The sequence below is a fragment of the Ammospiza nelsoni genome, chromosome 8 (genome assembly GCF_027579445.1).
Source record: "Ammospiza nelsoni isolate bAmmNel1 chromosome 8, bAmmNel1.pri, whole genome shotgun sequence".
Classification (NCBI taxonomy): Eukaryota; Metazoa; Chordata; class Aves; order Passeriformes; family Passerellidae; genus Ammospiza; species Ammospiza nelsoni.
Window position 1 is genome coordinate 25,401,697 of NC_080640.1, and position 576,716 is coordinate 25,978,412.

Sequence of the window (576,716 nt, forward strand, 5' to 3'; positions counted from 1 at the left end):
ACGAGTTACAATGCTCTTGGAGGAAGCTTTCACACAGTGCTCAGTGAACCAGTTTGGAATATTAATAATCCTGCTTGCAGCTCCTATGAAAAAAACATGTTGTAAAAGAGGGAGATGAAAGGAGGAAAACAGACTTTTTTTTCAGAACATATAGTACTGAACACCGTGTAAAGACACACCATTAAAAAATGACCACAGTTGGCCTCTATCTTGGTTTCAGGATGTCAGATTCCTAAATCTATATTTAGGCAGCCTGCAAATTGTTGCTTTTCCTCCTATAGTGCCGAATACCCAGCAATTTCCATTAACTTCCCCTAAAACTGCAAAGTCACCATCAGGATCTCACTTAATGCAAACCCAGGTCTCCCATCAGCAATCAAATTTCGTGTGGAACTGAAATTTTTCAGCCAGGGCCGAATCAGGTGTCACCAATAACCATCAGTTTTATACATCTATAGCTGCTTGCATACATTTCATTTTCCTTTTCCTCCCTTAACATGCTGGACTGCTGCAACTGAGTCTTACACAAAAATATCCCAAAACACACCAGAGAAAAAGCAAGCAAGACATGTAAATATGTTAGAAAAAAATGAGTAAGGAACACTGAGAGGAAAATAAATCTTATTTCAATGAAATCAGAGTATGAAAGGACTTTTCATGAGAGTCTGAAGGAGATGAGCTGAGATAGCCAGCCAAGTATGTGGGCAAGATAGTGCTTATTGTGATAAATGTTGTTTATGTGCACTCCAGCAGGAAGTAAACTGAGATTGCTTTTTCTTCACTTAAGTCCTAGAAGCGGAGCTCTTGAACAATTGCTGATCTTAAAGTATTGAGATTAATAGGGTTAATTTTTCCCTCTTATAAAAAGACAAACACCCCTTTGCCCTGATATTCATGAAGCCATTAAGGAAGGAATAGAGATCCAGAACCCATCTAAGGATTGAAATAATGAGCTTTTTGGCAGTAACTTACAGTGAACTACTTTATCTTATATTACACCAATAGCAGGTTTTATATGATTCTGAAATAATGCATGTATATCATAAATGATGTACACAAGTGATCATAAGTTTATTAACAGTTTAAGCAGATAGCTTAAAATTAACTTCTATTTGTTTTTTTTTCTGTATACATTAGAATGAGGAGCCTAATTTATTATTTCAAAGTTGGTTTTTTTTCAGGTGTTAATCTCTAGTTTTCCAATGAAACATTAAAATTGGCATTAAATTTCAGTTCTTAATAAGAACTACAAAATGCTTAATCTGGTGTTAACATAATCTTAACCTTGACCTTCTTACAGAATCTGCCTTTTTTCATTATTGATTCCTTTGTTTCTTTCCTGGCTCTCCTGTGGATCGAGAAAATCATTCTGATTAAATGGCTGTAATATCTCATATTTGCACTTCCAGGGGCTGTTTGATCTTAGCTGTGTAGTGCAGATGTATCTCCATTTAAAACAAACTGCAACTGGCTGCATGACTGCTCTACATAAATCTGAGTGCATTTAGATTTCTGTTAAAAATGTCCAATAAACTTTTGGCTCCATCATAAAAGAGAGCTGGGGTGTCATTCTTCCCAGTTGTCTTCTTTTAGGGCCAATATTAGGAAAATGAGTTTTTCAGGGCTTATTTTAATAACTGAAATTTGTTTCTTTATGTCTCTGTAGATACCTGGGCCTTTCTGTCCCTGGTTTGATGTAACTTTACTATTAGATAATAGCAAAATGTTTTATGTAAAGAACATGACTGAACTTTATTTCCAATGGTTATAGGGAATAGTTTAGTACTTGCTGGTGCACCTCATATGTTGTTGTTTCCTGTACAGCTTTTTAAATAGATGTTTGCCTTTATATTTCTCACCTGAAGGCAAAAGAGTAGTTGAGGGGAAAAAAATATCAGAAATCAAATCAAGCCGAACATATCTTTCAATGTAGAAAAGCCAAAGTATAGAGCTTCTTTGGAAAGAATGTATTTTAGAGGTTTCCTGTGCCAAAATTGAATTTAAGCAAATGTGTAGGCCATTGCCACAGAAATGCTGTTCAGCAGGAGGATTATGACTGTCACTTGATTCCTTGGTTTAGGTTCACATTGCTTTGGCTTTAGCCTCAGATGATACTGAGTTTTAAGGACTTTTTACCTTCTTGTAGTTGCACATGCTGAATTATCTGTACAAATATGACTTTTGCTGCCAGTGCTGTGATACTGGGAACTCAGTTCCTGGTAGAGTGTGCAATAAAGTTGCTTTCCTGTGTGCTCTGGAAAACTCACAGCAGACAAAAAAATAGTCCTCAGTGCCTTGCAACTCCCAAGCATTTGGTAATCCAGTCTGTCCTAGAAAATACAGCCAAATGTGTAAGTACTCCATGTATTCCCTAGAATGGCTTTTTACAGGTTGCTAGTAGAAATTAAAGTCTATAAGATAAGAGAATTTTTAAAAAGTAATAAAAAAAAAAAAGGCAAGAATAAACTGGAATTTAATCTGAATTTATAATGTAAGTGAAGGTTTCTCCAGCTGGGCTTATTGTCCTGCTGCTGCTTGTTTACTTTATTTTTTGTCAGGTTGGTATTATATTTATTACTATGCTACCCTGAGGTTTCTATTTATTGTTTTTTCTTCCTTCTTTTTTCCAAAACCTTCCACAAGAAACTGGTATACACATTGCTTTATTTACATAGGTTAAGCCTCCTTGTAACTGTTGAATTTCCTCTTGAAAAGCATAATTTACTTATAGTCATTTTAAAAATTATAATTGTTAAAATATTTTCAAATTTGAATCTCTAAAATGTTTGTGGTTGATGTCCATATGGCATTAGGAAGGCTAATTAATTGGTTATTCTAATAACCTGAAGGTGGTTCAGTAAATTTCTTGCTAATGCATTTTCTAAATGCTACCATGTTTATATGTTTCACTGAGTTATTATAAAATGACTTGTTCCCCTGACATAGCCTTTTGAGAAGTGGTAGCTCACTGATCTTCTCAAGAGGGAAAGGTTAAATTAATGACTGATTCAGTCAGTCTTTCACCCTTCATTAGCACTGAATTAATTTATTAAAGAAATTAAAGATCATCTTGAGTGGTTTAATGCGTAAATTTCATTTTAAACGCGCATAGGTCCTCATCTATTTACAGAATAATGATTAATGGCGAAGTTTGAGAAATATGTACCCTTCATAAATGGCTGATCATGCTAAATTGCAAGACCTTCCCTCTAACCCTGCTCTGTGGTAAAAGCTAAAAACATGCACAGGTTGATAAACTTGGTTTTAACAAGGAGGAGCTCTATTTAGAGTAAACACTTGCTGTGTTAGTAATGTGTAACCAGGCTTTGGTAATTACCATAGCATTTCAGTGTTTCAGAAGGTGGCAGTGATAAACCTAGAAATTAATATGGTTTTACTTGCAAAGACTGGAGAATAAAGAGTTCTCAGCTGCTTCCATAATAAATGCGGAAAGAGTTCTTTCCATACTGAATATTTTTTTAAAAATCTACTCATGTATTTGAATAAATACATGCAATCTTGGACTGTGGTTTTATAAATGGGATGAGATCAAACAGTGGGGCAAGAGGTCTTGAAGAGATTTCTTAGGTTTCCTTAAATGATACTGGTGACTCACCAGGTCATCCTTCTTTTGAATCAGTTTTGAACCAATGTTTCATAAAGTACTAGTGGGAAGTGAGTGTGGGAAGTGCTCTTTCAGATGAGACCATATGTGCCCATGAAAGTTTCCCCCGTTCTCTCTTCAGGAGTAAGATTTGGAGCTTTGGATTTTTGTTTTGCCTTGGTTCACTTCACTCCACCTACTGCAGCTAAAAATGAATCCCGTAATCTTAATTATGGTAGCCATTCCTTTTTTTTTTTTTTTTTTTGCAAAAATGAACAAACCCAAAGTCTTGATCAGTGGGTTTTTTTCATGTGATGTCCAATTTTTCATGTGATATCCAATTATATCCTTAATAGGTTTGCAGTGCTGTAAAATGAAACTGGAATCCATAGTTCAATCTAAAAATATGTTATATTTAAGAACTGCAAATGTTCATGTTTCATCAACAAAAGACTGTTGATGTCTTTTATTATTATTCTTAAATAAATTCAGGCATTGCAGTAGCCTTTCTTATGTTGGGCTATGTAAAGGTTTTTTTGTTAGTTTTTTTCAGTAGGTTTTTTTGCCTTTATTGGATGGGGAGTTTTTGATAGAAAGATGTTTCTTCATGTATAATTTATAATTTAGTGTCTGAGAGATAACACAAAGAACATGCTGATTATTCAATATATTTTTATGGGCTCAAATATGCATATATCATTCCCCTATGCCATCTGAATACACAAAACCACTGTGTGCAATGGGGCACTTAGCAGGTAAAAATTCAGCAGCTCTACATAGCAGTTGGTTCTGTTGGACACCATCTGGCAGCTGCAAGCTGGTTTTATCTCCAGATAACCTCCCTGTTACTTCACTAACACCATCCAGTGTCTCACAGCTGAAATACTTCTTGTGGCCCATTTATTGGCAGCACAAAGAATGCTTGCAATTTCATTAAGAAGGTTCCTGCTAAAAGTATTCTGGGATATTTCATTTAGTAGCACAATCATGGAAGTGACCAAATATGTCAGCCTTCTTATTGAAATAATTCATATTATTGCTGGGATTAAGTAAAAGGTGCTAAAAAGATGAGGCCTTTGGTATGATTTCTACAGTCAAAATATAGACACTCCAAAAGTAAGCAGGGAGATTTTGGAAGAAGACTTGGAAGGAGCAATGAAACATTCAGAAAACCTGAAAATTTTTAGGTATATTTTAGGATTAGATATTGGTTTTGTGCTGCTCCATCTGCTTTCTTATTAGAGAAACTGAAATGAGACAGGGAGGAAAAAAATCTTTAAACTTTTTTTGTTATTTTCAGTTCATGTTTTCAAATAAATTTGTATATTATTTTCTATGACCATTTGTGTACAAAAGAACCAAAGCAGCAGAGATCATTTCCCATATTGTGGGGAGGAATCTTATCAATATCTTCTTCACTTCAGATTCAATGCACAGACCTGTTCACTAAATCCAGCAGGGGAAATGGGACTTGGAGGAAATTGGGAATGTTGTGACTGGGAGTAAAGGGGACATGGGATATTTGGCGTACAGTGGAGAGAGAAATGAAACTCTCTCACGGAAAATCAGGTTATACATGACCTGCAGCAGCCACTGACCCAAAGCCCTTTGTCTGTGGGTGCCAGTCTGGTTTGCAGGCTCAGGTCTCCAGCTCTGAGCAGCCCCTGGCTGGGTTCTCCACCTGGGTGTGGAGAACAAGCACAAGGAAAGGTGGTCAGTGCTCACATGCTGTGCTTATTCAAAACTTTGAAGAAGGTTTTTCCCCTGTTAATGTGGCTGTGTGTCAGCATGGCAGATGCCTTTCAGCAGGTGCTAAGCTGATAAATATCCCCCCAAAGCTGAGCTTTGGACTTCCTGCTGAAGTTCAGTGTAAAATCACAATGTCAGTGAACTGATTTCACTTTAATTCAGAATGCAGTGTTTCAGCACACAGCGCTCTAGGGTGCAGTGTCCTCTCTGTGCCTGCAAAGGGCCTGAGCCAGAGACTCATTTAATCACAGCACTGTGCATCTCTAGATGCATTTGGAATCCTATGGAATCCCACCAGACTCATGGACAAACATGGGGTTTTGCTGATGGCCATCAACTTCTAGAGAGAAATTTGGAGAATTTGGATCACTGTCAGAAATCTGACCTATGAAAATGTAAGTAATTATGTGGTCATGGGGTTCTATCAGGAATATCTTCATCATTGTGATTTAAATTGATTTCACTATCAGATCAATGAAACATTTGTGTAGTTTCCTAGCTACTGTTATGTATTAATAGTCCTGTGATGCTGAAAATAATTTGTGAAGTTTCTCACAAATGCAGTGCATTGTTCAGTAAGGAATAGGGGAAGTAAACAGAAGCAGGGAGTCTGGACATGTTACATCTTTGAATTGTATACCATTCTTTGCCTAATATGCATTTTTTTATGCGACCTTAATTGCAATGAAATGTTTATAACAAATATTTAATCAGGATTCAATCATTAAATAGGCAAATTTAATTTTGCTCTCGTTATTTTTTTCCTAGGTAATCAATGCAGATGTGATTTAATGACAAAGTCTAATTGAGTACTTTCATTTTGTGAAAAGAAAATTAAAAGGAGAAAATACACTTTTTAAATTAGAAGTAATGATGGAGTCACAGGACAATTCCTGGGGATTAATGACGAGCTGAGAAGGCTGAAGGCTCAGAGTTTAGCTGTGGGCTGTTAACCTCAGGTGGCCATTAATTCTTCAAGTAATGCTCCATGCCCTGATCATTATTACAACTGAGTAGGGATGGAGTAGCAAGTTTCAGCAATTAAACCATCAGCAATATATTTAAGTGCATATTATTCTCTCCCACTTGGACATTCTGACACAAAACACAGAATGAATCAAACTATTGATGGTATCCAGTCAAACCCTTGGTGTTTCTCTTAATTTGCCTGATCTGTCATTGAGGACATGCCACACTGTGTGCCTGCGCTTGTCGAGCCACACACTGCTGTCCCAGTAGCTGTGCTGAACACATATTAAATATTCAGCTGGATGTTCCTGCCCCCAGGGAGCCTCAGAGCTTACATGGATTCTTGTTCTCTCTCTTCTCAACAGTGATGCAGATGTCATCGCCTTGAGTGGCATCACAATCATAGTGTAGGTAGCACCCTCTTGTCTTCACCATTCTACATGCTCATTTCCCCATCTTTCTGCAATAAAGTTGTAGCTAAACCTTATTTTCCTCATTTCTTTGAGGCTGTTGTATGGCCCCACTAGTCAAAGGATAAGCAATGCAGAATTCCCTACTAGCCAGAATTTGCTGCTGAAAACAGTGTAAGAGCTTGTACCAATATATGGGGTGGAGTTTTTTCATGCAGGGAATTGTGATCTATCCAGCCAGAGCTTTTCTCAGTTCTATAAAGAGTCAAAAGATCTCATGCTATTGCTTTCAATATGAGATCTACATAATTACCTGAGAACACCACAGTTAGGCTGAATTTGCCTCTACCTAAGCAATGCATTTATACATATTATGTACTACTTGGTGCACACACAGAGAGTCTACAAATACCCCCAGGTCTTGGCAAAGCATGCAGGTTTTTCTAAAGGCACTCACTAAGTGGCTCAGGAACAACTGTTGAAATGCTTCAGAATTCCACTACTAAAACATTTCAGTCTGTGAGTCAAGGGCAGATTAACAGATAAAAGCAGCTAATCCAAAAATCAGCAGTTTATGCCTGAGTGGAACAAACAGACTAATGAAGCACACAGAGCTGGATAGGTCACAAAGAGATCTTAATAACACCTCTGCAAAGAGGTAGTGAGCCAGTCACAGCAAGCCACCTTAGAGAGCGACTTCAGGTGAGACAAGGACCAAAGATAACTACCAGCACTCCCTAATTAGCAAAGCCATTATCAGAGGGTCGTTGTGAGCATGGATAGCCTAAACAGCACAGGTAGGGAGCCCAAGCATTTTGGTGTCATCTGCTGGTTTGAAGTGCAGCCTGCATGAGAATGCACGGCCTGCAGAGCAGGCATGTCAGTGTTGAGGTGTGTTATGTTCCTTGTTGTGATGGTGTTCACAGGGGTCTCAGGTTGAGGGAAGAGATGAGGATTTGAGTCCATCTTCAGAAGGCTTGATTTATTATTTTATGATATATATTACATTAAAACTATACTAAAAGAATAGAAGAAAGGATTTCCTCAGAAGGCTAGCTAAGAATAGAATAGGAAAGAATGATAACAAAGTCTTCTGTCCTGGACACTGTGTCCAAGCCAGCTGGGCTGTGATTGCCCATTAATTACAAACAACCAATATGGGCCAATCACAGATGCACCTGTTGCATTCCACAGCAGCAGATAATCATTGTTTACATTTTGTTACTGATGTCTCTCAGCTTCTGAGGAGGAAAAATCCCAAGGAAAGGATTTTTCATAAAAGATGTCTGCGACACCTTGTTTCACATAACTTTGAGGTTTAACTTATTAGTTCCATTTACATTGATGCAAATGTAAGTGAAATTATGAATTATTCCCAAATTAATGTAAAACAATAAAAACTCTCGGGCAGCTTTGATTATTTAAGTTGATTATAGCAGTTAAATGTTGACAGGATAATGCGTTCACCAATAATTCCACCAAATAATACATCTTTTATTGCAGTTCTCTACTTGTCAAGATAAATCTCTCTATTTTGAAACTGTCTCTACTGAAACATCCATTTGTGGTTGTGTTCCCCCACAGCTGCTGCATGAAGGAATAAATCATGTGCTTGCACATTATGCCAGTCCATCAGCATGTTGGTAAACCACTTCATACACAACATAAACATTAATGGCACAAAGTTAGAGTTATGGCTGCTGCTATCCCCTCTGCCTGCATCACCCAGCACTGCTCTCTGTCACTCATTGGAACTTATAATTTCTATTTTTAAGCTTCTTCCTGAAAGGGTGTTTCATGGAGTTTTTCTCCTTCTGATATAGTCCAGCACAGCCATTGGTGGGAAAATATCAGCTGCACTTTAATGATTCCTGTAGAGATCCCAGCTTATTTGGCTCAGGGAGAAGGAAAAGAATTCCCTGTATCTGAGTCTGTGACAAAAGAAGTGTGGTTAAAAATGAAAAATAAGCCTAAACCTGCTTATGATCCATCTATTTCACAGCTATTTTTACAGATTTTTCTCTCACACCCTCATTTGATCTTGTTCATAGGGGTGGCATAGCACAGTATGAGCAGCAGGTCTGAGAATAAATGACAGGAGATCCAATACCTCATTGCTGCGTTGGAGTTCAAGTAAAGTACTGCTCTCACATATCTCATGCAAAAATTCCAAAAATTAGTTTACTCAAAGCATATAAAAGCAAGCAGTAGACCCTACAAAGACTTGATTAAATAATAGCTTACAAATTAGGGAAGTAACTTCAACAAGGGATGGTGAGTAACTGAGTGGCTCCTCAAGCCTGACACACTGACAAGTCACTTGTATTTTCTGTGCATTAGTTTTGTTTCTAGAACAATTGGTCTTGACTATATTTAATTAATTAACTAAGTTGAGCAGAGATGACTTTGTAATAATTGATGCAAATTCTCTACTTTTCATTTTCTTTTATCCCTCTCTTACAGAATAAGGATCAGGTATGGAAAGGAGAAGGCAAAGGAATCCAAGTGCTCCGAGCTCCTAACAGTGTTTCCAGATGCAGCTGGGAGAGATGTATTCACCTCGACTGGTTTTGACTCAGCCAAAAAGTGAGTTGCATAGCCAATGAATATACTTGTGTCCTGGAATCATCTGTTAACACTTGTCAATGCCAACCTGTAAGATTAGAATCTGACTTTAGGCTATTGTTCATTGTTGAGACTGAAGAGATGTGTTTTCCTGCTCAGATAATGGACCCAAGCAGGAATGATTACCAAGTCTTGGGGGAGATGTTATCTAAGCTCACTTTACATCCTTGTGCAGATAGGTGGAGTGTAAGGCTTATCTCTTGTGGAGCTTCAAGGAACAACAGAGGAACTCTGCTTTCTCTGTTTCACCTGCTGGGAATGGAAGAACTGACATTATGTTTGGTTTTTCTAAATGTAGAAAGTAGTTCCCAATAGTAGTTTTTCCTTCTCAGAGGCAGCTCTGCCTTCTCTGTTCCCTTCCATAACCTGTACTAGGATTCTTCTGTGCCCTATACAAAATGATTCCTTTAGATTTGGGAGTTAAAACTGAGTTCTGTATCATGATATAAGGCTACAGTTAATGTTTTTGCTCATATTTTGTTATCTTTTTGTTTCATCATTGTAGAGCTTCTAAATGAACAGAAATCTTCACTAGAAAATCAAAGTGACCTATAGGATGTTTTTACATGATTAATTTTTAGCACTTCAAAGATGATGATATAAAGCAGATTACTTTGGGGAATTTGTTATATGTTGAAGCTCTGGAGTGTGACCATTCAGGTTAACTAATGTCCTTCCAGGAGACTATCTCAGATCACAGGGAGAGATGCAGAACACATTCCTCCTTCTCCTCTTCCTTTATCTGTCACCTTTATCTTCATTAAAATATAGATTAAAATTCTTATCCTCATCCTTTATCTCCATTACACTGCTGTCACTTGAAGAAAATATGTTTCCCCTAGTTGGTTTCTATGGGTGTTATTGTGCTTTTCTGGCGTAGAGCAGTACACAAAACTCGCAGCTTTCAGCTTTTCATCCAGACAGTTATTTGAAAAATACTGTGATAGTTTATTCACAGAAACAAGATTCTTTTCTGTTTTGCTTCTTTTACTTCTACAATATAGCAGTATTTTTTTCTTGGACCACTGCTCTCTTATCAAGAAATTAGTTATATAAAATATTATGTCATCCACTTAGCTTTTTTTTTATTATTTGTGATTTCTTAACAAACAAGCCTTTTTTTCTGACACTACATGTGGAATGTGCTTTATATTGTGTTTCAACCAGCAGTTTAAACTTGCCTCTTGACTGCTAAAGCATGAATGGCAGTCTCACTAGCCCATCTGTTTAAAGTATTTTTGAAGTGCTACAGCACAAGCCATAATATTTATGAAATTTCATTTTCGTTTGGATAGTGACAACATTTTTAACTTTAACTCTTATTTTGTTTCTGGTATTATTGCCATAAAAAAATACTTCAGAAAGGAAAACATATGGGAGCCTAATTCTGCAGACAAGGGTGGAGCTTTACATCGAGTAAGCAAACATTTGTAGTTTTCTTCCTTTTCTGTTTTCCTGAAGAAAATAACATATGCCCAAAAAGTTTGGGAGCAATTTTCACACCTTGGAAAGCACAAGGTGCCTGGCTGTGTTGTCAGAGTTGAGAGTAAACCAAGCAGCTCCAGCAGCACACACAGAACAGAACCATGTCAGAGAGCCTGAAGCTGGGCTTGCTGGTAGCAGTCATTCCCTTCAAATCCATCTCTTGGCTGTGCCAGATGAGATTGTTAAAAATCAAATTTACCAGCATAAGGAATATTTTACTGAGCCACATATTCATAAGGTAAAACCAGGTTATTCCAGCTCTCACACCATGAATCTAAGCATCATGCAACCAAGCCTGTCCTTAAATAAATTGAGCTGAATATGGTTAAAAGCTCAGTACTCAGTAGGTTATTTAGCTCTTGGTAATTTTCCTTTTTCTATCATCATACTCTCTCTAATATGCTTTCAGATTCTTCTCAACAAAAAGTATGATTAATTTCTAAGCATGTTTTCCTCAGCTTGCATGTCACGCTGCAGTTTATGCATACGTGAATGCAGCAATGAGTGTGAGCTGCTTGTACATTTATCTGACTGTATCCACCCCATTAGTCTCCCCAATGGCTGAGCAGTGCTTCCTTCTCTGCCTGCTGTGCTGACCTCTCTTGTCAGTGGGCCCACAGTGGGAAATATTCTCCTGTTCTCAATAATGTCATTTACAGCCTTTAAGTCAACATGATGGTGTTATTCACTAGAGTCAAGTTATTTATGTTCAGATGTGATTTTGCCACATAACATCCCTGGAGGTATTTAAAACACTTGTAGGTGTATCACTGAAGGGCATGGTTTAGTGGTGGGCTTGGAAGTTTTGGACTCAAGGATCTTAGAAGTCTTTTCCAACTGAAATGACTTTGTGGTTCTAAGGGGCACTCTTAGGTCTTACAAAATGGAAACACAGAATCCCTGCTGTCCAACAGCAGGATGAGTGTGCAAGTATAACCAAAACTGTCAGTTTTGAACATTCATAATTCAGGAATTAATGCCTAATCCATTCAAGTTCAGGTGTGTTTTGTACCTGGAAGATAAATTGAAGGCAAGATAGGAACATAGTTTTGAAACCAAAAGTGTTTTCAGAATTTTTAAATTCAGCATACTAAAATTAAAATTATTCTGCTTTAAATCAATATAAAGCTATCTGAAGATGTTCTGGGAAGTATAAAATTTATATATAAGTATGCCTTCCAATTTGGCTTAAGTCCAAATGAACACTCAGCACAAAGCATTATTACAAACAGTAATATGGTCACTTTCTATCATTACTGTGTATCTTTTTCCTTTGTAGCTTGTTAGTTCTCAGCATGATGGAATGATTTTCCCTGCAGTTTCAACAGATTGAATAAATTTTAGTTACATTTCAGCTGTTTGTATGCCAAATTAGAAGTATGATTGTGAAGCAAATGCAGAAAGTTCTGTGATTCTCTTCTGTCTTAGGAGGTAAAATACACTCAGTGGACAAATAGCAGTTTTTCTGTGCAGTGAAAAGATAACTATTTTTCAATTGCAATACTGATTTTTTTTTCTAGTTTGCTGTTATCATTTAGCTGTGTGCTGTGTTTCACTTGCTTGTGTAATTCTCTGTGCATTAGTCCCATAGACCAGGTGATAGGTACATGGAATACTAAGTTATTATAATATAGGAAATTTGTTTAATTTGCATAAAGACTGGGAATTTGTTTGTTCATTTGTTTTTTTTTCCTTAAGCTAATATTCAAATCTCCTTATAAATTCAAATCTCTACTCTTATATAATGGATACCAGACTTATCACACCACTCTTTAGAGATAACCATGTCATCCATGTATTAAAAAAGTGACAACTGATTCTGATTCTTCCTCTTCGTCTCACTTTAACTCCCTTTAAGTTGGATTATAAACAGAATATGGACTTTCCTATATCCTCTGTGTGTATCTTATTACTGTCTTGTGGTCCTGTGGTGCCTGCAGGCAGTAATGCATGTAAATAAAATTCAGAGCTGCTTTGCACAGGAGCTGCAATGAGAAGCCCTATCTGTTGTTCTACAAAGCTATGAGATTCTTTGGGTGTGGGGCATCTTTTTCCAGAGAGGAAAGCAACTGCTCCAGAGCAAATCACAGGAAGCACAACACATCACACACAGCGGCAGTGACAGTGACAAACGCCCCCCGCGCCAGTGGCCTCTGTTCAGGTCAGACCCATTCCAGCCCTCATTCCACTCCCACTGTGCTCCTGTAAGGAATGTTCAAAGCCAGATTTAGGTGATTAATGTCAACATAACTGGCTGAAGTTTCCCATAGTTCAAATCCTGTCAGTGCTATGTCGTGCATCATCTTTTAGGTATGAATAGCAGGGAATTAAAAGGTGAGAGCTGTGCATGCTCTCCAACACCTACTGCTTAGCCAGCAGAAGCAATTCTCTACTGAAATGAGGAGCTGTTTTTATTTTTAAAAAGTCATGCCATGTTTTTGGGATTTGGAATTCACAATGTTATTTTTTTAACTTTGAGTAAAAAATAATATGGTAATCATTTTCCTCCAATATAGGAAGAGGATGACAGCTCTTAACCCTCAACTTATTCTTTTTCCTAAGTGAGGGCCACCATTTTTCAGCATGTTATGCTCTCAAGTTAAAACAGTGCTTCACAGTAGTTATCAGTCAGTAACTTTCAATACAGAATGATCTTTTGAAGTGTGTCAAGTTTGACTTGGTCACTTTGGAAAAGTATCGCTGTTGGTGAATGTTAAAAAAATCTGTAGTTAACTTGAACAATTTCAGATGTAAATTACCAGTCTGATGTAGGGAAGTCCAGCAGGAGATGTATTCCATGTTTAGTATCTTAAACATGAGTCACTGTAGATGGTGCTGGTCTTTCCTGGGGAGGCTAAAATGTAAGTTTGCTTATTGCAACATTAAACTGGGCCTTGAAGGTCAGACTTAGCTAATTCCCCCAGTCTGCTTAAGCTATTTCAAGGTGTTGTCCTAGAGTGACTATACCAGGAGAGATAATAAAGCTACCTGACAGTTTTACAGAGAATTTTAGACATGATAAGTATGGTTGTCTTTCTTACTTACTTACTTACCACAGTGCTGTATAAGAAAGCATGCTTCTTACCTCCATTTAAAATGGGTTGAAAAAGATAAAGTGCTATCAAATGAAAGATGATTCCACGTGGAAAATACAGCTACAATACCTACCAATAGCAGTAAAAAACTGTCTTAGAAGTGTTTTAGGAATTTCAGAAATATTAGCTGCTGAAGGAGTCTGTAAAAGAACATGGGACTGTAGATAGAGCAATCATTCATCATTTAACATCTGAACCATTTATTGATGGCTAAACAGAAATACATTTCAGAGAAGTCAAATAATATTTTCCCATTATTATATATGACTCATTAATTCCAGATATTATACAAATGTAAGATTAATCTAAAAGGTAGCAGTGTTTCTCAAAATAGCACTTATAGGTTTATAATAATATTTTAAATTACTTTGCAGTAATTATGCTTTTTTTTCAATATGTTTACAGTATCCACACTCAGAACCACCCTTGGAAATACGAGGATTTGCTTGTAATGTAACTAGCATATGAATAGTTGGAACCTTGTCTATACTTCACTGTCTATTTGCATTTCTGCTGCAGAATAAAAAAAACATACATTCTGCTAGCAAAGGCAAACAAATGTATAACATTGAAAGTCAGAAGAAACTGGCTTTAAAATCTTTTGGTTCCATCTGTACTAAGTTTATTCAAAGTTTAAACTGAAAGGTCCATGATGTATATTTTCAATGCCTGCAAAAAGAGGTGGTGCTGATGGTAGAAAAGGAATGAGGTTCCCCTGAGAGGGTTCCAGCTGTTTTGTCTGTTCATGGTAACTGTGAGAGCCAGAGGAGGCTTTGGCACCTTGGAGCTGCTGAGCTCCTCCCAGCAGAGCCTGCTTTCAGCAGGAACAAACACTCCAGGACCTCCTGAGGTCACCGCCAACGTGAATGCTCCTCACTTGTGTTTGCAACCAAGTTAGTAGCAAAATGAAGAGGTTCTGGGATGGAAGCATTTGTACAGGCTGGTGGGATTTGTATCCCTAAGTGTCCTAAGAGGGTTTTTTGGTATTCTTTATAAATTTAAAGCTCACTCAGATAACCACCTTTGGCATGTAGAAAGTAATTTATGTAGTTATTCAGGAGACAGCTTCGACCTTGTGGTTTGTTCATATTGTGCAAAAGAGCAGAAGCAGTAATTGTCAAGCCAGTGGCATAAACCCATTTGAAGAAAAGGTGACTGAAGTGTTTATGAGGATTTATGATGAAGCATTATGTAATCTAGTCATAAGAAGCTTTCATTTTCTAGCTAGGGGAGCATATTTGGAGCACATGCATCCTGACTCGGCCTTAGTCCCTGCTTTCCCTGCTTTTGAGCAAGGTATGTGCTGTAAAGAAGGACAGCAGTGGTAGGATTTGCATAATATTAAATGTGCTTTTCTGATAGAGAAACTTTGGCTTTTTTAAAAAATTATTTTGATATCCATGTGTAATTATTTCAAAGCATACCACTGAAATTATTGAGATTTGTTACTGTCACTAGATCTGAATAGAGAGCATCTCTGATGTGATATGTAACATCACACTTTTGGATATAAAAATATCAGCAAAATTTCCAGCTTTGCACCCACTGCATGAGTATATTTGTGTTCACATACATGGACATGGAAATTTCTTTTCTTTTTTAGTTGGAAGGAATTAGGATGCTGCTGTGAAGGCACCAGAGTAGGAGTCAGGGCTTTCCTTCTTGCGCCACAGATTTTCTCTTCAGACCTGGACAAGTCATTTGATTCCCACCACTGCAGTTTTCCATCTGAAATCGAAAATGTTGCTTTTGTGTTTCAAATGGTAGTTTAACAAAATGTGTATTGATCTTGTTTGAGGTATTAAGATGTAATGTTGATAGGTGATTATAAATTAGTGCATGAATTCTTATTGAAATTGTAGTTTTGTGTGTAGATTACTTAATAATTACTTTAACAACAAAAAATGAACAACCCACAAAACCTCCTCATCTTAAGCCTAAAAGTATTCATGATTTGGCCCCAGAAAACAAAGTCAGGAAAACAACTAGCCCTAAATCTGTTTAAAGCAGATGAATTTCAGGAAATAGATCTTGATACTTCTAGTTTAGAATGAAAGAATCAGTAAAAAACAGCTGTCATCACCTTAACACTGAGCTGAAGATTCTCAAGTAGTGTTTGCACTGTAAATCAGAGAGACAATACTTAGCCTGTTACCTGCATTATTAATGCAAATAATATTTATGTTATTGCTTGCATCATTAATAGTGTATTACTTGTATTACGGGCAGCAGAACTTCCAGCTCTCTTTGTGACTCAAGCTGGACAGAGCTATTTAAAGAAGCCCAAGAATTAGCAGTGCCAATAAACTTGTTGTCTTATATCCTGACTTAAAGGTTTATGAACTTACCTAAGTTCTGGTGGCTTTCAAGGATTCTTCTCCAGCATTGCTCTATTTGTTGGTCTAGCAGAAGTTTGTAAGTGAGACTTGCAGGCAAATTGTTTAGCAATTTGCTTAAGCCATGGTTTTTCTATTGCTCTCCTGCTGTGCTTGAAATTCACCCATTTATGTTTAAGTGTGACAGTTTGAAATAAGCAGAAATAACCACTGGGTTTTTTATCTCTAGGACAGATTTGTCAGCCTTTCATCAAGCAAGACTTGCATTGTCCTCAGCAGGATTTCTGTGTGTTGAAGGACTGCTGCATTTAGTGCTTTGAGTTTTTAAATGTTGTATACTTTGTGCCTGGGTATTGACAAATGCACCACTCTAACACCATATTTATTCTCTATTGAAAGTAGAAGCTTGCTTTGCCTCCCTCTACTTGATTCTTGTTGATGTCAGACAAATTTGCATGGGTGATTGCTCCCTTAGCATGCTTATCTATCATCAAAACTCTGAGATATCCCTCCCAGTGCAAACCTGAGCAGAAGGGATCACCCAAATTCTGCTGTTTATTTACAGGACTCGTTAACCTTCAAAATCTGATTTATTATTTTCACATCTGTGTTCTCCCACATATTTTAATGTTTTTATATAAATTGTTCCAATGAAGCAGGTAACTTTACAGTAGTTCTAATGCCTCATTTTTCTGAGTGTCTGAATCTTGTTGCTGCTATACCAAGCCTGCTGAATTTCTGCAAACAAATTTTGTATGCAACCAAAGCATAAAGGACTCTATGCTCAATTATGTTAAATGGTTGCAACATTTTTATGAATGAATCTCATGGGAGACTGGGAACCATTTTTGTGACATATTTCTTCCCCTATTTTCTTAATTTCTTTTTTTTTGGAAGGAAAGACTTTCCTCCCCTGAATATTCTGTTCTATAAGAGGGTTCAGGGCTTTGAGTCAAGTCATATGAGCTCATGGATTCTTAGGGAAAAAGAGCATAAGACAAAACTTTTGGGTTGTGCACTTGCTTGGGGGATTTTGGTTTTTTTATTCCTCCTTGCATACCCAACGTATCCCTCAAACAGCAGCATCCTCTTGGAGGTGTCTGGTGTGATACAGGTTCTGTCCTGTGCAGTGTTGTCAGGTGGGCCACAGCATGTTTAAAATTTCCATGTTGAGTAAATTTCTTCACGCTCTTGATGTTAATTTCTTCTTCCCTCTCTTCACAGGGTAAGTAGGTATACAAGCAAAAACAAATACAGCAAAGTCAGTAGAATGTCCTTGGAAATTTTTAAAAAATATATAGAATTCCCAGAAGTCTTACTGGTGAGAGTTTGAAAGGAATTTTAACTCCAACTCCCATTTGAGACTTTAAAAAATATCCATGCTATATTTAGCAATTGTAATAATTCTTAAATCACATGATCCTCCCACATTTCCTGAAGGCAATCAGCATTCAACAAACAGACAAAAATATGGTACAACTTCACATATAATTTGTCATTAAAAGCTGATCCTGTCAGCATCTGCTTGGCATCCTCTTCAAAAGTAGTCTCGAAGATTAAAGCACTGAGTTGATTAGTAACTAGAGAAGATGGCCCAAAACCAGTTTTTTGTGACAGCTTTGAGCTTTCTTGGTCTTTTTCCTTCCATGACAAAGTGAAAACAAGACTTTCTAAATGTTTCCATCTACCTGAATATAATTGATTGAAAAAGATTTTCAGCTTAGGTCTCCTCTGTGTATCAACTGAAAAGAGAGTGAACTCTGGACCAGTTAAATGGATATTGCTTAATGGTCCTCTTTTGTCTGGCTTAAAAGCATTATTCACTTGAAAAACCTTTAATTAAACCACTTTGGACAACTCTTAAAGGCCATGGTTTTAGAATCTATTTTAAAAAGTTATTTTTATTGGCATTTATACAATATGTGAGAAGAAGAATTGTCTTCTAAAAGAAGAACCCAGCCTAATGATAATGGTAGACAAGATTCCAAATGGAGAGACTTGTAAGACCAGAGCTGTCCCTGCTAAAGGTATCTGTTCTAGGTCTTCAAAAATATACAGAGAAATGTTAGACCCTTATGAATTGAATTTACACAAGCCAGTGCATGACCCAAAAGTTTAGTTTTATGCTGTTTTTCCCAAAGAATTCATGAGCTCATATGACTTGACTCAAAGCTCTGAACCCTCTTATAGAACAGAATATTCAGGGGAGGAAAGTCTTTCCTTCCAAAAACAGAACCATATATTTTAGGATGAAGTTGAGATATGTCAGTGGTTGGAATATTTTCATTTCCTATGAGGTCAAACTCTTTCATTTGCTTCATGAGGCTTTCTGGTTCTCTCACATTCTAAAATAGTGCCCAAATTTCCATAATATACAGTAATCCAGGCAAGATATTTTCAATATTCCCCAGTGAAGTAGTTGGCTATGTATGGACTGGCTCCACCTGCAACCCAGAGGTTTGCATAGATTGCAGGGCCATAAAATCTGGCCCTAATTGTCACCTTCTCCATCTTTCAGCATATGCAACTGTTGGACCACACAGGGAGAAAAGATGTAATTGCCATGAGTTTACTGTGTTTTGGGTGGTGTGAGAGAGAGACCAGAATTTGAAATCATCTTTCTAAACATATTTTCTGTATTCTCATTTGATTGGGGTTTAATCTCTCTGATTATATGAAGGTGTGTTCTTATAAATATGACAGTTCATCATATGTACCACAGCAGAGAATATAGCTGCTGATATATTCTCTGATATAACCTTTGCAACAGATTACAACATTGGCAATTGCTGATCTGATTTTGAAAGTCATTCAAAGACACTTAGTTACCTTTTCTGGAGTGCTTCATGTGAGAATCTTTGGTTCCCATTTTAGCGAGGACATCCAAGAATTTCCTGGTGGCAGCTGGCTCAGTCCATTTCCATCTTTCTCTCTTCACTCTGGGGTTAAGGAGCCTTCAGAGCTTTTATTAATCTCAGAGCAGAGAGTATCAGTGAAGAGCTGTCAGGATGAGTGACAGACAAGAACTCAACTTTTAAATGCGCAGTCAAATCAAATATATGTTATCCAGAAGGAGAAGCAGGAACAGAATCTCAGACATCTCATTTGGATTAAATCTCTATCATTCATTTAATGTATATTAACTTGAAATGATGGATGTAATTTCCTGTAAGTAGAGTTGTAATTTCAGACTGATTAGGAGCAGAAGGAACACTTTTAGAATAAGACTGAACTTGAGAACCTTACATCTCATTTGCATTTAACAGGTACATTGAATCCCTCCTTCTGACCAGAATCAGAGCTAGTGGTGCATCAGTTCTTAAGTGTTACTTGTTGATTTGCTGCTAGGTGAAAGCAGATGTTTTCCTGTAATTGTTAAAACAAATACTTATATTTAAAATAATTAACTACTATCATAGAATAGGATACATTTAAAGCTTATAGAACTGCTTTAATTATATTTTTCTCCAAAACCACATTTGGTTATAAAGATCCAATATTGGATTGAAAAATCTCTACAAAAATGCACTTGACTTTTCAAGAATATGTCCTCTGTCTATTTTCATTTGGTTTTATGATTGCAGGAAACCCAAATTTTGCATGAGATTCCATCATGGATTGAGAACCTTTAACAATATGTAGTGGTCATTTAACACTATCACAAGTGATGAAAAATATGTTTCATCCTGGTTTTGAAAGGTTTCAAGGGAATATGTGGTCAAAAATACTGTAATTAATTATATCAATCTGTAGTTTAGAGAAAAAATTACATTTACTGGCAAATGAATACAATTTATTGGAAATTTCAATTAAGGTAAAGCAGCAGATAAAATATGATTAGACTTTATTATTAAGGAATTCAAATTGAAGATCATCTAGAATAGCTACTGAATAATTAGGGTGCAGATTGTTCTAAGAGAGTTTTCAGAATATGATTTTAATGTCTACACTTGGGTTAAAGGTTACATTCAATATCTAACATTTGTCAGCAAACCCTTCAGTGTCATTAGCACACTTGAAAATGCTAAAGATTAGTATTATGTTTTTCCTCCACAAAATGTGGTATAGCCCAGCTGGCGCTCTAATTTCTATTACTTCAGTTTTGTTGAATATTCCTATTCTCATGAGATAGTTTTTCTTAAAAGAAAAATTAAAATGTTTTCTTTTATTGAAGGTAGAGTCTTACAAAACATAAAGTTCAATATATAAACATGAGTGAAACTAATTCATAAATCCAGTTTTGGAGTAACACCTTTATGTTTCTGCTATTACTGTGCTGAAAAACAGTTATGGCATATCATGCCTCACTTTCCTCTTCAGAATGTTTTTTTAGCTTAACATATAGAAAGTTCTTTGTAGTTATTTTGGGTTGGGTTTTGTAGGAGTTTGCTTCCGTAGCCTAAAGTAAAATCTCTTAATTGCAGGGAGGGCAGAATGCGTAGTGCATTTACACATTGAATCTTAATTATTTCATCCATATGTATAGTCCCATCTGCTTAAGCACTGCTGCACTCAAAGAACAGGGTGGCCTTCTCCTTATTCCCCCACCCTGAAGAGGATTTCAACAAAGCAGCATAATCTGTTCCAAACAAATAATTAGTTCTTTCTTGTGACAGAGCTGGCTGGTGTCATTGGTGGTGAGCTGTCATTTGGAGTGCTCCTGGGTATGGTGCACTTCAATTCCACCGCTCACAGTGGACACAGATCCAGCAGGAGCTTTGCAGTCCCACTGGCTGCAGCCCCATGCCGTGGGGAGCTCTAGAACACCTGAAATCTCCTGCCCCAAACAACTCTGTAGACCAAAATCCAAAGCCACAGTGGGAATATAAATGAGGGATTTTTTTTTCAAGGAGAATGTTGAATAATGAGCTTGTTTGGTGTCTGTTATACGCACATTATTCAAATCTGTTAATTTGGTTTCTTAGAACAAGGAATGGGTCATTCACTTTTTAAGCTCTTCTGTTAAGATAATTATCCATTAATTTTGCATAGGAGTGTGTCAAGATGGAAGTGATATAAGATTGTATTTATGGGAATTTAGTGCATTTAGAGCTGTTTGAATTTTCTGTGCTCATGTGCATGGAATTTCTGATAGGGATTTTGAAAAAATTAATAAATACTGTGAAAAATACCAGATGAATGTGTTTTGCCATGGAAACTTGAGAATTTGCTTGAAATTCATGTAAATAATATAAAGTGTTTTACCATTTTTATCTTGTGATGATGCTGCTAGTAAGATGAGATATTTATGGTGTGCTAGTTAGAAGGTATGAGAGAAACAGAGCTTTTTGCATCCTTAAAGGTTGACTGGGCTGCTAAACAAATGTGGAGCTGTTCATGCATTCAGGTACAGCTGCAGAACTTAAGGGAGTTACTGTACAAAAAGTACTGAGCTACAGCAACACACTTGATTCTTTAGGGTAGGGGAGAAATGTTGGGAATATAGTGCTGTAAGAAATTAACTTTTGGAAGAAAATACTTTTCTAGCACGAATTCTGAATTCACTAATCAGGTTAAAACCCTGAACCATTGACTTTAACCATCAGCAGTGCATTACATAGTCCAGAACTTTCAGCATTTGATACAAGAGTCTTTATGTAAATTCTTTTTGCACCTCAATTCAAATGATAAGGCACTGACTTTTGAGACTCCTGCATGATTGTCTGCTTAGCTCACATAGTGTCCTGGTCTTAAAACTATTTACAGAGTTTAGTGATCTCCAGGTGTTGAATGCCTGTGATTCAGTCCAAATAAGAGTGTAATTTAAGCAAAATCTTCTCAAATCACTAGTTTTCTTTTTCTTCCCCTCTGCCAACCACTTTGGTATTTCTATTCCAAACCTTCAAAAGGAGCTTCCAGTATCTGGAAAAAGAGCTTCTGTCATATTGAAGCTGCACCACAAATCCAGTGTAATGGAAATCTATCCCATCAGGGTTTTTTGCTCATTGGTCTCTAACCATGACAAAAATATGTCTATTTTGTTACCAGCTGCTGCCCTGTAAATCTTGTAGGTCACAAATAGTTCCTTTAAAAAGCTTCATTTCTTCTTCTTCTTCTTTATGACCTGGCTTGGAGTAAAAGGGCATAAGAAGACAGTTGCAATAATGTGTGAAGAGAAAACACAACAAGAAATTTAAATTGTTTGCACCAGCAAATTACAGGAATCAAAGCAGCAGGAATCAATGTACCCATTGTTATCGTTTTGACACATAAGAGGACAGGGATGTTCTTCCTTGTCTTAAATGAAGCTTTCAATAATTAGTCTGGTAAAAGTAAAATAGCACCCTGTAAGACAAAAATTACCAACAACTATGCAGAGAAAGCAAAAACAGCGTTTTCATTTAATTGAAAAGCAATTCATGTTATTGTGTAAAACCTTCCTGTTCCCTGAATTGTCAAACCGAACCTTGTACACTACTAAATGACATCATTTAATTGTATGCACTTTTCTATTAAAATTTTAGTTGCCTGTGTAGGAAAATATACCCAGATGGTTGAGCATAACTGCATTTTATTGTTTCTCTTTGCACAGTTATGGCTCCCTGAGCTATAAATTCCTGTGACTTAGTGACAGTTCTGTACTGCTGCTTTACAGTAGTTCATGTCTGCACAACTCCAGTTCACCCACTGCTCTAATAACCTCATCAAAATCCTTTGGAGATAATAGCATGAGACAAAACTTTATGGAGAGCTTAAAAGTTTGAAAACAGAAAGTTACAATAGTGAGGAGTAGTCAGGGGCTTTTAATTTAAAAGTAACTGGGTAACTTTTAATATTCAAGCTTTATGATGCAGATATTATTTCTTTCAGCTCTAAACATAACATATTGCCTTTCTCCTACATTATCCTCTAATCATAGCTTGAAAACTTCAAAAACTGTACATTTTTACATTTAAATCCCAATATCCAACAAGGATCCTTCAACTTTCCCAGCTATCCATTTACAGAACATCATATTTCCTTGGAACATGCCCACCTGCCTTAACACACAGAATTATACTCAAGTCTGATTCATAGGCTGTTTGCTATTGATTTTCAGTTTGGGAACATGTGAAGCACAAGAAGGAGGATTCCTTAACACACCCCCTTTTCCTGTTCCCTGCTCTACTGCCTCAATGCTGCAGTTTGGTGGTGTCAGCAGGGTTACACACGCCAGACTATGGTCTTAGTTGATACCAGTGACAGAATCATTCATCAATTAACTTTTCAAACTGGCACTCAGAAATCTGCAAAATGCACCTAGTTTCTCTGTATTCAGCAGTGAAATAACCAGCCTGTGTAACACACCTTCACAACTGTTTTCCATCTTCTCTGTTCATGTTCCTCCAGCAGGATAATGGTTATTTCTTTGTGGGTTTTTGAGCTCTAAATCAGTAGAGATCTGACTCTACTGGAGGCCCCTAGAAGTTAACTGTAATCTGTACTGTGGGAATCTACTGATGTGTGATTTTCTGGGAAAAGCTGGAGACCCTTAGATCCCTTAGGTGCCAAAATGTAAACTCCTTTTAAAAGGTATTCTTAGGCTTGAAATCTTGACTGGGTCCAGACTTGATATATTTTGCTCATGAGCACGCCAAGTTTCGTAGGAATACTTGGCCCTTGGATTCTTCAGGAAATTATGGAAGCTTGGACAAAAAGTAATTTTCTCTAATCCCCATAACAACTGTATCCATAAAGTGTCCCATCTTGGAGATTTTTTTTTTTTGTGAGAATAAGGGAAAGGAACAAAAACATTCATGAACAATTTTATGGGTTCTGAGATGGTTGTAAATGCAGGAGGGTATAAGGTGACAACGTCTAAGTTGTCTTTGGTGTGACCTTCACTCACAATCTCAATAAGGAGGAAGTGCTGCTGTGTGGTTGCCCTAGAGCTTCAGCTCTGTGGTGCTTGCATATCTTTTAATTTAAGTGGTTAATCAGTGTTTTATCATGAGTCTGTTCTTTTGGCAGATGAATAAACTGGAAAGTAAAAATCCTTTGTATCTAAATGTAGATTTTCATCTTTTTAATCTGATGAAAAATTATGAACCTTAAGTACAGAAAATGGGGCAAGAAACTATTTTCACAGCCCCAAATTCTCTATGTCCTAAGCCTCAGATATATGTTTTGCGGTTTATTTTTTATTATAACTTACATGTCAATTGTTCTCACCTTTGCTTCTTGCTTATCATGCATTCCTTGGATCTCATAGCTGTTTCTCTTATTTTTCTGTTACCATCCCCCTAGTTTTTTGAGTTATTCTGAGTTTTTGGGTTATTCTGAGTTTTGAGGCTGGTTTAGCTTCTAGTGTCCATCTCCCTTATTAAGGAAAGCAGCTCAACAGTCACAGTTTCAATTACAGTAGTGCAATGATGATAGATAAATGGAATACCAAAGTGTGGTATGCTGAAAGTGTTTCAGTTTTAATTGATTCTGAAGTTAAAGAGAAATGCAGCTGCTTCCTTATTTTTATTTCCATGGGTATGTTTGTAAGGAAAACAGCATCCATAGGAATACTGACATGAAATGTGAGTTAGAGCAGCAAGTGATTACTGGCATGCACAGCTTTCCAACTTATAGTAATTCTCATCTCACATGCAAAGAAATTCAATATATCAGTTAAATAATTTTGTTCTTTAGGTATTATCTGTAGGAATTCAGTACTTCCATTCTTTGGCAGGAGCACTGACAAGTGAGTTATAAAGGCATTTGAATAATTTCTGTCCCTTTCTATGTGTTGTATAAATCAAGACTAACACCCTGCAGGTATTCTGGAGTTTGTCCAAATCACATACTTACTATGTTGCAGATAGTTTGCATGTTTAATGAACATTTTCAGAAAGTTTATTGAAAACAAATTACACATTGAAATAAGACATCTGATGCTCGAGTCAAAAACTAACATTGTTAGTTAGTTGTGATACATTTTTATTGTGTTATGTTTTATGTATAAATCTTATAGTGTCCCAAGCATAGTATAGTTTCATCTTGTAGTTTCAGATGTACATATACATGATTTTCATTTTTAAGTTCAAAAGATATTTAGTATTTAATTGAATGTAATGATGCAAGAAATGTAATATTGATTCAGCTCAAATGTGTTGACAAGTTGTTGACACGATAAATAAATTTAACATTGTAATATTAAGTAGCTTAAATACAATACAGTCCTAATAATTATATTTATACATACCATCTCTAATGCAAACCTGCAGGAGCATGCCATTGCTCCTGGCCAGCACAAGCAGAGTGTGCCTTTTTATGTGCCATGTCATTCACAGGCAGCATGGTCACTAGACAAGGTTAAAAGATAAAGGAATGTCCTTTTGCAATAATAGAGTTATAAAAATAGAGAACAATATAGACAACAACATAGTTAATATTATCTATAGGAATGCAAAGGTAGATCCTTCTTCATTTCTTACAGTAAGCCAAAATCTCTCTTTCTCTCAGTTTTTTCTCCAGTGTCTTTCATGCCTCAAGGGTAGGATGAGGCTGTTCCTGTTCCTGCCTCTGTGCCACCTCTCTTGCTGTTGCAGAAAAGAGAGGATCACAGGCATACTGCATCCGTGCTCCTTTTTCTGGGCATTCTAGTCTGGCCTCATTGTTCTAGCTTCTTGTGACTGACACAGCACTTTTGGACCACACTGGGATGCGTTACTTCTGTATGTTCCTTCTACATATTCAAATAGCTTTCCTGATTGCAAACTGCTAAAATGCTTGCTAACTTCTGGAAACCTGGACTGCTGGAAACTCTTGGTGAAATGTTTGCATAATATTATTAGTAGTAATAGATGCAGGGATGTGCCTCCCTGTGCATTATAAAATGACTTCAGAGGATATCCTGAGCACTGACATTTGGGAAACAGCTGCTTGCATAGGACTTGCCCTCTCTTTGCTTAGCTCTGAGACACAGAATCTCCTCTGGGAACACTGTCACAATTATAAATATTTTTAAGAGCTGCAGTAAGTGGAAGTAACTTGCTAGTAAAAGCAGTACTAACATAGCACCTGACAGTATTCTGTGTATTCTGTCCAAGAAGAGATTGAAATTAGAGATTGGTGATTGATTACAACATTGATAATGAATAAGAAGCTGACCTCAGCTGCAAACAGGGGCAGAGCAGATGGTAGAGGCATATGTTATGACTTCTTATGTGAAGGAAACACAATAGCTGTCTCTCTCCCTTCTAACATCTTTTACTTAGCAATAACCTTGACCATTTTCAATACTGGCTCAATCTGCCCAAGAAAAGAATTCTCTCTGCTCTGTGCTGCTGCCACCTTCCCTCCTACTGATGAACGCATTTACTGCCCCATTTCATGGACTTCAGAGCAGCCTTTAGCATCATTCCCCTCTCTAAGATGCAGAGATTTCTGTCTTTAGAGTTTAGTTCCATTTTTCCCCCTTTCCTGTTCTGCTGTGCTTTTGTGTGCCTGTCTATGGCTGTGCATGTTGGTGTCCCTGTACCAAGACCTTCCCTGCTGCAGTTTACAAAAGCTTATTTTGGCAGTCTCCATTAACCTCCTTCATCAGTTTATTGTGCCCTGAAAATCCAGATACACAGAGATAGCACAATGCACTTCACACATCGAAATGTCAATGTTTTCTTAAAATCTGAGCTTTCTAAAAAATGCAGCATGAATAAAAATGTTAGTGAAAGGCAATGTGCCTATGTTTAGTGTAGTTTCTTTACTCTGCATGTCAAAATAGAGCACAGCTATTTTTGGGAACACCTGTCACCAGTCTTACCTCCATTTTGCCTGGTTATTTCCTACTGACATTCATTTATTTTCCTATTTACTACCTTGCACCCTAGCTGCAAGAGAATCCTTGACATTTGGGGTGACTTTGTGACACTTCTCTGCCTTTAGAAGTTCCCTAAAAATATATGTCACTTCTCTGTTCTTGAAGATTTCTCCTTTCTTTTTACTTTCAGGTTTTTATCACCACTATTGTATTATTTAACTTGGAGCACTCTGGGACATAGTTTGAACAGTAGACAAAACTGCCTACTGTATATTTTGCTTTATTAGGGTGCTATAGGGCCTCAGATATTGTTGTAAAGGAAATCCCAAGTTGGTTAGATGTGGTATTCAGGCAGTCGTTATTGCAGTATTTGACAGAGAAATAAGCAGATAAATATTAGAGTTAATACTGCAGATACTTTGACTAAACCCTTTCAGTTCAGACAAAAATTTTCAGGAAGATTCTGAGGAATTGTATGCAACTGTATTTTAAAACAAATACTCCCAGTGAAAAACATGCAGCGTTTTAATCTGAACATGTTTGTTTATTTCCACTCTACTGAGTGCCTTTGATGTGTTCTGTGTTGTGCCTTTTGGTGTGCTAGAGCTTCATAAATATAAATATTGCTGATAGCCATATAATTATGGACAGATGGACAAGTAAAATCCAACTGAGAGACGCTTGTGTTCAGAAATGGAATGAAGTTTGTTTGTTTGCTTGTTTTCATATAAAAGGTGCAAAGAAGCAAAATTATTGCCTGCAGTGGTGGGAGCAAGGCAGAAGGAAGCATTACATAAGTTCTCCACTTCCCAATCTATTCCCTCCAAAACAGTTTTTCTGACAGTGTTTGAAATCAAATTGTGTACCTCAAATCTCTCTATATTGGGCTCCTACTGGAACATGGGCCCTGCAGTTTTGGGGGGAAAGAACAGCACAACAAAACCTGTTGGGATCCTCTCTTGCTCCCAACAAAGCAGGTCAGTCTGTTGTGCTTCCTCTTACCAAAACTGACTTTTACTTTAGCTTCAGCATTTTCCCCTGTGGATCAATGTCCAGAAAAGTTAAAAAGGATTAGGGAAGAGAGAGACAGGAAAATGTAAAGACACAAAAAGCCTCACTGAACTTTGATCAGCCATGTGGGCGCATGCCCCAGGTGCATTCATTCAGAAAAGCTGCAGCCTCTCCTTGCATTTCCCAGAATTCTCCTGAAAGCTTTATGTCTTTAATTTTTGGTCCCTGTAACTGATAGACATTTATAAGGGCTCAGAAATGCTCCAAGGTTATATTGCATCATTCCTAATGGTGGGGTTTTTAATATTTTAAGCAATTTATGAGACTGGGGTTTAGTTTAACAGACAAAGGAAACAATGAGTCAGCAGTCTTGAAACGTTAAACATTGGAGATTTTTGCTCAGTAAAATGCCCAATTCAGAACAGATTAACACCTATGAATGCAAATGGCATGCAAAGGGTGTGAATATCTCTGAGATACACTGACTTCAAAATGTGCAACGACTTTAGACTGCTATCATCAGGGAATAGATTAGGGGCTTTGATTCTTGCTGTGTGTTTTGAGGTTTTTAAAGTGTTTCAGGAGCATGCTTTAATCGTTAATGTTAAATAAAAAATGGTTGGAAAGTGAGCCCTGGCTCCAAGGCAGACTGTGCAAACTTACTGACTCCCCAACCACGAGAGCAGACTGCAGCCACAGATGCAGGCCCTGCACCAGCATGATTTCACACAGGAAGCACCAATAATTCTGAATATAAATTCTCAGGTATCCACCAAAGCTTGCCCAGGATATTGTCTGGAAGAGAGTTTTAGCTGTCCCAAAAAGGCTAAAGAGAACTAAAGCAACAGTTAAGCAGTGCAAATGACAAGAGGTCCCATATTTGCCTTTTTCTGTATATTTTTCTTTATCAGATTTGCTGGAGCCAGAGTATCTGCACTATAAGGAACTACACAGCCCATGTTCTGTAGTCAGTGAGCCAGGTTTTTATGAGATTTTCAAGGCAACAACCTCACTGATTTATTTATTTCATTGAATCAGGACAGGGTTCTCTTCATCCAGAATCTAGTCCTTAATGAGGTTTCCACCAGCACAGTCCCAGAATATTTGGATGTGGAAGTAGCATATTACAAAGAGACAGAAAGAAGGGTACAAAATCTTGACTGTTTGGCTACCAAATTAGCTAAAGAGGATAAAAATAAATTATAGATATTACTATATTGTAATTAAATATAGTACAAAATGTGTGAGGCTTGGCTTTCCAAGCAACAAAGGAATATCACTATGCTGCCACTGCAAGTCCTCCTTTCTGCCAGAGCAGAATTATTACATAAAATAAGTACTCATCCAAAACACTTAGATATTCACCAGCTACAACAATTTTAATAAACATTTCCTGGATTTGGGTTTTTTCTGCTTTCTGTTGTATCTTTTCAAGAGAGGTAAAATATCTCTTTTCATCTAAGTAAGAGCACTGTACTTAAACCCTGAATAAATATTTATTAAGGATAAGCTATATGTATTTTAGGAGCTAAATGGAATTTCCCATCAGGATTTTAAAGATGCACATAATTAAACACACATTGTGGAGGGTATGGTGTGTTTCTTTGTTTGTTTGTTTTGCAATGAACTTTATTTTCTAAGAAGCTTTTGCAGTTGATTACATATTCTTTGTTTATCTATTGTTGGCACAACTGATCATTTTGAGCCCTTGTTGCCACTTCTGTGCAGTCAATCAACCTGTTTCCTTTGTTCCACCACAAAAGGCATCTTTGTATTTTTTGAGATATTAAAGTCTCTCTGATTTTTGCGGAGGGAATTGTTACATAAATGGAGGAGCTGATTTCATGGAGTGTCTCTGTGTGAGGTGTATCAGCTGGTGTGTGATTACCAGGGCTTTTTCATGTCTGTATTAATGCTAATCAAGTTCTTAGGGTGTCTGTGGAGACATGCATGGATTGCTCTGTGGTGTATGAGACCAACATTTCTTGGCAGGTATAAAAGACAGACATAATCTCCTTAGCTGCCTTGTAAACAGAAAGATTTATCAGTGGGCTTGGATCCAGAATATTCAGATCTGCTGAAACTGAAGTTTCTTTTCTAGGATGTATCTCAGCACATACCAGAAGGGACCACAAGTCCACCAGCCCCAAACAGATTTTCTGTTTATAGTACCTTAGTTGCTCACTCTTGAAAAAGCTGCAGTGAAACAAGGCTGCCTTTCAAGAAATTGCACCAACTTTTAATATATGGCAGAAAGAGTGGAAGGATGCTGATTCAAAGGCCTGTCATATTTTCTTTAATTTTGTATTTCTCCCCTCAAGCTTAACATTTTTCTTGTCATAAGGATTTGTCCTACTTTTCCTCTCTCATCTAACGTATCAGGAGTGCAGAAAATCAGAATTAATTTGCAAGTAAAAGTAAGTAAACCACGTAAACTCTCAGGCAATCTCCTTTAACTGCCATGTTGTGGTATTGAAAATCACTGTGTATCTACAACATTTTAATGATGGTATAAATTTTTATAAATCCAGGCTGAATATGTACTTATGGAAATGTGGGTATTTATGAATGTAGGGGACACAAGTAATTACTGGGGCAGATACTCCCCTCTGCTAAGAAGCATAATTATATAAGAAGGCCTACATGGTTTTGATGTCATTTCCTGAAATGGCACCATGTGTGTCAGATGTGTAATTTCAGGGACAGAGTGACAAACAGGCAGTTGGCTGATTACTAATATGGTAATTTTAGATTCTCTAATTGTGATGAGTAACACTCACCCAACGTCACCTCTTGCCAAAAATCTGTCTCTGGCAGTTAATTTAATTCCATTGATACTTGGGTTTTTTGGTCACTGATCTAAGTAATGCCACTGGGAAGCTTCTGATCCAGGGTAGGCCAGGTAGGATGTGGTGTGACAAGGAGCAAGGGCAAAGGACGATTCGGTGGCGACAAAGAAAGTCAATGCATTGGGAATCTCCTTCATGTTCATGAGGGTCAATCTCTCAGCTCCCTTTGCTTTTCCCACACTCTTTCATAGCTACAGGATCGCTGGTTTCCCCCCTTCTTTTATTCCTGCACGTTTGAACAAAATGAACAGCTTGCACAAACCGAGGGAATGAGCAAGCAAGAGGTGCTGCTGTTAAAGAAGGAGCACATGTTGGTGGAGCCAAGTGGAAGGTGGGATGGGACCCTGGGGCTCATGGGGAACCTAGAGAGGATTCACAAAACAATTAATATCCCTGTGAGCAACACAATTACAGGCTGATGTAAGGAGATGCCCTTATATACTTGTCATGGAGAATTGTCCTAATCTTGAACATGGTGACTTCCTTGAAAGGGTATGTGGCTTTGTTATAAAACAAAGGATATTGCATTCCAGATAACATTTAAAAATCAGTATTCGGGGCAGATTTTTTTTATTTCCTATAGCAGAGCGTGTAAATAAATTTAGCAGGTGTTATTAGAGCTGGTAGGGGGTGAAAGGCAAATAAAAATTGCTGATAGGGATTTTCTCTGTGTGCTGCTGCTGGGATCCTGCAGAGACTAGGCAGTCTTAGTGAAAGCTGCAGCATGTTGCTCTTCATGGGAAATATATCCCTTTTTATATTATTTCACCTGTGAAATCTATTTACAGAGGAGGAATTTTCCATTCACCTTTCCTAAAACCATTTTATGTTGTTGCTCAAAGTGGAAGGGCAATCTGCAGCTATGTATGGTAAACCAGTGTGATTCGTTATCAGGAATACAAATGAAACATTTTCCTACAAGCTCACCTTTTCCTTTTCTGTGTGGGTATACAAAGTTCAGTGGCTGGACTATTCACACACTATAAGATACTACACTCTGCTGCTTTTACCTCCCTTTCATGTTCTTTTCTCCTTTCTTAAAACACGTTTGCCTAAAAGTAGGCCAGCATGATGGATTGATTGTGGACTAAAATACTCCCATATCCCATGTTCTGGATTTTCCAGCTTTAAAAGCCTTCTGCAAGAAAAAAAATGTGCTTACAAGAAAACTGTTGTATTCAATTTATTATTTTCTATTGTTTTCAGTAGAGTTTATTTGAAAAAAAATAGTTATTGAAATGGAGTGAAAAAAAAGAGGCTGATTTGCAATAAAATTCTTTTGCAAATTTATTGTTTTGGGGGAAGGAAAGAAGGATATTTTTTCTCTGAAAATTCACTAATCTTGATGGTATTGTTATAAAGAAGTGGGTAACCACTGCAGAATGAAGTTGGCACTGGTGAAATGACATGATGTTCTCCTGATAGAGGTATTCTCTTATTAAGATTCCCTTCTTTTCTGATTGAATTCCCACTCTGCTCTCCTGCAAGCAAATGAGCTCTTCTCCCCTGTCCCTGTATTCCTTCCTCACTTCATATTTTTCCCATCTATTTGCTACCTTTTGTTGCTGAAACTTGTTGCCACCTTTCTGGAGCATATCCATCTCCTACTGGCTGTGGCTTAATCAAGATCTCTCTTAGAACAGATACTTGACCAGGATTTCTGGGAAGATAATGAATTGTTTGCCACAAGTAGCATTTTGAATGCAGAGCTTGTCAGTACAGACGCCTCAGTTATTTGCCTAGCAGGACAAGAGAATACAGGCAGAGACAAATTTTCTTGCTCTGAATTCACTTTGTGCCTTTGTGAAAGGATGAGTTTTTAGTATTTTGACTAAAAAGAGGATTAAACTCCTTGTAAGCTCTGAAAGCCCCCTGTTTTCTCTGTTGCACACTGCAACCATCCTGGTGCTGCTGCCAGGAGCCTCTGCAAGGTGTGGGGAAACAGCAGGAGCCTCGCCTCAATGCCAGGCTGTGTGTCCCAAAGCTCAGAGCATCGGTGCCTGTGCCTGCAGGGGGGAGGAACACTGTGCTCCTGGTGCTCAGGGATGGAACAGCCAGCAGAGCAGCACCTGACAGGCAGAAGGCAGCTGGGCACTGCCCGCCTTCGTGTGTGTTTGTTGGTTTGTTTGTTGGCTGGCGTGTTTGGATTACAGTAAACGCAAATTCTGTCACCCACAGGCACTTGGGTCAATGTCAGTGGGACCATGTTTTCTGTAGAGCTTAGGTAGTTTTTTATCAAATCTCACAAGCCCTTCCTTTTGGTTTTTTCCCTGTCTTTGCTTAAAATGGAGAGAACCACTGTGAGCTATAACTATGTCTTTCATATTTGCAACAGGCATGTCATGTCTCTTAAATAGCTGTATGAGCAAACAAGGGAGGGGGTTTCCACCTCCTAATCCTTCCCTTACTATGGAAACACTTTCTATGAAATCTGAATTGATTAATCCCTGATATCATGCTGCTTAAGTAACACTGAGAGAGCTGTTAAACTATTGAAATCAGTTGATTCAGTCTTATTCTGAAAATTCACAATTATTTGGATAGAATTGGATTTTTTAAATCTAATTTGAGGTCTGTCCCAGTAGTATTAAGTTACATCAAGTTATGCAGAATTACAGCACTGATTTAATCTTATTTCAGACTTGTTTTTTCTTAAAACTAAACAAAAACCAATAAGGCAATATTGAAGTAGAAAAAAACCCAGTACTTTTATTTGAATTCAGTGAAATTTTATGCTCACTAGACAGTGCTATACATTTTTGTAATAAAAGAGAAGGTAAGAGAAGTATTACTTTTGCCCATCCTGGTTGACACCTTGGGCTTTTCCACATATCTTCTATTCCTTACAGAGCTGCAGCATAACAAAGAGAAATGTTCTTACTCCCTTCTATCAAAATTGCTTTGAACATTTTCAAATGCAAAAATCCATTTCCTTTATCAATGAAGAACTTATACGAAATAGGAATATTTCTAAAAAAGCATTTCAGCATATTTATTGAACCTTGCAATGACTATACACATTTTTTGTCCAAAACATTCGTATTTCTGTCTTGAAAGGTTAAATTTGTGCTATATTCATATTTTGAGGATGGAAACCAAATGGATATCTCTTTGTGCAGAAGCCTGATATTTGCATTTATGAAAAGAATTATTTTCTGGGACATATAGAAAGATTTTAATTTCATCATTACAGCTTTATTGGTGGTTTGAAGAATTCTATATTTCTTGCCTTTTCGGTTCTTTTCCTAATACTGTAGTGTTGTTGCAAAGACTTGTTTTTAAGTGACTGCTGAGAAATCGTTGTGGAAAGTTGTGTTGAGGAAAATAACCAAAGAAAATTTATGTGTTTTCAGAATAAAAAATAGAAGACTAAATTTTACTTTTTCAACATAAAGTGAAAAAATCCAAATCCTGATGTAATTCAGTTTTTTTTCCCTTTCATATTAGATTTTCTAAAAACATGATTGTGCTACAGGTAGGAATGAGTGCCTACTGTATTAGTAGCCCCAAGGAGAATATAAAATAATAAATTTCTAGTCACACTGAGAGGAAAGGTGTTGTCAAAGTTGGGATGCTGCAAAAGATATACCAAAAAAAAGAATACAGAAGTACATAATTTTCAAAAATAACACCAGTGAAATAAGAATTGTAAAGCTTTGAAAGAATACTGACTGCTAAATTGAGAAGAATTGCCTTGATTTAATAATCATTCTGAGCCTATAATAGCATTTTCATATCAAATTTAGCAATCTGAACATTTTTATATATACATAAGGTTAAGACAGAGTCTATCCAGTTCTTTCGTAGGAGTTCAACTAATTAAAACATGATAGTTCCACAGAGAATGTGAAACTGAACTCTGGTAAACCACATACAATTTGTTAAATTATAGACAAGAACATCAAGGTTAATATGTCTGTTGCTATAAAAAAAAAAGGTTGGATTAATTAAAAGATAGCTTTAAGATTCATGTTCTCAGATACTTGCAAATTTGCAAATGTGTCGCAGTTCTGGCTGAAAGTGTGCAGTAGCTGAAGGCTTCATGGAAGTCAGCTTTATTTCAGCCATAACCCATTATTAGAGTCAGCCATTTCTTTTTCAGGTATATGATGGTCAAGTCTATGCTAGTGGAGAGCAACAGGACACATAATTATGTCCATAATAATTTTATTTTTTTGAAGAGGGGGAAGAAATTCTAATCAAGTGTGACAACAGTCAATATAAAGCCTTCCACATTTTTTGTTTTTCTTTTTGGCACACAACAACCCTGCTGACAGAGGTGAGAGGAGGTAAATTTGGTAAATTTTTCTGCAGTTTTTCTGGAGGTTTTAGTTGCTGTCACTCCTCTCAAGGAGTTTGCAGCCTTCTTTGCTGGACGTGGAAAATGTGTAAGCTTGCGAAGTCAATCTGAAATCGCTTGCACTGATGCCACTGATATACTGGGAAAGTAAAGATGCAGACAAAACCACAATCAGAAATCTGTTCCCACAGTCTGCAGCATTGAGCTGTGCTGATATGCTCTTACTTTGCTTTGTTTCAAATTCACACACCATTAAATCTGCCTTTTCTTAGGACTCAATTTTACTTTAAGATGGAAGCAGAATCTTATGCAAGAGAGAAAGAACTGGACATGACAGATATAGATATGCTAGCTTTAACTTTCTAAAAAAATTTCATTCTAAGTAACTGTAAATATATATGTCTCTCCAGCCTGTGTGCCTTTTATCTGTAGTCTCCAATTTCACTTTGCTATGATAAATTATTTCACTGCTCTGAATGTGTGATAGTCAAAACTACTTTCCTGTGCCTGAAGTTGAAGTCCACGTGAGCATTACTGGAAAGTTTCCTCCTTCTTGATATCCATAAGGTAGTGTCAGGATTGGGATATGAGTTTCACTAATTCAGACATTCCTAAATTCTTTTCTCCTTCTATCTGTTATATGAGAGAAAAAGTACACATAATACTAACATCCTTTTAAAAGTACATAATATTAACATCCTTTTAGGTTTGCAGCACATTTTCAAAGCTGCTATTAGAAGATACAACTAGAATGCTTGAAATACTTCAAACAGATTAATATATACCTTAGGCCAGACTCTCAAGTGGTGTAAAGCTGCTGGATTCTGAGAAGTTGACAGTTATTCCAAATGTCTGGCCCTTCAAATTTAATCCCAGTCGTTTGATCTGTCTAGAGAAAATTTCATTCTTCACACTCCCATGCGATATGAAAATTGATATTCACACAAGGTCCTAACTGGCAGTGAGGGTCATGTGGATTGTGCTCTTAGAAATTCAGAAGTTTAAAAAATAGTTATGCTTCACCAGACTTGGATATCTGTTTGGTGTGTATTTAATCTGTAAGGACAGAATGGTGAGCATTGTGCAAAGCTAGTAGCAGGTGTGCTCACATTGCTTTGTTCCACATTTGCTTAGTCAGAAAGTGCCTGTGCCTATCTCCTGCTCATCCTGGCTCCAAACAATGCTTTATTTCCCATCTTAATCCCTCTCAGGAAGCCCTGTCCTTTTAGAGAATTTTGCCAGGTGAGATGGCAAAATTTACAGCCTTTATGGTCAGAGGAGGGATTGTGTTTTAAAACCAGATCTAGAAAGCAGAGTTTTAATACTGAGACTTCAGCAGCCTAAATTTTTAACTATTTAGCAAATTATTGCACCAAATATCAGGCTTAGCATAGGAATTTTTTTCCCCAAGTAAGCTATTTTAGCAATTTAGTAATAAGAAAGATGTGCCACAAGTTCTTTCAGCCAGTGCTACAGAAACTCCATAGGCTATATTGTCTGTTGGTATGGACAGCAATAAACTGTATTGACATTGACTTGCCAAAATTGTTTGTAACCATCTTAGGATACTGTGTCTTTTGCCATTGGATTTTGGCACTTGCTAACAAAATATTTTTTTGCTGCCACATCTTTGTCCCTGAGGGAGAAAAGAGATTGTTTAATGCACTCTTGTCCTGGTATCAAGCAAACTTTAAATGTCTTGCATGGATCATTTAAATGCATCCTTTAAAAAAATGTATTTTACAGAAGAACTTAGAAATGCTAGACTTTTAGTCTATGCATAATGTCATGCTGTTCAAGAATACGCTCCAAATATTCCAGAAACAACTTGTCTCTTCTTCAATATGTTTTTAGTTTGAAAAAAAATATATTTTGAGGTTAGAGGGCTTTTTAGTACAAAGAACAAGGTGTCCTTCTCATTTGTGAATTATCAATGTTTACTATATTTTATAAAAATTCATATTTAGAAGTGTTTAAATATATTGCATATGACTATTAATATTGTTGTTGTTATCTTATTGTATTTCATATTTCTGGAGTCCCATCTTAAAGTCCATACCTTCTTGCTGGTCCTATTATGCAGCTCCTCTCTGCAGCACAGTTCCTCATGGCTTCCATAGGGGCTCTTCCTGGGCTCTCGACCCAACCCCCTTTTATCCCAGAGCCCTTCATGAGCTACAGCTGCTACCCAACCAAGGATCCCACAGCTGTAGCTCATCCAGAGCAACAGGACCCACCTATCTAATACATAGGACTCTCACTACATATATATATTCACAAGGACTCCTTTATAACAATACATATATTCAGGCCCCTACATTTCCCCCCTTTTCTTTTAACAATTTCTCCATTACACAGTTACAATATCCATATCTGTCCCAGCTCCCAGGCTGCCACAGCTCTCGGCTGTCCGGGGGATTCCATACCTAATACATATATTCAGGCCCCTACATTTCCCCCCTTTTCTTTTAACAATTTTTCCATTACACAGTTACAATATCCATATCTGTCCCAGCTCTCAGGCTGCCACAGCTCTCAGCTGTCCTATCTTCCACTGTCCCAGCTCTCCGGCTGCCACAGCTCTCAGCTGTCCTATCTTCCACTGTCCCAGCTCTCCGGCTGCCACAGCTCTCGGCTGTCCGGGGGATTCCATACCTTCTCCTTGGCTGCATGTTCTTTATCACGTCGGGGTCACCAATTGTTGTTGTTATCTTATTGTATTTCATATTTCTGGAGTCCCATCTTAAAGTCCATACCTTCTTGCTGGTCCTATTATGCAGCTCCTCTCTGCAGCACAGTTCCTCATGGCTTCCATAGGGGCTCCTCCTGGGCTCTCGACCCAACCCCCTTTTATCCCAGAGCCCTTCATGAGCTACAGCTGCTACCCAACCAAGGATCCCACAGCTGTAGCTCATCCAGAGCAACAGGACCCACCTATCTAATACATAGGACTCTCACTACATATATATATTCACAAGGACTCCTTTATAACAATACATATATTCAGGCCCCTACATTTCCCCCCTTTTCTTTTAACAATTTTTCAATTACACAGTTACAATATCCATATCTGTCCCAGCTCCCAGGCTGCCACAGCTCTCGGCTGTCCGGGGGATTCCATACCTAATACATATATTCAGGCCCCTACATAATATTATATTACTAATTTCAGTATCTTGTAATAAAAATATTTTATAACTTCTATTAATATTATATTAATAATTTCAGTATCTTGTAATAAAAAATATTTTATAACTTAAACAAGAAACAGTCAATACTCATGACCACATCCTTTACTTGGCCAGTTTCAAATGCTTTAGTATTTTTGAGGGGTGCAAGTAAAACCATGTCAGCTGCTGCCAGCAAATATTACAAATATATTATTTTGCCCCTTAAAAAATAAGGGACAAAATCTGAGGTTAGAGAAATGTTTATACTTCATTTGAAGAATCTCATACTCAAATTAAAAAAAAATTAATTTCTATTTAGTGTTATGAAGACACTGCCAATCATATTTTGGAGAGCTTTGTTTAAAATTATTATCAAAAACACTCCCATGAAATAGCGGAGATAAGTGTTGTGTAATGTGGAGGATTTCCTTCCACCTTTTTGGCTTATCACCTATTACACTGACAGAACAGAACAATTGCTGCCAGCTGACAACAGGGTTTTGAAGCTTGTTGCCAATCTCAATGTGATAAATGAATCAATCCTTTTCTCCAGCTGTCACATTTCATTACTTATTTCAATTCACTTTGCTTGCATGAGGTCTTTTTACCTTGTAGTTTTGACACAATTCTGTGATTTTAAAATCACACCAGTCTGTGAACTTGTAGTAACTGGTAACATTTGAAAAACAAGACATTACTTGCAAAATGTGATGCCAATTCATGACTGCGACAAAAATGGTTTTCAAGACTGCTTACAAGAATGGATTTCAGTGTTTTCAAAATATGCCTCCTACTCTGGACATGGGATTTCAGAAAAGATCTTTTAAGAATTCCCTTTGCAATGGGAATTTCAGTTCACAGCCATGACAAGGGGAGAGGTGAAAGAGGCCCTTTTTGAAGCCTTGTGTGTGCTGGGACTCAACCTCTGTGCTGCATTATTTATGAGCAGGGGATGTGTTGGAGAGCTGGTGTCTGGAAAGATATTTAATGTCTGGGTGGTACTTCCCTCACTCCCAGTGTCCTGTGGTTCCACTTCCTTAAAATGAAAATAATGCCACCCTTGTCTTTCATGCACATTGCATTTAGACTTTTCTATTTCAGTAACAAAACTTGTACTACTTTAAGGGATGTTCACATTGCTGGGATATTTTCTTTCCTTTACACATGAGCAGAGAAATTCTAGATGGAAAATATGCCAGATAATCTGATAACATGGTAATGGGGGACAGAGCCTCAGTGATCCCCAATACCAGTGTTGTTAATTAAACGAGCATTCATTCTGTCAACTGCTGACCAAAAGATTTTCAAAGCTCTTTGAAAAAATTTAATCTTTCCCTGGGGAGCTTTTGGGATGTGTGTATGCATATGACGCAGAGAAGCCTGATTTACAAGGGGGATAGGAAGAAATCCACCTGCATTTCTAGATTTGAACTGCAAAATCCACAATTGTGTGTGTATGCAAAACATACCCAGGGTGGGATTATAATCCATAATTAGGGCTCCTCTAATAGAAATGGCCATGCATGCACTAATGAATTGCATTTGCATGAAGTGTGTGTGTGTCTAGAAATGTATGCAAGAAAACAGTAGGTGGGGCTCTATCATTTATTCAGTAATTAACTTTTTCACTTTTCTGAGATGAATTAAATGCTTTTTCTGGGGAGGACTCAAGATGTAGTCATGGGTACATATCAGAGCCAGCTAAACTGCTGAGTAATCTAACATTCTGTACCCTGACCATCCACCCACACTCCCCAGTCTCATGTGGCTGCTATCTGCTCATTTTTTTCCCACTGGGGAGGAAGGCAAGAAAAACAGCCTTCCAAAAGCTGGTTTTGACTTTCTTTGCTTTAACAGTTCATAAAATACTATTGGAGGCTTCTTGCTATGAAGTAGGAAACTTGGCAAAGAAATTCCTGTTTTCCTCTCTAAAGGTGAAGTGCCTCATGAAACACTGACTAGCTTGTGGTGGCTGCTTTTTGTCCTTAAGGGTAAAGGTTGTTTTTGTCCTTTGGCCATTCCATGGAATCTTTTCTTTCCTTACCAACAGCAGCAGGCTTTCTAGGAAGCTGTTCCTTCCTGTGCTTCCTCCTTGGCTCATTCTCTCTATGTCTTTTTTACTAGGAATAGTGCTCCCTAACCTGTTGCCAAGAGCTGAATCCTGTTTACCAGAAATATAAAGTACTACAAAATTCAGCATTTTTCAAGAAGAGGCTCCAAGGCCTTCAACGTTTAAAAGATGTTTTAGATTTTCCTTTGCTCTTCAAAGAGCTGTACCAGTAATATTCTTTAATGGGGAAGGACTTGCTGAAGAGATGCTTCCAACAGCTTCTAAATCTTGTAAAACCAGAGACAGCTATATTGACAAGGGGCTGCTGCTACTGCTGCTACTGCCCTTATATAGATTTGCAAGCTATTACTTAATCAAATTGTTGGAGGGGTCGTGTTCATCCTTCCAGAAAGTCTTGTCCAGCACCTTACTGATGTGTCTGTATGGGACATCAAATTTCAGGAACTGAGAATTATGAATATCAGAGAACTGCACTAAACCCTCTGCCTTTCTTAGCTCTTTTAAATTCTGAATGCTTCCAATGCTTTCAAATTCCTATTTTAATAAGATTTTTTTTTCTGATTTTTAAGATCAGATATGCAATGTGCCAGAAATAATAAAGCATCTCATACCTGAGAAACATCACAGCAATACTTTGTGATAAAGGTAAGGGGTTCTGATTCCAGCTCAGATCCTTCATGAAATGAGGGGATTTTGCTGTTGGAAATGATCGTGTTACCATGAAGACATTGAGCATTCCCTCTGACAGTTGCAAATGTATGGAAATTCACACCTGTGCTCTGGAGGTGGAATTTCACAATCTTTACAATGAATATCTGCTTTCTCTGAGGGAGATGACCAAAGGTTTCACCCTGGGGCAATTACACAAGCGCCCATGCAAGGATGAGTTTTCACACAGGTGCTCACAGAGGGGAAACTGCAGGAACAGCTTGAGTGTTAGCCAAATGAAGCACAAGTACCAGGCCACACATGGGAATAGAATGCTCCATTCTTTCCTGCTCAAGGAAAAAAATATATTTGAAATTATTGCCCTTCTGAAGGAGAGGGTACACAGGGTGCTGTGTATCAGCCATTCACTAAAAGTGATAAATGTGTATTACTGCAAGTGCTTCTCTATATGTCTCTAACTGCATCAGATGACATTGCTTCAACTGTGCTTTGGCTAAAAATATGGCTTTACATCTAAAGTTCCATCTGTGTTGTTGTAACGTAATTCAGCTGCAGAATGCGAACTCCCTGTATCTTTGTACGGGAAATATCAAGGAGAGTGAAGCAAAGAGCAATTTTATCCATATATGAAATATACTTATGTAATGTTCTAATCTGGAAATCATTTTTGTTGAACAAGGGAAAAAGCCCCCTAATGAATAAAATTTTGTGCTCAGGAGGGCCAATTCAATATTTCTCTTTGACATGTCATCCAGCATTTCAATCTGGCTAGGAAAAAAAGCTATTCCATTTTAATGAAGCTTTCAAAAATTTGGTTGCTTTCCAATTTCAAACAAATGCTCATATCTTTACATTTTCTTCCAGGTCCAATTAGAATTGTGGGGCGAGCTTGTCTGGGAGGTTGTGCTTAAACAGAGAAACTAAAAGGCTGGAAATTCCAGACTCCAAAAATATCTACATGGCTGCAAGTGAGGTAGCTCAGAGCAGCTGGCTCTAAGAATAGGAACAAGCAGAAATCCTGCTGGTGTGCCTGGTCTAAGCTCTGCTCAGCTCCAGCTGACCCTGCCAGTGCTTGTCATTGACTCTAATGAACACAAGACAGTCTCAGCTGTACAAACTGTTCTAAACCTGTTTTTTGATCTTTTCAGATTTCCAGGTTAATATATGTGTATTCTGATTTGGTGTACCCTGATTTTCTGTCAGACAAACCGTCAGTTCATTTCAGAAACCAAATATATAGATGCATGTGGTTGCTGCAGTCTTCCAAGATTTTAGAAGCATTTTATCTATCTGGGATGCTGTACTGGTTCTGATCATAATTAGTAACATGGTTGCATTACATTTTGGAAGCATTGGCTATAAAAAAAATTTCGTATATAAATTTTTCATTGGCAATGAAAAATTTGGTCCAGAATGTTTTGGGATCTTAAATGGATTCAGAAAGCAATATTCTCTCATTTCTGTGCAAATTTCCTGGTAGATGCTGTCACTGCAGGCGTACTTTAGATGAGATTAACAACCATAACTTCTACAGGAAGGTGCTGTGTGTGATGTGGCAATTAGCATTTGTGGAAATCTCTCTGACTGCGTACAGATGTGTGATCATACTCCTTACTCAGGCTTAAATGGGATCATTTGTGCTTATTCCCTGTGTTTCTTACCGGTTATCCCTTGTAGGAATCACAAGTGTTCGTCATTCACAATTTACCTTTCCCTTTGAGAACTTTTTGCATAGCTCTAGGATACTAAACCATTATTAAGCCATATCATTTTCCAAGCTTTTTTGTTTCTTTCTTGGATGATATGCCAATACCTAATTGCCATTGCTACTCTGATGTGCTTCAAGCTGTGGGCTTTTTTTTCTTACATGCAGCAGGTGAAAACACCCACGTTGTATAAAAATTCTGTTGCTTTCTCCTACATTTAGGTAATAATCATGTCATCAAAGCAGAAATTAGTGACTAGAACATTTAAGGCTGAATCCTGTCCCACTGAAATGATACTGAAATTATGTTCACTCTCATATTTCATTTTTCTGAGAAAGACAATTACCCATGGATTTAGACTATTGCTGTCCTCTCTATGACCAATCAAGAATAGTATTTAGAGGTTCCTAAACTCCAAGCGCTATTATAATCCTGAAAAGAAGCATAGCAAGTGTAAAAAAAAAGTCCTAATTTTCTATAAAATTGAGAGGAAAGGGGTCTATGAATCTTAAGAAATACAGTAATATATTTTATTAGCTGCAGTAATGTTATTCTGATTCATATGGTGACTGGAGAGCAGTGTCTTACAAAAGGTTCTAATGCTGTTCTAGTAAATAAACACTCAATAACTATTCTTGTCAAAGAAAAGCCTGAAGACAGAGAACTGATTGTGCAGAAGAAATTTGTGTGCAGTACAGTTTCACCTTGAGGCCTTATTGGCCTTGCACACAAAATGGAAAGTCAGAGAAGATCCTTGGTCCAATCATTAACCTTGCACTTCTGAGTCCACCACTAAACCATATCACAAAATACCACATCTCCATGTCCTTTAAATACCTCCAGGGCTGGTGACTCCCCTGATTCCCTCAGCACCCTGTTCCAATGCCTGACCACTCTTTCAGTGAAGAATTTTTTTCTAATATCCAACCTAAATGTCCCCTGGCGCGACTTAAGGCCATTTTCCTTTGTTCTGTTGCTTGCTATCTGTGAGAAGGGATCAATCCCCACCTGGCTGCTGCAGAGAGTGACAAGGTGACCCCTGAGCCCCCTTTTCTCCAGGCTGAACGCCCCCAGCTCCCTCAGCCATTCCTCATAGGAATTGTGCTCCAGACCCTCCTCAGCTTCCTTGTCCCCTCTGTAGAGCGGGGCCCAAAGCTGGGAGAGGATCTGAGCTGGGTCCAAGGGCATCCCCTGTCCTGGCCTGCTGAGCCCTCCATGCCAGGACAGCCAGGAGCAGGAGGCCTTGGGGATGCAGGGAATGTGGGAGCTGTCAGAGAGTGAACTGTGAACTCAATTCTGCAATAGTTCTGCCAGCTCCGTGGAGGACACCAAGCTTTGGGTTGGCTTGTGGCTTTCAAAGAATGAAATTATACTGTATTAGAATTAACTCCTTCTTTAGACTGAAATTTGCTTTCCAATTTTAATTCAAAGTTGATCAAACTTTCATTCTCTTCAGGACAAATAATGATTATCCCAGGTTATCCTGTTTGTTTATTTATTGTCTGTCATTACTCACTGCTTTCACTTCTTCATTTGAGACTTCCTGTTAAAAGCCTGTTTTAGGAGAAGGAGTGACACTGGAGGAGGAGGAGGGTTAATTCTGAGTGGGAAAACCTTAGGGATGTGCAATTGCAGACACACAATGATTAGGTCAAAGCTTCTCAATCAAATAGCAACAGATTTTTACATTTGTACCATGCATTGCAAAGTCGTTAAACGCTATGAATGATTCTTGGTTGGACTGTATCCACCAAGTGTCCTAGAAAGTAATTATTCTGTTCTGCAGCACACACTGCAGGGCAGACACCTAAAAAACAGCCAACCAACCAAAAAATATGGGAAGGAAAAGAGGCAAAAAGAGGGAGAGGAAGGAAAACAGTAAATGCCTTCTTAATAATGCATTTCTGCCAAACAAATTCCTTCAGTGTTAGATGCAACCTGGATATGAGATACAGTTAGATGACTTTTCGGATTGCTCTGTCAAACATGCCTTCTTAGGGTGTTAAAACAATGCTAGCACAAGTGATTTAAGAATAAATGGGTAGCACTGGCTAAAATCTAGACAGCTTGGATAGAGCTGCTCAGGAAGATATGGATCTATGTGTTTGTGGCTGCATAATGGATGTGTAAATTACACAGTGTTCCGCAGTGGCAGACTGTACATCAATACTTTTACATTTATTTGCTGATATAAAGCCATAGTTTACAGCCTGTCAGGATGACATGCTAACAGTTTAAGTACAGAGGCCTCATACAGCAAGGCAATTAGGTAAATTAAGTACATAAGCTTGAGTTTTATTCTATGCCTGGGACCAATTACAATGAAATCAAGAAAACTGTTTCCATGTTACATTCTCATCACTGCCCAGCCCTGGAATTACTCTGCAAACAGCCCTGCAGTAATACTCTGTATGTCTGGGACAGAATTGCTGATGTGAACCCCACTACAGCCCCTCAAGTAATGTGTACTGGGACAGACCTTTCTGTGTTCTGGCACTTGATGCTACCACTTACCAGAGTGATTTTGCATGTTACTAGGAAAGGCATCTCATCTGGGTTTCTCCAAACTCATGTTAGGTCATAGAAAAGAGCTTCTGCAGCCCTATTTTTCAATTTTGCTGTTTCCCAAACAAACAGCTCTCATTCACCACCATCCCCAGAGGCTTTTCAGCATGAGGCTAAATTGAAAAAAAAGGAAAATGTTACGAATCAGAAATTTAGCCACAGAGTGTCAAAAGTAAACTATAAAAGAATAGGAAACTCAAAATCTGTCATCAACTTCTTGTCCTACCTATTATTTTAGAGTATATCAGTCTACTGTGCAAGCCAAGAGATCAATTGTGTAATATTGGCTGCAGTATTTCAGAGTATTCTTCTATCATTAGGCTGCTTTAATTTAATTTTTGTTTCCTACTGATTTCTCACCCTCTTAAATGGCTAAAACCTCCCTCTGCAAACAGGGGGGGAGTCTTGGTCTGCTGTGTCTATCTTTGAGATGTGCAGACACATTCACACCATATTTTGTGGACACATTAATACCCTACCCGTGAGCTTTGATGAGGAGGATTCCCATGGCATTGGTACAGAGTATCACTGAAATCCTGATTAATCCACAAATTTACTTTTTCTTTTAAGGAAAAAAAATCAGCTGACCTGCATTCATAAGCAAATCATATTTTAACAAATATTATTACATTTATTCTTGTTCTCAAAATGTCATGGTTTCATCTGTCTTTTGTTTCAGTTGCATTCCTCAGAGCACATGTGATGTATTTGGCAATAACACTGCTTTTAGGGTTAGTAGGTCACACAACCAGTGCAGAAAGACTGATTTAACTCAGTTAAGGGCTGAGATTTGGTTGACTAGATATTACACTTCCAATACCATCATTTTTACAGGAAAGAATGACCATTTTATGCCAGATGGTGAGAGAATGTTGCAGTTGGGAAGTTGGTTTGTTTGTTTGTTTGTTTGGTTTTTTTAACCATTACCTGCGTCAAAATGCACTGGTTCCATACACTTATTTCCACATTTCCTTAAAACACAATATGCATTGTACAATGCAATTGGAAACCTGAGTTTTCCACGAGTTGTACAGATAGCAAAATGTTAAATATGCAGGCTTCCTTGCCTTGAGCCAGATGTGCAGTGTGAGTGGTTCATAAGAGCATCCAGGCTGAGCTGTGTGGTGAAACAGAGCTTGGCAGGAAAGGTGGGACTATTGGAAAGCATTTAAGGTGATTTTCAGCTGCATCTTGCTTCCAGCTTTTCGTGTTAACTTCCTGGAGTCTTTTATTCCTGTCAGGAATTATTAACAAGTGAAGATAACAGTATATAAACAAAGCATATGATAATTGTAGTCTTCAAACTAGGAAATATTTCAGACTAAACTGCTTTGCAGGGTACAAGAAAATGCTCAAGTGGTGGAAGACATTACTCATCTCATCACCTCAGACACTCCTCCATACACTGACAGGGCCTGACCTAATCCATTCTCCCATCATCACTGGCATACAACAACAAAAAAGCTTTTTTTTTTTGACTATAAGCCAGAAATTGAAACTTCAGGGGAAAAAAATAAATATGCCCATTAAAATCTCTGCCACTAGCTAGATTTGTGATCTGCACTTTAGGCAACATACACTGTAATTTAGTTTTAGAAAAATGGTGCTTGGATTTAAATAATGGGCCAGAACTGAAGTAATTTCTGCTATAATACTACTGATCTGTAAAAACCAGTGTATATCCACTGTAACTGGAATCTAAGTAATAGTTAGGAAATTACAACTTCCAGTACATGAAGTGCCCAGCCTTGTTTTCTTATGGATCATGATAATTTGGTCATAAGTAGTAGGTTGAGATACTTCATTCTGAATGTACAGGCTTAGAGAGCTGTGCTGTCCTCCAGATATTTGCATTCTCTATGACAGTATTCATTAGAACAAAAATAAATATCTGGAAATGTAGAAATACCTCTGTATGCAATTCACAATCTCAGTGCTTTCATGTGCACCTTTTCAGTCACTCAGCATCCCTTTGATGAATTCCATAAAACTAACCAAGTAAAAAAACTGTATTAATATATTGAAGAAAGCTTTTGGTCTCTACATATTCATTTCTTGGGATCTAATTAAAATTGATTTTGCTGCTGTTGGGTTTAATGACATCCTATATTGTGGCACCTTTTCCCTATGATTATTTCATAGTTCTGAATCAGGAATCATGTCATGTGCCTGGCAGGTTGACACCCATAATTTTGGCTTATAAATATTTAGATTTGCTGAGAGAGCTTAACTTGCTTTACCTACATTTTAAAAGTTGGTATGGTGTAGGCTTCACTCAGTTTGATCTAATAAGTTGTGCAGTGTCGTGTCCTACCAATCCACTAAGCTATAATCGCTATTTCTATACAAAGCATTGCAATTACAGCAATTTTCTTTGCTGGTAATTCTGAACCTGAAGGAAAACAAATTAGAATAAAAATGCAAGCTCTTCATACCTGAGTATATTGTACAGTATTTTAATATAAAAACTCTCCTGCATAGCTTCAGGGGAAAAAAAAAAAAAACAACAAACAAACAAAAGAAGAGATTGCAATTACTCTTGCTTTCAGTTTTAATCTGTTCTTGAAAAAGAAAAAAAATTCTCTATCTTTCTGGTTGGTTTTGATTTTTGGCTACCTTGGCCATAGATTTATCTTCTCAATGTGTTGTCTCAGGATTCTCAGAGAGATGAGGATTTTGAGGATTTTTCATTTAAAGCTGAAGTAATCAAAGTCTCTTGTTATTTTATAAAAATAGTGAGCTAATAGGTAATTCAGACTGTGTAGGCATGACAATATTTGTCTTTTACAGTAGATCTGGTTTACTTGACCAAATTGCAAACTTCATGGCAGCTTGATAATAAGAATATAAAATATTCTATATTAATAAGAAAGATCTCTTTAATTCAATAGCCTCACTATAAAACATGAGGCTAAATTACTGCACTGCCATTGGTCATATGTTGGAGCAATGATTTCAAAAATTTGTTCTTCAGAGTTTTCCCATTGATAATTCAACTTCTTTTTTTGGTTGTTTTTTGTTTGATTATGTAGTTTTTAAAAATAAAGTAGACACAATAACTGCCAAACTAAAATCTCTTTGGGTTAAGAAAGATGATAGGACAGTTGTATTTCATCAAATGGTGACTGTCCTTATCCTACTGGTCTTTAATGAAGAAAATGATTTCTAATTAAAAACCTTTTTGCTTCAGTAAGTAAAGGCCTGGAATGTCACAGGTAGGGAACCCCCCCATGCCATAACTCAGGGAAGTTCTCTGCTTAAGTGTGAAGTGAGCACCTCTGCTGGCTTTAGGGGAGATGCCTTCCAGCACAGGTCCTGCTTTCTTTCTGGAGAGTTTCCACACTATTCATACAACTTATTCTTCATATATTTGAAATGGGTAGATAGTGGCAGCTGCCTCAGAGATAAACCTCTTGGAGGAACCTCTGCAGCACCATGCTCTCCTGGCAAGGAATCACAGAATCACACAGAATCACAGAAGTTCAAGACTGGAAGAGACCTATAAGATCATCAAGTCCAGCCGATGTTCTAACTGTTCAACTAGATCATGGCAGCAAGTGCCACATCCAGTCTTTTTTTGAATTCTTCAAGGGATGATGACTCCACCACCTCACTGGGTAAATGATTCCAGTATCTGACCACTCTTTCTGTGAAATATTTCCTTCTTAATTCTAACTTACATCTTGCTTGACGCAGCTTGAGACTGTGTCCTCTTGTTCTATCTGTTGTCGCCCGGAGAAAGAGACCGACCCCCAGCTCAGCACAGCCACCCTTCAGGAAGTTGTAGAGAGCGATGAGGTCGCCCCTGAGTCTCCTTTTCTCCAGGCTGAACAACCCCAGCTCCCTCAGTCGCTCTTCGTATGGCTTGTGCTCCAAGCCCCTTATTAGTCTCGTAGCCCTCCTCTGGACACGCTCAAGTAACTCGATGTCCCTCCTAAAGTGAGGGGCCCAGAACTGGATACAGTACTCCAAGTGAGGCCTCACCAGTGCCGAGTACAGGGGAAGAATGACCTCTCTGCTCCTGCTGGCCACTCCATTTCTGATACTGGCCAGGATGGCATTGGCCCTCTTGGCTACCTGGGCACACTGCTGGCTCATATTTAATCGACTGTCAACCAGCAACTGGCATTTGTGCTGCAGGGCAGTGAGAACCAGCAGTGTGTACTAACAGGGACAACATGGGATGTGCAGTACAAGCCTGTCTTTACCACCACTGGTTTGGGTTGGTACATTTTGCTTCAGAACTTCCTGAGCTGGTGGTGTGCAGTGAAATCTGCTGCCTGCTCCTACAGACAAGTAATCTCTGCAGCTTCATGTTTAAACTTGAGTCAGTTCTCAGCTGCTCTGTGAAGACTCCGAGCAAAATCCTGTTCCTGTTGAAATACAGACAAGCTCTACTATTGACCACAGCTGGGACGGTGCTGAGATGCTGTCAAGCTTCTGACATTTAAACACCATCCTCACTTCTTGGATCTTATGATTGCAACTAAAACGAAGCAAAATTTAAAAGGAAGGAATGTGTTTTTCCATTTGCATAACTTTAATGATCAAACTGATGGAGCTTAACATTTCTTTCAAAGTTCCCACTTCAGCTGGCATTGCTAGTGTTGAAATCACATATATCTCAAAAGTAACATATTTTTGGAAAGTTCTATGTGATAGGAAATGGGGTCTCAAGATGAAAAGTGCTTTTCATCTTAGAAGTAATTTTTATCTCACTAGTGTGTAAGCAGAGTGCTGTGGAGAGAGTCAGACTGTGTACAGCTATGTGTATATTTGCCTGCCTGATTTTTTCTCACTCAGTCAAAAGAAGCTTTTAGGATGAACAAACAGGAGATAAAGCAAGGGCCAGAGGCCAGACACCCAGGAGGTTTGTTACCTCATAAGAATTAATGGTTGGACCATAGTGGGGAAATAATTAAAATTATATCACTCCTAAATCAAAGGGATTCTTAATTATTAAAAGCTTCCTCAATATAGAATAGAAAGACAGCTCAGTATTTAAGGGCAGCTTGTGCAAAATCAGTGAGTGAAGACAGTGACTGAAAGATAAATTTACAAAAACGAGGATATCCCTGTGTTTGTGAGATGCAGTTGATTTATTTCTCAGAGCAAAGGTTAGAGATTTTCTGTTCTTCATATACAAGCCTATGTATACTTTAGAATCTATAGATGCAGCATATTTATTTTTAGGGGCAATTTTGTATTAGAAAGCTGTTTGTCACCAGCTGCTTGGGAAAATGTCTTGTGATGTCAGTGCAGCTTGGCTTGCACAGCAAGGCTGAGGAGTGGAGGCTGAGTTTGAGGGCTCTGTGCAGAACATCTGATTCTAGGGCATATCCTCAAGAGTGCAGAAGTAATGAAATCTATAAGCTGATCTTTCCTTGCCTTTACAGGGAGGTTACACTTGGACTTTTACAATTACAGAAATTAAGTTAAACCTTTCTTTCAGGCACATCAATTTGTGCAAGTTAGGTTTACACAGAATTCATACAATTCACCAGTAATTTTAATGGAAACAAATGCTCTGCAGCACTTTTGACACAGATGCTCTACATAAGATGTCCAGATAAACAATGAAAACTATTTAAAGCACTATTGTTTGAACAATATTTTGCTGCATTGTGGAGGTTGTTGTGCTGTACTAAATTCTAGGGTAGAAATACAGGAAGTGAAGAAATAGCAGAAGAGAGCAGCTTATGAGAGACCTTGGGGACACTCATAATTCCCTGACCACAGGTTTGGATGATGAGGGAGCTATAAAGCTTGAAATCTTAATTTCTGATCTCTGAGTCCAGATTTACCATTCTGCTGAGCTTGATTCTCTGATTATAGAGAGACTGACTGACCAGAGAGGTTTCTCCTTAAAAAGGTTCAATTTCTCAAAAGAGATGAAGGACAATGTGAATGGCTGTGTAGAACAAATGAGTAGCTGAGCAGTGTCACAGCTTTGATGATGGCTGTTTTAAATAAAATCCTTTCTTTTGCTCAGAAAAGAGATACAAAAATTCTGGTCCCAGTTTGGGATTGGGAGCTTACATGATTTTGTTCTAAAAAAACCCATTTTAGAGCTGTCTTGTTTAGGGTTCCTCCACACATCCTGATTGTGAGAGATGTGTTTCAATTTCTGAGTGCCAGAATCTCCTGGTGCACCATGGATGCTTAATTTGACCTTAAAACATGATTCAATGAAATAGTTCTGCATTATGTTTCTTCTAGACCCAGGAATATTTGCATATGCATATTTGTATGCAGAAATGAGCTGTGGAATCTCTTAGCAGCTGATTGGTGTCTGCTTTGGTACCAAATGGGACAAAGTCACAGAGCTTTGTTCCACAGCCAAGGGACAAATTCACAGATTCTGTTAACTCCACAGCCTTAACATTTCCTTCTCAAATAGATCTACATTTACACACCAATACATGTCTACATTGATATACATACATACAAACACATTTCTAAAAGCTTTGCTGCTCTCCCTTTAGATCTGTTATGAAATTAAAAAAGTCATTTTTTGTCTGGAAATAAATCATTTAAAATAAAGCCTTGTGTGGCTGAAAGTTTGTTTTCTTCAGCCAACTAGCTCAGCTGGTCTGGTGGAAAAAAAGGCAACACAAAAACCACAAAAGAAAACAAACTCTTTCAATAAACCTTATATCTCTTTGTTTATCATGCTTACCATTATTAAAACATCAGATCTCGCAAGGTATATTGTTACTGGCATGATATTGCTTATTAAATATTAAATCCCTGATTATTGAGCTGTAGAAAATAACTACCATGACAAAGGCTCTGCATCAGTCTAGTCATAGTGCACACAAAGAAACAGAGTACTATGATTTCAAATTACTGCCTGGGATTTTAGGTTACCTAATGCATCTCTAGTTTTCCATTGGACAAATAAAAGTTAACACCTACAGTGTCCATAAGTGGAAGGACAGGCTTGCACATTGGCAATTGATTAGTTTAAGGTTGAATCCTAGTTCTTTTTTAAGAAAATCTCCTTTTCAACCTGGTGGAGTTGTAAGTTGGCCTGTCAATAACTCTATGTTTCAAAATCCTAAAATTTCCAGAGTACATTCTCAATTTTTTTTTAACACAGCTTTAAATATAGATATTTATGAATTAATTTTCCATTGGTTGTTCTCTTTGAAATATTTATTCAGCAGCCGTCTTGCTCTGGGCATTGTTTTACTTCTCATTGCCTGTCTCTGGTGTCTGTCCATGTGCAGTTAAAGGAAAATCACAGAATCATGGAGTGGTTTGTGTTGGAAAGGACATTTAAAGGTCGTGTGTTTCAGTTCCCCTGCAGTGAGCAGGAACATCTTAAACTAGACCAGAGTCCTATCCAGCCTGACCTGTTCCAGAGATGTATCCCATACCTCTTTGGGCAACCTGTTCCAGTCCCTCACCATCCTCAGAGTCAGAGATTTCCTCCTTAGGTCCAGTCTAAAGCTACTCTCTCTTGGTCTGAAACCATTCCCCCTTGTCCTATCACAGCAGGCCCTGCTGAAAAGTCTCTTCCCATCTTCTGTATATTTGAAGTGCTGAAAGGCTGCAGTGAGGTCTCCCTGGCCCCTTCTCCAGACTGAACCAGTCCCTCAGCCCTTCCTCACAGGAGACATGGCCCATTGCTCATCTTCAGGGCTCTTGGTGAAGCTGTCCTGGATCACTTCCCTGCCCATGTGCCTTAGAGGCACTTCTAGGAGGATTTGTTCCACAATTTTCTCAGACACAGAGATGAGGCTGGCAGTGCAGTGTCCCCAGAGTCCTCCTTGGCATCCATTTTAAAATGGGTCCAATGTTTCCATTTTTCCTGTGAGGAACTTTACCTGGCTGCTGTGATTTTTCCAATATCCTTGAGAGTGGCTTGGCAACCACATCAGCCAATTTCTTCAAGGCTCTTGGGGCATCTTATCAGGTCCCATGGACTTACACATGCATACCTAAGTCATACAAAAATGCATTCAGAAATGCACAGCAGTGATAAACCCATCTGTTTTATTTTCCATATCTCTTTATGCTGGTGTAGCTAGTTAAAGAAAAGTTCCTCAGAGTTAAGCAAGGGCACTGAGAAAAAAGTTTATTCTGACTCTTCTGTGGAAGGAATAAAACCTCCATGTTTTTCCTTCATAGCTGAAATCTACAAAGAGTTAAGTGCTTGGAAAATTTGACTGATTTCATGGATGTCTCAAAGCTTTAAAGATGAAAGATCCACTTTTTCTTCCTGATTAAGCTATCAGAATTATGAGTTCCTGTGGGCTTTTTCTACTTCAAAGGGTCATTCAAATATAACTGTAAGGATGGATGCCACAAAATTATTTCCATTAAGTTTGACAGAATGAACTCCCTTTGTTTTATGTGAAGGATAAGGAGATTGTTCCCCTTGGCTTTTTCTACCTGTTTTCTACCTGTTGCTTTTCTGGACATTCAGGGCAGCTTTGAAGAGGTTCCTGCAAAACTGTTGAACCTCCTAAAGTTATTGGAATCACATCCAAAATATCCAGCAAATAACATGGAGCAGCAGTGTTCTCTGCACTGGGTAGAAGTTATATGGGACAGCAAAGAATGTTCAAGTGAAAAAGAAAAGATCACAAAGTCTGAAATATTATATATATTCACTTTTTTTTCATAAGTGGGATCAGGTGTCCTTACTGGGATGGAAAAAGTGTAGATTTTCAGGAAATATTTGGCAATAAGTTACAATAGTAAATAATTTTAACTTTCTTTTATATTAATGACTGCTTCATAGGCTTTTCCACTTGCTGTTTTCACCCTTTAGTCACAGATCTTGGAAAGATGTGAATTTTGATTTAGGGCTCAGTCCAAGATAGACTGCAATATACTGAGAGATTTCTGCTGACTCCATCACACTTTGGAGCAAGCCCTTTTGATGGCATTTTCATGTTTGCTTTCAATTATTTCTTTCCCAGGCATCCTAAATTGATGTTCCTGATAAAAATCTCAGGGGTTACAAAGGCTTGAAGAGTGATATATTCATTTCTCTTATGCTGCAGTGGCTTCAGTATGTCACAAGGGCATTGTTAAGACTAGTCCCTATATTTCTCAGTCTGAAATCACTATTAAGTGTGTTCTTAAGGGACTGATAAAATACGACTAAAATCAGAATTTAAAAAGTACTTGCCAAACAGAATTTATCCCACTGAAATCCTTAGAATTTATGGTCAGTTAAAAGTAGAGAATATTGAAAATTTGATTTGATGAAAAGTGAGTCAGGCATTTAGGATTTCAGTTACACAGCAATGAATTCCTCCAAGGAAAGTATTTGTTTTAATATTATTTCCTGACTGAAACATGTTTTGAAGGATTTGGGGTGTAGGATTTTTTGTTAATATAATGTAATATTTCATTTCATCATTACAAACCATGCCAAGATAAATATTTGAATTTTATGTATTCATTGTGTAATTCTAAATATTCAAGTGTAATTCTAAATATATAGTGGCAGCCTGGGCATTTGCAATTTGGCTACACATGACTTGAGTCACCTAGGGCTGAATGCTGTTGAGGAGGAACCAACACACTTGCACCGTGTGACAGGATAGGTCTCTCTTATCCAATTAATTTAATGATGCAGTTGTTATTCAGAGTTTATATTGCAGTGAGGGAGAGCAGCCTTTCCTTAACCCAAAATGAAGTGTCACTCACCTCACACCTGTCTGGGACTGACACCGCAAACCAGCAGGCTGCTCACATCTCAGGTGGCTGCTGTGCTGTGCAGCTCTGCACTGCTTTTCTCACCTGCTGCACCTGGGTGAAGGGAGAACTCCTTACACCCATTAAGAACTCAATATTTTAGGTACCACATTGCAAACAGGACCCTGAGGATGGCTGAGTAAAGCTCGGTCAGTCCGGTGTAGGGCTGTTCTGGCAATCAGCACGGGAGGAGCACTCAGTTCTGTGCGCTGGAGAATGGAATGCTGGCTGTGCATTTCACCTGGAACGGGGAATACACCTACATGCTGACCTCAGACAGAAGCAAGCAAGGTTTTCCCTGCCTGTGAGCTGACCACTAGAGATCTGTATGATGTAGCTGAGCTGGAGGAAAGCTAAGAGGAAGAATTAAGTAAAGAATATTCAAATGGCCTAGTTTGGGAAGCAGCGTAACACCTATTTATATAACCAGCCCCAGTTCAGGCATCCTTTGGGAAATTCTCTTTTATTCACCACATCCACCTGCTGAAGTACCAGGACACAGCAGGTGAGGTGGCTGCTGGAGCAACTCACAAATTCCAGACTGGTTATGCTCTCAGGTGCTGATTACACCATAAAGCAAAGTAACTGTGGAGGTTTTGTTGCTCAAAACTTCAGTCAATACTTACATGGGATAACAGGGAATGTCTTCAGTGTTTTGTAAAGCTGGGGAGGAAAGAAAGGCTTTTAACTGTGTGTGTATGCATGCATATTGTTTACATGCTGAAATGGATGCAGCTCCGTTTCATGGTTCAGATTTTCCAAATTTGAATTTCCATTTCTTTTGTTGGCTCTTCCAAGGACAGTTATCCTGAGGTTTCTAGCTCTGATTCCATGATAACAGTTAAACAATAATCTAACTCCCTTAACTCACCCATTACATTTCATTATTTGAAATAATGGCTGTAGGCATGTGAGAAGCCAAGCTGGGCCATACCTACTGTGACAAACAAAGGGACACTTGCATAAATGGTGTACCTGTTACACGTGTCACAGCAGTCCTTAAGAAAATACCACTTCTGACTCCATCATAGATAAATAATTTTAATCCACTCCAGTCACAGATGTCCTCAAGGAGATACTACAGATTTCTTTGCATATTATGAAGAAAAGTCAAGAAAAACAAATTACATATTGTTTTCTGATCGTGATAAACATATTTCCAGAAAAAGTAAAGGAGTTGGGCTATGATACAAAATGAGTAGGAAGAAATGCAAGTGAGAGCTACCAAATACCTACGTAAATTAGAATTAATGCATGGAACAGATTCAGTTTAACAAGAGTGGGCTGATTTGAGAAACTGATTATGATTTGAATATTAATTTTTAAGGACAGAGAAATAACCTAAAAGCATTTATAGACTGTGTTTTTGTATACATGATAACATTTTAACTCATGACTAAGTTATTACAGGAAGACATTGCCTTCATTAAGGTGTCTGTCTAGATGAATGACTCTTTTTTTTCTAACTGTAGGATAACCTATTTGAAATACATTTGCATTTACTATGAGGTTAAGGGAAGCTTCTTGCATCAAGATCCATTTCATATTTTTAGACCAAAGAATTTTTTTCAAGAAGCTAATAGCCATTGGTAGGAACTTAATTAACATGTCAGGGTAATGGCTGGTTTTAAGTAATTCACTCAAGTAAGGTCCATTGAAAGCATTCCATAATCAATTTCAAGAATAGTTTGTCAACCCTCAATAAGAATGGGAAATGGTAAGAAAATAAGCCTGAAAAAATATTTACTAATAATACAGGAAGTCTTCCAATATTAAACAAATGGCTACACTTAATGGTATCACATCCTCATGTCTTCCATTAGAACCACTGCAAAATTTAGGAGCTGATATCTTGAAAATCTTAGTGGGTGAAGAAGTGCAGTTGAGACTCAGGAAACTCTGAAAGAGTTCAGGATGTAGTCATGAGAAAAATAAAAGCTCTCTGTCATGGAAGTGTTGTAAAACATTTTTGTTTTTCCAAGAAGCACGTACAAATTATTTGAGGATGAAAACAGAGTGATTCATACTGGGCTTAGTGAACTGCAATATGGTTATGGAAGAGGCAGGAGCTGAAGGACATTTGTAAAGGCAAGACAAAGCACATAGCAGGACAAAGGTATTCCAAGCTTACAAGGAAGGTGAGAACTTTGTAGGACAGGCACTCACGACTGAAAGCATCTGGGTCCATATTTCCATAAAATCGGTGAAAAATATTCCCTGGATTTGCAAGACTTCCCCATCTTTCTCATTTGTTTGCCTTGTTTGGCATCCATTTGTGGTTCTTTCTAAGTGCTTTCTCCTAATCCTTTTTTCTCTTCGCTTAAGGAATAGAAACCCCTAAATTAATGTTTTCCAATGCCAAAGTGGGGGGATTTTATGAAATGTTTAAATAGTACTCTTACCTGATAAACCAGTTCACAGATCTGTTAGCAGAGAACTATTTTAGAGGAGCTGCCAAACTCCAGAGGGAGTTCTTCAAGTGACAATAATCTAGATATCTAGTTAATGTAATATTGATACTTTAAATGGTATTAACATTCATTCTGGAGGAAAAATATCAAGCAGGTATGTTTCAGTTGCAATATTTTATTTTCTCTATTTGTCTCTTTATACACAGAACAAATGCAGTTCACAGATTGTTTCCAACTTTTCCGCTCACTTATCCTGTAGAAATACATGACTAAGGAAATGATACCTATGCATCAATACCAGAAAAGGACACCAATAAGATAACAGGTCAGAAAAAAGGGTTAAGAACATCTGTAAATGCATAATTCTATAAAATTCTCTAAAATTTTGAAAATGGGAATCAAGCCAGCATTGTCATTGCTGTTAACCCTTCAGTGACCACCCTAGCTGATGAAATGTTAGTCCAATAAGTGAAAGTACCCATTGTTCACTACATTGAACTTGGGAATTCAGCTTTGGCGTAGACCAAATAAGCCAGAGTAGTTAAGATACCAGAACTTGTCTGGCAATCTCGGTATGGTGCTGTGCCGTCAGTTTCTCCCCAGCTGCTGCATGAAGTGTCCTTTTGTTGCAGGTGTGTGGTGGGTTGTTTTGTTTGTTTTTCTTTAGAGAATCCCATTGTAAACAAGAGTAACACAACGCTGCCGGTGGATACCTGTGGGGTGGCACCGAGGTGGGATGCCCGTGTCCCGAGCCCCGGCTGGCTGGCGGCGGTGTCTCCACCCCCGCGGCACACGCGCCCCGCTGGGCTCTGCTGCCTGCAGCCCCAGCCTGCCGGATCCTGCCCCGGGATGGGCTCGGCAGCTTCGCCCCCACCCCGCACCCCCGCCCCTGCAGCTCTTCTTTTGCTTTTCTTTCCCTTTCCCTTCCTTGCCTTTCTTTCCTAGGCTCCGTTTGCCGTAGCATACCCCCTCCCGAGGGGTTTGCCTGGATCATTTATTTATCTTGTGCGCATTAAGAAACCACCATTAGGCTTTGGTGGGAGGCGCCTTGCTCGGTGCGCGCTCGCCTGCCTCCGCGGCGCTGCCAGAGGAATACACAATCGAGCCCAAGCTGCAAGCTTGGCAGGAGCTGCCTTTGCGTGCCCATTTACTTGCCGGATCCGTATATTTTTTTGCCGACTGGGTCATTGCCGCTTCCCTCCAGGGTTTCATCTTAATTTTTATTTTTTGCGCGTGTGTGGATTATTCAATATTTTTTTCTTTTTTTTTTTTTTTATTTTTTTTCGGGAATCCTCGCCGGAGTTTTGATGCCGGGCCGGACTTAGCGCGGGCGCGGAGGAGCTGCGCGGAGCCGTGCCTCGCCGTGCCTCCTGCCCCGGGCCCCGCCCGCGGATCGGCCTCCCTGGCCCGGCGCCGGCCGCGGGTTGGCCGCGGGGCCGCGGAGTGGCGGGTGCGCTGCGCCGCCGCCTCCCCGCGGAGCCGCCGAGGGATGCTGCTGCGCCGCGGCCGGGCATAGGCAGGAGCCGAGCGGGCGGGGGAGGGAAGGAAGGAAGGAAAGACGGAAAGAAAGGATCCCCCGAGCCCCGAGGGGAGAGGAGAGGCGAGAAGGTGCGTGAATGTGAAGGAATGTACCTGCGCGTCGCCGGAGCCGCACGCTTGGGATAAAAAAATAAATTAACCGAGGAGGCTGATCCCTGCGACTTATTACCCGGAAAAAAAAAAAAAAAAAAAAAAAAAAGGAAAAGAGAAGAAAAACCTTCTAGCGGAGGGACAAGAAGAAGAGCGCCGAGGCTGCAGCGAGCAGCTCCAGCAGAGTCGGGCGCCCGGCGGATGGCGCGGCCGTCCCGCTGACTCCGCGGCCGCGGGAGGCTGCGCGGGGCGGCGCGGCGCGGGGCATGCCGTGCCGGCGGCGCGACTGAGCGGGGCGCTCCCGCCGCCCGCCCGCACCGCGCCGCGCTCCCCTCCGCTCTCCGCCGCATGCCGCCGGCAGCCGCGGCGCGCTGATGCCCCGGGGCCGCGGCGGCGCTGCGGACGGCCCCTAGGATGAGCGAGGGGGCTGCGGGTGCCGCGGCGCCCGGGGCGGCGGAGGCGGCGGCTGCGGCGGGGGGCCCGGGCGGGGATGGGGCCGGGGGGCCGCCGCGGGAGCTGCGCTGCAGCGACTGCATCGTCTGGAACCGGCAGCAGACGTGGCTGTGCGTGGTACCCCTCTTCATCGGCTTCATCGGGCTGGGGCTCAGCCTCATGCTGCTCAAGTGGATCGTGGTGGGCTCCGTCAAGGAGTACGTCCCCACCGAGCTGATGGACGCCAAGGGCGTGGGGCAGGACCCCTTCTTCCTCTCCAAGCCCACCGCCCCCCCCCGCGGCGCGGAGACCACCGCCGCCGCCACGCCGCGGCCGCCCAGCCGGGTCAGCCCCCGCCTCACCACCATGAGCCGGGCTCCCCCGCGGCCCCCCGGCACCCGCGGCCCTGCGCGGGGCGGCCCGCGGCCCACCGCGCCCCGGCATCCCGTGCCGCCGCACACGGCACCGCCCGCCAGCGGCCCCCCCGGCACCGGCACCGCCGGCCGCGCCGCCCGGCCGCCGCCCGCCGCCCCCAGCACCCCGCCGCTGCCCGCCTGGCCCACTGCGGCACACGCTACCTCCTCCTACAAGATCTACGTCCACGACTCGGCGCCGTCCTGGACCCTGTCTCCCTTCCAGGAGTCGACCACCACCACGCCGGAGGCCAGCACGACCCCCAAAACCCGTAAGTGTCGCCGGCCGCCCCGCGCCCTCGGGCCGCTCGCTGCGCGCCTCGCCCCGTCCGGACCCGGCGCTGGCCGGGGCGAGGCGGCGCTCGGAGCTGTCCGCCGTGCCGCTCCCGTGCCGTGCGGGAAGCCGGAGAGCTCCGAAGTTTGCGCTTCTCTCTCCTTTCCCTGCTTGCGCCCCCTTTTTACCCCCGGCAAGTTCCCTGCTTGTGTGATGGATGTTGAGGCAGGAGCAGCCATTTGAGGAGAATGCTTTTCGGTTGTGGTTTTGGGAAGGATGCAGACCCCCTTTCCCCTTCTGTGCTGGTCTGTGAAAGGTACTTGGGAGATGCTGGGGGGATGTCTGAGCGAGTGGGACAAGTGATGACCCCCCCGAAAGGGCAGTGTGGAGAGAGTGGTCCTCAGCAGGTGCGGGCTGCGCTGTGCATGTGCTTCTCTGCTGGTGACGGAGTTCGGCTTCCCGCACGCTCGTCTCCCTTGAAAGCAGGGCGGGTTCCGCAGGGATGCTCTCTCCGTCCCCGCTCCTGAAGGAGCCGCGGCCAGCTCCTTCGGGAAGGAGCCCGGGGCTCCCCGAGGATGTGCAGAGCCATCCCTGCGCTCTGCCGGCTCCCGTGTGTAGCCACAGCACCGTGGTGCCGTACCCGACTATTTTTTTTTTAAGCAGAGGAGGGGGCTAGTTCTCCGATTGATGCTTGGTGGCTGGTTCTTCCCACCCTCCCAAGCACAAACGGAAGGATTCGGGCTAAAGCTGAAAATTCATTTGGCCTGGGTGCGTCAACTTTCAGCTTCTCATAAAGGTTACTTAGGACAAATGCAATCCGTGCCAAAAGAACTGTGCGATGCTATTTAGTGAAATGCTCAATTGTACTGTGTAATAGTATTCTGTGCTTTCTTGGATGCAGTAGAGGAAGTGAAAAGCCGGGTGTCCTCCATTAACTCTTAGTTGCTGCTGCTGGGAACATCAGTTCGGTTGAACCCCTTTTACAGCCCAGGGCTCCCCTTGTGTATGCTAATGTAGGGGTGTTCTGCTGGAGGATTTTGTTGGAATGCAATATGAACTTTATTTTGTCTGTTAAATCTATTTGTTGATAAGCACTGGAGCAGAGAGGATAGGCAGTGCAAGCTGATCTTGTGAATTGACAAAATTGGGAGAAGAACAGCAAATTGGATGTGTATGTGTGGGTGGGTGGGTGTGCAGGTGGCGGATGGCTGGCAATGATTACGAATGAAGCTATCACTAAATCAGAAGAGGTAACGAGGCAATGACTCGTTTTGCCGGTGTGTGCCACAGTAATTGAGGGAGAAGCAGCCCTTACAGGTGTGTCCAAGCCTGCACGTTCTGTAGGTAGAACCTAAGGTAGTTGGAAGTTACCAGAAGGAAAATCTTTTGTGGAGCTCAACGCAGCCTGTTTCACTCAGGTATGGGGAGCTGTACAGGGGCACTTGTTAAAAAACAAAGCAGTAAATGAAGCCAGAAATGCTGCATGGTTCTTCAGACTGCTGTGATGTGTGTGTGTGTGTGTGTGTGTGTGTGTGTATCTGCCTGGGCTTGCCAGGTGGGATCTGTCGGGGTCTAAACGCTCCCTTGCAATCTCTTCCTTTCTTCCCTTTCTGTCTCGTTGGGTATGTAAGAGAAATCCACAGCAATTTCCACCCCTCTAGGCTGTCTCCTTACAAGGTATAGAAGGCAGGAATGTCCTGATGAATAAATAATGTTCAGCTGGCAGGACTCTCCTCTATGCAAGACACACAAAGGAAGAATAAAAACCACAATCTTGAGATGTTCCTGGCAGTTGCAGAGCTTCCTAACTATTTTTTGTTTTAGGGAGGCTGCTAATACCTTTTACAGCAGGGTGTTTCCCTTCACTAAATGTAGCTCAGTTATAGGATGGAAATGCTGGAAGTGCAAATCCAGCAGAAATTGACCCTGTTTGGGCACATTGATAGCAGAGATTATCATTAATGGAAGATTAAATAGATTACATAAAAAAGGATTTGAATTTTTAGGGCATATGGACATTTTTTAAAGCCTACAGCTGTACTCTCCTGATACATATGAGCATCTCTACGGATACATGTGAAATTCTTTGAGGCTGCAGTATGCACTGAGGGGAGAGGAGGGAGAAATGCAGTCTTTGTGCTATGAACTGCTGACATGGTGTGACCCCAAAGCAAGTATCTGTGTCTGCCACTAACAGCTCTCAGTAAGAAAGGGATTTTTTTTTTTTTTAAACAAATTCATCCTAATTTCCCAGGATGAGCTGCGTGTTCCTTCTGTGCCCGTTGTTCCAGCTGCTATTGAAATGAAAGTCATGGATCCTGTTGTACCTTGTGAATACAAATCTGACATGATAAATCTCATGCCCCATCCTGCAAAATAGTGCATGCCCTTGTGTCATCCTCTGGCTTGGCAAGGCACATATATGGGTGGGAGTCATAGGTTATTTAACATTTCACAGCTTTTAAGAAAAGAAGCAGATATCTTTATTTATACTGGTTTGTGTTGTAGTTTATTTAATTGTCTAAACATGTTAAAATGGGCTCAAAGCAGGACTTAGGAAAATAGGAGGCAAAACAGGAGTTATTTCTCCAGAAAGCCAGATGATTGCCCACCTGAATAAGTGTTGGTAAAGCCTTTTCTCTGTGTGTGTATTCATCTGAGGAGATGTTGTGAAATCTCTCTTTTTTTGTGGGTGTGCATAATGACAATAATTCTTGGTTGTGTTTCACTCAAAGTCAAGCTATCTGTTAGCTGTTTTGAAAGTTCTTGATGAAGATCCTTCAGGTTCTGACTAAGCAAAAGCCACTTACTCATCAAATCTCTCTCTCTGTATCTTGTGCCTGCGTGTGTTTTCCATGATCACGTATGAACCATGCCTTTTCAGCCTAAGCCTCTTCATCCAGTGCTCAGTGTAAAAGTCAATCACTAATTTAGAAGGATAGTCCAGCCTGTGGATCAAGAAAAATCAACCAACAGCCTGGAACATGCTAGTGAGGTTTTATTTTTATCAAGCCATTGGTTTCATTTCAAAAGAGTCATGCCCTGATTTTTCCAATATGCATTTTTCATGGTATTCTGGGTTCTTCAGTAATGTTATTATCCTCGAATTGAGATACTGTACTTAAAAGAATTCCTGTGTGAATTCAGCTATGAAATAGCACTGTGGTTTCTCTTGTGTTCATATGACCAAAGACTAATGCAGAGAACTGAGGTCAGGCAGGTGGGGCTCAACTAATGCATAGTAGCCAAGAAAAGAGACGTTTCAGAACACTTAATCAATATATCTTGTGAAGTCCAATTGCAACCCTTTTTTTTTTTTTTGATAGTCTGAGTATACTTTGATTTCCTGCTAAAGATTTTCTGGTCCAGTCGTTTATCCTCGTCATATCTCTGATTGTTATGCACAGCATGGGTTCAAGTAACAAGCATCTGGCAGATGCACTGCTACCAGCACTGACATTTTGGTAAAAGCTGTTTGTTTTATTTTGCACTGACTCAAATATCTTTTTTGCATTAAGGATGACACTTAGATGGAACTGCGGGGTTTTCACCAACTGGAGGGTGTTGTGGGAGGTGCCAAACCGTAGTAAAACCAGACCTACTCTTCCCAGAGCTCTGGAGCTTTCTGCCAGCAAATGACATGGATTGTGAACGCTTGGCATGACGAGTGTGAGCTGTCATTGAATCGAGGGGAGTGCACGTGACTGCAGAGCACGTGCCTTTGGCATTAACTGAGATTAATGTGCCAGTTATCTACCGATTCTAAATGCTTCAAAAGCTGTTGAGTTGGAAAAAGAATACTAAGACAAACAACTGGGAGTTTTAAGAGCATTTGTTTCTTCTTCATTCTTACTTATTTTCTATTCACATACCTTTGGTCAGTATCACAGAGATGATTAGATGTGTGTTTCCTGTTTTAGATACATGTTGATCGGAAGGCTATTATCAAGGTAAAAATAACAAACACAGATGTGCAACCACATCATTGAAGTAAAAGTTATTGTAATGTATTTTATTTCTCAGCTATAACGTGCTTCATTTGTTTCAATTAAGTTAGAGGATATCGGACTTAATTCTGTTTTCGATTTTTAATCTTCTTTATAGTTAGGGGCTAGAGCAGCTATCATTGAATTCATAAAGAAGTGGAATATTTAAATAAGACCACTCAGATATGTACATTGATTCTATTCAGATATATTTCTTCTCTCTTCCCTTCATTAAAGTAATTGTTGGGATCCTATGACCTAGAAGAGCTTGCACAGAACTGGCATGATGAGTGGGAGGGATATGGCTGAAATTATTCCATGCTGATTTTTAACCCTGAAGGAAATTCTTCTGGGGACTGTAGAGTTTGTCATTACATTGATTTAACCTGTGATCACTGGTGAAAGCAAAGCCTTGAATTTTATTTGGCTTTTTTGTTTTTGCATCTATACAAGGACATTATGTGATATATTATATGTTGACAACAGAATACCATTATTAAATTAGTGTATTGATTCATTGCAAAGGATTATGCTAAAGTAATGTTCATGGTTTATCTAAACCCACAGAAAATGGAAATTAAAAATTAAAGCAAAAGACCTGTCTCTACAGAATTGTGTCTAGTGTTGCACAGTGCATTTATAAATGACTCACTGCTTTGAAGGCAAAGCCCAGTAAACACATGGATTGCTGTGGATTTGGCCTTGACTTTCAGTTTTGTAGCCCATATGGTTTTCAGGAAGTACCTGAAACTCCCAGTGTTTGGTTTTGTTGATTTCTCCTGTGATTGTTTTGTAAACAAGCTGCACAAGGAGAAGTGCCTAGTAAAATCATGTGGGATGGCTTGGTCACAAGCATATATAAATAAATTCGTTAAAAGCAGAGGCTTGTTTGTCTCTCAGCCTGGTAGGTTTCTTTTTGAGCTTCTCTGTGTTTGAGCAAGTTTGCAGTACTGTGCATGTGTGTGTGCAGACGCTCAATACAAGCATGGATTTGTGCATTTGCCCAGTTTTGGAGGAGGATCGGGATCTCAAAGCCTGTAGTAACCCCAGGATCAGCCTTTGGCTGCTTTGGTCCTGGTGCTTGTCCAGTCAGTGCAGTTCACAAGAGAAACCCAGAGGTTTCATTGGAGCTGGTTAGACTGAGTGCCAAGCTGAAGTTTAAATGTGGAAGTCTCTTTCAGTTCTGCTGCATGGAAGGGGTTTGTAGTATCTGTTACTATTAAGCACAAGTACTTTTTTATTATTATTTTGCATTACAAGAGTAGACAAAACACAGGAGAAACAATGAAATACTTTGTGTTATGGAGATGTTTTCTTTCTCCTAGGGACTGTTCCTTCAGTATGGTGAGGGTTGGAAGTGTCATTTAATGGGACAGCTGTGCTTCAGATCAAAACTAGGACTGTGTTTTCTCATGGCTAACTGAATTTCCAAGGTGGACAGCTCAGAAACATGCTTTCTTACTTTAACCTTCCCCTTCATGTCTAATCTCACTCCACTCAGTAAAGTGCATTTCATTGGAGAGAGGGCATTTCACACCTGGACAAGACAGAGGATAAACATTCAGGTGGCCTCTAGGTAGCACAGAGAAAGTAAATGCACACAAGTGGGCAAGTGCTTCTTGAAATGGCTTCTTCTTTTTGTCACACAGGTTTCTGGGGCCCCTTGGTAGAATGCCTTCATGAGGAAGAAACAGAATAAAGCAGCCACGAGGAAAATTAAAATAGCAACTGCACTTACAAATTTCCATGTCCTTTTCATGGAAGAAGTGCTTAATTGGATCAACTCTTCTTGGTAAAATTTGGAGTTAGCAGAGAAGAATATATTAACTAAGTAATTATTGCGAACTGTTTAAATGGTTGCTTCTGTTTTTCAATGTACTTAATATTACCCCAGTAATGTTTAAAATAAATATATAAAATAATTATTCCAGTATTCTGTCTTTTCTGTCCTCTAAGACCAGTATTTTGGATTTCCAAAGCTGTGTTTCTCCTGTAGCATTTCAATAGGAGGATCCCATGACTTCCAGGTCTTTTTTAAAACACATTATTCCCGATTCCTTTATTTTAAAATTTTTTTTTTGCTGTGATATGTTGACTGCTGACTGTAGGAGATAAGCTATTCAGCTTCAAAGGTAATTCTCTTCCTATCATGTTGAGCAACCAATTTTTAAGTCCAAATTGATTTACATTTTTTCCTCAGAGAGATTTTATTTATTTTTGCAGGAGTTAAACATTTGAGGAAAGCACAGGTAGTATTGAAAAGGCTCAGTGTCCTATAAAAATATAACTGGGTAAAAAGATAAACTGAAGCTTTGGTTTGGATTACCTGAATTCTGCTTTGGCCCCTGCAAAATCAACCCAGAAACCTACAAAATCTCTTCTTGTTACTTTAATGTCTTTTTGTTTGTTTGTCTTTGGGTTTATGGCTTTTCTTTTTTTGTTTTAAAATTTGAAATAATCTCTTGGCAATTCTACAGTTATGTCCCATCCACACCTGCCACTTGTATTTTCCTCTGACAGGAAAGATGCACATTAGCAGTGCAACGTGGCAGGTGCTCTTCATAGAAACCAGTATTTTAGCTTGTATGAAAATTCAGACCTTTCACAGAGGCATGGTGGAACTCTTATATTAAAGCATTGAGGAATAAATATCCTGATAGTATTTTGTGTAGATGTTGTGCTGAACAAAGTCGTTTATAGTCTTTCATTTTTTATGAGGAGATTGCTGTATGGCCAAGTTTTGCAAACATTATAGGCCCAGTTTAGGGTGTGCTAGTGATGCATCTTGTGTTTTGTGGAACTGTGGATCTGCAGAATCAGGGCCAATTTATGTGAACATCTGTGTGATTAAATGTGTTCGTCTGTCTTAGATTGCGGTGTGAGTGCTTACAAAACATGCCTGTGTGAGTAAATGTAAATCAGCTTTTTAAAAACTGCCAATGTTATTTAAATATGCTTATTAGAACCGAGTTTCCATTAGAACATTTTCTTTGTGTGTGTGTGTGTGTGTTCTTAGCACTGCCTTGAAAAATATATCATTATCCTGTTTACCCTTTGCCTGAAATGAGTTCTGTAGTAAAATCTTTGTGTTCTGGAGCACTGCAGTTGCTTAGCTGTAGACTGTGACAAGACACGTGGGTCATGTGTCATTTTTTATACATCACTTTTAAACTATTTCTTTTCCTGATTTTTGTTTTTCATTATTCTTGAGAAAATCTCTGGTTTTGTTGTTTTTCTCTGTATTATGTTCTTAGCTTCAATGCCAAAACTGACTTTTTCATGAAGCTTATAGATAGAAAATGCTTTCTAAAATTTTAGGGATGGCAAGATGTATTTTAATATTTATTATTTTCTGAAACCAAAATATGCAATAAACTTTACATTGTTCCTTTCACAGTGTCATTCCTGTAAAAATTCAAGATTCTAGTTCAGCAAGAACTGAGCCTTGATTGCTGGCTGTTACCAGATAGAGGGGCTATAGCACTGTGCACTAGCAAACCAATAAATTAGTATTAGTAGCAAATAGCCTCTTTTCCAGAGCTGAGAACTCTCACTGATGGCAGAACTTGTAAGGCAGGCATGGAGATAGGGTGTGTTATTCTCCTGGAAGGGTGCTGGTGGTGTGCTTTTACTGCAGTGACAAGTGGTTGACAAGGAAGGTTGAAGATGTTCAGCCTGAATTTGCTGTGCTGCTTCTGAATGTAATCAAGATTTCAACAAAACCAAGAATGTTGCACTGAAAAGTGTTGCTAACCTAGAAAACTGTGCTGTGTTGTGCAAGGCTGATGGTTACTTCTATCTCCCAGTTCAGTGCGTAGGAAAATAGCATTTCCAGCAGTGTGCTCAGGGTGCCTCAGAGCTGTAGCTAAGTGGCTGAGTAATACCATTGAATATTTAAAAAAAATGTGGGGAATCTTTGTTTTCTCTCCCCTGGTGAATTACAGTACAAGTGCTGAGTGGGTTGTCATTAAAGTAGTACTGAGCTATCTCAGAAGCTTTGACCAGGAATTGATTGTATAATACTTGCTAAAAACAATCCAGTAATTGTCTTCCAAAGGGCTTGCTTTGTTAGTTGTTTTTTTTTTTTGGGGTTTTTTTTTTTAAGAGTAATGTTGTATGGAGAGAAAATTAATTTTCTTGCTCAATCTGTGAATGAATTCACAAAAGAGAAGCAGGGGTTTTGTTGGAAACCCAGAGGTAAGCTGCACTGAACTGTGGTGTGGTGATTTTCCTTCCAGGGTTCAGTGGGCAGTGGGTTTAGGAACTTTACTGAGGAGATTATTCTGATGAGTGTCCGTTCTCCTGATTTAGAAGGGTAGAGGTGCTTTTGTAATTATTTCATAAGTAGCTAAACCACATTAGTCTTTAGCCTGAATTCTGGCCCAGATACATAATGGTCATAGTGCTAAAAGTTCAATCCCCTTGCAGGTTTTTTTTTTTTTTTTTTTTTTTTTTTTTTTTTTTTTTTTGGGATTTTTTTGTAATAACTAGAAAGCTTAAAGTAATGCACAAATAGATACAGCATTGAATTTTTCCTTAAGCAGATTGTGTTTCTTTTGCTTTTAGATTTCAATCTTTATTTTATTATTTCTTATAATAGAGCATACCACACATTTCACAGCATCAGCTGCTTATTTATAAGCTGTATCTCAGTGTAATAACGTTGGTTGTAATTTGTTTTCATCCTTAAAAAATGCTGGTCAGAAAAATACAGATTGGAAATCAGAACAATTTATAAATTATACTGTCTTTTAAGTATAAAAGACAGTACAAGTATGAAGTGTATTTGCTTACTGTCAATTTATAAATTATACTTCTGAGCTGTGAGGACCTTGATGTGCATCATCATAAAACCGGCACAGAAAATGCAGCATCCCCAGGATATCTGAGTCCATTTTTACTGGGAGGGTGAACATTTGCTGTCACCTTGCCTCACAGAAGAAGGGGGGTGTGTGGGCAGCAGAGGTGACAGGCTGAGCTGTGTCCAGGCTGCCTGAGCTGGGGACGCACAACCTCTGCCTTGTCCCTGTCACCATGAGCTGCCCTGCAAACACACTGAGGGAAGGAAGTGCTCCTGATGCCTTTCCATATCTGGAGCATGTTCTTCACAGAGCCCTACTTGGATGTAAATGGAAAGCATGAGTGGTAACTTAATATTAGAAATTGGCTTTAGAAGTATCTGCCTGCAATGGGAAATTCTCTCAGGTTTTAGTTCTTGGATGGCTGGGTTTAAGCTGAACATGTGAAGCTGCAATGCTAGTGTGGGATATGTTTAAGAGGAGAAGTGTTTGATACCATAATTGTTATTTTATAGGTGGCTGAAAAGATCACTTGCACTTACTGGGTTCCAGTATTTTGGTGCGCTACAAGGCTTGATTGCACCTTGTGTTTGCATACATTTGGAGAGCTGTCCTCTGTCACCTTGGCAGATGCAGGGGGTTTGTAGCCAGCCACAGCTTTGCTGCTCTAAGGTGGATCTATAAATGTGAACTGAACACACACAGATTGAGGAGCTACTGAGCTCCTCATTCCTGGTTTGTTTGCACTTCGTAATTTGGAACCATGAACACATATTTATTTAAATTTTACAATGATTAAAATACATTTAGCCTTGATTTTAACTGAACACTTGAGTGGTCAGTGATGTATTTATTTAAATTGTACAATGATTAAAATACATTTAGCCTTGATTTTAACTGAACACTTGAGTGGTCAGTGATGTACCTATAGAAAATAAAGCATGTTGAACAGGCATAGCAATAAAATGCCTTTCTAAAGAGATGATGGTAGGTAGAGTCCTACAGTGAGGATGAGGTATGTTAGGTGAGCAAAAGATTAATGATGCTTCTGAGATGTTTTATTTGCACACTGAGAATTTTGGCTGCTTAAAAGCAGTGTGAGTTTATTAGGGAGCTTATTTTTTTTCAAAATGCTTTTAAGAAGATACTGTAAGATTATATCTAATTAATTAGACACATTACATTTGTATTATTTAATTAGAGATTATTTTTCAATCACCCCTAAAAATTGTAACACTCTCTTAATATTTTTTTCACATTTTTAATCCTGTTTGTGAATGCAGTCTATATGAAAGCATAGACTCTTGGACTTTTTTCCTAACAAATACTACTTAACAACAAATTTCCTGTATTTTTGTGGAACAGAATTGGAATCTGAGGAGCTCATGTGTAACTGAATGTTCAGTGGGAGGTGGAGGTCAGCAGTTCTGTAAGAATCACAGCGAGAAGCAGGGTACACCACAGTCAGGTACTAGATTGAATGTTTTACATGAGAACTTTTCATAGAGAGAGAGGAGTTTAGAGTCCAAACATAATGAATTTCTTCTAAGTTCAGTTCAACTCAGCCTACAAAGAGGTTGGGATGATCAAAACATAAATAAAGGAAATCAGGAGGATATTAAATGAAGTATATGTGATACGCAATTTCAGTTGTTACAGCAAGGAAGCTGATTAAAAAACCCCAAATCCCAAAGCTAACAGCAGAGATCCCCCAGCATGTCTGTGTGCAGTGATTTCTTGCTTTCCAGAGCTCAGTGGCTGTCCCCAGTGGGTGCAGAAGCAGCAGTCCCTTGGGTGTGTGGGTGCAGGTCCTTCCCTGCGGGCAGTGCCAGGTGTGGATGAGCCACGCTGCCCTGCCTGCCCTGGGCTCTGCCCTCTGCTGCTGCAGCTCGGCCAAAATCACCCTCACTTCCCCCTTCCACCAGGAAAAAAGTGCCTTTAGCAGGGATGGCTTCTTCTCACTGGTTTATCTAGCTTGCCTGCTGCTCATCCAAAAAGTTGTTAAAACCTCAGTGACAGTAAAAGATCTGAGACTTGGTTGCTGAAACTCAGGAGGCCAGGAGTTGTCCCTTCCTTTCCTTCAAGCTCAGCTTTTCTTATTTGTGAAATAGAGACATGGTGAAGAGGTACAGACGGGAAGTAAGGTGTGTATTAATGAATATCCAAAAAAGAAGAAAGTAATATGTCTTGCTTCAAATTTCAGAAAGTATCTGATGTCCTTGGTTGTTCTTTTGCTTGAGTGTCTGATAATTTCCAATAATTCTCTGACAGTGAAATCTGTTGGACTTAAGTACTAAAGAGGAAGGGACAGAAGCATCTAATTTTTTTTGGGTAATTTAAAAATGTATTTCCAAATATAGCCAGGATCTGTCCCCAGATGGCAGGGCTGTATCTACAGGAGGGCAGGGCTGTCTGTGAGACACCCTAGCAAGCCACTTAGTCGAGTTAGTAATTCTTTATTTTTGTCCTGCAGTGAGTGGAATCAGGTCTGAATTTGGGACACTCATTAGGCCAAAGCCTGCCATTGTGACAACCCCATTTAAATCTTTTTAGCTTAACTTTATAATCACTTGTCACTGGGAATTTTAGTAACTACTATGTTTTATATTACTGTCTTGTTATATTTTAGGACCAAAGTGTTATTGTTACCATATCTCACATCAAAAGGAAGAAACACTTTCAGTATGGTGTAGTCTTCTATAGATAGAGTCAAAATGCTCTCTGAGTAGGTGGGATCCTAATCCAAATCCAAACCCAATGAGATAAGTGAGAAAAAGTGGGCTCTAGCTAACATTTAAAATAAACAGTTACAAAGGAGTGACTTGCTTAGCCTAGTCTGTTGTTCTCCATTTGCTCATAGCTGACTTTTATGAAGTGTAACTATGCTGATCTCTTAAAAAAAATCTAACAATAAAAATGCATTTATTAGAGGGAATCTGAGATGGAGAATGGACAAGTTTTATGGGAGAGTTATTGTAATAAATCAACCAACTCAACTGGAGAAAAATTGGCAAATATTTTTTTACTGTGTCTCTTTTGACCTCCTTCCAGTGGTGAGATACCAGTGTCAACAAAGTTTGAGATGTTTGTTGTTTCTTCAATTAGCTGAAATGTTTTTCATAACTTGAACTGATATGCTTGGGTTTCAAGTGTAAATATGTAATCTTGCTAAGTGTTTTGTTTGTTTATTTTTCCTGCTCTGAGGTTTGGGGTTTAAAACTTATGTCTGTAGCAGAGGAACTTACTAGTGGTGGGCCAGAAACTGGTTAACATCTTAAAATGTTCACGTACTGAGTATTTTAGAGAAAGGTTTCATTTCACGAGTTATTACTGATGATAAATGTTGTTTTAACACCTAGATGTACAACCCCAACACGCACGTTCTCATTGAAGGCTCACTCATTATGAATTTCAAAGCCTGTATGAAATGATTTACACTGGTGCTTGAAAAACATGTTTTGATAATAGCCTTTTTAATGCCTTGAGGGCATTTAATTGCCATTAAGTGGCACAATCTGGTGTTTGGAAGGGAGAGCTGGGAATATTTCAGTTGCAAATAGGATAATGAAATGGATTGGAAACAAGGAGGTGTAACAACAGAGTATTAACTGTGATATTAACAATGAGGTTGGCGTCCTGGCTATGACCAGAGGATTCAGTGTGTGCCCCACAAGGTGGGATGTCTGCTCCCAGGCACTCCTGGGGTTTCCTACAGGTTTCCTCCTCCTGAAGCCTGCAAACGAACTGAGGTGGGACGCACTGAAACTCTGCCGGTCTGGAGCAGTTGTGCCTGGCCCTTGTACTGAATTTGTGTAGAAGGGTTTTGTCAATGTTTTTATGTTTTATATTTTGCATGACTCTCATAAGTCAGTCTTGTTGTGCAAAAAAAAAAAAACCAAAAAAAAACCCCAAAAATAAATAGAGCTCTCCAAAGTTCCAGGTACTCTTTCTGTAAATCATGGGCAACTTTAGCAAATGCCTGACTTCCCATAGAGCTGAGCAGTTGATTGTGGGACTGTGTGGATGGTCACTGGGGAGGGGATCGCAGAAAGGGTGATTTCTACAACTTTAGATAGTTTTGTAAAACAGACAACACATGGTATATTTGGAACTTTTACAGACAACACATGGTATATTTGGAACTTTTACGTGAAATCAGGTTGTGATCAAAGGAGGATTTCAAACTGCACATCTTAAAAATTACCTGTAGGGTTGTGCTTCAACTTGCAATAGGTGCGAAATCTAAAATATTCTGCTGTATTTGTTTTTCAAATCTTAGCTTCTCAAAGCATAAGCCTTTATAACTAAGTAGAAGTTTCATTGGTGGGTTCTCTAGAACCTTTTAAAGAGAGACATGTAGCAGCTATTCCCAAGTGATGTGTTATTCAGAGGGTATGTCTATAATAAACCTAGCAGTAGCTGTCTTTTGTAATTTCATTTTTTTTAATGTTTGCTGTGCTACTGTGCTTTATTGAAGCAGTGAAGTGGTGAATGCCCTTTTCAGTTTTCTGGGCTGATTCTTCCAGAAATACCCAGCAAGCAGGACAGTAGAGGTAGGAGCAGAGGTCTTGTGCTGAGAGGAAGTGAGAGAGACAGATTTGGAAGCTCAGGAGATCGGAAAAGCCATTGGAACTGTTTGTATTGTGACTATTTAGTGTGCTTTCTCTTAGGCCCAATTTATTATGATAAGGCTCCTGCCAGCAAGTGAATTATTGAAGAGCTAAGGAGGAAATTGCCCCAGGATGATGGGCTGTGCCCACCATCAGGTGAGACAGTCTGGGAACGCTTCCTGTGGTGCTCTTTGGCCCAGGAGCCTGAGGGATTCTCCCAGGGATTCTCCTGGAATGGGTGGTACTGCCAAAGAGAAAGAATTCATATGGACTAGAGAAAGAACTCCGAACGTGGTGGGATATTTCAGCACATCTTTTCAATTTCCCAAACAAAAAGATTTCTTAGCCAGTTGGGCCTGTTGTTTTGTGCTGCCTCTGCAGTCTGTGTTGAATGAACATTTTACTGTCATCATCCTCATCGCCTGAGTGTGCTGTGTCCCTCCACTCTGGAGCCTTGCTGAAAGGCTCTCATGTGTCTCAATGGACAGGGAATTCTCCCCAAAAGGCTGTGTGCACCTTAAGGGTGCTCACATCATTCTTATATCCTTTTAGTATTATTTAATCCAAAATGCTGTTTTTTAAAAAAAAAAAAAGTTATTATGAAGGGCAGCCATGTCTTTTAAAATTCCATGTAATAAGAAAATAATCCTGAATTTAGAATGTCTTTTGAAGTTCCTGTGGAAGTCCAGTGATGGCATTGTGTTCTGTTTGTTTCTTGACAAGTTCCAGATGTCTCTCCTCAGTTTTCATTTCTCTGCCACTTGCTGATTAGGATGGAAGAAATGATATAGGCAACTGCAAAATACAAATTTGATATTTGTTTTCTATTAAGCAGATAATAACTTGATTGTATTCATAACTTGCTTAGTTCTTATGGATCTTTTCTACTATAAGAAAATCTTACTAAACTCTTTAGAGAGAGAAATATTTGGGATATTTTGGCTCACCTTTGTGAGAGTCAGAGGCATAGTTTCACATCTCTTTCTGATTATTCATTTGTTATGGCTTTGGGGTTTTTTTCAGATTATATCTTATTTTTTGGCAAGTGCTCTTGAATTTGCAATGAGCTTTAGAAAGTAATCTTCTAGAATCTTTCCATGATGCTTCTTTTATATAAGTACTTCATTTTCTCTGTAAGTGGTTCCTCCTGGAAATATAAAGTTTGTAGGAGATGTTTCTCCATCATATTCTGCAGTAAAGATCAATGCATTGTAGTAATTTATCTGCAGTATCCATAATTGATGCCTGATCTTTTAGTAGAACATCTGATTCTTTCCTAGGCTTCCTGTTACTGATACACTTAAACGCTTTATTTATTGCCTTTACCTAATAGCTTTTAAAATTCTCTTGGTTTTCTGAATCATTTGCTCAGGATAGATTTTATTTTAGAAAGGATGTGTTGTCATCTAACTTGCTGCCTTCCCCTGTAGTGTTCTCTTGCTTTCAGAGAGAGGAAGAACTCCTCCATTCCCTCCCTGTTATATTACAATCTTATTTGAAGTGCTTATATTTTACATTCTTAGACTTTTCACTTCCATTTAATTTCCTTCCTTTTTTTTTTTTCCAACTTCCTAAATATTTTCAAAAGCTTTGCCTGTTTTTGAAATGGCTGTGATTTTTCTTGTCATCCCCTCTTTTCTGTCATAACTGAGCTGCATCATACTCTCATCTTTTGAATTAGCTTCTGTTTTTCTGTGAGAACTGAGTCAAAACTGATTGCCTGATATCCTTTTCCTGCTGTTCCAAGAAGCAGGTGTTGCTGCTAGAAACAACAAAATAATAGACTACAAGAATACAATCACATTTTCCCATTTACTGTGTTCTGTGATCTTTTAAGTGGCCACAGTGGAGTAGAATTTTCTGTATTTGCTTGCATCAATCAGGTAGAAAGTTGTCAAGTTATCCACTCTCTCCTGAGTCTTTCCTGATTTTGTCAGGAAGAGTTTGAAAACTTGTTTCTCCTTTAGCAATGTTCAAATTCCTGTCTGACAGAGTTTTCCCATGGTCACTGCATTTAAGTGACTAATTTGTAAATAATCTCACACAACAAGAGTGTATTTTCTGTTACACATGGGAATAAAATATTTGAAAATCATTCCTAGAAATTTGTATTTTCTTATAGTGATACTGATATATGTTCCTAATTCTATCTTGCAATTCCTTAATTTGCATTCTTGGCATGGCCATTCTGCCTAAATGTGGCATTTTCCTAAGCCCTGCAGGGTGCTAAGGAGATGAATTTGTGTAGTCACAAATGTAGCCCTTCCAAGAAGCGAGTTCTTCTCCTTTGTGGTTCTTTCCAGTTCACTTGTGCCTGACCATGACCACAGGAGAGCTGTGGCTCCAAATAAACAACATTTTGTTGGCTGGGGAGCAGTCAGAACAGGCTGATGAAGAATCAGTTTCCTGGTGGTTTTTCCCTTCAAGATCTTCATTTGGAGTGAATGCCAATGATGCTCTGATGTGGTTTCCTGTGTTCTGCCACTTCTGTGCTTCCTTTCCTTTACAGTACATGGGGTTTACAGCTGCTGGATTTGTCTGATGTGGGCCCCAGACATGCCAGAGTTTAAACCATGCTGTCCTGTCCTCAACAGATGGGTCTGTCCTTGATTCTCTTTAATTCTCCTGCTCCTTGGTTATCTGTAGCTCCTTTGGCGCATACACACCACTACACTCTCACTTGGGAAGTTTGTGGGTACAGCTCTCTGTTTTCAACCAAGGAAAAGATTGTATTTTTTTTACAGTTATGGAGCTGTTTTTTTAAATTGCTTCTCTTCACTTTAGATCATTATCTGGTACTTTGAAATTCTAACAGAATAATAAATTTGGGTGGAGGCAACGTGTATTCTGACTGACAGATGTCTTCACTATACCATGATCTTAGAAGATGTCCATTTTTCAGTTAAAAATACGTGGTCTGGGCTTTATGGGTCTCTTCTGCTTCCTCAAGAATAGTTTAAACTTCCCAGAGTATTTCTTTTTATGATTTCGCACCTTTTTGAGATTTCTGCCTCTGAATTTGATGTTATTGCATATTTCCAGAAATTATTATTCAAATAAATATTTAAATGCACTGTGAAAGAGCTTTAAGAAATACAGTAGGTTGCCTTTGTTCCCTAGATAACTAAGCTTTATTTTGATCAGTTAATTTGTAGTGGCTTTATTCCCCTGAGCAGGTAATTAAATGAAGAATAAAGCCATTTGAAAGAAAAAGCCTTCTGCATTTTCTTACTATTTCTCAACATTCAGGAGAAGGTAGAACAATATTGTATTTAAAAGGAGAATATAGCTATTACTGTTTGAAAAATGGAACATCTTATTGTATGTTAGGTAGCACCATACTCTGTTCATGATGATACTGAGATCCTTTTCAATTTGCAGTTGCATATTCCTCTATGGATGAGTGCATTTGTTTTTCCAGAGGTCACACGCAGTAAAACTCCTGCTGTACATCCATGAGAGGATTCAGTGATTTCTGTTGCATCTATCCCAGAGCCCTGTTCTCCTATCACTGCCAAAAAATGTTACCTGGATTTAGTCTCCATTCCTTTTCTTTATTAGAAACCCGTGCCTATCTTTAGTTCTTGAGGTACTTCACCAAATAGTAGACACAACTTAAATAAAAGTTTTTTTCAGATTTGTGAAGAATTCTGTGACATTTTAACCTTTCGTATACTCTCTTCAAAACTTCCTTAACAAAGTAATCATATTTCAGAACTTAATGAATTTGCCCCAAAATGGTCTCTGAAAATGCAGAATGCTGGTAAAATGTTAATTTGATAAGCTTGGGTCTATAATGTTGTGTGTTGAAAAATTATTTTTGCCAATCAATCTGTATGTCCACTTATGTATTTTTACTGTGCAACCTTCATCCTCAATTGTCTTTTATAGACAAAAAATGTTATTTTCAGAGCTGCTGTGACTTAAGAGTGCACTTAACACAGAAGGTGTGCATTCCAACTTCCCTTTGCTTCTACAATGACCATTCTGTTCCAGTGTTTTGCCGTCCTCACCTATTGAAAGTTTGGAAGTTTTCCTGAGGTCTAATATGACTCTCTTTCTGTTGTTCTTTGTAAAGGGCACAGATGGAATAGATAATCCCGTTGCATCAATTTGCTGTTTTAATTTTTATTTTGGGTTGTCTTGCTGTTTTTATGTCTGCCAGCCATTTTTTTTCTGTTGCTGTGATCATTTCTGCTTACGCATCATAACTTGTGCCTGTCCCAACTGAAGAACTTGGGAGTTTTCTGGATTACTACCTGCAATCGGTAATTTTTATCTCTCTGCTCTCTCCAGAACTCTAATCCAAAGTCTTCAAGTGAACCACTTCTGTGGCACTGGGAAGCAGAATTATTTGCTTCCTTTAACCTACATGTGAGAAAGATTTTAATAATTTTGCAGTTATGTAATGAAATCAATATCCTTATTCTCTATTTTTTCCTAGCTCCACCACTGTTTTCTCGTTTCCTAAAATGCTGTTAGACTTAGAACCTGTTAATTTAAATAATCTTCATACTGGTGTAGCTGTACCCATTTAAGTGGTTGCACAATGTAATTCTGGATGAGACAATCAAGATTTTAATAAGGTGAGAAAAATAATGTGTGTTTATGTACTGTTTATTTTGAATTATATGAGAGCACTGAAATTTTAATGAATCTATCTCCACCTCTTAATAAGTGTTTTATACCCTTTTATAATAGGATATTGTATTGTGAAGCAGATTTGAAATCAAAGCAGTGTCTTAATTTGTATGAATGCTAGGATGTTTTATTTTATTAATATAATGGTGAATTTTCCTGTTTTGTTTTTGTTTCACATTACACAAAACTGCAGGAGGGTGTAGATGTGCAGTTGACAACACTCATCTGATTTATTTCTTTTATCTGCTTTTGAATATTTTAGTATTTTGCATGATCTCTAAAGGGTTACAGGTTGAGTAAGCCTTAAGAAGCATTAAAAACCTGGTTTGATGACCAGTTTAATGCTTCTTCCAAGAACAATTTGTAGAGATTAGGATTTCATGAGATATCACTGGAGGATTAGCAATTGCTTCTTAAGGCATTCTGAGCTGACAGCTAATGGATAACTTTCCCCGATAGCTCTTTTATAGTCCACTGCAGCTGGATAAAAATCAATGAGCAAGTGAACTTAAGTTTGTATATCCATTAATTTTGGTTTTAACAGATGAGTATGACTGCCACAGTGACTTGCTTAGTATGTTCTTCCCATCTGTCATTATCTAGATAACCTCAATTAACACACTGATTAATCCTCAAATTCTTCTTCAGTAGCTCCTTTCTGGACTGCTCAGTGTGAAGGAAAGTGTTCCCAGCATGTCTGAGCAGACAGAGCACATGCTAATCAATACCCAGATAAACAGAGCCTGAAGAAAAGGAGCCTACTTTTCCTCATGTTTCCTGCCCTCCCTAGGTGCTAAATAGGACTGTGCTTATATTACTTTTTTTTCATTTCTTTTTCCTTAGTCTGTTCTATATTTTGCTATTATTTGAACTTAAAGCAAATAGTTGCCTTGAATTTTACTGCTGGCTGAGAATTACAAAGCACATTTCCATTGTGATTTCCAAAGAAGCAGCAGTTATGGTATAAAATGGCTTTATTTTTACAGATAAACAGAGTTAAAAGAGCTGTGCAGCTGTCAGTTGTGCAGGATTGTTTGTGAGGGAGCCTCAGCCCTCATTTTGAATCTAGTGGTGTTCCCATAGTTATAATCTATTTTAAGCACTTTGCTTCTTAACTGTAGCTGTCGTGTCTGTTGGGTATTGACTGGGGGACAGTTCTTCCCTTCAAAAGTTAATGGCATGAAATGAGTATAATCCAATATCTCAGTTCCAATACTTTCACCACCTATGTAAGAACAAAAATTTATTTATTTACTTTAAGCCATGCTTTTTAAAGGTAAAAAACATAGCCAAAACGTGTGAAGAGTACAACAAAAACGTCTCCTCTTTTCCATCCCCGTTAGTAAGATCTAGCTGTGGAAGCTGTTTCTCTGCACTCGGCAGGATTAAGTAAAAAAGGTTTTACTAAGAAACTTATGGAGAAACTAAATGTGTGTGTTGTGTGAGTAATGCTTAAAAGAAAGCTACAGGAAAAATTACCTAGACACCATTTTTATAGATTCAAGAAATTAATGCATGGGCGAACTATTACAGGAAGCTACCAAGTAAGCCATTCTGTAGTGCAAAAATAATCCATTATACAATTTAAAGTTTTTATCTAAGTAATAATGCTTAAGAGCTTTACTTTATTACCAAACAAAAGCTCTGGACTGCTCTTGTTAAAAGAAACGTTTGCAGTGCTGCCATGCCTTTTGGAGGATGCAGCAGTGACACAGTGTTGGCAGGGCTGAACCTGACAAATTGTACAAATAGAGTTGGGATTTGCAATGATTTTTGTAGATTTTATGATGTTGTTTCACTTGCACTTTCATTTGTTTCCTGATGCTGATGGTGGGTCCTCTTTGAAATACAACATGTACTAGATAGTAAAGCTGAATTCCTAAGATCTGGGTGAATGTTACAGTGTGTGTCTTGCATAGAAACAATTCTCCAGTTCTCCCTGGTGGACCTAGTTTAGTTTATAGGTTTATGTTCTTATGCTTGCTTGAAATTTTAAAACAAATTGCAATGTATAATCTTCTTAAGCAAACTGGTTATACCCAAGTGGTAGCTCTAAGTGTCTCTAGCCTTTGTTTTCCACAAAAGCAAGTAGTGATCCCTATTGCTAAGGCAGAAAGCAAATCTAAACATTGGTTGTGCCTGTCTTTGATGGTATCCTTGTCAGTAGTTTCTTCCCTGTGTCTCTATGAGTTTTTACAGTCCCAGATTTCAAAAGCTCTTGTTCATTTTCTGATACAGGAAGGCCATGCCTGCCTTTTGACCCCCACAGCCTGGGGGATGCTCCAGGTGCTTCCCATGCCCATGGACGTGCCCTGGGCTTCTTGCAGCACGAGCCTGCTCAGAGCAGCAGGCTGAAATCTTCTGTTTCATCTGTACATCCCTCTTGTTTTGTATTACCACTTCAGCTGTGGCTCTGCTGATGGTAGACACCTTTTATAGCATCTTAATGCTGGAAATAGCATTTTAAAAAAAGCAATTCAATGATTAATCTGCTGTTAGTACTAGTGCAAGTATATTTGGCCTTAAGCACAAACTAGGCGTCGTTGCTGTCTCAGTTAAAATGAAATAAGAGTTGGGGAAGTGTTACTTTGTCCCTAGGAGCAGAGAAACATGTGTGGAGGTTCTTTGCAGAAGTGGTCTTTAAATGTAGCGCACTCGGAGCATCTGGGAGCCCTGCTGCTGAGGAGCATGTGATTTAAATGGGACATGGAAGTCCAGGCCCTCAGCAGGGAGAGAGGGTGGTGCGTCAGTGGCAGCACAGCTCAAATGCTCTGACATATTTCTGCCTTCTGCATTACTGACACTGAATCCAGGCTGTGGTATAGCTTCCCTTGCAGGTTTTCTGTAACACGTCAGTTGAGAATATTTGTTAGTCCCAATCTTCTGCACTGGAAATACTTTTTAATAAGCACACCCCTGTTTCCATTGAGCTGTAGTTACTCAATTACCTTAATGCTGACCTAGCAATACTGAAAGAAAACCTGTTAAATCTTCAGAGTGTAGCAACAAAATGAGAAGCCTGCAGAGTGAGGGGAATGAGAACAAACAAGTTCACCTTGGGAGCAGTTTCAGTTTAGCCAGGCAGGGTCCCCACGGTGCTCTGTGCTGGGATGGGTGGGAGCTGGGCTGGAGGAGCTCCTTCCTTGCTGCAGAGCCTCTGTGCTGGTGTGCTGGTCATTACCCAGAGATTAGTGTCAGGCCATTAGCCCAGAGACAGGCAAACATCCCATGCCTTCGGGTTTTCCATCACTTTGGTCGTTTGCTAGGTTCACCATGTCTCTGAGGCATACCAAGCTTTGGATTTAGTAATTTTTCTTATTTCCCTACTAACTGTTAGTGATAGCACAATTTAGTCTCTCTTCTTTTAGCACTTGTCAGCCCTACACTGATCATTTTTAAGATTATCTAATTGTATATGCAAATCATCCCACTTATTACAGGGCTTTATTTCATTATATCCACATGCAAGTCCGTCATGACTACGACCATTATAACACTTTAATTGGGATTTTTAATAAGGGCTTTGATCCTGAAAATAATTACAAGCATTCAATTATAATTGTGTATTATCAATGTATATTATGTGTGTATATTATTATGCAGAGAGCTTACTCACATGCAAGTTACTGATGTACATAACCTGCATAATTAAATCTGTATTTTATCAACTTTTGGGAAAACTATTATTACTATATACACAATAACATTTTTCAAGGTTACCTAATTTTCAGCAGTGATTTGAACACTTAAAAGCCTCATTCATAGAAGGGGGGGAATAAGTGTGTGTAAATTATTTTGGAATTATGGCATTAATAATCCCTTTCAACATAATGTTTGTAAAATTGAGTCATTGACTGCTGGTTCACACACATTTTACTTTCCTCATGACTGAGGTGCAGCCTCTGCCCACAGAACATGCACTTAGATTTTAAATATCTGCAAAGCAGGATCTAGCAGCTGAGGAACACAGAACCTAAAATAAACCTTCAGGAAGCTTAGTTCAGTAATAATGAGCTTTTCCTGACTGCACATTAAAATAGGTCCCTTGCAGTGACCCCAAAATTAGCCCAGCTGGTCAGAGCATGATGCCAATAACACCAAGTTGTGGATTCCATCCCTGTGCGGGCCATTCACCTAAAAGTTGGACTTGGTGATCCTTCTGGGTCCCTTCCACCTCAGACAATCCTGTGAAATATATCAGCACGCCTGTGCCTCTATGAAAACATGAGGAGCAATTACCTTAGTGAAACTTTTCTGTCTCGTTGCTTTTGTTTATTTTTCCCTCTCTTTTTCAATATTTTTTTTTCAAAATAGAAAACAAAAGGCTGAGAGAATTTTTCGCTAAGAATTCAAACTTTGTGCCGAAAGCATGCATAGGGGGAATTTCCAAGAAATATCTTTATATGATTTTATCTCAGCTCTCAAAAGATGAAGAGCTGTTTCTAGTTCAGCTCAGCAGTTTGTTTCTGGGAAGCTTTTTTCTCAGCCTGCCTTTCAAGTTGGGTGCTATTCCTTGTGGAGCACATCATTTTCTTCTCCCCCATATTCTGTCATGGAGGATGAGCAGAATAAATGTAGCACACTTCCTGCCATCCTCTCTTTTTATTCCTCTTGGGAATGAGGAAAAAACTGAAGATATCACAGGTATTTAGAGTGTGTGAAGTCTTTAGTTAGTGTTTTATGAAAAACAGCTTCCTTAGCTTACATAGACCCTCCTTTTGCTGTGCCACTGTTACTTTAAGCCACTGATCACTGAACTAAAAGTGATTATGATAGTTTTGTTTGGTATGAAAAAACACAGTGTAGTCAATGTCACAGAGTAAACCCAGCATATTTCTCAGTTTAATATATAAATATATGTATGGGAATTTGAAAGCAGTTAGGAGAGAATGGAGTGGGAGGAAATGCTGAAACAAGAACACCAATGATAATTGGAACTGTGCGAGTCTGATTCATTAGGTGCCAAAGAATACAACTCATTAATCGCGAAAGAAAACTACTTTGGAATAAAAAAAAAGTGATTAAAAAGGGAAGTTAATCAACAAGGGAGTAATGAGGATGAACAGAAATAGATAAAAATGCAAAAGCTTGAGAGTACTGCATGTTAGGCAGTGGACAAGTGCTAAATGATATCAGAGTGTAACTAAAAGGAGCAAATATGAATTGCTGTAGTTTTTGTTACAAATTATTTGGCAGCAGTGAAATTCTAAAAAAAGGCATAGGTCTAATCATAGCTAAATTTGGCAGAGAATGCTGGAAGTAAGGCTAAAAATATATCTATTTTTTTTAATAATTGAGAAGAAAAGAGAACCTGTGTGTTCCACAGAAAAAAAAAATGAAAATTTATTTATCTTGGCAAATAAGTAACTAATGTGTTGAATAAGTTGGTATAAAGTTAGAAAATTTTGAATTGCAGATCTAGGTATCTTGCACCAAAGAAGAACATTCTGTGTCTGGAAAAGGAGCTTTCTGAATCAGTGGTATGGATTTTTAATCAAGGTGTTGTACATGGGTTCAAAAGGCTTCTGAATGACTGCTAGTGTTAAACCCCATGAATGTGGTGATCAGGGTAAGGACAGGTGAGGTCAAGTGACAGCTGTTCTGGCCAAAGCCATGGCTAGGCTGATGTGGGAAGTTAACTCCTGGTAATCTGACTGTAGTAATGGACAGGAAGTCTTGTCTGATCTGGAATATTCTGAGAGCATCTCCATTCCAGCTCATTTATGGCTTTGCCTTTGCATGATTCACTTGATTCCATCACACAGCCTTGCAGAAAAGGGGAGAGTGCTTTAGAGTGAACAAAGGGTGTGCAGAGTCAATCCGTGTGTGTATCAAGTAAAATCAAGTTTAATAGACCAAAAAATAAAACCCAGAACAATTGATTTCTAGGAGTCTTGGGGGAGCAGCCTCAGCATGGTGTTTGCTGTGGTGTTTGAAAGAAAGTGCAGGTTCTTGTATCTAATGAGAGGATTAGAGATGTGCAGATGAGTGTTCTGTGTGCGTGCTTGGATTCTTCTCACGTACAAATATCCTCCAGCTTTGAATCTTGACTCTTTGCACATTTTCAGTCCTGATCCCACACAGACCTCCTCAGCTAATGAGGTTTAAGATCATTGCCTGAGGTGGAAAGACTATAGCACATGAGAATTCACAGTAATCTTGTTTTACACTTGAGTGGAAGTAGCAGTGAAGGACTTGCCAAATATGCTGTGCTTTGCAATTAATATTTTAAATGTCTACTGAAGGTGCACGTGTCTCCTAGTGTTCTTCACTATCACTGTATGATGTATCCAATAATGGGGAATCTTTTTTTTTCCAGACATAATGAAAAATCTGTTATTCTGCATGTTGCAATTCACTATTTTGTATGTAAATGTTGCAGCTAAAGATTGTTAGCTGTGCTTGAAATAGAGTTGAATTTTTTAATGAAAACCCCCACTCAATATTTTTATACCATTTCTCCCATGTCTTGAGGCAGTGCATGTGACAAATTATATCAAAAGAATCTACAGGATAACTTCTAGAGTAAATGGGGTACTGATATCTGGTACAGTTATTTAGAATTGTGTCAGTACTTTTAAAATACATTTTTTGTGGATAAAATAATGTCCACTAGGAAGGAATTACCTCAGTTGTATGTACATTTGTTGGCTTTTATCACTGGAATATGCCTCTCATTGCTGGTGCTGCTGACTATATTAAATTATTGTTTTTATCAAGGAATGCCATGAACCAAATCATGTCCATGCCCTTTACAGTGAAAGGAAATACATATGTGCAATATCCATCCATCCCTTGGTTCTTTATTTTTTCTCAAAGTGGTCAAAGAAGAGATGTGTCATCCCCTGCTCTAAGCAGAATTTTTTTCGTTGTGTAGATAATTTTAAGAGTGATGGATCGGTACCAGCAGCGGGAGCGTGGTGCTCCAGCTGGAAGTGTCATCTGTGTGCAGGTGAAATGTCATTTCCCTGCAGCTGTGCTCAGGCAGGAATGCAGGACAGGAGCAGGTTCTCCTTTACTGAACAGAGCTCCCTGCAAAGCCCTGCTGCAGCCCAGAGCTTGGCTCTCCTTGTGGCAGCGTGGGGCACGCTCCTGTTTCACTTACCAGGCAGCTGAAATATAAGGACTTGTCATTCTAAATTGCAGTGTATGTGCCCAAAACAGGATGACATAAATCAGAAATAATTTAAACAGCGGTGCAGTTGGTGTAGAATATTTAAGAGGAAATACAGATAGCTAAACTTCTCATTGTATGACTTAATTACAGTGTTGAGTGTGCATCTGGAGTTGCTGATTGCCACGGTGGTTGAATTTTATGGAGCTTGTGCATTGGTGTTAATGCTGAGCTTGCCAAGTTGGAATGAACAATTGAGATGTTTTACCTAACCAGAACGATTCATTTATTAGATAGCACCTGAAAATTACCAGTCTTAGGGGAAATGTTAAAGAATAATTAATTATTTTCATGTAATTAACAGAAAATGCTACAAACCTGGTCACTTTCTGGTTGGGGTGTGTTGCTGTGGAACACTGCAGCTGTGAGTAACTGGGGTTAATAGTAGATTACTGATTTAAACTTGATTTTTAAGTGCCCTTTTGGATTGGATTGACTCACTGGAACTTGTGCTGTAAAGAGCAGGGCTGGTGCCCAGGTGCAGCCCCCTGTCCTGCTGTGTCAGCAGCACTTCTTGACTGGGAGGTTCCTCTCCCCCCTTTCAGCCTCTCTAACTGAGTGAGTGCTGATGCACAAGAGCACTGAGCTGTGGCCATCTGCCCCAGCACATTGGGGAATTTGTCCCCATGCTTTTAGTTTGGTTTTCCCCCAGTTATTTTAAACTCTTGGAGCTGCGTTCCCAACACAGTGGGGTGCTTTTGCATGGGAATTAAAATATTTCTCTATTCGATCATGAATTTCTCTGAAATCTCAGCCTAAGAGCAGTTTTCAAATAAAATTCATGATGAAGTCACTGCCAAGTGCTTGTTTGTTACCTGGGTCTGGAAGTCAGGGAGTGCTGGGAAGTCTGAAAAAGGAACAGGTTTGGTGTTACTGGGAAGTCCTTTAAACTGAGCAAGGAAAGTCAGCAAGCTCCAACAGGAATCTTGTCTTCTGTCTGGAGAATGCTGTGTAAGAAACTTCAGTTATCCAAAAAGTGATTTCAGGCTAGGAAGAGAAATTCTTCTATAAAAACTGGAAAAATTATTGGCCAAACATCTGTGGGGGTTACTCTATAATAGTATTTCACATTCTTGTCTTTAATAATTTAACGTCCAGCTTCTAAAATTGGGTAATAATTTAGTGAAACCAAAACCACTATATTTCAGTGGGAATTTCTAAATAAGTACTAACTTTGAAGCCCAGAACAACTTAAGAATCATAGTAATAAAAAGTTCTGATGTTTGAATATTTGTTGTTGTAAGAGCTCCCTGTAGTTTGTTTTTCTGTGTTATGCTTTCTTAGCATTGGCAGCCAGCATTAATATAAAAAGGAAAAAAAGTAAAAGGACAACAGCACTTCAAATGTAGTTTATAACAGTTTATATTACCAACATCTAGGAAGATTATAGCACCATTTATTGAAGTTATTTGGCACTGGATGAACACTATGCACAGTTGGCTTACAGCATAATTTCTGCTGGTGTAAGTGAACTGTAGGTCTCCTGCTCAAAGAATGGCTTGGGCACTGCTGCAGCCCTGCTCTCTCCCTGTGAGGTGTGCCTCTATCTGTCACAGAGATGTAAACAGGAATAGGAAATGCTGCAATGGAGCTCTGAGGAGAGGTGACAGTTATTGATGCAATGCCCAGGATAAGCACCTCATTTTTCACTCAGTGACAAGATGCATAATAATTATTGTTCAAGACAATTATTGTTCAATTTGTGTTCAGAAACAACCAAGATTTGGACTTTTTTTTCAAAGAACTAATACAAAGCTCATTTTTCACAGAAAACTATTTATTATATAAAGAAGAAATTCTCTGTGCAGAATTTATATAAACATTAATATTTTTTTCCTTATGACATTTAATTCTCTGAATATTACAACAGAATTATCAGGAAATGTAACTAAAGTTAGAATATTGAATTGATATTTCCTTTGTTATCAAAGTTAATCTAATTTTATCTGTTGAAGAAAAATAATGAAGGTAATTAAGAGAAAGTTGGGTCACTGGCCAGTGTAATAAATTTAGCATCAACCATATCCAACACATTTTGTGAGTATTGTGGTTATCTTCTGAAACAGTAAAGCAGGTGTCACAATCTTTTTGACCCTCCCAATAGGACGCTACTTTCTTCAGCTGGGGAAAGCAAACAAACAATGGAAGTATTTTTTACTGAAGCTGAAGATTTTTCTACCTTGCTAAAGACCCAGACATGCATGGAAATATTAGGTGAATATTACCACTTACACCGTGCTGATGTGTCATGCATTTGAAAGCAGAAAATACCTTACATATTGTGAAAACATCTTTACTAGAATACTCATTCAAATACTCCCTGAATTACAGAGGTAGAAAAGCTGCAGAATAATCAATCTCAAATGCAGGCAACAGCAGCATCTCCTCTGTACTTTTTATGGAGATCTTGTAGAATCGTTCCATGACTGGCATAAGAAATCACAGAGGTAGATGTAGGAAGGGATATTCTCTCTATCTCCATGCCCTGCACTAGACAGACATTAAAAATTCACCTTGTAATCATTTCTTACTGGATCAAAATATATAATTTTAAAGCCATGCTCTAAAGGTTTTCCAGACACAGCCAAATCACTTAGCCCATAAATCATAGTGACTTTGGGAAACTATTTTTAATTGCAGGAACACTTCTGGTGTCATGGGGCCATGGTTGTGAAACTGCTTTTCACCATATTACCTGTAATCTTGAGTTAAAGTTTTCATGTGGTGGAGTTCATGTAAACATATAAAAATGTTGCCACTTAAGCTTGTAAAAACCTGTTTTTGTGTCATCTTAAATAGACCTGAAGTTGTTATTCTGCTCTTATTTAAGGGAAGACACTCGTACAAAGTTTGGTGAAACTCCATCGTTGAAAAGTTTGTTTTTGTTTTATGCAATGTAAAGAAAAGGTGACTATCACTAATAAGTCACAGGGAAGTTTTGTCTAATAGTGATCCATTTTAATCATGTGATAATCACATTGTCTTGCCATTATCTAAGTAATATTATAATTTCATTCTTGCAGTTATGTTTAAATTTTCCTGTATTTAAAAAACACCCAACCCTTTTTCAATATTCATTTGTAGATTTTAATATATTGCTCTGCGTGGGAAATTACTCTTATTCCATACCAATCCCAGAAGTTTGGGGGAATGTTTTCTTTCTTCACAAATCAATGTCTTCAAGATGTTTGAGGAAAACATTCTTTTTAATTTTTAAATTTTTTGGCATCTATTAGCATGTGTATTTATTTTGAGTCTGCCTAAGCAGTAATCTCCTCTCTGTGAGTGATTGCAAGTGTAAAAGTACACAGCTTGCTGAAGTAATTAACAGTGTGAAGTGGTTTGTAATTTCAAATAAGTATAATATTTATTTTCAATTACTTCTTTAACACATCCTACATTTCTGGTGAGATTTAATGAATCTAGGATACCAGTCCTTGAACAACAGAGGAAAAACAGTTTTCCCTGCCACTCAGTGTGCAGTGTGTTTCATTTTGATCTGGAACTGAAATGATGGATGGATGGATGGATGGATGGATGGATGGATGGATGGATGGATGGATGGGTGGATAGATAGATATATATGAGATAAGAAGTTTTCAAGTGATATTTTAACTAGTGAAAGAAGTACATTATTATTATCCTTTTAATAGGTGTTTGTTTGCCTGTACTTATCCCCCTGATCATCAAAACAAAACCCTTGGCAATGCACTTCTGTTTCTTGATAGTTCCCTGTGCTGTCATGCAGGGCTGTTCTCTCACCTTCACCACAGGTGAGTTATTTTTGTTTTGTCTGAAGCCTATTTTCTTTTATTCTCTAATATATTAATATTTCATAACCTTGCAAGATTGTTACTTAATTTTTTAAATAGACTTCTGTCATCAGACAGAAATATGACTTGGAAGTCTTTGTGCAAAAAGCCACTTATTCAGTGTTCACCATTCATCTTGCATTAATTTTTAATGTATATGAAGTGTATCAATGTGATTTCATCCTTAATATGTGTTCTTGCATCTTGATCCTTGCTGAGGCCTTTTTTGTTGTTTCAAACAGCACTTAAAAAATTACAAAGATAATTTAAAAATGTTGTGGTATTTCAGGTGATTGTGTAAGTCAGAGCGAATAAAACAGTTTGAAACTGCTCTTTAAGGTTATAAAGGAGAGTATGGAAAACAGGATTCTAATTGTTTCCTAAACATTTAAAATATATATTAAAAATTACTTAGTTTTTAAAATTATGTTTCCTCTAAGATATCGAGCCATAAAAAAATATATTGTCATATGAAAGTTAGCTGTGAAAATCTGAATTATCAAAAGTGACTGGCTTTAGAGGTCTGGATATAGGTGAAGGAAAGCAAGCTTTGCAATAAAGATTTGTTTCTGTCCTTGAGTAGGTCAAAGCCAAAAAGGTGAATGGATATCACTATAAACTGGAAAAAAGGAGTAATTATTAACAAGGCAGCATTTGTAACAGCGAACACTGGAGGACAGAGACTAAACCACCCTGCTCATCAATTTCCATTTCTTTTTTTTCCAGTTTGGAAAGAAGAGAGATCTGATGTATGTGGAGGGACTGGAGAGCTCTGTGTGTACTGCAGGCCATGCAGCATATTGGCTGAGCAGCAATACTAATATAATTATTGTGTGACTGGAAGTGTCCTGAACTAGAGGTGTGATATGTGTCTGTTTATTTGCTGACATCTTAGAGCATGAACACATGGACTTGCAGTCTATTTGTTACAAAATTAGAGGCTTTTCTGTTTAGTCCATTAAAAAAGGGAATCAAGAGGCCTAAAATATTAATTTTGCCAGACTCTTATCAATGATTTCGGTTCAGGGAACCTTTATCAAAGGTCTCCCTCATTGTGTGGCAGAGCAAAGGGCAGGGCTGGGCTGCCTGGTGGGAGAGGCAAGGTGCAGCCACTGCATCCCAGCAGAGTCAGGTATGAATTCTGTGGGGAACATCTCTTACCATGAAAGGAGAGGATGCCAGCCCTTATCTGGAGGACAGCAGGCTCATCCTGGCAGTGTGACCACACTGCTGGTGGCATGTGAGGGGACAGACTGGTCCCTGTGTCACCCAACACTGCTGGGCACCTTCCATTGCAGCTGGCTCATCCGCAGCCCAGGAGCATCCCCTGGCTTTCTCCCTGTGCCCTTGGCACAGCCCAGAGAAACTGCAAATTTAAAAATTCATTTCAGCCCTGCACCAAGCAAGGGGCATTAGCAGTTGTGTGTCTGCTTTGTAAAGTGGGAAGAGTTTAAACTTTTGGGAGACTTGCTAAACATCTGGCAAAGTTCTCCCCTGAAGCTGTTTCACCTCATAATAAGGGCTGCTCTTGGAATGACTGCTGTTGCTTGGGCATGTGCATAATGGTTTCTCAAAATGCATAATAAGGAAAAGCTCTCCACTATACTGGAGAGGTAAAATTAATCCATAAAGTTCAGTCTTATAAATATTCACTATTTTGACTGGCTAGATATTTCACCTGTTTCCTGCAGGTTGTAAACAGGAAAGAATAGGAATTGCCAGCAAATCAAATTACAGCACATTGAAAGTGTCAGAGTGGTAGTGTTCATTGTGCTCATTCACAGAATATATGAGTCATTAAAATTCTGATATTGCCTCAGGAAGGTAGAGTTTGTAATGAGAAGAAAAAAATCCCCTTTACTTGCATTTCTCTTTATGGCAATGATTGTTGGAAAAATTAGGCATAATACAAAGATTATTACCTGTGTCTCCTGCAGTCTTAGGTTTTCAACCCTAAATGCCTTGCCTAACTGAAGTACTAGAACAGCACACTGAGGAGATGCAGTAAGAAAGTTCTAATTTATTTTGGATTACAAGTAGAAGTCTTTCACATTTTCTTATTAACTTTCTCATGGTTTCAAGATTATTTTTCTTAAGTGTTTCTTCTTTTTAAAAAAAATAATGCTTTGAAAGCTCTGAAATGTTTTCTATGTGTAAAAACAGTAGAATAGACTGTTTTTCTTTTTTTTTTTTTTTTTTTGACATTACACAAGCGTTGGTTATTCTGGGTGCTCTTATTTGTTACAAATACACTGAAACTCCATTATCCAATGTCATAAAGTCAGATGGATTTATTTACAAGTCAGAGTGGGCCAACAGCCCAGGTGATTAACTCAGAGCAATGCCCTGTCCAGGCATGTGTTAGCTGGTGCTGAATGTCAGTTGTGAATGCAGGCTCTCTCCTGCTTCCCTTTGCACATCAGAAAGGATCTTCTGAGTGCTGCCTTGAGCCATGGAGCTGCTTCTTCACCTGCTTCTCCTGAGGGCAGGAGTTTGTACCAGAACAGATGAAGTGGCTGTTCCTGCCCTTGTCTGTGCTGTCACTGAGCTGTTCCATGCTTCACACACATTATGCAACTTTGCAGCATCTGCTGCTCTTGGTGAGAGGTGAATCAGAACCAGCAAATCTGTGCAACTCCTGAGACTGCAAGGCCTAACACTGAAGCACTTCTCACTGGTCTGTTCTTGATCCTGGCACTTGCTTGGTCCTGATGCCTGAAGTTTTAGCTTTCCTGTTTTCCAGATTCTGCACTGCATTAGTGTGTAACTCTGAACTTCATATAGAGTGTTAGCAAGGTCTCCTGACAGTTTAGCTACACAAAACAATCCTTCTCCAGCCTGGGAACCAATGACACCATTGCAGCTTCAGGTCCCAAAAATAGAAACAACAGCGAATTGAAGAGAGAAATCTAGAGGATGGGACTTCATAACCTGAAGCTGTAATTGTGCAATTAACCCCAATATGTAAATGGAAAAAACTTACAAAAGTGTGAAAACTCATGACCCCTCATCCATCTTGGGTGTAGCCTCAGCCAGGCTCCTATACTGCCCAAGGTGTATCCTCTGAAGGCCTGTTCATAAATCCCTGCTGTATTCCTTTAACACTGTCCAGCCTCTGTTCCAGGTAGCCCTCAAGGCATCAATCCATCCCAGGTTTCTGATATACCAGTGCAGGCTCCAACTCCAGCTTTATGTTTTAAGTGGCAACAAAACACTTCACATCTGTTTCATAAACTTTTGTGTCTTAATCAATCTAAAATCCTGAGAATATTCCTGGGAATATTTCCTAAGTCTCAGTGGGGAAGAAATACAACAACAGTAGGTATTTTTATGGTTTTCTGGAGTGCTTTAGTAGCTCTCTGTCAGCATATTATACAAACAGTTGGACTGTTGTGTTTCTGTTGTGCAGAAAAATCTCTACTTGGAGCTGTCAACTTTGTCACCTCACTGCACACATCCCCCAGGTTGTCCTGTGTGCAGTGAGCTTAATTTAGTGTTTGAAAATGTGTACTTCTTGTATTCTGGTATTATGTTCAGAATTCAGTTGTAGATTGTGGCAACAATGCTGAAGCTCCTAAAGTAAAATCACGTAGTGGGTAATTTAGAGGGCCAGGAGAGCCACTTAAAAATACTAAAGGAATAGTGCTCACTCTGCATGAGTCCTGCTGTGCAGTGAATGTCTAGGAAGTAGTAAAAAACACCTCTCCACATAAAGTCAGTGATAGAGGTAGTGAAATGAAAACTAATTGGCACCACAATTTTGTTTGTGATTAATTTTAACTAGGTGTATAGAACAGAAATTTATTCCATTTAAAGAAAAGTGCAGTGCAAGAGTTGTTTTTCTTATTTACAAGATAATTTGGTGCATCAAATACCCAACTCTAATACGGTTTTTATTAAAAATTGCAGGAAATGTTTGTATCCAACTTTCTCAAATAGCCTTTTATTCAAGCAATTCAAAGCATAAACATTAGAGATAATCTCTGGGCATTTTTAAAGTGAGGAAATAAAATGTGACTGCTTACACTAAATTGTGTTTGTAGATGGGATGAACACAGCTCTTAAAATGGAATATGTTCACTGGAGGCAAAGGCATGTTTGTGTTTACTGATCTGAAGTTTATTGACCTGTCACAAAGGTTACATTTCAGTGATCTTCAGCAATTTTGTAAAAGCAAGACTTTCTTTAATGCTAAGGTATTCAGGGACTCAGGTTATTACTATACTGTGTCAAAAAAAAAAGCAGATTTGTTTTTAAAATGTGTTTGTGTAGATAAAAAGGAAGCAAAAAAAGCAGTTTTTCACAGTGCATTCCCAAATATTATATGATACAGTCAGTCTAAATCTGGCAGAACTTCAAAGCAGTTGCATTCAATCACTGTCAAGCTTGCTGTTCACTCTCTCTGCATGTCAAATTTCTACAATTTAGTCAGAATAAATATGTTGTGTAGAGTGACCTTCATGATCCAGGATTCCAGGAGAAACAGGGCAATGTGGGCAGAGTGGGAATACCAGCAGAGACTCCTGGGAATGGTTTGGCTTCGTGGTGAGTGACTGTGGCCACTGGTGGACACTGAGGTGCATCATGAGCCACTTCTGCTCTGGGAGGGAGCATTTAGGAGCCACCACAGTCAATTGTAGCTTTAAATTTTAATGAAACTTAGAATTATTACTTATTTTCACAATTCCTAGAGGAGGGAATTTGGATATTAGTCCAGAGAACCCTACATTTCAAAAACCCACCATTTTTCTTTGGACCTTAATGATTTATAATACAAAAAAACGGATTTAGGTACAGAAAAACATCTGCAGATCTGCTGTGACAAAGTTCTTGTAAATGTGTGACTGTGAGAAGTTCAGGGTGAGACTGCATCCAGCTCTGGGCAAGAGGGGCAAAGAAGGAAAATGGTCTAAGAGAGGTGACTGAAGTATGATCAATGTGTGATGACTGTAGTTTTCATGTGCTTCATTTTCTGTCACCTCTGTCAAAACTTTGAATCTCAGCTCTGTCTGAAAGTTTAGGTGAGTTATTGTATATTCTCCTCTAGGTCTCTTCACTGATGAAAAAGGAAGTCTTGTGCACTAGTTCAGATGTCGATATGGACACAGTGGGTGGTGGTTAGAGGGATCTCATGCCTCTGTTCTCCTAAAAATGTTAACTCCAACACAGAAGCAAGTCCTCAGTGTGTGAGGCAAACACATGAAGTGGCAGGTAATTAGAAGGTGAGGGATGGGACAGAGGAATGTTTTTAGTCATTTAGGATATTCTCAAAGTGTCCTGGCCACTTAAATTATTTAAGGTTTTTTGTTTGTTTGTTTGGGTTTTTTTTTTACTGGCTTTTTTTTTTGTGGGGGGTGTTTTTTTTTTTTAATTTTCAAAGGTATATTCAGGTTTTCTGGAGTAGTGTGCATCATTTCCTTGACTGGAGTCTTTCCATACACAAATAGCCCATTTCAGAGTTAGTTTCAGAGGTGAGAGACAATAATCCTTTTGCTTATTCTCCCTTTGTCATCACAGAATCCTTGAGTGTACATGTCCACCCCTCTTCTCTGATCTTGGCTGTAATTCCAGATTCTGAAACAGGGTGTTTGACCTCTTGTGTTTTATCTTGTTACCTTCAAACAGAAGGGAAAATGTTTTAGATTATAAAACTGTTTCTTTTTGTTTGCTTGCTTGCTTGTTTGTTTGTATGCCTTACCTTTACAGAAGTCCTTTATGCATTTGGAATGCTCTCACATGAAGTCAGTGGTTGCTGTTTCTTTACAAAGGACAAGTGGTCAGCTGGAATCAGAGAAGGAAATAAGTACAACCCTGCCTTGTTTCCTCTCACATTATTTTTTTATATCTCTGTGAATTAGTTTATAATATATGCAAAAGTAAATTAGAGTACATTCACAGATTTGCAGGCAACTGATATTCATGCCATTTCAGTGTTCAATTTTTATTTTTTCACTTGTAATTTTTGTGAAGATCATACAAAATCTGTGCTCCAGATAGTTTAGCTTTTGATTTTCATGAAGCATTTCTTTTCTGAAAAGCCACACTTGGCCATAATGGCTGACATATGGTAAACACATAGCTCACCCCTTCCTCGAGCCAGCCCTTGCAGTGCTGCTGCAGTCAGTGCTAGCTGAAATTCCCAGCCACAGATGTGTGAATTGTGCCAGCTCATGGCAGCCCATGGGGAGCTTTGATGCAAATTTGAGATAGCATGCCTTAGGTCAAATCTCTGTTTCTTCATGTCACTTTTGGAAATTAGTTTTGAGTTCATAATTTCTTCTTCTTTAATGTGCTCCGGTAGGAAGTTGTATGGCTGCCTTTTTTTTTCTCTTAAGGTAAAGATGTGCATAAATCCCACAGACACTTTAAGATTTTTTGCATCAATAAGTTTGTTTATGGGTGAATTACATTTACACATGAAGATTTGTAATGGACAGTACTGGGGTTTTCATCATCATCTACACAAGAAAAGAATTCATGCAGCCTGCCCTTTTTGGTCTTAGCCAACCAAAAATGACCATTGTTCTGGTGAACTTGACTGCTCTAAGGTCTCTGTGTGTGTTTGTTTCTGTTTGAATGAGGGATTAAGGAAAAAGGAAAGTCCTTGAGTTAAAAATGGAAACATTCTCTTTAGCAAATCACCAAACTCTTCCCAGGTAAAAACAGATACTTTGGGTAGTTTCTGTCAGTGTTCTTTGGACTGAAGGTGTTTTTCAGAGATGAGTACCAGGGGCATAAAGCAGCATTTGCCTTTTGGAGAAGTCTTTAGCAATCTATCCACCTGTCAGTACATATTCTGAGATGTCTCCTCTGCTTGTGCACAAAGAGAAAAAGACCAGAATTAATTCTAACTTCAACTAATTAGATCCTCAGAGTCCCATAACTAATAAAGGTACAAGAAAGATACACAACCAAAGAAAAAATTTCCCTGGCCTTTGCTGTCAAACTGGTTTGTTGGTTTGTTTTTTTCCTGGAAGCCAAATGTATGTGTACTTTCAAAAATACTTAATTTCTTCTGCCATTCTTGATCTATTAGATCTATTTTTAGTATCATCTGTAAAATGCCAGTTTTTCTGATATATGCCTTCACTTTAATCAGTCAGAATGATTGTGTTCTGTCACTGTGTGCTTCCTTTTAGATTAATGTTTGAGTACAGGATGCAGAGCATGAGCTCTAGAGACTAAATTTCTGTTCACACCTTACATAGTCCTCTGGGGAGCATTCTGCCCTTTCTGCCTTCTTGTTTCTGTCCCACTTTATGGTGACAAAATGTAACCCTTGAAAACTAATTAAGAGCTCTATGCTATTTTATTGCTTGAAGCTTTTTGTACTTTTACAATACAAGTATCTGAATCTTCATTTTGGGGTCTTGTTACATAACTTAGGAAAAAAAAATCTCTTTACTGTACTTTACCATAGAATTGAGAAGAAGTAGTCCCATGGAGATACATTTTGGTGTCATTGTAAGGCAACCCTTAATGCAATGCAAGCAGTTTTCCCAGGCTTAGTCTCACTGACATAACATCTATTTTATTTTCTGCTCAGGAAAAGGCTTGTGTTCCAAACTGCCATGTTAGTGGAAAGCTGGAGATGGAAGAAAACAGATTACTCATATCTGGTGCAAGGCCACATGATGGGTGACTTTATTTTTAGAGTAGGCTAGCGCAGTCTAATCCTGGGATGTTGCTTGGAAGAAGGAGTCTTGGCATGAAGCAGTTACTATGGAGGTTACATTCCTACATTATTTATAGTGAAACTGGAATGAAAATCTCACAAGTTTAATATTTATAAACCCTCTATCTGGAGGTGCCTTGGCACCCAAAGGAGCAGTACCTGCTCTGCTGAAATTGGAGTTTGATGCTGTGCTCCCATCCAGCAGAGGAGTCTGTGCTCTCTGATATTGAATGTCCTGAGGGAGGGTCATGGTGGGAACCACGCACAAGGACTGGGCTCTGAGGGGAAAACTTCACTAACAAACTTCCCATTGAAAATCTTTGTTATAGATCGGAGATTGATCACCTTTATTTGTCCACTGTATCACTGCTTCATTTCATTACAGTTTACCTCAGTATTTCTCAAATAAGCAAACTGGTGGTCAGCAGATTCTCAGTTATTTGTTATGCATCACAATTTTCAGCCATTTATTTTCCTTTGCATTTATTCGTAATACAGGGAACATGAGGAATAATTTCAAAAAGCATCTGAGGTGATAGTGTGTTACTGACCTTGACAAACTGTTAGGCATGTTAAGTGTATGTATTGAAAATTACACAGACAAAATGTTTTAGGACATGTGAAAGAAAGTAAACTTGACTGTATGATAATGCTATAGAAATATGTTCTTAAGAACTGATTGGAAAATGGAAATTTCTGCTGAAATAAGAATACATTACTTTGAAATTTAGTATTTTTTCAGATTTTGATACTTGAAAGAAATTGAGCCACCTTTATTTGTTTAATGGAACGTTTAGCTGCATTATGTCTATACTTAAGCAGTACAACTTTATAGATTAAATCTTAGAGATTACACTGCTTTTAAGAAGCACAAGAAAGAACTGAAAAAATGTTATTTTTCATTGAAACAGAATTATTATTATTTTTATTTTTCAGAATGTGTGTATTTCTCCAAAGCCCATGGGTTTTCATCATAATAGTTTTTGTGCTATCAAAATGAAATTCATGAAAGCTTAGTACAGTTCTCTAAATTATTCTATTATTAGGCTGATTCAAAGCTGAAATAGTATCTAAATGTATGTGTCTGTGATGGAATCTCTTTCTGCCTATATAAGCTAATTCCACTTAGTGTAGTAATAGGAACGTGAATTTCCTGTGTTTCATTAAAAGTTTTAAAGATACACATTATCCAACAGCTAAGGGAGTTGGAAATAGAGTGAGCGTGGTTGTTAAAATGTATGTTTTTTTGTTAAAAAAGCACTTCTGATCTTTTCCCCGTGTCAAACTGGAAGACTGTACCCTGTGCTTTTCTGCTCTGTGAGGTGAATGCAGCTCCCTGGCTGAAAATGCTGTCAGCCAGTGCGAGAGCAAGCAAGGAAAATTACCTGGAGTCTCCATAAGGAGTACCCAGAATGGATGCCCGTGCTTTCCTGGAGGGAAATGCTGCTGGGGCTCATCTGCTGTTGGGCTGGAGATCACTCCCTGGAAAAGTCACGTCCCACTGAGCTGGAAGGCACTGCATTTTTCTCCCAGTTTGCTGCATGTTCACAGACATGATACACACGATGTTCTGCACTGAATAAGGAACTGTGTTGATTTTTTTCCCCCAGATTTTATGCTTTTGGACTACTAAATAGCTGTTGCAATGTTGCATGCATTTTTTTTTTTTAATGGCTTGTAATTTTACTTACTTAGAGGCTTAGAAGTAATTTTTGCATAATTCTCTATCAGACACAGTCCCAGCAAAGTATGCCCAGTTATTGACTATGGATAAATTTAAAGGCTTACAGGTTCTTCTTCTTTCCCTTGTTCCCTCTTCTGTAAATCTTTAGTATTTAGTATCTTAGATGACATCTCTTTTTTTTTTTGTTTTCTCTTTTTACCCTTGCATCCTCAATTGATACCATCTTGCTATGTGGTTTTTCAAAAGAAGTTTCTCCTTGATGGCTTGGTTCTATGTGCCAAGAAAAATCTATCTCAATGAAAAATAATTAAAATAGCATAGTGAGTTAGCCTGGTAGGCTGCAAAAATTTGCTTTCATTTCCCAAAGCATTTTGAGTGACAGTAAGTGTTTCACTTGAATTTCAGGGCTCGGATGAGTCACCTTTTATGTAGGCATTATGATGGCACTGTTGATGCCTCACTATGACAGTCTTAATATAGCTGTAATTATGCTGAAACTACTCAATAAATGAAATCATTGTATTAATCTGTATGTTTTCTTTGCAGGCTCCCACAGAAACGTTCAACTGTGTTCTTTCTCACGTTCACTTTATTCTTACACCACATTTTGTGGGGAGAGGGGAATGGAAATATCAGATGGAGTCAATTCAGAAATTCTGATTCATACTTAGTAGCTGCTCCCCTCCTTCATGCTTTTAATTTTCCTTAAAAGAATTTCAGTAATTCAGACACAGCAGGCACTGTGTGGCCACTGGACTCATGGCTGTACCTGTCTGTCAGAGATAACAGGTCAGCTGCAACAGCACTGGTAACTGCAGTAACAAATTCCCCTGTTAATCCTGTCTGATGGAACAATTATATTGCCTTCCTCACACTCCAGTCTAATTCACAGTGCTGCTGCACACAGTTAGGATAATGCTGAAACACAGTGCTTTTTGACTTCAGGACAAATACCTTATATTTTGATAACATTTAGTGATCTGGATATCATAATTAATCATTTAATCATTTGAAAGGGTAAAAGTATGTAATAAAACATGGAAGAGTTGACTGCCCTCTCCTTAATTCTTGAAAGCATGAACTATCTTAGTAGAAATGTCTTCAATTATCCTGTAGGTAACTTGCTGAAGTAATAGACTTCAAAGCTGTCAGAGTTGTCATGGTCTCTCTGATACATGAGTAAATTTACAAAATGAACTTTGAATCATGTTGGAACCATGGCTAAAATGATTAAGCAGAGGTCTTCCCAGATACATTGCATCAATACATTTTAAAATAAATAAGTATTAGTAATTCTTACATTTTAGATGGCTATACAAATGGTTGTGATTAGAACTTATATTTCAGCCAAAGTATTCTGTTGAAAACTTTCCCTATACATTGTGATAATTTTAATTTGAACAGTTATATTTACATTTCAGCCTAAGAAGTTGTGTGATGACAGTTCTTTATGATTTCTCATTAGTTAATATATTTCTTTCATTTCATATCGCTGTTCTTAGATAGAAGATTGACTTGCCTTTTCTAAAAGCTTAATGTGCCTATTTTATGTGAAGTCTGCAGTTAGGAAGACTGCTATTTGTGCTGAACTTCACATTTTTACTGTATTGCAGTGGTAATTCTGGGTGTTTCTGTTTTCCTAAGCCCTCATTTAGAATCAGGGTTCTCTATGGTTTCATCATCATCATTGTTGTATCAAATATCTCTGTCCCAAGGCCATGGTCTGTGCATGTACTGACTTGCAGAGCCACTAGGTGTCTGGAACAGGAGCCACTTTCTGCACCAGTTTCTCTCTGTGCTCCATTGCAGCAAGCAGAGTTTTAATGTGCTCAACTTCAGTTTAAGACGATCATTTTCAATCCTAAATTTATCAACTTGAGTTCCCAATTTTTCTCCCGTTTCTCTGTCAAAGACCAATGATGACTTGAGCACCTCCATTTCTGATTTCCCAGCAGTATACTGCAGTTCAGAAATCCTTTCGGAAGCAAAGGAATCCTTGGTTTCCCCCGGTGCACAGGAGGAAAGGATCTGAAGGAGCTTTAGGCTCCTAAAACTGCACAAATGATACCTTTACCTTTTCCTGCTGTGGCAAGCTATATACAGTCACAAACGAGATGGGGCAATCTGAACCAGTGTCGTGAGCTACTTATTTCACATCAGTCTCAGTACATTGTTAGGACAATGGAGACAGGATGTTAACAGCTCTCTGATTCAAAGGAAATGCTGAAGAAGTGTTGCATTACAGCATAGCATAAAGCCATCTCAGCCTAGGTTTCAGCCAATCACACATAGAGCAAAACAAATTGACAATTGACAATTCTAACCAATCATATGAAACACACGTAATGGTAGTTAACACATTAGGGACTTATTTTCTAACATAACGGCTCGTTCATGAGAGACAAAGCGCAGAAACTCATTCATACTAACCTTCTAAAGATATACATTAAATAACTTTGTTGCAACCTATGAAGACACATTACAAAAGTCTGTTGTGCTATTTCTCACGTCTGCTCTACTGCTTAGAAAACTTTTCGCTGTATTAGCAATGTTCACAGGTCTGCTGTCTGAAGCCTGCCTTTTTAACCAGTTTCTCAAAACTCTCTAATTTTATGAATCCCAGCATGTCCCTCTTCAGATGAGCCGGGTTCACCTGAGGTTCCACACACAGATTTGATGCAATTTACAAATATTTCTGAGTTAGGTATTTATTAGTAAGTATTAAATAGTTTAGAAAAATCAGGATACAAAATATCTCTTTAGAATTATTATTAAAATTAATAATTGATAAAAAAAAGATTCATAAGTGATAGAAATCAAAATATGTTGAATTCATGGCTGGTCATGTGCTATGAATGAACAGAAGCACCTACATTTTTACTGAGTAAAGTATAGTTTGATTTTCATAAAATGAAGATGGTAATAATACGTCATTGATTTGATTCAAAATATAGAACTTAAAGAGAAAATTATTTCAAAAATTGATGTGGCTTCTCTCAAAAGTATTAGTTTTAAAAAAAGGCCAGCAGAATTTATATTGTATCTTTCTGAATCCCTCTCCTTGCTGTCAATTAATGTGTTTATAGAGTTTTGTTCAGAGTAAATACCTTAGCCAAAGTCCTGGCTGCCCTGAAATCAATTGCTAGTTCCATTAATTTCATTAGTGTTTATTGACATAAGTTGATTTATTATCTCTGCAAGGTAGACCCATTTATTTCTCTTGAGTGAATGAACACTAATTTTGAAGGCTTTTTCTGTATGAGCCTTGGTTTGTAAACAGCCTCTTCATTTATCTGCATGAAAAAGTTCAGATATGGAGATCCTAATCTATATATGTCAAGTTACAAAGATGATTTCAATTCTGCATTTCAGGCATCATTGAAGCCTATGGGAGCTGGAGGAGTTTATGCTTTTCAGAAGTTTTGAATATGAAATCTAATCTGAAAAGCACTGAATAAATTAGCTATTTTTCTCCTGTACAATATGGCTTCTAAACACCGAATGAGATATACAATGTGCAGATGTGCTCTGAATGTGGGTTATTCCTAAAACAGAAATTATACTAAGCTGCCGCTGTACTTTTTTCTAATTTGTGAACATAATTGAAGAGAAAATTATTTCAAAAATTGATGTGGCTTCTCTCAAAAGTATTAGCTTAAAAAAAAAGGCCAGTAGAATTTATATTGTATCTTTCTGAATCCCTCTCCTTGCCGTCAATTAATGTGTTTATGTAGTTTTGTTCAGAGTAAATTTTGTTCCGAGTCCTGGCTGAAGAAATCTTGATGGTGGCTTCAGGGAGTGCAGTGTGGCTGCTGCAAAGCAATTATACTTTCAAAGGGTTCAATTGATGCTACAAAACCAGAAATTCCTTCTTGCTTGTGCCTTTCCCCGTCGTCAGCGTTGGCTCAGACCTGTGTGTTTGTGTTTCCAGCCCTGGGACGCGGTGTTTGTCCTGCTGGCAGCCCTCGCCACAATACCTGTAGCTGTATGTTCCCAGCAAGCTTTTAAAGGAAATTATGTTGCAATCCATTCAGAACCCGCTTTTGTTTACCTGCTCAAGGATGAATCATTCAAGCAGTCTTTCATCTGTGCAGGAAAACAAGCAAACATCATTTCTCCTGTGCGTAGTGAAGCGATGTTTTTGGATCTGTGTCAATTACCTTGCTCCAGACCAGACTGCACTTCACTCCAGCGGCGAAAGGGGTGATGTTTGATAGTCAGCATTATCCCTGCCAGGTGAAATGCTCACCTCAGGACTGTCTGCCTTGCAATACCCAACATCCTGCAAGCCTTAGCTGCCCTTGTCCCCAGGCTGTGCCCCCAGAGCAGCCAGGTGCGCCCCTGCCCCAGGGAGATGCAATTCCCTCTGACTGGGTGAGCTGGTGGAGAACTCCCTGTCTCCTGTGCTGCCCAAAGCAGCTTGGGATCCTTCTACTTTTTCCATTTAGATAATGTTTTGGCTTCTCATTCACTGTGTGTGAAATTGGAAATTAGCATTTCTAGGCCTAGGGTTAGAAATGAACCTTTTACTCTTACACCTTTTTTGAAAGGAAATATTTAGGTATATGAATTGTGTGATAAAACGTCTAGGTGTGAATTTTTATTGAAAGGATCTCAATAAGACACAAATCAGTGGTAATTTTTTTTTTTCATTTGGTTCTAACACATTTAAATTAGAACTTAGGCTGGAAGTTATGGCATAGAATAATTTGACAGAACTGGAGTTGATGTAGAATGCGTTGCATATGTTCTTCCTATATAGCTAAAGGGAATATATTTATTTTATAGCTTCTTGTTTGTCTGGAATATTCCTCTGAGACTGTGTTTTCTCAGAGTTAACTGTCTGGGATCCTACTGTAATTCCAGTTAACAAATATCATTTAAATCCCCTTATTGGGCTAAACAAAAGGAATTAAAAATACTCTATCTTTTTTTTTTTTTTGTGCAGATTTTTTCATACTAATCCATTTGTTCAGGCTTTCAGAGCACTAAAAGCTCGAGTGATTTTGCTCAATCCAATTAATGCACACATAGTGTGATTTGAGATATCACAATAAATGATGACAGTCAAGAAGTTTCACTTCATTTTGGGCACCTTAAACCCTGTAACATTTAAGGTTTGAAATCTTTACCAATATATAACTTGAGGTTTCATTTTGCAAGTTAAGGAAGACAGAATGCATTTTGTTGGAGAAATAAATAGAGACCTTAGAGATCCTTGTATCCTGAACAACTGCTCTTGTTAACATAGCAGGATTTACTGGCACTACCAGCACTTGAAGCTATCTTGCCTGTATTTGAGTATCCATATATATGAGGAAGACAAGTTTATATTGCTTCTATTTGAAAGGTAAAATGAATCTGTATCACACATGCAGATAAGATACAAAAACCAGTATGCAGCTTGAAAATAGACAGAAGTTGTCATGTTAAGCTAGAAATATGAATATTAAAACCTGTAGAACAGATAAGGTTTGCTTGGCGATTCCTGCTTGTATGAGAAATGCAGAGTACATTTAGATACTCACAGAAGTTAAAAGCAATAAGAATAAATAGAAATGGCAGTGTAAAAATCATAATTTTCACCATTGTTCATGAGTTACAAGCAGGCTTTTGAATTTCCCTAAATTCACAAATTTATAATGAGGAGTCCACAGTACAACACAAACAAATTGCCATGTTATTGTGAAAATGGGTGAAGTTTTTTTAGGATAACTCAGAGTAATTATACTGGTTTTGCCTAAAAATACCTTTATTCTTTTTGCTGCTATATATTTTGTAGTTATATTAATGCTTGGACTGTAATTGAAATTAGGGTTATAGTTGACATAAAAGAAGAAATAGAACTGCTTATCAGGACTGACTTTTCATTGTGTATAGATGAGCATGTATATTAATATACCTAATACAGAGTAAATTTTTGAATGTTTTTGACCATTTTGCAGTCTGCCTATATATATAGATAAATATAAGTATATATATTTATAAAATATATATGTATGCTTTTATATCTATCTGGCTAGCTGTCATTTCAGCAAAAGTAACAGAATAATTTTCCTCCTAGAAATACTGTAGTTCTCTTCTAATCAGGTCTTTAAATTCTGTGTCCAGAATTAGGCTTTGTATTCACTATTTATACTATAACCTTGTAGTACTATTTCCCAATAAAATCAGGAAATTAGTAGTGGGTCTAAGGTATCTTGCATGCAATGTTGAACTTTTACCACAACAAATAAACTTCATTTCTGCTGTATTCCTTTGAAGCTGCTGCTCTCTCACAAGCTTTCCTTGTGTTGTAACCCATGCTTGAGTATCTCTTGTATGTGTTCAATGGGAAATACAGCAATATTTGTTCACGTGTGCATTTATTCTCTGATGGAGATCCTGCGTAAATATTCCTTGAGCTGGAATAATGACAGCGTAAGGATCCTGCCTAACTTGGTTTCAGTCACTAATTAATGTGCTCTGTCAGCACTATGGTTTTCTCTTCAAATTCTGTCTTGCAGTTCTCATTGACTGGCAATAAAGTTAGTGGAATTCAATTAGAACAAGTGCTGCAGCTTCTAGAAGTGACCAAATCAGAAATCACTTTTCTACAAGGTATTTTTTCTTAAATGTGTTTTCAAGTATCTTGATCATACACTGAAAATGTCTCAGAAATGCATTAAAAATGCTATATATCTGTTTAGTTCATGAAACACTGTTCCTTAATGAAAGCACCTGAAATTTGAGAATCTCCATTTTAATTTTATAGGTACTTTCTTGCTCCAGCATAATATATTTTCATTTTGTTCTGTGAGTTATAGTACTTCTTGTAAGCGCCATGGAGGATTTATCGTGCAGGGATTTTCACATTTTCTGTCACAGTGTTATTTTTCTAATGTATACAGACACGAATTTCCACTTCAGCAGGGTAATAATGTCTCAAGGGAATGACATGTATAGATGGAAATTACAGGCAAGCATATGCCCATATGTTTGAACAGCCCTGGAAGCGAGATCAGCGCAAGGAGATCAGGGAGGATTTAGAGGGATGATTTCCACAGCTTTGTTTGAGGAGGCAGAGCTGAGTGAGAGATCTGACCGTGCCTTTCCCAGCACTGATGCTGCCTCTGGGGGCTGTGAGATGACAGGACACTGCAGTGGAGGAGGAAGGGGGTTACAGGCTGGCTGCAGTTAAAACATGCAGAGGATGAAAGGAGTAGGGGGATGAGATCCCTGCAGTGATTTCAGCTTGTATGCATTGTACTGCATCCAAGATTACTGCTCTGCCATCAAATAAAAGATCTTGTCTAAGCTGCTCTAGTTAGCTTCGTGTTCACTGAGGATAGACTACAAATCCTCACACATGTCCAGCCTCTGTGGCAGAGTCAGGGTAGTCAAGATTTGCAAGTTTTTGGAGCAAGCAAATCCCTCGTATTTGTACAGACAGATAGAAATCTCTGTGTGTATGGCTTGCAGAAATCTGTATGTATACAGCCAGCAATTTGTTTGTCTCTTGACTCATCTAAATAACTACCTTTGCATTGTGTAAATAACTGAAATGTCAGTAAGGGCTAGAAAGGCTCTGGTGCTGCTTTTCTCAGTGCTGGGTTGGGAATGTACAGCAGGGGATGCCTTCAGTGCAGGTGAATTGTAAACAGTTCACAGGACGAGTAATTAATAAGGGAGAGGGTTTGGATGAAGGTATTGAAAATACTGGAATCAGTCTAGAATGCAGTTTTCTTTTGAAAATGGTTAAAATTGCCTAAGAATTGTTATACAAGATTGTTATTAGTTCATTTCTCAATATAGAGAGTTTGAGACCAATTTCAAAGCATTGACAAGACCTTGTGATGTTAGCAGCCACACAGGCTGGGAAGTTTTCCTTGAGGCAGAGGTGAGGTCAGCGAGGGAATGGAGCTGCCTCCTGCATCTGCTCTGGAGCAGCCAAGCCCCCATGAAGGATTGCTGTCCCTGGGAGCAGCACGTGCTGGGACACTAAGGGGGTCTGTTCTGCAGACCCAAGAAAGAAGGAATGCTGTCATGTTAATGGTGGCGTGAGAAAAATTAATAGATGCATTTTTTTTGGAAAAAAAAAAAAAGCTATGTGAACTTGTGGTATTCCAGCTGTAAGTAATTATATGCATAAGGTATTATTTCCAAAAACAGCATTTGAAAAATTCCCTGTGTTCTTAAGACTTCTGTTATATCCTGTACTTCCCTTCAAACTGTTGCTGTTAGCTTTAGGGAGAAAGTTTTCTACCATGTAAAAATGTGCAAAGCCTTTATAAATGAATTTTCTTTTTCAGGTCATACATATTAGGCAATTCCTTCTTTGCAATTGCTGTGAGTGCTGATAAGCCCATCTATTTATGTGCATCTTGATGCAATTTTTCTTTTCCTGCAAAATTTTCTGCGTTTATCTGTGGCCTGCTTGAATTAAGTAAATATCCATCTTTGATTTGACATTGATCTAAAAAAACTCCTGGCTAAAAAAAAAAAATAAAATTTAGAAGGTATTTCTTCAAACAAAATATAAATGAGATAATGGTTCATAAGACATTGCTAGGGCATATATTCTTTATTGTGTACAGTATAAGCTTTCAATAGCAATAATTTTGACAATTATGAATATTTTGGTCCTGTGTAAAATTAGTCTGCAACGTCTTATCAAAAACACCATAAAAAGTCTATGGAAGATGTATGGGTAGAGTCCAAATGTTGTAATAATAAGGACTGGCAATTTTATTTCTTCTTGTAAGAAAAGGCAGAAGTGAGGTTGACTTGTGGATCACAGGAGAGTTGAATTTAATGCAGATGCAGTTGTTAAGGATCAGTCATACTTTAGCAATTAAGCACTGCAGATAAGATAAGGATTAATCCTAAAAAACTGATACTGATATTGGAATCCTAAATTATTTCTTACTGTTGTAAGTATGACTTAGAGATTTCTGTCATCTAGTAAAACCAAAGCAGAAATAATTTAAGACTTATTTTGCTTATGTTATGGAAGGCACACAAGAAACAACTGTACTGATATGAGGTGTGCTTTACAAAATGCCCTGCAGATTCCAGCCCAACTTTTAAACACACTAACTAAAGTAACCTAAATCCCCACATATTATTTTCTTTTATCCAGTGTTTTCTCTGCTGTTTAAAGAAAATGTTCAGAAAGGGAAAAAAAAAGAAAAAAAACCAGTCATTTAGAAATGTTCTCCTCAATTTATAAAGAAGATAATTGTTATTTGCCATATTGGGGTTTTTCTGAAGGATAATTTCATTGGGAGACAAGAAATGGAGCCATACACAGATATCATTAAAGCTTTAGCCACACACAGAGGTGTGGTCTGGCATGCCCTGTAAAGAGGGCTGAGCTCTCAAGTGTTCAGATAGTTGCTTTATTTTGCAGTAACATTGCAACTACAGAAAATGAGTAATTTCACTGAAGTGAGAAAAAAATCAATGGTGCTATTGATGTGCCCCAGCTGAGGTGTAGGTGGCATTTAAAAGATGAAGTGTGGAGCCAAAGCTGTCAATCTCACCATAAGGATGGCCTGATTTTGCCTAGTTAAAACCCATTAGTTGGCTGAACTATTGCACACTGGTTATGTTTCAGGAGGTTCTTTTTGAATGTCAGACACTTGCTCGGGCAGGCAAATTTCTCTTAATTCCCCAAGGTTCGTGAGGTCAGCCTGTGTTTCTTGTGAGTGCTTTGCCAATTCTCATGCAGTGTGGAGTCAGAGAGAAATACCAGTGAGGTGCTATTTTAAAATATATTTTTTCATAATAGTAATCATAATCATAATAATAATAATAAATAATTTTCATAATAATAATCTTGAATATTTTACTGTAGGTGTTTTTGTTTAGACTCACTTAGTGAACAGATTTACTCATTTAGTAAACAGGTCTAAAATGGATTTTTATAACATGATTGTCAGTTAAAGGAAGTATTACTGAAGACATTACTAAATCATTTCCATGAGTCCCAGTGATCAAGGAGACAATAATTGTTGCATACAAGGGGTTTTAAAGTGCATGTCTTGATGGTAGAGCAGGAATTGCTTCATCTAATTCATCCTCAGAAGATGAACTGTCTCATTTCATTTACAAGAGAAATGGAGGAGGATATTAATCAAGAGGGAGATAATTTTCAGGGCTTATTTTATTACAGAGATATGAAACAAAGTAATTCAATCCGCAGATCTGAGGGGAGCGTTCCTCTTGTCTTCCTTGCCTGCTCTCTGGGCTTCATGGCAGGTAAGGAAGTGAGTGCCTGCATGTACATGAGCTCCTTGGGTTGCTGCGGTGATAGCGAAACCTTTGGGTGCTACGTTTGCAGTTAATGAATCACCTTACATACCTTTGCAGTTAATATGCTTTATGGAATTCTGCAAACTTGTTCCGCACGAGGCAGGGTAACACCAATACTGTCATGCTCCTGTTAATGTCTTTCAGGTTTATTGTATTGAATTTGCATGTTGTAGCAGGTGACACATTTATGCAAGGTAACTCTTGAAGGCCAAAGCTGATTCAATGTATACAATACAGAAAGAATTGATAGATTTAAATCAAAATCTCTGACAACTCGGAAGGCATTTAAAGGATTTGTTTCGCATTGTTTGAGGACCTTTGATTCCTGAAAGAACTCACCATGGTGTTTTCACAGGAAAACACATTGCATTATTGGATTGAATATTGGAAATGTTGTGCTTTTGGTGGGTTTGTTTTTTGTTGTTTGTTTGTTTTTCATAGCAAGGTGATGCCTGCACAAAGCTTTCATTTTTTCTTGAAGTGTTGCACAGAAAAGTGCAGACAGAAATACAAGCTAACAGTCAATGTTAAATATAGGGGTATAATTTCAGATTAATAGAGTTGTAAACCAGGACAAGTACTGCTTTTTAGAGGCACTGAAGGAGATAGTTTGTAGCTATCACCAGCCACATAAAAGTTAACGTTCACATGTGACTGACAGTCGAGATTGTATTTCAATATTAACTTGTATTAATATGACTTGAGTAAGGAATGGTATTTTCACATCAAGTGAATTCTCAGTATTTCAGGACATTGTATTTTCATGAAGGCTCAATCCTGAAAAAATTATATTCCTGATCATTATAAAGAATTAATAATAGTCCTAAAAATGCAGTTGGTGTGTTTGCTTGTATGAATATACATTTCATATTTCTTATTTAAATTTAAACTATTCTTTTTCCTTAAAATGTGAAAGGCTTTGAAGTTTGAATTAAGTTCAGAATTCATGTAGTCTAGCTTTACTTTGAAAATGTAGAAGCAAGCTATTTACCAAATCAACCTTACACCATAAAGGAGTTCATTTAATCAAATTAATTCTTCCTAGTGAAAAATGTTTGTCAAGAAATACATGAAAAAATTTACACCTCTAGCAAACCCAGACTTTGTAGGCTGAGAAGGAAAACTGACATCTGAAACAGTTGGAAATATTTGGATTTTGCAGTCAGTGTTGTTTAATTATGATGTTTGGAGTTACCCTATCCTCATTTGCAAGTAAGAAAACAGAGCTCAAGGGAGGATAAAATAATCTTCGTGTCAAGAAAGAAAGGTGTGATGAGGAGAATCATCTCTCCCATAATACAGCACTTGGGTTCACCTCAAGGCTATCAGGTATCCAGCAGAGCTACAGATGCCCCATTTGCAGGTTCAGATTCAGAAATTTCTCTCTAAAATCTGGGTGATGACCTGCAGGAAGAACTCAGGGATGCTTCCCGGCTGTGGCACCTGTAATCTCAGTGGGTGTGGAGGCACTGTGCGTGTCTCAGCTCAGGAGTCACTGCTGTGAGTTTCATTAGAGGGCTGCCAGCTGCTCCTGGGGCAGTTTTCATTACTGGATTCCAAATCAGCTTTGTCCAGTCCCTGTTCTCATTGCAGCTAATCACAGATTCTTAAGCACTTGGGCCTCTCTGGGAAGATATCTCCCTCCACACAGGGATTATTGATCCCTGCCACAGAACAACAGGACTGACATTTGAGGAGGATGTGTCAGAGAGAATCTTTTGCAATAAACCATATGGTCCTCAGGTCTGCTCTGCACCGAGTGTTTTTAACAAAATATCTGCTGGTTTTCTAAAGACTGCAAGAAGCAATCTTCTGACAAACCAGAAGGAAATCCCTTTCTTCATGTCATTCTTGAGAAAGGAATAACGATGGGATGAAATGTGGCAAAAATTATAGTTTTATCTGTTGCTATTCCTGAGGAGCACCAGATTTCTTGCAACTTCTGTGTTACTGATAGGGAAAATGAGATGTGTTTTGAAGCCCAGAATATTCCTTGTTCCAAGCCTTTACTTAGGTTTTTGAAATGGGTGAATTTTGAGGAGAGAAAAGAGGCAAAAATAGACTAGGTATCTCTGTAATTGCTTTCACACCTATCTGCAGATACCCTGAGTGCAAGTAATTTGGCAGAGCTGCCAGGCTAGGTGAAGAAACAATAAACAGCTTTTCTTGCACTAGGCCAGACTCTTCCAGCTAGTAAGAATATTTACAGCTAGAGCTAACAGCCTGTGTTTGTACAGACTGAGTTCTATCAGCCTGGTATTAGTAAGGGAGACCCAGGTACTCATCCTGTTCTGGAAAATGGGAACATGCTCTTTTCATGTGTTTTGCATTCAGAGGTCTACTTGTCCCATTGCCAGTGAAGTTTAGTGGAGGAAGATGTGGTGGATAGGATGAGTCTGTTCCATGCCTCGCAGAATTTAATTTCTCTGTCCATGTTTTCATTAGACACCTGACTGGAAAATGCACTGGAACTTCTTTGTTGAAAGCACAAGATTATTTTTGTAGGCAGGAAGAACAGTTACTGAAGGATACACTCTTAAGTAATTTTTTGGCATGTGGAAAGAAGATCTGAGCTTTTGAGCAGGGAATTTGGTAATAATTAGGATTTTTTTAATTTTTGTTCTTGTAGGTACAGATTGAATTAATGATGGCAGCTCAGTAATGCATGTACAGCAAGTGGGCAGAAAGGGGGTACAGAAAAGTCATCTCATCTGTTACATCTGACTCAGATATTTCAAACCATTTTTATTATCTAAAGGCTACTTCTTGTAAGCTTTTTTGAAATTCTAGTCACATCTGTTGTCACTAATTGGTAGTGTGTGGTTTTACACCGCACAGTTTACTAAAGAAGTGGAAGTTGGTGTTAAATCCAGTGACTGTGGGCTCACTTCAGTAGGCTGTTCAGGACAACTCGAAATGTTCCAGAAGTCACGCAGAGCCCAGAGCAGTGGGCTGATGCCACGTGGGCTTTGCACAGTCTCCAGTGAAAAACACATATTGGCTTCTCTTAAATGAGCCTGTTTCTTCTCATAGTGAGGGATATAATCATATTAATGACAACTTTGCATTTGCACATTCTTAACACAGACTCCTGCTTCTCTAATCAATTCTCATGTATAGTGGAACAAAAACTTTTTCCCTCTTTTTTTTTCCTCTTTGATAAGCAAAGTCTGCTTTCATTGAAACTCAATGTAGTTGCTTTTCCTCAGTGTCATTATTTAGAAAGAGATTCAAAGCTGTGCCACTGGAGTTTTGCATGTGTTGCCGACAAACAAGATGTTACAGGAAAATAGCCCCAAGACTGAACAAAATATGTTGAATTGCATTTGCTGTAGCAAATATATTCATTTCCTCTTGGAAAAGATTTAGGATAGCTCTGTGCTCAGTCTTACAAGGCAATCCTAGAATGTAGTCTAAGAAAATAACATTTGCAAATGCTGTATCTGTGCTAATTTTCTCATTGCTGCAAACAAACAAAAGAAAAGGAATTGAAAACATAACAGAGCCAAAAAGTTCAGCTTCAAACCAAACTAAATCATCAAGCTTCTAAAGCTTGCAGACAGTGGTCCTGGTTCCTTCACATGCTATTTAGGTCAATTGGATTCTACTGAGTTCTTTCAGAAGTTCAAAGGAGAAAAGTAATACAAAAATTGGAATAGAAGCAATTGTATTGCAATAGAAAAACTGTTTGGGTAGAAAACTAGTTTACATGCACACTAAAAGGTCTTCAATAATAGGTATTGGATAAGAATCTGAATAGCATGAAAGCTGTTGAGGTCAGTTTGGTACATGAATTTATGCTGTGAACTTAGTCTTTAGTAAGAAACTCAATGATAACAGGATCTTATAAAAAATTCATTGTATTTAATAGCTTAAAAATGAGTGGGACCAGTTTGTGGACAAGTTTCTGTGACCATACCAGTGGTATCCCAGCATGATGATAGTACAGACAATAAGAAGGGAAAATGTGGTCCTGTTATTCTGCAAGTAAATGTACAGTGCTCTGAGGCATGGCACTAGAAAACATCATCATTCTTGCACAGCTTGTCCAGTGTTACTACCACATAATCAGATCTGGTTTCATTTGCTTACTAAGTCACCTAAAGTATCCTAGCTGGGGGCTCTAAATTATGCCAGCTTCAAATTTGTCCTCTCCTAAATCAGTAATCTAGTTATTGAGACTGTTTCCCTGGATGCACCAAAAGTAGGTTTAGCATTCCAGTTTACAGGCAGTTCTGAATACATGCCTGGGGAAGATTTTATGGTTTCCCACTATGATTTGTTTGGGGTTTTTGTGCATGTGCCTTGCCCCTTCTGCTGAGGGATATGTTTGGTGCAGGTGGCTCTGTTTGCAGGCTGCAGGTGGAGCTCTGGCTTGTGAGAACCCAAGGCAAGAGCCCCTGAACTGCCAGCCCTTTGCATGGCAGAAGGCGCAGGGACCTGTGGCACAGCCATGTGAGTGACACAGCTGCAGGAGCCTTGGGAAGAAGAGCAGGACTTTGGCCTGCTTGGACTGTGGGGGGATAAAAGCCCAAGGGTTCCTTTCTTGGGGTCCCTCCAGAGGCAGCAGCTAAAGCTGTTTCTCTGTTGCTGCACTGTAAATAATTGGCTCTATGGAACAAGGATGTCTCGGACTCTGCTATGGGAAGCCTGGGGTGGAGCTGGTGAGGAATCCTGCTCTGACTGTGCGTCGGGAGAGTACAGGGAGTCCAGTGGGGACCCTTGAGTCACTGTGATGCTGCGTGAAGGGGCTCGGGTGGGTCCTGGCAGTGACAGTCCCTGCAGCTGGGAGTGTGACTGCCAGGGAGACTCGGGGATGGTCAGACTGCCAAATCTCCTTAGCACCTTGGGACTCAAAGAAGGGAAGACTGCACTCACCCTTCAAGAATAAACTCCCTACTTTCCCACTCTGCCAGGCTGGCGTTCCTCACAGGCTGGCTGTAGCCCCTTCTTGGCACTCGGCTCTCTCTGAGTGGCACCCGGGCTGGGCATCCCAGTCTGGGATTGCTGGTGGGGCGAGCACCGGGAACGCTCAGGTGCTGATGCTGTGGGCCGGTGTCACCCCTGGGCAGCAGAGAGCCCGCAGGCTGTCCCGGTGCGGGGGAGGCTGCGGGGCTGCCGCTGGCTGGCAGGGCTGTGCCGGAGGCGTGTGAGGGGCCTGTGTGCGGGGTCTGTGTGCGCGGTGTGTGCAAGGTGTGTGCTGGGCTATGCAGGGTGTGTGCGGGTCTGTGCGGGGTCTGTGTGCGCGGTGTGTGCAAGGTGTGTGCGGGTCTGTGCGCGGTCTATGCAGGGTCTGTGCGGGGTCTATGCAGGGTCTATGCAGGGTGTGTGCGGGTCTATGCAGGGTGTGTGCGGGTCTATGCAGGGTGTGTGCGGGTCTATGCAGGGTGTGTGCGGGGTCTATGCAGGGTGTGTGCGGGGTCTATGCAGGGTGTGTGCGGGGTCTATGCAGGGTGTGTGCGGGTCTATGCAGGGTGTGTGCGGGGTCTATGCAGGGTGTGTGCGGGTCTATGCAGGGTGTGTGCGGGGTCTATGCAGGGTGTGTGCGGGGTCTATGCAGGGTGTGTGCGGGTCTGTGCGCGGTGTGTGCGGGGTCTATGCAGGGTGTGTGCGGGTCTATGCAGGGTGTGTGCGGGGTCTGTGCAGGGTGTGTGCGGGTCTGTGCGCGATGTGTGCGGGGTCTGTGCAGGGTGTGTGCGGGTCTATGCAGGGTGTGTGCGGGGTCTATGCAGGGTGTGTGCGGGTCTGTGCGCGGTGTGTGCGGGTCTATGCAGGGTGTGTGCGGGTCTATGCAGGGTGTGTGCGGGTCTATGCAGGGTGTGTGCGGGGTCTATGCAGGGTGTGTGCGGGGTCTATGCAGGGTGTGTGCGGGTCTGTGCGCGGTGTGTGCGGGGTCTATGCAGGGTCTGTGCGCGGTGTGTGCGGGTCTGTGCGCGGTGTGTGCGGTCTGTGCAGGCTGTGTGCCGCGGCTGGCCGTGCGTGTGCGGCGCGTCCCCGCTCCCTGGCCGGGCCGTGCGCTCCTCGCCGTGCCCAGGGAAGCGAGCCAGGCGCTCGCAGCCCGCCAGGCGTGCTCGCCTGCTCCCGGCTGGCGGCGTCGGGCTGATCTGTGAAAGCATACGCAATGCAGTCTTGGAGAAGGGTGTGTGAGTGGGGGGAGCTGGCATGAGCCGCGGCATCCTAATGTCGCAGTCGTTCTTCAGTCTCCCCCAGACAGCAGTCGCTCCTCTTGCCTGCACCAGCCTCTTACTCATTCACAGCGCAAATGTTCTTGTTTGTGTGACAATGCTAATTGAAAGAGCTGTTCCAACTTCAGTAGCTATTTGTTTGGTTATATCGCAGACAGTAACTTCTAACTTAATAAACCAAACAGACAAATGTTCAGGAGTTACGGCGGCGATGGTAAAGTGTTTGTGACTCCGTGAATGAAAAACACAGTCCCCATCTGCAGCTGGCCTGTAAATGTTTAGAAAGAACCTGCTAATACTTCTCATCTCTGATCTTCTAATTTAAACGAAAGATAGCCTAGTTTAGATTAGAAAATTGTAATTCTCAAATTCTGTGATGAGTTGTTATAGCCTCCCCGTTTGTTTTCTTTTTACTTTTTTCCATATATATTTTAATGTAAAATTCATACTCATAAAAAAATGAATTCTTTTTTCCCATCAACTTACTTTTGCTATTAAGCCATCTTGATGCCCTGTTTGATTCCATGTAATAGTCATGATAAGCATGTACAGATTTTGCATCTTACAGTGGGCTGGCTGCAGCACACTAGAGAGAGTATCTGTCAGTGGATGCAGGAGAGCTGTCAGCAAGAACATGCCAATGCAGGGTCAGATTTATGAGGTTTATGAGGCAAGTAGAGGAGAGTTTTGTGATTTTTTCACCCTGCACATCTTTCTTCAAATCCCAGTGCACTTTCAGTGCTTCACCTTTCTCTCATGCGGACTTCAGGCACTGATCATCTGTTATTTTACAGTATGAAAGCCTCAGTTCCAGGTGCAGATTTAATCTCTTTTAGAGAAGGAATTGTGACCATGGATGTTTATGTTTGTTTCAGCTGGTTTATTTCAGTTTGAAAGAGAGCAGGTGAGGATTTTGGATCTAGAAATCCCCATGTTAGCTGGACAGGAAATCTGAAACTTTGCATGGTTTTATAGGGAGTGCTTTCTGAGAAGCAGTGGCAGGGTTCATACGGTACCTGGCCTAGTATCTGTCATTTCTCAATGGTTTGAATAATACATAGCATTTGAAATTTCTCAGTTGCTGATATTAGGCAAAAACATGCTAAAAATGGGGATTTTCATTTTTTTAAAGACCAGTCACACTAACTGGTTATCCCTTTGAATTCTTTTTGCAGTTAAACCAAAGATTTTTGTGCCATCTTCAATTTTAGTTTTTAGTATTGCCATCAGATAAACAAAGTAAGCATAGATGTTTCAGAGAGATGCAAATATTTAGTAAAAAAATTGCCATTCTGAGTAATTTTCTGTGGGACTTGTGTAGATGCAAGTGTCTTCTGTTCATTGTGCATTTGTTTGAAACCTATTGGAAGAATCTGGCAGCAGGAGCTGCCTAATAAATGAAGCCTACTTGCCAGACACCACCAGATGTTTGGAAAAGGGAAGTCTTTTAAGGAATTATCCCTTATGGATTCTTAAAATTGCAGAACCAAATTTTGCAGGTTAATACTTTTGTAAATTTTCTAATATTTTTACGTGCACAACAGAATTCCAGTGCAAACGCAGTTGATTTAAGAGAAAAAATTGTTGTGCCAAAGATGTGATGACAACTGAGACGATGTGCAATGAAATGTTCCAACTACCATCAGAAATAATGACATTCTTGGCTGAGTGGAGGTGTTTTAACTAAATACTGACAATTCATGGTAATCAGTGAACCTATTAGCTGTGAAATTTGATTCTCTCATCATGGACTGTTCACTTGCATATTTCAGATAAAAATAAATCTGCATATCATTCCCGGCCTAACGCTGTGTACCTTTCTAAACACGCCTGTAGCATTTCTGTGGTTTAGTGAAGTGTAGCCTCAATCAGTTTTTCAGGAAGAGTTGTCTCATGATTGACAAGAATCAGTGGTTAACAGTGCTGTTCTTTATGTCAGCAGTCTGATGCTTCAGTGGAAACTTGACTGGCTCCAATTTGTTGTCTGATCAGCAAGAGAGAAGCAATTGCTTCTTCCTTGACTGGTTCCATCTTTTACTAGTGACTTTTGCCATCAGGGGAACTAAATGGGAAAATACTCTTAATGGAGTAAAGAAATTTTCAGAAATGAAAATGATTTGCATGAATAATACTCCAGTCATGTTAACAGCATTTTGGAAACCACTAATAATGGACTTTCTTCTCCATTGCCAACAGTGAAGCAGGTAATAGGGCTTTTCAGAGGCATACCTGTAGTGGAAAAAAAAGGATTCTATACTTGTATTTTGCATAAAAATTATTTATTTGCTGGAAGCCTATGTCTGTTTTGTATGGGGAGATACATCTTTGGCTGCCTGCAGAATCATTGCAGGATTTAACTGCCACATGACCTCTTCTGGAAAAGTTAAAATAATGAAAGCAGCAAGCTTTCTCTTGTAGGCCTGAAGTTGTTTCTGTGCAGGATTCCTATGATCTGAAATGGCTTCAGGCACAGATGGGGCACTTGCACACTGGCAGGTCATCACAAATGGTTAGTAGAAAAGGAAAGCATGGGGAGCATATATAATTGAGTGGCTTTGGGTCTAATTCTATTCCCATTGAAAGGGAAAAGAAAACAATTACAGTTTGCTTACACAAATAAGAATCACGTTTGGGAACTACAACATGACACAAGGGTGGTGCAAAGGGAGTTGAGGACATTTTCTGCTTCTGTGACTCTGTCTTTTCTGGCAGAAGAGTAACTGAAGTGAAGATGTATTCAGTAATTTAAAGTTCTCTACTAAAAGCATCAAACTTTGGAGTTGTTAGTTGAAGTTAACAAGCAAGGTGTTTCTTTCTTTTGTCCTGGTGAATGACTTGATTTTTTACTGGTTATCTAGTGGAGCAGCTGCAGCTCCACAACTCTTGGATGAGAAGATTTTTCCCTTGCCATCATCAGTTTGTATTTCTTTCACCAGCTGCCAGGAGCTTGTATTTACCCTTGTAAGATACAACAAAATGTTCTTTAAAAACAATGATTGTCTTTCCCTGAGCTGCTGAATCTCAGGTACCCAGCCTCAGAAACTGCAGTAGTATAATTAGAGCTGATTGTACCAGGAACACAGTGAATAATGTCTTGAAAATTTGCTGAGAGTTTTCAGATCAGCAGCCACAGCATTGACTACACATCCATTCCTCCAAAACTTAATTCCTATGTGGTGTTATCACCTTTGAGTTTAAAATCTCCAGACTTCTTAAAAGACAGAGGTGTTTTCTCTTCTTAAAAGCAAACGTGGGAGGGAATTGCTTTTTTCTACTTTGTTCATCTTTTCTATTCTCTTTTAACTCTACAACAAGGCAAACACTAGATCTGTTTGGTTTTTGCACCCAGTTTGTTGAAATTGCATCTAGAAAGCTGAAATTTTAGGAAGTGCTGAGCAGCTGGAATTGTGGGCTAAAAGGAAATCATTGTAGAACCATTGTTGCAGTTGTTGATTTCTCCTGCAGACCATCCTGTTCGATGTACATAAAGACAGAGTCCACAGAAAATTCCTGGTGATTTGATCAGGTCATAATCATAAATCTTTCTTAATGCAGCCTCCCTAAATTGCCAGTGCAATCGTAGCTGGTTTAAATGCATTTGGGGAAAGCATTAGCTTTCCATTGGGTTTCATTCCATTTTATCTGTGGATAAGCCATGTGTTTTTGTACTTTAAGCTCTCTTTTCCAATGATAATGCATTAATGAAATAATACATGGTAAACTGTGACAATGCTTTGAGCCCAAGGAAAAAAGCAGAGCTTTATCTCCTACGAGTCCTGAAATTAACCTGTGAAATTTTCTGGAGTGCCACCACTGTTTGAAGGTGATGGATGTTTCTTCTGTGTGTAAGAATGCTATTTTTCCAAATGACTACCTGTCATCTAGAAAAACAACTCTGAGTTTTTAAAAAGCAACCCCAAACAATGTATCTGACTGGAATTCAGGTGAATTTTTCATCTGTCCTATGTAACAAATGTAATTTTGAACATCACTCTATTCAATTCTGTAGTTGTGCAATTGTTGCTGTCAGATTTGCATTTATACTCACTGTAAATGCATTAGTAACTTCCATTGACATAAATAGTGTGATATTTGTAAGCCTTCTGTCCTGCCTCTGCCATCAAAACACTCTAAGCTTTGAAGAGGAAAAAGAAAAATGCCAACTTTTAGGAAGAATCCTGAAAAATTTGTAATTTGTTATTTTAAAAACCTTCACAGAAAAAGGCAACAAAGTGGGCCATCATTTTGCATTGCATTTTGAAACATTGGAAATGTTTGTATGAAAAAAGGACAGGTCAAAATAATATCACTTCAACCTTTTAGTTTACAGAAGTAGGATTTTTCATAAAAATACTGTAAAACCAATTTGTCAAATTCAGATTTTCTATACTACCAAAATATGTGGATGTATAAGAAAACATTTTTCCATGCTACTGTGTTTTCTTTTTCATACTTAGCCAAATAGGAAAAACATGTCCATTTTGTATAGACTATAAAAGAAACAAAGTGCAGGCAAGGAAATCATCATAAAACTCATGAACTGGAAAAATGTAAATACATTGCATCTTTAATGCATAAATAAGCTGTTTTGTGTTCCTAAGGCCATTAGCTCTTAAGGCCTAATGATTTAGCTTCCTGCACAGAATCATCAGACTTTAATATTCGTATTCTCTTTCAACTCTAGAAGATTCTCTCTCTAATTTCCATATTAGCATTTGGTAAATACAGCATTTATCATTCAGTATACTGCAAAGATAAGAAAGGACTGGACACAGCTATGAGGAAACTATAAAAATTGCTTTGTATGGCTGCAGACATGTCATTAGAATGAAATTGAAACTGAGAGACATTTGACTGTAATTTATCATTGGGGAAAAAAGTGAGATTTGTACTATTAACATAACAAACTGAGAGACTTGTATTCAAAAATACAAATTTATGTATCAGTGGAAAAATTGTATTTATCACCATGTCCTGGACTCAGTCATGTGGGTGTGCACCTTGCAAGCACAAGTTTCCAGTGCCCTGTTTTGGTGTGTGCCTGCTCTGAAGATGGTACCTTGCAGGCATAGGATCCTTCCAAAAGCTTCCAGAAACCTGAAGACCTTGATAACTGCTCTCTTGTATCCGACTGTCATCCCACATTGGGAGAAATTCAGGCATATTTAGAGGGAAATAACAGTTATGGGGGAATAGAGCATTTTAACTTAGAATGAATGACCAAGGTATTCATTGCACATGTCCATGTCATAGGTGATAATATTTTCAGTTATGTTTTTGTAAATCTCTTAGCAAAGTATTTTGATCTGTACCAGACATCTCTTAAATTATGCCTTGCTATAAAGAACAGTAATATCAGTATTAGGGATATCTGTGAGTTAGAGAATGTGGTTGGTTTACTTGGCTGGAAGCCAGGTGCCCACCAAGCCTTCACAGCTGGACAGGGGAGAGAAAATAAGATATAAGAAAGCTTGAAGGTTGAGATAAGGGAATTTAACTTAAGAAAAAGTGAAAGTTTGTGTGTTCTCTCCTTGCCATCAGCAATATTTGTAAGTCATTGTAAGTAAAGCTGTATCATTTGGTGATTGCAGTAAATACTGACACCCACCCAAGAAAAATATTTGGGTGTCTCCCTGTGCATTCTCTTATGGATACAAGTGTCTATTAGCACACAGAAGATGAGGAGAGAGCAGAAAGAGAAACATAAAGATGAAAGAAACATTTGCTGCTTCTTCCTGTAAATTTGTCCTGTTTCTGTGCTTCTAGGAAAAAGAGAGAATGAAGATACAAAGCAGAACAATTAAGTGTAGGTAATCCTTTTTTATATACAATTTGAAGGTAAACAATGGGCAATCAAAAATTCTGTCTTGAATATTATGAAAAGCCTTTTGATTCAGGTGCTGAGAAGAACAATTTCATTGGCTTAATGTACCTGTAAATTGTTTCTCTATTCTTATTTCAGACATCATGCTGAAAAGTTTGTAGTTAAAAGTTGTTTCAAATTTTGGCATCCCAAAGGATTTTCTGAACTTTTGTTTCTGTCATATCAGTGGAGATGTTCCTAAAGAGAACAAGTATCTGATCAATAAAACATTTACAGAATACGGTTGAAACTGACACTCTACCGTTACTGGAAAAGGAACACATTTGGAGCTAAATTAATAATTATTATTAGCTGAAATTAATTAATATTTTAGCAGAGAGAATGCAGAGGCCTGTATAGGAAAGCAGGAATTTCCTGTTTTAGAGTCTGCCTACAGTCAGTCGATTGTGATTGCTTGACTTTCAGTTGTGAATTTGATTTGCCATATGGCATGGGAATAAGGGACCTAGGCTTACCACAGGAAGATAGTATTGATATGCAGACTGAAATGGAAAATTAGATTTCCTTACTAGAGCACAATAAAGAGTGTCTTGGAGGTTGACTTAAAGCTCTGTTGTGGCAAGCAAGTGTACAAATTCTGTTTAATGGGGGTTTCATGCTTTCAAACTGTGACCTGAAACCTGCTGACACTGTTAGAAGGAACATTAATGCTTTTAGTCTGTTGTTGTTGGGTGGCTCCTTTTTTTCTGAGCTATATCTTCTCAAACTGACCCACAGAGTCCAAGTGATGCTGCTTATCCCTGCCTGTGTAATTAGCCTTCACTGGTCCAGTAGGGAAATCATGTTTTCAGGGTTTTTAAACCCCTTTTTTCTACACCTTTTTCTGTGACCGTGTTCACAGGGGTCTCAGGTTGAGGGAAGAGATGAGCATCTGACTCCATGTTTCAGAAGGCTTGATTTATTATTTTATGATATATATTATATTAAAACTATACTAAAAGAATAGAAGAAAAGATTTCATCAGAAGGCTAGCTAAGAAAAGAAAAAGAAAGAATGATAACAAAGGCTTGTGGCTTGAGCTCTCTGTCCTAGCCAGCTGACTGTGATTGGCCATTAATTAGAAACAACCCCATGAGACCAATCACAGATGCACCTGTTGCATTCCACAGCAGCAGATAACCACTGCTTACAATTTGTTCCTGAGGCCTCTCAGCTTCTCAGGAGGAAAAATCCTAAGGAAAGGATTTTTCATAAAAGATGTCTGTGACATTTTATTCAATAACTGAAGGTGGAGTGCATGATAGAAATAAAAGCACAGATTTTAAGCTGGTGGGACAAATATATTGGTACATATCCATCCTATGAATTCATGCCTTTTTAAACTAGACTAGAGACTAGAGCTTGGCTCTGTTTAATTAATCACACTGCACAGAGAATCCTAGATTTGGAAAAAATAACCCCAAAACATTATGTATGGATAATATGCATCAAAGTGGCTTCACTGATAATCCACTCTATTCCTGTCCTTTGAGTATATGATGATTCTGAGCTCTGCAGAGAAGAAAATCACTTTAAAAGCTTTGAGAAGCTATTACAAATGAATGGACATGTCTGGTCATGGCAAATCCTTTGTCTTGGCAGCCTGGTAATTTTTATGATGAGCCTTATGTTTTTCAGCTTTTCAGTGTCAGCTTGAGCCGTGTCAGACAAACCTAATGAGATGGATGAGTTCAGTTTTGACTAGATCAGACTCTGTCAGAGAAGGTCCACCTGGAGTATTCAGCTAATAATTAATTTCCAATCCTGCATTTGAGACTTTTGGGATGGGAGCTGACTGTGGTGTAAGCCAGCAGGAAGCAGAAGCCTTATGGCTGGCAGGTTACTGTGTGGAGTTTCTTTTTTACTTTTATGAACTTCTCTGGTGCAAAAATTGTGTAGATTTTTGTGTACTCCCAAGCTCTACATATTGAAATGACGTCTGTAGACAATTATTATGTCCTTAGTTGTGTTCCAATGGCAACCGAATGAAAGCCACTTCTTTCTAATGTTCTCCAAATGAAAATCCTCCAGCACAGAGGGAGAAATTCTAAACAAAAATGTATTAGATCTACTCTTTGAAATTGGGAATTCTGTTCAACATTTATTGTACATGTATAGGACTTCATAAATTTACAAAAAGAGCTGAAACTGCTTTTAGATTTATAAATACATCAATGTTTTAAAAATATGCCAGTAGTTCAAAGTTTCTGTATTACCAAGGAAATACATTTGATTAAGTAACCATCTGGCAAAATGTTTGCTACCAGTGAAAACAGTGAATTTTGGATTTTGTATGTGCCAAGTTAAAATGTGGGCAAGAGTTACAGCTGCGTAAATTGAGTAGGCAGTAATTGGACCATATACCTTTCAAGCCTACTGCTATCAATCTAAATAAATATTGTTGTTCTCAAGGCCATTTTGCTTAGCTGATCCATCTACAGTCAATTGTTTCATCACAATTTAAAATGTTCTGAAAAGAATGAAGTTGACTTTGAGTAGTAGCAGCATCTGTGCAAGGTTTGGATGACCTGAGTTTTAGTAGACTTAACACAGGAATAACTAGGCCCTGTGTTCCATGCATAAACCATCCTTTGAGTCAGCCTCACTCCTCAGTATCACAGCATTTGGAAAGGTTCTCTGTGGTTGAATGACTTGTAGATAAAGAGCAGCTGCATTTTGGCCTTCTTAGAGCTCCCTGGTGCTGCTGTTCTGGGGCAGGCTGATAATAACAACGGGATTTCCTTGCAAGAGTTGCTGTAGCTTCAGTTCATTGAGAATTGGTTTGACCATTCATGCATCTTGTAGAATGCACTTGTCTCTTTTATTTTTAGCCTGTGGAGCATATGTAACCTTTCCAAAAAACCTTCAGCATTCATTCAAAATACCTCAGCGTGTAAGAAAGGTAAAATAGTTAAAATAGGAAATGCTACAGTGTGTTGGTTTTGTATTTCTAGAAATTTAAGCTGGAACTCATACTTGTCCATCTTCTTTTTGTTATTTATTACCTTTTAAAGCAATATGATAAGGTTTTTGAGGCCTATTATTTTATTTCTATAAAACAAAAATATTAGAAAAGTTTAGCATTTGTTCTGCTTTGTTGTTACCTGTGGGAGGTTGGGGAGACAAGCTACCACTGCTATACACACCTTTTACTTTGATCCCAGCCGGTTTTGAAGTGTGCTTGCCAGAGGTGAAAACAAACTCGTTTTTACAGCAAAAACCATTCTAATGCAGGGGATGCAATACAGTTGTTCTGTTCATAATTTACCATGTACAGTGCTGTGTCTTCATTTCGAATACTCATGGAATGACTAATGAAGTGGTAGTTATTTTATAACTCCATCTCTTTCTCCCTGACATTAAATATTGAAGCTGCAAGCCCTTTCTGAGAATAATGAGAAGAGCAGCTTAGGAGAGTAGTTTCTTCAACAAACAAAGCCCTGCACAAAAAATTAATTGGAATTCTGTTGATTACATTTACAGATTAGAGGAAAATTGAAGGGAAAGTATTTTGTGTATGCTGTGCTTCATGAACATCCTCCAACAATTTTAAAAATTGTTCTGAAATTGCTGGGAATAGTTGCCTATGGGTGGTTCATCTTAGCTCTTATTCAAAGTGAAAGATGCTGTGAGCAAGTAAGAAAAAAGCTGAAGAGATGGCTAAAGAAACTATAGTTTATTTAAAAATATAAAAGCAGTGGTGAATAGATACATTTTATTTCCTACTGCTAAAAATGCAATTCTTGCTTTCCTATTAGGAGTGTTAGGCATCTGTAATTTCTGTTATTTTTCTTTAAGTGGAGAATGGGGATAGATTATCTTTGCTGGTGTTTCTGGTGTAATTTTATTTAAATGTTTGGGTTTATTTCCGCCAAGATACACTGACTTTTTTGAAGTTTGTCTTTTATATTCTTTGCCCAGGGTTGAATCCAGGGGTGAACCTACTTGAAAATCTTTAGAGCACAAAGCAGCACTGTCTGTATTGTGAGGTGTGTTGCTTGCTGGGAACCAGAGCAGGTTTGTGCATTATTGCCCTGCCTTGTGTGGGGATTTACACACTGCACATCAGCCAGGGGCCACTGCACTTGTCAGCCTGGCCAGCCAGCTGTCAAAATGTTTTCAACCCACCCACTACTTGGTTTTAAGGAAGAGGGCAAGGAAATAACTCCAGAGAGGGCAAAGAACTATTTCAGTTTACTGTGATGCTTCAGAACACAAATGTGTTTAAGGTGTGACTTGATCACCAATTGCAGAACACCTACATTAATTCAAATTTCTACTGCAAATCACAGAGTAACCCGCAATTAAGTGAGGTTATCAGATCTTGAGAGTTGTGTTATGTTGTTTCTTGGGTCCTTGTGTTGTTTCTTGTCTTCAGGTTAGGACCATTCCTTTTTTAACCTCCTGTGACCTTTGATTCCATAAACCTTTAAGTCCCTACATTGAAATAATTATTGTCCTGTCCAGCCAGTGTCTACCACAGACTGCTGACTCACATTTTTCTCAATTTATTGCAGTCTTCTGATGCCTGAATCTAGTTCATGTTACCACTGAATTTGGTGAAATGAAAGAACACATCCTTTGTTACAGGGTCTGCTTTGCTTATTCTTGCTTAGCAAGCACATGACCAGGTTATTCTGGGAGCTGCAATGTGACTAAATAACAATATCTCCCATTGCAGTGCAGGATGACAAAACTCGTGACATTCTGCTAACACTGAGAAATCCTTAACACCAATATTGGTGTTTTGGTGGGTATTTTTTTTAGTTGTATGCAACATTTGTAAAAAAGGCAACACATCAGATTAGTATGCATTGAAAGCTGTATTTTGCTTTTGGCCTGGATAGTTCAAACTGTGTAGTAGGTCACACCTCCAAGGTGCAGTAAAGCACATTAGATCAAATTACATACATTTTGCTATAATTTCAAATTAGCATTAGAGCATACTTTCTAATGTATTTTATATTTTATGATCCCATGGTACATGTATATATATATAATTTAGATACTTTAAAAGATCATCAAGCAGAATTTCCAGAAATAGAAGGTTTCAGTGTCAACTGCTATTCACATCTTTGGGCATAGTACTGGACAGAGTACTTCTAGAGAACAGAGCTAATTAGGATCCTCCAGTTAACAAATATGATCATTTTTCCAGTAATGTTCACAAAATAGATACTCTGCAGGGTGACTGTGTTATAGTGTAAAGTAAATATTAATTAAAATAATCTGCTTGTGGAAGGGGTGAATGGAGGGGAGGATTTTGGATGTGCGTGCGAGAAATCCCTGAAAAGAAAATTACTGAGTTGGGAGAAAAAAGTGAAAGGCCTTGGAACTTTTCTGTGAAGGGAAAGAAAAAAATCCAACCCAAAAGAGTAAGACATTTCAGCTAACAGAAATGTGGTGTGCTATGGCAGTCAGTTATTCAATAGTTAGGAAGAAGCCTGGATGGGCAGAGCCTCATTTCTGCCCTGGTGATGCCCAGAAGGGCTGGGCTGTGTGTGAGCCCAGTTTGTGTTGGTGTGTCCCATTCACAGCCCAGCCTGGAGTGTGGCATCTGCCATCTCCAGCCTTGTTGCCATATGCTGACTGTTCTCTACTGCTCAAGCTTTCCTGTTGATGAAATATTCTGCTCTGTGCCTAGAATGGAGTCGAGTAAAGTTAAGAACTTCTTGCTGAAATGGGAGCATTTAAAAGCTGAAGAGTATTTTTCTCCTCCTGTTAGTGTTTTTCCTTGCCATGCCAAAAATTCTCCTTAGTGTTTCCTAGCCAGATGAGCAGGGCTGCTTAGTTCAGACAGAGCATTGCTTTTTTTAGAGATGGTACATTAACACCAGCTTCACTGTTTACCTGTTTCCACTGGAAAGCTTCCAGCTTTCTCTCTCCTGCTTTAGCAGTGCTACAGAGATGGAAACAGAGCAGTGAAAGCAGCAGGCTTTGTGGCAGGAGAGGCTCCCTCAGTCAGCTGGCAGCTCCTGTCTCAGCGTCCCAGACTGGCTGCAGAAAGGGCTGATGCGCTGTAAGGAAGGGTCTGTGAGCTGGCAGCAGGCACAGCTCTGTCACAGCCCCTGGAGAGAGGTGGCTCTGCTCACACACAGTGTTCTGTGTCTGCATCAGGTCACTGGAGGTGATTTGTGTTCTCTGAGTGCTGTTTTACCTTTGGGTTGGCTTGCAGGTAGGCTTGACTTGGATGTCTGTGAAGCACAAAGGTGTTGATTGTTGTTGTCTTCAGTAAACAGGGATGGTATGGAAATTGCTTTGGATTTTATATTGTCATAATAATAAAAACACATCAAAGTAACAAAAGTGAAGAGCTTTTCAAGTAAAGTATCTCTAAAAACTACTATTGTCTAGTACTTAGAAAAACTTAGCTCTGAGTGGAGACATGCTAATTTTTTTTCATAGATGATAGATTTATAGGTGGTTCTTTGAGCCTTTTTAAAACTTATTTTAAAAGTCAAATGTGTCTTGTCTTCCTTGGTACTAATCCTATGCAACTACAGAAAATGAATTGATTTTCTGTATCGATGTGGCTGTTTCTGCCCAGGCTGTAGAGGCAGGACATGTTTTTTTATTGATTTGGCCCTGAACTTCCTCGAGTCTTGATGAGCACAAATGAAAGAACCACTCTGGAGGTCATTCTGAATATCAGCAAGGGAAGAGTACCACTGCCTTGGCCAGACTCTTTGTTCCTTTACTGTATGAATTATACATTGGGTTACCATCACAGTAATTAGAACAGGATCTGGGTATTAATGCATGACCTTATAGTAAGAGGGTTGTTCCTTGAAGTGCTTGATCTCTGTATAATGGCACAAGAGGAGATTTACAGTATAATTGCACAGGTAGCTTGACAGGGCTGAATCCTTTCACAGCCCTGGAAGTGCCTGTGTGCCCAGAGGATGCTGTACCTGTTTCTGTCAGGAGAACAAATGAAAAGGGATTCAAGAGGAAGATGCATGAGGAGCTATTAGCTGATGTTTAAAGCTGTGCCAGGGCAGATTTGTGCAGTATTTTCCAGCACACTGATGGAAGGCAGCTGGGGCGCTCGGGGGTTTTAAATTCTGGATATTTCACTTGTAAGATTATTGGGAAGCTTGACTGTTGTGGTACTAAGGGTGGTTTGGAATTTGTCTTCTAGGAGATATGGAGATACTAATAAAGATACAGGCCATTTACAGGACACTTTGCAGGACCAGGCATTTTTCTGTAGAAAAACACTGTATTGCATGAGGCTGGAACCTCTTCTGTGTCACTATGGTCAAATGGTTTCAGTGCTGTTTTTCCTGACATCTCACACAGTGTTGGTGTAACAGAGGAAGTTAGTGCTTCACAGGTAACTTCTCCTGCTTTTGTTTCATTTGTTCTTGAGGCACAGGCACATGTTTAATATCAAAATTGACTTTTTTTGAAATGTTGATGAAAGAACAAATAAGACTATGTCTTTAAGAAATAATAAAATCTCCAAGTAATATTCTGCATCATTCTCCAAATTCAGGTCCTTCCAGAAGTGTGGCTTCTCTCCCTCTTTCTGCTAGTAGATAAGATGAATTTATTACTTCAATTTTGTCATAAACTGGATTTACTCTCTGGTTGTAAGCACATCTAAATCACATTGTCAGCACACTGCTTTGTACTATCATTCTTTTTAAAAAAATCTCGATACTTTTGCTGTATCCAGCCAAAGGCAGAGATAAGGCTGAGCCATTTCTTGTATGTATGTAATTTCAAAAGCAGCAGAGAATATTTCTTTCACAGGAATCAATAAAGTATGAATATAAAATTGCCAGATGATAGCAACTGTGTGATGCAGAGATTAGCAACTTGTCCTTTTATTATCAGAGACTGTGCTCAAGCTTAAATACAACAAATCAGAAATAATATAATGCTGCATGGGCTTTAGTAGTATTGAACAACAAGAGCTGATGTGTATAATACCCCAGTCCAGCTGGGAAATATTGAGCACCACTCTAATCTCTTGCTCTCTGCTCAGATCAGCTGTGGATTCTCAATCTAGTACTTGGCTGTTGATCATTCTTTACTGTCAAGATGAACCTTCTCCACAAAAAAAAACACCCTAATCATAGTGAATTCATGTTTGTTCGTGCTCCTGAGGCAGCAGCCCTTCCTTTAGGTGCAGTTCCAGGCAGGCTCTCAGCAGAGCATCAATGAGAAAGCCATCAGGGCTGAGCAGTCTCCTGGTGGGAATGGGAGCGTGGCTAATTCCGGTTTGTTAGGGAGGGAGCCCAGCCAACACCCTTCTCCTCAGTCTTTGACAGTGGTGGTTCCTGTGGAAACCTTCCTAAGAATGGCCTCCCTTATTGTTTAAGTAAATAAGTTGAAAGTTCTTGTTTGTTTTCCTAACAGCACCTTAATTTTCTTTGGGATAAGCAAACCATGAATGGATTCAAGAGGCTATCGATCCAGCCTTTGGAAAATAACATTCTACAGATGCAGTGTGTTACTGCATTTCAATGGGGCTGTTTGCTTGCCTGGAGAGCACAGGGACAAGGGCAGGGCATGGCCTTGGTGTTCTCACCCAGCTCAGAGCTCCAGTTTTAATTACACCTCTGAAAGATCTATGGATTACCTGGTGAAACATCAGTTAATACTTGAAATAATTAGCTTTGATAAATTGAGTGAGTTGGGCACTCCTAAGTAATTGCTTTGTTTCACCTGAGAGATTTTTGCATTTCAGCTGGGGGTTACCAATTCCCATGCAGGCTTTCTAAATCCACTGTAACACTTTGAGAATGAACACAATCAGGAGCAGCTCAGGAGAGCACTTGCATTGCAGGGCTTGCCATAATGAACTGGGGGAAAAAAAGGGCTGTGTTAGCAGGGGAAAGAGTCCATGAGCAGTGGCAGTATTTAAACAAGTAGGTGTTCAAGTAAACTGTGATTTATCAGTAGAACATGAAGCATCTCTAGAGTTTGACAAACCCATTTGAGGTAGTTCCAGCTCAGTCCCACAGAACATTAGTGTCCCACCTGTTTTCTGTGGAGGTAGGCTTTGAAGAGATGAGCCAAAAATTACTTCAGCTCTAAAAATGGATCATTAATTTCAAAAATTCATGGAGACAGCAATGGGACTGTCTGCTTGTGGGAGGGGGGATATTCCTGTGTGCTGCCAAGGTTCATATTGCCAGGCCAGATCTGATGACAAGCACAGGCATTTCTAATCAAGCTGCAGAATCAGACTGGTGGCTTCAAGAAAAATATAAAAATATCTGTTCACTCCAGGTGCTGCTTTTTACGCCTAGGTTTGTCTGCTACCCTCTGCAATGTCTGACATAGGACAGTTTTTGTGAATCTTCATCTGTTTTAAAACACTCCTGAGTTTTTTGTCTGAACTGAGTTAAGGCAGTACCTGCCACCTTCCAAGTCTTGACAAAACATGCCAAGTCAGGATAAACACAATTAATATCTGCCAGAGACTTTTTCAAGCAATGTGATAGCTCCTGGTTCATTATTCTGAAGATTTGCATACAAAAGAAATAAGCAAGCAGTAGAACTGCGATAGTGCTGACACCAGCATTAAAGAGGAGTGCTTAGTACAGCAAAGTGACAGAGAGCACATATTTGTGTTCCCAATCATCTGAGCTGAAAGACATTTTTAAGTGAAAAATTCATTCAGAGACCTGAATTTTGACTGCACTTCCAGTGTCATGTACTGCACAAGGCAGACATAAGATTCAGTTTATGCTGTATCAAACAAGTGCTAAACAGGTCATTGCACCAAGTATAATTTACCATAATAAAAGAAAAAGAGCAAAAACTTCTCAAAAAGAGGTGACATGAGAGACTTAGATAGCCTTTTTTCCCTTTTATTTGAATAATTTCTCAGAGATTTGCAAACCTGTTAAGAACTATTTTCCATGTTCAAAAGCTCTTTCAACTGGAATAATAGAATTATCAAGTAAATTGTGCTTTTCCTGAGATTTATGTTTCTGTCATGCCAAATTAATCTGCCTTTTTCCTGCACCTGAAAGTTAAACATATGTTCTCTTGTTTTGTTGTTGTGGATTTGTTTTCTTGTAATTATTTAACCAAAGAAAATTACTTACAGTGATCTCTCAGCTCTGGAGGAAGTAGCTCTTTTACCAGTTTCACAGTCTTACCTTAACTGTTTTTTTTTAGTTTCTAAAAATGATTTAATTATTTTCATTATAATTCATAGTTCCCATGAATTAACATTCTGATGGACTTACCCTTCTAACCTGTTTTCCCCAGTGGGGAACACTTGAAGCACTAAGGAAAGGGAAGGGTTGCACAGAAACTAGAGCTGTGTATTTCTCCATTCAATAAAGGCTCTTTATAATTCCCTGTATTGAGAGGAGATGGGTTTTGAATCCCTGTGACACCACTTTGGCTCTGTGAGTTTGCTTTTGTGATTGTTTGCCCATCTGCTCTGTCCCAGGTGCAGTTCAGGGCTCAGCCAGAGCTGTGCCTGCAGTGTCACCTCCCTGCCCTGCAGCCTCCTTCCCTCAGGGACAAGATCTTTACAAGTCTGGGAATGTTTCTGATGTTAGAAAAGGTATAAAAATATAATTTTTTTTTTGATCCACAGATAAATATAAAAGTTCAAGATTTCTTCTGTGTGGGTAATCAATCTTGTTACTTTATCTGCTTTTAAGATTTTGACAGGCTTGTTATTTTTTCTTTAGCTGTTTGCATTTTGTATAAACTGTTTCAGCCAGCATACACTTACATAACATTTAAAATCCTTCCTTTGTACTTGAAGATGCTGGAATTCAACAGTAAAGGAAAAAAGTCATCATTGCTTTTCTGTAGGCATTGCTTTTTTATATATGTTGGCTGTCAAATTATCCAGGAGCTGTTTCGACTCTAAACCTAAGGTATTTAAGGGGAAATTGTTTGTGTCCTGTTTATCAGATGTAATTTGTTGATTCTACCCATGAAGGCTTTTATTTAGAGAAAGAAAAGAACTTGATAGCACCTGCTTCTGAGTAATTGCTCTCCATGCAGGCATGGTCTGATGCTTGTGACTGCTAGCTGGAGATCAAAGTCTCTTGGTTTTATTCTTATCATGTACAAAAATCCTCATCTTGTAGACTCTGAGTATCTCATACAAAAGCATGAGTTGAGTAAAGCAGCTAATTACTAAGAATGTGGTACCTAATTTGAAAACAAACCACATTTCTTGAAAGAGTTTGTTTATGAAGTGAGAGGGATGAAGGTTTCAGCATCTTGGTGCTTAATTTGTTTTTGGAAAATTATGTTAGAAAATAAGGGCAGAGGCTGCAAAGGAGATTATGGTCATTGTGTGTCTTTATTTTTATTCACAAGTATTGATGCTTGAGAGGAAAATAAAAAGTTTGTAGCACTCCCTTGACTGGCAACATCCCTCCCTCCCTCCACATTCCGTGGTTTGGGGTGTCACTGGAGAATGAATAAATCCTATAACAGAGCCTGCAGTGGACCTCCACATGGCCCTGTTTATCAAGTAAACAGAATTAAAAGTTGGAGTTAAACTAAAAGAACATAATACATTCTCTCTGGAAATTTGAATTTAACTGCTCATCAAAGTCAGCCAACTTGAATAATTCTGGTGAATATTTCATGTCCTATCTTTCTGGATTACTTGATAAGAAAGGCCAAAAGACTGGAGCAGGGCTTTTCTCTTACATGCCCAAAGAGTTTGTTTGACTGAAGCAAAGGGTGGTGGCAATAGAGTTATTATGTGGATGTGCTACAAAAGCATCTTACCTGGACCTCGAGCTGCAGTCCACCTGGGATTGTCATCGTGAAGAGACACACACTTTGTTATCCCACTGTGTTTGGAGAGATGTCTGAAATGTGGCAGTGCTCTTTCATCACTTGCATTTTTAAACAGCAGGAAAAAGTAAACACGAGGAAAGCATTTGGAAATAGCAATATTGTGAGTGGTGGTACGAGGCAGATGCAGTGTGACTGACAAATAGATAGCTGTTCTGTCTCCTGAAAACAGCTGTGTACAGCAAATGCTATCACTATTCCACGAGGATCTGTGCACTTTGTTAAAAAATGCAGGAGATGACATGAAGCAATCAGGCTGCTAAGCCTCAAGCTGTAATACAGCAGCAATCAGCCAGCACCGTGCCCTGGGGCTGGGGCTGTGGGCTGCTCTGTAAAGGTGAGGATTAGATGGTAATGAACCAAAGTATGAGTACTGCCTTTATCCAACATGTACCCCTCATCAAAGGCCTGGTTTTGTGTTGGGTGTTTCCCTTCCAGTAGTTTACTGTTAGTTCCCTACCCCCATCAAAGTATCTTTTTCTTGCTGTTCAGTTGCAGCTTTTTATCAAAATTATTTTTTTTATTCCTCTGAAGCATTCATTTTTTTAAAACATGTGAAACAACTAGTTTTTCATCCTTAAACTTTTTATCTGGAATGGAAGTTCAAGACAACACTATATATTCCCTTTGCCACCCAACAGCTGATTCAGAACTGAAATAATGCTTATCCCAGAATCATAGAATTATTAAGGTTGGAAAACTCCTCCAAAATGAAATTCAGCCTTTGACAGGAACAACCAAGACTCACCTTTGCACTTCCAAGATAGAGCTTGGCTCTTTTCTGGATTTCTAGTCTTATAAGCCAGCCTTTATAATTTCTTCCCTAGATTTTTAGTAGCTTTTAGAAATAAGTTTGGCCAGATCTGGAGGAACCTGTATATTTTCAGAAGAAATATTGGCTGTTTGTAAGGCAGCAAATACAGCAAATCCATTTAGAAAATTAGAAATCAGTAAAAATATTTAATAGGAGTTGAGATGCTAGTCAAAGTAAATTGTTTAATTTTCATGATGATCAATCTGTGCTTCAGTTTAAGGCTTTAAAATCTCCTAAGAGAGCCTGGAGTCACAGAGCTGTTATTTTATGTAAGTGAATCTATCTGCTCTTCTTATTTTTGTCCCAAACATTAACAAATATTTTTGTTCCATGAACTCAGTGGAAAAAACATATCTTCTGTTCCTGACATTTGGTAATGACAAATGACATTAGATTCACTCTAGATCTTAAAATTTACAGTAAGTAAGTTATGTCCCTGTCAGCGGATCTGGGCCATTTCAGATAATTTCAGAAAAAATAATTATTTATTTACTGATTTATTAAAATACCTACATTTATTGCAGATAATCACACTATTTCAATATAAAGTATTTTTAGGGAGGTTAAGGTATCTGCACATGTCTATGAAGCAAGAATTTCTACAAAAAAAAATTCGAAAGAAGGAATTTTGCATAGTGAACTTTTTGCCTTTCTTGAAAAGTACTCTTGGGCAGCATAGGACAGCCACAGCTGTCCTCTCACAGACTAATATGAAAGAAATAGGGTCATGGATGTCTTTAATCTCTTTTTAGCAGCATAAAATTTTTGAGTGTTTCTGACAGAATGAACCCCATTACTATTTTGCATTGTTCACTGCACCCTAAGATTTCTTTTGGTAGCAGTTACCCCCCTAAGAGGAGTCTGTCTCTGCATTTAAATTGTACTCCCTCCTTTTTATCACCTACAACCATTCCAAGAGATAATATTCCCCCTTCCCTCAATTAAATCCTTCCTTTATTTTTAGAACCCAACCCATCTTGCTCTCTCCTGAGATCCTATTTACAAACAACTGCTGTGCTAAATAAAATGAAGCTAAAGGCAGTTCAGGTTTTCCCTCACCATCATACCAATGTTCCTTAAAAGTCTGGGATGTTAAAAATCCAAAAGGATGCTGCAGTTCTGTGTGTTTGTCCACTTTTCAGTCTCCCTGTTGGAATTGCTGAAGGGGCTGGGGCGCCAGAGCAACTGCTGGAGCTGGAAAGTAACAAAATGTAATCTTGTGACGTGTGTGAGCCTATTCAGTTATTTTTAAAACAAGTTTAAACATAGACAATATACTGCCCAGGGTGGAGATGAAATCTTTTTTTCTCAGCTTTAGAGATACATATAGGAAACTTCAAGAGTTATTGTATCGCTACCTCAAAATTTAGGGGTGGGAGGAGGTCTGTGTTTTGATTTGTTCCACCCCCCACCCTTTATTGGTTCGTATTATCCCGACTTTCACTGAATGTTTGCATCCTCACACATTATGGGCCAAAGAATCTAAAAATATTTAACTAATATCTCTTACTGGTTTTAGTGTTACCAAAATACTTTATTGTGTCACAGGGTTTAGCTGGAAAAACAAAAAGGTGTAACCATGCAGATGCCTGAGTTTTTTTTCCTGTCAGTCTGGGTGGAATTCAGCTGACTAAAGAATTGTGTGGACAAAAACTGGCAATTTGGTTTTGTGTATTTCTTAAATGCTCAGAAACAAGCAAATGACAAATCTAATCCTGGATTGCTACCTTGTTTTAACTTGAAAATCCATTTTCCAGTTAGCTTGATCTATAAAAAATAGAATTGATTTTGGGAAGGATGTTAACTACTGGAACAAAACCAGTCATGTCAATGTAGATGCCAAAAAGTGTAAGTAAATCGGCTTGAGATGCATTATTTTTAAGGTGCAAACTTAAATTCTTGTTTTGTGCTTTGAGACTGCAAAATGGCAGGTGCTTTAATTGCAGAAATATTATGAGGATTTTTCAGGAGCTGTGGCAGAAGAATGGCAGGCAGTAGGTGAAGTCTTTTCCAAGTGATGGACATAGTCCAGAGTCATTGTTCCCTTAGGACAGGTGATGCTCGTTTCCATAACAAGTGGTGGCATTTATCAAAGGCACTTTCCTTGCCCAGATGTGGAAAAACCCCATCCTGACAGTCAGTGTGGCACGGCAATGCAGTACAGCAATCCAGTTGGGAGGAGTGGTTCAGTTCTGTGCAAGACCAGCTGTGACAAGTGGCTTATATGCTAAATGCACTGCTCTGTGAGTGGCTGCAGACCAAACAGCTGGGCTACAGTGTTGATCTCTACTAGTTTCACAGATCCCAGTTTCTTAAAGTGCTCATATGCTTGTTTGTCTGTCTCGGTGCTGGCTACCAGCTTTTTACTGGATTAACCAATTTGACATGACTACATTTGAAATTGTGGGCGATTTGGAAGGAATTTGTTTGGGCCTTTTGTAGCACTGTTTTTATTCCAAGAAGAAGGGCTGGATATTTGATATGTGCTCTGAACTGAATTTAATTCCCTGGAAATGGATTTCAGCTTGCTCTGAGCTCTGTCTGGTTTACTTTCATCCTCCAGTTTCTAGGAAGGCAGTTAGACATTGCAGTTGGAAGGGCCATAAATATGGTGTGTTAAGAGAGGGAGAGTTGACACACAGAATGCATCTCCAGCACCATAGCTTGAGGCTCTGTGCAAGAATAAGCTCGATATTTTACAGAAGATACTCCTCATATACCAAAGGTGTTGTTCTGCAGCCTTCACCACTTCTCATTTAGGCTTGTTAATAGCTAGACTTTAACCTTAGTACCTAGCAAGGGGACTTGGCAAAACTATTAATTTTATCAGTGGTTTTACTGAAAAAAGAATTAATGTCATTGTTAGAAAGTTTCTTGGAACTGGCTCGACTCACTGGCTGTAGTTTTTTATGAGCTTTGGCCCAGTCCCACTGGAGAGCCTGGTCTGGCATGAGTTGTTGGGAGGGCAGGAGGCATAGTGCAGCTCGAGTCTGCTCTCTGCACTCTCAGCTCGGCCTGCCAGGAGGCCACCACAGCACAGAAACGCAGAATCAACCATAGCAGGGTGAGTAATCTCATCCCTTTTCACTGAGGCATTTGAGCATATGTTTATCTTTAAGGATTTCGTCCAGATGAAGGCAGTAAGATGGTCTGTGTTTAAAGTTAAACACATGTTTGTATGCTTTCCTGAAGAGGAATGAAATTACCGAATGCTTTAGTGCTCTGGGTCACCTCACATTACTGTGTATTCCAGAATTAGCTATCAGATTCTCAAAAAAATGTTTAACACTGATTTTAAAATGTTGTGTATGTGTGAGGTTTGAATACATTATTCTTAATTCTCTCACCTATTTGTTTTGGTCTGGATTTTGAAAAGTGTATTTGCACTCTGCCCATAGAAATCCAAAGTGCTGATGAGGAAGAATTGGGCTTGTTGACATCCAGATCCTAGACTCAGAACCCGACCCTGTAATAGTATAACTAACTAAAACATTTCCCACCAATTTGTTTTTCCCAGTAAGGACTTTTTGAAAATATGATTGGTGCTTCCTTTTGATTGGAAAAAAGCACACACTTTTTTATGGGGAAGAGGGAAGAATTCAGGAAAGGTACTGCTTAAAATCACTTTGAGCTTTGAGTTATAATCTTTTTTATGTTTAGAAAGCAAGGAATTAATTGATGTCTTACATGAAATTTTCAGCATATTTCATTAAATAATTCAGCACTTTTTCTTTGCATGTCAGACTTATTACTAGCTTGTTAATAATAATTCCTTTGCTTCTTTGAAGATTTAAGTGAAATCTTATACCTGATCTTCAAAAATGTATCAGTTTGCTTTATTGAATGTATTGCACCTGATGTAGTATTTATTACATGGAGCACTTTTTATCCATGTGTAGTGAGGAAAGAAATAGAATGGTGTGAGAGCTATAATTTTTGTTTGTTTTTGTTCTTGACATGCATTTAGTTTAATCTGAAAGACACAGGCTATAAACTATGGGGATTAAAGAGAAACTTAAACCCAAACAAGGAATTTCTGGAATCCATGTGTGAATTTTCTTCAAAGCCTGGATCTTAACACCAACATACCCAAAAGGGTATGATAATCTTGAGTTTTGCATTTTTTCTTATCTTTCTTTATGAGCAGCTGTTTGTGAACAATTCTGCTCTCAGTCCTAAAACAAAACTCTCTTTTTTGCCACTAAATGCAAAACAGATCCCCAGAGGGGTTTTTTGCATGGCTGAGATGGAACAAGGGACTGGAGCTCCCTGATTGAACACTGGGAATTCCCACTGGCCAAGCACCAGTCGTGGAGTCTGTTGTATTCCACCAACCTGAAATCGCTGCCAGCCTTCCCCAAGTCTAACTTTAAGCTTCAGAGGCATCCTCTGTCTCCTGCCTAGTCAAGGCAGAAGTCAGGGAAGCAGAAGGTGCAAATTTGGAAGGCATCTGATCATCTTTATAAAAAATTTAAAAAATAACCAACAGTATTTTTAATTCCTTATGCTGCAGTATGGATAGGCAAAAATGTGTAATAGCTTTGTGGGATCTTTCCCCACGGGATCCCAGCCACCTCTGCTGCCTTGGTGTGCTGGAGGAAACAGGCTGCATTAAACAGGTTTGATGGAAAATGTGTTTTCATTGTGCATCAGTTTAGGTTATTAATTCTTATTGAATCACATTCTGTTTTCTGGTTGCATTTACTAAATGCCACTTCCATGTTGTAACAGTATTACAGACTTTTATTATAATGTTACAGACTTTTATTCTAGGTAAAACTGCTTACACATTATTGGAGATATTTATTTGGTGACAGATGATGGGAAAACCATATTAGATAAAACTGAATTATGTTGCCAAGCTGTAGATTATAAGTGTTTATAAGCTGAGACAGTAGAAAGCAATTTAAAAGCAAAATTCATACTTTTTACAGTGTTCCATTTCCATAGTGTCACCACTGTCCAAATGAAGCTTCATATTCCAACACTTAAAATTTTATTCAGATTCTCTCTCAAATAAACTTGCTTTTTAGGTTTCTTGTTTGTATTTGTGCAGATTTCTTTGTGCCTTTCTCGTGTCCTGTTGGCTGTGGGGCAATGTAAACGTGGTGTCTGTTCTCTCGGAGTCGTTACAGATACAGCTTTTAGTTGAGTATTTCTTGAACCCGTTCGAAGAACAAGAGCCGCTGGGCTCATTTGTGCTCCTGTGTCTTGGAGGCACACAGCCCCGCAGCCCGTTTCCAGAAGGGGGAATTAAGGTGTGCCCCAGCTCCTCTGGGGCAGAGAGCGCAGAAGTTACTGGAAACAGGTATTTACCCCAAAAAGGGACCTGTCAGGAATGGGACAATAGGAGTATTCAATCACCCCTCCTGTACAAAGCTGAACTCAGTGCGATCGAGGGGGAAATCAAATAATCTACCAGATTGCAGAACAAGGGATCTGTGGAGTTGCTGTCACCATGGTTAGTCATGAGATTAATTCTGTGATGTCTCCTTGTAGAAAAGTGTTACTGAGACATCTTATTCAGCAGAAAAGAGGTTGGTATGAAATGACTCTGTGAATGCTTGGAAGATTTGGAGCGAGCAGGCGGGGCCTGTGCTGGATCAGCGTTTTGATCCTCTGTGGCTGTATTGATTTTGATCCAGCTCTGTCAAATTTAAAGCCAGATTTACTGTACTGTTGAGCCACAAACTTCAAAATCTATCTTTAATTGAAGTGTAATGTGATATATGAAGAAGAAAAGTCATTAATTAAGATTGTCTTACATTTTGCCTATGAATGGAAAAATGCTGTAATAGAGACTCCTAGGGCTTGGACTTCATATATTGGTATTCATTTTAGCTCAATCTCCCCCATACCCACTACAGGAAAGTTCTGACAGAATTCCCTCTGTGTTGTGTTTAAAGCTGTAAAACTGCTGCAAGAGCATGTATGTAACCTGTAAAGCCAAACACCATTATTTAATTTAAGGAAGGATTTCCTTAAATGGAATTAAATTAAATTACATCAAGTTAGAGAAGAGGAAGATGGGGCTGAGAAAGAGCAAGGGCCGGAAGATAACCTCGAGAAACAGGTTTTGATACCAGGAAGATGGCATTTCAGAAACTAGGAGAAGTGATGAAGAAGAACATCTCAGTCTTATAGCCCCAGCTTGTCTTTCTTTTTTTGGTCTGCCTGTTTAATGATTAACATAAATTTAAAAAAAGTATTTCTGGGGAAATAAAAAAAAGGTTCCTGTTCTGTCTTATGTGTTCCCAGTTCTACTTTTGTTTTGTATTTTACTATTAATCTTCTAATGCTATAATTGGTAGGAATCTAATTACATTGCATGAAGCTGTGTCTTTTTCAAGGAGTAATTTACATTTAAGTTCTCTTGGAGTGTATGTGTTTTGTCTTTGATGTCCTTGATTAGTAATTGCAGCTCTTGTTATCAAATACTATATTTAAAGCAAAGCAGTTCCATATTTCTTTGCTTACATTTTTCTTGGCAAGTCCTCTATGTGGTAAAACATTCTACAACTTGTCCTATTAAGGTAACTTGAAGGATTTTTAAAAATATTCTCCTGCTTCAGGAAGTTGAATAAAATAAGTTCAGATGTACATGTCCATTACAGGCAGAGATGAATGTGAACTCTTTGAACACCTTTTATTCCCAAATTATGTTTCAGTTTCCACAGATTATATTTCTGTGTCCCTTACATCTCAGTGTTTCCAGATTCTGCTTATCTGGACACACAAAGTAAATGTACTTTGAAGCAAATGTACTTTACAACTATTGTTTTGTTAAACAGTCCATATTTTTATAAAGAAACACATAACTTGTTTAATATTCTCACCTTCTGATGTGAATGGGTTTTCTGTCATGTGTTCTGAAAAAGTGTGGAAAATAATAGTATTAATAACACTGAAATGTAACTTCAGTCATTTCAGTGCTCACCTGACATTTCCCTACTCTTTACTAGGAGGTCCATGTAAACACCAAATGCAGAAGGCAAAGCTATATTTGCTGATTCTTGTCAGAGATGACAAAAAAAATCCTGTCTGAACTGCAAAACAGCAATTTCACTATTTGGTTCCTTGGAAAAAACCCCCGCCCATTTAGTGTATTGCTGCATTTTCAGCACGACTTTGTGCTTCCAGATTATTTTAGATTTTTAATTGCCCTGAAAGCATTAATTTACTGAGCTAACATGGGAAGTACAGACCAAAGAGCAATTTCATGTACAAATAGTAACATCTAGTTTAAATGTAGCAGTGCTTAATGGGTTTAAAATATATAAAGACTAATTATCCTGCAGATTTTGTAACCAGTCATGTTATTAATGTTTAGTTGTGCTACTTGCAACATTAACTGTTATGTACATCATAAACATGAGTCAGACATATAACTTTGAATCAAATCAGCCCAGTTGAAAACTGCTGTGCCAGAATTAATCAACTATTATTAAATGACCAAATATTACAACATTTCTGATGAATAAATTCATTCCAATACTTATATGAATATAGAAATCTGGAGGCATGAATATTAATTAGGAACTTTTATTAATTTTTGAAGCTTGAATAATGGCTACAGCCAAGATTTTTATGTGCATTTCTAAAATTTAATTTTCTAGAACTCTGGTAGAATTCAATTTAACATGAGTACATAAATAATCCCAACAGGTGATAATGGTTTGATTCTATGTTAATATCTTTGCTCATTGTTTTCTTTACTTCCTTCTCCCACCTCTCTTGAGCACTTTTAGGGTACGAAATATTTGCTCATCTTCGATCCACGTTACATTTTTGATGAGCAGCACACAAATAGTCATTAATTGTTGGATCTTATTTGGCATTGAGGTAAGAGCAGTAGAATAACATTTAAATCCTATACTCTCACAAACTCATTGGCAGAATTTCATGTTAGAAACCTGCAAGCTTACAGAGCCCACCAGACTATTTATGAGGGCAGCATTTTAAAGTTCTCATTTATATTTTTTTTTTATGCTTTTTTTTTCTCTGTCCTATGAGGAGTGATATGATCTGGTGATTTGAAGCAGAAAGGAAGCAAATTGTCATGCAGACTGTTCCAAGGATGTCTCTTACTGGAACTTTAAAAAGGAGCTCGTCCTATTTTTGAAGGGATTGAAGGGTCTAAGAGCGTTAAAGTCCCCAGATGTACTCTGCAAAGGACAAGATATGCAGTGAGGAAAAAATTGTAATTCTAAACATTATTGAAGATAGAATTGCTTCTGAGAGCAGGCAGGTCAGAGCAGTAACATGAAGGCTCAGGAGGGGCTTTCCCTTTCACTTGAAAATCTCCCAAAACATTATTGGGCATTTGCAGCTTTGGTATTCTGGAAACTTGGAAAACAATCAGATTGGCTGTTACAACCATCAGTAATTTTTTTACAGAATATCCTGATTCTTGAGACAAGGTTAAATCTTTTTTCTTTAAAGACATTTGCAGCTTTGGTATTCTGGAAACTTGGAAAACAATCAGATTGGCTGTTACAACCATCAGTAATTTTTTTACAGAATATCCTGATTCTTGAGACAAGGTTAAATCTTTTTTCTTTAAAGACATATTTGTGTATAAATTTAATAGTCTCCCCAATATTTAGAAAAACAACACGATCTTTTGAATTTCATGTTAATTTGTCTGCAGTAAAAATCTTTTAATCCTTCTTGTTTCTGATGAGCAAGAATATCTTAACTATGTCATTAAAATTTTTGGCTATAAATATAGAGGCAAGGAATATATTAAATTTGTCAACCCATTAATTAGAAAGAGAAAATCAAATGCTGCCTGCTGATACATATATTCCCTTTAAAATTTGTCTCCAATTTCATGGATATGGTGGACTCACATGATTTAAAATGAAAGATCATATTCAAATTGTTTGTTTAGATAAAAACATTAAAGTATTTGTAAAGTTGTTTACTAAATAATCCACAATTTGGTCTGTTACCTTTAATTCTTCATTTATACAATTGTTTAATTTTTTGGCATTTATTTGCTCTGAGTGAGCTCCATGAAGTTGTGTGTCTCTCCTTAGGAGTGCAGTCCATGGTAGGAGCTGCTTTGCTCTCCCAGCGCAGTGAGGCTGTTGTTGGGTAAGGATAACCTGTCCTGAATTCCCCCCAGAGCAGAGTCCCAGCATTCCTCACAGGTAATTAATCCCTACAGGAACCTGCATGGGTTCTTGCTGCTGCTCCTTCCCTATGCTTGGCCTCTGAACAGAGGAAAGGTTGTTTTATATAATAATAATAATAATAATAATAATATCATCATATAGGTTTTTTTTTTTTTTTTGGTGTAAGAAGGCTCAGCATGGAGTACCTTCTCCTCCCTGACACAGCTTTTCCTGCCTGCTTGGATGTGTAAGAACACACTAAGGCTCTAAGAAGGAAGGCTTTGATGTGTTTCAGCTAGTATCATTAATAAAATATTACTATGCAGATATATTCTGCTCTCTTCCTGCCTGCTGTCTAACTCTAGGGTGTAACCTTGAAGGGTAAGTCACCTATTCCAAATTAAAATGCCTTTCTTTGAGCTCAAAGTGATTTCTCCTGTAACCTCAGTGAGTGCTAACACTGCCCCCCAGGTGTGCTCAAAATCTGATCATTTGTAGTGAGGATCTGAGGCAGCTGTGGCCAGCCCAACCCAGCTGAAGCTGTTAATGACCTTAATTAGCTTTGTTTCCTGGCCCTGGGGTGGAACCAGTGATTGAGAACACCTGGAGGCAAGGCAGGTGTGGGGCAGTTGCTGCCTTGCCTCTGAAGGAAGTGTGCCATGGGGAGTTTTGGCCTCTCTTCAGGAAAAGTTTAAAGTTTTATGACTATGGATGACTCCAAGTCCTGACCCTAGGGAAAGGCTGAGGATGGACAATGTGATCTGGGTACTTTCAGCTTCAGAGAGGTGATTTCAAGGTACCTGTGAGATTCCTGATGGGCTTGGAGCTGCTGTGGCAGCCCTGGCTCCATTGCAGTGTGAGGAGGAAAGAAGAGCAGTGTGTGGATCCTGCTGTAAGTGAGTGCTATTTTGTGTTGTGGTATTGTGATTTATTCTCTTGTTACAGCCATGCTTATGCCGTGACCCACAGACTACATTTTATGATGCTTTATTTGTCCTTCAGTCTTCTTTCCTTGTGAATCTTTTATGCTGAAATGAGGTCTGAATGAATTGTTGGAGTGGCAGTAGATGTTCATTCTTTGTATGTAATATGGTCCCAGCCTATGTATGTGTGTGTGATGCCTGAGCAGAGGAAGGTGCCCCCTCTGGCTTTACTCCCAAGGTTTCAGGTGGAACAAAGACTGATGGCTGTGTTCTGTCTTTGTACCTGTCCCTTTGCTCTGGCTGTATGAGTGTGGGAGCTCAGCACGTCCCTCCGGATGCCCTGAGTTGCCGAGAACCCTCTTGGGGGGGGGCTCGGAAGTCCTGGAATGTTGCCAGGAATGCCTGGTGGCTTGACTTTGGTCCTTCTAGCGATTTGCCACCTGTGTATGAGGACATGAGAGTCACACAGGTTTGAATGGTGCAGGAATGATGTATTTACAGGGTGACAATATAGATTGGAAGGTTTTTGGTATAGGGATCATGGGGACAAAATGGAGGAATCAGGGCATGTCTTGTCCTTCTTCTTGTCATCAGTTTTCTGTGATGATGTTGGCACTTGGGGATTGGTTTAGAATAAAAGTGCACTGTCTAACATAGGTGATAGGTATTGGGAAACAAACACGTAGTTTGTAGTATATAAAGACAACACCGCCTCGGGGGCGGTCAGAGTGACTTTGGCTTCCTTGCTGTTCAGATCCCGGCTGGGCAGAAAGAAAATTTTGTAGATAAGAAATAATAAACAACCTGAAGACCAAAAAGTGAAGAGTCCAGACTCATTCTTCAGAGTGTGGGCTGCCTCAGAACCATCCCACGCATCTCGGGGCAGAGACAAACAGCCGGACCCGAGATATGAGCAGTGGCAGAGAAGCTGTTAAAATGTCAGACATGGCTGGGGGATATTGCAGAGCTCCTGCAGGCTTGCTTTTGGTGGCAGGCTAAGAAAATAGGGGATCTCTTTTGTCCTGCTGGGAGCTGGTGTAGAGGGCTGGTTGTAACTTGTGTAATATCAGCTAAATGTGGCTCATGAGATCACCGAGACTGAATTATTCTTACGATGGTGGCGAAATATTGATGTTTGTAAAATATAGAAACTTGTGGGTGTTGGTATTTATAAAACTTAGTAAACTAGGAAAATATTTTAATCTCTTCATTGTGTTGAATTCTTCATAAATATTAAAATATTACCATAGTACCCCTTTTCAAGGTATCTAAAATAGTGAAGAAGTTTTCTGTAGAGAGCCTGAATCTCTGTTTGGTGTTGGTGAAAGCTGTGCAGCTGCTTTAACTTTCATGAACCAGAGTCTTCCACCACTGGGACTCTTCTGTGGCTTCTGCCCAGTGTGTGCTTCAGTTTAAGCATGATCAATGACTGTAGAGGTGTTGCACCACTGCTGCCATACGTGCTCAGCATCTGTGCCACCCCTGTGGCTGTGGATAAAGCTGTGCCCTTCCTGCTTCAGCACAACTCTGTAACATGTTTGTAATGCAGCCTCACATAATTCACAATAAGAGGAAACTCTTGTATGTGATCAGGGATACAACTTTGTGCATGCACACCTGGAAAAGCAAATGGAAATGTGTGGATCAAGCTTGCAAGCTAAGGGCTAGCTTTTAATCTACAGGCACCCCTCAGCTAAAGTACTTGGAATGGAGTAATCCTGGGAAATAGATTTGTTTTATTTTGAGCTGCAGCTTTTTCTGAATGTAAAGAATGTCCATTTCTACACAAAGTGCTGTGTAACAGGGATAAAATCATATCTCCAGTGGAACTGAATGCTAGAGAAAAGATATCCTTTGTTCAAACTAAGTAAGGTTCCCATGTTAGTGAGAAAAGAGAATGTTTTTACGTTTTCCTGTAAGAAGTTTGTGCCCTTCTATTTTTCTTCTCAAGGTAGCTTCTTCAGATGTGAAAATTTTTCAGGTATGCATTTATTCCTGAGCAGAACAAATTGCCTATGCTTGTAGAGAAAAATATGAGGCTCAGCAAGTTATTTGGTCTTGTTCATTTTTCTTCATCATCAGAGTGTGAATTTAAAATTTATTTTGCTTAGCTGAGAATTAAAATCTGGAAAAATGTTTGCAGTACAAGTTTCACTCTACATGATTCAAGATTTTCTGTGCTTTGAATACTCTGCTATAAAAATATGTGTGCTTTGAGGGATGAAGTAGAAAAATTGATGAATAGTTTTATAAATATTCTTTTTAAGGTATTTTTGAAAACATGTTTATGTTAAAGCTTCTAATGAAAAGCTACTGAAATGTCTGTTGCAGTGCTGTACTAATGCTCTCATTTTGTGAAAGTAGGTTTGCCAAACTGAATTTCTCTGTCCTCTCTTTTTGCTTTCCTGCTCTGTGCAGCCCTCTTTATTCCTCTGATAGTTGAGAAGTCAGGGGAAATGAGTAATTGGAAAAGCTTTAGAGGATCAAACTGGCAAACTAAGAGCTGGTTTTGATGAGAGGTACAACCTTCAGCAGGGGTAGTTACAGCAGAATAATCCTGGGAAACACTTGGAGAAAAACATTTCAGAATTGCAATTCCTTCTGTGCTTGTTTTGTTTGAGGTTGGCTAAATTAAAATACTGCTGGGAATAAATTATGGAGCCTCTTCCTACCAGCAAAAGCCTTTGTAAGATCTGCTTTTATTATCTGCAGGGACAGAAACCGATTGGTGTTTATGTCTCCTTTTCCTAGGATTCAGAGTTTACATAAGAAAATCAGTTTATAATGATTTATCCTTCTCCACTCTCCCTTATTTGAACTGGTGGTTTGAACACTAGCTGTTTTTGGGGAGGTTTTTGGGGATCAAGCAGACACAGAGAGCATCAATAAAAAGCACAAGTTTTATCTGAAGTTTGGAGTTTTTCAAACAGTATAAGCTTATGGAATTCAAACACAGATAAAACTTCATCTTCCCTGTGTTTATGAGTATTTAAAATTGGTTAACACCACAGCACATATTTAAGTAATATGAAAACATAAAATCCCTCCTAGAGAGCAAAGATAACATCCTAATGAATGTCTAATATCCTGGGTAGTGTTCAGCATATCACCATAATTATTAAACAGACAGAAATGATGCTTTAAGAACCCATCATGTGTGCCCCATGCTTCACAAGATCTCACAGGCCTGTCTTGTAAGTGCTAATTAAAATGATACTGCAATAAAGAGAAACATTGCAATAAAGAGAGGTGATTCAGTGCTAGCAAGTACCTGTTAGTGTTACTTCTTGTTTATGATGGAGAGATTTTTCTCATGATCTGAAGCAGTGTCTGTGCTGTGGAGCACAGCCTGGAGGAGCTGTACAGGTGTTTGGACACCACGAGGAGCAGCTCACTTATACTCACATGTGCTTTTCCTGAAAAGGGGTATGATTTATCTGGAGCCCAGAGGTGTTTTCTGACCAAGCTGGTGCATGTCAGCACTGACACAGGCTGAAATCTGAGGTGCTGCCTGTGTGATATGAGCTGTGCTCTCTAGCACTCAGCCTGTGCTGGTTCAGGTCAGGCTGCCTTTAAGTTGGTTTTCTCTGGTAAGCAGAGAACGAGGGAACTGCTTATGTGACAGGGTAGACACCAGTGAAGAAGGTCATCCAACTTTCTTGCATTATTTAAAAGAAAAAACAAACCTGCACTGGTAAATGTCACTGAAAAGCAGCGTCGCTTTTGCGGAGCTGTCAACGCCAAATAAATAGAACAAATCAGGTTTTTTGTTTAAAATTAATTTTTCATCAAAATATTTTGGAAGTTGACCCATGCTGCTGAAAGTTATATACATACTCTCTGTACCTTCAACTAGAGCTGAGCTGGTTTTGCCACACGTCTTTCTGAGCTTCATAGATGTGCCTATGATTTCCTCTTAAAAATAATCCTCCCTCTATTTATTTAGGTGGACATAAAAGTGACCCAAATATCTTATGACAATATCTAATATATATGCATATTTGACATATGTGGTTGTAAATGGCCTGTTACAAGGGACTGTAGAAGATGTAGGAGCTTTTTATTGCTGACACTAAAGAAGGAAGACAGATACAGTGCTGGGTGAAATAAGTGGGTGGTCTCTACATTTTTACATTTTGTAAAGATTTGTTAAGGTTATGATAGTAACAGAACGTATGAAAGTTAATATTCCCAGTTCAAAACATTTTTCTTAAATAACAGAGTGTTGTGTTTTGCTAATAAACATGTGGACTGGCTGTTCCATTAGTTACCAAGGTGCATACTTAGAAAAACCTATGGAAATATGAGGAATGTGGAAGAATCTTCCATGTCTTGCTCACCACTAGTTGGGTGATGTTAAGTGATCACATGTAATAGGTTAAACATCACCCACAGTGATAGTAAATTTAAATGAATGCCATAAACAGGGTTTCTGTGCCACAAATAGTGATGGTAAAAATATGGTGGCACTTCAGTCACAAAAACGTCAAAATCAAAATGTAAGAAGATGCATCTTGAATCAAGGAAATAATCAAGCAGTGGCACCAAATGTGTGCTCTGGGATCTGGTTTGATTTTAGTGCTGAGAGTTCTGCCTTTCTACTTCTGAAATGAAAGTTCTTGTGCAATCTCTCCAACAATACCAGCTGTGCTGTTCAGTTATTTCTGCTTCTGACAATTTTTTTTTCCCCAGGTATTATTCCCAATAATCTGTCCCAAGAGAACAGGTGAGCAATAGAGAACTTCTATTGCTCATAGAAGTATCCCAGTAATTTTCAGGGGATAAAGGCCAACTAAAACAAATAAGAATTTTTATTCAATTTTTATTCAGAAATTAGCTTAGTAAATATGCTAGATCTTCTTGTAGCAGCCACTGTCATTGATTTCATAAACCAAAGACCAATCTCTTTTCCAGTAGTAAGTGAGGAGGTAACATTTCTGCTTGTAGATTCTTTATCCTGTGAACAGTAATGGTTGTATACTTACCATAGATGGTGGGTTTTGTTTGTTTTTCTTCTAAAGGGTTTAGTGGTTTAAAGTATTGCTTTTCTTTATAGAAAGCTATACATTATAGCTATATCTTACTTCTCCACTGAAAAATTATGCTTCTAAGAGATATGTACGCCTGGATTCTTGATTTAGTTTCATAGCTCTGTCCTCATTTTGAATATCACAGCTATTTATTACATTTATTATTTTTCCACAAATACTCATTTTTAAAGACCGGTTCTATATTTAAAACACTTGTATAAAAATTATAGCACTATTTTGCATGTAAGCAGTACAAACAGTTTGTCAGTAAATGCAAATGAAACCTGAAATATTGGCTTCTTCAGCTGTGAAATGGGTTTGCATGCCAAGGTTTTGGTAGTGGGTGGACTTGAGAGGTGGCATTCCCCTGCAGGGGAGGAGGCAGAGGATCAGGGGTGGAAAGAAGAGGGATGGGGTAAAAGGTGCTTTTAAGACTTGTTTTTAATTCTCATTATCCTACTCTGACTGGAGTGGTTACAAATTAAACCCACCCAAGTTTCCATTGCTAGTTAACAAAAGCACAGCATGACAGTGAGTGGTTCTTGACAAACCTGACAGTTGACTTTTTCCAACAGGTTGTGTCATTCAATGTGCATAGAAAGGGAACACCTTAATCATCATTAGCTACAAATTTGTAATAGGTTTTAAGCTAACTGGGAGAGAAGACAAGGTTGTGAATGAATTGTGGAAACATAGTCTGACATAAATTCTGACTGCCTCATACTGTAGTGAGTGGACTGCAATCAGACACAAAAGATTTAAGTATCTCTGGGCAATGCCTCATTTGTAGTTTGCTTTCCATAGGAGACTTCAGGAGCCAAGGAAGCTGAGAATGTTATTTACTGTGTGGAATGGAAGTGCTGGTATTTTTAGGCAAAATCCCAATAAAGTATTATTTTTCCACCTAAAACATATGGCTTATGTGGCAGGCTTCTGCTATAGCTGTTTCCATGCTGTATCCATTGCCCATTTTTACACATCCTTTTGTGAGGCAGGGGTTCTGCTAAAGGAATGAACTACTGGCAAGCAAAACTTTAATGAGACATACTTAAATTTTTAGGCTGTCATGCAGAGAAAGTAGCCAGTATAAATCCTCTGTATTTGCTTGCTTTTTCTTTGCTGTACAGCTCCTGATACCTTGTTCTCTGCTCTGCATGATGGCACTCACCTCCTTCCAGTATAATGGCTGAGTAGGTGTAGAATGTGCAGCAGTGGCATGTTCAAAGAACATTTTCTGTAGAGCAGTGTAATAAAATATTTACAAGATTTGATGTAATGAGCTAGGCAATTATGTGTGAATTGTACTGTCTTCAGCTGGTTAGGATAGGCAGCCTGCATGCATTTACAGAATCTCTTTCAGCACAGTTTCCAAACCGTGTTTTATGGAGCAAGAATATTGTTACTTTCTCTGTGAGGTTTCATTCCATCACGTAACAATGAAGCACAGAAATATTTACAGCTGAGCTTTGGCAAAAAGGAGGTTAAGAATTATTTTAAGACTGAGCTTCTATAAGGATGTGTGCATTTTGAACCTGGTTAGAGATGCAAGAACAAGCTTTTAATATTGGAAAGTTTGGGCAATTCAGGTATCTTTCACCTTTCTTTCAGTGCTTTTGGTGTGAAACTGCAGGAACCTCTCACCTTTCCTGCTTAGCTGACCGTGTTCTGGGAAGCCTGTTATTTAAAGCTTTTTGTTTTTCATCTTCAGTGCTTGTATTGTAAATGTGTGCAAGTATCAGCAAGTGCAGTGTTTATTGTCCTGTGAACTGGCCAGTTTTCTAAGGTCAGATAAGGATTTCTGTTCACAGATGTGACAAACCTGATTCTGTTGTAGCAAATTATTCCATTTATTACGCAAAGGGTGCAATCTGGACCAACCCATGATAATCTGCTTCCTATTTTGTGTGGGAAAAGGAGAGAGCATTTGGTTTCATTCTGTATGTCTTGAGAGAATGGTCTAACAGTGCAAAAAACAATTAACTAGTTCTGCTACACATTTATTTTTGGCTATGCAATAACACTGCATCCATTCATTTCAAAGTATTTTTCTGAACAAAGACCATAAATGTTGGAACTGAGACTGTTGGTTCTGCTATGGAGTTCTAATGTAAAATTGTCCAAATACTTTAATGTCCAAACTGCTCAGTTCCAAAAGAAAATGGATTCATCTTTCATCAGTCTTTGTCTGAATTGCTTTTCGTCTAACAGTGTAATCTTCTCAATGCAGACAGTAAAATGCTTTGATCTTCCTGTTAGCCACTTGGCATTGCTTTCTGAAGTTACAATCAGCTGCCTCATTTGAAGAAATGATTGGAGCCACTGAATTCCTTTTGTGCAGGGGATTTTTACGTGAATGACTAGTCTGAATTCTCTTTTGGAGCTGTTTTGGATTGTGTAGAAGGGATGCCTGTGCAAGTATGTTTATTAAGAATTTCCTGTCTAGCCTTATATATAAATGAAAAAGGCAAAGGCCTATCTACAACTCCTATCAATCCAGTAACTTGAGATATGCTGTCATATTTTTCACTGTTCTAGAATGATTGATTAATGGGCAATTAGTATTAATCTTAACTGGAGTTTGATCCCTTTGACTGTTGGAGTTACCTCTGCTCATTGATGGCTTTCTCTTCTGTGGCCTCAATGGGCATGAAGCTGTGAAGCACTGGTCTGTGGGAATGTGTATTTGGGAAGTACTGGCCTTAATTTCTACTTTTCTAATGCTTATTTGTAGTGCAGTCTGATCAGCTCAAAACTTGAGTGTCTTTGATTTGCAATGTATGCATTTACAGTTAAAAAGTGGGGAGCAGGGTCTGATGGCAGACTGCTCTTGCATAATCATTTACTTGAAAAAAAGAAGGCAAATCTGTCTGTGAAACCATAGAAATTGGATCTAATGACATATCCTACTGGCCAATTTGAAATCCCCAGTATGCTTGAAAGAGTTGGTGAATCCTCCAAAGATAATGAGAAGTGTTTATAGAAATTTACTCCAGCTTTGATCCATGCTCTAGAAGAACTGTGCACGCCTCCAAGAATATGTATTCATTTCTTTTGAAGTCTCATTGATTTTTAAATGAGAACCTGGAAAGTGGTGGAGAAGCAAAACTTACTCTTCATAAAAGCAAGGAACAACTAAATAGTGTTACTAACTTTAGACAATGAGGCTGAAGGGAGTTTGCTTTTTACTGCCTGTGGTTTTTTTGTCTCACACAATCTTGTGTCTGTAATGTATGCAAAGCATTTGCAGTAATAAGCAGATTCTTAAACCCCAGAGAGGGGCAAGAAATTGTAAGTGTAATGACAAGATTTGCAGAATAGTCAAGTGATTTATGGACCCTACTGATTTTTAAGGCTTTTTGTAGTAAAGCAAAAAATAGGCAATAGCCTCTAGGCATCATTAACTTTGACTTGTTTTCATATATGCTACAAATAGATAAACTGATATTTTTTAATTTTACAGTAGGAGCCATGGCACATCTGTTTCTCCCTACACTCAATAAAAATGCGAATATAATGAAAATAACTGTTAAAAAAGTTAAATTGTTCTGGAATGGAGAATGCACTATGTGCTGTGAATTGCTGAGTCTAATGGGAGCCCTTCAGTGTTTTCTTTTAGTTTGTTTTAAAATCATTACAGAATTTCTATGTACAAACAATATTTAAAAATCCATCAAATTCTGGTTTGTCCCTCTATAGGTTAACAGTTTATGTGTTGGTACAAAGCATCCATGAAAAACAAGGTCATTTATCAGGTTGGCATAGGCTAGATATTCCTACTTAAATGCTGTCCTAAGAAGTACATGGGAAAGCAGTGACACCTGCTTTTGGCCATTGGCAAAAAGTCTTGTGTTTTTCTGCCACGTGCTGTGGTTGCAGGAGGCAGCAAGCAGAGTAGTCAGTCACTGGATTACAGACTATTAACTGAGTGAGTTCATTCATCATCTTGTCTCTAGTCCATTGAGTGAAACTTAGCTGAAATTTCACTCCTTTTGGTCATTATTTTTTCTACATAATAAGATATAACCTTTCATTCAAAGAGTGTCAGAGAAATCAAGTAGACACAACAGTACCTCTGGACTGATACATGTTGCATGAACAAAGCTGTAAAAGTGCTGATGCAAAGTTTGTGATGACTAATTTTGATATTGCCATGCAAGTGTTTAAAAGTTGTGTCATTGAAAGCATTAATTTAATTACAACCTGGGAATTCTTGTGAGATTTAACTGCTATATGTCAGTCTGCTTTAGTAGGCAGGGTATGTTTTGTTAGATATGTTGTATGGAGCTTTTGCAAATCTTTGTGCATAGCTGCACTGTGGGCCCGTCTCATGTTTGGTGTGTTCTAAATATTTCCTTCTGGCCCAGTACAGAGAGGCAGCAAATCTGCCAGCACATCCAAAGCAGTGAGACATCCACCCCATTCAGCTCTGAACACACCTGTCCTGACTAGGGAGGGTCCAGGACTTTCCCTTGGGCTGAATGTGTTTTTAAGAGTGCACTGGCATCTCAGCTAAACGTGCTGTTCTCATACAATCAACAGTGCTACTAATTGCTGTGGCTTCAGACAAGCACAGAAAAACACATCAGTTTCTTATCATTATGTACTGAGATAATTTGGGTCAGTATAAATTTTTTCCTTGTACTTTAATATTGTCCATGTGTTTTACAGATTTCTATTTGCTGAATGCAACCAAATGTTACCTTATTTAAAATCTTGAAATTCCCCATTGTGATCATCTTCCTCATAATTTTTGATCTGCATTTATGAGAGAAGGTACATGAAATGAATTCTGTCATTTTCTCTTATTGGACTATGCCATCTTAGATCACATAAAGCTCTTTCTTGGGCAGAGTGAAGCCAAGCTCTCTGAAATTATCTCAAAAGATAAAATTGAATTCTTTTCTGAGTTAGTGTCTTGGAAGTCTGACTTGGAGAATAATAAGGTACACTGTGGGGTTGTGGGGATTTGTTTGTTTTGTTTGGTGGGGGAGTGTGTTTTGTGTTGTTAAAATGCAGTGGCTAATGAGGACATCCTGAGCTCTGTCTGTGCTGCTGACAAGTGAGAGTGTAAACACGACCTGGCTCAGGTTTCAAGTACAACTTGGCTGAGCAGTTTCAGTGCTCTCTGTGAGGCAAATTCCCACTCAGGTCATTGCTGAGAAACTTCATGTCTGCAGCAAATTCCATTCTATTGCAATTCTCCTGCAGCTGCTGTGTTAGGAGCTGGAGATCTGCAAAGGTGACCTGGGCAAGATCTTGCCACCCTTTTTGGGTTCTCCTGAAAGTTAGATGTTCCTAATGCTTTCTGGGCTGCAATTTTTGTTTGCCTGAAAAATCAGGTGTCTTAGAACCACAGCATATTATCTTTATGGAGTTTTAATCAAATAAGCAAAAAGTTTGCCAATATGAATGAGTAATAAGAGAATGCTTGCAAAGAATAAAAGTGTCTGTATGGGACAAAGCTAAGAAAGCATATTTAAAAAACCTCCAGGTCTGTGTGTCTGAAGGTTGTGGGGAAGGACAGGGTAATTTGTAGGCATGGCAAACTGAATGTGTCCCAGCATTTCCACTGTAAGGATTTGGTGCCATGAGGATGTTAGGTGCACCACTGGAAAGATTCTGTTTCCAAGGGGTTTTATCTACTCTTCCAAAACCCATGCATTTTTTAACATACTTTGTTAGAACAAATAAGCAAATATTATTTTAACAGTGAGCAGAACCTGCCATGCAAAATAAGTGTGAATACTTCCCTGCTGGAAAGATAATTCTCCAATTAGCCTCCAACCATTCAGTGATTGAAAATTTGTGGATGCAAATAATTTTTAGATTATTTAAGTCACTTAAAAATAAAATAAAGGATTCCTGTGGAGCTGGTAGAACTCATTTATAGCTGGGGTGTTTCTGACTCCAGATCACATCTGGCAGGAGGGAAATGTATTCATTCTCCTTATTATCTTGCAATGTGTGCCAGGCTGATGAAAGAAACACATGCAGAGGTAATTCTGTTCTATATTACAGTGTGCATGTTTTATTGGAAGAAGAGAGTGATAGAAGAATGGATCAGGGAAATAATTCATACAATGGCCTCTTACATTTTCCATTCCTCTTCCCTCAAAGCCTCTACAGATGGTGGCAGTGTCTGTCATTTGGGTCTCCCTTGCACAGTGACCATGCCCTTTAGATCAGGAATTGTGCTCCTTTGTCTCCCTCTCATGGAGAAGCCACCTCTCAAATCCCATGGCCTGCTCAAGCAGTAGGAGCTTCTTTGCTTCTTTAATTTTGAAGCTTGGGATTACTTTTTGCAAAATATGTTCTGGCCTGACTCCTGAGTTAGTGTTTAGTGGCTTACAGAGCAACGTAACTTTCTTCCTGTAGCTTAGTGCCTACTTTACAGCACAAAGTGTTAAGGTTCTTGGCAGAACCTGGGTTTAGAGTGGCTGTTAAATCCAATGCAGCTTGAATTTCAAATATTTGTCAGTGGACTCGCCAGTGGGGTCACACTGCCTCCTGTTGGCAGTCCCGTTTCAGGTTAGAACCAGCCTGTGTGTCAGTCCTGGGCACAGCCAACCAAAATCCTGATTGCCTGGGTCAGAGCAGCCCCAGGAGGATAAGGTGGCTGGTGTAGGATGGTGTGTCCTGAATGTGGATTACCCTGTGCTGGGTTAGATGGGGCAGGGCTGAGGAAGAAGGTTAAAGCAAAGAGAATGCTCAATGTCATTGTGTCCCAATCTGTGGCACTGGGATGGAGTTTTCAACCAGAACTGCTTGTTTGCCTCAAGAGAGGGTGTGAGCAGAGAAAAATCACCTCAGCCACGGGAGTGGAGTGGCAGAACTCGCAAAAGGACGTGTCTGAAAGTGAGAGATGCTGTTAAATGGCCTTTGGCACCTCCACTCCAAGTCCATAGGGAAATGTCTGAGGGCAGAGCTTGAGCAATGGCCATGGTCATCCCAGAAGGTTTGTGTGTGGCCATGGGCACTGCTGCATCCATGTGCACTGGATTTCCTTGGGGTTTTTCCCAACAGAACACGCTAATTTTTTAGTGCTCAATACAGTTTAAGCCTGGAATTATATACAGCTTAGTTGGGAAGAACATTCCAGCCAATCCCTATGCATTCCTCTTCAGTGTCCATGTCATCCCCCACCTGTATGTCAGACTTGATGAGTAGAGCTGTTCTCCTTGTATTTTTATGGTGAAGGATGTCTTACCCTGCAGCTTTGCTGATAACTTCCTTGTGCTCAGTTTGAGGGCTTGTAACGTAGGTGCTAAATTTTCAAAATATTCCATGATCATTGTCTCTCTCCTGTTATTATCAAGCAGAAGTGATTATGCCTGTCCTAAAAGCTGGCAAAGGCAGGTGTTGCTCAATGATGAATGGTGTTACTGTAAGAAGACTTCTAACCAAATACATATTTTCTGATAAAAAAAGTTCCCCCTGTATTGCTCAGAGTCCTAATTGCTTTTATATAATAAAACATTAGAAAAAATTGATGTAGTAAAACCAGATATAGCCTTATTAAATTAGAAGACTTGAACATTCATTATAATTATATTGAAATTGTTTTTATGATCTTAAAACAAGCATGTATGTGATTGAGAGATGGATGTTGGCAATATTCGATAATGGCAATATTAGATGAAAGCTGTTTGTGTCTTTCAATTACCCCGTGCAGTATTGCTGAATTTTCAATTACCTTAGTAGCATGTCAGAGTTGAGTGTGCTGCCTCCTCAGTGCACCCACCACCTGCTCCTGCAGTTTGATGTCATCTGCAGTGAAGAGAGCTCGGCTGCTCAAAGGGAGTAGAACTGACATTGTTTAACTGAGGAAGAATCAGTTTCCAGTTGTGTCGTAGTTTTCAGGAAAGGCAGCCTGTAAAACCATCAGTCCTGTTTCCTGGCAGGTTCAGATACAGTTATTTGCTCCTACCTAGTTATGAAGTGTACAGAATTCCTTCTCCTAGTGTCACACTCTGATTTTACTTCATTAATTTGCAGGATCTTGTTTATCTTCTCAAGTGAGAGAAGGAACATGCTCACCTTGGATTTCTTGCACATTGTTCTGGTGCAAAGTTAATACCTTAAAATTTCTTCATTATGGTTTGCTTTAGTAAAGATTTCTTGATTCTCTGTGTGCTGTCCTCAGCTAATGGAGTGAAAAGTCTCAGTTTTCTTCAGCTCTTTTTTTTTCTTAAGCTTTCTGCCAGAAATGTCAATATGTTCTAGCTTTCATTCACTATAATGAATGATATAATAAATATGGCTGCAAGCAAAAGGAATCCATTTTCATCCAGACCACCTTTATTTTAATCTTACCATGGTGTGTAGCCTAAGGACTGTAGCTAGATGAAAGTTTTGTGTTACATGCTTCATGAAAGCAACTTAGTCTCTAAACTGTGCAGCAAATAGGAGGCAAAGGGTTTTCTCTGGCCCTGTGTATGTTCTCTGAGAGAAACCTCTAAGCTGATTCCAGGTAATGTTTGACTTCTTTTTAGATATGCTTGTTTTGAGTCTCTCTCAAAATCTATTAAGAATAAGAGCTGGAGGAAATTTTCAGGGGTGATTTGCTCTTCGTAATGTCCCCATGAGAACTCATTTCAGCAGTGATTTTGTTTTATTTAGTGACAATCAAATATAAACTTTTTTTCCAGAATTATGAAAATCCTGATCTATAAAACCTCAAATCTTTGTACAAAGGTGCCTTCAAGACTAAATAACCTCTCCATTCTGTCTTGCAATGAGAGTAGTTTCTACCCTTGATCTCATCACATAAGTGAAGTTTCCAGAATCAAGTTCCACTGAAGAGGGGTTGTAATTGTAAAAGGCTGTTTGTTTTTACACTTTTTTTTGTCACTTAAAGTGTGTTGGTTCTGGGTTCATTACTCCAGATATATCACCTAAACATTCTTCTGTGCTCACTGTACAATAGATTAAGGCAATCTTGAATTTGTTGTGCTTAGATGTAATGGGTAAGGGAGGGAAATTATAAATCTTGCAATATATGAAGTAAGTCACACGTATTTCTCAGAAGTTTTTGCACATAAAATAGGAATATGCCTAGTGGAGTTCAGTAATTTAGTCCTTCTTTGGAATCAGTGGCTACAATCATGAGGGAAACAAGGCTAAAATTCTTTTTGCACATACTTGTGAAATAGAGCAAAAAGGATTAGAATTGAAACTGAGAACTCAGCACTAATGCATATGCTGACAAAAATTTTAGAAAATCATGCAAGAAATAATTAGGTTTGAGTTTAGGCTCTTACTAGAGCTGATTAAAAATAAACCAATCCCTTTGGCATGATCCATTAATTCCTTGCCCCTTTGTAAATCAATAAAATTTCGCACTCTAAATATAGTAAGAAACACTGTTGAAATGACACCTTTCTGCTAACACAAGTGATTTGGCGTCTGTATGCATGTGCCCCCAGGGGTACACACACATAAATCTGTGTTCTCCTGTCATGGCAGAAATCCAGCCCAGCTCTGGGACTGGAGCATGTCACTGAGCTGCCTCACCTTCCTTAGAGGACGCTTGCTGCACTTTGGAGATTTTAGGATTAGTGCTGAGGTGACTCATCACCCTTTGTCAGTTTGGGGAAATTCAGCAGGATCAGTGTAGCTCCCAAAAGTTCCCCTGGGAGCAGCTGATGTTACTTTGAAGTCACTGAGACTGGGAATTAAAAGGTTCAGCAAAGCTTATAGGGCAGTTGGCTTTAGGAAATCCCTGATGTGAAATGTGGTACTAGCTGCTGTTGCTGCTCCGAATGGGGAAAATGAACCTGTTGAAGCAGCATACCATGGCTGGATTGTTTAAAACAGGTTTTGTCAATGTGGACATTTTATGAATGTGCCTATTTCACAAAAAATCTTGACTCCTAACTTGTTAAACTCTCTTCTGAAAGGTTGTTTGGAATTTTGATTTTTCTATATGTTAGTTTAGAAGACTTTTTATTAGCATTATGCATAATGTTATAAAATATTTATTGGTGTTGGTATTTCTATGTAGGCTTTTCAAAAAGACAAATGTTAAGACAAAATGCATTTTACTTTAGAAATGCTTGCTGTAAATCACATGTGAGTATAATACAGTTTTAGGGGATCATGGATCATCTGTATCCCAGTTAACGCATTCTGATGAGATTCTTCGTGCTTATTACCCTATAAATATTACATTAGTTTGTTTTATTTTGCTCAAGCGAGGGTATGCAGCAAAGACAAGGTAACTTCCTTTGAAATGTATCAGGATTGGTATTGAAAGTAATCCAGATCACATGATAGATGTTGAAGGTAATCTAGATGGCATGAGCAAAGAAAGGTGTTTTGAGTACCATCATATTTCTCTTGAGAGAATTCAGTGATGTAGAAGGTTTACAGATCTTTAACATGTCCTAAACAGGTCACATAATTTTTAGAATCTAACTCTGGGGTGGTGTCTACCAGGAAATTATGAGTAGGTGTGGATTGATTTGTAGATAGTTTTGAACTTCTCACCAATTTCTGGAACTCATATTTACACCAGATTCAAGGTTTGTGATAAACATTCAAGATTAAATTCTGGGGGTTTTTTGAAGACTTTTTTGCATGTATGAAGCCTTTTTAAAGGAAAAAACAAAATAAGGTGTGGGAGATGGGCAGGGGAGAGGTGTATTCTGTTCAACCAGGAGGATCACAAAACACACCAAAAATCTATGCTTTCACAAGATTTGTTCCTTAATTTTCCAATTAAGGAGAAGTTGGAAAAGAAAAACAAAGGCAATCACATGAGCCAGATGTGATCATTTGAACTCCACTAGGTTTGTCTGAAGTTATTATGAACTGTCTCATTCTTATGTTTCCTTTAAGGATGTTCAAGTGAATTGTTTTGGCCTTTGAGAGAAAATTAGTTTTGGTTTTGACTGTAAATCATAAGATCTTTGCCTCCTCATGATTAATGAGATAAGCTGCTTGAATGACTGCTTAATTTAGTGATCTGAGATTTAGAGAACTGCTTTGAGAGCATTGGTAAGTAAATTTTTTCACAGTGTGAGAGGCATTTAAAATAACAGCAGTAGCTTGGGAAAGACTGCTCTCCACTTAAAGGATGTAACATTGCTAATAAAAGTCAGTGTGTGTGGAGAAACTAGAGCTGTTCTGTGTCACTCTGCTTAATTTAGAGCAGCCAGTTATAACTCAGGTTGATTGCCATTAAAAGCCAATTTTGCCATTGCAATCAGTGTTGATCGTCATATTTTATTGATTATGCAGTCTCTGAAGGCAGCAGGAAGGGAGGCCAGAAGGTTCTGCCATGCCATTTGAGAAGCTGTTTCCAGGCACAGGTCACTGGATGGTCTCAGTGGACTGTGATTTGCAGAGTTTTGGTTCTCTTGCCAGGTTGTGGGTTCACCCAGTAGCAAGGCTGAGCAGATCTCCTCAGAGGTGCAGATGGGGAACAGCACCATTGCTGCTTTATCATCTTGGCCCTCTTCTGCTTTTGAGCTCTGTACAGCTGGATGGATTAATTTATTACTTTCCCATCTTCATTTTCTATGGCTAAATTGCCCTTAGTAAAATATTCTTCTATTCCACACATTCTTGGCAGTTGTGTATTCATTTGAGTTTGAAAGTGATTGTTCAGGGCAGCCAGACAGGCCAGTTGTTTCACTGAGGTTGCTGTGTTTCTGCCCAGCCTCAGCAGAAATGTACATCTGTGCAGGATTGCAGGTCTCAGGAGCTCAATATGCTTCTATCATGGTCAACTTTTACCATTTCCTGACATGTTTTGGCAGCTTGTCCAGGGATGTTGGTTGCCAAGGCTCGGGACTCCTGCACTTGGTTTCCAAGTCTTATGCATGGTGTGATCAGTCTGGCAGGGTAAAGAAACAGATTTAATCACTGTGCTTGTATGAACCACTACGAATTTTGTCTCTCTTCCAGAAGTTACATCAGTTGTGTATTGGTCAATGCTCAATATCAATAGGTTTATACTGGGTTTAATAAGACATCTAAGGAAAAATACTGCAATTCCTTTGTTCCTTTTGCTTGGACAAACTTGCATTGAGCAGCTTGCAGCTTAATGTTGTTCAGTGAAGTCTATTCAAGCAAATTTTCTGCCTGTCATGTTGACCCAATGAATGACTGATATTATACAGTATTTGTTATTATTTGGTTGTTTTATTCCTGGTTTATTACCTATGCAATAGTAGATGAATGCTCTCATAATATGCAGAGTGTAAATAAAAATAGCTAGCTCAAAATAGTGGTTTCATTTGAGTTACCTGGTTTTGGTAGTGTCACATTTGACTCTGTCATAGAATTGCCAAAAAATTCTGGCAAGAAACAGGAAAGCAGTAAGTCTTTAACTATAACAGCCAAAATCCTGCATTCCTGAGAACTTCCTCCACATATCTTACTGGTATTTGCCTCTTCTGCTTGTTCCCTCGTAAGTGGCTGCATCATCAGTTTTGTTTACATTTTAAAAATAAGTGAAATGCAGTCAGTTGTCTCACTTTTCCTAATGCCTCCTTTGAATGTGAATGTTGTCTAATGATGTGTTTCTACTCTTCTAAGAGCTAGGTGAGTTAATCTGAAAAATTCACCAGCAGCCCAAGCAGTGAGTGCTTGTAATTGCCCACCTGGTGTGCAAGATATGCCTTTATTTAATAGAAAACTTCAAAAGCTCACTGATTTTAATTAAAGTGTATGGAAGAATAAAAGTCAAATTGAAAAGGCAGAAGTGGAGGGGGGAAAAACCCAGAAGAAATACAGGGAACTGCCAGAAGTGTGATATAGTCTTTCAGGAAAGCATTTTCAGGTGAGTTCTTGAGCATCAACACAGGACACACCTTGGCTGCAGAGCAGGAATGCAAACAGCTGTGTCCTGGGTCAAACACACAGAGAGATAGGATCTAAAGCAGGCTGCCAAGCTGGAAGCATTTTCAACCAAGCCCTGAATGTTCTGGCTAGAGCTCAGACACAGAAGAATGATGTTAATTTGTACTGCAAATCTAAATCTTTGCAGTGTAGATACCTCTTTGGGAAAATGGGCAGCACCCTTGTTCTGTGAGCTCTGGAGTCACTCTTCTGTGGTCACTTGGGCAAACTGAAGTTTATTCACATGATTTCATTTCTGTATATATGTCTTAAAGAAGATTCATAAATGATATTGCATGTAATCCAGCGATGACTTGCTGAAATGGACAGAAAAGGCTATTGTAAAATTTATTAAGTACAAAGAATTAAGAATTGAAAGTTGTCATTCAGCATCTCAGTTTGCACTGTCACATGGAACTAAAGTTGTAGCAGTAAGAACTGCCAAGTCATCCAGTTTGTCTGTGAAATATTAATTTGAATGATGTGGAAATTTTCTGTGGTTGTAGTATGAATACTGAGATGTCAATTTGGCTCAAGTTCAAAACCCTATGATGCCTTATTCAGCTTGTGTTTGAGAAGGAAAGCACAAAGGAGCAAAGAAAAAACGAAGTAACAGGATGTAAAATAGATAAACATCAAACTGAAGGAAAAAAAATTAATAAATGAATAAAATTTTGATGTTTTTTGAAGATAATGAACAGTAGGGTTGGGAAAAAACTGTCACTTCATATAGCAAAACACTAAATTCAAACACATGCATGTGGTTAAGTCGGTATTTAGACAATTAAATGCACTCTCTTTGTATGCTTCATATATGAAAGTCTGAGTCTAGCTCCCATTAAAATCATCAGTGAGGTGTGGCATGGGCTGCAGGTTGAGATGGTGCTATAGGCATGGCTTCTGCAGCTGCTGCAGTGTTACTCATTGCTGTTTGCTCTGGAAGGTGGAGTCAGACAAGTTTTTTAAATAATTTATAAGGTTGTAAATAATTATGCTTTCTTTTCATTGCATCAATTTATTTTTTTTTGAGCTTATTTTGTGTATTTTAAACAATGATAATGACTGGTAGAATCTGGCCATGGATACAGATTTCTGTTAGATGGAATGTCATAGCAATTACTATGATGGGATATTTTAAATTTGCATGCAGATCTTTACTTTTTTTTTGTCCTTTAACAACTTGTAAAGAGTTCTTCATGTTGTTTGTTGTGATAGCAGTAATGATTTATCATGATCTTTCAACTTTCCTGCAGTACTGTGTAGTCGTGAATAGCTATAAAAGGATTTTATTTAATGACAGCAAATTTCCTCAATTGCTCTAAGACATGGAGCTGAATAATAGGTGCTGAAATTGCTTTATTTACTGACAGATTATGTTTGAGATTTGTGAGGAAAAAATTGAATGTCCCCTTGCCATAGATATGTAATTTTTAAAGGAGAATATTTCTTACGCAAAAGATTAGGACTTAGGCTTCAAAATTCTTTTTTATAAATTTCTTCTATATTGCTTCAAAATTCTTTTTCAAACCACACAAGTATGTATCTCTTTCTAAATGCAAATATATCAATTATTGGACTCCTTTACCAGGACAGAAGTGGTTGATGGCAGTATTTACTTGGGTATAGGCTACTCAGCCACGTTTATTTCTGTTCCTAGCTCTTGGTTTTGTTGCTGCTAATCCTCTGCTGAAAAACTGAGAAATGTCATTGTGGGCAAAGCACTTTACCATTTCTTTCCAGTTAGACATGGTGAAGTCGTGACCTGAGGAAAGCTGAGTACCAACTAACTGAAAGAGCTGGTTTATTTAAAAAAAAATATTACCTTCTCAAAGTCTGTTTCCTCAGTGTTCCATATAAGTTTTAACATGTCATAGCCCCAAGAACCACACAGAAAGGTCATTGTGTATCCCTAAATGGAACAGCTGCCTTTGGATACAGCTCAGGTGTGGTTTAGCCTTGTTGGAGCTCATTACTGGCATGGCCATAGGCACATATATCTTTCTCTCCAGCTGAAATGTGTCCTTTTCATCATGTCGTTCAGTTTTGTAATTTTGTCCATTTTCTCTGAATTCACTTTCCTTTTCTGTGGGGGATTTTATTTTGTTTTCCTCAGTCTTTGTAGTATATTATTATTTATTGGCATTGGTGAGACTCCCTTCTACTTTTTTCTCACTCGTGAAATTGGCATCTGGTTTGTTTTTCCTTGATGAGATGCTTGAAATATTGAAGTTAGGTTTAAGTCATCTATAGTTCTTAGCTAACCCTTCATATTCTGTTGAACAATGTAATCGACTTGATCACTTCTCTGCAGTGGTGAGGAAATTTATAGATAATGAGAAAACAGGAAGTCTGTGCCTTTCCATGGGTCTGCATGGTTTGAAGTAATAAATCATACAGCCTGAAAGATTTAATGTTTGGTTCTCGATGTGCCTGCAATAGGGAACTCAAATATTCCTCCCAGATCCCTCACTGGGACTGAAGCTGTTCTATATTAGTCTGTAATTTTGCTGTTCTATCAAGTCTTGTCTGATTTCATCTCCTTTCTCTGTTTTGACATGAAGTGAGTTCTGAAGGCTGCTCAGACAGTGTGTGAGGTGAAGCATTCTCAGTGTTGTACACCATGGCTTGCCAGGAGCTGGATGTTACCCCAATTTTCTGACTTCGCAAGGGATTTACGCCTTCATAAAATGCGAGTTGTACAGTGAATTTTGAATGCTGATTTACTTAATTCAGCACTAGTCTTTCTGCTGCACCTGTTTATCTAAAGATAATGTATTTATGTCAACTGTGTGGCAAATGCTGGGTACATATTCCTGAACTTGTATGCTGGCAGCACCATTTGTTATCAGCTGGCACTGAACCGAGTCCTGAGCTCGTGTTGTCTCTTGGTGTCAATGCAGGTGAGTGAATTCATGTGATAAATAGTAGTAAGTATAATAAAACAGAAACAGTAGTAACCTAACAGCACACTTGGTGTGTCAAATAGAGCATTTTTATGGCCAAACAAGCATTTAGTTTTTGTAATAACAGATGATTTGAGAAGCTGGTGCTTCTTTAAAAGGAAGAGAGATGAGTAGATTTTTGACAAGCTGTGTTTGATGTCTGGTTACAAAAGCCATGTTTTTCTTTGTTGCTATTACAGTGCCAACAGGAGGGAAGAGATTACTGTCTTTTGTTAGAGCTGGTTGCAAATTGTACTCCTGTTATGCTCAGAAAAAGCCATTCCTCTAGAGCCTTAATGCTTCATTAAATTATCCTGGGTTTTGATGGGGAGGAAAGACAATGGAGAACACTTTTTAAAAAGCTTTAAAAGGTTGTGTTTCAACATTTATGAGAAGTTTGGGTGTTCTGTGTTCAAAAAAGCAAAAAGTTGCCATTGAATTGAAATGCTTATTAGGGACTTGCAGTGGGTTTTTTCATTGGTTTTTGTTGTGGATTTTTTTTCCCCCTTGAATATTGAGTTTTCTGGTTATCTTTAAGAAAGAGTTTTGATACTTCTCAAAAGGGACAGGGTAGGAAAAAAAGCTGACTTTCAAAGAGATCTGCAGAGTAATTTCTGTTAATTCACTTTATACAATATGATGTTAAGATAATAAGGTTGCAGATGAGGTGTCACATTCTCATTTGATGCAAACAAGCACTGCATGATGCATTCTCCAGGTTACAGATTCAGTCCAAGCCTGAAGCTTAGAAAATTGGATAAGTTTCCTGTTTTCTAAATTCTTTTTGATCTTGACCGTGGGCATATTTCTGCAGCAATAAATGATTATTCAGTTTGATTTTGTGAACTTGTATGCTGGGGTATTTTAGTTCTTGCTTCTGAGCCACTGGGTTTCAACTTTACTTCCCCTGTTAAACCTTGTGCAGGGGTGACACAGACAGTTTTAAAATCTAGCTCAAAGCCAAATGGAATATTTGTGACAAAATCATGTCTCTGATCTTCTGATGTCATTTATGGGTATAAAGAAATCCTATTATTAGAGGAGAAATCTGCTATGTATGGAAGTGCTGCCTTCTGAATGATGCACAAGATAATGTAGCAGAATCTGTTTGTTTTCTTTTTAAAAAAATTATGAATACAGCAAGCACTAGAAAAATAAGATTTATATACTGTAGGTTAAAATACCTGTATTTCATTTTTTTAATGTGCTTCTTTTTATGTGGGGAGATTTTCCCCTGAATTTTCAGTTGGTGCAGAGACGGAGTATGTGCACAGCACAGAAATACAGTAGAAATAGCTGATAAAATGGGCTTATAATAAAAAAAGCATAGCATTGTTCAAGGGAAGAAAAAGGTTATTCTTCTTCAGGGGAGCCCTATTGCTTTACTTTGCCTTTCCTGTATCAGAGGAACATGTGCAGTGACAGACTAAGATGAGAATGAACGTGGTACCTGTGTTGTTTGAGACACCCATGCAGGCACAGAAGCCAAGTCTTTTCGCTATGGAAAAAGCACATTTCCTCTGTCAGCAAGGTTTCCAGTTGGCCTCAAAATTCCCACTTGAATGGAGGAGGTGGTGAGACTTGGAGGGTTGGGGAACAGACTTGCAGAAGCAGAAGGTCCTGTTGGCTGTTTAACAGCAGCAGTCCCTGTTTGTAGCTCCTGTGACACTCAGAGCTGTGTAAAGCCCTTCCTTCAGCTCAGGAAGGCAGAAACATCATCCACTCCCTTGAATTGCTGACAGCATCCTTCTACTGCAGTTTCTGTTGTGTTGAGCCAGGGACAATGTTTGCAGTGTTCCTCTCCAGCTTTACCCTGCTCACTTATGGGCAGGTGCTCCTGCAGCACTGGCAGCTCCAGCTCTCAGTCATCAGCACGTGTATGAGAACTTCATACTTTGAAAATAAAGCAGTAGACAAAGTGTAAAATACAAAACATGTACACAGATACAAACAGTAGAAGTTAAAGATACTTTAAAAGCTGACCTCACTGTTCTTGTCACTCTCTATGTGCTCACTTTCAGTGTAGGAAAGAAGATTGTTCTAAAAAAAGACTTTTATTTTTTAAATTAGTATATTCTAAACTCAAGAGAGAGGTTACTGTTTTTGTGGCATAGAAAACAAACACATACAGACCAAAGTACTAGGATAAGTAGTCCAAGGAGCATTAATCACCTAGCATTTGTCATCCTGATTTCCCTTAACAGAGCAATTTTCTCTGAAGAGATCTATCTGATGATACTGCATCAAAGTACTTAATTATTTTTCATTTTTTAACTCCTACTTCTGTTTGGAGAGGGTGTTCTAGTCCTAGTATCCAAAGTAGTCAATATGGTAAAAGTGAAATGACTTGCAGATGGGTATGAGACTGATTGGAAAAACACTGTGGCATAGTTATTAATTTGTTATCAAAATTAAATTAGTACTAAGATTAGACATCTAACCAGGCTCCAATATTATTTGTTACATCTAATAGCAGGGCTGGATGATGTGCTGTACAAGACAGGAATGCAATTCGAAGGGGCACAGACACCTTAGGGAAATGGTTGGAGAGAAATGAAGTGCAGTTGAATCAGGGACAAATATCAAGTTGTGTGTCTATCTTCAGATAGAGATGGGAGAGAAACAAGCTGGGCAACAGCTCTGTGGCACCCCAGAACTTCAGAGTGGTAGCAACACCACAATAATGTGTCTGAAGAAATCTAGACAAAATTTTGTCAAAAATAACTTGAGCATTGTTCAATATCTTGGGGAAAAGTGTGTTTATTGTCCTCTGGTGCTTCTTTCCAGGTCTTGTTCTTATGAATATCTGACTGAAATACTTTCAACTTAGAATTACTTGTGAATACACTACAGCACTGTGGGCAAGTCTACAAAGAGATGGAAATATATATTCCTAATTATGTTTTAACACCTATTACATTGCTGGAACAATGGGAAGATTTGCAATTTATTAATATTAGTAGATTGTTGGGATTTTTTGTAGTTGTTAGCACGTACTTGAAAATACAAAAGTAATCACTTGAACAGGATGAAGATATATATTTCCAGCCTTTATTGAGATTGTTCTAATCAAATATTTGAACATTGTATTGAGACTCAGGTTTGCATATTTCAACCCTTTTTGGCATTCTCCCTTTGTTATTCACCTATGAATAGCTTTTTTTTATTTTAACATAGTGTAGCACTTCATTTTGACCCAGATTCTTTTTTAAATTTGTATTTAGACATGTTAGTGGAATGACAAGATTAAAAGCACTTTGAATTGCTTTTAGTTCAGCAGTACAGTGAAAGCACCCATGGCCTAGAAGTTGCTTCACGGATTAGAATAACATTGTTAGCTTGAAAAAATTCTTCCATTTTCAAGTGCTTTTGAATCAATCTGTCTGCTTTTGATAAAGCCACCCCTCACTGGGCCCTGTCAGATTGTCAGTGCTGATAGTGTGGAGCCAGATATCCCCCTGCATTGTGCTGCCCCTGTATCTCCATCCTCATCAGTATTGACCTTTTTCTGGAGGAGCCGTATCTCACAGACAACACCACTCCTGCTGTGTTTTGTGCTTCTAACAGATATGTCATGGATTACACCAGCAGCACAGACCCCTCTCATTTGTCACCTGCACTGTGCTGTTCTTTCTGCTGGGTCACAACAGGCAAAATGTGACTGGGCTTGAGTCCCTGTGCTGCTGCCTCTCTTTTGCACGCATTTGCCTTTTCCACATTTCAGCGTTGCTGTTTCAGGACTTCGGAGAGCTCCGAATCCCTGCAGCAAGCCCGGTAAAAGTAAACGGGAAAAACTGCTGAGCAGGGAGGCTGAACCTTTTCATGTCCTACCTCAAATTAACAATAATTGTAGATACATGGGTTCAAGGAGTAAACAGAGCTGCACAACAATACTGGAAACAAAGAATGCAGCATGCATAGAGTAGTAATTAATTAGCAACTTAAATAACTTGTATTGCTATACTTTTCATTCAATTTTGCAGCAGCAAAATCCAAATAGATTCCCCCGTATGGCTGGAGGAGAGGGGGAATCTGCATGAAGAAATTAGGTGCTGGAAAGGGAGGGATTCTTGGTTGCCCTTACTAATCGTTAATATAACTTAAGCTGTGTTTGTAACCATTAACTTTCCTTTTGCATAAATTTGTTTTTAAAAAAAAAGGGATTTTTCCAATTTGATAAAAGAGATGGCCTTGTAGTGGTGCATAGTGTAAAAGTGGCAGTGTCTCTATGCTGGAAAGGTAGACAGCTCTGCAATACTGCAGGAGAGTATAAGCATTGTATCTGTGCAGGGTAGTAAGGCTGGAGGGGATTTTTTTGGACGGAGATTTTCATTATGAAACATAGTGGATGATATGTTGATGTTTGATGAGAATACTTCCATGTGAGGTGTTTCATTTTTGTGCTGCAGCCTTTCAGTTATGCTGTTTATCTCAGGTGTTGCTGTGTTGTGCAGCGAACCAACAGGATCCCAAACCCTGTTTTTGGAGATGTGCTGAAGGAAGCCCTGTACCTGCCGAGAGCTGCAACTCAGACATGCATGTTATCTGCTCATTTTCTCTCCATTTCTGTTTAAACCAGTCTTTCTACTTGTCTGTTTATTCATATTTTTCAGAACAGTCTGTGTTGAAATTCTTTACTTTATCATTGATATCTCTGGCACTGGTTAGTCTGCAGATATTTTCATTGCTCTTTGCACTGTGTTAATATTGTGTGTTCTTTGTGTTAATATTTCACCTCCATGAGAGCTGTGATGGCAAATACAGTAGTGGTAGTGGAAACATGCAGTTTCATGGTCTCTTCCTATGGGGTTCCACACAAAGAGCAGTGCAGTCTTTGGCTCGAGTTGTTCTGTGGTTGATTATCATCTTCCATTTATTTTACACTTTGAAAAATATGCAGACGACATCATAGTATTGAAGTACATAACTGTAGCATAGCAGTTCACTTCAAATTCAGATTCTTTACTGCTTCAGAGTCATTTTTGGTGTGGCTGTTAATACAGGCAATTCCAAAGGCTATCCTGTAAAAATCATGCATGACTTCTGTTAACATACAGCAGTTAACTGTAATAAACTTTTCTTTTTTACTTACACTATATAGTATACTTATTGGTTTCTTATCTTACCCCTAAATGTATTCTATAATGTGCATTAAATTTGAATGAGGCTTGGGTTTTGCTGGTTTTCCCCTTTAAAAATGTGTTTAATCATTGGCTGTCTCAGTATCGTCAGGTGTCAGCATATTGCTGGACCAGCTCCTAAATTTCAAGCATAAATGTAATATTGGATCTCAAACTGCCTTGGTATGTAGGATGTGCACAAAATGCTGCCTTTTGTATTCTTTGTACACCAGTGAAATCCTAAGTCCAAATTTAAGTTTTTGTGGGATTGTAAGCACTTCATTTTGTAGCTAGAGAACTGAAACCCATGCAATGGGACCATGATGATGAGATCTCAAAATAGACTAAAATTGTCTCAGATTTTTAAAAAATGCTTTGCCTTTTAATACTGTTACATTGCTTTCTCTATAGAATGACTCCTCTACTGTCCTCTTGCTTACCCAGCTTCAAATCTTAGGTTCTCTTTCTCTTTGTATGTGCTGGAACTTAACTGCAAATTGAAAGTTCTTAAACTCCTCTTGATTAAATTGAATTAATTCTTTACATGCACAAATACATTCAGGGAAAATTTAAAGGATTTGGTTTGTCTTTAAAGGCTGTACTTGTAATAACAGATTTAGTATTTATATTTAGTTTGCTGGCATGTTTATGCAAACTTCAAGAGAAAAGCTTAACTGCATCTTTTGTCGCTGCATACTTTCAGAATGTAAATTGGTATTTACAGAAAAAAACCATGGTGAGGGGATCAGAACACTTTTTTATTTGTACAGACTGGTATTTCAAATACTAACTCAGTTTCTCACATCAGTCTGACAGCTGATAAATGCCATTTCAATGGTAACATTTTTTGTTTTTTTTTCATTTGGGCTGAAAGAGTGCTTGTGTGCATCTTATTTGTTACAAGAAGAAATTGTAAACCAAGAGGCCCTAGCTAAACAGATTGCTGTGCAATTCTAAGGAATAAAAAAGAAAAATATGCATTTTGTGACACACTGGCAAATGCACAGATATTTTAAACTGTGATGATCTATAGTAATGGAGAATGCTACCCTAGGAAATGAGGGGCTGCATAAATTGTGGGAAATTTACTGCAGTTTTTTCAACTTGTGTAAGTTCTGGAAGTGTTGCTTAAGATAAACATTGGACTGTTTTAGCACTCCAAAATATGTGGTTTTCTGTCCCTGTTGGAATAACTTTACAGTAAACAAAGAACATAACTGCATCAAAAACATCCCAGCTTCAAAAACGTGTCTTAATGGTTTCAGTGCTGTCTTATTTTCTCTAATTACTGTCATTTCGGTATTGATCAGAGAGGATTAATTATTTACCACTGCAGAAATGTACTTTATAAGTTATTCTTCAGATTAAGTATTTATATGGACTCTGACATGCATTCTGTTGCTTAATATCATATACTTAATGTTAATTAACCCCTTGCATCTTGTATCCTTGAGATGTGCAGGAAGATGGGCATGTGGTGATCTCATCAAATGTGTGGGAAAGGTCAGTAGCTTGGGATGGGCAGCTAACAAGTGTGTGAGGGGAATGTGTGTTCACCAGTCCCTCCTTTGCAAGGTCAGAGCAGTTTGAGGAGAAAACTTTTTAGATCTTTTGATAACACGCTTCCAGCATCTTCCAACATGCATGGCTGTCCCAGAACTGCAGTTGTAATGAATTAGTAATGGGGTCGTTTATATTGATCACAAACCAGTGGATGCATCTGAAGCTAACCAAGGCAGATCTTGTCTTCCTTGAAAAGGAGAGAAGCAATATGCAATGTATTTCTAGATATTTTAGGAAATAAAATTGAATTTGGTACCTTCAGGCTCTGCATCAATCACCAGTAGGTCAGGAAGAAGAAGTTGGAAGAAGTATGAAATCTTCTCTGTTGGCAGAAGAAACCTTAGTATGCAATTCTTGCACACAGCCCCATGGCATAGAAGTGTGTATTCTCTGCATATTAAGTACCTGTCATTGAACCACTGGTGTAAAAAACACAAAATTATTAATTAAGTCTCCTATTGAGGCATTTCAGGTCATCAGAGAAGCTTTGGATTTGAAGTTAAGATTTTGGAGGAGATAGGGACTTGTGTTCACAATGAAGACCATTAATTAGCAGAAGTATTTACTTGCCTTTAATTATAGAGCACCAGGTTAGAAGGGACCTCAAAGATCATCTGGTCCAATATTTCTTGGCAAAAGCAGGGTCTGGACAAGATGGACCAGAACTCCTTCCAGCCAGTTTTTGAAAGTGTCCCATGCTGGGGAATCTACCACTTCATTCAGGAGATTATTCGAATGGATGATGGTTCTTATTCTGAAAAATGTTCCTTTTGCAATCTCCCCAGGATAAACGTGTACCCCATGCTCCTCATTTTTTCCTTATGTTTCCTTGTAAACAAGAAATTTCCATCTTCTTTGTAGCCATCCCTTAAACATGGTAATGCAGTGATAAAGTAAATCTCACCCAGCAATAAATTACTGTGTCTAATAATAAAAGATCAGCTACTGCAGGATAGGAGTATCTGTTTCTTTTTAACCACAGTCTCACTTTGTTCATTTTTCCTTAAAGACGTTCTGGATGCAGCATGGCTATCTGCCATCTCTGTCTCAGAGATCCTTCTCTGATGTTCTCCAGAGTGCTTTGTTCTTATTATATCATTCTTTTTACTGAAGGTTCAGAGTGTGTGAAAGGAGAAGGGGAAACCCATTCCAGGGAGCTCAGTGAGTCCTCCCAACAGGACTCAGCAAGCCACTGGCATCATGCAGGCTCTGCTGCTGCAGAGCTACAAGAGCACTCACAGCAAATGCATGATCATAAACATCCTCTGAAATATCTCCACTTACACTGCTGAGTAATAAATCATTGTTCCTTTAAGTAGACCATTTGTAGTTTTTTATAAAATAGGCTTTCTTACTGCATGTGAGTTTATGCTGTTATTAAATGTTCAGAGGAGATATGCCTATGCATTATAAAACTGGAAGAAATAAATACAGGGAATTACATTGGAAAAAAGTCAGTACTGTTAAACTTGTAATACTTCTTTATATTTAATTTTTTCTGAATTAAAAACAAGTATGGTGTTGCAGTTGACAATGAAATTACATCTGATCTGTTAATTTTGCAGTGCTAAGAAGGAAATGCCAACATTTTGTGTACAAAATTTCCATTTACTTGAATCTTATTTTAAATTTTTTTTAATATCGCTGTGTGTATAGAATTATATGGGAAGAGACCAAAATTATGAAGAAATAATACTTTTAGATGTTATTCAGACAGGTATATTTGTGAGTAGGTGTCTCTAGAGATGGGATCTCCACAAGTCCTGGTTGCAGCTGAATAAGATTAAATTCGCTGATCACTGTGCCACATGTGGCACGTTAGCCAAACACATGGATCCATGCTGCTGGTTACAAAATCAGTTTGGTAAGAGCAGAAGAGCGTGCTGTGTTTTTGGTACATCTGAGGGCAGTGCTAGTTTCCTATGAAAATGAAAAGTTTTCCTCCTACGTGTAATTCTCATGTCCCTAGCTTGGATAAAAAGCAAATGAAATTATACTTTTTGCCCTCTCTGCAACTTAAAGGCAAAGATTTTTCTGGGCTTGGATGAGTTCTTTCTAGGTAAACACAGAACAGCTGAAAGAATACCTGTAGGTCTTTGAAAAGAATGGTGAAGCTGCAGCTTTTCCAAGCTGACTGTTCATCACACACCACTTGCTGCTCATCTCTAGCCTTGGTTTTTTTTCCCCACTTCCATGTAGTTTCATTTTATACTCAATAAATAGTACAAAACTAATAACATGTAGTCCCTGTGTAGAATAAAATATAGGCAAACACTTATACTTGTAGCATCTAAAAAAATACTTCAAGGACTATTTCAAACTATTTGAACTTGAATTTATTTCACTTAGGAGTTTGAATAAATAGTTTGCTAATGGGTTTTCTAATTGCTAAAAATAATTAATGAAGACCTCAGCTGAAGAGAATAGATTGGAAAATAAGTCAAATAGAGTATCCCATTTATTGTCAAAATGAATCTATTAAAAAGTGCTTCTAAATTTTCATTGTGTTTTTTCTGGAAAGTAAATTAAATAGGCCTACATTATGAAAGCAGTTTTTTTAAAATTCAGTTTTAGCAACACTATTGTTATAGGGTAGCTGTGCCACATGCATACATGATTATTTTAGATACTCTATCCAGAGATTATTGCTTTGGTGGTAAGGGAAAGAAACTTACCACTGTCACTGTTTAAGCAGGAGTTTAGACTTCCCAACATCAATGATTCAGTCTCAAAATTCAGTCACAACTGCATTTTTATGGCAATAGCTGCATCTTTGTTTTGCTAGAAAGCTATCAGTTTATTTTCACAGATTACGTATGTTTCAGTGTGAGTCTAACTACTTTTATAAACCATCAGATTCCTTTGCTGTCTATACGTTATGTGGAGAAGCTAAGTCAAAGGAATTAATTTGGCCTTTTTTTCCCCACTATCATTAAGCTGTTATTACCTATTTAGCATTTGCAGATGGCCTTTGTCATGAGGCTGCTGCTGTTGCATCCTTGGCCATTGTTCTGGGAGTGCTGGGAAATGAGCACAGGAGCTGCAGAGGCAATGGCTCTGCTAACTCAGGGGACTTTTCTGCTGGGTTTAGAAAGGCCCCTGAAAGAAAGAGGCAAGCTCTGCATCAGTACTTGAGAGCACATTTGTGTGCAGGAGAATCACAGTGGTGTTAGAGCGACCTGGCTGCTGAGCAATAAATAGCTGCTGTGTTCTGCACGCACTGATGGTCTGTGGGTTTTTCTTTCTGCCTCCTCAGCTGTTTGGCTGCCTTCCCAAACAAGCAGAGCTGAGTGGTGGTGTCAGTGTGTGTGGATCACTGAGGCCAGGCTTTTGTAACAAAAGAAATGTTCTGTTTTACCCATCTCTCAGCAGAAAGGACAGTGCCTGCAAGTTTATCTCCTTGAAAGCATTGAGGGAAAGCAAGAGACACTGAGCTGCACAGCAAATGTGAAATTGTGAATACTTCTGATGGAGGGAGATGCTGGGCGAAGAGGTGCAGGTCCTGCAGGTGTAGGTAGTTTGGGGTAATTGGGGTGGGGCTGGGCTGAGCCTCATCCCCAATGGGCTGCACCTGTGAGCAGCAGGTGAATCCTACTGGAGCTAATGAGCCATGGGAGCGCTGACCAACCACCAAAGGGAGCAGAGGGCACACAGGTGCAGTGCATCAACAGGAGGGGATAAAAGGTTGGGCTAAAGAACCAGAGGGGCAGATACTTGCAGCCTTCTGAGGTGGAATGATGTTACTCTGTATGGGTTGAAGCCTTCTGAAATTGTATGATAATATTCTGTGTATGGTGTCCATCTCAACTGCAACGTGTGCTGTAACACTGGAGAAGGAGGCTGAAAAATGTGGAGATGAGAATTTTGCAAACAGGTAAGTTTTACAGCAATCAAATGTATTTTGAGTAGCCTAGTGAAGTAGTAAAATCTGGGGACAGGCTGGCTTAAAACTAAGTAGTAAGTAGTAGTGAATCAAAATAGTATTTGGTTTTACAAGTGGGAAGAAATTAATAATTCTGGGGAAGAAATTAATAATTATTTTAAAAATAGGTTTGTAATTTCTTTAACCAGCATTCTGTCTTGTCTTCTTCCTAAGCAACTAATGAAGTATTACCCAATATATGTCCAGCCACTAAAGGTTTTTTTTGAGTGACTAGTAGAGTCTGATTTTTTTTTTCATAACTCTTCAGCAATTTCTTGGTTTATTTATTTTAGTTTTGCTAATACACATCAGGAAGCCATCACTCCGCTTTCATAAATTTGCTTTTTGTATAAAAAGTTTCTTAAGACAAAAGAGAGGCCTTTGTGATACTTCCCTAGCTGATTTATATGTAACTTCTGTTGAGTTAAAGGATGTGAACCGTGAATCTTAGATCCTAATGAAGTTATTTGACTAATGCAATGTCTATCTTAGCTACACTTTCTGCTGAATTTATTATGGATTTATACATTTATTTGGATCTTATTCATGTGAAGAAACCTTCAGATGAGGGTTCAGAATTAAGTCAGTGAGAGTGTCCTCATGAGGAAATAAATATTTTTAAGAGGCATAGAATTATTACAGTGCTTGCTCTGTTGTTCCTGAAGGGGCATTTAAGGCTGCAGGTAGTGTGTGGATTTCACAGGACTTGTCACTTCAGGGCTCCTGATTTGCTGTGTCCCATGATGGTTTATTTGCCAAGGGCGCCCCGGTGCTGTGCACACTGAGCGGCGTGTGCAGCGTGCCCAGGGTGGCTGCTGCAGGGTCAGGGGGCAGCAGATGCTCCATGGCCATGGGTGTGCACAGCCACGCTGCTGTGAGAGCAGTGGCGGCGGCTTCAGGTCCCTGTGCGGTGACACCAACCTGGCTGCCAGCTCCTGACTCTGTTAGGGACGCCTGTATCCAGTGCTGGGGTCAGGAACGCAGATCTGCAAGCCTGGCTGGCTGAAATTGAATCTCACCTCTAAAATAGGTCTGAAACAGTCTAAATAAGCTCAAAAGAAGCTTGGAAGACTTTCAGCTCAGCACATTGGTGTTTTGGGAATCTTCCTTCCAGTGTGAAGGAGCTACTTGGATGTTTGCTGTTTCTGAGTAGGTGTACAGAATTCTGCTTTGTGTTCAGTCATGTATGCAGCTCCTAGGAAAGGATCATGGTGAAGTGCTTAACCATTAAAAATATGTACCTGAATCCTTTTTTGGACCAAGTTTTGGATCCTAAAAAATTTTGCAAGTTCAGTCATGTGTAGTGAGAAAATTTGACTTCTACATTCACTTATTTAGTAACAAAGACTTGGTACATGCTTTATAAAAGAAAAAAAAAAAAATCTTCTGAGTAGTGGAAATAAAGTTGAGGTATCTTGGGTGCTTTCCAAAATCTACCTTTGTAAATTGACTGACTTGGAACTGTGGACATTATTTTCAACTGTTGGCATTATGTCAATTGACATGGTAGATTTCAAAAAATGTTGTCTGGATTGCTGCCTGTGCTCATGGGGTAGGTTGTTTTTTGCATAATGTTTTTTAGTGTTCCTTTCATAGGAAGACTGATAGTTTATCGGAATTGCTCAAATATGAAACAAAGTACAAAAATTGTTCTAAAATACCAACTTTTCAAAAAATCCAAACAAGATAAATCAGTGATTTTGACACATAGAATTCTGTTAGGCTATTATGCTAAACCAGCAAGTTTGAATGAGAATCAGTTCCCTGCAGACATGGATTTCTGTTATGGACTGACACAATTGTCTGACATTTCATTAAATGTTGGTTGGTATCAGTTTATTGCTTTTATTTCATAAGGGGTAATTCAATTTCTGGAAAAGTGAGTTTTTAAAATATTTTGCATGGCAATTCTGTTATTACTGGAAGAAGCCATAGTCATTGGAATGTGATGTTGAAAGATCTCCATTATGTAATTGGCCCATTAAAATAAGGGCAGGCCCTACTATTTACTTGCCATTTAAACCCTAGTTAGAATAAAATGTGTTCTGTCAAGTCATTCTGATGCCTTGACATTAATTTACCATTAAGGGCAAGGACTCCTTTGCATCATGGGAACAGTCTTGCAGAATATATATCCTTGAAGACTGAGACAGGCTGGGAAGCTTTTAATTGTATTTCCACGGCCAATTTTACTTCCCCCCAGCAGTGTTGTGGGATTTTTCCTCTTGTAGTTTCTAACCAAACATAAAGAACATAATTCATGAATGGATTTCATGCTGAAAGGTGGGATCTTAACCCCACTAATTCGATGGTTGGGTGTTACATGAAATAACTGCACTTCTCACTCTGCAGCCTTGAATAAATCACAAACCTTGCACAGTTCCTGCTCTTTTTAATCTTTTTTACATGAAAACTCTTGATGAGAAGGGAAAGAGGGCTGTATGCTAAAATGCTGGGTTGCCATTAGAAATTGAAGGTATGTCATGTAAACAGTCTGCATCTAAAAATGCTGATTGAAATCAGCCCTGCCATCTTCCCACTTGGGATGAGAACAGGAATGAATTTAACTGGCTTGCATTTACAGCTTGCTGTTAACCACAGCAGCTCATCACAGGCTGCAGTAACCTGAGAACTGAGTAAACAGCTTCACACTTAGCTGAGGAGAGCTTCGTGCTTCTGAGAGTAGAAGGTGCCAGCAGATCATGTACTAATTAGTTTAGAGCTCGCTGCAGTGGGAGCAGGCAGAGGCATCATCTGTAGGCTGCACCCAGCCCTGGAACAGTTTAGTCTGTTCCAGTCTCTCCTGAGTCTTCAAACCTGTGAATGGTCGGGGTGGAGATGCTGCAAACCTTGAATGCCTAAATCCACAGGCAGCAAACTGATGAGGAGGTGACAGCATCAAAGCAGTAGATGAATAAATATGAACACTAAATAATTATCTTTTGTTGTTCAAAACCTTCCCTGAACGCTGGTTGTGCAAAGGCAGAATGCTAGGTCAGGAACTTACCATGTAGCTATTTTTAGGAGCACTGATATAGATTTTTCTTTATCCCTTTCCCAGAAAGCCAACATTAACACACTGTTCCCCAAATCCAGAGATCTTTCAAGGTTAAGATTTCAATGTTGGTGGTGGATCAATGAAAGTTAGGTCATGGCCTAACACAAATGGCACTTCCAGGAGCTCTGCCTTTGAACAGGAGAACAAAATTTTCAACTCATCCTCATGTAACTGCCATGAAATAATTCAGTAAAACAATTTAAGAGCTATTTGTACTTGGAGCAGCTCAGTAAATCAGACTTCACAAGAGCAAACTGATTAGATGAATCACTGACTCTACAGATGCATTGGAATAGAATGTCATGTGATTTTATTTTTAAAATGAGAACATTTAAATGAACATGTGCAGACCTAAGTTCGTAAATAATAACCTCTGTGTAGTTCAGCAGCTTACCAAGGGAATGTTTTTCAGACAGTGGGTAATTCTCCAAGTACTGTGCCCTGAATTTGAGGGGACACTCAGGGGGGCTCACGCTGGGGGTTTTGGAGAGGCTGAAAACCTCTGTAATCCATGCCAGCAGAGGATGCAGAAACATTTGCCTGGTGCTGCTGAAGTCCAAGGTTTGAGTGTGTGGAATCAGCAGTCCTGTCCATGCAGGTAACCTATCTGTAGGTGTGATGCTTTATTAAAGATTGAACTGAGAGCGCTCCCAGGCTGACCAAAGTTAATTGCTCTGTGTAACAAGTGTCATTTCTAGACCCTTTGAGGTAGGCACATGCTGGTGAATCAGCAGTGGAAATCAAGACTAGACTGGTGAGCAGCAGTCTTAGAAAGCTCAGCAGTGAGGCCAGTCTCTGGGAGAGATTCTGATCTCTGTGATCTGCACAATGTGAAGATGGATAACTGAGAGATAGAAAAAAGGAAACCAGGGCTTCTGCATTGTCTGGAGAAGATAGCATGCCAGCTGGCATGGTTAAGAGAAGAAGCAAGAAAATGTTCCTTTTTTGGCTTGCTGAAAAGAATTTAGGAATCTGAGGGTTGTTTCGTTTGGTTGTTTTTCCCCACCCTTCTCTTTTATTATCATATAACCTTGTTGCATATCTTCTGATTAAATTTATTATTTTTTTTCCTTGAGCTAAAGGTTGAGGTTTGTGGGCACATGGGGTTTAGTGGCTGCACTGGTTGGTTTGCTTTGCTTCTGACTGAATTGCAGAGCACTTCTGCCCCAGGGGTTTGGCAGAGCTAGTTTGAGACTCTGTGCACTGGGGCCGTGCTGGTCGGCACACCTTCCAGGGCATGTCCAAAGGATACCAGGGATAGATTTCATCTCAGGTGCCTCAAGGCTAGACTGACAGAAGCCAAAAAAAGCAGGATGATGTTCCTGTTGCAGATGGTAACTAAAAAGGCTGTCTGATGTGCTTGGACCCCATGGGTCACTGTGCAAGCGGCTGTTCTGCTCTGTTAGCTTGGTTTGTTGATGATTTTTGAAGTAAATATTTGGCAGAGTACCTGCAGTAATTAACAGTGGACTGTTCTCGGAATTCATCTTTCATTTTGTTCAATAAAAAAATATTTACTGCTTCATCAACACAATTTTATTCCACACAGCTGAAAATGTATGAACAACAACCCACTTAACAAATCCAAACCAGATGTGTAGAAGACATTCTGCTTTTCAATGTGTGGTAATTCAAATGTTCTGCCTGGAAAAATTACTTTATTGAAACCAATCAGAGGAAAAAAATCATGTTTACACAGGCAACATCATGTGCTCTTTAAAGGACATAAATGACAATGATTACTAGAGAGTGTTGTCAGAAATAAATGTGTCATTTGTTTTAAGGTTTACAGTCCACCACCATTAGAGTGATTTATTTCAAGACTGTTCTTCTTGGAAAAGAAGTTTCTTAAAATAGTTTTTTTTAATAGAAGGGAGGAAAGAATATGGATGCAGATCTTGTAGTAGAAAAACTTTGCCTCATAAAATATCACAGAGTACATCATCTTGAATATATTAAATGAGCATAGATAGGCTTAAAGTATTTTGAGTTAAATAAGCTATTTTTTCATAGTAATTTCCTTACAGTACTCCGCACCCTCGTTATTATTTTGGCAAGTTGCTTTTCCAGATGCTTCCAAAGGGAATGGTTGGAAAACCTTATGTTGTACAAGTATCCTAAAGTGGTTTGGGACATAAAGGACAAGAGGTACTCATGTGCACACTTACACAGAGCATCTGTCTGTCCAAGAGCCCGTTGGTTTGAACCTTTTTGTTGGAGGATCTGTGGTGGTTTTTTTATTTTAAACACAATTTGTCATTACATTAAATTAGAATTAAAAAAAAAAAAAATCAGACCTGAAGACAGGTTGGATTTATAACTGGAAGTTCTGTATTGCCTTTTTGGCCTCTGCTTGCCCTCACTTGCTGCACACTTCTATTTTAAAGAGGTAATATGAAATAGCATTATTTATGACCAGAATTCTCATGCTTGCTTTCTTCAAAAGGTGAGTGATAGGATATCTCTTCAGGATATTTTCTTCTTGACATATTTCATTTAAATTTCATATTGAAGACACAGGTCCTTGGAGGTTTTCTAGGCTTCTCAACACAAAGCCTTGAGCAACTCAATCTAAATTCAGTGTTTGACCCAGCTTTGAGAAGGATGCTGCACTGGCAACCTCCCAAGGTCCCTTCCAACCTGGATTCTGTGACTTTGTGATTTGGAATGAGAAATAGCTGATTAATTACATTTGCACTTTATAAGCTGCTGCATTTAAGTCTGGTGTTTTGGGTACATCCTCATTTGCGAAAACTTTGGTAAAAATGAAAATTACATTTCAGACAGTGGAGGCAGAATGGTTCAAGTGTACTTGGTTTATTTCCTGGCTCTGCTGTAAATGGTGTGTGTCCCACCCAGTGGGTCACTCTGTTTCTCTGTGGCTTACTTCTATTTCTGTTAAAGGTTAATAATTTTAACCTTTTTTTTTTTTTTGTTTTAGACTGCTTTTTTTCAGGACAAGGTTTGTCTCTGTGTACTTTCCTCAAGAAAGGAAAAAGAAACCCAGACAACTACTTTTGTTGTGATTTCATATTAGCTGTGCTGTGGGTTGCCAGGAGCCACTGTCAGTGCTGTGCCTGTTCAAAAGGGATCCTCTTTGAGCAAAGAGGATGCTTTTGGAAAACTGCTCTTCAAAAACAGGCTGCACTTTCTTTTCCCCCACCCCTGCTTTGTGGGGTGTTTTCTATGCCTTTGGGATGGCAGAAGTTTAGTTTTGGGTTAGGAGAGACAGAAGCCTCTGTAAAAGATGTGTTAGAAGATGATATTCTGTCTTTACCATTTTGAAGGCTTTCCATAGAAGCAGGGCAAAGGGAAGATGGCGAAGGCAGAAAAATGATGGTATTTATATTCTTGCTTTTCTAAATGGACTTGGGCTGAACAGAGGGATTTTCTCCTCTTTATGTTTTCCATTCCTTTCATAGTCCTGCAGTGTATCATCCATGAGGCCAAAGAGCTGTTTTGATAGAGAGATTTATTCGAGATGCTTTTTCCCCACTGAATCTCTAATGAAACTTGTATCTAGTGGAATAAAACTTTCTGTAGTGCTAAACTAGGGGAGGTTTGCATCCTCTGCTTAAACTGGAATGAGTCGAGAATCTTAACTGCTATCAACAGTGCTTTATAAGCTTTGCTTGAATATGATGCTTTAGATCATAGAAGATAAACACACAGAGAATATTCTGTCTGTGGCAAACAGTAGATCTTAAAATGTTTCATATCATTAAAAAGATTTAAGATCAGTAACTAATGTGCTGAAGCCTTTAACATCCCATGGTTATTTCAGGGTTTGAAAATAACAAAGTAGCTCCACTGTTCCTTCCAGAGCCCCTGTCCAAGTGAACTGGTAGTTGTTGCAATACCAATGTACCAGGGTACCCAAAGCTCCAGGGGCAGGGAGCTGTGCTGTGTTAGAGTGTTAAGATTCTTGCTGAAGCACAGAAGAATTTCTTAGTCTTTTTCATGTTATAGCCTCTCCCCAGATAAAACTGAGATGAGATGCCAAAGTTGTTTACCAGCAATCCACCCCATGAATCTTTCACCAAACAACTGATACTTTTATAAGCAAGCAAGGCAGAGTGCATCTGTGTAGCCACATGCATGCACACATGTACAGGAATGCATTTTGATTTAAAGCCAGGTGAATGGTGAGATTATCAGATTAATGACATCATTTTATCAGGCACAAATCCTGCACATAATCATCAAAAGTTATCCCTGGTGGCACCTGCCTGCTTCCATGAACAATCAGACACAGATAGGAGCACTCACCAGCCCCCATTTTTTCACTGCTGCCAACAACCCAAGCATATTATTAGCTCTGGCCTCTGTCCTGGTGAAACTAAACAGTGTTTGTGCATGTACAGACTTCTGGATGCCATAACTAAATGAGGAAGAGACTCAGTAATGAACATAAAGCAATGAAGTATATCTGAAAAATTAGGCACCTAGTTCAGAATGGGATTGGGAAATACATGTCTGTCAACAGGCCTGGATCAATGTAGTATGGAAATGGTGGAATTAAAATCTGAGGAGGAGTTTTCAAGTCCTTTTGTGGATCTGCAGGGGGAAAAAAAGGGATATGGGGCGAAGTTGTTTGTTTTGGTATTATTTTTCTCGAGATCATGGCTATGTCATAATTATGAACACTGTACTAAAAGCCTGGATGTTAGCAATGACTGCATATCTAATTCTTCAGCCTTAAGGCTTTATTGAAAGCCATCTGTAAGGAAACTTGAATAGCAATCACAGAGAAAGGTTACCTTAGTAGTTCTGTAGTTTGTGACCCTTTACATGGTGTGTTTTTCCTTAAAACTCGGGAGACAAATTTCCTAGGAGTAAATCTCCATTTCCTGCACTTTGTGAAGCACTCTGCATAGCTCTGATGCTAGACAAATAATATCAGCTATAGCTCATAGCAATATGGAGAATATTAACATCTACCAAGTGAGACTTGTAACTGTTCCTGGTTTCAGGGCAGATTCTGTCCTGGTTTTTCCTATACTCTGATTTTTAGGATAGCTCAGAACCCTGAAAGTTCTCCCTATGTAAAATGTGTCCCAGATACGAAAAGTGAAAAAATTACAGATCCTCAGATTTCTTCTGGCATTTCAAGGAATGTTCAAAGTACACAGCTTTTGAAATAATGCCATAATCTGAATTGCTTCCTGGTGTGCTCCCAGTGTATTCATGTGTCTAATTCTGTGAAGAGATGGGAGGGTCCCGCTCTCTGTACATTCTGCCTGAAGTGCTGAAGAGGGAGAGAAAGAAATAGAAGAGATGGCTGCTGGAGTTATGAGCTCTGTGGGGGTGGACAGAGGGTGGGGCTTCAGTTCTTAATTACAATTCATTAAAAATTAACTTTACCCTCAGAGAGAGAGAGATGTGAAGTGTTGAATCCTTCCTGAATCCTAAAATAGGGCAGCAAAAACTTGCACACAAAAGCAAAATCTTTATAGGAGTGAAGTTCAGTTTTTTCCCGAAATGTCATGAACAGGGCTGCAGCTGTTGGAAGGCTGAATTTCAGCCAAAGTTTTATAAATGTACAAGCTCTCAGCTGTTTGCCTGGTTGTTCACTCTCCTCAGAAGTCTCACATCTGTTTGATAATGCTGATGAAATGAGGGCCTGGGAAAATCACCGGCAGTGGTTGCACTGCTCTGCTGCACGTGGAAGGGCACTGCAGTCTCTGAGTGTGTCAGTGAGCTTTCTCAGCCCCACGGCCTCGTGATGCACCTGCAGTTGTGCTGGCGTGGAAATACGCAGCATCAGGGATCTGCTTATTTTCTGGAACAATCATTAGCAGCACTAATTGGCCGTGTTAGGGTGATTATGGATACAATACATGGATTTGGGGGCATGTATTTGTTTCTTGGAACATCCCAGGTATTAGCACTATTCAGGTATTGATTGAGTAGTCATGGTGTGTGGAACAGATCGGTGGGCTTGGCTGATGCCAGCTGAGACTTTATCCAGCCACAGTGGATGTCTGAAAGTCCTGATTTGCTTCCACACTGGCTCTTGGTGATTCTGGAAGCTTTTCATTTCTAATAGTCAGTTCAGGTGTGGTACGGATATCGGTACTCAAAAGCCACTTCCTTCTGATTTGAACTTTGATATACCACAGAAACATGCCGAGGTTTTCAGCAATATCCGTATCTCGTGGGTGCCCTGAGATAAGCCTGCAAGCCTTATGATTAAGTGTGTGGCAGGGTGTGCTGCTGCCTTTGTCTGATGCTGAGCTCCAGCAGCTCATCTGCAGCGACAAGATGAGCAGAACTGATGTGCTCTGTGTCTTGCTTTGCTATCAAGCTGCCACCTCAGACAAACTCTGCATACAGCATGTGTGCAAGTGGGAAGTTGGGTTATGAAGACTCAAGATGTTTGTTCTGTCTTTGAAGTCCTTGTCATCTAGTGGGAAGAGAATTAGCTAGCAGAAAGTATCATCCTGCATGTTTGACATTACTAAGGCAGTAGCATAAGAAAATACATAAATCTTCTGAATAACCATGAAGCATACTCAACTGGAGAGAACAGCAAGAAAATAGAGTAGCTGGCAAAAGGAGAGATACAAGCTGCCAAAAGGGATGTGAAGCATTAATTCTACCATCTCAGGACTGATTTTTTTGAGTTATATTTATTTTTAGAGCCACCAGATGCCAACCTTATTGCTTATGCAAACTGGATAGTCTGAAAATTGTTCTAGCTTGTTCTAGCTCACTCCAACCTCCAGTGCCCCACAGAGGCTGTTGCAGCAAAAATGAGATCAGCTTTAAGGAAAGAAATTCTGACTCTCTCCTTCTCCTAGATGTGGGTGTGTGTCTTTCTCATATGTGCCAGTGCCTATTCAAGGGGGCTGGCATGGGATCTGTTTAAATAACCTTTTCATTTATGAAGCTTTTCCCTATGCAAAAGATGGCTAATTCAGCCTAACCATGACTGAAGCCAAAGATTTGCACTTTCTCTGCATGGTACAGAACTTCTGATGGTGTGCTTTCCCCTGCCCCCAAGTTTTCCATGCTTTTGCTCAGGTTTTAATTAGGTCCAAACCATCACACATTTCCCACTGCTTTTTAGAGCAGTCAGTCTAAATTTACTGTTGGCAAAAACAAATTGAAAGCTGAAGGAATGTAAAAATAACTCTTTTAAAGGAGAAAAAAAAAAATTCCCAGATTCAAAATTAACTACCTTGTCATTTCAATCTGAATGAGTACTTCCAAACCAGGTTTAGATGTTAGGTTAGATGTTGGGGACTTTACCCTTTTTAGAAAGTGATGTCAGTAACCTTGATTTAGTATTGGTCTAACTGGTATGCTTATACCCCGGTTTAAAGCAGATTAAGTGAAAGTTTGAACTGATTTGTGAAATTAATGGATAAAATATGTAAGTAAATATTGGATTGTTACCTTACATACATGCTATTTACAAACTTGATATACCCCACTGTTAATGAGTCATACTTCTTCAGCCCTGAGTTCATCCAAGTTACATCTCAGCTATGTAAAATATAGTCTTAAGTAGTTTTTTTAAACTCTCAGTCTTTTTCCTGAAGGGACCTTTTAGCTGTTTGTGTGAGCAGATTTTTGTTGTGTTTTCTTGACATCCTGAATTTCCAGCGTTTTTGTTTGTTGTCTTTTTCACTTTCCTTCTCCTGCCTTGTATTTTTTCACCTTTTACAACCTTCTAGCCCATGTCATTTATATTTGGTGAAATTATACTTTAGCACAAAATTGATTGATTTATTCTTTCTTCTTTTTTTTTTTTTTTTTTATTCAAGCTCTCATTTCACTTCCTTTCATGGTATCCTTGGTCAGAACTTGCACCAGTAAAGCAATCTTTGCTCTGGGAAGATTTACTTAGAACAGTAGAGTAGATTGTAAAGGAAATGGTCTTTATGTTTTCTTAGGAATGTCTAAGAAGCAAATATATCTCGGTGTGAGCAGAGTGTTGTGTCTTGGCTCTCCCAGTTAAGCCCTGAATTTGAACCTGGATAACTAGGTGAACTATTTGTGTCAAAAACCGCTGTATGAATCCACTTTATCCATTATTTAAAGCCTCACAAATTTAAGTATATATGTACCTGTTGGTGTGACCTGGGCAACATTACAGGAGAATAATTTAAAAGGCAACATGACTGGAGAAACAAAGTCTAAAGTTAACCATTCTTTGGAAGAGGAGGGAGCAAAATACTGTGAAGAGTATTTCTGCCTGGAATCTTTCTACAAACCTGAAATGGGATGGTGTTAGAAGAGTCGATTAATGATAGGGTTCATCTCATGTGAACTTCTGACAATGATTACTGAAGCATTTTGAAACTGACTTATCTGATTTATCAGCTGATTTTTTTTCTTGGTCTTTTCCACCCTTCCAAGAGTAGCAGTTGTGCTTTCCAGAGGATATTACTAGGATTTTTGCTGCTGCTGCCAAATATCTTCTGGCACAAAATCGCTGTCTGAGTCAGCTTTGTAACATGACAAATTCAGAGGCAGCTGCAGTAGTGATAAGTTTGCTGCCTAGTGGGCAGCTTCTGAGTAGACAGTAAATCCCCTACTAGTTATAAAATGTCATTAAAAATGGCCTAACACCATAATGGTTGGGAAATACTGTGCTTATTTTTCTGGTTAGCAGGTTGAAAGACGTATAAGTGGTCTAAGTTAGAACAGTTATTCAGTTGTTGCATATAGCAATGTATTTTAAAAATTAGAAGCCATCAAAAGAGGATAATGTAGTTTTCCTGTTATCTTTTCTCACCCAATTGTTAATTGTTCATATTATATTCACATATTTCAGTGATCACATCTGTTGCTTGTATATGTTTTTCTCCAATGTGGTGGCACTAGAGCAGTGTGTAAATGATGCATTTTCCAGTGGAGAGATTTTACAATGGAATTAGGCTGCCATTGGAGGTGCTCAGTGTTGCATTTCCAGAACTGGACTTTGGTGGTGGTTGTTCTGTAATTCTGTTAGGATTATTAATGTTGCAGTTTGTGAGTTAAACTACTGGTTTAATTGGCTTTTTCTTTCCTGTACTGGTATCTTCAGTCAACCAGAGCCTGCAGTCCTACTTTTTATGTCTAATTATGTTCCATTTCTGTGCCCCAGCCTACATTTAATTTGCACAGAAGTGGAAATGGAGTTGTCAGTGACATCTCACAATGACTCTCCTCCCCCTTAGTTGAGCTATATCAGATGCCAACACTGCTGATTTGTTGAACCTCAAGCTGTTTTGTTTAGCAGTGCAAAGCTGACTGCTTTGCGACCATCACACCGGTGCAGTGAGAACAAAGTGCTTGTGGTGTTGCCCAAATTTCTCTTGGGTAAAGGTAGGAGATATTTCAGTTTCAATTATATATTGGCTTAATATGAGTAATGAAACAGGGATGCAACTTCAGCATGAGAAATTTCATGTTGTGGATAACATAGGTTAACAGGGATTTGATTTGATTCAGGAGTGTAGGAAAGCAAAGAAATACCTTGGTTTTCTATTTCAAGGCTAGTTTTGTTGCAGGATGAATGCTACAATTGTGCTTAGTCTGTATTATCTAAATCAATTAACTGCAGAGTGTAGAGGACTGAAGGGTGAGAATGCATCTTAAAGCTTCTCAGAGCAAGAAGAAAAGCTGCTACAGATGTTTCATTCTTCTCCTTTCCTAATGCGAAATAGGGGAAAATCACAAGTATCATAAAATGTTGCTACAATGAAAATTTGCTGATGCTATTTTAACATTGCCTTTATCCTTTCTGACATTCAAGTAGTGGTGGCTTTGTTTTGTCATGCTGTTTTTGTTGTAACTTGAAGTGTGAAGGAAGACTGAGGTTTGTGTAGCGCTGAATTTACACTGCTAGAAGCCCACCCTGCAGACCTCGTGTTCTGTGAGTTTGTGCAGCATTGGAGGGGAACACTGACCATTGAATTTGTTTGTCCTACAATAACACTGCTTTTTCAGGTACATAAAATTAGAGAGTTGGTAGGTTTTTCTGCATTGGTTTGATTTGGTTTGGTTTTTTGTAAGCTCTAATTTAAAATAATATATGATAATTTTCCTAAAAGAAGTTTAAAGGTGGGAAGGCAGAGCATAAGACCTACAAAGTCTGTTTAGTCATTAATGAGTAAAAAATGAACCTGAGTGTTTTTGAGAACTTAAAAATTCTAGTTAGTCTTAGTTCTCAGGGATGTATTTCTTCTTCATGATTTCCAGTGGATTTAAGTAATTACTGGAATGTTTTTAATCATAGCTCTTGCAACTATTTTATAGAAGGATGCACGGTACAGGTTGATTCAGTCATGTAAAACCAGAACACCACAACTCACACCAAAACAAGCAGATTTTACTGAAAAAAGCAGAGTGTGTTTACTGCACAGCACTCTGCTTGCCTGCAGTAGTGCTTCAGTCACTCAGAAATGATTAAGGATGAACTCTGCCATGTCCAGAGATGCCCATAACCCCAAAAAGCTGTGGCATTGCTGGTGAGATGCGCCTCAGGGTGCCCCTGTGTGAGCCCACAGGTGCCTGGCAGTGAGAGAGCTTCTGTGGCTGCTGGTGACCAGAACCCAGCAGCAGGCAGGGCTGTTCTGCCCTGGTGTGTGTGTGCAGTGCTGTGGGCTCTGTGTGTGCAGCAGGGAGGAAATTGTCAGAAAAGGAGTAGATGGTGGGGTGTTAGATTGTTTTTTTTTTTTTTTTTTTTTAATAAGTCATTTAATAAATGAAGATGCTAAGGCTTGAGTGCTTTGTGTGCTTCTGGTGCTCAGGTCTCAGGAGTTGGAAGAACTTTAAAGATGTAGACAAGAGGGACAATAATTCACTCATTTGCTAGTTTGCTGTCACTGTTAAAAGACTGAATTATATGTACTCTCTTGATGGTTGTGAAAGGATATAACTGCTGTAGAGATTATTAAATGTGGAAGGCAAATAGGTTAGACTTCTTTTGGTGGCTAGCTTTGGTGTTAATTAAGTTTCTGATGCTTCATAATCTTCTTGGTAGCATTATATAAAAGAGCTGTGTGCATGTTTCCCCTTACCTGCCAGTGAGCTATGCTCTAAAGCACCTCCACCATAGGAAGAAAATACATATTAACTTTGAATTTAACTCTTAAATTAATGAATTAAATGAACTGCAATGGGAAATGCTGATTTTAACTAATAATTACATCTCCTGAAACTCAGTAATCAAGCACTTAGTTGATCACATGTGAGACCCTGTGATGCTTGGCTCAGGCTGGGTATGGTGACAGGGTATAAAATTAGAAGTGTGGAGCACATTGGATGGAGGAGCATTTATGTGCTTCCAAATGCAACTTTACAGTGTTGTGGCTTGTGGAGACTGAGGTGAAAAACAGGAGCCCCACCTGAATATTCCTTGTAGTGGAGCTGTTCCCAAGAGAAATCTCAGAGTGCATTATGCTCTGTCTTCATCAAAGTGTCTTTCCTTATAGCCCCTAACTCTGTCTTCTCTTCCCTTTGCTGCTTGCTTTACCACTAACAAGAATATGTATACTGGCTTATTGCACTAAGGCTGTGAATTCTTTAATAATAAGCAGCCAGCCAAGAGTTTCAGTTTCTAAACTTTTGTACCAATATAACAGCCTCAGTTGCAGGGAATTTAGAAGAAAAATCTGTTTCACTTAATAGGCAATGACTTAGATTTGTATCACGGATGTTGAACTCATAATTTTGTGTTAAATTGAAGATCAGAGGGGGATGCAACTAAATTGATTTGAATGTGAGCCAAAGACCAAAGATTCATGAAATAGAAAAAATCGTGTTTATATTATTCTGTGAAATATTGCAGAATATTTGTACAGATGTGGGGGTATTAGATGTGCCTTTGACATCTCTGGTCAAACTGAGCCCAACTTGAGTTTTGTTGACTGCAGTCTGGTTTCTGAAGCTGTGGCAGCCCACCCAGAGCATCATTACCCAGCTCTTCCTTAGCACAGCTGGCTGACTCTTGGCTGTGCTGAACCAGTGTGTGTGTAAGTTAAACAGCTCTATGTGATTTACCTAATTACTGGTGTTGGAAAATGCTGACCAATAAAGCCGAGCAGTTTTTGTGTGCTGGTAGCAAAAACAAGGGGATTTGCAGTGAGTGAACCTCTGACAGTGCCACGTCAAAAACAGATGGAAAATTGTTCTCCTTACCTGAGAAAAAGAGAAATCCTCTGAGGTAATCCACACACAAGGACAGAGCAGTGCAGATTGAGGGAACTGTTGCAAAGGCACTTTACCTTGTCATGCCCTTCCCCTTTCTGTTCCGGAAGACTGAATTAAAAGAAATAAAGTGAGGAAAAGAGATTTAAAAAATGATGCATAATTTAGAATATATGGGTTTCTTTGGGAAGGGAAATGTGGAGAATAATGTTAATGCTTCACAGCCTGACTGCATGTCCACACAACAAGGATGTCAGAATTATAAACGAAGTAGTGAATAAATTTGAGATTGCATGCCTTGGAAATATGCAGAAGCTTAGTGTTAAAATAGCTTTTCTTATTTCCCTTGTTTCTAGTCAATGCATTGTTTGACCTATTTCAATTCCTTGGAGAAAGAGCATCACTGCCAGTCAAACAGCCTACTCGCATCTTCCTGATAATTAGTATTTTTACATTAAAATGTTAAGTATTTCCCCATATAACTAGAAGAATTCTTTTATTCCATTAGATATCTCTCTCTAAGCCTACAGTGCCTTGGTGGTGACTCTAAGAAGTGATTTATTAAATGTTGAAAACACTGGGTAATGTTTTCACTGGGTAGTCCTGGGTAGTTCATGTACAGCTTTAAGGAAATGGTGAATAAAACCAATAAACCTTAGAACATTGATCAGGCCAGTGTCCCTGCCCTCTGGGGCCATTGGCCTCTGTTTTTTTCCCTTTGCTGCTGGTTGCCATGAAAATGTATAAAATCACACAATACTTTTGTTTCCAGAAGAACTTTCCTATACCATCATGTGGAAAGATGTGCAAATGCAGATTGTTCCAGATCTGTAGTTGGAAAAGTGTTGCTGCTCAGCGAGGACGTTTGCCAGCTGCCATTAGCCATGAGACTCCCTCTATCAATTCTAGCATTTCTTTCTTTTTCAAGAGCTGGGCAAGCTGAAGTCCATGCTTGTTCTAAACAGAAATATTTGCCTCCCAGATCTAAGGTTTCTGTCATTCCCTCACTCTCCTCTGGTCCTTGCACCTAAATTCCCACCCCCACACAAGGTTTCACAGGCAGAGGGAGAAAGAAGACAGCTGTGATATAAGAAATAAAAAGATTTGGAGGACTGTTAATTGGGTCTTTTACTACATGTAACAATAATTGTAACACCACTTTTCTACATGTGTTGTAGCAGTACTGAATTATTTAGATCATTTTATTGTACTTTGTTCTTGATTTGATTCACTGGATTTCATGTGAGGTGGTTTTTGGTGTGGTTTTTTTTTTTTATTTCAGAGTGCTGGTGATTGCAGATATCACAGATGTGTGCTACACCTGCTTTCTTCTGGCATCTTTTAACCTACATAGTTTTCTGGTTTGGGGTGCCCCTCCTATGTTTTGTTTGCTCCTCTTGAAGTCTATATTTTATTTTTAAATTAATGTACTGTTCTGCTTTTATGCTCTAAATTTAACAGTTTTTTCCCATTTCTCTATCTACTGTAGATTATTTTGTAGAGCTATTTTCACATCCTCACGAGGATGTCCCTTTTTGGTGCAGTGGTGCCATCCAGTCTCAAGGGCTTTTGGTGTCTCCAGAGATGTCAATATGCTGGGATGGGTGGGACTGCAGGGGCCAAAGAACAGAGAAACCCTGGTGCAGGGGATGGATCCTCTTCTGGCACAATCTCTATGTGCTGCTTTTTCACTGATTTCCTCTATTAGCATCTTCTAGATCAATTAATAAGTCCTACTGAAGGACAACTGAATGCATTTGATTGATAAAAGCACTCTGCACCCAGAGAGCCCATCAGAACTGTCATAACTCAATTTCAGAGTAATTCTTCACTTTGAACGCTAAAACCTTTTAGAGTCTTAGTCACTCCTGTTTCTCTGGCTCCTGGACATGGAACTTCTGGGCCTTTGTGTCTCACAGGGCTCTCTCCTGAGTCATTTCACATTTGTTCAGCTTTCCCTGGTTTCAGTTGGAGCAGTACAGGAGAATGCAGGCTCTGATGTGCAAATTGCCCATACAGAGATGAATTTCAGACGTGTTTAGGGTTCAGGCTTTAAGTTCTGACAGATGTGATCAGGTATTACATTTCAAAGTGATACTGGCATTATTTCCTTTTCTGCTTTTGAGTTTGTTATGACAAAGCATTAGGTGGGCATGTTCTTGTACATTCTAGAACGAATGCTTGATTACTTTGTTTTTTTTAAGTCATGAAAGTAAAGGGATTATTTTATATTTCAGAGCTTTTTGCATCAAGTAAATAACACATTATATTTGCTAATAACGCACTAGTAGCTTGAAAATGCTTCCATATGCTTTTCAAGATATGTATTAGTACTTGTGTATAGTGATTTCAAACTGCAAAAACATTTAGAAAATATGAACAGCAAGGTCACATTAAAGAATTAACGTAGGAGTTGCTGACGAGGGAGCATGTGTGATTTTTGGAGAGGTGACTTGTCCTTTTGGAGAGGTCTGTAATCTCTTCTCCTGGCAGCGTTGTGTGTTGTCTCTGCAGTTGTGCAGGGGATGCTGTGCTCTGGTGGGGCGGGAGGACGGCAGTCTGTGAGGATGTGCTGGTTGAGTTCGTGCCACAGGAGCTTTCTTTGGGGATCCTCACAAGGAAATGCCAAGGGAAGGCACCGGGGCTGTCTCTGTAACAATTCCAGCTCCCCCCAGTCCGGCTGGGAAGACAGCACCTGAAAATGGCTTTGTTGTGATCCATTGGCTGAGTTTTCAGTTTGTTCCTATATTATACAGGTTTGTTCATTTGATTCTGGAGGATAATAGAAAATCTCCAACGAGTCCCATATCTGTAGCACAACTTTGTTTTGTATCATGCTGCAATCAAAGTTTTGAAAGTGTTATTGAATTAAATACAATTTTCCCTGGCACAAAAATGGCTAAGGGGTAGCTTCTTGAATAATCAACATCCAGAACTCTATTGCTTGTTTATACAAAACTGCCTCTCTAAATGCAAAAAAATACTTTTCCTGGTTTTAATTAAGCTTTTCGTTTTAATAATACATAAATATATGCAGAAGGGTTCAAGTAAGTTCAGAACAAGGAGTCTTATTATTTTAAAAACATTAAGTTTTCTTTTCTTTTTTTTTTCTTTTTAATTGTCATAATTTCTTACTAGAATTTTAAAACATAATTATTTCATGGCTAAGGCCAGCTAGGTAGCACTGGCAAAGGTAGTGTTCAGGTAGCACTGACAAAGCAAAATCTCTGCATTAAAAATGGCAATGTCTAGAATGTTTTCTTTGTAAATATCAACGACTTGAGAAAGAGCTGCCATCAGCTAAGGCTAAATCAAAATAAACACTAAATATTTATGGTTTCCCTTCCTTCTGCCTTAATGAATATCTTCCTAGGACTTGATATTTTCTTCCCCTGCCCACCTCTTGTTTTCCAGGGGCAGGAAAGGGATTCTCTCACATCTGAGAAGGAAGGAGTTTTTTTCCAGTGGGGGGAATCATGGGTGCCAGAGGGTCTGACCTCCTTGGTGGTCATTGTCCTGGGCTTGGTGAACATTTCACATATGAATTGCCCTCTAATTGTACATTTTGCAATCAGTATTGTTGCTGTTACTATTCCTTTTCTTTTCTCCTCCTGGTGTTTCCAGTAAATCGCTCTTATCTCGACCTCTGATCTTTACCTTTTGTGTTTCTAACTGGAGAGGGAATAGGGGAAGCACTAAACTGGGAAACAACCTTCCTAAACCAGGATACTTCTAGAAGCACAGGGATAAAAATTTTAGGTTCTATGGGTTTTAAGGTTCAGTAAGTGAATAAACAAAATTGCATCTAAAATATTCTATGTAAGTTCCATTGTTCCATTTTTTTGTGCAAGACTTATTCTAGTTAGGGATACCACGAATAATTCGGAGATATCAGGAGAGAAGCACTAGATGACCCTATAGGAACTTCAGAGAATCCTGCTTATACTGAATCATTGTAAATATTCTGCCATTGACTTCAACAAACACAAAATCTAACTCCCTATATGCTATTAACTGACTTTTTATGCTGCCTCATTTGTAGAATGCAGTAGTGCTACAGGAATATATTGTTTAAAATGTTGGGGTTTCTTAAGGTATTTTTTTTGATAACTAGAGTTATATTTTCAGAGGCAATTCAGTTGCCTGTGTCTGGCTTATTTTTTGCAGTGTGTTTAGAAATGGGATCAGGGATTTAAAATAAGCATCTTGCTTTTTTGGTGCCTCGGTAAGTAATGGTTCTCTGGGACATGATCAGTTATAAATGGATAAAAAGATAAAGGAAAAGCCAGTTTGCGTGTTGATACTGAATCTGTAAAGCTGGTAATACCCAGTGGTAGTCAGAATATGCAGCATTTAAAAAAGTCTTTGAGTGTGTGAGTGCTGGTGTTAAAATGAGCAATGTCTTATTATTCCTTGGTGGGAATGCACCCAGCATTTGCCTTACCTGTGTCAGTGACTCTGTAGCTGCAGAGTTTGGGTAGTTCACAAATGTTGTACAGGGCCTTCCCATCTCTTTGTCTCCTGGTCATTTTTCTCCCTGCAGTAGCTAATGTGGTCTGCCCAGAAAATAATGGGTGTATCATTTACAGCTAGCATAGGAAAGTTGCTTTGTTTGAGGTGTTAGCAGTGAAATCTGTTTCTGAAGTTGGGATGCTGCAGGACAGGTGTGATGGATGGGGATGGCTGCTCCTGCAATCTGTGCAGCAGCAGCTGCCCCGAATGCTGCTGTTTCCCAGGATATTTTAAATCTTGCATTCTTTCTTTTCCTGCATTTTTCCCTGCATTTTTTTACAGATTTAGCAGTATCAGGGCACTGGAAACACTGAATGTGGTAGCCTTGAAGAAGAGCAAATAGCATTTCTAGTAACCATATCATGCCTTGGAGATCACTCAAAAATCAGCTATGATGAGCCATCCTGTGCTGGTATAAATATGATGACATACATTATTGAGGCAAGGATACAATTTCACTAACTCTTTTTTTAGACTGCTTTAGACCTAAACAAAAAAAAAAAACCAATGTCTGTGAACTTCTGTATTGATTTTTTTTCAACAGTCCCAAAGACTGTTTTTAGAAACCAACTCTATGTTTATAAAAGATCTTGAAATGTGAATGGAATTCTGTTTCATTTGATTACACAGTGGGAACTGAGGGTTGGCAGTGATATATTAGTTTTTGGAGTATGGGAATCATGTGTAAATCTTTGCTGATATAGTAAGGCAAGAAAAATAACAAGAGTGGCTAGAATTTTTTAATTCCAACTTAGTTGGAAAGATTCCAGCAGAAATCAATATCCCCTGTTGCTTTTGCATGAAACACCTGGGCACATGGCAATTAAAAAAATGAAAAATACCTTAAGGAATATGCACTGAATTCAGGGACATCTGTATACTTAAAAGAAATTCCCCTTTGTTACTTATAAGCATTTGGGACTATTACCACATTCAAAGGCTAAAAGTAAATTAAGGGGCTGTGTTATTCAATTTTTTGAATGCCTAGGTTTTATTAGTTCTTTAAAAAAAAACATAAAAAAGTCAAACATCACCATACAATGGTGTTTATTTACCAGGCTTCTGAAGCTATGAAGGACAGTTCCACCATGGAAAAGGCAATTCAGTATTTGGTTAGGAGTAAAATAAAACAAGAGGCAATAGGATTTATTATTGATTCGACAAAAGATCAGGAAAACCGTGTAGTCTCTACAGTGTTTTCTGTTGTTTTATGCTTTCTGTAGTTATGTTTAGAACCAGTTTTTATGTTTTGTTTTCATCAATATTTAATGAGGCTGTAGCAGAGTTTGTGAATGCAACATAAAACAACAGCAGGATTGCAACTTTTATGAAACTTGTGTATGGGATATGTGAGTTGTCTCCAGCAGAAAGCACCCAGCAGCTCCAGGGAAATCCAGGATATTATTTAGTGACAGGGCTTTGGAAGGCTGGTGAGTGACCTTTGAGCTCAGACCCCTGATCTCTGCAGCCAGGGATCTGTGTACAGCACAGCTCTGTGAAGAGTCCATGTGCACCAACCTGCTTAGACTTGCACAAATATTCCAAACCGGAAAAGACTCTGAAACTGAAAAGTGACTTTTAATGGGATTATTTATTAAAAATAGAAAAAAAGCTACCAATTCTTGAGTACTTTTCAACATCAGGAGTGCAATCCAAGGCTGCCATGAGGAGCTGCCAGCATCATTGTTACCTACAACCGTTGTACTTAATTTGAAAGGTGAGGGATAAAACACACACACAAAAAAGCTTGAGATTGTGTCCAAGTGGGGAAAATGAAGTATTGCAGCTTAAACCCATTTATAAATAAAACACGAGGGTTGACTAATATTAGACAGAGGAATAATAAAAATAAAGCAAAACAAAACTTCTAAAGAATCTATTTCATCTAAAACTTTAAAATGCTGACCTTGGCAAGGTGTTGTTGGTTTAATGATGGTACAAGAGGAGGCTCCTGCACTTCAAAGGCATGGTCTGAGAGTTCCCTGCGTCACTGCCTCAGCCGCGCTGGATCCCCCTCGTCTGCTCCTGTCCTTTGGGAGCACCTCGCTTTCCTTTGGTCTGTGCGTTGTGCACCTTCATAAAGGTGTTTGCACAGGTTGCTTCCTCAGAGCAGGCTCACAAATGCAAGGGTTCTGCTCCCTAAAGCTGAATCAAGCTCAGTTTCTGCTCATCGAACAGTTTTACTTAGCTTTTACTTACCAGGAGTGCTTTCAAATAATGTTACCTTCGGTTTTCCATATTTAAAAGGGGTGGAAATATAACTGGTTGCTCAGGTTTATAGTTATTTTTTGCCTAATCAAGTTTTAAATGGTCATTTTAGTGCTCCTGGGTAAAACTGACCTTAAAAAGTAACTGGGCTATATCTTTTCTATGTGAGGATTTTTTTTTTTTTACATTAAAGCTCATCAGTCTTGAAATTCTAACAATGAGATGCTAGTCTCACTTATAGAGGTTTGAATCTATAAACATCTTGTATTATACATCTTGTGCATATCCAGAATTCAACTTGATATGTTTCAGTTCAGGGTTTGCTTGCAAACATTAAAAACATAGTTTCTATTTAGCCTGCATCTTTTTTTCCAAGTGCTGCTACTGGGGACAATGACACAGGCTTTTGTTCTGAACCTGTAAAACCATTTGAGGAAAAACTGTTAGAGTTTCTTCCCAGGATATTTTTTCTCTCCACTGAAAACACTGAACTACAATATTTTCTCTCTAGAGAGGAAAAACAAAAGTGTTGCATACAAAGAATAGGGTGTGGATTTTCTTGTTTTCAAATGTGTTTTCTTATCTTTATTTATCTTATGTCATTTAATCTGTATATAAGGAAAACTTGTAGAGGTGTTTTATTAGAGATGTACTGAGAACAAAAAGAATTACTTAGGCAAATTTATGGGATTATCTGAATTTTCTGGCAGAACTGTAGTTACAGGTATGTTGTTGCAGGTTCAGTATCTTGATTTTCAACTTTGGTGTTAGTTTGGTGGATATTTACCTTGTATTCAGTTATGAGCAAAACCAAGTTAAAGCGTTTGTATAACTTTGAGTTTGCGAGGTTCTGTGTCTGTTGAGCACTGCTTCATTTATTTGACAGCAATCAAAGTAATATTTTGTGATAGGCTGTATGATATACAATGAAATGTTCTCTTACTGTTTCAGTGTATATCAGGTCCTGCAAAGTGATTAGGAATTTAAACTTTTAAAATTAAGATTGAATATAAATATTCAACCATGGCTCTGTGGAAATCATAATCTACTTTGAAAATCACACTTCGTTAGACAAAACCTTGTCATAGTGAAGAAAATTAAAATATGTGTCAGTCAGGCATCTTCCTCTGAAAATTTCACTTTATTGTTGATTAATCCAACTGGATTGGAAAGGTTAAAGAGTTTTATTAGAAGACAGGAATGATAGTTCACCCTGACATCCTACTGTCAGTCTATTCCAAATCTAATTATCTAACTCAATATTCCAAAGGTGCAGCCAACAGTTCTACCTGTAATCAAGCCTTTAACTGTGTTTTGGGGATGGGCTTACATACAGATGATCTGTGTGAAATGGCACAATCACTGGTACCTTGCCTGTGTTTGAGTTTTAGCCTGTTCTTTCTGACTGGTGATTCAAATTAGCGTTGACCTTGGGTGTTTGGCTTTGTTTTTCCTCTTTCGTTGTAGTGGGTTTTTGATTGGGTTTTTTGTTGTTTTGTTTTTTTTTTTTTTTTCTTTCCTTTTAATTTACATTGTATTAATTAACTTTAGTTTGGTTTTTATGAAAAAAGAATTGTATCTCATTTCAAACCATGTTTTGGGGTAGTAATATGAAAATATTGTTTTGGTTAAAGGACACAAAGTAGGTATCTTTACATTTGAGCAGGGAAACCTTGGAAATTGGTTGTGGTTGAGAAGTGGTTGAGATCCTGCTCCAACTTTGCTGCAGTCTGGTTTGTTTTTCTGCAGGTATTCCTTGTGGATCTTACAAGAAACCTGACTGCAAGTAATGCTGCGGTCAAAGGGAGGTTGGCATGCCCTGTGCTCTCCCTTTCTTTTAGTGTGTGTGTGATGTCCCTGAGCCCAGTGTGATCAAATAATTTCCCGTGTACTGCGGGAACAGCCCGTATTCATCCTCACAGCCTTTCTTTGCTCTGCCTGTTTCCCCTCAGACACCACGACGTATTCCACGGAGCGCTCGGAGCACTTTAAGCCATGCAAGGACAAGGACCTGGCGTATTGTCTCAACGAGGGGGAATGCTTTGTGATCGAAACCCTGACGGGATCCCACAAACACTGCCGGTAAGTCACCTGCCAGAACGTGCCAGAAAGGCCTTCTGCCTCAGGGAGCAAGCATTAGGAAAAAAAACCCAAACATTCAGGTGTAGAATGTTGGAAAGCAATGTGATTTTTTCCCTCCAGTTTGACTGCATCCCTCGCAGCTGGTGGGTTTTTTACTAGTCTGTGGTCATTGTAAATAGAAATATGTAGATACAAGAAGCAACATTTTGATCTTTCCATAGATGAGGAAAATCTTCAATATTCTACTTTCTAATCATGTAAGGATTCCTGTTTCATTTTGTTGGGTTTTTTACATATGAAAGTCCTATATTCCCCTACAAACCAGAAGCATCCTTTATTCTGCGTACTCCAGCTAGAGTATTTGACAATAGCTATATGTGCTGTTAATTGAGAGAGAGGAAGGGCTAGTAGTTTTAAGAATTAGGGTTTCTTAAGTTTAATTACTGAAGGATGAAATGGACTATGATAGCCATCTGAACCTGCTCTATAGCTGTTGTACACTTTTATACTCCTGAACTTCTGCTATTATGCAAGGCCATCTTGAATGTATTGAAAAGAATATGAGAAAAGAAAGCCAGATCACTTATTAGTATTATTATTTAGCCATGGAGGCCAGTAAAAATAGTGATATATAGAAGGAATACTGCAGTATCTTCCTAAAGATGAGGATTTTAACACACATATCCACCAGACCCCCAATTATTTAAGCAATCTTTTAAACAGAAGAGCAGGTTTCCATTTTGGACTACTTGTGACCTAATTTACTCCTGTGGTACTGTGTATGGCACACAAAAGGTGTATCTGAGATACACTTGTATCACTTGGGCATTCATATGCCCAAATTCTAATCTGAACACCTAAATGTATGGACTACTCTAACAAAAATAATAAAAACTGTCAAGGACAGCAGATTTCCTGAAGGATTTGAGACTTGAGTTGCTAAGTCCCAATAAAAGCAGAAAAAAAAAGTTACAAAGTCACATGTGTGCTTGGCTTGAAAATGGAAATTTATGAATTTAGAGATTAGTGAAATTCTGCTTATCATCAGAAGAATCTTTCCAAGATTTTCACTTTTTTATGCAATACTGGTGATTTTTCCCATTCAGTTGTGTATGGTTCAGTGATCATTCATTTCCCTTCTTTATGTTTTTGTATGGCATGCTTAAATTAAATATTATGATTCATTTATTGTGGAAAATGGATGTCTTTTTCTACTTCCGTCATAATACACAGGTTTTTTTTTTCTCAAAGCAGATGAGGTTTTTTGGTCTTTCTTAGAAATGTCATGAGCTGTTAAGGGAATTATGTCACCCAATTATTTAACTGTTTCTCATAGTCAGTATATTCAAACTAAACAAAAATGCTATAGAATAGCTGAGAAAAATGGATGTATATGAGAATTTTTTAATTGGCTGATAAATTTAGTAGCTAACCTCTTTAAACAGACTGGTTTTGTAAACTGTGGGTTACATTTTAAAAAATTGGCAGAAGATATCTCTTAAGAGCTGCATTTTTTTTGTTGTTGTTGACTTTCAGGATCTTTCCTATCGTCTTTGCCAAATTCTCATTTATTTCCTGTGATTCTGATAGTGCAGCCTGGCTAATGGTTAGAAGTTTTCCACCCAAGCTTTCCCCTGTCAACTCAGCAAGCCAAAATGTTGACTTTTCATTCTTTCCAGCAGAGTGAAATTTTTCCAGCACCTTCCTTGTGTTATCCTTCCATAGGGAAGCAGCAGTATCTCTGCGAGTCCCTTGGCTCCCCTGTGTTTGAGGTTTTTGTTGGCTGTACAAGTTTCAGGCACTGGCACATCCTCTGGGAATTAAACATCTTTTTTATGGTGGGTACTTTGAATTGTACAACACCAAAAGACCCATACAAGGCAATGATTTTCATATAGCAAAAGATAAATTTTAAAATTTAAAGGGTGATTAGTTGTAGTACTTTGTTTAGTTTTGTAAGGACCTTGAACACCGCAAGCAGCAACTTGTTCAGGATCACTTTTCTACTGATAGGTTTGTCATTTAAGGGAGAGAAACATTTAAATTTGACCCTTATATGTTGTATCTCTACCTGGGTACACTGAGTGTGTCTTTGTCACAGTGCTGTAATGAGTGGCATGCAGGTGTTTTTCTGTCTGTTCCCTATAACAGTGCTCAGAAATAACAGCCAGAATGTACACATATAGAAAAATACAGTACTGATATACTGCAATTGTCCTCTAACTAGTAAAAAACCAATTTTTTTACAAGGGTTATGGAATTCCCACTGCAATCAAAAAGAATAATTTGAATACAGAATTATGAAGGCTTAAAATGGTACTTTGTTCTTGGAATCAGGCTGCATTGTATATTCTCACTGTGAGAGTGATTTTGCATCTGTTCTGGGAGCAGAGCACCAATTTACTGAAATGGGAGTTTGCCATGTGGAACAGCTGCAGACAGAGGACCTTGGATGAGCAAAAAATCTCTTATCCCACTTGGTCAGGTTTAAAGGGTGTTAGTAGATGATATTCTTGGGGAGTTGTGCACTTATTGTTGTGTGTGCATTTCTAAGGATAAATATGCTAATTATGAAGGGACAGAAAGAGAGGTTTGGTAGCAATAAATAAATATTTGAGTTACACCTTGGGCTTTTTCTGCATCCTCATGGCCCAAACCCCATGGTGGTGCTGTTGGAGGGTTGGCACGTGCCCACCTCCCGCCTCTGGCTGTCAGGGGTCCCGTTGGCACTGGGGTGTCGTAGGGCTCTGGCTCTGGCCCATTCCTGTCCTATGGGATCCTCCTTTGACCCCTCAGCTGTGGGGAGTGGGACCAAGGTGCACCCTTGGCCAAGGGCAGGGGGGAGGCTGAGTTGCAGGAGGCCACTGGGAACACAGGAGATCAGAAGGAGCCCTGATCATGGATCTTCCACTCCTGTTCACCTACAGAGGAGTGTCCTGAAGTCACAGCAATATAATTTTTCTTTTTAATTTAAATTCTTTTTATTCTAAATTGAATTCAAATTCTGAAATTCAATTTTTTTATTCAAACTTCTGCATTTTACTCACTATCTCTTGGTGAAAAAATTGCCTGGGATGTAAACTGGCAAGAGTTCTCCTGCGTGGTTAGGTAACAAACAAGATCCACTGGATGTTTTGTGCTATTTTGAAGCTGTGACTTCAGTGTTTATTTTTGTGAATGGTTTAACATGAGCTTGTTTTAAGGTCATCGGCAGGGAAACTTCATATTTAGCTTCTCCATATGCTTAAATTTTTTCAATGTTGCCACCTTGAGAATTTCAGCTGAATGGTGAGGGTGCCTTAATTTGTAATTTACACCAAAAAAATCAAGTACACAGTCAACTCTGACACATCAGTGTTTAATGGAGCATTATGTAATCCAGGCTTTAAAAAGACCTGTTCAAGTTTTCTTTATACAATTTTATTTAAAATACCCCATCTCAAGTCATTCTGGGTTGGGGTTATTTTTTTTGAGTTTGGCTTGTGGGGTTGTGGGTTTTGGGCTCTTTTTGTCACTCCTACATATTTTTTTTCCTTTTTAGTCTCTGCATTTTCTTTAGATAACACATTTAAGACTGGAAAACATTGGTTGAGTAAGTGGCTGAAACTTTTGAGGAGAAAAGAGGATTGTACTTTTAAATTGCTCCTCTGGAAGAAGCCATTGAGAGAATTGTGTGTGCACAGGAAGTCTTGGCATTGGTGATGAACTCTGATTTGAGTAGTTGGATGAGATATACTTTTGATCCTGTCTTCCTGTCCTTCATCTCTCCTTCAAGCAGTAGAAAGCCTGAGTAAATTTTGTCAATGGAGAATGAAAGAATAGACTCACAAATGTACAGTAAACAAAACATTTCCAGTTGACCAAATTACAGCTGGTCATACATCAGCATCTGAAGTGTGCTACTGTGGTTACGATCCCAGAGTTTTCAGATTCCACTGGGCAGTCTGGTTTTGATGCATACATGCTGTTCTGGTGAATTCCGAGTTTGGTGAACTTGCTCGTATTTATGCATAAATTTTCCATTTTTACATTTAGTTGATTAAAAAAATTATACCAGTTTTCTCAGCTTTGTTTAAAATCTGTCATGAGAGCAGAAGGATTAAATCCCCATTTAATGAAAATCTAGTTTGGATAAATGTTTATATACTGTCAGGTTTTATTGTGAGTCTTCTGCACAATAGTAGCTGTAATCCAGGCATAGCCCTTGCTGTCAGTAAAAGCAGGAGAAAGGGATCAAACAGATGGGACTTCAGAACAGCTCTGAGCTTGGCATATGATACGTGCACTTAACCATAAGTTAAAAATCTAAAAAACTAAGAATGTAATTGCCTTGATTTAGTTACATGGCTTGTTTTCTAGGCTTTGGCAGTCTGACCTAGGTGTTTTAAAATACCAGCTACTCCATTTTGTGCTTTCCCCCATCTTGTATTATGCTGACACTTTTCAAGAATGCGAGCCCAGGAAATAATTCACTATTGAATAGCATTGAATACATTAAAAATCTCACTCATGCCATAATATTCCAGGCATAGTCTCATCAAAATAATCCACTGTATAAAGATGACAGTATAACCTACAGCTACAGACTTTTAAAGGAGGAAGAAGGCTGTGCTTGGAATTTAGGATATTTTCCATGTTAGGGGCAATCAACAGAGCTCCTGTTATGAAAATTATTGCCTTATGAGCATTGCTGTAGCACATATCTAAATTATATTTGTGTAGTTGTGTGCACCATTTTCTGGGATGCCTTTGCTTTTACTTTCATGTTTACTTTGGAAAGCCTGAAGCAAAGTTAAAACACAAAGTTAGCTGTCTATAAGCTGTTGTTAAGCAACTCTTTAGTAACTTTTATATAGATACTCCCTTGTGTTATTAGTCCATCACCTGTTTATTCAGCAGCGCTCTCACAGGCTGTGGTTGCCTTCAGCACTGAGATTGCTTCTTTAGCTGAAATGGAATGGCCACTGTGCTTAAGTGTTGTTCCTGGTTCATGCTTTTCAAAACTCAGCCTGTGAGAAGTCAGGAAGCTGCAATTCCTGAGGAGTCTGGTGCAGGGCGTGCACCTTCCCAGGGTAGCATCAGCTTGCCCATGTTCATTTACTCCAGGCAGCACTGGAGTAATAAATTAAAACATTTACTGCCTTGAATAATACTAATATCAGCTACAATGTGACTATTTCTGTCTTTTTTTTATTGAAAACCATCATGTTTTTCTTGTATCATTTAGGTATATCTTCTCCTTCACAAAACAAGCAAATAAAAATCCCCAAACAAAGACCAAACCAGAAAACACTCCCCAAACCCAAAGCATTTCTGTGTGCTCCCTTTCAAGCTCCTGCCCCCTGAAATAACAGGAAGAGGTTGCATGGTTTTGTTGTCACATACCTGGTTTCTTGTTTTAAACCTTTTTAGATATGAACTGGGAAGACAAATGGTTCATAAACCTCAAGGTGAAATGGTGTAAAGTCCAAGATATCTGTAGGACTCTTACTTGTTACCTAGGTATTCTCACTCTTTTCATATTATCCAGTTTTATATATTTTTTTATCATTTGGTTTGAATTTTTTTTCAATCAAAATATAAGCCTTGTTTTTTTAATTGGATGCAGTTATTTAGAATAAAAACGAAATTAACTGATCCAAATACCAAATTTCACCTATATAAAATCAGTACTTTTTCAGTTATCCCTATTCTTTTTCTAACAGTCCTCTGAAATCAAGCCCCTTCAAGTCTGATATTATGGTATAAGAACTCAATAAATAACAAACAGGTTTTTAAATGTAAATTGAGTCTTTTAAAACCTCCCCAGATGCAATAGTGCAGGAACACATGATACAATATTCGCATGAAACACAAGAACATCTGATTCATGCTTTCATAATTTAACATTCAGCGGATAGAGGCTCTTGAGAAATCTTCTTGTCAAAGTGCTTTAATTATTGATTAATGTTGACAGTATCAACACTCCATTTTACAGTGCATTTTATTTACAGATTTTTCCCTAGATTCTTGCATGCAGCTTCTGCTGTAACTTCTATGGTAGAAAATACTTTGAGCTTGCAGAATACATATGCCAATTTAGGTCTTGTTAAAGCCAGTTACTTTCAAGTATCTGCAAAACTAAGGGTTTTAATGCAGCAGTGTAATGGTTTTCATACCAAATGTTCTGACAGATATTTTCCTTGATGTGTTTATAGAAGTTCCCCTTTTACATACTGAAGGTTTTGGGTACTGCAGTAAGCCAGTGTTTGTTATGGTTGTTGCTGTTCACATGGTATTGCTCCTTCAAGCAGCTCTGCAAGCAGAGGTCACTGACAAAACATCTATTATCCATTTATCCCTCTAAAACATCTTCTGAAAAGAGTTTTGTGTTAGTTTTATTGCTTGGAGGAGGATAAATTAATTTAGCGATAAAACACAGAATGAGAGAAAGCTTTGTACTTAATGATAGTTTTAAGTTTGTAGAGCCCGTATTCATGGGATTTCAGGTCTTATTTGCTTTCTGCTGAGCACCTTAGGCTAGATATTCTAATGCTTTTCCTTTGGAGAAAAAATTGATTACTAACCAGTGGGATTTCCTGGTTCCGTTTCCATCTTTTGAAGTAATGAAATTTACGCACCTGCTTAAGTTTATGGTGAAGATGCATTTTTCTTGTGGGAACAATAAGGTAAAAGTCATAATACTGCACAGATAAAATGCATGCTCAGATAATTAAATTACACTCCAATTCAACAATTCACCTGTGTTTCAGTCAATTTAAGCAATATCTATGAAAGCAACATAAAAACCTTAGTTCCATTTTGTCTTGTTTGAAATGCTTATTCAAATTAATATTTTTGGAAGAGTTTGAGGATATAAAGGAGAAATTGTGTAGATGTGCATCCACAGTTAATGCTGGTGCTTAAGAAAATGAATGTGGTTTAAACCTGTGTCAGCATGCAGTACTGAAAAAAACAGGGAATTAATTTCTCTTTCCCAGAATACTAAAGACTAATGTTAATCTTTTCAGTTAATGTGAAGTATGGGAAAATATACTTACAGGCTTAGCACATCCCCCTGCTTACATTTTATTCTTTTAAAGCCACACATCTGTAGTTCACAGATAATAGCATGAAATTAAGCAGTTGATGCTTTCATTTATGTATGTACAGAGTTACTTCCCAGACATAAGAGATAGATAGATACATATCCTTTTTTAGAACAACCAGTAATGTGAGTGAAACAAAAATATTTCTGGAAGCTTTAAGTAAACTGTCATTTCTTCCTGGAATTCTGGAAGAGAAAGAGGCCAAATTCAGCTCCCTTGGGATTTGGCAAGATCCCCTCAGCTGGTTGAATCAGGAGCTGGGCTGTAACTTGGAATTTCAGTAAGGAGAAGTGGTAAATGTAGTTGCCAGCTCAGGAGCTGAGATGGCTTTTTCTTGAGGCTGCTAATAATGCTTGGATTTCTTCATTTGGCACTGAAGTGGGAGATCAGGAACCAGTGCTGTGCTGACATTTATTTCTGTATCTCAATATCAAGAATACGTAAATCTGGTGGAACCTTTCGGTTTTATCACCATTTTTCTTGGGCCTACACGAGTTTCTGAAGCTGTAACTTGCCATCATATTTTAGCGAGGCATCCTGATTGTGTAGCACATCTCCACTTCTAGAAATGAGTCAAATCCATTCTATACAAAATACAAACTTCTAGTAAGCACATTGATCTCTTAATAGGATATATTGCCTCAAAACTGCCTCATGTTTCCTAATTCTAAAGCAAAATAAAGCCATGACACATATAAAAAGCTATTACTAGTACATGTTGTCTGAAACTAAATACAGGGTGAAGGGGTATATCCTGAAAATTGGAAAACCACAAATTAGTTAAGTCCTTCCACTGCAAAGGAATGTTCTGTCAAATTATAAGGATTGGGGTTTTTTTCCCCCTCCTTATTTTTCAAGACCCCAGTGGAAAAAGATTTGTGAAGCTTTTATAGTACCCACAAAGAATTTAAAGAAAAAGAAACCATACCTGAAAATGTATGGGTGCAGATATTGATGGCATATATTGCATCTGTCTTGAAGCTAGCATATGCAAATATTCTGCCATCAAACTCTGCTTTTAAATTAACTTGGAAATGAGTTAGGTTTGTTGTTGTTCTTACCTCCCTTAGGCAAGAAGGAATTTGTGAAGTGCATAATGCAGACATCTGAAATCTCTCATTTAAATTCTCATCCCTGCCAGTGTCTTAAGTACACTGAAAGCAATAGCATTTCCAATCTAATCCTATCTGCAGACATTCTCCCAGAAGATGTGGGAAAAAATCTCGCTAGAAGAAGTAGTGAGCTCTGGACAATTGAGTCCTTTAAATAGAAATATATGCCAACTATATCAAAATGCTAAATACCAGAACTTTAATCCACCAGCACTCCAGATCCATCTAAATGAGAACAAACAAAACCAACCACCTGTTTCCTCTATCCTTTACTGCTAAGAAAGCCCTTCCTACCTTCTCAGAGGGGAAGGGAGGCAAAAACATGTGGATTCTCTAATGTGTGAAGTGGGGCATCTGAGATTAGACAGGCTGGTAAACTCTTTTCTGTGGCTTGTACTGAATAGATAAATATTCTGGTCCTTATCCTGTACCCATAAATGTAGTGTTTGAATTTTAAATGTATTCATTGAAGTTATCCCAGTGCAGAGGGGTGAACTCTTTGGGCAGCCCACCAGCAGTATATAATAAGCAGCAGATTTTGATAAAGTCTGTTCAGAGATAATGCCAGGAGTGTAATGAAACACCTTTTGGGCTGTGTTTGTGCCTCATCAGCCGCTTTGTTGGGTAGAAAACTGCAGATTTCACAAGAACTGTGCTGTTGAAGAAGCCTCTGTGAGAAGCTTTGGGTAATTTCTGCACTCTCACTTGGATCAGCACACAGATCTGAGGTCTAACTCCAAGCGCTTAAGATAGTTCTAATATCTCAATGATGCCTTAATTAATTAAATGCAAAGAATATTTGACAGGGGAATGCAAGGTCAGAGATTTTCTGTGGAACTTCTGGAAGGGAAGCATCAGCTGTAAAGGTATATAAATTTATAAACTTTGCAGCAGGTGCTGAATATTTCTTAGAAAACAGCAGTTCTTGGTCTTTTGGTGAATGAATACAAATCTTAGCAGCCAGCGTTTTGTCTGAACCTTTCCTGTTTTATGATGCTTTATCCTGACTTCATGAGGCATATTTATTTTATTTTTTAAAAGCATCTTACAACAGAACATCTGGAAACTAATACTTTTCTGTTTGCTAGTTTTTATTAAAAGTTTGTTGAGGACAGGAGGAAAAACATTTAGAAATGAAATAAAGCCTCAATTTGATCTTACTGGTCTCAGGAAGATTCTCACAGACATTCCTTTGGCCTCATTTCACACAAAAATATGTGGTGTTTTGGTTTTTTTAGGGTTTTGGGGTTTTTCTTGTGTTGGCTATTTTGAAAAGTAAAAACCAGATGAATTAATAAGATATCTAAAGTGACAGGAGGCTGAAGTTGATGGGATCACTCTGGCTGACTCTTTGAGGCTGCTGAATGGAACTTTGCATGGGAGCTGCCCTTTAATTCTGTCCTTCCTTTTGTGTTCAGTTATTTTAATTTCTCTTCTATCTTTAGATCTCCTCTAACACTGGTCAGGTGATAGCGAGGTTCTGCCTTTCATGGCCCACCCCCATCAGAAATCAGGAGGAGGGCTGTGTAAAGTCCTTGTACAATACCAGTCCTGGATGGGCATTCCCAGTGGACTTCTGGAGGAGTTTTCACCTTTCTGCATAAATTTCTAACTGTGTCTGGAGCTCCTAGGAGTATATGAGGATTGTGTGGATGACCAAATCCTGAAAATTGAGTTTTTTGGTAATCTGATTAGGGAAATACTAGCAGAAGCCTGAAACGGACTTTCACCCCCTCAGTCCCTTCAATTGGAAAAGTTTATTTCAAACATCATCTTAGTAAATTTGTAAGGTGGGTAACATACCAGGTATAAGGCTGTGGTTGCTGGCTGAGGTGAGGGCAGCAGGGTGACCAAGTGCTGATTGCCTTTGAGGATTCTGGAGGAAAAGGTGGAGAATGAGAACTCTGATGAGTTAGTATAGACAGAACATGGAAAAATAAAATTGTAATCTGATGGATTAGTAAGTCAGCAACAATTAAATAAGACCAACTGCTTAAATATAGAGATTGTCCCATTCAAGCTCCATCAAAGTCTTTGTGGACTGAGGAAAATTACATGGAAAGGAATGCAGTTCATAAATCTGTGGTTCTGCTTCCATGCTAAATTGCTGCTGTTTCCATGTGACTTACTAACTCCAAACCAGTGCAGAAATCATTGGGAATTCATGTTGTTGCATTGTCCAGGGTCTACATCATTTTTTGGGGTGTTACTTAGAGCAATGGTCCTTTTGTTTTGTAGAGCATCCAGCATTACCAAAGCTCCCAGCTCTGTGCACCAAATGAGCGTCTCTTTGGGAGCAGCAGCAGAGTTTGATGTTGTAGCTGCTCTGGCAGTGCCAGTGTGAGATATTGATCATGTGTGATACAGACAGGCTTTGCCAAACTGGCCTCAAAAAGCTCAGCATGATTTCCATCTTGCAGTGTTGGTTCAAATCATACAAGATGTTGTCAAAAAGGACTGTAGTAGTTTTGCTTTTCTCTGTTACTTTCACCATTTTGATCATTGCATTTGGGGAAGAGATATTTGTCTCGTGGTTATCCATAGAGGTGATAAGTTTATTTGGTTTATTATTTGTTTTTAGGTGTGGAGCTGAGGGTTTACATCTTTACATTGGAACTTTAAAATCATTCTGGAAACAGGAGTTCCTAATGTAGCGAAACAAATTTCTGTCAAAAACCATGAATTTCCTGAAATTCAGGAAGGAAATAGCAGCAACAACTAAAATTTGATATGGATATTTGGGTGGTTTTTTGGGGTTTTCGTTTTGCTCTCTTTTAGGAAGAACTAGCAAGTTCTCATAGCAGTGCTTTTAAAACGCTCACTCTTGTAAAACCCTGAGCACTCAGTGTTTGAATAATAATGATTTACAGCAGTGGAAATGTTTGGTGCACTGCACTAAAGTTTTTTATATCTATCTCATTTTTGCTAGTAGTGCACAGTAGAATATTTCCTAAGAGAAGAAAATGGACAAGATAGTGGCAATATATGCAACATGTTAGCAAAAAATAGACTGTATGAATTTTAAATAAAGCACTAAGTTAATTCATTATGCATGATGAATAACTATAATATTTTCCAAGATGAAATTTCTAGTAAATATTATTTGCTGAATCAAGATGATTGTGCTCTTGTCCAGAGTGACTTGCTTTCTTTGTGTAGTTGGATCTGCTCGTGATGTAAACATAAATCAGAAAACAAGATGCTGCATATTGACAGAACTGGAATTAATTTTTTTTATTTTTTAAAAAATACCTTTACAGAATTATCTCAAGTGTTGTGTTTTGCTGGTTAGGTAGAAGGAAGACACTGCCGTGTCTGTAGCTACATCTGGTAGTTTTTTCATGGTTTTCAAAGATAAATTTCTCTGTTCTGGATTTTGTCTTCCCACAGTTATTTTCAATAATCTGTAATTGCACCACACATTTTATGAAACCATTCAGATCACAGATCTGTCTCAGCCATCCCAAGTGCATTCATTGTGTTAAAATGTTCATTTTGGCTTGTTTGTCTGGCATTTTGTCATAGATGTCTAGCAGTAATCTGAGGCTCACCACGGCATAAACAGAGTTGCTCTCAATCTTTTAATTATTTGTTCAGTTAAATCCCTTTCTGAACTAGATCCTGGCAGTGTGTCCTGAGAGCCACAGAGTCCCCAGGGTCTTGCTGGGAAAGTGCTCACTGTAACCCAGTTTCACCCCAAATATTCTCATCCTGAGTTGGTGCTGCGTAGCAGGGAACAGTGTTCTACTCCTCTCTCGGTGGAAGTATTTCTCCAGCAGAGAAAATTAATCAAGATTAATTTTGCCTAGGGATTAGGTGGTGTAACCTGAAAAGAATTATCATGTTAATTCTGGGACACAGTTTTTAGGTGTAGAGAGAACTCTGAAGCATTACATGACAGAACGGGCTTAGATCATTTGGAAGAAAACATGGATTCATGCCTAATGAATCATTGTTCACCAGAGGATCAGAGTTACATAATTATGTAGTAGAAAAGAGAAACCACAATCTCAGCCTTTCACTACTTGAAAATGTTTGCAGAGTAGCCAGGAAGAAGGCTTAGTGTCTGTAAGTGGGCAAAATTCCAGATAAGCTTTTCCACTATTGCTTGCCTTGAAATGCAGCTATTCTTATAGTAAAACCCAGCAAGATGGAGCACTCATCAGTGTTTTTCACCAGCCTAATCTGTTGACATTTCTGAAAACAGGCAAGTAATATGTGAAAAATAAATGTAAGCTTTTTTCCCCTTTGTAAATAAAATGTAAAGGCCTTTATAGCCTAAGTTTTGTACAAGCTAGAGCTGTTAAAAAACTGACCTGAGTGGGCTCTCAGTTTACCATTGTAGTTTTCATATTAATTACTGAAACATGTAACCTTTTGCAAGTGTTTTTAATGCTTTATTAGTGTTTTGTGGGGAATAAGGAGATTGATGTATTTTTCTTTAGCATCATCCTTAGAGCATAGATGTTAGTTTGCATTACATTTCTGTTACACGAAAGTGTCAATAAATATCTGTATTATCATCCAAAAAGCCTGGATATGCAAGTGCTATTCTCCTTTCAATTGATGCTCAGCTGGAATAACAGGGAGGTCTAATAGTCATATGAAAAATTTACAGTTATGAGTCCTAAATGATTAGGCAGTGTGTATGTAGCTAATAGGAACTGTCTTCTGCTTTATAATAATTAGGTACTTGCTCATTATTTCTTTTTAAAAGGTGTACAAGTGTGAAAATGAAAGTATATCCATTTTCTTAGGAGGAATTTCTGCAGTTGGCACTGTGCTGTGTTTCATTGTGCTGGAGAATTCTTGATCTTTTGTCAAAACCCAGAGGTACATTCTGGGATAGCTGTTGGAAGAATCTGTGATATGTTTTAAATCTCACTGGTTTGCGTCCTCCTTCTTAGCAGTGACTTAATCCTGAACTTTTCAGGAATAGTCATCTGCTCCTAAAATAGGCAACAGCTTTTAACCTCTAATGATTATTGACGAGCTGACATTTATACTTTCTCTCTGTCCTCTTTGAATGCAGAGTCAAAGTTCATCTGAAACGCTTGTTTTGCCTTTTTGCCTGTCTTGGCATTTAGACTGCAGCAAATCTGAGACTTTGAACCCCTTCTGGTAGAAGTTTGCACTTGCCATGGGGACATCTTGATCTCAGGGAATTTGTAGATGAACAAAACACTGTCACAGTCAGAGATTTCCATGCACTCCAACCCCTCTTTGATTTCTCTGTGTGCTTAGAATAGCTTTATGCCATAACAACTTCCTTATAAAATAGAAGATTTTGTATTATTACCTCTCAAACACGCAGCTCCAGTGACTTTGTAAAGGGGACTTAACCAACGCAGTTGTGTTGAAAATTGATGACTGAAATGTGACGGTGTTCACAGGGGTTCTTGGATTGAGGGAAGAGAGGAGAATGTTGACTCCATTTCAGAAGGCTTGATTTATTATTTTATTATATATATTACATTAAAACTATACTAAAAAATAGAAGGAAAAGTTCTATCTCAGAAGGCTAGCTAAGCTAAGAATAGAAAAGAAAAGAATAATAACCAAGGCAGCTGCCTCAGACTCTCTGTCCAAGCTCTGCTGCGATTGGCCATTAATTACAAACAACCACATGAGACTAAATCATAGATCCACCTGTTGCATTCCACAGCAGCAGATAACCATTGTTTAAATTTTGTTCCTGGGGCCTCTCAGCTTCTCAGGAAGAAAAAATCTTAAGGAAAGGATTTTCATAAAAAGATGTCTGCGACATTGAAACATATTTCAGTTTTGTCTGATGGACAAAATTTGGAGGAGCCATCCAATATCTGTTTTCACAGCCAAGTTTATTATCTGCAGTTTGACCTGATAAATGGTTATGAGGAGGGTCTTTGCCTTGTGGTTAGCTGGGTGTTGTTTGTTAAGGGGTGATGGCTGTGCAGGTCTGCTGGGGGAGCTCTCTGGGGAATGCACATGCTGCACTGCAGGTTGCTGCAGTGATTGCAGCTTCCTCTGATGTTACATTAATCTGGGCCTGATCAGTGTCTTAAATACTCTCTAATCACAGCAGTAGCTAAATAAGTAATGAGAAGTGGCTTTTAATGGAATAGATTCTGTATGTGTATGTACCACTTGCTGAAATTTTGCCTACAGTCTTATCTTGGACACTAATATTTTGGGAGCTGGTCTTGTAGCCTGTTCCCATTTATCTGTTGGTTTCCTTTTCCTAGCCTTATAAACCAATCTGTCAAACCAGCAAGGTCAGATGTAAATCTTCATGAGTGAAGATTGCATTGTCTCTTGACTTCAGATTTTACAGATACTTCTGTTTACAGGTATTATCTCCTTTTACCTCCTGCTGGAACTGAATCCTTTGTGATTGCCATTTTGTTGTCTTAGATAGGATCAAGCAAAAAACCCATCCTTTATGCATATAAACAAACACCAAATCAATTTTCTGCTTTTGAATTTTTCTCTTTCAGGATCTGCTCTTAAGAACAAACAAATGAAAACAGGGAAATGGGTTACTTATGGCCTCTTTTAAGCCTGAAGGGGTTTACCATTGGGAGCAGTCCATCTGAAATGGTTTTGTTGATCAGGGAATGTGCTGTGTGCCAGTGCTGGTTAGTCCTGGGTCAGTCGTGCTGAGAACATTCTCAGACTTGTATTCCATGTAGCCCCACTTGGATTTTCTGTACCAGGAGCACGAGTGCTTGGTTCAGCTCAAGCACCGGGGTTCCACATTGCCAAGCTCTCTGCATGGCTTGTTGTTCCCTACACTGTGATGCAGTAATGAGGGTGGAATTCTGCAGCCATGATCAGATCCAACAGTAACTACTGAGTGTCGGTGCCTCTTATAAAACCAGGCACACAAACCAGTACAACCCAATATTTATTAAATACTTGCTTTCTGCTGCTGTCAACACTTCCTAATTACTATTGCAACTATTCATTACTTGCAAATGGGCTTTTTGGGTTTTCCTGTAATTAAATAATAGCTCTTTATATTCCCTGTGACAAATCATGATGAATTAACAAACTTACATCCTCACCTATTTCTCTTTCCTTTTTAATTGAAGATATTGCATATGATTCTATGTTTTAACCTAGATTGTATCTACAAAGGAATTTAAAAGTACTGCCCTTGATTTTTACGCAAATGCACAATTCCACATCAGTGTGTGAAGTCTTTAGTTTAGATGCCATTTCAGCAATAGAACATTTATTTGAAACAACAATTAGAACTGTGACCCATAAGTATTGGGTGAAGCCAGTGAATGAAAGCATGAAATGAAGAATGTATATAGAACAGAAAGCTGTAAATGCTATCTATGTTAAAATGCTATTGAACTCCATTAAATATATTAATTATTTAAAATATACTTAAATATATTAGTCTTAAATTTAACTATGATACTGACTTTCTTGGAAGTCCATGGAGAGAGGAGCTGATTGACATATTTTATAGAAAACTCAAATCCACCTCATGTACAGGAGCAATTGTTAATGTAAAAGCAAATAGCATTTTTATTTTCAATCATTTGACTAGAGGCAGGACAGAGCCTCCTGCAGAGCTGAAATGTTCTTTGGACTCTTGTCATTTTAGACTCCCAGTAATAAAGTCTTGAGATATCATCTCTTTGTTGATATGCTCTCCTGAATAAACATAGTAATTACTGTTGTTCAAATAGTGAATACTATCTGAGCAGCAATCCTATAAACTCACTCCATGTTTCAAAACAGATAAGGAAAGTTTTATCTTCAGCAATGAGGACCCAAAAGAGTCATTCAGCACATTAGTCTGTATTATGTCCCCTGATCTTATGAAACCATCAGAAAAATTTCACTGGAGTGGGCTTCACAGTATTAATGATCCAATAGGTTAAATGATATTTGTTAAAGTTTTTAAAGTTCAGGAATTTATAAACTGTGACAAAGGAAGAATCAAGGAGGTAGTTTTTCTTGATCTGGTGTTAAATTGTACAGTACTTACAAGCTTTCAAAGATTGGCTGCTGTATTTTGAAGTGTAGAACCTGGACACAATACATAGCAATAAGTTTCTGCTGATTTAGCATTTATGTAGATAGCATAAAGAAACATTAAAATATAAACAGTAAATGGCCAATATAAAACAAGGTATTAAAATATACTGCATATAAGAGCATTTCCCTTTTCTGAAGCACATATGTGGAACAGCAACAAGATCTCATATGCTGGAGAAAATTTCATCCAATAGCTCTACAGCCATGCAAAAGTGATCCAGTTACTCTTTTTTATCACACTTTCTCTATCCAGAGTTCCTTATGTGAAAAGTAATTCCTAAATTTCACACTTCAAACTCTATAGTGAAGTGACATAATTTCATTAATTACTGAATGTGTCACCATGAAAGATTAGGTTTTCCAGTGGTTTGATTTTGCATATGGCAGATGTTTTAATATTATACTTTCTCTTAGCAATAGGAAAAATGCTGAAGCAGACCTTGTGAAAGATGGCTGGCAAAGTGTGGCAGTGTCAGTGTGCATGTGCATTTCTCTGTTACAGAAATGGCCAAGTGTCTGTGCATGTGCATCTCTGTGTCACAGAAATGGCCAGGTGTCTGTGCATGTGCATCTCTGTGTCACAGAAATGGCCAGGTGTCTGTGCATGTGCATCTCTGTGTCACAGAAATGGCCAAGTGTCTGTGCATGGGCATTTCTCTGTCACAGAAATGGCCAAGTGTCTGTGCATGGGCATCTCTGTGTCACAGAAATGGCCAGGTGTCTGTGCATGTGCATCTCTGTGTCACAGAAATGGCCAGGTGTCTGTGCATGGGCATTTCTCTGTCACAGAAATTGCCAGGTGTCTGTGCATGTGCATCTCTGTGTCACAGAAATGGCCAGGTGTCTGTGCATGGGCATTTCTCTGTCACAGAAATGGCCAGGTGTCTGTGCATGGGCATCTCTGTGTCACAGAAATGGCCAAGTGTCTGTGCATGGGCATTTCTCTGTCACAGAAATTGCCAGGTGTCTGTGCATGGGCATCTCTGTGTCACAGAAATGGCCAGGTGTCTGTGCATGTGCATCTCTGTGTCACAGAAATGGCCAAGTGTCTGTGCATGGGCATCTCTGTGTCACAGAAATGGCCAGGTGTCTGTGCATGTGCATCTCTGTGTCACAGAAATGGCCAGGTGTCTGTGCATGTGCATCTCTGTGTCACAGAAATGGCCAGGTGTCTGTACATGTGCATCTCTGTGTCACAGAAATGGCCAGGTGTCTGTGCATGGGCATTTCTCTGTCACAGAAATGGCCAGGTGTCTGTGCATGTGCATCTCTGTGTCACAGAAATGGCCAAGTGTCTGTGCATGTGCATCTCTGTGTCACAGAAATGGCCAAGTGTCTGTGCATGTGCATCTCTGTGTCACAGAAACGGCCAGGTGTCTGTGCATGTGCATCTCTGTGTCACAGAAATGGCCAAGTGTCTGTGCATGGGCATTTCTCTGTCACAGAAATTGCCAGGTGTCTGTGCATGGGCATCTCTGTGTCACAGAAATGGCCAGGTGTCTGTGCATGTGCATCTCTGTGTCACAGAAATGGCCAAGTGTCTGTGCATGGGCATTTCTCTGTCACAGAAATTGCCAGGTGTCTGTGCATGGGCATCTCTGTGTCACAGAAATGGCCAGGTGTCTGTGCATGTGCATCTCTGTGTCACAGAAATGGCCAGGTGTCTGTACATGTGCATCTCTGTGTCACAGAAATGGCCAGGTGTCTGTACATGGGCATTTCTCTGTTACAGAAATGGCCAAGTGTCTGTACATGTGCATCTCTGTGTCACAGAAATGGCCAAGTGTCTGTGCATGTGCATCTCTGTGTCACAGAAATGGCCAGGTGTCTGTGCATGGGCATTTCTCTGTCACAGAAATGGCCAAGTGTCTGTGCATGTGCATCTCTGTGTCACAGAAATGGCCAAGTGTCTGTGCATGGGCATTTCTCTGTCACAGAAATGGCCAAGTGTCTGTGCATGGGCATTTCTCTGTCACAGAAATGGCCAGGTGTTTGTACATGTGCATCTCTGTGTCACAGCTGCCTTCCGGACAGGGGGGCTCAGGGCAGCTCCTCTTTACGCGTTCAGTTTTAGCTGAACCTCCTGCAGACAATTCCATGTCCTCACTCCACACATGCTATTTACTGTTTACGCTCATGCTTTTATTTTCCCAGCTGGTTTTGTCCAAGCCATTTGCAGGGGATGGCCCTGCAAGCACCCTCTGTGCTGTTGAAAAGAGAATCATTTAATCTTGGTCCTGTGAGCCCAAAATCAGTACATGCTCAGAAGAATCAAAGCCCTGTCAATTATCAGGCTATCACAGGGTACTTTTGGAAGATTTTTCATGGCAGGTACAATATTTCAGGGTTAGTGGTTTTTTGGTTGGGTTTATTTTTATTTTTTTTTAACAGAATTAGCAGCTCAGGTAATTAAGCTTACATTAGATCAAATAAATGAGCTCTGAGAGTGAAGTTAAAAGCTGAAAGTTTGTCAGCCTAATTGTAACAAATTGTTGGTCTGACACATAAGGTTAACAGCAGCTAAAAGCTTAGAAGGGAAAAATATCACTCAATCAATGGGAAAATCCTTTGAAGAAAAGCTTTGCTGGGCTCAGGTGTATGAGGGAAGCATGGCATACACCAGAGGACAAAGAGAAATTTTGACTTGATATTTAAGAACCTTTAAAGATTATAAAATCCCCAAATGTACAAAATTTAATTAGAATCTAATGATTTGGCTTTGTGGGGAGCTGAAGAGAGCAGAATTGGGAATGGCTTGTTTGAAATGACCTTGCTGTCAGGGTTTCACATAAGCTGTTAAATGCATGCAAAGAACTGCCACAAAATCAATGAAATAAAACATTGCAGTGGTCCAGTATGGAAGCATAAATTACCATTTTAATTTTCAATCAATAAGAAAACAGATATCCCTGAAGCAGTAAAACATGACCTGCACACAGATCTTCATTTCAGGACAAAAGAGAACAGAACAGATACCCATAAAACTCTCAGATATGTTTTCAAGAGTAATTCTGGCTGTATCAAACAGGCAGAACAATGCTGGTTCTGTATAATGAACTGATCTGCTCCTGATTGGGAATATCTGCTCACTGAGTAAAGGAACTTTCTTCATAGTTTATCATTTTGGAAAGCTTTTTGACAGCTGGTTTTAGAATTTGCATTGGATGTCCTTGTTTTGTTTTGAAGTTTGTGGGTCTGGGCAACATTTGAAAAGTGTCTGGTCTAGCCCTGAAAAGTGTCAGGGTGGTGCTGCCCAAAAGGCACTAAAGAGGGAGATGAAGGGGCACAGAGAACTTTATTGCAGGCCATAGTTTTACAAATATTTAGCCTTGATTGTTGCCATAATTATTAGTTTATGATAGTATTTCATATCTTGCTTGAATGAGTTAAATAGACTATTTCTGTTGAAAAGGTAAACGTTTTATATATAAAAGGTAAACAGAGTGAAATTGGTTGCTTTTCAATTTAAGTGTGAAAGTAAGGGAGCCTGAAAATCCAACCCATTGATACCTTGAGTTAACTTCAAACCCTATTTTTAGGACAGTATTGAATAAGTGTGAATTGCTTTTGCCTGTGTTTCCAGATGGTCAGCACACAGTCTGAAATGCTTTAGTCACTTGGCTTATATTGAAAGGCTTCTCTGAGAACCCAGTGTTTGGTTCTGACTGGAAGTAATTTAATGTCTGAATCACAGCTACAGAGATCTGAAACTGAGCAAGATTTCTGCACGTGCTGTAAATTGTAACACCATTGCACACTGTTTGCTCATCCCATAAATTCTGCTTTCAAGATACTCAGAGAGGCATAAAACATTTAATTAAGACAAAAGTTTTTAAATTTACCAGCAATCCTGATTAGCTGGGGAGGTTCCAGCTGACTGGAAGGTTAAGTGGGAGAAGTTTGTGGTTGGCTGGAAGGACCCGGGGTGGAAAACAGCTGATGTGTGCGGGATCAGGTTCGCCCTGGGGCTGTCACACACAACCTGCAGCTGCTGCAGTTTCCAGAAAATCCAGCCCCTAGCACAGGTTGTTCAGTGGAGTGGTGGAATCAACAGATTTCTGCTCATGCTGAAAGTTTTGTGACCAGGGTGCAGGACCCTGGCTCGTTAGCAGGACAGAGGGGGTCTTGGTGAAATCATTTAGGTAAACAGGGCTTTGAGGGTTAATAATAGGGCTCTTAGTTTTGTACTGTATGATTATTTATGTATTGTAAAGCACCTCATCCATATGATTTTTTTTTTGTCACAGAATTTCAGATTTGAATGAAACCAGAATGACAATAAATGCAAGTTATTTCCATTTATCTGATTTTTGTAGCAATTCTATCCAACCAAGGAGTTAGCACAATTTCTTTTCTGGGACACAGATCTGTCCAAATGAAACAAATCAGTCTGGAGGGGTCAGTGTGTGTCGTCCTGACTTTGTAACCAAGCTCAAAACAGAGTGACAAAGATGCATGTGGCTTCATCCCCTGGAATTCTACCTATAAAGGGATCATGTGGTTGTACCTATAATGGGCTCATGTGACCTCTTGCTTCTGTCAGTGAAAAAGTCCTTTAAAGAACTTCTTGTTCACATTTTTGAAAATTGTATCTTTACATAGCAGAATAAATAGTTTGTGATTTTATGGTGAGTTGATTTTGCCAAATTAACCCTTTCTGATAATCCTAGCGTGGAGCTTATGCTGCTAAATTCTTCCCATTTTCCTTGCTAAGACAAAACAAGGTGCCTCTTTCCCAAGCATGTTATTTATGAAAAATAAGAACAGATAAATAACTGGTGAAACAAAGCAGAAATTTTAGGCAGGAATTTGCAAACCCTGAAGTGAATTTCTTTTATATTACTGATTTTATGATCACCTAACCAGTATCTTTTATCAATTTTTTATCAATATCCGCATCAATGTGTTATTGTGCATTTAAAATTTACCTTGTGTTTAGTTTAGAATCTACATTTCAAAGGAATATGATGTTAATTATAGCAAAAGAGACTTTAAAAAATGAAGTTGAAATAACAAAAATTCTATACTTTCCTGTTACATTTGGAGTCCCATTAGTTTTGTATCTTTGTAACTTTAAATATTTGTTCTTAGAAAAATACCAGCAATGTACCTTAAAAACCATGGCATACAAAGTTAGTGTTTGCATCTTACTGAATTTCTATGTGAAAATAGCCTTCAGGTTTCTGATGTTAGGTTTTTCCCACAGTTTTTCATGTCTGTTGAGAAGTATTCCATCTTATTTCTGGAATGGTATTAACAAATGTGGTTTGGAAGGTAATTTTGCACATGTTACTGGCAAATGTGTGATTTTCCTACCCTTCCCAAGCAGCCCTCTCATGTCCCATGCATGGTGACTTTTATTATCTCACCTTGTCAAATAATCAATGAGGCTCAATATGCTGGTGATACACAGCCATATGTGTCTGGTGCCAAGAATTTTCTAACTCCCTTTTTTCATTAATCTTCACAACTGCAGTGGTTTTCTGCAGTTAATAGAGTGACTGAGAGACAAAAATCCAGTCACCAGTTAAGGAACATTTCTGTAAGTTAAGTGTGTGCAGTTTGTTGCATAAGTATTTAAACAGCTGCTAATAAAATCTCAGGTCCATTGGGAATTACCTGTGCTAACACATGGATATACTGAACTTTAGAAGAGGATTAACTGCATGCTTTTCTTTAAAAAGCAAAAAGAAATGGAAGTGGAAATTGCATATCAATTTAGCCAGAAATTGGGAAGCTGAGCATGAATGTTTTGTAGATAGCTATTTACATCCTTTTTTGAGTTTTATCTCTCAGATTTTATCCTAAAAATTGACGAAGCTAGCGAGTGTTCATACAAAATGTGGACACTAGTGAAAATATAGAATTGCAAAACTTCTCTTCAGATTGTAGGATTACTTGGCCTTCGCTACCACCAAAAAAAAAAAAAAGAAAAAGGAGGATTGAGCAGTAGGGATGCTGTGGCTGGTTTTCACACTACACCAGAGAACAAGTTTATCCATTTATCTGATTCCATTAGATTGAAGCTTCTACATGAAAATAAACAAAGTTTTTCAGTGTTTAACTAAAAGTTCATTGTCTTGAAGAATTAAAATGTTGGACTGACACTAGCTGGTTTTCAGGCCATGAACAAGTTTTATCTCTGTCTCTGATAAAGCAATATTAGTCTTTTTGTGTGTTCATGAGAAGTTCTCAGCACTCGTGGCCAGTGCATGCTGTGGCATTCCCCTACAAAAATTAAAAGCTTCCATTTCCCATGAATGAGTAGCAGAGCTGTTTCTGCCTTCTGACATTGTAGCAGAATCACACATCAGATTCTAGTTTGGGAGAGAAAGTTTGCAGCACAAGTAGGCTTGGCCCTGTCTATATTCAATAGCTTGTCCCTGGAGACTGGAGGAATCATTTGTTGTAAAAAGCAGAGGTATGAGGGAAGTGTTATGAGGTGTCAAAAACAGTTTGCAGCTTTTCCTTGGCAGCAGAGTTTTTTTCTGGGGAACTTGTACAGCCTGTTCTGTCCTTTCTTCTGCAGTCAAACAAGTTCTCCCTTTGCCTAAGGAGATTTCCTGCTATTTTTGTTATGTTTGTAAAATTAAATAATTCTTCCATATAAATTGCTAATATATATTTTCAATTGCTGATTCCAAAATCACACTGCTTCAATGCTTCCCAACTCTATTTCCTCAATAGCCCCACCGGAATCTCCCAGGGAAGCATAAATAAACCTTACAATAGACAGATTGGTATCAATGTTGTTCCTTCAGATACTCATCAGGTAATCTGGCTTTAAAGCCAAATGCTGTGAGAGGATAACAAGGGATTTGACCATTGCATTCTCAATCTCTAATCCAGGTTTTGTCAATTAGCAAGGTAGATGCAGGGCATCTAATCTGATTTTACCTATTAGTTGTTTAATCTATGACTTTTAGGTCAAAAGAAGCCAATTTAAGCTTTTAGACATAAAAAACTGTTGCAAATAGCAAGAAAAGGGGACACAATTTTTAATATTTGTGTAATTTCAAACCTAACACTTAAAATTGGAGCAGGGGGAGATTCCCATTGAGCAGCTTTCTGTATAAGGTATTGAGCTTAGTTTTAGGTTCTTATGGAGAAATTAAAGATGATAATTTTTCTTCAGGAAAGTAAGGAAATGAGTACAAAGAACGATGTGCCCATGTGAGAATTAGGAACTACTCCTGGTGGGAGTAGTATTGTAAAATACAGCAGTATTTTAAAATGGAAAAAAATCCCCTTTGAATCTAAAAATTAAACACTGTGTGATATTTTTATGGTCATTAATTATTTGATACAAGATAGAAAGTTAGTTGCATACTATACCCTTCTGTGTATATGTATTTCATCTGGGTATAGTATGAAGTGAAAGAAAACTGAGAGCAAACATTTGACATTATATTCAGCTGTTATTTTTGATATGGAGTTGTGTCTATGTAGAAAACACTTGTGGAGAGGAGTACAATGAGATAGTGTCATCCAGGAGTAGTACTGTTCAGTTTGCTGAAAAGAAAATTCATTATTTTTTTGTATTTCCTGTCTTGGAAAAAAATACAGTATGTGTATCTAATTTGTGGCAAATTAATTTACATTTACTTTGATTTTTTTTCCCCTTGTTTTTCTTTGAGCAGTCAGACACATTGACTGCTGATGAGCACGAAGGACTCCTGTGTTTTATTTCCTGATTTGGCTCCTAAAGAAATACAGCCTTTATTGCTATTTTAACCTCTTACTATTACTCTTTCTTTGTGAAATACTACTGGGGTTTCAAAAAAGGAAACAGAAAGAAGTGCTAGTAAATTTGAGAGCAGCATTTATTTGAAATTGAGTTCTAACTCTTTGTAATCAAAAATGAATTTTAGAAATTTCAGTTCTATAGTCCAGAAATTATGAAGCTATTTAAGATGTCTCAGTATGAGAGGTGAGATCATCTCATGTTTACAGGGCAAGTACTCAAGAAAAATGGAAAATAGAAATCATTTGATGATTTGTGTAAGTTCCTACGGGTGGCTTCTCTTATATCACTGAAAATACCGTGTGTTTAAAGGTAGTTGTGCTCTTCTGAACTTGACTGAATCCAACACCTCCCCAGAGTAATTTCCTTTTGGACCATTGGAGAGTTTTGTCATAAAGGCAGAGTCCAGCCCCCTGATGCTGTTTAGATGGAAATGAGGAATTATATAGAGCCCTGCACAGCTTCCAATCTATGCTGGGTTTACAACAAATATGTTATGTTGTACAAGAGTATTTACTCATGATGTCCAACATAATCCTTTCTGCATAAGGTACTTTAAGAAACCATAGATCTTTATTACTTGATAGGATTAGGTTTCATTAATTTCCTTTACATGAGTGGTGGAAGAACTATCAGAAGAGTCAAGGTTTGAAGTGGGATGCAGGTCAATAACCTCTTGCCACTTTGCCATAGTTTTTTTTTTTTGGTTTTTTTTTGGTGCTGGAGGCTTAGCTTGGGGGAAGGAGGGTTACCTTTATTTCCTTTTTTTTGAAAGAAATGGGTAGGATTGTAAATCTTCTCTGATCAAACTGGCAAAAAGTTTGGTGTCCTCTGAGTCAACAGATGCAAATATATATTGCAACTCTTATACAGAGAGTGTCCAGAGCAGCTGAGTATTTATATAAAAATCAATAGTATTCATAATAGTCACTGAAAAGATGAAAGGATGGGAATTACTATCTAAGAGATTCTGATTCCCACATTTTCCCTAGTCTTTTTAGAAAGAACAAAGAGAGCATTAATACAAAATTTGTGCCTTGCTGCTCAGTTCCATCGCTCACAATTTGAGTGTATTTGATCAGGTGAATCTCCCAGAAGAAACTCATAAATGAGCAGCAGTTCCCTGTGAAATAAATACAACTTCTGATGTTTTTGTGTTCACTTTCTTGCTCTGGCCATGCTAGGACAGCTGTGTGTGGCCAGACCTGTGGCAGCCAACTTTGACCATGTTCACTTCAGGAAAATACCACCTCTGCTTTTAGTAGCACCCTTCATTAAAGAGAGGCAACTTGTTCGTTATTCAGGGTCTAAATTTAAAAGCATTATACTTTTTTTTCTTTTTAAGGTGAATTATGCTCTGTGACAATGGTGGCTGCAGTTACACATTTAATTAGATTTACTGTGAAAAGAACATATAGGCTTCATAAAGCGGATTTATGGTTTCAATTTGTTCCTAATTTTGATTTTTTTTTTAATTATAATATTTTTGCATTTCTGTCAGTGTCATTACCACATGGTGACATTTAGGCAGCATTTAATTTTTAACAAAGTTAGTTCTGGCCTGTCTCAAAGAAATTGTAGGATTTAACTTAGGTTATCTGAGTATATTTATGTGCTCAAGGGATAGCAGGTGACAGTCTAAATCCCGAAGTCCTCCACCATTTAATTGTGGGGTTTTCTGTATGCAGTAGTTTTATGTCTGTAGCTGTTTTCACCTCTCTTCCACTTGGCTTTGGGAATGGGGAATGCTTTGTGCTCAGTTCCCTGTGTGCAGTCTCAGCCTTTTCACACACTTGTTTGAAATGTCACTCTGGCAATTGCAATGAGCTTCATCTCACCACTGTCTTCTTTCTGGAGTGTGTTTAGCAAGAGCCTTTAAAAACCTTTGTCAGGAGTTTTATTTGCATCAATATTTTTCTTTCTTTCTTCTCTATGGAATTGACTTTTGTAAATTCAATTAGACTTTGCACTATATGAGATAATCAAGGGGTGAGACCTTTTAACGTAGAAAATACTCCCATTTTCTTCAGTTATTTTTTCTGCTCTCATTTTGTTGTCCAGTTCAGTGGTGGGGGTTTCTTCTCCTTTTTGAGAAGTCACTATTTTGTTGATCATGCTCTGTGTGATAACCGGGTATGTTGCCACTGCGTGTAGCACTGAGGATTTTGGCAGAAGAGATTTCTTGACATATTTTTTCTTTTAACTTATGGAAAATGTACATGGAAAATGGACTTCAGGTGTCAGATATGAACCTGTGCCTGAATTTTGAACATGGTTGTTATTGCACAAAAAGTTCTTGCTTGTATGTACTACTTAAAGTCAATTATGTGAAATACTAAGAGAGGAAATCCTTTGGGTTATTTCCTGCACTAAAGTTTGTCACCCTAATCTACTTCTGGAATTTTTTGTGTTCTTGTATACAACACAACAAATATATATATATATATATATATATATATATATATATATATATATATGTGTGTGTGTGTATATATATGTATATATATTTATATTAAAGATTGTGTGTGAGCCTATGCCTATTTTATGCTTATTTTTCTTAACTTTCAGGAAAAAAGCCCTGAGCTCCCTCAAAGGCAAATGTCCATGTTTCTGCAAAATCAGACTGTGACTGTCCTGTTAAGTCAGCAGTAGAAATGTCTGCACTAAACAGAAAAATGAGAAACAAATCATATCTTTCACTGGTCTGTATCACACACGTAGGTTTTGTTTGTGTTTCTTCCATTAAGGAAAAAATAATCATTTCCAAATGCGTGTGAAGCTGCAGGCAGTGGCACATGTGGAAAATTCCATCCTGGGGAGCTTTCCTTGTGCGTTAAACAAAACATGAATCACACTCGTTTCTGTTTTGGCTGTTTATTGATGTACACAACATTTTATCAGAACACTCCTCTGTGTTCCCTTACCAACATAACTAATAAATTGTCACCCATGGTGGCCAAGAGCTTTGTCTGATCATCACAGGCTGTCTTTAATCCCTGGAGTACCTCAGTCCCAGCTTCCAGCCTGTTGGTACATACTGTGTAAGGGAAGCAAATGATGCAGTTTGCAAGGGCTGAGTTTGAACCTGCTGTTTGGATGAGCAGGAGAGTTTAAGAATTTACATTCATTATTTTGTAGGCAAATTTTAATAAACTGTTGTAAATGTGTAATTTGTAATCTATAAGCCAGCCTCCTCTGCCAAATAAAAGTTCAAGACTAGAGAACAGTTAGTTTCCCGTTGCTGTTCTTTGGTGCAAAACCCTGATGGTCTTCTGAGGCTTTCAGACCCAAAACTATTATTTTCTCTGTAGGGTTCTGGGCTGTGTGCCAGTTTGTTGTGTGTCTGTGCAGTATTGTATCTATTGCTGCCTGGTAATTTGCCTCTGCTGGGTAAGTGCCTGCCTCTCTTTCAGAGCACATAAACAATTCTGGAGATGAAATAATAGGTTAGGTGCCTTGTATTTTCAGCCACGTACAAGGGATGTGAAGGGTCAAGAGAATATCTTGTGCAAGAATCCACCCTTTGATCAGAGGCTGAGGTGTCAGACACGATGCATTTCAGTCCTCCTGGCCCATGGTGCTTTATTCAGTGGAAGGCATGTTTGGGCTTTTATCCACTGGCATTGATCTGAATTACTGCAAGTAGGAGGAGGGATCAATTCTCTTTGGTACTTGATTTGAGCTGCCTGAACTATAGAATCATTTTAATTTAGACTTACTTCACACTGTAAAAGATAAGGGCTCCTTCCAGACATACTATTAGGTCTCAACCTCGAAGGTTTCTGTTATAATTTCAACACTTATCCACTTATTTCATGAATAAAAGGTTTCTGTTTTAATTCCAGTAATCCCCCATGTGAAAGCCCCTAGCACAAGCAGATTCACTTCTGAGAGCATGGAAATAGCTGCAGAATTCAGTTAGATTGATTTCCTGTGCTTCCTTAAGGGAGGGCTCAGCGCCCGGCTTCATTAGCAGCCCCGAGCCTGCCCTGCCTCTCCTGCTGGAGCCGTGCGGCTCTCAGGGGCTGACATCTCCTGCCTCTGCTTGATTTACTGCTCTGGCACCATGGGAAGCTGCGAATTCAGCAGTGCCTCTGAGGCTGATGGCTTCTCCTTGCCTTGCAGAGCTTCACCACTGCAGGGACAGCCTTTTCTCTGAGGTTTTGTTGCTGTGATTTGACTGCAGAGCTGACGTATTTCAAACAATCAGGTTTTTTTCAGTGCTTGTGTTTCATTCAGGTCAGAGGGGGCAAACCTTCCCATATGTGTTTTGTGTTTTAGTGTGACTGTCAGAGGGCTTGCCATCACCTTGGGTTATGAGCTCATGGGGCCTGAACTGCTGAGTTGGAGTTGTTGCCCAGATTATGGTTCTGTGAATATCTGAATGTTTGATTTTTATTCTTTCCTGGTTACTTAGGGCTTGATCATGCAGGTTTTTTGAAAGCACCTGAGGTGAAAAGCCTCCTTGTTTGGAGGTTGTGGTGCAATGTGTGAAAAATCCTATCTGTTTAAAATCAGCCAAGCTGGCTTGAAATTGCTGAGGGTGAATTTAGCAAAGGTAGATGATGATTTAACAGAGAACTGGATGAAGAGAATTGCACACTGACATTATCAGCATGAGCTGTGACACCCTGTGGCCTGGGGGCGTTTCTGAGGGACAGTGGCTCCTGTGGTCACATTATTCCTCAAATCTGAGCATAGTAATTAGTGAGGACTGCCTGATTTAAGTTCCTAAGGTCGAAAGTACCCTGTTGAAATTCTGCTGAACACGCCACTAACTCAAAACTAAACCACTTTTGCTTCAAGAAGAAGATACGTTAAGCAATAAATATCAGTAAATTGTAACTTTTACTTCACACTTTGCATTTTATTACCAAAGTTGACTCAATTTATTCCTCTGATGAACCATGTGGCAAGGACACTGCTACTGTTGTGCAGCAGCCTTGCACTTTTTATGGATTAAAATCAAGCTTGTGTGTGCTGATTATGGTTAAATTCAGTATGTCTCAGAGGCTGCTGCCCAGCCAGGGATGTGAGCAAGCTCACCTGCTGAGAGCAGCAATTCTGATGGACTGTTGGCTCCCTTTAAACACTATTAGCTTGTTCTGTGCTGGTAAAAAATGAGCTGTGACTTTCTTGCCTGCGGGCATTTGTTTCTTGTAGCTTTAGCATTGCTAGACATTGTGGAGATTTTTATTTTATTTTACGCTGTGAATAGCAAGAAGTTTGATTTGCTGTAGAGCTCCAAGTAACTTGGTTACAGGGAGCAAAAAATTATGCCACAGGGAAGCAGGATGTGATAGACAGCACATCTAACTTTTCCAGTGTGTAGGATCGTTCCAGAAAGTCAAGAATTCTGTAGTGTTTAACAGCCCCTATCCTCTGCAGTCTGTATGTCTTCTCCAGTCTCTTCAGGAATTAATTTAGTTTTTCAGTCACAAATTAAATTTTTGACAACTCTACAGCCTGAAAACTGTCCTTATGCCACATGCAGAAGAGCATGAGCATGTAGGGAGTGTTTTTCCATACAGATAATTTCCTCTTTTTGGAGGTGATACAGTTTGGGGATAGGTTTTATTGGCAGTTCCTGCTTCTTGAGGAGAGTTTCAAATTATATTTATTAGTATACTGCAAGAATCATTGTTCACTTACATAATTTATCTGCATCAGCAGTATTAAATTACCTTCTGATGTAAAATAAAAATGTGTCTTGCGAAAATTTTGCATTATTTGCCACATTTTTAATTGTTGTGAAAACCTATAGTATCTCTATGGATTTTTAGCAAAGGTTTATGGTATAGAAAGTTACCTCTTGCTGTGGACAGAGAATATCAAAATTTATGAGTGTATATTTTATAAGTGTTAAGAAAGCAGTGTGCCTTTGGTTTGCTTATACTTTTTACCATATTCCCTGTATTTTGCATCTTTTTTTTTAACATCTTGACAGTGTATTGTGCAGACATGACACATAAAAGGTCATCTCACATTTTTACATTTAAAGGTATGTGTTGTAATGTTCTAGTTTTAGACATTATCTTTCATCCAAACCAAATTTATCAAGAAATAGAGCCCATCTGCTGCCACAAACACAAAGTATTTTAAGCTCTAGGCTGCATAAGCATTCTATGAACGCACCCAGAATAATTAGATTAGGATATATTTGCACTTGGGAGTTTAGTGAAGTTTTATTCTTGTATAGCTTTGAGGGTTAAAGGTTATCTAGGGCCATCAAAGCCTTTAACCAGTGAACTCTAAAGATACCTTGTTCCAAAATTGTTCTTGCATAATGATTTTCTCTTTATTCCTCCTTGCTTTTAGATTTAATGCCTTTCGTCTATTATTTCAAGCTTTTTTCAGATCTGCATTCTAGGAAAATATTTACACTTTTTTATATGTGCAAGTCTCTGCAGATGTTCCATATCATAAATATGCTGTATATTGCGAAACAAAATATTGAGTCCTCTTCTAAGTTACCTGCCCTCTGTGCATGTTTCTGTGCTGCTTTGCTTAATGCATGAGGTTTGCTAAAGATCAATTAGTTGGCAGTGTATAAATTAGATCTAAAAAGAATACATGAATCTTAAATTTGGTGTTTTGATGCCCCATATGGCACCAATGTTCTGGGAGATTCTTTTGGAGCTGCAGTGTCCACAATTTGGTGTTGTCCCTGTTTCAGGGATAATTCCTACTTAGAGTGGCATTGGGACTGTAGTTAGTATTTGATGTGGTTTACAGTGCAGAGGTAATAACAAGGACTTCACAGATAGCTTCATTTGGGAAGGAAGGGGAGCCCATTTCAATTCTGAGCCCATTTGGGAAGCACCGGAGTTTTGAGCCGGAGCTGGAAATAGAAGGCACAGACTCCATGCACACAGGGCAGTTCTATGGAATCACATTCTGAGGATATTGATCCTTCTGCAGCCGGATGAGCTGAATGTGCTCCTGGCCAAGCCAGCACACCTGGGGTTCTGTCCTCTCTGATTGCGTGCTCTGGGCTCTGCTGGTTCCTCTGAACAGGGAGCACAAAGCCTGGCAAGACCAACTCCAGTGCAGCTCAGGGTGCTTGACTTTGATTATGGAGTTCAGTTACGAGGTTCTGTTTGATCCTCAGTCAGAACTGAATTCCATTCAGGTGGTTGTCATCCTTCCCTGACTGATCCAGGACCACAGACGGGTTTAGCACGGTGCCTGTGGGCAGTGTTCTCTGTGGATGGAGAGCTGCCAGTTGTAGTTGTAAAGACTATTTTGTTCAATTATTCAGCTATTTCAAGCCATTTTTTATAGTAATTAAATAATTGGGCAGTGTTCTCTGTGGAGAGCTTGAGTACCATGTGTTTATTTACCTTTCTGGAAGGGGTGACATTAATGTTCATGGGGTTTTTTGTTTTCATATTTGAAGAAAGTCGAATTACCTCTGAAGTTCATAGTGTATCAATGGAACTCTGCACTGAACAGCAAATAGCTGGGAACTCTTCCTTTCCTGCAAGGTAATAACAGAAATTCAAATTAGCTTCCTGCTTCTTTGTTTTCCTCCATACACTTTGACATATAGCACTGCTATATGTCGAGTTTACTTTTCTTTGATTTTTGTAAAAACTATTTTGTTCAATTATTCAGCTATTTCAAGCCATTTTTGATCGTAATTAAAAAAATACATTGTAAACACCACTGAAATATTTTTTTAGTTAATCTGAGCAGAACTCTGCTTACTTGTGCCAGTCAGGGTTGTGCTTTACAGATTTCAAGATAACTGTAGGGCTGGGATTAAGTACTGCCTCAGTGAAGAGGAATGAATTATACAGGAGATCCTCATAGGGAGATAAAATAGAAATAATGAAGTAAATAAAATGAAAAAAATCCTTGTAAAGTGAGCTGGTTTTGAGTACGTGGTCTCTGGTAAAACGAACAACAAAAATCAGTGTGTGCCTGTGGCTGCCATTTGAAAATGCTGGTGTGAGTGGCAGGAGTTGAAACCCTGGCAGCTCTGTGTGCTGACCGTGCAGCAATCCCATTCCTAAACAGCCTAAAAATGTGAGCTGGCCTTCTTGAACCTCTCAGTGAAAGGCCACTTTGCTTTCTAGTTGCTTTCTTATTAGAATTTCCAATGCTGCTTTGCTAACAGAGGGCGGCAGAAATGAGCAGTGTTGTAGTTTTAAATGGGAAGCATCTTGCTTCTGGTGGTTTGTTCCCCTTTGCAAAGCACTGTCAGGCACCCCTCACCATGATGAAAGAATAAATCATGGGTACAAGTGACCTGGAGAATTAATATTCTGCAGTGCCAGTGCGAGGAAGAAGAGGGCTCTGAGTCTGTTGGCTAACCAGCTCTTGGCAGGCTTCTTTTGCCTTTGAAAAATGCAAAATTAAACAGTAATACTTTTTCTGCCTGTGAATAGGAATTCTCTACTTAGGAAATATTTATTAAAATTTTATATTAAGAAAGCTAAATGCCAAAGGCATAGAATTATTTGATTCTTAAAGACATGTAAGCTATCTATTAGCATATTTTTTTCATTTTAATTTTTTTTCCTAATGCATTACCATTCTCATTGACAGGCCAACAGATTAGTTTGCTTTTAGAAGATAGATTTAATGAAAAGAAATGCTTATGTTTTTGAAGTACCAAAGAAGAATTAACAGAACCATGAATTGCTGAAGTACTATTGAAAAAGTAGAATTGGAGACCCAAGGAACATGTAGTAGACTAGAAAATTAAGAAGAAAAAGAAATTAAGCATATTTAATCAGAGGTTTGTTTCCTTTTTTTAGTGGAAGGTTTTGGGTTGTTTGATTGGATTTTTTTTTAAAACATCCATGTTACTTTGGGAAGGAATTTGACTTTTAAAAAAATAACTTAACACGTAGATTACTTTGGGAGATTGCAGAATATAAAACATTCTGTTTTCTGATCAGTTTGGAACATAAAGTTCTGCTTTTTCTATTATTATGGTTCCAAGTGGATGCTTTGTGTACAATAGTGACAGCTATTATATTGTCTATTTAATTACAGCCAGCTCTGTGAGTGGCAGGACTGGCATTTAGCAGATTTGTGGCTGAAAAGCATTTCAAGGGAGTATTGGGCACATCTCTTCATTCCAAATAGGAAGTGTTTTATTGTATGATCTGTAGTTCAAAATAAAGCTCTGGAAAATACTGATATTTACTGGAATTGTAATCAAAATCTTCTATTGTTTGCACTGGAAGCAGAGCTTGATATAAATGCTTTGTGTAATTAATTTTTCACTGGGAAGATCTTAGGAAAACTTTCCTGGCATTCTCACATCAGGGACATGTTGTTCAAAGTCCTGTTCAAAGCAAAGGCAAAATATAAGATTAAATTGAGGCTTCTCGTGACCCTTTTGGTGGAATTTTGGTGGCTGGGGAATGCAGATTACACCACGTGGTCTGAATGTCCTGTCTTGGTGCTTGGTCACTTTGTGAAATCTTTGTCTTTTTATCTTTGGGATTCCCAGTTGTGCATTTTCCAAAGGAGATATGTATCCGACATATTGGAAAATTAAATCCTAAGTGTAGTCAAAATGTGCTGAATTTTGTAGCTAGGAACAAAGCAGTTCTCGCTTCAAAACTGGCTGTTCAGTGCAGCTGCTGAGCTCTGGAATGTGCCATCTTCTAGAGCCGCTTTCAATAAATTGGTGTGCACACATACAGGGTGAGTGAGATGGGATAAAAGCAATGTACAGGTCCTTAAATTTGGGAAAGAACTGCCTTGGAGTGCAGGGTGAGCCTCAAAGGAGCTGGGTGCTTGAGATGGTAAACAGAAACACTGGTTGACTTGCTTGTCAGTATTAGAGGTTTCTTTTAAAGGAGCTTTTGTCAGCAGTGTTAAATCCAGAAGCCCTTCAGGAAATCCAGAATGACTGTCTGAGACAAATACCCAGAATTTAGGCCATCTGAGAGGTTGCCCTGAGGTAAATTGGCTCTTGATAAGAAAACTCTGCTCCCACATAAGGGAAACAGAGCAAGCATCTATTTTCCTGCATTCTTTCTCCCTCTGTGGAAAAAAGGGGAACAAAGTACAGTGTCAAAAGATGCATGTAAACGAAGGTGCTTTGTTTGAGAAATTATGGCAAGATAAATCATTATTGAAAGAGCCATCTTTTTGGGGGGAGTGGGGTAGGGGGAGGAATGGCTACTGCATCACCTGCAATGTTAATTTGTGTGTGACTTGATGTAAGCAGTGGGGAACTGTCTTAAAATCTTGTTAAGAAGGTCACAAATGCTTTGTGCTGTTCAAAGGACATTTTCTTGTGCATAAATTGAATAAGAATAGTATAAGCATGGTGTTGGGGAAAGCACAGATTTCATGGTTTAGAATTAAACACCCTACAAGTTACTTTACTTTGGTTCACCTTGACCACAGATAATGTGAGGTTTTAATTGATAGTGATGTCCTTTTTGTATGGCTTGTAATGAATTTAAAAATCTTGCTTGGTGCTTATCCTTACATAAAGAATTCATACCATTGTTACCATTATTACTCTGCTTAATCTGTTGTGAAACAAGTCAGAAATCTATGGTAAATAAACTAAGGATGGATCAATATAACCCATAAAGTTGAAATATTCCAAAAGCAACACTGGGGGTTTTGGCTGTTATGTACTCCAGCTTGCTGTGTAGCTTAAGGTACAAGATGCTGACTCCAGGCAGAAGTTTGCTTGAGATGGGTTGGGAATGAGATTTTCCATCTTCTAGGACAACATCTAGAATTTCAGATGCTTGAAGAATCACTTTCTGATCATTACTCTGACTTGTAAAGATAAAAAGAATATTTGACAAACCCAAGCAGAACTAAGTAGCCATACTTATGTTTACTAATCAAGTAATTGCTAATCAATTTTTATCCAGTTTCGTTTTCAATATTGCAATATCAGTGTATTCAAGGAATCCCACAAAAGAAACCATTTCCAAAAAGGGGAGGGAAGGAAAAGCGGGTCAGGTTGTTCTTCCTAAGTCCCCTCTCTTATTTCCACTGTCTGCCACATAACTTGGTATTGAGGGGGGTTTGATGTTACTGCAGAGCAACAACAGATTATATTTGCAACCTTGATATTTCCCCAGCAGGGCCTTGAATTTCACATGTAATAATTTGCATCTTAATAATGCCTGTAAAGTGTTCAGGTACCTTTGACTGAAATAACATGTGAGTCAGTTTTAATCCCTCATGCAAGTCTGCCAAACTTGTTTGTTGGCTCTAGTGTTTTAATTCCCATATCTTCAGGTTTGTGAGAAAATGCAGAAGGAAGAAGGATTTCATTACCTCTGCACTCAAACCTCCTCCTGTTCTGTAGAGCTGTATTTGTATGTAAATCTTGCCATACTGACAAATAGCTGAATAATCTGACAAGCCAAGACATGGGGTTGTATTTTTGTCAGTAATACATATAAGAAGAATCTGAATAGTTTTTTTCCTAAAGTTTTAACCTTCTGAGTGTTGTGTTTTGCCAATACTATTAGATCATTTTTATCTTCAGCAGAAAAGAATCATTTGGCAATAATTGTAGGTTTAATTGAGTGGAATCACACTGCGTGGTCCCATCTTAAATTCTTTAGTGACTTCTTTTCATCCTAGATGAGTCTATCAGTCTATCAAAGATAGGATGATTTTGTTAATTTCTTTTTTGAGGTCTTCATACAATTATTTTCTTTTTGTGAATGTCATCTACTCTAATTAGCTTTTGCCTTTTTTTTTTTGCATTTAATGTATTGAGTCTTTTTAATAGTTAGTGTCTGGTTTTGACAATGAGAAATATATAATTGCTTTTAAAAAATGTATTTATCATATCTAATACCAGTCTTCAAATGTATATTTGGCACAAAAGCAATAAGACATAAGGGTCAAAATGAAGGAAATTAGTATTTCAAGTACGTTGAATTACAATATTAAAGTTATAATTATAAAATAACAACCTTCCAGTAATGACTGCTGACTGCAAAATGTGAGCAAGGCAATTAATGATATTCAGCCAGCCAAAAAAAAAATCATTTTAGTAACTATATATTTCTTGTTTAATTTTTATCATATATTCAGTGGATAATATAGTCACTGGAAAAGTCCTTTTTTACTAATGGACTGAATGTGGTTTTCCACAAGGCAAAAGATTTTTCAGCTTTGACAATACTCCATGTCTGCTTAGTCTTGTGCATTGAAGGAACTTTGGGTGGATCAGTGGATGGGGGCTGCAAGGTTGACCAACGAGGAATTAACCTGCCTGCTTTTCTTTTTGTGCTTCTTGAAATGCAAGATCCATACCAACTCCAGGAACTTTAGATCTAGAGCATCTTTGTTGTGCTTCTTGAAAGATCTTTACGTTCTTACTTAGAAATAGCTTGAAACCTATTATATATAATAAAAAATGTGAACAGTAAAACAGAGAGTAATTTACAATTTTTGGATATATTTAGCTTTTCAAAAACATCACACATGACACATTAATAACACAGTGATTGATTTGGCAGTTGGGATGGTTTAGAAAATGGCTTTGAATGCCTAACAGTAATAGTTTCATGCCATTACATTTACATTTAGACAAGCATGCAAAACTAGTGGTTGCTGTTTTATATTCCTCATAAAAGCTAAAGCATCCTTTTGAATTTTTTACATATCCAGTAAGACAGAAAGAAAAGTAACCTCTCTAAAGCATTTCTGTACCTATGGCTGTGAACGTGCTGTGATCACTGTTTAGTGTTAGTCTTGTTTTGAATTTCTTGTTTGTTTCCTCAGTGGGGTTTCTTTAGGGTTTGTTTTGTTTTGTTTTGTTTGGATTTTTTATTTTTGTTGGTTATTTTGGGGGGGTTTTGTTTTTTAATGGAGATTTAATGGGCAATTTTGTGTAAGGTAAAGGAGATTAGGTTAATACTGGCTTTTTAGGGAGCTTTCCATGAGAGAATTTCATTCTAGATAACAGCTTTTTTTTTTTTCATGCTAGGCAAGCATAATTGTTTGGAAAGTGATAGAAGTATGGAACTTGGTATTTAACGCATTCACATGAATATTTCAGGTTGTTTTTGTAAAATATTTTAGGTCATTTGGGTATTTTTGAAATGCACATTACAGATGTTCCTTTGTCTAAAAAATGTATGCTCTCTCTATTTTGTATTTTAATGAAAAAGTAAGAAAAAATATGACTAATTTATTAAATATTAAGGTGTGAGCTTGTATTTTCTTGGACTTGGTGCTGAAGGTTGTTTATAATACAATATTCTTGCTTAAACATAAGCTGGTGTAACTGTGTCTTCTGCTGCTTTATTAATGTCCATATGGAATTCTGCCTGCTGGTTGTGGGTTGTTTGGGGTTTTTTTCTTTAAGGAATCCTGCAGAAATGGGTGATGTACTTGTAAACTGCTGGTCCATATGTTTGAGCTTTCTGTGAGTTTGTTTTGGTGCTGGATTCCCACTCATTCTGATAGACAGCATTTCCTCCAATCCACCCAACACACAGAATTTAGTGGAGCAGGGGGTAGGTGTGGTTCTGTGGCTCACTGGCTTTCCAGATCAGATTTCCATCATTCCAAAGCTGACACAGAGCAAACAAACCAGGTGGGAACAGAAGCTCGAGCCTGGCTGAACAGTGTCATCATCGCAGTTTGCAAGATGGTTGCAGAGACTTGGGAATCAGTTCACTCATCACATCTCCCCTTCTGACTGGCGGGAAGAAACTTTTGATTTCTGTTAGACATGTCTTTGAGAAAGGTGACAGTAATTTCCTAGGAAAATGTAGAGAGAAAATGTGTTCATGCTGTTGTGATTTATTGACTGCTTGTGTAACTTGGTCACTGCTAGTCCAGTGTTATTAGTAACATAAATTGTGTTATCAGCACACCTTTGTTTGCTTTCTAACACATACCTGAACAGCTGGAAGTTTGTAACCATCTACTAGAATTAAATTCTAAGTACATGGTGTTGTTGCTAATGAGCACTTGTTCAAGTGCTGGAGGTTAAGCATTTCTCTCTGAGAATATGTTAGGTTTTTAGGTGGGTTGGTTTTTCTTTAGAAAATGCTGAGTTGTAAGGGACTCATCAGAATCATCAAGTCCAAGTCCTCACCCTACACAGGACTCTGCAAGAATCATACCCTGTGGCCAAGAGTGTGCTCCAAACTCTTCCTGAACACAGACAGCCTTGGCTTGGTTTGGTTTGTTTTTTAAAACTTAAGATTTATAAGGATCAGGACCAGCTGACTGTTGAATATCTCTAGAAATGAAAACTCCACAGTGCCTCTGGGCAAATTGTTCCAGTGTGTTAGTGCTCTCAAGGGGAACAAAATCCTCATACATTTATCTGGAATCGCCCACATTCCCGCTTGTGTCCCTTGTCTCTCATCCTGTCACTCTGCACCATGGAGGACAGTCATACCTGTACCCTCCCACTATGCAGCTGGAAGACAGAAACAAGATTTTCTTTGAAATTTAAGCTTTTAGCTCTCTCAGCCTTAGACATGATGTGCTGTAGTGATCTGACTATTTGGTGGCTTTCAGCCAAACTAATTTCCTTATATCAGGTTCTAAAGTAAGAAATTGCAATTCAAAGGAAAAAGAAAAGGTAGCTGGTTTGGGCTAATATTTTCAGAGTTTTCCTTGCTTTGTTTTAATTGCTTGGATTTCATCATTTTTGTTGCAGTAGCCTCTAATTGGGTTCTGACAGATTCACTTTGCATCTGTCTGCCATGCTGTCCGAATCAGCCCTGTCTCATAGGCCTGGTATATTTCTGGATATTCTGTTATCATTCACATCTTGCCATTTCCCTGATTCTTCTCTGTTACTCTTACCTTTTTTTCCCCCTGGAAGTAAACCATAGGTTTCTCAAGTTACAAACCCTTAAAACCCCATCTTAGGACAAAAGCCACATTGTTCTCCATCATGTTAAAAAAATTTTTTTAAAAGGGTGGAGCAAATAAAATTCAGTAGAGCTTCAGAAGAAAGTCCTTTGTTTAGGAGTTTTTTTAGAATTTACAAGTTATGAAAATTACTAAAGTTTGGAGGCAAAGGGACTTTCTGGGGTTTCATTTTTCTGTGTTGTTAATTGTTTGTAGCATAGGTAAACACACCTGTCTAGCTAGTGCTTTATAATTCTAAAACTTAAAAACTTATCTCCAGGAAGTATCTCCAATGTGGATTAATTTAAATAAGATATTTTTTTGTGATGCTTTACTTGGACTTCTTTGGGTGTTTATAATAAGGTTATAATAAGGTATCTTGAGCCGAAATACGAAAATTTTTTTCATAAACCGGTGTTGTTTGTCATTATGTTATCTAGGCTATTTATAAACAACTCACATGCCTCAGGAAGATGAATGCTATTAGAATACATTAAGTAGCATAATTGTAACAAATGATCCATGGGCAAATGCTGCACTGAACAAATTTCAGATTTCCAGCTGACAAAAACCAAGCTCTTAATTTATCTGAGATGCACAGATCAAATTTCTCTGAGTGTGAAAAGCTTTGTCTGAATCTTTCCACTTTTGAGAGTACTTTATGTAGGCAGACAGATCCTCTTTAACACAGGGGGTAACCTCACAGCCTTCTGAAGAGTTCTTTAATCTCAATCATCAGCTGGTTGCTTAAAAGCGTTGTTACATCCTGCCATTTATTTCTACTGAGAGAAGTAAAATGGATATGTAAAGCACATTCAGTTCAACAGAATCTTACCAGTCTAAGGCCAATATTCCTTCCTGTGTGCTGTAACAATTTGGGCATTTAGGCTGCGAAGGGATCTGCAGTGGGAGCTCCTACACTGAGTGTGCTCAGAGGTGGGCATGGAGCAGCATTTGCCCAGCTGTGCAGGTGTTCTATAAACCACATTTACCCAGCTGTGCAGGTGTTCTATAAACCACATTTACCCAGCTGTGCAGGTGTTCTATAAACCACATTTACCCAGCTGTGCAGGTGTTCTATAAACCACATTTGCCCAGCTGTGCAGGTGTTCTATAAACCACATTTACCCAGCTGTGCAGGTGTTCTATAAACCACATTTGCCCAGCTGTGCAGATGTTCTATAAACCACATTTACCCAGCTGTGCAGGTGTTCTATAAACCACATTTGCCCAGCTGTGCAGGTGTTCCACAGCCACATTACCCAGCTGTGCAGGTGTTCTATAAACCACATTTGCCCAGCTGTGCAGGTGTTCCACAACCACATTTACCCAGCTGTGCAGGTGTTCTACAGCCACATTTACCCAGCTGTGCAGGTGTTCCACAGCCACATTTACCCAGCTGTGCAGGTGTTCCACAGCCACATTTACCCAGCTGTGCAGGTGTTCCACAACCACATTTACCCAGCTGTGCAGGTGTTCTACAGCCACATTTACCCAGCTGTGCAGGTGTTCCACAGCCACATTTACCCAGCTGTGCAGGTGTTCCACAACCACATTTACCCAGCTGTGCAGGTGTTCCACAGCCACATTACCCAGCTGTGCAGGTGTTCTATAAACCACATTTACCCAGCTGTGCAGGTGTTCTATAAACCACATTTACCCAGCTGTGCAGGTGTTCCACAGCCACATTACCCAGCTGTGCAGGTGTTCTATAAACCACATTTACCCAGCTGTGCAGGTGTTCTACAGCCACATTTACCCAGCTGTGCAGGTGTTCTACAACCAAATGCAGGTACAGCTCTTATCCTGGCCTCAGCAGAAGCTTCTCCAGACAGAGATATCCACTTTTGCTTTCCCAAGGTCTTGAGAAGGTCTCTGAATCACTCATCATCCTGCTCATCCCTGCTCTTCAGCTCCATGGGCCTGTGCCTGCCTCAGGCACAGCCTGCTCAAAACACAATAAAATTTCAGGTGCATGTCTCAGTTTTATCACTGCTGTAGGATTTGGGCTGTAATGCAAAGAAAATGTTCTCAGTTGTAAACTTTGCCATAAAAATATTTCTTTTTGTTTGTCTGGTTCTGAGGTAGCTTTGCTGACTGATTATTTCTATCAGTCTGTTATGATTCTGCAGTAAGCTTATTTACCATCTGCTTTCAAGATGTGTGTTCCTGGCTAAAACATGATGTTTCCAGCTGTCATATGCATGATAGTTTTAGGTAGAGAAAATAGCAACAAAAAATGAGGGAAAAAACTAGTAAAAAATTGCTTCATCTTCTGAAGAATATTTTTCGCAATTCAGTCTTGCAGTTATTAAAATGTGAAATGCTTGATGTGTGGACAGGCAGACAAGCTATCATCATTTGCATCTTGGTGTCTTCTGCCAGAAGACATGGGTTTGGAGGAGATATTTCTCTGTGTTCCTTCATTCCTCCACCAAAACCTAATGGATTAAAAAAAACCAAACAACAAAACCCAAACAAACAAAAACCACCAAAAAACAGCAACCCAACACATTGTTTTTAGATGTAATATATTCCATCTATCTCAGTTTGTTTCTCTGAAAGTTCTACCTTTATCAGTAATTTATAAAGAGTATTAATTTTTGCTGTGGAGGTTAGAAGTACGTAGAGTGTGTGGTCATTGAAAATTCACTGGAAAATGTTTTTTTGTGTATACCTTCCCTGTCCACCCAATCATCCCAACATCTGTAGTTTCTTATCTGGATAGACTGTAAGGTCTGGATGTAGACTGTACAGATGATCACAGAGAAAACAACAATATCTAATAGCAACTGATAGATTCTGTTGTATTTTATGTAGAGAACTGAAGTAAACATCCACAAAAATACAGAATGTGGGAGTGTGGTGAGAGAATGGCCAGATGTTGCTTACAAAAAATTAAAGAGCAAATATGTAGGTTTTTTCCTAAGTACTTCAGCTATGCAGTAATGGCCCTAAAATTCTACAATCAGAATGGCTGGGGAGTAGTAGAGCAATATAAAATTCTTAAATACATGGCAAAGATTTAACATTTCCAAATACTTTTGCAGCTGGAGCTTTAATCAAGCTGTTCAGTTTAGAGTTCTATTCTACGTTAATGCAGCAGGTTTTTGGTTTGCTAAGTGTCCTGTAACAGTACAGAAGGATGTTACATCTTTACTGTAACACTACAGTTTTATATCCAGCACAGCATCAGGGTGGCAGGAGGTCACTCTGGAGGTCCATTTAAACCCTTACTCTGTGCCCAGGGATGGCTGGGAAAAGTGGCTGAAGTATCTATTTTACCTTTCCAGCCCTTCTTTACATGAAGTGCTGCAGGGCTGGATGTAGTTTCTGTGTACTTATTAATCTTTAACAACCTCCTTCTTCTCAAATGTGTTCAGTCTTCCTTAAATCTAGATGTAACCTTTGCCTCTCTAAACATCCATTAGCAGGGAAGTTCACAGATCAACTCTTTGCTGGGTGATGAGTCACGTCATCTGGGTTTGGGGCCCTTTCCTGTTAGCTTCACTTGATGCCTCCCGCTCCTTATTTTGGAAGACAGAGTGAAGAATCAATTTTTATCACCTTGACCTTGAGGACTGTGTTTTTATAGGCGTTTGTTATTTCTCCCCTGAGCAATGAGCAATGTCTTTCTGGAAGGAGACTGAAGTGCTTTTTTTGCCTTATGTAGGATTTTTTTTTTTTTTTTTTTTTGGTATAGAAGTTCTTTTAACTTTGTCCACCTTAAGTTTCCTTTCTACAAATTATTTCTAGTTCTACTGTATCCCATTTTGAGATAGGGGACCAAAATGACACACAGGATTGATGTGGACAAACCATGGGTTTAGACAATAGCAAAATGAGTTCTGTGTTGTTTTCCTGAAAGTTCCTGACTTCTAATTTGCATTTCTGAACAACTACTGATATATTTTTTAAAATTCCCCACTTGTATTTCTTTCTCTCCATCTATATTTATCTGTTGTTTATTGGCCACTGGCATTCACTCAGTGTCCTGTGTTGCCACTTTTTTTCCTAACGCTGGGAGAGGCTTGGCCTGAGATCTTCATGATAATGCTGTGCTGGAAATGTATGGGAGTAAAATGTGGCTGTTTAATTTGTGGTTTAAGTTGTTATAGGGGAACAGGGTGGCTAAATTTAATTAACTTGGTGAATGTAGAATTCAGAAACTACCTCTAATACTTCAGGTCTGATTTTTTTCAAGTATATTGATGTATAGGACCCATTTAGGAAGAAAGGCCCTAGAATGGTATTCATCAGCTGAGGGAAGTCTGCAGGAGTGTGATTTCTTCTTGGTGCCATGAAAATGTTTCAGGCCAGGTTGGATGGAGCTCTGAGCAGCCTGGTGTAGTGAAAGGTGTCCCTGTCCATGGCAGGGGGGTTGGAATGAGATGATCTTTAGGGTCCCTTCCAACCCAGGCAATTATAGGATTTATGTAACCATGGAGTTATCCTCAAGCTCACCCCATCTTTACACTTCATCAGTAGTATTATGTTGTCCCCACCAGGACACATAGATTTTTCAATTCTTGTAATTACAGCTGGTGTGACTATTTTCAAATTATCTTGCTACATCTGCTCATGTGTTCTTAATTGTAGCTACAAAACATAACCAGATAGAAACTCCCTGATGCTCTTTGTACCAGCCAAGGGAAACCAACACCTGATTGAGCTGGCTTTGACGTGCAAATCAAATTTACTGTTCCTGACCTCCTAGTAATCTCATTTGTGTTTTGAGGGTCTTCCTGAAAAGTAAAATTACTACTTTGTTGGGCTTTTTTCCCCATCCCCTTGGATATTTAATTAATGGTCAGAACAGCCTTCTAATTTCTTAACACACCAAACCTCTGTTCTTATTTCATTCAGTTTATTTACTTGGTCTCTCTGGATTCACAAGTCAGAAGATGTATAAAAGAAAATAAGTTATAGCAAGTGTCAAGGAATCCAGTCCATCTGACTGAAATGGATTGGACTTTTATTTTCTCCCTTAGTGAACAAGAAGTAATGGCTGCATGTTTGTTGTTCATTTCCATTGAACATCAGGTAGAATATAAATGACAAATGGTCAACTTCTGCTGTATACCAAAAATTATGGTGGAATAACTAGACCACCTTGCATTTTTTGCACTTAACTTCAGAAGTGACTGACTTGATTGTGCTGTTTGAAATTCTGACTTTAAAAACAGCCTTAAAAGTGGTAAAACTGAGCTTGGAACTGAAATTGCAGAAGGATGACACTAAATAAAGTCATATAGTATTTCTGACTCCAAATTGCCTCAGAGTGCTCTGTAACTATTGCAGGAACCTGACCTTTGTCAGTTACTGAGAACAGGGAAACTCTTCCACTGAGCTGAAAATGGTGACAGAATCTGTGAACAGGTCTGAGGCTGACATTGGAGCAAGTGCTTTGTTTGGCGCTTGGCCACATTTTTAAATCACCAACTCAACTCTGATCCCCTGCAGAATAACCAAAGTCCTCTTGCAGGCAAAATGGGCAGGTCTCCCCCATCCAAGTGAATGGGCAAACATACACTTTCAGAAAGCGTGCAGCTTTAATTCCAAGTTTTCACTGAAAGGAAAATGCAGTGTTTTTGTCTTGTTTTAGAAAGTGTACTTTATTTCCATTTTGCATCAGCATCATCTTGCAATTCAGTCTGGGACTGTCCTTATGGTTTGGGTTTGTTTGTTTGTTTTCTGTTAAAGCAAAGATTAAATTTTCCTCTTTCTATTAAAATAGTTCAGTGCTGTGACATCTTTTTGGAGCAGAGAATCGGGGGAATGATAAAAGAAACTCCTCCAAATATTATAATGTGTGAATATTAGTTCTGGTAACAGAAACAATGATGTTGGAAATAGACCAGATAGAAAATGTGTAGTTACAGTAATATATATTTTAAAAATTGTGTGGGATTTTTTTTCATATTTTGGTTCCAGTCCTGCCCTTTGCATGTGATCCAGACAGCTGTATGGGTACAGAAGTATCCATGTGGATCTTAATGCCCATGGAAAGCTGGTTTGTAAGATTGGCGCCCTGATTTGCATGTGAAAACCCAGTGATTACTGTCAGAATGCTGCAATCAGAGATGCAAGCTGGAAGTTCCACCATGTCCTATATAATTTCAACTTAGAAAATTAAGGTGCTATGTATATGTACTTTTCATGCAGAAGTTATAAATAGGTACTGCAACTGTTCGTTGAAATTGTTAGACAGAAAATTACTGAGCAGGCCTACAGGTTCTGAGGAAGAAAGAAATCTGCTTGATGAACTAAGCTTAGAATTATTTCACGGTTTTAATGATAGATAAGTTTTATTAAGTGTGTGGTATGATGTTAAATGGCACTGTGTAGATTGGAGAAGTAGATGAGGGGGTGGGTTCCAGTAATGTAGGAAAAAATCTGAGGTTTACAATGACAGGTGAGTCAGAGCAGCACTATTCTGGTAATATTATATATAGCCTCTTTTGAATTGGTTACTTTACTCATCTGTAAAATTTCCATTTGATAAATGCTGTCTGCCTTATAGATGTTTGTCCAGGAAAAAGAAAAAAAAGGCTTCTAGAAGACTTCAGTTGCCTATAAATTCATACTAGTGTTTTCCAAACTTAATGGTTCTCCCTCCCACCTGCACCTACACTGAATCAGCCTTTAATCTGATTTATTTTCTGCTACCTTAGAAACAAAAAAATTGCTTTCGTTGTTGCCCTGTGTTTATGTATTAGAAGCATTTCTTTGATTTTAGATCTCTTTCCATGCAAACACAATTTAGAGGTCAGCTTGGCTGTTTGTGTCAGAATGTGTGTGCACAGGCTTTCTTAAATCTGAGGTGAAATATATATGTGTGTGTGTTTACTATACATATATATGTGTGTACACATAGATTCTAAATCTCATTTTGCTTGTAGGCAAAGTACACTTGTCTAAGTCAGGCATTCTTTTAACTTCTAACTTCTTCATTATAACTATGAAATTCTAAACCTATGGTTAGCCCTTGCTATAATTACTTTGTTAACTGTTAAGATCAGTGCTTCACTGCAGCATTTTCAATTATCATTACTTGTTTTCAGTTACAGAGTTTGCACCTGCATTGCATTTAATTGCTTTAGCTCAGACTCTCTGACCACTCCAAAGAAGTCTAAAAACACAGAAAGAAATGCTCAGATGGAAAGACTGCTGAATACTTATTTTTTAAATGTTTGAGATTTTATTTTTGTACATTATTTTTTAATGCATTCCCACAGCATAACATTTTGCTTCAGGGCATGTTACAGTATGTATTCATAATGAGACTGGCTGTGTTCTTTCTTGCTCTGGTGCACATGACTCCAGTGAAGTCAGTGGGCTTATGTCATACTTGCTAAGATAATATTCAGACTATTAATCTTTACATTAGTCTCACGTGGAAGAGCAGCTAATATTTAAGACTGAATTTAAGGTTGTTGCTGTAGGTTCCAAAGTTATTTTATTCTCTTGTTCCATATTTTCTCATTTCACCCTCTTGCTTATTTTATTCCTTTGGGAAATTATTGTTTCTGGATGTTGAAGACCATCAGGAGTAGAATTTATTTTTTTTCCTGGATATATTAATATATAGCATGAATTGTTATTCATGCTGTGTACTGCGTCAAACTCTGGAGAATTTTTCAAAGGGATTATGTGGAGTTAGATTGGAAGGGTAAGGAGAATATTTCAAGACAATCTTCCTGCAGGGTAAAAGGCTCAGTGTGAGATTAGATATACATTATTTGTGTTGTTGCTTGCTCTGGGAGGAAAGTAAAGGAATCTTAATGCAGAGTTCAAAAATGGAAAGTAAACCAAAAAGTGAGTAAACACAAGTTGTTTTTCAGAAGTTGTCCCTCTTAGATGTCTCTCCATACAGAATATCCGTCCAACAGGATCTAAGAGAATCCAGTTGAGGATTAATTAATCTCTTAGTTAATGATGCTTGTCTGTTATGCATTGGATTAGAGGGATCGTTGCTGATGGCACACTGTAGGTAATAATTTATGGTGAATTTCTTTTAGCTAAAGCTACATGGTCACACTCCAGAGATGGCTGAGTCATTATTCAGAGAAACCCTCAGGAATGCTGGACTTTGGGAAGAGGAGAGATTAAAGGAGGATATGATGGTTCAATATTAAATCATGTTTCCTGTTGACTTTTATTGTAGGGAAGAAGGGACAAGGAGGCAATGAAGGCAATATTGTGTGAATATTAAAAAAAATCCCAAAAAGTCAGAACAAGAGTAGAGGTTGTTCTGAGGAGGTCAGAAGAGAAAGAAACCAATAACAGTAACAAAAACTTAAATACTCAAATTTACCAGTAAATTTGAGTACTATCTTTGGAACTGGAAAGAGCCTTACCTGGTAATATTATGGATCCTTTCTTATGTACAACTCCTGTTTGCAAATATTCTGATCTTGAATAATTATTTAACAATATATTTATTATCAGCATACAATGTTTTTGTACAGGAGCCAGAGAAGTCCCAATTTGACCTGCCAGCTGTATCATGCAGTGCTCAATAGGGAAAATATTACAGTCCTGCTGTCTTCATGACTGGCTACTCCACAGATTGTGCAGAATTTGGAAGAATGCTACATTCATTCCAGACTGATAGGCCAAATGAATAATAGTCTATTCATTCCTGGAAATCGTTTTTTGAGTGTTTACATTCAATGGACATTAAGAATGTTCACCTTGAGCAGAAGTGTGAAACACCCATCAGTTCCTATTCAGAGTAAGTAACTTGGGAAACTGCCACACCTTTCTTGTTTAATGAATGAGACTGAAAAGTTTTGAGGAGAGGTATTGAACCACAAAAAATACTTCTTGCAGCTGACCACTGTGCTCTTGTAGACACCTTTCTAGAAAGTGAATGGTTAGGAAACATAATTTTAAGTTTAAAACCCAAAACAAATCCCTTGCCACATTTGGCAACTATAAACATATTCCCAAAAGGTCTATTTAAAAACCTGTTCAAGAACAGAAAGGTGTTACCCCTACTCACTTCACATCATTCAAATAGAATAAAAATAGAAAACTGATTCCTTTCCAGTGCTGGCTTAGCTTCCAGTTTGTGTTTTGGTTCTCGGTTAACAATGCCATGTCTTAACACACCTTAAAGAAAGTTTTGTTAAAGTGGCTTGCAGGAAATAAAGTGTACAGTAGATGCCGCATCTCTTAAGATGGTTGTGGTTAGATTTGCTTGTGCAGTGTTATTAGGGGACATGCTTTCTCTAAATCCAAAGCAACGGAACGGTAGTTGTTCAGAATGTTTCTTTGCTTGTATTAAATCATTTCGTGCTTGTATAAAATCATTTCTGTACAGGGAAATGCAAGTCCACAGTCAGATATCTAGTTAAATTATTTTCCCCTTTATGCAAGGAACTATTTGCTTTAATTCTTGACTTGTTGTTAAGGCGGAATGTTGTGAGTTACTGAGTTACGAATCCTCCTTCCCTTCTCTGATTAAATCTTGTCATTTCTCTTTTTTTTTTTTTTTTTGTTCCCAAAATATTTGTCATGTCTTTTTCAGCAAATATAGTAAACAGTAAAGCTTTAGCCTTCAAAAAAATGCTTTCCATTCATGGAAACCCTTATGGGAAGCTTAAATTAGCTACCCTTACGTTACACACTGTTGAAATAATCTGAGCCACCATTGCATAATATGTTTTCCAGTATCTCTGGAAAACACAGTTATTATTATCACTTTAATATCAAACAAAACTCAATGCTTGTGAGCTCAGAATGCATAATAGCTAAATTTTATGGTTTATTTTAGGGTAGCACAGGTTCCAGATGGAACAGTCTTTTTTCTCTCTACAGATTTTTTTTCCTTGAATAGAAAACATTTTACTCTCCATAATTTTTACATTTTACCTTTTCCATGATATTTTCATTAAAATGAAGCACTTGGCAAATGGACTTTTCGTCAGCTCATTCTTTATCTTTTTTTTTTTTTTAACAGAGATGACCATAAATCACAGTTAATTCAAATGCAGTGCTGCTCCCAGTTTCATCCTCTCATTCCTGTGTTCCCAGTTATCAGGGTTTTACCTCACTGCTGTGATGAAACTGGAACAGTGCATCATTGCATTTCCCCAAAGATGTAGGTGTATGCCATCAGCTTTACAGCATTCAGATAAAGTGCTGGGGCATGGAAGAGAGCAGGAAAGATGGAAAAGAAAGCCAATGATGACTTGCTTTTGATGGTTTTGGCTTGAATTGTCACCAGCAGTCTCTTGCCTTTGGAGATGAATTTTGTTTAAAGCTCTGCTCAATTTCTGAAAGTATTCTAGCGCATGAAAAAGTCTCTTCTTTTTTTGTTTGGGTTTTTTGTTTGTTTGTTTTTTTAACAATTTTTAATGCTTTTTCTGTAGTAAAAAAGTACTCTAGTGTCATGAATCAATTATATAGGTTTCTGAGATAGGAAGGAGAAAGGAAAATAAGGTGATTCTGAGATCTTTAAATAACCTACTCAAAATAACTTTTTCCCTGAATAACGTTTCATTATTTTGTTCTGACCTATATAGGTTAGAAGCAAGAGCCACGTCCTAATGTAAAAAGAAACATTCTTATTTTTCTAATGATATGAAAGTATGGGATTTTACAGGCTGTCTGTTTAAAACTGCTTGAAAGGTTTGGGTGAGTAAAAACCTTTCACTGAGCCAAACAGGCACAGGCCCCATAGTGGGGATGCTTTGGAATCAGATTGCACTTCCTCAGGATGAGATAACTGGTTGTATTCTAATAGAAGCGTTTTTCCTGTTAATTGAGGAGAGAAGCTGCAATAAGGTTCATAAGAAGTGTTATACTTCTATTATAATATGGATTCAGAATATTTCAGGTCATAACCTTCACTTGGTCTGTAGTATCTTTTTTCCCCTCAGTTTGCAACCTGGTAAGAGATACGAGCTTTACCACCCACCCTGATGCAGTTTTTGGTGCATTTTGTTTTCAGTACTGAAATGACAGAATGCTGCTGAGGAAGTGGACTTCATAAATTTAAAGCACTTCTTCAATAACCTTTTGGATAGGAAGTGTGTGCCCAGAAGTTTAGTCATTTTAGAAAATTTATTAAAAGAATGCCTGTGAGATGGTTGCCCATCAAAATTTTTCCTTTTTTATAATTATGCTTTCTTTTTTATCTATGCACTGTCATTTCTGATGCATTATTTTCCAAAATTTTAAGAATGCTGTTTTGCATTTACCTTTGAATCCTGACTTCTGAATATTTTTTCTGAAATATTGCACCTTCTGAAATACTTGTGTCTTTATGCAGTTCTCTTGGGGAGTTCAGTTTTTTAGAGTTCTTCAGTACAATGGGGCTTTAAAAATATGTAGCTTTTGGGCTTTTTCATTATATGGATTCAGGCATTGAGTGTTTCATGCCCAGTCTCTTACTGTGCTACCTGCATGTGCAAGCCATTTTTGGATGTTTTTTAATGTAGTTTTGTTGTTTTGCTGTTTCCATGCTGAATTCTGAATCTTGTGTCATGTTTTTTACTGAAAATAATTTTTATTTTCCTTTAAGACTGCAAGTGAAATGGTGTGGAAATCAGTGAAACTAATGATTTATAATAGCAAAATAAAACACTGACTTGTTCATCACATTCTAGTTCACATGATTTATGAACCAAGCAACCCCTCCTGCTGGTGAAAGCTTAGGCCAAAGGGGGTTCATACAAAGTTTCTCTTTTCTTTCTGCCTATTCTTAAATATATTTTAAAAAAGGAGTTAAGGGATGTAATTCATATTCTTAGTCCTTTAAACTTGCCATGAGTTTTTATTCACATGAAGTTTCCAGTCCCTGAAAGGTACTGAATGGTGACTTCTTTTCATTTTGAACTTGTATTTGAAAATGATTACTCAGTTACAGGTTTTTTCAGTTTTCTGGTGTTTAAGTGTTTCATTAATGCCCCCAGTGTTGCCCAAGTCTGAACAACTGTACAATGGAAATCACATTCAATTACTTCATCTTGAGAGTGAGCAGGTTTCTGAAACACCTGAGGAAGAATTTTGTCTCTAAAATAGATTTCTTAATGGTTTGAACACAGGTCTTGTTGGAAGTGAAATAGATGAAACAAGTAATCTCCTCAGAAATAACAGGTTCATAGTAAATTTGAATGTTGTTGAGTTGTTGAATTGCCAGGTTCTGCCCCAGCGTTCTCTTTGATTCCTTTATAAAGAAATAGCACTAAAAAATGTTACAGTAAGTTACAATACAAAAATATTAGATAACAGCAGATGTAGCAGTAACATTTCTGTGTTGGACTTACATGGGTATTTTCCACTTAATTTTCATTAATAAAGTGGTAAAGTTACAATAAACAACAGTGACATTTGGTATACAATTGTATATATACACACATTTAAATATGTGGATATATGCAGACATACACAAACAGAATCATATACTAGAATACATCAGTAAAAAATGAAACCTGCTAAACATATGCAAAGAGTGAGATGCTTCCAGTTTTTCCTCTTGTGAAACCTGGGATGTAAAACTCCACTTTATTCAAGTACTGCAGCTTACTTAAATAAGTAGAATTGTGCCTGGGAATAAAGTGCCTGGGAAAAAAAACCAAAAAACCAAGCTTTTTAATCTTCCTCGCAGCTGTTAATCAAAATAGAGAAATTAACAGTACTTGTTATAACAGTTCTTGAAATAAGTATGGAATATATTTATGAATTTTAAAGGTGTATGAAACTTCCTAAAGAATTTAGGATTATGTAACATAATTTTGTAGAAAAACAAAATCTTGTTTCATTTTAGAATCCTGGTGAAACTTCAGAGCATTTTATTCAGGGAAATAATTTTTCCCCAAAGAGTGGAAAAGTGTTTGCTTTGTCTTTAAATAACAAAATGTTGCTGTGTATCAGATGGGCAGCTGTCTGTGAAAATGTCTCTTTTACATTTAGATACTCTCTCTTTTTCCATCTTATTTTCTCCCTCCCTTTAACCTCCTGGTGAGGAGAGGAGTGACAGAGCAAGGTGATGAGCACCAGCCAAGGTCAGCCCACTACAAGCACAAACCTCAGGCTTTTTGGCTTGAGATGTTGTTGGTTCAGCTGCAGTGGCTTATTGGTTACCTTTCTGTGCATGAATTTCTGCTTTTCATGCCTGTGTTTGGCCAAGTATATTGAGCTTGCACTCTCAAAATAGATTCAGATGTAGAAATCCAGTTGAATTCAATGTTACCTTCACAACTCATTTATTAATATGTGGACTTATGGAAGACCTCATGGCTCTGTTAAGTGGCATATATATAATGACATAACATATTATGTCTTCCTATATGAAATGAAGGCAGGTTTTTTTGGGTTTGTTTTTGTTTTTTTTCTGAAAAAGCTGTCCCCAACTAAAACTTTCTAAAAACTTCTGGTTTTCTGCCATAACAATCTCTTTGTATGTAATCTGTGCCGTCCTGCAGCGTGCTTCCTTCAAAACCACAGGACTGGTTAGAATGCTGAAAATTCTTGGGTACTTTATTGTACTGGTACCTGCCCTACTCTTCTGACTGAAATGTTCCTCCCTTGTAATCACTTGCCTGATCACATAGCAGCACACAGAGTTAACATTAATCCTTCCTTATAGAGCTGTAATAAATGGGCTGTGTCCCTTCCCAAGGTTAGAGCCAGCTTGAGCTTTTTTCAGTTGATGGACCTATATGTGTCAAAATAACTGATTTTTCAGACTCACTGGCAATGGCCTGAGTATTCCTGGATCAGCTTTTTGTTCAGCAGAGGAAAGCATTTTCTTTGGCCTCAGGAGAGAGAGATGGTCTCCATCAAAATAGTGATTTTTTTCCTCAAGTGGGAAGTACCTGTTAATGTAAAACTACCTCTCCTAACTTCAGAATAGGAAAATACTTCTGATAAGTCCAGACAGGAGTCTTTACTTCACTGCATAATCTTTGATAATAAAGGGATGGCATAAAAAGCAGGACAAAGACAGAGAACATCATGTGCTGGGAAGGGCAGATTTTAAAGTTTCTCTTGATGCTGCTCACTGTATTGATGGTAGCAAGGGATGATAAATGCTTGCTGTCTGTTTTCAGTGTCATGTATGTAGGACTTAGAGACTATGAAAATCCACTTAATGGATAAAGCAAAAGTAGGAATTACTGTTTTCTTATTAACATGAATACTTTTTGCTAAGAATTCATTTCAACTCTCACATTCTTGCTAGAAATGTTAGTCATTGTTCACACAGGAGCTGTTCATCCTCCTGCAGTACCTGAAATGCTGATAAAAGCCATTGCTTTCTGAGACTGTTTCTGAGGCAGTGTACAGTGTCAGAAAAGGTTGGAAGATCTGATCCAAACCCAAAATTTTATCTCAAAACTGCTTGTGTCATTCTCCTGAGAGAAGACAGAAATGCTGTGTCCTGAAAGTTGCTTAGAGGTCCAAATTATTGGAGTCTTGCAAAACTGACAGACAGTTTTGTATCAACTTTATCATCGTTGCAAGGCAGGTTGTTTATTAGCTGCATTCACATGCTCCATTCCTACATGCAATTTTCTTTTGATTTATACAGTAGAGAAGAAATAGGAGACCTTTCTTTTTTAATTGCTGATTCAAATTTTTATAAAATTCTGAATTTAGTAATTAGAAAGCAGTGCAGTAATTTGTAATGCATAGTTTAAAAACTTTTTACTTATGATAATGGCACAAAGCAGATTTTGACTTCTGTAAATCCTGATCTGGTCTCCAGTCATTGAGGATATTATTTGGATTTGCAGTGATACAGGGAAATATATGCAATGGAACACAGAGAATTCTAAATGCTGTTGACAGGTTTTGACAGCCATAATCCTGATCTCATCCAGTATGTATCATGCTGTTGACAAGGAAACTATTCTTTTTCTTTCTGTTCATATATAGCATACATTTGGAGTGTTCTGAGCTATTTGTCTTATTATAAATTCCCATCTTAAATGTTCACAAACATAGCTTGGTGTCACCATTTGTAGTTTTGCACTTCAGGGAAAAGGGTAGACAAGAAAGCAGAGAGTTTCTTTGAGTTCTGGTACTGTGTGCTTAAAAAATATATAGTGAAAGGGAGTATCTCTGACCCTTTTCTGTGCCAAGTCAGTGTGGTTCTCTCCTCTCCTTGTTCCTGTCATGTGAAAACCCACCTCAGTTTTTATGGGCACCTAGGGGGGAGATGTGCACTGTGCTCTCCTGCTCTCTGCACCCAGAGCTCCAGGGGCATGAGGAGATTCATCCCTGTGCTCTCGAAATGCTTACTGTGACCTGCAGGTCCAGACATGGGTGTGGTTTCACACACTTAGGGAGACATCTCAATTTTCATCACACACAGTTTTGCAGAGACTCATTGAACTCTTCATGTCAGTGAGACCCATTTTGGAAATGCCTTTGCTTTTGACATTCTTGGCTATGTTACCTGGAGAACCATTTCATACTGCATATCCCCTGTGCTGTGGACCTGATCTGCTGCAGGGATCCTTAAGCAGAGTGGTTTGCTGTACAAACATACTCCCAATCTGCTATTTTTATCTATAGAATTCTGTACAAAAATTATCCTTCTTTGTGAAGAGATTTTCAGAGTTTTGGTAGGCTGCCTGTCTCTCATTGAAGTGGAAGAAGTGTTGCATGCAGGCTTTTTTTAGCTACATGGTACTGTTCATCCACCTAGCATATGCTTGGGAGAGCAGGATATCAAATGCTTTCCTTTGGAACAAACACTCTTGGTGAGAGTAAATATGGCTTGGTGGAGAAAATTGAATAGAAGAGTAGCATCTCAGTGGCTTATGAATTTTTGTATAATTGTATTCTAGCAAATTTTACTGTGAAGTCCAACATGCTTTATCATTACTGAAATTCTGATTTATTTTTTACACTAGAATTCCTAAATTGTTCTTGCCCAGAAAGTAAGGACAGATTTGATCTGTTAGCTGGAGGAATTCTTCCACAGGCAACAGAGGAAGAAGCTGAATTGCTGAGCTTACAGCCTGTAAAGGCCTGGATCTGGGCGAGTTAGGAACAATTTGACTTGAAATTTAGATCCTTCTTCCTTAGACTAAACCATAGGGGACTTTTAATATATTTCTTGGAAATTCTTTAATACATTCCTTGGAAATATCTGAAAAACCTAATATTATATTTATTCAAGTCACTGTGGCAATTTATGTTGCAGTCTGTTCTTATGGAGAAAGAAGATAGCTCAAGACTAGTAGATCACAGCTGGAACTGAACAATAACCTTACCAAATATTCCAGCAGCATTTTTAAATGGTCTTCAGCACATCATCCTTTTTGGTTTTGTGTTGTCTGATGAAAAGATTGTGGAGTCACAAAAAGGGTTTCTGAGGTTTTATCCTTCCTTGCTCATCTTTGTGTTTGTTCTTACACCGTGTGACATTTGTGCAGCCATCCGGAGTCAGATTTGGTTGTCTGCCTGTGGAGTGGGAAGTAATTCAAGGCAAAAGGACACTCACAAGTTTTATTTTGGTTGGTGGATTTTATTAGAAGCAGTAAGTGAAAACCTGGCTTGCAAAGACACGCTAGGATTATTCCTTTAAAAGAACAAACTTGGACTGAGGTGCCTGTTAGTGGAGGGGGAAGTTCTTTTAATGGGATCATGAAGCATGCCAAATGTAGTTTATTTCCATTTTTACATTGATGTATTACTGTATTCATCCTTGGCACCCACAGGAATCTTGTCCATTGTCATCTTTTTCATTTTAATTGACAGAAATGTAACACTTAGCCAAAACAAATGAAGTATAACTTTCAGCTGATAAAAAGACTGCCCAGTTTAGAGCTAGAAATGTATATCATACTTATCTGTTCTTAAAATGTCTGTAAAATACAGGTAATGAGCAATATTTGAGAAGTATTCTCTTATTTGTGCTTACTTTCTCTGCTAAAAAGGACAATAGCTCATATAGATGTAATGAATGCTGGAAACCAGTTTGCTTGTGGTGGATTTCTTTATTAGCATAAAAAAATTTTTTGCTTTTATTGAGTTGAACATCATAGCCCTGGTGACAGTGCTGTTGCTGTCAGCTCTTTTGGTGAGGCTTTGTTACAATGATGCTTCTGGGAAGGTTCATGAACCCTTTTTCCACGCTGGAATATATGATTTAAAGTATAACTTGGTAGAACATAGGTATTGATAGGGACGCGTGTGCTTTTCTTAAGCAAATTAGGAAATGTTTCAAGGTGAAACATGAAAAAGGAAACACACATCTGGTTGGGAAATGAGTGTCAAGGAGTAATTGTCAGCAGTTTTCTTTTGCACCCATATTAGCATCCTGATCTAGTTCTAGTGGTTTTATTTTTATTTTAAAGGCAATAGTGAAGCATATGAATGATGCCAATATGGAGGGAGTTGTAAACATTTTTGGGTATGGGGTGGTAATTCTGACAAGTTGAACCGGCAGTCCCTGAAAATACAAAATGCAATAATTGGCAAGACAAACTCTAAAGTGTAAGTAGTGCTGAGTAGGAAAATGGTTCATTATGTGTTATGTCTGACTCCTCTAAATTTGTTAATAATGTGATGGATGTAAATTAGGGTGATTGCCTTCTAAGGATACATCATCAAGAGTCTGGTTTGCATTTCGGTAGAAGGTTTTGTCCAGATTTTAAACCCATTTTTTCAAAAAAAATCTGTTAGTTGAATAGATTCCATTGAAACACCAACAGGCAATTTAAATAAAGTAAGGAAATTTTAATGGATTACATTTGTCTTGTTGGATATAAAAGAAGACTTCATGGGATATGAGCAGAACTTAAAAAATGCAGAATAGTCCTGTAAAGTGATTGATTGTTCTCTGAGAGGCTGTGTGTGGGATGGAAAGAAATTGTCTGTTTGCACTAGCTCAGATGTTTGGATATTAGGAGAAGATCCACCACCCAAAAAAAAGCAAAAAGGAAGAGTGAGAAAATTGTCTTGCGTTTGATATTTTAAGGTAGTTACCCAAATATCAGGTATAACATTGATCACTCATGATGATCCTTTTCTGGTAGTAAACAATGTATAAAGGCATGTATTTCTGGTGGTTAGTCACAGATTCATTTTTTACCTTTAATTTCTTTCCTGATCCTATTGTGTCTCTTTCAGTGACAAAATGTACATTAATTATGGTTGTCAGCATTACACTAGTGTTATATCATGTTAGCACTAACATTAGTCCATGAAAACTCCCTGAAAAGCAATAGTGGTGGTATATGCTCTGGGAATTGATTTTGTTTTGTTTTTCTTCTCAATTTGTGTTACGGTTTTATGCAGTGGTATTTTTTAATAGGTGAACAAGTAATTGACGCATTTACTTGTCATTTTTTGGTATATACTGTTGCTGTGGAAGATGCTATTTTATGTATACTATAGGTTTTCTTAATCAGCTTATGAAAAAATTGAGTGTAGTGTAGCCTGGTCATTCTGCTGTTAAATCAGGCAGACCTCTAGAGGGAAGAGTCTGACAGCTTATGATCATCACATCTAAAATCAATTAGTGCTATTCAGTGGAGCAGTTTAAGGGGAATCATTTTAACAGCTCTCATATTGCAGGACACAGAGTTGGACCCACTACGGGTCACAAATAAAACAGACAATCACACATCTTGCAAAAGCTAATAATAGCAATCATCTGAGAAGAGCAGCTAAGTGGCAAATGTTAGGGCTCAGGCAGCAAGTCCCAGTGCTGTGCCCCATGAGCACCCTTAATGATCCATGAAAATGGAAAGATCTCTCTGCAGCATCTGAAAACACAAAGATGCCTTCATTAAACACCAGATTCAAACCTCCCTTTCTAGGGTGGATCAGATGAATTTCTCACTGTGGATATCACCTGTACCTGCATGTGCACTTCCACACAGATAAATAAGTTAAACTGACTTTGACAATACTGTAATTTATAAAACTGTAATATAAATTATCTTTGTGGCTTCTGTAATTGTCTTGCTGAGTTAAGAAAGCAGTAAGCAAAAGGCCAGGCAGGAGTGTTTGGATGAAGCTGGCAGATATTTGTTTACTTTTTAGTAGTAGACACTTTGAGCATGTTTCTTTCAGGAACTTCTTCAGCTTCCAAGTGAGATTAAAATAGGGAGAAAAATTTATTTACCTCAAAAGTAATTTGGGAAGATTCAAATTAACTCCTCATTTCAGGAAGTAAAAGTCTTGCTGGCTGGGCCCCATTTGCCATCATAGTTTTGTTTCTGTAGTGAAGAGTGTGTGCTCAGGAGCAGTAGCATTATATCAGTGGAGCCTTTTTTATTGTGAGAGCTTTTCCATGTTGGGTAAAGGGAAGCCTTTGTGAGACAGCTCAGGTCACAGGTGTGACCACCTGAGCTCAGCAATGTGTAGCATAAAGCATTTATTTCTTTATTTCTTCTTTAATTCTTCTCCCCACACTAGCAATGTCTCAGGATTTCAGGTTTACATCCTTACATACATCCCTTTGAAGATTTTAATGAGAAATATTTTTAATTAGTAGAATATGAATGTTAGTATGTGCTACCAAATAAATGTGTTTGTCTCCAACATCCTGTTAAGGACTTGGAGAATATAGCTGTGGTAGTAATTTAATCACTCTTTTAGTGAAACTGTTTCTGAGCTGTAACTTATTTTATGATTTTAGAATATCTTGCATCTGACATACTTGACCTTTCTTATCCACTTACAGCTCATAACCGAATCCATTCAATAGAGCTCTTAAAATATCCAGATTGGAGACTCCAACAATCTTACAGTGGAAAGAAACAGCTCTCTCTTTACAATTGCTATCTTAGGAAGAAATAGACCACTTGAGGACTCATTTGACAGAAGAATCCCGATGAGTATTCTTACCTCTTCTAGCAAAGATGATGATAGGGATTAGGAATCCCCTAGTGCAGGGCCTCTCTGTAAAACCTGAGCAGCTCTGCAGGATACTTGGAAAAGGCTTTATACAAAATCTTTTCTCTGTTTTTGTCAGAAGTCTCCTATTGCATCTTGGCTCAAGTGTTATCCTTTATTCCTTGCAATTCTTTATCTTTCATACTTCCCTTGGCTATTAAAAGCTCCACTGTTTGCTTTAATCTATTTCTGAGTTTTTATGATTGACTGAAATATAGTTAAGAGTATCACAGTTGTATTAGGGCCTCAGAGACCAGTGGCTAAAATTACCAGGTTTTACACAAGATTAAGTATCTTTCTTAAAAATCATATGCTTTCAATGTTGTGTAAGACATTATACAAGACAATTTATTTCTCTTTTGGAAGATAACTGCTACACTGTTGGGGGAATATCAATACAATTTCTAAAGACTAAAATAAATCTGTTTCTAATATAAATCAATGACTATTACAAAAGTGGAAAAAACCCAAACAACTCAAGCACAGTATTCTTTGCAGTGTGGTTAGCAAATGTTGCTCCTGTGAGTGGTGTAAATATGTCAGTCATGCAGCTTAAAAAGTAGTTTGGGTTTGTTTGTTTTTTGTTTTTTTTTTTTAAATTTAGCTTTAAACCAGATTTTAGGGAGTAGTTTCTCTTGTATTTAGGCCAATATCCTGATCCAAAGGGAAATAATTACAGTTTAAGTTTCATTTGCAGCCTAGTTTAAGGCCTCTGAAGAGAGACCTTATGAAGAACTTAGAAATAGCAGAAAATTTTATTCCTGTGTTTTTCTGGTTCTGCTTCCAGAATTCACAAGGCTGCCAAAGCAGATTTTGCAGATGGTCCTAAAATCTCATCTCTGGTGCTGTCTAATGTCCCTAGGACTGCTTTATAAATAACCCCTCATCCTGGTGGAGAGAGCCTGAGAGAGGCTCTGTGCAGGGGTGAAGAGATAAAACAATGGGCAGAGGGGCCCACAAAGGGCCATGTGGCTGAAAATAAAACACCTGACGTGGTTTTTTACACTGCCTTGAGTTGGTACAGAAAAACAAAGCTTTTCTCCACTTGAAACTGTAATTAACGTAAATTTGGCTTATATCCTGATTTCCATATGGCCAGAAACTTAAAAGTAAGGAAGTCCAGCATTTCCTAAAGGATTCAGGCAGCCACTGATGTGGTGTCACCACGTGTCACCTCAGGTTTGCAGAAAGATCCCAGGCACCACAGGGTGGATATGGCATCTCTGCCCATGGGTCACGTCAAGGATGTCTTGAGGATGTTGTGCATTGTTTGAGTGACTTGTTTTGTCTCTTGAAAAGTTCTCCCCCAAAATCAGTCATCTCCCCACAGTCATCTTAAGATTTTAATACAGTTGAGATGTTTGGATATTTTTACTTGATAAATACATTTTTTATGTTACTACCTAGAATCTATTTTTGGAGCATATAGCTTCCCTAATGATTTCTGACTAGGACTAAATTAAAATGTAGAACTGGCCTTAGAATTTAAAATGCTTGTGCCTGTTTTAGTATGTGTAAGAGATATATACACTTCCATGAACTCACATTTAAAATGAACTTTCTATTCTCCAAATTACACTGGGCATAAATTACTATTCAAACTACCATTTACTTTGACTAATCAGGTTAATGGATTTAAAAATCATCTTCAAAGATGACAGGTAGGTGGAACAGAAACATCACACTGCTACTTAAATCCAAATAAAAAGAGTGTGAAAGAAAAAGGACCAGAATATGAGAGTCTGATTTTCTTCTGTGTTAATCTGACAGTTTAAGAGTGTTTCTGCCTTGTATCTACAGTACGAGTTCGCTAAAATGTTAATCTTTCTGCATGTTTTACAGAAGGAACAGACAAAATTAAACATTGACATTACACATTTATATTTAATAATTCTAGCTGTACATAATTGTGGCAGATGATTACTGCTTATTACTGGAGAAAGATTATTTGCAAAAACACTAAAATTCCATTACGTTTGTGTCCTGATTAGATTAATTTATCATCTTTTAAGACAGAAGTATAGTGATTCCATGAAAAGGAAAACAAGTCTTACTTTTTGGGTAGTTTTTAGCCCATTTGTGGTTCATAGTTAAAGACTCTTTAAAATTGGTTCACCTGTAGTAGCTGTTATCAGGATTTCTAAGTCTGTGACTCCAGATGTCAAGGATCGGAAGGCGATGCTGGATATTCTAGTTTCTTCTTAAAGGTCCTGATAATTACCTGTCCTATAAAGGTTCTAATTGATTAATCTATTGCCCATTAGTTGTGCTGGCAGAGCAGCCTTCCTCTGTTCTGAGTGCTCTGGCAGTTTTAGGAGTGCATCCAGAGGATCCCTGCAGGACTAATGCAGTGAACACATGATACAGCCGTGCTGCTGAAATCAGTCCCTCCGGAGCAGAGGAGCTTTGGCCTGATACTCTCCAATCCCCTAAATGTCAATGTGGCACACGCAGCTTATGTCAGCACTTGAGTATGCTTTTAGTGCCCTGGAAATGCTTCCTCACTGCTTCAGAGCAAAAATGCATGAGGAACAGTTATGCCACTTGAAGTTCAGAAAGCAAAGGCACAAAGAAATGCAAGCTCCAAATTTTTTTGCGTTCTTGTTTTCCCTGAATTTTGGCAGCAGCCCGAAACAGAATCAACCATAGGCAAAGCAGAAATTTAGTTTCCTAGTCACCACAGTCTCACTGTTGTGTTCATCAGTCTCTGCTGTGCTTATCCTCATGAAAACTGTGTGGCTGAGCCAGCAAAGTTGCCCAGATCTTACCAGTGAAGACAACTCATGAAGAGTAACTCACAGGCTGTGGAGAATGTGTAATTTTTGCAGAGAAGTGCCCATTTGCATTTTTGGAAGAATCCTACTGGTTCAGGCATTCAGCCAGTAACTTTACAAAGAATGTTGCCTCTGTCCTGTAGTGGTTCTGTATTTCCTGGCTGGGCTCAGTCCTGCAGGTGGGTGAGCCTGCTGCCCCCCTGTGCTCCAGACTTTGATGCATGGCTGGAACTGGAGCTCTTGTTTGTTCTGAGGTGCCCGACTCATCCACTGCCTTGTACCACAAACTGATTCAGAGATGTTCATGCTAGGGAGAGAAGAAAAATGCTAAAGCAGAAACTCCAGGGAGGAATTGCTGTAAGTTTCAGTCCTACAGTTTTGTACAGGCGTGAACACAGATTTCTTATTTAACACTGAGATGGCCTCAGGGAGTCAAATCTTGAAACAAAGCCTTATTTTTAGGAGCACAGTACAAATTCAGAGGGAACTAAAAAGTTAATGCTCCAGAGGCACTGTAATCATCCTACTGATGGATGCATTTTCACACACACAAACAGCCTTACCTTCTCCTTTGCATTTAAAAGAAGCTCATCCAGCAGTCTCAACTTATCCAATGTGTATTTTTTGCATATTTTTATAATAAGTAGCGTAGGTATTCTGCACATGCCATCGGTTATACTTTTCAATGTGAAAATCAAAGGAAGCCAGACTTCTTAAAAGCTTTGAACATTTTGATGTAGCAGGTCTAGTAGAGAAGCTCTCTCTGTGATGTTGAAATGTGGCACATGCTTTAAAACAAAGTAGAGTCAAGCCTATCCTTTAAATGGTAAGTTACTCTTGAATTTATTTTTTTTTTCATCATATTTGTTACCTGGCTGAGTTGAAGCCATTGCAACAAAGCTTTTGCTTCTCACCACAACATAATAGATGTGTCCGTGACCTTCCTTTTGAAGTCTATGTATATATGCTGAGTCAATTGTTTCATGGGGCTCTTGTTTTCTTCAGTGTTCAGTATTTTCTTCAGTATTCATTTCACCTGTGCTCCATACATACTGCTTCTCAGTCTCTTTGGATTTTTTTTTCTTCGGTATTGCCTTTCACAAGAATAAAACCAGAAATATTCCTGAAATAATATTACTGTCAAATTATACAGCTAGAAGAGATTTGAGCTACAGGAGATTAATTCTCTAAGGGTCATTCATTTTGCATTGAATATAAAAGGTAACCTGTTCATTCAAAATTAGAGAGGCTTTTGTAAAATTGAGGCCCATAATAGGGAAGAAAGAATATGCATGAGTAATTTTCAATCTTATAATGAAATATTGCTATGGGAAACCAAGTAGAACAACAGATGCTGAAACCCTTGTTATGATTCTTGGCATGGGCTTTTTTTCCACTTTCCTTTGAGCCTTCTGAGTCACATTGACCTGAGATATTTGGAGATCTCTGTGTATTACAATAAAATATTAATATTGCAGCAGATAGTCAGTAGTAATAAGTATAAATTAAAATAACATATGCTTCATACATCAGAAACCTGAGCTTCTGGTAGAAAAGTGAATAAAAATAATGGGATCGCCTTTCTTGATAGTAGCACTGTGTTCTGCAGCACCAAATCGCAGCAGTTTCACCCAGTTTGATAGGATTTGGCTAATGGGCTTTGAGACAAGCAGAAGCTTATGCTTTGAAAGCCCAGTTGTATGACTTTGATATATGATTAACCCCCATTTTTGAAAGGGGAAGGAAGGATGTCTTGAGAAGCTCCAGGCCGGTCAGCCCCAGCTCTGTGCCCAGCAAGTTCATGGAGCAGATCCTCCTGGAACCTGTGCCTCTGCACATGGCATGGGAGGGAAGGAATGCCATCACAGGGACCTGCACAGGTGCAAACCTCAGGAGTTCCAGCAAGGCAAGGGCAAGGTTCTCCATGAGCTCCAGGGTAATCCCAACCCGTAAAGGCTGGGCAGAGAATGAAACTAGATGGTCTTTAAGGTCCATTTCAACCCAAACCATTCCACAATTCTATGATTATTGCTGTTGCCAAAAAGATAGGCAGTAGGAAAGGTGGGAGTGTACTTCAGTATATGGGAAGATAAGCAAACTTTGTGGAATTTCAGTTGTAATTTTGAAAAATTCACTTAAGGAATTGTTTTGAGCACATACAGTGAGTTCATTAAAAGAAAAATATTTATTTGCAATTAGCTTGGTATTGTGCCTGTGTGTGCTTTGTAAAATGTGCTGCTTTTTTTCCTAGTGAAGACTCAAAGAGCCAGAATGGTATTTTTGCTGAAAGTATTTTAAGGCATTAAATACAGACTCAGTTAGTTAAAACCTTTTGTCTTTATCCCTTTTTGCAATCATGACTTTTCAGATTCTGGTTGGAACAATTGTGTTTGTTCATAGGAAAGATCTGAAATCTTCAGAGAGGTCATCTTTTCATGAAATGTCAGGGAAGCAGCATGGCTTCTGTCTTTATTCAGCAAATCCCTTTGAGCTCTTCTGAGGAGGTTTTTCTTAGTTATTTCATCTGGTTTGTGACTGCACAGAAGATTGTCCTACTCCTCTGTTCTCTTGACAGAGCTGTGCAAAGGCAGCCTGCATTAGAGCCTGCTTCCCAGTTTCATTTTTATATTAATAGAACATTTTTGCAACTGACTCAGGAAGAATGGGAAGGCACTGAGAGTACTTGGCTGTCTGATGATTGACAGCAAGCTAGATTTAAAAAAAAAATTAAAACGGAGAAAGCTACTTTTAAAGCTGAAGCTCACGAGGGTTCCCTGTTTACTGTGGTCAAACTTTCCCGTGTCTGGATCTTTATAGAGAAATTAAATCGGAATTGTTGGGAGAAAAATTGTGTCTTTAGTTCCAGAAACAGTGTTAGGCTTTTTTTGTCCAGTTTGTGAAAAACTACTTGTTAAAGTTACTCTTGTCATTTTTGTAGTATGCTATACCTTGTGTCTTAAATGAGAACTTTTGGAATTCATTATGAAACTAAAGAATGCCAAGGTACTAATTCAAATACATAATAACATAAACAGTTTCAAAGGAGGATGAAAGGTGTCAAAATTAAATATTACATTTAGTTGACTTACTTACCTTTGCTGTTAAAAAAAAAAAAGCAACTAACTTCTGCTAAGTCTCTCTGCAAGGCATAAGGCTGATCACAGTTCTTTAATCTAAAATACTTGCTTTGAATGTTATAGTTATTATGATAAGGTAGCAGCCAGGATGGCCAGGTTGTTCAAGTCTGTATGCTGTGGATGTTGGACCAAGTCTCTCCTGAGATACAGCGCCAAAGTTGCTGTGTGCGCAGTTGTGAGATTCACCATCACATTTAGGAATAATTGCCCAAAGACAAGTGAGCTTGTAGAGCACCTTGGTATATCCTGGCCTGCTTGAGAAGTGACTATAAAACATTTTTTTAATTAGTGAAATTATACTTGAAATATTCGCTGTTAATCCTGCATATTTCAGATTTTGGACATTTTTCTAGCTATATCCTGTACCATGAGCAGTCTTCCTGTATCCATACACTCTGAATCACCTCTGGAAAATGGCACCCTCTCTCTGTTTGCAAGTCCAAATTCAAAATGCCATGGCAGTTCTTTCTGCATAAATATTTTAGAACGACCTCTTGATTTATTTCCTTTTTATCAGAGTTTTGTATCCAGAACTGAGTTCCACAGATGCTTTAACAAATACTTTAATGTAATTTTTTTTCTCACTTGAATGTGTCTTTGTTTTACTGTGTTGTGATGTTCAGGAATGTTACAGTTTGAATCATCTCAGGAAATTATATATTGCTGTGATTGAACATGTATGACTGGGGATGTTTTCAGGCAAACACAGGTTGTCCTCAAGGCTCTGAGCAATCTAGCTACCATTCACACTTTTTTCAGCATAAAGCACTGTTTAAACTCCTTGTTAGTGCCAACATTAGTAAAAGAGTAGAACTCAAGGTACTAGACTAAGAGAAAAGCTGGGAAGCAGCAGAGTCAAAAACCATCTTGGAAGTCCCATCAGAGACTCTGGGAATGTGGACTGTTGGAAGACAGCACAGCCTTCACTAAGTCTTGTGCAAAATTCTCCTGAAAGCCAGTTCTTGGCATTACAGGTTGCTTTTGGAAAAAATATTTGGGAAAAGATGTCAAATGAAACACAGTGATTGCCCTGGTTACAAAATTAGACTGCACAGAATTGCTTGTGACTTAATTAGAATAGACCCCATCACAATAGCTCACACACATTGTGGAACTTCAAATATGTAACATTCTTGAGGTAAAAGAGGTAACAGCAGTTCTAAGATATTGGAGAGAGGATAATCACAAACTTTGAGGTTAATTAACCTGGAGCTTAGAAGTAGTCTGGTATGTCAGTGTGAGCCTTAGTTTTCAGTTTTCCCCTCCTGCCAAGGTTGGTGATTTCTGCTGGAAAAAGCAATGCTGGGCAGTGTTGTGCTGTGAGTGAGGTGTTCTGCTGCAAAACTGATCCTTTCTACCCTTCCTCAAAAACTGCTCCCCTGCCACCCTCCAGAACTGCATTTCTGTGTTAAGCAGGTGCATCTAAACATGAAATAAGAAGAATGTATTTCACAATGTATTTGAAATGTGTCTTTTAGCAGTGACAGAGGACTGCAAATTGTGAAATTCTCACTTAACCAGGCTTTTCTAGGGCTTGTAGGCAAAGAGAAATGCTCAGTCTTGTTCCCTCACCCCTGTCAATCTAACCTTCATCTATCAGACCAGCTGTAACCTGGAAAGAACTTCATGCTTTTCAATCACGTTTGTTGCAGCACAGGGTCAGTCATTTTTGTGCCAGTTCATATGGAACCGATGTGAGACCAATCTGAAAGCATTTATAAATAAATAATAAAGTAAACTCACATCACATTGGGGACTGGTTAACAGGTACTGGCCTATAGCAATGTCCTGCTATTGAGACAAAGCTGACAAACAACACAGATTTAGTGAAATAAATTTACACAGAGCACAGGTCTGTTCGAGAGTCGCAGTGCAAGGAGTGGCTGAAAGAGGTATTACACCAGATTTAGCTAAAAAAATTACATTTGAGTGTGATGTAAAATCATGGGAGAAAAACTGAGGGAAACTGCTGTTGTGGCTTGTTAATTAAAGCGGGAAGTAAGAAACTGCTAGGAAGATACCTGAGGAATCCTTACAATGAGACAGAATCTAAAACCAGATGAAGGGTAGAAAAAGGAAGCATTGATAAATAAAAAGGCAAAAAGGGAGGAGTTTATCCTTAGTAGCTGAGTGTAGAAGCTAGAAAAGAGACAATGCATCACTAGAAATTATGTGAGGAGGATCTACTCAGACAGTAGTTCATATATTATTGCATTTTTTAATGCAGCTACTCCTCGTGGTTTGTTCAGCATTGGAAAACAAAAAGACTGTTTTAGACTGGGGAGGCAAACAGGCAAGTGCCAGTATAATTTGCTTTGGGAACAAAATTATATTGTTCATGATTTCAGTTCATTTGTAGGCAGTTAACTTTGCTATACCATTATTGAAACAAAAGTGTAAAACTACTGCAACAGAGTATTAAGGAAGAATAATATCTATTGAAAATGAACTCCCTTTGACACTATAATAGCATTTAATTGACATTAAATAACTCTTTGGAGCCATTAAGAATACGATATGAATGCAAATGTATGAAACATTTCCATCATATTGAATCAACACCTTTAACAGACAAAGTTACATCACAGGAGCTTTGAAGACTTTCCCTTTTGCAAGTGAATTTAGCACCAATGGGAGTTCCATGGTGGCATTTCTGATGAGTGAGGCCTTGCTGCGTGAAGTGGGTTTGTCACAGCAGTTGTGCTAGCATGGAGGAACTGGTCAGAGCTTTGTGCAACCTGTTTAGCATTTCCTTGAGGTGCTATCCTCAGCCATCCAGGCATGGACACAGTGCAGGCAGAAACAGCAGCTGGGAAAGCAGATGAGCAGATCCACATGATTGCCACAACACTGTGTGCTCTCTCTATGCTTTGTTCAGTTATAAGGCTTCTAACAACCATGACAAAAACAAATACTGTGAAGCTTTTGATTAATCTTTTTTCAGAGGACGGACAATCCTGAGTGAAGGTGTCACAAGTTTTTAGAGGTTTGGTGTTGCATTGTTCTCACCCCACTGATATTTCACCTGTCTCTTCCTCTGCTGGAATTGAACCTAGTGGATGCTGTGCCTGAGAGAGGATGGGCTGGATCAGGTTCTTGAGAGCTCAGGTCATTCTGAGATACAATAAAACCAGCATGGAAACCAAATGAGGCTTTCACTGAGCAGACTGCTGGTGTCTGAGATCTCTGTAGCTCAGTTCAGTGCAGCTGCTGGAGGGCATGGCTTTGCTGAGCACATTATAGGGTGTGAGTGGCTCTCTGGATGTGCCCACAGTTTGCCCACTAATGGAACGGTGCATGTGGTACAGCAGATCACGTGTTAGATCTGTTAATTTGGGCAAGATATTTAACTTCTAACGAGCAGATTACTGATCACCATAACAGGAAAACAGCTCTTTTATTTGCACTCTCTAACTTCTTGGACACCTACTGAATTTTGAATTTGCTTCTTAATTAGGCAGGGGAGTGCTTTAATAGAAGCATTTTCCACTTCCAACAGGATGCCTTTGGAAATCCTATCAGTGCACACTGGACTATTTTATGTATTTTCAGTACTTACATACAGATACTAAAGCAGGCTTTTGTGCAGTTAATCTAGCAATGAATCATTATTTAGGCCTGGTTTTCTGTGGATATGTAAGGTATTTTAGGGAGAGAAGTCATTCCTGCAGTGACAGATGGAGGGTTTCTTTATATATGCTTTGGTGCAAAGCAAGAGCTAAATAAAATTTGATGATTTGAATGAAATTGTGATGTCAACACTTATTATTTAAGAAAAGCAGGGATCTGTATGTATCTTTACAAATGCATTTGTATTTATGGGATCCTATGGCTTTACAGAAAAATCCACAGCCTCTCAATAGGAATTTTGTGCTGAGTTCCTTTAGGTTGACAGCCTAGTCCACAAGCCTACTTTAGAGAGGTGTATGTAAAATGTTATTTTCATGCTGGGAAGGGGAAAAAGTGATGTAGCTTGTTCAAGGAAAAATATCTAGTAATAGATAATAATATTTCTTTGTTATAATCACAGCAAAGAACTGCTGTCAATATTTGGAATCATTATTCTAAATGCACGGGATTTTTCAAAACATCTGCATTTCTAAAACAGCTGCTGCATAACTTTAGGGCAGGAAGGACCTACATCATTGAATTTTAGTTACACTTCAGAGCTACTGTGGACAGTGCAGAAACACTGAAGATGATTTATTTCTCTGTTTGGCTAAGTGAATCTCTCTGTACCACCTCAGCCAGCCAAACCGTGTCAGTCCCCTGAAAACCCAGGGCAGGGGTTGCTGGTGTGTGCTGGACCTCAGGGGTTGTCAGTATTCCAGTACAGGGACTGTTTGATTCAGCAGAGCCACATATGGAAAGCATATCTGGAAGTTAAGCCTTTTTCCTTTTTAACATGAATATGAGTTTATACTCTTCAGTTTAGATGCTAGCTTCTGAAGGGTAGCACCTATTGCCAAAGGAACCTAATGAACCCCTTTGAAACACATTTTCAGAGAGGAAGAAGGGCTTAGTTCTCAACTAGGATGAGGTGGAGTGCTGGAAACAGAGGATGGAGAAGAATCCCAGCTTCACCTTTCCTGATATTAAAATAATTACCAGGATTTCACTGCAAATAGGTGTGATTTGAAGTAGGAAGGGACTACAAAACCAGTGCCAATCTGGAAATTACTCTTCCTGTCCTGAGAAGCATCTTCTCATCGGTAAGAGCTATGCCACCATTCTGTGCTAGGATTTGGATTAAATGAGGCATTTAAGATCACAAGTCTTATTTAAGACTCTCAGTTGAAAACTGAGTAATTTTTGCTTGGGGCTTGGAATGATTTCTTTTGTTGTTCTGTGGTATTTATTATCTAAAATTGAGGACTTCTTGCAGTGATATAATTTTTGCTCAGCTGTCTGCATTAGATGAGTACTGATTTGGCAGGCAGAAATGTTGGCCAGTAACATTACACAAACTTACACCAGAAAGTCTGTCATTTTAGGTCCCAGCTCCCCAGGTTCTACATCATCCTTGGTTTCTGGTGTTTGGTTCCTTTGGCTATTTTTATTCTGAAAGGAGTGTTCCACCCAGCGCAGAAGTTCTGATTAAGATTAGTACATGCTTGAAGGGGTTACAAAGGATTGAGAGGCATCTTTTTCCAGGAAAATATTTTAAAAATGGATAGGTATTTGCCCAATATTTTGCCATATGTCCAAAACATTTGGTAGTTACATAAACCACACTTGCTCTGCGTTTCCTTAGATTGCTGTCCTATATATGGCTGTGTATTTTTAATAATATGATAAGTTGTTATCGTGTCCTCATGTATACTTGGAATAGAGTGGGATGTTCTCAGAACTCTGACCTGCTGCACCTTGCTCACTGGTCAGGCTTGTGGGGAATGCTGGAGTGGGTGGTGTAGCAGAGAACTTGAATATTTATACTGAAGGTAAATTATTACTTCATTGCTTTCAGATGGTAGTGTGGTGCTTCCCTCACTCAATGCCTGCAATGAGACTGACACAGCTCGGTGTAGAAATGGCTCTGTCACCAAGGCACTGTTTCCTTTCAGTCAGTGTCCATGGAAACCTTGGTCAATTTTTGTTTTCTTGTGTGGTTATCAGTGAAGTGCAGCTTCCAGGGGGAAAGGTTTGGCCACTGACCTCCTGAAGAACAGGCAGGTGAATTGTCTACTTTTTGCAAGCAGGCCATTTCTGATGCTCAGGGGATTGTACTGCCCAGCTGGAAATGTGGGCAGCTTCTTATGCTCTGTAAAAATTCAGTGAAGAAAGAGTTCCCTCTCATACCCTCTCTGCCAGTTTATGCTCCTCAGCAGCTTTCCAGAGCTCTTCCCCAGTGTCATTTTACAATACTGATGATGACAATGAGATATTATACTATGTCCTCTTCTAAATGCAAGAGTTTCTTGGAAACAACAGCAGGATATTTCAGGGAACCAGATACAAAGCAAGAAAAGCAAAAGTATGCCTGGCATCTTCATATGGAAGTAATAAATGCAAATTTGTACTGTAAATGCAGAGCTGAGGTTGTCAGAAGAGATTTTCCTTGATGTGTGCACTGTTGTCATCTGACATGTTGGGTTCTGAGCTTAAAGCTTGATCTCAAGGATGATGGTAAATTTGTAAACCCTAGAACAAATGTGCATTTAAATGCTAATTAAAAGGCTTAGGCAGGTGATGTGTACATCATCTTTGTGCAGGTTTATATATTTTTGTCATATTTTAGGACCCACACTTTTGCTGCCTTACCTGTAAAATCCTATGGACAAGAATTAAGATTTGGGTTCTAGGAAAGATCTGGCACATTATTTATTAGAAAAAGGGTTTAGCAGCTCTCTTTTTCCTTTTTCAACCTAATAAGTGCATCTCTGTATTACTTAGCTTTTTTGTTGCTTTTTGATTTTTAAAATGCAGAATTTGCTTGTAGTCCTCAGGTGTTTTGACTAGAGACCTTTAAACAATCTAAAACACTCTCAAATGGGGGGGGAAGACTTAATCAGCACCTGCTGTTGTACAGAGCAGAGAAGGGCTGTTAGCTGCTAGAATAATGCCCAGCTGATTAGAAGTATGTAGCATAAAATAAAATTTTAAAAAATAAAATAAAAATAAGAAAAACCTAAACAAGCAAAAGAAAATGGAACGTGAAGTAAAGAGAAAACTGAAGTGAGAAAATTGACTTCATAAAAGGGAGCAGAGATAGCAGAGCCTTTTTTATTGAGAATAAACTGTACATATATTTAAACAAAAAAATTGCTTTTAAGTGCTTCCCACCGTCCCTGGTGTATTGTAGGTGCTGGGATGTGATGGAGAGCAGCCGCTGGGTGCCACTGTTGAGTTTGAGAGCACCGGGCGAGACAGGGTTTCTGTGGCAGCCAAAATTTGTAGCTGGGGAAGATTGTGTGGGTAGTAGCTTTGCAACAGAAATAAATTATTTCTGCAGTTTTAGGGTTTGTGAAATAGAACTGAAACCAACATTTTCTTCTTGCTGTTTCACCAGATAATATCATATCTGATAGGAGATCGCAGTGGCAGGTCCAGCGTGCCCCGTTCCCTGCACCCCTGCCTTGCAGAGCAGGAACTGTGCTAAACAAGAAAGGACTGAAACCTGCTATTTTGTTCTGAAATATCGTCTCTTCCTGCAGTCTTCTGGATGAGCACATCTAGTCAGGTCTTTCTGAATGACATGTTTGCTTGTGTGGTATGGTGCTGAAGAACAGGAGATCCCACTTTTTGTGTGGCTGTCCATCAATGATTTTCTTGGTCAGCAGAGTGTAAATATGTTTTGGATGTAGTTTTCCTGTTCCTAGAAAAGCAGGAGGGGAGTAATGGTGACTCACTCAAACTCACTCATAAAATGAATGTGATTCTAAACAATTTTGGTTTGGGGAGTAGATAAATAGAGGTTGCTGAATCAGAAGCATATTTTTGAAAATGGATAACATTATCTGGAACAAGATAATGAACAAGTTTCTGTGTGGAGATACACACTTCATTCTGTCTTGTCCAGAATAACAATGTTGTGCAGTCTGTTTTAATGGAATACTTTGGATCATTTGCTTTCAGCCAAAATAAAGAAAAGTTAGGAAGGCATATGTGTGCCATGTGTACAGCACACAGAAATAAAGGAAGGTCTACCATGAGCATATTTTGAAGCTATGGGCTGAGATTTTGGGTTTAGGTCCTGATCTAAGGAAACCATTTAAAGGAAATGTTGTTTTCTTGAATTCAGGAGCTTGAAGCTCACACTTTTTGCCAAGTTTTGTTGAAATGAGGCCTCTCACCTTGTAATACTTTTGATAAATATTTTTCTAATACCTGTGATGAGAAATCTGTCAAGCATGACCAAGCTGGGTTTGAGCTACCATAGACTCCACCTTGGCAGCAAAAGAAAACTCTTGATTTATAATTTGAAGCAGAAGTATCTTTGTAGGGCAGACTTTAACCCATTACCTGGTCAATTTTGCAGCTGCATAAAATTTCCAGACAATGATGTACAGAAACAGAAGGTGAATTATGGATTCTATAGGTTTCCTTCAAGTTTGATTCCTTTCTGCTGATAGGGAAAAGTTCTGCTATCTCCTTACAGTAATAACCAAGCATTATTTAGGATGGAATATTTTTTTGAAAAAAAAAATAGCATAAACTTGTCAATTTCTTATTTTTCATACCTCTCAATATATAACTTGAAAAAAAAATTGAAGTTCTCCTAATTTTCTATGCTGAATTTGAGAATTAACAAGCCTTTGTTAATTGTTTCATGTTGAACCAGCAGGTGTTTGTGGCAGGGCTGTGTATTAAATATCAACACTTGTGAGAATATTTGAAAAGTTAATTAGCAATTTTCATTTTAGAGTGTTATAAATAATACAATGGAATGTCTTCCGTGCCCCCTTGTATTCTGTGATTGCAGCTGGGGTAGGTGTGTTTCTTCCACTTCAGCTTTCTGGACAGGTCAGTACTTAACATAATGGGTATGGGTATGAGGCCTTTGGTAATATTTTGATTCATTTTATGGTTGCTGTTTATATTTGAGTGAGTGCCAAGTGCTTAGGCTGCCTTGCAAGTCCCAAACAGAGCTGAAGTCCCTGCTTTGGAGGAGCTCTCCCCAGTTTGTGTTGCTGTGGGGGAGCTGCAGGCACAGCCAGGCTCTTGCAGAGATTCAGAGAAGGTAAATAAGTGAACAGTAAAGCAGAGTCCATCATCAGCTGCACAGTTCAAAGTACCCAGGAGTGGTTTTATTCGAGATATAGATTTTGCTGATTACTTTAAGACCATCACATAAAGAATGGAAATGACTTTTCACAGCACTCTGTTTTCCGTATTTTTCTCTCATTTTGTACTGTGGCTGAAGTAAAGGATTACTTTTTTTTTCTTTTAAAAAGGCACCTACTAAAGCACTTCTATTTTTATGTCCTCACCAGTTTTCAGTCTCAACTACACCCAAATTACAATGTACATTTTTTATCATGACATTTGAATTTATTCCTTTTATAAAATGTATTCCAGATTTGCATTCATATTTTGCTATAGCTTTGCATAAAGTACCTCACTGCGATGCTCTGATTATTTGATTAATTCACTCTGTAAAGATCTTTGACATTCTTAGTGAAAATGTCTACAGAATTTGTAAGTTTAATTCATTAATTCAAGGAAAATCATGTAGGAAAAGAGCAGTAAAAGGACAGAAAATCATGGTGTCATTTGCATGGCTGTTAATGTCAGTATTTTGAAGAATAATGATTGTGCAAATGCAGTGAAATATGTGTTGTACTGCAGTGAGAAAGGTCTGTATTCATTTACTTTTCAGCTAAGTACCCACTTAAACTCTAGCACCAATTTTCACTGTTTACTGATCTGAGGAGTTAAATGTTAATCATGCCATGTTACCGAAATATTTTTTTGGTACTACAAATGAATTCATTTCATCATTGCCAAGGCAGTAATTAGCAAAGAAGAAGACTTTGTGTGCAAGGATTTATAATAGAAATGAACTTCAGCATTCAAAGTTTTCTTTCTTTGTCTCTCTGATGCTGTTGTGTGAAGATGAAGGCATGTTTCTGACTCCCTCTAAAACTTCCCATGTGGAACACGATTCAGTCCGAGACAGTCTGGGATCTGAGCTTCCAAACCCCAGTTTTAACCTTTAGGGCCTGAGATAAAATATTTTTGTGTTGGAAAGACTGTTCTTAAATGGTCATTTACATCTAGCTGGGTTGTGTCATTAAATGTGACCCATCTGTATTTCAGTAAGGCGGAGTTCTCATTTTTATCCATGTGTTTAACTCAGCTCTTTGCATGTCAATTATAAATTGTCTTTTTCCTGACAAAAGAATTTTGTCAGAGTTATCAGAGATGCATTTCTTTCTCCCAAGTTAAACAAAAAGCCACCCAAATGCTCTCTTCTGAGAAGTAAGGTTTGCTGAGAAGTAAGGTTTGCTGAGAAGTAAGGTTTGCTTTTTATGAGGTGTTTGGGTACACAAGGTCTCCAAATGTGAAAAAGAGTAAATGCTAAAGAAAACTAATAGAGAAAGTCTGGTGTACACAGTGATGAAAGCACATTCAATTAGCATCACTTCTTACAGGAACCAAGATGTTCCTGCCCGTTCTGAAGTGGTGAATACCCTCTGTAATGGAGGCAGAGCAAATCAAACTGAAGTGTGCTCTCAGCTTCCACCCAATGTGAGGGTGGAGGACTTTGCTCCTGCTTCAGCAAACTGCACTTTGCTGCTCTCAAATTTGCTAATTGTCATGGTGGACGTAGGAAGAGCAAACTCTAGAAGGAATTATAAATTCTGGAATGGTGTAATGCCCTGCTTAAGGAAACTGGTCTCATCAGGGCTCGTCACTGCAGCAGTGTCACAGTCAGCAGGGATGAGGGCTGGGTCACACACAGCCATGGTCTCTGTTCTTTCGGGGTTGCTGCACCGTGGGGCAGACTGATCTGCTGAAATAAACCCTGGTGCTCTATGCGCTGGTGTAACCACTGCCTTTGTCCCAAATGGACTGTGTCAAATCATTACAACAATATAAACTGCACAAACAGTGGGGGGTTTTTTCCTCCTTATTGTGGGCAGGTGTTACACAAATGATTACATAAATATGGCTAAAAATAAATATTATCCATAGCTACCTCAGTCCTCAAAGATCAATGGCTATAAAAAACCTGCTACATTTCATTGGCTCTGTAAAAACAGACCATTTCCTGCTGACCTTTAAAGAATTCTTTTTCATTATTGCCTATTACAGGAGGATAAACCCTTTAGATTTTAACAGGGGAAAAAAAAAAAAAAAGAAAAGGAAAAAAACCCATGGCATCAAACTTTGTACGTTTCTGAGGTGCTTTTTGAACTTCACATGAGTTGTCAAACTACAGTCATCACCATATTCCTTGGAATGTTACTAAGACAAAAGACCCAAGGTTCTTTGATGGTCCTCTAATAGTCCACAGGCCTCTCAGTTTCTTTTTTGTCAAGTGTTGAGTCACTGACATATCTGCTCTGTGAGAAATGAGGCTTGGTAAGATTCAAGGTAAAGCAGAACATGTGCACAGGGTGTCTCAGGCTGAGAGGGATTTGAGAGGGGACGCTGGCTGGGAGCTGTAAATCCCAGAGATGTGATGGTGCCTTTGCTTAGCGCTGCTCCCTGGCTGAGTGCAAGGCTGAGCAAGTCACAACAGATTTGAAAGGAGTGCAGGAACTGGCAGGAGCTAATGAAAAGAGACTTCAGCCAGGAGAGACAGGCTTATTTGGGGAGCATCTCGGGTCTCCAGAGGCAGATGAGGTCCTGTGTTGTGCTCAGCCATAGCTATCAGAGCATCCTGTCATGGTTAGGTTTCTACGTCTTCTAGATGTGCTGTGGCATTGCAGTGATGTGGAGGAGATCAGAATTTATGATAGTTTGATATCCATAGTTACCCTCACTCTGAGGTCACTACAGTGTCTGTGCAGCCCTGAAACAATCAGTGTGTGGTGGTGGTGGAGAGGGAATTAGGAATGGGAAATCACTGCTCACTTACAGAACTGAACACAGCCCATGTTTCCACTCATTACTGATGCCTTGGATGTCCTAAAGAGAAATTATTTCTGAAACAAGAAGGAGGTAGCTTGAAGTGGATACAATGGTTTCTAGATGTGATTTAGTCCACCCTCTCAATTACTTTTTAATCTGTGTCCAAATTCCCAGGCACCCTACTAATTTGTGCTGGTGTTATTAGCAGGTGGCTGCCAGCAAGCAAATTCTAAGCCGTAAAAAAAATGTTGCTGTTGACAGAAACAGCCCCACAGAGACATATTCATCTGAAACCTGAAGGCAGATTTAGACACTTCAAACATATGGTCTAGTGCTTTTGCCCAAACCAGGCAACAAAAGAGGACTTACCTAATTAAAGATTTACTTTGTTTTTACTTCATTCGCTTTGTCTTTCCATTTTAAAATGGTCTGCCCTTTGTTCATTCAACAAGAGAGGGGTCAAGGCTGAAATCTTAATGAAATTGCTCACAGATCAAAAAAATACCTATTTTGCATGTAAATGCTGGTAGTTCAGGTTCTTAGTCATGGAAGGTTGCACTGGAAGACATCAATGTTGGATTATTTTGTTCACAGTGTGGCCAAATGAAACGTGCTTCTCCCTCAGTCCTGGGGTTGCTTCAGTGTTTTGTTCCTTGAGTTGGCTGGAGTGGGCTCAAGCATGGAATTCTGGTGGTGTTTATAAATTATAGATATATATATCACTGTTCTTGTTCAATTAACAGGTGGTTCCCTCTGTGTTGTAGAGGTATTTGGATCAGTTTAGCTGTAGACTCATTCTGCAAAGTAACTCCTTTTCTTGTCATCAAGTAGAGCTTAAATGATGAATATTGGACAAAATTTTCTTCTGAGTGCAGTTGTATTTGATCAACTGTATTTTCACTCGACTCCTGTTTTCCTGTTAGGGTGACACAGATGTGAAAAACTGTATTAAAATCTGTTGAACTATTCCAGTCAGTGTCACTACATCTTCAGTTAAGAACCTTTTCTCTTTTTTTCCCTATGGGATTGAGCATAGGTATAAATGAGTCTTGGTTTTTGTCAACAGAAATGCAGTAAGAGGGTAATAATATCAATGATGATGTCAAGTAATGCAAACCACAAAATTAAAAGTTGGAACTGAGTTGTTTTTGGGTTTTTTTTAGAAATTTTGAACTCTCCATTATTGGAGCTAAAAAATAAGGAAAAAACCACTAGCAGGATTGGCAGTATTGCTCTTTAAGGTATTGCATACTCAGACTATGAGGTTGTAAATAAGAAGGATTTTGAGAACTATAAAGTACATTTTCCAAATCTTCTATAATTACTTTCTTGAGCTTTCATGATAAAAATAAGATGTAAGATGGGTCCATTTTTGTTTTGTCAAATCCTTATAACACATTTTATCCAAACTAGTCATAGCCATGCAATACAATTAGGAGATTGAATCCAGTATATGTCACTTGCTCATTTTATTGAATGTCAGTGAAAAGGGGAAATAAACCTTGACAAAACCCTATTCTCTCACATGTCCATATTTCAGTATCTATTGGGATTACTAAAGGGCATAGAAATTCCTCTGTGGCAAATTTAGCCAAGCAACAGCATGGGCTCTGTGGAAGCCAGGCTATTATTATTTTTGTAGAAAAATCTTAAGCTCTGTTGTGTGTAATGACTGGGAAGGAAAAAGATTTCTGCACCAGGTGGTCTTAAACTCGCAGTTTTGAAAATGGATTTCGTACCCTCTGGAAATCGAGTCGTTTTGCATACCAGTGGAGGGAGCAGGGAGCATGGATCCATGAGGATTCCTGTGCAGATTGCTGTGCTCTGGGGTGAGCCCTGGGTCCCTCCCAGGCTGTGATTCTGGGAGACACTTGGGGCTGGAACATTGATCTTGCAGCACTTTGTGTTCTGCTGGAGCTGGGATCCATCTGCACTCAGAAAACTTGTGCTTTTATTGATTCCTAAATATAGCTATTCTGAACACAAAACAAGGTGCTTCATGAAAGATTTTTTCTGCTTAGGTTTTGCTGTGTCTGTGTGGAGGTCACAGCTCTGGAACTAATGTAGTACTTTATGATTCTTTTTGGTTTTAATGAGTTTGGTCCTTGATACTTCTCAGCTAAAAGAAAGGATTCTATCTGCAGTTCTAAATATTGGAAAATTGACTTCTCATTGATTCTCACTGCCTCTGTGTGTTGCAATGGATTCCTTTTTCTTCTTTTTTCATTAAAGTTCAAATTTTATTTCCTTGTGCCATCATTTCTCCTTACATGTCTTCCACCACTTAATCTTCTTTCCCTCAGAAAAGGATTCAAGCAAAATTGTGTTTCTTTTTATTAACAGTTCCTATTATTTGCTGAGGTTCGTGCCTCCTCATATGCCTAGCCTTCCCTCTCCCACTTCCACTGCTCTCACTGAAGCAGATTATTCAAACTTTTCCTTCTCTGGACTGCAAAATGTCACAGAACTATTCCTTTTGCCATTTGATGCAAAGCTGATTTAATCTGTCAACTGACATGTGAGCATTAACCTTTTTCTTCTGTGTTTTAACAGGACAGAATTTACCAAAAGCACAGAGAAAATATCAGTGTGCTAGGAATCCTAAAGTAAATCATCTTAAATTACTCTTCTCTTTGAATTTATATTCACTCAGGAAAGCAATTTATTTTGAAGATATGGAATTATTTCACAGTAGTTAAGGATGTTTTCAGGCTTTAATTGACATGACAGATCAGTAGTGATCCACTCTCATCACTGGCTTTTCTTGTTAACAGATTTGACTTTTTGAGTCTTTGACTCTCTCTTGAAATTTCTCCATATTAGATTTGGCTTTCATACTAAGATATAATTTATGGAATCAGCTGCTTTGGAGGTAGTTGGTGACACTTTTTGTCTCTGTAAAATTGTTGTCTAAGGGCATTGACAACTAAAACTTCAATTATAACCCTTTAGTGCCTGTTTTCTGTAATGTCCTCAGAGTGTGAAAATGAACAAATAATTTCTCAGCCATTTCCATAAGCCCAGTCTGAAGGACTAATTCTGACAGGAGTTCTGGCAGCAGTTTTTCCTGGATGGAAACTCACTGTGAGAAGAGTAATCTAGAACTGGAATAAGATGCATCAAGTAAATGTCTTTTAAATGTTTGTGTAACTGTAAACAACGCTAGCTAAACTGCAGTGAGATTTGTTTTACTTTATATAGCAATAGATTATTTCCAACATTGCTATAAAACATAATTATTATTCTGTCTTGTAAGCCTGGTGCCAGTTTTATGAATTTGTGCAGTACCTTAGAGAAGCTTACTGGGAAGAAGAGATGGAGTCCCCTTGCAGTTTTTGCCATTTATTGTCTACATGGTTTTATGCAAGTCATTTCTTTCTTATTTCAGTATAGGAGTTTCAATGTGGAGAGCAGGCTTTTTATGCTATTGTTTTCTCCTTCAGAGATATAAAAGGGTTCATTAATCACAACTGAATTTTATTCAGAATTGAAATTTATTAAAATCTTATTACCCAATTAGAATTGAAAATTTTTATAATTTCCTATTAAGCTAGCTCCAGTTTTGTTTGAAGACACTTGCTTTAGTTCTGCCATGATTGCTTTGCATCATCAAAATTTTGGGTATTATTTTTATTTATTTTTAAAGCACCTCAGTAGCTGCCTTTTTCTTTCCCCAAACAAGCTCCAAAAATAAGAGCCAGCCAGTCAGGCAGAAGACCTGAGTGATTTTACTCACAGAAGTCTGAGGCACCTCTTAATCAAGCTAATATGTGAGTAGTCACTTCCACATAAAGAAAGTTTTAATAAGTATGTCAGAGGCTATTGCTTAAAATCCTTTGTAGAAATCCAGATAAATAATAACTTTATTAAGTAGATCCGTAATATTGAAAGGGATTATTCTGCCAGGATGAAGGATCTTCCCTCCAAAAAATGCAACTTCTGAATCTGTTAATAACACTGATATATAAAGAAGTCTGAATACTCACTTCATCTGAGGACATTTTGTTTTTTTATCACGTGCATGGATAATAGAGTGGGGTATTTATTCTCACTTCAGGATATTGTTACTCTGACTGTAAAATCCATTATTTGGATGATTACAGCTCTTTCTGCCCATGGGGAGTTACATTTGTCACTTCATCCATTCTTTCCTGCTGCTGCTGAACGTGGTGGGAGTTTTAGAGAAATGCACTCCCTGGTCCTGGGGCTGTCAGCTGCAGACAGGGCAGGAGCCAGCCCCACGTGGGTGACCTTCCAGGCATTGCTTTCATTTCAATCAGCTCCTGTTGTAACCCTGTGTGTGCTGAGAATGGAATAGCCTCTCATGGTAAAACCACAAAAGTGTAGCAAGAGCCACCATCCAATCCGTGGTGTGTTTTATTGATACATCCAAGTGGTAGCCAATAGAAACTGATAAAAGCAGAAATGGCGAAACAATCAAATATTGCTTGCTTTTGTGTCATTGCTAAATATTTATTTCAGATTGAAGCTGAGGATATTGTAGATGTTCTGAATTTCTGTGGGTCTGCTTGTTGTCAGGGAAGAAGGAAGTTATTCATGCATGTCTTTGGATTAATTAATTATCCTGAGGCCATAGCTGCTTTTTAGCAGTGTCATGTTGCAGAGATGCCAAAGTGAAATCAATCCATGTGCAGTGACACGGATTCAACATCATGAGATCCTTTATTTCTCTTATGTTTGTGGGAGCTGGTGGAAAATAATCTTCTGGAAAATTAAGCAAACAGTGAAACAGGCACCATGAGGTGAATCTCAGGGTGGGTTGACTGACATGACATTCCCATTGCTTGCCAGGAATTCTCTCCCTCTCTGCCTTTTCTCAAAAGGCTGGGAGCATGTTCAGGTGAATGCTGCTTCTACCAAATGTATTTCTTATAAGTAAACCATGATTAGCACTATAGCACCAGACTTAGAGAAATCATTTAAGCATATTTCCATCATGGGGGTTTCTTGTTCGAACCGGTAGTTTATTTAACAAAAGGTAGTGAAGGGTGATTGTTGACAATTTTGTTTTGCAGAGTAAATTGTGAGCACTTTTTCCTTATAAAGTGTTTTCTTCAAGAAGAAAGACTATAGGATGAAGTATTTTGATGTGTTATTGGAGACAATGACAGGGTAATATTTCTCAGTTCAGTGGTTTTGGGGTTTTTTATGGATGTTGTGTATGTAAACCTACACACCTGCTGCAAAATTGCAGAAGTCTTTAAATAATTTACAACCATGTTGATGGTTTGGAAGCAGAGATGGGTTAGTCCTTTGCACAAGGGATTTTTCTCCTTTTTCCAATCTTTGTGAGATGGATGCAAGAGTTATGTGCTTTCAAATTCCAGTGTGTGTGTGTATATATATGCATATATGAATATACATAAATATATATGACAGCCAGTTTAAATTCCAGCTAGAACTGCTGGTGAAGAAGGTGCTACTTTTGCCATGGGCAGAATGCCAAAACTGTGCAGGCTGTGTTTGGTGCAATTCCCACGTAATTCTCATCATAGCCAGGCATGCAGAGCCCTGCTGCAATGCACAGGAGGCTCAGCTGCCTTGGGGCTGTGGTGAAATTCTAGGGAACCCTTGGAAAAGGGGATTCTCCTGATTCCTGGGTGTCAGTCTTCCATTATTGCCAGTTTGATTTGTATTTGGTTTTCATTTAATTTGCCTCCAGTAATATGGGACTGCGATAGAGAAATTGTATTTTGCCTGAACGAACTTCCTACTTTTGCTTTCTTTTCATATAGACAAGTTTGGGGTTTTTTTATTTTTGGGGTTTTTTTTATTTAAAGTAACCAAATGAGAAGGTGCTCAGAGACAAGTATAAATGCAACATTTTATTTTATTTCTCTTATTAATGTCAGAATTTAGGGCATATCTACCAGATATTTTACGGGAATGGAGTTCAAGCTAGGCACACAGTTCCATTTCTTGGCCTGTATATCCATCTGGAAATTGCAGTGATACAATGGTTGTATCCTCTACATTGAGGTACCTGTGTTATTTAAATAATTGGGGCTGTTACACTGTTGTACAACTTAAAAACCTGAGGCTGAATGAAAGCACTGATACAGGCAAAACTGGTGTTCAAGTAGTTTAATCAAGGAAATCAATGCTGGAAAAGAGAAAAGAAGATGCTGGCTCTGTGACCACATCAGTCCTTCTGCCATTGGCATTTGCCAGTGAGGTGACTCTTCTCTTTGTCTTCTTCTGTCCAGATTGGTAACTCCAGACTTAAGAATCCACAAATCAACCTCTTTGCTTTTGTCTTATTTTGTGACTCTGTACAAATTCTTACAGAGCAAGAATGTCAATAATTTATGATTGGCTTGGGGTAAAAGTTGAGAAGATGTTCTCCAGCCCAGTATGTAGGTGGAACTTCTGAGTTGGAGACTTCTGATTGAAAATGTTTGTAAGGAAACTGTGAAGCATATAAAAGGATTTATTGTTGAGGGTGTTTTTTTTTATCTCAGAAAGCATTTCAAAATATGACTGTCATTCCTAAGAAAGGGCGTAAATGACAAAGTATGTTTTCTTTATTGACAAGTGATAATTTCAGAATAGCAATGAAGAATCCCTCTGTGCTGCATTTTCCATTGTGATTCCAGGTTAGTGCTGAAACAGAGAGCACAGTCTCATTCTGCCTAAGGTGATGATGGTCTTTTGGGGTTTAATGAGCAAGGGGATTGCTGACTGAGAGTGCTCCTAGCAGATAATAGAATTAATTGAAATCAGAATGAGAAAAAAGCTTCATCATTAGTTTTTCCTGGGTTTATCTGGAAGAGGGAGGTCTCCCACCATTCTTTTCTGCTTAGATGACTTCCTCTATGTGCTAAATTTGCACTTCTGTATATCCATATTGCATTTGAAAAGAAGTAAAGAACAGCAAATCTTTCAATGATTTAAATTTGGGGTGGGGGTGGAGGGAGGAATCCAGCTGTCTGTGACATGATTTTATTTTTCATTTAAGATACGAATAAATATTTTAAGAAGCAACTAAAAGAACGAATGCATGCTTGAATTATTGGAAGTGTTTGGGTGGCTGGTTCCTATCCAGCTGTTCTTGGCATGTGATCTCCTTGAACTGTTCCAGATGTGATAAGGAAATCACTGGGGCCTGCTGGGCCTGCTGCAGGCACCTTCAAACTTTATTTATTTACTTTTCAAATTACTGTTTTACTAAAGTCAGCAGCTGAGCAACTTGCGGTCAATCACAGCTGAAAATGATAGCCCAGTGTTTGATGGTGCTTTCCACCCTCATTCTAGGTATTTGTGTTTTAATATCCTTGCTGTCTTTCTGTAATGAGTGATGGACTGTAGCTTGTTTCTGGATATCAGCCTTCATGAAGAAAATCTGTTACTGATTCTTATCTGTTCACTTATCTGTTACTGATACTTATTCTTGGGCCTCTGATGTCCTGGAAGCCGCAGTGGCATGACCCTTATGAAATGTGACATTTTAGTTTAAATTATATACAGCAGGGCAAATCTCTCTGTTACCAAAAGATGCAAAAAGTGATGATGCTGGCATTCTCCAAAAAAAGTGGGGTTTGTGAGTAAAAGGCTCTATATAAAGTTGTAGCATTCTTGGGAATCTTTTCAGTATTCTCAGGGCTTATTGTTATTTACTCTAAAGCTGTTCTTTGGTAATTCTCTTACAGCCCAAAAATAGGGAGCATTTCTGAGCATCTGAAACCAGCTTCACTGAGTTAGTTCACAAGATTTAAAATCCTTTTTGTAGCTTAAATTTGTATTTCAGGCCTGGTGGTGTTATGTGAATATTATCCATTTTTAATCAATACACCAATTATTTAATTTAAAACAAGTAACCATGACTTGGTGTTTCTTTTGTGATTTAAATCAATAACTTTGAAACTGTCATTTTGGGACCTTCAATGATATTCTATATTTAAAAAGGCATTTATGTAATTCTTACAGCCTCTGTCACTAAGGAATAGTATTTTAGGGGCAATGAAAAATTCAGGTAAGCTATAGAATATCCACATTATTGTAAAATGTAATTTTTATTGTAAAAATTCAGGTTTTGGCTTTGGAACAGTTACGAATTTTAAAAAAAACATAGTGGAATTTTATGAATGTATTGGAAAAATCATCTCATCTTGCTGCTCGTCTGAAGTTATTTGTTATGTTGTGCAGTCAAACATCTGTTCAGAGTTTTAAAATAGTTAGAGATGACAGCAGTCCTCTGCTGCTGGAGCATCCACAAGAGTATTGAACTGCCCCAGGATCTGTGTTTACAGAGCATAGGCTGCATAAAATGCAGGAGATTAGGAAGGTGCAGAGGGAGTTGAAACTGTAGGCAGCAACGTATTTCATGTATGTTTTATTTATGCTTGTGAAACCTGTGTTTACTGAGAGCTCGAGTAGGTGCATAAACAGGCAAACAAAAGTAATAAAGTACCAAACAACCAGCACAGTGCTAGCATAAAAAGAGCAGAAAAACAAAGTGAGTCTTTAGCTCTCTCTGCAGTTGTAGTTTTCTTTTTTAAACTTGTTCTTTGGCTAATGGAGAGGGCTCTGTCTCACACCAAGTAGGAAGGGAGCCTGATCCACTCTGCAATAAGGAAGTCATTGCCCCCATCCTTAAGGAAATCATTGCAGTTACTGAGTGTTCAGAGTGGTGTAAGTGCTCAGCCTCACGGCACAGTGCATAGGCTGAGGAGAAGGCATTAAAATCCAGCCATAGCTCTGCTGATGCTGTCTGCATCCTTGCATTTTTATTGGGTTCCCAAAACTTAATGTTCCCATGAGCGGTTGGGTCCACAGTATGCTTTAATTTTTGGATTTCATTCCACCTAAAGAGATGATCTGCAGGCTTTTCAGGTTAATACAGTGCTCTTGGGGTACCAAAACACCACGGTGGCCGTAGCCTGAATTCTGCTTGGGAGTTTCCTGAGTAGCCTTGGCCTGAGCTGCTTCCTCCCTTGCCAGGGAAGCTGGGAGGGAAGAGCTGGTTTCGCTCAGGAGGCATTGCCCTGGTGAGTGCAGCTCAGCTGGGCACATTGCCTCTCTGCTGCAGCAAGGAAATGTTATGGTCTCAGCAGATGGCCAGGAATGCTGAAACACTGATTTAATTAACTGCAATCCCACCATCAGACAGCAGCTCTTGTGGCTGCATCTGGACACTAAGGTGGAGGTGAAGAAAGCTAAGGCTCTACATTGAAAAAGGAGTCTAGAGACTAATTCTTATTTTCATTTCCACTTGCTCTGAGAAACCTCTGTTCTGTGTACATATTCCTTCTTCCCAAGGAAGGCCCAAGGCTTGGATAAGCTCGGATACACAGTGAACTTCAGAAGTGGTTTTGCTGCACTTTCTTTGTAATCCAACTAGTGCTACTTCCCTTTTATGAATCATCAAAGGCCCTCCTTTTTCTGAAATCCTCAGCTCCATACACAGAGATAGCGGGAGCATGCAGAAAGGCTATGGGTAATTGTTGAAATATAAGTGTCTTTAGGAAGAATTCAGTAAGCCTCTGATTGAGGTGGTTGAAAAAAAAATAGGTGCAATGCTTTACAAATGCTTTTATTGTGCTGATGGGTTTGGTAGTTGCTTTCCAGTAGTGAATTAGTGCAGATCACATCAGCCAGACTCAAGAAAAATGGCTTGTTTTTTTCCAGCCATCTGCTTAGCTGTAAATTGCTTTCTCCAAGCTGTATGCAATCTTTTGCTTTGCCTCTGTCTCTGCTTTAGCTCATGCTTCCTATTTTTTATCTCCTCAGGGTGCAATGTACTGTATCAATCAAAATAGGATAAAAAGGTCAAAAGTCTTCAAATGTTTTCATAAAAAGGGGGAAAAATGGAACTAATATAATCACCTCATACGTGGCATTTCATTTATGTCATTTATTTGTTGTATTATAGCTCTAAGTGAGGTGAGTTACTTTGAAAGCAATGGTGATGAAACCAGACCTCCTCAAGCTCTGGGGCATGGAAGGAAGAAAACAAGATATATATAGAGAGAGGGGGAGAGACAGATCCTAGATTGCTTTAGTAAGTAAAGGAACCTCTGTGATTGATTTCCATGATTCATGTGAGCTCTTTACTTACAAAGCAGAGGATGTTATTCTCAGATTTGGAACTCTTTTTTCTTCTTATCTGTGGCTCATGATGCTGAATGATTATTAACAGTTATACTTGAGGAAATATATTGGGCTTCAGTAAAGGTTGCTTCTCTAGAATTGCTTTCATTTTGTTTCAGGTTGGGTGAGAAGGGGTTCATGTGGGGGTTGGTTCTATGTTTGTTTTTGCAGTGGGGACTATTGTAATTGTCAGAGAAATGATCTTTTCATTGATGAGAGAATTGTTAAGGTAGGGAGACATCTCTACAGATCATCTGATCCATCCCCCTCTCAGCTGATCAGTTACTTCAGGCTGTTCGGGACTTTCCCCCTGAGTTTTGAATATTTCAAAAGATGGATATCTGGGCAACCTGTTACAATATTTTGCAACCCTCACAGAAAACCAGAGGTGTTTAAATGGAGCCTTCTGTACTTCAGTGTGGTTTCATTGTCTTTTCACTGGGTAACACTGGGAAGAGTTTCTGTGTTCTGTGGAGAGAGAAGGGCCTGGGGCTGACCCAAAACCAGCTCCAGGAAGGTGCTGAAGAAAGCAGCTCTTCCCTGACACACCCCTGTTACGTATTGACTGCACTGATTCCCCTCCTCTGCACTCTGGGACTCAGGTTATTAGCAGTGATAGATATGCAAAACCTTTCTAATTGCTTGAAATGTTTTGGTTTTTTTTCCTGACTAGAGAAGATTTTGAAGTTTCAAAGGAAAAAAAAAAAATTCAGGATTGATGGATTTAATTTTCTGTGATATGGCTCTGGAGACAGAAGCCTTTTATTAAATTGTAGATCTTTGCAGATTGAGTTTGTTTAAATAAGGCATAATTTTATATTTAATATCTGGGAAAACCATTTTTTATGAAGCCAAGAAGATATTTTTGTAGATGATGAAGATGAACAATTTTCTTGGGTTTATGATTACCATCAAAAGATTAAACTCTTGAAAAAGCATTGTTTGGAATTAAAAAATATTTTTACCTGTCTGACTGATAAAATTAATGCAGATGTTTTTATTCCTATTACTTTTGTGTAGTAGCCATATGGTTTGTAATGCAAGAAATATAGTCTAAAATCAGTGGGAAAATGTCAATTTGCAAATTCAGACACTAAGTTTAAGTTTCTTGTGTTTTGTTTTTGTTTTGGGTTCCTTTTTTTGTTTTTTAACATTTAGCTTGTAATTAGGCTAAATTAAATGATAAAGCCAGGCATGTCAAAATGGCTAAGAATAAACATAAGTAATTAATTTTATGCTTTATATTAGATCATGTTAACCTGAGACTTTAAAATGCTGATTTCTAGCCCAGGTTTAACTGAACTTTTGCCCCAGAGATATCTGTTTTCATTCATTTTGTGGATGTTTTTTGACTCCAGAGGAATAATAGAAGGAAGTTAATGTGAACATGCATTTAAAACCCATGGATTTAAATCAATAGTGCAATCTTTAAAAAGTTCATTAAGCGTATAAAAGAAACGGACAGCAGTGTGTATCTTCCTTAATGTTATTTATAAGGCTTGAGATGTTTAGTCATGATGCTAACTCCAAGTTGGTAGCATGAGTGTATTAATCTCTATTGCATCAGGTTCCATTTAAAAATTTTATATCAAATCAAATTAAACCATTTCACTGTAAGTCCCATGTGAATGCTTACAGATTGTTTAGCACAAAATAAATTGAAAGCAATACCAATTTGAAGTGCAGTTGATGTCTTTTTCTTTATGAATCTTGAACTCAGACTTGTATGAAGTAAATCAAGAGTTTTAAACTATAAGTATATGTATTCCCTCTCTTTATGCTGGTTATCTTAACTGTTTCATTCAAATATTAGCCAGATATTTTGAGACGTTTTCTTCCCCACTAAGCACTTGGTAGGAATATATTTGGGCTGCAGAACTATGGGTTTCAGCTCTTCAAGTGGATGTAATAAGGCATCATTTTGTTACTGAGTCTTACCTTTTCTCTGTAAAATGGAGTAGCATAGCTCTAAGCCAGGTTTTATGCTTTTTCCATTTTTCAAAATGGAAGTATTGTTTTGTATGAAAAATATAGTATAAATCATCTTAGCAGGATAAAATCCAAATTGAATTTATCATGTAGATCATTTAAGTAGTGGAGGGGAGTAAAGGGACAACAACTTCTAAAAGGAAGAGCCAACATATTTCAGCATTAAGCAAAAGATGGTGAGGATATTTTTCAGAACTGTTCTTTTCTATTTAGAAACACACTGAGTTGGTAAAAATAAATAAAATTAATGAGTGTCTCGTTTCTAATAAATGTGAAAGACAGCAAAGACAATCAAGAAGGAAAAGGTTATTTGGTATTATTGGAAAAAGCAAGACTGGTCATTTTTTATTTTCTGATCTATGTACTGACATTTAAAGGAACTTACTACATACAAATGGGGGGAAAACCTCATTAGAGGCACGGGTAAACATTTAATGAGTTTGTAGAGTAATTACTCCAGTCATAGTATAAATATTTTCATATATCAATTCCATGCACAAAAGTGGGATAAACTGTTTCACTGCAGGGCTGGTCTGACTTTTGAACAATCAATTTCTATATAAACGCAGTTATTTAGCTGTGCAGTTATGAGGAGAGAAATGCCAGTAAATAGCAACAGAGTGAAAATATCAAGGGTGGCAATATTTCATTTAGAATAGTCTGTAACAAAGGGAATTAAGAAATGTCCAAGGTAAGCTTAGATTAGCTAACTCAGTTAACCCTAATAAAATAACTGCTGCATCATGGAACACACCTTGGGCTGCCAAATTTTACCAAAAAGCATGGTAAATTTGTGAGCAATAATCTCTGGTGAGCTGTTTGCCTCTGTTCCATCTATTTGAATAAGCAGCTGTAGCATTATACTGAAACAACAAAACCTTGAGCTTCTGAGATGTTTAGAGAATTGAACAAGATATCAAGAGAGGTAGAGGGATGAGACTCAAGTGTGTAGTCATTGAATTTTTTGACAGTGAAAAATAACTAACCTGTAAGTCATAAAGGCACCAGTGCTGTCTCTTTGACATGTTGAAGACTGGGTCAAATGCAGAGCTGATGTTTTCCAAGTATTTTTTGGGCACTCAGCTGGCAATTGTACCTGCAGGAGCCCCCGCCTGTGCTGTTTACAGCTCTGTTGTTGGGATGCTGTGTTCCAGAGGCAGCCCTGAAAGTTCTTCTGGTTTGCTGAGTGTTTTCCTCCTTGTCTGCCCAGGTGGGAAATTACACGGGAATAGAGAGAGCAGGTTTCTTCCAGCAGCCCCTGTTTCTCTGCAGATTTGCTGCACACCAACTTGCAGTCTTTCCTCTGAATCTCTGTGGCACTACTGGCATTAAGGCCCTAAAAAAGGAGTAAAAGTAGAAAAACTCTTGAATCTAAATGGTGATGCTGAGCATGTCTGGATACTGGAGCCCTGCTGGCCTTGGCATGCCTGTGGTTTGGCTGGTACCCAGCCTCAGAGGTCATTGACACAAGGCTTTCCTCCCTGCTTGTTTGTTGTGCTTTCACCCCCGTGTTGCACCTTGCAGCTGTTCCTTCCCCCCAGAGACAGGAGGGGAATTGAAAGGGGAGGAGGGAGAAATCTTGTGGGTGGAAGACAAGCCAGTTTAATAGGGAAAACAAAAGCTCTCTCCATGTGAGCAAAGCAAAACGAGGAATAAATTTGCCAATTCCCATCCTCAGGCAGGTGTTCGGCCACTCCCAGCAGGAGATGGCTGGGGAAGACAGAAATCAGAAGACAGAAATCATCACTCCAAATGTCACCCTCTTCTTTGTCCTTCTCCCAGCTTTTTTGTAATCCTGAGCGTGGCACTGTGTGGTGTGGTCCCTTTGGTCACTTGGGGCCAGCTGTCCTGGCTGTGTCCTCTCCCAGCTCCTTGTGCACCCTCAGCCTCCTCAGTGCCAGAAGCAGGAAAGGCCTCGTTACACTGTGCAAACACAGCTCAGCAGCAAGGAAAACATCCCTGTATTATCAACTCTGAATCCAGCACAAATCCAAAATGTAGCTCTGGAGCAGCTACTGTGAAGAAAATGAGCTCTACTCCAGCCAAAGCCAGCAGTTTCTGTTCTGTGCTCCAGAACAGAACAGAAACTTTATGTCCTGTTTCTAGAAAGGGGCTCATATCCTGCATGGCAGTGGATGGAAATGCCAAGATTTGCTTTGTTCTTACTTGATATATTAATATTTTAGAATCTCAATCTAAAAATGAAAATTAGAATGTCCTAAGTTTTCTTGTAATCAATGTTTAATGCATGTTTCATTAACCTAGCTTCACTTTATAAAAATTCTCAGTATTTTTTCCTGGAAAAAAAACATAATGAATAAGTGAGCTTGACTATACAGGATTTCTCCTTTCTGCACAAAATGACAAAGGTGTATCTATTTTATTACCCAAATGGCTTTAGTGTTTACCTTGCCACCATTATTGCATATCTCTTGATAACTTTACCTCAAATAATTCCAGCCACAGGGAAGGCTGTGCTGATCTTGTGACACTGCTATTCCAGCAGCACTGGCAGGGATGATGATGCTGTTCACTGACAGGCTGAAGGTCACACAAAGGGAGAGTGGGGTGGCTTCTGGAGCTGAGCTGCTGAGCAGGCAACCTCTGTTTTTTTCCTTCTGAAGGTTTTAGTCTTCAGAAATTAGTTCCTTTGAAATAAGAATGAATACAATCAGAATGACCTGTTCTGCTTCTTTTTGTGTGTATGTGATGGGGAGGATTTTGTAGCACTGTCTACAGGCAGTGTGAGCTCTGCTGCCTTTCTTTCACCTGAATTCAGAAGAGAATTATCAGGAACACATGGCTGAGTTCAGTTCAGTTGATTTATGATTAGGAGTTCAAGAGAAGCAAATGTATTCATCAAATTTCCTCGGGACGTCTTGTCAGAGACTAATTCTAATCCACAAAATGATTTTAAATGGGAACAATGACTTTCCTGATTGTTGCTTTCTGCTGCCATTATTTTGAAAATGGAATCAAGAAAGAGTCTTGTATGTATGACCAGTATGTTCTGGCAGCAAGCATGTCACATCTGTGCTACCTATTGGAGTTACTGTTATTTCATAATACTCCAATCCTCAAAGTTTTCCTTTTTGTTGGGCTTGGCAGGTGGTGGCAGAGCATGGGTGGCTTCTCATGCAACTGCCTACTTTTACAAAAAGTGTTGAGAAGAGATGAAAATTGTTCATTCAAATGTAGCAGGTCCTTTTGTGAACACTATTCTTTTCTGTGCATAATTTTATCTTAGATAGAAAATATCCACATTCCTGGTTTTCCATTGGGGAAAAAGTTCCCATTTTGCACAAGTAAATAATAATGTCACTGATGGGTCAGGTACTATCTGTAGTCAAGGAGTATTTCCTGCAGCTAATACACACCCTGTGGTCTGAACCATGCTCATCCAAAGCCCACTAAATTACAAATATTTTGGCTGGTGAAGCTTTATTAAGTTGCATTAATAACTCATGGACCAAAACACTCGATTCCCTAGAATTTTTTGTGGTGTGGGTTTTTTTCAGAAGGCTACATCTATGTAGTGAGACTTATGCCATAATGTCATTGCAATACATAGAGTTTTCAGAAAAAAGAATATTCTGCACAAGACTAAAACTTTATGTATAATAGGGCAACATTAAAGATTTTTAGGTTTTTTGTCAGCAATTTTATAGATCTACAGAGAGTGGCCTGTTTGAATTTTAAAACTAGTCTTCCTCTGGGCTCTAAATGATATTTAATATGCTAAGGAAGGGTTATTCTGCAAAATGTTCCTCTGTTTGAACTTTGGTAGACAATTACAGTGCATGTCAAATTGTTCTTATCTCTGAAATGTGATGTGTGCAGACCCTATCTCCTACCTTGAAGTCAGGGACATGGTTTGTGTAGACCATCTGGTAGGAGTTAAAGATACTTTACTGACACGTCTGAGTGGCTCCAATTATTTTTTTCAAGCCAGGTATAAAAACAGGTACAAAGCAAATGGCTCACTGAACTACTGAGGGGTTTTGAGTTCCTGTCTCTGTAGGTAAGCACTGGCTTGATGTGACCTTGAGCTTTTTAGCAGAGGAGTCTGTGACAAGCAGTATTCCATGTAGATATTATGACTAGACAAGCTGAGTTCCTGGGTGTATTTTAAATTTTGTCAAAAAAATTAAATAGAAAGTTTTGCTGCCATTTGAAAAATGGTCTTTGTTATGCAGGGCCAGGTTGGAAGTCTTGCATGCCTTTGCCATGATAAGCAAAGGATCTTTTGTGCTTCTAGCTTGGGCTTGAAACAAAAAAATTAATTTCTCTGAGTATTTTTGGTCATACTATTGAATTGGGAAATATTCCCAAAAATGTATTTGACAGTTTTTGAAAAAAGTCCAGGGCTCTGTTGCTTTTATTAAGCAGCTGGAAGCCAAAGATTTTAATGTTGGACTGTAATATTTGTGGGGAGGAAAGTGGGAAGAGACGCATCCAGCAAACCTGTGAAGCCACTCAGGAGTGAGTTTGCACCTCTCCTTACAATTACCTCATTTGTTGTTATAATTGTCATCTTTAACAAATGGCTCTTGAAGGGCACCTAACCCCATGATACCAAATATAAATCTTACATCTTTCAGTCCTTTTATTGATTTCTTAGATACTTTTTTCTAACTAGGTCCCTGGTAGATGTTTTCAAGAAGAGTTTTGAAGAATTTTTATTTATAAAATGGCAATCTTGGGCAGGCTTAATATAAAGCAAGGGTCTTGTTTTCATTTGTTTTTTTCAAGTATTGAAGGTGGCTTTCATCTGTGCTGTGTGAGGCTTTGAATATGGTATGAAATCACTTTCCATTTATTCAAAATCTTTCTCGTGGCTGATGACTGCCGTGCATAATGAAAGACTGTGTTCATTTATCATCCATGGTAAATCATTGATCACAGAGGTATCTTGTGGAGAAACCTAATCAAAGCTTTTCAGTTTTTCTGGCTGGTTAAACTCAGAACAGCAAAGAAATGATTGCTCAGTTAGTTGGTTAAACATTTGGGTTATTAGATGATACTCACAGACCATTTCTAAGGTTTTTTTGTGGTTTACAGATGTGGTTTGTTGTTAAGGAGATTAAGGCAGGTAATTCTTATCCCTTGAAAAGCACAAAGACCTTGTATTGGTGTGAACTGTTTATCCAGGTGTGGATATGCCACAAATGAATTTGATAGCAAGTAACTATCAATAATATATTTATATCTCTTTGGATACAAAAGCTAACCAGAGTTGTAAGTGAATTCAGTAGTCTGGAACTGTTATGTAACAATTCTGCTTAGGCTATGTGCATTGATTAGGAATATGAAACTTTCTGGTTTTTTTTTTTTTTTTTTTTGAGGAAACACCTTCAAATTAAAGAAAATTTGTCTGTTGTTGAGGGAAGGGAAATTATCATCAGTTCAGGTGCTGTCATGGATGACTACTGGATGGCTTGAATGGCTTTACTAACATATCTTGTTAATTTTATTTCTTGTTATGGCCTACCTGTTAGGAAAGACAAAGAAGGCAAGCCATCTATATCAGGAGAGGAATGATCATTCAGTAGTTCCAGCATAATTATGGATGAGGCATTTAAGTCAAATGCACAGAACTCCTTTTCAAATGTTAAAAGCCTCATTTAGTTTAGTGGTTCCTACAGAGGATTTATTTACTAAAGTGTCCCCATTTAGTTTCTCCAAGACTAAAGGATCCTGAAACAATGGAGTCAACGAATTAGGTGGAAGTTTTAGTATCTAAATCTGGGCAGTGTCTCAGAGTTTAGTAGCTGTGACCTCTACTCTTTATGCCATCTACTGAGAGAGCATAGCAGTCCTTCCCTGTTTGAGAGCTGCACTGGCAATTTACATACTGAAGAGTACAGTGAATTGTACCAATCATAAATATGATTTTTTAACAATCGGACTATAATTTCTCTATGATGTTAGAGTGTTTCAGCTGGACTGGTTCCACAGAAAATAATGTAAAAAACCCCCTTTCTTTACTATTCTTTGTCTGCCTTCTCAAGATAATTTCCTTTCTGGTTACTTGCTCTACCTATTTTTAATAGTTACAACATTTTTAAAGAAAGCTGACAGACACGTGGGTTTTTTGATTTTCCTTTTAAAGCTGATGCTGTCCATTCTGTAAGGGTTGTACTATTTCTCTAAGGAAAGAAAAAGAAGAAGCAGATAGATACTTTAATTCAGTCACATAATAGATTGCAAGGTCTTAACAAAATCAAGTTAAAACTCTGTATGAAACTTTTATTATACAGTAAGTAGCCTCTCTGTTGTGGGGATTATCTAAAATTGCCTTTTCTGAAAGGACTAAAAAAAAAAGAAAAATAGGAGGAGGGTGAGTGTCCTGGATTATTGCTCAGGCTTTCCCATCTGAAGGGATTCATGAGTATGTCCAAAGCAGTATGTCTTTAGCCAGTTCCTTATTGGATCCCCAGTTTGTTCTTTTTAATACCATGCATTCATGTTACTTTAATTTAGTGTGGTTTTATGTGTTTATATTGAATTTAGTTTAGTTTTGGTTAGTAGGTTTTATGTTGGCACAGCACAGACCATAGGGGTAGAACTTGAAGAAAGGGGCTTCTTCTCAGAATAGATAATACTCAAATGATCAGGACATTTCTGCAACATGGAAAACCTGGCTTTGAGTTCCTCATGCTCCATTCTCACAGCAAAAACTGAATGTGAATCTCCCACCTCAGGTGGGTTCCTGACCAGCAGACTGCAAACTACTGATTTTCCTGAAGGGTTCTTTTCTCTCTGGTTTTGAGCACAGTGTTCTCACCTGTGATCTGGTGGCCTGATCTGCGGAACCAAGGAAGCTTCTTTTCTACTCAGACTGGCTGCGTGTCTTGAATGACCAGATGTCCTGTCTGACCCTCACTGTTAAGATTAATTTTTCCTCCCTTGTGAATAAAATCTTCACCTAATAACAATCCAAATAATAAATGTAAATTTCTATGTATGCCAGCTAAGGTCATTCTCCTTGCAGGCACAGAAATCTATATTTAGCTTACCTGCAGAGCAAAGGAATTATTTGTCATTGTTTACAGTATATTTCAGGCTAGATTGTGGGACAGCCCAATGGCCTATATAATGTCATGGCTTGCTATCATAGATTTATTGTAACTGATTCTCTGACCCAGGTTAAAGAGTATTGCATTCTCTGTGTGAAAATAAATACTTGATCGAAATTTATAGACCATTAGAATATTTTCTTATCATGATCTTGGATTTCTCTCTTAGAGGATAAATAAGAGCTGCAGTATGTTCTCTTACTGGCATCTGAATCTTAGTGCAGGGGATATAATGGTGTCAGGAGAAAATAATTTGCAACTGATCCACTGAGATGGATCATTCTAATTAATATCATCTTTGAGACTGCCAATTTGCAGTTTTACAAGGGGATGGAAATGTGTGTTGATTTGGATTCACTGCAAAAATTAAATTTCATTTTTCATAGGTACTATTAATTCCATCTTTCAAATTGGATTACTCCTGTTTATGAGACTAGAATCAGATTATAGGTTCATATAAGTTAATCTTTTGGGCACTGAGCTATTATGACTTTTTTTTTATTTAATATTACAGACCACCTTTGGCCTATGACATGCTTATTTTTCTGGTGTGTAGTCCTACAGCTTTCTCTTCTGGTGTAGTCTGTCCCTGAGATGCCACATGTTATTTTCAAAATTTTCATTTGAAATGAACTTGTATACTTTATTTTTCGCAAATTCTTTGTGCAGAAAAGCCATTTTCTGCTTACTTCTTCACATGGTCAGAGGCAATGTGATCACCACACTTGGGGAAAAGGGAGAATTGTTTCCATTTCAGATGGATGGATATCAGAGAGGAGGAGGAAAGGGATGGGGATTTAGTGCTGCCTTCTTTCCTAGCCTCTGCAGTTTGCTGCTGCCACTCTCTCTTCTGCATCCCCACCTTCCTGTCCCTTGACAAGTAATATTTAGGCATAATAGGGGTGTGGAGCTTTATATGGAAGTTTTTGGGGAAAATGTAAGTGGTGATAGTATTGGCTTCTTGGCCTAAAGTTTTATGTCCTGCCCTATGTTTTCTATGTAGGTTCTCTTTCTTCCCTTTTTGCTGTCTTAAATCTATTTTATTATTCATCTTTGTTTATTGTGCAATTTGCTCCACCCTCACCCCCATTCACTTTACTTTTTCAAATGAATCCAGCATTAAAAATTAGAGTGCTGTGTTAGTCTTATGAGTGACACAGTCATCTATTTGAAATGTCCCTTGGCTCCATAAGGTTGTACAAGAAACAGTTTTGGAAAATGTCCACAGAAAGTGTCTGTGATCTATTTGACTAGAACAAACATGTATTAGTACTGTTTAACATTAGCAAAACAATGAAAGAATTAATAAAGTCTCTTACTTATTTTTTCATAGTTAGGTGCAAATGTGCTTAAGTAAAAAGGGAAAAAGGCTTCTCACGAGGAATGAGAGATGTGTTTCTGCCTGCAAGTTTTCACACAGAGGTCATTGTGGCTGACTTCACAAAGTGCAATGCACAATGCAGTTTGTTACTGGTGACCTCAAAAAATCATCTGGGAAAGCACATTGCCAAAAAAAGAAGTGAGGAAGACATGATGAAATAATCTTAGCTGAATTTAGCACTTATCAGGGATATGCTGTTTGCAAGCATTTCAGCAGTGCAGAGTAGCTTTACCTGTGCTTGCCTTTTCATACCGTGTAATCAGAAGGATTTAGCTAATTCCATTCATACAGTACAATCCTGATGATATTTTTGGTCTAGAGCCTAGACAGACACACTCATTTAGGTGAAAAACTGAATGCAAAAAGAGAATTCCTTTTTTTTCCCTATTTACTCTGCAAAGGGGCTGCAATTAACACGATTTTTAGACCCCTTTGCCATGGTGTGCATTAAGCCCAAGCCTGCTGATGCAGTGCAGTGCTTCAGAAGAGGAGAGGAGCTGTTCCTGGTGCTGGAATGGATCTTAGGCTGTCCTCTCCAGCCTTTACTGCAGGGGTCCCACATGCACATCATGCTTTTGCTTCCCTACAGGCAATACTTTATCCACATTATTTTTCTTTTCTATTTTTCCTTTTTTTTTTTAATGGTGTCTCTAATAAACATTAGTTTGTCTCGGAATTGAGTGATCATTTCTGAAACCATGAGCTGCACCTAAGCATTTCTCAAGGTTTCTCTGGTAACTCATGGCTTTTTTGATGCATCCATAAATATGTATTTGATCATTCACACTGCATATGGCAATATTGAGTGACCTCATTTGGACTTTGCTGAACTGCTGTATGTGTCACCACAGTGCTGCTTTTGTAGGGTTTTCTGCAGTGGGTTGTTGTGCTCTCTTACCTAGAGGTGTGATACCAATGAGCAGCATGTGTGCATATCACATCTGCCTATTTAGGACACATGGTAGATGATTTAGCTGAGATGATGGGATGCCACATGATCAACTTTTATCATATTGTAGCATTATAACTGTCAAATGTATATTCTGCAAGGCTTAAGGGCTTAACGTGCAAAAGTTTGAACTCAGGTGTCATAATGGCAGAGCAATTATTGCTATTATTTGCTTTCAGAGATTCAAAAAAGAATTTGTTAAGGGAAGTAGAAGACTTAATTTTTATCTTTGCTGAAAAACTTAATGCAGTTTAAAAAACCAAGCTATGTTTGGCCATCAAATTCTAGAATAACTGAGGCTGAAAAAGCCCTCTAGGATCAGTAGGTCCAACTGTTAACCCAAACCCATGTCTAAACTGTGTCCCGCAGCACCACATCTACACAGGTGTGGTGTGGGAAACCTCCAGGGATGCTGACTCCATCACTTCCCATGGCAGCCTGTTCCAATGCCTGGCCACAGATTCAGTAAAGAATTTTTTCCTAATACCCAATCTAACCCTTCCCTGGTGCAGTCTGAGGCGATTCCCTCTCATCCTGTCACTTCTTACCTGGGAGAAGAGACCAACCCCACCTCACTGCACCCTCCTTTCAGGGACCTGTAGAGATCAGTAAGGCCCCTCCTGAGCCTCCTTTTCTCTGGCTAAACCTCCCCAATTCCCTCAGCACTCCTCCTTTGTGTTCCACTCCCTTCACCAGCTCCATTGCCCTGCTCTGGACTCGCTCCAGCACCTGAATGTCCCTCTTGTATTGAGGGACAGAGAGCTGGACACAGCGTTCAAGGTGCAGTCTCACCATAGTAGGTATTGTCTGAGTGTGAGGTTATGGTGTTTCATTAAAAGATTGTCCTTTGGAGTATCATCTACCTCTGTACTAAATTTTGAAAGAAACACATTCCTCTTGTGGCACGTTTGTCAGAGGTACAGGTAAGTGAAAACGTCCACGCACACCCACGAGCACGGGGCACAGCTCTTCCAGGAGATACCACTCTGTGACTCTCTCCTCACATGCTTGTATGACCAACAGTGTAGCATAGAGGGTCTTAAGTCTGTAATATGGGATTTATAACCGGGGCAGGTACAAATGTGTGTCAAAAAGTGAATAGAAAATGCTCATAGAAAGGCAAGAATCCCCACTAGGGCAGGTTGTACTTAAACTTTGTATGAGGTCTGCCAGCTCCTCTCAAGACTGTGAAGAAGGGTTTCTTTTTGATGTGAGGCAGCTTCTGATGTTTCTTAATCAGAGGCAGAAGATGCATGTGTCAGTACCTGAGTACATGTGGGCTTCAGTTTTTCTGACTAGTGGACAGTTTTAATTAATTGAACATTTTTTCATTGACCGATAGCTTATGGCTGCTGTCATGGGATCTGAATGAAACAAAACCTGAACAGTTTTTTCAAATCAGTTATTTTATAGACAGGCAAGTACTGGGAGGAAGCTGATCTCCTAAGCAGTACCTCATATCCATCAGGGAGAAAGGTCAAAAAGGAGGTGTTGAAATATTATATGTATGGGGGTTTAAAATCTTACTGCAGATTTTTACTACATTTTTGGTCTGATGGGAACATATTTTACATATTTTCTCACAAATGTTCTTGAGTCAGTGCTGGTGAGATACACTTCTCATTGAACCATTAATTTATAAAATCAAAAGTGTATTAAAAGGCAACATTTAGAGGAGGCCTGAGTACAAACATTGTGAAGGAACAGATAACTTCTTCTCCTGACATTATCACATCATTCAAGCTGCAGTTGTCAACCCTAATGAAAGCTGGTGATGCTGATTTGAGCATATTGCTTATGTGATGTGCAAGAGCATTGGGAGATAAGGAATCCCTGGTGCTATCATTTATAATTAAAGTGTCCATCACTTTCCTCTGAAAAACTGCTTGACGAATAAATAATTAAAGATCCGATTCTGATACGCTTAGTTAAAATGAGACTTCTGAGAACAGTTCAAAAGCAGCAAATGGAATTTCTTCAAAGTAAGGCTTCAAGATAAATAATAGTATTACAATCTCAGTCAAAGCCAGTTCTTGTTTTTGAGGCAGGAGGGTATTCTGGTTTATGTGCTTTAAAATCTAATCTCACAGGCATCTTAAACTTCCTGCTTGCAAACAATGCCTGGTGATGTCTATCTAAGCACAGTATAAACTGGTATTAAAATTAATGGCTAGCTTTTTCAGACAGCCAAAGAGAAGTTGTCTGTCTCATGTTTTGTGCAGCATGGAAGCTTTATAAAGTGCTATGTTACCTGAAGAGTTTATTTTACTTGTAGCTATGCATACTTTATACTGGTTTTTTCTTTGGTTGTTTCACTGAATTGATGTATAAAAGAATGGTTGTGCTAGAACAATGTTTGTTTTCCTAGTTTCTAAAATAATCGAAAGGTTTGAGGGGAAATTTTTTGAAACACAAATGATTTTACCTGCTTCCACTGTGTTCCAGTAATAACCATGCTCCCATTAGAGTGCAAATAACTTGCGTATTGTGGAGCTGTGTTGGCAGGGTTGGTTTGGTGCCTTGAGATTAACCTTTCACTGCCGCATGCGTATGTTTGTCATTTATCCCCTTTTCCTCAGGTGCAAAGAGGGCTACCAAGGAGTCCGCTGTGACCAATTTTTGCCGAAAACCGACTCAATCTTGTCAGATCCAAGTACGTCAAATGTTTTTCTTCTATTTCCAATCCGTGCTGGAGGCTGCTCTTGCCGTGTGAGATGACCCTTTGCCTGTAGTCAGACAGTCCCTGCTGGGGGCCACTGCAGATGTGTGATGCTCTTGCTGGTAGGGTAAAACCGCATCATCCAGTCTCTGTTCTTGTGAAACGTGTGCTGCTCCAGCAGGGGACACGGTTCCTTATGGTTTGGAATAATACTGTCCCTGCTTAGAGCCAAAACATTTGTGTTTCTCTCCTTTCGACTCAACAACAAGTAAAATTACATAATCTAAAAGGAAACCCGGTATAGAGTGCAAAGTGGTTCCTTCAAAAGGAAATAAATGCGCATTGTGTGGCACCGAAGAGATTATAATCTCCTTAGAAGCAGTTTATATCAGTTTACATGGAAATTAATTATTTTTCACTTGGACAAGTGATTTGTTGTCTATTTGCATAAAAAATAATAAAGATGTACTTTCAGATGTGGAGGCAAAGTAACTTTCTACATGTCAGAATAACATTGCATATATCTTCTCTTACTCCACTGTTTCCCTTTCCAAATTCTCTTGACTAAGAGAACTATGCCAAAAATATTATCGAAGATTAATTTTTTGAAGGCGAATCCAATTAATTATGTTTATCTTACATTTTTAAATGAAGTGACGTACAACAAAGGGTCATATCCAATCTCTTGGTTTTGTTCACATACCTGGAAACTGTAGCATATTAAGTCATCTGATTTTGAGTACTCTTTAAAATTAGATTTTAATTGTTTTGGCTTGGTTTTTTTTGAAGAACAATGCTTGTTTTTTTAGTCTTTGTGTTTTTTAATTTATTTTCTTGTGCTTTTCCATGTGAAAACCTGTTTCCAAAAGCACCTGTTGCTTTGTAGCTCTCTGTGTTGTGTAGCTCCCATTTTGGTTTGCTTTGTGTTTGGTTCATTTTCTCCTTAGCTTGACCTTTAATGGTAAAGTGCAGAGCTTGTAGTGAGCAGGCAGATTTTACCTCAGCCAAGTTGTATGTGCATGTGTCAGTACAGAAGCTGTGTATATGTCAAGGAAAAAGGTAGTTTGTGTTCTAGAAGTGTGGGAATGGACTGTTGATGAACAACAGTTCTGTCTGACCTGGTTTTCACAGGGGACTCTGGCTTTACTCTCTCAAGAGTAGAGGTTAAATCCGTGCAGATCCAGCACAAAGCCCCAAAAAGCTCCCAGATTAGGCTGCATCTAACAAGACCAAAAGTCCCAAACAGTGTTTATCTGGTGCAAGACAGTATTTTTGTTTCTTTCTTTGTGTTGGTTGCTTCTCTTCAGTAGGAGATCCTTACTCCAGTTGAGTTCTGGCTGGATTGTTTCCAGAGCAGTTTTCAGCCACATGATAGTGAGGCTAAGTGCTCCTGAAACAGCCTTTTTATACCTTCTGAAAACAAAAACTGTTTTTTTTTTTATTTTGTTGAAATTTTCTTTCAAAATGGTATTAGTTAGAGTATGTAAGGAGGAGGGGCTTTGGCTTGACATTGTCATGGGTCCACTGGACACACCTGTGGCCCAAAAGGAGCCTCTCTTCTGGAATGAATGAAGAAGGTTAACATGAGTTAGATATGTTTCTAGTCAGTTTTTAAATTTAACTTATATTTGAGTCTTGTCTGTTTTCAAAAGAGGAAAAGACAGGTCCAGTTCAGGTCCATTTCTGTGTGCTGGCATAATGTGATATATCTCAGTGTACATGTGTACACATGCACTTGTTCTAAGGATGTCGAGCCTGGAAGGAAGATAATTAAACTTTCTGCTGCAGCTGGACAGTGACAACATCTCGTTCAGGAGTTAAATCAGTTCTCTTCCTTCTGGTGAGAGGAAAAAAAAGTAATATCATGCTGATAAGTAGCACTCAGTAGCAGAAGTGTTTGTAATTTGCATAACCTGAGGAGTGTAAAAAGTATTTGACAAAGTAGTCAAGCACAGTATTATCATTTTCAAAGGCTCTGGGTTTGCACTGCCAAAACTTAGATTTGTGGTTGAATGTGTTTGGATTAGAAAGAGAATGGCTGAAGGGTGAATTTGGAGGTGGCTTTAGAAAGAAGCAATTTTTTTAATGCAACACTAAATTTCTGAAAGCTGGAAAATGCGATGAGGGCTCTTTTGTCTGGGCTGCACGGAGCCAGCACTGGCTGGTGTCAGTCAAGCCTTATGAACAAGTCCAGCACATTGAGTTTCATGGGGTTGCTTAGGGTGTTCCTGGTGGTGAATGTGCTGTTGATGACACATCTGCTAACATTCAGCTTATTTGAAGTTTGCATGCATGAAGTACTGAAGCAATGTTCATGTCTTACCTAGCCTGTGATACCACAGGTTGTATTTTCAGAATATACCCTTGTCGTGACTGGAAAGTGAATCTGCACCAGTCACTTCATAAATAGCAACAGTTTTGTTATAAAGTTGTTACTTATGTACATGGGCAAAAGCATCTTTTGGTTGTTGTTTTTTAAATAGCCTGCTAAAACAAACCAAGGTTGTTCAGTGTAGCTGTTATTTGCATATCATTTGCATAGTGGAAAATAGTGTGTTATGGCCCTGCAATACTTTTAACACCAGCTTCTTACCTCATTCTAGATGTGTATTAGGCAGGTCTTGACTTTGCATCACAGATATAAATACAAATTATGTATTACTTAATATGGATTAATGAATGCTAGATCACATCCATGTAGTTTAATTCAAGTAACTGATGAAGGTATTTAAGATCGTGTTTTCAGGAAACACTTTTTGAAACTACTAGATGGTGTTTCAGAGCTCCTGAATTGGCATCCATGGTTTCTTGCAATCAGATTTGCCACCTGCTACCTTCCTTCAGCTCAAAGACAGGATTCAAGTCCTAAGAAAAAAAAAATTTAAAACACACACAGACCAATGTCAAAACACTCCAGGCACAGGCTCTGTGACTGGACCTTTAGGTGTCACAGATGTAACAGCTTCCACTTTCCTTAATATCTCTATTCTTGACAAGATTTTCTGGCTATAAGAGAAAGTTATTAAAAAAGAATCCAAAACAATCCAAACATAAGTAGTTTGAGAAGTTTGGTAATCTTGAAGTATGAGAGAAACTTGCCTAAACTATGGGAACCTCAGACATGTGGGAACCTAACAAAATAATAATGTCACCAACAGGGGAAAAGGCTGCATGGCAAAGCCACCCAGGCTCACAGGCTCAGTTTGAGGAGGAAATCTGTCAGCCATGCTAACAGTGTGCAGGAGAAGTCCCTGAACTCTCTCTCTCAGTCATCTTCTCCATTATATGGAGGAAATAATAATGGGACAAAAAGAACAGAAAGAGCAGTCACATGCTGGAAGGAAAGTATATTTAGAATGTTATTTCAGCTTTCTTTGTCTGGGCTACCTCCTCTGTAAATACAGCTAACAGCAATGGTAGAACACTTCTATTTTCAGCATTTTAAGTACAACCTTAATACAACTTAATGCACAAGAAATTTTTCTGTAGTCCTGTGTGTATCTGTAGGCTTGGGAACTTATTTATGGCATAAGTTGTAGAAATGTACTCCTGTACTGTCCTTTATAGTGTTCTGGAGCAGACCTGCCTAGCCCAATGAGTCCTGAAAGGTAAGTTGTATGTAGGCTGCAGATAATCTGCTTTTATACTGAGGCAAAGTAAAACCTTTAGAGCTTTGTCTGTTCTGTGGGCATATTCCAAAGTGGAGAATGAGACATTGAAAATGAGTTTATCACCTTACTTCATTTTACCAAATTGCTCCTTTTTACCTATAAGTATTTTGTTCTTTGCATTGAAAGCTACTTTTCTATGCAAATTGTGTATTTCAATTTTACACGGTTCAGTATTAATTTTTTCTTCATCATATTAACATTCCCATTTGTCCCATTTGACTCAGAAGCTTGAGTAAAGAGGGATCCTCTATTAAATATTGAGAATGTTATCCAATCCTTCTGCAGAATAAATGCATTATTTCCTAGAAGAGTAAGAGTGAGCTGGAAAGCTTATAGATCACCAGGCCATGCTCCTGCCGTTGCATCAACCCCCCATCACATAATTTCTTCTGTTATATGATCATACTTCACTCATAATCTGTGTGAACCAGCCACCAGAAAACAGGGTTTGTTTGGCATCCCTGCTCTGAGAGTTTCAAGAATTTTCAGCTTCCAGACAAAACTTACAGCAAAATGTGTCAAATTTTTGTGCTTTGTTAAAAGCTTCATTTCAACTTTCATTTTTTTTTCCTCTTGGTTTCCATGTTGTTATGTTTGAGCTTTGTTAAACTGGCTTTTTCAAATGTCAACTGTCTTCTTCCCACTGAGTGAGCTGTAGCCTGTGGTCTTACAGCACTTCAACCTGTGCCAGACAACATGGCACACGTTACTCTTTGAATCTCATCAAAGAGAAACCTGCAAGTGTCATATCTGGAACCTGCAGCTGCTCATTCTTAGATTACTGTAGCAAAGGATCAAACTCCCTCTTCTGGAAGACTGGGACTGTAAATAAGAAACACAACTATAGCTAGGTTACAAATGAAAAAATGTCTTTCCAAAAATGTATTAAAAACCCCAGGACTCCCACTAATGTCCTCAAAACAAAAATCTCCCCAAGAAAATAAGCAAAAATCTTAGGTATTTCATTTTATTTTTTACTCCCCCTATATAGCTTTGTATTTGTGAGATCGTAGGATAATTTATGTTGAAGGAGAAGTGTGGAGAACTCAGGAAGTTCAGCCTCCTGCTTTAAGCAGACATGGCTTTGAACTCTGTGCTACTGCACTGCACACCACAAAGGTTTTTTGCAAAGAGATTCTTATCAAATAGAGGATAAGGAGCATCGACATTGTGAAATATCTCTAAAATATATTTTCAAATAGTTTGAATACATACAATGAAACTTATGCTCCTCACTGAATCAGTCAGAAAATCCTGACTGATTTTCTAGGGCCTGAATAATTTTTTGTTAAATCTACTTAACCTTTCTGAATTTGTCAGAGTTCCCTCTGAATTTGGGTTTTCTCCTATTTTGATTTCTAGAAGGTATAGGAGAAAATAAGATTTTGCTGTTGGAAGGACTTCAAAGGTTGCATGGAAATAGGGGCAGTTAGGAGTGGGAGACTACCCAGAGGTGGAAATATCTGAGTTTTGTGGATGACAAGTCCTTCTTCAACAGATTTAACATGGGACTTACTTAATCCCAGAAAGAACTTTTGAAATCTAGATCTAAGTCTAAATTTTGTGACTTAACGTAGTCTTAAAAAGAAAAGTTTTAAGTCCTCTGCATTAATTATTTCATCTGTTCAAGACTGTTTTATTCAGAAAAAGCATATGAAGAGGGAGCTTGTAGGCCAAACTTCTTTTATAGTGGCTGTTATTTTATCAAACTAATGGCAGAATGCCACACCAGCACTGTGTTCACAAAAAACATTAACTGCTCTAGGATGTTAATCTTTTACAAAAATTAAATAATCAAAGGGTGGTATTCTAATGGCTTGTAAAAATCGGTTTAGAGAACAAAAGATGTGGTGACTACAGTCAAGGGAAATCCCCAAAAATGACAAGTCAGTAGAAGATCTGTTAGCCTCCATCAAGTGCATCTGATTTTTCTCTCAACTGCAATCTCTTCATAAAGGTGTGCAGCCAGAGTTCCTCCAGTTCAAATGCATCACAAATTAACTTAGATGAGTCCTGATGCATTAATGGATTGAAAGGAAGGAATTGCCTTAATTGAAATAGTAATAAAGAAGAAAAGCAACACAATCTCTCCAGAAGTTTCAATAAGTTTAACTGTAGGCGAGAAAAATGCCTCAAATGAGAGACAGGTTGAGGAATATGAAACATCAGAAAGGTAAAATAAGAAAAGATATCCCTGAGGCAGTGAGGGACGTGTTTTCCCTCCTCTTTGATCATCAGGTGCGTAAAGACCTTGGGATACGATCAATAAAAGATGATGTGTTTTCAAGTCTGAGTTGTATGGAAGCTGTAAAATTTGACTTTCTGTGATTTGTTTTGATTTGTTTTGTTGCTGGTTTTGTTTTCTTTTCCTTAAAATAATAACTTAGGCTTTATTCTGCAGAGCTGGAATGGAATGTTCCAAACTAGAAGTGCGACATTAACAAAGGTTCAGTGAAAGTGTTCACCAGTGATAACTGGAAACGTGAATGTGTTGGTTATCAGAGTGTCCTGAAACATTAAAGTCAAAGAGAGAATAATTGAAGTCACAGATTTGCCACTAATGCCATGGGCAAAGAAAATCAGTGGCAGTTTTGATAATGTTATTTCTTACAATCCTAAATGCAAAATTTAAATTTGTAGGAAGCATCTATAATATTTGATTCTATGGATAAGCTAACAGTGACTTGTCCAGAATGTGCAGTATAGATGTTTTTGAGTATTTTTTTAAATTCCTTGTTTTCTCTGTCAGTACTGCAAAATAGATTTCAAAATTAGAAGGACATTGGGAATCCTCATTTTTCTAATGAGGAGAGGAGAGTATCATGAGTTCATTCGTCTTCTAAATTTGTGTTGCTTTTTTTAAGTCGAAACAGGTAAAAAAAGTGCATTCATGTGAGTGCTGTTGCCAAATATTAAGCTGAATTGCTTTCATTACTTTTGTGTGCATAACAGAGATGTTTTTTCCCTACTTTCTTTAAATTGCTAGTCCTTTTGGAAAAAAAAAAAAACAAACAAACCAGGAATGGGTTTGCACAACTACTCCCAACACCTTCTGGCTTTCTTTCCAGAAATATTAGTAAGGGCGTTACAATTTATTTCCATTTCATATTTCAGTTTTAAATTACATGTCAGCCTTTACTAAATTCATATGGATCTTTATTTAGGAATTAGCTCAAATAACATTAAAATAAAAAGTCATACAGGTTTATTTGGAAAAATAGGAAAATTCAATCTGAATTAGACCAAAATTCTTATATTAGTTTTAAAGAAACATTAGTTCCTTATTCTTCTCTGTTCATCTCTTCTCCTGGAAGACAAGAATGTATTGGCATCTGGTTACTCAGCATTGGTTCTTTTTCAAACTTTTAATCTGAAGTTTTCCATTATGCCTGGTTTTGCCATGGCCTTTACACTATAGGTGGTCTTCTGGAATTCATTTTGTGCAGGCTGCATCTTTATAGACATTCTTACTAAGCATCTGGAATCAGGCAAATGCAGTATCTTTGATAGCAGGGAAAAAAAACTCTGAACAAACCTCAAAACCACTTGTTTCCTTCTTCAAAAATTGCATGTGGTTGGAAGGATAATAATGAAATTGAACAAGTCATTTTATATGGAGTCAGTACAAATCCCAAGGAAGAAAGAAAATGGGATCTCTAGCAATACAAATCCCAGCCAACAAGAAGTTTTCAGCATGTCTTTCTGTAAGCCATGGTTGCTATAAACCAAAAAGGAAACGAAAGCCACCTCATGCAGGGGAGTTTGAAGGCCGCCTTTCCAAAATGCCATTCATCTGTGAAATGTGGGACTTGTGTCTAGTTCAGGAATTTCTAGGTCTTTGTGTAGTGGTTTTTGCAGGTGTGTTTTAGGGAGGTTTACCCTCTGATGGTGGAGTGTCCCAGAGCCCAGCGGATGGCTGTGCAGGGAGGGTGCCGTGTTACACCAGGACCGCGGCTGGGAATCGCCGCTCCCGCTCCGCCGGGAGCATCCCAGGAACGCCGTGAGAGGCAGGGCAGCTCCCCCAGAACAGGCACCTTCTGAAACAGCCTCTCCTCCCGTCCCTCTTGCAAACACACTGTGGTTTCCCAAATCTGCTGCTGGCCATTCCGTGGCTGTGCAAGTGCAAATATGGTTGAAGTCTATGTTCTGTGACACCCTGTGAGCCCCTTATTTCGCCTGTTACCCTCAGTCACTAACTTTTCTGACTCGTGTACCCTTCACTGACAACATGTTGGTGTTGGTGTCAATCTCCCATGGACTTTTGGAAGGGCTTCCCTGATTTTGGCTGGATGGATAAAGTGCAGTCAATCACTGACTTGTCAGATCACATTTTTGGACCTCCTAGGAGAAAAATTCTTAACTGAAAACATTGATTTTTTTGGGTTCTTGTCTTTGTAAATTAGCTACTCAGTTGTCCAAGAGGATCTTACTTAGCAATACTATTTCACTTTACATCACAATTCTGATGTTGAATTCTTCATGGCTGGTTGAGATGGCATGGTATAGGTATATGGCATGGTATAGGTCTTTAAGGCGTTGTTGCCTGGTGCAGGAGCTAGTAAGGACACATGAAAAGAGGAGATGGATTTCTCTTATTGGCAGTTAATCCTATGTCTTTTAATGTATCTGTATTAAATCTAATCTGAATTGAATGTTTTGCCACCTCCTGTTAGTGGTTCTGCATTAGATGATCCTAGTAAAAAATGCAGTAGGGTGGGGGCAGGTGCTGTGGGGTTCCTCCTATTGTGGTCTGTCCAGAGTACAGTTTTGTGGCTACAGGCTAGGTAGTGAACAACAGGAAGACAAATTCTGCACTGCACAAGCACAAAGCTGAGGATCAGTCCAATGCACACTCACTGCCTTGAGAGTAAAAACATTAAGAGGCTCATATGTGAGAGCTAAAATTTCTTCCAAGAGCATTTCTGCTGAGTGTTCTGATCATCTTTTCAAAATGAATACCTCAGAAGAGCCCCTGTGCCCTTAGCTGATCTTCACTCTTTGCATTAAGTCCTTACTCCACTACAAGGATGCTCATTAAGGCAATTATTGTTGTTAGACTTTTCACTTGGCTTAGAGCTTCTATCAGTGTTGATTCAGCTAATTTGAACAATCTCTGCTCATGAAGGAAAACCAGGAATAAGTATCACTCAAAGTTAAAGTAGTGAGTGCTCTGTGTCGCTGTGAAGACCAGATTCTGTGAGGGCAATGTGTATGTACATACCTGCCTACAAGAATGGCGATCTTACTGAAAACATTATAGGTCAGTATTACTATGAGTTTGATTACCACATCAAAGTTATAATCTTTTGCTGATTTTGAATAAAATCAGTACTGGGACTCCTGAAGGCATTTTCAGGCTCATTTCTTAGGCCTAACATAAAACATTTCTATATTTAGCAACAGGGAACAGCCACTTCTGGTTAAAACTTAACTGTGCAAACCCAGCAATTTATGTAATTATTATTTCCTGGATCAGAAAGATCAAAAGATAGAATCTTGATCTCTCTGGGACTGGTAAATGTTTGTTAATGAATCCTTCAAGATGGCATTGTCCTCACATGACTTTTATGCCATGTATGATTGCTTTTTCTATTGGGTTTTGTATTGACCATTAGGGAGTCAAAATTGCCAGCCATGAACATATGTATTCATACTCTTCAGTGATAAATTTGCTCATGGCAGGAATTTCTTAAAGACAAACCAGCTCAGTGTTGTCCCGGGAGCAAACCAAAGAGCAGACTGGACGAGGCAGTTCTTGATGAGGCTGTGTTTGCAGGACCAGATCCACTTCCAGCCATTTCAGTGAGCACCCTGCCCTCAGGGGTCCTGGCTCTTCGCTCTCACTGCAGGTTCCTGTTTGCTCTAGGGGAAGAAGTACAATTGTTTGCTGTCATCAACAGTCAGAAATTAATAAGGGGCCTGGGAGACAGAAAGCTCTTTTCTCTTGTGACTTCTGCACACAGCCTGAGTAACAGGTTTGACAGTCCAGCTCTGGATGGTCATCCCAAGAAACAGTACTGAAACACAGAACAAGGAACAGCAAAGCCCCGCCTGTCATTGCCCATTGCCTTTCTGCAAGTAATTCTGCTCCTTGGCCTTGTCTTCCCCAACCACTTGAACACCTCAGCTGAGTTAGCAAGAGAAGATTTGGGTGTATTACACATGCTGCTAAGATACCAGATTGTTTGGGTTTTTAATCTTTTACCTTCTATCCTGACATATCTACTTAATGTCCCTGCCCATTTGTGAGGGGCTTTTTCCTTCAGCATCTGAATTATATTTCTGTTAGTGAGTTGTCTCTCTCTGCCAGTCTTTGCTTCCACTCAGTATTTGCCATGTGCTTTTCTGTGATTCCTTCCCACACTGTCACTGCACGTGGCCTCTATTCCCTCTCTGACACCAAGATTTGACTCCTCTGTTTCCAATCTTCCAGATGAATGTCTTAATCACAAACAGCTTTTCACAGCCTGTCTGGTCTGTCTCATTTAGGCTTCCCTTTCGTCCTTATCTAAAATGTTTACTTTTTTGTTCCATAACGGAATAAAAAAATATAATTTGCGGTTTAATTTAGTATCCTAAATGTTTACAATGAACAGATGTCCACATTTCATTTTGTTTCCAAAGGAGTTGGCTCCAGTTATCTCTGAAGATACAGGGAGAGGTTAATACCTAATGCTTATCAGGAGAAAATATCCACTGTGTGGGCTGCTTGTGAAAAGCAGCATCTAAATTTAACTTGGATTCTTGTTTTGTTTGCTTTTGGCAAAACTGATTTTTTTCTTGAAAAAAAGTTTGCATTTTCAATACAGACTGGTTTTCTGTGTCTCGACAGTGCTTTTATTGTGAAAGCTTTTTCAGGTTCAGAAGGAACCTTATCTGTTACAGGAAAAAAAAAGCCCAGAATTATCAGAGAACAGAATACTTGTCCATGACAGGTGAAAGACAGGTTCAAGTCCTTGACCTGATTTTGCTCTGTTGCAGGTGAATGCCTAGATCACAGCACAGAAAAAGGGAGTGGGTCAGTCAGTGTCTTTTTTAGGGTTGGTGGTTGTAGATTTTTTTCCCTTTTTTTTAGCCTTTTTCTGCTATTTCCCAGGCAGCTGTAGTGGTGAATTGGTAAACTTGACATTTCTACTGTAGTGAAAAGCATATTTTTGCAGTATAGCCCTACCCTAGACAGAGCACAACGCAGAATTTTGCTTTAATGCTCATCTATATTATAGAAGGTGCTAGAGTTTACAATACTGACTTAGGTCTCAGTCCTGAAAAAAATACTGGTGGGTATTGTTTCTCAAGATAATTATTTAAAAGATATTGAGCAGATTTGAGGCATCCAGCTGAATTATTTGTTTTAATTTGTGTTTTACTTCATACATTTGCCATTTTCTTGATACTGAGGTGACCTAGTGCATTTTAACTCTGGGTTTAATGAGTCCTTCTGAAAAGACTTTTTCTAGAAGCTGAGCAGCTCTGATGTGGGAGCCTGGCTCCTGCTGCTGGAGGAGCTGTCCCTGAATGGCTCCATCTGCATCTGGCAGACAATGCAGTGCACTGACGGGAGAAGAGTGTCCTTTTGAAGGAGCTTGCTGGTCTGTGGAGATGAGCAGTTGTAAATATAAATATGTATATATGTTAATATATATAAAAGCAAGAGGTTTTTTTTTTTTCTGTAAAGACTTGGCGTTCCAGTCTGATCTAGCTGTCTTTCACAGTTTGGTCTCCTATTAATTCTGTATTAATTTATTGTCTTTATCAGTCTCCATGTTTTAAGCAACCCTTGTGGTCAGGATTTGTTTAGTGTTCCATAAATATTTGAAGATTTTAAATGCTTTTAAAGCCTTAAAATGCAATTGGTACACTTTTGGAGAAGAGGTTACCTATTTCAGAAGAAACTGGGTTAAGCCAAATGTGTAGATGTCCAGAGAACTCCAAGTAAAAATGCTGCTCACCAATGCCATTCTCAGTAATTTATTATTCATTTTGTTGGCATTGGAAACATGGTGACTAAAGCCTGGGGAAAAGGGAGCTCAGGAGAGGCCTTAACACTCTACAACACCCTGAATGGAGGCTGTAGGGGTGGGTTGGTCTCTTGTTTCAAGTAACAAGGGACAGCACAAGAGGAAGCGGCCTCGGTTGTGACAGGGGAGGTTTAGGCTGGGTTTAGGTTGGTTCTTCACCACAAGGTTGATCAGGCTGTCCAAGGAATGGTGGAGTCACCATCCCTGGAGGTATCCAAAAGACATCTGGAGGTGGCACTTGGGGACACGGTGTAGCAGTATTGGGTTATTGACAGTATTGGGTTAGTGGCTGGGCTCAGTCTTGGAGGTCTTTTCCAAACGAAGCAATTTGGTGCCTGTGTGATTCTGAGGGGCAATGTTACTATGTGAGTTTGCAAGCAAAGATGACAAGTTGGGCCCCGTTGGGGTGGTGATAAGAACACTTCCTTAGGGTGTCAACAACTATAATGGTGGTTGATAAATATAGAGATGCATCTGCTTGGGGAGATCATGACCCATTTCAGTCGGTTCTTGCTTTATGAGCTTTCTGTGCCTTTCGAGGTACATTCAGGGTAACTATTTCTCCCTCCAGGACTTCTGCTTTCCTCAATCCTGACTTAGTCAGAAAGCTCTTACCAGAAGTTGTTGTGAAAGCAGGAAAGGCTGTGCCTGATTTTTCATACCACCCTGCATATGTATGAATAAAGATAACCTTAACTTTCCTATGTAGAAAATGGACAAAATATATTTTCCTGCTCCATCAGAGACTAATTATAATATGGAAAATTAAGAAAAAGCCAAATTTAGAAGTTTTAAGGTGATACTATAGAAAAGATCAAGTCTTCTAACTATTTAGGAAGCTCCAATAAGACAACCTGAGGAAGACTCAAAGTCATAGCTGCTCAATGTCTATGTCTGCTCCTTAGTACAGGGAAATTATTCAGTATCTGCTGGGGTACATCTGCATTGAGAGCAGGGACATCAACCCTGCTGTGTTGGCAAAACATCACAAATCCTGAAATGCTCACTTGAACTCAGTGACTTGGAAGCATCACAAAGCTGACTGCTGGAATTCAGCACATATGAAAATGAAATTTTTTTCCTATTTCTTTTTTATTTTTTAACCATAAGATAAAACTAAAAAAGAAAAGGAAGATGGCAAGAAAAGAGATATAGATATAGATATATAGATATATATATATATATATATATATATATATATATATTTATATTTAGTCTTGGGCTAGGTTGAGCTAGAACTTGCTTAGCTTTTTAATTTGGGACACTTTAGGTATATCTCAAGTGAATGAAATAATGCAACATTAGCAATCTGCCTCTTGGGTCAATAGTGTTCAGTACTTATAAAATCTTTCTAAAATTCAGCAGAATTTTGATAGTTAATCTCTTATTCTTATGTCACACAAAATCCAGACCTTTCTACGCTTCCCTGCTGCACAGCATCTTCAAGATGGACAAAGTGGATGAGATTTTTAAAAAAGTGCTTTTGTGAGAGTTTTCTCATTGCTCCTGTTGTTTTAAAGTTTTTTTCTATGTACTATCCAATTAGTTTTTGCTCAAGTGAAGAGACTTGCTAAAATGAATGCTAATGAGTCTTTGCCTGCCCAGAATAAGACTTCAAAGTCTCCTGTATGTTTTAGCTTTCCAGCTGAGTTTGTCCTGAAAATAAAAATTCCTGAAGCTTAAAGTCAGAATGGATTTACTAAGATGAGAATGAGACTTACTCAAACCTTAAAATAAAAATTACTCATGTGTAGAAGGGTCAAAAATAAAAAGGTATTAAAAGAGGCTTTCTCTTCCCTGCCTTCCAGTCATGACCCTAAATCAAGTGGTTTGGAACAACCAGGCTGAGTTCTTCCCATTTTGATCTTTTATATAAAAATGTTCCTTCTTATGTGCTGACATAAACCAAAATTTTTAGTAGTCACAGCTCATCTTTACAGCGTGCTTTACCTTCAACAACCCTTCATTGGCTGACAAGTTGCCTGTCAGAGCTTCAATCTTTAGAATTACTCCACTAAAATCACTCCAGAGATTCTCCAGTTTGATTAATCTGAGTAACATCTACACATTTTTCCCTGATAAAATGTGTCTACTTTGCTTAATGAAAAGTGGTCAGTTTTAGGGAGAAAACCTAATGTGGATAACTTGGAATCCTTTGCCAACATCTACATGTGCTGAAAACCACTTAAAGTTGATTGCCAGGGGAGAATTTGAATAAATTTGTTTTAAGGGATAGGAAGTGCACATTGAAAATTTATGACATGTACCTTCTGTTCTAGCTGCTGTGGGCTTTTGCTGTTTCTCTGCAGTCAGTGTCTCATTACAGCACAGTCCTGTCCTCAGCCCAAAATACAGGACGAACAATATGAACGTGATTCACACCTATAATATCCTTCAGGGCCTGCAGATATTGCAGCTGACAAATAGTTTGGAGAGCAGGATGGCAGATGGCCTGTCTGAGCAGAAGAAAGAGCAGCAGCAAAGGAACTGTTATTGCCAAGAGTGATAGTAAAGTTTAAAAAGTAGTAAATAGAGCTATGTACCAGGCGTTAGCTAAGAGATTCTTCAGTTGTGTGATCAGAGAACAGATTAATACTACTGCCTAACCACATCTTATTTTATTCTTTATACAAAATCCCTTACCAGCAGATTATATGCGGTAGGAGTAGATAAATATTTCAGCAGTACAGGATTGGCTCAAAAAAACCTCAAATCCAAGTTGGGGAATACAAGACAAGCATTACGTTTTAAGATTAGTTTTGTGGGGGTTTAATTGTGTAAGACAGTGGAGCAGCAGGGGTGGAAGGCCAGGAGGAGCAGGAGGAAAGTCATTCTCGCTGTGATGGATGTGAGCAAACTCGGTGTTCAGGTCTGCAGGGCCCTGTGTGCTATTGCTGCCTTGGGCTCAGGGTCAGGCTCTGGCTCTGGGGTCAGGAACATTGCTGAGCAGGGACTTGGGGATGCTCTGAGGCTGCTGAGTGTCTTAAACTGCTGGCCATAAAAAGCTAGAGGGGAAAGAAAAGTTAGAATAGACACAGCTGCTTGATCACTGCACTAAATGTTAATCCCTAGGTGATGACCACAGGGTGCCCTGATTTATATCTGCTTTTCCCTAGGGCATGGTAAATTCAAAATGCCATTTACTGCCAGAGTTGTTAATGAGAGCTGTGTTCAGACAAGGCTGGCTTCTGGTACAGATTTTTCAATCAAGAATTCAATTCAGAGCTCTCCTCCATACCATTATTTTTATTTCAGTGGTTTTGATTGATAAAGACTAAAAGCAAGTGCATGAAGTTGTCAGGTTTGAGTGGGACTGCTTTGGTCATTCATTTTGGTCTCTTGTTCATGACAAAAAAGGCATTCACAGAGGGGTTTTCCTTTGGGCAGAGTGTGGTATTTACACTGTAAAAATGAGATGTCAGAATAAGTGAAGTGACTGGGAGCTGCAGTGTGTGCATCCTGCAGCAGTGACTGTGTAAAAGTACTGAGGATGTTTTGTGTGCAGAGTGGGATGTGCTGAGATTCTGGCATTGATACTTATCTGGTTTTTTGTTGTTACACAAGCTGACTGACACAGGAGCTGCTTTTTTATTGATAGCAATTCACAAGAATGGCTATTCTTTTCTGCTTTAGCACATGTTGGCTTAGAAAACAAATTGTGTGGCATGCTTTGGTCAAGGAGAAAAATACTGCATTATCCATGTCAGTACTGGGAAATACATAATGTATTTTTCTGAAGAAGTTGGTCTGGCTGAGGAATTGTATTTTACATTTATCTGTAGACTTGAATCTGTTGTCCAGCAGTTTGATTGACTGATGCAGCTGCTGTTTGATATGCATCCAAATGTGCTCTTTTATTTTGCACTTGTGTTATTATCCATAAATCTCTCAAGTTTTAGGTACTAGCAGCTGCACCAGTATTTGAATGTAAAATAATGTGTCTTCTCTGTAAGAATGCAAAATTTCTCACACAAAAGTAAAAAGTAAAGAGAAAGTGCAAAATTATTAGAGGAGTTTTGGCATATCTGTGGATATTTAATAATATGTAGGCTCCTCTATGTCATAAGTAATTTTTTTTAAGTTATACTTGGGCAGTGTGAAAATTGACTTTTTAATACCTCTGAAATGCCCAGAAATGGATTAATGCTGCTGTAGATTTTCATAGATAATTTTAGGGCTGGGAGGTCTTTCTTTCTCTTTTGTATCCCAAGCGATATTTTTAGTGTTTGCCTTGGTTTGAATATCTGGGTAGTGGGTAGGAAATCTGAGAACAAACACTGGACTGGGAAGCTGGCAATGGACAGGATGAAAACTGCTTGGTGAGATAGCAGCTGTTTGTATCTGACTCCCTGTGCAGCTTCTGCTTGGCACAAGAAGAGGCACTGTCACTGGGAGACTTTACAGCTCTGCTCAGGGCTGTGCAAGAACATTTGACCCCAAAAACAATACAGAATTTTCAGAGTAGGCAATCTGGAAGATAAACTTGTAACTTTCATATGGCAGGGTAACTTACAAGCTTTTCCTAGTTTGAGTATACCAGGAAAATTAGGAGACTGAGAAATGAGCACAGCAGAGAAAATGAGGGCTGTCAGTGTATAAATCTAAGTGCTGCTGCAATGCCCTGGATATGGATATGGAGTGTCCCATAAATTAGATGCTTATTGCTAATTGCAACTGACAGTACTTTTAAATTACTATACCAGCTTCCTGACTGTATTATATGAGTTTTAATCCAGCAATTTCTGATTGAACTGATTAATTTTGTGCTGCCAAATATATTTTACGAAGTTTTAATTTGCTTGCAAGAAATTTATTCCATATGGGGCTGCATGACTTTCCAAGATCATTTCTGCAGTTTGTGTGTGCTGTGCTGTCCTGTGGCTGAATAAAGAAATTCCCAAGCAAATTGGAAATTATGTAGGTCAGGTTGTGGAAGCAGTTTAGCTGCAGCAGCACAGAGCTCAGCAAAAGCCAATTAATTTGCCTGCTGTATAAATACTGGTATGCCTGCCCCTCTCCCTAAAGAAGCAAAGCAATTTTGTCCGTCTTCCACCCTCACAGGTGGAACTCTCACAGGTCCCCTTTCAACATAATTTACATGTATTATTCACAGCCCAGTTTCTTTACAGCCTGTCTTTATTGTATTATTCTGATCTGGTTTGGGTGTTTTAGCAATCTAATGGCAAAAGCACAAAGTTCAAGGTCAAGAGGGTGCTTTGGCCCATGAGAATATCTTCAAAAGTAAATAAAGAATCAATCTAGAGCATAATGAATCTGCAGAACTTTTATCACCATAAAATCACTTAAGGAAAAGAACTGGGTTGCTGTCTTCTATAAACTTCTCTGTGAGTGTGTTAAATTTCCCTAATAAGCTTTTTTCATTATTGTCTAATTAACTAAAGTGTTCTGTTCTCTTATTGCCCTTATGCTCTCAAAGCTCCTTTTAGTATCTGTGTTCAACAGTTCAACATGCCCTTTAAGAAATAAGTTTGCTTGATTTTCTAGTCTTTCATGTAAATCTCCATTCTGCATCATCTGTTGAAATAAAGGCTTTGTGTCTGTTGCATATAATTATAACATTAGTTTTTACCCAGGGGTTTGGCCAGAACTGAACCTTCTGTGAAATTAGCAGTTAGGAAAACAAGCTGGCAATAATACTTCAATATCTTTGATGCCATTATGGTTGAAAAAGAAGGAGCAAATTCTTCTGTCTGAGCAGAAGGAACTTGTTCACAACTGCAGCTGCAAGAGAGGTGCCTTTGTCATCATTTTTTCCTAGGCTCATACTCTGTCATATTGATCTCACTCTCCCCATAAGTGAAAAAAACAACCAGAATAGTTTTCTAACCCATTTGTCTGCTTTTTTTTTTTTTAATGTGCCATATATCTAAGCTAAAATATAACACTTTATTTAATCTGGTCATTTAAAAAAGTCTATTAACGTCACCAAATCTTACAGTTGTGCTCTCAGATGGGCAAAATATCTCTCATTTCTAAATATCTGTGTCACTGCTGATTGATTTCCTTAATACACTTGGCACAGCTGTAGCAAATTACTTTTTTTTTTCCTAACTCACACTTTATGCTTGTAAATGCTCTTGAAAAATCACTGAGAGCTGTGTGGAAGCTGCTATTGTAATAATTGTAACCAGTTGTATAAAATTATGCTGTCATGCTGTCTTTTCCTACTAAACTTATAACATTTTTGTATGGGATTTAAAAATCTATATAGTAAATTGGAGGGAATGGGTCCTTGACATTTCTATTAAAAGGCAAATTATATTTCTTCATGGCATAACTTGAGAAAAAAAAAATGTAAGCAGCCAGCCTTTTTTTTTCCAAGATATAAATGCACTAAATACACCATTTAACAGTGGAGTGCAGGCCAGAACAACTGCAAGGGTTGTACCTTTCCATCACAAGTAGCATCATTCCCAGCTGCATTGAGCACTCCCTTGAAGGGAAGCACCAGCACACAGAAATGTGATGTGCTGTGTGTGCTGGTACCAGCACCTCCTGCACCCAGTGCTGAATGGCTTCAGTTTTGCTTTCTTTGCATTCCAGGTGAGCGTGGGGCAGTGGCTGCTGTCCATTCTCATGTCTAACATCTCTGCTGTTCCCCCTTGAAGCAGGGGTGAGGTCATGGCAGAGCAGAGCATCCTGACTCTGAAACTTTAGCAACCCCTTAAAATGCCACTGCCACCCTTCTCCTGCTAGCATGTGTAAAAAAACTGGGAAGCCCCTTTTCCATGTGTGGGATTTTATACAAAAATAAACAGAAGCACAAAGAGAGAGCAGGCTGAATTCAATGGCCATGGGCAGAGAAAGCAGGAATAAGCACAACCTAGGAAAAGCAGTGAATGGGATCCAAAGCTGTAGAGTCCTGTAACATTAACTTAGCTGAGATGGATGCTAATTAATCTCATTCATCTTACTCATCAGGGTGGAGTTTGGTGTGTATTATTTTTATTATGGTTATTTTTCCCTTGTAGTCTAGATGTATTTTATTTAGTAGTGTCCAGTTAGATGTGGTGTATTTTTAGTGTATGTATTTCATAGAAATAGCTTGCTCTCCCCCATCCCCATTCTGGGGATGTCCAAAGGCAGAAACTGGAAGAATGAGGTCTAGTTTACTCCAGAGAGAAACATTTATCCTCAAAATAGCAATTTCTTAAGAAAATGTTTATAAACAATGTAAGTGTTTTGTTTTGGTTTACTTGGTTATTTTGCCCTGCAGTGTGTTTAATTTTGTTAAAAGCAGCCTAATGGGCTGTAAGAAAATGAAAATGTGCAATTGCAGAGCAGCTAATCAGGCTCCATCACAGTGACACTGACTTCAAGTCAGGCAGGCTAGGGCTGTGTGTCTTTTTTTATGGCATTTGTCATTTCTGTCTGTCTTCAGACACTTACTAGAGATTCGTATATGACTCTAGACTGACTGAGATTATCTTCTAGAAAGAAGGTTCATGTTGCAGGCCTCAACTCATATTCATTCTTCAGCAAGCATTTCTTCAGGTACTGTGATTGTTGTCAGGCAGGTATTCACCAGCTCCTATGTAATTACTGTGCATATATTTAAAGTTGCTGCAGTTGCAGACTGAACAGGAAAGAGAAGTCAGCGAGACATCAAAATTTCTATTGTAAGTTGTCCAAGCATTTAAACAGCATTAGAAAAAATAACAGAAAAAAAAGAGAGAGAAATAAAAATGTGTTTGTGTTATAATGTCTGTGTTTAGCACCTACACAAAAGACAGAGAAAAGCACAGCATATGACTGAATTTCTTGTGTGACTACGTGTGTACGTAACCTGTAATTACCGCAATGTGATTTTTTAAAAGTTGCTTTCAGAAGTGCAATCTTAAGACCTCTGTCTTGAGTTTTATATTCCTTTCTAAAGCCAAAATATTTTTATTCTAAAAATTGTTCCTCACTGCAGATCTTCGTTGTAGGAAAGAGTTAGATTTTAACCTGTTTTGATTTACTTTATCTGTAAGTGGTCACGCAAATATGACAGGAACACACTTTCTCCATTACATTCTCTCTGGTTTATAATTTGAGATAGAATCTATTTAATTCCTTCCTCAGCAGAAGGGATTTAAGGAAAATCTCTGGCTTCATTGTGACAATTTGTTGTGCCAGCCAGGAGAGTCCTTGCTGCTCCTCTTTGGGTGAATTTACACTTTTGAGGGCAAATCTGGTGTTCTCCTGTCCCATGAGGACTCCTGACTCAAGGGCTCTATCAAAGCTTGTTTCCTCCTTGATGTTGTTAATGGATGGAGGGGTTTGGTTTGTGTCTGATGAGTCTCACAGCACCTATAGGTACATGATATATTTTTGGCTCTTTTACGATTCTGTATTTTATAGGAATGTAGGAAGTGGTGGTGGAAGGAGTGATCAGGTGTTTTTTTAAAAGTATTTGAATGCCATTCTTTGAGTGAAATATTGCTGATCCAGTACAGTAATTGATAGATGTTCCAATGCCTGTCAGGAAATTGCAGCTGTATGGAATGATGGCCTGGGAAATATGTCAGAGATGTCATTGGGTCTATAAATACGCCAAGTGGATAAATATAAAGGAAATATAAGAATGATTGAAGCTGAAAGATAATGTTTGTGCAAGAATGAATGGGTTTAAGTTGGTGCAGTATAAATTTAGACTGAAAACCAAAGGAAAATTCTTACATATTAGAAAAAGCAGGTTTTGCACCTAGGAGCTTAAGATGGGTTTAAGGCCGCAGCTGGGCAGCATAATGTGATCCTACAGGTGGCTCAGATGAGCTGCCTTTGGCCTTCTGCAGTTGCTGGATCTCCAAAGAAATTTCCCCATGAGAGTACAGCCTCCAGCTGTTGGTGCCCTGCGAGCTTTCTGCTAATGCAGCTGCTTGGCAGAAATGGGAGTAGACATCTCAGAAAAATGGAGCAAATATGTATAAATATATAAAAGCATATACATTAAAAAAAATTATATATATATAAAAATATATATGAATGGAGCAAATGTATGTGTCTGAGAGCTGACCTGAAGCACCTGGCAGGAGCAGGAACAGCAGTGTCAGGGAAGAACCAGCTGCAGGAGCACGAGGTGTTGCAGGACTGTGATAATTAATGTGTGGCTGTTCTCCCATGCACCAATAGCTGAGTGCAGGTGTTCCTGCTGCAGCCTGGCTGAACATGTGAATGTGAGGCTTGGGGCAGGAACCACTTGTCCCCACAATCGAGATGTTACCCCAAAGAAATAAAATTTTCAAGAGTGCTTAAGAGGTATGAGTCTGAGATGACTGGTTGCCAATTTGAAAGTGACTTTAACTTTGTTTTACAACTGTAAAGGCATTGACATCTTTTACAAAGGTATTTAGGTGCCTAAGTTGTTTTTAATTATGTGTTAAGCTCTCTTTTCTGTTTTAGTAAAGGGAAGAGAATCTCTAATCCTCAATGGGAAGGCATTTGGCAAATGAAAAATAGAGACAGCTGGTTTTTCAGTGTAAAATTTTCTTGAAAGCAGACAGCTGCAGAAGAAGGGAGGGGACAGCAGTTTGCAGTGGACAACTGTTTTCCTTTGAGGGAACAGTGTTGCTGCTGCTTGAATATCTCTGATATTACAAGCTACTGAATTCTTCACAAACATGTCTGGAGAAAAAGCTTTGTTTTTATCTGCATAGTAGGCAAAGGTAATGGTTTTATAGTAAAGCAGGAAATTTGCTTTTTCATTGGTGCTGGGGTGTTTACTGATCCATTATAAAGCTGCTCAGAAATGTAAATACCTGTTTCTGCAGCTGCTGCTGTTGCCATCTTAAGCAGCAGTACAGTCCCTTGTTTCACACTGATTTCAGACCATATTTGAATTAATGGACTGAGGAAGCAATAGGATGAGATTGTTGTTCTGTACAGCATTCTAGGGAAAAGGGCTGCTGCTGGTAAATGTGGTGAGTGGAGCAGCTGACTGGGAAGATCTGCAGCCAGAGTCCCACAAAATACAGATAACAGAGATAATGCCAGAGCCTTGCAGCTCCTTGGAAAAGCAGTATTTCTCTTTCTTTAAATATTCTGGGAAAGGGAGGATTTGGGTCAGTAGAACATTCTAGAGCGCTGTTTTCTGCTGTTTTCTGACCCAGCCATGTTCCAAGGCAGAAGTACCTTGGCAATCTGATTAATGAACTTGGTTGGAGTGATGCAGGGGGAATCCGCTCACTGAACACCAACCTTAGGCTGCCTGGCAGGCATCTCCATGCCATTGTAAGGGGACTTACTTGTCTTTCTTGCTGATTGTAACACCTTTGTATCCCCTTCACAACCCTGCCACCAGTGAAGCAGTAAAACAGATGTGTAACTGGAGAAAAAAGAGGTGATAGCTGGGCTTCCTGATTTTGAAACCATACACAGGCAAAATAAAATAAATTTTGGAAAAATAAATTGATGACACTTAGTTTAGCACACTCAGTTTCCCAGATCTTGCTGTGAAACCATAGTTTTCATCTCAGGTCAGCAGCAATTCTGCTTCAGTGGGGTTTGGAGCAGAGACTGGAAAATTGTGCTGCTAAACTTTGGCACCTTTTCCCCATCCTTTAGGTTAATTTTCCTGCTGATCTTATTTGCTACTTGAAATTGCAGCCCTCAAGTATAAATCCCAGCAGAAGTGTGTCTTTGTCTCTTTTCCCTTCACATATTGAGCTTTGTGAGCATATTACAGTGTATTTCACACCTTTATGACTATTTCCCCTGTAATGATGCCATTGTAAAAAAATGGGATTTTTCATGGAGGATTCCAGCACAGCAGCCATGGTCTTGTCAATTGTGAGGTTACTTGCCAGTTTTGCCTCAATCTAGCAGGCTAAGTTGGCAGATAAAATACAAGTCCATTTAGCCCACCTTAGTGTCAATGTAACTGTATTCTGAAATGAATGAATTCACAATGCAGTTTCATCTAAGGAAAATAAAAATGTCCATAGGTAGCAGGATTTCTTGTTTTCCTTCTGAAATGCTGATATATTGTCTATTTCTCTTGTAATTTGAAAGCATTTTCTTCTTTTTGGGTCCCTTACACCTTCGTTTTTCTGACTTCTTAAGAAGATAAGATCTTTCAGTACAGTATCCTGTACTTCTGCTAGAAATAGCTTGTAGTGTTTCCTAGAGATTTGCTCAAACTGTGAAGGAAGGTGCAGAGATGGAGCCAGGCATGGAAAAGGAGAGCTCTTCTTTCTACATCGATGGTTTGTAAAAATTGAATAGCCCTAATAGGAGTTAAAAGATGTGACTGCAGCTCATAACTTTGTTCTGAGCAAATTCCTACTGATTTGAAACAAACCACAAAAAAAAAAAAAAAAAAAAAGAAATCTACAAATCAGCAAATCAGGTTGTATTATTTTATTTCATCGCCATTTTCTAGACTATCCTACAAAACTCATTTTCTTGATGGCACATCTAGTTTGTTGCAGTGGAAAAGAATACAGACCTTCCTTTTGCCCTGCTTTTGTTTGTCAAAATATTTATGCCCTAGTAGTAAGGTCTTATAAGGGAAACATTGTATTCCTCAATACTGTTAAGATCTAATTCAGAGTAAGGTAAAGAGTCTCAAACCTGGAAGGGAAAAGAGCTTTGATGGGAGAATGTTCTCTGAGATTTATTGGGAACTATTAAATTCTTTGAGGCACCTTAAATTCGTGGAAAGGAGATGAAACAAGAAGAAAACAAGTGCACTTTGATCATCTGAAGGTCAGGTTTTACTGAGGCATCTCATGGGAGACAGGTCATAGCAGCTCTTTCAGTCTTCTGTGAAGCCCTAAGTTGCACGTTCATCTAAGCCACTTTGCCTAGATTGAACAGTAGTTTGTGTTCATGAAGGTGGTAGAATGAATTTTCCCCCTTTTGCTCCTTTTTTGCCCCATGCTGGTCTGTGTGGGTGCTGCAGCAATGGTGAGCTGGTCTGGGTGTCACTGCCTGTGCTGCAGGCACCAGCACGAGGCTCCATCCTGGTGGTTCTGGCTTGCATCTGCTCTGTGCACAGGCAATTCATTTGTTTGAATGGCTCTGAGAGAGCAGTTACACTCCAGGAGTTTAATATTTCTGTATATGGGGCCCTTTGGCACCATTCTCACATTACACGCCTAACAATTAATTGCAGTGCATCCCCATATACAAATGAGGGCAAACAGCAGCTTTTGTTTTGCTGCTCACTGTAGGTGATTCTGGGTTGTGTGCACATCATGCACTTTTGTTCCAATATGCTATTTTTTATTGCTGGTGATAGCTGCTAATGATTCTTTTTATCACAACCCTGTCTGCTTTAAATCTCATGGATGAGTCATGTTGTTCATGCTCAACATTAAGGATTTCAGACCACCTTTGTTATGGGTATTTATAGTAGTTAATGTTCTAATGTAGTCATGGTAGTAAAGGATTTGAACCCTTAACAGTGTTCAAACAGAGCAGTTAAGTAATTTTCCTATTGTTTCCTCCATATCTGAAGTCATAAATTCATGGCTTGCATCTAAAGTTACAAAAGATGCCCAGACTCTGAGGAAAATAATTTCTTGCCATTCATTTTTGATGTTACTTGGTTGTTTACATTATTAGCTAATCACTTGTAAGCAGAATATATTTCTATAAGCAAGGCAGGATAGGCATGGCAAAAAGCCATGATTGCATTTGCATGACTGCCTGGTATGGGACATTATTTATTACACTCTCTGTGGGTCGTAAACACACATTGGTCTGATGCTGTCAGGATATGTGTGCCAACACCCATGGTCAAATAGAATGGCATCATTTACAGCTCCAGGTAGGAGAGACGTTTTTTCCTTGGTGCCTTGATACCTTAGCTCTGTAGCTTTCACATCTCAAAAAAAAATCTCAGTATCTCACCTGAAAAGTCTGTCATGTCTGACACAGTGCTCTGAACCCGCAGAGCTTTGTCCAAGTCACAGTGCTTCCCATCAGGCCTGCCTTGCTATTGATTAGCTTGAACAAATCATCCTCAGATGTCAAGAAAACATTTTGGCTTAGAGGAAAACAGAGCTCTTCTGTTCCCATCTTCTGATGGGGGCTTGATGTCATAAACAAGCTGACAATTGCCAGTGTATTTCGATTAGGACTGCTCATACAGTGCACCAACCTCAAAGGACTGAGTTTGGCAAAGGCACCTGGTAGGGGACTTGAGAGAGCACTCAGATTGGAGTACTGAAGCAGTCTGGCCTTCAAGGAGCCTTTTTATGAATCTGAAAACACTCTATGGCAAAATATTCACCTGATGTGTCTGTGTTTACTCACCAGCTTTAAATAAAATGTTTCTATAGAATCACAAAGTGTCTTGATAGAAATTTTTCAGTTAGCAAAAAGAAAACAAAAAAAGGTAGTTTCTCTAGCACTTATACATAGCTGAACTTTTGTCTCTGTAATGTTTAACACCACATAGAGCATGAATGCAGAGCCAGCTGTGCTGTGTCTGTGCATGGCTTGCACGCTGTGATGACAAGCAAATGTGCAGCAGCTTTTCAAAAGAAACCACAATGCTATAGTTGAGTTATAAAATTATTAGAGGGGCTTACCATTGAGAAAAGGAGAGGCGTGCCCAGGTCAGTTCCTTGCTATACATTTTGTAGGGATGGGAGAATTGCACAGTAATGGGAGTATTTTTGTGAACTGTCATTCTGTGTTTCCTCCCTTGAATCATAAGAGATGTTGGCAAAAGCCTGTGTTTTCTGATAAAGTCCACTGAATAGTCTTTAAAGCTTTCAAGTATGTATCCCTGTGAAATTAAAAGGAATAACAAATAGGAGTGATTCTGCTCTTCTCCCTAACCAAATAGGGCAGATCTACATAGCTGAGAACAATCTCTTTCAGATCAAACCCTTTTAAGCACCCCACCCTTGTGGGTTGCTTATCTGCAGCTGGATCTGAGGCACAAAGGCAATTCCATGCCTGGTTTCCTAGAGAAAAGACTCAGTAAATTTGGGAGAGCATTGGTGGTTTTGGTGTTAAACTTGTGATGGTTCAGGAGGGTGAGTTGAGAGACTCCTGACATGCAGAAGTACTTTCCCATAAGACAGTAAATTTGATAAAAAATTGATAAAATTATGATGAAAACGTTATGCTCTTGTATTGTCTTCTGAGCCTGTAGCACAGAACTGCTGGAAACGAGACTCAGTAATGCAACAGCTTAGACCACGTGTGGAAAAAAATGTGCAGAGTAATTGGAGTAAGCTTAAGTAATTCTCTTTCCTCTTTCTAAGTTACTTAAAATGAAGCAACATAAGAAACTATACAGCAAATATAGTTGTTAGTGTCAAAATTGGATTCCTAAAGAAAAGTAGATTCCCAAATCATCATACACAAAAACCAGCATCTTTCTAAAGGGTCTGAGTCCTACATCTCTGAGTCTCTTGAGGTCTTTGCTGCAAATCTCAGACCAGCTATCTAGGCAACAAAGTATGGATATCAATAAATATGTCAACTTCCCTGTCATTGGAGATGTACAGTGCACAGCTTCTAAAACCTTCACTTAATATTCTAAAATCTTGGTGTAAACACCTGCACTCTGCTTCTGCCTGTTTGTTTTTTGATGGCAGTAGACCTAAATTACTTGAAATATTAGGGAATAAGGCTGTGGGTTGGTTTGTTTTTTTTTTCACAAAATTATGTACATTCCTTATCCTGAAGTTAAAGAAAGTAATTAGTTTTAAGAAATTGACAAAACCTACGGAATTTTCTGTGCCTTTAGAGAGCAGTAAACAGGATTGCATCTGAAACATTTTCATGTAGTAGGCAAGTGAAGGACAGCTTAATGATCTGTGGAAGGAATAAAGTAACATATAGTGTGAAAAATGTTTATTAAATGTCACATGTTCATAAGATGAGGGAGCTATTAGCAATCCATTTAATGTTTCTGTGAGGTTGGTTATATTTTACAGACCCATATTTCCAAACACCCATTTGGAAATAATAGTGTGAAAATCCCTATAGGAATTTCTAAGAAACTCATAGGCTTATCCCACTTTAACAGACATTTTGTGTCAGTTATTTAACCAGAACAGGGTTTTTTCACCTACAGAATACTGCAGTCAAGTGAAATATTTTACACCTATGACAAGATAAATAATCTAATTCATACACATGGTTCCAAAAACTTTCCAGATCACATGTTTTGGAAGTAATGAATGTGCTTTTGGGGTTTTACCATAAATATGATTCCCCTTCCCTCTCCTTTTTAGTTTTATGAGACTTTTTTGCAGCATAGCTGGAAAAGGACCAGTTTTGCCAGTGTAGAGGTTGGCATTTCCAAGGAACTCTGCACCACCAATCATGCCAATTCCTACTGAAATTCAGTGGAACTGCTTAATGACTGAGAACATCTAAGCCCAACGCAGATAAATGCATTTAATCCCATTTCCAGCATTCCTGCAGATAAAGACAGGTCCATGTGCAGCAGCAGCATGATGCCTCTGTGCAGACCTGGAGCAGGATCTCAGGCAGGACAAGTCTGGGCTCTGCAGGAGCCCTTGTGTTAATGAAATTACATGGATGGATAGAAGAATGTGTTTATCTACAGCCCAGTTCTCCCAGTGGCTCCTCAGTGGTGACAGTGCTGCAGTCACCTGCCGTGCAGTTGAGACTGTGGGACAAATGTGCAGTCATTGTCATATCTGCTGTGGAAGCCCAGGAAGAGAATTGAGAGTTGTATAAGTAGGTCACACAGCTACATCAGTGTTCTGTTTTTGTGTGGTCCTTGGCACAATCAGAAAACCTGGTGTGTGGGGTTGGTCTTTTAGATGGGAATGTAAAGTGGATGTGGTGTGTGGAGCCAGGAAAGGCAGGGGTGTGAAAGAAACTTTACAGGAGATATGAGAGGCTTTGGTAACATAAAACCAAAATTACAGTTTTTGCAATTACAGTGCTAACACGGGTTTGCTGATCTGTCAAAACTGCATAATATCAAGAGAAACCTTGATTTTTCTGGGAGTATTTATCAGACTGACTGGTTACAGTAGCTTATGCTGATGTCAGTAATCAAGTAACCAGACTGAAATGTGCAATGTTTACTGCAGGCCCACCTGCCGGGGGAGGCTGATCTGGCTGTGATCACACAGGTTTGTCATTCCCACATATATTTAGAGCAAACCTCATAAGTAGTCTTGTCACCATCAGCTATGAGGTCTATCAGGCAGCTTCATTTACATTTGACACTTTTCATAGAAAACAGGATCACATTTTTAGCAAATACAGTAAGAAAGCATCTCCCAGTTGTCTGAGTGGAGACAAAGTGTTTGGTGTGGACATCCTGTTGATTTGCTGCTACTCTGGGATGAATTAAAGTCTTTGTATGTGTTGAACACTTGTGTTGATTTATGAAGACTATGAAAATCAGTAAAAGTATGTCTCAATACAGCAGCAGCATTTAATATCTACCTGCTTCCTCATCTCATTGCTGAAAAAAAATGGGTTATTCAGGGAGAAATAAAACTGCTGCATTTGTCTGACACCTGATGATAAACATTTTGGCCTGAATCTGATAAAATTCTTAAATACATTCTGCAGGTGCTCAATAAACTTAAAAATATAATATCAATAGGCTGCTCACTGATTTGAAATTAGACATGTTTATTTCTTCTGTTGAATTTATAGCTATAGTAGTAAAAATTAATCAGCACTGATTTACAGTATTGTGAATATCAGTACAGATTGCTTATGCTGCTTGGTGAGACTGAGTCCTTTCCATTAATATCCAACATAGTGCCTCCAAGAGAAGTAGCTTATTTTATTAGCTGCAGAGGTAATTTAAGATCTTAAAAAATAATTGAAAAGAGACAAGCTTAATCCTCTGAGTCTGCATGCTGCAGGTGAGGTAAATAGTTGGAGTTTCCAAGTAATCTGGAACCTGAACATGGGAGCATTGCTATTATTTATTTGCAGAAGCTTGAAACAGTCTTTCCACTTCTGCAGTGAAAATCACAGCCACAGGCTTTAGTCATTCGCAGGAAAAGAAAATAAATAGTTTATTCCATTATTCAGCACTGTGCATAATTTGTATAACAAGAAGCTTTAATAGATGTTTCTCAAGTTTTCCTTGGTTATGGAATTGATAGTGGGTGAGGGGATCCTATGGACCCCTCCTAGGCTGTGTTATAAATCTTTCCACAGCCATACAATTACTCACAGCAAGCCCAGGTTTTTTTCCCTCCTTTGTATTTTTTTTTCTTTACAAATACATGGATAAAGCAATTAAGCTTTACATTTTGTCTTAAGTATTTGCTTTTGTACATTGAGGACTTCAAGGACTTAACTGCATCTATGCAGATTTGGAGTGTAAATGTTATTTCATTGTTTACACTGAGGATCTAGCAGATTGTCAAATTCCTTCTATAGATTTATTGCCTTCTTTCTAAGTTGTTATCATTTCTTTAACTGCGTTTTGTCATTTCATCAAAAACAGACCAAGTATCTTGTAAGGGATGTATGGATGTATGATTTTCATTATTGTGTCTAGACATAGATGGAGTAAATTACCAAAATATTCTGTATACTTACTATTACACCAGTTAACATGTAGTGAATAGCCTACCTTTTGCCAGGGAAATTTTTAATCTGGAAAAATTTTAGTAGTCCTGTTTCTCAGAGAGGGTAAAAGGAAGGTCCAGGTATTAGCTGATTCAAGATCATTCTCAGGATTTAGTTTGATCCATTTTTAAATGTCTCAGAGAGGGAAGTTTCTGCCATGTGTTTCAGTGAAGATATTTTAAAAATCAGTGGTTGAATTAATTTGATTTTATGACTCTGATTCCCCTGAACAGCTTCAATCAATTTTCCAACCCCACCAAACATTTTGAAGAGTACTTTTGTGTAAATTAATTACAGAAACTAGTTATTAGAACCTCTCTGAAGCAAACAGTAAAATCAAATGTTGTGCTCTATAATAACTGAGATTTAAAAATACATTATTACATGCTGTTGTTTTTTCTTTTTGATATTAAAAAAAAGCCCAACAAATCAACCAAACTCTGAGAGCATTGGTAATTTTGCCCATGAGGAGAGAATATAGAGGCAATGAACCCTTCCTACTGAATAGACAAATCCCTTGTCCCATTATCTGTGTGCTCACATGCAAAATGAAGCACCATAAATAATACTCAAAGAAACCCTACAGTTTTATATATTTATATATCAGTTACTGATTATGGTTTTTGCTTCATTAGATATACAAATAGGCTGATAACCATGTGCTGCCAAACATCATAAAGCACAATGGATAAGAGAACAGCAGTTTATCTTTAGGCAGTGTCCCAATTGAGCTGCTTTATGAATGGCAGGATTTTCCTTTATTTCAGACCAAGTTTTATTGGTCTAATATTAAAAGCAGAATTTAGTCCTGTTCCTTCCTGACAGATAATCTGTTCAGAGTACTTGAGCTGTCCCAAGGTAGCACCCAGCACATTATCATGTTGCATTTTGTGGTCAAGACAATCATCTACCAAGGACAATTTAACAACTCTTATGAGTTTATTTGAAGCGATAAATTTCATTTGCAGAGGAAAATACTTTGCTGTTGCTCTGATTTCCTAAAGCTGTCTTTATGCCAAAGTCAGCTTGTCCTTAGAAAGGGTAAAAATGTCTGTAGAGGTTTATAATGGATACTTTCATGTCCATGATTTTTCAGTTAGATTTACATGTTGAGTTTATATTTCTGTTCATAGTGTTAATATGACTAAGGAAAAAGCTGCAGCAAACCACAATCCAGACACAGGGCAGTATTTTGTTTTGTGGAGCACTAATAAATTAATCCATTAGTGACTGCAAATTTATTTTCTCTTGTCCTCGTTATCAAGTATTCACAGGTGTGTTTGTATTTAGCCAGTCTAAATTAAAAGGGCTTTAATACTAGCAACACATTACCATAGTGCCAGGACCACAAGGCACAGTATTTTTCCCACATCAACATGAAAATGGAGAAATACTGATAAAATAAAAAATAAAAGTGAATAATCTTCCTATCTGAGAAATATATTAGTTTCTAAGAACACAGCAATACCAGAAAGAAAGAAGAAACCACAATAACAGAAGTAAAATACAGTCACATTATTTGGTTAATGACCCCATCTTGTGGAGCAGCACCCACGCTTCAGCACATTTATAGCTCTCATATGCATTTTTTTTCTACCAGAGTCCATTTGCTGACAATGAATTACTTGGCATTGCACTTGCTGTGTCCAGGGACGTGCTGTGCAGGCTGTTCATCGCCAGGGCTGCACAGCAATAGAACAGTTCTTTGTCACACCGTGAATTGCCAGGGTCAGTACTTCACATTTCAGTGTTTGGTTCAGTCTCAGGTCACCACAACAGCTCACGTCCCCCACCAGCCCTGCTGGGAGAGTTTCTTGCTGTTGGTAAGAGGGGAGAAAGCCATCTCCAAAGCTGGAGCCTGCAGAGTCACTGATTTGCACCACAGCAGTGCCAGGGAGAGCGTTCACTGGTGCCTGGTCACCAAGGGGCAGTGATGGCCATAACCAGTGCCAGGGTGTGCTGATCTGCCAGAGTTACCATTTCCTTGCTTTCTGTTCCCAAAGAGCTGCTCATAGGGCTTGCTGAACTACTGCTTGATTGGCAGCTTGGATATTTTATTGTAAAGGTTTATCCCGCTGGACATCCTTTTATCGTAATCTGGGGAAATCAGCTTTGTCAGCAGTATATAGTGTGCTGGTTGCTGAAGTTGTATGCACATGAGATATTAAAAATAAATCACCTGACATGTTTCCACACTTTGCAGCTGAACATGTTTCCCAGGAAGGTTCCATATATCCTTGATTCTCACCTAAGTATAAGCCACTCAAATATGAACTGAAATGCCTTTTTTCATCTTTTTAAAGGAAAAGTATTTTTTGTATCTATTTTTTTGAGGAAGTGATTTTTAACCATGTTGGTGAACTCAAAGGGAGAATTGTAGGTTCCAAGTAGAAAACAAGTAGAGAAGGTGTATAGCCTAGTTAGGAAAGAAGAAATATTTTTTCAGTTGTTCTACATAGACTTAAGAAGATGATACTATATGGTCTTCCTCCATGTGTCAATATCTTTAGTTCCTTGGAGACCAGATTATGGTGCTTTGGTCTCTGCTGTCTGTTTTTAAAGTAAGGAATTTTCTACTGCATTTTGATCTGATTTACAGAAGGAATCAAAGGTGTGAATTGCATGTAGATAACGTTTGCAGATTTCACAGGTACAGAAAATTAGGGAAAAAAGCTACAAATCTCCATAAATATAATATGTTTGATGCACTTTTCATATATCTCATGCTTTTATAAGAATTCCATCCACATCCCTGTCAAATGTGCTAGGGATGTTTGTACATGATATTTGTATGTGAGTGCAAGAATACAGATCATTATGTGAAGTCCATATATGTATGGTTTTGGGTTATGTATTTTCAAAAGGAAAGATTAATTTTTCACTAAACTTGCATAATGTGCCTTCCCTAACACCATGCTAACCAGGTATTTATGCCATATACCATCATCTTGTGTTCTTTACTTTTGGAGTACATGAAAATAAAACGTGGAGCTTATCAGCTGTTCTATAGATTTGTATGCTAAGTGAACTGAGCAAGCTGATAATCAGTGCCTTCCTCTGGGTGGATTGAAAGGGTGCAAAAGGTGAAGAATTCCCAGCATTTTCAACAGAAACCCAAATATTCCATTATGTCATCACAGGTACCAGAGTTGGCAGTAAAATGAAGTGTTTGAACTAACTCTTGGGTTATGCTGGAAAATCTTTTAGCTTTGCTATGTAGTTCTTAGAGGACTCTAATTCATTATGTAAAAAAAGAGCCCTGAAATGTTTACAAATCCATGTGATAACTCAATGTTCTAAAAATGTTAAGGTTTTTGCTTCACTTTGGGATGTCTTGAAATTACTGCATGCTGTCTGTTGATGGCCAGGTTGGGAAGGTGGCTTCCCTTTGCTGCTGTTGGGTTTTGTTGTGCAGCAGAGAGCAGGCAGGAGTCACGTTGGGTGCAAGTGTGGCTGCTGTGCTGAGGTGAGAGCTGCCAAACTCAGTGAAAGCCTTCCATTCATCTCTTCAGCTTTTGGTCCCTGTCAGAGAAAAGGAAAGAACCAACCTTGTCTAACTAAGGACAGTGGTGAGCAGGTTGAGAGAGGAGTTCCAGGAGGATGGGAAAATGAAAGGCCTTCAGGTAGCTGCCTTGAACATAAAGTCAAATATAAAGGCATTTGTTTCCTACCCCAAATGCACATCTCTTCATGTGACAGCTGTGTCCTGAATTTCACCTTAGGATTGCCTTTGAGGGTCAGAGCTGTGCCTTTGTTTTGGACCTGTACCCACACAGTGGGCCCTTACCCCAAATATTCTGCTGCTCTGCCATATCAAGATCAATTTATATTTTACTGTTTCTAACATTTCTGTTTCTTTTCTCTTTTTCTTTTACATGCTTTCATGAGTATAGCAGACCATTTAGGAATTGAATTCATGGGTAAGTTGTACCTTCTCTTCCTTTCAGTTGCTGAGATTTATCTTGTTTCCTTAGTCCAAAGAACATGGAAGTTAATGGGAACACTCCCATGACCTCCACCACTGGGTTTTGGACTGGGTTCCTCTTATACTTGCCAATTTCATTTGAAATTATATGAAGGTTTAATTTTTTCTCTTTTCCACTGCTATGGATCTTAAAACCTACATAATGATGTTTTAGTATTTCATTGGTATTTAATGAAACATAACATAAAGGTTATGTGACCATATAATCTTGAGGAATAGTATTTTATATGTGATTTTAGGGTAGAGTTACTAACTTTTTCATGTAGATGAAAGTAAATTTTAAATCAGATTTTTTTTTTGTAATTGCAATATTAATAAGGTTTAATAAGAAACATCTTATTAAATATAACTCAAATCAGAGAAACGCTTTTAAGAAAAGAGTCAAAAATCCATCATTCTGTGAAAAAAGTTAAATTGGTTAGAAAAAAAAGCTAAAAATGGAGTGAATAATTTCTCCTCACAATTTTGGAAAGGAAGATAACGTTCTGTTGGCTCAGCTGCAGCTCTGTGATGTGTTCATAGCCTGATGGAATGACAGGCTTAACAGATCACCTCTCAGCTGGTGATCTTCAGGTTTCAGGAAGCTGAGATCCATCTTTAACAGAGTTAGTGCTCCTTTGTGTAAGAACAGCTTGCATAAACCATTAAATATGAATGAAAACACTGTGATAAAAAGCATGCAATTTCCTACTGAAGTCACAAAACAGTTACTTTTAATATGCTCTTTCCCTATGCTAAGTTTTACTTGACTTTTTTAGATTTTATAATTAAGTGCCTTATAACCTATCAATTATAAGTTCCAGCATGGGGATTTTGTTGACCACTTAAGTATAAATTGCCAAGAACCCAATAAGGTGCTGAATATTAACTGCATGGCAGGCTACAGGAGCAAAGGTGCCAGCAGGTTTTGGGATTTTGTGCTCCTGCTTTTGGGTTTGTGCCAATCCTCGGGCACTGTTCTCTCTGGGGAGCTGGTTCATGAGGCCCAGAAGTTTTGTGTTTCACTTCACCTTATGTGAGGCTTGTGAAGTGCCAGTGGAATCAATGCAAGTGTCTTCAGAGACTTATTGGACAGGCACAGCTGGGGAATGGTTACTTGAAAGGCTCTGCAGATATCCTGCTTTTCCTGCTTAGCTTTAATTGTGAGCAGCAGTCTTGAGGCACACAAGTTGAAGGACAAGCATTTATGTAAAAGAGGATAAGGAGTATAGATACATGGGATGCTTTGAGTGAACCTTTCTCTAAGAAGCAGGAGAGTGTAACCCAAGAGGCAAAGCTGAATTATTTTAATTTTATTTTGAGACTTTCAGTTTCCTCTCTTTTTTTTTAAGACATTTCTTTAAGGCATGAACTAAAGCCAATCCCTGAAATCCTGGCTCAGAACAGTCCTCTCATATTAGTAGCTCTCAGATTTTTTTTTTATTTAATATTGGAGCAGATCCTGATGGCATAAAAACTAATGAAATCTTGTATCTCAAGCCTGAAAATATTATGACAGCAGCCTAAAATGATGCTTGAAGTTGTTTTCTCTGGGCTAGAAAAATGCAAGTTCTGGAATCATATGCAGAAGTGAAATGCTTGTGCTTCTTAAATCCTCTTCTGGTCTTCATGAAGATTTACTTAGGAAATGAAAGCATACATGGAATCATTGCTGTATCTGTAGCAAATCCACAGCCTGTGCAGAAAGTTCAGATGACAATATGCTCATCAAATTCGGGACACGCCTGTAAAGCCTCTATGAGTTTACTTCTGGACTGTAGAAAATAATGACAATTAATGCAAAGAGTGTTTTCTAGCTAGAAAAAAACAACAATGTAGACTCAGTGCTGAACTTGTTTTGTTTGTATGTAATCCAGAGAACACTCTTGTTTTCATTGCATTTGTGGGCTCAGTTGCCTTAGAAATTCCATTTTCATCATCATCTTACAGAAATTTTGTTTGGAAACCATGTAAACCATTTAAGTTGGATTGCCAGGTCAAGCTGAATTCCTTCCATGTTAGACAAAGCTGAAACCTCATGTCAGTGGGAACATCTGTCTGTAGAGGTGTCCAAGGGGCAGATGAAATGTGCACTGAAACTACACCCCTACTTTAGTGTACTTTGCCAAGGAAGGTAGATAAGTGTGGGGTTTTGGTTTCTTTCTTTCTTTCTTTTTTTTTTTTTTTTTCCTAGACTCTCAAGGATCAGTGAAGAATATATACATAGTCAGTCCTTTTACTGTCCTGTTAGGAAGCTGTAGTCCATGAATTAATTTGTGTATCCTGTTGTGAACCAGTTGGTGCTGTTTTCCCCTACAAGTTCCTGTGGCAGCCCATTCCAGTGCTCAATAGAGGCAGTGCCTGTTGCTTTTCCATTGATTTGGTTGAAATCTCTTTCCTGAGGACCCTTCTCTCACAAACAGTGCTTTGGGAACAAGAATTATGCATTCATAATTTTGTGTTAACCTTGCTCATGGTCTCACACCCCTTTTCCTGTCTGGGTCTTGTTAGGTTTGTGTTCCATACAATATTCCATATTGTGCATTCCAAAACTTGAATACCTGTTACTTTAATATTGCTGCTGATATTGATCTGCACTGTCTGTTTCTTTGTATGGATAACAGAGACAAAGAAGGGCATATTGATGTGGCAAATCTGTTTTAAAATGTTGCAAATGTAGCAATTAATGTATGGTTCTGATGTATTCATGTGCAGCACCACCTGAATTAAATGAAAGCCAAGTATGTGGTCAAGGGACATTATGGCCTTAAAATTGTGGATTGAAATATTGTCATCAGTGGTCCAGCTTTATGAAACTTCTGGTGATAAAGAAATGGTTTGTACTTTCTAGTACATAAAAAAAAAAAAACAGTCTTGTGTTTGATTGTCAGTTGATTCAATATCCATCTCTGATGCAATCTCCTGGACAGGCTTTGGGCAAGGTCGTTTAATCTGTCTGTGCTTCAGATTCTCAGTTGCAGTAAGTTTTTCCAGGCTTTCTGAATTTAGATTCCTCAGCTCTCAGGGGGCTACCTTTCAGTACCACAGAAACTATTTCTTCCTTGTGAGGGGGTGCAGACTTGGCTGTGTCCTCTCCCCTCCTCACACAGGAGCAGAGCGCTGTGAGGAGAGCCCTGTGCAGCTCACCTGCTCTGCTCTGGTGCCCTGTGTGTCACCTGTGAGGATGCATGCAATTTTATGCACATTTCCAACACAAAAGTAAGGGAAAGTTGTCACCATGGTCCTACAAACTGGAAACATGAGCAGCATTAACAATTCTGTGTCAATGGGAAGCAGGCTGGTGGTTGGTAATGTGTATGTGAGCAAGAGAGATTGTTAAAAAAATTATCAAAAGAAGCAGCTGTTATACAATGAAAAAACTAAGTGATGTATCATTAGCATTAGAGAGCATGGAGTTACAAGTATCTACAGCTCATAATAACTTTTTTACCCAAGTGGTTAACTGCGCTTCAGGGCTGAATGGTTTACCTTTCTGGTGAAAATTTTGTTGATGAGGAAAAATATCTGTGACAGCAAACATGGTCACTTTGGAGCAGCTGAAAGCTGTTGAGGAACACTGGCCTGCTGCATGTTCTCCCAGCTGCAGAGTGAAATTGTTACCTGAGAGTCACCTGTGGATGTTGTGAGCTGCAAGCCAGTGCCTGAGACAAGGAGCTGCCTTTTCAACTCTTTTCTTACACTGAGGATAAGTGCAGTTAAGGTGTGCAAAGGCATGAAACACAAAGGTGAGTATTGGAATAGCCTGCTGGAATAACACAGGAGCAAACACTACTGTTTCAGCAAGTTGCCTACACCAACTCTGATGATCCAGAATGCTGATCTTTTATGCTGTAACAGTAATTTATGGTGAATACAACTGGAAATAAAATGCTCCAATAAAGTTCAACAGCCACTGCAGTTTTTGATGGAAATACAGACATAACATGAAGTAGTCTTCATCCTTGGGCTCCTTACCAGTTAATCCAGTATCAGTGGTGTAAACAATTCTGGTGTGATAATCTCAATCTCCCCATGCGTGAATTACAGAAAATATAGCAGTTGTTATATATAGTCACTACTTTTAATTTGTTTATTCTTAAGTCTTAAACAGAAAGTTAATATTTTTTTCCTTAGAACTACTCATCTTTTCTGGAAAAATCAGGAGCTTACTGAAGTCAATGGAGTAACTGAATTCAATGGAGTATGAATGGTATATAAAATCTTGTAAGTGCTGAATCATTAAATAGCATTTAATTGAGCAGAGTAATAAAGTAACTTAAGAATGGGATCCTATTAACCTTGATATATCTCCTTGCCATGACTACAATGTGAAATGTGTTCTGTTTTCTGTAGTCTGAGCAGCTGTTAACAGTGGAGAAGGTGGTGCATGCTGTATTTTCACTGTGCCTATTCTTGCTGCCTCCTCATTGTGCTAAGGTGATGTCAGACTCTGGGAATACCTGCTCCAGTTAACCAGATTGACTCAGTGACCTTGTGTCACACACTGTGACTGATGCATTCTGATTTTTACAAACTGAAAAAGTTGGTTTTGCTGATGGGTAGGATAACCAATAGTGCAACAACTTAGTATTTTTCCAGTATGCCAGAAATAAAAAGGCAAAGTTCATTAGTCCTTACACAGCTCAAAAACTGGAAACCTGGATTCTTTCCTCTGAAGCTCAGTGTTTTGCAGTAGCAACCAGAAAATGATAATAAATTACCAGTGTGTGCATGAATGGTCCTTACCTTTGTTACCGTTTAGAAGCTCTTATCTGTTATAAAAAGCTGTAATGCTCCAGTCCTTGCTGGAAGAGAGGATGAATTAACATTCATTGAATTACATGACCAAAACTGTATGTGTTCTAAAGGATACATGTTTAAAAAATAAAGAAATTAGGTTAAGTTTTCCCTGTATTCCTTTTAATGGTATAAAGCAGGTATATCTTTTGCTGGTAATACGGCACACTCACTGTTTTTATGCTCCTGTTTGCACAATATCTTATTAGAGATTCTGATCACAATCATCCCCCAGAACTATGAGACCATATCTTTCTAATAAATATATTTGTTAATAATTGATTAATAATTGTTATTCATCAATAAGTATTTAAATTATTTAATCTGTACTCTGTTGGTAAATTTCTGAAGACCTAAGAAGGGCTACTCTGGTAGCCATTGATACTTGCAATGTTTTCTACCATCATTATCACTGCTCCTTGAATCCCTTTGTTCTTCGTCCTGCCTCAAATTTTCATTACCTCCTTCTGGCTTTTATCTTTTCAAACTCACTAAAGGCTTTGCTCTTGGGACCTCATCTTTCAGTTTGCCTTATGAAATACCTGTCCTTTTTAAGTATGCTGCAAAATAACAATAGCATCCTGAGGCATGAAATGGATTTAGACCCTCAGCATTTTCCGTGGGATTCACTTAGCTGGGAAGAAGAGTCATTTATCATCTCTAGGGGAAAGAGATGTGAGCAGCAGAGGAGAGAGTTCTACAGGAACAGCTGATGCCTGAGTGCTGTGAGAGCAGTGGATGGAGCAGGGGCTCCTCAGGGGCTGCAGGAAGCTCTGCCAGTGGTTGTATCTGTTTAGGAGAACATATCTCTGAAATTAAAGTCACCACGCCTCTGGTGCATGAGTTGCAGGCTGCCTCACATCTTGGCTCTGTTTAGGGCATATGGTTCTAGTTTAGTTGAGAGGGAAAGATTTTTACCTAAATGTTTTGTAACCTATCTACCATCTTGGTTGGGTGCTGCCATCTTTACTTTTCGCAGTATGTAATTTTCCCAATTTATCTGCACTTTCTGTCAATGAACTGGGTTGGATTAACTTGCATTATTTTTAAAAGGTTTACTGTGTGGTTAACTTCTGTGTGTCATTAATTGCCTTATTGTGTTGCTCTGTCAAAATAGTAATTCTGTGAACTGTGTGGATAAAATAATTTTAATATATATAACTTACTCTGGTAACCTTCCCCAGTATTTGGTTTCTGCTGCTCTCTCTAACTGAATGCCTGATCATTTGTGGTAAAACTTAGAGAAATTTTAAAAGTACAAACTGATAACAAGGTGCACTGACAAGTTGAGAAAGCCAGAGCTGGTTTGGGTTTCTCTGTTTTCCTGGGGTCTGGGTTGGGAGGAGAAAGTTGCATTAGGTGAGGTCTGTACCAGACTGTAAAAGGGGTTGTACATCAGCCCTCATGATACTTCAGGACTGTTACTCTGTCACTCCCAAGGTGAATGTGGACTGAGTTCCACTCTGTGCTGATTTGGGGGGCACTAATAAGGTCCAAGTGTTACCTGTGGGTTTAAAAATAAAAGAATTTGTGAAGCCTGAAAAATGGAAGTTGTGTACAAGCCGCCAGGTAAGTTTCCATGTACCTCCTAGTGCCAGGTACAAGCCTCTTCTTCATCATGCCCGCTTCAAAATCCTTGGCACCTCAGGGAGAAGGGACCTCCAGGTTGGATTTCAGCTGAGGATACAGCATCTCACCTGCTCACAGAAGGGCTTTGCTGTGTCCTGTCTCTACTTACACATACTATGTGTACATTCTGGTTGGGATTGGGCATGTGCCCTGGGTTCCTGCACAGCTGGTGTGCCTCAGAGTGAAACACTTTTTATCATGAAATACAGGTAATTAGATGGCTTCAACACTGAGCAGACAGCTGTGTATTTAAATGTGACCTTATACCCAGTCAGTCTCATAACCTGCATTTTGAATATGGTATTTAGGTAAATGCTGTGCTGAGCCTGAGGAATTGTTAAAAGTGACACCACGGTATGCTAATGCAATTAGATGACTTGCAGTGCTGAGGTTTGGCCTTTGTTTGGGCTCAGGTGCACTTTAACCAGATGCAAAAATATGTAGACAGTAACTTGTACACTGCTGAAACAAGGCTGGCAGGGCAAAGGTGAGATCCTCGTGTCAGAGGTGGATTACGGACAGCTGCCACAAGATCTGCCAGTGACACTTCATGTTTCCAGTTGAGGGAGGACTGGGAGGAGGCTTCAAAGCAGTGAGTACCATCTGGACATGTCTGTGAGAACTGTTGTTTGGGATGGGGGGGATTTGTTATTAGTACAAGGTTGCTCACTGTGTGTTGAGGTTATCTTGGCACAGGAGGAGAGGCTGCAAACCCCTGATCTGGACCATGTTTGTGCAGCCACAGTGAATCAGGGCTGCTTTGCCCTTTTGCTGCTTGGAGGTGCTGCCTAGATGTCAAGTCTCACTCTGTAAATGATGCAAGGATTTGGGAAGCAGAACGTAAGTACCTCCATAGATGTTCCATGGCACTGGCGCTCTTGTAATGTGTACTACAGTTGTATAGAAAAATCAATGCTTTTGACAGTGAACTAAATCTCTTTCTGTCCTTCTGTGTCCTGCCTAGAACGAGTAGAGATGGTGTCCTGCCAGTAATTGCTGGAAGCAGAGGAGAAGGGTAAGCAGTGTGGGAAAATTGGCACTGTGCTGTGCAGAGCACTAAGTTATTGTTTCATGAGCTGCCTTTTCTCTTCTTTTGCAGGAGCTGTAGGATATTGGCACGTGGAGAAGCACAGAGATATTCCTACTCTGGCTGACAGTTTCTAATAAAGATATTTTTTATCGTAACTGAAAATTGTCTCATGATCATTTCCTGTTCCAATCTGCATTGGTTTTTCCTCATTTCAAGCGTGATTCTGCTGAAAAACACTGTCCAGTGGCCCAGGGTATCTGCTGGTATTGCTTCAGACTTAACAGCCAACAATTATCTGGGACACGAGCGTGGGCAGCACAAAAGGAAGAGGGAAAAACAAATCCTGTGTATGAGTGCAGGTGGTGTTCTTGTATGCTCAGTTCTTAACAACAGTGGAAATTATCTCAGAGTTGCTTGTAAACTGTTACATTGAGATGACAAATGGACTTTTTTGTTTGCCACTGGTAGCTTTTCTTCTTTGGGTGGTTAAATAAATCACCATGAGGTATTTTCATTTACTATGGGTCCAGATCCTTTTGGAACATGTTCATGTAATTTACTCACTACATTTATATCTATTGTATGAGTCTTCCTGTAATTATCATATGAATTAATATGATCTTTTTACTTTTGTGCTGAGTTAATTATGTACTACTCCATGCCTACTTTACCAAGTAAACTCTATTGTAATATAGTTTTACTCTATGGTTATTTTTTATGTCGCTTGATAATTTTGCATTTCACATTCAAATAGAAAATAAAAAATAGAAATCCAAAAATAACCTGGTAATGGAGGAGCACAAAATGGGACAGTATATTAGTTCTCAGCAGAATTAACTAAAACAATTTAAGTCTTCACTGTTCAATAGTGAAATACAAAGTAGCAGAAAAGAGCCGGATAAAGTTAATTAGAGCAAGCAGTTTACAGAGGAGATGAAAGTCAGAGACAGAGAAGTTTTTGCCATTGAGCGCATTACTACTTCTATTAGTAGTTTCCCAGAGCTTGCTGTTAATTACCAGGTGTGTAAGTTGTTTCCTCATTGAAATAATGACCGTGGTCACCCAAAGCTCAAGGTTTTGAGTAATGCAAGCAGCACAGGGTGAAGGCAGCTGATGCATGGCCATAGGGCAGGGCTGGGCTGCCTGCCCAAGCCTGGCCTCCCCCCTGCTCTTCCAGCTCTTGCCAGTCCTCTGTGCCATGGGATAAAGTTCTTCAGTGCTGTGAAGACTTGAGTATCTCAGTGCAAGCCAAGAGTGTTTAAAATTGATGCCTACAAAGGCTTTGGGTGTTTTCAGAGTGATTGTTGGCTGTATATTTTGAGAATTGTAGTTGGATTTAATAAGAGTTACTTCTGTGTTGCCCTTGGATTAAAACACGTGGAAGACAGTGGATATTTTGGTATGATATATGTTATTTCTGAGATAATGTGCAGAACCTGAAATCAGGATCCCGTGTGTGACTGGACTGACATATGAAGTGAGTCTGTCCTTTTCCTGATTGGCTCCAAATTACCTAAATCTAACAAACTAGATAAATCTCAACAGTAGTTACAAAATTGAGTATGTACAAGTAATTTGGTGCAATTGTGGAAAACTAGTAGTATCTTTGTTCCTATCTTAAACTTCCATTCTCCTTCTCCCTACCTTTTATCCTTTTATCTTTTGTACCTTCCTGATTGTTTTCTTTTTTTTTTTTTTTAATGTACTTCTGGGGACTTTCTTTTTGTGTTCGTTTTATAAATCTACTGATCAATGAACTTGCTCTGTTTAAGTGTGTTGCTGTTTACAGCAGTTACTACAAATCAGTGGTATCACAAACTGCTCTATTGAGCTTTAATGGAGAGTACAGCATGCACACACTGAAGCTTTTACTAATTTGTTATCATAATGCCCTCTCCTGTACCCAGAAGTAATGCAGCATTTGAAAAATGGAAATCACAATGTACACTAACTTTACCAGCTCATAAAATATGAATGCTCAGAAAATGAATACAGCAGTGTTAAATACAGTTAATCAGCTTTAGAAAAACAAAAATACGTATTTATCAGTATAATACGTACGTGCATGGGATATTAATGAAAAATACCAGACACATCATTTTCTGTGTTTATTCTACACTGTGCTCATTACTCTCATTCAAATAATTTAAATTTGCTTTCAAGATAAGGATGAGTTGCTGCTGATGAGAAAAGTCTGGATGTCTTCTGTGCCCTATTTTTCTTTGAGGCTGTGAAGTAGAGTCTGTGCACTGCATATAAAGCCAGCTGGGCTGGAGATTTTGGACACTACAGGGGCTGACAGAGTAGACCTTTACAATTGTTCAGCTGCAAACAGTTGCACTCAGTGCATTGTTTTAGGAAGTGCGTCACAAAAATATAAGACTTTATTAAACTCAAGTTAACAGCCTGCTTCAGTGAGAGTATGAGACTGTGACTTCTACCTGAAGGCTTTTTATGCATCTGTACTTTAGGTAATGTGTTTAAGTCAAAACTAAGATAATGGCCTCAATTAAGTGTTTGTTTAATGAATGATGAAGAGAAAATGACAAAGACAAGTGAATATTTTATTTGTCAGTTTTTTCTTGTGAATCTATCTAGCATGTTTAAAAAATGTCTCTTGCCTGATGGAGTCTCTTTTCAAGGTAAGGTGGTACCAGAGCATCTCATTCTCTCAATTAGTAGTGAATCCTGTCTTGAAATAAGGTGGCTGACCATTGGTGGAAGAAGGTGAGTGAATTCTATAGGAATCCTATAGAACAAATCAAGTCACTTTAAATTTATTCCATAAAGTTACTTAAAGGTGAACTGGAGAGAAAAAGTAGATGAAATTGTCTTAAATTATGCTGTTTCTTTGAAGTTAAATAAGTATTCATGTGTTTTTTTAAAAAAATTACTACTTTTAAGCACATATTCTATTAAAGTTTTTGTTCCAAAAAAACTATGAAAAATTTAAACCTCAGGGAAAATATGAAAATTCTGTTATTTATTTTTTGCTGAATGCAAGTGGTGATTTGTGAGCACTACACTGGATGGCCAATATCTTACTTGTCAGTATTGGGTCAAAGGTTCTTACTTGATGTGGATAGAGAACAGCTGAAAGACAATTCAAATGTATGCCTTAGCACTGATGCTGCTTTATCCCACTTTTATGTCAGGAGTTGTTTCCTCAAAGGGTGAGTTACGTAATGACATTGCCTTGTTTTCTTAAAGTTATTGGTAATTTTTTCTATGCCTTTTAAGATGTGTTAGTATCCATGTGTCAGCTGTTTTGATGGTTTCATTGCCTCAACACCTTTGTGGATTTGGTTTAGCATCTGTGGGCCATGAATCAGTTTGGCAAACATCCCCTTCCGTCTGCTCAGCCGTGCTCAAAGTCAAACAGTCCTTGTGCAAAGAGAATTCAGGATCACCTAAAAGTCTGCAGGTATAACTCTTACTGTGGCAAATGCCTTGTGAATTCAGAATTGAAATGTGCTACAGACACCTTACTGCATGTCCAGCCTGTGTTCCTGGTTCTGGTGGTGCCAGTTTAGCAAAAATGGGACACAGTCTGTTCCCATTTCAAACCGTGGCAAACGTGGTGGAGAGGCCATTCACTCTTTAAGGAGCCCATTCTTTGCCTCCCCAGTCCCCAAAATATGCTCCATTTCCCTAAATCTTTCTTCAATTTAAATTTATAGAATTTTTTCTCTTAATAGAGCATGCTAATAAAAATTCATACAACTCGCAGTATATGATTCACTTGTTAGGGAATTGCCTTCCCATAGTAACCCCTGTGATATAACATTGCTTTTTCTCCCGTTCTATGCTCCTCATTTTATGGTGCCAAGATGTGTACCATCAGTCATTTAATTTACACTTTTGTCATCTTTATTGCTTGCTCCATCACTTTGATACCTTCACCTTAGCCTTCCTTTTTTTGCTCTCAGTGTTATAAAAAATGTGGGTGCTCGTGTTGGTATCAGAGCTGTGCTGATGATCCTGCTTACAAAGTCTTCTGCTCTTCAAAGGTGTCTGTCTCTCCCTGTCAGTACTTGTGTCATTGTTCTTAAGAGCAGCTTTTTAGCTCTTTACTTCCTCTGGGTGTTTTCCTTTCTTCTTCCATCGTTTGTCACAGCTCTGCAGCCATCTCTCACTCCCTGCTTATTTTGGTATCACCATTACTTCTGGTGTCAGTGTTATCTTTTTTCCCCTTAAAAAAGTCTGTAATGTTAAATTTTCTGAATTATTCATAAGGCCATATATGAACACCTGCATCTATTATTCAGAACTCCTTATTTCTTTTATGCTAGAGCCTAGGACCTCTTTTATAATTCAGTAATAAACGAGAGCCTTCGGTTTATTCAGAGGTGCTTTTGCCAACCTCATGTTTATCTCCAAACTATCTTTTAGTTAATTGTGCAGAGCCCTGCAGTGCAAGGAGCAACAGACTTGGTAGAATAATTCAGAGTATCCCTTCCCTCTTTGCTATCTCTGTCTTCATGCACTGGCCTCTCTGTGCAATATGTTTGAAGTGGTTTTTGGTCTAGAATAGATTATTTACTAGCATACAAATATTTTTTCTCTGATTCTTTTCTCCAGTCTTTTATCTGTGAGTATTACTTAATAGTTATTGCCTTTTTTACCTTTTAGGAGGCGCTAATTCAATTTTTTTTTAAGTTTTATTTTGCTTTATGCCACTTATTATGCTCCCACATGTACTTTTTTATTTCTGTTCCCTGTTGTCTGTAACTTCTGTCCTCTAAAGCAGTAGTTGGTGTGTCTGTGAGTTACCTTTTTACTTAAAAAATATTTGTAAAATGGATGTCCCAGAACCCCTGCATGATTCAGGGTGGAAGCTCAGGTCTTTAATCTGAGGCTTGAAGCAAGGTCAACTCAGGTGCCACCAGGCTGCTCAGGACTTAATCCAGATTAATCTTAAAAACCTAGGACTGCACAGCTTCCCCAGGCAACCTGTTCCAATGCTTGACTGTTCTAGTGGTAAAAGATTTTCCTTATATCTAGATAAAATGGCTCCTTTTTTATTTTTCTAGAAATGCTCTGGAATAATGTATTTTCTGCTACTTGATATTTTGTGATTCAGACAAATAATTGCTTATTGATACTCAATTCTCTGCTTATTTACAATGCTGTGCTCTGGGTAGGTAAAAAAGAATTTAGTCTTAGTTTTGATTGCCCTGTTTTTCTTGTCCTGTCGAAAATATACTAGTCCTTATTTATTTATGTCATTTTACTGCTAGAAAAAGTATGTGATAAAACTCTAAACTAAACTTCCTCTGCAGCTTTCTAATTATCCACGGCTACAGTACAATATTTTTTCAGCTTTATGTAAACACAAGTTCTAAAAGTAATGAGCTGCAGTCCATTGTTTTGGCTTAGATCATCACAACTGAAATGCCAGGAAGTTTTTCTGTTCTAGACACCTTTGCTTATTTACTCTGTGTTTGTGATATCGAGAATTTCTCACCTAGTATCTGGTTTCACATTAAATTCTGTATTTAGGCAAAAATGTAAAGGAACAACTGGAAGTATTGAGATTTCTAATGGCCACGAGAGATGTGCTAAGCAATTCAACAATCTTGTTTGATACAGCTCCCATAATGCAGCCTCCTCCTCAAAGAGCCTTAGTAAAGGAGTTACAGACTTCAGAGAATGCCACCAAAATAAGGCCTGGCTTGAACTATACAACCTAAACACTCTTTGTTCCATAAGTGCTTTTATTAACATGTACCTTTGCAATAACCTGAAGGAGGAGCATGAACATGAAACATGGATTAGCAGTCAGGATTAACTCCCACCCTCATTTTTGAAAATCTGTGAAAAAGGGGATTTTGATTGCTCTTATGCTTTTTTCCTTTCTAACATTGCCTATACTTAAACTGCTTTAGCTGCATTATATATTCCAAATACATGAACTCTGAAACTTTTAATAAGTTTAAAATAATTAAAATGTCTCTTTAGACACCATTTTTGCTTTCCTCTCTTTAGGAAAGGTATTGTTAATTATCATTGTAATAAGTAAGATGGGAAATACAAATATTGATACTTCTTTCCATCATCTAAATTGAATGCAAAATGACATCATAATTTTCATTAACTTTATTTTTCATTTTCTTCAGCAAATGATTATGCATTAAGTTCTTTTATTCACTAAGAAGCCTGAATGCAACTGTGTGAGATTTTTTTTATTTAGCGAAACAGAAAAAAAAAAAACTGCAGAAGATCTTTCCATTTTGGAAACCAAAGGTAACCTTTTGTGCCTTTAACAACAACATTGTTTGTTAGGTTCAGTGCTTCTGTTTTTTTTCTTTATTTTTTTTTTCCTGCAATTTGCTAGAAATATTTGGTAAAACGCCTCTGCTACCTTTGATCATACCTGACCCATTTAGTTGGGAACATCCCAGAGGGATCTGTCAGAGGCCAGAGCTGCCCTGCAGAGCCACGACTCCGCCTGATTCCATGGAAGGTGAGCGGGTGCTGGAGCACAGGTTGGAACAGAAACAGACTTGCAGGAGGGCATGAATTCACTGAAAGAGGGATGGCAAGAAGCAGAGAATCTTGACCATAATTTTGCTTTCTTAACTGGGAAGAGATCTCTGTCTTTTTGAAGAATGTGATTCTGCTGCGCTCCTGGGTATTAACGTGAGATTTCTCTTGTGCAGTGCGATAAAAATGTGAACTGATTTGAAACTGTTTGTATAGTTAGTGAACAAAAGTAATTTCAGATGACATAATAATTTTCATTTAAAAGTTGACAGAATTGTATCTGAAATGAATATAAGTGATTAAAAAATAGATGAAAACCATATTTTTGTATCCCAGGTGCTGCAATAGATGCTAACTTTCAGTTCTAATAATAATTCCCAAGAAATAATGTTATTGTGATTCCTTCATGTAATCTGGCATTCACATATTTCTATCATTGCATCTGTCAAAGATATTTTACACTGTGGGGGATTGAAAGATAAATGCCAACAAATGCCTGCGTATCTTATGAAAAATTGTTAAGTGGCTAAATGTATAAATGCATTACTGTATAAGATAAAATAAATCTTAATTCATGACAGAAAATGTCAGAGGAATCAGTTCTAAAATTCAAAGTTTCCTGAACAAAAATACAACAGAAGAGTTGTAAATGGAAGATTACTGATCTCCCAGATTCCTTTTGTCTGTATGAATACCTAAACAAGCTATCCAGTGTATAGTTTCCTCCTTTATTTCTGTAATCTTTTCTATTTTCACTAAAACATGTACACACACATTTAACTAAAGTAACTTTTTTTTCCATTTATGTTATGCACAAACACACAACTCCTAATTCATTCCAATGCCATTTTGTCCATGCACATTTTTAGAAATGTATGATATGAATGTTACTTTCCTTAAGAATGCTGTTAATGTGAACCATCATGTTGTGGGTGCTCTGCTTCTTGGGGTGGGGTTTTTTGGAACAGAAAGCAGAAAGGAACCACTTCAGGTTGTCTACCACTAGGAGGTATTACAGAGAAAAATGGTTTCTTACTGTAAGTTTAATCATTCTTGGTTAATAAGTTTGTTACTGTTCTAAAAATCCAAAGTGCCACACAGGTAAGGAGTTATGCAGTTCATTAGTTTAATGTCACTGGATGAGAAGACCTCAGTTGTTGAGATGGAGCAGTCAGGCAGTCCATTGCTGGAGACAGCCAGGTCTGTGTGTGAGAGCTGCTCTGGCAGCAGTGCTCACACTCCTCCACCCGCCTGAAGAGGCACAAGGGCTGTGCTCAGGAGCTGGCCTGAGCTGCTCACCCACTTGCCACACACATCTGTGTCTGTTCTGCCTAGTCTGTCTTATGTAGGGGTAAATAAACAACTGAAGCTGTGTCCAAAACCACAGGGGCACCTTTGTAATATAATCAAATGCCATTTGTGTTTAGCTGTTAGTGTTTCACTTGGTGTTTTCAAGGACATTTGTTATGAGCGCAATGAAGAAATAATGTTCTGTTGTCCAAAATACAGTGTATTAAGTGTCTGAGCCCTTCTCTTTGCTGCTGTGCCTTTCTGCACCTACTGCTAAATTGCAGCTTTTTAGGGAGGAGACAAGTGGTGTCTGAAAAACACTCCTGTCTGCTGGATTGCTTCCCAGTGCTGTTTGCTCAGCATGGAGCGCCGCAGATCAGGGCTGTAAAATGCTGTCAGCCCTCCTGTTGACCCGTGTTTTCATGGCAGATCGTTTAAGACAGAAGCTGAGGCAGGCAGGAAAGGTAAAATTAAAAAAAGGGGAAAGTCCAGTGCCTCTTCAAGAAAAGAAACCCCTTCAGTTGTTGGTTAGGAGGCAGCGTAATCAGCTGGAAAAGGCAGCAGTGCTCCTATGGAACACTGATTCTGTTGCTGTAGAGGAAAGGGGATTGTTTCCTGTTGCTATCCTAAAAGGCAAGTCTGGGAATGATGGTTCTCATGGCAAAAGTGAAGCCAGGAGTTTTGCTGAGGAGACAAATCAGTAAGTGCTGCAGCTGAGTCAGAAAATAAGTGTTGGTCTGGGGAGAAACATCAATAAAATGTGTGTTATGGGTCAGGGGAGGAGTGAAGGTTATTCCAGTGTGGTGAGATCTATGATGCCATGAACTACTGCTGCAAGCTGCTGCTTTTGCAGTTGTGAGAAATGTTTTTTTCTGGCTGTTCTGTGTGTGATATGGGATGTCTGAGTCAGAGTTCATGGTTTTTTACACTGCCTAGTAAATGTACCATGGCAAAGTGTCACATTGGGATTTAATTAATTTTGCTTCTTATGCAATCAAGTGTTCCTTGTCTGTATTTTTATTGACATTTTTACTTTTGAAAATGAACTCATCTTTTTTCCTTATTTAATTTGTGACATTATGCCTTGTTTTAATTTAGTTTGGTTAATCTAGTTTGCCCTGGTAAAACTCCTATATATACCCTTATGCACTACTGATTTAACACAATCTAAGTGTATCCTTATTTTGGGGTGTTGTAAGGGATAATTGTGCTGAAAGTCTACTAGAAGGATGTATGGATTTTTAACAGACACAATTATTGTGCCAAATAATTCACAGCCATAAGAGCAGTCCAGTTTTAAGGGGCAGTGTAAAATTAATCCCTCCTCTCCATGTCTTCCACAGATAAAGCTGAAGTTCTGTATGTTTTGGTGCCTGTCACACATTGCCTGCTTCAACAACAGCAGATGATGAGGCACTGACCCCAAGCCCTTACCAAAGTAAAATTTCCAAGCTGAAGTTGAATCAGAGTTGGTTTACATACAGAAAAAACATAAAAAATATATTAAAAAATATAGCACTGTAGAAGTTATCTCGCAGGAGATATTAGGAAACCATTCATCTGCTTATCCATCACAGGTGACTTGCAGGGTGAAAGCAAGGCTGTGGCACTTAGAGCCATTACTTGCAGCATGAAGGAATAAAGCAGCATCCAAAAGAGTAACTGCAGAAGAGAAATGTGCATTCACTGTCTTGATTAAGTGAATAAATCCTGCTTGTAAGTTCCATGTACAGAGATGTGCATCTCCACAGAAAGCACAGTATGGATTTAATGGGAAGTTTTTGCTGTTGACTTTGAGGGAAGGTTTGGAAAATGCTCCCTTCAACAGAGCTATGCTCACTTACTCCCTTTGAGGAGCTGTCCCTATTATTTTAATTAAAAAGAAGCAGACAAAATCTGATCATACAGAGCTTTCTCCATACCAATCTCAAAATGAATTTTTTGTGCCCAGTGTAAAACTGAATTTAGCAACCATGTCATGTAACCAGACCTTCTGCAGCATGCTCTGAAAGGCAGTGTCATGGGAAAAGCAAAGGAAGCAATTGCAACATTCACTTTTCCTTTTTATTGCCAGAACCATCCCAGAAATGTTGTTAGGGAGCAACATTTAATTAAACTGTTATCAACTTAACTTTGGGGTATTTCATAATCTCACCCTTGGCATTGTCTATTTATTAGGAAAAGGCTTAAGTGACTATGAACTATAATGAAAGGCCGTGGGGAGGGCTCACACACAAAGCTGCTAATCCATTGGAGACTTTGGTGGGAAGTGAGCATTTTTCAACAGCAATGCAGAGCTTTGAAGGTTATCAGGATCTGTTATCTGCTAGTCAGCTTTCTGTGAACTTGAAACTCTATCTGTGTGAAGTACATCCCAGCAAATACCCACTGAGCTTGAGGTGGAAAGACTAATGTATTGCTGCTTTTCCTCCAATGTTTTAGATCCTTTCAGCTGTTTATTTGCTTTATGTAAATAAAGCCTGAGTGAGAGTCCAGGACATTGAGCACAATATGTGTTCAATGCTCCTGAGAGTTTATTGTGTCAAGTGTTAGGTGTTGTTCAGACATTGTGGGTTCGACACTGCAAATATAGAGACAGATATTTGTCTTGACCCCAAACTAAAATAAAAGATCCATACTAATCCGATAATAGCAGGAGTGCAATATTTTCCTCTCAGGTTTGTTGTTTTTGAGTAAGAATCTGATCAACTGGGAACAAGCACAGTGCCTGCAGTTCACTTTCATATTTTATTTCCTATCATTTATTCTTTTTATTCAGTCTGGAAGTCTTAGCCATAACTGGGAACAAGGTGTCTGAGAAAATACTGAGTGACTTTGACATTTTTACTCAGTCTCTTTTGTTAAGCCTTGCAAAGAGTAAGGAGAGCAATTTACTTTGTGAAGGAAGAAATAAACCCCAGGAGCATCTGAGGAGATATAATTATTTGAAAGGAAGTTAATAGGTAATTTTTAAAAAAGTCTTTTGACTGGTTTTGGAGTTTCTGCTGCTGAGCAGAGCTCCTTTGGTTTGAATCTTGTCGTTCCTAACCACACACTCGCAGTGATCACTCTGGGAGCTGCCATCTCAGTGTTTAGTTAAGCTTGCCCATGTCAGGCACTTTAACACAGCTTTAAGTGACAGCAGTATTGGGCTGTCCCCAGCCTCATTTACTGCTGAATAATCATGTCATGCAAAGTCCATTCCTGCCATTCTGCATCCGTGCTGCTGCGCTTGCCCATCACTAGCAGCTAACAAAGAAGCACAACATAAATTAGCCACTTAATTTAATCCAGAATGCAGCTGGAGCATTCATTAGGCTCCTTGAAAAATCTCATCTTAACTGTCAAAGCTAAATACTTCCACCAGTTGTTGCTTGTTTGGTTTTTTCTTAACAGTGAAAAGTTCTGGAGCTTTAACTGAAGTTTTACATGTTAATTTCTTGGGGAGGAGTGGTAGGCTTGTTTGCTTTACAATTTTTTTCTGAAGATGTAATGTCCAGTGTGGTACAATAATTTACATAAATATCAGTTCTGACTTTTTAACTGTTATCACTGTGCCTTCCAAGAACTTGAAATATTGTGATCTTTATCAACTGCATTATTGTAGGGGGATAGAATGTAAGTAAGTAAAGGTAGTATAAAAAGTGATCTTACCCCCTAAAGAGTGGCAGCTGGGTTAATTATTAAAGAGTAGAAGCAGGCCTGATGTTAACAGGCCACAGCTGTAGCCAAAGAGAAGAGTGTTATAAAAGAGTGGGTTGGTGGGAACTGGAGTCAGTGGCTGCTGTGAGGATGAGGAAGAGTCAGTGCCTGGAGGATCTGCCTACAAGAAACATCAAGGAGGTATGAAACTCTGGCAATGTGGAACCTTTGCAATGTAATTATAATAGAACTCTTGCACTATAATGGCATCACTTTATTGGTAGGATTAGTATAGATAGCACTTGCCAAGGCTTACTAAAAAGTTCCATAAACCAGAGAGTGCACATCTCTCACTGGTTACTTGGCTTGAGCCATTTTCCCACATCAGAGGTACTAAAATCTGCCATTCAGTGAGTTAACAGAGAACAGTTAACCCTGGCTGTGATCTGGACACTCACTGTGTCCAGGTTGCTCCTACCATTAGCAATAGGGGAGTAAAATTACAGAAAACATAATTACCTTTTTTCCTCTGTGTGTGTGTTTTCTATTTATAATCTCAAATCCTCGCTTCCTCTGTTGCATTCTCTTACACCCAGTTAGCTGTTAGAAAAAAAAAAAAACACAAAATCAGTGATTTGTGTTTAAAATACCAGAACTAGGCTAATCAGATGCCACTGCCCATGCTACCAGAATGATGTCTTGATTGAAGCTCACTGGATAATGTTATAACTGAAGTCCTCAGTATAAAGCAGTGCTCCCTAAGTAATGACTGAATTTTGTGTGTTCATCAGCCGAGTTCCTCCTAACTTTGTTCAGGTGGAGTAGCAGCAGGATGATGGCAATGGTCTTGTGGCATTTATCTCCATTGAGGAATTAATCGTGTGCCATTAATAAATTCACCTGCATGGGGAGCAAAACCAAGTCTTGGGCTTGGTAGATACAAAATTTGTTACCGGGCCAGACTTTGAGACAGAGTGAATTTTACTTCTGTTGGTACAACTGAAGTCAATTCACTGCTTTCTTCAGTCAAATATTTTGACACAATCTGAGTTAATCAACCTGCTCTTCAGAAATATTGAAAAGGTCATACAAATTAATATTCAATTTGGAAAAGGAATTTGCATTCCAAAAAAAAAAAAAAAAAAAAAGGAAGAAGATGCATCTCTTACCTGACTGCAGTAACTGGTAAGTTAAAAATAATTAGGATATAAGACAGGAAGTATCTCTAAATATATGTAAAGAGCAATTTTCAGTAAAATATATGAACTTAGGTCTTACCCTCTTTACAGTTAATATAGAAGTAGGGATTGGGAGCTCACTTGTTGTTTTTATTTTTAAATTAACAGAGAGAAAAGCTTGCTTCATCACCTAAACTTGTTCTAATTATTGGTCATGGAATATTGCCAGAGGAGATTTAGCTCACAGGAAAAGGAGCACTTGAGAAAGACTGACTGACAGAGGTGTGTGTGTGTCTGCATAAAACTTGATGATGCCTTCTGCAAAAATCCTGGATTGGGTACCTCCAGTCAGTCTTTAAGACAAATTATTATTTGTCCATGTATAATATTTGTGCAAGTTATTCATCATCTCTTCTTTGATAGCAACACTGAAGTTTACTGAAGTGGCAAACATGCCAGCAGAAGTCTTGTTGCATTTCTGCATTGTAAGAAGTGGCCAGCATGTATGTGGGAAGCTCTGAGATATCAAATCTTCTCCATTTCTTCAAACCCTTCCTTCTTATCTTTAATCATTTCATCCCTCACTCTAGCTAATTCCCTAAAGCAGAGGAATGGTTATATGAGTCTCTTAATTGGTATCTAAAAATGTTTATTCTTAGGCTTTGGAAGTGTAATTAAAAAAAAAAATAAAGGCAGCAAACCCAAATGTCTCTAGACAGATATTTAAACTTTGAGACTTTCTTTATCTCAGATGTCTCTGCTCCATTATTCATGGCAGAGGGCTTTATATCACTTGTACCTAGCCAGCCACAAACTTGTTCTGTCAATTTAAACCCATTTAATATGAAAGATTTATTAACAAGATCTGAATTTTCTTTAACCATTGTGGAAGCTTTGGGGAAAATCTTAGCATGTGTATGCAATTGCAGCACATAGACCACACGAGCTTGAACAAGATAGTTGAGGTAGCAGTAGGATTCAGAAGGATTTACACAGACTTTCTAAACTCCCTGATGGGAGGATGATTTCACTGTTCTATTTCCTTTCCCAGGCACTCTGGAAGAGTTACCTGGTACTGAGCCCAACACCAAGCTAGAAAGTGTAAAAGGGTAAGGTTTGATCCTGGGTAAATTTTGATATTGCATCTGGTGCTATTGGGTGTTAGTTGTAAAGTTTTGGAAATTATTTTTCGGAGCTTTTTTTAGAAGCATTTCCAGAGTTCCTTTTCTTCTCGGTTGTGGCTATTCTGTGCCTGGTAGGAAAAGGATGGCAGCCTTCACTGCAGTTTGTTTAGCTTTTATCCACTGAATAAAACTTGAAGACTCTTTTGAAAAATCCTTGTATTTTTCTCAACTATTCAAAGCAATTTTTTTTCTGTGAGAAGGATGTCAGTGAGAAGAATCAGCCAGTAACTCCTCTCTATGCTGCTCAAAGAACTTTTGGAGTAAATTGTTCTCAGTTTCGTAAAATTATTCTACTAAAAATAATTGGGATTCCTTTCAACAGTTTGGCCTTGGTTACCATAAATAGGTCTTGGATATCTTTTTTTAAGTGTTCATACCGGTCTTTATTAAAAAATGTGATAAATCTTATGATAAGCTACAAATGTACTGCAAGAGTTACCCCTAAATTATTTCCTAAAGCATTACCTTATGGTTTTCAATCCACTGAAGCAAAAATACTCACTTTAACACAGTCACTTACTGAAGGTCAACATCCCATAAATGCCCTCAATGATTGGATGAATTTGGCAAAATCCACAGCATTTGATGGAGATGTCAGTCATGGCTGTCTCTGTAAATTCAGCTAGTACAGGTCAGAAATCATTGGAGGACATAGTTTGGCTCATAAAGTTGTGCAAATTTAGGCTGATTTCTGGAGTATGATGCTGTTTTTTGTCAGAAGGTTAAAAACAAAAAAGTTTAGGGGAGGAATGACTTGGTACATAATTCCACTGTGAGACAGATAACAATAAAACATGGAGCAGGAAACAGGTGAGCATAAAAAGACCGTGTATTCAGAGAGCATCCTGGACAGCGTTTCTGATTTAGATTTCTATTCCAAAATGTCTGGTTAGAGGATTCACAAGCCTCTGCCTGGGAAATATCTCCTTCAGGCAAGTAGTGCAGTTGCATTTGTGAAAATTCTCTTAGTGAGCTGAAATCTCTTGTTTCCCAATAGGCATGATCCATGAAGGCTTTGCCTGTAGGAACACATAAGTGGGAGTTGATTCTCTTGTCTGTATTTTATAAGATCAAATTCTGCATTATTGGAACATTTGGTGTTGCTTGTGCCAGTCAAGAATACCTGGGAATTGATTTTTGGTTCAATAAGAGCCATTTGAGGCAAAATATAAGAGGACACCTCACACCTGAATGACAGTTGTTGTGTTTCTACTCTGTTATGACTCTTTAATTTTCTTGCATATTGCAAAGTAGACCAGAATCAGTCCCACTATTTCTAGCAATTCTTGATTTATTTTGTGCAAGACCTCTCACAGGTGGACTTCACAGACTAATTCATAAAAAAATACTTCTTAAATGCTTCCAATTCAAACATGAGTCTAAACAAGGTGGAAATACCCAGTAAGATTTAATAAAAGCTGCAAGTGAGAAGAATTGGGAGTTGAGGAATGTTAGTCTGGAAGGTTCTTGAATACGGTTCCCATGCTGTTAACATTGTATAAATACATATTTATACATATTTCTGATACATATCACATATATAACAAAACTGGTGTAGAGGAAAATAGATCTAAGCTGAATGTCTCATTCATTGCTAGCGACTGAATAATCTGTAAATCCTTTACTTAGGAACATTTTATTAAGTTCATTTATCTTAGTTCACAGCTACCATTTTTGCATATCATCTCTGCATTCTCTGACAATATTGTTAAAAGTGAAATTGATGGTAGCAATATGAAGGCAACTCAAAGAATCATGTTGTTTTCTGATTGTTTCTTAGAGTTGATGTAAGATGTATACCCCTAAGATGATGAGTAGAAAGGGGTCATCTGAAGGAATCTCCTCTCTAGTCCTACTCAGAGAGGGAAAACAGATAGGAGCTGTCAGAGAGGATTTATGAAGAGCAACACGGAATTGCAATAGGTTTTCTTTGGCTTTTGGAACACCTGACAGCAAAGGAAAACTTCAAAGACAGTTAAGATGCGCAGAGATTTTACCTAAATGCTTTCTTGATAATTTTGCAAACTGAATTTTTCCTGAATTGATGACATAACTATCTAAAGCTGCTGGAAAACATGAAGGTAACTCCTTTTACAATGAGTAACTTCAGATGTAGGGGAGAGAGCAATGCCTTAGAGCCAGAGGCATCAGGCTGGCCAGCAGGGAGGGCTTTTTGTGTACGGTTTCAGTTGCAACCATAAAGACATCTCCTTGACATGAACTCTCACGCTTGATCCGCGGCCCTGGGAGTGGAAGCAGCACGTTCTGAGTCTGTTCTTTGGTGTTCTTCCCCCTTTTGCTGTCAGGGCAGTGCAGCAGCTCCTGCCTTGCCACCTGCCCGCCCTCGGTCTCTCAGTGCTACCCCAGCTCCTCAAAGCATGTCTCACCCAGGCAGGCGAGAAAACTGGGTCACAGGCAGGCCCAAGTAGGCCAAGTTATTGCTATTCAGCTGCTTTTGTTTGAGTTGCTCTCCTCAGCCTCTTCAAGTCTGCTTATTCTTTTCATTAAGCTGTACTCAGAGCTGTGTTGTTTCAGCAGTGTTTGTTCAAGGCTCAGGACCTCTACCTATGAGCTGTCCATCATGACTGCCACAGACAGTAATGTGAGTATTTTTAAAAGATGTGAGGCTGAGGGATGCAGAAAGGACTGTTGTGTAAAGCATGAGTCAGAAAACACTTGGCCATTACTGCTTGGCAGAGTGAGCTTTGTGCTAAAACATTGTGATGAAGCAGAGGTAGTGCTTGCTTCTGGCACGGTATTTCCATTTGCAGTTTTTCAGATAAAAATCATGACAGAAATTTTACACAGCACATCAGAAGCTGTCCTGTGCTGTTGGAATCACTATGGTGTATTACAGCTTCTGGCTTGTAAGGCCCACCCAGGCAGTCTGTGGAGAAATGTTTATTGCTGGTGCCACCAGACAAGCTTTTGTTGAAAAGGTTTGACATTGGTGTCATCTGTCCTTCAGCTTGCCATAGCGTGACTGCGTAAAGCTGCTCCCTTTCATGCAGTCAGGAAATAATTCAGGAGCTCCACAGTCAACTGGTTGAGTGCCAGAACCCTCCGGTGATTGTCCTGCTCTGCTCTGCACTGTGTGATGTGTGCAGGTTTGGGCTCCACAGTATGAAAGAGACATAAAGCTGTTGGAGAGTGTCCAAGGAGGCCATGAGGATGGGGAAGGGGAGGAGAGGCTGAGGTGCCTTGGTCAGTTCAGCCTGGAGAGCAGGAGGCTGAGGGGAGACCTCACTGCAGTCACAGCTTCCTCCTGAGGGGCAGAGGAGGGGCAGGCACTCATCTCTGCTCTGTGTGACAGTGACAGGAGCCAAGGGAGGGGCCTGGAGATGAGCCAGGGCAGGTTTATGTTAGATATGGGGAAAAGGTTCTTCACCCATAGGGGATTGGGCAGTGGAACAGCTCCGCAGGGCAGTGGAACAGCTCCAAGGCTGACAGAGCTCCAGAAGCGTTTGGACAATGTCCTTGGGCACAGGGTGTGACTCTTGGGCCTGTTCTGTGCAGGGCCAGGATTGGACTCAAGGATCCTTGTGGGTCCTTTGCAGCTCAGGATGTTCTGTGATTCCAGGAATGGACGTGGCATGGGCTCACTGGGCAGCTTGGCCCACCACCCAGCTGTCCTCATGGAGGTTCTTCCTCACATCCCATGGGACAGTTGTCTCAGTTATTGTCTTGTTTTTCCTTCTGCCCTGCACTGCTGGCTCAGTCTTCTCAATAACCTCCTCAGGGTCAGAGATAATTTAGTGTTTATTTTATTTTTTAAGTCACTTTTAGCTTTAAAGTCATTATGTGTGTCCTTCTGAAAATTCTTTTCCTATTGCTGTGTTTAATTTCTTATTATTCTGTAGATTATAAGAAATTTTGTTACACTGTACGGTTTTGTATAACCATGCATCCTTTTCAAGTGGCAAGTTTATGGATTTGTTCTGACAATTACTGTGCTTCACTCTTGAAAAAAAAAAAATCAGCCCTTGGAAGGGATTTTGAAATTTAAACTGCTGTTAGTAAAAAATGTGGTTTTTTAGTGAAGGAGAGAGTGGCCAAAGTTTATGTTCTCATGAAGGATAGTACAGCATTTACGTAGCTTGTACATACACCTGCTTGCCTTTAAACATGTGTTTGTATCCCTTTGAGCTGCAATTAACACATGTTCAAAATCTACCTAAGTATATTAATACAGAGAGATTGGAGTATATATTGGGTTTTGTATGTATCATTTGGGAGGCCAGGAAGAGGAGTACAAGAATGTGTAATTCTTGTGCTCTCAAGCGCTGTAAGGACTTTGTTCTACCTGGGAACACAATTAGGGTGTGTTATTGATGACATGCAGTATGTCAGGTGCTAAAGATTGAAATGCTCCCCTTCAGTGCTCTGTAGCACAGGGCTGTGGAGAGACTCACAGACAGCAAACACCCAGACAAGCTGGCATTTGAGCAGCTCAGCTCTGGCAGCTGCTGCCAGCCTGCAGCCAGTGCCAAGCTCACGGAGCAGATCCCTGCACGTGGGTGAGAGCTGGGAGCGCCCTGCTAGACATTCTGGGGGCTGGGGCTCCACTCTGCCTCAGCACTGCTGCCTGCATGCAGCTCTGAGCACCTGCCCTGCTCACTGTGTTATAGAACAGGTGTTATCCCCCACGCTGGCAAAGACCGCAGGGTTAAAGGAACAGCGGAGCTGCTTACAGTCACCATATTCACTTTTCCCTCTGATCGTTTGTCCAGCCTAGACCTGAGTGCTGCAGTTGTGGTGAGCAAATGTGCACTCTCTGTGCTGGGGACCTGAGTGGAGGGGAGGTTTTGGGATGAGGGGAGGGATAGAGGACAGCAAGCCAGGTCTCTGTCTCACAGTTCCAGTGGCTCATGGAGTAGGCAGGCAAAATCAGCAGAACAAGATGTGCACAAAGGCATCCGGCCCTTCAGTCCTGCACAGAGCTGGGAGCTGTGAGTGGAGGTGGCTGCAAGGGGAGCACGGGCTGGCACTCCTCTCTGTGTGAAGGACACTCTGTCAGTCTCTCTCCTTTTGTCACAGCCATCCCTCAGTGCTGGCTTGTGGGAAGGCGAGGCTTGGAACAAAAAGAAGGCAGTGCCTAAATACACAGTCCTGTGCCTGCAGAGTCTCGTTCAGAAACTGTAGTACTTGAGTGGGAGCACAGTGTCCCCTGTCACATCTTTGTGCATCTGACTAAGCCCTTGTCCTTGCCCTCTGAGTGCTCACCCTCCAGAGCCCTCCAGACAGAACATCACTTTTCTGTTTAAGTATATGAAAAGCAAAATACGTTTCAAGTTATTAACAATGATTTTCTGTGGTTTTCCTGTCACTGCTCTCACCACATTTCTGTAAAAAAAAAAAAATAGATCCATAAACACACCCTGGTTAAAAGAGTAGTCAAAAGAAATGGCACTTAATTATGATATTGCTTGACTTGCTGCAAGCTCCTGACAATGTAGCCATCAACAGTAACTGTCAAATACACTTTGGCAGCTCTGAAGTTAGCTTGAGATTTGAGTGGAATGTTCAATACCAGCAATTGAGCAAGATATTGGGAGAAATGCCAGTGGCAGGGCTTTGTTGATAGGAGCAATGCAAGCTCTGAGATCAAATAAAACATCAGCTGGGAAATTAGGATGTTGTTATATTGTGTGTTAGTGATGCTTAGGATTTTAGGAATCACAACCCTCATCAGCTAAGGAATTACTAAAGCAGAATAACAGAATGCTATTGCTTTATAAAGCCATAATAATTTTATGGAATAAACTTCTCCGTTTAAACTTTATGGAGTTACATATAAAATGATAATGTCACTTCTCCAGGGCCTATTGCACCTAATGGTCTTTGGATTGATTCCTATATATAAGTGTACATCCCAAAGGAGCCTTGGCAAACTCTACATGCAGGAACTTTGTATGTAAATATCCTTCCCTCTGGTTCCTCCAGTTGCCAGCACACAGTATTGCTGGACAAGGGCCTCAGGAGAGCTGGAAAGCTCAGCTCAGCATGGATTTTGCAGAAATGGAAGATCACAGTGCAAGAAGAATAAAGGCAGAATGGAAGTTTCACTTTGGAAGATTTCTCATACTGATGGTGGGGGAAAAATACATTAGCAAAGACGCTTTAAAAGTGCAGAACTGTGTGTGGTTCTAAGATTTAGAATGAAAAATAAGGACAAGAAGGGAAGGTAACAGACTCAGAGAAGATGTTGGGAAGTGCCAAAAAGCAGCCAAAAATTAAGATAGGAAAAAGGAGTGAGTCACCATTCTGGAGCAGGATACTACACCATTTCCCACATACACACACTTCAGGCTGTCATACAGAACTGTGGAGCTCACACATTCTGTCAGAGTCAGCAAGGGAACCAGCTGGAGGCAGTCCTGTGCTGTGATGGTTCTGCTTCAGCAGGAGGTTGGACCAGGTGACCCCAGCAGGGATCCCTTCCAGCCTTACCAATTCCATGAATTATCCATTCTGTGGGAAATCTATGGTTTGAAGGGTCTCTAGGACCTGGCAAATAATTGATATCCTGCAATAATGGATGTGGAGACCTAAGCATTGGGAAAAAAACTTCACCAAAACAAAATCCTTCTGGAAAAAATATTATTTAGTTAAAAAACAAATCACCATACAGTTGTAATATTTTTCAATCTTTAAAGCTTTTGCTCTTTATGCTTTGAAGCTTTTTGCATCCCTAAGAGGTGTAGTAGAAGTTGGAGGTGTGATTTTCAGTAAGCAAAAGTGACACAAAGACTTGGTGGCAGACCAAGTAGATGAAGTTTCAGATGTTAACTTGGAGGTGTCGGTACCTTGCGCTCAGGTGTGTTTAAGTGTAATTTCAGTACTGTTGTGCACTACTTAGCAACAACTGCAGCATCAGGGTGTTCCCAACATAACCCTCATGCTTTGGAATCCAAAATACAGCGCTGTATACCAGCTAGCAGGAAGAACACTAGCTCTGTCCCAGCCCAAAACAGTAGCTGTTAGTTTTAGCCATTGGTTCAGTACTGAGGCACTAGCAGGCAAGGTGCCATAAAGAGGCTTTGCACAGCTAAATGTGCATGGCACTGAAAAGGTTTAAAAACCCTCCTGCTGTTCCACTGGAATTTTCTTTCAGTGTGCTTTTGCAGTTGGTTTCTTTGGTGTTACTGCACTGCCATTCCTGTTCTGGTGGCTGCATGGGTCGCTGGTGCTGGGCATGGTGGGTTCACCCTGCTCCCCTCATTCACTGTGCAGGAGAAGCACTCACACAGCACTGACATCAGGCTCTCTCTTGAGCAAAAGCACACACAGACAGGGGATAATGGGTTCCAAAGTTTCCTCCCCCTGGGACAATAAGGGGGAAATTGTCCTGCTTCATTGTGCTGTAAAGTTTTGGCTGTTCATATTCACTGGTGTCTAATTCCTCTTGCTGTCCTCAGCCTCTATTTCATTTTCATGTTTGTTAGAAGGGCAGAGCTTTCTGTGTTCAGAAACCAGTAGCTGCTAGGCTGCTTGGGAAGCTAAATGCTGGTGGCTCATGGAGTTACAACTGAGCTGGGTATGTTTGGCTTAGTGATGAGTGTCATTTTTGGCCTATGCTGAACCATAGATGACAAAAAACCAGAGGTGCTCTATGGGGTGCCAGCCCTCTCCATTTTAGACACGATGTGGTGATTTGGGGAGAAGGGCAAGTGTTTCTGTGAAAAGACCTGCTGCTTCCCTGCTTCTTCTGCTGTCATTGCTTTTCTGTGCTGCAGCTCAATTGCTGGGGTACCCCAGCATTCAGGGCCATGTGTGTAAGTTTTCTGGTTTCTCTTTTCTTTGCTGATTTATGACCGGAGATAGCTCCGGGATGCCACTTGCTCTGTTTCTCGGCTGTTTAGGCTTGTAAGTTTTCTGTGAGCTGTCTAGGCTGTTTAGGTGTTCTGGAATTCTCAGTGATGGCCTTGAAGAGCCCGGCGCTTCAAAGGACGAGGAGAGACTTCTGATCTTGTCTTGGTGTTTATTAATTGTTTATCTAAAAGATTTTCTTTCAGCCCGACAGAGGTCTGCACAGCAAGTCAGCCATGGGCACACTCCACAAGCCCCTGGGCGGTCACTTATCTTTATACCCAAAATTACGTGTACAGTATTTATAATTTTTCCCCAATACCTTCTACCCTTATTAACCGGTGCACTTCTAGTAATAACCAATCCCAAAGTGCCACCATCACCACAGAAGATGGAGGCCAAGAAGAAGAAGAAGAAGGACAGGACACGCCCCAATTCCTCCATCTTACTTCTTTAGACCCCCCTGTACCAAAATCCTAAACCCTGTGTTTTACACTCTAACTAACTTATCCCTTCACCATTCACCCAGTGAATTCCTCCCAGTCCTCATACAGGTGTCATTTCCTGTGTAGGATCAAAATCCTGCCACCAGACACTTCTGGCAACATTCCAGGACTCCCGAGCCCCCCAAGGGTGGTCTCGGCCTCTCTGCACCTCCATCCTGAGGTGCTGAGATCCCACACATGTGCAGTCCTTGCTGCCCAGGAGGACCTTGCACAAATCTTCAGCTTTGTATCTCAGATCTGCAACTTTCACATGTGATTAGGGCAAGAGTTCATCTTGTTCAGGTCTAGCTTTTTGCCCCATAATTTCACATCCTATTACTATGATACCATTTCTTCAGTGGCCTGATGCATTTTAGTGGAAATGTCCTCAACAGTGGACTAATGTAAAATAGAAATCAAATGTTTCAGATTGTTTAGGGTTTTTTTTTCTCTCCACCAGCTATCGAGTTTCTCTCCTGTGGGACTTCTGCTCCTTAGGGGGCTGTTTCTTAGCTGCTTATCCCTTTCACACATCAGCAAAAGTGCAGGCAGCCATCAGGCAGGAAGATTACTGCCAGAGGATCACAGTCTTAGACAGCTTTTACCCTTTTATCATAAGTTTTTTCCAGTGAGCTCATTGTCTAAAATATCACCAGAGATTTTTGGCTGTCAGCCTCTATTACCCAGATAAATTTTTTCCCTTATATCCACACTGGAAATTAAGTTTGGGGAGGAAGAAAGAATGGCCTTCATATTTATCTTTCTCTTATACTTAGAGAGCTCAAGTTAAAACATGTATATTCAGATTGTATCAAAAATTAATAGGCTAAAAAGGAAAGGTTCATATGTAATTCTAATTCTTATTAGTATATAATAGAAACCTATTACAGGTTGGCATACTGGGTGTATTTTTGCAACAGTAGAAAGTCTTGGAGAAACTTAGAATTGCTGTAATAAATTCTAAAACTGAATCGTTCAGCGAGGAAAATTAGCCCTCACACATGGAGAACTGATGAGATTTAGGGAGTGAATTTTGTTAGTGACTGACCTTATCCATCTTGGAAATAAAAGGAAAATAGATAAAGTTTGTAATAGAATTGGTTTGTCTTACTTGTAAATTGTCAATATAAAAGAATTTGTAACAAGATTTTTTCTTGGAAGGAAAAGGTTACCTCTCATCCCTTAGCTTCCTATGGGGCTGTTTCAAACCTAAAATTTAATTAATATCTTGCAGTGAATGTACTTAGATATGGCTTTGAGAGTTTGTTAGATTTGAGTTCTGGAGGTAGCTGGCACAAATCCCAAGTTCCCTGCAGATAAACAGAAAAGATAGTTTCTTAGGATACCCAAGTTAAAATTAATTTACCTTCAGAATTAAGATCTTGCTGTTTAAAAGTACTAATCAAATTTTCACTTTATAACAAGTAGTACCTACTAACGATATTGGCACCTTCACTCCTGCTGTAACCATAGACAACACAAGACCTGTGTAAAGTTATACATTTGTTTTTTTGATTGTTTGGAGGTTTTTGCAGGTAACTCTTCACCATTCAGTTAATTTTATTTAAGGATATCTTTTCCATTACATTTGATTGAGATTTCACCTTTCACTCACCAACCTAACACTGAGAGCTCAGCCTCAGAGTTACAGCACATACCTTTGCATCCCTTTTCATGGTGAGTGATTACACCTAATTCATTGCTTCATTTCTAATCTCGTGCAAAACCAGTGCCAGTGCAGCATTAATGGTGTTGAATCAAGTACTCAAAATAAGTCAGTCAGACCTGTTGAACAGGTAATGCACTTGTAATATATAATGGGCTGCATCTGTTTCACTTTGCATTCATTAAAATACTTGTGCTGTGGACATTCCACTCGTAGAAGAAAATTATTTTGTTCATCTTTATTACAATCAGAATTATCTAACTGTTCTTCCCAAGAAAGAATCAATGTGAAAACTGTGAAATGTTTTATGAACTTCTGCCAGCAGAAGTCAGCTTGCTTTGTTTCCAGTCTGAGATGGGAATCTGTGCAATTAACCTTGACTCTGTCCTCTCTGTAAATGATAGCAGATAAAAACTTCTGCTTCTGGTTTGGGAACCTAAGAGTCTTGAATCCCTTTTAAAAGGGAAATTCTACCCAGACAGACCAAAGTCTTAAAGCAGAAAACCCCATGTCTTTTAAAAGTAGCTGAGACTTAGAAAAAAACATGATATTTTATGTGAAGTAATCCATATGCACTTAAAGATGTTGAAACAGAGTTGTCTGGGGTGGATTTGTCTATATCATGTATTTGCAAAAATTTCTTTAGAGGTTAATATGTTTATATTGCATTTTGTCATGTTAATCTCTGCAATGGAAAAGGCAATATCCTTGTGCTTACAGAAAGAACAAGGGTCTTGACTTACTCAAGGTCAAAGAAGAAATTTGTGAACTGTGCCTTGTAGCATCTCAGCCGTTCCTCTCTGCCTTAGCACAAGCCACAGCATATGGCAGAGAATCTGTGCAGTAGGTTTTTGCAAGTGCAAGAACAGAGAAAACTCTTGGGAGAGTGGAATGTCTGATACTGAGGCAATCACAGATTTTGTGGAACATGCAGGCTTTTTTTATTCTCTTCATGAATTAAATTTAGAATGCTGTATATAGTTCAGTACTTCTCACACATAAATCTACCTATATTGAGAAACATGCTTTAATTACTCTCTTTTATCTCATGGGAATCTGTATTTTATTGAAAATCTTGATATTGTGGATGAGGTTTCTGTGTAGTCCTGCTCCATTGTTGTGTGTGGCACTTTGAGGCTGCTGGACACCAAAGAGAATTGAAGTGCCTAATGATACTTTGGAGGTTCACTTCAGAAGTGAGGTTCTGGCTCTGCAGGATATTCCAGTACCATCTGGAATTGAGGTGTGGCAGGAAAGCCATGGGTAGGCATGGAGGGAAATGCAAAAAGTGTGGCAGTGAGGTCACAGCAGAGATCACAGCGTCCAATTCTCTGCCTCTGCACGGCTCAGTTTTTGCATGGGAACAAAACCCCAAAACCTTGCCTGTAATCTATTGCTGCCCTGTAATCTATTGAGGAAAAGCTGGCTCTGTGCACATGGAAGCTACAGGATTCCATGTGTGCCAATCACAAGACAAAGGGTTTCCCATATTTGTGTGTAGTGTGTTGTTACCTGCAGTAATGCAGAGTGGGTTCTTATAGGAGAAGGGAGTGAGGAAGGTAAAGGGGTGCTGGGTGCTTTTAGGGTTTGTGCTTTTTGGGCTGGGAGTTAAAATTTCAGTATAAAAATTAATCTGCACCTCTGTTCATTTTCATGGGGGGGCTTTTCTTCACAGAGCAAAGGTTAAGTAATGCATTTGTATGGTAAATGTTGTAATTTCTCAGTTGGCTTGGTTTGAATAGTCAGTAATTATTCTCTGTGATGCTTGTGACCATATTGAGATTTTATTCAAAAGCCATGGGAATAAGCACAAGGGGGAAAGTTACTATTTTTGTTTTGTTATTGTTTTGTATAGGCCACATGCACAATGCTGTTCTTCGTATTTGAAATCCCTTTCAAAGATATTTCAACTCAAACCACACAAAGGAACCAGAGGATCCAGTGATTATGGCTGGTAATGATATTGTGGATTTAGGTGCTGACAAAGCCTAGCATAATCTGTTTTAATTAACTAATTTTTTTCCTCAGTAATATGATTATAATCATACTCAAGGACCTTGTGCCAGCATTCTTCCTTTTATAATAAAGTCAAAAAGAAGACCAGTTTCAGCTTATGTACAATAAAAAAAAAAATATCCTTTAGAAATGGTTGTTATGAGAAAAATGTGTCCACCCTACACTTTTTAGTCCTCTAAAGACATACATGTATGCATCAGTGGGTCTTTCATATGCATAAAGTAAACAGGATACAGACTGTAAATTTTAAAGAGCAAGAGAATTAAAAAATCCAAACCCCCAGTACCTGGAATATAACATGTACTTTTTTTTCATAGTGTATGTGAAATTTAACTGTGCTGTGAGCAATGGGTCACTAGTAGTCATTTTGTGTTTCATAATAACAGCAAATGAGTTAGATAAGCTTAGAAAACTTTATAGTAGGTTGAAAAATAAGAAACAATCAGTAGCATAATTGAGAATGGGCTCCACGTGTAACAGGGCACAGTGCATGGGGACTTTTCTTTGGGAGCTCAGCCTTGCAACAGGCACCGTGCTCCTTGTGAGTTTGTCTTGTCTTTATGTTCTGAGAAGACCTTTCTTTCCATAATTTTTATTAAACAAATAAAATCTGCATCTAAACAGTTGACTACGTTACTTTTCAGCACTGTGGTTGTATTTCTCTCAGTAGAGGTTGTGTATTTTTTGTAATTTGAATACTTGGTGAAATTCACATTCTGTAGTCTTAATCCTCCAGTGGATTATCCAGGAATATCCATGGCAGTTTATATTTTGTTTTTTAGCAGAAATATTTTCTTGGCTGCTCATTAAATGAGGAGTCCTCTCCCGAGAATATTTGTTTCAACAGACTGTAATTGAGGTGATGTACTTCACAAGGAATATATGAATATATGTGAATAAAGAGAGACTTATCATTTCAGTCACACTTTGGTTTACCTTGGGAAGTTAGTTTCAGTATGTAAATAAGTGTATGCACCAGCTGATGCAAATCCTTGAGTGAAGGAGAAGGAATTTGCAGTTCTTCTCTTTTCTACGCTTTGAATTTCTCCAGGTTTCTGTTCTGTGAGGGCCCAAGTGCTTTGCAGTGCTTGGCTACAGCCATGTCCATATTCAAGTAATTTTTGATGCTGCTTGTGTCAGCTGTGTTACCTGTGCTTAGCACAATAGTGAGGTTAGATCAAGGCAACCATGAGGAGATCTTGTTTGCTGAGAAGGATAGATTGCATTGCTGTTAGTAAGAAGGTGAATTTTAAATAAAGTCAGCGTAGAAGATTAGAGAATGGAAAAATACCAAACTGATTATATTTAAAATGTTAAAGACAAAAAATGCTGAAATCCAATACATAAATATTTACAGGATGTAAAAGATGAACAAAGGTGTCTAGAGAAATGGAGTACAGGTAATCAATAAGTACTTCTTTAAATATGCACTGTACAAAGTAAACAAAAAGGAAAGAAAATATTGATCAACATGTGTTGAAAGCTGGTGACAGGGATTAATCTGACTGCACAAAAGACTCAAATCTTCACATAGTTGTTTTAGCAAGATCATACTGTCTGGTCTCTGAATTGCTTTTATCTTGGTAAGGCTTATTCTGAAGCATCTTTAACAAGGCAGTGATAGCTATTCAGGACTGACAAAAGAACATAGCTGTACTAAACAAACAATTTCTCAAAAAGAAATAGCAAGAGAAAAAATAAAGTATTTAATGAGGACTTCAGTTGAAAGAAAATCAAAATTAAGCCTAGTGTACACATTACTTAAATCAATTTATTTTTGTGAACAGAACAATTTTTAAATTGTTATTTATATGGAATGTTTGAGTGAAACTGCAATTCATAACTATGTGTGGTTTAGTTGGGGCTTAGGCAGTAGGTGCTGACATCAGTATTCAGGCAGAACAGGTTAACAATTGCTGAAATGAAGAGTTTTTGAATGAGTTTGTGTGGTTACATCAATGTAAGAATTCAAATTTGTTAGATTTGTGTATTGCTGTGGAAATTGAAGTTGGGTAACTGTGTTTGCACAATTGCTTGTAACGGCAAATAAATAAATAAAACAAAAGACATTAAACCCCAAACATTTAGTTCAGTGCCAGTAAGGATTTATTGTCTAGATCCAGATTTTGGACCTCCCAGTGACGAATAGGCCTAAAGCTGTACTGGAATCAATTTAGTGCAATATGAACAGAATTTCCTTTTGAATTACAGTTTCTTCAGTTATTTTTTAGACAGGTGAAATATCTATTTGCTTCTTTTAATTTTTTAAGATAGTGTTTTAGAAATACAATTTTTAGACTTTCAAATTTAAATGATGGGGAAATGTCAGCAGAAGCTGAGGATATTTTCTGTCTCAGATCACTGTGGTGTTGTTTGAGAGAGCAAGTAGACAAGTAATTAAAAAATCAAGATTTGATACTGTAATTTTCTTTTTAATAGCTTACAAAATAATAACTGGGCCTTACAAGAGACAGATGCTTGTGTTTAAGATTCCAAATGTTGAATAACAGCACTATGATATTCATTCTTGAAAAATTGTTAATTAGTACTGATTAGGGTACTGCACATAGTCTTTAGTGATTTGCCTAGATTTACCTTGGTGTCTTCATACAATGTTTGTTATGAACCTGAGAGTTTCAAACTTGGAGCTGCTGCCACCTACTTGACATGTGTGCCTGGTGTTCCCATGTTTGGGGGTGCCTGCACTGAGAGCCCCAGCCTAGGCAGGAAATGTGGGTTTGTCAGCACACAGGGCTTGCGCTGTGCTCTGATAATCCCACGCGCCGCCTTTCCACCTGGAATTTGTGGATGAAAATACTGGCTTGTACGTTGCATGTTTGGAAAAAAGTGATCTTTAAAAATAGCAATCTGTTTGTTGTGTTCACATTTTGAACTAGAAGAGTGGTTGGAAGAATAAACATAAAATGTAAGTCTGAAGGAGCTGTTGAATTGAATGTAGGAATCTCCAGTTGCTTATCAGCTCCTGTCTGCTGCCGTGAATGAGTGTTTTCTCCTACTTCCTTAGCTTTTTTCTTTTTTTACTTTCATTCTGTTTCTGGTTTTAAAGTTATTTAGAATATTATGAGATTTATAAAGAAAATCTGGTTTTTTAAAACTAAACACCTATCAAAGCAATATCTGCTGCTTCATAGCAAAATAGTCATTGGGTTCCATGCAAGTTCATTGAGTTGAGTTTTTACTCTGGCATGTTTTGCATAGGCTTCAGGACATGGGAGTAAGGCATTGGAATCAATGCCTTACTCAAATCAAAAAACCTTACTCATTCAAATCAAAAAACCTTTACATTTTTGGGGTAGGTAAAGGAGGACTCTGACTCTTGTGGGACATCAGGAGAGCTCTGATTGTTCTTTCCTTAGGCCAGAAAAACTCCGTGGTGGTAGGGCTCTTTATCCTATTGATGTTAAAATCTTTGTTAAGAAAAGGTGAAAAACAGCATGTGGGGCAGAGAAAAGATTAAACTGTCCTGACTGTCATTATTATGTATTTCTGAGTGTACTGGGGCCATTTTCTAAAACTTCTGAGGAGGCCCCATCTGCATGGACCTTGCTAGAGGGGGAAGGTTCAGAGAAGCACCCATTCTGTGGAGGAACTATCCAGGCCAGACCTCCAAGAATCTGTCCACCATTAGTGAAGCCATGAGGGGCTGCAGCTCCCTTTTGCAGGTGTGTTCTGTGCTCCCTAACGTGCCCTTTGCTGCCCACAGAGAGCGAGGAGGTGTACCAGCGCCAGGTGCTGTCCATCGCCTGCATCGTCTTCGGCATCGTCGTGGTGGGCATGCTGTGTGCAGCCTTCTACTTCAAAACAAAGTAAGAGCCTTCCTCTGCTGTGCCTGGGGTTTAGCTGCTGTCCCTTTTGCAGCCTTACAGCCCTTCAGCTTCCCCCCTCCTTTTGAAGTTGCTGTTATCTCTGGTCCGGCTACAGCAGTTCCCCGTGGCTGCACTAAGTCATCCCCAAAACATAAAGAGGAGCAATGTTTGTTCTTCTTTCTATTTTCTGATATCACAAAAGAATAGATTGTGTCATATCCACTTTTTTTTTTTTTTGACAGTAATAATTTTGTGTCATTTACCATCACTGCAATAATCACTTTGCTCTTCTGAAAATGGTAGTTTAAACATACCATCTCCTTTTTGCATTTAATTTCATATCTGTGCATGTCCATTTTTCTATACTGAGAACAAAAGTTAGAAATGCAGAAACAAGTCCTCTACAGATATCTGTAGCCTGTAGTTAATACAGCAGCCTGTTGATGAAGATGCATATGAGTGCCTGTAACACAGAAGCATTTGACCTATTCAAGTAGTGAAATCATCTGCACTAAACTATTTGCAAGTGAAATGCTGTCCACTCTATTCTTTTATCTTCCCAACTGAATATTATTTTATAATATTTATTGTGATGTGTGTAATCTGAGTTGCAAAAACCTCATAGCAGTTATATGGCATGCTTGTCAGTGCCCCTATATCAATAAATATGTTCTGTATGGTGGTCATCCTTCATTCCTGTTCTAGCTGGAGTTAATGAGAGAACACAAATCAATATAAAAAAGTACCTGCATGAGGCTAGTCAGGGTGGCTCAACATCAAAAATGTGAAGGATGGCACTATTGAAAAGTTTGGATGTTTATCTGAATCCCTTTCTAAAATTCCTTTTAATATGTAGGAAATCCAACAAGGATTAGGTTTTATTTAGAAAAATATTTAAATTGACTTTTCCATCCGGGGGGGTGGAGGGGAAATCACCAGGTGTTTTTTACCCCTTTTCCTTCCCCTCCGACTTCAGGGGTATGCCATGAATGAAGATTTGAGTCAGTTCATGGTTTTTCTAAATTATTCTGATGTCTTGAGGGGTTTTGTTAATTGTTGTGTGGACATCCAGAGTGACAGTGATGCTAGCTGGGAAGGACAGAGTGGCAGGACAGTTCCTCCCTGCACACTCCTTTGCTGTAGTGTAAATGTGAGCAGAGACAGGCACTCTGGCACTGCCATTAGGAATGTCATTGTGCATTTCAGATCTGCACATCTCAGAAGAAAGAGTGAGTGAGAGTCTCCCTAGAAAGGCTTGAGGGTTTTGCTGATGAGGAGAGTTTCAGAAAGGCAGGATGGGTTGTCAGTAGGAGGAACATGCAGTCAGTGGCTGAGCATAGTGAGAATAAGCAGCCCCTCTGTTATTCACAGTGCCCCTCCTGTTCCTGCACAGCTGTGGGGGTGGTGAGAGCTGGGCTGGAGCAGCCTGCAGAACACCCTGGCTTTGATCAGCTGTGAGGAGAGCTAAGTCTGAAAATAATGAGTGGAAATAACACTTGAAAGAGGAGGTTACAGGACAATAGTGCATCATAACTCAGGAGCAGGTTGGGGTTTGGGCTTTGTCTGCATTATTGATATTAGAGTTACTGAGAAGAGATGAAGTGGGCTGGTGCCAGACTCTGGGAACTGAAGTTTGGAGTTAGGAGAAAGTGAGCACTTCTGGTTCAGCCAGGAGGCTCAGACAGTGTACAGGGAGGCTGATCAGTGCCTCACACCCTGTCTGTGGCTCCAGCTGCTGCTGCCCAAAGAGGAGATGAAAGTGTCTAGGCTAGGTCTCATGGAGCCCAGGTAAAATTGTAAATGTAACATTGGCCAGTGTCTTAAGGATGCAAAACCAAACAAATTTGAAGTGCCTAACACTTAGCATATGTTAGCTTTGAGTTCTTGGGAGCAGGTTCTTGGGAGCTTCTTTATCAGGCATATGGACCATGACTGTGCTTAAGAATTATCAGAGCATTCCTCTTGCATGGGGGTTATCTTGGGGTTTCATTTGACGTACAAAAAATGGAGAATATTGCTAACAGATACAGAAACTCTGAATAGTGCATCCATTAAGAGGGAAGTTTCCATGAAGATCTTGACTTACTTAGTCTGACAATTCTATAATAACAGCTGCTAGAAATAGGCACTTACCTATAAGCCATTGAATTAAAAGTCCTTTTTTAAAATAGGCTCAATCTGAGAAAGCTTAGGACTATAATTAAACTCTGTGCCCTTCCAATTATTCCTTTTAGGTTAATCAAGAAAGGGCTGGAAATGTTAGCAACAGATGAAGAGTACAGTAATGGGCTGCCCTTTACAGCTTAGACTTTTACAAATGACTGGTGACTTTATTTCTTGCTGAAGTAAGAACACTTCATTGCCAAATAACTCTAAAGTAGAACACATAAGGCCCATTTGTTTTGAAAACAAAACTTATAAAATAAATTTATTAATCAGCAAGTAACTTTGAATTATTAATGATTTCTAGTTTTATAGCTATGCATCCTATAGTTTGCCCAAATGAATATGCATAAACCTGATATTAATGTTAGGTTGCATGAACATAAAAGGAAATTAATGATTGGATTGTTTTTCTCAGCAAATTACCTTCAGAAATTTCAGTTGTAATGTTAAAGACTGCAGTAATAAGGCTGAATTTTTGCAGTTTACTTACACATGTTTATAAATATAGAAACAACTCTATTCATTTTTATAAATGAATCCAAAAATTTTGTTATTTTCCTGATTAAATTATCATTTTGTATGTTTATGAGAGGTTCCCAAAATCTGATGCTTTGATCATTTTTCACTGTCATTGTTCCTACCTTACATAAAGTCATGCAAAAAATTCCTGAAGATTCCATAACCATTCTGGAGACCAAGCAAGAGGCTGGCTCTCCAGTAGGACATAGGAACAGATGTGCTAATTTCCTCAGTGGATGTAATTTAGCTGGTCAGAAAATAGTAGTTCTTAAAAAAACTAAGGTTGCTGTTATGAATCTCCCCTGGAATTTTATGAGAATCTGAAGAGCTCATTTGGACATTTTACAAATGTAATTATTTAATTTCACTGGATTAAAAATTTAGCAGATATTAAAAATATTTTTGAAAGAGATGTTTCAGACTCAACTGACTAATTTAATTGACATTATATTCCTTCAGATTAATTATCTATTATTCAGATTATTCCAATATTAATTCTACCAGTTTTGGCTAAAGAAAATCTTGAATGTTTTTGTGAAATTATTTTGAGAAGTTATTTCCTCACCTACCTCTATTCATAGATTTTACTAATTATGAGTTCCTAGCAATACTCAAAACATGCCACTCATATTTGTAAATGGTTACAATATAAATTCATTCCTTTCCATTTGCTTCAAAATGGAGTGCAAGCAGAAAGCCTACGAGGTGCTCAGTCCTGCATTTGTTGTGGCTTGTGACCTGTACTCAGGAAACGAGCTGTAACAAATACTTCTAAGCAGGTACTTACAAATTGTTGAATTTAAAGAAATGCTTACTTTGTGTCACACTGAACCAAAACGAAGGGACTCAAAAAATATTAAAACTATCTTATTAAAATTGAATAGCTTGACAATTGAATATCTTACAATTGAGAATTGTGATACTTCTCACCACTTACTTTCATTTTGAGGGAATTTGTCCTCTCTCACAGGCCCCTCCACTGAACACGTAACTAATTCATTTTCCTCTGCTTTCTTATACCTTCCAGCAGTAGACAAAAGATTCCACTGTGAATAAGAAATTCAGATTAATTTTATACTTCATTCAGTGTCAAATTCACTATCTGACACAAGATTTTATCAAGCTTAATGATGTCACAAGGGTTTCCAAAATCAAATCACCAGAAATTTTTCAAAATGCTGCTGAAGCTGCTTTGCTAAAATTCAAATTTCAGTATGTAAAGGCTGTATTTTATTTATCTCTTACAAATACTTGCCAGAAATCACTTCCTTTGGAAATTTGGCTCAGCACCAGTTGCTGTCCAAAACCTGCTGGTGGTATAATGAAATGCTGCTGCTGGTGAGTCCTTGACATTGCTGGGCTGTTTCCAAGGCCATTGTAGGTTCACTGCTGGAGATGCATCTTCTGGAGAGAGAAGGAAAGCAGGGAAGGAAAGAATTAAAATGGTATTGTGAATTTTTTGCTCATCATTGTTTAAAGCTGATAGTCCCAGACAATGTAGCTTATCACAAAAAAAAAAAAAAAAAAAAAAAAAAAAGAAACTGATAAAAGAGCTTAAATGTGTTTTGCTAACAGTTTTTACCCAGCTGAGATAACTTTTTGCAGAAGATAAAAGTAATGTTTAAAGTTTGCTGTCTCATATCCTCTTTCATGTACAGAAGTTAAAAAACTGTTTGTCACTTCCACTCAATACAGTGTGGCAGAAACAGAGAAAGAGAAAGTCTTTGTTAACAGTGTAGTTATCTCCTGAATAATGCAAGGGATTCATCCAGTGGTATTCCTAGCTCTGACAGGGTGGATTATAGTATAATAACTCAAGAACACATTCTCAGTGGCCATTCTGACATTTTTTCCAGGTTTCAGCATATAAGCAGAAGCTGCTCAATATAAGATGTGTTATAGGTCAGGTCTAATCAGCCAGCGGAAATCTTTGATTCTTCATCAATTTTTATAGCCAGCAGGGGCTAATGCCTATTTTATTTGCCAAAACCGTTTTTCCAAATCAGGGCAAAATGCTTTTTTATTATTCACACTGACTTGCAAGCTATTGTTAAATGTGCAATAGATGATCTGACAAAACCCTGCACCAGCACAACGAGCATGCTATTCTAGTGATCTGAGAATAGAAGGTATTTTAAAACACAAGAGAGGGGTTTTTTTCCCCTTTGTTAAGCCTTGCCAGGAAACAACGGCTGCTCTGGAATATCAGACATCAGTGAATCAGCTCAGCTGGCTAGCAGGGTGAAGTTTTGAACAAAGGGAGCTGTGGCTATAAAAGTATCATGGCTCTAGCAGAAGATCAAGTGAGCTCTTTCTTACATGGATTTCATTTCTCTCTGCAGGAAGCAAACCAAGCAGATCCACGAACAGCTGAAAGAAACGCAGAATAGGAAAACCTACAGCCTAAATGCTTCCAGCATGATGGCAAAGTCGGAGTGTATGGCACAAAGCCAAGTCCAGCTGCAAAATGTAAGTAATCCTGCCAGCTACAGCACTTAATAGCCTGGCTGAGTTCCTGCTGCTGATGGCAGCACATCGTCATGCTGCTATTAACATCTGAGCAATGGGAACCACAATTCTCACCCCTTTCATAAAATGTTTTCTATCAGCCTCTTAATGGAAAGCAGGGATTTTTTTCTAAAGTTATTTCTATGGATCCTGGTACAATTTTTCGTGTGGCAGACTTTACTGAACCCCCCAGCTCTGCATTCAGTGGTAGAAATCACTCTTATAGTTTCCTGCAATATCCATATGTGTCTGTATGTGTAGTGAGGGTCCTTGAACTTAAATGATGTCACACCTTCCAATAATTTATGAACCTGCAGGAAAACACACAGACATTTGTCACAGTTAATTCAGAGTGAATTCAAAATCTAGAACTAAATTTACACATGTAAACAAATGCCCAAGGGAAGACCATGCAGATGGTCTCATTTTTCTGGGTCTTTATTTTAAGGTACTTTAGTTTACAGAAAGAAATTAGTCTGTTCAAACTAAATTTGAAATATATTTAATCATTTTCTGAATGTAATTATATGTAAATCATTACAGTCTCACAATCATGAAATATGTAAAGCGTGTTTGAAATAAGGAACTTGAAGACAGCCAATTTATTTAGCCCTGGTATTTTTTTAGGAAGATATTTTCCAGTATATGTCATTCTCTTTCCCCTGCTTACACGCAATCAGTGCTGCCTTACTTTGAACAAAGCCTTTGGAAGAAGGATCCTGGTAAGCAATATAATAGGAAAATATAAAAGACATAAAACCTTTCTAAATTATTAACTCCTTTTTTTAAAGAATAAAAAAGTATCTTAGTGTTGCTTAAAGGAATTACTTCCCTATTTGCCAGATTCCATCAAAATAGTGGGAATTTAGCAAAAGTGAGCACTCTTGCCCACTTAACCAAAGACTTCTGAACTCCTAGTTCACATCCAATTAATTTAGAGATAAATGTAAGCCCTTTTGAACCAATTTAGAGTAAGCAGAGCCTCCCTGCTAAGACACAGAGGCTGTGAGAGCATTGCTGGTATTCACTAAAAGTTCTGTATTCACCGCTGTGGTGCCCCTGTGCTCATGATATGCTTTGTAATTCAGGAAAAATACACTCTTCCAAGAAGGAAGATAGCTCCACTAAAATGACATAATCACAATTTGGGGAACCTTGTGCAATTTTTTCTCTCAATTTCAGTTCATTCAGCCTTATTTCTAACCCCTAAACAAAAGAGCTGTTGGGAGTGTTGTTGGTTGTAATGATGGCAGCAAAAGGTAAAGTTCAAGATCCTTTTGTTCTATCCTATGAAATAAGCCTTGGTTAACACTAAGAAATGCTCTTTGGCATTTTCTCACTGTAATTCAGTGCAATATTTTGTCATTTTCTTTTGCCATAGCCATAATGGCTGAAATAGCAGTTCACGCATTCTGGGCACAGAGATTGAACACCATCCTTATATTTACTATTTTAATCCAAATTTGATTTTCAGTTTTTATTTCTGTTCAGCCTGACATTATGAGTGCTGGTAATTAACACACCATTTTCTCATCCTTGTGGCTGTTTGCAGGCAACTGTTTTCTCCTTGCCATTAATGCATTCTCCCTTTGGGAAGATAGGAAGGAAGGAAAACAGAATGACCTTGTGCAGGATGCAGCGTAATAACAGTTTCTATTGTTAGGAAGATTTGAGTGCAGGAATGCACACAGGCAGCTCATGAAATATTTACAGAACTTGCCAGATTGGAGGGGGGAAAGGGCAGGGGTTTGGTGAGGCAGCAGAGAAGGGGCTTTGGGAAGGTGTTTTGTAGGAATGGCTGAGTGACTCCCCCTCAGAGGCCAGAGATCTGCCTGGGCTGTATGTGCTGGGTGGGAAGGGCAGCAGGCAGCCTGAGTGGGATTCCCATCTGCAGCTGCCACTGCCTGGGCCTGGGCAGAAATCCTGGTTCTTTCCATTGCCAGGAGCTAACAAATAAATAAATGAGGGCACTTACTTTGTGGAGGCTACTCCTCCAGTCTGGCATTTTGGTTTAGGTAATCCTGGAAGTTGTTTCTTTTCCCACTCCATGTGCTCCCCCTACAAGCAAGAGAGTTTTTCCATTTTTGCCACCTTTCTGTCTTTCCCTAGAAGATTATCCCAGATTTTTCTCTTGTCTCTTTTGAATAGACCTGGTGATGCTTTCAGGCTTTTCACACAGCTCTCTCTTCTGCAGAGCAGAATGCTTTTGTGGAGACCTGAGAAAAGCTGCATAAGGTTCCTTATTCTTGATGACTTTTCTGAAAGAACCATCACCTTTTGACTGAGAGGTTGCTATATTTAGTAAAGGGCCCATCTATTTTTCCAAATGTGTTGCTTTAGAAGGAGGTTTAACTTATTTCCGAAGGCCCAGGGTGTAGCAGATGAGGTTGCAAGAGGTTTGTGGCTATAAAGAGCTTGACCAATCTCAGTGCAGTAATTTTTCTTCCCATACTCGTGTATTACATCTCCTCCACTCCCTGCCTCTGCTCAGTTGTGATTCTGAAAAGTGAAATAAAGGGGAGGATTTTGTGGGAACAGGACAGCTGTGTTCTCTCTGAAGTCCTGCTGCTCATCACTGGTAATTGTGCTCATCTGTCTCATCCTCAGTAGCAATTTCAGTATTTTCTTAGAGGTACAAATTAGATGAAAAATACTGTGTACTGTAAGAAGGATTCATAAATATCTGTTTGAACACAGCTCCTAGGATTTCCTGAATCTCCTCCAAGTCCACTGCTTTTCCAAAACATTCTGGCAGCAACACACTTAAATTCCTGCTGGGTGTTCTTGCTAGGGTTTCTAGCCTCTTGGATTTAAAGACTAATGCACTGGTAATCTTGCTATAATTCTTCAGCCAGGAAGAGATGTGCCAGTTTTTAATCCAGGATCTTTGAGGTACACAGGAGATTGAGATTAATTTCACCTAATACATAAAGCCTAGAGCTTCTAAAGTATTATATACCCCATCCCAAAGAGATCATCCTCCTTTCAAGAGATATTTAAAGGGCTGCAGCAAACAGTTAGGTCTCCACATAGTCAGAAGGAAGGAAATTGTCATTCTCCCTGTCTAGAAAGACAAGTGCTTGGGGCACCCTCACACAGCATGCAGGTGGCAGGAGGAGCTGGGGTGGCTCCTGATTCCTACAGGAGCCACATAAAATCAAGGGTTTCTTTTTCAATTCTCACAGCTTGGTAAATATGTCATGGAAAAAAAAATTTAAAGATCAGCTGAAACCTTGACATTCCTTTAGTGATTCTGAGAATTGTCACGGCTTTTTAAAGTGGCCTTTTTCATCCTTGTGGTTTTTAATACCTTCTCCCATGGTACCAAGGGGATCTATTAATTTCCCATCACTGTCCCTCTGAGCTGGTTAATATGCTTTTCATGCTGTTCTGTGTGGTTTCAATTTTCACTACACTTGTTTCTAGAAGCTTCCTACCACTAGCTCGAGGTTTCTGAAATTCTTATAACGAGGGACAAAAAAATGTTCCTTTTGCATCTTGTTGCCTTTTGTTCATAGTAGTAGGAAATAAAATCTTTCCATTCACTATGATAGAAATGCAATTAATACATGTCAAGCAAGAGATACTTTAAGTCTTTTAAAGAATTACTTTGGGGTTTACGTGAATTGCCATTTGATTTATCAGCTGAGATCAAGAGCAAATTTCCCATTTCTGTATCACATGGCTACTTAGGAAGAGGTGCCAGAATAGACAAACCTGAATTTTCTGTCCTCTGTTTAGAGGCAGTGTTGGCAACAGAACATACAACAAAACATAGGGGAACAGTAAGGATGTTAAATGTACCACCTGATGAGCTTCTGTGCTAGTTCAGCCTCCTCAGAGAAATCTCTGGCTCTTTTCCTCCTTTAGACAACCTCTCTGAATGTCATTTCAAGCTGACCCCTCTGCTTCTCAGTCCTTCTGAAATGGGGTTTCCATATCACCTCTCTTTCAGTGCCACATGAATTTCTGGAAGTTTCACTATTTTGGGGGAATCACTGAGGGGAGGAGCTGAGTAAAGCCAGGGAGGGATGGATGTTTGGTTTGCCTAGCACCAGGACAGCAGTGTCAAGCTGCTCTGGAGCATTCCAGTGGCATTTGTTATCCCTGAACCCCACATTTCAGAACAGGGAATTCAAGGCTAGAGCAGATGAGTTATGTGCTCACAGCAATGCAGCAGGTCAGTGACAAAGGCTCATTTCTTGTCTCCTGGCTCAGGCTGCCTTCACAGATTCACTTAGCATTAACTAGCAGGGGGTGGAAGTTTTATTGTCAGAGATATGAGTAATTGCACATAATAGATTATTTTCTCAATGAAACAATGAAAAATGGAAAATTTTGCGATTTTTTTTTTTAAAGCAATCATTATTCTTTAATTTATTTAGCCATATGTCTCAGTGTTTTCCAGTAATTGCTCAAACAAGAACAGGTAATTAACCAAGAAGGCAAAAAAAAAATGTTATAAAACCCAGATACAGATAAGCTTTCAGTGATGCTCTCAGCCTACTGGAACAGGCCTTTGAAAGGGTTTCACAGCTTATTCTCCCTCATGGCTGAGCATTTGGCAGCTCACAGCAGTCAGAGGCTTCCAAGGAGCTCAGCCCAGGTGAGAAGTGAGCTGTGAGAGCAGCAGGATGAGCCCTGCTGGATTTTAGGTGGGGAATGATCCCATGTTGTCCTCCTGGGGCACCAACTGGTGCTGCTCTAAGCTCTTCACACAAGTGTGAAGGTGTTTTCCTCCAGAGGTGATTTTGGAGAATGGGTGTGGCACTTGGAGTTAAGCTAAAGGAGAATACAGCCAACTGTGTTTAAATATATTAAAATGTAGTAATAATGTGGTGCATCCAGATCTGTTCAATTACATTGTTAGAATTCCCTGTATATTAACACCCTCAATTTAAACTAATTTACATTTTCATTGTAGTGAATGTTATGACTGTGCATTAAGTGGTGTATCTGAAAAGGGGGAAAAGGTTCAGTTGGGGGAAAAATACCCTTTGTAGGCTGTGCCTGGGTGGTGCTGGGTGCTGGACCTTCATTAAAATTTGCTGGTCAGCATCAGAGCAGCTTCTGGAGTCCTGGTGTTCCTCAGCTGTGATGGGGAGAGTCTCTGTGTACCACTGCTCCAGCCCACATCCACCCGAAACAAGGATGTAGCAAAATGCAGAGCTTATCTCTGCTCTTCATTATGTACTTCTGACTCTTGGTCTTATGGGCCATTCAGGCCTTCAGTGTTGTACCATGAACAAACTCAAAAAAAGGACAGAAATAGCTTCTTGGCACTAGCAAGCCATTCTTTACATAGCTCAAATTGATTTATTCAGGTCAGAAATCAAAGCCAGTTTCATTTCTGCAGCTGGCAGGAGAACTATTAAAGTTTAAAACCTTCACCGATGCGAGTACCTTAAAAATCATATTTCTGTCTGAATATTTTATCTACAACATTTACAAGTGTCATCTAAGATCATGGTAACTGAAAGTAATGGGAGTGGAATATGTTGCTTCTTATTATTTCAGTTGTGTTTGCTTCATGCATGCAGCACCATTTTTGCATATTGCCACTCACAGCTTTGCCTTCAGAAGCAGAAAAACAATGATTTTATGTTTAACATGGGTATTTCACTCAACACAAAGAAGGAGAGGAGCAGTGGAGAAAAATTTGAAGAGCTGTTCTTTTATCTATAGAAATTGATCATAAGAAGTGTGACTGGCTGGACTAAAAGTGCATGTAACCTATTTTTAAAAGGGAATATTCCTGTATGACTTTGCTTTTTGATCTTGCTGAAGTCTACAGAAATGTAGATAAGAATAAGTGAGAGTCAGAAAATAACAGTCTGTTTTAATGAGTTACTGGTCTTTTGTTAGACAAAACTAATAATTATGAAGAACTGTCTTTTGAAAGGATGCTTACTATCGTCTCCATGATTTTTGTGCTATTGTATCATAACAAACATTTTTCACCACTGTGATTTTTTTCTCTAATATTTTAATTTGTATTTTCTTTCTAAAATATGTCATCATGTAATCGCTGCCACGATACAAATTTATGTTAAAGATAGCATGGACATCTAGGTGTCTAGTACTAAAAATAAAAAGCAAAAGGAAAATAGGCCTATTAGTTTTAGTGCAGGTCACAGAATCACAGAATCACAGAATTTTCAAGACTGGAAGAGACCTATAAGATCATCTAGTCCAGCCGATGTTCTAACTGTTCAGCTAGATCATGGCAGCAAGTGCCACATCCAGTCTTTTTTTAAATTCTTCAAGGGATGATGCCTCTACCACCTCACTGGGTAAATGATTCCAGTTTCTGACCACTCTTTCTGTGAAGTATTTCCTTCTTACTTCTAACTTACATCTAGCTTGATGCAGCTTGAGACTGTGTCCTCTTGTTCTATCCGTTGTCGCCCGGAGAAAGAGGCCGACCCCCAGCTCACTACAGCCACCCTTCAGGAAGTTGTAGAGAGTGATGAGGTCACCCCTGAGTCTCCTTTTCTCCAGGCTGAACAACCCCAGCTCCCTCAGTCGCTCTTCATATGGCTTGTGTTCCAAGCCCCTTATTAGTCTCGTAGCCCTCCTCTGGACACGCTCAAGTAACTCGATGTCCCTCCTAAAGTGAGGGGCCCAGAACTGGATACAGTACTCCAAGTGAGGCCTCACCAGTGCCGAGTACAGGGGAAGAATGATCTCTCTGTTCCTGCTGGCCATACCATTTCTGATACTGGCCAGGATGGCATTGGCCCTCTTGGCTACCTGGGCACACTGCTGGCTCATATTCAATCGACTGTCAACCAGCACCCCCAGGTCCCTTTCCACCTGGGCACTATCCAGCCACTCCATCCCCAGCTTGTAATGCAAAGTAAAAAGTAAGTCTGAAAAGGGCTTTATTTTTCACACCTGAGTGGAAATGTGAGTTACCCTCTCATATCTCTGAGATATTGCCCAGTGACCACCAACACCATGGAATCTTCTGGTAAGCCAAAGCGCAGCTTTTTAGTGCAGCTTTTTCTATACTTCAACTTTATGGCTCCATAGCGGTTGGGAGACTTTTTTTTTTTTTTGAAATTGCAGTTGAATCACAAAGCAAAAAGAACAAATCTGTTCTTCATGTCTAGAGTCTGCTTTGCAGACCTTTGTGTCTCACTGTGTGCCCAGATACTGCCCGACACCCACGCCTGCCACAAGAAGAATTATGTTTACACTGTTCTTACTAGCACAGATACTCCCAGGTCAAAAGTTTCAGACTGGTTCAGAGAGATATCTGGCTCTGTGGATGGGATTCAAATATTTTTCTTACTTATCTGATGACACAAGTGCTGTTTCAGTTTGGTTTTCATAGTTGTACATGCTGATGATGAATGCAGTGTTTGACTGAAATCACCAAAGGACCCAAGAAGTTGCTGGCTGTCCTCTGAGATGTGTTTTGTGATCTGTCTCTGCATGGACAGCCACAAAAACAGACTTCTAGTCAAAGGGATCATTGTTCCCATCATTGTGGGCAGATCAGTCTGTAATTTTGCTGCTAAGGCTGATATCAGTGTTTTGATGTGCAGAACGTAATGGGGGTAATGGTTACTAGCCCTTTCTGCTGTGTAAACAATACTGAATGAATGTGTTACTTGCAATGCCTAATTCTGATTTTAAAATGCACTAGAGCACTTCTTATCCGTCTCTGATATGAATTCAGAGTGAATAGCATCAACAATGTACTTTGTCTTGTGAGTATTAATTAATTTTATTCTCTCTGCCGCAGTACTCAAAGCCAGATAGGCACCCGGGGCCCATTCTGCACAAAGTTATGGAGTCTAGTTTTTCAGGCACCCAGTCTTTCCCAGAGGCCTTGTCTCCTGACAGAGGAACCCAGCCCATCAAGCACCACAGGTGAGCAAACATCTGTCTGTGAGAGCAGCCTGGGGGGCTGCAGAGCTGCTGATCCGTGTGCTGGGTTGTGCTGTGCTGGCTCTGGGTGAGCTGCTCAGTGCCCAGCACAGCCTCAGCCAGCTTGTTAACCAGATGTCCAAGCATTTTCTTAGCTGCAGACATAAAAGGTAATGGGGATGCTCACTGCCTTCCTCAGTGGGTCGTGCCAGTCCTGCAGGAAGCATTTGCAGGCACCATCCGAGCTGCAGGCACAGCCCAGCCAGTGGAGCAGCTGGAGGAGGATGAACCATTAAAAACAAGACTTTCCTTATCAATGTTCATGAAGTTAATGACTCATTGCTGCAGAAAGACTTGGTTGCAAACTTCCAGCCCTTTTTAGTGTTTCCTTAAACAAAAGATACATGAAATGAATAATTACTTATTTATGAAAGCATGGTGGCCTTTGAAAACGAGGCTTATAAAAGTTTGGATAGTGGTTTCCAAGAGGAAAAAAAAGAGGAATGTCACCCATTACTGGATGAGATTCAGATTAGAATTCTGCTTCTAACATGTTTTTGGATGAGAAAGACTGCAGGTGCTTCATTACAGGACTAGAAACCAAACTGGAGTCTGGTACAAGCAATAATGTTGGTGGAATGACAGTGGTAACATCTGGTCCAGTGCACAGAGAGAGAGAAAAAGGCTGAGAAAAATGAGTCTGGAATTTTTTCAGGTAGATAATCTGGAGTGGAAGACATGTTTATTAGAAGGATTTTCCTTTTAAATTACTTTAGAAAAAGTCTGGGATTGCATGAGGTTATGATCTGGCTTTTGTAGTATTTGGTGCATTTTCAGTGCAGTCTCCCAGCCAGCTATGTGGTTTTTTTCTCATTTGAATAAGTGATCTACTTAATCTACAAAGTGCCACACATAAACCAGAAAGGGATATTTGGATTCTATCTGCTTTTACCTTACTTAGGCCTTTAATTTGGCATGGAAAAAGAAATAATGCCAGTTGTCATGTCAGATCCATTTCTTAGGTCTTTTTCCTTATTACACAGAAATCTTCAAAACATGCTTAATAATTTTATTAAGAATAGATGAACTATGGGGCTGTTTCCTAGAATGCTTTCTACAGAAGTTCTGGGAAGAATTTTATCACCATTTAGTCACAACATGAAGTTGAGGAAAAAACTCATTCCCTTACCTTTTAATAGTGTGATTGTAATGTCCAAGAAATGGCTTTGCTTTGGAACTATTTTAAGTGGGATGACTAGTTAATTTATAAAAAATTGTTTTGCAGTTTTAAAGCTTAAAGTTTATTGTACAAGGTCCTTGTTTTATAAAAAGTCAACAGACTTGAACGTTTAAGACTTACAAGACTGTCTTTAATTTATGTGCCATGTAAGAGCTTCCTAATTTTATTTTCTAAATAGTGTTCACTGTGGACAAATGGTCAAATGAGGATTTTGTACCAAATATCTGTTCATTTCATTCCAAACCTGACTGAGCCTGGAAAAAGTATATCAGCTCTGCAGGTTCTCTTTTTTTGTGCTGTTCTAAATTATATTGTTGTTTTATTTCTGCTTGCTGCAGAAATACTTTGCTCTACATCCACACCTGTTTTCTCTGCTGGTGTTTTCAAGGACACTAATGATGGGTGATCATTTCTTAAAATCAGGAGCTGGCTGCTACCAGGTCCTGAAACTAATAAATTTTGGCCTGGAAGTAAGACTGTCAGTGTAGGGAATCATTTGGAGTTGTTGAAATGAGACTGACAGAGACTGGCTAATTATTTCACTCAGATTATGGATAATAGCAACTTTGTCTCAACAAACCTCAGCTACACAAAAAGAATTAATGCAGAGATTAGGTTGAAAACTGAAATTTAATCTCAAAAAATATTTAGCCTGTGTTATCATTAATCTCCTAAAATATTTTGCCTGCATTGTGCACTGCTGTTACCATAGAAGAATGTTACATCTTCTGCTTGCATATGTAAAATAACTCTTAGAACAGTCAGAATTCAAAATTAACAAATGTGTTTAATCAGTAAACTTCCTGCAACATATACAATGTGCTCAAAACTTTGTCTTGGATGATCTGTTGATCTTGGTAAGAAGGAAACCCATACTGCCTTATTTTCTGATAGAAATAAATTAGAGTCTTGTTAATTATGGGTTGAGTTGTGATCCCTTTGAATAGCAGTTTCCTTGGTAATTAGTCATCCTAGCTTTCATTCATGGATGCAGTCATCCTTGATTTTAGAGGGAGTCATTTCAGAGAATGCCATGATGAAAGCCAAATGCAGAGGCTTTCAGCCTGGAGCAGTTGTATTGTCTTATAAAAATGCCAAAATAGGATAAACTTACCCTAAAATTAATAATAATTTGTGTTTTCATTTTTAATGAACTTTTCACACCACAAAAAACATGGAAAAGATTTTTTTTTCACTTGGTAAGCATTTTACTCTTTATGCTGCTAATATAAGTGATTCAGTTTACAGTAAAGAGTAAATTATTCTGTAAATAAGGCTATTGAATTTCAAAGAGCAAGTATAGCTAAACTAAAGCAACTAGGAATGTAAAGGCAGAGGAAGCCTGAAAGGAAGAAGGTGTAAGGAACCTGCTATTTTCCCAAAGAAAAAGCAAAACAGATGGTGGGACAGAGATAATAATTGAAGCAGTTAGGGAAATCCTGAATGAATAGATTTCATTTTTTATTGGAAAGTTGGGATGACTATTTGAGGACAAACGTTGAATATGAGCAGAACCAAATGTATGAAAATAGACATTCCTACAGTCAAAGTGGAAGTAAAATGTGGAAATCAAAGCTCTCAAGATAGTTTGGTTAATCTTGATCCAAAAAAAATTTGGAAGAACAAAATTTCATGTCTGGAAGCAAAATCTATAAAAACGGGAACTGTGACATGAGATGATAGATTAGCAAGTGTTAAATATTTAGGAAGATGAAGAACTTATCAAAGTAGGAACCAATTATGCTGAATCTGAATAGTCAAGATTTTAGGATAAATGTGGGGGAAGAAGATTCTTGCGGTAAATATAAAAAAGGCAAAAAATTTACTATCCTACCAACAGGACGTGCTGCAACATATGCACTGGTGACTGCATTTGTGTTTGGTGGGTGTGAGTTAGATCTCCACACAAGCTCAGTCACTGCTGTCATGTGTGTAATGCCTCTAAGGGGAGAAAGTAGGGAGAGGCAGAAAACTCTAATATTCGTGCACAGAGGTGCTTAAAAGGCAGATGTTAAAGACTTGTGTTGAGAAGGGAGGACATTCACCAGTGCAGCACTCAAAGAATTAGTCAACACTGGGGACAGACATTTTAGTGCCAAGGTCACTGAACAAAGCTGGAACACAGCACAGTGTGAGAGTGCACCACTGTTCCCTCACCTGGCTGAAATGGCCTCCCAATTGCCATGGACTCACACTGCCTTCCCAAGCCACGATGAGGAATGAATGATTCATGTTCCATGGAAAGCGTTACAAGTCTGTCTTATGTCAGTCTTCAGGAGGCTGGAAAGGGTGTAGAAAGGACTGGAAAGACTGCTGCTTAGGAATACATGGGAGCAAGCACAACGAGAAGTAAAAGACCTGTTTAAAAGGAAGGAGTGTGGTGGTACATGTACCTGCTGAATATTCATCAGAATTAATTTCAAACTGAAAAGAAGTCTCAGAGTTTTCAATATAGAACAACATTATGTAATAGTAGCCTGGATATCATCATCAATTTAGGATGGAAGTTGATCAGTGCACTACAGGAAGTGAATGATGAGGTTATGGCAGATGATTAAGCTCAGTGCATCTGATGTACTTTGAATACTCTGTTCCCTTTTCTATTGTTCTATCACCAGGATGGTGACCAGATGGCACAGGTAGCATTGAAGGATTTTCATCAAGTTCCCAAGTCCCTGAGTAACCTCAAAACAGACTATTCCAAATACAAGAATGTTATGAGGGAATCAATAATGCTCACATTTCAGAAACCAAGAGATTGGTAGCTGTAGACTGTATTTATTAATGCTGAAAGCCTCAGTAGTTGATCCATACAAATGCTAGCAGTAGATTGTGTAACAGCCTAAAAAGGTGGCTCTGAGGGGGTATCAGAGGACACTGGCAGCTGGTTTAGTCATTGTATTTACTGGGTGGTTTGTAGTTAATTCAGAAGCAGTATAGAATGATCCCAGAGTTACTGTAAAAACACTGCTGGTCTTCTCTTCATGAACATGGGCAACTGCACTTGGGAGTTGTGTATGTGCCCCAAAAAGAGAATACTCCACCTGTAGGATCAGAATTGGTTTTCACTCAGTTGCTCAACCCAAAGAAAATTCTCACACAAAACAATTGGCAAGAATAAATCCCAAGTTCTTCCTTAACCTTAGGATGGTTAAACTGCTTTTTTCAAAACATTAAATCATCAGAACTGCGTTTTTCCCTAGTTTGTGCGTCACTTGTGAACCACTTCATGCATATTCTGATTTTTTTATTCTGGAGTAATTGATTGATAGATTTTAAGGACATATTTGCTACAGCTTTATGTATTGGTCTGCTTTATTGAATGGCTCACTTATGTGGGCTGGTTTCTTTTACCCAGTTAGACTGGAGTGCAGGGAGGAAGAAACCACAATGTTGGCTAAAGGAAAACAAATTCCCTGAAGAAATCCAAAACCCATTGCTTGCCTGAGAGGGAGGAATTTTTCACATGAGTGATAGAGAAGTCTGAGAGGGACAGTGCATTTTCATTGCTAATATTCATACCAATTTTGTGTAAAAGGAAAAGCTTTGTGCTGAAGAGCCTTTTCCATAGAATTTTTAACAGAAATTCTTAGGGGTTTTTTTGGTGCCTGGAGAAACAACTGTTATCCTGCAGCTTGCAGCTGCACTGTCTGTAAGTATTTCCTGATCTTTAATGAATTTTTCTTGTCCATGACCTCAAATGATTTTTGTTCATTCTTACTTTGGTTTTGTTTTGTTTTGTGTTTTTTTTTTTTTTCTAGCAGAAATGTTGAAAGCAGAAGAACCTCACATTAGCAACAAATTAGACTATGTCAGGGCTGGAAGTTGTGTGGTTGCAGGACCCCCTTTGGTCTCAGCATTTCTGCAGTTTATACCCATTACCTTCGGTACAGCTGTACGAGTTGAAATTATCTTTACTACAAACAGAGATTATGTGAATTTGCATATGGAGATCATGTACTCTCATCCAACAAGGAAGATGCTCAAAGGCATCAAACCAAACACAAATTAAACAATAAAAGTTTCTAACTTTACAGATTCGTAACCAATCCAAAGTTTGTTTTTTACTTTTGGATTCCATTGATGACTACGCTCAGGTCAATAAAAAGCCCAAAAATTCATTATCCAGCACAAATTGTTAATTCACCTGCATCTTTTGAGATCCCCTGCTGTATTAATCTCAGGCTCTCCAGAGCATAAATTGTCAATTATTTTGTGGTGGGGTAGTGTTATTTTACAGAGTAGGAACTGTAACTTGCAACTCAAACTCAGCCTTCAGAACTGAGAGGCCCGTATTTCAGGTTTTTAAAAAGGTTTTTTCACAGCCTCCTTAGTAGCAAAGGAAAAATCTTTTTAAGCAAGCATGAAAAATCCTGGAGGGAATGTTATTGCTATGGGTTGTTGGTCTTTTTAATAGAAAGCACTAGGAAAGTAAAGGTGTGGAAGAAAACAGAGGTTAGACTGCAATGGAACACTGCTAGCCTGAGCAGTAGGATAGAGAGTGTTGAATTTATTTCTTCTTTTAATTTTGGGCAGAAAATGTGGATTTTAATGGAAATGTACACTCAAAGAGAATTTGTCCAAGGTGCTTGTTCCAAGAAAGAATTGCTCTGGGAGTAGATGTGGCCCTAACTAGGTAAAAAAAAATCAGATTACTTTTAAGTCACATTATAATAGGAAAAAAAGAAGCAAACTTATCAAAAGTATTTTGCATTGCTGAATTCTGTCACAAGTTGGAATTATTCACACAGCCAAAAATAATGACTCGTAAAAGGCATCTAGAAAACCTATGTGAAGTTATCATTAAAGATGTACAAGAATATGAGGTAACACATGCATTTCTGAGACCCAGAAGATGCCAAGAGAAATAGAGTAGCTGAAAAATGAATATTCAGTCACACCATGCAGTACTGAGACCTGTTAGCATTAAAAATGGGTTATGCCTTCCCTTAGCTCTGCATTCCCATATTTTTGCATTAGCAAATATATGGTTTATATAGCAAAACTGTGGGTTCTAGATAATTTTTCATTCCTGTGTGAAATGAAAAAAAAAATCCAATATCCTTCCAAAATACCAGACATTTACAAAACCAATTTTCTAAAATAAGTAGAAAACTATGACTTGTTTTTATCAAGTTCAAGTTTCTATTATATCATATAAAGAAACAGCATAGTATCAATGTATATAAACAATCTGTATATAAAACAGGAATAAAATAATACAGAAATACTGTTCAAGGTGGAGAAAACTTGTCTTAGCTTCTTCAATCTGCAGTTCATCAGCTTTGCTTATATTCTTCACTTACACTTTTTCTCAATTTAATGGCTTTGTATCAGGAAGCAGCACCTCACAGGATGATAGATAATATATTGGACTTTCAGTTTAGAATCTCATTTTGAATTCAGCTGTGGGTATGAGAGAGCTGTATTGTTTGTTTATGCTGTCTGAGGACTCAACTCTCTATAGCAGGATTATGATATGCAGCATGGAAAGGAGAAGCATCCTTCATCAAGTGCAAGAAAACATTTCATATAGTGGGCAATTATTTTCATTCCTAGAAAAGAGGTGATGTATTAAATAATGGCATAAACAGCAGCTAATGGCGGATCGTGCTATTATATTTCCATAGAGAATTTCTACTGACATCATAGACTGCCACAGCAAAGTTTATAAGAACAGTAATCCATGCATTATTAATCCTGAACCTTTACTTTGCAGAATTTTATGCTTTTGGTGTGATAATTTTTACTGTGCTCTTGGTGTTGTTCCTAGAAGTCTCTCTTCATGCTGCAGCCCAGGACAGAGGAGTGGGATGCTGCACAGAAATGCCTTTCGCAGGACTCCTCCCTTGCCTCGGGGTAGGTTCAGTGGGATTGCAGGACCAGCATATCAGCAGCTCCAGGAGTCCAGGATCACCGACCAGGACACCATACCTTGTCACGGGTGAGTGAAGCCAGCTTAGGGGCTTTGAAAATGAAATAATGCACATTGCACAGTTGGTTTTCTGTAGGTAGCTTCATACAGGTTTGTCCTCAAAAATGCACAAAGAGTATGCTGCTTTTCCTTTCCCTCTTAAATTTAGTTTTATTAGAGCACTGAGCTGAGCTGTGCATAAGGTCTGGGTTTCAGAAGTGCTCCCGAGAACCTGCAGCTGCCTTTGAAGTCCTTTGCAATTGCTGAGATACTTTGCATAATATTTACATATCCCTATAGATTTCCAAAGACTTTTCAGAATATTACAAGCATATTTTATATGAAAACAGGAATGATATCTGGAATAGAATGACCCCCCCCCCCCCAGTTTCACCTGTAAGTCGCAGTGAAACCCTTCACTCTGACTTACAGGTGAAACAGATGGGGTTGGGTGTCTGGTGACTTCTTATAAACAAGTTTGGCTCACGCTTGTGTCATTGTTACTGTTTGCTTCTGAGGAAAAATATTGTTTATTGCCTTTTGCAGTAAAAATATTATTGTTCATTTGTGTGATATGTGCATATAATTCCTCGTGAACATTTCCTATTGCAATTGCCACCCTTGCAGAAAGGAGCACATAGGCAGCCCTTCCCTCTCCAGTGGCATCGTGTGATGCAGGCTCAGGGAGGTGCCATAGCCTCCTCCCAGGCTGAGGAGAGAAGTACAGAAAAGCTGTGGGTAATTGCATTTACTCTTGTCTAGGACATCAGTGTGTGACCTTACAAGCATCAGCTTGTACTGGCCTGTATTTTGAATTTGCAGTTCTGCAAAATTTGATACTGGGACCAGACTGTGACCCCTTCTGGCCTCAATCCACTTAAGCACTTCATCTATATTTTGTGCACTAAGGATGTTCACCCTCTAAATATCTGCTGCTTTCACAGTGTTGGTGTTCTCATCAAATTTCCAGCCCAAACAAAAAGTTCCTTGTCCCCTGCAGAAATTACACTACTTCCTTTCTTCTCTTTTTCCACCTCCATCTTTCCCCATTGGGATGCACAAATCAAAGTGGCTTGTGTCCCTGATTCTGTGAGCATCCTGAACTCCATCCAGCAGCAGCCTGGCTGAAGTGTAGTCAGGCCTGCAGAAGGTGGGGGTGTGTGTGTTCAGTGTAGGGCTGCCCAGAGCCTGGCAGAGCCCCTGGAATGATCCCATCCACCTCAATGGACCTTCTTGTCAGGCTTCTGCACTGCACACCTTTGGCCACAGGGCTCCCAGCAAAGCTGCTGGGACTATGCTAAGTAAAATCCATTTCATATTTAAAGTTTCAGTCCCTTCTGTCTCTCTTTGATATCTATTCTTAAAGGGGGCAGTGAAATTATTGTGATTCTATCACTTTCATTGTTTAATTTGGATTCTTACACACTCTATAACATAATTGCTGTTAAATATTTATAAATGTTTGCTTTCGTTGCTTGGTTTTAGGAAGGGGGTGGAGAGAGAGCTGCACTTTGAAACACATGCACATGGATTAATTTATTCAGAAAAAAAATTTTTTCAGATAAAAACACAGATATATTTCTTTGGAGGAACTGTGGTTCTGGGAAAGTTAATTATAGGAGAATGTAATTAAGGTTCTGCAATTATAGTTCTAAGTCTCAGTCTATTGAAAACAGCAGCAGTCTGGTGTCACACAGAAGCATGGATCAGTTTGTAATTAACTAAAAGCCAAGTCTCACATGGTTTAGATTTAATATCCCTTCGAGTTTAATACCTCACCTGTTGCACGCAGTGTATGCACTTCAATACAACCTCAGTTCTCCTTTGAAAGCCCTGTGAGCAGGGGCAGAAACATGTAATTCTGGCATAAAATTGGTATGTCTATCTGTATTTCAAAAAAATATTATGGAAATACACCAGGCATTTCGTTACATGTCACTGCTGCTGCCAGTTAGTTTTCAAAATCCCGAGAATCTCTATTGTGGAATTGGCAAATGTTACTGTTTTCTCACCAAACTCATTTTAATTCAGTCTTTTCTTGGTTTTGCTTATATATCATCCATATAATACCTACATTGCATGTGAAATTCATTAAAAACATTCACTCCCTTTGTTTTCAGGGTGCAGCCCAGAATATATTTAGGGCCTGAATTACCAAAAAAGGGACTAATGCAACTGATGCGATCTCTCCAGCTATAGTCGTTTGAACAATTATATATAAGCAAAGGAAACAAGAATGGGCACAACCCAAAGGTCTGCACTGTTTTGTTTTCATTTGTTTTTTTTAATTGTCCTCCCTCAGGAATAATACCCCTGATGAGTATTTCATTCATCCTGAGAGCTGGTGTAGAAAGCCCCTCCATGAATGGCTGCAGGTGTGTCTGAGCATAGTGCCAATGTCATTAACCAAGTCTCGGATGTGAAACAGCTGCAGAGCACACACAGGAAGTTCTAGCACACATCCCAGAAAGCTGCTTGCTCCATTTTTCCCCTGGGTGCCATTTCCAAAAGCAATATCTCTTTCCCTCACCTGGCAGCAGAGTTCCCAGCCCTTCCTCCTTCTCACAGAGCTCCCAGATGCAGCCCTGGGGATGCCAGGAGAGTCCTGGTACGGGCTGTGCCAGCTCCACGCGGGCAGGGCGTGTGTGCAGCGCTTGCACAAGCCCAGTGCCACCACACAGCAGTTAATCACAGCTCAGTGGCACTGTGCTGGAAAGGAGCCTGCAGTTGTCTCCTGCTCCCTCCTGTCTGACACCTGGCCAGGAGCATGGGGCCAGGGGAAGCCTTTCCAGTTAATTTCTGGTTGTGCCAGTACTGGACACGGCAGTTCCACGCCATTCAGTTTCTCTTCCTTAACTCTTTTTCCGCTCATCCCAAAAAGCGGGAGGCACATATGAGTGGAAGGATATTCCTAGTGAGGTCCAGCAGGCTTCAGGAACTTTTGGAATAATACCCTTCAAGTCAGAGCACCTGCTTCCACACCAGATGTAAATGTTGCTTTCCTCATCCATGGATAAAACATATTAGATTCACCATTACCTTGCCTTATTAAATAGTGATAAGCTGATTATAAATAAATTACGTTCTGGTACTGAGATGATGTCTGTGGTCCTTAGCAACCATGACTGGTAATACAGTAACTCCTAGAGCATTTCTAGAAGTACTAATTTCAGATGGGAAACATCTTTTTTTTTTTTTTTTGTCATTGTTTATTTTATATTTATTATACTTTCCATTTCTGTTTTTTTTAAGTATTTCTTGTAAACAAAACAAAGTTTGGCTTTGAAACAAAATGGAAATGTTGATACAAATTCACTAAGTCGCTTCACAATCATTAAAATCATGTTATAATGTGTGTTAGTGGACGATAAAGGATTTGATTTTTTAACAGAATTACAGTGTCAAGAGAACACAGACATTTGCTCAAGTCCTATATATTATCTCTGTTTCCAGTTGAAATCCAATAAAACAAATCAGGCCAGCATTACAAGTATGGGCTATTGAAAAAAAGTATTTATTCAGAGGTACAGTGCACTTAAATGCTCTGCTTGTTTGAAGGGGAGTACAGACAATCATTCCTATGTAAATAAAGACTACACAACCATGAGTGTTTAATGTTCTTTTTCCCTGCACTTTTTAAAAGTGTTTTCCTAAAGCAACCATTTGACATTGAGAGTTCTGACACTGAAGAAAGTATCAATCCATTTCCCTGATCAGAAATCTAGGAATAGAATTCCAAATTTGTTTTCAAAGAAAATTAATAATACATTATATTACTTCTGAAATATAATACATATTATGTTATATACGTATATTACTTCTGAAAGGTTTTAAAAAGAAATTTCCATTATTCTCATATACTGGTGGGTGAAATGAGACTGAGAGAAAAGCAGTGCTTTGCCACTGGCAGATTTGAGAATCCAAACCAGTCTCCAGAGCCTGTTGTTTTCCCCAGGGCCCCACCGCAGCCAAGTGCTCCTCTATTTCAGGAGAAAGTGGTGTGTATCTCTTCAGCACAGTTCACTGAATCTCACACAGTGTCCCTGCTGCTGGTTGCTCTGACCACTTGATCTACAACGACAACTCTTTTTTTACTCTTTCCAGGTATTCATCCAGTGGTTTAAAATCTCCTCAGAATCCTTCAATAAATATGCAACTGCCTTCAAGAGAGACAACCCCATATTTTAATAACGTGGATCAGAAGGACTTGGTCAGCTATTCCTCTTCAAGGGCCAACTCCGTCCCCATCATCCCGTCTGTGGGCTTGGACGAAGCCTGCATGCAAATGCAAAATGTTCCTGAAGTAACAGGCATCAAATGGTGCAAAAACTCCTATTCTGCTGAACTTGTCAACGTGAGTTCCCCAGTCAGTAATTGTCTAATAGCAGAACAGCACGAGGTGAAAGTCTTGCTGGAAACTGTGCAGGAGCAGATCCGGATGCTGACGGACGCGCGGCGGGCGGAGGACGCGGAGCTGGCGGGCGCGGAGGCGCGGGGCGGCGCGAGCGAGAACACGGCCTTCCTGCCCATGAGCCCCACGGCCAAGGCAGAGCGAGAGGCACACTTTGTCCTCAAAAGTGACACGCAGAGAGACTCGGTACTCACCAAGTGACTCCGCCTGGGGGCTGCGGGAGGGCAAGCGAGAGGTCCGCGCGTTCGACGCTTTGCTGAACAGGAAGGGAGGAAGTTAAATACAAATTATTTATATGCATTAATTTAAGAGCATCTACTTAGAAGAAACCAAATAGTCAATCGCCCTCATATCATAGTGTTTTTTAATAAAATATTTTTTTAAGGGAAAAGTTCCAGGAGGGATGAAGCGTGCTTTTAGATGCTTTCCAGGCAGGATTTCACAGTTCCAGTTCCAGAGGACTTTTCCATGGTCCTGTTTGGCTGTCCGAAGGCTTAGGCTATGCATCTCCTTTTCAGTAAAGGCCAAGTACCGTCCTTAGATGCATTTCTGGTTTCAGGGCAGCGCTGCAGTGAGCTGCTGGGCAGGGATTCAGACCCTGGAGAACATGTCCTGTAAGCCCAACACAGATCCACTCCCCTCTCCCCCTCTGCTCTTGATTCCGGGTTCACACCACGAGATCAGGCACACAGACACCTAGTTCTGAGTTCTGGTACCTTCTGTGGAATGATAACAACGTCCCTGAATTGAGCAGATGCTTAACTCTTAACATTAATTCAATGTGTCAGTCACCCCAATAAAGTCAATGGAATCATTTATGGGCTTTGGGATTGGCCAAGAGTGGGAGCAGGATTGGGGTCTATAGAGATTCAGTGAGTCCACAGCTGCTCCATCTTCTGAGCTTTGCCTATCAGAGCTGCCTTGGTGGAGAGTGAGGAAGAACGAGAGGAAATATATACGTGTGTATTACAACAGGTTTGGTTTTGGTTTCTGGTTTGGTTTTTTTTAAGTGGAAACATAAACTCTGTTGTTCGTTAGCACCCCTCAACATTTCTAAACTTTTACACTTTAAAAGCATTTGTAAGCTCTCAAGGAGCACTTCTTGGTGTGTGTGTATTTTCTTTAAACTTATTTTTTATTATGGCTTGTTCAGAGAAGAGTCAGGGAGATCCAGTATGATCAAAATCCAGCCAGTAAGTGTCCACGCTGCCTAATTTGTTCCTGCATTCAGTTCTCCAGTCACTTTAATTAATTATGGCTTAGGCTTGTGAACTTTAAAGCTTCAACCCTGCAGATGGTTCAGTATGGGCAGACCCACAGGCATGCAGAGATCTGACTCTGATGGAGCTTTCTAAGAGCAGATGGTTCCACCAAGTCCCTCCCTGCAGGGGATCAAGGCCTTAGAGAGGATGCATCATTCCCTGGTTGCCGAATCCTAATCACACTGTAAGTCCTTTTTGCATTAGCCTTCTTTTGAGTCCCTCTTCCCCCCATAAATTGTAACAGAATGTGCCAATTTTGCAATTAATTGGGTTCAGTGACACACCTTACTGGGATTACTGTCTTAAAATATCTCCTTATTCTCTGGGGGAAAAAATCCACTATAATAAATAATCACTAAATAGCCTTCCCTGGTTAGTGCCAGGAGATTGATTAAAAAAAAAAAAAAAAGAATATATACAGAATGTATTAAAATATTCCTTTGAAGCAAAATAATTGTTAGATTTATTAATGTGCCCCAGACTTTCTAGTTCACAAGTCTCAAGACTTCCCAAAATAGCACAATCAATCCCACAGTGCTGTTGTATGTTGAGTCAGAATAAAGCAATATCTTAACCTCTGTCAAGTAAATTTGGAAAAGAAATGCTGAAGGTGTATGTCATTTTTTTTTTTTTGGTTAAGGCAGTAAAAAAAATATTTTTGACGGTCTTCATTCATCAAGTCTTATTTTTGGTTGCTTTTGTGATTTGGGGGGTACACTGAAGATAAAGTTGATGAAATTGTCCTGTTTACAGAAATTTCTATGGCTGCAATCTTTGCTGTGTGTTTTCAACAGAAATGTATTTGAGAGCCTACTATTGTTTTATGCCCCAGGATGGAGTGTGTGGTGTTCAGACTCCATTCTGCAAAGACAGAGCTTTTGTTGTAGCAGTGAGGGGGGATCCCCGTGGGGTGTGGGCTCACCCTGGCATTTCCCTGCCATACGTGGTGCCTGGGCATAGTCTCACTGTGCATGAGCTCAGCTGGCTGTGGTGGGCATGGCCCTGAGCCCACACCAGATAAACCCTCTGAAAGGCAGGGTGCATTGGGTGGGGCTCAGCTTTGCACCCCTACAGTCATTGGACCTTTCTATCCACACCACTTGCATCCCCCATCTCAGGACATGAGCAAAGGGAGCTTGCCTCTGCCCATAAGCCCTGTAAACATACCTGAATTTTCCTATTTTATGAAAACTGGGTGCTATATAAACCTCTGGTTCAACAGTTTTCAAGATGTGATCACAAGTAATGAATCGTTCACCATTAATTTCTTCGAGATGATCTTTCTGCAGTACAGTGCAGAATCCTGCCCAAACTGATGCTTTAAAATTCAATCTTTTCGATTCAGATGCAAGATTTTCCCTCCCCCAAGCTCTGCAAATTCACCTCTGGCAACATAATGGGAACACACAGCAAGATTTCAGCTGAAGAAAGGCCATGCCTTTAGGGAGAGAATGTGTTCATGCACCACCCCCGAAAGACCCAGAAAGAGGAGACGAGCAATGTATTTAAGAGAATGGAATGTTTTACTGAATGATAGCTGAAGATCTGAAATGGTGAGGAAATCTTTGGTTGATGTTAGAGATACGATCTTGTACTCAGCAAAGGATGTGTGACTGTTATATGTTAACTGTTCTATTCAGTTCTCAGCATGTTTGAATAGAGAGACGTTAATATTAACCACTGACAGACTAGTGTATTATTTGTTCAGAGCATCGCTTCAGATCTTACTGAAACTGTCATTGTTTGCAGAGGAAAACAAAAAGGGTTGAAAACATCCAACTAGGTAGCCTTAATGTTGTTTGTGTGCTTTTCTAATGCAACTGTTTTCCTCTGTGGACCTTCCTGTTTTACAGTGAATGGGGCAACATTTTCTCTGAGGTCTGACAATTGATTGTGCAAAGCATCCATTTGAAAGCCGTACTGAAACAGCAAACATGGTAGGCCAAATTTTGCTTTGCTTCTGGTCCCACTGAACTCGTGGATTGGAAGGGATGCAAGTCATTGAGAAATGCAGTTAATTCCTAAAGTACATCTGTTCCCAGCCTTGGAGACAGTCTGTAATCCCCCTGGAAGAGGCTCTGAACTCAGTCGTTTACGTGGATCATAATTAAAAATTTTATCTGACCTGTGAAGTTCCAGGTGTAGTCTGGTGTGAAAATTTGCACACATAGCATTGCATTCAAACAAACTGGGAGAGCAGCTGACTAAATAAATTGAACTTGCTCTGTACTGAGCAGAGAGAAAGCCTGTGTCTCCAGCACAGCACCATGGAGAATTGTGAGAGGTATATATCCTGATCTTTTTTAAAAAATTTATTTCTGTTTAGAATTTCTTCAAAAACAATCCAAAATAACCCTAAAAACATTTAAAAACCAGTAGAACAATGCCAGCATTTGAAATAGGAGATGTGGGTAAGTATGAGCACATTTGTAGTGTTTACCATTGAAAAACCCTTCAGTACCCCAAGGCCCAAAGCTGGAATGTTGTCATTTCTCCAGGCACATGTTTAAATCAACAAATGGTTCTGTGGAACACGAGCCCTTCAGAATGCCTTTGGTACCTGGCCACGCTCTCAGCTGCTGTGTCAGTGCAGCAATGGCAGCATCTGTTAACAGAGGATCACATCCCAAATCCGTGCTGCTTGATGCCCACAAAGCTTAGCAGTCTCCCCTGTGATGTCAGCACTGCTACACAAAAGGATTTATTTTGCCTTTGAGCATCCCAGTAGAGTGTGAGCCCTCTCAGCTCCTTGGCTGGTGATAGGCTTGGGTTGCCAGCTGCATCTGGCACAGGCTGAGTGTCCCTGGCCCGGCTCAGCACCAGTGAACTTGGGATCAGTGTGGCTGATGCCAAAGCCACTCAGCAGCACCCTTCAAGTTTGGATTTTGAAATAAACAGGGAGCTGATGGCATGTGCTTATGACCAAGCATGTGCTCAATATGCTCCCAAATTGAAATGTTAGAAATTGATTCACACCTACTTCTCATGTAAGTAGGGAGAAAATCTGGATTCCTTTTCCCAATTTATCCCCAGGTTCCTGTAGTCTCATTTTGGACTTTACTTGAACATTTCTTAGTCTTATAAGAAATTCTGAAAATGAATACCAAAGAACTCTGAAAGAGTCCTACTTGCAGTAAATACATTTGAAGCTTGAAGGAGCAGACCTGGAATAAAAACTGTGTTTGAAAGTGGTATTAATAATAATTGCCTTTCAATAAAATGAAATTTCCCAGTAAACTCCTTACCCCTATGGAAAACAATGAGTTTATAAAGTGACTTATTATCTTGTCATGAATTTAAAATATTTATCTTCAAGGAGATTGGGAAACAGCAAATATTTAGTATAGATTTTTCAGCTTTTTGTGATTTTTTTGTTTTTATTTTATTTCAGCAGCTTAACAGGTCAATGAACCCATTATCTGTATTGTCTGACACATAGTCATAAAGTCTCCTCTTTTGTGGTCCAAAAGCTGCAATGATAGATTTCCTTAAAGAGATCAAGATGTTATCTAATTTTATTTTAAAATTGTTCATAGAATAATACAGTTATTTATCTTGCTGAAAATATAAAGTGATGCAAACTTTTTTTGGTTCTGTACTGCATTATTGCTGAATTCACAGCAAGACTGTGCCTCCTTTGTTTTGATGTCTACTTACAGGAAAACAACTGACACCCAGTTTTCTGGTTTAGACTTGGTGTGGGAATTAGTAAGGATAAGAAGATTTTTAGAAAGTTGGGAAAGTAGGTTTTAGAAATAGAAAGTGAAAAGGGAAAAAAGCCAACACAACTTGGCACTTCCAAATCGTGGTATCAGGCAGGATTTCTGTATTTTCCACAGGAAAGTTCAAACATTAAATAGAGATCAAAAAGCTACAACAGCAGTAAAATTACTAATAAAGTAGGCCTGTGTTTGGTTTGTGGGTTATTTTTTCATTTTTATTCCATGGCAATCAGAGGATTGTGCCAAGCGAATTGGAAGTCTCTTGCAAGAGATACAGCATGTATTAATAGTGTCTTGCAAGAAATACAGAATTTGTTAGAGACAGTGGAAAGTCATCACTGTAGCCCAGAACCAGAAAAGCCACAGTGGAGGAGGAAAGAGTCATCCAGTGTCTGCTGCAGGGGATGAGAGTGCTTTCATCTTAACAGTAAAAACCACTGCAGTTGTTTACTGTTGAAAGGTTTACCTGCTAGAAAAGGTAAATTATCTGAATTTATTAATGACCGCAGTGGTAGTGTTTGATTAAAGGAAAACGGGCAGAAATTTCCATTTTTTTCCTGCTTGCCTTGTCCCTTGGAACAAATCTAATTATGTTTTGGTTCTGTATTATTAAAGCACTGTTTCCAGTGCTTCAGAGACAGAGTGCTCACACCTCACTGACAGCCTGCACTGACTCTTCCTTGCTTGAAAGGATTTAGCAGTTTCCTCTTTGATCAACACTCCTGTAAACAAGGAGTGATTTTTCTAATACCCCACAAGGCTGTTCTTGTGCCAGTTTTCCCAGATAAATAATAAAATTACAGCAAGACCACCTATAATTCTATTTTTTCTTCTTTGTAATATAAGAAACTATATATAATACTTGACAGCTGTAATGGAGAAGGGTTATTGATGACTGAAGTATGTAAATAAACTATAGGCTATAACGTATGTCAGCAGCATGGAAATCCTGTAATTGTCCCATAGCTTGTGATAATCCATTCTCTTCACACCATCAGGAGAGCTACATGCAGTTTATAATTTGCTTTCCTTGAGGGGACCATGGTCTGTACCACATCACTGCAGTGACTGGTACTGATGTACCTCTGTCCTTATTTCTTGCAGTGCAAGAGCCACTTCTGTGCTGTCCATGCCTGCTTTGGTCTAACTGAATTCACTGAATTTGTAACCTTTCAGCTTCTTCATTCACATTTGGTTTTACCTTGCCCTCAGAATCAAGAGTATCAGCCTGACATTTGGGACCCTGAATAAATTCAAGGCCTTAAACATTTTAATGCACTTAACATTTGTCTGCTTTAGTTTGACCTGAGGGGAAAGCTCTCCCTTGAAGAAGGATTTATGCAGCCCATGCTGCAAATCACTTTCCTGCCATTCCTTCAAGGAATATGGAACAAGAGCTCCCAGTTGTGTAAATATTTAGAAAAAAAAAAAAAAAGAAAACAAAACCAAATAATAATAGAGGACTATAAAAGAATACTACTAGTAATTAATATTCTAAAATAAACAGTAGTTCCTTGCCTTCTCTGGAATACACAATAGTAGTTAAGGTTATCAAGATGCATCAGAGACATGAAGAAGTGAGACTGGTTTGTAAGTCATATGTATTTTCTCAGGAAACCCAGGCTTGGAGTTTCCCTTGCTTACATTGAGATGATTCTTTCGTAGCATGAAATCCACTTCTATACATTGCATACCTCAGCAGAAGCAGGACAGAAACACAGTGCAGGCTTCACTTTGGCTTTCTGACTCAAGTTAAACTCTCTTGCTTTAGATTATCTCTGATCTCTTCCAGGAAAGAATAAATGAATATCCAAAAAGAAAAGAAGACAGACTTGAACACTTGATTTAATTTTTCTTAATCAAAAATCAACCAATTGCTATTCAGACTGGTGCCATCTGCTGAACTGAAGTGTTCTAGAAACAGCTGAGGCTTACACTGCTCTTGATGGGGCAAACAGAGGTGGCACAAGCATTACCACCCTCACCACCCCAGCAAGACACACTGGGAACAACTGGAGAACAGGGCAGGGAGCTTTTCCTGATGTGGCATAGGTTTTTCCATGGCTGAGGAGGGATGGAATTTGTGTCAGGCCAGATCCACATCATCTGAGAAACTTGCCTTTTGTTTCTTTCTCAGATCATTCTCATTTCACTGAAATCCTTAACTTAAAAACAAACTAGTGCAAATTGTGAAATTTGCACTAGTTTGTTTTTAAGTTAAGGATTTCCAAATTCTGCAATCCTTTGATGTAACTTGTATTATGTTAACTTTTTTTTTTTTAATCAGATGTTGGAAACCTAAATTACAAATATTGATATTTAAATATTGATAATAGGGGATGGCTAAGATCTGTGTTTTATGTTTCTCTCCTGATCTTGTCAAAATGTCCCAGCTTGTTGCAGGGGTGTTGGACTAGATGACCTTCCAACCTGAATTATGCTAACAATGTTCAAATTAGTTCTTTCAAGTTGCCCATGAGAAGCTGGGTATTTCTGTGTGCATCAATAACTTTGGGTTGTAAAGTAAATAAGATTTTAGGACTACATAAAACTTCAGGTCAGACTCTGGTGTGGCACAAGTGGCAGCTGTTTCCCTGCAGCACAGTTAATGTGAAGGCTCCCAAAGGAAGATATTTGTGGTGGCTCAGCAGTGGAGCAGCCTGAAATAAACCCCAGGTCTCCACCTGTGCAGTGCTAACCTCTGCTCCTTTCCAAAGGTGACCCACAGGCTGTCTGAGCTCCTCCACCACTGACTGTGCCAAAAGGCAGGTGTCAGCACTGACTTCTGTGAAGGCTCCTCTCATTAAATCAAAATGAAAAAATATGAGCTAAAAATTGATGGGCTGGATTCTCCCAGGTATTGCCAGGTTATATGGAGTGCCAGCAGCAGCGCTGATTTACAGTTTCTGAGCCTGTGGCCCGTGGTTTGACCTAATTCATTAGTTCCCACCACCTGAGCTAGGGCAATTTAAGCAGAAATGTCTCTGCCCATCAGGGTAACTTCAGAGAATCGTTAAAGCAGTTTGATTCCAACTAACCTCATTTTTTTTTACTTCATTGTATATTCTCCTTGATTATTGCAGAGGTGAAGCTGCTTCCAAAGTCTTAAAATTGTCATTGCTGATCTGTCTTTGCCAGAGCTCAGCTCCAGTTCTGACTCCAGTTCTACAGATCAGAGCTGGCTCTTGCAGTCCAAAATCATGTATGTACCATAGAATAGTTTGGTTTGGAAGACACCTTAAGAGATACTTATTTCCATCCCCCTTGCCATGGGCAGGGACACTTTACAATAGATCAGGTTACTCCAGCCCCATCCAACCTGAAGCTGAAAACTTCCAGGGATGGGTAGCTCCAGCTTCCCTGGGCAGCCTGTGCCTCCCAGGGAACAAACAGTACAAGGAAAACTCTCCATGCTTGTTCTGCAGCAATTGTCTGCATCAGATCTTGGTAATATCAGGGTGATCATTCACATTATCAATTTTATTTAACAAAGCTATCTCTTATATGGAATTTCCATGCTGCTTCTCTGGATGTTATATAGAGAAGCATGAAGGCAAATTCAGCTTTTCATTTCTGTCTGCATTTTCATTTCAGATAACAATGGTATGTTTTTTTCCAAAGCAGGTCAGGAGACCAACTCTAAATTTCTGAGCTGCCTGTGGGGAGCAGGGTTATTCTGAACAGGGTTTGTCCATGTGCTTTCTTATCCAATCTTTCTTTCCAAGAAGCTCTCTTTTTTCCAACAGCCCTTATTCCTGAAAGCTTCTAAAACATTAAGCAAAGCTAAGGCAAGAAGGGACAGGGGCACCAGTAAGGGCTAATTACCAAAAACTTCTTCAGCTGATTCCATTAGCATTTGCACAGACAGGTGATGCTAAAATTACTCTGTATGGTTTGATCACCCTTATTTGCAGGCTGTGACATAGATAAACTGTTTTAAATTGTCTGTGGTTTGCAGTATCTTGGGCAGATTTTCAGATTGCTCAGGACAGCATTTGCCACTCTCCTTAACTTCCATCTCAGTTTCATTTGCCTGAGGGATGTTTCTGTGACATTGGCCAGGGGGCTGCACCAAGTCCCACATCACCTTCTGGCAAGCAGGACCAGCCAGCCCTTCCTGAAGCCTTGCAGGCAATGGTCTGGGTGGTGAGGGACCATCCCACAAGCTCAGAGCCTTCTTTGGACAGGGAATAGGGTTTACAGTGAGGCAGGATTATGATGCTAAAAATGAAAAACTCTCCTAAGGTTTTGGGCAACTTGGAAAAACACCCTGGAAATCAGAGTCCTTTTAAATAAGGCTCCTGTCTAAGCTCATAGAAATTGGCAGCAAAGTTGAGATTTTCATTTCAGTTTCACTGGTAAGTAGTGGAGTAGCTTTGCATTTCCATTAATTTAGAGCTGTCTCTAGGTGGCTTCAGAGAGCAAAGAGAACCCATCACTGTGGGAGTGGCTGTGCTCTAGGAAGGTGCTGTAGCTCATGGGCAACTTTCCATCCTTGTGGGCAGGATCTGGGCACCAGCACATTGCCTGTCTTCCTTAATTAGCTGAGAGAAGACCAGGCAGAGCCCTGTGCTCCTCGCCTGGAGCAAATCCCTACACTAAAAGCACTTAAAAATGGAACAGAGGTTTGGAAACATGGTTTGTTCACTGTGAATATCCAGCTGGGATAGTTGGAATAACTGCAAGGGAAGAATTGCCTTTGCAAATCATGTGCCTGATTTACTGGTTAAATAGTTTTTCAGTCCTCCCTATTAAGTCAACAAGGACATTAAGATGTCCAGAAACAAAAGTGGAATGATTGGTTCCCAGTATAAATCTTATTGGTCACAAATCCAATTTTTCAGATTTTTTGCTCAGCACTTAGCAAGCAGAGTCAATCAGGCTTCATTTAAATCAATGAACTCCTATTGTAGACTTAAACCTGATTTCATGCTTTCCTTTATTGGTCACTAGATCTTTTCTATATCACATAAAATTATGTTTACCTTAAAACTGGTCTGTAGATATGCCTGAAACAGCACCTAATGTGAACATAAAGTCAATGTTCTCAATGCTAGGGCGAGTCTTGTGAAAACTTTTTTTGCAGCCGAAAGTCTTGAACCATTCACTGAAATAAGACAACTATTTGATTTCAACAAAATGGATTTTGTTGTCAATAAAATCACTGATAAACACTTGAGTTGGATTTGGGACTTCTGAATATATATATATATGTAAAGCTACATACACAAACTTTCTTTTAGATCACAAAAATGAATGCTCCAACTTAAAGTTTATTCATCTAAATAGCTGGAGAAAATAGCCACTTAATCACATAGTCTAAACACATTGAAGTAGGGGGGAAAAGGTGTTCATTTTCACCTGTGTTTATTTTTTCACCAGTAAAAACAAATAAAAAGACAAGAAAAATAATCATAGTGCCTATGACAAAGATTGTGTTTCAAGAAGTGTGCAATGTGTACCACAATTACTTTAAATGCAAATGGAAGCTACTTTTAGAATGAGTTTGGTTGAAAGGAAATATCCTTAGAAAAACTGTCACGCAGAATCCCAGGAAATGTTTTGGTTCAATATGTTTGGCCTCCATTTTTGTGGAGCTGTACATTCCTGTCCATGGTTCTAAAGGATAAAAAAAGAACTTATTTCAGAATCAATTTGTATTTTGACTCGTTTTTGTACTCCCCTCACCCAGGCTGGTTTACCATATGTGTAAGTGAAGCTGAACAGTGTCATTTTTTATTAGGTGCCACAAATGAATCTTATGGCCTTCCCCAATTCAGTCCTTTTCCCCTGCTCAAGTGGTGTGTTCCTGCTGTCTGCAGCCATCTCTCACTCAAAGCAGAGGTTTCATTTGTTCTCAGAGCCACAAAGAGGGTTGGGACAGACCCATCTGAAGATGCCAGCTCTCTTCATGCAGCCTCACCGGTGGGAGGATCAGTGGGGGTTGGAGACAACAATTTACAGGGATCTCTGACATCTCAGCACACACAGAGGCACCCACCTGGAAAACCCAAGCCTTCTGCTGCTGAAGTCAGTCCTTCCAGTCTTACCTGCAAGCCTGTCAGCTCTGGGCTAAATTAACCAGGTAGAAAGGCTGAACTAGCCAAAAAAACACATTCTCCAGGAGGACCAACCCAGAGGAGAGGCAGAGATGGCATCTTCCCTTCTGGAGCCCCCCCCCAAAAAAAAAAAAAAAAACAACAAAACAAACTACAAGTTCTTTGCAGAATAGCTTCTTACCCGAACACAGTGAAGGTGTCTCAGCAGCCAAGGGGATGGGGCAGAATTTCAGTGTCACACACCCAGCACCAGCCAGGGGCTGCCACAGTGGGTACAGTGCCCACCTCTGCTCACTGCCTCACACGCTGCTTTGCATGGATATCCCTGTCTGCCCCTTGTACCCAGGGTCATGTTTTAAAGCACATCCCCACAAGGGTGTGCTGAACCACCCCATGATGAGCTTATTCTTCATCCAAACCCCAAGGAGGCTTTCTGCTCAAGTGCTTCCAAAATGTGTCTGTTGTGATGCCAGGACCCCTTGGCAATGTCCTGAGTTTTTGTGGGTCCCTGGCATCACCAGCTCTGCCCATGGTGTGCTGAGCACCCTGAACCCAGGCAAGGGAAGGAGGGTGCAGGGCTCTGGGTACCCCCCAGCTCCACTCCAGCTCCCCCATTACTCCTGGATGCTGTCTTGCAGATCCCCAGGCTCCTGCTGCACTTGGCCTTTTTCTGTTGGCTTTTCTTTTTCTGTGCGGTTTAGAATAGCTCTCTGCATCTGATACTTGGCTTGTGCTTATGCATGATTTTTGCTTGCAATCTGCCTTACTTGAGCAGTGTTAGTCCAAGTGCTTTTGAACACACTGATGTTACAAAACAGCAAAAAAAGGAGTTTTATTTTCAAACCTGCCCTTCCAGGCACCTCATACCCTTGGGACACAGGCACTTGGGTGAGTTTGATGAAGTCCCCTGGGTTAAGAAGGAGGGTTTCCCTTTTGCTTGGGGCTCTGGGCAGATTTGGGTGGTTGTTCAATGGTGCCCCAGATGAGGCTCTCACCCATGGGCAGCCCACAGCTGTGTTGGGTTGAGCTGATCACCTGGTTTGCAGTCACAGCTGTAACCACTGAGGACACCCTTTGTCTCCCCACCTTTCAGGTTTCTTCTCCTGGTGTGCCTGCACCAGAAGGGTCCTGTCTTGCTAGGAGGAAGCAGCTCTGGAGGTATGGTTGTGGTAGGAGGCTTTTTTTCCTAAATGTGATTTTTTTATTTTTTTTTTGAAGGCATTGAGGTTTGTTTCTTTTTCTCCTTTTGGGTTGTATTGACTATTTCCTGGAGTATTTATTTTATTTATTCAATGGTGTAGTAACCTAGTTTATTAGACTGAGTAGGGATTAAGGTAGTTATGACATTTAGAGCTGTGATTGATTTGAAAATCTACATGCTTGGTAAGAGAAAATCTCCTTAGATTTTTCCTAAACACAAGAGTAAGATTCTTGTTTGCTCCTTTCCAGAATAAAAATCTGAAGCTAATTTAGAGCATGGTTTGTGCTGCTTCCTACTGTCCAACCATCCCAGAAAACATCCTATATGCAGGGAACTCTGTGAACTTTCAAGGGTTCAACTTCAAATATAACAAATAAGAATGATGAGAGAAACCCGTAATATTCCTATTAAGAATCATGTTTGATGCTTACTTAAAACTTCATGTTTTTATGGTATGCCCTTTGCCAAAGGCACATTAACTGTGAGTTCTTTCTGATGCAAGGCTGCAGCAGGTATCCCACAGCATCAGGGATGCCTGGGGGTGTACCCTAAAAACTAAAACCACTTTGCTTTGGCAGTCATCTGCAGAGCAATACCTTGCCTCAAATCACTTAAATATTTTTAATTCATACTCTTCACAAATCCATGGCAAGCTGTTAAAAATGCCTACAGATACCTCTCAAGCTAAAGTTATGTCTACTGAACTTAATGGGAAGCTCTGCAGTTGCTTACTAGCTAAATGCTTATAGGAATGTCAATGGTTCTGTGCAAAATAAGTCATACTGTAAGTATCTTTTTTGCCAGGGCTTGCACAAGGAGGTCACAGTGCAGTGCTTGCTTGCTTGCAAAATGTTTCTGTTCCAGCACAACTGAATCAAAGATGATGGTGGAGCTAATTTGTCTCAGGTGTAGCACTGTTGCCCCCCAAAAAGTGTTTCCTACTAATTTAATGCTGCTTAAAATAGTGTGCTTATGACTAGAGGTTCTGGATGGTTTTTAACCTTAAGTCAAAGAGCCTGTTTCTGTTTACTTTTTCTCCTTCAGTACAGTGAGAGATGAAATTAGAGTTGGGCAGGCAGCAAAAGAGTAGTCACTCACAAAACCCTGAGTTTGCCCTCTTTGTGGTTGTGTCTTTGTTATTTAAAAGACTTGTGATGATAAGATTTACTGAGATGCAAGGAGGAGGATGACATTTTGGGAGGCTCTGGCAGTGGGCAGCAGAGGAATTGAAGGAAGTCAAGGCCTGGGAAAAGGGTGGGTCTCACTTAGGATGAAGACATATTTTGGGATAGCCTTGTGCCAAGGACTTGGAGGACAAAATCTGTGAACGTGCTGCATATCCAGATGAGTATAAGCCAGGTGGACAGTTCCAGGTGAACAAACGGGAGCTGCTTGCAGAACTAGGTTGGAGAATCTGCTCTGAGAATGACTTCTTGGTAATTATCAACCAGAAAAACAGGTGGCTTGAATATAAATTTTTACTCAGCATAATCACCTGAGAGCAGAACCAGAGAGGGATTATTTGCTGGTGGAGGCTGTGATTAGTGGTGCCTGGGTGTTCTTGGCCCACAGCTGTACCTCCTAACTCTTCAGACTGACAGGTGGCTTGGACTAGGAATGATGGATGAAGTAGACTGAATAATCCAATGGAAAGATGAGGTTTTTCAGCATAGCTGGTTTATTTTTCAAGAATCAAAGAAACTAGAGGAGGGGGAAAAATGCTGTTAATTTGAGATATTTGGTTAGTTATTTTACTTGGGTTTTTTTCTCATGAAGTCAGGCCAGAGATGGCTACAGGGACTGAATTTTAGGAACTAACTTAAAACTAGTTCCTATAGCCTGGGATGGAGCTGACTCTCCCATCAGACCAGGTACTGCAGGCATACACATGCCTGTCATGCTGCACTCTGCAGCCCTCTCTGGTAGCAGTCCCTTCCCATTACCTCTCATATTTCAGATCATGTTCCAGTGTAATGGGCCTGGGCTGATGGGAATAGAGAAAATTTGGCTTCCCCCAACAGATCATACAAATGCCTGCAGCTGCAGCATGTCCCCTGCTTTCTCTGTGGTGTCCTACATGGAGTTGCCATTGCCCTTCTCAGAATTCTCCTATGGCATCTCATGCTCTAGTTTTTATTCTGTGTCATGTTTGATAGGTTGCTGATGTTTTTCTAAAAATAGAGCTGCTATTTTAGGTTGGGATTTATACCAGGAGTAACAGCTATGACACCTATTCAGGATTTTCTTTCTTTAAAATAAAGATAGTTGTGGGTTTGGCCAAGTCCTCAGGAAATCTGGTGCTTTTTGATTGCTTCTCTTAACAGGCTATTTTACCATTGACTGTATTTTACCATTGGCTATCTCTGTTCTTGACCCAAATGCTGTACGGTATGCCTTGCTCTGGAAGATTTCTTAATTTGAAGTGAACAGCGTTTATGAATTTATTGGTGATAATTTTTACTGTAAATGTAGCAAGGTATAGATACATAACTTCTGGTTTCACATCCAATGAACTTTTTATTCCTACCTAGTTAATTAAGCCAAGGTAGTTTAAATTCTCTAGCACAGAGCTTTTTCTCACCATGAATTAAATGGATTAACCTTTCTTAGAAAGATGTGCCTAATTATATTACTGTACTGGGCTGTTAAATCCTTTCCTCACTAAGTTACTGTTTTTATATGGCCACAGTGACCTGAAGTAATTACAACCCCAGTTTTACTTGAAACCTTTCAGTTTAGCACTCTTCTGATGAAATATACTGCTTCTACTAATGCCTTACAAATACTGGGAAGGAATAACAGTGTACAGAGAGAATTTCAATCAGCACTATCAGGGTAAAAGCTGTGGATACCCTAACATAACAGTATTCCTTTTTTCCCCTAGATTATCACTGAGGTAATCGCATGCATGTTTGAGAATAAGAAGCAAGTGTTCCCTATTTGCATTTGTTAGATTTCTTTTGTGTACATTAAATACTTTACCTTATTTTTCCACCATCTTCAGCTAGATAAAATAATGATTTACTGCCTTTCTGAAGTCTGAGGCTGCCTAGGGTCCAAAATTCACCATGCCAAAGGCTGAATTTCTCTTTCTTGTGTTTAGAAGCATAAAATGTTGGGCTGCTGTTGTGTGCAAGAAGAGGTGTTGGCTGAATACTTGCTGATTGTCTAACACCTGATTTCTTATGTGGGCAAAGCCTCCTTCAGTCTATTTCTGTGAAATTAAATGGGGAGAACTCAAAGGGGTTTGTCACCAGAGAGGAAAACGTCTCACCTGAGTTTCATGAAAGATGCATCATGAAGCCAAACAGGAATGAAATTCATGATTTATGGATTAAATATCACTTTAATCAAGAAGACATTTTAAGTAGCCAGCTTAATCATTGTCATCAACTTCATCAGGGTGATTGAAGCCATCATTGCTTGAGCAACTGATTAGCAAGAGCTGGATGTGGTCTTTCTACTAATGCTGGGGCTGCTCATTAAGCAAGGTGGCAGAAGTCCCTGACACTGCCTCTGCATGATCTGCCCTGGTGCTTTTGCTGTATTTTGCTGGAAGGGTATGTGGATTTTTCCTTAGATTAAACTTACTGTGTAATTCAAAATAATTGCTATTTTGTATTACAAATGCATACGTATTTGTATGAAACTTGTTGATGAAAGCAGAGAGTGCAAAGGTCTGAGAGCTGGTGATTAGTTTATCCATGATTATAAAGCCTAAGAAACAATTTAAACACAGTTTTAAAAATAAAATCTAAGAGAAAGGATTGGAGGTTTCTGAAGGAAAATAAAAATGCCTCTAGACAATGCAAAATCCCATGGCAATGCTTGGTGGAGGGGACAGGTGGTTGTTTTGTGCTCTGAAAAAAAGCAATATTGGACAAGATTACCAAAATGAGAGTCAGTTTGAAAGTTAATGCATATACTTCTCTGTCTGGAATAAGAATATAAGAAGAAACATTATTCATGTGTAGCATACCCCTGGGGTATTTGGAGTGGGTAAAAGGGAAAAAATGGTATTTTTCTGTTAAGTACTGTAGAAAAGGCCACTTAAGATACAAGCAATGAAGTATTAAGAAGGCTTCAGGAGCATAAAAATGAGTCTGATAAGCAACTAAAATAACTATAGAAAGAAACTATATAGGAAGTTACCTGTAGGGATGATGAATACAGACAGACAGACTAGGTGGGGGTGCTTTCTGTCAAACTGAAGATAAATTATTCCTGGTTAGGAAAGCAGCCCTCTTGCTCTAGTTTTCAGATTATTTTCTTCCCTTTTTTTTTCACACTCCCCCTGCCCCCCCCCCAAGCTCTTATTTTTAACTTCACAATGCTAGCAAAGAATTGGGAACTCAATCAAAGACACAGGTACTAGCAGTTTTATCTATTTTTTATGTATTCAATCTATTTTTACTAGCAGCCCTGAAGGAATTTATATCTAATTACTCATATAATTCAGGTTTTGCCTTGGATTTTTGATGGGGATTAACAGTTGGCCTGACATTATTAAAGCAAAACCAAAATAAACATTTTTCCAAAAATGTTTCCCTGCACATGGGGGAAAATTGAGCAGCTCTCAGCTGAATGTGAGTGAGACTTGAAGATTTGTAATCCAAGTGTGGTGTTTTTTGACAAAGACTGGTGATACACCTCATCTGTATTCAGATGGAGACAGAGGAAAGGAAGCCAAGGATATTTTTTGTCATTCTGCAATAACCATTGAGGGAAGGGCAATCATTCCCAGCCCCAGCAGTCCCAAAGAAGCAGCAACCACAAGTAATAAGGAGGGCCCTCAGCAATACACAAAACACTGTGGAGGGACACAGAATTTCAATTCAGTTTCATCATGTATGGAACAACTTTAGTTTGAAACTAAAAAAGGCATTTTATTTATCTTTGTGTTACAAACTGAGTTTAATGACAGTCAGGACTGAAAGTGATGTGGAAAGGAGAGTTTAGTGAATGTGGGAAAAGCAAAGACAAAGGGATTAGAAGGGTTCTTGGACAGGGGGACAGGAAATGGCTCCCCTACCTTATTTCTCATATTGAAAATCATGTTCTTGTCATCTTGACAGATGTGGGAGACCACCTGAGACCAAGACATGCACTGATTTAACAGCCATAATCTCTTTCCTTTGTGGGGCAGGAACACTTGTGTCAATCCTGATCATCTTTTTGTGAAAGCCATTTTTCCCAGCTGTGATGGCATCTTTCCAGTATCAGATCTTCCAGGGCTTTTCTGGCTCCTTGGTGCCATATGTATGGCTTGCTGAGGTCTTGAATACTTGCTTTCATTATTAGTGGGATATTTCCCAGAGTGTTGGGTTCTTCAGATTCACACAAGTGGCTTGCCAGCTGTTAAAGATATTTTGTTGCATGGAGAAGAGCTCCTCCAAATCAAAGCAGCATTCTCTGCCATCCCAGGGAACATGGAGATGATATTTTAGAGCCTGAAGCTACAGAGGGGATTTCATCAGGCTTCCTGCAGCAGCTCTTTGGTGCACAGAGAGCTGTGCTGTGTCCCAGCCCCTGCCCTCCTGGGTGAGCAGGGTGGCAGCAATGCCACCAGCACCCTCTGGGGCTGAGCGTGTGCCTGTGTCCCTGGCTCCTGTAATGGCCCTTGTAGGGGGACAATATAAGAAAATAAAGATAGTGCAGAAAGTAATCTTACCCCTAAGGAGTTGCAGCTGGGCCAATTAGCCAAGATTAGGAGCAGGCCTGACTTTAACAGGCCATAGCTGTGAGCAATGAGAAGAAGATGCTATAAAAGAGTGGGGTGGCTGGGTGAGAGGGGAGCTGGAGGCAGTGCCTGCTTTGTGAAGAAGAGTCAGTGCTCTGAGGAGCTGCCCACGGGGAACACCAAGAAGGTATGGAACTTTTGGGATAAGGAGACAACTTTGTGATTAGGTTCCATGAGTATGGAGCCCCTGCAATAAGATGACAACAGGCCCTGCTGTCACAGCAGCTGCTGCAGCAGAGCCCCCTTTGCATCACCTTGGTGTTGCTTACATGTGTAGGAGAGACTGAATCAAGCCTCCATTCTATTCTTTGGGCTGATGTGCTTTAGCATCAAAGGAGTGTTCCTGCTGTGGCTGCTGTTTCAAAACACATCCTGGAATTTGATGTCTATTACTCCTTGTTACTGATAGCCTGTTTCTCTCTCTCTCTCTTACTATTTTTTCAGACCCTGCAGGTGGGCTTTAAGAGAGACCCCTCCTTCCACTGGGGTGTTGCTATCCATGTGGCTTAGAAGGGGCATTTGGTACCCTTTTTGTGGTGGCACCGTTGTTTTGGGGGAGTGATTTGGAGTGTCTGTGTGCTTGGCAATTGCTGAGGCAGCAGCATCTGTGACTTTCTGGAGCTGTGTGGGGATGGCAGCCAGGCCTGGCAGGCCCCCGTGGCTGTGCTGGGGCCCAGGCTGCCTCTGTGGCCTGAAATGAGCAGCCCAGGCTTCTGCTCCCATGCAGGAGGACAATCAAACCTTCCAAATGCAGCAAATAACTGTGGCAGCAGACTGCAGGAGTAGCAGAAGCAGCAGTGAATCGCATCTGATGGGTCCTGGTGCTTTGTCAGCAGTAAATAATCCTGTGTGTGCCCTGACAGCAGCTCCCAGCTCTGCCACGCTGGCCTCTGTTCAGCCAGAAGCTGGGCTCACCCTGGCCCTTGTTCATGGGAGCCAGTGTCTGCCAAAAGAGTGATGTGGAGGGAGCTTCCATAGAGCAAGGTAGCTCCTAATCCTGTTTCAGTTATTTTTGTGGCAGTGCAGGCACCAAATTGGTGGCTGTGGGCAAGATTGAGAAGGACAAGTACAGGGCAGCTCAGCCAGATTTGAGGTACAGCATTTTTGAGCAAAGGGAGAGAGTGGTTATGCTGCTGTGACAGTAACTAAAGAAAGAACTCACTTGTTATTGCTGAACTTCTCTGTGTCTGCTTTATTCATATTGTCCTAACATAGAAGGAATTCTAGATTTCTTTATTACTGCTGTTTCAGGTGATCTAATTTTGTGGTCAAAACCAGCAGATGGAGAGGGACATGCTATTCCCCAGCAGGTTCCACACAACAGCAGCCCAGTGAGTTTAAGCACCAGCACAAATAGCTGAAATGAAACTCATAAACAATTGTTGTATCAGACACAAATGATGTATCTCAGCCTGTTAATAGAGTAGCCCTTTATTAGCCTCCCACAAACATGACAGAATTTCAGAAAGTTCATGTATGTGCTCTCTTGCCAACCTGCTTAAAGAATAAGAGTATTTACTTCTACAGGTTGCTTTGGAAAGATATCCTGCATTTTTAACAGAGGTGCTTTTGTAGATGCTAAAATCACTGAAACCTTTGAAAGCAACTCTACTATTGACTGTAATAAAAATCAATTGTGTCTGCATATGAAATAGGAGTCTCAAAGACATATAAATATCATTCTGCCAAATCAAAGTTGTTTAGTTTAGACTGCCAAGATGCTGAGATGATCTGGTTTTGGTCACTTTTAGCATCGCCCATATTAAGTATTTGCATTCAGGAAGTATAACCACCAGTTAAATAAGTCAACTTTCTAAGGTTAAGGAAAGAAGTCTATGCTGCAGCTTCAGAAAATAGGGCTGAAAAGGGACAATAGGAAGCCAAAGTCAGGGCTTTGGATGGGTTTTTGTCAAACTTTTCAAAGCTTGCACAATTTGCCTGGGCAACCTCTCCCACTCACTTCATATTCTAACCCTTTAATGCTTTTGCTGCAAGACTTAATTTGGTTTCTTCTCCTTTGACATGCAGAGAAGTTTTCAGTTTTCCACTTTTTCTGTATGTCTGGGAGTATTTGAGGGCTGTTACAAATCTTTCTCTTCATGTGCTCTTTTCTGGAGCCAACTTGCCCTCCTCACCCCTCCCTTCCAGCAAGGAAGACTTCAGCCAGTGACTCCCCCAGTTACAAAAATTAAAACTTGATCATTTCCAAGTACTGTTTTACCATTCAGCCTTCATTTTGCAGTGGTTTCATTTAGTCCATGTTTTCTGTGTTTTATCAGACAGAGTATCAAAAATCTTTAATGTAATCAAAGTACATACTCTGCTGGAGCTTTCCTACCTGCAAGGCCTCTTCTCCTGCTCAGGGTGGAAATTGGACTGCTACAAGTTACAATTTGACAAACCCATGTTTATTGTTAGTACCTGCACACACTTGTAAAATTTAACCCAAATGAATTGAATAAATGAATTTGAGAGCAGAAATACTTAGATTTCCTTCTGTGTTCTCACAAATAGTCTCTGCTTTCTGGTATCCTTTAAGAAAAGAGGCTTATTGGTTAGCCCAGACCTCTTCCTTCTGCCCAGCCTCACTTCTTTCCCAGGGCGCTCTGCTGGAGTTTTTCACTGATTCCAGCTCACATGTGAGCTCTTAAAGGTGATGTGTAACTGTTTGAAGAGAAACTGGCTGGAGCAATGTCTTCTAAGGCAGATTCCACAAAGCCCAAGGGAACCATTTGCAGAGGCAGGGATACAGAAGCCAGTGTGCCCACACATAAGTTTGGAGGCTCCTGACAGGCAGAGACTCAGCAGAAATCTCAGATCGAATGGAGGCTGCTTGCCTTGAGGAAGATCCCCCAGTGTGTGCCAATAGAGCACGCAGCTCTATTTTATTTACAGAGCAAAGGAAAGGCAGCAGCTCCCTTGCCTGCTGGCAGGTGTGGGGGATCTGTTTTGGGCCAGCAATGATGGTGCCCCCCCTGCCCAGGCAGGCACTCGTGGTGCCCAATGTGCCCCAGGCTTTGCAGTTTGTGTCGTCTGCTCAAACTGCACACAAACTCCAGGCAGTGCTGTGAGCAGCACAGCACCTGGGCTTTGAACAGGATGACTTAAAGCATTTTGGAGTTTTTGGACTGCAAAGAACAGATGCACTAAACCACAATGGCATCACATGTGTATTTTAAAAGCATATTTCCATGGATTCTCTACAAAAATGATCCCAAATTAATGTTCTTGGAGTTAATATTTTGAATGTCTTCTGTGGAAATTTCAGTTAGGAAAAAAAAAAGTCTTTAAATTTAATTTTTAACGTGGCTACTGCTCTTCAGCAGTTCAGGGTGATTGATTTATTAGACATTTTAAATGTTTAAATACAATTATTGACTGAACAAAAGCCTGAGCAGCCTCTTGCATAGATTTTCATAATTAACAGTATGGCAAAATGAAGGTTCAGGAAAGAAATATTGTGTCTTAGGGTATCTAACATGCAGCACACTTTAAAAAAAGATATAGTGGTATTAAGTTTCTTTTTGCTACAGTAGCTTTTGGGAAAACTGAAAATAACAAAAAGACTCAACTTTTGTGTTTTCTTAGATTTTCATGGCTCACCAGTGATGTTGCACACTGGGGATATTACCATATGGACGCCAAATATCCTTCCCTATGGAGATGGCAATCTGGGGAGGACCTACCCTTCCTGTCAGGACCATACCTAGAATGGATAGGAATGATTGCCTCTTCTGCTTCATTCAATAGAAAATCACTAAGTCACCCTGCTGAAGAATAATCTTACCTTTCCAGTCAGTAATCAAATCAAAGAAAACCCTGAATGCTTCTGAAAACCAGGTTTTCAGAAAGTTACTTGTCTGCATTGCTTTCGGTTCAAAGTTTATCTTTCAGTAGTTAATAGGGTGGGCTGCTAATGAATTTTTTAATCTGACTTCTATCACTCATCACACAGAAAATAGAGTCCCTGCACCCAGGAAATAGAGCCTCGAAGACCTGACTGAATTTTTCAAAGCATGTGCATGTTGAAGCCCTAGGGACAGGGTTTCAGTCACTTGTGCTTTTGGCATCCTGTTAGCCCACCGTCTGGCTGTATACACACTCATTGATTTCCTCTAAACATTTTGAGTAGCCAAATCTCAATGAAAATGTTACTTTTGCCAAGAAGTGATAGCTTTCTAGAAAACATAGACTGGTGGTTTTTTTCACAGGACTGTAAGTGAAATACTGCAGCTCAGGAATGTGTACAGGTTTCATGTCAGGCTGCAAAGAGAGACTGCTAGGATTGCTGAAACTCCTGGAGATCTGCAGCTTCAGCTTTCACAGCAGAAGTTCCTCCTGCCCCCACCACTCCTCCTGGGAACTCTCCAGCCCCAGGACTGCACTTAGTGCCTGCTGGGAAAAATTGCATGAGAGAATCTTAGAGAGCAGGGAAAGCAAAATCAGGAAATAGAGGCAAGGAGCAGGAAAAAATAGTAAAGAACATACACAGAAAAGTTAAAACACTGTAAAATTTGCCTCTGTCTCCTCAATAGTTGGGTTATTTCAGCAGTTTGGCAGTGGAGTTGTTTTTCTACAGAAAGTGGTAGCAGAGAGTTGCATTAAAAGTGGTGGCAATGCTTTAATTTGCTCTTAATTAAATCTTTCTGCATTCTATTTCACTTTCAAATTTTCCTGTTTATGGGTTATTTGCAATTCACACTTACAATTCATGCTAAAATTGCTGTTCATGCATGCACTTTCAATGGTTGCTAACAAAAATTTAACTCTGATTTGGTAGCACTACTTTTAGGAAAGACCTAGGGAAAGTGTGTGCTATGTTTATATTTTGTGGTTTATATACAGATAAGGGAAAGCATTAATTTTAAAAGGGGAAAAACCCATCTGATGTCACATTCGGAAGATCAGTGTTGTCATTTAAACACTATGGTAACAAAAAAAGCAGGGTGGGTTTGGTTTGTTGGTTTTTTTTGTTGTTGTTACTTTGGTTTGGATTTTTGCTTTGGCTTTTTGTTTGGGGTTTGTTTGGGTTTTTTTGGTGTGTGTGTTTCTGTGCATTTGCAGTGTTGTTTGGTATATATCAACTAAATGGGGAGGAAAAATCACCTGGGGAAACCTTGGCAGATTCTGGCTGGAGGCCGATTTCAAACATTTTATGACTGCAAATTTGCTGCAGAGAATCAAAGAAATGGTAGGGTGAGCATCCAGAAGCAGAATGAACTAACCTCTCTCAAATTCCATCAGGAGAGCTGGTACAGCTAGGGAAAAGAAAAGCCAGGGAAGTTTCCTTCCCTTTGAAGCTTTTCTAGAATGAATCTTTAATGATGGGTGTCTGCAGCCTCTTCCAGACGATAAGGAATGTACAAACCCCAGGTTTTAGGGCAGAGAAGATGGAGCCTAAACAAGAATAAGCTCAGGGTGCCACTTGCTCTGAGAGTTGTGTGAGGATTCCCCTGGGATGTGAGCTGCAGTTGGTGAGGATAATGCTGAAGGTAGCATTTCAGACTTGAGGTGGGTGTGCGTGGTGTTTGTTCTCCGAGCACTGAGATCTGGAGTGACTCCAGCAGTGGAAATGCAGAATCCTCCATTCTGCAGCAGGCTGGGACCAAATGGCACAACAAAGAACAGGCTATGAATACTTGTGCAAATGTAGAGAGAGAGGCACTTCAGGGAAAATATGCAGAAAAAGAGAATACTTTAGTAAAAGCTGCTTTTTTTGTTCCCCTCGTAGGAAAATGTGCTTAGTAATAGGTTCATTTTGACTTCTAAAGGAATTTCTGTCAAATACAATTATCAGAGAAGACTACAACTGCAAAGGTATCAAAGCTATGTTTGCAGAAATCAGGTTTTAGAGCACTTTGGGATGGAAGATATTTGTCAAATTTCTTTACATGTCATCTCATGTTTCTTTTATTTATGAATTTTCCTACTGTGGTATATGCTGTCTGTTTAAAGATGAGAATGCTCCAGCAGTTTTCTTCTTTAAAAAAGTCTTTGGCAGCTGCATTATATTTATTTATTTTGTTTTTTTCTCCTCATCACTTGAAAAGAAAAGCAGAAAAGTGAAACAAAGCACAGAAATAAAGCAGTCTGTCACACTGAAAACCTCTGAAACATAAATAATAAACTTTATTTACTAGGTAATTCTCCTTGATACTCTTGTTTATCATATTTTCAACAGCTCTTGCTTAAGACAGTGTTGCCTAAGTACAAGGAGAGTGTCTTGATATTGTTAAACTGAAAGAAACATCACATTTGTATTAACAGACATTCGGGTTTAAAAGCATGTCAAAAATATTTTGAATGCATTTGGAAAAGCAAATGCATTTCTTCCAAGTGTCTGAAGACTAATTTCATTTTATATTCTGGGTAAGACCAGGGTGCTAGCAAGAAATGCCTTTTATTTGCTACTTTTACTTTTTTCATGGTGTGCATTCCATGTTGAAGTCATCCTTTCTGTTCATTTGGTGTCACAGATCACATTTTGGTAGTCACTCTATACACAAATCTATTCTTTGTTTAATTCACCACAACAACTCCCAGCTGATGAACTGAGTGTTATTTTAAACACATTTAAAGGAGGAAAAATAGAGATTAAATTGATTTCTTTCCATTTTTTTTTTACTACTCTGTGCCCACAATTCAAACACACACTGCATAATCTCTTGAAAATTAAATGTCATCATCTGACTGTAAGAGGAATGACCCACTGAATTCAAATTACAAAGAACCCTGAATTGCTTTCAGCTGTTCTCTCAGTGGGTCACGTTTCTATTGGTGAGCCAGTTTTTCAGGTATGTTGGCAGAGAGGGAGCAGAGAAGGTGGGCTGTGTTTGCGGGAAAGCAGGCATGAACAGGGATGCATGGTGCCACAGAGCTGCAGCCAGAATGTCTTCATCATCACTGCTGTGCCAGGGAAGTGCTGCTCAGATGATTCCAGGGGAGCCATGTCATGTTTGTGCCAGGCTGGGAGCAGGAGCTCTGAGCTGTTCCCGTTCTGTAATGTTTTCCCAGTGGAAATAGCAAGCCATGGTGCTGCTGTCCCCTTTCCCAGCTCTCCTGTGCTCCCAGGGCTATCAGCTCCCTGGGTGCCTGTGCAGAGCCCAGGGGGATCTGTCAGGGCTGGGAATCTGCACAGGAGGAAGATGAGCCCCTTAGTGCAGGATGCTCCCTCCAGAACCAGGGCACTGAGCAGAGGATTTCTCCAGCTATGAATTAATATTGAATTAATTTCAAACAGAGCAGCTATAAACCTGGCGCTGTATTCAGCGGTTTGTGAGGTATATTCTTTGTCTTTGGAGGCAGGGAGAAGTCTCTAAATGTCCACAAGCATCATCTTGCACAGGCATCAAATCCTTTTCTCCTTTAAAATTCAAGTGTGATTTGCTGAGGCTCAGAGCTGCAGTGGGATGGCTTCTCCCTCCACCAGGCAAAAAGGCATTACCATGTGTTTTGTAGTGATATAAGTGAGGAGGATACATGACAGAGTATGAGGCAGAATCTATTGCTCATACTTCAGGGTGTAAATCAGTCAAAGATAGCTTCAGGTGAGAAAGAAATCTCTTCTCTATATTTAATGCCTGGCTATAAATTTGAGGCCTCTGACTCCCTCTCATGCAGAAATATTGGCTAATGTGTTTCTTGTATATACGAGTGTGCATTTGTCAGTTTGTGCTGCCCACAGTTCAGACATTCACAATTTTGATCACAGATGAGGACTCCCTCTCCTGAGATTTTTCTCCAAGTGTAGATTCAGTTCAGAAGCCTGCAGAGGAGGCTGTGCCTGTATTAAATAGCAGCCAGGTGCCTGTGGAGCAGCATTCTTCACAACCCAAAATTTCAAAAGATTATTCTAAGAAAAATTCACAGTGTGCAGTTTTCTGTCTCCTCACAGGCCAGCAACACCATAAATATGATGAGGACTTTTATTAGCTTGAGTTCAGGTCCCTTAATGTGTTTCCTAGGTGGTGGAGGCACATGCTTGAAACCACCTTTCCTGATTATTTTTCAGGCTTTGAAAGAACAGTACTCTGGAGCCCATGTGAGCTCTGTGCAGAAGGCTGCATGCCTCCTGAAAGGAGCTGCATTTTCAAGAGGGTGAGAAGCACTAGAAACCTCTAATTACAGCAGTGCAAACTGTCAGGTCTTCTATAGTAGGCTATATTAAAATGTAGTTTGTGTTGATTCACTTTCAAGCCAAGATAACAACCTCACAGGAAACCAGGCTTTTACTTCAACTAATTAAAAATTGATATGGCTCCAATGCAGCCTAGATAAGGAGGCACTCACCCCTCTACTGCCAGGCACTCAAAACCTGCCCTGGAAAGCCAAGCAAAGGCCAAGTATCAGGCATTGCTAATTCCCTGCTGATTCTCCTGCAGGTAACTTGTAAAGAAGATCCAAAGGCTATTTCATTTACTGCCCCATAACAGCTTTATAATCAGCTATGTGCTTCTGCAATAATTTACTGGTTTAATGGCATTACATTGTGCAGGCAAAAAAAAGATAATAAAAACTCTTATAGGTATATTTCCCTTTAGTACTCAGCCTTTTAAGGGCTGAGGGAACAGGATAGGAGGGACACATAAAAAACCCCAAAATTTCACTGGCTTGAACCAGAGCTGTGGGGTGGGTGAACCCAGGCAATCATTAAACACTTTGGCACCACACATGGCACTAAAAATAACTTCCCTCACATGTGAAACTCCTACATTAGGAAGCAAAACAGTGGATTGAATAATGGGTAGCATGCTCTGGGAAGCATCTTTATGATTTATTTTATAGCTGCAGCTTGGCAGGCTGCACCCCACTCCTTCAGGCTCCTCAGTCAGGGATGGGAACTCCACACCAGGCACTGGCAGACTGGGCTGGCTTTTACAGGGACAATGGGAGAAATTTCTACTTACTTCATTAATACTGTAGATGTTATTTAAAAAAAAAAATTAAACCCCAGTTGGCACAGGCTGCAGGATTTACTAATCAACATGTCAGTTCATTTCCAAATGCCTCATACACCTCGAGTTATTTTTGTCCAGCTGCTTCCTGCAGATGCAATTTGAACAGTCAGAAATAAAAGCAAATTTCAGTGCACCAGCAGCGTGCTGCTGGCACTCTGCTCTGAGTTAGGCAGGTATCTTCTAAAGGCTTTCACACAGGGCTGGGGGAGAGGGAACAGCCAATGTAAATACAGGGAGATATTCAGTAATTTATTGCTAAAGCTGAGGAAATCCTTGCCTGTGGGCCACACACAGCATTGTTTCATTTGTAAACTGATTTAGGAAAAAATTCTAAGATTGGTGCTGAAGATCTTTTATTTGTAACTGTGCAGTGAGGGCTCCATAATCTATATTCAGTTATGATACTCAAAAACTGCTTAACTCTACAGTTGATACGACTTCTGCATGTGAAAAGTTAAGCATCTTCCCACATGCTGGAGAAGTTAAGCATTTTCCCTGCACTGGAGCCTCCCCTCTAAGTGCATTTAAGCACAGCAATTGTCCCTGTGTGCATGCAGTTATGCCTCAGGGAGGGCATCCCCATGAGATGGGCCTGGGTTCTGTTTCATGGCTGGGTTAGGAAAAAGTGTGGGTTAACAAATCATAGCAGTGATCAGGATCACAATAAGAAGCTCAAATAATGAGGAATTAAACAGATAATGAGACTGATAAGTCTCATTAAGGCTCACTAAAGATACTACCTGTGATGCTCTAGAGTGAAGCTAAAGGAGCACATTTTTCAGGCAGTTTGGGTTCAGCAGCTCCTTGTGCTCTTCTCTTGGCTTATGCTGCCTCTGCCTGTGCCAGCTGAGCTGGGGCAGGGCTGGCCTCCTCATCCTCCTCACCTCTGCTGTGCTTGCCAGCAGGTACTCAGCCCTCCCTGCAGCTCTACTCTCTAGGCATCACAGCCTGATGAATTCCAAGCAGGAATTCAGGAAAATCACTCCAGAGATCCCTGTTGACAGCAGGAAGCTGTTGATTGCAGAGCTCCTGACGTGCTGCTCAGGTTTCTGTCTGCTTTCCCCTGCTGTTTTCTATGGTAATGCCCTTTCACCATGGGTGTTACTGGGAGCTGGAGCACAAACACAGCAGTCTGTAATAAACCTGAGCTTCCAGGATATGTTTTTGCTAGAGAGAGAACAACAAATGCTTATTTTCTTTTGAAGTAGCTCATCTGAGCTTTTAGCAATCAGAGGGAGATTTCCCTTGGCAGGCACAACAAGGACTCTTGCTCTGAGTCCCAGGAGAAAGGTGGCTGTGTAGAGGAGGCTGCTGATCAGCTCAGCCCTGTGGCTGCTTGCCAAGGGGGGATTTCTGGACTGCCCTGTGCTGCCAGGTCCCCTGGCAGGGCTCCTTGGCACCCTGGGCATTCCCAGAGCACTTTCCTGTCCCTCCTCTCACACACAGGTATCACAGACATGTTTTATGAAAAATCCTTTCCTTAGGATTTTTCCTTCTGAGAAGCTGAGAGGCCTCAGTAACAAAATGTAAACAATGATTATCTGCTGCTGTGGAATGCAACAGGTGCATCTGTGATTGGTCTCATGTGGTTGTTTCTAATTAATGGCCAATCACAGTCCAGCTGTCTGGACTGACTGTGTCAGTCACAAGCTTTTGTTATCATTCCTTTTCTATTCTTAGCTAGCCTTCTGATGAAATCCTTTCTTCTATTCTTTTAGTATAGTTTTAATATAATATATATCATAAAGTAATAAACCAAGCCTTCTGAAACATGGAGACAGGGCCTCATCTCTTCCCTCATCCTAAGACCCCTGCGAACGCCATCACACACAGAGACCTCAGCCACTTTCTCTTCTGCTCTTTGCAAGTTTCTGCAGCTTTTTTTTACCAGTGCGACCCAAGTGCTGGAGATATTTAAGAGTTTTCTGCCTTGAGAGCAGATTCCCATCACCACAGGCTTATCTGGGACAAAGCTCATAACAGCAGAAAGCCAAGGGTCAGTATATTAAAGCAGAATGCAATAACCCATTCAGTTGGAGGCTATCTTGATTTCCATATAAATGCAGAAAGTTATATTTGAATGTGCACCTCTCAGGCACATGAAATGCTAATGCTGAAGTAATTTTTATGTCACTTTGTTTTGATTTAGTTGTTTGATAAGTAGAATTCTTTCTGGCATTCTTGCTGTCCTGTCTTGCTACACAAATGTTTGAGTAGGGTTAATTTTAATTGGAATTAATGGCTACCAATGGCCCTTGTGCATGTCATTGGCTAATCTTAGAAACTTGAATTTCTAGAATTGTCAGAGATGTTTAAAATGCCCTGTACTGCAAAGTAATAATGACCTACAGTTTGGTCTGTGGTTCTAAGCTAAAAAGGGTATGTAACTCCTCTTCCACACATCCTTAGCTTGACCCACAATTGTATCTCTAAACCTACTTTTAACAAGAGTCTATGTTGTTAATAGCATGCTTTCAGAGCTAGACTTCTTTGTTTCAGCTTTTTTCCAACCCTTCAAATGGCAGAATTTGTCCTAAATTCCTTTGCTACTTAGAGATTCCTGACCATTACAGGCACCAACCATCCTGACCTTTTTTCTACCAAGTTTTATGATAAAGGTTATGCTAAATTTCTGACTCTCCTTTAAATAATTCTAACATGTCATGTATTATTAATAAGTATGGAGTGACATCCTAGAAGATGGTATATTTACCACCTTACCATATTTTTATTCCTTATAAATGAAAAAGATGACAGCTTACCATGCAGGGATAAATGAAGTGCAGCTCAGAAGGAAAAGTGATGAATTGTAGTGTTATCTAGAATGTAAAGCAGAACCACCTCCCTCCAGCAGCCACGTTGGCAGGACAGGGCTGCCAAGGCAGCTCTCAGCCTCAACAAATGACTTCCCACTAACAGTTCTTATCTTGTACTGGTGGCTTTTTGTTATCCTGTACGAGGCTCTCCTCACTAACAGGAGCAAGCTGACTTTCCATAGATAATGCCAGTGTGGCTACAGCATCTGTGGGTGGGAGGGGTCCATCTCTGGGGAATGGAAGATGCTGCTTTGCTGGGATGCTGCCCTCTGTGTTTGTCATTACACAGAGCTGCAGGCAAAAAGCAAGAATTCTAGCTAGTGGGGCATGCTCAGAAAACATGCAGACTTCACCCTGCCCCCAGTTTATGGGATATCAATTCTCCCAGGAGATCTTTTCTTCAAGAGTACCAACAAAAACTTTCAAAACTGTGATACGCTCCTAAGGCTTCTGAGCCACTTGTCTGCTACTCCTTCTCAAACTTGTTTTTGATCTCATTGTTCCTAGTTCAGTTTCTAGTATTTTGTGCAAAAGTCACATCAACAGTATAATACATCGTTTCTTATCTCTAAAATTCTTTTCCTATTGCCTCGTTCCCACAAGATACTGCTGCTGTTGTGACAACTAAATAGATACAACAGCCTTAGAGTTCAAATATGACTCATGGTATGTGAACTTACTGATACAGTAAACATGAAAGGGAAGGAAGGAAAAAAGATAGTTTGCTTTTTCAATATAGTTTTTTTGTTTTAAAGCTAAATAATGCAAATGGCACATTTTAAAATGTGGGTGGTTTTTTAATCAAAAACCTACTTGTATAAAGAGAATCTAAACTTTTTAACTAAATTTTTTGGGTGTTTACAGAGGCTTCCTATCATCTATTCTGTTTCCCTCTCCCCTAGTACCAATTACAGACTTTTGTATAATTTAGAAATCCATAAGTATGTAATAGTTTTGATAGTTTCTAATTTACTCAGAAATTCAGCCTGTGTTACGGGTCAAGACTTTCCTTCTGTCAGATTAAAGTTATTATTGTCTTTTTGTAAAAGAGAATATGGAGAATATGAAGGTATTTCATTTTCTTGTGAAGAATACAAAGGGGGATACAGAATGTCAGCAGGGACATGTTGAATTTCCAGTGCCCATTGTTGGCACCTGTGTCTATTGCTGCATCATCCCCTGCAGACAATGAAACCCTTTATTCTATAAAGAAGACTTCTTTATAAATTGCTACTACACGTATTAAAAAATCATACAGTGTGCCTTGTCCTCTGCTCATTACTTGCACTTGATATTTGTCTCTGCTGGGTTTTCTTTTTCCTATGGGTGTTTTCTTTTTGCCATGTATCCCAGAACATAGCCTACATTCAGTGCCTTCCCTTTCAACATTTCTAATTCCAGAAGACCCACTAGAAACATATGTGAGAATCATCAGAAAGATCTCTGAGGTCTATTCAGACAGAAGAATGAATCACACAAGTTCTCTTCCAAGTTTTCAACTCTTCTGTCAAGCACCAGCATCCCCCTTTGCTTCTCTTTTTAAGAGAGACAGGCAGATCCAGCATGCTTGGCTCTGTTCTGCTGCTCTGGCTCATCTTTCCTGATATTTTCTTGAACCATGAACTGAACTGCAAATAATAGGATTGCTTGTATAAAAGGCTGCCTCTTTACGTGAGTAGAAGCCGTGCATTTGGGCTCTTTGAAACTGGCTCTGTGGCATTTCATACACTTTGTTCTCTGGTCAGAAGTTCAGGATGTTCCGTTTCTAAATCTGATTTCTGGCTAAAATATAAACGCGTCGCATTGACTGATCATCCTTGGAAGTTTATATGGTTTTAGAGTTAAAGATGTGAATGATTAATGCTTCTGCTGTGCTTGCCTATGAATCATTATATGATGCCCTGATTTTTCTTTTAAATCTCTGTAGCTCTGGCAAATAAGGTGTTTAAGGGAGAGAGGGGAGGAAAAAGGGTAGAATATGACCTTCCTGTTAGTCACACTTCAGATAAAATAATATTCTTGCAAGGACATGGTTCTCTTTGAGTTTCTCCCTACCTTGTGAACTGTGACCAAGTGCAGACTATCACCTGCAGGCTTTTGGAAGTAAATTCAAACATAAAAGTCTTGACAGTTGAAGGAACAGATGAAACTGTCAGGATTTAAGTTTTAATACAATCCTAATTAACTCCAATATTACTTCCTCTCAAGGTAAATTAGACATTTTCAGGGTATTTGAATGAAGTATTCCTCTGGGATATTTTTCCCCATCTAGTGACCAATATTCTTTAAAGAACCTCAGAACCTTTCTTGTGTCCCTTGCCTGTGCTGGAGGGAGCCGATGTTGTCTATCCTGCATGCAAGCAACTCTTTGAAATTACTGGTTTGAAAACAGCAGGGCACGACTCATCTAAGCACAGGAATGTACACTTCACACAAAATGCATTTTCCCAAACAGCCACCCACGTTTCACCTGGTTCATCTGTGACCCTTCATCATCCCAGCATGGGAAGCAGCACATTTCTGTGCTCTGAGCCCTTAGCTCAGGTTTCTGTGGTGGGGATACAGTCCAGGAGATGGTTCATTTATGCCACCAATTTAAATTAGAACAATCAGGAGCCTAGAAATTGATTTGAGAAGGGATTAGGGGTTCAAAGAGCTGTGCTGGGCCTGCTCTCAGAGGGCAGATGCCATGCCATTGACTGGCAGGCATTACACTGAACACGGTGCCATCCTAGAAGGCACAGGGCTAGTGGCTCTCATGACACTCTTAAATTCCCCTTGCCATTTCTTCAGTGGGGCAAGAAAGATTTACCATTTGACTTCACCTCTTAGGGAAAAAATGCTTCATCTTATGCTTGTTTTGTCATAAATACTGAGGTAGATCAGGAGAGCACATTTTAATTTAAAAACCCAAACAAAATTTTAGTCAGTCTTTTCCTTTCTTTGCTGAGATGTTTAGAATGGAGCTTTCACATGGAAAAATATGGAAAATAGTCTGTGGATTGATGGCTGCCACTGAAGAGGAGATGGCAGCAGTATTTAGGGGCAAGAAGCCATTCTGTCCTGATTTGATAATGTTTAACTGTACAGCAGTTTCTGTGCTCTTATCAATTGCTGCCATAGCAAAAGCCCTTGCTTCACCTCATGGCAGATGCCAGCTTCTCCTCAGAGAGACAGAGGACTCAGAAAAAGATAGGAAAATAACTTTAAATTCCTTGCTCTGTCTTTTACCTGCAGTCCTTTTCCTTCCCTTTGCAAAGTGATTGCTTTCTGTAGCCAATCTCTTTGAGAGAGAACTATTTTCTCTCAGGCACTGAAAATGTTTCCATAGCTCAGATCACCAGGGAATGCAGTCTCACACTACTTGGGGACTAATTGCACAGAATAATTACTGAGTCCTCAGCCCTCACAAGGATTGTTTTATAAATAATTCCCCCTTTAAATGTTGATTACACATATGCTTCCCAAAAGAATTGTGCAGAGGAAATAATTCTCTGAAACTGCTGCTGCTCCTGTCATGTGGCACAGGCAGAAAAGGTTGCAGGGTGGGAGTGACAGGAGAGGTGGGCAGGGTCCCTGTCCCTTCCCCTGGGGGCTGAACATGGGTTGGCTTTGCAGAGTTGATGAGCCCAACACTCAGTCTGAAAGCAGGAATGGCAGAGCTCTGTTGCTCAGCAAAACCTGTGTCTAAAGGCTGCTGGAGATGGAGGGGTGAGGCTGGGTTTCCAATAAAAGGGAAAGGAGTTTATAGGGGGGTGTTGTGGCTCCACTAAAATCCTTGCCTCAGGCTTTTTCTGCCTGCTTCAGAAATTCAAATGGATGTGGCAATCTGTGTGCTGTGAGGGGAACTATGGAGGTAACCATATAAATGTGATGGAATGAGAATTTAAAATAGTGAATGTGTAGTGCTTGTGTAAATGACAGACTACAGATGGGCTTTTGCTAAATGTATTAGCATGATTGGTGAAGCAGGCTGACAGTATTGTTAAAGCCAACACTAGAGCATTCGTACAGAGCAATCAATATCCCTCCTGGCTGCAGTTCCCTATGTCAGGTGAAGAAAATGCTTTAATAGAAATTCAGTTTATGTGTCTGAAGTGCAGGAGGGTTTTTTTGTATTTCTTATGGTAACAAATGTGCTTTTCTCTTTCAAAGTATGTGTCAGGTGAATTTTTTTCATTTTTGTAGAAGCTGGAAAGCCTATTGTAATAACCAAAAAACCCACAAGTGGCAGTAGGGCACTGGCAGGTGAATCAAGCATCAGCCCCAGCTGATAAGCAGAGGCAGGGGCTGTCTCTGGATGACTGCTCGCAGGCTAAAAATGAACACGTGTGTAAGTATGCAGCCTGAAATAGGAGTGAGTTGTATTCAATAGTAAAACATAATATTTATAACCCTACCCTAGCAATTTATAACATACCCCCATCCTACTATAGAGGGCAGAACTATAATCAAGAATACTTCTGGAAGCTGAGAAATACTGTTTGCAAATGCATGTCCTAGTAAGTGCTTCCTAACTGCATACAGGATCTATGTCATCTGCAGAAAACCAGTTTTCAACAGAGAGTTGGATTTTTTAGAGAGTTTTTTACTGCTTTAGCTACTGGTACCTGTGTGAATTCTGTGACATCTACAGGTGCAGAGAGGGCACAGCTTGGGTTCTGGTTCGGGTTTGCATTTTCACAGTGAGGGCTGCAAAATTATTCTTTCCTGCAGTGCTCAGGAGGGTGACTCCTGTTACTGGGACACAGGGATGTGCTGACAGCTTGCCACTGACATAAACAGCCTCTGCCTGGGTGTTGCCATCAGTGAGGTGTTTGATAGCCTGGGTTCAGATACCTCAGTTCATCGCTCAGCCACTTTTGAAGGCTGTCCTGCTCATTTCATGGTATTTGCATGAGTTGTTTTTTGAGTGATACAGCTCCCTGAATCTACTGTGGCACTGCTGATGTATGAAGGCATTCCCAATAATATTTCTTCCTGTTAGACATGACATAGGGCAAGTGTTAATGGGTTTCTTTAGATTTTGATAGTTATCAGCAGTTACCAATATTTTGCATGAATCAGAAGTGTCTTAGAATTCAAGTTTAACAGTGATGATGGTCTGACCACAAAGAACAAAACCTAAACAGAATTATTTTTTTAAGGCTTCTTCTATGTTTGCTTTGCTTTCAACTAAAAAAAAAAAAATTCAAAAATAATCCAAAAGGCCAGATTAACTACAGAATTTTTTAATGTGCTTCTATTGTCTGTAAAGGAATAGCATGGTCCTGCTTTTAGCCTGAGCTTTTTCCCACAGCTAGAGAGAGCACTGCCCCTCACCAGGCACAGCCCAGGCTCCAGAGACCTCTCCAGGAAAAGGGCCAGAGTCAAAGCTCTTGCTTGAAGCTGCATTGATCCAACCCCTGCAAGAACATGAGAGAAATAATGGCAAATTCCTTCCCCAGACAGAACAATGCCATTTTCTACAAGATGTGATCTTTAGAAATCAATCAATTTTGTACTTTTCAGTAAATTCAGGCAGCTCCAAATTAAATTGGAAAAACTGTTTGCATGAAAGTAATTATTTTAAGTAAATTTCTGCTTATACCCCAACAATAATATCAATGTGGATTTCATTAATATGTTTCATTAAAAGGATTTCCATTAGGAATTAGTTCCAAAATTGCCTAATCTGTCAGACTCTGAGGACACCCCTAATTACATCTATAGCCTTTCTAGATCTATACCATTTCCCTCCTGTCTCTCTGTGTCTGTGCTAATAAGCATTTCTAAACTGCCTGTTAGAGTAAGAGTCAGGCAAGTTTTACAAATTACAAAAAGTTTTGTTTTCTTTTACATTTTTTCAGACCTCTTATCTTCTCATTCATTACTTTTAAAGGTATTATCTTTTTTCTTTTTTTTTATTAAAGAAGCAGTGAAGATGAAAGTCTAATTACAGACTGTATCAAATCTAGATGTTGGACTCTGACCATGCCATCCCTGATGGTTTTTAAGCACATCCTCAGATAAATTCTTGTGCTCCAAGGAGGGAACATGTCCAGACCCTCACACTAAAAGGGCTCCCCAGTTTCTGAAAGGCAAATTTCAGCAAGGGATCGGGGACGTTTAGAGTGGTTGGTGGACAACCTTCTCTATTTAAGAGAAGGATCCCTTTATCTAAGGATGTCCCACCATGAGAGAAGGATCCCACTGGTGGTGGGTGGCTGCCAGACACATCCCAACCCAGTGTGCAAGAAATCATGGCCTCACACTGCCTTGAGTCTCTGCTGGAGCCCTGCTGAACATTGGGTGCTTGTGTTAATCAGCCTAAGAGTTATTTTTACAATATTTCTACTTCCCAAGGTTAAAGCTGATCGAAAAGTAATATAGAAATAAGAAATTTTAAAAAGTCTACAAGGAACAACTGAGAAATATTACTTCTGCTTAGCTTTGGTTATTTAAAAAGGAGCTCTGTTTCACTTCTCACATGTTAAGCTTTTCTTTGGATAAGATTTAGAAACAACAATGAATTTCAGTGCTACAATAGGTTGAAATTGAATGTTTACCTATGCTTTGACTGAACAAAACCATTATAATTAATTGTATTTCAAACAGCATGCACACAATAAAATAGATTCCTCCATATAGTAACATCTAGTAAATAAGCAATATTGTTCTCTTTTCTCAAGACCAGATAACAATGGACCAATTATTCTTTACTGCTTTCTATTCTTTACTGGGAGGGCTTCCCATTGTACAGAGAGGTTTAACATCTGGATCAATGCTTGCATGATTCTTAATGAAGTCCTTTAGCTCTTAGAAATTATCGAAAAAACATCTCCCGTGGAAAACAAAGATTAGTTTAGCTGGATGTCATGCTGAGCAATGGATGTTTTTCTTGGCTGGCATACCACAAAACTGCTTCTATTATCTGTACCAAGGAAGGATCTCCAGGCTTTAGTCCAGTAAACTCACATTTTCTTGTCATTCAGTGTATTCTGAAGCTTCCTGGTTTTCTTTATGGATGAATTAACTGCACATGTGGTTGTTGCCATTGCATCTTTGCTTTGCAGTGTGCCCATAAAGGAGACTCAAAGGAACCCCTGGAAAAATCTGTACATGTGACATAACCCTGAGAAATCCTACATGTCTGTCCTGTAAATCCACATGTTAAAATTTGCGAGAACAAGGATTAAGCTGTGTGAGAGGGCTGTTGGCAAAGAGCAGGAGGTGCAAGGTGCAGCAGTGAGGGGCTGTGCTGAGGTACCAGCCCCTTCAGCACTTTTACAGATCACTGCCAGGGATACACTTACAGCTTGAAAAGCTTTGCCATGTTTTTTGTGTGTTTTCTGCCTGTTCCCCTGTGCTGCACTCTAGCTGAAGGGCAGTGTGTGTGAGGAGCAGCAGGGCTGGCCCAGAGCCCAGCAGTGCCAGGGCAGGAGGCTCAGCAGCAGCGCTCACTGCGACCATCACACACTCGTGGATGGTGCCTCTCACACCAAGGGGCAGCGCTGCAAACAACTCTGTCAGATCAAGTCATGCACATGCTTGGAAGAACAGACTTTCTTCCTCATGGGAGTAGCCTGATAAGAGTGTGAGCTGATCCCTTCCTTGAATCCCAGGTTTTATTCATAAATCACTTCAGCAGTTTTCTTTCACTCTTTGGCATGCCATTCCAGTTCTCTGCATTTCCACCTAACACAGGAGCCTCTACTGAAGGGCTCTCTGTAATTCTGCTAGTGCTGGCTCCAGCAGAGGTGAGGCTCAATAAATCTCAGCTGGTGAATAACTCTGATTTTTAGTTGAAGAGATAAATGATGTGAGGGAAGCAACCATGGCAGAGAGTTGTTCTGGTAAAGTGAATCAATGCAGGCTTAAAAAAGGCCCATTCTGGGACCTGTGTTTCATGGGATGACCAAAGGATGCTGCAAGAGCTAAGCAATGAAATCTTTGCTTCCCCTCTGAATACGAGGAAAAGTTCCACATCTAAATGATTAGTTTAATACTCTGTTTTTAAATTAAAACATGCAAGGGGAGAGACACTGAAAAAGAGAGTGTGGCTAGAGGCTTCGCAGCAGTTATCCCCACGCTGATGAACAGCATGGCTCTGTGCTCTCCAGCCGAGGGACTGGAGAAGTGAAATTACATCTGACAGCTTTATTTCTACATTACCTCAATTTTGGCTAAAGGCAAAATTGATTAAAAAGAGAAAATACTTAGGATGTTAGGATTTGTGGCTGCATTTCTGTGGTGAAGTCCCAGCATTAATCCAGACTTGTCTGCACTGGTTACAGGAAGATAAAAGGTAATTCTGTACCAATTTCAATGTCTGTTTATAAATAAAGTACTGCTGTAATAACAGAGCTTTTTTTAATGCATGAAATTTAAGAGTTCATATGTCAAGAGAAGCACAGCTGCAAAGTGATGGAAAAACTACATTTAGTAATAAGCACCTGAGAATGGTGTGCTTAGGAGGGTAAATAATTGGAATAAACAGAGCTACTCTGGAGGAAAATTATTGTACAGTAAAATATTAAAGTGTGATCATTATCTATAGAAATAGAAACACTTTCTCTAGATAAGTATGTATAAAGACAGACATGCAAACAAGGACAAAAGCAGCCACCTTGTACAAAGGAGCAACTTCAGAAGTCCTGGAGAAAAACCACAGAAGTGATAAGTGACAGATTCTGCCTTGCCTTTTTTTTTTTTTTTTTTTTTTTTTTTTGTGTGTGTTAATCCTGTTCATCTGGGTTCTTTTCAATACTTTGCAAAAATAGTGCTGAGGTTATGATATGGCTTTGGTTTTTGTTAATTAGCCAGATTCACAAAGGATATTGACCTGTTAAGACACCAGTGAGGACTTGTTGTGTGAATTCAGTTTGCATTATTTACAATGTGGTTCTAAAAGGGAGGGGATTCTGTCTGTTCATGTTTAGGGTGGAAATGAACTCAATACAAACCTCTCCTCATAAGGAATTCTAAAAACAACTTAAAAGATTCTGTAAAGAAATAAATTTTTAGCATTTTGAAAAAGGATGAAGCAGAAACAATAAGATGAAAAATCTGTCAGAACTAATAATCCAAATGTTTGTGTCTCTCACCCTGCGATGCCAGTCAATCTTTGAAATTACCTTTTTTATTATTTTTTGAGGTTTAAGTACTATAGCAAGTATCTAAATGAAACTTTTTAATATTTCATGGATTGCACATCTTCTAATCTGTTCTTTATTTAATCTTTATGAAAATTACCCTTCAAATTCATTTTATTCATTCCTGAAAGACCCATATCTTATGCATTATAATTTTTTAATTATCTTGATTTGTGTACAGCTATGACTAGAGAAAATTACAGCTTGAATTTCCAAAATAACTGGTGTGACATACATGGCATCTAAATGATGTTCCATATCCCTCACCAAAGAGCATTTTGGATGGTCTGCTGAAATGTTTTCCCTGAGCAAATTAAAGATTGTAATTCCAGTTTTGTGTTTCATTCCCCAAATTAGCTTAACCTGGTAGTAATACTGGTTGCAAACAGTTCAGATATTAATTGCCATGGCTTCCCCAGCCCTCAGCCTTTCTTAACATCTTCCTTAGGAGATGGCATCCTGAGGAAAACAAGTGAAAAGATTTCCTTTCACAGGGAAACTGTGAGAAATGAAATACCCAGCACTGACGTGTGGTGGGAAGTGACAGAGACTGATGCCCTAAGCATGTTTAATTAGTTGTTATTGCTGCAAGTTTTATCCTCGACACCCACTGACATGGCTGGGCCAGGAGAGACAGCCCAAGGCAGCCCAGAGCCGCCAGTCCCTTCTCAGCCCTTGTGTTAGCTCTGTTTTGTCAATGATAGGGATCAGGAGGAAGTAAAGCTTCTCCAGTGTTTCACTGTCACAGCTGCTGTGAGAAGGGAACTGCGGGACAGCCATGACAGCTGAGGTGCTCTGCTGGAGTGAGAAACCAGGCAAACCTCCAAAGTCCAAGCAGGCACTTGTCTGTCAAGCAGTTCATGACAATCTAAATGGTTAACAGCTGAAAAAGCAATCACTTATCAAACAGGTTAGTCAAGTGACAATAACAATGTTTCAATGCTCTTCTTTGGTCTCCAATGGCCTCAGTCTTTGATGTTTCTTAATCTCCAAGGCCAAAACTGCTGGGCTCAAGACTTCTTTGATGAGAAAGGTAAGGAGCAAGATGGGGGTCTTTGCTCCTCCCCAAGCTGTGTTATCAGTGGTGCTTATACATCCGTTTTTGTTAGAGAAAACCAGTCTGGTCCAAGGGCTCACAACCTCTTTCCACAGGCCCTGACTGTTCCAGGCTGTCCAAACAGGTGGTACACGTCCACCCTGGCATGACCTGGATGACCATCAGATGCTGGTCATGCTATTCCTTCTAATAGCCACCAATCTGAACAGCCAGCAGGATTAAATAGCCTCATGACTTTTAAACAGCTATGCCAAGTGAGTGTATGTTATGCAATGTTTCACTTTCTGCTTTGAACTGAGCAGCTGTGTGGTGTCTGGTGTGCAAGGCAAGGGTGCTTTCCACTGGGAGCTACAGTGGTAATCCAGCCACTCTCCTGGCTGTAACTCTCACAGGAGCCTCCTGTTTCTTGTCCAAATTAAGTATTTCAAGCCAAAAATTGCTGTGGGCAGAGTTTTCAAACTCCATTATCCAGAGTGCAGGTGTGAACCCTGGTACAGACCTGATGGCATCTAAGGTGACAGCCAGGGTCTGGCCCCGAAAGAGGAGGAGCAAAGGCACAAGGCAGCACAGGGAGGTGCAGTGGGCACCTGAGGAGCAAGGCTGGCACACACACTCACTCACTCACTAGCAGCACTGGCTGGAGCTGCTTTCAGCAGCTTTTGTCATGTTTCACACTGTATCTTTGATCCAAATGTATTTTACTCTGGCAAAAGCTGCTTGTACCTCCCTTAGCATATGTGCAGTATGTGTTGTGTTATTCTTTTCTCCAGATGATTTAAACAATGCTTTCCTCAGCTCCTACTGCTCCTGGTTCACATAGATGCTTCATCTCCCACACAGTGTCTCTAAATTATTTGTATTTTTTGAGTGTGCCCTGGAAAACTTGCTAAATCTGTCTTTCAGATCAGGCATTCAGTTCCACCCAGAAGCTGAAAATATTTGACAACTTTCAGTGTTTTTTCCTCCTCTGTGGAACTTAAAAATACAGAACCCTGTGAGAATGAACGAGAAGCCCTGCTTATGTAATGCTGGTAGAGCTTAGCTGCACATTCAGATTGTATTTAAGGCAAAGCTTAACATGCAGATGAGGTTTTACAATTCTTCATCCCTCCTGCTCTTCCTTGTTTCCCTATAATGGATTTTGATTTATTTGATGATGGGATCAGACTTCTCTCTGTATCATCAGGAACCTTTACAAGTTTTCTGCTAAGGGAAGGGATAGCAAGATTTGCATTATGGGGCTTTTTTGTTATCTTCCCTCCACTGCAACTGAGATTTGAGAAACCATGGTAAGGCAATTTTTTTTTCTAGATACATATCTATAAAACAATAAAAAATATAAATATGTATATGTGTACTGATAAGAATTATATAATACATTATTACTAGCTGGAGGTAAAGGCAATTATTTTCTACCTGAGACTATAAATGTGTTAGGCAAATTTTTCCAGCTCAGAAAGTTTCTTCTGTGTATTTTTATCATTGGGCATTCTTGTCAGAGAAAAACTGCCAAAAACTTTAATGCACCCTGGATTCATTAGTAGCTGCTAATGAATCTGTGATTCTACAAAATGCCAGTGAAAGAAACAAAATCTCTTCATGAGTTTTTCTTGTTAATAGTCTTCCTGCAGCTATCCTAGGTCACATACGTATTCATCAAACATCTGTCTTTACTTGCTGGCAAACTGAGCTAATAATATATGCAGTAGTCTGAGCTGAACCAAAGTTGAGATGTGTGCAAGCTTGTACATGTGTTTCCCAGCAAAAAGGGAAAAACACTTAAGCTTACAATAGATGCCTTCTATTTAGCTTACTTATTTTTATTCTGCATGTATTTCATTATTATTAGCAACAACTTTTTATCAATGTTACCATAGAAATGAAGAATGCTAATTCCTAGAATCATGCCAAAACTCATTTTCCATCCTGTTTACTTAGTTGCTGTACTGCAAACAATGCTTGCTAGATAGCTGTGAATAATTCAGAGCAGCTACATTATTTGGCCAGTTTATTTTTGTGTGCACTATCCTCCTTCCATTTCAGCAACACATTTTACATGTTGTTCTGGAAGAGTCTTGTGAAACTATGCTGAATTTTAAAGGCAAAACCATCAATGAATTTCTGGGGGGAGGAGGGGAAAACCCTAACAAGAATCCATAAGATTAAAGAAGAGGAAGGGCAGGGCCTGTAACTTATGTACTGAGTAGCTCTTTTCTCTTTGAAAGCCATTTCATACTAATTCATAAGATGTGTTTCTTCAAGCCAGTACATACATGTTTTAATGGAACTCAATGATCATCAGGCATAAATCATGTACCAAGCTGCTCTTTAATGTCTCTCCTGAGAGCTCAGACTGTCAGAAGAACTTAAGGCACTGCAGCTGTATCACCTACAGCCATCTAGAACCTGAGTCATTTAACCATAACATTACAGTTTATTTAATTTTGAAATACTAATTAATTGCCAGGGAAGAGGGCAAGAGATTCTAGAACTATCTAATAACCACACTTGTAATGCAGTGATTGCTTAGAAAATTACCTCCCTTAAAATAACATCTTGGAATTCCATAATTAATACAGTTAGGGCACTCCACTATGAATCCTAAGATTTTGGAAACAATAATTTCAAAATATTCCTACTGTAGCAACTGAATCCACTTTAAAAAATCAACACATTCTTTCTGCTTCATGCATCACCATCAGCTACTGCAAACTGCAAATGTCCTAGAATCAAAACTTAGCAAGCAATTTTGTTAATGTAGCAAAAGGTGGAAAAGAATACATTTCAGTCTTTCACAGCAATATTGACTCTATTGTGCTGACAACCCTGCTCATGCTTCATGGTACTGCATAACTGGAAAGAGAGACAAATCAGAGATTTACAGCACCTTTTACACAGTACAGTATTTTTACATAGCCATCCTCTTGATTATTCTCCCCCCAACATGTGGCCATGAATAAAGAGAGAGAAGAAGAAGAAAGGGAGATGTTGTCACCTAAGTGTAGGCTCCTGACTGTGTCTCTTGGCATTGTGAATGAGGGCATTGATTTTATAATGCACATAGCACTTGGTGATTCCTCTGGTCTGTATTTACAGACTTGCTTGCCTATTCTCTACCATTCACCTGTTTCCTTACAGCCTGTGTAACTCAGAAGTGAATCTCCCTTTGGTATTGGATACTCCTTTTGTTTCCTTGTATGCTGTAAACAGCAACAGCACCTCAGAGCTCAGTGCCAGCACAACACAGGTAGTAAATAACTGATTCAGCTCTTAAAAAGAACTTCACAACTGACAAGTTTCTGCACAAAATCCTGCATTTCCACACAATGTACAGCTCCATTGGCAAGAGCCCCATCTGGAGCCCCAGCAGTGTCACAGGCACTGAACTGCACCCACACAGAGGTGTGCTGTGGCACCCAGCTAAGGTCTGGAGGGGTTAGCCAGGCTATGCCCGGCTATTTGCACCGAGACTGAGAGTGCAAAACTACCCCTAATGTCATTAATCACCTCTGCCTCAGATCTGCAGAAGCATCTCTCAGTGTATCAGCCTTTTCTCAAAGCTATCCCCCAGGAAGCTCACTGCAGTCACAGCCCATCTTTAGACATTACGACTTGGACTTTCCACATCCTTTCAACCCATTTTTGCATTGCAGCATGTGAGTGTCTGTCTGTGTAAGCAACATGGTGATGATCACTTTGATCAGCCCTGGTACCAGCACTGCCAGCCCTTTTCCCACTGCACACAGGAGCACATCCCATAAATCCGGAGTGACTGCAGCCTGCCATCTGCAAGGGAGCCAACATTCAGCTGCAACGAGCAGGTAATGCTTTTGTAGTCAGGATTTTTCAGCTGTGGTTTCTCTTTCCACTTGAAAAGGTTTTGATCAAGAATGGCAGTTTAAAAAAAAATCCTACTGTTCAGTACATATATTAAAGCTTCATCTTTTCTCTGCTGTCTCTTCATATGTCCTCCTTTAAATTAAAAAATGAGCAACTCAACCCAAAGGTTCAAATCCAAGCAAAATTATTGCTGCTTGTAAAACTGCAGTAAGATTATTTTAATGTACATTACTAATATTTTTGATGTCCTAGCTCTGATTACACCATTCACAAAATGTTTAGAAAAATGCATATTAGTGCATATCAATAAGGATGGATTGAATTTGAGTTCCTTTATAGTGCTGCTGATAAAATTCTCACTCGCCAGAACAGAGTGTGCTGCAGTAACAGAACTGTTCAGCAAGAGCATATTTGTACATGGTGAGCTTGGAGCAGAAATCTGCTTTCCCCTGGCAAGCTCTGTAACATCTGTGAGAGATAACAGCAGAAAGGTGGAAGATTTAAGCACCCTTTGTCATGTTTGTCCACGCTGTGATAGCTGATGTCTGATGCTTGTCTTTGAACTCTGTTTCTAAGAAGAATGGGGTGGGCTAAAGATCTCTGTATCTCTGGCTCCTTTTGATTAATTTCATTTCACTGTGCCCATCTGTGTGTCAGTGTCAGATAGCCACTGCCTGCTGTGGGCAGCCCCATCTCCAGGTTTCTCACTCCTGAGCAATTTGCAGCGAGTGACCCTGCTTCTCCTGCCTCACTCTGGGTACATTTGGTGTGCTTTTCCTCTCTGGGAGATCTGCAGAGCAGCAGCACCAGCTGAGGTTGTGCCAGGCTCTGACCAGTGCCTTCAGCTCTGCTCTCACAGGATAAACCATGGGACGGCTCCAGCCGGGAGATCCCAGCCAGGCTCCTCCAGGAAGCCATGGGAATGAGGGATAAATGTGAGCTGGGGATGGCTCACTCTAATGCACCTCAGAAGGGGGAAAGAGCTGGTGGCTTCATCTTCAGGAATGCACTACAGGGTCTAGGGGGATTTTGAAGGAATTTTGAATGAGTTAAAGACAGGACCTCTGAGGTTTTAGATAGTGCGGTTTATTTTTCTTCTATATAGGCAGGAAGGGTGAGTTCAACTCACATCTTCAGAGGATGGTTCAGAAGATCACAAGACCCCTAGTTACAAGATCTTTCAAGGACTTATTAACCAAAAAAACCACTACCAATGAGGATATTATATTTTTAACGTAATCCTTAAATATTTTGTCTTATGGGCTCATACTACAGTGTAATCTTTCTTAGTCAATCATGTTCTGACACACAAACCTACAGTACTGTATTCTAAAACTCTAAACTTCCTTCTACTTAATGTCTCTCTACTTTAAACTGTAAATCCACATTCTCACTTCTAGCACCTGAGTTTGGAAGCCTTTTCCAAGGGCTCAGACCAAGGGATCAGCTGCAACGAGCAGGTAATGCTTTTGTAGTCACGATTTTTTCAGCCGTGGTTTCTCTTTTCTCTTGAAAAGGTTTTGATCAAGAATGGCATTTTAAACACAGGAACCCACAGATCCTGTGTTTAATTCTAAGCCTTGGCTTACAGGCCCAAAGTTCTGAGAATTCCCTGCATTTTGGATTCCAACAAGGATACCCCAGAATTTTGGCTTTTCCTGCACTGATGACAATTTTAAAACTGCCTGTGTAATGCTGTCCTCTTGAAAGAGTGTGCAGTTACTGGAATAAATCACACTTTCTCTTCCCCTCTGTCAGCTATTAATAGTGGTAAATTTTAATTGCATATGTAAATAAAAACACTGTGTACTCATTAGTTTAAATATGTTTTTCATTAGGCAAATGAAATGCTTATTGTATATGATGCAAAGCTAAAAGGAGAATGTTAACAGCATTGAGCAGTTTGGGAAGTATAGTGACTTGAATTTTTAAAGTTCTTTCTTAGGATAAAAATAAGCCATGTTTTAAGGGATTATTATGGGCAAATTTTGCAGTAGACACATCTTGTTTCTGGAAATGCTAAAAACAAAGATAAGTGACAGAAGTATGAGTATGGTGTCAAGGCCAATGCATTAAAACTTCTTCTGGAAGGGAGAGACAGCACATAAACTTGCATTACTATTTATAGCATTGGCTATTTTAGAGAAGGTAACTGCAAGGAGGGCAGCATTTTTCAGTTCCTATATAGAAAAATCCTGACATGTCTCACATTTTGATATCTTGAAACATATTGGTCCCAAATTACATCACTTCTTCATCGTCAATTTTCAAACTCTTGGAAGGCCACACTGCAAATACACTTTTTGCTATTTTTAGGGGTATGTAATTATAGTCAAGAAGATACAATTTTTCAGTTCAGTAATCCATACTTTCAAGCTTGGAGTATATTTATCTACCTACGAGCTCATAATTTGTTTCCTTTCTATCAACAAAATACCCAGAATTTCATAAGTAATTCACTTCTAAACCTTCTTTTCTATCTCCTTCCACTGTTCTGCTAACTAAGAAAGGAGAGAAATCTTATCACAGAGACATTTAGTAAATTAGTATAATTTTATACAAAAGCCTGCCCTCTAAACACTTCAGTCTTAGTAAAAAGATGCTCTGAAGGTATGACTTTCTAAAGTTATGGTTCAGAACAGTTTAACAATCTCCCTTAATATCCAAGCATGTGTTTCATGATTAATATGAGAACATAAAATCTCTCTCCCTGCAAAACTCAGAGCACCAAATACACTTTGTTCCCATATGCTTCCCATATTAGAGAGCCAAGATAAAAAACATTTTTATTTTATAAAGATAAGCTTGAATATCCTTGTCTCATCCATGCTTCTTTGGTTCAAATTCTATCAAACTTTTATACTGGAGCACAGTAAAATATTTATATGCAAGATGTAGGAAACGAAATGCAAGGGCTGGCTAGAGGGCAGTCTCTTGGAATTAACACAGAGCAGTCTAAAAAGGACTGATATGTCACTCTTCTGGATTCTTCATTTGCCAAGCTAAATTGTAGCTAGTATGGCCAAGAGAATAAAGGCAACAGAGATTCCACTTTGTATGAAGAGTTATTGCATTTGACATGGCTGAAAACATATTAATAGTTTTTAAGACTAAAACAGGACTATAGGATATCAAACTGGATTTAATACATAAGAGAGGCCAGAAGGTTTCACTTGTCAGTGCCCTGAACAAGTTTATGAATTGAGGCTGAGTTGCAGCAAAGTTTTGAGGATGATATTCAGTTTGGTCATGGCTGAAAAGCCAAGAACCAAGTAATCTCTTTCGCATCCTCTTGCAGAAAATGTTTAAAAGCTCTCCTAATTTAAAAAGCAGTATTTGTATTTGATTTTTTTCACTTGTCTGGATCAATCTTCTAGTCATTGCGTCATATTTTATTTCACCCTACCACTGGGCCCTCTGAGGAGAATGGGAATAATAAAGTTGAGAGGGAAAAGATAGAGGTTTTGTCAAACAAAACAGTTTGAGTTTTGTTTCAAGAGATTTAAGGAGGCTGTGATTTAATACATGATGATAACCCATAATATATAATAGGTGCCCTTGATGCCTTCAAAATATTTTTTTCTAGTCTGCCGTAATAAAACCAGTAGGCAGTGAAATGTATAAGTATCATTCACTGGATATTCATGCTTTCATTCACAAAGAACAAAAATCCTCCTTCAGTTAGGATCCGTGCCCCGATAAATCCACTGACTCATTCCAAAGAGTTTGAGCATAAGAGCCCACCAGGCCCATTGTTTACAGGCTAAGGAGAATTACAAAGCAATCCCACCCTGAGCTTCATTGTCATTACTGTTCAGGAAAGATATTCTCATTGATTTCTAATGCATGTAGTGTTTCTCCTAAGTTATAAGTATTCACAGAAAGTGGTTACCTTTTACAAATTATTTCACTGATCTGCAGATGATTCCTTTGATTCAGATCCTCTGAATGATTTCTCATGAGGTTCCCCTCCCTCTCACCACTGAATTTCTCTAGGCAGGAGATGAACTTCAGAGATGTATTTAACATGGTACATAGATGTCTTCACACAGACACAACTCACTCTAGCTTTTAACAGCTCCTTCAGGTTCCTCAAGAAACTTGTGGTAGAGGTGAGAAATCTGAGCTATGTAACACTTCAATCTGTAGTAAGCTCTCAAATATTTAAATTGTGGATACATCTAGACCAAGTGTTTTTAATGGTAAAGTGTAATGATATGTAGATAGATGAGGAAACGTAATTTCTGTATAACTCATCCAAAACTAGCTTATCACATTTTATCCACATTCAAATGTCTTATCTGAAACTTGGCTCAGCAGGAAATGGTAACATGTCAAGGATCCAATTAACATTATCTCACTCCCCTGGTTTTTCCTTCAATTTCTCTGCCTTATGGGAGCTGCTTCAAGTTCTGTTGTTACTCACAGTGAAATTGATTGATTTTTGGTATAGTTCTGATTTGCTGATACCTCAAATACTACTGGAACCTCAGAATTTGTATGAAATATGAGCCGCCCCACAGGGGAAAATCCACTCAGGAGTCAGTCATCAGAATTCTGGATGGTTACTTCTTTGTTCTGTCTGGATTACTTTGTGCAAACTGTGAAACCTTCTAAACCCAAACGCTATTGAATGGTCCATTTTGTAGAGTGTGCAACATCAAAAGGAACATGAGTTTTAAGTACAGTCAGCCTGCCAAAATCAAATTTAAAAAGAGGAACTGGAGTGCTCTTAACAGGGAGAGTTAGAAAGCTGTATTTGACGCTAAGGAGTATGAATAGGAGGAGTGAGAGAGGTCCATGTTGAATATATTTGTGCACTGAGATAATTATTCTTTATAAATAAAGGAGCAATTATCAACAGCAATACACTGAACAGCAGAATTTTACCTGAATTCTTCCAATAGCAACCATAATATCCTTGCAAGGCAATACCAGAAAAGAGTGTCTGTAAAGGGGTTCTTAGCTAAGCAACGTGAAATGTAAACACTACATGATTTTTTAAAATTTATTCCCTTTCAGCAGAAACCCCAGCAAGACTCTGCTTTGGATTTTGTTTTATCTTTTCCAAGATTCCCAGTGACAATATAAGAATCTCATGAGTGTGCTGACCTGGAAATCTTTTTATCTTTGTTATTCTACAAAATTTGCCAGCCTCCATTTCCTCTTCAAGTGATTATCTGCCACACAGCTGTTACTGTAAATTCCAAGTTATGAAGGGTCAGTCACCAATATAGAGAATTGTGGGAGGTAAAACAGGAAAGGAGAGAAACTTTCTGTCTCCAAACTCTTGCCTTAACGCAGTCCAAGACAACTAAAGATATGATGTGATTTAGGATCTGGTTTGTTATCTAGTTATCTTGCCACTATATTTTTTCTACTGAGTAATATCAGTTTTGAGTTCCTATTTATCTATATTTAGCAACAGGTGTTGTTCAAGTCTCAGTATACTCAATTGATTCCCTGGGAAGCATTTATTTACCATCTATGTGTAACTAAGAGAATGAAAATTAGAATACAAAGAATTAAATTGAAGTTGGTAGCTGTGGAGACAAGCCGTGAAAAAAGAAAATAATCCAGCAAGTCCATCATGGATCAGTTTTCACTCTCTTCCTTGAGCTTCTTTCCTGCTTGGAACAGACAGTGGGGTTTACTATGCAAAGCAGTGTGAAAAACAGCATTCCCCAGGGAGAGGAGCAGCATCTTTTTGAGATTAATATGTGCAATGTCTTGGGAACTACTGTTGCCTTGGAGGAAGGCAATCCATACCTGTAGGCTCACAGTTTGTGGTGTTTGGTGTGGGGCTGTGGGAGCCTCATCCCCAATGGGCACAGCTGTGAGCAGCAGGTGAGCAGCACTGGCAGCAATGAGCCATGGAGTGCCCAGGGGCACTGACCAACCACCAAAGGGAGCAGAGGGCACACAGGTGCAGTGCATCAGCATGAGGGGATAAAAGGTTGGGCTAAAGAGCAAAAAGGGCAGGTACTTGCAGCTTTCTAAAGTGGAATGGTGTTGCTCCGTATGGGCAGATGTCTGAAGCCTTCTGAAATTGTATGGCAACACTCTGTGTATTGTGGCTGTCTTGATTGTGGCATGTCCTGAGACACATACCAACATAAATCCCATCCTCTCAGGTGAGTCTGATAATCTATCTAGCTCAATATATAGAGATGTGAATAGAAGCCTATATATGTGAAAATATGAACAAGAAATTGCTAAGCTACTTGTGCAATGTGTACAGGGATATAATGTCAGCATCTCAAGATTATTTGACCCTGATCTGGGATGAGCTCAGATGTGTGCAAGCCTTGATTCAAAGCACATGGAAAATGGCATGCAGATCCTTATAATGAATTTTTGAAGAAACGCTCCAGGCTGTGCCTAAGTGGGAGCGACTCCTTCAAATCTAGCTCTGATCATTAACTCATGAGCCCAGCATGATGATGTGCTTCAGCTGGGGATGCCTTTGGAAATGCAGGGGAGCGATGGAGATGCTCATGTGAGTGGCATGTTATCTCCATGTCAGCATACTGAGCTGCATGCTCTGGCTAAAGCAATGGCTGCAGTTTGCAGAATGGCTGCTCAAATACTTAAATTCCTGAGTGTTAAAAGCAGAATAAGTACCCTCTTAAAGTATTTACTCATTCAGCCCAGGAACTCAATTTAAACAAACCATTTCCAAGCAAAGTGCTATGAAAACAAACTTCCTCTGCCCCGTTAGCAACACAATTCCTCACACTCATACTTAGACATAGCAAAGTTCTTAAGCATCTATTGATGCCTATATCCTGTCATCAATTTTTAAAATTTGAGATGCCTTTGATCTCTCTGAGATGTGTCATTTATGTTAAAAATGTTCTTAAACACTTGGTTGCTAAAGTTCAGCTCCAAAAGCTAAGGACCCTAGTAGGACACCTTGTGGACTGTTTTGAGGGATGTGAAACTGCAAATACCTCAATAAGTGACAGCCAGACATTTTTATTTTGAGAGTCCTCAGCACAATACTCCCAAAGAATGCATTATTAGGAAAGTATTTTTGCAGATTTTTAATTCCTTTTGGATTTTATGCTTTTGAAGCATATCTCTGAATGGACACACTTTGAACAGGGAGGGGAATATAGCCCAAATCTAGGAAGTGTTCTACTGAATATGTGCCCAAAGTTTTCATGAATCATGAATATGCCTATTCCCACTGTAACACTTCATTTTTTAAATAGGATGCAAAATCACGTTGAAGAGAAACTTGCTCTAAAGTCTTACATATATTGGCCATTCATAATTAAACTTAGAGAGCAAAAATATCTTTGCAGTGCAGATACCAGGCACCTGTTTGTGGTGTTATCCCATTATGTTGGATTTGAGAACTGCAGAAGTAATAGCAGCAAGGGGTAAAAAAAAAAAAAAAAAAAAAAAAAAGAGAAATTCCATACTCCAGTGATTCCAACCATCACTTTTGATTTTTGACAACCAGTCATTCATTTACTGCATCTCTCATATCTAGTAAGTAAAAATGCTTTGCAAATGTCCTTTCACAAATAGCAAAGGAAAATACTGTGCATCTGTCTAAAATTCACTATTTTCATTGAAGATATAAACTAGGTTTTCACCGAGCCTTTTGCCTCATAGCACCCGGCTCCAGCTGGACTCTAACAGTTGGTTCAATTTGTAACTGAGGCCAGTTACTTTTGAAAGCACACTCTGCTTTCTGCTCACTGTAGAGAAACCTCAACACGTTTCTGCAAGAAATCAAAGGTATAGCTTTTTCTCCTCAGGTTCACAGTGTAATTCATAGTTTTAAGATGGCTCCTCTCCAGACAGAAGCAATGAAAGTACAAAATTGTTTCATTTCCAGACATACACCTCAGGTTTACAATCCTTCTCTCTCCTTCTCCTCTATTTCTCTACCACTCACATCACCCAAGAAACAAAGATGTATGCCAGGCAGACATCATAACTATCTTCTCTAACATCTGTTACAGGCCAATTTCACTGCTATTGCTGCTTCTTCTCTCATTCTGTATGTATGAGCTGGTATTAATATCTCCAAGGAAAGTAAATGTGTGAATCAAACAGGCTGAACAAATGAAGTGTATGTATAAAAAAACCATGTTTGTACATCCAGGTTCTGTTTTGAGCATCACATGTGGTGGGAGGCACATTGAGGAGGCCACATGCAGCTTGTGCAGGAAAGGCAGAGCAGACAGAGGAAGAGTCAGGGAGACAGAGCCTTCATGCAGGTGGTCACAGTCTCTGGGGCTGTGATGCTGTCTGTTCTGCTGCCACACAGCTCTCAGAGGAAAGGACTGGCAAACCACCCTCCCATCGAGCCACAAGAGCAGAGGAGAGGGAGGACAGAGCATCACAGGGTATCAGGAACCAGGGCCAAAAGAACTAAAGATGTGGTGGCTGCTTGCCCACAGTAAGAAGTTCTTCCAAGGTGAGATGTTTTCAGAAAGTATGGCATGTCCATCCTGGGAGGAAAAACAGGGAGAAGGGGAGGTGCTATCAGAAACCATTTCTGGAATTGCTGCTGATTAGTGTGTATTACAGGTGCCCTTCAGCTGTTCCCCTTTGATTTGCCCTGGCAGAAGCCGCCTGTAGCAGTGATGTTTGGCCCAGTGCTGCTGAGAGGGGGCAGCCCCTCACTCACCTGCTGGCTGACGAGGGTCAGCTTGTTCAGAGCCACTTCCAGCCCCACATTTCCTTGAGCACCCACTGAGGAGACAGTGCTTGTACTCTGCAGCCCTGCCAGCCCAGCTCAACCTTGCCAATAAGGCAGCCTGCTGCTGGTCAGTGACTGATGGCCACAGCCATGCCACAGGGACAAGGACACTGTCCCCAGCCCCAGTGGCTCTCCCTATTCCACTCATCCATTGTACCTGTAATTCATCAGATGTGTCAAGACAGCCACCTCCAGCTACCCTGTCCTAGCAGGTACAGTCTGTTAGAACAATTATAGCAAAACAGTAAGAGGAGGTAGAAACTCATAGCTGACTAATAAGGGAGAAGGGTGATTTAGCTGGAATGTGTGAGGGTGAGAGATACCTTTTTGTAGTGTTCAAATTAGAACCTTTCAAGATTCAGTGCAGGCTGAAAACTCCCCTCACTCAGCCAAGCCATGTGTCCTGTCCTATGCTGAGTGCATGGCCCAGGAACTGGATCTACTTCATGCTGTATAATGCTCTGAAGACTGGTGTCACTGCTATTTTGCTTTATGTGATAGCAATAGGCATTTTTGCAGGAGAAAAATATGTACAGGAAGCCCTCCAAGGTCAATATAACAGTCTAAATAGCCAGATGCTATTTCCTTGTGAATTACAAGGTTGAGCTGCCAAACATCTCTTAGTTATGTAAATTATGAAAATTCTGAGCACTGCAGTGCAGACAAAAAGATCTACTGCTGTTGAATCATTTTCTCTGGTTCAGAAATGACCATATCTTACCCTTTTGTTCCAGATTTTATTTGCATTGCATGATTGTGTTTCTTCCTGTCAGATATAGGAACGAAGCTAACAGCTTTGCTTTAGGATATTGTTCTTTTATTATCAAAAAGGCGTTCAGCAGACTTGCAGAAATTCTTTTCAGACATGGAGAAAATAACACAAACCCAGCATTGAGCTACTCCTTTTAAGCTATCTGCTGTTAAAGTGATTATTAAACCCCAGGACAGGTTTAAGGCTAATCCAGATGAATATTGTTTTCTTCAAAGCAATAATAAAGTCATCTGCTTTTTCCTTGTTGCCTTAGGACTGACATTAGTAAAGGCATACCAAGTGAAATTGGGAATTATTTTCCTCTACTTCCTTTAAAGTTCAATTTCTGCCATTTACTGCTTGTAGTTATCTGATGTAAGGAAGACTGCTTCCTTTTTGAAAAATGCTGTGGATAAGTGTCGTTTTCCCACTTTCACTTGGGAAACATGGTAAAAAGATCCCATGAGATGAAAATGAACTCCTTTCCTGGAACAAAAAATAAATAAGGGCTATGCAGAAAACAAACAGGAGCAATTTGAAATCTGTGAATGTAGAACAGATATGAGAATAGCAGCGTGTGTTAATGCTACAGGCTTGAGTCTCGTTTAAGAAATAGGGGGTAAATGCTTGTTTTATGGGGAAAAAGTCAAATGACAACAGGCAAACTAATGAAAAATATAGGGGACAACATTTCATGAAACAATTTATAGTATCAGGACTGCCCATGTCAGGACAAAGTGAGTGGAAAATGCACCTAAATTAGAATAATTAGAGTTAATAGGCTCTTTGCATTGTAATAAGTATTATTTAATTCACAGGTCTCAGGTCAGTCTCTTTGGGTTCCTCTGGTATTTTCTTATTGAGTAGAGTGTAAGAGGATAATAGCTGAAACAAGAAGCGCTGCATCTGGAGGAGGTATGTTGTCCATATAAAATCAATCATTAAAGTTAATTCTACTTCATTCACTGCTTCCCTGGTTTGATCATCCCAGCTGCTTCCCTAGAGAAACAACATTCCTATTTTTTCCTTTTTTTTTCTGTTAATCTTCCTTGGTCTTACATGGCTTCTTGCAGTGGTGCTGTCAGCAAGATGATGTCTAGTCCCAATTAGAAATTCAATCAATATTCACATAATGAGGGTTCTAGCAAAACCATGTCATTTAGTTCAAAGACATGGATATATTACTGTAGAAATTCAGGATTCAAGTAATTTAGGGCACCTCAGTGAAAAAAGATAAAATAAAGCTGAAGGGCTTAGAGGTAGCTAATTGTTACTATGGCAACTTCCTAAATAAGCTTTAGATTCTAGTCATTTTTCAGTTTATTTGGAGGCAGAACAGAATCATTAAAGATGAAACTTATTTAAAGCTCAGAGCAGTTATGGGATCTTATAGTTTCCTGCTGTTCCTTATGGAGTTACTTAAACTTTGTCCACCTCAACTGTGAACTATGTAAAAGAGCAAGATGCAGCCTGCATAAATAAAAAAAAATGACAGCATGTTAGGTAACAATGATCTAATTCAGTAACTTTGGCAATTGTATTCATACATTTTTTTCTCCCAGTAGAACTCTTTTAAAAGTATTGTGTAGGAAAGAAGTGGTCCTCAGCAAAGAATGCTCTGACTTGTCCATAAAATGAAGTTATTATGATCTGATTTTCAACAATGGTCACTGATGGTGAGGGCACATTTGTCCACCTTTCCTTCCACAAAACCCCCACATGTGGAATTGCAAGGCTGCATTTTAGCCTGGTCCTTGGCCAGTGCTGTAACAGTTGTGATTATAAGGACCCAGGAGAAAGGCTGCCATATGAAAATCTTGCCATGCTGATTGTGTCCATTTGTGTTCTTAATGTGAATGAATATATTTGGCCTCTGTGGGGCTGCATCACTGGGCAGATCCAAAGAGCCTTCTACAGGCACTAATGGAGACAGCAGAGAGACAACAGAGCTGAGAAAACTCTCAATCCCTGGGCATTAATTAGGTGAAGATCCATATCAGCCTAAACTTTTTGCATGATCTCAGCAGCTGTAACTCACTTCCTTAACCACTGCATGGTGTGATAAAACCCCCAGGCCATGAAATAAAATCGTGTCTCAGTAGGAGACACCCCCTGGCTTCTCACAGAAGTAAACTCATACCTCAGACCTGTTTTCACTCTTCTGTAGGCTGGAAATCTCTGAAGTCACTGAGTCATAACTGCAAAGCTGTCAGGGAATGATGCCTTAGGTGTGAAGATGCTTAGAAGACACCCCTAGAGGTGAAGGTATAAGCAGTGTAGGCTAAAGTGATGTGTTCATCTCAAACAGAACAGCAGGACAGGTTACTGGCTGTGAGCTCAGTGCTCCAAGGGTGAGCAGCAGCTGCTTGCAGGCATCTTTAAGCCAACCTCAAGGAGATGAACTGAGCAGGATGGGGAAACTGAGCTGTGCAGGTGTTGCTCCAAAGGAGGTGAAGGAGGGCTAGAAGAGTGACAGGCTGTCTTACATGTGGCTGATATGTCAAGATGACATTGTCGTAGGATAATTCCCTTTCCCACCACCTGCAAGCCTGCCTTTCTGTCACAAGTAATAGTTCTGCATATGGAGAGTCTCCCAGCCCAGGAAACACCTGGCTGTGTTTGACAGGCTCACAGAGACTCTAGACTTTCTCCAAAATGATTGTGGGGGAAACAGGCTTTGCCAGGCCATGGCTCATTCCATCCTAGGGATTAAGGTACAAAAGAAATCGGGGAAAATTAGCCTGTTTTTCTCCATATATCTTGAATTATGAAACAGAGAAAGGTTGAAAAAATGTCTCGTCATTCATTTTCCAAATTAAATTGTTCTATTCATCTAAAAAGAGGGAAAAAGCCTTTGTTTTGAAATATAAATTGAACATCAAAGTTTCATGATATAAACCAGTCATAATGTATATAAGTTCAAATTCAGACTGGTTCCATGTTACTTTATCAGGCTTAATTCTGTTGGTCTGGGTCCCGTCTTTCGTCCTCAGATAACTCCTCCAGACTGTTTTCTGATTTAGAACAATAGGAACACTCTTTCAAATTTCACATAATTAAAAAGAAATGTGCATCCAGCTGCAAGAGAAACTGTTTTTCTCTCCCGTCTGAAAAGGCTGTACCATGGGTAGGAATTCTGCACTGCCTATTACTTGCACCACTCCTTTTCTATGGAAATCTGGTCTCCAGAGTTTTAATTCAGGGAACTACAGTCAGAAGGAACTTGGCTTAATTTATATGAAAAGAAAATAATACCTGCTGAGGAAAAAAACAAAGGAGAATACGGTCTGATCACAAATAGCCTGAGCATTATTTATTGTATTTTCTTTTCTTTGCTGTTACACAACCACAGCACCTGGCTGTTTGCTGTGTTGCAAGGGAAGTATTTTCAAAGTTAGCACAGAAGTAATCAACCACTCAATGGTGGCATGAATATTCATATCAAGACACATTATGAGAAAGTAGATAGAGGTAAATATGCAATTTAAATATAGACTATAGCAGGAAATGGGACATGAAACAGTAATTAAATAGTGAAAATTACATGTTATTTACATAGGTAAATACACTGCAGGGGTTATGCATGTGAACTTTTCTATTAGCATTTGTTTGTTTGTGATTTAACCCTGATTTTAAAAGGGAGGCTTTTAAAGCATGAAAATGGGAAGACAGGAACACTTACTTTGAACCAGAAAATCTGCATTGCTTGAAGGATTACCAGTTTGGGCTGTCAGCCAGGTTTCACAGCTAACGTGGATCAGAATAGGTCTGTACTGCAGAAGGCAGTGGTGGCTGCTCTCTAAAGCACAGGCTTTCTCCACAGCCCTGCTCATGCAGCTCCTTCCTGTTTGGGCTGCTGGAAGCCTTCAGGTGATAGGAACAAATGCCTGAGTTCCTACAGCCCAGGTTAAATGGAAATCATCCGGTGCTACTGAGTTTCTGGGGGGAAAAAACATCTAGAAGGGGACAAAAGCATTTGCTTTCCTTCTTCAAGGAACACATAGTTTTAGACTGTTTCCTGCTTTTCCTTTCAGAAATGGAAATATGGCTCTGGTCTGTTTGGATCAGCACAAGCACACTCTGAGCCTCCACAACCATCACACCAAAGGCAGTAATGCTGCTTTTTACATCTACTTGCTGAACTACCCCATCTTGCTGAATTCCTTACCTATGTCTGTTCTTTGTTCCTGCTCCCTTAGCCAAGAGGAAGGTGAGAGAAAAGGCTTCACTAATGTATTTCCTGTCTTCTCTTCAGCTGCCATGAGCACAGAGTTCATTGATAGTCTGGGATTCCCAGAGAAAATGGCCACTAGGGAATTAATGAGAGAAAGAGGGATGGAAATAGATTTCCCTCTCGCAAAGGCTCATTTCTTCCCTAGCCCTTCACCTCTGAGTTGCTTTTGCTTGGTATCTTGAGTCTGCAAGCAAGAAAAACAACTTCAGAGTCCACAACATTCATTTATTGGTGAATACATGCAGTGGGTAGCTGGGAATACTGTGCTACATGACCACACAAATATTCTTTTGATTCTGGGTGAGTCTCTGCTGAACATGCAGTCATAAGTCAAGTGAGGGAAGGGTCTGCCTCTGCTCCTTGGGGTAGGCTGATCTTTGATGTTGTAGATTTGCTGTCTTCCTATTCTTAGCTTTTCTTTCCCTAGGATTTTACAGCTTTTTAAGTTTCCAGTGTTTTCCTCTTGAATCCCTGAGCTTTAAATAACCCCATCTCAGCAAATACTGTTGAGCCTATTGTTTTGCTTTCCTTAGCCTCTGTGGCTTTGGCTCATAGGTTTTCTAACACCTTAACAGCATTTTTCTCTAAAACTCTGCCATGGTGGCAACCACGTTGTGTAAAATCAGGCTGGGATGCATAGACAGCCAAAGTCCTTCAGCCACAGGGCACAAAGGGTTTGTATATTCAACCCAATCAGACCAGCTGCCCCAATGGCATAAGGAACTGCAGAATAAAGCTCAAAGGAAAATTGGTAAGACAAGTACATGGTGCTGCAGTGCAGCAACATTTTCAAGAAATTCCTTTTGTAGGCTACTGAGTTAGCACTTAGCAAATGCCCAGAATCTGGCCTGAGAGGGCACTGCCCTCCTGCAGCTCCTGTGCTTCTAAATATCAAGAAATGCAGATGTTTGACAGCGACTGAGTGGTTTCCTAATGGGCGATTGTGTCAAAATTGGTGTTCTGGGCAAATTCCAAGCTGGTCAATCCCATTCTATTTCTGAAGTTCACCTAAAATATGGGTTGCTGTATTTTTAAAATCTAATTAAGACTTCAACTTAGAAATCATGATAATGCAACCTTTGTTCTTGGTTATCTTTCAATTCCAGTTTTTTTTTCATCAACAGACAAGTGCTTGTGGATATGAGGAAAAACCCTGAAAACTCTTCCTATCTTTTATGCATGCTTCAATGCACAAGTGCTCTGCATGAAACTGTGTCCTTTGTAGAGTGCTGTGTATATTTGATTTGCCACTTCCCCTTGTGGAGGTGGCAGCACATTGGGCCTTATTCTTTATAGGAAGTTTATTACTTTTTGTGAAGTGCCTCGAGACTTTGCGGATTGAAGAGTGTGTTGAGATAAAGATTGTTTATTATTCATCACTCCAAATACATTTGTTCCTGCATTCTGAAGCTGGGAACAGTGTGTGATAAGAGACAGCTGCATAGCTAGGACTCTTCCTGAAAGCATGCAAATTATTTTTCAGATCTGAAAAGAGGTGATGGGCCCAAGGAAATACTTTTCTTTTTCCCAGCTGTATCAGATGGGTCAATGAAAGCTATTACTTTTCCCATAAAACATAGAACAGGGAGATTCCCAATCTGATGATAAAATCATATTGTAGCTAACAGAACAAGCACACAAAAAGGATGTAAAAATGTCATAAAAATCACCTAGGCTCAGATTTGAACATTTTGTATGAAGAAAGTGTCCTGCAAAGTGAGGTATCCCTTACCCCTGTGTGCCCAGCTCCTCCAAGTAAAATTGCTTAAGGCAGCAAGAGGAAATTCAGCTCAAGAAGTAAAAGCAAAGCCAGCCTTCCTGCAGGAATTAAACACTTTGTGAAAGTACACGGAGCAGAGTGAAGAGTGGATGGCCGTGACTGAAATGACTGTGACAAGACAATCTCTCTGTATGTCAGATGGATAAAATAACAACTGACTCCACTGTGGAAATTCAATTGAAACTCACTCATATCAGGCCTGTGGGCTTTCTCAGAGAATGGAAATTAAGATTGTAGTAACCTGTTCCACCTGTTCAAATGTGTCCCAGTTCTCCATTTTTCCTCAATAAGGAGACAGGGAGGATTAAACATCTCCTATTGCTCTTGGATCCAGTTTGAAATTGTTGAGTATTTCACAGGAAGCAATTTTAGGAGGATAATGTCTCTAACTTGGGCTGAAATCACCTGAGCACCTGTGACATTTCAGACTGAAAGAAGGACAGAGTTCCACAGAGCAAGTCACTTTTACTGTAATCACTGCAGCCACTTCAAGAGACTTTGACACAAAATATTTTATTCCATCTTATATTTGGGCAGTTAAGAGGAGCCTCCATGGAAAGGGGAAGCCAACTTTTCTTTTTTTCTGATAACATTTTGGTAGTCAATTACATTTAGGATGAATTCCAAAGGATTGTTTTCCTCCCTTTCATAGTATTCAGGATAGAAAAGTGTTACAATGGTCATTTGAAAGGGCTTATGTTTATATTAAGGATAACCACAAATTTAAACAGTGGTTTGCCCCTGAAACCTGCAGGTGGCGTTCCAAATTACAGACATAAAACAAAAGAGATCCTGTTCTGTACCTTGCTGTGCTCAGTAGTGCACAGCACTTTGGTGGAGTCCATTTCCAGTGAATGACTCAGGGAGAAACAAAACCTGAGATGCTCACATAAAGAGGATACTGCTAAATTTCAGGTCTGCTAAACTGAGGAGAAGTTCTGTCCTAGGTGTGGAATCCATATGGAATATTCTTCAAATAACAGCACTAAAACCTTTTCAGAGTGAGCAGGCATCAAATCAAATGTCCAGAGTCAGTGGAGTCCACTCCACCAAAAATTCACAATTTGTAAACACCAGACCACCAGCTTCATCTTCAGGCATTCACATACCTTTCAAAAATATCCTATTTATTCCTTCTCTGATTCAAATCTCCTGTTTCTTTCCCTCTGTTTTACATCTGAGAGATTTGTACAGAACAGATCATAGCAGAGGGTCTAATCTCAGGTGAGGAATTAAAGTAGCATTGCACTTAATTATTTCTTATATCACTTTCTTTCACTTAAGATATTCCTTTTTCTTTTCTGTTTCAAGCTCTCAAGAGTGATCAGCTATTTTTTAAGGTATTAACTAGCTTACTTCCAGCTTAGAGTCCCTATGTGCATAGGATTCTGCTCTGCAAGACATTCTCACTCAGTAGACATTCTGGCATAAAATCTTAAAATCCTTGATTTGGAGAAAAGACTTTGCCATTTTTCTACCTGCTGCCCAAATAGGAGCAGTGACTGTCTACAACTCCTTAATGCTGTTTCAAATGATTAATTCATGTCTTATACCCAAGAACACACAAAATATCATGATGAACTTTTGCAAACAGGAAAACAATAACTCCAGGTATTTGTGTTCAAGGTTTGATTTATATAAATGACATTTTGCATGTAAATATGCAGCCACTCATTTCACTGCCTGCCAAGAAGCATTTCAGCTAAACCCAATGATGCTCCTCTTCATCTAAAATGCCATGTTCTCATATGCACCCACTGCAAAGGTTATTGCACACATCTGAAAGTAAACAAATTATCTGGCAAATTAAGCCTCACCAAATTTCTGTCTTTTCTTCCTGGTTGAAATAACTTCTATCAAGGAATATGAGTCCCCAGACAAGCATCCATCAATTCTGAGCACCTGACTTAAGGTGATATGAAAATACTAATTGCCTTCCATTCACCCCAAATAGAGCTGAGTCCCAGCTCCAGGGGGATTGAACAGGTGTGCTCAGAGAATACCAAGCCCTGGGCCTGCAGGCAATCTTGTCTGTAAAGCTTCCTTGGAGTTTTATGAATAACCAAGGCCTCGCTTTCTGTCTTTCCCAAATCTGGAGTCGTACACAAAGCCCTGCACGAGTAGATAATTTAAAACAGGAGATTGCACTGGCTCAGTGTGTGTTGAGATCTGTCTCTTCAGAAAAGCAGGAGTGGCAAACATCACAGAGCATCTCTTATTTTTCTCCTTTTGGAGTTCAAAAGGCTTTCAGGCTTCTGATCTACAACTAGAAGATCTGATCTGCTACTTCAATTCATATTTACTGAGTATCTCTGATGTGTCTATTGTTTGCTCTCTAGCTACTGCAGCATGGCCTTCCTAGGCCCTGGGATGCTTCCTCACAACTGAGGCTGCAGAAGTTCCTCAGGCACTCCTGGTGATACTGCCTATATCTACCTATACATTTGGCATGTTATAGATAGTTCTGGGGAGAATATGAAACCCAGGCTCTGAAAGATAAATTTGGGTCATGATGATTACATGAGCCTCACCCTCCTGCTGCAGGATGCTATAGTCACTGCCTCTGTTGCTGGGCAAAATTAATTCCTGTCCTGCCACAGAAAAATTCTCCAAATTTCAGGCACTGTTTTCACCCTTTTCCCCCCCCTCTATATTCTTTCCCCTCCTATATTATTTTTAAGTAATCAAAGTCTGAATTATTGATCCCTTCTCTAGCAAAACAACACTGTGCTCTGCATTTTGTCACAGGTGCAGGAAAGCTGCTGCCATGGAACTGCTCTCCTGCAGTGTGACATTGCCTGCAGCTCACAAGTCACCTTTCTTTCCTCTCCTACGTTGTTGAAAGAGAAGCCCCAGTGAGGCCTGCATCATTTTAGTCTCTCTGATGTCAGATACAATAATATGTATACATGTTGTTTTGTGATGTAGAAATTAAAAAAATCATAACTTTCCAATTACTTGTCCAAATTTTCAGTTGAGATGTCTCAGGATTTCTTTCTCCTTTTCACAAACACCTGCTATACACAATGAGGCAAAGAAAAAAAGGACTAGAGTCTGTCTGAGGGAATTTAAATTTTTTCACTTTTAAACCTAGCAGGAAAAAAGGACTAAAATTCAGGTCTTGTTTCTTTTCTTTTCACTTCCATGCATGTTGAACCTTCTATTAAAAAACAATACAACAAAGAAGATCAAAATGAAACATAAAGAGGAAATGTTCTTTCATTTTCAATCACAACAAAATTGATGGTATTTTTCACTGCAAGAGCTAAATTCCTCCTACTTCGGACTGAAGGATTTTTTTTCCAAACTCAAATGGCACATTTATATGTATCTCCCATAAACTAGGGGACCCTGTAGGGGTTGCTATTGTTCAAATGGTGTTACTTTGTTTTTCCAGTGAGATGGTTATGGTCTCCTGCTGTCCTTCAGCCCTGTGTGTGAGCTAAGTACCAAGTTTATTTTCCCTGAGAAGTTTCTCACTAAGGCAAGCTAGGAGGGGCAGCCTGTTTGAGTACCAATGAAAGGAAAACAAAAAAAGCCTTCAGGTTTTAGCATACAGGAACACAAGCAGTATTCTAATTGCTTAGAAGGCTGAAGGTTTGCTCTTGAGCATGGATCCAAACCTCACACAAACACAAGGCCCACACAGATGTCCAGCAAAGTTCCCAGAAGGGTCTGTGATGATCTGCAATGGAGGATGAGTCAAATGTTAAGGCAGCAGAAGAATCAATCACTCGCCTTTATAATTAATCCTTTAACCAAAGCTTTGTTTTAAATATTAATTTTCTCCCAGTCCTTACTTCATTTTTCTCCCCTTCCACCTGAGTTTTAAAACTCTTTTTTATCTACAGAAATGAGAAGTCTGTAACCATCTCAGTTCTGTGCCTATACCTGAAGGTTAGTCAGTCTCCAGGCCTGAAACAGAAGTAGAGTTCTAAGTACGTGTCTCTGCCCTGTAGTTGTAAGATAAGGCTGCCCTTTTCAGAGGATGCCAAATTATTGCTCCTTGAGCAAGAGCCAGCATCCCAGGAAGAGCTCAGCCTGAGCCAAATCACCACTTGTGCTTGCTACTTACTCTGTGGTGATAACCTCTGGCTCAAAACCACATTTGTGGCACTCAGCTGTAGAAGAGATGATGGGCTAAATTGCTTCCTGAGTGGCACTCACGAATAAATATTTGAACTGATCAAACAAAAAACAAGACTCTGAAGCAACAGCAAAACCAGCAATTAGTTTAAATTTGTCATTGAAAACGTAAATTTTTTTGAAGCTGAAAATAGTTCAGCTACAACATTTTGCCAAAAGCCACAGCACACGATATGATCTGTTTTTCAGGATTCAGCAAAGGGAAAGAAGATAAAACAGATGAGACCACGGACCCAGCATTGCCTCCATTTCAGCCCCGAGTCTGTGGTGTTGCCTTGGTTCCAGATGCCATCAGGACAGTGACAGCACTTCAGCCTCCTGACAGGATGGGCTGAAAGAGCTGGTGAGGAGCTGTGGAGCTACACTGAGACCAAAGCCCCACCTGGAGGGGCCCCCTCAGTAGTTTCAGCTTCATACTATGGTACCCACCCCACCTTCAGATCTGGGGGCAGGGAGCAAGACTGCACTTGCAGGACATTTTGAGCACCACCACTAACACAGCAGGGATGTCTTTTCCTGTAGAAAGAGATGTGTTAAACAGGGGTCTGGACAACATAAAAACCCCACAAAATGCTCTGTGCTGTATATAGACATCCTCTCTGGAGGTGATTTTATGCTCTGAACCCACTCACCTTTTAAGCTTCCAGCTGCAATGAGAAATAAATCAAACTTTTTCACAGATGTTATTAAGATCATTCACATGAAACTGCCATTCTGGTGCTGAAATCCAGGTGTTTTGTTTTATGCAGTTTCAGGTGGGTCATGTGTTCATGAGGCTGGGCCCCAGACTGGATAAGTGCAGGTCCTCTGAATTGCTACCTCGTGCCAGGTCTTCCAGGCAAGTACTTTCCTGTTCTTTTTGTGGATTTGTAACTTTTCCAAAATTCTCCAGGGGAGATTCAGATTACCTGACATTGGGCTGCCTTCTTTTTAAGGATCTCTGCATGGCTGTCTAAATCCCCTAGGGGAATATAAATGCAAACCCACTGCCTGCCAATGCCTTCCAATATCCAAGACCTTGGAATTAAACTTTTGCAATATTCAATTATATTGCATCAAGTAATATGTACAGAAAACCTTTTCACAGGTGAAACATTCTCAGAATCATTTAGTAAGTCATGCTACCTTTTATTTTAACAGCATAGTTAGTATTTTTCGCATAATATTTAGGTGTGAAATCATTAGCATGAATAATTCAGCTATGCTTTTTCATCTTTTTTATTCCTATTCACACTCTCCATTAACAAAGAAAACCTGGTGAGTAGAGTGCTGCAAGAACAGTAAGTGCATGAGTTGAAAAAATAAAATATATATGCTGAAGCATTTCTAAGAGTGATTTATTATCCATGAAGTACAATATAATTACAGCATCTGTTGATTATAACTTTGTTGTTATAGTTTCTTTGACCAATTTGTTAAAAACTGCCTGCATATAATGTGTTTCTTGTACAAAGCAAATCTGTGGAACAGAAAATAGCACTGCTGACATTATTATGATAGGGCAAGGAAAATAATGTAAAATGAATTTAGTAAGAGTTTAGGGAGTACCAAAATTATCACTGCATCCATTTAACTCACCATTTAAATCAATTTGCTTTATTCTTCCACCAGATTCCTGCCTCATTCCCTGATCTTGACCTTTCTTCTCATGCCTTACACTCACTCTATTTAATATTTTTTTTACATCTTTCTCATTCATTGTGTGACCTCAGTGCTTTATTTGCTGCACCACTCTGACTCTCTGTGGATGAAAAACTTACTAATGCCCTCAAAGTAATTTATTGGTGGTTGGTTGTTTTTTTTTTTTTTTATTATTATTTGCTGGTTTTCTCTTTTTAGGTGACAGTATTTTAAGTTCACTTGTCAAACTACTGGGATAATAAATTTCCCAATTAAGCAGGTTTAAATTACTCGTATTACAGATTAACCTATGAGCTTGCTCCCCAGAATCTTCCCTATAACTGACAGAAGAGTTTTTCTTGGTATATGTACAATGTGGCAAAGCCATAAGCTGCTGATAATAGGTTCCTGTAACTGACAGTGCTGAGACTAGCACTGCTGGGTTTGGAGGTTCAATTAAATCAATAATCTCCAGTTAGGAAAAACTGGCCTTGGCATTTGTAGTGTCCTGTATTTTTTGTAGTATTGACTAATCCATCCATCTTCAAAATATATTTCAAAGAAATGACACAATTTGAAAACCAGCTGATTTGATGGAATGGCCCTATCCTTATATTCCTATGAGTCACTCTGCAGGGAAAGTGATCTTTTTTCAATATATTTTTGTCTTTAGGAAACATTAACATTTAACTGTATTTATGTGAACATGGAAATTAAGCCTTTCTCATTATTTCATGTTGGTTTTTAGAAAAGTTACAGCTGGGCTTTTCCTTTCATAACTGATTACCAGCTGATTTTTGGCTCAAGTGCCAGAAAAAAAAAAATCCCCATTATTTGTTTAGCTAATTTAATTGAGTTGCACTGATTATGCTTTTGAAAAGACAACTGTGAAGCCAATATTACAATAATGCTAGTTGATGGAAATTAATTAATTCTAATTTTTAGGTTAATTAATGAGAGTAACTTTATTAGGGGAAAGGGACATTCAGGCGTAGATTAAAGAAAAAAAATTGAAACCCTGATAAAATCAAATGAGATTAAAATCAAATGAGCCATAGGGTGGCTAGACATGTGGGAGCATAGCATCAGCTCTGTATAGAGCAAGAATTTTCTTCTTTTAAAGAGGAAAAGAAGGAAAATTAGGAAGGATAATTTTGTAGGGGTTTATGGTAACTGTTCAAGGTTCAAGGCTTAGGGTCCATACAGAGCCATCACTTATCCAGCTGGCAGAGAGGGCAGGATTATTAACTTACTTTGTGTTTCACAGAGGCTTTGCTGGGCACAGCACAAGTGTACTGGACTCTATTCACCCACGTGAACAAAGGGCTTTAACTGTTGGTTTATGATTGTGCTGGGAGGGAATATGTCCGGTCTGTTTTTAACAGCTTTGTGCCGGAGAAAAAGATGTTTTCTTTTCAAGGCTTTTCAAAATAGAGAGACCTTAAAAATGTACTTCACTTTATCAGCTGACAGCGCTCATGCAAACAGAAATGAGACAGGGAAGAACAGGAAGGTCAAACTTGCATAAACACACTGTTGCATATGCTGACTGCCAGGAGAAAGAACAGTGTGCAGCTGAACTGAATGCATTATGCAGAGAAGACAGAAGATGCTACTTTGGCAAAGTCAAATTTCTCTTTTATGCAAGCTCCCATGGGATAAAGCTTAGAACTACTATTTCTTTTTAGTAATGTAGGAAGCATAAACTAAAATGGATTTTTATGAATCTGGCATGATGTTTTTAATGACAAAGGCAAAAGGGGCTTTTGAATGTCTTTGTTTCAAAGTACATCCTATATATTTTCTGTTTCCACCAGCAAAAAGCTAAATTTCCTAGCACCATCTTTCTAATAAAACTCTACCTCTTTTCAGAAACCCCACTTGCTGCTGCAGAGAGGCATCCACCAGAAGCTGACCTCCTTATCTTGAATTTCATATGTAATGTAGCTAAATCTGACACCAAATTATTTTAGGAAGAAAATTCAAAGTCAAGCCATTTCCTTTGAAAAAGCCATTTGAAACCTTTGGGGAACAGATATGGAAACATAATTTAAAACTCATTTCCCTACACAAGTGATTGGGATTAATTGATTAATTTCAGTAAATCCGGTGTTTACTACGCACAGAACATCTCCTCTCTCACCACAAGCCCTGGACACTTTGGACTACTCTTTCATTGGACTACACTTTCAAAAGTGCTCCCTCATTCTGCTTGTGTAATTCAGATTTGGTTTTATCTGCAAGAAAATGCCTCTTCAGTTAGTGAGCCTGAGCCTGCTGTGGCTGAGGGAAGTGCCTGGCCTGGGCTGTGCCACAGGGAAGCAGCAGCAGCACTGCGGCCCCAGCCCGAGCCATGCCAGGGACAGGCACCTCCACTGACCGTACTCAGGGGCTGGGGGAGAAGCTGGGCTGGCTGCCACCAGCTCTGCTGGAAAGCACTGCTTGCATTTGTAATGCAAAGCAGACGTGATTTCAGCACCTGATCTCTTTGACAACAAAGGCTGTGGAAGATTAGAAATACTTAGATTTGCACTTCATTAAAAAATGTATTTCGCTCTGTAAAAGGAATTGGTTTTCTTAACTCATTTGCCTAGCTCCTCTCTTGAGTGTATCTGCATTTGTGCCTTTAGTGTATTCTGGCAGTTCTATGAACCGTGGATGTTTTTTTCCCACCAATTAGTTAATCTGGGGCTATTTTATTGAAGTCTTTTTGGCATTTAAAATATGTAGATGACAACATTAATCCGATTAAAGTTTACGTAAAGTTGATAATACAAAATGTAAAAAAGCAGTGCAAGGTACAATTACTAACATAATTATTTTCATTATTAATACAATTATATTTTTCAGCTGTTGCTTGCTTAACCTTTTTATTTTTTTCTCCATTTTTTTTCATTAGCTCTAATCTAGTGCTGTGAGAGGCAGTTCTCTGCTTCTTCAAGCAGTATGAAGGTAGAAGTGGACAGAACTATTAGCAGAGGGATAAAAGTCTTTTATCTCTTTCTGTCTGGCTGAATTCCAGTGAAGTAAACTCAGCCAGCAGGACTGTTCATTTTTCTAGGGGGATGAGCAATTGGGGTCTCAGTTTATTTTCCAGTCCTGAATGGTTTCACTGAAAAATCATGACAATCTATAGGCTTTTAGGTATTATCAGGAAAAAGAGTCAAAACATACCATTTCACCCCTGGAAGTGTCCCAGGAATTATTTTAAAGGCCCACTCTATTCTGTTTCACTGGAAGGCAACCAGTGGCATTTCATCAGTGCAATAGAGCAGCTCTTGCAAATGGGCATGATGGGCAGCAAAATAAGTCAATGCCTTAAGAACTGCAAAGTGAAAATGGTGCAAAAACGATGAGGATGTGATTTAAGACAGGCATTCAGAGTAAAGAGGTAGGTTTAATTTTAATGAGAAAAAGAGGAAGAAGCTCATGGGTGGTTTACATAGGCTAATTCTCATGTGACTCTGTTCTCCAAGGGAACTGATTTGTTTTGACCTGAAACTTTCCTTTTTGTCCATTCTAAAGGAGTGATCATGGAGACACTGTGAACTGGTGAAGTCTGAACTGAAGGAAACTGCTGGCTTTGAAGCCCACAAGTGCACATGAGTTCCCACACCTACACTAAGCTACAGTTGGGACTATCAGTGGATGATGTTTTTTCCTCTGGGATTTTCATGTTGCTTTGCAGGCAGCACTCACTTGAACTAATGAAAGCAGATGCTTCCAAACCTAAATCTATATCCCTAAGGGTAGAAATTCAAAGTTGAACTTCTTGATGTAAATTAAGGGAGACTTAATTCAAAAGGCTTGTATATGTAAAATGTTTCATCCACATCTAACCCTGGGATTTCTTGATTTCTCAGTTAAAGGAACAGTTTAAGAAACTAGAATTCTGTTCTTACTAACACCATGTCAGAACAATGCGTTTTGTGGCATCATTTTCATCCTGTGCATTTGGTGTGATCATCTATGAAATGAGTCTGTAATAATAAATTCATTTTTGGGTTTAATTAGATTCTACAAATCCTTCAAAATTTCCATTTATTTATGTTTGCATGTGCATGGTTCTTTGTCTTGCTTTGGTAAAGTGTCTCCTAAACTGCACGAGGCTGCAGTTTGTGAAATGCCTGAGGAGGTGGCTATGTCAGTTGAAATTAGGGTGAATTGTGCATGAAGCCCGTATTTTCCTCATAGACATGATCTCAGCATCAATGAATAAAAAATATTTGTGCAGGCTCTCCCAATGGGAAGCAAGTGAATGGAAAATGAGAGCTGCTCTTAATCTGTGTGATACCTTAAAAAAGCACATAGGAACCAATTGGGTCTTTCAGGCACAATTAAGGGTTGCAGAGCTACCCTTAAAGAAAACCCAGTGTGCAGCTGTCATTCAAAAACTCAGCTCCCAGGCTACCTGAATGAAAGGCTGAGGTACAACACAGCATTAGAGAAGCAATGGAGGAGAAGACAGCAATCAGAAAGGTTTATTCTCTAAATGAGCAGCAAAAGCCCATTAAATATTAAAATGATGACCATACAGAATAGCAGATTAATGTACAGTTCTGAAACATGAGTCGTGATGCAGTGCTTAGCATGTGTGCTGGATAAAACCTTGGAGCCTTATTTTTGCATAGATTATTAAAGATTTTATTAATTCCTCCAATGCCTAGGAAGCTACTGTGACTGACTTCTTATCCTAAAACAGTTGGCAGGATCTAAAGTTGAATCCTGACAAGACTACAGTAAGACCACCATTGGGAGGTTTTTCAATCCCTTTTCTGGCACACAGGACAGTTCCTGGCCTCTGCATGCAGCCAGTGTTGTACTCCTTGATTCTGCCCTTCTGAGCAAAAGGAGCATGGTCCAAGATTCACACATTTCTGAGCCTGGGAGCCCATTCACCTTATCCCAGGTACTCCACAAAATGTGGATGTCCACTGTGGCCAAGGATATAACACATTCTGAGTGAATTATGAGATGCTGTTAAACAACACTTTAGTTACAGAACTAAAGTGGGAGGTGAAAGGTGTCTAATTAGTAAGAAAAAGAACAGAAGAAAGAACGAAGAGATAACAATAACGAGGCAAAGGAGGAAAAAGGTGCTTAGTGATGCCCATGATGAATACAAACACATGAAAGCAACTCAGGAATAGGCAACCCCTAATTGAGCTTTTTTTTTTGGTGCCACTATGTTATTGTAAACAGCTGAAGGGAAAGCTTTTTGAAAGAAACAAGCATGGATTACAAGAGAAGAGGAAACAATATTCATGAAGCATTTAATGATCATCAGGCTTCCTAATGCAATGTCTCATCCCAAATATTAAAAATGCTTTGAAGTCCGACAGCTGCTGTCTCTTCTTCCTCTCCAAAAATGTGGTCTTCTAAAGATAGCATGTTATCCAAAAGAAGCATACTTCAAAATTTTTAAAAGTTGCCATAGAGAGTTTCTTTCAAGTTATGTCAATTAGCTTGATTTTGTAATTCTAATAAAAGAAGTCTATAGGTCCAAAGTCAACTATTAGCAGTTTTTGTTGTGGTACATCACATGTAGTCCCTCAAACATGGGAGAGGAAGGAAAACAGAAGTCTGAGATGACACTGGACATCAATCATCCTCTAGGAATACTAGGGAATTACCAGAAAGTAATCTATGACTAATGTTTGTGCCAGTGAAACAATCTCATGTAATACACTGATTCATTCAGATGTCAGCCCAGTGATCAATCCTTATTAGTAAATCTGTAGCAGAATGTCTTTTCTCTGAATATGGTGACCAAACCTAAGCTCAGTACACTGTAGTTTGAACACAAACCTGCTGGAAGAAAGTACTATTTCTACTCAACGATTTAATAATTCCCAGTGCAAATACCAATAAAGTACCTATGAATTGCTTAGGAATAGTTTAAAAAAAAACTCTAGAAAGAGCAGCACTTTTCCTAGCTGAGAAATGTGTGCCAAATGTTAAGTCTACTGTGGAAAAGGTTGTCAACCCCAGCATTCAAGTGAAATTCCCGTGGTGCTTTCCTAAACTGTGGTTGAACAAACCAGCAGAACAGCGAAATACTCAATGTCCAGAAGTTCCTAAAACTGGTGCTTCTGTAAGGCATCCAATGCTGGGACATGAGACTGGGAAATTTGCTGATCTGCAGAGTGCTGGCTCATCCATCACCCGCTCCCTGCACGTGTGTTCTGTCAGGTGAAGAACAGGTGCTGAATTCAAGTTGGCAATTCCTTTCATTGTAAGAGGGTAGGAGGAGACTGGAGGGCCACTCTTTACTCCGAGGAAAGGTCTGGCTGACTGTGCTGCTAGGCAGGCTGGACCAGCCCCAAAACTTCTGGAGAAAGTGTTGTCAGAAAGATGGGCCAGATGGTTTGTATTTAGAGTGATGGACTCTGGATAAATAATGGCATTTGAATCCAGCAGATGCATATAATTAAAATGACTTAATTTAAAAGATAAAGGTGTGGAAAGGAAGTGGAGGAGAAGCGGGCTACTAGCTTTTTTTCACAAACAATGCCCTCTTTAAGAAAATCTTTTTTCCCTTAGCCTGTCCTATTAATGTTTAGTTTCCTGCTGTTGTTGAATGTCTGCAGAACAGCAGAAGGCTCAAAATCACAAGGTTTTTTTGCACTGTGTTTACACCATGTTAATCTCAGGCCTCCATGTTTCTCTAAGGTACCCATGGGAGATCAGGAAGACTTTTTAATGTATTTATTTTTATATTCTCTTTGGCTTTGCAATAGTATTTCTACTAACTTCCACAGCATTGTAGTTTGGCTTTAGTTTCAGGTAGGATTTTGGCAAGGTATACAGAGTAATCTGTACTTGATGTATTATGTTTTTCACACAAGAGGAAAATCTGAATTCTGTGGAGAATGTGTGTTAGTAAGCTGACAGGAAAACCAAAGAGCATGAAATTCAGACGTGTTTGGTTGGTGTTTTGCTAATCCACTTAGCATAAAGCCAAGCACAGATATGCAGCCAAATGGGAATTGTCTCCACATCAGATCATGAGCAGGTATTAAGGTTTGTTTTCTACCCTTTTCTACAGACTGAGGCATGATATTACACCAGGCTCACCTGGGAGCTTTATTTAGGAAAACTACCGCTTTTATAGGGATGTTATTAGCCCCAGGATTCTATTATTACTGTTTCATTTGTGTGAAATACAGCACATTTGGGCACAAGGCAGTGTGTCTCCCCCACTGTGTGATGGTGTTTGGACTTGTCTACAGGAGACATTTCTGGCATTTTTAACAAAAAGCTTTGGAGCCAGGACCCTGTGGGTCAGGAAGTCCCTTTTGACTCTGTGCTCCTAAACCACTGCAGTCTGCGTGGCACAGAATCTGCCCAGCTAACAGAATGAACAGCAAAAGCCTCTGTGAGCACGGGCAGGGTTTGTGAGCACAACCCAGACACCAGGCAGACCTGTGCTGGCACACACGGGTGGCTGAGTGCCGACAGTGCAGCCAAACGTGAGAGGCTGTGCCATTTTGTGTGTGGAAACCCAAGTACCAACAAGGTTAGATAAAAGGGTTTGTGGCTGAGTGATGCCTCAATATTGGGAAAAGCCATAAAAGGGAAGCCTTCTTGCAGACAGCCCTAAATCTTGTTCCTTCAATACCTAAAAAATGCCACACACTCTCACAGGAAAGGTCTTCTACATTAAGGGAAACGGTGACAGAAGATCAAAAATGTAAGTGCCAAGGGAACACCACCGTGTCAGTGCCTTCAGTCCTGAGCACAGCTGGTGAAGCAAGAGCAGTCCTGCCGGCAGCACGGCGGGAGTTGTGGAGATATTGAGTTCTGTACTTTGTCATTTCCTATTTTACGGGAACATTTGATTGGTGAATGGTATCCATTTCTATGGTCAGATGGTCACTCATAACAACTTAGGTGTTTTTCAATCTCTACTTAATCTCTGGTTGAGACTTGACAGTGAGACCCTCTTTGCTTTCAGACAGTTTCAGAGTGGATCTGGTTCTTTTTTTTTACACGGAGCAGTTTTGTTACCCTTTTTTGGACATGCTTTAGCTTTTGACAAACGGGCTGGCTTGGCTTGTCCATGACGGAACGCCAGGCAGCCACCATCTCCTCACACAACGCTGCTTTCACAGCGCTGTGAAACCAGGGCCCTGCTGCCAGCACGTGCTGGAACGCTGAGGGCCAGAGAACGGGATTAGCTAGAACACCAAACACCAAAACATCGCCGCTTTAAATGGCTCGGTGTCTCCTCAGCGTCCCCTGCCACCAAGGAGACGAGGCCACCTTCAGCCCGGGGCAATGGCGGTGCGGTCACGTGACACCGGCGGGATATTTAAACGCCGCCGGGGCCGATGCTCCCCTTCCCTTCCTTCAGGGCCGGGACGGGCGGCGGCCGCAGGATCTGCAGGTAAGGCCTGCGCGGGGCAGGGCTGGGGCTGGGCAAGGGCAGAGCAACGCCGGTCCGTGCCGTGCCCGCCGGCTGCGTGCTCGGGCGGGGGCAGAGGGCAGTGCTCTCCAGGCGTCGTGCGCTCTCGGCCGTGCGGTGCGCGATGCTCGGCGGGCTCAGCTCCTGTTCGCCGAGCACCGGCGTCAATCAGCGGCAGCAATGCGGACTGTCGAGTAGCCCCCTCAGAGATGGAGGCTTTGTAATCGCTGCGGGTTCGCAGTGCCTCGGGAGTGTTGGACGTGTTGCCCAGGGCTGTGTTACTGGAGGTGTTACCTGTACTGTGCGCACGGGTGGAATTAAAACCAATTTGCCGCTGTGGGTTTTGTTTGTTTGCTTTTTTCTCCTTGGGATGGCTTGGCTCGGGATCTTAAGTTTCCTCGGGTTGTAGTTGTTATTGTCATTGTTGTTTTTTTGGAGCGCAGAGCCGCCGCGGTCCCAGCCGCGCTGCCCCTCAGTGCGGGCCCCGGGGCTCCCCCGCTCCCTGCCTGGGGCTCGGTGGGTCTGAGGGCCCTGCCCGTGCTGCTGCCCCAGGAAATGTCTGTGTGACCCTGCCCAGCCACCCCTGGGCGAGGGAGGTGAAGGAATGGCAGCAATTTGAGCATCCAGGTGGTTCCCTTGCTCCGGTTCTCTCTGCAGTAGTTCTGAGTACTCGAGCTATCAAGCCCTCCATACGAATTTCATCTCTGGTGTTGCCTACCATGAATTCCAAATAGGAGCGGTTTTTGTTTTGTCAGGTGCTGGAGGGGATTTTTCTTTGTGTTTCTTGGTTTGTTTTGTGAACTTTTATCCTAATGTGTGGCTACTTCAAACAAAGTCTCCAAATTTTGAATATGAAAGTAACATCTGGGTTATGTTCAATGCTGCTATGAGCAGCAAATGCAAATAGAGTTTTGTGTTTTAACAAAGCGCTCTTGGATTGTCATTCTAATGAAAGTTTCCTACGTCCCAATTATCCTAATGTCAGGCAGGGATTTGCTAGCTCTTGCTTCAGCTGGAAAAGAAACAAACTAACTAAAAATTTCAGTGCAAAACTATCCCTTAGGATGACTGTCCATTTTAATAGCATTAACCAATCTTCAACTTTCAGTTTCTTCTACTTATCGTATTTTAAAGTCTCCAGGCAATACATAAAATGTCTTTTTAGGTCTTCTACAATCTGTTGTGCAGATTCTATCAGGTATGGACTATTGCTAAGCTGACACCCAGCTCTTCACACATACTTGAGCCTGCTCCAAGCTAAAGTGGCATGGAAAGGACGTGCTGACCTAGAAGTGTTGGGAGTGTCTCTAGTGTTTTATTGGGGTGTGCATTTGACTTGGGAGAGGGCTCTTTGTAGGCCCACCTAGTGAATAATTGTACCAACATTTCCTGTTGGCTTTGCTTCTGGGATTTAATTTGTGTTCCTCTTGTGGTCTAAGTTGTTGCTACAAGTTGTGAAGTTACAAGAAACTCTTGTTGAGTTTCTTGTAAGTTTCTGCTTTTTGTTGTATTGTCTGCCTGATGACTCAAATAATGAAGTCAATTTCCAACTGTTGTGAATCGCCGTGATAAACTTGGTTCAATACAAGAAAGAAAATTATGAATAAAGTGTTATGGAAGTTTATTTTTACATTGGATAACTATTTTGTTTTTTCACAGTGTCTACAGCTGTTGTGCAGATTACCTGACAGGGAAAAAACAAACCTACAACCAAAAACTTCTTTCCCTGTAAAGCTTCCATCCGTGTGTAAGTGAAATGTTTCCTTTGTCCACTCTAAAGAAAAAGGGTTCTTCACATAACTGATTCTCCCCTTCCTCCTCCCTCTTCAATCATTTGCATTTCGAATGCTCTGGAGAAGGATGGTAAAATAAGAGGTGAGAAAGGTGTTGGTATTGCCACAAATCAGACTTACTGAACAATTGGTTTTCTGGTGTGTTGTGGCACAGCAGTATTGCTCTAGCAAGATTCAGAGAAGGAAATGTGATGACAGCAAGTGCTGGAGAACTTAGGGATGATGTTGTAGATGTGGGTCCCTCAGTTTACTGTTTCTCTTTAATGGTCACCTACCTGGCATTGTCTTGTTTCTCATTTTATGGGGTGGGCCACATTTATATTTATAAATTAGGACTTGTATTCAAAATACGTCTTTTCAAATGAATTGTGAGTTTTCTATAGCATCTCTTCATTGTATTTTATTGGTGCGACCATTAGTACTGCACCTGCCCCAGTCATGCAGTACTTGGCTATAGATAAGTGACTGAAGTCTTGTTAGAGCTCAGTTTACTTCAGCCAAGAGAAAGAGAGGACACAGCTGCCCAGGTCATGGTGCAAAAGGCCTCCAAAGGCTTGAGCGCGGTTTTTCTGCAAGAGATGAGCTATTTCAGCCAGAGTCTGCAAGCAAGGAATACAAGAGCTGTGGCCATAACCTTGTGCCTAAGCTCAACAAGCCTTTGGAGAGAGTTACCTGTCTTCAGTACAGTTCCCATCCTGGAGTCACACACAGCTGGGTTAGAAGTGTCTAACACATGGACAAGAGCAGTTAAAAGCCTGTCCAGCAGTGTCTGTAACGGCATGAAGAACAGGGCTTATATCACACTTGGATAATTTAGCTGGCACTGTTGCTTTTTAATAATCTGCCAGGTAAAGTAGTAAAAGGCAAATTGATCTGAAAGGTACAGAGCTTGTGGCTGCTTTCTTCTCTAAAAGCCAACCAAACACTACAGCTTATTTAGTTCAAGAGGAGTTGTGTCAAGAAATGCCTGGCATTGCTAGCAGGTGTTTGGAAGAAATTTGTGTCCTGCTTCCTTTTCTTTTTATTTTCCCTAGTGAGTAGGACTACATAGAGGCATTTTTCTTAATATTTTAAGGTTATGGGAATACTACAGAGGAAAACAAAGTAGTTATGGTCACAGCTGGTAATGCAGATTGCTGGAGTTGTGGTTATGGAAGTCTGAATTTGACACAGGAGATTCAAGCTCGGAGTCACTGAAATCCTTAGTGGTAACTTAAGATGTACTAATAGTGGAGCTCAATTTTAAAGCATGTTTTATAAAATTAGAATCAGAGGAGTGAAAAAAAGACGACAAATAAAATCAAATTGTAAACCCTTGCCTTGGTTTGCCTGACTGTGTGATCCATCTGTAAATGAAGCAGGTGGGAAACCTGGATCATTTCAGCAATCCTGAACTAAGGAACTACAGCAAGTCAATTACTTGTGCATGGTACAGACATGACAAACAGAGCTAACCTGAGCTGCTTGCCTCCTGTACACAGAGGCAGAGGAGATTAAACTGGGCCATCAGTTCTAGGGTGGAAATGCTGAAGCATCTGTCAAATATTTGACACTTACGAAACCAAAATTTGTTTAGTCTGGCACTGCTGGAGGAGCATCTGGTAAAAAAGAGCAGAACCTGAAACAACTTCAAACAAAGTCTTGTTCCTGGAAGGGTATTGCTATGGTAACTAAGTTATCTTCCCTTTAAATGAGCCAAAAAGCATCAAAGTGTCCCATAGGCAATACAGATTCACAGAAAAAGTTTATAATTTCTAGTAATGAAGTTATTTTGGTGGGGTTTTTTTCAGATATCTTAAAATCTTTATATGCTTAGAAATCAGGTCTCTAATACTAGAATGACTAAGGAGTGAAAATGAAAATGAAATTCATTGTGGTGATTTCCATGGAACTTGTCACTTTGGGAGTGAATATTGTAATGAATACTTGGGAAGTCGTGGTGTAAAAGGCTGAAACACAGCCCAAGGTTTCCAGCATTATTTGAAAGTATAATATACTGAGCTACATTATATGTTAATTTTCTGTTGTATTTTTCTTGCAAATTATACCTCTTTCAGTACAGTTATAGTATAAATCTTACCTTGAAAGCTGTGTTGTATTGGCAGAAGATGAAAGCATGAGTATACTGTCATATTCATGGTCTAATCTTCTAAATGATGTTTCATGGGAGTATCATTTAGTTACAGCTCTCCTGTCTTTTAAATGGAGATAGAATTTGCTTGTCACATAAAGTTGTTCTGAGAATTAATTGCTTAATGTGGTATATATGCACTGCTTTGAAAATTAGGTCATATAGGTGATGAACATCATTACCAGGTAATTATTATTAATATACTGAGTTCTAATTAAAGCAACTCTTGTAGATGAAGAAAGTAGTTGATTGTCCATTTTGATGTCAATGATGCTACAGTCATAAACCTGATATAATGGGGTGAGGAAGCAGCTGTGGGAATTGCTGCTATTTTTAAGGAATCCCTTTCATCACTGTAATCTAATGGTAAAATGAACACACATTTTAGCATTTACCCTGTTAAGGGAGTGATAACTGTAACTACTGCCAGAAAGGCAGATTTAGCATAAACAGAAATGAAACAGGGTCCTGCACATCTCTAGACAGGAGATTGTTGATCATCCTGAGCTGTCTTTTGTGACTCCATAGGTAAATGGTGCTGAGTGGTGCAGTGGTTTTTGTGCAAGCAGAGTTCCCAATGTATGTGTTTTACATTAAGGGAGTTCATTAAAAAGAAGTATCTTGGCAACTGTATGTATGAGTGTAAACAGGCCATTGTGTTAGGACAGGAAGAGCTCTGCTGATCAAATTGCTAGGAGTTTAGTATCCAGGCTAGGGATGAAATGACAAATGTGGATACTGTAAGACAATTTCTAAGATAAATCTAAGGAGTTCTGTGCACTCACTGTCTCAGTATTACAGTATTGGAATTGCACAGGTAAAATTATCTGCTCTAGGCTGGGTGATTATTTAGGAATGTAAAGCACTGCAATTTCACCTGAGACCATGAATTAACAGTTCCTTCAGTTTCAGTAGTGCTGCAGTTCAGAAATAAGTATAGCCAGCACTGGAGTATCTTACTCCCAACACAATAACTTCTAAAGAGAATTTGTTAAATTCATATCTGTGGGGTTTTTGGGGGGAGGCATAATAAAATCCTAACTCCACAAGATGGAGAATTTGGGAAACTGCTTTATTAAGCCTTGTTGTTTACATCCAAAGCCATCTTATAATTCTGGTAATTGTGAGGGTACTGAGAGGGAAGTTTTTAACTCTTTCTTTCCACTGCATTGCAGAGGAACCTGCAACAAAAGGTTACTATTAAGAAGCAATCTTAAGAAGAGCTGAATGTGTGTGATGTCTTGTGGGTTTAGAAAAGGATTGTGAAATACTGTCCCGTGTTTCAGAGTATCTCCAAGTCATCAATGATCATGCATAATAATTTTTGTGGTAATTTTCATAGAATCACAGAATATCAGAAGTTGGAAGGGGCACACAAGGATCACAAATTTGTTAGATTTGAATTCCTACATCTGAACTTTTTTGTGGGCTCAATGAAGTAATAAATATTGTTAAACCTTAATTTACTACACTAATTCTGGATTCATCTCTTAAGTGATCACACTAGCCTAATACAGTGATTAGGTCTTTTGGTAGGTTTTTATGTTAGCCAATTTATTTTGATTCATGAAGTTTAATAAAGTAGCTCATTTAACATGAACATTATTATATTTAATCACTTGATACCTGCTAGTTTTTCTTCAAATAGTAATTCTATCCATTCATCTTGCACATCTAAGATTGGGGGGCAGAGAAGGGCAATGAAGCTGGTGTAGGGTCTGAACTGGGAACTGGGTTGTTGAGGAGAAAAGGGGGCTCAGGAGGGACCTTACAACTCCCTGCAAGGAGGCTGTAGGCAGGTGGGGATCGGTCTCTTCTCCCAGGTAACAACGACAGGACAGGAGGAAATGGCCCCAGGCTGGAACAGGGGAGGTTTAGTTTGGATTTCAGGACAAATTTCTTCACAGAAAGGGTTGTCAGTCCTTGGAACAGACTGCCCAAGGAAGTGGTTGGGCCCCAAACCCTTGAGGTATTAAAAGGTTTAGGTGTGGCACTTAGGGACGTGGTTTAGTGCTGGACTCACAGTGTCAGGGTAACAGTTGGACTCTGTAAGGTTGCTGGTTTCTTCCAACCAAAAGGATTCAATGTAACATTTACATGAATTTGATTAATATAGTCAACCTATTTTGGCTGATTTTCATCTAGATCATTATAAAACAAGTCACTTTTCTGTGCTTATTTGCAAAATTCTTTTTTTAATGGAAGCAATTACAATCAGCTGCTTTTTTTAAATTTGACACGCTCTTCAATATTTAGTAGCTTTAGACATGGGATTTGATTTACTTTTTCGTTCTTCTAGTGTCAAGTACTGATGGAATTATGGTGTGAAGCTTTATGGAATGGGCTGCATTTCCAGATTCAACTTGTGTAATATACTAAAGCAATCCTTGCCTTAGTGAGATCTCATGGGCTTGCTTTCTCTCTGTCTGACAATAACATTTGGAACACAGGCATAGCTTAAAGGGCAGTGATTCCTAACTCCCTCCTCATATAGTACAAATATTGATGAGGATGAGTATTTTCCATTTTCTAATGCTAACTGTGGGAGGATGCTTGCAATTATTCTTGTTACAGTAAGTGTATTGTAAGGCCAGTAGAGTTGAGAGCCACTTTAAATAGCAGTCCTAGGTTAAACTGTTTGTAGCTGTTGCATATGAAGGAGGCAGATGCTGAAAAATCTGACAAAACCCCCCAACTTCTAAACTTCTGGTTCTGCTGTGCTAAGCTGTGTCAGGCCTAAAGCAGATTTTGAAATAAATTTAATGGGCTAAGAGAGCAGTTCTTCCTTTGGTTTTTGAACCTTATTTTCTAGCAATCCAGTGTTGTAATGGATTTTAATTGAAAAAAAATAAAAGGCCCACAGGGAGACAAAAATGTGTTATCCAGCTTTGACATTTCTCAGCATTTTCATTGCTTGCTACTTACTCTACTTGGTAATAAGTTTTGGAAGGAGAATATGACTTGGAATTTCACTGATGTTTGAAGTCTTATTTCACACTGACATTCTTGGCAAAGACCTCTCTCTTTTGCTATCTCTGCACATTTCCTTTCTACAGTTGTTGTGTCTTTATTCATTGCTACATGCTAACTTCAAATAAAAAGTAATCTTTAATATTTTGATTCTACAGTGAGTTGTTTAGAAAAGAATGAAAAATGCTTTTTTATTGGAATAAAAGTTAAAGAATTTCATACAGTAGCTTGAGAAGTCCCAAACAAGAAATGGCATCTTACTGTGGCAAGTTTTCTATAAGTAAATAGAATCTTATGCTCTACTAATGTAAGCAATGTTATAACTGCATATGTAATGATGGGGACACTTGTTCATGTGTTGGCTGGTGGGCAGAGCTCCAGCCAGTAGAGGATGAATAACAATAGTCAGGCAGAACATCACTTACTCTTTGTTCTGCTTCTTCAAGCTGAGTCGTAGGAGAGACATAAAGGAACATGGAGGAACCATAGACCTTCCAAAAATCCCAGGAGTTAAAAGTGTCACATTATTTTCTATGCAGAGGTGACTGCATAATTAGTTAGATATGCATGATGAAGTCAGCATTACATGAGTTTAAAAGACCAAGAAAACCCAAACTCAAGGTTGCAAGTGCAGTGTGAGTAAATGACTAGCTGAAGATCCTTCATGAATAACATAAATCATGGAGAAAGTGGGAACAGGCACTAGTTTCAGCTTGGAGGATTATGACCAAAAGGGAATTTTTCCTTCATGTTAGTTTATGCTGAAAAAAATTCAGAATAATGGGGGCACTGTAAAAGATTTGGTTAGAAAAGGAATAGGAAATTCTAAGTTGAGCTTTTATGTTTTCTCGTATTTTTGATGCAAGTCAAGCAAGCAGAACTTAATTACTGTTTGAATGCTTTTCTTGTTGGCTATCAGTGGATCCTGTGTCAAAAACAGATAGAAAAAAATGCCAGTTTGTCTTCAGTTGTGCCAGCCATGGACAAAGTTGACACCTGCAGCAGTGGTAGAGGAGCTGGCATGATGAGAGCTGGCATGACAGATTTAGCATGAATATCATGCCAGATTGTGGGATGTAAATTTTACTGATTCACTGGTTTTGTTTTTAATGGCAAACTGCCCAAAGCCCAAAATGTACGAATAGAAAGTTTCACTGTAATTCACTGAAAAACCAGCAGCCTGAGGACATGGCTGATTTATACTCTATGCTTCTGTTCCTGGTTAATTCCAGCTGCTGATGCAGTCTCCTATCTCTGGAATGCTGCTTCTTTAGAACATGTGTATCTTGCTGGACTTCAAAGCAGATCCACATTTTGTATAACTGTACTGAAGACCAGACATTCAATCAAACAGATTATAATTCTTCCTGCTTTTAGTATACGTTTAAACATAAAATTCTTTTAGCTATTTATACTATAAAGTTGTAGAGATCCCTCAGAAGGCTATTTTAATCTTAATTATAGTTGCTGATGGAAACTGGATACTGTTAATAGCTAGTAGATTCGTGCTCTTAAACATCTTGTTTTCATCCTAGGTAGTTATGTCAATGCTAGGTTGTTATACCACCTGAAACTGTCAGAACAGTGTTGGTATCATTCATTGTTCTGCTATCCAAAAGGGCCTTATTTCATGGTGTGTGTGAATTTGGAGTTAATCACTTAAATAAACAGGAGCAGGTTGTTTGTTGTTGCATTTTCTCACAAACTATCCTTTCTGCAGGTTTCCTTGAGCTCTGTTCTTAGTCATTGATTAATGAAAAAAAGGCATAGTTACCTCAGCTTTCGGGTGACTCTTAACAGTATCAATTTTCCAAGGCTCAGGCCTGTTCATTATTTTAGAATTCTTTTTCCATTGTTCTTCATTTAAATGATGTGTTCACTCCATTGTTAATTATCTGGGTTTCTCAGACAGAGGTAGTAGTAGATGTAACTTTTATTGCTCTACTAAGTGATTATCAGCTAATAATGATAAAAATTCAAAAGCTAGTTAAAGCTTTGCATGGAATTAGTTTATATTAATTTGAATTTAGCAAATCTCTTTTCAATTGGAAAAAAATGAAGAATTTTTTCCAGTTTTTTCTAGGATAGTTCCTTTGGGTTTTTCCTGTTTTAATTAGTATTATGCTTGGTATTTCCCTAGGGGTTTCATTGACAAGATCTAGAGTGTTAGGTTTGTGAAAGATGGGGATCTGAGTGTGTTGTTCAGAACTTCATTTGAGAGTGTGTCACGAGTCTCCAAGGGGCTGATGGGGAGCTTTGCTCCATGAGTAGCCGGGCTCTGTCATGGAGAGGGCATCAGCCTGGGAGGCTGGTGAAGTTTCCCTCTGTGGTTCCACCCAGTTTGCACCTGAGTTCCTCTGACCTTTGGTGGCAGTCCCAACTCATTCTTACCTGAGCCAATGTGTACAGCTCTGTGTCTGTTTTCTGTGACTGTCCCCTGTGAGGTACTACACAATGCTGAGAGCTGATTTTATACAGGGAGTGCTCTACACTGATATAAAATTGTACAAAATGGGGAATAGCTTGTCCACACCTGTTTCACATTGCCTTAGCTATTTATTTTTCAGATTCAGTTGCCAAAGTAGTTTAAAAAGTGCATTACTTCAAGCTGACATGAAGGTTTAGATAAGAAAGGATCTAAACAGACAGGGTTACCCTCCTCCTCATAGTGTTTCCTGAAGGAATCTTTCACCATATGCCTCTTGAATTAATAAGAAAGTGGGTTTTGGATGCAGCTAGAGGAGGAAGAATCAGCCACTGGGTTTCGGACATTGGCCAAAGATATTTAAAGGAAAATCAGCTGTTTCTTTTTTTCTTTTTTCTTCTGCAGTCAGAAGTCATGATTTTCATTTTTGGCAAAGGTGAGGCTAAATGGGATATGTAAACAGACAGTTTTATTCTGTTTCATCACTTGACAACTATTTAGTGTTATGGAAATAAGAATTACATGAGAACCTTTGTAAGGACAAAAGATGAAACTGTTTAATTGTGATGAGAGAGGAGCAGAGTTCCCTCTTTCTTGTAATGAGGGTTTTTTTTTCAACAGTGTGGTATGTAAACTGTGTAAAGATGAAATGCAGGCAGGTGATTCTTGTGCAGCTGGGACCATACCTTTTGAGATGCAAGATTTGGGAAAGGACAAAAAATAACCTCTATTTACAAAATTTAAAAATGGAGATACTGCACTGACTGAATGTGATTTAGCAGAAGATCATAGTAAGGGCCCTGCAAGGAGTCCAGGGATCCTCTCAGCCTAGTTCAGGCCTTGCATACTCGAAGTTTATGGGGTATGGGTCACTTTTCACAGCTGGCATTACAGCTACTGATATAACTAAATACTGGAAAAATGTTTTGGAAGCCTTAAATGCTTCAGAAAACTCAAAACCTAGCTGTTGTAGAAAACCTTAGTTTTCTGAAACATTGCAAAGTGGGTTGTAAATAACTGGATTTGACCCTTCTAGGTCTAGTGTTGAACCCTGTGGAACTGCTGTGCAGAACCAGCATGGAATATATTTTTCCTCTGAGGTCTTTTCACGCCTGCATATTACTGATTCAGAACAAGAGTGTCAAACTCTCTCTGTATGCACTTTTAGTTTGCCTGTAAGGCTGTGTATGTTCATCAGATCTACGTATTTCATAGAGTTCTTATGAAGTAAAAGAATGACAGAGTTGTTGTTTTGCAAGGTTTGTTTGCTGGGCTTATTATTTAAACTCTGTTGCTGAAGGGGGGGAGTTGCTGAAATATCAGCTGCTCAGCATGAAACTCCTGGGAGATAGGATTTACAGTCCTGACCTGAATCCATGCAACCTCTCCGAATACAGGATTGCTGGAGTGCTGTGTGAAATAGTGTGAAATAGCACTGTGCTATCAGTATGCCAGCAGCAATAAAGATGTACTGCAGCTGTCTCATGAATGCTAAATTCCCATGCAAAGTCCAGGTAGGAAGCTTCACATGCATCAGTTATGTTTGCTCTTTTTGTAGCTGTCTCCTGGTTCCATATGTAAACATTTAAAAATAAACTTTGAATGGTTAAACTGTATAAAAGACATTCACACTGGAGATAAAGCTCTTGGAGAAGTTAATGTGATGTTCAGTGCAAACTCCCTCATTGATTGATCCCAAATGACATTGCTTGAGGATTCAATAATTAAAGACCCACTTAGCTATGTTATTCTAAATTACTCTTGTATTTCTCACTCTCCTGCCCCTGAGTAAACTCCACAGTCATTTCAAATGGCAGGACTGATAGTGAATACTGGTGGCCTTACTGGTTACATCTCTACAGTTAAATTAGATGTGCTTTGGACAGTTTTCAGACACTGAGGGCAGCTGGCATGGAAAAAACCATGTCTGTATTGTGGAACAGTTTTACCCTCCAGCATAAGGAACAGGTGGGCAAAATTCACACTGACATGTTTTTTCTGGGAATGATCCTTGTTATCTGCTGTCTCCAGGGAATTGTTTAGTGGAGTGTGATTTGCTACATGCAAAAACCATTTGAGACTTAAAAATATAACAGTCAAAACAAGTTTCAATGCCTCTCAACTCTGGTGGTCTCTTTCCTGGCACTACTTAACTTGCTAGTGTAAATGTACTTTTAGATAGGGTTAATTTTAAATCTAGGAATCTGGTCTAAGGTGCTGAGCAATAGCTGATAGAGAAATGACAAAAGAATTCTTTCTATCCTAACTTCTCTGCTTGAATTTCCTGCTGAATATATAAGCAGTGCATGAGGCAGAGCTGTGCACAAGTAGATGAAATAAACCCTTTGAAAATACCTCTGCTACCTTGGAGGAGGTATATGAACAGGAAGGCTAAATATTAGTTTGAAGAAGAAAGTCAGATAATAGAACTGTGAGATGCAGGTTTTCAAGTAGTTGTGAAAATTGTGTGTGTGTAAGATTGGTTAGAGAAAAGCACAAAGACAGAGTAAGGAGCACAGCTGTGGAGTGTTGGAGAAGGAGCCTCTAATGAAAAAAAAATTAAAAATAAAGCTCTGGCAGATTGTGAGGGAGAATCAGCAATAGAAAAACAAAATAGGGAATTACAGTGGTGTTAAAGGAAGGCCAAAGTAAATGGAAATTGGAGATCAGAGTTTTAAACAAACAGAAAATCTTGAGTAGTTGGAGGACTGGTTTAATAAAATGTAGGCATTTAAATGAGTGAATCTCTCCAATTTATAAATTATTTATTTGGCGGACTTTGAAGAAAATCTCACCTGAATCTCTACTCTGTAGCAAGTACTTTGTAATAAATTCTTGTCTGCTGGATTCATATTCTCAAAGATGTAAGATTCCTTGCCTCATTGCATAGACAGTAAAATAGAAATGTGCCTTTCTAATAGATATATAAAGCAGTAAGGATATTTTAAAATTCCTGTCAAATCACTCCATGTAAATTACCTAATCAGATACCATAGCTACATAATGTAATGTTAAAACCAGCAGAATTACACCATCACAGGAATCAGCTATCCCTGTTCCAGATTACAGGGTTTTATAATTGCAATGTTTCTTCATCAACCCACTCCACTTCATGCTGTCACATATCCTTGGAATTGCTATGAACATTTATCTCTATATAGATTTTCATCTTAAAAATTTATGGTTTTCAAAATATTTTTTTTTTTGGAAATCCTTTTTTGGTGAATGCTGATGCTGGCATTTTGGGTATATGCTAGTTAGTGTAATAGAAAAACAGAGGCTCTATTCAGGAGTACTGAAACTGTAAATTTGATCAAATAGCTGAGAGATTTAACATGCTTAGTGCCAGCTAAAAGTATAGAATAAATTTTTACACCATTGCAGCCTCTTTGTAAAAGTAGGTGTGTTTTAGTTCATAAACTTCACATTTTTTTTTCTCAAATACCAGGCTTTGTGCTATTTGCTAGACTTAGAAATCAGCTAAACTTCTCTTTGCTCTATGGTGGTCTCATTTAATTTCATTAAATTTCTTCTGGCTGTGAAAAGAGTCTAATCTCAGGAAAGGCTGAGATATGTGACCAGCAGCCCACTGGTGCAGCAGTGTCCCTAAAACCAAAGGTGACACCAAGCCCTCCTTGCACCGAGATAACTCCAGCTTGCTCTGATACCTGATGCTCATTATTTACAATATTCCCTGAGCACACTGCTTTTGTCCATGTCCTCTGAGCTGCCTTCCATCATGAGGATGCAGTGGCATCCCCTGGCTCAGACCAACTTGGAATGATTACTGGGGTAGCTCAGTGAGCTCAGTACATCGTCCACAGCAGTGCCCAGACCTCTCACAGAACCGAATCCTGCAGTTTTAGTCATCTCAGCATTAAGTGGGTAACCTTCAGAGCCTCTTCTATGGAAAATACAATGGAGGAAAAGGATGTTGGGCTCAGACAGGAGACAGATCTGTGCACACAATGCAGTGCAGGTTTCCATATTCCAAGGTGACCTGGGGAAGAAGATCTGTCTGTGACTTCAACTGAACAAGGCTGGCCAGGGAAATTCTCATGAATGCTTTCTTCATAGGAATATAGAACAGGATACTTCAGTCATAGTCCATTCTCCCAAAGTGACCAATGTCTGTGCAGCAGAAGTTGCTGGCTTGCTGGAATCAGAATGGCTTGCACAGACACTTTCATGTCAGCAGTGCTGAGGTATGGCTCTGCCAGACCCCTGCTGGGTTTGAGCAGGCTCTCCTGCCTCAGCCTTGGCAAGCTGCCTGGCAGGCTGACAAGCAACAGCACATGACAAACTAGGGGGTTCTGGCACTCGTTCTCATTGCTCCTTGAAAGGTGAAACTTGCAGGCTTTTTAAGATTCCTGATTCCAAGGCAACTTGGTAGGTGGACTGCTCCAGACCGAGGACTTGCTTTTCTTTTTAAACTGTGGCATAAGAATATAACTAGCATCAATGCTGATCACAGATGACAGTTTTTTAAATAGCTTTGCAGAATGATAGGCAAGAAAAAACTAAGTCAAATGTTTTGCTGACATGTAAAGGAAAAACCTTTCTTTTGACAAGAAAGTAAATATATGCTATTTTTATTAAATTAAAGTATTTTTTGACATTGTTGCTCCTTGATAGCAAAGTCCAAACTTAAAATTGCAATGTATTACCACAATAAGACTGTGTAAATGGGCTGCTGTATGTTTTTTGTCAGTAACTAAATAACAGACATTCTAAATCTTGTTACCACATATGAACTGGGAAGTTTATATATGGTGTAGATCCAGTGAAATGGAGAAGCTTTGTTCTCTGGTGCTTGCCCTGTCTGATAGTTCTTATTACCAGGCTGCCCTGTTTAGCTGAATGTGCTGAAGGGAGGTGAAAAAAACTGAAGGCCTGACAAACTACTCAGCAATGAAATGTTAGTCCAACTGAAATAAAACTGAGGCAAATAACTTGTCAGGTCATAGATCAATCCAGAAGTGTCAAAATATTAACACTGCTAATAAGGGTTGTACTGGCCAGGCTGAGGGCTGACCTTTCTGGTATCAGAGTGAGTTCAGAATCAGGTTTGATCTTTTTAAGAAAGAATGCATCTCATACTTGGAAGGACAACCCCTACCAACACCACTGTGCTCCCCAATCCTACAAACAGCATGGTTCTGTGGTCTCCTCTGTCTTTGCCATTTCATTTGGTGCTTTCAGTGTCTGAGGTCCCGGCTCCCAATACTGACAGAACATGGATTATTTTTTCCAGAGCTAGAAACTCCCTGCAACTCTTCCTCCCTTTCTTGAGGTTGCCCTCGGGTTTTTCTATTTTGTTTCATTCCTGAATGCTGATTCAATTGAAATGTAAATGTATTCTGAGCATTTTTTTCTAAAAGGGATTTGATTCAGGCAGATCTGGCAATTTTATATATGCCCAAAATATTTGCTTTAAGAGAATGAAATAAATTTGCAGTGCCATCTTGTAAGTATGTCTTCAAACTCTGTTAGCTTTCATCACATTTTGATCAGCTACCTGCTCTTTGCTAAGCACGTGATTCCTGCTCATGTTTAATGTCAAGCAGGAAGTGGCTATGAGCATGTCCTCAGAATCACAGGAAAAATGTTTTCTTTCAATATCATTCTGCAGTCTTTATCCTCTCTGGGATGTACATCATCCAAACCCTTCTTGATCCCTGTTCTAGCTACTCTTGCCTTTTCCCTGCTTTAAATTGTCATGTCTGGCTTCTTATCTTGCCCTGGAGCTCTACAGCACTTTCCTATAACATTCCAACCATGTATCTTTCAATTCAGTACAAACTGGCAGTGTTCCTGCAGTCAGCATGCATATCTTTCCTTTCTTCTGCCATGTGCTGCTCCTCCTGCAATGTATCTCTGCACCTTTTTCTGTCTGTAGGAATCCATCCTTTCTATAGACTTTATTCTGGAAGTTAAGCAGTTCTGTCAGTTTCCTGATTAGACCACATCTCACAGGCTGCAATTTACTTCATGTTTCTTCTTAAATTCACATACTGAATTCCTCCTTTCTTGTTTATTATGTCTTTTGCCTTCTCAGAGAAAGAACGGAAGGATCCTGATGCAATGTGTCACTGTCTTTTAAATGTTCATTCTTAAACCCATCTTTTTTTGCTAGCCATGGCCTCATTATTTCTTTCTGGTTCAATAACAGTTATCCATCAATGGCTTTTTCTCTGAGTAATCTATGTTTCCTTTTTATCCTTTTAAACTTCTTTTATTTTATTTCAGATACAATGCATACGGTATCTACAATAAAGAGCTAATACATATCCTCTTCCACGATTGGAATAAGTCAGTATTTCAATATAGGAAGTGTAAATAAAAACAAACAAAATACCAAAAAAAGGTGTTTAAGTTACATTTCCCTGAAGCTGCAGTTGAAATTATGTTCTCCTTATTCTTTCAGCCATCTTTACATCCAAAAAAATGGGAGTTTTTATAAAAATCTATTTAATTGCCAATTTGTGCCTCCCAGAATATTAGTAGCACTTACACTGTTGCTACAGAAAACAATTTAATTTCTGTGTGACTAAAAAAAAATAATTACTGGGCTTTGTGCTATTGGATCATTAAAATGGATAGGAAATGAGGCAAGGGTCAAAAGTGAACTTAGGTTTAGCTTGATCAAAAGCAGAAGCAAAGCAGTAAAATCAGCATATGTGGTCTGGAACAACAGCTAATGTGTGGTTTATGCTAATTTCAGAGATCCCATGGAAATGTTGCACATTACAGTAACCACAGGAAAATTCTGGAAGGTGAATCTCCAGGAACATGGTGGAGGAATTAAGGTAGGCATACAGGCCCTGATTAAAGTATGAAAGTAAAAGCCTAACACGGTTTAACTCAATGTAATGATAAGTTTACTTCTCTTGCCTGACCTGCCAGCTGGCTGAGAGGGCTGAGAGCACAGTTTGTGATGGTAGAGTTAGTTCAACAAACACTTCTGCTAAGTTTTCTTTGTGTTACTCCACTGTATTGAGAATGTGTGGCTTTTTCTATACCATTTTTTGGAGCTCCTGCTCCCCACCCTGTCCAGAGATGGGGAGCAATCTTACAACAAAAATAATTGCAAGTGTGCCCTCCCTGTGCAGCAAAGATCAGTGAGCCTGTGAAATTCTATTTGACACACAGCAGTAGCATCTATGCTTCTATGAAAGTCAATCTGAGATAGGTAATTTTTTTAGCCAATGGAAGTCTATGAGAGTTTCATAAACTGTGTTTTAAATTATAATCTGAGTGCTATTGTGATTTGTGGCAATTGCAACAGGAATCTCTGTTGCTTTCTGCTGAAATGTTAGATAGAAGCATAATTGCATAATCCATATAATTTGCATGTTGGGCTCTCATATGCATTCAGATCTGGTTAAAATAATCTCTCCTGCCATCCTGTTTGTATATTTGTAAAAGTCAAATGTGTGATTAGGCTTGACAATTCAGCAGCAGGATGTAGTGGACTTTTTACAGCATCTGTAATGTGATATGCACAGAAGCCTTTTTGCTTTTAAAATGCCATCTATTGGTCTTGAAGGTCACGGGCACATTTTTTCTTATGTCCTTTGTGCAAGTGGTGGTGCCAAATCCAGTTGAGCCAAAGGATGAAGTGTGAACCTGACTGGAAGGCTGTGGTGTTGCCTTGGCAATGCTCAGTATTGAAATGCTGTTAGTCTTGAGTCAATTACCTTTTCTGATCTTTACACTCATGTTGCACTCAGAACCCTTAGTGCAATAGTTACTTATGGCAAAGTAAATACAATTCCTGTTATCTTTCCCCTCTCTGAACAAGTGGAACATCATTCTCAGTATGTTTAGTGCTGTATTTTTGAATGCTGTAGCTGTTTCCTCTGGGCTTGTGGCCCAGCTACAACTGCCAGGGTAACACTTGGACGTGTAAACCTGCCAGTAGTTACCAAACATTGTGTGTTAAGTAATTTTGACAAATACCTTTTATGTTCTGGAGGAGCCAGAAGGACAGTTTGTCTTTGAGAAGTGAAGTGACATGAGCATGTTCTGTGTATTTCGTGGGGATGTATCCATCTGGATATAAAGGAACTCTCTTGACAATGGCCTCTGATAGAATGTGAAGTACTCAAAATTTTTATTCTAAGTGACTTCCCTGTTTTAACATGGAAGCTGGAGGCATTGGAAATGGGCAGTTCTGAAAGATACCAGACATGTGAAACAACAGAGGTTTAGATTCAGGGCCTGAGGAGGTCTGAATTTAATTTCCAGATCTATAATAGATTCTCTATGTTATTTTGAAAAAATACTTTTGTCATTCAATACCAGAGTGCTCTCTTCCTGTGAAGAGGCAACAATTCTGCAATGCTGCTGGCAATTTTATGCAATCTCCTCATGCTTTTCTATAAATCAGAAACCCCTGTGGCTCTGCTGCTGTGTATCTTTTTGTACCCTCTGACAGGTCTGGTCAGAAGCTTGCCAAATTAGGTTGATTGTTATTTTAGAAAGGATAGGAAACACTGAAGTTGACTGCATATTTTCTACCAAAAAAGGTGAAACTGAGAAGTTCACCTTTGGTAGAAAAAAATTCAGTCAACTTAAGTGTTGCCTATCCTTTCTAAAGGGACTCATCAGTAATGCCAAATCCAAGGGGAGGCTTTAGATCTGCTCTCAGTGACTCTTGCATGACCAGAATCTATTGGCAGCTACCAGCCCATGGATAATTTGTATGAAATGAGCTGGTGTTTACATCCTGTTTTCCTCATCTTGGAGTTACCTTATCATTTTAATCAATAATGTTGTGGTTATTCACAGTCTCTGAAGAGAATACAAAAATGCAACAAGAAGTCTCTCAAGAACACAACAATATTGAAAAAATGAGGATGAAAATGATGGAGGCTGAACAATGGATTACATGGGCATTTCTAATCAGGCTTTGGTTGGTTTGTACCTTCAAAAGCCATCTATCTGGGTTATTCTATGAATGAATATACACATTTACTTTTTTATTTTTAAAATATTTTTTTAACAAAAACTCCTTCAGAATTCTGTTCCAGGTTCAAAGTAAAACAGAATAGTTACACTGAATGAGTATAACCCAATTGACAGATGAGACCCCTTCCATTTCTTAATATTCTTTGCCCTTGTAGTCAGAATCCTGCAGCTCTCTGGGGAAAAGAGTTCAGACAGTGTGAAATAAATTCCATCTGGCAGTCACTTCTCCCATCTCCACATCCAGAACTCATTAGAGCTAAACAGAATTCTTCAAAATGAAATGAACTTTCCTACTTAGACAGTGATTTGGATCCATTTGGTCCTCTTTATGCAGGACCTTTTACATCTTTCAGATGTAACTTCTGAGTTCCTTAAAAATGCATGAAATGGGAAAATTGGGTGCATTTCTGTTTTCCACCTCTGTTAGCAGATTCTTTTGCATGGCTGCACACATGACAAACCACAAGCTGCTCCTTCACAAGGCTCAGTCCCACCTGAAGATATTTGCTATCTGAACCTGGTTTTACCTTACATTAGTTTAAAGCCAATTTCTTGATCCCACTATGTGAAACAGCTGAGTAAATACCTATGTAATATATACACAATATACTGTTCTTTAATGACCTTAACCATACCCTTCCATGGCACCTAGTGGTATTACAGGTGTTAACTACCTACACCTGTGCTAACTACAGGTGTTAACTACCTACACCTGTGCTAACTACAGGTGTTAACTACCTGCACCTGTGCTAACTACAGGTGTTAACTACCTACACCTGTGCTAACTACAGGTGTTAACTACCTGCACCTGTGCTAACTACAGGTGTTAACTACCTGCACCTGTGCTAACTACAGGCCTTAACTACCTACATACATATTTAGAGAGATTCTTGGATAAGTTATCCTGTGTGGGAGTGTTGTGATTAAAGAAAAATAGTCAAAACTTTATTAACTATCCCTGCCTTTCCTGATTATTTGGCTCCTCCCATTTTATCTGAATTTATAACTGTTTTCTTTCATATGGGAGGTTGTGGATTGTGTTCAGCTGGCTCTGCTTTGGCAGGGCCATTGCAACTGGCCAGTGCACTGGTACGATGCAGGTGGAGGAAATCTGTTTAATCTAACTAAATTAATAGTCATGGGATGAAATGGCAGAGGGCAAACCAGGATTCTGATGGGACACATGTGCTCTATGCAGAGTTAATGAGTACTTCCAGCAGGATTTTAGGGTCAATGTGGTGGCTCTGTCTCTTGAAAGATGAGACAGGCTGTTTTTATTTGCTGGTCTGGTCAACCATATTTACAATCCCTCTAATTCCGAAGAATATTTTAGGATTGGTCTGCAAAGAATTCAGCCTCTTCCCTTCTAAGAGAGAATTCTTAGAAACTCACAGTTCACCAAGTACATAAACCTTCTCATAGCATAAAAGGAATGTTGTGGCATGACAACTGCTCCCATGCTTTTCCACTGCTCAGAACAGGGAATGTCTAGGCCCTTGGCAAGCTGTCAATCATTGATCACCAGTTTTATGAGATTACAGCAAGCCATGTAAACACATGAAATCATTAGCTTTTAATTCCTGAAGTGCATAGGTTGGTTATATTGCTTGTGGTTTTTTTGATCCTTTGATTTGCAGCTCCTTCTGTTTTCTGTTTTGCTTCAGTTCATTTTGGTTTTATTTTCATTTTGGATGATTGGTTTTTTTTTTTTTGGTTTTTTTTTTTTTTTTTTTAAATTGGATTATGGAAGGGATACTTGAGAGATCCTAAAGAACTGATCTTTCCCTCTGCTGCTTTATTCCATGGAATCAGCTGATCCATGCTGCCTCTGTTCCAATGCTGAATACTTACAAAGAGCAGTGGCAAGTCTTTCCTACCTCTAATCTCATCACTTTTCAGGGTGTTACATCACCCTGCCTAACTTTTCTATTATCCTTTTATTGTCTCTGCTTCAGTACATTTTCCTCTTAGTACTTAGCTTTCTTTAGCAAATAAATTGTTTTCTTCTGTTTTTTTTTTAAAGAAACTTATCTGTTTAATGTTCTAGTTCTTTAACTCTTACATAAGTCAGTGTTGTAAACAATTTGCTGTCAAAAGCTTTTGTTTATTTTCCCAAAACCCTGAGGCTGAAAGCAAAGAGTTGATGCATGTAAAATTCAACCCTGCTATGGATACAACTAACAGTCTGTCCATAGAATAGGTTATTTTGGTTTTGAATAATAATTTCCATTAAAAGTTGATTAATTCATGAGGAGATCTTGCAAGAAGGTGTTTATATGTATGTGTCTATATATATGTAGTAGGTATTCTTATTTAAAAGGGAAAGTATTAAGCAGAGTCCTTTCTGGACTCTGTTTGCATTTTTCTCAGGGTTGGCATTTTATATAATCAGAAAAAGGTAGAAGAGAACAAATTCTAGGAATAAATCATAGTGCCTTCATTTATGATGCAGCAGTTTAGACCTGGAAATGTTTCTGCAATCACTGTTCGAGGCAGAAGTTTTCCCTCAGCTAGGAAAATAAAAAGCCACTGTTTTGAAAACATCTGAAACTTTGATGCAATACCTAGACTGATTCTGTTCTCATTAGCACAGTTTTTTAGCCCCTGGTTTAATTGGTGTCAGTTACTGTTACACAATGCCAATCTGGTGGCAGTTTAAGCCTGAGCAGTATAAATTACAGTGAGAATGGATCTGCAGACTTAATTTTAATTTTTTTACAAAATCCTTAAAATTCATGGAGGAGATTGCTTTAAAAAAAAAAAAAAAAACAACCCAAACAACTCTGTATATCCCAAATGTTGAACTGCTGCTAATTGAAAGGACAGAACTGGCTCAGAGATGTTCATGGGAACAAAAGGTGACTGTTCAAATGGCAAGGTTATGACAAGCCTCTTTTACCATTTTCTTACTGATACTCTCCTCAAACGGGGAAAACCCGATGTTTAGCAGCTGATCAAAGCATGTGTGCGGTCTCTGAAAAAGATCCTACAATTCCAGAAACTGCTTCCAGAAAGGCAGCACCGCTTCCCCAGGGAGGGGCGATCCTCGGCCATGGGAGCCGGGCTGTGCCTTCCCTGGAAGCCCCGAAAGGCAGCAGGAACCTCAGGCTGCCCAAACACCGCCCTCTCCTGGAACACAAATGCTGAGCTGCTAAGAATGTTTTTCAAAAATGCAAATGAGATGTTTCCAACTCTTTTATATTTATGACTGTATTACTGTGAGGCTGTTAAGAGTTTTAATTTTGTAGTTACCCCACCTGCTGTTTCATTATTAAAACCTTGGGTCTGATTAATCAAAAATGTATTCTGCAGTCAGATCACAGCAGTTGTATAAAATTTGTAAGCATGACTATACTGTGAAAGCTGTTCATGACTGAAATAACTTTTAAAGTTTCTGATCCGTTTGTGTATGTCTTATGAGGAAGCAGTGTGGTAACATGGGTGTTACTCCAGTGTCAAACAAAACCGTGATGCTGCTCTGAGGGATTTTCTTTCCTTTCATGTAAAATCCCTCCACCCATAAACATTACATGCATAAAGGGGGAGAGTTCATGTGACAAGTTATTTTCATGAGCACTTGAAGATGTAGATACCAAAAGGATATGGCTGACAAAATGGCAAAAGTCATGGAAAACCTTGGCAAATTCAGTCCCTTACCTCATGTAGGGGATGTAGTTTTAGTGCAATTCTCTTTCTCTAAGGGAAACTGTCATAAAACAATTTGTTTTAAAACACAAATATCAGATGAGGATGGTATTAATGAATCATCACACTTCACTTAGATCAATAAACCTCTTTACATCAGTCTTCAGCTTTCACTGGCTCCCAACTTGGCTGAATACTTTTCTTACAACAGAAAATGTGATGAGAACTTGCAGTTGATGTTTTCAGGGAAGCTTTCATTTGATATCTGAACAGCCTTCACTGTCATGTAGCCTGGGGATAATGAAATTCTTCAGCTGCTGTTGAATTTATGCTTTCCCTGCTTATGTTTGTACAGAGGCTAACAGCAAAATGTTGCTGTGTATCTGTATTTTTTTTTCTTTACTGCAGTTGTTAGTAGCTTGTATGGGAGCTCCTATTAGGTTTTTCCATACTGGTGCTGCCATGTTCAGCAATTTATTGAGGAAAAAAATGAAAGCAGCTCTGAAAAGCAAGTTTGAGGATGGTAGTGTCCAGAGTTGAGAGGGCCAGAAGGTAACAGCAGAGAAACTCACACTGAAAACAGAATTTTTTACTTTTGCAGCACAAAAAAATATTAGCAGAAATAGTGTAGATAGATAAATTCTTCAGACTAATGGTTTGAGTGCAGTTGAACCCTGTAAATCACAGCTTTCCCTAGTCTATTAGACTCAGAACAGAAGGAAAACACCTTGTCTGATGTCTGGAGCAGCTCAGAGAAACAGTTAATATTAATTCATGATGAATTATACTATAAGAAGTCTGTTAAGATGAAATTTACAAAGGCAAATTTCCAATCATATTAATTACATTTTAAAGAAATAAAATGAACTTGCTTTTGGGATCCCAGTCCTCAGGTGACCTTTCTGGTTGCAAAGCAATTAGTTCCATGTACATTGCTTTGGCAGTATAGGAGGCACTGGGCAATGGCAAAATCTTCTGTGGAACTTAGTGCAAGTGAATGGAGTTTTTAAAACAAGGAAAAAACCTGCTAAAACCAGAAGTGCATCTCGCAAGCTGTTGTTCTAGTCTCACTCATGTGTGTGCTGTTTAGCTGAAGGAAGGAGTGTCATTTTCTGAGCTTGTTTGGTGCTCCTGGTTAAAGGCTAACACCAATCTGCTGGCACAATTCACCTTGCTCCAGATAGCTCCCCCTGAGTTCTGCCTGTGGTACCACCACAGGCAGTGTGATAACATCCTTTGCTTTTGCCTACATTTTGTATCCCAGTGCTACCTTGGGCAGAAATGTGGCTGCCTGGAACTTCACTTTGTGTATCAGCAGCCCAGTGCTCAATATCAGCAACATCATTTAGCATTTTCAGGGAGATCTGCAATGGACATTAAGCTTCTTGAATTTTCTTGGTGAATTATGTGCAGTCTTGCATTGCCTGCCTTTCTCTCCTTTGCCCTCACAAGATAGCCAGTTATTCTAGAGAATTCTTACCAAAAGAAAATTTAGTATAGGCTGTTTCAGCCTTTGAAACAAAATTCTCAGCCTCTTTTCTTATATCTTGTGAATGTGGTGATATAAAAAGAGATTGAATCTGAAACTTAATAAGTAGTAGTAGAAGTTACTGAATCAGGCACCTTGGAGGGATTTGATTTTTTAAACAGCATTAAAAAAAAAAGACTTGAAGTAATGTAAAGCTATACCAGATTGTTTTCAGGGGAGCATGTTGTGATACATGTATTGTGCTCAGCCTGTGCAGGAAAAGGGTGTGTTGCACTTGACCATGGAAACATAAGAAATCTAAGTATGGTTCAACCTCCCACTGGTCATTTATGTCACCTGCACAGATCAGCTGTGAAACCAAAACGGAGACATGTTTCTAAGATGTCTGTTCAGTTACTTCTTGTGATGTTTGAGGTTCTGAGCTCTGCCTGAGTAACTCTGTGCACCAGAACAGGCAAAAGTTTGGGTTCCTTTAAAGTCTTTTCAGGAACATCACTGGAAAACTTTGCTATTCATGATGCTCAGGGTTTTTTTTTTTCTAATTGCAAGGACAATAGGCATCAGTAAGAATGATATACAGCTATATTACTTTTAAATATCTGAAAAATAAGCAAGGCTATTTGATCATTTAATTGACTTGAGGTATAGAAAATTATTTTTACTCATATCTTTCTAAAAGGGCTCAATATAAAAATATGCTAGAAAATTGATATAGAGGATGTTACGATCATTTTGTATTTATCCACACAGCAAGCATTAGAGCTTTCAGTCTAAGAATCCCAACCAGGCTGTGGATGGCTTTGGGGTAGTGCCATTTCATTCCCCTGGCTGAACATAACCTCTTGTATTTGAACTCCCAGGAACCACAACTTAGACAAAAGAGAAGAAAAAGTTGTTCTGGGAAATACATTTCAAAGGGATCTCATTGCTAAGGCTCTTGTGGAGATGGGATAGGTCATCCTGTTGCTAATTCTAGCCCTGACTTACTTGCTGATGCCTTATGTCATTAATTTAGAATGACTAATTTAGTTTTGAAAGCTCTATCAACTCTTTTAGCAACTTGGGTATTTAAATTTGATGCTTACAGTTAACACATTTGTCCTTTTTTAGCAATATGGACACATACCTTTAAAAATCTCATCAAAGAAATGTGATAGAGCGATCAGAACCACAGCAGTACTGAGCAGGGGAAAAACTAGAACAATAATGAGTAGAAAATAATTTGCCAAGAATTTAGGGGAAAATTGCCTGGACTGCAGAAACACAAGGTGGGAAATGCTGCTTTCTTTTTGTTTTTTGTCTGTCTCTTCAGTATAAAATCTGTAATGTAACAATTTCAGTTAAATATAGTCCCCTGGTAAAAAATATCAATATTTATAAAAAGCAAAGAATTAGACTTGTGGAGCAGTTGACATTGCAAGGGGGTCTCTGGAGATGATGTATTCTACCTTTACTGCTGAAAAAATGGATTAAATTAATATCAAGATTGAAGTTGAAGCGAAGAAATAACAACTCATTATTTTCTAGCTAATGCATTTCTTTCTGGCTGAAAATATAGAAACAAAAAATGCAAACTCTTAACACAGTTTTCTCTGTCTTACCAAGTACTATCTGCTTCTCATCTGTGTTCAAGGGCTATGCTACCTTTAGTTCAAAGAAGCTTTGCAAAGTCAAAGGGAGCCCAAATGTGCACAGCTTTACAGTATCAAAGCGAGTTGTGTGGTGGTTGGTAATTTTTCTTGTAAGTTGTTAGGAAAAAACCATGATACAACTGCTTTTACCTTGTGGAGGCATAGAATGTAAGAGAATAGTGCAGAAGGCAATCTCAGCCCTGAGGAGCTGCAGCTGCACTAATCACCAAAGATTAGGAACAGGCCTGCCCTTAACAGGCCACAGCTGTGTCCAATGAGGATGAGTGCTAGAAAAGGCTGGGTTAGCTGGGTGAGGGGAGAGATGGAGTTTATTGACTGTGCAGAAGGAGTCAGTGCTGTGAGGAGCTGTCCATAAGAGATTGCCAAGAAGGTATGGAACTTTGCAATAAGATGACAACATTACCTTGTATCCTTACCACTGCACTGAAGTAGTAAGAAAATAGGTGATTATTCAGCTGTGTTTTACCCATGTTCAGTTTCCGTAACAGTCGTCTGCCACTTTGAATATTGTGTGTGACAGTGCAAGAAATTTTTCAGTTTTCTCCTGTAATCATGCAAAACAGTGTGAAGGGACAGGACCATGGACTTACTCAAAGTCAATATTGATATTTCTAATTGCAGAAATAGTAGCAAAGGAGAGAGGCTGTTGTACTGACAGTCTTGCTCCTCACAGCTGTACCATGCACCAGCTTCCTATGGAGAAAATTCTTTGCTTCCCTCAAAGCGTTTTTCATCCAAAACTAAGTTGTACACATATTTAAGATAAAACTTTACAACTGAATTGTTGTTTATAATGTAGCTTAATGTATTATCTGAGGTAGTTCAGAAATACTAATAACACTTTCCAACTTGAAATTAGACTGTTGCTGGCCTCAGTTCTACTATCTGGAGTAGTTCCTTGAACTACTTGAATAAAATATATGTATTGAATTTTTTAAAGTATATTTTGGCTAGAAGTTGAATATGGAGGGCATTATGCATATGTATTAAAATTCTTTCTATGCAAAACTCTGAGCAATAGGAATAGCATGTCCTCTTATGTGTGAACATTGCAGCATCCATTTCATTAAAATATGCCTGTTTCATCAGCTCCCTGCTGGCAAAATTAGATACTATTTTATAGGGAGTTTGACTGGACTCAGATTGTGCAGTGCTTGGTGGGTTACACAGTGGGTTCTGCTTTGGGTCTTCTGCTGCACCTGCTTGTCAGTGTCCCTTAATGTGGAAGATGTTACAGCCTTGGAGGGCTGCTTTATCTGGTGCTTCAGAGCCACCTCCTGTAGCCTGGGGAAGCTCCACAGAATTGGGAGCATCTTTGTTGTGAGCCCCTAGGAAATCACTTCAGGCTTTATCTCAGCACTAGGATACCCTGAACTTTCTAGTCCCTGAAAGTAGTGACACTTTTCTGAGTTTCCTTAGGGGAGCCTGCATCATTTTAAAGGAACCTTGAAGTTTACAATTTTCCTATTGAGAGTGGTGAATAATCAAGTCCCAGCCAGACAGGCACTGCCAAGGTTTTTCTGTATGTGAAGTCATATTTCTGAAAGCAAAATAAAGTATGCAAAATGTCCTGCCTCAACTGGTGCCCAGGGCATTTGTTGGTCAGGCTTAAAACTTAGCAGAAAGCTTTAGTGGGTTTAAAAATCATCAGAACTTCAAAGAATTCTAGGTCCTTATCAGACCAGGAAGGAGGCGAGTGAGTGCACATACACCCAGTATGTGCAGCATGTTCAGGTCGTTCTGTGATTACATTTTTTTAATCTCCCCACTTGGTGAAAGGTCCAGGGGAATAGTTTGTGACTGAACATCTAATGGAATGCAGACTACAGGCTACAGTAGATTTTGATAGGTATAATGGATCACTTGAGATTTGATTTGGTTCATTACTCAGCCCTCTGACTGCACCATACACATAACAGGCTGAAGTGGTATTTCTTGACTGAAAGGCCACCTGGAAGTTCTAGAGGGTGAGCAGGTAGAGCAGCCACAATCACAGGCTCATGGAATGGTTTGGGTTAGAAGGGACCTTAAAGATCATCTAGTGCTACCCCTCCCTTCCCCTGCTGTGGACAGGGACACCTCCCACTTGATAGGGTTCCTCAAAGCCCTGGCCAGGCTGGCCTTGGAACACTCCCAGGGATGAGGCGTCTGCAGGAGCTCAAGGAAGCCTGCTCCAGTGCTTTACCACCCACACAGTAAAGGGTTTCTTACTAATGCACTAAGAAAGGCTTGATTCTCCTGCTCTGTTTTAACAGTTTGCTCGTCCTTTCAGCATTGCAAGCCGGACCCAAATATCTCCTTTGGAAGTTCTTGTGTGACATTGCATACATTTGTTAGAGTCCTCAGAACACAAAGGAAGGCAAAAATTTTTTTAGATCAGTTGGACAATAACATGAGGTCAGGAAAAACCTCTTATGTTTGCTCAGCACAGTGAGTCTCTTGTGTGTGTCCTCAATCCAGGTGAGAAATTGAAGAGCTAGGAGGGAATCTAGTTACATGAGAACAGAGTGTCTTGGCTGTGATTAGTAACAAATCTTGGAACAAATAGGAAGAACAATGAAAGCTACTGGTGATAAGCCTGGCATAAAATGAAGAGAGCAGAGACAGCTTCTGTTCCATAGGCTGTAGTACTTTTAGGCAACTGGTGAAAACCAGACAAGGCAGGAAAAGAAGGGACAGAACACCAGTGGAACCCTAGACAGTGTGTGTTTCAACGTGTGGAACAAAACAAAGCTCTATGGACATTAAATGGAACAAAAAATAGAACCAAATGACATTTCAGATGGCAGGAAAACTACACACCCACACACCACCTCCTGTGATCCTCTCTCACCACCCCTGCCCAAACAAAGCAAAAAAGCCCTGTCTATACATCATGTGCTTAATAACCACCTTACAATATAGAGATCCATTGGAATGGAGAATGGTGATTTATCTTCTGGGGAAATTTGATTTTGTACCAATGCATTCCTATCTAATACAGAAAATACCAAAGCCCCACCAAAACAATATTGCCTTTTGTTTTCAAGAATATTGAAAAGAATAAAGCTCAGAAGTGGTCTAGAAAAAGAAACCCACTGGTTTGTTAATGCTAAGAATTTGTCAGAAGGAGTTTTCTTGAAGACCAATCACTTATAGTCTTTCAGATTATGACAAGGTCCAGCCACTAAATGTGTATCTCAGAATGGGTCAGCTATGTTATGATTTCCTTGAACATATTTTAAAAGATTGTGATATTCCATTCATAAAAAATAGGGAAGAGCTGAAAGAGGATATGTGAGACACAGTTTTACAGTGCTAATCTTTAGGTTTTTTTTTTTGTTAGAGTCTAACCTTTGATATTGTTATGAATAATGTAAAAAGGCAATGCCTTGACAGATATTTTAGATTCTGCTTTTGATATGGCTTTAGAGTTGCTGATTATATTCTGATACCATGGAGAACTGATGCAGAGAATCTTTAATTCCAACAACTGTTGCTGTTGACCAGCAAGCTTCACTATAAAAAATTTAAATCCCAAGATTTTACTGGTGGAAAATTGGGCAGGTTCATTTATTTCAGTGGCATTAAGCAAATTTATGCCATCTAAGGATTTTACAGATTATTGCATCTAAAGCTGTACATTAGAACCCTTAAATATTTCATTAATGGAAGAGGATAATTGCTATCAGGATAAATTATTATATTTCTTAAAAAAAGCCCTCTCAATTCTTTAAATGCTTCAGCTTATTTGGAAGTACTGATGAAATTGCACAGTTGGGGAAAAAAAATCTTTGGAAGAGATATTTTTGCTAAAACCAGAAAAAAAATCTTTCAAAAAAGAAATATTAAAATGCAAAATAAAATACTGTAAAGTCAGTAAAGCTGCGTTTTGAAGGTTTCTTTGTCTCTAAGGAAAGAAAATTCAGAAGCGAGAAAAAATTTCATATAATCAGAAGTTACTTGGGGAGAAAAAGGTGAATCCATACTTTTTTTTTTTTGAGAGGAAAACTCTTATGATTGAGGAAATGAGATGACAGAAATTGTTAGTGAGGAGGTTGAAGAAGATAGGAAGCTCCAAAATATATTTGTAGGAATTATTGGCTGACTCACATGGTGTCTTTCAGCACAGTTTGATCTCCATAGAAGTTCAGCAGGGAACACCCAGTTAGTTTTGACTCATTGCCCCAAGGAAGTGGTCTTCTGATTTAGTGGTGTTTTTATCCGGGTTGTCAGTATGGCTTGTTACTGCTTCCTTGTTACCTAGCTGACACTCTCCATCACTATTATTTATTGCCAGCATGTCAAAAAGTTCTTTTGTACCTGGCATGGTGCAAAGATACTGGCTGTCCTGGGAAGTTTGCAGTTTGTATACTGAGAGGCAAGAAATGGGTGATTTTAGGGTATGTAACTGAGCCATTCTCAAGCCCTTAATGAATCCCCCAAAAGAGCCTCATTAACCCGAGAGGGATTCTACAGTGATGGGGTCTGCCACAGGACCCACACTGGGAGTCAGGGAGGTGGATGTCCCCAGGATGTCACAGTGATGAGCCCTGATGGGATGTCATCCCACGCTGCTGCTCACATCCCCAACAGCTTTATATATGTGCCATGTTTACATGTGTGTAGGAGAGACAGTTGCAGACAACGTGTCAGAGGATGACTGTAGGGAGAGTAAAGATTTGTAAAGTACTGCTGTGAAAATGGGAGGTGTCAGTATGGAGTGTCTAGGGGCTTTCTCTGAGTAATTCTGAGCACTGACATGAACTCTAAGCAGGCTCTGTTGGACTTCCTTGCACCAACCTTTGATCTCTGTTGTGCTGTAGAATACATTTATAACCACTGCAGTTTATACTGTATACATTTTATATGCTGGGAGCTTCTTATGTAGGGGGATTTTTTGATTGGTTTGGTTTTCTGGTTGTCTGGAGTATTTTGGTTTTTGTTGGGGTTTTTTTTGTTTAGGTTTGGTGGTTTCTTTTATTTGTTTTTTGTTTGATTTGGAGTCTTTCTTTGGTTCATTTTTTGGGGACTTGCTTGGTTTTCATCCTTTAAAGGAACGATCTGAGCAGAAAAGGTTCTGTGATACAATTAAAAAAAACTCACAATAAAAGTGAAGGCTTATGTGTCTCTTAGGGCCCTTGTGGGATTGGTGACAGCTTCCTTTTGATCAGGAGAGGAAGCCTTGCTTATTTTGGCAATTATGGACTCCTGGGTGGCCTGACCCTTACCTAGTACAGTGCTGTGCTCCCAGACAGGGTGCATCTGTGCCATCTCCAGCTGTTTCAGACTGGGGTAGAATTTTTTCTGGTGATCCAAAGTCAACTCTGCAGCCTCTGCCTGAGTTTCAGGCTACAGCAGTTGCTCTGTGCTACCAGGACTGTGGCAAGGAGCAGAATGGCACAAATAGAGGCAAGAAGCACATTTCCCATATCCTTATCTGTCTTCAACATGTTTCACAGTGGACTTCTACTGAATGAGTTGTTGCTGTAGCAATACTGATTAACAGAATGAGGAAGAACCTTTCAATGAGCAGCTGGCAGCAGCCTGGATTACACCTTCCACATGGAGGATAAGTAGGCTGATTGAAGCTGTCTGTCAAAGCCTGGCTAGAGCAGTTTGTTTCACCTGGCTTGTTCTACTATAAGTCAGTGTCATATTTTAATGTGAATTAGTTTTTTAAGTTGAAGGCTGGAAGGAATTTATTTCCTTTATGTTTTCTGTACGGTATGTAGAGATAAAGAGAAAGCACTATTGAGCACTGGTAGAATATGAAGGCTGGTGAGCCATGTAGCAATGTCTTACATGTTTACAGCACCTTTTAAACAAGATGATTCTAGGATGTGCTCTATCCTTTGAGTATGGAAATGTGTGTTATGAGTTGTGATGCTATAATGGGTCTTGATAAAGACACATTAGCTTCTAAAACAGAATCAATGAATAAATTCAACAGGTTTATGAGTCCTTAAGTTCTAATATTTCAAGAATCCTTTGTTATATGGTGGAATACCACTGTTTATAGTGAGGATTGTGCAGTCGGCTAGTGATGGCCATCCAGAGCTCTCTGAAAGATGGAAGGAAAAATGGGGTTAATTCAGTCAATTTTTGGTCACAAAATACCCTCTTGGTCCTAAGAATAATAGCTGTAATAAATAGTTCTTGTTTTGTCTGTTAATTTTGGCATAAGCCTGTCAGTGCAACAAGACTTGCAAGCTCTTTACTAGATTAATAGTGCTAGTAGGCAATTTGATGAGCTACAGCCCATATTTTGGGGTTTGATAATCTATTAGTTGAAGACAATAGATTCTTGATTTCAGGGAGATGGGAAAACTGTTCTTTGAGATGAATTGTTTTGGAGCACTTGAGAAATGCTGGCCAAGGAGCATTGATACCACTCTTGCATTGTGTAATTTTCCTTGTGCAGCCTAGTCACTGTACTCTATATTTATTGCACTTTTCTCATGATTCAAAGAATAGACAGAAATGGATTGGAGTTCTATTGTTATTTGTGTTTCTTAAATAGCCACTCAGTGGAAGGGGGGGAAATTGCTTGTATGCTGGATGCCAACTGAGATTTTTGATAAAACAGACACACAATGAACTGATATTATACTAAGAGGGTCATGGTGGTTCAATCTGGAAGTTGGCTTGAGTGATTTGTCTAAATCTAGACTCAGCTAAATTCTGTGCAGCTCTCCTGATTTACTGCTTTACTTAAGAATGGCTGCGGGTTGTACTTTTAGTAAGGGCAATAAAGTAAAATAATGGTATATGGAGAACAGAAAAAAAGATTAAGTTCTTTTCTTAATAAAATTTTTGCATTTTTTCACACTTTTACTAGAACATGGTAGAAAAACCTCTCCATAAAAAGATGAAAAGGATGGCATTCAGCATCCTGTTGGTCAAGAGAGCATAGTCAAAAAACAAATCACTGCTATTGCCATGAAAGTTTCTAAAATCTTGTTTAGTTTCAGACTGTCACAATAATGCTTTGTGTGAAGTGCACTTAAGGATAGTAATTGAGTCCTCAGTCTTTCTTTCAACCAGTAACAGAGATTTGGGCTACTTAATGATTTTAAATATGACACAAAAATATAAATACAAAAGACTCTTACCTATGGAATCTACATATTACTAAATCTACATATTAAGATCTATCTTGTTTCACTCTTTTTTCCTCAAAGATTTTGCTGTTAGGCAATGTTGATGAAATCAGATCCGTAATTTCAAAGTTGGAGCTTTCATATTTCTGCCCCAGATGTTCTGATATTATACAACTTTGATATATGCAACAAATAACAGCACTGAGTTGCTCCATCCTCTCTGCTCTGGTGATGCCCCACCTCCAGTGCTGTGTCCAGTTCTGGACTTCTCAGCACAAGAGCTGAGGAGGGAGCACAGCAAAGGGCCACAAAGGTTATTTAGGGACTGCAGCATCTGTCCTATGAGGAAAGGCTGAGACATCTGGGGTCCTGCAGCCTGGAGAAGAGGCAAATCTCAGCGTAAATAAATACCTGAAGGGGAGGAGCAAGGAGGAGTGAGAGGTTTTCAGGGGTGCCCAGCGACAGGACCAGGGGTGCAGACCAAACCAGGAGATTTTTGTCTGAACATGAGGAAATGCTTTGCTGTGAGGGTGACTGAGCACTGGCCCTGGCTGCCCAGGGAGGGTGTGGAGGTTCCATGCTTGGCAATACTCAGAAGCATCCTGGACATGGTCCTGCACAGCCAGCTTGAGTTGGCCCTGCTCACTGGAATGCTGGAGCAGATGATCTCCAGAGGTCCCTGGCAGCCTCAGCCAGCCTGTGATTTACACTCTTTGCATAAGCCTCTCTGGAAAACTCTAACAGATGACATTTGGTAAATAAAAAACAGATACAGCAGTGGGTTTCCTGCACAAGTTTCAAGACTAGAATTAGTTCTTATACAGCTTTTGATTTTCATACACGTGGTGTCATTATTCCTAATTTTTAAACACTACAGTGGGATAAAAGATACAGGAAATGCACAAAATACTGTGATTCTCAAGGCCAATAAGGATAAGCCAACCAACCAAATAAAAATACTTGTACTATCTGTCACAAAAGGCAGAATAATACAGAAGAAATTTATGTCAATGAAATTTCAGGATAGGCGTAAGAATTATTCAGACACCAAAGGACTTGATAATAGACCAACATAAACAGAAGCATCTGTCTTTCTGAAGTGCTGGCTGATTAAGAAAATTACTGCATGTGTTTAACTAAGCTTTTCTACTAACCTTAGGTTAGTGGTGAGGATTAGAAGCTTTTTTTTTTTTTTAATGGAGAATTTTTAATTTCATCTTTGTGGAAAGGCACCTGAACAACCTCTTCATTTACATGTTGGGCTTGAATATTATTTATAGATCTGGAAGCTGAAATGTGTCAGTAGCTGTAACTAATGGGGAGAAGGGATAGAACAAAAACTGTAGGAGGGCTTCTTTGCCTCCTGCTGATCCACCTGCATAGAAGAGATTCTCAAAGCACCTAAATCATTGAGACTTAGTATCAATTGGCATTACTGAAGCAGCTATTGCATTGTGCAGAGGGGAATTTTTTTTCGGAAGACAAACTCCTTTTCTGCAGCTCCCACTGTTTTCTAGAGGAAATACAGGTGTTTGGCAACTCCCCTGAATGAAGTCACCGAATTTGTGCAAGCTTTATACAAACACAAGAAGACAACATTTGTAGAAGGAAGTGTGTGCTGGGTTTGGTGTTGATGATACAGAGATGTTGGGATTTGGTGTTGATGACACAGAGATGGTTTTGCTATTGCTGAATGGGGCTTACACAGAGCCAAGGTGTTTTCTGCTCCTCACCCCTCCAGTGAGGAGGCTGGGGGTGCACAGGGAGTTGGGAGGGACACAGCCATGACAGCTGGCCTCAGCTGACCTAAGGGATATTCCACAGCACGTGGTGTCAGGCTGAGCATAAACACCTGGGGAAGAGGGAGGGAGGGAGGAAGAGGGTTGATGTTCAGTGTGGTGCTGTGTTCCCCAGTACCACATGCTGGAGCCCTGCTCTCCCGGGGGTGGCTGAGCACCTGCCTGCCCATGGGAAGTGGTAAATGAATTCCTCATTTGGCTTTGTTTGGGTGCACAGTTTTGCTTTCACTATTAAGCTGTCTTTATCTCCGCCCACAGTTTTCTCTGCTGCTCTTCCGATTCCTCCCCCATCCCTGCAGGGAATGCATGAGTAGCTCTGTGGGGCTTAGCTGCTGACAGGGTTTAAGCCACAACAAAGAGCATCAGTAAAAGTTGTGGGGAGCAGACTGCTGTAATATTACATGCAGTTCAAAAACTCCTTTCATGACTGAACTGAGCTAAGTGCTCTGAGGGCATAAGAAATAGTCCTAGCCCAAAATCCACTTGCTGAGCCTGTGTTGTAATCTGTGCCTATGAAGAAGTCATGCAGCATGTGCTGTGTTACCTCTGAGAAACCCACAGTTTGCCAGGGCAGCACTGAGCATTTACTCCTTGGGAAACTGTTTGCTCCATGTGTGCTGCAGCCTGGCACACAAGTGGGAATAGCACAAGGGAGCCCAGCAGGCTGCTGCCATGGGGCAAACTGAAGGAATGTCACATTTCTCTTTTGTTGCTGCTGTAGTCCAACAATGAGCAGAGCAGAAAAGAGCTGGTTGAGTGAACTCCAAATTTTAGCAAGCTATTCCCTTGCCATGGAGTTTTCTGGTGGTGGGTATAAGGAATAAAATAAATCTGCGGAGAAATGGCTATTAATGATTTTAAAAAGCTATGGAAGTTTCATAAACTTTTCTATGGGAAAAGACCCTTTGAGAAATGTGATTCCTCTCATTAATACTATTCCAGCCAGGAAATAGTAGAGAATATAGCATGTCTATGGAGTTGGAGTACTGTAACATAATCAGATATTAGCATCAGAACTGATCTTGCATTCTTTCTACATGCACCTGGATGCTTCACACAAAGCAATATGATGAGAAAGCTTAGTCCTCAGAGACTTAACTGAGCAAACACACTTGAGAAATTCCTTTACACCAGTTTAAAAAAGTTTGCAAACTCTGGCTTTTCCCTTCTCTACCGTCCCTTGAAAGGGAGCTCCATTAGAGCAAATCAATCTGTAAATTTCAGCGTCTTCACTGCTTAATGTTCTTCTCTTCTGTCAGGGTTGTATTTACGAGCAAAACAATTGAAATACAATGTTAAGCCCAGGTGGAGATCCTTCCCAGGACAGTTTTCAGGAGAAAAAGAGAGTTACTTGCATTTCTGGAAGATGGTTCAAAGGCTTAGAATGTTTTCCTGTTTGTTGTCCTCCTCTATAAGGATTGCTATTTTGCTTTGGCAGCAGTATTTTCAATTTAACAGGCACACAGACGTGATTTGGAAGCTACAACTCAGTGCTATCACCTCCTTAGCTGTTTAATGAACCAGCACTTCCCTCCTCTAACTTTAATGGATTACTCTAGAACAGAATGAAACTCATCCACAAAGAGCAGCAGAGACAGCAATTATTGAAAATTTCATCAAAGAACATTTTCAAAGCTCTTTTTGTCCATTTATCGAGTTGTCTGTAAAGCTGAGACATGTTTAATTTTACAGCTCTCTTTAAAAGTCTTTTCTTTATGTATCTACCTCCATATGTATGAGATGTGTGGAAAAGCACTGTGCTTATTTTAGGGCAAGGGTTATTCTCTAGCCCTCTGTTAAAAGGGGGAAAAATAGTCAGCCTTACCATTTACAAACGAGCAGCAGGATGGAAAATTTCTTTGTTTCAACCAAATTGTCTATTCCTTTAAGAGATCAGGAATTTACTGAAACCTTGAATGACCTACTGCTTTTTTGTTGTTGTTTGGGACAACCCAGAAAAGAAGGAATTACCTTTTGCCTAGCTTTATTAGTTGTGCAAAACCACCAGGGTTCCTGGGCTCTGAATCTGCAATGCAGCCAGGGACTGATTTTTCCAGCCTATGCAATGTCTTCATGGTTCCTTGAGGCCAGAATGCATTCTTTCCTAAAATTTCTATAGTCTCAATTCCATTTTTCATTTGGGCAAGCAGTGATTTGGATTATAGGTGAATAGCTGTTTTTGATAACTCTTCAAAGTGAGAAAGTCAGCAAGGTACATGAGTGGAAATAATGTTCCAGGAATGACTTATATGAGAAAAGAAAAGGATCAAATTCTGTCAGGAGCAATTAGTTCAAACACATCAATGAATATTGCAGTGCCTTTTAAAAGGCAACAGTCAAATTGCAAAAACAATCAGGGGAAAGGGATCTTTCCTCCATCTTCCCAATTCCTTTTGCCAATTGTGTGTGTGTATGTATGTGCTCTGCCTTTGTCTGTACCTGTATGTGATTGACTGTTAGCATATTTATATACATATCTCTGTATCCACACTATTCTCTTTTAAGTTATGAAAGTGTTTGCGATGTAAACCCAAAAAACTGAAGTCAGGAACTGACTTCATAGGGAAAACATATTCTACTAAAAGGTCATAATTTATAGGGAGATGCCAATACTTAAACAGTTGTACTGATATTTTCAGGTGGAATGTGTGCAGTTGCATCACATCTGTGATGTCAATAAATAAATGCAAATAAAACCTATTAGGAACCTTACACTGTTAGCTCAGACTTTTAATGTAGAGGCTTCATACCCCTTGAAGAATTAGCTTTTTTTCACTAAGCAAAAATTACAAGTTTTCATCAAGCCATTTTTATGCGGCAAAATTAACTTGTGAGTTTAAAGATGGATCTTCCCTGAGTGTGAGCATAAATATTGTCATAGCAACCTTTGTACTTCATAGCTTTCGGTTGCAACAATCATTTCATTAGGAATTGAAAATAATTTTAAGTAGTTTTGTTTAAAGCAGCACTCACAACTCTCACAACCAAATAAAAGGTTTGCTAATAGCTTGAGGTCTGATTGTTTTTGATTTTGTCTGTCTAGAACTTTGAAAGCATAGTAGCACCTTCTGCCCAAACAATGTAAGACACTGAATGGTGTCTTAGTCCCTAAAATAAAAATATAGAATAGAACACAGAATCTTAGTTAAGAGTTAAGAAATGAAGAAGCAAAATTTTTAAAAAACCCCAAACAGATTTATAATATATTGAGAAAAAGATTTTGCTGCTAAGCTAATTACCTTATTTTGCATGAAAATTGATTCTTGTTCTGCACCATGTTCTACATGTGGTAAAACCCTTTTTTAATTGTAAATTAACAATTGGGTGGGCAATGAGTCAAGAGCTCTTGTTTTCTATTACTGAATGCCTTGGTAATTGATCAAGATGCTGTTGTTTGCAACACTTTGTGTTTGATCACCCTTTGTGTTCTCTGGTTTAATTTGATTTCAGAGCTTGGCATAACAGTTACAGTATGAGAATATAATTTTACTCTTTTCACTGTATTGTAATGCAGTGTTGGCTGCAGAGGCACCATGGCCATTACAGCCATGTGGGACTAGAATCAAGTAAACTAAGTTTAGTTTACTATGTGCACATATGCATGTGTATATGTACATTCATATTTACAGAATATATGAAGTATGTCTAAATATGTATATTTTCATTACATAAAAATATGATTTCAACATTGTTACCATCCTAAGCCTTTTATGTCTTCCCATCATGATTTTGTGTTCGTGAATTGTCTTTAGCTGGTTTGTTGAGTCTTCTCTTCTAAATGTAGTATTTTTGAGGATCAAAAGGTATTGCTTCCTTTCTGGAGCTCTACCTGGCTGAATTTCTTAGCTATCACTGCTCAAAAAGAGTTTCACTGTGAGCACTGTACAGTGTGTGCAGTTGTGAAGATTGCTTAGACAGCAAAGCTAGGGAGTGTGTTCTCTTTCACTATCTAATGAATTCCTCATGACTATCCACAGTCATTCAAAGAGATAATTTCCTTACTGGGATAATCTTCTTTTATGTACCCACATTTTGGTAAAAAGGAGCCATTATTGTACTTTTCATGTCTCAACCTGCTTCCACCTTTTTGCAAGGCACTTTGATTTTGCTGCTCCCTTTTCTTAATTTTATGTGACATTCTGTACCTGAGCACTTTTTGGCAATTCTTGAGCAAGCTTCCCCTGTCTGCAGAGAGTCTATTTTGGCTCATCTTACTTCCACAGTGCAGCTGGGCATGCTAGATTGAATTTTTCTGCTTCATACGTGCCAGCTGCCAGACCTTAATCTCTTTCTAAAACCAAGAATTATCAAACTCCTCAACTTTTTTCTCTCATTACAGTAGCTTGAGGCCCATATGGCAGATTTACATAGGAAGACAAAACAAAGCAATTCTGCAATTATCCTCAAAGCAAAGGCTTCTGTGTTGAATCAGTCCCATTGCACAGATTTGAGTGGAGCGGTCTCATGTGTCTTTCTGACAAAGCGATAGATTAAACTGGGCACCAAGAGCACTGAATTTTAATCTGCATTTCAGCACTGGCTGCCTGTGTGTCCTATGGCTAGTAATTTCACAATTTGCATTTTAGATAGTAAGGCGTCCAGAAAGAGGACTCTTTCCCTGTCTTGCTAAATTTGCACAGTGCTGCTGCAGTAGGCTGCAAACCTTCAGCATTTCTGCATTAGAAGTTTCCTTCATCACTGATATAATATTTGTGATCTGAAACACTCTTAGCTGCTTCCATATATTAGAGGACCTTGCAAACATTTAGAGCTCAGGTCTTGAGGGTTCATTTACCCTGCTTTACAGTGAAAGGATTAGGGATGAGAAAGCCTTCAAGCTGAAGTTATACAATGACTCTATTCTGTCCCCTAGAAGGACATTGTATCCTTGATCTGAGGTAAGGCTGCAGCAAACCAAGAAGTTCTTCTGCTTCTGAGAGATGCGAGTTGACAGATAACACTTTAAATGCATATGTTGTTATTACGCTAGACTGAGTCAAGGTAGCAAAGGTGGCAGGGGTATGGAATCACTGAATTCCAATCTGGATTGCTGGGGAAACACATTAATTGTAAAATTGCATTGCATTGTTGCTTCCTCAACAGTACACAAATTACAGATTTAGTTTTTAGGATGGCTTCTGCAACAGCAGGAAGTCAGAAATATCAATGTGTGACTGGTTCAGCACTGTTAATACCAGTCTAATGGCAAAAGTGCTTTTTCCACTGGCAGTCTCCTTGAAGCATCTTGGAAAAATTGTATTAGTAGTTTGACCTGATTAATTAATACAATGGATAAGATTTTCCCCTGGGTCTTCCTCAATATTACTGAAAATCTGAACTAGACATGACTCATAGATAAAACTAACGGAAAAGCCAGCAGAAAGGGTTGTTTTAGTGAAACACATTTTGCCATGTGTATCAAACATTTGTCATTGGGGAGGTGAGAAGGAAAGAAAGAGTGAACTGAAAGTGAAATATATGCACAACACACCACTTTCCTTCAAATGTTTTGTTTCCCCTCTTACTTTATTATGGCATATTCCTTTCTTCTTTTGATTACTGAATTATATCAAAATACTTTTCTTTCAGAATTAGGAATGCAGGCTATTAAATATGATTGTTTCCTAGCCTTCTCATTGTATATTTTTTGTTAAAGCAACCCCTATTATCAAGATATTGATCCTGGAAAAATCATAGGGATGGGAGGGAGAAGTCAATACTGATTGTTGCAATACTGATAGACAAAAAGTCAATCTTTTTGTTGTTTCTGTTTTGCAATTCCTCCTTGGAAATCACTGAGCAGGCCCTTCCAAGAATTCAGCTGCTAATATAGCATAAAGAACAGGAAGTAGTGGAACTAAATGACCAAATACTACATGGTGTTGAAATTGTGAAGCTATTTATGTGGTGGTTTTCATCTTGGCCAGCTGCCATTGTTTCAGCAGTCAGTTGCATCCCCAGAATTGCACTGGTTTTCCACAATATCCATGTGTTATGCTGAGGTAGGGTGAATATCCAACAGGTGCTGTCACTTGCAGAGTTCGTTCAGTAATGTAGCTACAGATGTGAGGAGCAGACCATTAACTGCATTGGGCTCAAGGACAAAGGAGGAAAAACTCCAAGTGACACTTGTTGAAAAATGTAATTAAAAGGCAGATTTTTCAGAATATGGTGATAAATCCTCCCAGCCAACAGTTGTCATGCCTTTATCTAAATAAGATGACAAAACTTAATAACTTAATGCCTGTTTCATGTGCACAATCAGGGTCAGAAGCAATTCTGTCAGCATGACATCTTCTGAGATGGAGAATAGGCCTTCTAGGATTGTGCAACTCCAGGAACTTCAATTAGAAACTTAAAATGTTTGGATTTCTTTACTAGAGAAGCATACAAATTATTTATAATATTTATTTATTGCAGAAATAAAATGTTCAGAATTTATCAGAGTGTTTTTTAAAAGTGCTATTTTCTCTTTTTGGCTAGACTCTGGTCACATGCCCTTTTCCCCCTCTGGTTCTATTTTTCCTATTTTCCAGTAAAATGTGATATGCATTTCTAAAGTTTCAGCTCTCCTAAATATTTTAAGAAAATACAGGTTATCATGATGTTCTGTATTAAATAGTTATACTTGCAGAACCCTAACCATAATTTTGGTGCTTTTTAGGTCTTTTTGCATGTGTACTTAAGAATAAAAGGTAGAAAAAACCACAAACCTTTTTATTAGCACTGTTGCATTGCTTCACCTCAGTCCCAATTAACCTTCAGTTTATGTGGAGCAGCAGGCACTGTGTCCTTGTTTGCAAGATCTACAAGTTTTATGTGAGCTGTACCATGACCTTAGTACCTAATAAAATATATATATTTAAAAATAGACAGAAAAGTCAGAAAGGAGAAGGAACTTTAGAGTGGCAATACTACTTGACATCACATGTCCTTTTCTCCCCTAGTTCTCTTTGTTCCCTGCCTATCTAGTTGATAAATAATCTCTGTGTTTCTTGTCTCTTCTGTGAAAAGGTTCATTTGTACCTGCAGCTAAGGAATGGTTTCATTTTTTGTATGATCCTGTGTCAGGAGTCCTTGAGCTGTCTCCATATCCTTATATTTCAATTATTTTGTGAAATTTTGGGTATAGTCATCTTGTCTAGGACCTCAGGAGGAAAGAGAGCTCCTTTGATGTGTGGGAAGCAGCAGTCAGTGTTGCAAACTGCCCCCACTACCTGGATGCTGTGGGGCACGAAAGAAATGTGGGTTAAAATGGCTGGGGCTGCTGCCTCTCTCCTTCCAATGGCCTTGGGAACACCTGGTGGCTGCAGCCCTACATGGAAAAGTGTCATGTTCCCTGTTTTTTAAAGCAAATGTAAAATAGCTTTTTACTAGGAACCTCTACTGGGAATAGCTTTCTTAGGGAATTTGAATGGTGAAGAGGAAACATATCACAAGTTTTATACTTCTGGAAAATTAAGAGGTTAGGGCAGATATTCTTTCAATTAGGATTTTGCAACTAATAATGGGTTCTGTCAAAATTGCTTGTGGCTGCTGTTCTTGGAGCATGTATTGTGGAATTTCACCTCTAAAGCTGCAAACGTTCTTGAATAAAAATGAAAGAGAATCCCAGGTTTCTGGTCCTGCACTGGTACAGGAGGAGATGGACAGGAGATAAATGTTACCTCTGTAGGGTTTGCTGTTTGGAGTGGCCAGTGCTTATTGCTGGGATTATACCTCACTCTCAGCCACTTGTCTGGCTGAGTTATGCCAATAAGAAGCAGGAAGATGCCTCCTTAATTTAAGGGCATTGAAACTGTCTGTAATAAATAATATTGGTGTAAAATATTACTGCAGCAGCCCAGACAAGGTTCAGTATGGTGCCTAAAAGTGTTCTTCTGTAGTTGTAAATCCTGTCTGTTATGCTATTTAATCCATTGTGGAAGCTGGACTTTGGTGGATACTTGAGCTCGCTTTATGACTAATTGCCAGTGTCCATACAGGGTGATAAACCAGTCTGCTCCTTCACCACTCAAAATCCTGCTGACAGATAGCAGCAAAATGCCATCAGATGCCAAGCAAGAAGTGATATCACTAGAGTAAGCTGAGGGAGATATTCATAATTCATATCCAAGGTCTTATTGTACCTTGCTTTCATCTCTAACAAGGTGCAGGAGTCAGGCTACTGAGCCCAAATATCAAATACAGCAGAACTCTCATGAACAGTATGAAATCTCCTTTGCTTGGTGGGCAAAAGACCTGCTCCTCTCCCAGATGCACCAAGGCCAACATGGAGCTACCCAGTTGATGGCAATTGCTGTGCCTCAGCATACATCCCTGTTTGTCAGGAAAGAAACATCACCTTAGCATAAATTAGTGTACTTGAAATCTAAATCCAGCCTAAATTGCTTTATGTTGAATTGTGTGGCAGCAGGATCGTGGAGATGGCTTGATATAAGCAAAATAACCCAACAGAAAAAAAGCTTAGACACAAACACCCCAACAAATCCACCCCAAAACCCCCTAAAACAAATGCAAAACCCCTGAAAAAATAAAAAGCAACCAATCAAAACCCAAGAAAAGCTGGTGTCCACACTGACTACATGCTAAAGAATGCGTAGAACCAAATCAAGCCTAATTTCCCCATTGCAAAATCTAGACATTGACTTAAAATTCTGCAGAGGATTTGGTGTCTTCTACAGCAATAGTCAAGGTTCTTCCATAATAAAGTAGTTATTGGGATAATATTTGGGTTCACAGCATAAAAAGAACTAACAGAAGGGCATAGCAGAAGATATTAATAGAAAAATCCCCCCTTGGTAGGCTTCAAAAACAAAGATGTGTTTAATGTTTATATTCTGCAGACTAGCTATATGCAGTAAAATTGGTATTTAGATCAAAGGCTTTTGTTTAATTTGTTTTACATTAAAGGAAGATAAAGTATCCCAACTGTAGCTGTTCAGGTAACTGAATATGGGAGCAGATACCCAGATACAAATTACTACATTGTAGGGCAGCCAGCATGCTAAAATATATATAAATAAATGAAACATAGAAACAGAAAAAGAAATACATGGAAATATCTGAAATTGCATATGTATTTTTCATATTTCAGGGTATTTTTTTCCTGTCTAAGTTGACAGTGATTCATGTTCTTGAATCTGATGTAACTGCTGTTTTACATGAGCAGAATTTTTTTTTGTCTTACTGCATTGTAAGTATACATGGAGCTATAAACACCATGTGCATATCTGTTTATTGGATTTTCATCCAATTTGGAGTGGAAGATACCTTGGTTTTCTTATAAACTCAGTTTCCATTAAGAATGAAATCAGTATCATATATGGTGTACAAATTCAGTTTTGTTAGTAGCTGTTTGTCCACAAGAGCTTTGTTTTTCCTTCCAATTGATAAATCTTCATTCATGCATCATGCCTCAGTTTTCTGAAATGCCTTGCTTTAATACCTTCTGAGAAGACAGTTTATTCTCCTTTGGCCTCTTTTAGCTTGTCCCACTGTTTTTCTGGTGATCTTTTCTTGTCTTATAGCCTAATAGCATAGGGCTTTTCTATTTCTGTTTTTCCATCTCATAGCCTCCTAGGAGGTGCCACCTTTCCTCCAGTGCCAGCATCAGTGCCCATCCAGCTGTGGAAGCTCTCAGGGCTCCAGGGCAGCAGCTAGATGGGTACCAAGCCATGGAGTTGATAAACCTGCATGTTTGTGATGGCGACAGCCTTTTCAAAGAAACTGCCAGCAAATGTTCTGTCACAAAATTAGCTTTCTAGACAGACCACATTGAGGTCTTATAAGGTTCATTAGTCTGTCCATTGACTCCTGACATAAAGTTTATTCTGAGATGCAATTAAGGCATTCATTTAAGGACTTTGTTTATTTTGAGACCTCAGTTGTTTCTCTCCTTTGTTCACAAGGGAGCATACAACAGTCTCATCAAAGGACAGGGTGTGAGATTGCATTGCTGTGCTCATCTACTGTATGAGATTACAGCAGCTCAAAGCCACTGTGGTGTTTTAAAATTTTTTTTATTTCCCTCACAGGATGTATTTGTAAACAAACATAGTTTTGCTGTGCTGAAATTTACCACAGCAGGTGTCAGGATGCAGTAAGGCTTACCCCTTACATTGTGTGCTAGGTGGCGTTGTGGGACCATCAGGGTTATACTTCTTGCACTCTGCTTTACAGTGGCATTTTGAGGTCTTCCACCTGGCTTCCTTTTTATTTCTCATCTTTCACCATCTTTTTTCCAAGGACACTTGACCTTTTGCTTGGCTCAGCCAGTCTGGTTTTTCTGTTAATTGCCCTGTATGGAAGCATCAAACTGAATCCTGCTCATTGTCTACCTCTAAAGAGGAAAGTGTGATGTTTCTGTAAATTCCCTCTACTTTTTATTTCTCCTCTGTGTCAAGTATGATTTGTTGACTGGTCAAGATGCTATTTTAAGCACACTGAATACACATAATAGATGGTGTAGCAGGGGTTATTATCACTGCTGTTGGGGTCATGGGCACAACAACAAGAAAAAGCAGAGCATGATTAGGACTCTGGGGCTTTTGTACGTTTGGTTCAGTGTATGGGTTAAAATGACCCAAAGAAGGTGAGCAAAGTTAAACCAAGGTCTCCCAGCCAGCAGAATATTGATGTGCAGTTAGAGGCTGTGCACCAACCAAATTGTTTCCCATGTCCTGTTAAATGTCACAGTCATTAGAACGAGAAGAGAGGATTAGGAGCAGTAATAATGAGGTCTGCATGTCTGTCTGCACTCTGAATGGCTCAGTGTGTCTTATTTTCCCACCTGTAGTGCTCAAGTTCAGTGCACAGAATGTATACTGTGAACTGAAGAACAAAATGTGGGGAAATAAGATTGCCACAGATGTCTAATATAAAAATGTGCTAATTAAAATGAGAAATGACTGTAGGTATAAGGTCAGCATTGTTTCCTTGGTCTCAAAAGCAAGGAGAATTGCTCAGAGCAGGTACCCTGAGTTGGAACTGAAGCCTGTAGAAAGTACTGTGAACTGGAAAGATACAGCACAATCTAGGTTGACAGGGAGGTTCTTAGCCAGGGCATGAACACAGGCTCTGTAAAGGGGATAGAGAATTCTTCTTTGGTCACTATTTTTTCCATCAAATTTTTCCCCAGTTATGCCATGTCATGAGCTGGCAGAGCAGGGACTGAATCTGTTACTGGGAGACAGGCTTATAAAAATCACATTGTTTCAAACTGGAAATAATTAGAGAATTTAATATAGCCTAAAAAACCCCAAACCTACAAAGCAATATTTGAATCTTTTCTGGGCTCTGGTGACTGATAAAAGTGATATTTTGAGTTTCATGGTGAAGGAAATAATAATTGAATGTGGCTTTTTAAGCCATTCTAATTTTTCTTTTTTGTCAGCTAGCAAGAAATAATCTAAATGACATTTAGATATTGTAACACACAAACTGTTTTTTAAATCCATGGATATGGTTTTGATATTCTTTTAAAATTGACATAATTTTTTAGGTATTCATCACACTTTTCTTATGGGAGAAGACTTGCTACATATTAAACATTTTTTTTGAGCAGTGGGTAAAATAGAATATAGGCTTGGCAAGCATTTCTCCAAGCTGGCATATGGTGAACAGAGGATGCTAAGGTACAAGTAGCCAAATTAATTATTATTGCTTGCAGGACACTGTTGGAAGGATTTTTTCCCCATCCTTTTATGCTGACTTTTCCATAACCATTCCCTCACTCCCATTAAAGGAAGACACTTGAACCTTTTCTTGCTAAGCAAAGAAGGATGCATAAAGAGAAAAGTAAAGCAAGTTTGTGCCCAGAATTTTACATTTAGCATCAGCTTTTGACATCTTCTGCAGTGTATGGAGCCAATGAGTCACAATGTAGTCAGCCAAGCAGTCAAAACAGGACTTTGAACTTTTCCTGAGATGGAATCGGTAGCAAAAGCTCACATTAAAGGTGTTGGAGAAATCTATTTCAATAGCTAAAGTTTTTGGGTCTCCTGAAACTTAGTGCTGAATTAACATTTGTGTAATTATTGGAATTTAATTGTACTGGTTGTTTTCCACAACAAACGGGTTTGAATTTGTAATTATTCAATTATTGAGTTAACCAGTATAGTCCAGGATGAGGTTTTCAATGATGACAAGCCAATCATCAGTAAAGCAGAGTCTGCTCTGAGTTTTCTCCACCATAAAACCACAGTGGTTTCACAGCACAGGCCTTTGCAGAGGATACAGAATAATTGCCCATTACCAGGTCTGGTACTTGAAGGCAAACAGAATTTCTGCCTTCCCTGACTTTCTCTCAATGAAAAGAAAAGAAAGCCAAAAAACCAACCCAAAGCAAACAAACAGAAAATGCAACAAAAATCCCAAAGCCTACCCGATTTATTTGAATAACAAGTAATTCAACAACTAGATTGTCAAAAATGCTGGATCTGCAAAGTAACCTCTTTTCTTGGTCTCATTTTTATCACTTGCAGCAGATTTTAGCCATTTGTTTTCCTGAAGATGATTCAGAAATATTCAACAATATTTCAGCAACTCAAGTTTAAATGCTTTTTAAAATGTGCTATTAATTTTGCTTTTAATTACTTTAAAGGAAATGCTTGGGTTCAATGATCCTGATATCAAAATAAATTCAAAAAGTATTTCTTCTAAATGCTTTTCCAATTTATTTCTGCTCAGACTTTGGGAGTGAGCCATTTTAAGATGCTGGTTTGATCCTCTCTGTGATCTGACACTTTCTCTAACAAAATCAAGACTAAGATTTTTCTGTTCTTGGCTAAGGATTGCCATCGCCTAATGAGTTTTGGTCACAGCTATTTGCAGATTAAAGACTTCTCATGTGGTTTCTCAGTACTGAATGAATCAGTTTGCTGCAGATTTTTTTTTTCTTTTGTATTTAGACTTTAATTGTTACCATAGCTAAAGGTGGGCAGGGACTGCATTTTTTATAGTGCCACTTCCACCTTACTCTCACGTTTGCATGTAGTTATGCTATAAATAGATTTGACGTGTCTATGGTTTTACACTGCTTTGTTTCATCCTCTTCTGTGCGCCATAATGGAATTAGGCTCCTTCATTTGACATAAAATGAAAATTGACTATCTTCCTCTATGCATTTTTCAAATTTGAGTTGGTAAAACCTCTTTCCAGCCCTTTATTAGATTTGGCTTTGTGCATTTGAGAGGTGCTAAACTTGGATTTAAATGGATTCACTTAGGTGATGTGTTTAGACAAATGCTATGTCTTAATGTCATTTTAGATTAGCAGTTTGCTTGTGGGATGGGTTGTGGAGGAAGTACACCGTGGTGACAGCTGAGAAATGCTTCTGCCTTGGGGCACATTGCAGCCTTCCAGTTCCTGTGACTTTAATGGCCAAGCCACAACTCTTACTGTGAAATCCACCTTGACTTCTCAAGAAATTAAATACTGGATTCTGGTGTGGATTATTATGCTGGCTTCTGACATTTATACTTGCAGGAGCTGGCCTTATCTGAATTTGTTGGGTTTTGGGGGGTTTTGTGGGTTTGGGATTTTTCTTCTTTGCTTCCACATGACAATATTTCTCTGCCTTCTGTGGGCAATCAGGAATGAGAAGAAAGAAAAATATTAGGGATGCAGGGGAAGGCAAGTTGTAAAACACAAGCTACTGCAACAGTCTAAGATTTTACTCTTCTAGTTTCTGTAAGTGAATACTAATCTCATAATAAATTTAGGAAGTGTTGGATCTTAGGAATTACGTTTATGTGACTAATTCAGGATTTACTTCCCTCTCACATAGATTTTGGTCAGTCGTAATTTGTTATCTCTCTAAGCTTTTTCCCAGCTGATTCTGTGATTTAAAATAATAATTTTGTGGTAAGAGGCCCACAAGTGCCTAATTAGTCCATATGCAAGAAGAACATTCCATTGATAATGAAATATGTCAGCTTAAAGCAGTTGGTGTGACTTAAACATATTAAGCCACCAGGAAGTCATTTGAGCTGCCTACTGCACATGAAAGGAATGCAAAGAAATCATTCCTTCAGATCATTCAAATTCTTTATGATTGTTATTTCTCTTGGTTCCTCTGTCAAACATATTCCTGCTTGCTACATCAGTAGTTCCTCAGGTCAGCAACACGTCAATTTGTCCTAGTTAGCAGTTTAAGGTTTCCTGATGATCTGTTTCTGTAAATTTTTTCTCCTTATATAACAGAGGACACAAATATCTGAATATGATGAATTTCCTAGAAACATGGTATTGCCCTGGAGATGTGATCACATGCAACTTTCTGGCCTTCTCTCTAGGGGAAAATAATGAGGCAAATACCTAATATATAATAAAGTTGCCTTGGTCTGATATAGACCCAAAGTGAGATAATGTGATTGACTTCAGATAGGAAAATACTAACATAAATCACATAACAGAAGCATATTTCTAAAACATTTTTATAATTGCTGCACTGATATAGCACTGTGGGAATGAGTTTCAGCTGTTTCTTTCATTTTGGTCTTGCATTTCAGTGTGCAAATCAGATTTGTGCTCAATGAGACACCAACACACTGAAATTGATAGAATTGCAAAATCTTCACTCTTATGAGAGAAACCCAGAGAGCTGCAATCCCTCCTGCTCAGCATGTGTCCAGTTTCTGGTGCTCAGGGCCCTTGCCTAGTGAAGTTTTGACTACCTGCAGGGATTTTTGGGTAGGTTATTCAGCATTGTTGGGTTTTTGGGAGAGGATTTCTCTGATTCATTTCCTGTACCAAGTCTGCTCCAGAGTAAACCATAAGGAAAATAAATTTTCCTTAGAAATTAAGCTGGTGTTACTACAGTGTTGTTTTACTGCTGGGCATCCAGGGTTCAGCAATGGAAAAGTTGTCACACCTGGATTCCTTTTTGGGCTCAGAGAAAAGAGGGGATGTTTGCTGAGGTGCTGTGAGAAGCACTGTCACCACATGTGCAGTGAGCACAGCAGACAGAGCAGAGCCTGAGGCTTGGTGCTCCATGGGGCCACATCCCCTTTGGAATCCCTGCAGGAAAATTGCCCTCCTGGCTGCCATGTCTGTGCCCACCTGTTTCACATTCAGGCATTGCCAAGTTTACATCTCACACTAGAGTCACACCAGGATTGCACAGTTTAGCTGGCAAAAAGCACTCCTATGTCACAGCAAACTTAATCAATAATATAGCAAGTGTTTGATTTAAACTGACATAATTTTTTTAAACTGATTTTGCTAGTGCATGATTCTAGCTTTTTAAAAGTTTATCTCAATATGCCTCTGATTTTTCACCTCTTGAACCTGCATTGCTTTCTATTTGACATGAAAATTAGTTGCCATGGAAATGATTGCAGAAGATCTCTTAAACGGGGGACTTAAAGATTGCATATATCAGCAGATGGGCTTAGCAGTGAGCAAGGAAGAAATATCACCTAAAAACTAAGGTGCAGGGGGCAGGTTTTTTTCTTTTTTAAACTGTCTAGATTTTTGTTTGTCTCACAGCATCATTTCAACCATTGCTGATTTCCTAGAGCACTGTTTGCCTGTGGGTGTTTAGCTGACATCCTGATTTACTTGAGAGCATATCCTTATATCTGTGGTGACTGAGTACCAACTTAGGTAGACACAGGCTAGAATGAGCTGCAGCAGGGAAACAAAACCTGTATGGGGGACAGGTGTAAGAACAAAGGTTCAGAGGATTCCTTTGCTGGCCCAAAAATTGATGCCACCCAACCCACCTTCCCCAAATTCTGTGCAACAAGAGCATCTGCCTGATGAGCACAATGACAACAGCCTGGAGGGCCAATTCTGCTCAGCTATATTGCAATGTTTTCTTGTCTTACTAAGGATCTACCTCTTACTGAGGTATTTCTAGGCTAATTCTTTTGACTGGGATAAGAAAGAGACATAATTAATTCATGGTGGGACTGCCAGGCTTTCACTGGGATAGCTTTCATTCACAGCATTGGCACAAAGATTCTCCTAGATTCATGGGAAAAATCAAATGCATTTTTCATTATGGAGGATTATAGCCTTTCTACCCACATATCTACATCCACAGTGATGGGAAGCCGACAGGCTCTCTGCACATGATGTTAGGGAGAATGCTCAGTAGATTCAGCTCTGGTGTGATTTGTGATAAGGACAATTTCAGGGAAAAGTCAACTAAGCTTCATATAATGTAGGGGACAATATTTAGGTCTGGAATTTTTTTGCCTAGGTGTAGTACTAGTGTGGACATTTTAAAAGGGTATTTACAGATGTCCATTTTGTTTGTCCCTGTAGAGAAAAAAAGACAATTAGATCTGCTTGTTTGTACAGTGAGGATGTTTAAAGGTGCAATCATCTCTTGCTAGTACCCAGAATATTAGTCCTCTGCAAGGGATCACATGCAGCCTGGGCTGAGTTCTTACTAGAAACAAACCCTGTTTCACCATATCTTTGGAATAGGGGTTTGACCCTTTCTTGTGCAGTTATGACCTACAGTGATCACAACAAAACTTCATAGAATGCCCCAGGTGAAAGAATTTGGCTGCACCCATAACCTGGGAGGATGGGCTTTGGAGAATATACTGCACTATTCTGGCAGAGCTGCTGTCCTGTCCTGATGGGGCATTTGCTTTTGCTAGCAAAGTATAAATATAATACCTCAGAAAGCTTCACTTGTAGTCACTGGAAAAAAAGACTATTCAAAAAAAAAGCTCAACATTTAGTTTAGACCATTCTTTTGTTTGGTTTCTACGAATATTTTAGTGTATAAAAATATCTGTACAGAGCATTAGATTTTTGTACATTAAGAATATTTTCCAAAATCACATTATGAATTTATATAGATGTCTTTAATCAGAAGACACAAATTTTAATGATTATGCTTATAAGTATATAAAAAAAATACAACACAAAAAAATTTAAGTTAAATGGCAATGCTTGATTTTTGCTTTATATACTCAAGATGAAGGGCTCATCAATAATCCCATCATGGAAGATTATTTGTAGCAATGGGTCTTCAAATAATTAAATTATGATGTATTAGAATATTTTAAACTTCTTAAGGCCATCTACAAATAGAAAAATGATTTGATGTAAATTACTTGTTCTAACTGGGGACTTCCACAGGAAGGGTCAATGTCATCAGAGTTAAGGGACAACTTATTCTTAGCAGCCATTTCTCCAAATTTACAGTGAACTTGAGCCCATCTGCCACATCTCCATCTCTATTTCCTAGGAGCATTCCTAGTTTCATGCTGGAAATTTTTTTGAAATGCTTCTTTAAAATATTTCTGACTAATCTCTTAGTTGCTTTCTTTCTTTATAAGCATCTGTGTAATATATGGAAATAATTTTTTTCACTGCATAGGTAAATATTTTTATTGTTTATATTCTAAATATTATCAAATTTTTGTTATTATTGAAACATATACTATCATGAATCTAGGGTGTTGAAATATCTTGTATTCAAAGCCTCATTTTTCCATGTGTTTTTTTTCTTAACTATGTGCATGTGGTTTTCAAAAGAAGTATAAAGGTGTGAAGTTTGTCTTGTTATTTTTTAACCTAGTGCTGATATTTTTGTGCAGAGTTAAAAGCAGTCCTTAAATAGAAAGATTCCACAGGCATCTGTACTTAATTATGCAAGTAGAGTATCACAGAAATCACAATATTCATGGTGACTTCATTGTTTTTGTCTTATTTATGTACCTTCTGACTCTCTGTGAACTGTAGAAGGGGCTTCCTTCTGGTGTCTGCATCTAGCAGTCACATCTCCAGTGATGGATTTGAAGGCATCTGAATCCCTGAGCTGAGGGGTTCTATTTTAGTATGGAAAAACTGAAGATATTGCATTCAACAACCTTAGAGGTGTTGTCCTTGTTGGAACATGTGGAGTGTCAATGAGGTTTGTGTTGCTGCTTCATGATTACAATCCTTCCTGGAGTGGTGACTTGCACCGTGCTCCTGAGTGATGCCCCACAGCTGTTGCTGGCATCACCTGATGCCAACATACAGATTGCAGTATTTTTGGTCTGTGGGGCAATATTGAGGTGAATGTACAGTACCCTGCAGGACAGAGTATTAAATGCTTCTCAGCTGTGACTTGGGTTTCTAATATAATGGAGGAGAATTCAATACATTTCCACTTTGGAAAAGGAAAGAAAGATTTCTAGGCCTAATTCAAGAAGATATTTAGGTCTAAAAAGATAGAAAAAAGTCTCAACAACCACAAACAGGAGCTCACTGTTGTATTTGGAGGCTATTTATTTAAATAAAAAAAAACCAACGTAAATCATAGACAATATGGTTAACACAACCCACAGTGTATATTCTTGCTTGTCTGTTCTCTTGCATGACAGTAACACAATACCCTAAACAAGCGAGCATGTTATGAGACAGCTTTTCATGGGAGAAAGCTTTTTGCAAACTAAGATGGACGTTTCTGATTGAGATGTTTTGTGTTACTTTACATCATGCAGCATCTAATCTTCATGCTTCCCTTTTGACAGCCAGGCTGTTGCTGTCCCTCCTCATTAGAGAGCCCCTAGCAGTGTGGGCTTTCTGTGTCCTCCCTTGCTAAAATGGTCAGCTGCACCTCCACAGCACAACCCAGCCTGAAGGGGTTTTTGACCTGACCTTTTCTAATTGATGTCTGAACTCCCTGGTAAATGACAACTCTGAACACTGTGAATTTTCAGCTTTTGGGTTTATCCTTAAGTACATTTGATTTGAATTTGCTTAGACTACAAACCATTATATCTACCATTTGGATATCCTCCTATTTCCAGGATTTCTCCAGGCTGAAGCAGGCATCATTTTCTTCTGGGTATTGGCTACATCTGACTGTGCCTGGCAGTACTTTCAGCCCTAACAGGTAGCATAAATCTAGCCTTAGACCATGCACTCACAACACCTGGCTGTGAGTGCTGTGGATTTATTTGGAGATTCAGCTACCAATGAAGGAGAAACTTTTTCTTTTGAAGCATTTTCAAGGGTTATAAAACTTCTGCCTATGCAGAATGGAAGAAGAAGAATGGAAACACTTTCTGAGGTTTTCCCTAAGGGCAAGCAACTAAGCTGCAATAGTAATCAGTTAGAAATTTATTCAGACCCCTTGCTGGGAGGTGATTCCTATCCTGCTACTAAAGGTCTCTGATTGATGTGCTGTTTTTCAGCACTGCCAGTTGTACTTTGCAATTGCTATTTTGCACCATTTGCAAGAGAGGGATTTGCCCATCCTGACTCCAGAGTGAAACCAGAAAGAAGGTCAGCAGTTATGCTACTTATCCAAGCTGCAGCCTGATGAAGAGGAGGATAGGCTGCTATTTAAATGGCTCTTGGTGGTACACCAGCCAGCATTTGTTGTGGGTGTAGCCAGACACTTGCCATCAGCAGCCTGCCTCTGTATTCCTGTGTTAGCCTCCTGCATTCAGGGAGCAATGCTTTTGCTTTGGTGTTCAGCATCCTTCATACAGACTTTCCCAGCTTTTCACCACTTGGTTTGGCTGCCACTATTTGTCTTTGCCCTGGCATACCTGAGCAGCACTTGCTGTCACACCGGCTGAAAGGCATTTGAAGTTGTTCCTGCTGTTTTCTGCTGTGCTGCTGTTCCTGAGCTGCAACAAGCCTGATTATACGGTAACTTGAACCTAATCTCAGGCTGTAATGATGTTTGCTGGGCTGATGGATTGGACTTGGGCATTAAATATGTATTAGGATCATGGCTTGAATGAGAAGCAACAAGGTTACCAAACTAAAAAAATCTCAGCCCCCTGCAAATCTAATATAAGCCTTGCAGACATAATGAAAATCAAAGTTACCACGTGAAATTTTTTCAACGGTGTATTCATTGTAGTGAGTTTGCATAAAACTTTAGTAATTTCTCAAAATAGCAGAGGAAATTATTTTGTATTTAATTTCTTTATGTAGTTACCTTTGATCCAATTGGCAAATATTTTGTAAAATACTTTGACATCCAAATTTTAAGAATTCAGAGGACACATCTAAAGATCAAGAGCTCAGTAGAAATCAGTAAGCTTCCAGTACTCGGGTAGAACATTGTTCACAGAAAGGGTGATGAGATATGGGAATGGGCTGCTCAGGAAGGTGGTGGAGTCTCCATTCCTGAGGTGTTTAAGGGAAGACTGGATGTGGCACTCAGTGCCATGGTGGCATTAGAGGTCTTAACAATATAATTGATACTGGGATTCTGTTAATCTCAACCACTGGAAGCATAAGAGTCACTAAACCAGTAACCCTCTCTCCATTATCACATAGCAAATATGTAAAGCAGAACAGCACTAAAAGGTGTTTCAGAGCCCCCAAGTGTGTGATAGAACTCTGATAGTGTGTGTTTCAAAGACAAGTGAAAATGTAGACTAAAATCCCAAGAATTTAAATTCAGAATCTGGAAATGAGTAGGAGTTTACTATTAATGATCTTGGAAGCCTTAAGAGGAGTGTATTAATTTAAAATGGTTTTGACAATTAAAAGAGTATAGATAGCTGCTTTATCTAGCATCTAATGTTTTAGTTTGGTTTGTAACTCCATGAGTTTCAGCAAGATTTAGAAACTGGGCTACTAAATCATAGAAGTGTTGTGAAAACGTGATTTAAAAAAAGTTCCTAAGCAGTGCTGTGCTTGGACTGGTTAAAACTTTCTGTGTCCTGAGTGTTTCAGTCCTGTAAACTGAATCATGTTGTCTCCTTGCTTTGTGAAATCTAGGGATGCCTTTCCTCCTTTTAAATACAGCGGGATCAAGATGTGAGCCTGTGTTGTTCCTGGGGCTGGACCAATACTTGCTGCTTGATTATAAAAAAAAATGAGATCATTTAAATAATGAATAATAGAAGCTTTAAGGCTAATGGAATATTCCATCCTTAGGATTTGACAATCTGTGAAAATACAGGAAATGAAATTGCACATCTGCTGCCATCCAACTGGGGAGGAAGATAGAGGGAAGGGAGGGCAGGCAGCTCAGTGATCAGCAGGAGCTGTGACAGTGAGCTTGGATGCTCATGGAGAAAGTTTTTGCTTTGTTTTTGTCATGATGCCAAAGGTGCTACCACAGTTGTGTGAGGTAATGACTCCTACTGAATTTCTGGAGGAAACCCTGTTACAAATGCAGCACCTTATGCAGAAAGTGGTGTATAGCTCTACCACACTGCCCCCATACCTCACCCAGCAGAAATATACTTTAGTTTATGTGTACCAAGATACAGGCAAGCCAAGAAGCTGACATTTGTTTTGCCTTTTATTTGTTTGGGGTTTGTTTGTTCTGGGGTGGAGGGGTTTTTTGTTTGTTTGTTTTTGTTTGTCTTGTTGTTGTGTTTTTTGTTTTGGTCAGTTTGCTTTTTGGGTTTTTGGGGTTTTTTTTTTTTTGAGGAGAGAAAATGCATTGTGATTGCTTTTTTCTGTTTTTCATTATGTGTATCCCTGCCATCTGTGCCAGTGACCCCCAAACCACTCACAGAAGAAATGCTTTTCTAGGCCAGTCTTCCCTCACCCTGGCACAATCTGTCTGCAGGGGTGAGAATGCAATTCATTCATTCCTGTTCTGACTGGTCAGAGCTCTTGACAGGATGTCAATGCCTACTGTGATAGCTGTTCTTAGCCTTTTTTTGTGATTTGAATATCTTGCTTGGAAAAGAGCCCTGAGCTTGTTGAAATAACTCCACAGAGATTCTGAGAGAGCTTTGAGATTTTAAGACCAATCAGTAAACTGCACTGGCTTTGAAATACAGCCCTTTTTATCCAGTTACCTCTAGTCAATTCAAGTTGTGGTGTCCTTGCATCTCTGCCACTGTTCAGCTGTATTTTGGGTTTGTTTCAAGGCTTTCACAAGGCAGATAGATCTCTCTGAGACAGTCAACAATAAATGCCCATGGAGTTCAAGAGCATGATATAAAAAGAATAGTGTATCTACTGCTTCCTTTGAATTCTTATAAAAGCAAACAAAAAATAGTAGGAGAAGTTCTTTGCTGAGCGAGCTGTTGAAGAGGACAGCAATGCATTCTCTGCTATGTGGAGGAGGAGTTACCAGCCCTGATACCTGTACTCTGTATATTCATTATTGTGCTTTCATCTTCTTCCACCTTACCAGAATGTGATGATAATATCTAGAAGTATTAAGTTTAGCCAAATTTTAGTGACTCCAGTGGGGTTTCTTCCTTTTTGCATCGCTGGATGACAAGGGAATGAGAAATCTTTGACCAGATTCCTGCTCCTCTAGTCTAGGATGGCAAATGTCCAAGAGCTGTTCTCAGTTCTTACCCTTACCCTCATTAGGTATTTCCTTGCTCTGTGAAGGATTATTCTATGAACAGAGGAGCTACAGAGTTCAAAATGAATACAGCTAATTATAGTTTGAACTCTTCAGCCATTCTAGAGAAGTCTGGGAAGGGAATACAGCTGGGGAAAATTGCTGCAAATATGTATGAGTGGTTAAAAGGATGACAGTGATTTCATGGGCCACGTACTGTATCAGATGCATCTCTTGACACAAGGTAAGGGGGAATTACTCAAAATACCTTAAGCTGGATGAACTATGATGTGGAGCGTCTAATTCTTTATGCTGTACAAACATAATGTGTGCTTTGGGACATGCTTCCTATATTCTTAAAATATGGTGATGTACACCCTATGGAGGATATCCCAACAGCCTCAGCTACTGTTATGACTCTTCTGAGTTCCACAGTGCTGCTTGGCTGGATTGCAACGTGAGTAGATGAATTATGGAAATAGAATATTTTTTATTTTCTTCTCCTATTAATAAGACCACATGAAAATCTCCCTCAGGAAAAAAAAAGACTATTTTTTTCCCAAATAATCCTTCCTGAAAGTAACTTTATGAAGGTGACTCATTTTAAATTCTCTATCATTTAGGGACCCATGGTATTTGTACTGCCTGTTGGTAATGTCCATTAAGCAGCAGCAGAAATGCATTTTTTTCCTTGGTTAGACACTCCAATGAGTTCAATTCTGCAGGAAGAAATGTCTTTTACTCTAAATATTTTTTTGTTCCCGGTCTAAATGCATTATGCAAATAATTCTCTTCATAAAAAAGATAACAAATGTTTGTGTTTTGGTTTGGAATTTTTTTCAGACAGCTCTGAACATGATAGTTCAGGAAGCCAGTGTAATTTTAAGAGCTTAAGAAGAAGCAGCTACAGTATAATAGGATCTGGGTTTTATGCAAATAAAACCATTATGCCCATTACTGGAGCATAGCAAAGTAGAGAGACCTCTGCACTTATGGGCAATATGACAAGTGCTTTATTTATGATAACTCTTCAAATTTTCTCGTGGCATTTTCTTACAGTTCCATGTGGGCTCCAAAAGGCAGAGTTTTATGTTGCTAAAAAGAACTTAACAAATTACTTTGTGCAAAACAAATGTTCTTCTCAGATTTTGTTTTGTTGCCTTTTAGCCCTCCAGCAGTTCAATATAGTTTTGACACTACAAAGGATTGTACTTCAATATATATGCTTAATCCAACATAAACGTAGAAGGTGGGAAAGGTATTCAAGTGTATGATTAAACAGCTCCTAAGTGTTACAGGTTCAGTGTGTGAAAGTCGACAAAAACCACCTTGCCACAGGTCAATGCAGAGTGCCCCATTTATTCTCCTACTACACCAGGCAGTTGAGTATGTGAGCTTCCTAAAGGTCTGCTCAGATGCCCCAATGATCTGCACATGTTGATCTTGTCTGTCATTCTATCTCTCAGGTGTTTGCATTCTACAGATAGTGTCCTAAGGCATAGAAAAACTGAGTGATTTCCTAACTCTGCAAAAGGGCAGTTATGGCCCTTGGCTTTCCAGAGCCAATATTTTGATCATCCTTCATTTCCACAAGGTCTGACTTGTAAGTTTGTGTGTTCAGTGAGACCATGGTCTTGATAATTCAATTTCTTCTAATTATACTAAGGAAAAGACCAAACAACTTTGGGCTAAGGTGTGCCTGAAGTTTATTCTTAAACATATGGTACCTAATGAGATGATGCTTTCAATGAGTACTTTAATAACAGCTAAATCTCTGAACAGAACTCTTACCTGCCTCTAAACAGGAGAGGTTCTAGGTTCACTTCCATGGGAAAATTGTTACAACTACTAGAGTACATTAATATTTTTTCTTTAAACTTGATTATGCATGATTTGATCTCTCTCCCATGTTACTCTTTACTCTTCTGTCTCCATAGACATTGAGCTTCAGTGCATTGGCATGGCAGTGACCAACAAAGGGACTCTTCTGTGCCACTGAACTCCTCAAGCTTTGCCATAAAAATTATTATTAATTTGTTTTTTGAAAAGAAAAATGCCCATCCATCTCAGTTACTGGAAGCTTACAGCACACAGTGAGGAACTGGTAGCTAAAGATACCTTGTTTCTCTGGTGGTGCTTTTGTTGCTGTATCAAAGCTTATAAAGAATAAATGCCTGGACTTTAGGGAAGCACACCCGAAAACCTTCCCACTTCTGCTCACAATATTATTCTCTCTGTTAGAAAATAAAAAGTAGGCAAACCTACTTTTCTTTTGTTTCCCAGTCTTCCCAAGTAAGTCCCACAGCCAGTAGCAGCAGAAGAGAGAGAAAATTGTGATGCAGTGTAGCAAAATGGAACAGATAATATACATGTAGCCAGGTTATTGTGCTGCAGCCTCAGAAAAAGGAATAGTCCAGCTCTGCTTCTGTCAGCCACACATAAATGTGTCAGTTTACACATTTATGAACTAATCACAGTAATTTCTCTTGTAAATCTCATTAACCTTGGCTTAGCTCTATAAGTCAAAGCTTATTCTCTGCTTCTCTGGTCAGTGCTGGGGTTGCTGTTCTGGTCATTGGTGGGGCTATTGGAAGGGAAGGCAAACGTGCTTTTGAGAAATTGAAGCACTATTGGGCCAGTGATGCTTTAGCACCTGTTGGGTGCAACTTGCCCATCTGGAATACCCTTAGCTAACATCAGCCAGTAGTTCAGACTGCAGTGCCTTTTCTTCAGGTTTTATGTGCAATACATAAAAATGTGACAACAGCTCCTTGAAGGCATTGTGCAGCATCTGCCAGCTGACCTGTCTCCTTATTCACCAGTGGGGGGGATTTGGCAGCAATAGCTTTATAAACTAGTTTAAAAATAAAAATATCCCATGATTTTATTTATTTCTGCTGACCTAGGTGCAAGGTAACAGTAGAAATTTATGGGGAAAGCACTTCAAGGGACAGAGTTGGCAAACTACCCTCCTTTATGTGTGGGGTAGAACACCCACTAAGCAATGGGCCGCATTGACTAGCCTTCATGCAAATATGTGAATGCCACCGAATGGCCCTTGTGAGCTCAGTATAGTTTCCCTCAGTGAAAAATGCTGTAAGCAGAAGTACTTAGAGATACCCTTACTACTGCAGTAAGCAGAAATCCAGATATTGCATGTAATTAAAGACAGCAAGGTTGGTTAGTAGAATGTGCAGATTATGCTGGCAAGTGTTAGGATATATAAGATGCATTCTGCTGTTCCACATGACCTAGTAGGGCAAGACAAACACATTAAGCTTCATGGAGTAGCTTATGAAAAAGAAAAAAACCGAAACTATTTGTAATCAAATGTTAAAATTTTATTTATGGAACTATCAGCTTTTGATACAAACTCAAGACAATTCAAGGCATTTGTACTTAGAAAATCAATCCAGAATACCCAAAGTCTGCTTAATATTTGTACAAAGTTGTTTTTCACATGTTTCAGTAACTTAGTTTAATACTTCATTGACTTGCATCTCAAAAGCTTTGTGTCCAAATCTTGGCACTGAAAGAATTTTCCTGCACAAAGACAGGGACCTTGTCTTTTAAGTCACCTGTTCATGTAGGAGGTGGCATGTGATTGCCCCCCAGAGGCTGGTTTACTTTTGTTAATTAAATAGTGATTCCCTGGGTTAGAGAAGTGTGCCATCAATATCAGCCAAAAGCTAAACATGCTGCACAGGAAGGGCCCATCTTGTTCTCTTGCTGAGTCACTCCTGAGGGGAAGTGAAGTCCTGCTGCTGCCAGCTGCAGTCTGGGCTCTATATGAAAATCATTTCGCTATTTCTGCATTTCCAGTCTCAGCACTGGACTTCAAAGGAATGATCTTGGCACTTGTATGGGGATTTTTCTGTAGGCAGGACAGCACCAGGAGCAGGTACCTGTGTGAGACTTCACAATACCATCTGTATGCTGTAGCTCAAGGTGAAAGAGAGAAGAAATTCATTTTCCATCAGAGTCATCCCAGACTTTTAGCATCTCTTCTGCCCATGACAGAGATGAGTGAAGCCCAGTAAGGTGGGAACAAAAGGCCCCAAAATAGCAAACACAGTTTTTTTTCTGTCTTTGCTACAATTCAAGTAACTCATTTTGCATTTCATAAAACAGAGCTTGAGATTTTGAAGGTAATTTTATTTCCATCAAATGCATGAGGTCTGCTCACTTGCTTTGCTGGCTAAAAAGGGTCTTGAGATGAAAAAAAGCCAGAGCCTAGAGCTGCAAACGATGCATGAACTGACACAGCCTCATATTCTGCTGTGATTTTGTCTGTGATGCAGCACTCAGTTGTATAGAGTCATCAAAACACATTAAAATCAGTAAAAAAATAGAAAAACTGACAACTGTGGGTTTTTTTGGCTTCCTCAGTTAGTTTATACTCCACAAAACTCGGATGCTGTGTAGTGATGTAACTAAGAAAATAATTAATCACATAAATAATTCCTGCCACCAAAAATTGCAGTGTTTTTAAAATAAAACCTGCACAGAACCATTTTGCCAAAATACTGGTTTCATTGATCTTACATCTTTTACAATCTTAATTTAAGTTTGGGATTTTGTATCTAAAAAACATGGCTTTTTGGATTAAGGGCTTTTTGGCAAAGAAACATGCTTGATTGACACTAATACATGTGATCCCATCTGATTACAGTTGTGAAATATGCTTTCAAGCCTACCCCACAATATATTAAAGGGATGTTTTTATAGTGTGCTGCTCTGTACAAGTAAACAAAATGCTTTTTAATGTGTCCAGGAGGGCTTTTAAAATTTTCCATGTCCACAACCATAATAATTTAAATAATGTTTAGATTATTCTCTGTGAGGTCTGTGCATTAGCGCTGAACTCATACTAAGCAACAGCCAAAACCATATACTCTCTCCTGACAAAATTATTTTTAAGGGCAGATCCTGTTAACCCTATAGGGAAGCTCATTGTCCTTGAAAAAATATGAGAAAATACAGGAAATTATATGCTCTGAGTTAATTTCAAAGTCAGATTCTGTCAAAATCTCACTTGGTTTTTTTTCCTCTACAGCTCTGAGGTTTCTGTGTAAAACTATAAATGTTCAGGTTATGATGCTTCAAGGTTGGATTGAGACAATGATTTGACATGCAGGTACTCTGAAGTAGAGCAAATGTGTGGGAGAAGCAATGCTGATGGCAGAGTGAAATTCTGATCCTTTGTAAGCTTCCATGTGCAAGTTTCCTATAATCCCTGCATTCCTCTAAACCAGTTTTAATTCTAAAACTGCTTGTTTTATGTGGTGTGAAATTTGTATTGCTGAAATCAAATGGCTTGGCTCCTGATAAATAAATGGAATAGCTTAGGAGACAGTATGCACCACTGATGCCACCTATGTTTCCAGATAAGCTTTTCGAGCTCTGAGTACAACCTCTTTTAGGAGACTGATTTCAATTAAAAATATCCCAAGTTTTGATATGATTGGAATATCCATGGAACTGGTGTGACTGTAGAGGCTTGATAAGGAAAACACTCACAATTTAACAGGTGCTGTGGTGTGTTTTATTTAGATTCTACTTTTGCTGGGGGATAAAAACAGCCCAAAAACATGATGAAGAGTGAAAGAGTTAACTTGAGATTAATGTAAAATGAAGTAGATAGCTGGGAGTAGCTTGGTGGTATGTACATCTGAAGCTGGAAAATTAAGGTTCCAGCTGACTAGTCAAGTCAGCTATAGCTAAATAGTGTTCAACCACTGCACCAAAAACTTCTTATATTGAAACCCTTTCTTTACTGGCACTAAAGTAGTAGAGAAATTGCATCTGTGAGGAAGTGAAGATACCACTAATTTGTAATTATTAAAAGAGTCTGAGATTGAGAATTTCCAATTACTACTTGGATGGCATTTTATTTGGTGAATAGATAAGGGGTTTGCATCCTTTATTGAAAAGGATTTCTCCATTAGAACTCTCTAAGGTGCAGCACACAGGAAATGCTTTGGGAAAGCAAATTTTGATTACAAAAGGTACCTCTGATAAGGACCTCAGTGGCTTGAAGTCACATTACCTGAATTTTAAGATCAAAGATTTATCTTGACAATGAAGACTACTATTTTACTTTGTAAGTAAGTTCTGTTTAGAGAGAAACTTCCAGGAAATGTATCTTCTTGGAAAATCCTGTGCATGTTGGTGGCATTATTCTAAATGGAGATCCTGCTTCTATTATGAAATTCAGGATTGAATTCAGGTGCAGACAAGTGTAGCTGGGAGGAATGCAATTCCTGGCATCAGTTAATGCCTAAGAGCTTTGGCATTGCACTGTAGCATTCTCTTCTTTCTTTCTGTATCACAATTATACATTTTTGGTTATACTAAAAAGGTGACTGGGAAGCAGTGTTTTCAAACAGTCTTCTGCTGGCAGAGGTTTTACCCTGTGGGACAATGACCAGTGTGGAGCTCAGTAACAGGCTGTTAACAAAATGCACAGCAAGGAGGCAACGTATGAAGCTGAACCTTGGCAAAGCTTTCTAAATCAAGGGCAAGCTTTGTCCTTTTTGTGGATTTTAAAATGTAGGAACAGTATTTTGCTCCATAAAAACTAATACTTTTGAGATTTTAATCTTTGATATCATATAAGAAGCTTTATGAGGAAATGTGTTGCAGCCTATTTTGGATAATAATGTCAATGATTTGTGCAAACAAGTACTGTTAATTGTAGGGAGCGTTTTCACTCCAAGCACTAAGAAAAATATGTGTGTGTTCTGCTGATTATCATTAGTGCTGAGTTTCCCCTCCTTCAATTCTTTTAATATTGTTTGATTAAGCTTGAACTTTATTGGTTTAATTTCTCCTTCCCTGGGAATCCTGAGTGTTAATTTGGAATGAACTCTATCCAAAGCATGCATTTGAGAAGGGAGGTGGTCAACAGCAGAGTTTCATTGCTAGAGAGGTTCTCTGGCTACACCCAGAAGTATCTTGTGTTTGTGAACTCTCTTTGCCCTGCACAAACATTAATTAGTTTACCTGAGTTCTTTAAAATCTCACTGACCCTGCAAATTTCTACATTATATCTGTACCTGCACCATTTATATTTCTGTAATGTTTTTTGCATTCAAAACTGTTTCATGCAGTTTTGCAGAGCAGTCTGTGTGTTAACTGGGAATTCAGCAGTGGCATCTCTATGCTGCTGTACATGCAGGCATGGTTCTAGAAATCTGTAGTTGCTCTATTTCGTTATTTGCTGGTTGTGTTAGGTGGCCTCATTAACCTTAAATAAAGATGAGAGTTAGTTCACTGACAATGTGGGTTAATTGTAACTTGTATCCTTTTCCAGTGCTCTGTAGTGTTGAGCATTCTCTGGGTGTTGCACAGAGGCAGAGATTTGTACAAAAAATAGAGTGCTCTTAGCTGAAAACAGACTGGGTTTTCTCTATACAGGGCTGTCAAGATGTATCAAATCTGTCTGGAATGACATTTTCTGAAGGAATATTTCATTTGCAGTTTTAGTAATATGCAATTGCTACTGTTCTGATTCCTTATCCTTATTTGTTGTACTTGCATGCTAGCACTTCATTCTCACTGTTTCTCAAATTCAGACCTTGGAAAAATTTCTCCAGCTATTTCTTAGCTTAAACGTACTGTCATGCCTGTAGTTCCTATCCCCTCCCCTGCCACTGATATTTCTCTACATCATCTTTGTTTCATCTGTCTCTGCTTTCTGCCATGCTCCATGCATGACCTTTCACCTAAGGCAAACCTCAATGTTCTTTGAGCAATGTATAAAACCTTTCTTAATCCAATAAATGCAGTCCAAAATGGCAATACCCCACACTACTTTTTTTTGTCTTATATGCTTGTACTTAAGATGTGCGGTGACACAGCAGGTGCTTTCAATGCCATAGCAAATAATTTGGGTTCCTTTGCTGAAATTGTCAAACATGTAGATCTTCTGTTTTAACATCAGTATTTTTTTATAAATTGGATTTAGATAGTCCATACAGTGGTTTCTTTATTTCCTCTAAGCTATATGGGGACACAAAGACTCTTACAACCTCTTGGATACATATTTTAGTACCATGAAATTCTTTAGTGGAGGTGCCTTCTGGGAGGAAAGCTACAGACAATTAATTCGTAACCCTAAGTGGTAGTGGGTCTGGGAGAACTAAAGACTAATTGAGCTAAGCCTTCACTTGCCTGTTTATTTTTATAACCTAATTGTTCATTTCACAATGACTGTAAGCAATGTGATTAATATAAGCTGTGAGAGCAATCAAGCTGAAAGAAGATGGTAATGGACTACGGGAGGATATTCTTGTCCTCAACCGTCTTATTTTGCTGCAGTTTTGTAAAGTTCTTCAGCTGAGCTATGGAATGCCCTGAAATTGCTTTGGTAGCCAGCAGGTATATTCAGGCTCAATCTACTGACAGGCATAGTGCCATTGCTGGTAGTGTTTATAGCAATAAAATTCGAAATAGATTCTTCTATTTTGTTTGTCCTTTGGTTCTTTCCTCTGTATCGTCCTATATCATCTTCAGACCACAAGCAAGATATAAATGCTCACTTGCCATTTGCAGGTCAGGTCTCATTCTTTGCACAGAGAGACTCCTTCCCAGGAGACTCTTTCTCTCTTGCTTGTTGCTCCATTTTCCACTTTTAGAAGGAATAAAAGCCCTTTGTCATTTGGCCTTATTTCCCCTATCACTTTAAAGAAATGTGCTGCTTTTCTGTATATGAACAAGGTGAGGCTGATTGAATGCGAAGTTCTTTCATGTAGTTGCCTGCATTAGACTTTTAAATTGCAAGGCAGAATTAAACTAGATATACAGTGATGCTTTTATAAGGTATTTAAAAGTCCAGTTCTGCTGGCAGCTGGCCGAGATATAGTCACAGTATTAGATTTCTTCAGCAAACTGGAAAAGCATGACCTTGACATCTTTGCTTCTGTTAGCCTGAAATAAAGGTGGTACCAGTCACTTTCAAGTGGGAAAAAAAAACATTATAAAGCCACATGTGCTTGTTTTGAAGCAGGTAGACTTTAAAATCTCAAGAGTAAAAAGCATTTTCTTTGGTTCAGTTTCTTATTTATGAGCACTGTATGCTGAGAAATTCTTCTTGCAGTCAACTGAAAGATGCCCACAATTTCATTTTTTAATCATTTTCTCCCTAAAAGTAAGCCATAGGCTGCATAAACACTTCATATGTGCTGCTCAAAATCAAAATCAGTGCACAGCAATAAAGCCAGGCTCAATCCCATTAATATAAATTGCCCACCTGCAGAAGAAAGAAACTGTATCATCATCATCATTTCATTTATGCTTAGATAGCAACTGCAGAGCCTCACTGTTAAATCAGCACAAGCCAATATGTAGATATGTTGTGGTCAAGATAGATAAATCCATGTCCCTAAAGCCATTCCTTCCTTTTAATGCTTTTTTACACACAGCTGAAAGAATAAGTTCCTCCTGGCACAATGGATAAATGTGACCTCATGCTTGGCTTCGTGTTCCAATAGCCTGAAGTAGAACCCCCAGTGATGTGTATGGTTTTTGTACTGTATTTTAGTTATTTTCCCAGGTGTACTGGTTTTGTGACATTGATGCATGACACCCAAAAGTACTGTCTGAGGATAGGTTTTCATAATTTTGTTTTAGGTGAAAATTTTTCTTCAGTTGGGCCTTGAGTGCTTATTAATCTCAATAATCTCAGCATCAGGAAATTAATATCAAAGACAACTCTGTTAATTTTAGAGCTGCCAATAAATTAATTTCTACTGTTTTCTTCTCAAAAGCAGTTTATATGAGAGTGATGAGAGTGGTCCAAGTTCTTCACCCTTTGCTCATGAAACTGTAACAAAGTCCAATATTGCAAAATATTCTGTCATGAACCAGAAGTAGAGGATGTTGGTACAGATTGCTGAGATGGAAAGGTGTCACTATTGGTGCCTCAGGCATAATTCTTCCTGTGGGATTGGGAACAAGAGTGCCTTCTCAAAGAGAAGTCCCCCTGAAGAATGGGAAATCCCAGTGATCTGAACCCATCACTGAAGGGTCTATAGAGGAAAAGCAATTCATCCTATTCCATAAAGCAAAGGCTCACATTTTTCCCACATTTTTGAATGTTTTCAGTGAAGCTGACAAAGGCTTGACCTAGCCAAAGAAAATCATGACTGTGGGAAGACACAAAATAAAAAATAATTTACTATGAACAGCAAGAAAAATACTGGCTGCTCATCAACACAGGAAAGGTGATTGGATTTTGAATGTAAAGGAGTATTGTGCCTGCCCAAAGAGCAAAAAATCAAAGGAAGAAAAATGTATTTTCTAATTTCTTCTTCTTTTCTTCTTTTATTTGATCTTTCAAAAAAATGCTTCCTTGTTGGTATGAGCTTAATGAGAATGTGCTAGACGTGAGGAAACTAACCAAATGAACCAAATTAGAATTTTTCTGCCTTACATTGCTTTGGAAGCTTCCCCTATGGAATCTCCATCTCATCTTAAAATGCAGCCTAGTTCCTTGCCTAAGTCTGCATCTGGGTAGTGGATTAAATGTTTCACAGCTGAATGGAAGAAGTCATTAGGTCCATGCTGTGTTTCTGTTGCCCTGCATGTGCCACCAGGTTCCTTGTAATTAGTGGCCCTTGCACTGCAATTATCGCCAAGGAGCTGCACACGTGCTCACCTCTGCAGTGCAGCACACAGGTGTGTGTGTGCAGCCTGCTCCTACAGCAGCACCCAGAGAGCTCATCCCTGTTATCTCTGACTTCTGCACAGACTGGGGCTTTAGTTCTAGGCATTATACAGACAGGCAGCAGCAACAGGCTCTGTTGCATGAAGTGCTACCCTGGAAACACTGCACCATCCTAGGGGAACACCAAGGGAACAGGGGCTGTCCTTACCTGCCTTAAGTGTGTGATTTCTCTGAGTAGCAGTTTGCTGGTTAAGGGAGGAAGAGCTACTTTTTAAATCAGGGGGTGTAGTTGACAGCACCCATCTAGGAAAAGAGAATTTCATTGCAGTACACAGTGTCTATTCATAACAAGATTTTTAAGCAGCTTTTGAAATTTATAGGGGGATAGTGCTAATCTTTGCTCCTACTGTTGGTTTTTATACTTATAGGAAGCAATTCTGATAATGTTATAGAAAGTAATTTCAATATAAAGAAAAATCTCATGCTATTTGCTTCCTTTGTGATATTTATACCACTTGCTCTTGAACTAAGTCCTTTGCATTCACATCTGATGTTTATCTGCTTCCCCTGTCAGAATGCCACACACCTGCCATGATATTTTGGTGCATTTTATTTATTAAAATGTAGTGCATACAGATGAATTTTTTGCTCAATATTTATTGCTTCATCTGTCATGAAAAAGGAAATTTTGCATGCACTGATAAATGGGTAGGGAAGGTGCCTGGCATGATTTCTCTGCTGATTGTTAGATACAAAAGTGCTTTGTTGAAATGCTCCATTCTAACTTGTGCTGATATACTCTGGAGAATTAAAATGTCCTACATCATGATTAGGAGCAGCACTTTTAAGAGGAGTAACTGTCCTTATTACTCAAAAATTGAAGAACATGGCCAGCACAAAATTATAACAAAATTTTGGTGCTTGGTAATACTGAGAAATGCTGTGTTTGGTGAGTTCTGTCTGCAATTTATTCATTTAAATGTTAGACAATTATTCAGGGAAGAGAATTCCTCTGGCTGTTATCCTGTCCTAAACACAGGGTCGGGCTCCAGGGTGAGTCAAAAATGCAGTGATAACATTGCAATGTATTACAAATAGAGCAATCAAAGTTGCAGGGCTTAGTGCAGCCCATGAAATGTAATAGCTGGAGGCCATGTCAAATAAACTCCCAGCAGTGAGTCTCTTCTGCCTCATGTGATACTATTGATCCAGGAGCTCCTCCAAAGGCACAGGAGAGCCACCGTTCTCCTACATGGGAGCTTTTGTACTTGGAATGAGTTGGGGCAATAGTTTTGTTCTTCAATTACTATAATAATTTGATAATAATTTGAAGATTTCCATTACTATTGGAAGTATTGGGATCAGAATAAACCAAGGTGAATTCTAGTGAAATTCATACTTAGCTTTAAGCTAACATATTTCAAGTTGCTTTGGGGCTTGTCTAATGTATTACTAAACACAGACAGCAGAAACACACAGCACTATCTTTTTGGAAAATAAGAAAAAAAAATTATATCCAGACAGTAGTTGACTACCGTACATGGAAACAATTCAGGTGTCAACTGATTTGACTATGAGATGTGAGGAAATTAATTTAGAGTGCATGTAGTTCTTTTCAGTTAGGAAAAGCATGATTACTTGCATGGAAACTATTTTCCCATCACCTTGGGCTGAGCTGAATAATGCCACTAAAAGCCTCAGGACAGAAATGAGCCCAAAACACCAATCATGTGTTCAGCAGTTGGTGCAGATAGCACAGTTTGTAGTGTCTGGTACTGGGAAGGGGCATGTTGGAAGACTGAACATGGGAGCAGATTAACTAGCAGGTAATGGTGTCAAAAGCAGCAGGAAGAAAGGTCACTACCATTCCATTCTAATTCCAGCATGCCTTTGTGAAAACATCTGTGGAAAAGCAAGTGAACTGAGAAGCAGCTGTGCTATGGATGCCAGCCCTCAGTTCTGTGACAAGTGATTAAACTCCAGTGCCATGTTCTCTGTTAGGCCAGTTCCTAGCAGGTAGTCAGGATCTCGTTAGCTGCTTTTGGTGCTTACAGCATGTTTCCCCTACTGCTTAGGTGCATTAACCTGTGATTGCCAGTGCATGAGGAGACCCTGCTGCTCTGGGGGTTTTGCTTTATTGCTCATTAGGGGCCAAGAAACTGCAGCTGAGCTGGAATCAGCTCTTGGCTTTCCTGTGCTCTGGAGCCCTAAGCTTGACTCCTCTTTGATGCTGTTCAGCTGGAACCTGGTGGGAAGGAAATTGCTGCTTTTGGGAAATTTATTCTGTACTCAGCAACTCTTTTGTCTTATCCTTTCTCTTCTACTCTGCCCCAAAAGTGGAGGTAAAGGCTGGTTGTTCTGCCTCTGCCTGTGGCTTGGTAGTTTGGGCAGGTTGTACTTTTTGTTCAAACTTATGTGTTGCCTTGGGCTAAGCAGCCGTGAGGGAGTGGAATTGCACAGATGTTGGAGTAGGTAAAGGGTGTATAACTTATTTAAAAAGACAAAAAATGTTTAAAAAATGTATTTTGACCATGAATAGCAACCACCCAAAGGAAAAAACAATGCATGAAAGCTTTAGGAAAGAAGCTGAAAGCCAGACCTTTGGCCAGTATAAAATGTGTTGCTGTATTGAAGTCTGATCAACCCCAGCTGAGGAAAAAGCCTGCAAAAAACGTCTGAGGAAATGAGAGAGGAGAATGTCTCATACAAACAATGCTGTGTGCCATGTAATTTTTAGAGGAATGGGAAGAATGTTGTAAAATCAAACTACAGTCCACCTCCCTTTTTCCTCTCTATTGATTTGGAAATTGCTGGCCAATTTTACATGTTTCAAGTAGCAATCCTAGAGGTAAAGGTAAGGTGCTAAGAACTAAGTATATGTGGATATATATACTCAGTATTAGACTCCCAATGCATCAAAACAGAGGTTTTAGAAAATGCTCTGTACAAAATGAGCTACAGTTATTTTAACTGTAACTGAACAAATAAACAACTTTCTTTAAGGCTAGGCAGTACTGCTGATACTGAGAACCTGCTTCTATCAAGTCATTAACACTTCTACTCCTCGTCAGTACAGTACTTTTAAATTAAAGAATTATCACTTGTATGCAACTTTCAGCATACTGCCCTAGTTAAGTATTTGAAAACTATAATTTAGATTTTAAAATTGGATGAGAGAGGCCCTGAACTAAATCCATTATCTGCTTTAGAGATGTTTGAATTTGGCAGTTCTGTCACAAGCCTTGCTGTGGAGTTGCTAATATTGTGACATAGCCTTTAATGTTTTCCCTTACTCATAGGCTGGACAGGAGATGTTTAGAAAACACATTAAGGTAAGGGCAAGTATTGCAATTTTTGAAATTTAACTACTATCCAGTCCACTTAATCTTGTGACATTTGCCAAGAACTGAGTATGTCTGAACACAGGAAGGTGCGTTTTAATTTTTCATTAGAATCTGACATCTTAAAATGCTTCTGCTACTTGGTGAAGACTGAAGTCCAAGTTGCACACACAAACTGTGCATGAGAGTTCCTGTTTACTATCCAGAATGTGTGAAGTTGCTGTTCCTAACTCTTTGTCTCTAAAGCTATGGACTGAGGTAGTTGCAAGCATCTTTGAATTTCAGCAACTACTTAAAAATTTATACAACAGTATTGCAAAATGTATGTATTCACAGCTTTTTAGCTTGGAGATGTAATTAAAGGGGCAGATGAGAATTCTTCAAGTGCTCATTTATAAGTTTTTAGAGGAGTCATTCTAAAAGTAATAAAACAGTACTAGTATTGAATATTCTTCCAGTATGAAAGAAAGGTATAAAAATGCAGTGATGTTGTGCATGATGTTAAGACATTTTTCACTGTAGACTTGAAAAAGCACTGGAGGACACTGAAAGTACTGTGAAATGGGGAACTTCTCCATGTGCCAAGATTAATCAAGGGGTGGGCTGTTTGTTTGAGATATGGGTGTGTACAAGGTAGTCCCTGCACCAGTGGTTCAAAACCAAGGCAGAGTTAGGCTGATGCTTTCTGCATTCATGCAGCATTAGAGTAATAAATGATAGCGTGGGATTGCAGCTGTAAAAGAAGCATGTACTTTCTTGTTTTCCTGGTTATTTAATGAAGCATTTGAAGGTCTTTAAGGCTCCAGTGTTATGGCATTTATTTAGTACCATAAATCAATAACAAAGATCACTGAATCTATATAGAGATTGCCATTCAAATTGTTTAGATGTGAAAATTAATCACAGGATTTTAGCTTCCTGGTATTTCAGACTGCTTGGCTTTGAGGCCAGATCATGTTTAATGATGTCAGTCATCTTCACATCAAAAAACATATTGGGCAAAACTGATAGAGTGTACACAAGCTTCTAATTGTTATCAGGTCTGAAAATGAGACCTCCTATAAAGGAATTAGTGTCATTTAGTATTTGTTTGCTCCCTGTAATGAAAGTCAGGATTGAGATGCTGTTATGGATGTTTTATATAATGAGGACTTTGGATTTTCAGTCTGTGAATGTAATGGTTTTAATATGTGCTGAACTGAAGCAAAATTCAAATTGAGCAATGTAAATATTCATTAGCTATGATGAAGTTAAAGCTGTGTTTTAAAAACACAGTTTGTTTCATTCCTGAAGGAACAAATGTGCTGGAGTGCTTCTGCTAGCAGCTCTTGGGTTGGTGTTCCATCCCCCAGTGTGACAGTGTGTGCAGAGGGGCTGCACAAGGACAGGAGCTCTGCTTTCACTGAACTTACCTAAGAAATTTAGCAGAGGGGTAGAATTATGCATATCAGCCTTCATCTCTATTGGCAGTGTAAGTCACTTCAGGCAGATCACCTTAACAATTTCTCCAGGTAACATAAGTTTGTGATGACCTATTGCAAACCCTGCAGTTGACAGCTGGGCTTTTTTCATCCAGTTACACATTAAACTCACTGGGGACAACAAAGGGTTTTAGAGAAATGTAAATTCTCTGTTTAAAAGACTGCAACCAATTGGTAAGTAATTACAGTTGATAATTCCATTACCTCCTAGGCAAAAAAAAAAAAAATCCTTATATAGCTGACTGTTTCTAGCACTACTTTCCAGACATGGCCTCTTGTTATCTTCTTCTGTTTGATAACTCCTAGAGTCAGATACATTCTGCACACTAAAGCTAACTAGAAAATGTGGAAATTCATCATCCTGTACCTTTTGATAAGGAGAAAAGACAAAACTCTCATGAAAAACATTTTGCAGCTATGATCTATGTTGAGAGGTTCAATCTTTTGATTACTTTGCAGAGGTGTAAATACAGAAAACTAGGCATGGTCATTCAGTACTGGTAATATATAATTTTAAAATGCATTCTGCATTTCTGTATTGCAAGTTGCATTGGTGAAATAATGAACTATGCAGGCCTTGCTGCAGTCCTGGCAATCTGGTGAATCCTCTGAGCTGGAGGCTGCTGAGTGCAAAGGAGGATGTAGCAGGCAAAAAAAAATTGTTTTCAGATTTGTCAGCCAGCAGATCCATGGTTTTGCTATTTAAATGTTTATTGTGCTCCTGTGGAATGCTTGTATTTGAAAATTTTGTGTCACAAGCCAATTCTTACCTGCTTGGCGTTTCAGGCAGGAGCCCCTTCATGCTCAGGGCTGCCTCTCTGAGAGAAGCTTGCAGTACCCACAAAGGAGAACACAACTGCTGTGCATAGATTTAGTCATCTCTTGGAGTTTCATTTGTAAAACATTCTAGCAAGCTCTGAATCGTGTCATCTGGTGCTGTGTAGTAGCCCTCCTTGTTTGGCCTATTGACAATAAACCGTAGCAAGGATAAAGGATGCAGATGGCCTTGTTCAGAATAGACAGCCTTACACTGGAGAAGTTCCTGGAGGATTTTCTCACACTGTGAGAAAATGTGTTCTAGTTCTAGTATGAGTTATAAATAACATGGTAGATCTCCCTAACCACAAAAGACATTTTCATGCCTGTGAGTGTCTAGACTTGTAAAATAGCTATAGGTCTCTTCCAACAATGGAACACAACACAAGTGTGGGTCCCTGAGAAACACAGTGTTATGTGCCACTCTCTCAAATGTATATGTAGGAAATCCTCTGTATCCTGAAGCCCAAAATACGAGAAAAGTGAGTATCAGGTGAATCCTTGAAATCCTAGCAGATGGCTGTATCCATCTTGATATAATTTCATCTTATCAGTGATTTTTGAATTGTCTCAAATGTCATCATCTATGGTAAATTACATATTGCATCTGTTCTGCAGGAACAAGTGAGATCAGGACTGAAATGCTATTGAGCACACTCCCATCTGCCTAAACCAAGGGGTGCATTTAATGAGGTCTCTTTTCTTCTGCACTTCCATTGTGCCAAATGAAACTAAGCATGTCATAAGGATTTTTTGCAGGAGGTGATGCAAATTTTAAACAGTTGGGCAATAATGAAGATGGCTTTTTTTTTACCAATGCCTTACCAATGCCAAAGAAAAAAAAAGCCCAGAAATTATGAAACTTACTTTCACAAAAGTGTTTTGGAGTTTCTTTTGCTTCATTTTGTTTCAAATTAGATTTCAATGTAGAATACTGCATGGGATTTCTGTTACTTTTCATTAGAAGAGAAGGTCTGGCTAGAAGCCTGGTTCAAATCAGAAAACTGCCCTGTCACTGACTGTGGCTCAGGCTGGGTGGACCTTTATTCTGCTGCTCTGAACTACCCAGAGCAGCAAAATCTCTCGAGGAGAGAGATGGAGAGTTACTGAAAGAGCTCCCTGACAGCTCAGGATGCCACGTCCCAGGGCAATCTGAGCTTGTTCTGCAGGGACATGCTGTCCTCCTGGACAGCTGAAAGAACTGGAGCTGCAAGGCAGTTGGCCCTGCCCTCAGTGTGCTCCAGAAGCACATTCCAGGCTGACACTTGCGTTTTAGAAATCCACGTTTCGGATGTTGCTGTGATGCCCTGCTGGGTTATTTGTGATGGAGCACTCACCTGCTCCCATCTAGTGCCTCCTTGCTGCAGGAGCACTGTGAGCTGTCAGCTCAGTAGCCAGCAGCTGCAGCTGGCATTTCCTGACTACACTTTCTCTTGCTCCCCACATACTATTGCACATATATCTTCAAAAGTGCTGATTCCTTTTACCCAGGAAATTTGCCATTTATATGATGATATCAAGAAAGCTTTGCTACTCAGAGAAGTGTTTTGGGTGCTGTTTGAAAGGTCATGCATGTAAGTAATTCTACAGCATATTTATTATATAATATGGGAGTAGGAAAGCCCAAAGATTGTCTTGTAGTTAGGCTTTGTTTGGTTTTTTAACTACTACCTTTTAAAAATATTGAGGATTTTGTCCTCTCTTCTTTTTTCTTTTCCTTTTCAAATGATACTCTATGAAAAGGATTGTGCTCTTCTTTCTACTTTATCCTGATAAGAATAGAAGTGCAGGCTGAAATCCTGAATCTTAACCTGAGAAGATTTGGAGAGCTTTTAGAGTACATAAGACAGCCTATCCCTTATACATGCTAAGCCAGAAGAGTGCATGCAGGCCCTTTAATTTGGATTGAAAATAGGATGTGGAATTTTAATGCAGTAGTACTTTTTACCTCTTTTCTTTTTCTTTTTTTTTAGAAATCTAGACTAATATGAACATGTATTGGAAGGCTATTTTTCATTTAATTATTACAGGTGAAGGCAAACTACATTGTGAATTTCACTGTAGTCTGAAACACCTTATTCCCTAAAGCTGCACTTACAGCATTTTCTGCTGCAGATATGGTGTCTGTTGGATCTTGGAAACACAAGATACTTCATTTTATTCAAATTCCTTAAAGGCACACATTTTTTTCCCTAGTGCTGCCAGATATTGTCAGTAGATCTTCCCTCTCTAATTAAGTGGTCATTTAATCAATCTTCAGGCAGTAGTTTTTCATTTTAAAGGACCTTCTCAGGGAAGAGCAAAGTGCTCCTTTAAGGCTCTGAGATGGTTTTCTTTAGTGCTGTTCAAAGTCTTCTCATAGCAAACTGCTGCAGCCAAATTCCTAAACCTCCTGATAAAAATCAAACACTTCACAGTATGCATTAAACATTCTCCTTCAGGAATAATTTTTGTCTGAAAGCGAAGGAATTGCTCTGAACTCTTAACTTGGCCTAGTTTGGGACCAGCAAATTAAATGACTGATACTTTCTCTTCACAACTGAATTACTTCAGATTTTTCTTTGAACTAGAGTTTGGGGATTTTTTTTTTCCCAGCAACTTGCATGGTTTGTTGCTCTGGTGAATGAGAGGCTTTTCGATGCAGAATTTTTCTATTTAATATCAAAATGGAGCTGCTGATATGGTTCCTCATGGCTGTGTGAGGCGGTGAATGTCTCGCTGCTGCAGCAGCCTGTGGTGACAGTGACACGATGTCTTGTGGCTGTGGCCATTGTGGTGCCCCTGGGCTGGCTGTGTGGCACAGCAGGACCAGAGGCTTAGGCAGCCTGAGCCACATCTGCGCTCCAGAGATACTGCACCTCCTCTTTCTCTGATGTTTTCAGCAAATGACTACCTAAAAATGGCACCAATAGGCTCCCAAATGATCTTGTAATGCTTGCTAGTTCTTGGTGGGGTCTTTTTGGTTGCTTTTTCCTAGCTTGAGTTGATTTTATCTTTTGTCTGAATCAATTCTTTTTGCTGTTAGAGCTTCCTGGCCGGGGCTAATGATGGCATTTCAGGCTGTAGCAATTGCTGCTGTCTATTTTGGTTCTGCATTTAGAGTCTCTTGTCATGTGCATTCATCTCTGCTTATTCCCGTCGTGCTGTTCTTCTGCTAAGCCGTGCAGTCTGTCCCAGGCTCTCCGCAGCAGGCAGAGCCTGCCTCCTGGGCAGAGCCTTCAGGGCCCCCAGCTGGGCTGTCACATGGCCATATTGCTGATTAAATCCATCTCCACAGCCCAGGCCAGCCCTGTGTGCTGCCAAAACCCAGGCCCTAGCTGCAGGCTCAGGGCTGAGGGCTCTCTGTGTGTGCAGGAGCAGAGAGGGAGGTGGCAGTTTAAGAGATCCTGTGTGATGGTTACCCCAGTCACCAAGTGAGTCTCCATCCTGCATGTGCAAAAGTTGCTGGCACGAGAATGCAGCCCCCAGTGTTTCTGGCACCTTTGTCAAGTAGGTCATCTGCATCTTGTAGTCTCCTTTCTGCTACTGGAAGGTCACAATTGGGTCACTCCAAAGCCTTCTTTTTTCCAGGGTAAACAACTGACTTTTTTTAGCCTTTCTTCACAGGAGAGGTGCTCCATCCCTCTAATCATCTGGGTGGCCTTCTCTGAACTCCCTGCAAGAAGTTAATGTCCTTCCTGTGCTGGGACTGCAGAGCTGCATGCAGCACTGCAGGCGGGGTCTGAGCAGAGCAGAGGGGCAGAATCCCCCCTGCTTGCCTGGCTTTGGATGCAGCCCAGGACAAGGCTGCCTTTCTGGCCAGGTCATGTCCAGCCTCTCGCCCACCAGCACCCTCAAGTCCTTCTCAGCAAGGCTGCTCTCAATGTGTTCATCCCCCACTCAGTATTGATAGGTGGACTTGCTGTGTTTTATTTTCCCAGTTTAATGTTACTCAGGCATTTCCTTTGACATACTCAGTGGAGCATGCCAGAACGGTGTAGTGGCTTTTAGAAAAGATTTAAAGCAGAATGGATCCATCTTGAATTCAGGTGCCAGTATGAATTGGCACTGCCAGGAGTATGCAGTGACTTTTTTCCAGTCAGGAGAGAAACCTGTGCCAGCTACTTAAAATTTCCAGGTGTCTGGCTTAACTCTAGTGTTGTGCTAGACTCTTGAGCTGAGAGTGAAAGCTACTGCCTTGTGCACAGTCAGAACTTCCTCATAAAAGAGGAATTACATAAACAAAATTATGACCTCTCAGAATGGGTTCCCTGCGGAAGTGGTTATGGCATCAGTCCCATCAGGGTTCTAGGAGTGTCTGGGCTATGCTCTTTAGTCATATTTGGTTTAGTTTTAGGTAGTCCTGTGAAGATCACAAAAGCTGAACTTGATCCTTATTTGTCCCTTCCAACTTGAGGTATTTTTTGATTCTATGATTCTATCATATTTCTTCACAGGGGAAAAATAGAGGTTGTCTGTTATGAAGCATTAACCTTGTACCTCCTGCAACCAATGCAATGCCTTTTTTAATGCCACTAGAAAATGAATTATTGCAGTGTCTATAATTTCATTCTATTCCATATGAATTATAACTTTTGCAATCTATATAGGTAAAAAAGTATTTCAAAAGTGTTTAACATCTAGGAAGGATGTTAATCCCTGTTCTGTTTGATGAGTCTCTGCTCTAATAGTTTAACACTCTCAAATGTCCCTATAGACTGAGGTTGAATTAGTTAAGCTGTGTATACTGAATTCTCATATATTCACAGTAGACAAGCAACAGATTATGTTAAGGAGAAAGAAAAGTCATTTCTATCCTCAATTGCCTAGCAAATGATAAGAATTTTGAGACTTAATTTCTCTTTTCTTTTAGTTTTTTCCCCTTTATTTAATTACAAAAGATTTGCTGCCTGCAAAAAGTGCCTGCCTTGAAAATTAAATCGATACACATACATGCAGTGATCTTGTGTCACGAGAACAGGCAGTGGAAGCTTCCTAATTTTTCATTCCCAGTGCCTTCCCTCAAAGGAATGGTATAGTTTGTTCTCCCTGTTTCCCCAAAAAAATCCTATTTAGTGACTAATTCTGTGCCCTGACCTCTCAATTGTTCAGCTTTTCAAAAGAGTGCAGATGCGTTCTGGATGATTTTGTGAGTAACATCAGGCTCTAACATTTGTCAGTCAGAACAAGAGTGCCAGACATTTTTGATTAGTGGTCAGAGAGCACTTTCTGAATCATTTAAAGGGAAAGGTCCAGCACCATAAATCCCATGTTTTTATGTATAAAAGACTTTTCTTCTGTGGAGTTAATAGTAATGCAGAGGTTGGATTGCATGCTGTGTAATTGATGCAAGATTAATAATTGTTTAAAAGCAACAATGTTGTATCTGGAAGACTGAGTTATTTGTGCCTTTTAGCATCTGTTGTGTGGGGTTGCCTTTAGAAAGCTTAAATTAACTTTACATTATCCTGTGTTTTCTTTTTTTTTCGAACTACCTGACAGATTCTAGCTTACAGCATCAAGAGTTACAGGTAGGAAGATGAATGTTTCATATTTTCTTCAGCACCCTGTGTCTGGTACTGTTTTGTGGTAGTTTTTGTTAATATCACAGATGATGAAATAAAGAGTGCACTTAATAGATCTGCAAATGGTAATAAGCTCTAGGGAAAGGCCTTGAGCACTGTGAAAGTGTACAAGACAATCATGGCCAATTGGTGGAATCACCTGCAATAAAAAGGATTGAAAAAGGCTGAATGCAAACTGCAGTACTTCAGTAAGAGGCTCTGTCTTCCAAACATAGGTCAGGAAATGGGGCAGGCAGAAGCTCTGTGGGTAAGGAGCAAGTCATTGGCCTGGTATTGTTACCAAATGCATTGACCCCAAATATCATGGTGGGATATAAAATGGGTGCCCTATTAAAAAGAAATCTGGATATGAAAAGAAATCTTTTGCATGTCACTCAGCCCTAATAATACCCCTGCTCATGTACTGTGTCAGGTTTTGAGCACCATACTTAGAAAGTCCTGGACCCAGTAAAGCAGGACCAGAGGAGAGCAACAAGAATATTCCAACGTATGTGAGCGCTGAGAAACACTTTTAGAGAGCTGGATATAATTAGCCAATTTAAGAAAAGACTGAGGAGTGCCACAGAAAGTCTTCAAAGGCCCGAAACCCCAGCATAGCACTTCTGAAAGCAAAAGTAGCATTGGAATTTAGAGTGGTGACTTTCTGGATTTGATATGGCTAAAGGTCATTAATATTGTAATTTTATGTACAAATTGCAAATATTAATACATCGATATGCTAATATTACAGAGGTTTTCTGTTTAATAATAATTTGCCTTTTAAAATGTATTTACATGTTTGGGTGCATTGTGAGACTCGTGGTTTGGTTTTTGGGGTATTATCTTATGCCCTGGTCCAAGCAATGAATTTTAAGGGAAGGTTGTTTGAATTCCTCTGTGCAATGAGAAACAAACAAAATTGTCAGGAGGCTCAATACCAAACTTTTATTTGCAAACATTAGATGATTGAGGTAGAATAAAGTACTTGGCAGATTTTAAGACATCCAAAGTAAGGCACTTGGCAAACCTAATTTAGCAAACTTTAAGAAACTGCGAATTATGTCTTCCCTGTAGCGCCCTGCTGCCAAGTGTGGCCTGCTTCTGCTTTTAAACCAGTGTAGCATCTGATCTCTGTATCTTGAGGTACATGTCTGGATCTTCATTTTTTGCAGATCTCGTCCCCAAAAAAAAGTAGCAGTTTATATTCAGACAGATTATATTTTTTAAATCAAAAGGAAAATGTTAGGTTGCATAGTTTGACCTCTGTCCTTACAATATTGTCCAGCTAATCTTATAAGGAGCTGAATCAATTTTCTAGAAGATTACTGTTTACCACTTCAGTTATTAATACATGGACATTCACCACTTTTTCTTTTGATTTATTTCACTTTTTGCTTTAGTTATTTGCTTTAGTTCTGTAGGCTTTATAGGGCTTTACTTGGGAGGAAATCAGACAAGTCTTACTTGGTTCTTACTGTGGAAATGATCTTCCAGAGAATTTTCTATTAGCTTATTTAGTGGTTTTTTTTCAATTAAATCTGTAAGAATTGTTACATTCTCTCTTCAATTTAATATGATTGTGTGTTATTTCCGTAACTTATGTCTATGTGACAATTCCAAAGAGAGTTTCTCAGTACCAAATTGATGATAGCTGTAATATTGCAATTAAGGCCACATGCTTGCATATAAGCACATGTGGGAGGGCAGGATTTATATGAGAGTGAAGTAAATGTAAGTTATTCATCCTCTCTCAACCCTTCTTCAAAAAGCAATGACTTCTGGTTGCTTTTGATATTCTTATCTCTGATTTTTATTACTACATTACTTAGAAACTTCAGATTTCACATCTTCCAAGTTACAGGATTAAAACAAAAGTGAAGTCACTACCTGGTTCCTTTTCATGTGAATCTTTATAAAGCTTGTTGTTCAATACCTGGCATACAAGGAGGGGCTGGGGATTTATATTAAAGCATGAGAAATAACACAAATTTTAATTGCATTATTGCTCAGAAATTTTGCATAGTAAAACTTCATTGCAAAGTGAATTCCTGCTCACCTTAAGAGGAGCAGCTAGTGATTGTGATTTACAAAGCCATCAAATCTATGGAAATGCTTACTTTAATCAGAACTGTAATTATGAAGAAATTTGCTGAAGGAATATTTGCTCACAGAATAAAGATTTAAAAGATCTGAATGTTGTCTGTCATAGTGCAGCAATTAAATTTTCAAGCCTAAGAGATCCTTGTGGAATGAAAGACTAAAGTAAATCCTGTCCTTTGATTACAGTGGAGAAAGTAAACTGCAACTGCTATTGTAACTTCTTCAGATAATAGCAGCAAATGTCTACAAATGGACATAGACACATTCAATGAATAGATTTAATTCCCTCTCTCAGGCTGGAATTGCCCATCAATGGAGCTACTTGTAATTAACTCCCTCTTATTAAATAATTCTCTTGTCTGGAATGTAACTAAACCACTAATCTGAAGAACCATTTTCCTTATTCCCAGGGCTGCTGGAGCCCCTGCAGCTGCTATGTGGAAGCTTGTAATATTTAATGCACTTGTCTTTCCAATAATTTCTATACAGTTGTCTTTTCCTTTCAGGAAATAAAGGTGGTGTCATCCTTATTGTGAGCAACCTGCCAGAGCTTGGCTACTGAATAGAAAGGGGCAGTTGAATTAAGTGAACCACAGGACCTAAAATCTGTTGAGAAAACTGATTCTTTTTAAATTATCTTGAAATGAGAGACTTATTTTTCAGATAGTGATTTCCCACCAGTAAGAATGATCTTATGAGGGAAGTATTATCAAATTTGGAACCTTATGAAGTTGCATTCCCACACTTGCTGATGCAGCTGAGTCCCGAGGGTGTGGAAGCGGCACAGAGCAGAACAGTGCCCGTGTTAGCTGGAGGCCCGGTCTGCTCTAATTAACCCTGCTCTGAGGCAAGGTAATGAGCCTGGGTCCGTGGGCACAGGAGCTTTGTTTTCAGCTTGCTTGGAGCTGCCCTAAGGCTCTCTTGCAGGAGTGCAGCGGAGAGGTGCAAGTTATTAAAACACAAACAGATACTGAGTCTCTGGGATGCTCAAGTGGTTTAATGCAGGGAGATCTCATTAATGGCACTCACTCTCCTGGGCTCAGGAACTCTCTTAGAGTTCTAACTGTGCAGTCCTTTAGTTCCTTCCCACTTTCCCCACTGTCCAGCAAGTCAAAAAACAGATATTAATTAATATAATGTATTACTGCTTTTATTTCTAACTTCAAATACGTAATGAAAAAATCAGTTTAGAATAGCTTTACGTTTCTTCCCTATAAAGGTTCATTTAATAAAAATCACAATAGCTGTGCAGATAGCTCAGCATTTATGAATTAAATAATAATAATTCTAGTATTAGTAGAATAAAGTGGATACTCTTTCTTCTGAAATTATTTATTACTGTCATCTTGGATGGTTTATGCCAAAAGAATGCAATTTATTTCACATTAATTAGGATATTCACATAGTAAATACACAAGGCAGGAAATTATTTGTTTTCCCTAGAATACCAAGCTAGGGTCCTTCAGACCAGCAAAAGATTGGTGTTGTAAAACAGTTTAGCAATAACTTTCCAATGAATAATTTATATTTTTAATTTCTGTCTCTTTGTGTGTCATTGGATTTCCCATGTGTGGATTTTCCATGATCAGTTTTCTCTATTACTGCATTTACATTGAAATGATAAATAATTAATGTCCTTCTTTCTTCCCCAAACCAATGCCTAATATTGACTATTTTTCTTGTGGAATTATCTACATTTTGTAGGTAATTGTGGTCCCAGGTTTCTTAGCTCTGGGTGTTTTATATCAGTTTTCTAAAATGGGATTTTTTCCCCTCAATCCATTATACAGTTTGATACTTTGAGTGAATAGTTGCATGTATGAATTTCAAATTCATACATATTTGAACTAGTAAAATGCATTTATTGAAAAGTTTGCAGAGTAAATATAAAAATGGATACTGATTAGTCCAAATATAATTTCTAGTCTGTATATTTGCTATCAATTTGTTCTACCACATGCTTTCATCTATGTCATGTACTTAAATGTTTTAGTAGAATTTGTTATAAAATGAGTTTGCTACTGAAATGTCAGCTCAATCTCACTTTTGGCTTAGCTATATTGAAAATTGAGAGTAGTGGTAATAATACTTAATGAAATGTCATCTGAATAGCTAAGTGATCTGGGGGTGCTTGGAGAAGAGAATAGATATAACTCTTCTCATTTGCAGATGGGGGAAACTGAGGCCTAAAAATAAGTGAAAGCTTGCCCAAAGTCACTCAGGACTGTGGAAGAAAAGTCAGAATTACAATAAAGGTGCTTCAAGTTCCATTTCTCAGCTTGCCATTATAGGATCCATTGTTCAGTAAGCAGAGCCTGTGGCAAACATGTCATGGATCTGATGTAACCCTTTAATAGAGAGAAACTAATTGTTAATAGTAAAGTAATATTTTCCACTAGTAAAAACTTCCTGATAGATTTTCCTAAGACGTTCCTCCTTTCAGCTAATTTCTTTCACAAAAATTCAACATATCCACTAAGTATTTTTTAGTGAATAAATGAAAATGAGTCACGTTCAAGGCTTTTTTACCAATACATGGGAAATCAGGAAATTTCGTCACAATTTGTTTGCATTAGATATTTTCTTTTATTTTGTAAACCAGACCAAATCCAACTGAAAAACATTATGTTCCTCTAGCTCACAAAAGGCAAGGCTGTCCTGATCATGTTTTTCCCTTCCTGATTATTTTCCCAGAACACCCAGAAGCATACAAAATGCTTCATAGCAAATTTACCTTTTTATTTATGTATGTGAGCACTTCTTAATTCTGAAGTCAGGCCCTTAGTTCCTGACTTCAGAATAAAGCAAAGTGTCAGTATAATATACTACATTTGTGTTTGTCTGCAATTTCTGATAGATATATAGTATTTGCATGTGTTTTCCTTTATAGTGTCCTCCAGGCAAAGTCGTGTGCTGTTCTCTGCCATCATTCTGTGTGTAAATTCAAGGAGGGAAGCTGTACAAGTTTGTCTGGTAGTCCATGTAAGCTGCAGGGGTCAAACTAATTTCCAAGCTATATAAGGTGTTGAGGTTGCATTCTCATTATCACACCCTTGTGGTCACTCGGGAGTAATTCCAGTATTACCTGAACTGTCCGTCAGCAGGACAGAAGATATCCTGCTTCATTGAGGGGGTTTTGCTCGAGAGAGAGCACTCATAATGGCTGTGATCATACAAGCACAGTCACCTTTGGTGTTCCGAGTGGAACTTGCCTCCAGGACAATCCTCTCTGCACAAGAGCCTCTTCAGCATGGAAGCACAGTCAAGTCCTCTGGAGGATTTGCCCACTTATTTTGTTAGATGCCTCCTTTTGATTTTCTCTTACCTGTTTTTTCATGTCTGAAATGAGAAGTACAAAGCATTGTTTCTTCTGTTGTTTCTAATTTTTTTTTCTTCTTGGTGCTCCTGGTCTTTTCTCACATCAGTTTAAATTCCTTCATCCCAAGAGTCTGTGAGGAACTCCTTCAGGTACAGATTGGTTTTTATTTAAATGATGAAAGGATTTTGTTGCTGTTTCCACAAGGGGGTAAAAGAAAAGTAGATTTGTTCAACAGCCATTTTCCCCCCTCTTTTAAATATATCTGTATTGTTTATTCTTTAAAGCCACAGTGGAAGCTTTAAAGAGTTGAATGCGTAAATTCAAAGCCTCTCCTGGTTGATCAGTATTCCCACAAGAAACATGGCTGAGAAAAGGTGGATGAGCAGAGCCTGGCTGGACTCATCTCATTGGCTTGGCTAAAATGAAATAATAGGGGGGAGGAAGCTCTCTTTTGTTTGTTTACTAGCTTTCATTTTTATTCCCCTCTAGGCACAAAACAAGCAAACAAAGCTCTATTTAAAAGCAGAGCATGCCCTTGCTCCCACACACCATCTTTTCATAATCAGTGTCTTGGTAATCTTGTGTTAGACTTTCTCTATGAGCATTTTCAAGGATAAAAAAAATCTAAAAGAGCACCTGGGGGGAAACTCTGCAGTCTCAGGAAAGATAATTTTCTACCTGATTGCATAAATAAGAGAAAAAATTGATGTGTTGAACTTCTTGTATCTGTTAGTTTTTAGGCCATGATTCAGATAATTGTTTTTCCATAGGGTCAGGCTTCTATCTGAGCTCTTCAAAGTACTTCATCCCTGTGTGTACATTCATTATATCATCACAAAATTATATCCAAAAGGAATTGCAATGAACTGCAGTGGATTTCCCCAGAGAATTCAGGCTTTAACAGCATGATCTAGGTTATGTCCTTTGCAGCTTTCTTCAGCCAGTGAGTTTGCTTAATGAAGCTGTGGAAATTTGAAAGCAGATGTAGTTTTCTTATGCCTTAGGGAAGCGGCCAATCTTTAGCTGAGATGTTGGGAAGGAACTGCCTCATCTGCAGTTGCCTGCCTCGGGTTTTCAGGACCTGACAGTTCCAATAGCAGCCTGTTGGAGAGACAGCAGTGGAGTAACTAGGTTGATTGCCAGCTTTTATGTAGTTCTGAATATTCTGAAAATCCTTATTTCTTTATTTTCATAAAGAAATGTAAGTTAGAGTTGCTTCAGCCCTAGGTGATTTGGAGCAGACTGTGATTGTGACAATGCATAGCTTAGAAAGGAACTCCATCAGAAAATGGTTCAGTGCTTTTAAGCTTTGCTGTACAATGGGCTTTGTTCATTGCTTGTTTGTAGAGGTAAAATGTAATTCCCTCAAATATACTTTCCATCTGTACAATACAGAAAATGGTATTTTACTAGTTCTGTCATTTGCCACTATTAAATCAGAGGTTTGTTAACAACTCTGAGAACTGATTATTGAGATTCATGAGCGATTTAAAGAAAATATCAGTTTGTAATTGAATAATTGTCTGATGTACAGGCAGGTTTTTAACCCTATTTGGTCTTAATATTTATTGAGCTTCACAGAATGAAAATGAGAACTAAGAGATCTCCTTTGTCCAGCAGCATGGTAGGTTACATAAAATGCACTTACTGAAATTTTCCCATTGGTAAGTGATGATGCTTGCACCTCTCATACTTGGTAAGAATCACTGTATCGTTTTTGCCACATTCTTTTGGAAGGATGAAAAATTACTGGTTGACTTTGCCAAACTGCACAGCACAGATGGAATTGTGTGATGGCTAATGCATCTTGTACTTGTTTGCCTATCGAAAGCAGTAGCAAACAACTGCTGGGTTTATTTACTCTCCCAGTGACCAGCTACTGGCAGATTCAAAAAAGATGTTCAGACCAGTCCTTTGGCAGAAAGTCCTGTCCTGTACTGGCTTCTCTTGTTAGGAACCAAATTCCTGTAATCACTGCTAAGAATCCCCACTGACAGCATCTGCTTATTGGCTCAAAACTTGAGTCCAGAGGAATTTTAGTTCAGAAACACACAGTTTACTAGTTACATAGTCAGTACTCATACATCCCCTCAGGGTTTTTGAATGGTTTGTCTCTCACAGTGTCTTCATTATGGGCACTCATACTGCATGTATAAAAATTGAGATAACTGGTGCAATTTGAGTGACATACCATGCTATTAAAACCAAAATTCTTAAGGAATATATAAAGGATGGTGGTGAAAGAGAGAGGGAGGCTTATGATTATGCAGAAATTTCATGTTCAGTTCTGCTGATCAGGAGCAGTGCTTCACTCCCAGAACTTGTCCCACTGCAGATTAACGTTACAGAATCAGAGAAGGGTCAGGTTGGAAGGGACCAGTGTGGGTCACCTGGTCCAACCTCTCTGTTCAGGCAGGGTCATCACAGAGCACAGAACTCTGTCCAAATGGAATTGCTAGAGTCTGCATCCTCAGATGAGAGATGGACTGATCCTTCCATGCGCTCAGCCAGCACCGAGGAACCCCTTTCACTCTACTTTCCTGAAGTCTACCTACAATCTTCCAGATTTTAACCTTCCTCTTGTAATTACAGGCTGCATTCAATGTCTTTTCAGTTGTCTCAGAAAGCTTATAGTGTAGTGTGATCTATAAGAAACAGTGACAATTTCCCCTTTTGACCACCTTCAAGATGGGATATGCACTTGAAAGTAGGAAATTTATATGGAAGAGTTGGCCTTTGAGACATAAAATCAGAGAATGATTTGTCATGTTATCCCACAGACTTGTTTCAAACCAGGTTTGGGAGGGTCACCCCTGTTAGAGGAGAGGATTGAGCCACCACATGATCTTCCCACAGGGTGTTCTTAAGGACTGGAATCAAAGTGGTGATCTGAAGAAAAATTGCTTTCCACCTTACTGCAACTTCCTAAATAACCAGATTTCCTGGTCGTTTGCCAACTTACTTAACCTGTCTTTTCATTCTGCACAGTAAATTTGCACTGTTAGATGGTGCTTCTGCTGCCTTTTGGGAGCTGTTCTCCAGACAGACTTTGTGTCTGGTGCAGCTACATGCATCTGCTTTGTGTTCACAGATGCCTAAGGCTTAAACAGAGAGTCTTTGTCACCACCAGGCTAGAACTGGCATATGGCTGTTATGGGGGAGCAGTCAAACCACAGAGTGTCTGACTCTTGCTGCGCAGATGAAGTTCCAGAAACAACTCTGCCTCTGTGAACAGAGTCCAGTCCATAATTGCACCACAGAAAATAGTCAGATACAAGATCTTCTGCTCTCTGCCTATATAAATGGGGTTGTACACACCTATAACACTGTCTGATACTAACTTTTGTGTACTTTTATTATGAGAGGTAAATGAGTGTTTATAAAACTGACAAGTTTTTAAATTTTAATTTGAATTGTATGACAAAGAATCTCTCAAGCCAGAGAGGATGTGAATAAGCCTAACTGAATAGCTGAAGCAAAGTGGTAGTTTTTGGTGAGGGGACAGATCTGTCAAAAACCTGGGTTATGGGTTATGTTATGTCCTCAGTTTTTAAGCAGAATTGTCCTTTGAAATCAAGGACCTGAGTTTTGATCAATGCATAACAAGTTACTGCATTTAAAAGCAAATTGACATCAGTAACTAACCTGACATCCTGCCAGAAGGGAAAATTCTTTTAGAATTTGCATTCCTTGATCTTTGTCATGTTGGACTAGGGTGGCTGTGAGGAGCAGTTTGCAGAGGTGCTGGGGACTGCTGGGCAGTAACTCAGGCATTGAAAAAGGCAGTGCTGAGAATACTGCTGCTGAAAGCTCATGTAAGAGACGCAGATCTGATTGTGGTGTTGGTCTAACATGTGCAGATTTACAGTCATTACTGTCAAAACAAAAGGCAGTATCTCACAGGGGGGGAACAAAACCAAACAGCTTCCATAAACATAAAAGTAAATGTCAAATATTTCACTTTATTAGTTCTCATAAGGATTAGGGAGGCAGGGAGCATGTCAATGGGACTGAATAATTATGGCATAATTAATCTTTTTGACAATATGTGTTTCTCCATTGGGCAGGGGCTGCTGAGAAGAGGCGGGCTCAGCTTTTAACTCCAATCTCCTATTTTTTTTATTTCTGTGGATATGTTTTCAAACACTGATTGTGGAGTGAACCTGAAGGTTGGTGGAATGTTTGTAAATTGGAGGATTAAAGTGGCTGAAGTCTTCAAGATGGAATAGTTTAATCCTGTACTGTACAAAAGCAAAACAAAATCCTTCATTTCAGTGCTTGTGCTCCACTTCTCATTTCTTACACTAAGCTTATAGCAGATTGTGTGCCAGTCTGGATAGGACTCTGTATGGCAAATACCAGTGACAACTTGAGTTTGATCAAAACTAGGATTTGAACTAACTCTTCCAGAGGTTAACCTGACGTACCTGTAAGCTCTCCAGAGATTTGTGTGGCTTACAAATGCCATGTACGTGACCACAGTAGCACATGTTGTGAGTTAGATTCATGTTTGCTCCTGTGGAGTGTACAGAAAACAGCAATGTCACTTTGCTCAAGTGTTTTAGCAGGCAGGGTTGCAGCCTTGTCCCAATGGGAGACACATTTGTCAAAGCAGAAAAGGCTTCCCACCACATGCTGCAGCCGTGATTCTGTACTGCTTTTTAGTAGTTCCTGTGATTAGCTTCTCCATTTTCTTGACAAAATAAGTTTTATTTGAAATCTTTACTTTCTGGTGTCCTCGCATTGTTTGGGGGAAGAAACACACATTTGAGTGTTTTGTAGGATGAGGACATTTGCATTCTGGGCTGGTTTTGTGTGAGTATGGTCCATGGTCATGCAGCTCCCTAAGCACCTGCTGACCCGGTGCTGTGACACTGTTAACAGCAGCTGAGGTTTCTGTGTGCATGTTCCTAAGGAAATAGCAGTTCCTAATGTATTTTGTAGTGGAATTTCTACTTTCCAATGCCTTTTTCCAGACTGGTAAAACCTCTGAGGCAAAGGACTCTTTTCTGTACTATTTGTTTGCACAGTGAATTATTCTGAAAGATAAACCAGAAATTAAAACTAGCTAATGGCAATGAGGTGTTCTTCTGAAATAAAATATATATTCAGTATGTATTTAGAATAGAAAGTTGTTTGCATGGGTTTAATATCCCAGTGGTTTGGAGTCTCATATTTTGGGAATCCCATGTCCTTAATTGTGTTTCTGGAAGTTCCTCAAGTGGAAGAGAGATGAGCTACTGCCTGAACCTGCATTTTAGACCCATGAAGTTAGCCATGTAATGAGATTATAGACCTGTGGGCATTTCCAACTACAGCCATAATGCTAGCAGCAATTTCAAGAGCATAGCATGTCTGAAACTGGAACAAAGAAATTGAAAGCCAGGAAATAAATCTGGGACAAAGGTCCCTGATTTTTTTTTTTCCTTTATTTTTTTATAATCTAGGCACTTAGTAGACCCTGAGGTCTCTTGAGAATTGTGATGAGGAAGTTTGTGAAAACATTGTTCCTAAAGCAGATGAAAGTATTTAATGTATAATCACTAATAAATACATTTCTCTTCTTCATACATAAAATGTTTTGTTTCAAAAACTGGTTCATTAAAGCACAGGATTAATCTGACTTCTTTGTGCACAGAGATGGCAGAAAGTCCCTTGCTCCTGTTACAACTGCTTGGTTATAAACCCAGTTTGTGTAGTTTGTGTAGAGAAATGGTGAAAAAGAATGTTTAGATAATGATAAATTATAAATGTGTGTTTGCTTATTGCTTCTTTGAGACATTTGAAACATGAAGCAGAACTTCCAAAATAATACAAGATTTTTGAACTTATGTACTTCCATTATTTCCTGGAGTCGAAGAAGTTCTTCCTTGGGGAATTATTGGCTTGAATGAAAGCCTTGCCAGTTTCAGGAAATGTATTGTGAAGTCAGTTTTTTGTGATAATGAAGGAGGTCAGATTTCTGATTCATTGGTGATTAGAACGTAAAAAGTATTAAAAAAACAAAATAAAGGAAAAAATCTTTTTTAGTGAGAGGCAGACAACAGCTTATCTACCAAAGTTCTCAATGGAAAGTCCTGCCTTTTTAAACATATTGATGAAGCGAAAAGGACAGTTAAAATTCATACACATGAATGATGGCCCTCGGCCTAAATACAAAGGTACTTTTTCAGATGCAATATAGTTCTGCTTTTAATTTTCCATAAACAGAAGTTGCTCTTTAAAATTTGAGTTACTTTGGACTCCTGTTGGTTAGAGTCTCATTTTCATTGTTGACACTTTTTTCTCTAGGATAGAAGCAGCCATAATGCAGGAAAATTCTAGGCTTGCCAAAATTTAGTTGTATCGTGTTTGTATGTCTATGTGTTCCAAAGTCCTAACATATTGTATTTTCACATTTTTCCATATTTGCAAGTATTTCCTTATGGAATTGTCCAATTTCTGGTTGGCTTGAGTAAATGCATTGAGGTCCATAAATGGTTTGCTATAGTGATCAGCAGGACAATATATGGACTGAGCTTAACCATTAGGTTACTGGCCAAAATAGGTGTCTTTGGATAACTTCAGTTTTTATGCATTTCCTCTCTGAGAGAATTGCCTCTTGAGACACAGGATTAGTTATTTTCCATGTATATTGAGTGGGAGTTTTTGGAAGAAAAATTTTTATTACCTTTTGTATGGGAAATTATTTTGAACTTTGGGGCAGCTGCTGGGTCACAGTTCACAACTGTGCTGAGCAGCAGCTGTGCAGGGCATGACGGGTTTCTGCTAAAGAAATAAAGTCATGTTTGGGAGGCTTTGTACATTCAGGAATTTGTTCAGCTGTAGTAAAAGGACTTCCTCTAGAGGCTGGTACTGGTTTTCAGAGAGGGAAATCAGTAATTTCTGTAAGCAGCCAATCTTATTGTAAACACTGGTGGTTTTCACAGGACCAATTGATGTATTAAGCTTGTTTTGCTGAACCAAGCAATAGATTAAGGCCAGCGATCATTTTTCAAACACAAAGGACAAAAAGCAAGTTATATGCAAGAGTAGTTCTAGTGTATAACTGGAGTTGGTGATAAGTTTCACAATATCTTTCTACTGTGACAGCGACACCATTTAGAGACCATGACAAGTAATTTGTAACAGAAATATCACTACCAATGAGCAGGGCAAACTCAGCTTGGAGAATAATGTGTTCAGGGACTACTGCCACATTCTCTGCTGTGGTCTGTGTGTGAGCAGGACTGGGATGCAGATGTTGCTTGAGGGAATTATGCACATCTGCTCCTGTCACTTCTGTAGTGCTTCCCAATACTATATTATGCAGTGTTGACTAACATGGCATCCTGTGGTTTTAAGTCAGAATGGAAAGGTCTTCTATAGCTTTGCTCCAGATCTACTCTACAGATCTGGAAATTGATATAATTTACTGCTACAGTTTCATCACAGAGAAAACCCCACTTTTCGGACTGATGTAAAGGCTCCCCTGAAGGCTGGGGAGCTGGAGAGAAAGAAGAGGGCTGACATGCTGATTTTTGAATGCTTGCTGGTAATAAAGGCAGCTGCATTGCTCCAGCAGCCATGTGGCTAGCTCAAAGTTTGCCTGGCATTCACATGGTAAAAGTGCTTTTCATGATAAATTTGCTCTGCTAACCTCAGCACTTTTTAGTCTCTGAGGTACACTTCTTTCTCTGATGAAATTGAAATTCAGTGCCATTGGAGTTGTTCTTTGCCCAGAGAAGAGCGACTGAAAGAAATGAACCTATGTTTTCTTATTTATGTTAAGAAAGAAAATGAGCAGACTATGAAACAGCAGAAATAAACTTCCTGTGTTCCCAAAATATTTAATAAATGGATATCTAACACTTTCAATCAGAAATATGGCAGGATAGCATGAAAATCTTTTGGCAAAGCACACTGGCCTAATGCAGTCCCTTGTGAAATGCCACATGATCTCATGATAGAGTCAGGCAATGTTTAAATATCAGTAAAACAAATGGCCCCTCATGCAAAGGGCAGAGTTTCTTGTAGCAAGGGAGGTGTAGCCAATGTACATCATGGACACCAGATTTGCCCTGAAGTAAGGTACAAATATCTGTCCATCCAAACAGCAGCTGTGCACCTGATATTTTCAGAATGCTAATGTTAAAGTAGGTGGTATCAACTGGGTGGCCAAAATTACTTCACATCAATTAATCTGCTTTGAATAATGGCATTTATCTGTTTAGTCCTTAATGATCCAGTTTTCTTGCTTACTTTTTCACACAACTGTCTTTAAATGTTTGTTTGAAATAACTATGAGTATGTATTGAGGTGGACTGGATTTGGCTGAGGTACAGTTGATTTTCTTTGTCCTGGCTGGTATTGGGCTGTGTTTTGGATTTTTCCTGAACACAGGGTAATAGTAAAAAGACATTTTTGTTATTGCTGAGTAGGGCTTACACAGAGCCAAGGCCTTTTCTGTTGTTCATATGACCTCTCATGCAGGCACCATCCCCATGTGTGAGGAGAGCAGAGCAGATTAGAAATGAGGGCACAACTTCATATAGAAGTATTTGCAGAGGGAATTTCCTTGGCTAAGGAGAATATGTGTTGACCAAATGAAGGCAATTTTATGACCTCTTTCATGCAACCTAGTTTCTAAATAAGTACATTGCAGGACAAGCTTGTCTGGAAAAGAGCAATAGTAGATTATTAAAGCCAAAAGATAAAGAATAAGCCAAGTTGTTGAGCTCTGCACATTTTAAATTGTCTGCATGTAAGTGAGTTGCACTTGCAAGGGGAATAAATACAGAGCATATCACTGATGTGCAAGTCTAATTAATTAAACTCTAACAGATAAGCAGGACTCTGTTATATCCACCAAAATTCCTGTTTCTCAAAACCTCACACAAATAAATACTATCTGGCATCATGCCAGCAAATCTGAAGTGTTCTGGACTACATAATTTATCAGGGTAACCAATTATCTTAATCTTCAGTGATTTGACTTCCTAGTATGAATAACCAACTTTTATGTCTGTGTTTATCCTAAAATACAACTGAATATCATTTCTTTAAAGCACAAGAGCCTTGAATCTCCTCTTCTTCGGGGACAATCTACTCGCTTCTGCCGACTGTTGTACTCTGATAACTCCTCTTTACAAAGACCTCCTTTTCTCAAAAAGTGCTTTATTATACATATGCTTGGAAATAGTTGGTTTGAACTCAATTATGTAAGCAACCTGTAACTGAAGTATCTGGGAATTAACTGCTTCAAAAGAAAAGACAGTGAACCAGCTGAAGGCTGTTTGCTTTCTAGGATACAGAGAACTGTTTTAACTCTATTTTCTCTAGCTTTTAATGATCACTATAGCTAAGTGTCAGTTTGGGTGTGAAGGAGTTACTTGACTGAGATGTCTGTGTCTGTTCACTGCATGTTTTCATTACACTCTACTTAGGAAAATGTTTCATGAACCCTTTCAACTGTGTATCTGCCAGTTTAGAGAATGCTTCTTGTAGCTTCCTGAGCAGACTTGTGGGGTGCACCCATTGTTTAATCATGGGAATTTAATGTGTGGTGTCCTTTCATTTGCGCTGTGGCTTTGCACAGTGAACAAAAAACCCAGCGTGTCCAACAGTGTGAGGATGAGAGTGGCAAACATGGTCCCTGAGCAGTGGGGAGGCTCAGGAGCTGCTCCCCAGCTGGGAGGGGCTGTGGTTTCTGCAGCATGTCAGCAGTGTTAGTCAGCCCTGTTACTGATGGTGGGTGCACAGGTGGAGGGGGAAGCTGAAGCAATGCATACCTGTAATTTACCTCTTGCTTTTAGCCTGTAGCATTCCAGCAGAAAATGTTTGCAAAGAATAAGGTTTGTGATGCAGATGTAAAAGTTGTCCTGGCTCTACCTTTAGCAGGGTTTGGTTTGGGCATGACCTCTGTCTAAGCCAGGCAATATGTTATTTCTGTGTGTTATGGGACTTGAGGGAGTTAACATCAAAGAAAGCCTACAACTTTTTCCTTGCCATTTCTAATATAAAATTACTTTTTTATTTTCTCTTGTTATTTATAAATGTACCTCCAGTTTCTTATTCTTTCTCTCGCCTATCTAATTGTATTTTTTAAAAAGGTGCCATTTTCTGCAGATTTTGAGAGGCATTGGCAGCTCCCTTTCTTTTGGCATCCTAAATAAGATGAACACTCCCTGATAGCAGTATAGCAGTGGGAGGTTAACAATCACCCACTGTAATCAAAAAACTTTACATTTCAAATGTAATCTAGATCTAGGCTGGGGAGAGCTTTTAAAAAGATGTGATATTGAACTAAATGGCTGCAGCTTAGATGTTATAATTGGCTATTTTGGGTTATATCATAACTCATTTCTGTGGATGCTTTTGATCAAATGGGAATAAAATATATTTAAAACAACTGCTGTAATTAAAATTAAATGCCATACTTTTATTGTATTTTTAACTTCTAATAATCTATTACATTTTTGGAGTCACTTTCTGTCTTACTGTAGAACCTCCTTCTTGACCACATCTATTCAGAAAATACACTGCCAACATTTTTTAGAATAGAACCCATTTTATTGCTGTTGCTTCAGAATTTGCAAGCTATCATATTTTTATTGCCTTTTTAACAGCCTGGATTTATAATGGTCCTGGCAAGTTGTAAATGAGGACAAATGGAAAGCTAGAAAAATCCCTAATGGAAAAATTTGTTAGAAGTTCATGGCTTACGATTCACTATCTTCTGTGGCTTGAGAACCAAGGCTTCTGACAGCTGAAGCAGGCATGAATTTTGCTACTGACTTTGGAAGGGGTAGGTAGAGTCCTCATAGCTCTGCTCAGACCTCAGTACTTTGAAATTACATTACTCAGTTCCTCACAGAGAGGTTCTTGGTTTCTTCCTCAATGTGGCTTTCCAGCAGGTGATTTGGTCACTGTCTACAAATAAAAAATGCTTTTCATTTTCAAAATTAGGAATTAGTCTCAGGAGGTAAGTACTGGCTTCATGCCACTAAGAATGGACTTAGAAGGATTTAGCAGATCCATCCATGCAACTCTATTTTAATTGCTCCTGCATTGCTGAGAGTAATATTTTACTGACAAATATTCAAGTGCCACCATTTAATCTTTATGACTTCTCTTGCTAGAATGATAAGTGTGCAAATCACATTCTCTGCCTGACAAAGCAAAGATCACTCCATAAGCCTTCCTTGTCCTTCTCTTCTCCTCAAAATGCTTTTAGAACAACAACCATAAAACCATATGTTCCATAATGGGAGCAGCTTCCATGCTACACGCTTTTCTGTTAATCTCATCCTGTTGTTACTAGTTCTGAGGCCATGGAGGAGTCAGTGAGCATTCTTTGGGCTGAGGAGCAGAGTCACAGACCATGCTATTGCTGAGAGGACTCTGCTCCTTTCATGCAATTGAGAAAGGCAGCTGCTGAGGGAATGTATCTCCCATCAGTATCATGGTCGTGGTGGTTTAATGTTAATAGCCATTGGTCTCTGGGTGAGAGGGATATTGTTCAAAACAAAAATCAATTAAAGGACGTTAATTTTGGTTTTCATTACATGCTTAAGGCAAAAGGGCTCCTATACTCTGGATAATTTTGCCATTGATGAATCACCTTTGGGTTACTCTGATGTCACTTACTTTGGGTGGTTTAATTATGTTTTCCTGTAGGTTTGATTTGTCTACTAACACTAATGTTAGGTTCTGTTTGGGTTTTTTTTTCAGTTAAAGTAAAATATTCCCTTTTATCTCCCTTCATTCCTAAAGCAACCTGTAGGAAGGATACCAGATACCTCTCTTACTAATTCCCTTTCAGAAATCCATGCTGACTACTCCAAATCTCTTTCTTGGTTTTATATGTCTAAAAGTAGTTTCTAAGATTATTTACTCCATCAGGGATTGAGTTGTGGTTGACCACCTGACAGTTCCCCAGATCCTTCTCCTTGCCCTTCTTCAAGAGAGGAATGACATTTGATTTCTTCCTGTCCTGGGGAGCTTCCTTTGATCACCGTGACCTTTCAAAGATAATTGAAAGTGCCATTGTAATGACACCAGCCAGCACCTTTAGCACTTGGGGATGCATCTCATCCTAAATACATCCTCACCTTTTCCCATTTTTATCTACAACTTGCAAGTAACACTAGTTAATTGAATATATGACTATGTCCAAATGGCAACTATTTCACAACCATCTTTTCCCCCTTAAAGACTTAGTTATATCTCTCTGCTCATCTATTGAGCTCTTGCCCAATAGTACTTTATCAGGTGCAGAGTTTAAAAACTTTGACAAACATAACAGAGAAAGTCAACTGTTTCTCTTACAGCAAGGAGGGAGGGAAGTTTGCATTTCTATTTTTATGGTGATAATTATCCTACTGTCATTATTCTGTCTCATGCTTCAGCACAGATTTATAAAGCTGATATCATATGCCTCCTAGGCTGGCTCTCTGAGAAGTGGATAAAATTCTGTCTTTTTACAAGCCTGCAGGGAAGAGCTAATTCAACCAGGTTAGTCATGATTTATGAGCATTTATCCTAATCAGCTCTTCTGACAAGCCTCCCATTGGGATCCCACTAGGTTTAAAGCAGACACGAAAATCTAGTTTCATTTCTCATTCTGAGATGTGCAGGACTTTTCAATTCAGAGACTTCCATCTGAACACTTGGTAAAAGTGACTTAAACTGCCATTCTAAGTTTCTCACTATTTCTGACCCGTTTCCAGCAGCTTCCCAGGGCCACTGAATATATTGTATAGCTCATCTGTGCTTAGTGTTAGGGGTGCTGCTGAGCATTCAGGTGGGGCTTCACATTTTCAGTCAATAACTATCTTAATGTTTATTATCATTCCAAAGTCACCCTTTTGGGGTAATTATCTCTTTGAAATGTAAAGAAATGGAAGCAAGAAAATTAAATATTCTCTCAAGCAATTAAAAAACCAGAATTTGGGGCTGCTCAATCTTTTTCTTTTCCTTGTTTTCCTTCAAGCAATGGATTTTTCAAAATAATGTTAGAAAAAATTTAAAATCCATCACTGTACACTGAACAGTTGCTGACTTTGGGGGACACTTGACAACACTTTCACAGATGGAGGAATAATTGAAGGGCTTCTATGATGTTCTGAATGATGATTTTTGACCTGGACCTAGTGATGGTTTTATTGCTTCATGTCCACAAGGGATGTTATCCTCTATGACATTTTTTTTCTGGTTACTCCCTCCAAGAGTGACATTTAGAAGGAGGTAAATGTTCATTAGATGGAAGCTACAGGTCTGATGTGCTTAAGTGCCTACATATCTCCTGAGAGCACTGGACTTTGCTTTTTGAGGAGGCTGATGAGGTACTGAGCAAATTCAATGAACGGTCTTATCACTGTCTCTTAATGCTTCAATAATCATTTCCTTTCACATGCTTTTCCTTTAGAATTTGGCTTTTAATACTCACTGTGGCAAGCAGCAATTTTTAAAAACTGGAGGTGATTACAAAATTCACATGTAAATTGGGAGGGCATGAGGAAGCATTTGTTACTTTAAATTAACACACCTAGTAAGGTTAAGGACTTTGGCAATATGGTTTATGTTATCATTTCAACCACAGTTCTCCTCAGATGTATGTGGAATCTAACCTGGGAAAGACAAGCTCAATTTGAAGGATAATTAATTTGTAATTTTATTTTACCTCTGAATCTCTCATGTGCAAACCATGGCATTTAAGGGAACACGAAACAATGGTTCATGTCAGGTGCAAAGAGCATTGTTAATTTTCTGTAGAATGGTGGAGATTCTTTGGTGTCAGAGTTCTGTGAGCCTTACAAAGGAGGCACAGTTCCAGCAGGTTTCACAGCATCTCGTGTCCATCTGTGGTGGGCAGGCTGGGATCTTCCTCTCCAGAAGCCTGCGGTGTTCAGCTCTTCACAGCTCCTTCTGGCTGCTGGTGCCTGGAGTTTCAATACCAAACAGGGATTCAACTTTCTGGGAGGAGGTCAACAATTATTTCTAAGCAGCAGAAGTGGTCATCCATGTAAATTTCTGTAGCTGATGTTTACAACCATAGCTGTACACTCTCCCTTAACCTGAGAGCTTAGTTGCTTAATAAAAGATCTTAGTTAATTAATTAGAGAAAAAGCTCTTACTAGCTGGAACAGCTATAAATACAGCAATAATAACAGCATTTATCTGCCAGGAAAACTAGAGGTGAAGGAGTTCCTACAGCCAAATGAATTAAAAGTAAAAAGAATAATGAAGTATGTTTAACCACATTTGCAGAAAATGTATGGAGCATAGGTTCATTGAAAGCCATGTCCTTATCTAGATTTATACTGCCAGAAGATTTGCTTGTATTACCAGTGCCTCCTGGAACACACTTTTTCACCTCATTTGTAGTTGTTATTCTTTGATGGTGTTTTTATTTTCAAAAAAGCTTCACTGCTTTTTAGTGGGAGAGTATACACTTTAAAAAATGTTTTAGAGAAACTCATGATTCCCACTCACCACCCAGGTAAGGTTGAAATATTTGAACTGCTATCTACTTTTTGAGTATAATATGTATTTCTTTGGTTTCCTGGGCACAGTTTTAAAAGTATTCCAAGTTCTTTATAGCTTATGCAGGCAGAGAGTTTTCCTTCTGAAAACCATATTTAGCTGAAAAAAAGGAGAGAGGATTAGTCCACTATCAAAGGCCACTTTCAGTGTGGGCTTATTTCAATAATGCTTTTTTTATGTGCAGTTTTCATTTACATTTAGAATCAGATTCTGCCCACCCCTACTTATTGTCATAAAAATAATTGGTGACTTGTGAAAAATGAAGTATTTTACCCTGTAAGCCTTACAAGCAAATACTTTTTACTGGAAGAAGCTCATCTTTGTCCCTGATGGAAAAGTTTCCTCCACTATTCTGTAGCTAGGAGCATTCCTTTTAACAGGTAACAAAGCATCATGCCACAGTCCAAAGGCTGCCTTGGGGCAATCTAAATATCCCTTTATAGGAATAAAGAAAGAAAAGCAGACATTGGCAGGTATTCAGAATACATCAAATGCCCCAAAGCATAAATTTGCAACTCAGGAAAAATTAGTGTCCTATATTATAAAATCGTTGATGTCAATTTTTAATATCCTAAAATTCAGGGATGTTCAGTTCCTGAATTGTGGCTTAAAAAGAAATGAATCATCTAGAAATTGTGGTGACAGATTCATGCTCAGAGTATTTATACCACAGTTGTGATTGATACATTAATTTAGACAGTTTAGTTTGTAGATTTGCCAGTGCTATTTCTCTGTCACCAGTTTGGTGTTTGTTGATTATTACAGAGCATGAGGTGTATTCCTGAGCACAGGGACCTCCTGTGTAGCTGTATCTGAGAGATTGGCTATGGATTATTTGTGGGAGGATAGAATGAAAGGAAGTGAAGATTGTGCAGAAGGCAATCTCAGCCCTGAGGAGTTGCACCTGCAGTAATTACCAAAGATTAGGAACAGGCCTGCCCTTAACAGGCCACAGCTGTGTCCAGTGAGGATGAGTGCTATAGAAGGCTGGGTTAGCTGGGTGAGGAGAGAGATGGAGTTTGTTGGCTGTGCTGTGAAGGAGGCGTCAGTGCTGTGAGGAGATGTCCATGAGAAATCACCAAGAACGTATGGAACTTCTGCAATAAGGTGGCAACCATTATTAGATCTCTGTTCAACACCTTTTATTCTCAATTGGGGTAGTTCTTCCAAATGTTTAGGGGAAGCCTGCCCCCAGCTACGAGTAAACAAGTGACTTGCAGGGCACATAACTGGTGTGTGTTAAAAACCAGCAAATTTTGCATGTGTTTAGTGAAGTAGCCAGCTGATGCCATTGCAGGCAGCAGAGCAGTCCTACCTGGCATGCTGCCACAGCTCCAAACTTTCTCAGTCAAAGCTGCCATGAGTGTACACACTGATAGACATGGAATTACATGCACTGGATGAAATCCTGCTTCTGCTGAAGACTGTGGCAAATTTCCCATTGATTTTTCTGGAAAGCAGTGACCTTGTTTCGTACACCCAGCCTGTTTTATGTGTGAATCACTTGAATGATATTATGCTAATGCTTTACCTTGCACACACTAAAAATGGCACTCTGTATTTGTAGTCTCTCAATAAATACCAGGTTATGTCAGCTTGTACCCTACAGGTCCTGGAAATTCAGCAGAGAGAATTTGCCAGGTCAACAGACTTGCATTGACTTGGGCAGTAACACCTATAAAAATTTTGTAGCCTGTATCCTGCTTCCATTGATGTTCAAACTAGAACAAGCTCTTAAGTTTGTTCACCACCACTACCAGGACCGCTTAGAGACGTTCAACTTCACCCACTTAGAAATGGATTCAAAGCTTGTCCAAGTTGAAAAAGAATTGACTTGTAGCTGCATGATTCCATGCTGATATTGGAGATTAAATGTCTCAACCAAGGATTGAAGGTCAGTGAGTTTGACAACACTTCAGCTTTGTTACCCATGTTGATTTATATCAGTCAAGCCTTGATCTCAATTACTCCTCCATTCTTGGAAAAAGGCTCCTGTCCTGGTAGTCCCACCTGTAATAGTCCCAGTGTAATTTCGTGGTCTCCTCTAGATTTATATCCTGGGTGAGAAAACAGGAATGTGGTCCTTAGGTATGATAGGCACAACAGGCAATAAAAGGTGTATACAGGGAGACACACAAAAATCTACAGCTTTATGAGGCAGCTTCAGGAGCAGTATTTGTCTAACCCAGAGAAATGAATTGAAGGCTGTCAAGAGCACAGAAGGACATTTGCAGTGGCAGCAAAACAGAAAAACAAACAATCCAACTAAGGCTTTTGATCTATCAAAAGAAGAAAAGTCACATGAAGAGCAGATGAACAAAACATATTTTGTGCTTCCTTTCCTTTTAGCACTGAAAAGCAGGGAAGATTTATGGATGCCTGACAGGTATTTTCTTTATGATGAAATGCACCAAGAAATATTCTTAGTGCTGGTTTAATGAAAACACTACTGATTTTCTTTATTTTACAATTTGGGTTGTGTTTGTCTTTTGTTCAAGTTTCCAGAATAAGTTTTTTGTTTAGGGCTGATGGGCTTGGTGGTTTGTTCCCCACCCTGAGAAGTTATATCTATATGAATTGAGCTGTATGTTAATTGTAACAGTAAAAAATCAATAGTTAAACCAGAGTGAGATGGCAGTGTATTCAGTAAACACACTAAGCAGGGAAGGTGTCCTCTTTTTGGATGCCAGTTATGTATGGTAACTATAATGAGCATTTCTTACAAAATGCTGGGGAGTGCTAGGGATAAAGTAAAAAATAAAACTGACTTGGCTCTTAAGTTCAGGTGTGATGTCAGTGGTGATCTGTAAACAGCATTTCATTCAAAATGAACATTGACTGAAAATAAAATGCAGTCTATAATGTAAAAATATTAATGCCTAAGCTGGCAGAAAGTCTGGAATTATTGCCACCTCAGTTCATTATATTTTTGGATACAGTGCTGATCATATTTACTTCAGAGAGGTGTTTTTGTTGGTGTCCTTCTTAAACAGCTCTGGACTATGTCAGATTAAAAAAAAAAAACCAACAACAAAAAGACCCAACCAATAAAGCCTCAGAACCAATCTTTTTAAAAAGGAGCTTCTCCAAAATGGGAGTTACCATAAAAAAATGAAATATATCAAAGTGTCTCATATGTTGTAGTTTGAATTATTGTGGACTTATTTAAGGGAAACATAATTAAAAGAGAAACTTCCTGAACACACCACCTTATTTATTCTATTAAAAATGATTACTCATCTTCATCTAAATCAGGTTTACGCATTTACAAATAATCAAGGTTATGATGTGCCGAAAAGAGCAAGAAAAATGTCAAGTTTGGCATCCCAATTCATTTAATTCATTCAAATGAAGAACTACAAAGGCCTCTTTTGAGCTGTAGAAGACAAATACTCTAAAGATAAAAGCAGAAATAACAGTCCTGAAGTATTGCTAGGTAAATGAGGCTAGACTGAGCAATGGTCTTTGTTTCCTCAGTTTGTCACAAACTTTTAGTATTGTTTAAACTGGGAATATTGGACATTTTCTCACTTCTTCAGAGATGTACATGGAAATGTGTCCTGGACAAGGGCTTGAGCAGTGCACTCCAAAGTGCACTCCCAGCTACTGGGATGTGGAAGAAAATACTTTAGGTATCATCAGTGTAATATTTTTTTTAAATTGTGCTTATTTCACCTTTATCCCATTCAATTTTAATTTCCTTTTTTATGTATGTTTTCATAATGTAAATAATATGTCAGTAAAGTAGCACATATACATTTAAAAATGTAAGTATATGGGAGTCATATTCAAAATGTTTACTGATGGCCGTGTGAGATCAAAAACTATTGATCTGGAGAGCAATTATCCACATGACAGCTCCACCCTAGATATGGTTTGTGATCATACAATTGCCTGCTGGTATTGATCATGCATGGCTGCATGCAGAACAGGTGCAAATGGAATGAAATCAGACTCAGTGCTTGAAGAGTTTACAGAAAGATTCCTGCTCGTTTTTACAAGATAAGGCTAAAGATGTTAGAGAGGTGATGGGAAGGTTAGAATGCAACTCAGAAAAATGAAACAAAATAGTTTTAGGAAAAATAATCCAAATAATCAACAGTGACACAAGATATCTGTAATCCAGTTGTGCAGATAGAGAGTTATTAGATAAGGGAGGGGGGTTTGAAATTTGAAACAAAGCAGCACAAATGGTCAGAAGGATTTTGAGTTGTACTGTGGATACATGCATTATGGAATAGGAATTAATCATTTATGTTGCCTTGGCTCCAGTATGGCTCTGTCTGGAAAATTGCATTTTTCCCAGGATATTGCTGTATCAGAAACCTATGAACACACAAATGGAAGGAGTTTAGGACCAGTAAACTATTATGGGAAAGATCACAGTTATGAGATTATGTATAGAAATTAAAAGATTTATTAAAACACACCTGTCTTGCAAAAGAAAGGAGAAGAAACAGACAAAGGAGAATAGGGTGAGGTGATATGGCTTAAAACATTGAGTGGCTCAGTGAAGAGCAGAAGAAATGAGAGAAGTGTTAAGCAAAGAAAAATAATTATGGCTTCTATATCAAATTCTTAATGACAACAGGATGATGATCAATTGCTTAAATTTTTATTACATTCCTGCTACTAGGTGTTTTCCAGGAACATAAGAAGATGTTTCAGAGTTTAATGTTTAAAGATGGACAAGAGCTGAAATAGCACAGGTCTCTGAGATCAACAGGGAGTCTGTCTTGGCACTAGATTATTTTATATTTTCGGTTGTGGTGTTCTGGGAGGAAATATATGAGACATAAACACTGAAGTTTTAATGATGGCTCCATGTCATGCAAGGATGACAGAAACACTCAGTCCATTCTTATGGCTGTGCAGGCACCCTGGGGTAGTGGATTGTGGCAAACTGTGGGGACTGAGACTGCCTGGAAATGCTTCTGTATAGTGAGGAAAGAGGTTGTTTTCTAGGAGCTTGCTATGAATGAGGTGAAGCATCTGTGTAGTTGTTTGGTAGGATCAGCACAATTATTTTTTCATAGGGAATTGTTTTCCAGATCAGATTCAAGGTTGTTTTTTATTAAAGTCAATTATTTGTCTTTCCTTGCCCTCAAGAAATTCACTTTTTTAAAAGAGCAGTTAAATGCTGATGTATTTTTCAGCATGAAGTACAATTGATTTAAAATATAAAAAGAGCAACCCTAAGTGAAGCATCTTTATGAAATGATGTAACCCTTTTCTACTGCATTTAAGTCATGCTATTTCTGTTATTGCACAACTCTCCACAGAGCTGCCTGAGAGCAGTTTTAATATGGTTTGAAGGTCTTGTTGCTTTTGTAATGTACCAGACAAATGTAGACATCAATCAAAACTAATTTGCTTCTGCCAGCAACTTCTTATCCCTCTGAATAAAAAACTGCCACAAACACGCCACAAAACGAATCAGCTTACCTTCTGCAGTTCTTGTGTCAACCCACTAAAATCGTTCCCCAGAGTAACAGAAGTGTTACTCTGATGCTGCTCCCAAGGTGCTGGTTGTCTTCTATCATTATGTTGCTCATGTTGCCTGTGTCTTAACTGGCTTGAAAGACTTTTTGCCACATAAAATGACAAGACTCACGCTGACACAGTTCTGAACTCAGAATGCAGATAGCTAACCACAGGAAATTTAACACTAAAATAACTTCCTGCTGTAGGCATGATCAGGCACTGGAACAGGTTGCCCAGGGAGGTTGTAGAGTGTCCCTCCTCAGAGTTATCCAGAACCAGAGTGGACTCAGTCCTGAGCAGCCTGCAGTGGAAGACCTTGCTCTGAGGGAGGGAGGTTGGCCTGGATGATTTCCACAGCTCCCCTCTGCGATTCTGTGTAGAAGCCAAGTATTTCCAGCAAGCAAATGTCTGTTGTACCAGTTGTGGTATTTCTAGTTTCTGTGTGATTTCTGGTCTTTTACATCTCTCTTACTTAAATCATGTGCTTAGTGCTATCTGAAAACCTGGCTTTGTACTGAAAATGGTGAATTTCTGCATTCACTTTAGATTACTACTAGCAGCTAAGCAGTGGTCAAAAAACAATGGTGTTATATACACAGAGTTTTCTTATTATTGGCTGTGTAGCAGATAAACATTAGTAAGGAACATCCTTAAGGGATATTTTGGTTGAAAGAACAGTGCAAAGACAAAGTGATATAATAAAGTGCTGACCTTTATTTCACTGTGTTAAAGACTCTTTTGTGTGTTTCAGGATCTCAGAAACAGTAAGAACATGAGAGCTGACAGTTGTATTTAAATAAATTAAGTAATAATGCATGTATTTTATGTAGTGCAATTAAAAACACAGCTTCAGATTTTTTTTTTTCTTGCAGTGGATTGGAAAAATGCAGAATGGCAATACTAGCAATTATTTGCCCAGGAGCACATGCTTAAATTGAATTCCCACTGCAAGTCTTCATGCAGGATCCAAATGCTTTCTTTTCCAGTTCTTTTGAGGCATTTTCCCAAGCCCACAAGCCAATCCAAAAGAAGTCCTTTTGGCATTACCCACATGCCCTCAGGCTGGATGTGTAAAGGAGGTTTCCAGAAATTCAACCTGACATGCCAAAGTCCATTTTGGCACAATTAAACTGGCTGGAATTTTGTTTACTTAGAAGAGAATAAAAGGTCTTGTGAACTTCAAAGTTTTGTAAGTTCACGAGATCCTTAGATTCTTTGCAGGCTTTAGATATGTCCTCCATTATGGCCACAAAAGAACCAAAATTATGAATACTCTGCCTGACTGAGAAACCTTTCTCTTTCACTCTAACCTCAGGCCAGAATGATCAGGACATATCTGGATACCTGGGATGGATAATGCTCATTTCAGAGCATGCACTTCAGAAGCAGTGCTTACTTCTCTTTCATTTTCCATTTTTATCCCCATACTCTTGCCTGTTTATAACTAACCTTCCCACTCTGCAGATCCAAGAGGTATCACATTTATCCTTTTCCTCATTTACAGGACAGTATTTTGAGGGAATATTAGCCTCAAAGGGTAATGAATGCGTCAGACTGTGAATCTTGTATTTTGATTTTTAAAAAGTGAAAGCTGGATAGAGTGGAAAACCATAAATCATTGTTTACTAAGGGTCAAGTTGGCAAAACTGAATTGTTGTACATATGGCTGGAAGCTGCTGGTGTGCCAGTCAGGAAGGAGGCATTGACTGCCCAACTCTTATTTGAACTAGGTATTACACATCCCTATTTTCTGTGACACATGTCATGGAAACGCACAAAAATGGATGAACACCCTGTAGCAACTGAGGGAAAGGGGGAAATGTACACACCTAGAAGCTTTGTCTTACTGCATATGGAATTAATTGCCTAATGTATCTCTCTTCATTCTGAGATGCAAGGAGCAATACTCTCATTTTGCAGGCTAGAAGTTTAGGCACAGCTGCATGAGGTCACCTCATCAGATTTCACTGGTTTGCTGTCTCAGTTGCACGGTAATTCTGTCCAGTTCTACTCAAGGCCCATCCTTGGGGTGGTTTTTCAGCATAAGTGTAATTAATGATTTTTCAGTGATATTGCTCAGATCTGAGCTGATAGATACCTCAAGAACATTGTTGAAAATTGTCTTTCAGGAAAACAGTTGCATTTATAAATGGGGACTATTAATTTTTTTTTAAAGGATGAGTTAATTCTTTCTAAAGGATGAGTTTGTCCACTTAACCTATTGCTAGCGTGCTTTGAATATTTCAGTGTCTGCTGTAGACATGTGAGTTAGTTAATGGGCAAGGTCAGTCAGTACTTATTACCATTAAAAACTCATTTAGATCTGCTGATCCCCTTGATGGTGCTTTGGTTCTCATGGCACACTGGGTTTTATGCTCCTTTTCAGTGTTTGGAACCAGGGGTGTTTCATTGCTCCTTTTGAACACGGGTAACAGCACTCAGAGGATGAGTTATGCGTCGTGGTGCACGTAGATCATTGCTGCTGCATCTGAACTGCTCTTGAACCTCACTCCATACTCCTCGTGCTCTTTTAACTCTTTCCAAGTCCCTGGAAGGGTAGAAGAGCTGTGAAATGGAAGAGTTTTGGTGTGGCTGCCACACAACTTTCTTGGCTTCTTGCCCAGCTTCCAAACTAACCTTCAGATGCCTTGCATAGCATTCCTGTGGTCATACAACAGGAAGCCAAGGTTTGGGTATTGAAAGGAATCTGGTGTGCCTTGTGCTGTCAGCAGACATAGGGGTACAGGCTGTAGAAAGATATAGCCACAGTATTTCCTGTCTCTTTGGATTTGTGGGTATTTTCCCTGCTGTATTTGTTTGAAAAGCCATTTGCTAAGACTGACAGAGGGATGTAATGATGAGACATATTTGTAAACTCTTCTGGGTTAATCAAGTGTGTGAGTTACCATGAGGGCAATATGGACTGTCCCAGAGTCATATGTATTCAGGTGATCTCTATGGCTGGGAAACGTTTGAAAAAGTGGTTTTAATTGTGCAAATACAGTTCTGTGGTGACCTTATTCATTCAGAGTCTCTGTGAACCTGAAAAGTTATGCTTTCTATCTGAAACTTACCAGAAGTTTCCTTGTGTATCCCCAAGAGAAAGGCATACTTAATATAGGATATCGGTTTGCTGCTGAGCTGACCTTACTTGGCATTACAAATCAATAAATCACAGGCAGACATTTCTGCGTCACCTTTCTCAGGATATGAATTCTCCTACCTGCGTGAGCATTTCTATTTTAGAGCAGTGTAACCTACACAGGCCTGTAAATACCACAGTCAACCCCACAGTACCTCTTCCTGAAGAACTCCTAGTGGTACAGGCACTCATACCTGCTGTTTCTAGTTTGTTTGTTCACTTGTCTCTTCTGCATTCAAGTAGATCAGGTCTGCTTGGTTTTAGCACATCTATTAGAAATCTATTAGAAAAATATGGTTAGAATTTCACACTGTGTGAAATATTTAAGCTTGTGTCTGATGCTGTGTATTAATTATAGCATAGTGATATAATTAGCTATAGGAATAGAGATGTGTGTCTCTTTTTGTTACTCGACAGAATGTCATACATGATTATTAATGAAAACAATAATAAAAATCTTCATTCCATTTCCAGCAGAAAGGAAACTTCTGGTTTTGCCATTTTCATCTGCCATGTGAAAGATAAATAAAAAAGATCTAGATTCTAAACATAAATTAGTCTCTTAGAGGGAAACCCAGTTATGTGACTACCTTATGTACATTTTTAGGTGTTTATTTTTTAATGTATTTTTGTCTTCTTTTTTTTTTTTTCCTCATTTCTCTGAATGTCCAAATCAGTGTTTGGATTCTGTGGAAGCACCTGCAAATTGTACAAAATCAAACTCAAATTATGGCTGTCATATCATTCTCATTAGTCTGTGTCCCAAAACAATTTGATGAACTAATAGAAATGTAGGCAGCTGAAATTGATGAAGGTTTAATCTGGATGATTTTTGAATTGCTTTCCTGGCAAACAAGACTGAAATAAGCCAAGACTCATTTCTTCCATATGAATGAGTATGATACTCCCTGAAGGATGGTTTTGGCTTTGAGCAGTTCCATTCCTAATTTATATGTCATTCTCCAGAAACAAAGGATGGGCCAAAATTGGCAATTGCCTTGTTTTAAACTGCCATGTTTCTAGCAAGCAGCTAGCCTTGCTCAGCTGACAGCAGCAGCTGCCTTGCCAGAATCTCAAGGGTTAATAACCAGATGAGTCACTTAAGATTCCTGGTCTAGGGAAAGGTGTCCCTGCCCATGGTGGGGTGTTGGAACAGGATGATTTTTAAGGTCCCTTCAAACCAAAATCATTCTCTGATTCCTGCATGCATTCTAAAGTAGTATCTGCTGAGTGCTGCCTAAATAGGTATCTTCATCTGCTTAGGTGTGCTTCTATTTTTAATTCCTAAAGAAGTGAATATCTGCTGTTCAGAAATATCTGACCTTAAGCTGGATTGATGTGGTTGATGTGTGACTGAGATGCACAGATGGGTATCTATCATAGAATTACAGCTTTCAAATGCAAGGACAAGATCTGCTTTCAGAATCAATTGATCACTGAGGTTTGTACTCCTTTGGGGTTTCTCTGGAAGGTTGTATCAGTATCACAAAATGCAGAATGCCTTTGGTGCAAATTACTCCTGATTCAGACTGCTGCAATACATGGGCAGAAAGTTTCATGGCTTATTCCACACAACCAATGGATTCCTCTCAGTGAATTAAACAGAAGAATTACTAGTTTGAATAGATTCTTTAAAAAGTAAATTTGAAAATCCTTATGCTATTTGTTGTGTCCTAAAAGGCTTTTTTTTTTTTTTGGACTCTGAACCTCCTTTAACTCCTCTAAATCTAACCTGCCCTTCATACTGGCAAAAGGCATCAATTCAAAAATCTCTGCTTTTATCAGTCCAGCTGTGGAAGATTGAATTAACAACACAAGCCTAACAGAGCTTCTTGAACTGCAAAACCTAAGCCAAATACCAGTTTTATCAATTTGCTTTGGAAAATGGAAATGCTAATTATTTATGGAGTTGTGCAGTATTTCATGACATGCAATTTCGTTTCTGACAGATCACATAATTTTATTATGGGGGATGGGATTTGCAAATGCAGGGCACTGATCTAATCCCCTTCACACAAAAAAGCTTGGATGGTTGATAAGAATTAACTTCAATTTTTTTCCTTTCTGATCCTTCTTCTCATAAGTTTTTATGAATTATAGATATATTCATGCATGTGCACAAGTGCAAGAGAGTGCATATTTTCTTCAGGCTTTTTCATTATGACTTTCATTAAAATGACCTCTATAATATAGTGTCTTGAAGGGAGTAAAACAGAACAAACTTTCTGCACATATATTGGAACAATGAAGTCTTTGATATCTTTACAGCTTCACAGTGGTGCCTCTTTTATCCAGATAAAAAGCTTCAAACACCATGGAAAAAATAACTTGTTCTGAAAGTTACTGGTTTTAATTTTTATACCTTTTTTTTCATCCAAGACATTCTGACCACCATTACACCATGTTCCTAAGCACCACATGTACACACCTTTTAAATGGCTCCCAACTTTCCTGGGCAGCCTGTTTC

General features: G+C 39.0%; 1 protein-coding gene across 1 annotated transcript; it reads left to right on the forward strand.

Annotated features, from left to right (window-relative positions):
- Positions 1-59,514: 59,514 nt before the first annotated feature.
- On the forward strand, positions 59,515-394,522 carry NRG3 (neuregulin 3). The gene is made up of 9 exons (XM_059477250.1): positions 59,515-60,217; positions 198,897-199,026; positions 299,227-299,300; positions 332,436-332,462; positions 369,443-369,545; positions 374,573-374,699; positions 382,492-382,619; positions 389,630-389,800; positions 393,875-394,522. The coding sequence occupies exons 1-9, from the start codon at positions 59,515-59,517 to the stop codon at positions 394,380-394,382; spliced, it is 1,971 nt and encodes a 656-aa protein (XP_059333233.1). The 3' UTR covers positions 394,383-394,522.
- Positions 394,523-576,716: the final 182,194 nt, after the last annotated feature.

Bases quoted from the DNA above. Each gene is read 5' to 3' on its own strand.
- NRG3 (XM_059477250.1), top strand. From the start codon at position 59,515: ATGAGCGAGGGGGCTGCGGGTGCCGCGGCGCCCGGGGCGGCGGAGGCG. The intron at 199,027-299,226 runs GTAAGTCACCTG...CCTTTTCCTCAG, and splicing joins GGATCCCACAAACACTGCCG to GTGCAAAGAGGGCTACCAAG. The intron at 299,301-332,435 runs GTACGTCAAATG...TCATGAGTATAG, and splicing joins CTCAATCTTGTCAGATCCAA to CAGACCATTTAGGAATTGAA.